The sequence below is a fragment of the Mixophyes fleayi genome, chromosome 3, assembly GCF_038048845.1.
Source record: "Mixophyes fleayi isolate aMixFle1 chromosome 3, aMixFle1.hap1, whole genome shotgun sequence".
Lineage (NCBI taxonomy): Eukaryota > Metazoa > Chordata > Amphibia > Anura > Limnodynastidae > Mixophyes > Mixophyes fleayi.
The window spans coordinates 5,606,884-6,182,587 of NC_134404.1; the positions used below are offsets into that span (position 1 = coordinate 5,606,884).

At 38.8% G+C, this 575,704-nt stretch overlaps 2 protein-coding genes and 140 non-coding genes across 149 annotated transcripts; 1 reads left to right on the forward strand and 141 right to left on the reverse strand.

Moving 5' to 3' along the window:
* Nucleotides 1–3,458: 3,458 nt before the first annotated feature.
* On the reverse strand, nt 3,459–3,530 carry TRNAE-UUC (transfer RNA glutamic acid (anticodon UUC)). The gene has a single exon. It is a non-coding gene; the product is annotated as a tRNA-Glu (tRNA).
* A 14,222-nt stretch (nt 3,531–17,752) lies between these two features.
* Nucleotides 17,753–17,842, reverse strand: TRNAY-GUA (transfer RNA tyrosine (anticodon GUA)). Its single transcript is given in 2 exon segments — nt 17,753–17,788; nt 17,806–17,842. It is a non-coding gene; the product is annotated as a tRNA-Tyr (tRNA).
* A 3,729-nt stretch (nt 17,843–21,571) lies between these two features.
* On the reverse strand, nt 21,572–21,644 carry TRNAF-AAA (transfer RNA phenylalanine (anticodon AAA)). The gene has a single exon. It is a non-coding gene; the product is annotated as a tRNA-Phe (tRNA).
* Nucleotides 21,645–22,349: 705 nt separating this feature from the next.
* TRNAF-GAA (transfer RNA phenylalanine (anticodon GAA)) lies at nt 22,350–22,422 on the reverse strand. The gene has a single exon. It is a non-coding gene; the product is annotated as a tRNA-Phe (tRNA).
* Nucleotides 22,423–23,127: 705 nt separating this feature from the next.
* On the reverse strand, nt 23,128–23,200 carry TRNAF-GAA (transfer RNA phenylalanine (anticodon GAA)). The gene has a single exon. It is a non-coding gene; the product is annotated as a tRNA-Phe (tRNA).
* An 894-nt stretch (nt 23,201–24,094) lies between these two features.
* Nucleotides 24,095–24,168, reverse strand: TRNAF-AAA (transfer RNA phenylalanine (anticodon AAA)). Its single transcript has one exon. It is a non-coding gene; the product is annotated as a tRNA-Phe (tRNA).
* Nucleotides 24,169–25,827: 1,659 nt separating this feature from the next.
* On the reverse strand, nt 25,828–25,900 carry TRNAF-AAA (transfer RNA phenylalanine (anticodon AAA)). Its single transcript has one exon. It is a non-coding gene; the product is annotated as a tRNA-Phe (tRNA).
* Nucleotides 25,901–26,605: 705 nt separating this feature from the next.
* Nucleotides 26,606–26,678, reverse strand: TRNAF-GAA (transfer RNA phenylalanine (anticodon GAA)). The gene has a single exon. It is a non-coding gene; the product is annotated as a tRNA-Phe (tRNA).
* Nucleotides 26,679–28,927: 2,249 nt separating this feature from the next.
* TRNAF-GAA (transfer RNA phenylalanine (anticodon GAA)) lies at nt 28,928–29,000 on the reverse strand. Its single transcript has one exon. It is a non-coding gene; the product is annotated as a tRNA-Phe (tRNA).
* Nucleotides 29,001–29,705: 705 nt separating this feature from the next.
* On the reverse strand, nt 29,706–29,778 carry TRNAF-GAA (transfer RNA phenylalanine (anticodon GAA)). Its single transcript has one exon. It is a non-coding gene; the product is annotated as a tRNA-Phe (tRNA).
* Nucleotides 29,779–31,263: 1,485 nt separating this feature from the next.
* TRNAF-GAA (transfer RNA phenylalanine (anticodon GAA)) lies at nt 31,264–31,336 on the reverse strand. The gene has a single exon. It is a non-coding gene; the product is annotated as a tRNA-Phe (tRNA).
* Nucleotides 31,337–33,010: 1,674 nt separating this feature from the next.
* Nucleotides 33,011–33,083, reverse strand: TRNAF-AAA (transfer RNA phenylalanine (anticodon AAA)). Its single transcript has one exon. It is a non-coding gene; the product is annotated as a tRNA-Phe (tRNA).
* A 705-nt stretch (nt 33,084–33,788) lies between these two features.
* TRNAF-AAA (transfer RNA phenylalanine (anticodon AAA)) lies at nt 33,789–33,861 on the reverse strand. Its single transcript has one exon. It is a non-coding gene; the product is annotated as a tRNA-Phe (tRNA).
* A 705-nt stretch (nt 33,862–34,566) lies between these two features.
* TRNAF-GAA (transfer RNA phenylalanine (anticodon GAA)) lies at nt 34,567–34,639 on the reverse strand. The gene has a single exon. It is a non-coding gene; the product is annotated as a tRNA-Phe (tRNA).
* Nucleotides 34,640–35,344: 705 nt separating this feature from the next.
* Nucleotides 35,345–35,417, reverse strand: TRNAF-GAA (transfer RNA phenylalanine (anticodon GAA)). Its single transcript has one exon. It is a non-coding gene; the product is annotated as a tRNA-Phe (tRNA).
* Nucleotides 35,418–39,139: 3,722 nt separating this feature from the next.
* Nucleotides 39,140–39,212, reverse strand: TRNAF-GAA (transfer RNA phenylalanine (anticodon GAA)). Its single transcript has one exon. It is a non-coding gene; the product is annotated as a tRNA-Phe (tRNA).
* A 25,521-nt stretch (nt 39,213–64,733) lies between these two features.
* TRNAF-GAA (transfer RNA phenylalanine (anticodon GAA)) lies at nt 64,734–64,806 on the reverse strand. Its single transcript has one exon. It is a non-coding gene; the product is annotated as a tRNA-Phe (tRNA).
* A 5,359-nt stretch (nt 64,807–70,165) lies between these two features.
* TRNAF-GAA (transfer RNA phenylalanine (anticodon GAA)) lies at nt 70,166–70,238 on the reverse strand. The gene has a single exon. It is a non-coding gene; the product is annotated as a tRNA-Phe (tRNA).
* Nucleotides 70,239–72,499: 2,261 nt separating this feature from the next.
* On the reverse strand, nt 72,500–72,572 carry TRNAF-GAA (transfer RNA phenylalanine (anticodon GAA)). Its single transcript has one exon. It is a non-coding gene; the product is annotated as a tRNA-Phe (tRNA).
* Nucleotides 72,573–74,824: 2,252 nt separating this feature from the next.
* TRNAF-GAA (transfer RNA phenylalanine (anticodon GAA)) lies at nt 74,825–74,897 on the reverse strand. The gene has a single exon. It is a non-coding gene; the product is annotated as a tRNA-Phe (tRNA).
* Nucleotides 74,898–75,602: 705 nt separating this feature from the next.
* TRNAF-GAA (transfer RNA phenylalanine (anticodon GAA)) lies at nt 75,603–75,675 on the reverse strand. Its single transcript has one exon. It is a non-coding gene; the product is annotated as a tRNA-Phe (tRNA).
* A 705-nt stretch (nt 75,676–76,380) lies between these two features.
* On the reverse strand, nt 76,381–76,453 carry TRNAF-GAA (transfer RNA phenylalanine (anticodon GAA)). Its single transcript has one exon. It is a non-coding gene; the product is annotated as a tRNA-Phe (tRNA).
* A 20,135-nt stretch (nt 76,454–96,588) lies between these two features.
* On the reverse strand, nt 96,589–96,661 carry TRNAF-GAA (transfer RNA phenylalanine (anticodon GAA)). The gene has a single exon. It is a non-coding gene; the product is annotated as a tRNA-Phe (tRNA).
* A 6,929-nt stretch (nt 96,662–103,590) lies between these two features.
* TRNAF-GAA (transfer RNA phenylalanine (anticodon GAA)) lies at nt 103,591–103,663 on the reverse strand. Its single transcript has one exon. It is a non-coding gene; the product is annotated as a tRNA-Phe (tRNA).
* Nucleotides 103,664–104,368: 705 nt separating this feature from the next.
* On the reverse strand, nt 104,369–104,441 carry TRNAF-GAA (transfer RNA phenylalanine (anticodon GAA)). The gene has a single exon. It is a non-coding gene; the product is annotated as a tRNA-Phe (tRNA).
* A 3,039-nt stretch (nt 104,442–107,480) lies between these two features.
* On the reverse strand, nt 107,481–107,553 carry TRNAF-GAA (transfer RNA phenylalanine (anticodon GAA)). The gene has a single exon. It is a non-coding gene; the product is annotated as a tRNA-Phe (tRNA).
* A 4,595-nt stretch (nt 107,554–112,148) lies between these two features.
* On the reverse strand, nt 112,149–112,221 carry TRNAF-GAA (transfer RNA phenylalanine (anticodon GAA)). The gene has a single exon. It is a non-coding gene; the product is annotated as a tRNA-Phe (tRNA).
* Nucleotides 112,222–119,920: 7,699 nt separating this feature from the next.
* Nucleotides 119,921–119,993, reverse strand: TRNAF-GAA (transfer RNA phenylalanine (anticodon GAA)). Its single transcript has one exon. It is a non-coding gene; the product is annotated as a tRNA-Phe (tRNA).
* A 3,785-nt stretch (nt 119,994–123,778) lies between these two features.
* TRNAF-GAA (transfer RNA phenylalanine (anticodon GAA)) lies at nt 123,779–123,851 on the reverse strand. The gene has a single exon. It is a non-coding gene; the product is annotated as a tRNA-Phe (tRNA).
* Nucleotides 123,852–126,880: 3,029 nt separating this feature from the next.
* On the reverse strand, nt 126,881–126,953 carry TRNAF-GAA (transfer RNA phenylalanine (anticodon GAA)). The gene has a single exon. It is a non-coding gene; the product is annotated as a tRNA-Phe (tRNA).
* Nucleotides 126,954–133,860: 6,907 nt separating this feature from the next.
* On the reverse strand, nt 133,861–133,933 carry TRNAF-AAA (transfer RNA phenylalanine (anticodon AAA)). The gene has a single exon. It is a non-coding gene; the product is annotated as a tRNA-Phe (tRNA).
* A 705-nt stretch (nt 133,934–134,638) lies between these two features.
* Nucleotides 134,639–134,711, reverse strand: TRNAF-GAA (transfer RNA phenylalanine (anticodon GAA)). The gene has a single exon. It is a non-coding gene; the product is annotated as a tRNA-Phe (tRNA).
* A 3,812-nt stretch (nt 134,712–138,523) lies between these two features.
* Nucleotides 138,524–138,596, reverse strand: TRNAF-GAA (transfer RNA phenylalanine (anticodon GAA)). Its single transcript has one exon. It is a non-coding gene; the product is annotated as a tRNA-Phe (tRNA).
* Nucleotides 138,597–140,077: 1,481 nt separating this feature from the next.
* On the reverse strand, nt 140,078–140,150 carry TRNAF-GAA (transfer RNA phenylalanine (anticodon GAA)). Its single transcript has one exon. It is a non-coding gene; the product is annotated as a tRNA-Phe (tRNA).
* A 2,562-nt stretch (nt 140,151–142,712) lies between these two features.
* TRNAE-UUC (transfer RNA glutamic acid (anticodon UUC)) lies at nt 142,713–142,784 on the reverse strand. Its single transcript has one exon. It is a non-coding gene; the product is annotated as a tRNA-Glu (tRNA).
* A 605-nt stretch (nt 142,785–143,389) lies between these two features.
* On the reverse strand, nt 143,390–143,479 carry TRNAY-GUA (transfer RNA tyrosine (anticodon GUA)). The gene is given in 2 exon segments: nt 143,390–143,425; nt 143,443–143,479. It is a non-coding gene; the product is annotated as a tRNA-Tyr (tRNA).
* A 1,668-nt stretch (nt 143,480–145,147) lies between these two features.
* TRNAY-GUA (transfer RNA tyrosine (anticodon GUA)) lies at nt 145,148–145,237 on the reverse strand. Its single transcript is given in 2 exon segments — nt 145,148–145,183; nt 145,201–145,237. It is a non-coding gene; the product is annotated as a tRNA-Tyr (tRNA).
* Nucleotides 145,238–151,615: 6,378 nt separating this feature from the next.
* Nucleotides 151,616–151,705, reverse strand: TRNAY-GUA (transfer RNA tyrosine (anticodon GUA)). Its single transcript is given in 2 exon segments — nt 151,616–151,651; nt 151,669–151,705. It is a non-coding gene; the product is annotated as a tRNA-Tyr (tRNA).
* Nucleotides 151,706–152,697: 992 nt separating this feature from the next.
* On the reverse strand, nt 152,698–152,769 carry TRNAE-UUC (transfer RNA glutamic acid (anticodon UUC)). Its single transcript has one exon. It is a non-coding gene; the product is annotated as a tRNA-Glu (tRNA).
* A 605-nt stretch (nt 152,770–153,374) lies between these two features.
* TRNAY-GUA (transfer RNA tyrosine (anticodon GUA)) lies at nt 153,375–153,464 on the reverse strand. Its single transcript is given in 2 exon segments — nt 153,375–153,410; nt 153,428–153,464. It is a non-coding gene; the product is annotated as a tRNA-Tyr (tRNA).
* A 994-nt stretch (nt 153,465–154,458) lies between these two features.
* Nucleotides 154,459–154,530, reverse strand: TRNAE-UUC (transfer RNA glutamic acid (anticodon UUC)). Its single transcript has one exon. It is a non-coding gene; the product is annotated as a tRNA-Glu (tRNA).
* Nucleotides 154,531–157,564: 3,034 nt separating this feature from the next.
* On the reverse strand, nt 157,565–157,636 carry TRNAE-UUC (transfer RNA glutamic acid (anticodon UUC)). The gene has a single exon. It is a non-coding gene; the product is annotated as a tRNA-Glu (tRNA).
* A 605-nt stretch (nt 157,637–158,241) lies between these two features.
* Nucleotides 158,242–158,331, reverse strand: TRNAY-GUA (transfer RNA tyrosine (anticodon GUA)). Its single transcript is given in 2 exon segments — nt 158,242–158,277; nt 158,295–158,331. It is a non-coding gene; the product is annotated as a tRNA-Tyr (tRNA).
* Nucleotides 158,332–159,325: 994 nt separating this feature from the next.
* Nucleotides 159,326–159,397, reverse strand: TRNAE-UUC (transfer RNA glutamic acid (anticodon UUC)). Its single transcript has one exon. It is a non-coding gene; the product is annotated as a tRNA-Glu (tRNA).
* A 1,684-nt stretch (nt 159,398–161,081) lies between these two features.
* TRNAE-UUC (transfer RNA glutamic acid (anticodon UUC)) lies at nt 161,082–161,153 on the reverse strand. The gene has a single exon. It is a non-coding gene; the product is annotated as a tRNA-Glu (tRNA).
* A 1,686-nt stretch (nt 161,154–162,839) lies between these two features.
* TRNAE-UUC (transfer RNA glutamic acid (anticodon UUC)) lies at nt 162,840–162,911 on the reverse strand. The gene has a single exon. It is a non-coding gene; the product is annotated as a tRNA-Glu (tRNA).
* Nucleotides 162,912–172,446: 9,535 nt separating this feature from the next.
* TRNAE-UUC (transfer RNA glutamic acid (anticodon UUC)) lies at nt 172,447–172,518 on the reverse strand. Its single transcript has one exon. It is a non-coding gene; the product is annotated as a tRNA-Glu (tRNA).
* A 1,686-nt stretch (nt 172,519–174,204) lies between these two features.
* Nucleotides 174,205–174,276, reverse strand: TRNAE-UUC (transfer RNA glutamic acid (anticodon UUC)). Its single transcript has one exon. It is a non-coding gene; the product is annotated as a tRNA-Glu (tRNA).
* Nucleotides 174,277–175,962: 1,686 nt separating this feature from the next.
* TRNAE-UUC (transfer RNA glutamic acid (anticodon UUC)) lies at nt 175,963–176,034 on the reverse strand. The gene has a single exon. It is a non-coding gene; the product is annotated as a tRNA-Glu (tRNA).
* A 1,686-nt stretch (nt 176,035–177,720) lies between these two features.
* On the reverse strand, nt 177,721–177,792 carry TRNAE-UUC (transfer RNA glutamic acid (anticodon UUC)). Its single transcript has one exon. It is a non-coding gene; the product is annotated as a tRNA-Glu (tRNA).
* A 1,686-nt stretch (nt 177,793–179,478) lies between these two features.
* TRNAE-UUC (transfer RNA glutamic acid (anticodon UUC)) lies at nt 179,479–179,550 on the reverse strand. Its single transcript has one exon. It is a non-coding gene; the product is annotated as a tRNA-Glu (tRNA).
* Nucleotides 179,551–181,833: 2,283 nt separating this feature from the next.
* TRNAE-UUC (transfer RNA glutamic acid (anticodon UUC)) lies at nt 181,834–181,905 on the reverse strand. The gene has a single exon. It is a non-coding gene; the product is annotated as a tRNA-Glu (tRNA).
* Nucleotides 181,906–183,591: 1,686 nt separating this feature from the next.
* Nucleotides 183,592–183,663, reverse strand: TRNAE-UUC (transfer RNA glutamic acid (anticodon UUC)). Its single transcript has one exon. It is a non-coding gene; the product is annotated as a tRNA-Glu (tRNA).
* A 3,477-nt stretch (nt 183,664–187,140) lies between these two features.
* TRNAE-UUC (transfer RNA glutamic acid (anticodon UUC)) lies at nt 187,141–187,212 on the reverse strand. Its single transcript has one exon. It is a non-coding gene; the product is annotated as a tRNA-Glu (tRNA).
* A 3,444-nt stretch (nt 187,213–190,656) lies between these two features.
* On the reverse strand, nt 190,657–190,728 carry TRNAE-UUC (transfer RNA glutamic acid (anticodon UUC)). The gene has a single exon. It is a non-coding gene; the product is annotated as a tRNA-Glu (tRNA).
* A 2,363-nt stretch (nt 190,729–193,091) lies between these two features.
* Nucleotides 193,092–193,181, reverse strand: TRNAY-GUA (transfer RNA tyrosine (anticodon GUA)). The gene is given in 2 exon segments: nt 193,092–193,127; nt 193,145–193,181. It is a non-coding gene; the product is annotated as a tRNA-Tyr (tRNA).
* A 991-nt stretch (nt 193,182–194,172) lies between these two features.
* Nucleotides 194,173–194,244, reverse strand: TRNAE-UUC (transfer RNA glutamic acid (anticodon UUC)). Its single transcript has one exon. It is a non-coding gene; the product is annotated as a tRNA-Glu (tRNA).
* Nucleotides 194,245–194,849: 605 nt separating this feature from the next.
* Nucleotides 194,850–194,939, reverse strand: TRNAY-GUA (transfer RNA tyrosine (anticodon GUA)). Its single transcript is given in 2 exon segments — nt 194,850–194,885; nt 194,903–194,939. It is a non-coding gene; the product is annotated as a tRNA-Tyr (tRNA).
* Nucleotides 194,940–198,366: 3,427 nt separating this feature from the next.
* Nucleotides 198,367–198,456, reverse strand: TRNAY-GUA (transfer RNA tyrosine (anticodon GUA)). The gene is given in 2 exon segments: nt 198,367–198,402; nt 198,420–198,456. It is a non-coding gene; the product is annotated as a tRNA-Tyr (tRNA).
* A 2,748-nt stretch (nt 198,457–201,204) lies between these two features.
* On the reverse strand, nt 201,205–201,276 carry TRNAE-UUC (transfer RNA glutamic acid (anticodon UUC)). Its single transcript has one exon. It is a non-coding gene; the product is annotated as a tRNA-Glu (tRNA).
* A 1,684-nt stretch (nt 201,277–202,960) lies between these two features.
* TRNAE-UUC (transfer RNA glutamic acid (anticodon UUC)) lies at nt 202,961–203,032 on the reverse strand. The gene has a single exon. It is a non-coding gene; the product is annotated as a tRNA-Glu (tRNA).
* A 1,686-nt stretch (nt 203,033–204,718) lies between these two features.
* TRNAE-UUC (transfer RNA glutamic acid (anticodon UUC)) lies at nt 204,719–204,790 on the reverse strand. Its single transcript has one exon. It is a non-coding gene; the product is annotated as a tRNA-Glu (tRNA).
* A 2,282-nt stretch (nt 204,791–207,072) lies between these two features.
* On the reverse strand, nt 207,073–207,144 carry TRNAE-UUC (transfer RNA glutamic acid (anticodon UUC)). Its single transcript has one exon. It is a non-coding gene; the product is annotated as a tRNA-Glu (tRNA).
* Nucleotides 207,145–208,830: 1,686 nt separating this feature from the next.
* Nucleotides 208,831–208,902, reverse strand: TRNAE-UUC (transfer RNA glutamic acid (anticodon UUC)). The gene has a single exon. It is a non-coding gene; the product is annotated as a tRNA-Glu (tRNA).
* Nucleotides 208,903–210,588: 1,686 nt separating this feature from the next.
* On the reverse strand, nt 210,589–210,660 carry TRNAE-UUC (transfer RNA glutamic acid (anticodon UUC)). The gene has a single exon. It is a non-coding gene; the product is annotated as a tRNA-Glu (tRNA).
* Nucleotides 210,661–212,345: 1,685 nt separating this feature from the next.
* On the reverse strand, nt 212,346–212,417 carry TRNAE-UUC (transfer RNA glutamic acid (anticodon UUC)). Its single transcript has one exon. It is a non-coding gene; the product is annotated as a tRNA-Glu (tRNA).
* A 2,282-nt stretch (nt 212,418–214,699) lies between these two features.
* On the reverse strand, nt 214,700–214,771 carry TRNAE-UUC (transfer RNA glutamic acid (anticodon UUC)). Its single transcript has one exon. It is a non-coding gene; the product is annotated as a tRNA-Glu (tRNA).
* A 1,686-nt stretch (nt 214,772–216,457) lies between these two features.
* Nucleotides 216,458–216,529, reverse strand: TRNAE-UUC (transfer RNA glutamic acid (anticodon UUC)). The gene has a single exon. It is a non-coding gene; the product is annotated as a tRNA-Glu (tRNA).
* Nucleotides 216,530–218,215: 1,686 nt separating this feature from the next.
* Nucleotides 218,216–218,287, reverse strand: TRNAE-UUC (transfer RNA glutamic acid (anticodon UUC)). The gene has a single exon. It is a non-coding gene; the product is annotated as a tRNA-Glu (tRNA).
* A 6,501-nt stretch (nt 218,288–224,788) lies between these two features.
* Nucleotides 224,789–224,878, reverse strand: TRNAY-GUA (transfer RNA tyrosine (anticodon GUA)). Its single transcript is given in 2 exon segments — nt 224,789–224,824; nt 224,842–224,878. It is a non-coding gene; the product is annotated as a tRNA-Tyr (tRNA).
* A 991-nt stretch (nt 224,879–225,869) lies between these two features.
* Nucleotides 225,870–225,941, reverse strand: TRNAE-UUC (transfer RNA glutamic acid (anticodon UUC)). Its single transcript has one exon. It is a non-coding gene; the product is annotated as a tRNA-Glu (tRNA).
* A 605-nt stretch (nt 225,942–226,546) lies between these two features.
* TRNAY-GUA (transfer RNA tyrosine (anticodon GUA)) lies at nt 226,547–226,636 on the reverse strand. The gene is given in 2 exon segments: nt 226,547–226,582; nt 226,600–226,636. It is a non-coding gene; the product is annotated as a tRNA-Tyr (tRNA).
* A 3,409-nt stretch (nt 226,637–230,045) lies between these two features.
* TRNAF-GAA (transfer RNA phenylalanine (anticodon GAA)) lies at nt 230,046–230,118 on the reverse strand. The gene has a single exon. It is a non-coding gene; the product is annotated as a tRNA-Phe (tRNA).
* Nucleotides 230,119–230,823: 705 nt separating this feature from the next.
* Nucleotides 230,824–230,896, reverse strand: TRNAF-GAA (transfer RNA phenylalanine (anticodon GAA)). The gene has a single exon. It is a non-coding gene; the product is annotated as a tRNA-Phe (tRNA).
* A 705-nt stretch (nt 230,897–231,601) lies between these two features.
* On the reverse strand, nt 231,602–231,674 carry TRNAF-GAA (transfer RNA phenylalanine (anticodon GAA)). Its single transcript has one exon. It is a non-coding gene; the product is annotated as a tRNA-Phe (tRNA).
* Nucleotides 231,675–235,347: 3,673 nt separating this feature from the next.
* TRNAF-GAA (transfer RNA phenylalanine (anticodon GAA)) lies at nt 235,348–235,420 on the reverse strand. Its single transcript has one exon. It is a non-coding gene; the product is annotated as a tRNA-Phe (tRNA).
* Nucleotides 235,421–236,903: 1,483 nt separating this feature from the next.
* Nucleotides 236,904–236,976, reverse strand: TRNAF-GAA (transfer RNA phenylalanine (anticodon GAA)). The gene has a single exon. It is a non-coding gene; the product is annotated as a tRNA-Phe (tRNA).
* Nucleotides 236,977–238,459: 1,483 nt separating this feature from the next.
* TRNAF-GAA (transfer RNA phenylalanine (anticodon GAA)) lies at nt 238,460–238,532 on the reverse strand. Its single transcript has one exon. It is a non-coding gene; the product is annotated as a tRNA-Phe (tRNA).
* A 705-nt stretch (nt 238,533–239,237) lies between these two features.
* On the reverse strand, nt 239,238–239,309 carry TRNAF-AAA (transfer RNA phenylalanine (anticodon AAA)). The gene has a single exon. It is a non-coding gene; the product is annotated as a tRNA-Phe (tRNA).
* Nucleotides 239,310–240,014: 705 nt separating this feature from the next.
* TRNAF-AAA (transfer RNA phenylalanine (anticodon AAA)) lies at nt 240,015–240,087 on the reverse strand. The gene has a single exon. It is a non-coding gene; the product is annotated as a tRNA-Phe (tRNA).
* Nucleotides 240,088–241,570: 1,483 nt separating this feature from the next.
* Nucleotides 241,571–241,643, reverse strand: TRNAF-GAA (transfer RNA phenylalanine (anticodon GAA)). Its single transcript has one exon. It is a non-coding gene; the product is annotated as a tRNA-Phe (tRNA).
* A 705-nt stretch (nt 241,644–242,348) lies between these two features.
* On the reverse strand, nt 242,349–242,421 carry TRNAF-GAA (transfer RNA phenylalanine (anticodon GAA)). The gene has a single exon. It is a non-coding gene; the product is annotated as a tRNA-Phe (tRNA).
* Nucleotides 242,422–243,904: 1,483 nt separating this feature from the next.
* TRNAF-GAA (transfer RNA phenylalanine (anticodon GAA)) lies at nt 243,905–243,977 on the reverse strand. Its single transcript has one exon. It is a non-coding gene; the product is annotated as a tRNA-Phe (tRNA).
* A 1,483-nt stretch (nt 243,978–245,460) lies between these two features.
* TRNAF-GAA (transfer RNA phenylalanine (anticodon GAA)) lies at nt 245,461–245,533 on the reverse strand. Its single transcript has one exon. It is a non-coding gene; the product is annotated as a tRNA-Phe (tRNA).
* A 5,373-nt stretch (nt 245,534–250,906) lies between these two features.
* On the reverse strand, nt 250,907–250,979 carry TRNAF-GAA (transfer RNA phenylalanine (anticodon GAA)). The gene has a single exon. It is a non-coding gene; the product is annotated as a tRNA-Phe (tRNA).
* A 704-nt stretch (nt 250,980–251,683) lies between these two features.
* Nucleotides 251,684–251,756, reverse strand: TRNAF-GAA (transfer RNA phenylalanine (anticodon GAA)). The gene has a single exon. It is a non-coding gene; the product is annotated as a tRNA-Phe (tRNA).
* Nucleotides 251,757–257,419: 5,663 nt separating this feature from the next.
* Nucleotides 257,420–257,491, reverse strand: TRNAE-UUC (transfer RNA glutamic acid (anticodon UUC)). The gene has a single exon. It is a non-coding gene; the product is annotated as a tRNA-Glu (tRNA).
* Nucleotides 257,492–259,366: 1,875 nt separating this feature from the next.
* TRNAE-UUC (transfer RNA glutamic acid (anticodon UUC)) lies at nt 259,367–259,438 on the reverse strand. The gene has a single exon. It is a non-coding gene; the product is annotated as a tRNA-Glu (tRNA).
* A 1,690-nt stretch (nt 259,439–261,128) lies between these two features.
* TRNAE-UUC (transfer RNA glutamic acid (anticodon UUC)) lies at nt 261,129–261,200 on the reverse strand. Its single transcript has one exon. It is a non-coding gene; the product is annotated as a tRNA-Glu (tRNA).
* A 605-nt stretch (nt 261,201–261,805) lies between these two features.
* TRNAY-GUA (transfer RNA tyrosine (anticodon GUA)) lies at nt 261,806–261,895 on the reverse strand. The gene is given in 2 exon segments: nt 261,806–261,841; nt 261,859–261,895. It is a non-coding gene; the product is annotated as a tRNA-Tyr (tRNA).
* A 995-nt stretch (nt 261,896–262,890) lies between these two features.
* On the reverse strand, nt 262,891–262,962 carry TRNAE-UUC (transfer RNA glutamic acid (anticodon UUC)). Its single transcript has one exon. It is a non-coding gene; the product is annotated as a tRNA-Glu (tRNA).
* Nucleotides 262,963–264,838: 1,876 nt separating this feature from the next.
* Nucleotides 264,839–264,910, reverse strand: TRNAE-UUC (transfer RNA glutamic acid (anticodon UUC)). Its single transcript has one exon. It is a non-coding gene; the product is annotated as a tRNA-Glu (tRNA).
* A 2,366-nt stretch (nt 264,911–267,276) lies between these two features.
* On the reverse strand, nt 267,277–267,366 carry TRNAY-GUA (transfer RNA tyrosine (anticodon GUA)). The gene is given in 2 exon segments: nt 267,277–267,312; nt 267,330–267,366. It is a non-coding gene; the product is annotated as a tRNA-Tyr (tRNA).
* A 1,671-nt stretch (nt 267,367–269,037) lies between these two features.
* Nucleotides 269,038–269,127, reverse strand: TRNAY-GUA (transfer RNA tyrosine (anticodon GUA)). The gene is given in 2 exon segments: nt 269,038–269,073; nt 269,091–269,127. It is a non-coding gene; the product is annotated as a tRNA-Tyr (tRNA).
* A 3,949-nt stretch (nt 269,128–273,076) lies between these two features.
* TRNAF-GAA (transfer RNA phenylalanine (anticodon GAA)) lies at nt 273,077–273,149 on the reverse strand. Its single transcript has one exon. It is a non-coding gene; the product is annotated as a tRNA-Phe (tRNA).
* Nucleotides 273,150–275,410: 2,261 nt separating this feature from the next.
* TRNAF-GAA (transfer RNA phenylalanine (anticodon GAA)) lies at nt 275,411–275,483 on the reverse strand. Its single transcript has one exon. It is a non-coding gene; the product is annotated as a tRNA-Phe (tRNA).
* A 705-nt stretch (nt 275,484–276,188) lies between these two features.
* Nucleotides 276,189–276,261, reverse strand: TRNAF-GAA (transfer RNA phenylalanine (anticodon GAA)). The gene has a single exon. It is a non-coding gene; the product is annotated as a tRNA-Phe (tRNA).
* Nucleotides 276,262–277,744: 1,483 nt separating this feature from the next.
* Nucleotides 277,745–277,817, reverse strand: TRNAF-GAA (transfer RNA phenylalanine (anticodon GAA)). Its single transcript has one exon. It is a non-coding gene; the product is annotated as a tRNA-Phe (tRNA).
* A 705-nt stretch (nt 277,818–278,522) lies between these two features.
* TRNAF-GAA (transfer RNA phenylalanine (anticodon GAA)) lies at nt 278,523–278,595 on the reverse strand. Its single transcript has one exon. It is a non-coding gene; the product is annotated as a tRNA-Phe (tRNA).
* Nucleotides 278,596–282,412: 3,817 nt separating this feature from the next.
* Nucleotides 282,413–282,485, reverse strand: TRNAF-GAA (transfer RNA phenylalanine (anticodon GAA)). The gene has a single exon. It is a non-coding gene; the product is annotated as a tRNA-Phe (tRNA).
* Nucleotides 282,486–284,746: 2,261 nt separating this feature from the next.
* Nucleotides 284,747–284,819, reverse strand: TRNAF-GAA (transfer RNA phenylalanine (anticodon GAA)). Its single transcript has one exon. It is a non-coding gene; the product is annotated as a tRNA-Phe (tRNA).
* A 705-nt stretch (nt 284,820–285,524) lies between these two features.
* Nucleotides 285,525–285,597, reverse strand: TRNAF-GAA (transfer RNA phenylalanine (anticodon GAA)). The gene has a single exon. It is a non-coding gene; the product is annotated as a tRNA-Phe (tRNA).
* A 4,512-nt stretch (nt 285,598–290,109) lies between these two features.
* TRNAF-GAA (transfer RNA phenylalanine (anticodon GAA)) lies at nt 290,110–290,182 on the reverse strand. Its single transcript has one exon. It is a non-coding gene; the product is annotated as a tRNA-Phe (tRNA).
* Nucleotides 290,183–290,887: 705 nt separating this feature from the next.
* Nucleotides 290,888–290,960, reverse strand: TRNAF-GAA (transfer RNA phenylalanine (anticodon GAA)). Its single transcript has one exon. It is a non-coding gene; the product is annotated as a tRNA-Phe (tRNA).
* A 1,483-nt stretch (nt 290,961–292,443) lies between these two features.
* On the reverse strand, nt 292,444–292,516 carry TRNAF-GAA (transfer RNA phenylalanine (anticodon GAA)). Its single transcript has one exon. It is a non-coding gene; the product is annotated as a tRNA-Phe (tRNA).
* Nucleotides 292,517–294,777: 2,261 nt separating this feature from the next.
* On the reverse strand, nt 294,778–294,850 carry TRNAF-GAA (transfer RNA phenylalanine (anticodon GAA)). Its single transcript has one exon. It is a non-coding gene; the product is annotated as a tRNA-Phe (tRNA).
* Nucleotides 294,851–295,555: 705 nt separating this feature from the next.
* Nucleotides 295,556–295,628, reverse strand: TRNAF-GAA (transfer RNA phenylalanine (anticodon GAA)). The gene has a single exon. It is a non-coding gene; the product is annotated as a tRNA-Phe (tRNA).
* A 705-nt stretch (nt 295,629–296,333) lies between these two features.
* On the reverse strand, nt 296,334–296,406 carry TRNAF-GAA (transfer RNA phenylalanine (anticodon GAA)). Its single transcript has one exon. It is a non-coding gene; the product is annotated as a tRNA-Phe (tRNA).
* Nucleotides 296,407–318,117: 21,711 nt separating this feature from the next.
* On the reverse strand, nt 318,118–318,190 carry TRNAF-GAA (transfer RNA phenylalanine (anticodon GAA)). The gene has a single exon. It is a non-coding gene; the product is annotated as a tRNA-Phe (tRNA).
* A 1,483-nt stretch (nt 318,191–319,673) lies between these two features.
* On the reverse strand, nt 319,674–319,746 carry TRNAF-GAA (transfer RNA phenylalanine (anticodon GAA)). Its single transcript has one exon. It is a non-coding gene; the product is annotated as a tRNA-Phe (tRNA).
* Nucleotides 319,747–322,008: 2,262 nt separating this feature from the next.
* Nucleotides 322,009–322,081, reverse strand: TRNAF-GAA (transfer RNA phenylalanine (anticodon GAA)). The gene has a single exon. It is a non-coding gene; the product is annotated as a tRNA-Phe (tRNA).
* Nucleotides 322,082–328,232: 6,151 nt separating this feature from the next.
* Nucleotides 328,233–328,305, reverse strand: TRNAF-GAA (transfer RNA phenylalanine (anticodon GAA)). Its single transcript has one exon. It is a non-coding gene; the product is annotated as a tRNA-Phe (tRNA).
* A 2,261-nt stretch (nt 328,306–330,566) lies between these two features.
* On the reverse strand, nt 330,567–330,639 carry TRNAF-GAA (transfer RNA phenylalanine (anticodon GAA)). Its single transcript has one exon. It is a non-coding gene; the product is annotated as a tRNA-Phe (tRNA).
* Nucleotides 330,640–332,900: 2,261 nt separating this feature from the next.
* Nucleotides 332,901–332,973, reverse strand: TRNAF-GAA (transfer RNA phenylalanine (anticodon GAA)). Its single transcript has one exon. It is a non-coding gene; the product is annotated as a tRNA-Phe (tRNA).
* A 3,812-nt stretch (nt 332,974–336,785) lies between these two features.
* On the reverse strand, nt 336,786–336,858 carry TRNAF-GAA (transfer RNA phenylalanine (anticodon GAA)). Its single transcript has one exon. It is a non-coding gene; the product is annotated as a tRNA-Phe (tRNA).
* Nucleotides 336,859–337,563: 705 nt separating this feature from the next.
* Nucleotides 337,564–337,636, reverse strand: TRNAF-GAA (transfer RNA phenylalanine (anticodon GAA)). Its single transcript has one exon. It is a non-coding gene; the product is annotated as a tRNA-Phe (tRNA).
* Nucleotides 337,637–342,231: 4,595 nt separating this feature from the next.
* Nucleotides 342,232–342,304, reverse strand: TRNAF-GAA (transfer RNA phenylalanine (anticodon GAA)). Its single transcript has one exon. It is a non-coding gene; the product is annotated as a tRNA-Phe (tRNA).
* Nucleotides 342,305–348,443: 6,139 nt separating this feature from the next.
* Nucleotides 348,444–348,516, reverse strand: TRNAF-GAA (transfer RNA phenylalanine (anticodon GAA)). The gene has a single exon. It is a non-coding gene; the product is annotated as a tRNA-Phe (tRNA).
* Nucleotides 348,517–349,221: 705 nt separating this feature from the next.
* On the reverse strand, nt 349,222–349,294 carry TRNAF-GAA (transfer RNA phenylalanine (anticodon GAA)). The gene has a single exon. It is a non-coding gene; the product is annotated as a tRNA-Phe (tRNA).
* Nucleotides 349,295–350,777: 1,483 nt separating this feature from the next.
* TRNAF-GAA (transfer RNA phenylalanine (anticodon GAA)) lies at nt 350,778–350,850 on the reverse strand. Its single transcript has one exon. It is a non-coding gene; the product is annotated as a tRNA-Phe (tRNA).
* A 1,483-nt stretch (nt 350,851–352,333) lies between these two features.
* On the reverse strand, nt 352,334–352,406 carry TRNAF-GAA (transfer RNA phenylalanine (anticodon GAA)). The gene has a single exon. It is a non-coding gene; the product is annotated as a tRNA-Phe (tRNA).
* A 1,483-nt stretch (nt 352,407–353,889) lies between these two features.
* Nucleotides 353,890–353,962, reverse strand: TRNAF-GAA (transfer RNA phenylalanine (anticodon GAA)). The gene has a single exon. It is a non-coding gene; the product is annotated as a tRNA-Phe (tRNA).
* Nucleotides 353,963–359,334: 5,372 nt separating this feature from the next.
* Nucleotides 359,335–359,407, reverse strand: TRNAF-GAA (transfer RNA phenylalanine (anticodon GAA)). The gene has a single exon. It is a non-coding gene; the product is annotated as a tRNA-Phe (tRNA).
* Nucleotides 359,408–362,445: 3,038 nt separating this feature from the next.
* Nucleotides 362,446–362,518, reverse strand: TRNAF-GAA (transfer RNA phenylalanine (anticodon GAA)). Its single transcript has one exon. It is a non-coding gene; the product is annotated as a tRNA-Phe (tRNA).
* Nucleotides 362,519–363,996: 1,478 nt separating this feature from the next.
* Nucleotides 363,997–364,069, reverse strand: TRNAF-GAA (transfer RNA phenylalanine (anticodon GAA)). Its single transcript has one exon. It is a non-coding gene; the product is annotated as a tRNA-Phe (tRNA).
* Nucleotides 364,070–364,774: 705 nt separating this feature from the next.
* TRNAF-GAA (transfer RNA phenylalanine (anticodon GAA)) lies at nt 364,775–364,847 on the reverse strand. Its single transcript has one exon. It is a non-coding gene; the product is annotated as a tRNA-Phe (tRNA).
* Nucleotides 364,848–366,330: 1,483 nt separating this feature from the next.
* TRNAF-GAA (transfer RNA phenylalanine (anticodon GAA)) lies at nt 366,331–366,403 on the reverse strand. The gene has a single exon. It is a non-coding gene; the product is annotated as a tRNA-Phe (tRNA).
* A 705-nt stretch (nt 366,404–367,108) lies between these two features.
* TRNAF-GAA (transfer RNA phenylalanine (anticodon GAA)) lies at nt 367,109–367,181 on the reverse strand. The gene has a single exon. It is a non-coding gene; the product is annotated as a tRNA-Phe (tRNA).
* A 1,483-nt stretch (nt 367,182–368,664) lies between these two features.
* TRNAF-GAA (transfer RNA phenylalanine (anticodon GAA)) lies at nt 368,665–368,737 on the reverse strand. The gene has a single exon. It is a non-coding gene; the product is annotated as a tRNA-Phe (tRNA).
* A 7,707-nt stretch (nt 368,738–376,444) lies between these two features.
* Nucleotides 376,445–376,517, reverse strand: TRNAF-GAA (transfer RNA phenylalanine (anticodon GAA)). Its single transcript has one exon. It is a non-coding gene; the product is annotated as a tRNA-Phe (tRNA).
* Nucleotides 376,518–381,889: 5,372 nt separating this feature from the next.
* On the reverse strand, nt 381,890–381,962 carry TRNAF-GAA (transfer RNA phenylalanine (anticodon GAA)). Its single transcript has one exon. It is a non-coding gene; the product is annotated as a tRNA-Phe (tRNA).
* A 2,256-nt stretch (nt 381,963–384,218) lies between these two features.
* TRNAF-GAA (transfer RNA phenylalanine (anticodon GAA)) lies at nt 384,219–384,291 on the reverse strand. Its single transcript has one exon. It is a non-coding gene; the product is annotated as a tRNA-Phe (tRNA).
* Nucleotides 384,292–389,670: 5,379 nt separating this feature from the next.
* TRNAF-GAA (transfer RNA phenylalanine (anticodon GAA)) lies at nt 389,671–389,743 on the reverse strand. Its single transcript has one exon. It is a non-coding gene; the product is annotated as a tRNA-Phe (tRNA).
* Nucleotides 389,744–390,448: 705 nt separating this feature from the next.
* On the reverse strand, nt 390,449–390,521 carry TRNAF-GAA (transfer RNA phenylalanine (anticodon GAA)). The gene has a single exon. It is a non-coding gene; the product is annotated as a tRNA-Phe (tRNA).
* Nucleotides 390,522–392,000: 1,479 nt separating this feature from the next.
* Nucleotides 392,001–392,073, reverse strand: TRNAF-GAA (transfer RNA phenylalanine (anticodon GAA)). Its single transcript has one exon. It is a non-coding gene; the product is annotated as a tRNA-Phe (tRNA).
* A 3,044-nt stretch (nt 392,074–395,117) lies between these two features.
* TRNAF-GAA (transfer RNA phenylalanine (anticodon GAA)) lies at nt 395,118–395,190 on the reverse strand. Its single transcript has one exon. It is a non-coding gene; the product is annotated as a tRNA-Phe (tRNA).
* A 6,928-nt stretch (nt 395,191–402,118) lies between these two features.
* Nucleotides 402,119–402,191, reverse strand: TRNAF-GAA (transfer RNA phenylalanine (anticodon GAA)). Its single transcript has one exon. It is a non-coding gene; the product is annotated as a tRNA-Phe (tRNA).
* Nucleotides 402,192–402,896: 705 nt separating this feature from the next.
* On the reverse strand, nt 402,897–402,969 carry TRNAF-GAA (transfer RNA phenylalanine (anticodon GAA)). The gene has a single exon. It is a non-coding gene; the product is annotated as a tRNA-Phe (tRNA).
* Nucleotides 402,970–405,221: 2,252 nt separating this feature from the next.
* On the reverse strand, nt 405,222–405,294 carry TRNAF-GAA (transfer RNA phenylalanine (anticodon GAA)). Its single transcript has one exon. It is a non-coding gene; the product is annotated as a tRNA-Phe (tRNA).
* Nucleotides 405,295–408,324: 3,030 nt separating this feature from the next.
* TRNAF-GAA (transfer RNA phenylalanine (anticodon GAA)) lies at nt 408,325–408,397 on the reverse strand. Its single transcript has one exon. It is a non-coding gene; the product is annotated as a tRNA-Phe (tRNA).
* A 53,568-nt stretch (nt 408,398–461,965) lies between these two features.
* On the forward strand, nt 461,966–541,253 carry AGBL5 (AGBL carboxypeptidase 5). Of its 5 annotated transcripts, none has more exons than XM_075201044.1 (18): nt 461,966–462,049; nt 475,601–475,689; nt 488,561–488,809; nt 489,811–489,982; nt 490,517–490,683; nt 492,508–492,688; nt 493,611–493,789; nt 494,560–495,115; nt 496,154–496,323; nt 496,468–496,603; nt 502,097–502,287; nt 503,010–503,185; nt 516,758–516,934; nt 526,078–526,205; nt 528,070–528,116; nt 528,299–528,462; nt 528,632–528,741; nt 540,351–541,253. In XM_075201044.1, the coding sequence occupies exons 3-18, from the start codon at nt 488,604–488,606 to the stop codon at nt 540,426–540,428; spliced, it is 2,838 nt and encodes a 945-aa protein (XP_075057145.1). In that variant the 5' UTR covers nt 461,966–462,049; nt 475,601–475,689; nt 488,561–488,603; the 3' UTR covers nt 540,429–541,253. The 5 variants fall into 5 exon arrangements, with proteins under 5 accessions (XP_075057145.1, XP_075057148.1, XP_075057147.1 ...); XM_075201047.1 differs by having other exon boundaries at nt 528,684–528,741; XM_075201046.1 differs by having other exon boundaries at nt 488,564–488,809.
* Nucleotides 541,254–543,090: 1,837 nt separating this feature from the next.
* Nucleotides 543,091–548,466, reverse strand: OST4 (oligosaccharyltransferase complex subunit 4, non-catalytic). 4 transcript variants are annotated; one of them, XM_075201039.1, is made up of 3 exons: nt 548,381–548,465; nt 547,562–547,690; nt 543,091–543,260 (listed from the first exon to the last, which is right to left on the reverse strand). In XM_075201039.1, exon 2 carries the CDS (start codon nt 547,687–547,689, stop codon nt 547,576–547,578), a length of 114 nt encoding a protein of 37 aa, XP_075057140.1. In that variant the 5' UTR covers nt 547,690; nt 548,381–548,465; the 3' UTR covers nt 543,091–543,260; nt 547,562–547,575. The 4 variants fall into 4 exon arrangements, with proteins under 4 accessions (XP_075057140.1, XP_075057141.1, XP_075057142.1 ...); XM_075201040.1 differs by having other exon boundaries at nt 548,322–548,389; XM_075201041.1 differs by lacking the exon at nt 548,381–548,465 and adding an exon at nt 548,313–548,326.
* Between the last annotated feature and the right edge of the window lie 27,238 nt (nt 548,467–575,704).

The following is a 575,704-nucleotide window of genomic DNA, read 5'->3' on the forward strand; positions in this document are numbered from 1 at the left end:
TGTGGCCTCGGTACCAAATTGTGTACCGGGGCCACCACACTACGCAGTCAAGAAAGATAGATGCGTATCATAGATAAAGTACATTCAGTGTTGTGGGGCAAATTGAAAAATATTCAAAATGCACTGACATTATCAAAAACAAGAGGTTTTCACACGCTGAAACTCCAACATGTATATGATGGAGAGGATGGAGGAGCAGCCGTATGTGCAGTGTAATGCAGACCTGTTGAAGGTTTTTTATATATTTTATTGTGGTGACCAGTGCCCACTACTCTACGCAGTCCAGATACTATTTTTGGGTGTAATGAAGACCTGTTAAAAGGTTTTCTATATATTATATTGTGGTGGCCAGTGGCCAGTCCTCTACGCAGTCCAGATATTATTTTTGAGTGTAATTCAGATCTGTTGAAGGTTTTCTATATATTTTTTATTGTGGTGCCCAGTGCCCACTACTCTACGCAGTCCAGATACTATTTTTGGGTGTAATTCAGACCTGTTGAAGGTTTTCTATATATTATATTGTGGTGGCCAGTGGCCAGTCCTCTATGCAGTCCAGATACTATTTTTGGGTGTAATGCAGACCTGTTGAAGGTTTTCTATATATTATATTGTGGTGGCCAGTGGCCAGTCCTCTACGCAGTCCAGATACTATTTTGGGGTGTAATTCAGACCTGTTGAAGGTTTTCTATATATTATATTGTGGTGGCCAGTGGCCAGTCCTCTACGCAGTCAAGATACTATTTTTGGGTGTAATGCAGACCTGTTGAAGGTTTTCTATATATTATATTGTGGTGGCCAGTGGCCAGTCCTCTACGCAGTCAAGATACTATTTTTGGGTGTAATGCAGACCTGTCGAAGGTTTTCTATATATTATATTGTGGTGGCCAGTGGCCAGTCCTCTACGCAGTCCAGATACTATTTTTGGGTGTAATTCAGACCTGTTGAAGGTTTTCTATATATTTTTTATTGTGGTGCCCAGTGTCCACTACTCTACGCAGTCCAGATACTATTTTTGGGTGTAATGCAGACCTGTTGAAGGTTTTCTATATATTTTTTTGTGGTGCCCAGTGCCCACTACTCTACGCAGTCCAGATACTATTTTTGGGTGTAATTCAGACCTGTTGAAGGTTTTCTATATATTTTATTGTGGTGCCCAGTGCCCACTACTCTACGCAGTCCAGATACTATTTTTGGGTGTAATGCAGACCTGTTGAAGGTTTTCTATATATTTTTTTGTGGTGCCCAGTGCCCACTACTCTACGCAGTCCAGATACTATTTTTGGGTGTAATTCAGACCTGTTGAAGGTTTTCTATATATTTTATTGTGGTGCCCAGTGCCCACTACTCTACGCAGTCCAGATACTATTTTTGGGTGTAATGCAGACCTGTTGAAGGTTTTCTATATATTTTATTGTGGTGCCCAGTGCCCACTACTGTACGCAGTCCAGATACTATTTTTGGGTGTAATTCAGACCTGTTGAAGGTTTTCTATATATTTTTTATTGTGGTGCCCAGTGCCCACTACTCTACGCAGTCCAGATACTATTTTTGGTTGTAATGCAGACCTGTTGAAGGTTTTCTCTATATTATATTGTGGTGGCCAGTGGCCAGTCCTCTACGCAGTCCAGATACTATTTTTGTGTGTAATTCAGACCAATTGATGGGTTTTTAATTATATTGTAGGGAACACTCCTCTACGCAGTCCAGAAAGATACCTCGTTGCAACGTTTTGTACTAAAAATAAAAAAAAATATTGTGAGGTGTTAGGTGTTCAGAATAGCCTTTAAATTAGTGGAAATGATTGTTATTGAATGTTATTGAGGTTAATAATAGCGTAGGAGTAAAAATAAGCCCAAAAACTTGATCTTTACACTTTTTAGTTTTTTTTTCAAAAAAAATCTGAATCAAAAACCTTAAATCCGAACCAAAACCTTTCGGCAGGTGTTTTGCGCAACAAATCCGAACCCAAAAATTCACGAAAACCTGGATCCAAAACACAAAACACGAGACCTCAAAAGTCGCCGGTGCACCTTCCTAGTAACAATGCAATAAATCCATGTGTGATGTCTGGAGGCCTCTTTCTAAGAAGTGGAAAAGGTTCTCATTTCCATTTTAATGAGTTGCAAAGAGCTACGGAAAGTATCCCCAGTAACAGAACTCGTGTCTCTATCACCTGCCTCTGCACTGTACTTCAACAGAGCACAGAAACCATAATTGCCCTACTAGAGGCTTAGCAGCATGCAGGATGATTAACAGGCAGCAGAAATGAAAACAAGTTACAGTTTCTCTGACTATTAAAGATAAACAGCATGAGTCATGCATATTTCTGGGTATTTAATATGTCAGAAATTGCCCTCTAAAATGATATGAAAAACTTTCCTTCGAGCCGGAGTTGAACCAGCGACCTAAGGATTTCTGTACCAATTTCCTGTACAGTTCTCCGCTCTACCAGCTGAGCTATCGAAGGATTGTGCTTTAGAGGATTTCTGATGTCATGTGCACTACATCTGACTGAGTGAAAACACAAACAGAATTGAAATATCCATAAAACAGAAAAATTGCTTGTCTAGATAAAGAGATCCACATTTTTATTTCTGGTCTACTTGCTCATCAAAAGTTGTAAAAATTGTCATATTTAATAATTGGTAATACATCATTAAAAGTTTGATTTTTATTTGTTCATTTTGAATTAATTAGCTTCAGAAATAGTTTGGAAAACAGCTTCCTTAGATTTTCCAACTGCAGACGCCTTTACGTCAAGATTAAAAATGCTGGAAAATTTTCAACCTCTTCTGCGTTCTCCAATTTAGCTTGACTTTTTTAATTGATGAAAATTCCAGAAATTGTGGTGACAAATTGTCAAACTTTTGCCCAGTGAGACAAAAATGGATTTCTAGTCAATGGTCCACGCTGCCACCACTATTTCTCACAGTACTCTCTGTTTTTACAATGCATCTTCTATGGGTTCAGATCCATGGGATTTCAGAAGTAATATTGTATTTCAGTTCCCATCCGTGGTGTCTTAAACCTGTCCTTTGTATGCTGATTAAGGAAAGCGGAGAAATTCTGGGCACAGAAGCAGACATTATTGGTTTGTAAGCATTGGCGTAGTCTAGTTTCATTCAGAACATCCCTACTGCACCATTAAAAAGTTGTGAACTCTCCCTGGAAACCCATTGATCCACAAGTTCAAGAGTTCTTTTTTTTCACATGAAGGATGTGTTACATATAAAATAGGGTTGTCCCACTCGAAATTTGGAAGATGGATGTTGAAATATGGGGTCAGACCAGTTCTGTCCTAATTTTGGATACAGAAATGTTTGGAGGTATATAAATACTGTGGATTTGACCACATCCTATTTCCATAACCAAAGCACAGTTTCTCCTGGATTTTGTTGCTGAGATCAACAGAGCATTAAACAAGTGGTACTGTTGCTGCCATTCAAACAAGCTTCAACTTCCCATACCGGGAGTCGAACCCGGGCCGCCTGGGTGAAAACCAGGAATCCTAACTGCTAGACCATATGGGACTTTTCCGTTGAATGTTTCAGCATAGCAGCAGAACAAATATATCATGCTTTGCTGTAATGTATCTTAACTCTGTGTATTTCATATTTAACCAGGTGGTGACATGGAGTGGGTTTGGCATGGCCTAAGATGACACTAATTTCATCATCACGCTCCAGACCACTCAGTGATCAGTGAGGTGGGCAATGTTTGATGATGTGATTTGCATCATCACGGCATGTCCCTGACCACTTGCAGATTTGTAAATGCCAATCCAGCAGGATAGGTAACAATTAGAGATGAGCGCACTCGGATTTCTGAAATCCGAGCCCACCCGAACGTTGCCAATCCGAGTCGGATCCGAGACAGATCCGGGTATTGGCGCCAAATTCAAATCTGAAACTGAGGCTCTGACGCATAATCCCGTTGTCGGATCTCGAGATACTTGGATCCTATAAATTCCCTGCTAGTCGCCGCCATCTTCACTCGGGCATTGATCATGGTAGAGGGAGGGTGTGTTAGGTGGTCCTCTGTCCTACTATATCTCGTGCTGTTCAGTGCTGTGCTGTGCTGTGCTGTGCTCAGTCCAGTTGTGCTGTGTCCTGTGCTATGTCCTTCTGAGGTCAGTGGTGCTGCTGGGTCCTGTGCTGTGTCCTGTTCAGTCCAGTGGTGCTGTGTCCTGTGCTCTGTGCTTCTAAGGGCATAGTTATTTCCTAATTATTCCCAAGTTTTTAAAAAATAAAAAAAAAGTTATAAAAAAAATAATTATAACCAAATTTGCAAAACCAATCCAGCAGTATAAGTCCATTGGTACTGTAATATTACCAAGTTCACACATTCTGCAGTATCTTGTGCTACATATAATGGAGACCAAAAATTTGGAGGATAAAGTAGGGAAAGATCAAGACCCACTTCCTCCTAATGCTGAGGCTGCTGCCACTAGTCATGACATAGACGATAAAATGCCATCAACGTCGTCTTCCAAGCCCGATGCCCAATCTCGTAGTACTGGGCATGTAAAATCCAAAAAGCCCAATATTGATGCCTTAGTCAGTATTAGCACAGGCTTACCTAGGGCGCGGAGTCTAACGGCCTTCCGGTCTTCACCAAGAACCACCGCAAGGTAGTGTGGACTTAGCTGCCGAAGAACCGCAGGTCGCGGCCCCCAGATTAGCCTACTGACGTAAGGGAGAAAGTTCTAAGTGATGGCAGGCAGACAAGAAAATAGACAATGCGGTGCAAGTACAGGCACTAACCGTTAATTCCAGGCGTTGTAGGTCTGGAACAGTAACCGGTAGATGCACGGAGGCAATGGGTGCGTGGCAGGGTCCAGAGAATAGTTGGTAACACAGCCGAGTCGGTACACAGAAGGTATCAGGTATACGGTGCCAGAGGGAGATCCAGAGAATAGTTGGTAACACAGCCAAGTCAGTACACAGAAGGTATCAGGTATGCGGTGCCAGAGGGAGATCCAGAGAATAGTTGGTAACACAGCCGAGTCGGTACACAGAAGATAGTCCAGTTGCGTAGTGCCAGGGATAAGCCAAAGAATAGTCAGGTCACAGCCAGGTAGGTACACAGGAGTAGAAGGAATAGAGGGGTTAACAGGGAGCAGGTTCACAGGAGTCAGGACACAGGAACTGTAGCCAGGAACAGGAAACACATTGCTCTGACACAGGCAGCGTGTCAGAGCAGGGGAGATATAGGAGTTTGAATTCCCCGCCCAGGAGTCACATGATCAGCAGCAGAGAGAACCCGGAAGTGCGGCAGCGCTAACAGAAGAAGCGCTGAAGAGATCGGACACCGCTGTCAGCTCCCGCTGACAGCACAGCGGAACGGGAACAAGGTAAGTTCCTAACAGTACCCCCCCCTTCAGGGGTGGCCTCCGGACAACCTATAAGGCTTTAGAGGGAACTTGGTATGGAATTTCTTCAACAAACTCGGAGCATGAAGGTCTTGTGCAGGAATCCAAGAACGCTCTTCAGGACCGTAACCTTTCCAGTCAACCAGGAACTGCAAGGAACCTCTGGAAATCCGAGAATCTAGAATCTCCTTCACCTCAAATTCCTGATCTGGTGCAGAAATAGCAGCAGGCGGTCTTCTTGAAGAGAAGAATTTGTTAACAACAAGTGGTTTGAGAAGGGAAATATGGAAGACATTGGGAATCCTCAAGGTAGGGGGTAATTTTAATCTAAAGGCCACCGGATTAATGACCTCAATGATCTCGAAGGGACCGATAAATCGGGGAGCGAATTTCCTAGAAGGAACCAACAAGCGAAGATTCTTTGTAGACAACCACACTTTGTCACCAGGAGTAAGTAGTGGAGACGGTCTTCTTCTTTTGTCAAATGCTTTTTTACTGATGGCAGAGGTGTGAAGTAATTTGCGTTTGATAAGATCCCACCTAGACGAGAAGTCCGATAGAAGGGAATCCACTGCAGGAACCCCAGAAGCAGTTAACTCTTTGAGGGGTGGAACTTTAGGATGAAATCCCTGAAGAGCAAAAAAGGGAGAAGTGGAGGTAGCGTCGTGTGAATTATTATTGTGGGCGAATTCTGCCCAAGGTAATAAATCAACCCAATCATCATGTTTAGCTGAAATGAAACATCTGAGGAATTGCTCCATTTCTTGATTCGTCCTTTCAGTGAGACCATTACTTTGCGGATGATATGCAGAAGAGAAATTTAACTTAATTCCACAAAGACGAGAAAAGGCCCTCCAAAATCTTGCCACGAACTGAGTTCCTCGATCAGACACGATAATATCTGGACAGCCATGTAAGCGGAAAATTTCTTTAATGAAGAGTTGAGCCAGAATAGGAGCAGAAGGGAGACCTTTTAATGCCACAAAATGAGCGGCTCGGGAAAGGCGATCAGTGACCACCCACACTACTGAGAACCCTCTGGAGGAGGGTAAATCTGTGATAAAATCCATGGAGAGATGACTCCAAGGTCGATCCGGAATTGGCAGAGGCTGCAGCAGACCGTATGGAGCTTGACGAGGAACTTTATTTTGAGCACAAGTGGAACACGCCATCACAAACTGTCGAACGTCCGAACGGATAGCCGGCCACCAATAACTACGGTGTCACGGGCACTAGGAGTCTTTACCCAGGGATCACCAGGTGGTAGGCTTACCAGAGCAATGTAGATGGTAATAGGGTACTCTGGTAGCAGGGTGATCACGGAACAGGCAATGGTAGATGAGGAGATGCTCAGGAAAGTCTATGACTAGCAGCACTGGTAATATGGAGGTAATACACGAGGAACTGTATGGACAAGGGCAAGTGGAGGTAGTCAGTGGTCTGCGATAGCAAGTTGTACCACTGCTATAGTGAGGAGGAATGTCCAACAGAAACGAGGAGGTGATGAGAGTCAGCGGTCTGCGGATAGCAAGTGGTACCGCTGTCTGAGTGAAGGAATGGAATCCAAGTGGAGGTATCCGGGAAGTCAGTGGTCTGCGGTAGCAAGTTGTACCACTGCTATGTGAGAGGAATGGAACAGGTGATACAGGAACAGGAATCAGTGGTCTGCCTTCAGCAAGTTGTACCACTGAATATATATGTGAGGAGGTGTACGGGGAGAGACTGCAACACAGGATGTACACGGGCACATTAAACACGATCCACAGTAAATGCACAATATATATAAATGACTGAACAGGTCTGCAAATGTAGAAAGTCTCTGAAGTAATCCAGCACAAGGTAACACAGTCAATGATGGCAAAAGACTCAGCGGATTGCAGACTCCAGAGGAGAACCAACACAGTCCAGCAAGATATGCAATACACCAGCACAGTCAATGAGAAGTATGCATACCGTGGTTCAGAAGTAGGCAGTCAGATAGGAGTGCAGCGATACCTGGGCGGCAGGAGGCCGACAGGATGAGAAGTCCCTGGATGTAAGAGGCAGGGGTCTAGTAGGTGCAGCGCACAGGTAAGTAGACCAACAGGGACACGAATCCACAGGAATCAGTAAAACGTGGAACTGGACTCATGGAGGGCCCAGGAGAATGGAGATGATCTAGCAGAGGAGTAGCTGATGAGATACGAATCCAATGCTGACAGGAGGGTAGAGACCAGCGGGAAACAGGAAGGCGTGGAGAGCGGATCAGCAGTAGATGGACGATAGCGCTGGCAGCAGCAGCAGGACTCTGCGGACACACGGGAGAGATGAGATGAGGCTGACGGGCACAGGAGCAGCGGATAGAAATCAGCTAGCAGTCACGATGATGAACACAGGCGAGTTGCAAGCTGGAGGCTGTAGTGCACGGAGGCAGCGGATAGGAATCAGCTCACGGTCACGATGATGAACACAGGCGAGTTGCCAGCTGGAGACTGTAGTGCACGGAGGCAGCGGATATGAATCAGCTCACAGTCACGATGATGAACACAGGCGAGTTGCAAGCTGGAGACTGTAGTGCACGGAGGCAGCGGCTAGGAATCAGCTCACAGACTTGATGATGAACAGGTGAGTGGATATGGAGAGAAGGCTGTAGTGCACGGAGGCAGCGGATAGGAATCAGCAAACAGTCACAATGGAATATAATAGCGTTGAAGTGGTATAGAAGACTGTAGTGCACGGAGGCAGCGGATAGGAATCAGCAAACAGTCACAATGGAATATAATAGCGTTGAAGTGGTATAGAAGACTGTAGTGCACGGAGGCAGCGGATAGGAATCAGCAAACAGTCACAATGGAATATAATAGCGTTGAAGTGGTATAGAAGACTGTAGTGCACGGAGGCAGCGGATAGGAATCAGCTCACAATCACGATGATACAGTTGATGGTAGAAGTGGTATGGGAACCACAGTAGTAGAAGTGGTTTGGAAACCACAGAGGTAGAAGTGGTTTGGAAACCACAGAAATCAGCAGCGCTGAATACACGAGGAAACACAGGAACACCTTCAGAGACTCATGGGGAATGAGACTCCAAGATCAGGCAACGTGGTGTTGACCACAGGTGCTTAATATAGGGAGTGTTGCCTGATCTGCCAATTAAGTTAAAGGGACATACACTGAAGTATAGGAAAGGGCTGCGCATGCGCAGACCCTCAGGATGGAGGACGACCACGGTTCCTAAATGTCCGGGAAGAAGCACTCACAGTCCGGTGAGTGACATACGGGAGATGAATTCCAAGGTCTTCTTTATACCGGCATGACCAGAAAAACGGGAGGCATGAGCCCATTTAAGGAGTTTAGTTTGGAGATGTGGAGGAACGAAAGTCTTCCCGTGAGGAATGATCAACCGAGTAGGAGTAGTAGCCAAAATACATTCTGGATCTAGAATAGACCTAACACTCTCTTCTTCGGTATCCATAGAATCAAAGGAACGAGAGAGAGCATCAGCCTTCTTGTTCTTGGACCCTGGTCTGAAGGTAATGATCATATTGAATCGTGAAAAAAATAAAGACCATCTGGCCTGACGGGGATTGAGGCAGGATGCAGTTTGTAAATAAAGCAGGTTCTTGTGATCCGTAAAAATAGTAACAGGAAATCTGGCTCCCTCCAAATGATGTCTCCAAGCCTCCAAGGCCAATTTGATAGCAAGTAGTTCTCTGTCTCCAATGCCGTAGTTTTTTTCGGTGGGTGAGAATTTACGAGAAAAGAAGCCACAGGGAGAAAACTTTCCAGTAGAATTCTTCTGAGACAAAATAGCTCCCACTCCAGTGGAGGATGCGTCAACTTCGAGAAATAAGGGGAAGGAAGAATCTGGTTGTTGAAGAATAGGTGCCGATATGAAGGCTTCTTTAAGATACTTGAAGGCCTCTACCGCCTCTGGTGGCCAGGTCTTAGCGTTGGCAGATTTCTTGGTCAGGGAAGTGATGGGTGCAATAACAGATGAAAACCCTTTGATAAAGTGGCGGTAATAATTAGAGAACCCAATAAAACGCTGGATGGCCTTAAGTCCAACCGGTTGGGGCCAATCAGAAATCGCCTTTAATTTCTCAGGGTCCATACGTAATCCGGAGCCAGAAACCACGTGACCAAGAAAAGGAAGGTGCGTTTTTTCAAAGACACACTTGTCCACATTACAGTACAGATGATGCAACCGAAGGCGTTGAAGAATCAAGGAGACATGATGGCGATGAGTAATAATATCAGGTGAAAAAATAAGAATATCGTCTAGGTAGATGACAACAAATTGATACAGGAAATCCTGAAAAACTTCGTTAATGAAATTTTGAAAAACCGCAGGAGCGTTACAAAGTCCAAATGGCATGACAAGATACTCAAAATGCCCATCGTGCGTATTGAACGCCGTCTTCCATTCATCCCCTTGTTTAATACGGAAAAGGTTGTAGGCCCCTTTCAAATCCAGTTTAGAAAAAATTGAAGCTCCCTTGATCCTATCAAAGAGTTCAGAGATCAATGGTAAGGGGTACCTATTCTTTTTCGTTATGGCGTTGAGGCCACGGTAGTCTATGCAAGGACGCAATCCGCCGTCCTTCTTTTTTACGAAAAAGAAACCTGCTCCTGCTGGTGACGAGGATTTCTGGATAAAACCCCTGTTTAAATTCTCCTTAATATATAGGGACATGGCCTCTGATTCGGGTAGAGATAATGGAAATACCCGTCCTCTAGGTGGTATCTTATCCGGCAACAATTCAATGGAGCAATCCCAAGGTCTATGAGGGGGTAACTTGGAAGCCTCCTTTTCACAAAAGACGTCAGAAAATGAATGATATTGAGGAGGAATACCGGAGGGTGTTGGAAGACAGCCCATAGCGGGTCTATGAATCCTGGGAAGACATCGGGAATGACACTCTGAACCCCATGCAAGAACTTCCGGTTTCTGCCAATCTAAAGTGGGGGAGTGAAGTCTGAGCCAAGGTAAGCCTAAGATCAACGGGTTGATAGCCTTTGGAATGACTAAGAAAGAGATTTCCTCAGTGTGTAGGGCTCCAATGCGTAGAGACATGTTGACAGTTCTGTTCTTAATGGATCCTCCAATGATACGACTGCCATCTATAGCTGTAATGGCAATAGGTGGATCTAAGGGTTGCCTAGGCAATGATAACCGCTCTACAATGTCAGCTCGTAAAAAGTTCCCCGCTGCACCGGAGTCAATAAGCGCTGGAAGAGACAATTGTTTATCAGTATATTGCAAAAGAACTTGGATAGAAAAACTAGAATCCATAGGAGAGAGAATGTTCATACCTAACTTAGTCTCTCCGTCATCAGTTAGGTCCGATCGTTTCCCGGGCGCTTCCCACATTGACTCAGGACATGACCGGGTTCCCCGCAATAAAGGCATAAACGATTCTTGAACCGCCTCTCTCTTTCCTCCTGGGATAAACGTGCTCTTCCCAACTGCATAGGCTCTTCCTCCGGTGTAATAGGACTTTGGAAGCGAGGAGCCAAACGGAAAGTAGATCGACGTGAACTCTCTCTCTCCTGAGTGCGTTCACGGAAACGTATATCAATCTGGTCACAGAGAGAGATCAAAGCATCCAGGGTAGTGGGTAACTCTCGGGCTGCTAGCTCGTCCTTAATACGATCGGACAAGCCTTTTCAAAATGTGGCCACTAAAGCTTCATTGTTCCAACGAAGTTCGGCCGCCATAGTGCGAAATTGAAGGGCATACTGGCCCAGAGTAAGGGTACCCTGGCGCAGATGGAGGAGTCCAGAAGCTGCACTGGAGACTCATCCGGGTTCGTCAAAGATGCGTCTGAAGGTTTCCAGGAAAGTGGCACAATTATGGAGAATGGGGTCATCATGTTCCCAGAGAGGGGAAGCCCAGGCAAGCGCTTGACCAGACAATAAGGAAATAATATAAGTGACTTTAGTTTTCTGTGTGGGAAAGTTTCCGGGCAAAAGTTCGAATTCAATAGCACACTGGTTCAAGAAGCCTCGGCATTCCTTGGGATCCCCATTGAACTTGGGTGGGTTAGGTATGCGGAGTTGAGAGGTTGTGGGAGCAGATACAGCTTAACTGCTTGGAGCGGGTGCAGGTTGTGGGCCCGGAGCAGGTGGAGGATTAGGAGCTGCCACCTGAGCTGCTTGGAGCGTATCCAACCTGTTAGACAGAGTCTGCAGAATCTGTAATAACTGTTCTTGATTTTTCCCCTGTTCCTCAACCTGAGCAGCTAAGTTATCCAGTAGTACTTTCGCAGTGGGATTCCCTGTCGCTTCCATCAGTTAGATAAGGGGGGTCAGAGCAAACTGTTACGATTTTGATGCCTTAGTCAGTATTAGCACAGGTTTACCTAGGGCGCGGAGTCTAACGGCCTTCCGGTCTTCACCAAGAACCACCGCAAGGTAGTGTGGACTTAGCTGCCGAAGAACCGCAGGTTGCGGCCCCCAGATTAGCCTACTGACGTAAGGGAGAAAGTTCTAAGTGATGGCAGGCAGACAAGAAAATAGACAATGCGGTGCAAGTACAGGCACTAACCGTTAATTCCAGGCGTTGTAGGTCTGGAACAGTAACCGGTAGATGCATGGAGGCAATGGGTGCGTGGCAGGGTCCAGAGAATAGTTGGTAACACAGCCGAGTCGGTACACAGAAGGTATCAGGTATGCGGTGCCAGAGGGAGATCCAGAGAATAGTTGGTAACACAGCCGAGTCGGTACACAGAAGATAGTCCAGTTGCGTAGTGCCAGGGATAAGCCAAAGAATAGTCAGGTCACAGCCAGGTAGGTACACAGGAGTAGGAGGAATAGAGGGGTTAACAGGGAGCAGGTTCACAGGAGTCAGGACACAGGAACTGTAGCCAGGAACAGGAAACACATTGCTCTGACACAGGCAGCATGTCAGAGCAGGGTAGATATAGGAGTTTGAATTCCCCGCCCAGGAGTCACATGATCGGCAGCAGAGAGAACCCGGAAGTGCGGCAGCGCTAACAGAAGAAGCGCTGAAGAGATCGGACACCGCTGTCAGCTCCCGCTGACAGCGAGGCGGAACGGGAACAAGGTAAGTTCCTAACAAAGTTAAGAAAAAGTAGCAAAAAGAGAAACTTAAAATCATCTGCGGAGAAACGTAAAGTTGCCAATATGCCATTTACGACAAGGAGTAGCAAGGAACGGCTTAGGCCCTGGCCCGTGTTCATGACCAGTGGTTCAGCTTCACCCATGGATCTTAGCCCTCCTCCTCCTCCCCCCCTACAAAAAATTGAAGAGAGTTATGCTGTCAGCAACAAAACAGCAAACAACTCTGCCTTCTAAAGAGAAATTATCACAAATCCCCAAGGCGAGTCCAAGGGTGTTGGTGGTTGTCAAGCCTGACCTACCCATCACTGTACGGGAAGAGGTGGCTCAGGAGGAGCCTACTGATGATGTAGCTGGCGCTGTGGAGGAACTTGATGATGAGGATGGTGATGTGGTTATTGTAAATGAGGCACCAGGGGGGGAAACAGCTGATGTCCATGGGATGAAAAAGCCCATCGTCATGCCTGGTCAGAAGACCAAAAAATGCACCTCTTCGGTCTGGAGTTATTTTTATCCAAATCCGGACAACCAATGTATGGACATATGTAGCTTATGTAAAGCTCAAATAAGCAGGGGTAAGGATCTTGCCCACCTAGGAACATCCTCCCTTATACGTCACCTGAATAACCTTCATAGTTTAGTGATTAGTTCAGGAACTGGGGCGAGGACCCTCATCGGTACAGGGACACCTAAATCCCGTGGTCCAGTTGGATACACACCAGCAACACCCTCCTCGTCAACTTCCTCCACAATCTCCAACAGATTCAGTCCTGCAGCCCAAGTCAGCAGCCAGACTGAGTCCTCCTCAATACGGGATTCATCCGAGGAATCCTGCAGCGGTACGCCTACTACTGCCACTGCTGCTGTTGCTGCTGTTAGTCAGTCATCTTCCCAGAGGGGAAGTCGTAAGACCGCTAAGTCTTTCACAAAACAATTGACCGTCCAACAGTCGTTTGCCATGACCACAAAATACGATAGTAGTCACCCTATTGCAAAGCGTATAACTGCGGCTGTAACTGCAATGTTGGTGTTAGACGTGCGCCCGGTGTCCGTCATCAGTGGAGTGGGATTTAGAGGGTTGATGGAGGTATTGTGTCCCCGGTACCAAATCCCATCGAGATTCCACTTCACTAGGCAGGCGATACCAAAAATGTACAGAGAAGTACGATCAAGTGTCCTCAGTGCTCTAAAAAATGCGGTTGTACCCACTGTCCACTTAACCACGGACATGTGGACAAGTGGTTCTGGGCAAACGAAGGACTATATGACTGTGACAGCCCACTGGGTAGATGCATCCCCTTCCGCAGCAACAGCAACAGCTGCATCAGTAGCAGCATCTACAAAATGGCTGCTCGTGCAAAGGCAGGCATTATTGTGTATTACAGGCTTTATCTCCCAGTGGCTTACCCCACTTAGACTCTCATGGGGATTTGTGGTGTCAGACAATGCCAGTAACATTGTGCGGGCATTAAATATGGGCAATTTCCAGCACGTCCAATGTTTTGCCAACACCATTAATTTGGTGGTGCAGCATTACCTCAAGAGTGACAGGGGTGTGCAGGAGATGCTTGCGGTGGCACGCAAAATTGCTGGACACTTTCGGCATTCAGCCAGTGCCTACCGCAGACTAAAGGCACATCAAAAAAGCATGAACCTGCCCTGCCATCACCTCAAACAAGAGGTTGTGACGCGCTGGAACTCCACCCTCTATATGCTGCAGAGGATGGAGGAGCAGCAAAAGGCCATTCAGGCCTACACAGCCACCTACGACATAGGCAAAGGAGTGGGGATGCGCCTGAGTCAAGCGCAGTGGAGACTGATTTCCGTGTTGTGCAAGGTTCTGCAGCCATTTGAACTTGCCACACGAGAAGTCAGTTTCGACACTGCCAGCTTGAGTCAGGTGATTCCTCTGATCAGGCTGTTGCAGAAGCAGCTGGAGAAAGTGAGGGAGGAGCTGGTAAGCCATTGCGATTACACCAAGCATGTAGCTCTTGTGGATGTAGCCCTTCGTACGCTTTGCCAGGATCCGAGGGTGGTCACTCTTTTAAAGTCAGAGGAATACATTCTGGCCACCGTGCTCGATCCTAGGTTTAAAGCGTATGTTGTGTCTCTGTTTCCGGCGGACACAAGTCTACAGCGGTGCAAAGACCTGCTGGTCAGGAGATTGTCCTCTGAAGAGGACAGAGACATGCCAACAGCTCCACCCTCATTTTCTTCCACATCTATGGCTGCGAGGAAAAAGCTCAGCTTTCCTAAAAGAGGCGTTGGCGGGGATGCTGATAACATCTGGTCCGGACTGAAGGACCTGCCAACCATTGCACACATGTCTACTCTCGCTGCATTAAGTGCTGTCACAATTGAAAAAATTGTGGAGGATTACTTTGCTGACCCCATCCAAGTAGACATGTCAGACAGTCGATATTGTTACTGGCAGGAAAAAAAGGCAGTTTGGAAGCCCCTGTACAAACTGGCTCTATTTTACCTGAGTTGTCCCCCCCTCCAATGTGTACTCGGAAAGAGTTTTTAGTGCAGCGGGAAACCTGGTCAGTGAGCGGTGAAGGAGGTTGCTTCCTCAGAACGTTGAAAAAAAAATGATGTTTATAAAAATGAATAATCAATTCCTCAATGAAGTACAGCACTGCCCTCCAGATAGTACAGAGGGACCTGTGGTTGTGGAGTCCAGCGGGGACGAATTGATAATGTGTGATGAGGAGGAAGTACACACTGTAGGGGGAGAGGAATCAGAGGTTGAGGATGAGGACGACATCTTGCCTCAGTAGCGCCTGTTTAGTCTGTACAGGGAGAGATGAATAGCTTTTTTGGTGTGGGGGCCCAAATAAACCAATCATTTCAGCCAAAGTTGTTTGGTAGGCCCTGTCGCTGAAATGATTGGTTTGTTAAAGTGTGCATGTCCTATTTCAACAACATAAGGGTGGGTGTGAGGGCCCAAGGACAATTCCATCTTGGAACTTTTTTTTTTGCATTACATGACCAATCAACAGTCGTTTGCCATGTTCCAAAAGTAAAACCAAATTTAAACAAATTCAAGAAATTAAACCAAAAGTAAAATGCCCTGTCATAATTGAAAACAAGAGGTATTGACGTGCTCTAAAACTACTGTATTGTTGTTTATATTTTATAAACACTACACTTGAAAGCTTGAGTCTTTTAATGAAAAAGTAACTCTCCATTGCACGAATATTTGCAACAGGGACAATTTTAGGGTTAAGAAAGTCAACAAATAACACTTCGACGCTGTCTGTCTTTATAAACACTACACTTGGAAGTTGGAGGAGGTATTGTGGCCCCGGCACCAAATTTACTACCGGGGCCACTCCACTGTGCAGTCCATATTTAGGTGTATCAGATATTAAACAACGGTGACAGTTGATGCCCAATTTTTTAATTATATTGTTGGCGCTGTAAAAAATTGTGTTCCGGGCACACCACACTACGCAGTCCATACCCTTTTTTGGTGGAATTCTGACCCGTGGAGGGTTTTTTAATTATATTGTGGCCTCGGTACCAAATTGTGTACCGGGGCCACCACACTATGCAGTCAAGAAAGATAGATGCTCATCATAGATAAAGTACATTCAGTGTTGTGGGGCAAATTGAAAAATATTCAAAATGCACTGACATTATCAAAAACAAGAGGTTTTCACACGCTGAAACTCCAACATGTATATGATGGAGAGGATGGAGGAGCAGCCGTATGTGCAGTGTAATGCAGACCTGTTGAAGGTTTTTTATATATTTTATTGTGGTGACCAGTGCCCACTACTCTACGCAGTCCAGATACTATTTTTGGGTGTAATTCAGACCTGTTGAAGGTTTTCTATATATTATATTGTGGTGGCCAGTGGCCAGTCCTCTACGCAGTCCAGATATTATTTTTGAGTGTAATTCAGATCTGTTGAAGGTTTTCTATATATTTTTTATTGTGGTGCCCAGTGCCCACTACTCTACGCAGTCCAGATACTATTTTTGGGTGTAATGCAGACCTGTTGAAGGTTTTCTATATATTATATTGTGGTGGCCAGTGGCCAGTCCTCTACGCAGTCAAGATACTATTTTTGGGTGTAATTCAGACCTGTTGAAGGTTTTCTATATATTATATTGTGGTGGCCAGTGGCCAGTCCTCTACGCAGTCCAGATACTATTTTTGGGTGTAATTCAGACCTGTTGAAGGTTTTCTATATATTTTTTATTGTGGTGCCCAGTGTCCACTACTCTACGCAGTCCAGATACTATTTTTGGGTGTAATGCAGACCTGTTGAAGGTTTTCTATATATTTTATTGTGGTGCCTAGTGCCCACTACTCTACGCAGTCCAGATACTATTTTTGGGTGTAATTCAGACCTGTTGAAGGTTTTCTATATATTTTATTGTGGTGCCCAGTGCCCACTACTCTACGCAGTCCAGATACTATTTTTGGGTGTAATGCAGACCTGTTGAAGGTTTTCTATATATTTTATTGTGGTGCCCAGTGCCCACTACTGTACGCAGTCCAGATACTATTTTTGGGTGTAATTCAGACCTGTTGAAGGTTTTCTATATATTTTTTATTGTGGTGCCCAGTGCCCACTACTCTACGCAGTCCAGATACTATTTTTGGTTGTAATGCAGACCTGTTGAAGGTTTTCTATATATTATATTGTGGTGGCCAGTGGCCAGTCCTCTACGCAGTCCAGATACTATTTTTGTGTGTAATTCAGACCAGTTGATGGGTTTTTAATTATATTGTAGGGAACACTCCTCTACGCAGTCCAGAAAGATACCTCGTTGCAACGTTTTGTACTAAAAATAAAAAAAAATATTGTGAGGTGTTAGGTGTTCAGAATAGCCTTTAAATTAGTGGAAATGATTGTTATTGAATGTTATTGAGGTTAATAATAGCGTAGGAGTAAAAATAAGCCCAAAAACTTGATTTTTACACTTTTTAGTTTGTTTTTCAAAAAAACTCTGAATCAAAAACCTTAAATCCGAACCAAAACCTTTCGGCAGGTGTTTTGCGCAACAAATCCGAACCCAAAAATTCGCGAAAACCTGGATCCAAAACACAAAACACGAGACCTCAAAAGTCGCCGGTGCACATCCCTAGTAACAATGCAATAAATCCATGTGTGATGTCTGGAGGCCTCTTTCTAAGAAGTGGAAAAGGTTCTCATTTCCATTTTAATGAGTTGCAAAGAGCTATGGAAAGTATCTCCAGTAACAGAACTCGTGTTTCTATCACCTGCCTCTGCACTGTACTTCAACAGAGCACAGAGTAATTAATATGTCAGAAATTGCCCTCTAAAATGATATGAAAAACTTTCCTTCAAGCTGGAGTTGAACCAGCGACCTAAGGATTTCTGTACCAATTTCCTCTACAGTCCTCCACTCTACCAGCTGAGCTATCAAAGGATTATGCTTTAGAAGACTTCTGATGTCATGTGCCCTACATCTGACTGAGTGAAAACACAAACAGAATTGAATTATCCTTAAAACAGAAAAATTGCTTGTCTAGATAAAGAGATCCACATTTTTATTTCTGGTCTACTTGCTCATCAAAAGTTGTAAAAATTGTCATGTTTAATAATTGGTAATACATCATTAAAAGTTTGATTTTTATTTGTTCATTTTGAATTAATTAGCTTCAGAAATAGTTGGGAAAACAGCTTCCTTAGATTTTCCAACTGCAGACGCCTTTACGTCAAGATTAAAAATGGTGGAAAATTTTCAACCTCTTCTGCGTTCTCCAATTTAGCTTGACTTTTTTAATTGATGAAAATTCCAGAAATTGTGGTGACAAATTGTCAAACTTTTGCCCAGTGAGACAAAAATGGATTTCTAGTCAATGGTCCACGCTGCCACCACTATTTCTCACAGTACTCTCTGTTTTTACAATGCATCTCCTATGGGTTCAGATCCATGGGATTTCAGAAGTAATATTGTATTTCAGTTCCCATCCGTGGTCTCTTAAACCTGTCCTTTATATGCTGATTAAGGAAAGCGGAGAAATTCTTGGCACAGAAGCAGACATTATTGGTTTGTAAGCATTTGCGTAGTCTAGTTTCATTCAGAACATCCCTACTGCACCATTAAAAAGTTGTGAACTCTCCCTGGAAACCCATTGATCCACAAGTTCAAGAGTTCTTTTTTTTCACATGAAGGATGTGTTACATATAAAATAGGGTTGTCCCACTCGAAATTTCGAAGATGGATGTTGAAATATGGGGTCAGACCAGTTCTGTCCTAATTTTGGATACAGAAATGTTGGGAGGTATATAAATCCTGTGGATTTCACCACATCCCATTTCCATAACCAAAGCACAGTTTCTCCTGGATTTTGTTGCTGAGATCAACAGAGCAGGCATTAAACAAGTGCTACTGTTGCTGGCATTCAAAAAAGCTTCAACTCCCCATACCGGGAGTCGAACCCGGGCCGCCTGGGTAAAAACCAGGAATCCTAACCGCTAGACCATATGGGACTTTTCCGTTGACTGCTTCAGCATAGCAGCAGAACAAATATATCATGCTTTGCTGTAATGTAACTTAACTCTCTGTGTATTTCATATTTAACCAGGTGGTGACATGGAGTGGGTTTGGCATGGCCTATGATGACACTAATTTCATCATCACGCTCCAGACCACTCAGTGATCAGTGAGGTGAGCAATGTTTGATGATGTGATTTGCATCATCACGGCACGTCCCTGACCACTTGCAGATTTGTAAATGCCAATCCAGCAGGATAGGTAACAATGCAATAAATCCATTTGTGATGTCTGGAGGCCACTTTCCAAGAAGTGGAAAAGGTTCTCATTTCCATTTTAATGATTTGCAAAGAGCTATGGAAAGTATCCCCAGTAACAAAACTCATGTCTCTATCACCTGCCTCTGCACTGTACTTCAACAGAGCACAGAAACCATAATTGCCCTACTAGAGGCTCAGCAGCATGCAGGATGATTAACAGGCAGCAGAAATGAACACTAGTTACAGTTTCTCTGACTATTAAAGATAAACAGCATGAGTCATGCATATTTCTGGTTAATTAATATGTCAGAAATTACCCTCTAAAATTATATGAAAAACTTTCCTTTGAGCCGGAGTTGCACCAGCAACCTAAGGATTTCTGTACCAATTTCCTCTACAGTCCTCCGCTCCACCAGCTGAGCTATCGAAGGATTGTGTTTTAGAGGATTTCTGATGTCATGTGCACTACATCTGACTCAGTGAAAACACAAACAGAATTGAATTATCCTTAAAACAGAAAAATTGCTTGTCTAGATAAAGAGATCCACATTTTTATTTCTGGTCTACTTGCTCATCAAAAGTTGTAAAAATTGTCATGTTTAATAATTGGTAATACATCATTAAAAGTTTGTTTTTTTTGTTCATTTTGAATTAATTAGCTTCAGAAATAGTTGGGAAAACAGCTTCCTTAGATTTTCCAACTGCAGACGCCTTTACGTCAAGATTAAAAATGCTGGAAAATTTTCAACCTCTTCTGTGTTCTCCAATTTAGCTTGACTTTTTTAATTGATGAAAATTCCAGAATTTGTGGCGACAAATTGTCAAACTTTCGCCCAGTGAGACAAAAATGGATTTCTTGTCAATGGTCCACGTTGCCACCACTATTTCTCACAGTACTCTCTGTTTTTACAATGCATCTCCTATGGGTTCAGATCCATGGGATTTCAGAAGTAATATTGTATTTCAGTTCACATCGGTGGTCTCTTAAACCTGTCCTTTGTATGCTGATTAAGGAAAGCGGAGAAATTCTGGGCACAGAAGCAGACATTATTGGTTTGTAAGCATTTGCGTAGTCTAGTTTCATTCAGAACATCCCTACTGCACCATTAAAAAGTTGGGAACCTTCCCTGGAAACCCATTGATCCACAACTTCAAGAGTCCTTTTTTTTCACATGAAGGATGTGTTACATATAAATTAGGGTTGTCCAACTTGAAATTTGGAAGATGGATGTTGAAATATGGGGTCAGACCAGTTCTGTCCTAATTTTGGATACAGAAATGTTTGGGAGGTATATATATCCTGTGGATTTGACCACATCCCATTTCCATAACCAAAGCACAGTTTCTCCTGGATTTTGTTGCTGAGATCAACAGAGCAGGCATTAAACAAGTGGTACTGTTGCTGCCATTCAAAAAAGCTTCAACTACCCATCCTAACTGCTAGACCATATGGGACTTTTCCATTAAGTGTATTTCTGGACAGTGTTATTAAATGAAATGTTCTGATTATTTGAAAGATGGGGCGGAATATTCTTCTTTGCTAAGAAAAATTGGTGGATGACATTATGGAATTTCATGTTGAAATTACTTCCAGTTCGAGCTTTTCACTTCAAAAAACACCTGTTCAAACATGCCGATACCCTGGATCTTTAGATCTTCAGTCTAACGCTCTCCTAGCTGAGCTATTTCGGCCAGCTTGGAAGATGAATGTATTCACAATTTCGGATTACTATAATGATTTCAAATGAATAAGCTTTAATTAGCGACAGGTACTTTCTCATTCTAAATTTCATTGGAATTTAAGGTGAGTCCATGAAAATCATGAACACCTTAGTATCTGCTGCTGCATTGCAGGTAAGTATTGTTAATTTTAGTTTTATTGTTCAGTGGAAGGCTAGGGTTCATTAATCTTCTCTCCTGTAGTAGAAGAGAGAGAAAAAGCCACAGAAATTGAAAGCCAACAATCCTTTGGATCTTCAACCTAACTTTCTCCAAACTGAGTCATGCCAGGAAGATTACACAAGGTTATATAACAGTTTTCTTTTCATCATGATTGCTTCGAATGTAAACATAGCATTTCATAGCAGTTTTTATACTGTATGTTCACCCATCACAAAACCTTTATTTTATAATAGAAGCATTAATGCAAAATGCTGAGAAATTTTATCATTGAGATAATTATAATTGCATAAAGAGTCAAGCCCGGACTACTGAAATCATGGACACTTTTTATTATGTATTTCTGGACAGTGTTATTAAATGAAATGTTCTGATTATTTGAAAGATGGGGCTGAATATTCTTCTTTGCTAAGAAAAGTTGGTGGATGACATTATGGAATTTCATCTTGAAATTACTTCCAGTTCGAGCTTTTCACTTCAAAACACACTTGTTCACACATGCCGAAACCCGGGATCGAACCAGGGACCTTTAGATCTTTAGTCTAACGCTCTCCCAGCTGAGCTATTTCAGCCAGCTTGGAAGATGAATGTATTCACAATTTCGGATTACTATAATGATTTGAAATGAATAAGCTTTAATTAGCTACAGGTACTTTCTCATTCTAAATTTCATTGGAATTTAAGGTGAGTCCATGAAAATCATGAACACCTTAGTATCTGCTGCTGCATTGCAGGTAAGTATTGTTAATTTTAGTTTTATTGTTCAGTGGAAGGCTAGGGCTCATTAATCTTCTCTCCTGTAGTAGAAGAGAGAGAAAGCCCCAGAAATTGAAAGCCAACAATCTTTTGGATCTTCAACCTAACTTTCTCCAAACTGAGTCATGCCAGGAAGATTACACAAGGTTATATAACAGTTTTTCTTTTCATCATGATTGCTTCGAATGTAAACATAGCATTTCATAGCAGTTTTTATACTGTATGTTCACCCATCACAAAACCGTTATTTTATAATAGAAGCATTGATGCAAAATGCTGAGAAATTTTATCATTGAGATAATTACAATTGCATAAAGAGTCAAGCCCGGACTACTGAAATCATGGACACTTTTTATCCTGTATTTCTGGACAGTGTTATTAAATGAAATGTTCTGATTATTTGAAAGATGGGGCTGAATATTCTTCTTTGCTAAGAAAAATTGGTGGATGACATTATGGAATTTCATCTTGAAATTACTTCCAGTTCGAGCTTTTCACTTCAAAAAACACCTGTTCAAACATGCCAAAACCCGGGATCGAACCAGGGACCTTTAGATCTTCAGTCTAACGCTCTCCCAGCTGAGCTATTTCGGCCAGCTTGGAAGATGAATGTATTCACAATTTCGGATTACTATAATGATTTCAAATGAATAAGCTTTAATTAGCTACAGGTACTTTCTCATTCTAAATTTCATTGGAATTTAAGGTGAGTCCATGAAAATCATGAACACCTTAGTATCTGCTGCTGCATTGCAGGTAAGTATTGTTAATTTTAGTTTTATTGTTCAGTGGAAGGCTAGGGCTCATTAATCTTCTCTCCTGTAGTAGAAGAGAGAGAAAGCCCCAGAAATTGAAAGCCAACAATCCTTTAGATCTTCAACCTAACTTTCTCCAAACTGAGTCATGCCAGGAAGATTACACAAGGTTATATAACAGTTTTTCTTTTCATCATGATTGCTTCGAATGTAAACATAGCATTTCATAGCAGTTTTTATACTGTATGTTCACCCATCACAAAACCTTTATTTTATAATAGAAGCATTGATGCAAAATGCTGAGAAATTTTATCATTGAGATAATTACAATTGCATAAAGAGTCAAGAACGGACTACTGAAATCATGGACACTTTTTATTATGTATTTCTGGACAGTGTTATTAAATGAAATGTTCTGATTATTTGAAAGATGGGGCTGAATATTCTTCTTTGCTAAGAAAAATTGGTGGATGACATTATGGAATTTCATCTTGAAATTACTTCCAGTTCGAGCTTTTCACTTCAAAAAACACCTGTTCAAACATGCCAAAACCCGGGATCGAACCAGGGACCTTTAGATCTTCAGTCTAACGCTCTCCCAGCTGAGCTATTTCGGCCAGCTTGGAAGATGAATGTATTCACAATTTCGGATTACTATAATGATTTCAAATGAATAAGCTTTAATTAGCTACAGGTACTTTCTCATTCTAAATTTCATTGGAATTTAAGGTGAGTCCATGAAAATCATGAACACCTTAGTATCTGCTGCTGCATTGCAGGTAAGTATTGTTAATTTTAGTTTTTTTGTTCAGTGGAAGGCTAGGGCTCATTAATCTTCTCTCCTGTAGTAGAAGAGAGAGAAGGCCCCAGAAATTGAAAGCCAACAATCCTTTGGATCTTCAACCTAACTTTCTCCAAACTGAGTCATGCCAGGAAGATTACACAAGGTATTATAACAGTTTTTCTTTTCATCATGATTGCTTCGAATGTAAACATAGCATTTCATAGCAGTTTTTATACTGTATGTTCACCCATCACAAAACCGTTATTTTATAATAGAAGCATTGATGCAAAATGCTGAGAAATTTTATCATTGAGATAATTACAATTGCATAAAGAGTCAAGCCCGGACTACTGAAATCATGGACACTTTTTATCCTGTATTTCTGGACAGTGTTATTAAATGAAATGTTCTGATTATTTGAAAGATGGGGCTGAATATTCTTCTTTGCTAAGAAAAATTGGTGGATGACATTATGGAAAATGCTGAGAAATTTTATCATTGAGATAATTACAATTGCATAAAGAGTCAAGCCCGGACTACTGAAATCATGGACACTTTTTATCTTGTATTTATGGACAGTGTTATTAAATGAAATGTTCTGATTATTTGAAAGATGGGGCTGAATATTCTTCTTTGCTAAGAAAAGTTGGTGGATGACATTATGGAATTTCATCTTGAAATTACTTCCAGTTCGAGCTTTTCACTTCAAAACACACTTGTTCACACATGGCGAAACCCGGGATCGAACCAGGGACCTTTAGATCTTTAATCTAATGCTCTCCCAGCTGAGCTATTTCAGCCAGCTTTGCAGATGAATGTATTCACAGTTTCGGATTACTATAATGATTTCAAATGAATAAGCTTTAATTAGCTACAGGTACTTTCTCATTCTAAATTTCATTGGAATTTAAGGTGAGTCCATGAAAATCATGAACACCTTAGTATCTGCTGCTGCATTGCAGGTAAGTATTGTTAATTTTAGTTTTATTGTTCAGTGGAAGGCTAGGGCTCATTAATCTTCTCTCCTGTAGTAGAAGAGAGAGAAAGCCCCAGAATATGAAAGCCAACAATCCTTTGGATCTTCAACCTAACTTTCTCCAAACTGAGTCATGCCAGGAAGATTACACAAGGTTATATAACAGTTTTTCTTTTCATCATGATTGCTTCGAATGTAAACATAGCATTTCATAGCAGTTTTTATACTGTATGTTCACCCATCACAAAACCGTTATTTTATAATAGAAGCATTGATGCAAAATGCTGAGAAATTTTATCATTGAGATAATTACAATTGCATAAAGAGTCAAGAACGGACTACTGAAATCATGGACACTTTTTATCCTGTATTTCTGGACAGTGTTATTAAATGAAATGTTCTGATTATTTGAAAGATGGGGCTGAATATTCTTCTTTGCTAAGAAAAATAGGTGGATGACATTATGGAAAATGCTGAGAAATTTTATCATTGAGATAATTACAATTGCATAAAGAGTCAAGCCCGGACTACTGAAATCATGGACACTTTTTATCCTGTATTTATGGACAGTGTTATTAAATGAAATGTTCTGATTATTTGAAAGATGGGGCTGAATATTCTTCTTTGCTAAGAAAAATTGGTGTATGACATTATGGAATTTCATCTTGAAATTACTTCCAGTTCGAGCTTTTCACTTCAAAAAACACCTGTTCAAACATGCCGATACCCTGGATCTTTAGATCTTCAGTCTAACGCTCTCCTAGCTGAGCTATTTCGGCCAGCTTGGAAGATGAATGTATTCACAATTTCGGATTACTATAATGATTTCAAATGAATAAGCTTTAATTAGCGACAGGTACTTTCTCATTCTAAATTTCATTGGAATTTAAGGTGAGTCCATGAAAATCATGAACACCTTAGTATCTGCTGCTGCATTGCAGGTAAGTATTGTTAATTTTAGTTTTATTGTTCAGTGGAAGGCTAGGGCTCATTAATCTTCTCTCCTGTAGTAGAAGAGAGAGAAAGTTCCAGAAATTGAAAGCCAACAATCCTTTGGATCTTCAACCTAACTTTCTCCAAACTGAGTCATGCCAGGAAGATTACACAAGGTTATATAACAGTTTTTCTTTTCATCATGATTGCTTTGAATGTAAACATAGCATTTCATAGCAGTTTTTATACTGTATGTTCACCCATCACAAAACCTTTATTTTATAATAGAAGCATTGATGCAAAATGCTGAGAAATTTTATCGTTAAGATAATTACAATTGCATAAAGAGTCAAGCCCGGACTACTGAAATCATGGACACTTTTTATTATGTATTTCTGGACAGTGTTATTAAATGAAATGTTCTGATTATTTGAAAGATGGGGCTGAATATTCTTCTTTGCTAAGAAAAATTGGTGGATGACATTATGGAATTTCATCTTGAAATTACTTCCAGTTCGAGCTTTTCACTTCAAAACACACTTGTTCAAACATGCCGAAACCCGGGATCGAACCAGGGACCTTTAGATCTTTAGTCTAACGCTCTCCCAGCTGAGCTATTTCAGCCAGCTTGGAAGATGAATGTATTCACAATTTCGGATTACTATAATGATTTCAAATGAATAAGCTTTAATTAGCTACAGGTACTTTCTCATTCTAAATTTAATTGGAATTTAAGGTGAGTCCATGAAAATCATGAACACCTTAGTATCTGCTGCTGCATTGCAGGTAAGTATTGTTAATTTTAGTTTTATTGTTCAGTGGAAGGCTAGGGCTCATTAATCTTCTCTCCTGTAGTAGAAGAGAGAGAAAGCCCCAGAAATTGAAAGCCAACAATCCTTTAGATCTTCAACCTAACTTTCTCCAAACTGAGTCATGCCAGGAAGATTACACAAGGTTATATAACAGTTTTTCCTTTCATCATGATTGCTTCGAATGTAAACATAGCATTTCATAGCAGTTTTTATACTGTATGTTCACCCATCACAAAACCTTTATTTTATAATAGAAGCATTGATGCAAAATGCTGAGAAATTTTATCATTGAGATAATTACAATTGCATAAAGAGTCAAGCCCGGACTACTGAAATCATGGACACTTTTTATCCTGTATTTCTGGACAGTGTTATTAAATGAAATGTTCTGATTATTTGAAAGATGGGGCTGAATATTCTTCTTTGCTAAGAAAAATTGGTGGATGACATTATGGAATTTCATCTTGAAATTACTTCCAGTTCGAGCTTTTCACTTCGAAAAACACCTGTTCAAACATGCCAAAACCCGGGATCGAACCAGGGACCTTTAGATCTTCAGTCTAACGCTCTCCCAGCTGAGCTATTTCGGCCAGCTTGGAAGATGAATGTATTCACAATTTCGGATTACTATAATGATTTCAAATGAATAAGCTTTAATTAGCTACAGGTACTTTCTCATTCTAAATTTCATTGGAATTTAAGGTGAGTCCATGAAAATCATGAACACCTTAGTATCTGCTGCTGCATTGCAGGTAAGTATTGTTAATTTTAGTTTTATTGTTCTGTGGAAGGCTAGGGCTCATTAATCTTCTCTCCTGTAGTAGAAGAGAGAGAAGGCCCCAGAAATTGAAAGCCAACAATCCTTTGGATCTTCAACCTAACTTTCTCCAAACTGAGTCATGCCAGGAAGATTACACAAGGTATTATAACAGTTTTTCTTTTCATCATGATTGCTTCGAATGTAAACATAGCATTTCATAGCAGTTTTTATACTGTATGTTCACCCATCACAAAACCTTTATTTTATAATAGAAGCATTGATGCAAAATGCTGAGAAATTTTATCATTGAGATAGTTACAATTGCATAAAGAGTCAAGCCCGGACTACTGAAATCATGGACACTTTTTATCCTGTATTTCTGGACAGTGTTATTAAATGAAATGTTCTGATTATTTGAAAGATGGGGCTGAATATTCTTCTTTGCTAAGAAAAATTGGTGGATGACATTATGGAATTTCATCTTGAAATTACTTCCAGTTCGAGCTTTTCACTTCAAAAAACACCTGTTCAAACATGCCGATACCCTGGATCTTTAGATCTTCAGTCTAACGCTCTCCTAGCTGAGCTATTTCGGCCAGCTTGGAAGATGAATGTATTCACAATTTCGGATTACTATAATGATTTCAAATGAATAAGCTTTAATTAGCGACAGGTACTTTCTCATTCTAAATTTCATTGGAATTTAAGGTGAGTCCATGAAAATCATGAACACCTTAGTATCTGCTGCTGCATTGCAGGTAAGTATTGTTAATTTTAGTTTTATTGTTCAGTGGAAGGCTAGGGCTCATTAATCTTCTCTCCTGTAGTAGAAGAGAGAGAAAGTTCCAGAAATTGAAAGCCAACAATCCTTTGGATCTTCAACCTAACTTTCTCCAAACTGAGTCATGCCAGGAAGATTACACAAGGTTATATAACAGTTTTTCTTTTCATCATGATTGCTTTGAATGTAAACATAGCATTTCATAGCAGTTTTTATACTGTATGTTCACCCATCACAAAACCTTTATTTTATAATAGAAGCATTGATGCAAAATGCTGAGAAATTTTATCGTTAAGATAATTACAATTGCATAAAGAGTCAAGCCCGGACTACTGAAATCATGGACACTTTTTATTATGTATTTCTGGACAGTGTTATTAAATGAAATGTTCTGATTATTTGAAAGATGGGGCTGAATATTCTTCTTTGCTAAGAAAAATTGGTGGATGACATTATGGAATTTCATCTTGAAATTACTTCCAGTTCGAGCTTTTCACTTCAAAAAACACCTGTTCAAACATGCCAAAACCCGGGATCGAACCAGGGACCTTTAGATCTTCAGTCTAACGCTCTCCCAGCTGAGCTATTTCAGCCAGCTTGGAAGATGAATGTATTCACAATTTCGGATTACTATAATGATTTCAAATGAATAAGCTTTAATTAGCTACAGGTACTTTCTCATTCTAAATTTCATTGGAATTTAAGGTGAGTCCATGAAAATCATGAACACCTTAGTATCTGCTGCTGCATTGCAGGTAAGTATTGTTAATTTTAGTTTTATTGTTCAGTGGAAGGCTAGGGCTCATTAATCTTCTCTCCTGTAGTAGAAGAGAGAGAAAGCCCCAGAAATTGAAAGCCAACAATCCTTTAGATCTTCAACCTAACTTTCTCCAAACTGAGTCATGCCAGGAAGATTACACAAGGTTATATAACAGTTTTTCTTTTCATCATGATTGCTTCGAATGTAAACATAGCATTTCATAGCAGTTTTTATACTGTATGTTCACCCATCACAAAACCTTTATTTTATAATAGAAGCATTGATGCAAAATGCTGAGAAATTTTATCATTGAGATAATTACAATTGCATAAAGAGTCAAGCCCGGACTACTGAAATCATGGACACTTTTTATCCTGTATTTCTGGACAGTGTTATTAAATGAAATGTTCTGATTATTTGAAAGATGGGGCTGAATATTCTTCTTTGCTAAGAAAAATTGGTGGATGACATTATGGAATTTCATCTTGAAATTACTTCCAGTTCGAGCTTTTCACTTCAAAAAACACTTGTTCAAACATGCCGAAACCCGGGATCGAACCAGGGACCTTTAGATCTTCAGTCTAACGCTCTCCCAGCTGAGCTATTTCGGCCAGCTTGGAAGATGAATGTATTCACAATTTCGGATTACTATAATGATTTCAAATGAATAAGCTTTAATTAGCTACAGGTACTTTCTCATTCTAAATTTCATTGGAATTTAAGGTGAGTCCATGAAAATCATGAACACCTTAGTATCTGCTGCTACATTGCAGGTAAGTATTGTTAATTTTAGTTTTATTGTTCAGTGGAAGGCTAGGGCTCATTAATCTTCTCTCCTGTAGTAGAAGAGAGAAAAAACCCCAGAAATTGAAAGCCAACAATCCTTTGGATCTTCAACCTAACTTTCTCCAAACTGAGTCATGCCAGGAAGATTACACAAGGTTATATAACAGTTTTTCCTTTCATCATGATTGCTTCGAATGTAAACATAGCATTTCATAGCAGTTTTTATACTGTATGTTCACCCATCACAAAACCTTTATTTTATAATAGAAGCATTGATGCAAAATGCTGAGAAATTTTATCATTGAGATAATTAGAATTGCATAAAGAGTCAAGCCCGGACTACTGAAATCATGGACACTTTTTATCCTGTATTTCTGGACAGTGTTATTAAATGAAATGTTCTGATTATTTGAAAGATGGGGCTGAATATTCTTCTTTGCTAAGAAAAATTGGTGGATGACATTATGGAATTTCATCTTGAAATTACTTCCAGTTCGAGCTTTTCACTTCAAAAAACACCTGTTCAAACATGCCGAAACCTGGGATCAAACCAGGGACCTTTAGATCTTCAGTCTAACGCTCTCCCAGCTGAGCTATTTCGGCCAGCTTGGAAGATGAATGTATTCACAATTTCGGATTACTATAATGATTTCAAATGAATAAGCTTTAATTAGCTACAGGTACTTTCTCATTCTAAATTTCATTGGAATTTAAGGTGAGTCCATGAAAATCATGAACACCTTAGTATCTGCTGCTGCATTGCAGGTAAGTATTGTTAATTTTAGTTTTATTGTTCAGTGGAAGGCTAGGGCTCATTAATCTTCTCTCCTGTAGTAGAAGAGAGAAAAAACCCCAGAAATTGAAAGCCAACAATCCTTTGGATCTTCAACCTAACTTTCTCCAAACTGAGTCATGCCAGGAAGATTACACAAGGTTATATAACAGTTTTTCTTTTCATCATGATTGCTTCGAATGTAAACATAGCATTTCATAGCAGTTTTTATACTGTATGTTCACCCATCACAAAACCTTTATTTTATAATAGAAGCATTGATGTAAAATGCTGAGAAATTTTATCATTGAGATAATTACAATTGCATAAAGAGTCAAGCCCGGACTACTGAAATCATGGACACTTTTTATTATGTATTTCTGGACAGTGTTATTAAATGAAATGTTCTGATTATTTGAAAGATGGGGCTGAATATTCTTCTTTGCTAAGAAAAATTGGTGGATGACATTATGGAATTTCATCTTGAAATTACTTCCAGTTTGAGCTTTTCACTTCAAAAAACACCTGTTCAAACATGCCGAAAGCCGGGATCGAACCAGGGACCTTTAGATCTTCAGTCTAACACTCTCCCAGCTGAGCTATTTCGGCCAGCTTGGAAGATGAATGTTTTCACAATTTCGGATTACTATAATGATTTCAAATGAATAAGCTTTAATTAGCTACAGGTACTTTCTCATTCTAAATTTCATTGCAATTTAAGGTGAGTCCATGAAAATCATGAACACCTTAGTATCTGCTGCTGCATTGCAGGTAAGTATTGTTAATTTTAGTTTTATTGTTCAGTGGAAGGCTAGGGTTCATTAATCTTCTCTCCTGTAGTAGAAGAGAGAGAAAAAGCCCCAGAAATTGAAAGCCAACAATCCTTTGGATCTTCAACCTAACTTACTCCAAACTGAGTCATGCCAGGAAGATTACACAAGGTTATATAACAGTTTTTCTTTTCATCATGATTGCTTCGAATGTAAACATAGAATTTCATAGCAGTTTTTATACTGTATGTTCACCCATCACAAAACCTTTATTTTATAATAGAAGCATTGATGTAAAATGCTGAGAAATTTTATCATTGAGATAATTACAATTGCATAAAGAGTCAAGCCCGGACTACTGAAATCATGGACACTTTTTATTATGTATTTCTGGACAGTGTTATTAAATGAAATGTTCTGATTATTTGAAAGATGGGGCTGAATATTCTTCTTTGCTAAGAAAAATTGGTGGATGACATTATGGAATTTCATCTTGAAATTACTTCCAGTTTGAGCTTTTCACTTCAAAAAACACCTGTTCAAACATGCCGAAAGCCGGGATCGAACCAGGGACCTTTAGATCTTCAGTCTAACGCTCTCCCAGCTGAGCTATTTCGGCCAGCTTGGAAGATGAATGTTTTCACAATTTCGGATTACTATAATGATTTCAAATGAATAAGCTTTAATTAGCTACAGGTACTTTCTCATTCTAAATTTCATTGCAATTTAAGGTGAGTCCATGAAAATCATGAACACCTTAGTATCTGCTGCTGCATTGCAGGTAAGTATTGTTAATTTTAGTTTTATTGTTCAGTGGAAGGCTAGGGTTCATTAATCTTCTCTCCTGTAGTAGAAGAGAGAGAAAAAGCCCCAGAAATTGAAAGCCAACAATCCTTTGGATCTTCAACCTAACTTTCTCCAAACTGAGTCATGCCAGGAAGATTACACAAGGATATATAACAGTTTTTCTTTTCATCATGATTGCTTCGAATGTAAACATAGCATTTCATAGCAGTTTTTATACTGTATGTTCACCCATCACAAAACCTTTATTTTATAATAGAAGCATTAATGCAAAATGCTGAGAAATTTTATCATTGAGATAATTACAATTGCATAAAGAGTCAAGCCCGGACTACTGAAATCATGGACACTTTTTATCCTGTATTTCTGGACAGTGTTATTAAATGAAATGTTCTGATTATTTGAAAGATGGGGCTGAATATTCTTCTTTGCTAAGAAAAATTGGTGGATGACATTATGGAAAATGCTGAGAAATTTTATCATTGAGATAATTACAATTGCATAAAGAGTCAAGCCCGGACTACTGAAATCATGGACACTTTTTATCCTGTATTTATGGACAGTGTTATTAAATGAAATGTTCTGATTATTTGAAAGATGGGGCTGAATATTCTTCTTTGCTAAGAAAAATTGGTGGATGACATTATGGAATTTCATCTTGAAATTACTTCCAGTTCGAGCTTTTCACTTCAAAAAACACCTGTTCAAACATGCCGAAACCCAGGATCAAACCAGGGACCTTTAGATCTTCAGTCTAACGCTCTCCCAGCTGAGCTATTTTGGCCAGCTTGGAAGATGAATGTATTCACAATTTCGGATAACTATAATGATTTCAAATGAATAAGCTTTAATTAGCTACAGGTACTTTCTCATTCTAAATTTCATTGGAATTTAAGGCGAGTCCATGAAAATCATGAACACCTTAGTATCTGCTGCTGCATTGCAGGTAAGTATTGTTAATTTTAGTTTTATTGTTCAGTGGAAGGCTAGGGCTCATTAATCTTCTCTCCTGTAGTAGAAGAGAGAGAAAGCCCCAGAAATTGAAAGCCAACAATCCTTTGGATTTTCAACCTAACTTTCTCCAAACTGAGTCATGCCAGGAAGATTACACAAGGTTATATAACAGTTTTTCCTTTCATCATGATTGCTTCGAATGTAAACATAGCATTTCATAGCAGTTTTTATACTGTATGTTCACCCATCACAAAACCTTTATTTTATAATAGAAGCATTGATGCAAAATGCTGAGAAATTTTATCATTGAGATAATTACAATTGCATAAAGAGTCAAGCCCGGACTACTGAAATCATGGACACTTTTTATCCTGTATTTATGGACAGTGTTATTAAATGAAATGTTCTGATTATTTGAAAGATGGGGCTGAATATTCTTCTTTGCTAAGAAAAATTGGTGGATGACATTATGGAATTTCATCTTGAAATTACTTCCAGTTCGAGCTTTTCACTTCAAAAAACACCTGTTCAAACATGCCGAAACCTGTAATCGAACCAGGGACCTTTAGATCTTTAGTCTAACGCTCTCCCAGCTGAGCTATTTCGGCCAGCTTGGAAGATAAATGTATTCACAATTTCGGATTACTATAATGATTTCAAATGAATAAGCTTTAATTAGCTACAGGTACTTTCTCATTCTAAATTTCATTGGAATTTAAGGTGAGTCCATGAAAATCATGAACACCTTAGTATCTGCTGCTGCATTGCAGGTAAGTATTGTTAATTTTAGTTTTATTGTTCAGTGGAAGGCTAGGGCTCATTAATCTTCTCTCCTGTAGTAGAAGAGAGAGAAAGCCCCAGAAATTGAAAGCCAACAATCCTTTGGATCTTCAACCTAACTTTCTCCAAACTGAGTCATGCCAGGAAGATTACACAAGGTTATATAACAGTTTTTCTTTTCATCATGATTGCTTCGAATGTAAACATAGCATTTCATAGCAGTTTTTATACTGTATGTTCACCCATCACAAAACCTTTATTTTATAATAGAAGCATTGATGTAAAATGCTGAGAAATTTTATCATTGAGATAATTACAATTGCATAAAGAGTCAAGCCCGGACTACTGAAATCATGGACACTTTTTATTATGTATTTCTGGACAGTGTTATTAAATGAAATGTTCTGATTATTTGAAAGATGGGGCTGAATATTCTTCTTTGCTAAGAAAAATTGGTGGATGACATTATGGAATTTCATCTTGAAATTACTTCCAGTTCGAGCTTTTCACTTCAAAAAACACCTGTTCAAACATGCCGAAACCCGGGATCGAACCAGGAACCTTTAGATCTTTAGTCTAACGCTCTCCCAGCTGAGCTATTTCGGCCAGCTTGGAAGATGAATGTTTTCACAATTTCGGATTACTATAATGATTTCAAATGAATAAGCTTTAATTAGCTACAGGTACTTTCTCATTCTAAATTTCATTGCAATTTAAGGTGAGTCCATGAAAATCATGAACACCTTAGTATCTGCTGCTGCATTGCAGGTAAGTATTGTTAATTTTAGTTTTATTGTTCAGTGGAAGGCTAGGGCTCATTAATCTTCTCTCCTGTAGTAGAAGAGAGAGAAAGCCCCAGAAATTGAAAGCCAACAATCCTTTGGATCTTCAACCTAACTTTCTCCAAACTGAGTCATGCCAGGAAGATTACACAAGGTTATATAACAGTTTTTCTTTTCATCATGATTGCTTCGAATGTAAACATAGCATTTCATAGCAGTTTTTATACTGTATGTTCACCCATCACAAAACCTTTATTTTATAATAGAAGCATTGATGCAAAATGCTGAGAAATTTTATCATTGAGATAATTACAATTGCATAAAGAGTCAAGCCCGGACTACTGAAATCATGGACACTTTTTATCCTGTATTTCTGGACAGTGTTATTAAATGAAATGTTCTGATTATTTGAAAGATGGGGCTGAATATTCTTCTTTGCTAAGAAAAATTGGTGGATGACATTATGGAATTTCATCTTGAAATTACTTCCAGTTCGAGCTTTTCACTTCAAAAAACACCTGTTCAAACATGCCGAAACCCGGGATCGAACCAGGGACCTTTAGATCTTCAGTCTAACGCTCTCCCAGCTGAGCTATTTCGGCCAGCTTGGAAGATGAATGTATTCACAATTTCGGATTACTATAATGATTTCAAATGAATAAGCTTTAATTAGCTACAGGTACTTTCTCATTCTAAATTTCATTGGAATTTAAGGTGAGTCCATGAAAATCATGAACACCTTAGTATCTGCTGCTGCATTGCAGGTAAGTATTGTTAATTTTAGTTTTATTGTTCAGTGGAAGGCTAGGGCTCATTAATCTTCTCTCCTGTAGTAGAAGAGAGAAAAAGCCCCAGAAATTGAAAGCCAACAATCCTTTGGATCTTCAACCTAACTTTCTCCAAACTGAGTCATGCCAGGAAGATTACACAAGGTTATATAACAGTTTTTCTTTTCATCATGATTGCTTCGAATGTAAACATAGCATTTCATAGCAGTTTTTATACTGTATGTTCACCCATCACAAAACCTTTATTTTATAATAGAAGCATTGATGTAAAATGCTGAGAAATTTTATCATTGAGATAATTACAATTGCATAAAGAGTCAAGCCCGGACTACTGAAATCATGGACACTTTTTATTATGTATTTCTGGACAGTGTTATTAAATGAAATGTTCTGATTATTTGAAAGATGGGGCTGAATATTCTTCTTTGCTAAGAAAAATTGGTGGATGACATTATGGAATTTCATCTTGAAATTACTTCCAGTTCGAGCTTTTCACTTCAAAAAACACCTGTTCAAACATGCCGAAACCCGGGATCGAACCAGGGACCTTTAGATCTTCAGTCTAACGCTCTCCCAGCTGAGCTATTTCGGCCAGCTTGGAAGATGAATGTTTTCACAATTTCGGATTACTATAATGATTTCAAATGAATAAACTTTAATTAGCTACAGGTACTTTCTCATTCTAAATTTCATTGCAATTTAAGGTGAGTCCATGAAAATCATGAACACCTTAGTATCTGCTGCTGCATTGCAGGTAAGTATTGTTAATTTTAGTTTTATTGTTCAGTGGAAGGCTAGGGCTCATTAATCTTTTCTCCTGTAGTAGAAGAGAAAGAAAGCCCCAGAAATTGAAAGCCAACAATCCTTTGGATCTTCAACCTAACTTTCTCCAAACTGAGTCATGCCAGGAAGATTACACAAGGTTATATAACAGTTTTTCTTTTCATCATGATTGCTTCGAATGTAAACATAGCATTTCATAGCAGTTTTTATACTGTATGTTCACCCATCACAAAACCTTTATTTTATAATAGAAGCATTGATGCAAAATGCTGAGAAATTTTATCATTGAGATAATTACAATTGCATAAAGAGTCAAGCCCGGACTACTGAAATCATGGACACTTTTTATCCTGTATTTCTGGACAGTGTTATTAAATGAAATGTTCTGATTATTTGAAAGATGGGGCTGAATATTCTTCTTTGCTAAGAAAATTTAGAACATGCCGAAACCCGGGATCAAAACAGGGACCTTTAGATCTTCAGTCTAATGCTCTCCCAGCTGAACTTTTTTGGCCAGCTTGGAAGGTGAATGTATTCACAATTTTGGATTACTATAATGATTTCAAATGAATAAGCTTTAATTAGCTACAGGTACTTTCTCATTCTAAATTTCATTGGAATTTAAGGTGAGTCCATGAAAATCATGAACACCTTAGTATCTGCTGCTGCATTGCAGGTAAGTATTGTTAATTTTAGTTTTATTATTCAGTGGAAGGCTAGGGCTCATTAATTTTCTCTCCTGTAGTAGAAGAGAGAGAAAAAGCCCCAGAAATTGAAAGCCAACAATCCTTTGGATCTTCAACCTAACTTTCTCCAAACTGAGTCATGCCAGGAAGATTACACAAGGTTATATAACAGTTTTTCTTTTCATCATGATTGCTTCGAATGTAAACATAGCATTTCATAGCAGTTTTTATACTGTATATTCACAAAATCTTTATTTTATAATAGAAGCATTGATGCAAAATGCTGAGAAATTTTATCATTGAGATAAATACAATTGAATAAAGAGTCAAGCCCAGACTACTGAAATCATGGACACTTTTTATCCTGTATTTCTGGACAGTGTTATTAAATGAAATGTTCTGATTATTTGAAAGATGGGGCTGAATATTCTTCTTTGCTAAGAAAAATTGGTGGATGACATTATGGAAATTCATCTTGAAATTACTTCCAGTTTGAGCTTTTCACTTAAAAAAACACCTGTTCAAACATGCCGAAACCCAGGATCGAAACAGGGACCTTTAGATCTTCAGTCTAATGCTCTCCCAGCTGAGCTTTTTTGGCCAGCTTGGAAGGTGAATATATTCACAATTTTGGATTACTATAATGATTTCAAATGAATAAGCTTTAATTAGCTACAGGTACTTTCTCATTCTAAATTTCATTGGAATTTAAGGTGAGTCCATGAAAATCATGAACACCTTAGTATCTGCTGCTGCATTGCAGGTAAGTATTGTTAATTTTAGTTTTATTATTCAGTGGAAGGCTAGGGCTCATTAATTTTCTCTCCTGTAGTAGAAGAGAGAGAAAAAGCCCCAGAAATTGAAAGCCAACAATCCTTTGGATCTTCAACCTAACTTTCTCCAAACTGAGTCATGCCAGGAAGATTACACAAGGTTATATAACAGTTTTTCCTTTCATCATGATTGCTTCGAATGTAAACATAGCATTTCATAGCAGTTTTTATACTGTATGTTCACAAAACCTTTATTTTATAATAGAAGCATTGATGAAAAATGCTGAGAAATTTTATCATTGAGATAATTACAATTGAATAAAGAGTCAAGCCCGGACTACTGAAATCATGGACACTTTTTTTCCTGTATTTCTGGACAGTGTTATTAAATGAAATGTTCTGATTATTTGAAAGATGGGGCTGAATATTCTTCTTTGCTAAGAAAAATTGGTGGATGACATTATGGAAATTCATCTTGAAATTACTTCCAATTTGAGCTTTTCACTTAAAAAAACACCTGTTCAAACATGCCGAAACCCGGGATTGAAACAGGGACCTTTAGATCTTCAGTCTAATGCTCTCCCAGCTGAACTTTTTTGGCCAGCTTGGAAGGTAAATGTATTCACAATTTTGGATTACTATAATGATTTTAAATGAATAAGCTTTAATTAGCTACAGGTACTTTCTCATTCTAAATTTCATTGGAATTTAAGGTGAGTCCATGAAAATCATGAACACCTTAGTATCTGCTGCTGCATTGCAGGTAAGTATTGTTAATTTTAGTTTTATTATTCAGTGGAAGGCTATGGCTCATTAATTTTCTCTCCTGTAGTAGAAGAGAGAGAAAAAGACCCAGAAATTGAAAGCCAACAATCCTTTGGATCTTCAACCTAACTTTCTCCAAACTGAGTCATGCCAGGAAGATTACACAGGGTTATATAACAGTTTTTCCTTTCATCATGATTGCTTTGAATGTAAACATAGCATTTTATAGCAGTTTTTATACTGTATGTTCACAAAACCTTTATTTTATAATAGAAGCAATTATGCAAAATGCTGAGAAATTTTATCATTGAGATAATTACAATTGCATAAAGAGTCAAGCCCGGACTACTGAAATCATGGACACTTTTTATCCTGTATTTCTGGACAGTGTTATTAAATGAAATGTTCTGATTATTTGAAAGATGGGGCTGAATATTCTTCTTTGCTAAGAAAAATTGGTGGATGACATTATGGAATTTCATCTTGAAATTACTTCCAGTTTGAGCTTTTCACTTAAAAAAACACATGTTCAAACATGACGAAACCCGGGATCAAACCAGGGACCTTTAGATCTTCAGTCTAACGCTCTCCCAGCTGAGCTATTTCGGTCAGTTTGGAAGGTGAATGTATTCACAATTTCGGTTTACTATAATGATTTCAAATGAATAAGCTTTAATTAGCTACAGGTACTTTCTCATTCTAAATTTCATTGGAATTTAAGGTGAGTCCACGAAAATCATGAACACCTTAGTATCTGCTGCTGCATTACAGGTAAGTATTGTTAATTTTAGTTTTATTATTCAGTGGAAGGCTAGGGCTCATTAATCTTCTCTCCTGTAGTAGAAGAGAGAGAAAGCCCCAGAAATTGAAAGCCAACAATCCTTTGGATCTTCAACCTAACTTTCTCCAAACTGAGTCATGCCAGGAAGATTACACAAGGTTATATAACATTTTTTCTTTTCATCATGATTGCTTCGAATGTAAACATAGCATTTCATAGCAGTTTTTATACTGTATGTTCACAAAACCTTTATTTTATAATAGAAGCATTGATGCAAAATGCTGAGAAATTTTATCATTGAGATAATTACAATTGAATAAAGAGTCAAGCCCGGACTACTGAAATCATGGACACTTTTTATCCTGTATTTCTGGACAGTGTTATTAAATGAAATGTTCTGATTATTTGAAAGATGGGGCTGAATATTCTTCTTTGCTAAGAAAAATTGGTGGATGACATTATGGAATTTCATCTTGAAATTACTTCCAGTTTGAGCTTTTCACTTAAAAAAACACCTGTTCAAACATGCCGAAACCCGGGATCGAACCAGGGACCTTTAGATCTTCAGTCTAATGCTCTCCCAGCTGAGCTATTTTGGCCAGCTTGGAAGGTGAATGTATTCACAATTTCGGATTACTATAATGAATTTAAATGAATAATCTTTAATTAGCTACAGGTACTTTCTCATTCTAAATTTCATTGGATTTTAAGGTGAGTCCATGAAAATCATGAACACCTTAGTATCTGCTGCTGCATTGCAGGTAAGTATTGTTAATTTTAGTTTTATTATTCAGTGGAAGGCTAGGGCTCATTAATTTTCTCTCCTGTAGTAGAAGAGAGAGAAAAAGCCCCAGAAATTGAAAGCCAACAATCCTTTGGATCTTCAACCTAACTTTCTCCAAACTGAGTCATGCCAGGAAGATTACACAAGGTTATATAACAGTTTTTCCTTTCATCATGATTGCTTCGAATGTAAACATAGCATTTCATAGCAGTTTTTATACTGTATGTTCACAAAACCTTTATTTTATAATAGAAGCATTGATGAAAAATGCTGAGAAATTTTATCATTGAGATAATTACAATTGAATAAAGAGTCAAGCCCGGACTACTGAAATCATGGACACTTTTTATCCTGTATTTCTGGACAGTGTTATTAAATGAAATGTTCTGATTATTTGAAAGATGGGGCTGAATATTCTTCTTTGCTAAGAAAAATTGGTGGATGACATTATGGAAATTCATCTTGAAATTACTTCCAATTTGAGCTTTTCACTTAAAAAAACACCTGTTCAAACATGTCGAAACCCGGGATTGAAACAGGGACCTTTAGATCTTCAGTCTAATGCTCTCCCAGCTGAACTTTTTTGGCCAGCTTGGAAGGTAAATGTATTCACAATTTTGGATTACTATAATGATTTTAAATGAATAAGCTTTAATTAGCTACAGGTACTTTCTCATTCTAAATTTCATTGGAATTTAAGGTGAGTCCATGAAAATCATGAACACCTTAGTATCTGCTGCTGCATTGCAGGTAAGTATTGTTAATTTTAGTTTTATTATTCAGTGGAAGGCTAGGGCTCATTAATTTTCTCTCCTGTAGTAGAAGAGAGAGAAAAAGACCCAGAAATTGAAAGCCAACAATCCTTTGGATCTTCAACCTAACTTTCTCCAAACTGAGTCATGCCAGGAAGATTACACAAGGTTATATAACAGTTTTTCCTTTCATCATGATTGCTTTGAATGTAAACATAGCATTTTATAGCAGTTTTTATACTGTATGTTCACAAAACCTTTATTTTATAATAGAAGCATTTATGCAAAATGCTGAGAAATTTTATCATTGAGATAATTACAATTGCATAAAGAGTCAAGCCCGGACTACTGAAATCATGGACACTTTTTATCCTGTATTTCTGGACAGTGTTATTAAATGAAATGTTCTGATTATTTGAAAGATGGGGCTGAATATTCTTCTTTGCTAAGAAAAATTGGTGGATGACATTATGGAATTTCATCTTGAAATTACTTCCAGTTTGAGCTTTTCACTTAAAAAAACACATGTTCAAACATGACGAAACCTGGGATCAAACCAGGGACCTTTAGATCTTCAGTCTAACGCTCTCCCAGCTGAGCTATTTCGGTCAGTTTGGAAGGTGAATGTATTCACAATTTCGGTTTACTATAATGATTTCAAATGAATAAGCTTTAATTAGCTACAGGTACTTTCTCATTCTAAATTTCATTGGAATTTAAGGTGAGTCCATGAAAATCATGAACACCTTAGTATCTGCTGCTGCATTACAGGTAAGTATTGTTAATTTTAGTTTTATTATTCAGTGGAAGGCTAGGGCTCATTAATCTTCTCTCCTGTAGTAGAAGAGAGAGAAAGCCCCAGAAATTGAAAGCCAACAATCCTTTGGATCTTCAACCTAACTTTCTCCAAACTGAGTCATGCCAGGAAGATTACACAAGGTTATATAACAGTTTTTCCTTTCATCATGATTGCTTCGAATGTAAACATAGCATTTCATAGCAGTTTTTATACGGTATGTTCACAAAACCTTTATTTTATAATAGAAGCATTGATGCAAAATGCTGAGAAATTTTATCATTGAGATAATTACAATTGAATAAAGAGTCAAGCCCAGACTACTGAAATCATGGACACTTTTTATCCTGTATTTCTGTACAGTGTTATTAAATGAAATGTTCTGATTATTTGAAAGATGGGGCTGAATATTCTTCTTTGCTAAGAAAAATTGGTGGATGACATTATGGAAATTCATCTTGAAATTACTTCCAGTTTGAGCTTTTCACTTAAAAAAACACCTGTTCAAACATCTTGAAACCCGGGATCGAAACAGGGACCTTTAGAGCTTCAGTCTAATGCTCTCCCAGCTGAGCTTTTTTGGCCAGCTTGGAAGGTGAATGTATTCACAATTTTGGATTACTATAATGATTTCAAATGAATAAGCTTTAATTAGCTACAGGTACTTTCTCATTCTAAATTTCATTGGAATTTAAGGTGAGTCCATGAAAATCATGAACACCTTAGTATCTGCTGCTGCATTGCATGTAAGTATTGTTAATTTTAGTTGTATTATTCAGTGGAAGGCTAGGGCTCATTAATTTTCTCTCCTGTAGTAGAAGAGAGAGAAAAAGCCCCAGAAATTGAAAGCCAACAATCCTTTCGATCTTCAACCTAACTTTCTCCAAACTGAGTCATGCCAGGAAGATTACACAAGGTTATATAACAGTTTTTCCTTTCATCATGATTGCTTCGAATGTAAACATAGCATTTCATAGCAGTTTTTATACTGTATGTTCACAAAACCTTTATTTTATAATAGAAGCATTGATGCAAAATGCTGAGAAATTTTATCATTGAGATAATTACAATTGAATAAAGAGTCAAGCCCGGACTACTGAAATCATGGACACTTTTTATCCTGTATTTCTGGACAGTGTTATTAAATGAAATGTTCTGATTATTTGAAAGATGGGGCTGAATATTCTTCTTTGCTAAGAAAAATTGGTGGATGACATTATGGAATTTCATCTTGAAATTACTTCCAGTTTGAGCTTTTCACTTAAAAAAACACATGTTCAAACATGCCGAAACCCGGGATCAAACCAGGGACCTTTAGATCTTCAGTCTAACACTCTCCCAGCTGAGCTATTTTGGTCAGTTTGGAAGGTGAATGTATTCACAATTTCGGTTTACTATAATGATTTCAAATGAATAAGCTTTAATTAGCTACAGGTACATTCTCATTCTAAATTTCATTGGAATTTAAGGTGAGTCCATGAAAATCATGAACACCTTAGTATCTGCTGCTGCATTGCAGGTAAGTATTGTTAATTTTAGTTTTATTATTCAGTGGAAGGCTAGGGCTCATTAATTTTCTCTCCTGTAGTAGAAGAGAGAGAAAAAGCCCCAGAAATTGAAATCCAACAATCCTTTGGATCTTCAACCTAACTTTCTCCAAACTGAGTCTCACCAGGAAGATTACACAAGGTTATATAACAGTTTTTCCTTTCATCATGATTGCTTCGAATGTAAACATAGCATTTCATAGCAGTTTTTATACTGTATGTTCACAAAACCTTTATTTTATAATAGAAGCATTGATGCAAAATGCTGAGAAATTTTATCATTGAGATAATTACAATCGCATAAAGAGTCAAGCCCGGACTACTGAAATCATGGACACTTTTTATTCTGTATTTCTGGACAGTGTTATTAAATGAAATGTTCTGATTATTTGAAAGATGGGGCTGAATATTCTTCATTGCTAAGAAAAATTGGTGGATGACATTATGGAATTTCATCTTGAAATTACTTCCAGTTCGAGCTTTTCACTTCAAAAAACACCTGATCAAACATGCCGAAAACTGGGATCGAACCAAGGACCTTTAGATCTTCAGTCTAACGCTCTCCCAGCTGAGCTATTTCAGCCAGCTTGGAAGATGAATGTATTCACAATTTCGGATAACTATAATGATTTCAAATGAATAAGCTTTAATTAGCTACATGTACTTTCTCATTCTAAATTTCATTGGAATTTAAGGTGAGTCCATGAAAATCATGAACACCTTAGTATCTGCTGCTGCATTGCATGTAAGTATTGTTAATTTTAGTTGTATTATTCAGTGGAAGGCTAGGGCTCATTAATTTTCTCTCCTGTAGTAGAAGAGAGAGAAAAAGCCCCAGAAATTGAAAGCCAACAATCCTTTCGATCTTCAACCTAACTTTCTCCAAACTGAGTCATGCCAGGAAGATTACACAAGGTTATATAACAGTTTTTCCTTTCATCATGATTGCTTCGAATGTAAACATAGCATTTCATAGCAGTTTTTATACTGTATGTTCACAAAACCTTTATTTTATAATAGAAGCATTGATGCAAAATGCTGAGAAATTTTATCATTGAGATAATTACAATTGAATAAAGAGTCAAGCCCGGACTACTGAAATCATGGACACTTTTTATCCTGTATTTCTGGACAGTGTTATTAAATGAAATGTTCTGATTATTTGAAAGATGGGGCTGAATATTCTTCTTTGCTAAGAAAAATTGGTGGATGACATTATGGAATTTCATCTTGAAATTACTTCCAGTTTGAGCTTTTCACTTAAAAAAACACATGTTCAAACATGCCGAAACCCGGGATCAAACCAGGGACCTTTAGATCTTCAGTCTAACACTCTCCCAGCTGAGCTATTTTGGTCAGTTTGGAAGGTGAATGTATTCACAATTTCGGTTTACTATAATGATTTCAAATGAATAAGCTTTAATTAGCTACAGGTACATTCTCATTCTAAATTTCATTGGAATTTAAGGTGAGTCCATGAAAATCATGAACACCTTAGTATCTGCTGCTGCATTGCAGGTAAGTATTGTTAATTTTAGTTTTATTATTCAGTGGAAGGCTAGGGCTCATTAATTTTCTCTCCTGTAGTAGAAGAGAGAGAAAAAGCCCCAGAAATTGAAATCCAACAATCCTTTGGATCTTCAACCTAACTTTCTCCAAACTGAGTCTCACCAGGAAGATTACACAAGGTTATATAACAGTTTTTCCTTTCATCATGATTGCTTCGAATGTAAACATAGCATTTCATAGCAGTTTTTATACTGTATGTTCACAAAACCTTTATTTTATAATAGAAGCATTGATGCAAAATGCTGAGAAATTTTATCATTGAGATAATTACAATTGCATAAAGAGTCAAGCCCGGACTACTGAAATCATGGACACTTTTTATCCTGTATTTCTGGACAGTGTTATTAAATGAAATGTTCTGATTATTTGAAAGATGGGGCTGAATATTCTTCTTTGCTAAGAAAAATTGGTGAATGACATTATGGAATTTCATCTTGAAATTACTTCCAGTTCGAGCTTTTCACTTCAAAAAACACCTGTTCAAACATGCCGAAACCCGGGATCGAAACAGGGACCTTTAGATCTTCAGTCTAACGCTCTCCCAGCTGAGCTATTTCGGCCAGCTTGGAAGATGAATGTATTCACAATTTCGGATTACTATAATGATTTCAAATGAATAAGCTTTAATTAGCTACAGGTACTTTCTCATTCTAAATTTCATTGGAATTTAAGGTGAGTCCATGAAAATCATGAACACCTTAGTATCTGCTGCTGCATTGCAGGTAAGTATTGTTAATTTTAGTTTTATTGTTCAGTGGAAGGCTAGGGCTCATTAATCTTCTCTCCTGTAGTAGAAGAGAGAGAAAGCCCCAGAAATTGAAAGCCAACAATCCTTTGGATCTTCAACCTAACTTTCTCCAAACGGAGTCATGCCAGGAAGATTACACAAGGTTATATAACAGTTTTTCCTTTCATCATGATTGCTTCGAATGTAAACATAGCATTTCATAGCAGTTTTTATACTGTATGTTCACCCATCACAAAACCTTTATTTTATAATAGAAGCATTGATGCAAAATGCTGAGAAATTTTATCATTGAGATAATTACAATCGCATAAAGAGTCAAGCCCGGACTACTGAAATCATGGACACTTTTTATTCTGTATTTCTGGACAGTGTTATTAAATGAAATGTTCTGATTATTTGAAAGATGGGGCTGAATATTCTTCTTTGCTAAGAAAAATTGGTGAATGACATTATGGAATTTCATCTTGAAATTACTTCCAGTTCGAGCTTTTCACTTCAAAAAACACCTGTTCAAACATGCCGAAACCCGAGATTGAACCAAGAACCTTTAGATCTTCAGTCTAACGCTCTCCCAGCTGAGCTATTTCGGCCAGCTTGGAAGATGAATGTATTCACAATTTCGGATTACTATAATGATTTCAAATGAATAAGCTTTAATTAGCTACAGGTACTTTCTCATTCTAAATTTCATTGGAATTTAAGGTGAGTCCATGAAAATCATGAACACCTTAGTATCTGCTGCTGCATTGCAGGTAAGTATTGTTAATTTTAGTTTTATTGTTCAGTGGAAGGCTAGGGCTCATTAATCTTCTCTCCTGTAGTAGAAGAGAGAGAAAGCCCCAGAAATTGAAAGCCAACAATCCTTTGGATCTTCAACCTAACTTTCTCCAAACTGAGTCATGCCAGGAAGATTACACAAGGTTATATAACAGTTTTTCCTTTCATCATGATTGCTTCGAATGTAAACATAGCATTTCATAGCAGTTTTTATACTGTATGTTCACCCATCACAAAACCTTTATTTTATAATAGAAGCATTGATGCAAAATGCTGAGAAATTTTATCATTGAGATAATTACAATTGCATAAAGAGTCAAGCCCGGACTACTGAAATCATGGACACTTTTTATCCTGTATTTCTGGACAGTGTTATTAAATGAAATGTTCTGATTATTTGAAAGATGGGGCTGAATATTCTTCTTTGCTAAGAAAAATTGGTGGATGACATTATGGAATTTCATCTTGAAATTACTTCCAGTTTGAGCTTTTCACTTAAAAAAACACATGTTCAAACATGCCGAAACCCGGGATCAAACCAGGGACCTTTAGATCTTCAGTCTAACACTCTCCCAGCTGAGCTATTTTGGTCAGTTTGGAAGGTGAATGTATTCACAATTTCGGTTTACTATAATGATTTCAAATGAATAAGCTTTAATTAGCTACAGGTACATTCTCATTCTAAATTTCATTGGAATTTAAGGTGAGTCCATGAAAATCATGAACACCTTAGTATCTGCTGCTGCATTGCAGGTAAGTATTGTTAATTTTAGTTTTATTATTCAGTGGAAGGCTAGGGCTCATTAATTTTCTCTCCTGTAGTAGAAGAGAGAGAAAAAGCCCCAGAAATTGAAATCCAACAATCCTTTGGATCTTCAACCTAACTTTCTCCAAACTGAGTCTCACCAGGAAGATTACACAAGGTTATATAACAGTTTTTCCTTTCATCATGATTGCTTCGAATGTAAACATAGCATTTCATAGCAGTTTTTATACTGTATGTTCACAAAACCTTTATTTTATAATAGAAGCATTGATGCAAAATGCTGAGAAATTTTATCATTGAGATAATTACAATTGCATAAAGAGTCAAGCCCGGACTACTGAAATCATGGACACTTTTTATCCTGTATTTCTGGACAGTGTTATTAAATGAAATGTTCTGATTATTTGAAAGATGGGGCTGAATATTCTTCTTTGCTAAGAAAAATTGGTGAATGACATTATGGAATTTCATCTTGAAATTACTTCCAGTTCGAGCTTTTCACTTCAAAAAACACCTGTTCAAACATGCCGAAACCCGGGATCGAAACAGGGACCTTTAGATCTTCAGTCTAACGCTCTCCCAGCTGAGCTATTTCGGCCAGCTTGGAAGATGAATGTATTCACAATTTCGGATTACTATAATGATTTCAAATGAATAAGCTTTAATTAGCTACAGGTACTTTCTCATTCTAAATTTCATTGGAATTTAAGGTGAGTCCATGAAAATCATGAACACCTTAGTATCTGCTGCTGCATTGCAGGTAAGTATTGTTAATTTTAGTTTTATTGTTCAGTGGAAGGCTAGGGCTCATTAATCTTCTCTCCTGTAGTAGAAGAGAGAGAAAGCCCCAGAAATTGAAAGCCAACAATCCTTTGGATCTTCAACCTAACTTTCTCCAAACGGAGTCATGCCAGGAAGATTACACAAGGTTATATAACAGTTTTTCCTTTCATCATGATTGCTTCGAATGTAAACATAGCATTTCATAGCAGTTTTTATACTGTATGTTCACCCATCACAAAACCTTTATTTTATAATAGAAGCATTGATGCAAAATGCTGAGAAATTTTATCATTGAGATAATTACAATCGCATAAAGAGTCAAGCCCGGACTACTGAAATCATGGACACTTTTTATTCTGTATTTCTGGACAGTGTTATTAAATGAAATGTTCTGATTATTTGAAAGATGGGGCTGAATATTCTTCATTGCTAAGAAAAATTGGTGGATGACATTATGGAATTTCATCTTGAAATTACTTCCAGTTCGAGCTTTTCACTTCAAAAAACACCTGATCAAACATGCCGAAAACTGGGATCGAACCAAGGACCTTTAGATCTTCAGTCTAACGCTCTCCCAGCTGAGCTATTTCAGCCAGCTTGGAAGATGAATGTATTCACAATTTCGGATAACTATAATGATTTCAAATGAATAAGCTTTAATTAGCTACATGTACTTTCTCATTCTAAATTTCATTGGAATTTAAGGTGAGTCCATGAAAATCATGAACACCTTAGTATCTGCTGCTGCATTGCATGTAAGTATTGTTAATTTTAGTTGTATTATTCAGTGGAAGGCTAGGGCTCATTAATTTTCTCTCCTGTAGTAGAAGAGAGAGAAAAAGCCCCAGAAATTGAAAGCCAACAATCCTTTCGATCTTCAACCTAACTTTCTCCAAACTGAGTCATGCCAGGAAGATTACACAAGGTTATATAACAGTTTTTCCTTTCATCATGATTGCTTCGAATGTAAACATAGCATTTCATAGCAGTTTTTATACTGTATGTTCACAAAACCTTTATTTTATAATAGAAGCATTGATGCAAAATGCTGAGAAATTTTATCATTGAGATAATTACAATTGAATAAAGAGTCAAGCCCGGACTACTGAAATCATGGACACTTTTTATCCTGTATTTCTGGACAGTGTTATTAAATGAAATGTTCTGATTATTTGAAAGATGGGGCTGAATATTCTTCTTTGCTAAGAAAAATTGGTGGATGACATTATGGAATTTCATCTTGAAATTACTTCCAGTTTGAGCTTTTCACTTAAAAAAACACATGTTCAAACATGCCGAAACCCGGGATCAAACCAGGGACCTTTAGATCTTCAGTCTAACACTCTCCCAGCTGAGCTATTTTGGTCAGTTTGGAAGGTGAATGTATTCACAATTTCGGTTTACTATAATGATTTCAAATGAATAAGCTTTAATTAGCTACAGGTACATTCTCATTCTAAATTTCATTGGAATTTAAGGTGAGTCCATGAAAATCATGAACACCTTAGTATCTGCTGCTGCATTGCAGGTAAGTATTGTTAATTTTAGTTTTATTATTCAGTGGAAGGCTAGGGCTCATTAATTTTCTCTCCTGTAGTAGAAGAGAGAGAAAAAGCCCCAGAAATTGAAATCCAACAATCCTTTGGATCTTCAACCTAACTTTCTCCAAACTGAGTCTCACCAGGAAGATTACACAAGGTTATATAACAGTTTTTCCTTTCATCATGATTGCTTCGAATGTAAACATAGCATTTCATAGCAGTTTTTATACTGTATGTTCACAAAACCTTTATTTTATAATAGAAGCATTGATGCAAAATGCTGAGAAATTTTATCATTGAGATAATTACAATTGCATAAAGAGTCAAGCCCGGACTACTGAAATCATGGACACTTTTTATCCTGTATTTCTGGACAGTGTTATTAAATGAAATGTTCTGATTATTTGAAAGATGGGGCTGAATATTCTTCTTTGCTAAGAAAAATTGGTGAATGACATTATGGAATTTCATCTTGAAATTACTTCCAGTTCGAGCTTTTCACTTCAAAAAACACCTGTTCAAACATGCCGAAACCCGGGATCGAAACAGGGACCTTTAGATCTTCAGTCTAACGCTCTCCCAGCTGAGCTATTTCGGCCAGCTTGGAAGATGAATGTATTCACAATTTCGGATTACTATAATGATTTCAAATGAATAAGCTTTAATTAGCTACAGGTACTTTCTCATTCTAAATTTCATTGGAATTTAAGGTGAGTCCATGAAAATCATGAACACCTTAGTATCTGCTGCTGCATTGCAGGTAAGTATTGTTAATTTTAGTTTTATTGTTCAGTGGAAGGCTAGGGCTCATTAATCTTCTCTCCTGTAGTAGAAGAGAGAGAAAGCCCCAGAAATTGAAAGCCAACAATCCTTTGGATCTTCAACCTAACTTTCTCCAAACGGAGTCATGCCAGGAAGATTACACAAGGTTATATAACAGTTTTTCCTTTCATCATGATTGCTTCGAATGTAAACATAGCATTTCATAGCAGTTTTTATACTGTATGTTCACCCATCACAAAACCTTTATTTTATAATAGAAGCATTGATGCAAAATGCTGAGAAATTTTATCATTGAGATAATTACAATCGCATAAAGAGTCAAGCCCGGACTACTGAAATCATGGACACTTTTTATTCTGTATTTCTGGACAGTGTTATTAAATGAAATGTTCTGATTATTTGAAAGATGGGGCTGAATATTCTTCTTTGCTAAGAAAAATTGGTGAATGACATTATGGAATTTCATCTTGAAATTACTTCCAGTTCGAGCTTTTCACTTCAAAAAACACCTGTTCAAACATGCCGAAACCCGAGATTGAACCAAGAACCTTTAGATCTTCAGTCTAACGCTCTCCCAGCTGAGCTATTTCGGCCAGCTTGGAAGATGAATGTATTCACAATTTCGGATTACTATAATGATTTCAAATGAATAAGCTTTAATTAGCTACAGGTACTTTCTCATTCTAAATTTCATTGGAATTTAAGGTGAGTCCATGAAAATCATGAACACCTTAGTATCTGCTGCTGCATTGCAGGTAAGTATTGTTAATTTTAGTTTTATTGTTCAGTGGAAGGCTAGGGCTCATTAATCTTCTCTCCTGTAGTAGAAGAGAGAGAAAGCCCCAGAAATTGAAAGCCAACAATCCTTTGGATCTTCAACCTAACTTTCTCCAAACTGAGTCATGCCAGGAAGATTACACAAGGTTATATAACAGTTTTTCCTTTCATCATGATTGCTTCGAATGTAAACATAGCATTTCATAGCAGTTTTTATACTGTATGTTCACCCATCACAAAACCTTTATTTTATAATAGAAGCATTGATGCAAAATGCTGAGAAATTTTATCATTGAGATAATTACAATTGCATAAAGAGTCAAGCCCGGACTACTGAAATCATGGACACTTTTTATCCTGTATTTCTGGACAGTGTTATTAAATGAAATGTTCTGATTATTTGAAAGATGGGGCTGAATATTCTTCTTTGCTAAGAAAAATTGGTGATTGACATTATGGAATTTCATCTTGAAATTACTTCCAGTTCGAGCTTTTCACTTCAAAAAACACCTGTTCAAACATGCCGAAACCCGAGATTGAACCAAGAACCTTTAGATCTTCAGTCTAACGCTCTCCCAGCTGAGCTATTTCGGCCAGCTTGGAAGATGAATGTATTCACAATTTCGGATTACTATAATGATTTCAAATGAATAAGCTTTAATTAGCTACAGGTACTTTCTCATTCTAAATTTCATTGGAATTTAAGGTGAGTCCATGAAAATCATGAACACCTTAGTATCTGCTGCTGCATTGCAGGTAAGTATTGTTAATTTTAGTTTTATTGTTCAGTGGAAGGCTAGGGCTCATTAATCTTCTCTCCTGTAGTAGAAAAGAGAGAAAGCCCCAGAAATTGAAAGCCAACAATCCTTTGGATCTTCAACCTAACTTTCTCCAAACGGAGTCATGCCAGGAAGATTACACAAGGTTATATAACAGTTTTTCCTTTCATCATGATTGCTTCGAATGTAAACATAGCATTTCATAGCAGTTTTTATACTGTATGTTCACCCATCACAAAACCTTTATTTTATAATAGAAGCATTGATGCAAAATGCTGAGAAATTTTATCATTGAGATAATTACAATTGCATAAAGAGTCAAGCCCGGACTACTGAAATCATGGACACTTTTTATCCTGTATTTCTGGACAGTGTTATTAAATGAAATGTTCTGATTATTTGAAAGATGGGGCTGAATATTCTTCTTTGCTAAGAAAAATTGGTGAATGACATTATGGAATTTCATATTGAAATTACTTCCAGTTCGAGCTTTTCACTTCAAAAAACACCTGTTCAAACATGCCGAAACCCGGGATCGAAACAGGGACCTTTAGATCTTCAGTCTAACGCTCTCCCAGCTGAGCTATTTCGGCCAGCTTGGAAGATGAATGTATTCACAATTTCGGATTACTATAATGATTTCAAATGAATAAGCTTTAATTAGCTACAGGTACTTTCTCATTCTAAATTTCATTGGAATTTAAGGTGAGTCCATGAAAATCATGAACACCTTAGTATCTGCTGCTGCATTGCAGGTAAGTATTGTTAATTTGAGTTTTATTGTTCAGTGGAAGGCTAGGGCTCATTAATCTTCTCTCCTGTAGTAGAAGAGAGAGAAAGCCCCAGAAATTGAAAGTCAACAATCCTTTGGATCTTCAACCTAACTTTCTCCAAACTGAGTCATGCCAGGAAGATTACACAATGTTATATAACAGTTTTTCCTTTCATCATGACTGCTTCAAATGTAAACATAGCATTTCATAGCAGTTTTTATACTGTATGTTCACAAAACCTTTATTTTATAATAGAAGCATTGATGCAAAATGCTGAGAAATTTTATCATTGAGATAATTACAATTGCATAAAGAGTCAAGCCCGGACTACTGAAATCATGGACACTTTTTATCCTGTATTTCTGGACAGTGTTATTAAATGAAATGTTCTGATTATTTGAAAGATGGGGCTGAATATTCTTCTTTGCTAAGAAAAATTGGTGGATGACATTATGGAATTTCATATTGAAATTACTTCCAGTTCGAGCTTTTCACTTCAAAAAACACCTGATCAAACATGCCGAAACCTGGGATCGAACCAGGGACCTTTAGATCTTCAGTCTAACGCTCTCCCAGCTGACCTATTTCGGCCAGCTAGGAAGATGAATGTATTCACAATTTCGGATTACTATAATGATTTCAAATAAATAAGCTTTAATTAGCTACAGGTACTTTCTCATTCTAAATTTCATTGGAATTTAAGGTGAGTCCATGAAAATCATGAACACCTTAGTATCTGCTGCTGCATTGCAGGTAAGTATTGTTAATTTTAGTTTTATTGTTCAGTGGAAGGCTAGGGCTCATTAATCTTCTCTCCTGTAGTAGAAGAGAGAGAAAGCCCCAGAAATTGAAAGCCAACAATCCTTTGGATCTTCAACCTAACTTTCTCCAAACGGAGTCATGCCAGGAAGATTACACAAGGTTATATAACAGTTTTTCCTTTCATCATGATTGCTTCGAATGTAAACATAGCATTTCATAGCAGTTTTTATACTGTATGTTCACCCATCACAAAACCTTTATTTTATAATAGAAGCATTGATGCAAAATGCTGAGAAATTTTATCATTGAGATAATTACAATTGCATAAAGAGTCAAGCCCGGACTACTGAAATCATGGACACTTTTTATCCTGTATTTCTGGACAGTGTTATTAAATGAAATGTTCTGATTATTTGAAAGATGGGGCTGAATATTCTTCTTTGCTAAGAAAAATTGGTGAATGACATTATGGAATTTCATCTTGAAATTACTTCCAGTTCGAGCTTTTCACTTCAAAAAACACCTGTTCAAACATGCCGAAACCCGAGATCGAACCAAGAACCTTTAGATCTTCAGTCTAACGCTCTCCCAGCTGAGCTATTTCAGCCAGCTTGGAAGATGAATGTATTCACAATTTCGGATTACTATAATGATTTTAAATGAATAAGCTTTAATTAGCTACAGGTACTTTCTCATTCTAAATTTCATTGGAATTTAAGGTGAGTCCATGAAAATCATGAACACCTTAGTATCTGCTGCTGCATTGCAGGTAAGTATTGTTAATTTTAGTTTTATTGTTCAGTGGAAGGCTAGGGCTCATTAATCTTCTCTCCTGTAGTAGAAGAGAGAGAAAGCCCCAGAAATTGAAAGTCAACAATCCTTTCGATCTTCAACCTAACTTTCTCCAAACTGAGTCATGCCAGGAAGATTACACAAGGTTATATAACAGTTTTTCCTTTCATCATGATTGCTTCGAATGTAAACATAGCATTTCATAGCAGTTTTTATACTGTATGTTCACCTATCACAAAACCTTTATTTTATAATAGAAGCATTGATGCAAAATGCTGAGAAATTTTATCATTGAGATAATTACAATTGCATAAAGAGTCAAGCCCGGACTACTGAAATCATGGACACTTTTTATCCTGTATTTCTGGACAGTGTTATTAAATGAAATGTTCTGATTATTTGAAAGATGGGGCTGAATATTCTTCTTTGCTAAGAAAAATTGGTGGATGACATTATGGAATTTCATCTTGAAATTACTTCCAGTTCGAGCTTTTCACTTCAAAAAACACCTGTTCAAACATGCCGAAACCCGGGATCGAACCAGGGACCTTTAGATCTTCAGTCTAACGCTCTCCCAGCTGACCTATTTCGGCCAGCTAGGAAGATGAATGTATTCACAATTTCGGATTACTATAATGATTTCAAATGAATAAGCTTTAATTAGCTACAGGTACTTTCTCATTCTAAATTTCAATGGAATTTAAGGTGAGTCCATGAAAATCATGAACACCTTAGTATCTGCTGCTGCATTGCAGGTAAGTATTGTTAATTTTAGTTTTATTGTTCAGTGGAAGGCTAGGGCTCATTAATCTTCTCTCCTGTAGTAGAAGAGAGAGAAAGCCCCAGAAATTGAAAGCCAACAATCCTTTGGATCTTCAACCTAACTTTCTCCAAACGGAGTCATGCCAGGAAGATTACACAAGGTTATATAACAGTTTTTCCTTTCATCATGATTGCTTCGAATGTAAACATAGCATTTCATAGCAGTTTTTATACTGTATGTTCACCCATCACAAAACCTTTATTTTATAATAGAAGCATTGATGAAAAATGCTGAGAAATTTTATCATTGAGATAATTACAATTGCATAAAGAGTCAAGCCCGGACTACTGAAATCATGGACACTTTTTATCCTGTATTTCTGGACAGTGTTATTAAATGAAATGTTCTGATTATTTGAAAGATGGGGCTGAATATTCTTCTTTGCTAAGAAAAATTGGTGGATGACATTATGGAATTTCATCTTGAAATTACTTCCAGTTCGAGCTTTTCACTTCAAAAAACACCTGTTCAAACATGCCGAAACCCGAGATCGAACCAAGAACCTTTAGATCTTCAGTCTAACGCTCTCCCAGCTGAGCTATTTCAGCCAGCTTGGAAGATGAATGTATTCCCAATTTCGGATTACTATAATGATTTCAAATGAATAAGCTTTAATTAGCTACAGGTACTTTCTCATTCTAAATTTAATTGGAATTTAAAGTGAGTCCATGAAAATCATGAACACCTTAGTATCTGCTGCTGCATTGCAGGTAAGTATTGTTAATTTTAGTTTTATTGTTCAGTGGAAGGCTAGGGCTCATTAATCTTCTCTCCTGTAGTAGAAAAGAGAGAAAGCCCCAGAAATTGAAAGCCAACAATCCTTTGGATCTTCAACCTAACTTTCTCCAAACGGAGTCATGCCAGGAAGATTACACAAGGTTATATAACAGTTTTTCCTTTCATCATGATTGCTTCGAATGTAAACATAGCATTTCATAGCAGTTTTTATACTGTATGTTCACCCATCACAAAACCTTTATTTTATAATAGAAGCATTGATGCAAAATGCTGAGAAATTTTATCATTGAGATAATTACAATTGCATAAAGAGTCAAGCCCGGACTACTGAAATCATGGACACTTTTTATCCTGTATTTCTGGACAGTGTTATTAAATGAAATGTTCTGATTATTTGAAAGATGGGGCTGAATATTCTTCTTTGCTAAGAAAAATTGGTGGATGACATTATGGAATTTCATCTTGAAATTACTTCCAGTTCGAGCTTTTCACTTCAAAAAACACCTGTTCAAACATGCCAAAACCCAGTATCGAACCAGGGACCTTTAGATCTTCAGTCTAACGCTCTCCCAGCTGAGCTATTTCAGCCAGCTTGGAAGATGAATGTATTCCCAATTTCGGATTACTATAATGATTTCAAATGAATAAGCTTTAATTAGCTACAGGTACTTTCTCATTCTAAATTTAATTGGAATTTAAAGTGAGTCCATGAAAATCATGAACACCTTAGTATCTGCTGCTGCATTGCAGGTAAGTATTGTTAATTTTAGTTTTATTGTTCAGTGGAAGGCTAGGGCTCATTAATCTTCTCTCCTGTAGTAGAAAAGAGAGAAAGCCCCAGAAATTGAAAGCCAACAATCCTTTGGATCTTCAACCTAACTTTCTCCAAACGGAGTCATGCCAGGAAGATTACACAAGGTTATATAACAGTTTTTCCTTTCATCATGATTGCTTCGAATGTAAACATAGCATTTCATAGCAGTTTTTATACTGTATGTTCACCCATCACAAAACCTTTATTTTATAATAGAAGCATTGATGCAAAATGCTGAGAAATTTTATCATTGAGATAATTACAATTGCATAAAGAGTCAAGCCCGGACTACTGAAATCATGGACACTTTTTATCCTGTATTTCTGGACAGTGTTATTAAATGAAATGTTCTGATTATTTGAAAGATGGGGCTGAATATTCTTCTTTGCTAAGAAAAATTGGTGAATGACATTATGGAATTTCATATTGAAATTACTTCCAGTTCGAGCTTTTCACTTCAAAAAACACCTGTTCAAACATGCCGAAACCCGGGATCGAAACAGGGACCTTTAGATCTTCAGTCTAACGCTCTCCCAGCTGAGCTATTTCGGCCAGCTTGGAAGATGAATGTATTCACAATTTCGGATTACTATAATGATTTCAAATGAATAAGCTTTAATTAGCTACAGGTACTTTCTCATTCTAAATTTCATTGGAATTTAAGGTGAGTCCATGAAAATCATGAACACCTTAGTATCTGCTGCTGCATTGCAGGTAAGTATTGTTAATTTGAGTTTTATTGTTCAGTGGAAGGCTAGGGCTCATTAATCTTCTCTCCTGTAGTAGAAGAGAGAGAAAGCCCCAGAAATTGAAAGTCAACAATCCTTTGGATCTTCAACCTAACTTTCTCCAAACTGAGTCATGCCAGGAAGATTACACAATGTTATATAACAGTTTTTCCTTTCATCATGACTGCTTCAAATGTAAACATAGCATTTCATAGCAGTTTTTATACTGTATGTTCACAAAACCTTTATTTTATAATAGAAGCATTGATGCAAAATGCTGAGAAATTTTATCATTGAGATAATTACAATTGCATAAAGAGTCAAGCCCGGACTACTGAAATCATGGACACTTTTTATCCTGTATTTCTGGACAGTGTTATTAAATGAAATGTTCTGATTATTTGAAAGATGGGGCTGAATATTCTTCTTTGCTAAGAAAAATTGGTGGATGACATTATGGAATTTCATATTGAAATTACTTCCAGTTCGAGCTTTTCACTTCAAAAAACACCTGATCAAACATGCCGAAACCTGGGATCGAACCAGGGACCTTTAGATCTTCAGTCTAACGCTCTCCCAGCTGACCTATTTCGGCCAGCTAGGAAGATGAATGTATTCACAATTTCGGATTACTATAATGATTTCAAATAAATAAGCTTTAATTAGCTACAGGTACTTTCTCATTCTAAATTTCATTGGAATTTAAGGTGAGTCCATGAAAATCATGAACACCTTAGTATCTGCTGCTGCATTGCAGGTAAGTATTGTTAATTTTAGTTTTATTGTTCAGTGGAAGGCTAGGGCTCATTAATCTTCTCTCCTGTAGTAGAAGAGAGAGAAAGCCCCAGAAATTGAAAGCCAACAATCCTTTGGATCTTCAACCTAACTTTCTCCAAACTGAGTCATGCCAGGAAGATTACACAAGGTTATATAACAGTTTTTCCTTTCATCATGATTGCTTCGAATGTAAACATAGCATTTCATAGCAGTTTTTATACTGTATGTTCACCCATCACAAAACCTTTATTTTATAATAGAAGCATTGATGCAAAATGCTGAGAAATTTTATCATTGAGATAATTACAATTGCATAAAGAGTCAAGCCCGGACTACTGAAATCATGGACACTTTTTATCCTGTATTTCTGGACAGTGTTATTAAATGAAATGTTCTGATTATTTGAAAGATGGGGCTGAATATTCTTCTTTGCTAAGAAAAATTGGTGATTGACATTATGGAATTTCATCTTGAAATTACTTCCAGTTCGAGCTTTTCACTTCAAAAAACACCTGTTCAAACATGCCGAAACCCGAGATTGAACCAAGAACCTTTAGATCTTCAGTCTAACGCTCTCCCAGCTGAGCTATTTCGGCCAGCTTGGAAGATGAATGTATTCACAATTTCGGATTACTATAATGATTTCAAATGAATAAGCTTTAATTAGCTACAGGTACTTTCTCATTCTAAATTTCATTGGAATTTAAGGTGAGTCCATGAAAATCATGAACACCTTAGTATCTGCTGCTGCATTGCAGGTAAGTATTGTTAATTTGAGTTTTATTGTTCAGTGGAAGGCTAGGGCTCATTAATCTTCTCTCCTGTAGTAGAAGAGAGAGAAAGCCCCAGAAATTGAAAGTCAACAATCCTTTGGATCTTCAACCTAACTTTCTCCAAACTGAGTCATGCCAGGAAGATTACACAATGTTATATAACAGTTTTTCCTTTCATCATGACTGCTTCAAATGTAAACATAGCATTTCATAGCAGTTTTTATACTGTATGTTCACAAAACCTTTATTTTATAATAGAAGCATTGATGCAAAATGCTGAGAAATTTTATCATTGAGATAATTACAATTGCATAAAGAGTCAAGCCCGGACTACTGAAATCATGGACACTTTTTATCCTGTATTTCTGGACAGTGTTATTAAATGAAATGTTCTGATTATTTGAAAGATGGGGCTGAATATTCTTCTTTGCTAAGAAAAATTGGTGGATGACATTATGGAATTTCATATTGAAATTACTTCCAGTTCGAGCTTTTCACTTCAAAAAACACCTGATCAAACATGCCGAAACCTGGGATCGAACCAGGGACCTTTAGATCTTCAGTCTAACGCTCTCCCAGCTGACCTATTTCGGCCAGCTAGGAAGATGAATGTATTCACAATTTCGGATTACTATAATGATTTCAAATAAATAAGCTTTAATTAGCTACAGGTACTTTCTCATTCTAAATTTCATTGGAATTTAAGGTGAGTCCATGAAAATCATGAACACCTTAGTATCTGCTGCTGCATTGCAGGTAAGTATTGTTAATTTTAGTTTTATTGTTCAGTGGAAGGCTAGGGCTCATTAATCTTCTCTCCTGTAGTAGAAGAGAGAGAAAGCCCCAGAAATTGAAAGCCAACAATCCTTTGGATCTTCAACCTAACTTTCTCCAAACGGAGTCATGCCAGGAAGATTACACAAGGTTATATAACAGTTTTTCCTTTCATCATGATTGCTTCGAATGTAAACATAGCATTTCATAGCAGTTTTTATACTGTATGTTCACCCATCACAAAACCTTTATTTTATAATAGAAGCATTGATGCAAAATGCTGAGAAATTTTATCATTGAGATAATTACAATTGCATAAAGAGTCAAGCCCGGACTACTGAAATCATGGACACTTTTTATCCTGTATTTCTGGACAGTGTTATTAAATGAAGTGTTCTGATTATTTGAAAGATGGGGCTGAATATTCTTCTTTGCTAAGAAAAATTGGTGGATGACATTATGGAATTTCATCTTGAAATTACTTCCAGTTCGAGCTTTTCACTTCAAAAAACACCTGTTCAAACATGCCGAAACCCGGGATCGAACCAGGGACCTTTAGATCTTCAGTCTAACGCTCTCCCAGCTGACCTATTTCGGCCAGCTAGGAAGATGAATGTATTCACAATTTCGGATTACTATAATGATTTCAAATGAATAAGCTTTAATTAGCTACAGGTACTTTCTCATTCTAAATTTCAATGGAATTTAAGGTGAGTCCATGAAAATCATGAACACCTTAGTATCTGCTGCTGCATTGCAGGTAAGTATTGTTAATTTTAGTTTTATTGTTCAGTGGAAGGCTAGGGCTCATTAATCTTCTCTCCTGTAGTAGAAGAGAGAGAAAGCCCCAGAAATTGAAAGCCAACAATCCTTTGGATCTTCAACCTAACTTTCTCCAAACGGAGTCATGCCAGGAAGATTACACAAGGTTATATAACAGTTTTTCCTTTCATCATGATTGCTTCGAATGTAAACATAGCATTTCATAGCAGTTTTTATACTGTATGTTCACCCATCACAAAACCTTTATTTTATAATAGAAGCATTGATGCAAAATGCTGAGAAATTTTATCATTGAGATAATTACAATTGCATAAAGAGTCAAGCCCGGACTACTGAAATCATGGACACTTTTTATCCTGTATTTCTGGACAGTGTTATTAAATGAAATGTTCTGATTATTTGAAAGATGGGGCTGAATATTCTTCTTTGCTAAGAAAAATTGGTGGATGACATTATGGAATTTCATCTTGAAATTACTTCCAGTTCGAGCTTTTCACTTCAAAAAACACCTGTTCAAACATGCCGAAACCCGAGATCGAACCAAGAACCTTTAGATCTTCAGTCTAACGCTCTCCCAGCTGAGCTATTTCAGCCAGCTTGGAAGATGAATGTATTCCCAATTTCGGATTACTATAATGATTTCAAATGAATAAGCTTTAATTAGCTACAGGTACTTTCTCATTCTAAATTTAATTGGAATTTAAAGTGAGTCCATGAAAATCATGAACACCTTAGTATCTGCTGCTGCATTGCAGGTAAGTATTGTTAATTTTAGTTTTATTGTTCAGTGGAAGGCTAGGGCTCATTAATCTTCTCTCCTGTAGTAGAAAAGAGAGAAAGCCCCAGAAATTGAAAGCCAACAATCCTTTGGATCTTCAACCTAACTTTCTCCAAACGGAGTCATGCCAGGAAGATTACACAAGGTTATATAACAGTTTTTCCTTTCATCATGATTGCTTCGAATGTAAACATAGCATTTCATAGCAGTTTTTATACTGTATGTTCACCCATCACAAAACCTTTATTTTATAATAGAAGCATTGATGCAAAATGCTGAGAAATTTTATCATTGAGATAATTACAATTGCATAAAGAGTCAAGCCCGGACTACTGAAATCATGGACACTTTTTATCCTGTATTTCTGGACAGTGTTATTAAATGAAATGTTCTGATTATTTGAAAGATGGGGCTGAATATTCTTCTTTGCTAAGAAAAATTGGTGGATGACATTATGGAATTTCATCTTGAAATTACTTCCAGTTCGAGCTTTTCACTTCAAAAAACACCTGTTCAAACATGCCGAAACCCGAGATCGAACCAAGAACCTTTAGATCTTCAGTCTAACGCTCTCCCAGCTGAGCTATTTCAGCCAGCTTGGAAGATGAATGTATTCCCAATTTCGGATTACTATAATGATTTCAAATGAATAAGCTTTAATTAGCTACAGGTACTTTCTCATTCTAAATTTAATTGGAATTTAAAGTGAGTCCATGAAAATCATGAACACCTTAGTATCTGCTGCTGCATTGCAGGTAAGTATTGTTAATTTTAGTTTTATTGTTCAGTGGAAGGCTAGGGCTCATTAATCTTCTCTCCTGTAGTAGAAAAGAGAGAAAGCCCCAGAAATTGAAAGCCAACAATCCTTTGGATCTTCAACCTAACTTTCTCCAAACGGAGTCATGCCAGGAAGATTACACAAGGTTATATAACAGTTTTTCCTTTCATCATGATTGCTTCGAATGTAAACATAGCATTTCATAGCAGTTTTTATACTGTATGTTCACCCATCACAAAACCTTTATTTTATAATAGAAGCATTGATGCAAAATGCTGAGAAATTTTATCATTGAGATAATTACAATTGCATAAAGAGTCAAGCCCGGACTACTGAAATCATGGACACTTTTTATCCTGTATTTCTGGACAGTGTTATTAAATGAAATGTTCTGATTATTTGAAAGATGGGGCTGAATATTCTTCTTTGCTAAGAAAAATTGGTGGATGACATTATGGAATTTCATCTTGAAATTACTTCCAGTTCGAGCTTTTCACTTCAAAAAACACCTGTTCAAACATGCCGAAACCCAGTATCGAACCAGGGACCTTTAGATCTTCAGTCTAACGCTCTCACAGGTGAGCTATTTCGGCCAGTTTGGAAGATGAATGTATTCACAATTTCGGATTACTATAATGATTTCAAATGAATAAGCTTTAATTAGCTACAGGTACTTTCTCATTCTAAATTTCATTGGAATTTAAGGTGAGTCCATGAAAATCATGAACACCTTAGTATCTGCTGCTGCATTGCAGGTAAGTATTGTTAATTTGAGTTTTATTGTTCAGTGGAAGGCTAGGGCTCATTAATCTTCTCTCCTGTAGTAGAAGAGAGAGAAAGCCCCAGAAATTGAAAGTCAACAATCCTTTGGATCTTCAACCTAACTTTCTCCAAACTGAGTCATGCCAGGAAGATTACACAAGGTTATATAACAGTTTTTCCTTTCATCATGACTGCTTCAAATGTAAACATAGCATTTCATAGCAGTTTTTATACTGTATGTTCACAAAACCTTTATTTTATAATAGAAGCATTGATGCAAAATGCTGAGAAATTTTATCATTGAGATAATTACAATTGAATAAAGAGTCAAGCCCAGACTACTGAAATCATGGACACTTTTTATCCTGTATTTCTGGACAGTGTTATTAAATGAAATGTTCTGATTATTTGAAAGATGGGGCTGAATATTCTTCTTTGCTAAGAAAAATTGGTGGATGACATTATGGAATTTCATCTTGAAATTACTTCCAGTTCGAGCTTTTCACTTTAAAAAACACCTGTTCAAACATGCCGAAACCCGGGATCGAACCAGGGACCTTTAGATCTTCAGTCTAACGCTCTCCCAGCTGACCTATTTCGGCCAGCTAGGAAGATGAATGTATTCACAATTTTGGATTACTATAATGATTTCAAATGAATAAGCTTTAATTAGCTACAGGTACTTTCTCATTCTAAATTTCATTGAAATTTAAGGTGAGTCCATGAAAATCATGAACACCTTAGTATCTGCTGCTGCATTGCAGGTAAGTATTGTTAATTTTAGTTTTATTGTTCAGTGGAAGGCTAGGGCTCATTAATCTTCTCTCCTGTAGTAGAAGAGAGAGAAAGCCCCAGAAATTGAAAGCCAACAATCCTTTGGATCTTCAACCTAACTTTCTCCAAACGGAGTCATGCCAGGAAGATTACACAAGGTTATATAACAGTTTTTCCTTTCATCATGATTGCTTCGAATGTAAACATAGCATTTCATAGCAGTTTTTATACTGTATGTTCACCCATCACAAAACCTTTATTTTATAATAGAAGCATTGATGCAAAATGCTGAGAAATTTTATCATTGAGATAATTACAATTGCATAAAGAGTCAAGCACGGACTACTGAAATCATGGACACTTTTTATCCTGTATTTCTGGACAGTGTTATTAAATGAAATGTTCTGATTATTTGAAAGATGGGGCTGAATATTCTTCTTTGCTAAGAAAAATTGGTGGATGACATTATGGAATTTCATCTTGAAATTACTTCCAGTTCGAGCTTTTAACTTAAAAAAACACCTGTTCAAACATGCCGAAACCCGGGATCGAAACAGGGACCTTTAGATCTTCAGTCTAACGCTCTCCCAGCTGAGCTATTTCGGCCAGCTTGGAAGATGAATGTATTCACAATTTCGGATTACTATAATGATTTCAAATGAATAAGCTTTAATTAGCTACAGGTACTTTCTCATTCTAAATTTCATTGGAATTTAAGGTGAGTCCATGAAAATCATGAACACCTTAGTATCTGCTGCTGCATTGCAGGTAAGTATTGTTAATTTTAGTTTTATTGTTCAGTGGAAGGCTAGGGCTCATTAATCTTCTCTCCTGTAGTAGAAGAGAGAGAAAGCCCCAGAAATTGAAAGTCAACAATCCTTACGATCTTCAACCTAACTTTCTCCAAACTGAGTCATGCCAGGAAGATTACACAAGGTTATATAACAGTTTTTCCTTTCATCACGATTGCTTCGAATGTAAACATAGCATTTCATAGCAGTTTTTATACTTTATGTTCACCCATCACAAAACCTTTATTTTATAATAGAAGCATTGATGCAAAATGCTGAGAAATTTTATCATTGAGATAATTACAATTGCATAAAGAGTCAAGCCTGGACTACTGAAATCATGGACACTTTTTATCCTGTATTTCTGGACAGTGTTATTAAATGAAATGTTCTGATTATTTGAAAGATGGGGCTAAATATTCTTCTTTGCTAAGAAAAATTGGTGGATGACATTATGGAATTTCATATTGAAATTACTTCCAGTTCGAGCTTTTCACTTAAAAAAACACCTGTTCAAACATGCCGAAACCCGGTATCGAACCAGGGACCTTTAGATCTTCAGTCTAACGCTCTCCCAGCTGAGCTATTTCAGCCAGCTTGGAAGATGAATGTATTCACAATTTCGGATTACTATAATGATTTCAAATGAATAAGCTTTAATTATCTACAGTTACTTTCTCATTCTAAATTTCATTGGAATTTAAGGTGAGTCCATGAAAATCATGAACACCTTAGTATCTGCTGCTGCATTGCAGGTAAGTATTGTTAATTTTAGTTTTATTGTTCAGTGGAAGGCTAGGGCTCATTAATCTTCTCTCCTGTAGTAGAAAAGAGAGAAAGCCCCAGAAATTGAAAGCCAACAATCCTTTGGATCTTCAACCTAACTTTCTCCAAACTGAGTCATGCCAGGAAGATTACATAAGGTTATATAACAGTTTTTCCTTTCATCATGATTGCTTCGAATGTAAACATAGCATTTCATAGCAGTTTTTATACTGTATGTTCACCCATCACAAAACCTTTATTTTATAATAGAAGCATTGATGCAAAATGCTGAGAAATTTTATCATTGAGATAATTACAATTGCATAAAGAGTCAAGCCCGGACTACTGAAATCATGGACACTTTTTATCCTGTATTTCTGGACAGTGTTATTAAATGAAATGTTCTGATTATTTGAAAGATGGGGCTGAATATTCTTCTTTGCTAAGAAAAATTGGTGGATGACATTATGGAATTTCATCTTGAAATTACTTCCAGTTCGAGCTTTTCACTTCAAAAAACACCTGATCAAACATGCCGAAACCTGGGATCGAACCAGGGACCTTTAGATCTTCAGTCTAACGCTCTCCCAGCTGAGCTATTTCAGCCAGCTTGGAAGATGAATGTATTCACAATTTCGGATAACTATAATGATTTCAAATGAATAAGCTTTAATTAGCTACATGTACTTTCTCATTCTAAATTTCATTGGAATTTAAGGTGAGTCCATGAAAATCATGAACACCTTAGTATCTGCTGCTGCATTGCAGGTAAGTATTGTTAATTTGAGTTTTATTGTTCAGTGGAAGGCTAGGGCTCATTAATCTTCTCTCCTGTAGTAGAAGAGAGAAAAAGCCCCAGAAATTGAAAGTCAACAATCCTTTGGATCTTCAACCTAACTTTCTCCAAACTGAGTCATGCCAGGAAGATTACATAAGGTTATATAACAGTTTTTCCTTTCATCATGATTGCTTCGAATGTAAACATAGCATTTCATAGCAGTTTTTATACTGTATGTTCACCCATCACAAAACCTTTATTTTATAATAGAAGCATTGATGCAAAATGCTGATAAATTTTATCATTGAGATAATTACAATTGCATAAAGAGTCAAGCCCGGACTACTGAAATCATGGACACTTTTTATCCTGTATTTCTGGACAGTGTTATTAAATGAAATGTTCTGATTATTTGAAAGATGGGGCTGAATATTCTTCTTTGCTAAGAAAAATTGGTGGATGACATTATGGAATTTCATATTGAAATTACTTCCAGTTCGAGCTTTTCACTTAAAAAAACACCTGTTCAAACATGCCGAAACCCGGGATCGAAACAGGGACCTTTAGATCTTCAGTCTAACGCTCTCCCAGCTGAGCTATTTCGGCCAGCTTGGAAGATGAATGTATTCACAATTTCGGATTACTATAATGATTTCAAATGAATAAGCTTTAATTAGCTACAGGTACTTTCTCATTCTAAATTTCATTGGAATTTAAGGTGAGTCCATGAAAATCATGAACACCTTAGTATCTGCTGCTGCATTGCAGGTAAGTATTGTTAATTTGAGTTTTATTGTTCAGTGGAAGGCTAGGGCTCATTAATCTTCTCTCCTGTAGTAGAAGAGAGAGAAAGCCCCAGAAATTGAAAGTCAACAATCCTTTGGATCTTCAACCTAACTTTCTCCAAACTGAGTCATGCCAGGAAGATTACACAAGGTTATATAACAGTTTTTCCTTTCATCATGACTGCTTCAAATGTAAACATAGCATTTCATAGCAGTTTTTATACTGTATGGTCACCCATCACAAAACCTTTATTTTATAATAGAAGCATTGATGCAAAATGCTGAGAAATTTTATCATTGAGATAATTACAATTGCATAAAGAGTCAAGCCTGGACTACTGAAATCATGGACACTTTTTATCCTGTATTTCTGGACAGTGTTATTAAATGAAATGTTCTGATTATTTGAAAGATGGGGCTGAATATTCTTCTTTGCTAAGAAAAATTGGTGGATGACATTATGGAATTTCATCTTGAAATTACTTCCAGTTCGAGCTTTTCACTTCATAAAACACCAGTTCAAACATGCCGAAACCCGGGATCGAATCAGGGACTTTTAGATCTTCAGTCTAACGCTTTCCCAGCTGAGCTATTTCAGCCAGCTTGGAAGATGAATGTATTCACAATTTCGGATAACTATAATGATTTCAAATGAATAAGCTTTAATTAGCTACATGTACTTTCTCATTCTAAATTTCATTGGAATTTAAGGTGAGTCCATGAAAATCATGAACACCTTAGTATCTGCTGCTGCATTGCAGGTAAGTATTGTTAATTTGAGTTTTATTGTTCAGTGGAAGGCTAGGGCTCATTAATCTTCTCTCCTGTAGTAGAAGAGAGAAAAAGCCCCAGAAATTGAAAGTCAACAATCCTTTGGATCTTCAACCTAACTTTCTCCAAACTGAGTCATGCCAGGAAGATTACATAAGGTTATATAACAGTTTTTCCTTTCATCATGATTGCTTCGAATGTAAACATAGCATTTCATAGCAGTTTTTATACTGTATGTTCACCCATCACAAAACCTTTATTTTATAATAGAAGCATTGATGCAAAATGCTGATAAATTTTATCATTGAGATAATTACAATTGCATAAAGAGTCAAGCCCGGACTACTGAAATCATGGACACTTTTTATCCTGTATTTCTGGACAGTGTTATTAAATGAAATGTTCTGATTATTTGAAAGATGGGGCTGAATATTCTTCTTTGCTAAGAAAAATTGGTGGATGACATTATGGAATTTCATATTGAAATTACTTCCAGTTCGAGCTTTTCACTTAAAAAAACACCTGTTCAAACATGCCGAAACCCGGGATCGAAACAGGGACCTTTAGATCTTCAGTCTAACGCTCTCCCAGCTGAGCTATTTCGGCCAGCTTGGAAGATGAATGTATTCACAATTTCGGATTACTATAATGATTTCAAATGAATAAGCTTTAATTAGCTACAGGTACTTTCTCATTCTAAATTTCATTGGAATTTAAGGTGAGTCCATGAAAATCATGAACACCTTAGTATCTGCTGCTGCATTGCAGGTAAGTATTGTTAATTTGAGTTTTATTGTTCAGTGGAAGGCTAGGGCTCATTAATCTTCTCTCCTGTAGTAGAAGAGAGAGAAAGCCCCAGAAATTGAAAGTCAACAATCCTTTGGATCTTCAACCTAACTTTCTCCAAACTGAGTCATGCCAGGAAGATTACACAAGGTTATATAACAGTTTTTCCTTTCATCATGACTGCTTCAAATGTAAACATAGCATTTCATAGCAGTTTTTATACTGTATGTTCACAAAACCTTTATTTTATAATAGAAGCATTGATGCAAAATGCTGAGAAATTTTATCATTGAGATAATTACAATTGCATAAAGAGTCAAGCCCGGACTACTGAAATCATGGACACTTTTTATCCTGTATTTCTGGACAGTGTTATTAAATGAAATGTTCTGATTATTTGAAAGATGGGGCTGAATATTCTTCATTGCTAAGAAAAATTGGTGGATGACATTATGGAATTTCATCTTGAAATTACTTCCAGTTCGAGCTTTTCACTTCAAAAAACACCTGATCAAACATGCCGAAAACTGGGATCGAACCAAGGACCTTTAGATCTTCAGTCTAACGCTCTCCCAGCTGAGCTATTTCAGCCAGCTTGGAAGATGAATGTATTCACAATTTCGGATAACTATAATGATTTCAAATGAATAAGCTTTAATTAGCTACATGTACTTTCTCATTCTAAATTTCATTGGAATTTAAGGTGAGTCCATGAAAATCATGAACACCTTAGTATCTGCTGCTGCATTGCAGGTAAGTATTGTTAATTTTAGTTTTATTGTTCAGTGGAAGGCTAGGGCTTATTAATCTTCTCTCCTGTAGTAGAAAAGAGAGAAAGCCCCAGAAATTGAAAGCCAACAATCCTTTGGATCTTCAACCTAACTTTCTCCAAACTGAGTCATGCCAGGAAGATTACATAAGGTTATATAACAGTTTTTCCTTTCATCATGATTGCTTCGAATGTAAACATAGCATTTCATAGCAGTTTTTATACTGTATGTTCACCCATCACAAAACCTTTATTTTATAATAGAAGCATTGATGCAAAATGCTGAGAAATTTTATCATTGAGATAATTACAATTGCATAAAGAGTCAAGCCCGGACTACTGAAATCATGGACACTTTTTATCCTGTATTTCTGGACAGTGTTATTAAATGAAATGTTCTGATTATTTGAAAGATGGGGCTGAATATTCTTCTTTGCTAAGAAAAATTGGTGGATGACATTATGGAATTTCATCTTGAAATTACTTCCAGTTCTAGCTTTTCACTTCAAAAAACACCTGTTCAAACATGCCGAAACCCGAGATCGAACCAAGAACCTTTAGATCTTCAGTCTAACGCTCTCCCAGCTGAGCTATTTCGGCCAGCTTGGAAGATGAATGTATTCACAATTTCGGATTACTATAATGATTTCAAATGAATAAGCTTTAATTAGCTACAGGTACTTTCTCATTCTAAATTTCATTGCAATTTAAGGTGAGTCCATGAAAATCATGAACACCTTAGTATCTGCTGCTGCATTGCAGGTAAGTATTGTTAATTTGAGTTTTATTGTTCAGTGGAAGGCTAGGGCTCATTAATCTTCTCTCCTGTAGTAGAAGAGAGAGAAAGCCCCAGAAATTGAAAGTCAACAATCCTTTCGATCTTCAACCTAACTTTCTCCAAACTGAGTCATGCCAGGAAGATTACACAAGGTTATATAACAGTTTTTCCTTTCATCACAATTGCTTCGAATGTAAACATAGCATTTCATAGCAGTTTTTATACTGTATGTTCACCCATCACAAAACCTTTATTTTATAATAGAAGCATTGATGCAAAATGCTGAGAAATTTTATCATTGAGATAATTACAATTGCATAAAGAGTCAAGCCTGGACTACTGAAATCATGGACACTTTTTATCCTGTATTTCTGGACAGTGTTATTAAATGAAATGTTCTGATTATTTGAAAGATGGGGCTAAATATTCTTTTTTGCTAAGAAAAATTGGTGGATGACATTATGGAATTTCATATTGAAATTACTTCCAGTTCGAGCTTTTCACTTAAAAAAACACCTGTTCAAACATGCCGAAACCCGGGATCGAAACAGGGACCTTTAGATCTTCAGTCTAACGCTCTCCCAGCTGAGCTATTTCGGCCAGCTTGAAAGATGAATGTATTCACAATTTCGGATTACTATAATGATTTCAAATGAATAAGCTTTAATTAGCTACAGGTACTTTCTCATTCTAAATTTCATTGGAATTTAAGGTGAGTCCATGAAAATCATGAACACCTTAGTATCTGCTGCTGCATTGCAGGTAAGTATTGTTAATTTGAGTTTTATTGTTCAGTGGAAGGCTAGGGCTCATTAATCTTCTCTCCTGTAGTAGAAGAGAGAGAAAGCCCCAGAAATTGAAAGTCAACAATCCTTTGGATCTTCAACCTAACTTTCTCCAAACTGAGTCATGCCAGGAAGATTACACAAGGTTATATAACAGTTTTTCCTTTCATCATGACTGCTTCAAATGTAAACATAGCATTTCATAGCAGTTTTTATACTGTATGTTCACAAAACCTTTATTTTATAATAGAAGCATTGATGCAAAATGCTGAGAAATTTTATCATTGAGATAATTACAATTGCATAAAGAGTCAAGCCCGGACTACTGAAATCATGGACACTTTTTATCCTGTATTTCTGGACAGTGTTATTAAATGAAATGTTCTGATTATTTGAAAGATGGGGCTGAATATTCTTCTTTGCTAAGAAAAATTGGTGGATGACATTATGGAATTTCATCTTGAAATTACTTCCAGTTCGAGCTTTTCACTTCAAAAAACACCTGATCAAACATGCCGAAACCTGGGATCGAACCAGGGACCTTTAGATCTTCAGTCTAACGCTCTCCCAGCTGAGCTATTTCAGCCAGCTTGGAAGGTGAATGTGTTCACAATTTCGGATAACTATAATGATTTCAAATAAATAAGCTTTAATTAGCTACAGGTACTTTCTTATTCTAAATTTCATTGGAATTTAAGGTGAGTCCATGAAAATCATGAACACCTTAGTATCTGCTGCTGAATTGCAGGTAAGTATTGTTAATTTTAGTTTTATTGTTCAGTGGAAGGCTAGGGCTCATTAATCTTCTCTCCTGTAGTAGAAGAGAGAGAAAGCCCCAGAAATTGAAAGCCAACAATCCTTTGGATCTTCAACCTAACTTTCTCCAAACTGAGTCATGCCAGGAAGATTACACAAGGTTATATAACAGTTTTTCCTTTCATCATGATTGCTTCGAATGTAAACATAGCATTTCATAGCAGTTTTTATACTGTATGTTCACCCATCACAAAACCTTTATTTTATAATAGAAGCATTGATGCAAAATGCTGAGAAATTTTATCATTGAGATAATTACAATTGCATAAAGAGTCAAGCCCGGACTATTGAAATCATGGACACTTTTTATCCTGTATTTCTGGACAGTGTTATTAAATGAAATGTTCTGATTATTTTAAAGATGGGGCTGAATATTCTTCTTTGCTAAGAAAAATTGGTGGATGACATTATGAAATTTCATATTGAAATTACTTTTAGTTCCAGCTTTTCACTTAAAAAAAAACCTGTTCAAACATGCTGAAACCCGGGATCGAACCAGGGACCTCTAGATCTTCAGTCTAACGCTCTCCCAGCTGAGCTATTTGGGCCATCTTGGAAGATGAATGTATTCACAATTTTGGATAACTATAATGATTTGAAATGAATAAGCTTTAATTAGCTACAGGTACTTTCTTATTCTAAATTTCATTGGAATTTAAGGTGAGTCCATGAAAATCATGAACACCTTAGTATCTGCTGCTGCATTGCAGGTAAGAATTGTTAATTTTAGTTTTATTGTTCAGTGGAAGGCTAGGGCTCATTAATCTTCTCTCCTGTAGTAGAAAAGAGAGAAAGCCCCAGAAATTGAAAGCCAACAATCCTTTGGATCTTCAACCTAACTTTCTCCAAACTGAGTCATGCCAGGAAGATTACATAAGGTTATATAACAGTTTTTCCTTTCATCATGATTGCTTCGAATGTAAACATAGCATTTCATAGCAGTTTTTATACTGTATGTTCACCCATCACAAAACCTTTATTTTATAATAGAAGCATTGATGCAAAATGCTGAGAAATTTTATCATTGAGATAATTACAATTGCATAAAGAGTCAAGCCCGGACTACTGAAATCATGGACACTTTTTATCCTGTATTTCTGGACAGTGTTATTAAATGAAATGTTCTGATTATTTGAAAGATGGGGCTGAATATTCTTCTTTGCTAAGAAAAATTGGTGGATGACATTATGAAATTTCATCTTGAAATTTCTTCCAGTTCGAGCTTATCACTTCAAAAAACACCTGTTCAAACATGCCGAAACCCGGAATCGAACCAGGAACCTTTAGATCTTCAGTCTAACACTCTCCCAGCTGAGCTATTTCAGCCAGCTTGGAAGATGAATGTATTCACAATTTCGGATAACTATAATGATTTCAAATGAATAAGCTTTAATTAGCTACATGTACTTTCTCATTCTAAATTTCATTGGAATTTAAGGTGAGTCCATGAAAATCATGAACACCTTAGTATCTGCTGCTGCATTGCAGGTAAGTATTGTTAATTTTAGTTTTATTGTTCAGTGGAAGGCTAGGGCTCATTAATCTTCTCTCCTGTAGTAGAAAAGAGAGAAAGCCCCAGAAATTGAAAGCCAACAATCCTTTGGATCTTCAACCTAACTTTCTCCAAACTGAGTCATGCCAGGAAGATTACATAAGGTTATATAACAGTTTTTCCTTTCATCATGATTGCTTCGAATGTAAACATAGCATTTCATAGCAGTTTTTATACTGTATGTTCACCCATCACAAAACCTTTATTTTATAATAGAAGCATTGATGCAAAATGCTGATAAATTTTATCATTGAGATAATTACAATTGCATAAAGAGTCAAGCCCGGACTACTGAAATCATGGACACTTTTTATCCTGTATTTCTGGACAGTGTTATTAAATGAATTGTTCTGATTATTTGAAAGATGGGGCTGAATATTCTTCTTTGCTAAGAAAAATTGGTGGATGACATTATGGAATTTCATCTTGAAATTACTTCCAGTTCGAGCTTTTCACTTCAAAAAACACCTGTTCAAACATGCCGAAACCCGGGATCGAACCAGGGACCTTTAGATCTTCAGTCTAACGCTCTCCCATCTGAGCTATTTCGGCCAGCTTGGAAGATGAATGTATTCACAATTTCGGATTACTATAATGATTTCAAATGAATAAGCTTTAATTAGCTACAGGTACTTTCTCATTCTAAATTTCATTGGAATTTAAGGTGAGTCCATGAAAATCATGAACACCTTAGTATCTGCTGCTGCATTGCAGGTAAATATTGTTTATTTTAGTTTTATTGTTCAGTGGAAGGCTAGGGCTCATTAATCTTCTCTCCTGTAGTAGAAGAGAGAGAAAGCCCCAGAAATTGAAAGCCAACAATCCTTTGGATCTTCAAACTAACTTTCTCCAAACTGAGTCATGCCAGGAAGATTATACAAGGTTATATAACAGTTTTTCCTATCATCATGATTGCTTCGAATGTAAACAGCATTTCATAGCAGTTTTTATACTGTATGTTCACCCATCACAAAACCTTTATTTTATAATAGAAGCATTGATGCAAAATGCTGAGAAATTTTATCATTGAGATAATTACAATTGCATAAAGAGTCAAGCCCGGACTACTGAAATCATGGACACTTTTTATCCTGTATTTCTGGACAGTGTTATTAAATGAAATGTTCTGATTATTTGAAAGATGGGGCTGAATATTCTTCTTTGCTAAGAAAAATTGGTGGATGACATTATGGAATTTCATCTTGAAATTACTTCCAGTTCGAGCTTTTCACTTCAAAAAACACCTGTTCAAACATGCCGAAACCCGAGATCGAACCAAAAACCTTTAGATCTTCAGTCTAACGCTCTCCCAACTGAGCTATTTCGGCCAGCTTGGAAGATGAATGTATTCACAATTTCGGATTACTATAATGATTTCAAATGAATAAGCTTTAATTAGCTACAGGTACTTTCTCATTCTAAATTTCATTGGAATTTAAGGTGAGTCCATGAAAATCATGAACACCTTAGTATCTGCTGCTGCATTGCAGGTAAGTATTGTTAATTTTAGTTTTATTGTTCAGTGGAAGGCTAGGGCTCATTAATCTTCTCTCCTGTAGTAGAAGAGAGAGAAAGCCCCAGAAATTGAAAGTCAACAATCCTTTCGATCTTCAACCTAACTTTCTCCAAACTGAGTCATGCCAGGAAGATTACACAAGGTTATATAACAGTTTTTCTTTTCATCACGATTGCTTCGAATGTAAACATAGCATTTCATAGCAGTTTTTATACTGTATGTTCACCCATCACAAAACCTTTATTTTATAATAGAAGCATTGATGCAAAATGCTGAGAAATTTTATCATTGAGATAATTACAATTGCATAAAGAGTCAAGCCCGGACTGCTGAAATCATGGACACTTTTTATCCTGTATTTCTGGACAGTGTTATTAAATGAAATGTTCTGATTATTTGAAAGATGGGGCTGAATATTCTTCTTTGCTAAGAAAAATTGGTGGATGACATTATGGAATTTCATATTGAAATTATTTCCAGTTCGAGCTTTTCACTTAAAAAAACACCTGTTCAAACATGCCGAAACCCGGGATCGAAACAGGGACCTTTAGATCTTCAGTCTAACGCTCTCCCAGCTGAGCTATTTCGGCCAGCTTGGAAGATGAATGTATTCACAATTTCGGATTACTATAATGATTTCAAATGAATAAGCTTTAATTAGCTACAGGTACTTTCTCATTCTAAATTTCATTGGAATTTAAGGTGAGTCCATGAAAATCATGAACACCTTAGTATCTGCTGCTGCATTGCAGGTAAGTATTGTTAATTTGAGTTTTATTGTTCAGTGGAAGGCTAGGGCTCATTAATCTTCTCTCCTGTAGTAGAAGAGAGAGAAAGCCCCAGAAATTGAAAGTCAACAATCCTTTGGATCTTCAACCTAACTTTCTCCAAACTGAGTCATGCCAGGAAGATTACACAAGGTTATATAACAGTTTTTCCTTTCATCATGACTGCTTCAAATGTAAACATAGCATTTCATAGCAGTTTTTATACTGTATGTTCACAAAACCTTTATTTTATAATAGAAGCATTGATGCAAAATGCTGAGAAATTTTATCATTGAGATAATTACAATTGCATAAAGAGTCAAGCCCGGACTACTGAAATCATGGACACTTTTTATCCTGTATTTCTGGACAGTGTTATTAAATGAAATGTTCTGATTATTTGAAAGATGGGGCTGAATATTCTTCTTTGCTAAGAAAAATTGGTGGATGACATTATGGAATTTCATCTTGAAATTACTTCCAGTTCGAGCTTTTCACTTCAAAAAACACCTGATCAAACATGCCGAAACCTGGGATCGAACCAGGGACCTTTAGATCTTCAGTCTAACGCTCTCCCAGCTGAGCTATTTCAGCCAGCTTGGAAGATGAATGTGTTCACAATTTCGGATAACTATAATGATTTCAAATGAATAAGCTTTAATTAGCTACATGTACTTTCTCATTCTAAATTTCATTGGAATTTAAGGTGAGTCCATGAAAATCATGAACACCTTAGTATCTGCTGCTGCATTGCAGGTAAGTATTGTTAATTTTAGTTTTATTGTTCAGTGGAAGGCTAGGGCTCATTAATTTTCTCTCCTGTAGTAGAAAAGAGAGAAAGCCCCAGAAATTGAAAGCCAACAATCCTTTGGATCTTCAACCTAACTTTCTCCAAACTGAGTCATGCCAGGAAGATTACACAAGGTTATATAACAGTTTTTCCTTTCATCATGATTGCTTCGAATGTAAACATATCATTTCATAGCAGTTTTTATACTGTATGTTCACCCATCACAAAACCTTTATTTTATAATAGAAGCATTGATGCAAAATGCTGATAAATTTTATCATTGAGATAATTACAATTGCATAAAGAGTCAAGCCCGGACTACTGAAATCATGGACACTTTTTATCCTGTATTTCTGGACAGTGTTATTAAATGAAATGTTCTGATTATTTGAAAGATGGGGCTGAATATTCTTCTTTGCTAAGAAAAATTGGTGGATGACATTATGGAATTTCATCTTGAAATTACTTCCAGTTCGAGCTTTTCACTTCAAAAAACACCTGTTCAAACATGCCGAAACCCGGGATCGAACCAGGGACCTTTAGATCTTCAGTCTAACGCTCTCCCAGCTGAGCTATTTCGGCCAGCTTGGAAGATGAATGTATTCACAATTTCGGATAAAAATAATGATTTCAAATGAATAAGCTTTAATTAGCTACAGGTACTTTCCCATTCTAAATTTCATTGGAATTTAAGGTGAGTCCATGAAAATCATGAACACCTTAGTATCTGCTGCTGCATTGCAGGTAAGTATTGTTAATTTTAGTTTTATTGTTCAGTGGAAGGCTAGGGCTCATTAATCTTCTCTCCTGTAGTAGAAGAGAGAGAAAGCCCCAGAAATTGAAAGCCAACAATCCTTTGGATCTTCAACCTAACTTTCTCCAAACTGAGTCATGCCAGGAAGATTACACAAGGTTATATAACAGTTTTTCCTTTCATCATGATTGCTTCGAATGTAAACATAGCATTTCATAGCAGTTTTTATACTGTATGTTCACCCATCACAAAACCTTTATTTTATAATAGAAGCATTGATGCAAAATGCTGAGAAATTTTATCATTGAGATAATTACAATTGCATAAAGAGTCAAGCCCGGACTACTGAAATCATGGACACTTTTTATCCTGTATTTCTGGACAGTGTTATTAAATGAAATGTTCTGATTATTTGAAAGATGGGGCTGAATATTCTTCTTTGCTAAGAAAAATTGGTGGATGACATTATGGAATTTCATCTTGAAATTACTTCCAGTTCGAGCTTTTCACTTCAAAAAACACCTGATCAAACATGCCGAAACCTGGGATTGAACCAGGGACCTTTAGATCTTCAGTCTAACGCTCTCCCAGCTGAGCTATTTCAGCCAGCTTGGAAGATGAATGTGTTCACAATTTCGGATAACTATAATGATTTCAAATAAATAAGCTTTAATTAGCTACAGGTACTTTCTTATTCTAAATTTCATTGGAATTTAAGGTGAGTCCATGAAAATCATGAACACCTTAGTATCTGCTGCTGCATTGCAGGTAAGTATTGTTAATTTTAGTTTTATTGTTCAGTGGAAGGCTAGGGCTCATTAATCTTCTCTCCTGTAGTAGAAGAGAGAGAAAGCCCCAGAAATTGAAAGCCAACAATCCTTTGGATCTTCAACCTAACTTTCTCCAAACTGAGTCATGCCATTAAGATTACACAAGGTTATATAACAGTTTTTCCTTTTATCATGATTGCTTCGAATGTAAACATAGCATTTCATAGCAGTTTTTATACTGTATGTTCACCCATCACAAAACCTTTATTTTATAACAGAAGCATTGATGCAAAATGCTGAGAAATTTTATCATTGAGATAATTACAATTGCATAAAGAGTCAAGCCCGGACTATTGAAATCATGGACACTTTTTATCCTGTATTTCTGGACAGTGTTATTAAATGAAATGTTCTGATTATTTTAAAGATGGGGCTGAATATTCTTCTTTGCTAAGAAAAATTTGTGGATGACATTATGAAATTTCATATTGAAATTACTTTTAGTTCCAGCTTTTCACTTCAAAAAAAACCTGTTGAAACATGCTGAAACCCGGGCTCGAACCAGGGACCTCTAGATCTTCAGTCTAACGCTCTCCCTGCTGAGCTATTTGGGCCATCTTGTAAGATGAATGTATTCACAATTTCGGATAACTATAATGATTTCAAATGAATAAGCTTTAATTAGCTACAGGTACTTTCTTATTCTAAATTTCATTGGAATTTAAGGTGAGTCCATGAAAATCATGAACACCTTAGTATCTGCTGCTGCATTGCAGGTAAGAATTGTTAATTTTAGTTTTATTGTTCAGTGGAAGGCTAGGGCTCATTAATCTTCTCTCCTGTAGTAGAAAAGAGAGAAAGCCCCAGAAATTGAAAGCAAACAATCCTTTGGATCTTCAACCTAACTTTCTCCAAACTGAGTCATGCCAGGAAGATTACATAAGGTTATATAACAGTTTTTCCTTTCATCATGATTGCTTCGAATGTAAACATAGCATTTCATAGCAGTTTTTATACTGTATGTTCACCCGTCACAAAACCTTTATTTTATAATAGAAGCATTGATGTAAAATGCTGAGAAATTTTATCATTGAGATAATTACAATTGCATAAAGAGTCAAGCCCGGACTACTGAAATCATGGACACTTTTTATCCTGTATTTCTGGACAGTGTTATTAAATGAAATGTTCTGATTATTTGAAAGATGGGGCTGAATACTCTTCTTTGCTAAGAAAAATTGGTGGATGACATTATGGAATTTCATCTTGAAATTACTTCCAGTTCGAGCTTTTCACTTCAAAAAACACCTGTTCAAACATGCCGAAACCCGGGATCAAAGCAGGGACCTTTAGATCTTCAGTCTAACGCTCTCCCAGCTGAGCTATTTCGGCCAGCTTGGAAGATGAATGTATTCACAATTTCGGATAACTATAATGATTTCAAATGAATAAGCTTTAATTAGCTACAGGTACTTTTTCATTCTAAATTTCATTGGAATTTAAGGTGAGTCCATGAAAATCATGAACACCTTAGTATCTGCTGCTGCATTGCAGGTAAGTATTGTTAATTTTAGTTTTATTGTTCAGTGGAAGGCTAGGGCTCATTAATCTTCTCTCCTGTAGTAGAAGAGAGAGAAAGCCCCAGAAATTGAAAGTCAACAATCCTTTGGATCTTCAACCTAACTTTCTCCAAACTGAGTCATGCCAGGAAGATTACACAAGGTTATATAACAGTTTTTCCTTTCATCATGATTGCTTCGAATGTAAACATAGCATTTCATAGCAGTTTTTATACTGTATGTTCACCCATCACAAAACCTTTATTTTATAATAGAAGCATTGATGCAAAATGCTGAGAAATTTTATCATTGAGATAATTACAATTGCATAAAGAGTCAAGCCCGGACTACTGAAATCATGGACACTTTTTATCCTGTATTTCTGGACAGTGTTATTAAATGAAATGTTCTGATTATTTAAAAGATGGGGCTGAATATTCTTCTTTGCTAAGAAAAATTGGTGGATGACATTATGGAATTTCATCTTGAAATTACTTCCAGTTCGAGCTTTTCACTTCAAAAAACACCTGTTCAAACATGCCAAAACTTGGGATCGAACCAGGGACCTTTAGATCTTCAGTCTAACGCTCTCCCAGCTGAGCTATTACAGGCAGCTTGGAAGATGGATGTATTCACAATTTCGGATTACTATAATGATTTCAAATGAATAAGCTTTAAATAGCTACAGGTACTTTCTCATTCTAAATTTCATTGGAATTTAAGGTGAGTCCATGAAAATCATGAACACCTTAGTATCTGCTGCTGCATTGCAGGTAAGTATTGTTAATTTTAGTTTTATTATTCAGTGGAAGGCTAGGGCTCATTAATCTTCTCTCCTGTAGTAGAAGAGAGAGAAAGCCCCAGAAATTGAAAGCCAACAATCCTTTGGATCTTCAACCTAACTTTCTCCAAACTGAGTCATGCCAGGAAGATTACACAAGGTTATATAACAGTTTTTCCTTTCATCATGATTGCTTCGAATGTAAACATAGCATTTCATAGCAGTTTTTATACTGTATGTTCACCCATCACAAAACCTTTATTTTATAATAGAAGCATTGATGCAAAATGCTGAGAAATTTTATCATTGAGATAATTACAATTGCATAAAGAGTCAAGCCCGGACTACTGAAATCATGGACACTTTTTATCCTGTATTTCTGGACAGTGTTATTAAATGAAATGTTCTGATTATTTGAAAGATGGGGCTGAATATTCTTCTTTGCTAAGAAAAATTGGTGGATGACATTATGGAATTTCATCTTGAAATTACTTCCAGTTTGAGCTTTTCACTTAAAAAAACAGCTGTTCAAACATCCCAAAACCCGGGATTAAACCAGGGACCTTTAGATCTTCAGTCTAACGCTCTCCCAGCTGAGCTATTTCGGCCAGCTTGGAAGGTGAATGTATTCACAATTTCGGATTACTATAATGATTTCAAATAAATAAGCTTTAATTAGCTACAGGTACTTTCTCATTTTAAATTTCATTGGAATTTAAGGTGAGTCCATGAAAATCATGAACACCTTAGTATCTGCTGCTGCACTGCAGGTAAGTATTGTTAATTTTAGTTTTATTATTCAGTGGAAGGCTAGGGCTCATTAATCTTCTCTCCTGTAGTAGAAGAGAGAGAAAGCCCCAGAAATTGAAAGCCAACAATCCTTTGGATCTTCAACCTAACTTTCTCCAAACTGAGTCATGCCAGGAAGATTACACAAGGTTATATAACAGTTTTTCCTTTCATCATGATTGCTTCGAATGTAAACATAGCATTTCATAGCAGTTTTTATACTGTATGTTCACCCATCACAAAACCTTTATTTTATAATATAAGCATTGATGCAAAATGCTGAGAAATTTTATCATTGAGATAATTACAATTGCATAAAGAGTCAAGCCCGGACTACTGAAATCATGGACACTTTTTATCCTGTATTTCTGGACAGTGTTATTAAATGAAATGTTCTGATTATTTGAAAGATGGGGCTGAAAATTCCTCTTTGCTAAGAAAAATTGGTGGATGACATTATGGAATTTCATCTTGAAATTACTTCCAGTTTGAGCTTTTCACTTAAAAAAACACCTGTTCAAACATGCCGAAACCCGGGATTAAACCAGGGACCTTTAGATCTTCAGTCTAACGCTCTCCCAGCTGAGCTATTTCGGCCAGCTTGGAAGGTGAATGTATTCACAATTTCGGATTACTATAATGATTTCAAATCTATAAGCTTTAATTAGCTACAGGTACTTTCTCATTCTAAATTTCATTGGAATTTAAGGTGAGTCCATGAAAATCATGAACACCTTAGTATCTGCTGCTGCATTGCAGGTAAGTATTGTTAATTTTAGTTTTATTATTCAGTGGAAGGCTTGGGCTCATTAATCTTCTCTCCTGTAGTAGAAGAGAGAGAAAGCCCCAGAAATTGAAAGCCAACAATCCTTTGGATCTTCAACCTAACTTTCTCCAAACTGAGTCATGCCAGGAAGATTACACAAGGTTATATAACAGTTTTTCCTTTCATCATGATTGCTTCGAATGTAAACATAGCATTTCATAGCAGTTTTTATACTGTATGTTCACCCATAACAAAACCTTTATTTTATAATACAAGCATTGATGCAAAATGCTGAGAAATTTTATCATTGAGATAATTACAATTGCATAAAGAGTCAAGCCCGGACTACTGAAATCATGGACACTTTTTATCCTGTATTTCTGGACAGTGTTATTAAATGAAATGTTCTGATTATTTGAAAGATGGGGCTGAATATTCTTCTTTGCTAAGAAAAATTGGTGGATGACATTATGGAATTTCATCTTGAAATTACTTCCAGTTTGAGCTTTTCACTTAAAAAAACAGCTGTTCAAACATCCCAAAACCCGGGATTAAACCAGGGACCTTTAGATCTTCAGTCTAACGCTCTCCCAGCTGAGCTATTTCGGCCAGCTTGGAAGGTGAATGTATTCACAATTTCGGATTACTATAATGATTTCAAATAAATAAGCTTTAATTAGCTACAGGTACTTTCTCATTTTAAATTTCATTGGAATTTAAGGTGAGTCCATGAAAATCATGAACACCTTAGTATCTGCTGCTGCACTGCAGGTAAGTATTGTTAATTTTAGTTTTATTATTCAGTGGAAGGCTAGGGCTCATTAATCTTCTCTCCTGTAGTAGAAGAGAGAGAAAGCCCCAGAAATTGAAAGCCAACAATCCTTTGGATCTTCAACCTAACTTTCTCCAAACTGAGTCATGCCAGGAAGATTACACAAGGTTATATAACAGTTTTTCCTTTCATCATGATTGCTTCGAATGTAAACATAGCATTTCATAGCAGTTTTTATACTGTATGTTCACCCATCACAAAACCTTTATTTTATAATATAAGCATTGATGCAAAATGCTGAGAAATTTTATCATTGAGATAATTACAATTGCATAAAGAGTCAAGCCCGGACTACTGAAATCATGGACACTTTTTATCCTGTATTTCTGGACAGTGTTATTAAATGAAATGTTCTGATTATTTGAAAGATGGGGCTGAAAATTCCTCTTTGCTAAGAAAAATTGGTGGATGACATTATGGAATTTCATCTTGAAATTACTTCCAGTTTGAGCTTTTCACTTAAAAAAACACCTGTTCAAACATGCCGAAACCCGGGATTAAACCAGGGACCTTTAGATCTTCAGTCTAACGCTCTCCCAGCTGAGCTATTTCGGCCAGCTTGGAAGGTGAATGTATTCACAATTTCGGATTACTATAATGATTTCAAATCTATAAGCTTTAATTAGCTACAGGTACTTTCTCATTCTAAATTTCATTGGAATTTAAGGTGAGTCCATGAAAATCATGAACACCTTAGTATCTGCTGCTGCATTGCAGGTAAGTATTGTTAATTTTAGTTTTATTATTCAGTGGAAGGCTTGGGCTCATTAATCTTCTCTCCTGTAGTAGAAGAGAGAGAAAGCCCCAGAAATTGAAAGCCAACAATCCTTTGGATCTTCAACCTAACTTTCTCCAAACTGAGTCATGCCAGGAAGATTACACAAGGTTATATAACAGTTTTTCCTTTCATCATGATTGCTTCGAATGTAAACATAGCATTTCATAGCAGTTTTTATACTGTATGTTCACCCATAACAAAACCTTTATTTTATAATACAAGCATTGATGCAAAATGCTGAGAAATTTTATCATTGAGATAATTACAATTGCATAAAGAGTCAAGCCCGGACTACTGAAATCATGGACACTTTTTATCCTGTATTTCTGGACAGTGTTATTAAATGAAATGTTCTGATTATTTGAAAGATGGGGCTGAATATTCTTCTTTGCTAAGAAAAATTGGTGGATGACATTATGGAATTTCATCTTGAAATTACTTCCAGTTTGAGCTTTTCACTTCAAAAAACACCAGTTGAAACATGCCGAAACCTGGGATTGAACCAGGGACCTTTAGATCTTCAGTCTAACGCTTTCCCAGCTGAGCTATTTCAGCCAGCTTGGAAGGTGAATGTTTATAATTTCTGATTACTATAATGATTTCAAATGAATAAGCTTTAATTAGCTACAGGTACTTTCTCATTCTGAATTTCATTGGAATTTAAGGTGAGTCCATGAAAATCAAGAACACCTTAGTATCTGCTGCTGCATTGCAGGTAAGTATTGTTAATTTTAGTTTTATTATTCAGTGGAAGGCTTGGGCTCATTAATCTTCTCTCCTGTAGTAGAAGAGAGAGAAAGCCCCAGAAATTGAAAGCCAACAATCCTTTGGATCTTCAACCTAACTTTCTCCAAACTGAGTCATGCCAGGAAGATTACACAAGGTTATATAACAGTTTTTCCTTTCATCATGATTGCTTCGAATGTAAACATAGCATTTCATAGCAGTTTTTATACTGTATGTTCACCCATCACAAAACCTTTATTTTATAATAGAAGCATTGATGCAAAATGCTGAGAAATTTTATCATTGAGATAATTACAATTGCATAAAGAGTCAAGCCTGGACTACTGAAATCATGGACACTTTTTATCCTGTATTTCTGGACAGTGTTATTAAATGAAATGTTCTGATTATTTGAAAGATGGGGCTGAATATTCTTCTTTGCTAAGAAAGATTGGTGGATGACATTATGGAATTTCATCTTGAAATTACTTCCAGTTTGAGCTTTTCACTTAAAAAAAAACCTGTTCAAACATGCCGAAACCTGGGATTGAACCAGGGACCTTTAAATCTTCAGTCTAACACTCTCCCAGCTGAGCTATTTCGGCCAGCTTGGAAGGTGAGTGTATTCACAATTTCGGATTACTATAATGATTTCAAATGAATAAACTTTAATTAGCTACAGGTACTTTCTCATTCTAAATTTCATTGGAATTTAAGGTGAGTCCATGAAAATCATGAACACCTTAGTATCTGCTGCTGCATTGCAGGTAAGTATTGTTAATTTTAGTTTTATTATTCAGTGGAAGGCTAGGGCTCATTAATCTTCTCTCCTGTAGTAGAAGAGAGAGAAAGCCCCAGAAATTGAAAGCCAACAATCCTTTGAATCTTCAACCTAACTTTCTCCAAACTGAGTCATGCCAGGAAGATTACACAAGGTTATATAACAGTTTTTCCTTTCATCATGATTGCTTCAAATGTAAACATAGCATTTCATAGCAGTTTTTATACTGTATGTTCACCCATCACAAAACCTTTATTTTATAATAGAAGCATTGATGCAAAATGCTGAAAAATTTTATCATTGAGATAATTACAATTGCATAAAGAGTCAAGCCCGGACTACTGAAATCATGGACACTTTTTATCCTGTGTTTCTGGACAGTGTTATTAAATGAAATGTTCTGATTATTTGAAAGATAGGGCTGAATATTCTTCTTTGCTAAGAAAAATTGGTGGATGACATTATGGAATTTCATCTTGAAATTACTTCCAGTTTGAGCTTTTCACTTAAAAAAACACCTGTTCAAACATGCCAAAACCCAGGATCGAACCAGGGACCTTTAGATCTTCAGTCTAACGCTTTCCCAGCTGAGCTATTTCAGCCAGCTTGGAAGGTGAATGTTTATAATTTCTGATTACTATAATGATTTCAAATGAATAAGCTTTAATTAGCTACAGGTACTTTCTCATTCTGAATTTCATTGGAATTTAAGGTGAGTCCATGAAAATCATGAACACCTTAGTATCTGCTGCTGCATTGCAGGTAAGTATTGTTAATTTTAGTTTTATTATTCAGTGGAAGGCTAGGGCTCATTAATCTTCTCTCCTGTAGTAGAAGAGAGAGAAAGCCCCAGAAATTGAAAGCCAACAATCCTTTGAATCTTCAACCTAACTTTCTCCAAACTGAGTCATGCCAGGAAGATTACACAAGGTTATATAACAGTTTTTCCTTTCATCATGATTGCTTCGAATGTAAACATAGCATTTCATAGCAGTTTTTATACTGTATGTTCACCCATCACAAAACCTTTATTTTATAATAGAAGCATTGATGCAAAATGCTGAGAAATTTTATCATTGAGATAATTACAATTGCATAAAGAGTCAAGCCCGCACTACTGAAATCATGGACACTTTTTATCCTGTGTTTCTGGGCAGTGTTATTAAATGAAATGTTCTGATTATTTGAAAGATAGGGCTGAATATTCTTCTTTGCTAAGAAAAATTGGTGGATGACATTATGGAATTTCATCTTGAAATTACTTCCAGTTTGAGCTTTTCACTTAAAAAAAAACCTGTTCAAACATGCCGAAACCTGGGATTGAACCAGGGACCTTTAAATCTTCAGTCTAACACTCTCCCAGCTGAGCTATTTCGGCCAGTTTGGAAGGTGAGTGTATTCACAATTTCGGATTACTATAATGATTTCAAATGAATAAACTTTAATTAGCTACAGGTACTTTCTCATTCTAAATTTCATTGGAATTTAAGGTGAGTCCATGAAAATCATGAACACCTTAGTATCTGCTGCTGCATTGCAGGTAAGTATTGTTAATTTTAGTTTTATTATTCAGTGGAAGGCTAGGGCTCATTAATCTTCTCTCCTGTAGTAGAAGAGAGAGAAAGCCCCAGAAATTGAAAGCCAACAATCCTTTGAATCTTCAACCTAACTTTCTCCAAACTGAGTCATGCCAGGAAGATTACACAAGGTTATATAACAGTTTTTCCTTTCATCATGATTGCTTCGAATGTAAACATAGCATTTCATAGCAGTTTTTATACTGTATGTTCACCCATCACAAAACCTTTATTTTATAATAGAAGCATTGATGCAAAATGCTGAGAAATTTTATCATTGAGATAATTACAATTGCATAAAGAGTCAAGCCCGGACTACTGAAATCATGGACACTTTTTATCCTGTGTTTCTGGACAGTGTTATTAAATGAAATGTTCTGATTATTTGAAAGATAGGGCTGAATATTCTTCTTTGCTAAGAAAAATTGGTGGATGACATTATGGAATTTCATCTTGAAATTACTTCCAGTTTGAGCTTTTCACTTAAAAAAACACCTGTTCAAACATGCCAAAACCCAGGATTGAACCAGGGACCTTTAGATCTTCAGTCTAACGCTTTCCCAGCTGAGCTATTTCAGCCAGCTTGGAAGGTGAATGTTTACAATTTCTGATTACTATAATGATTTCAAATGAATAAGCTTTAATTAGCTACAGGTACTTTCTCATTCTGAATTTCATTGGAATTTAAGGTGAGTCCATGAAAATCATGAACACCTTAGTATCTGCTGCTGCATTGCAGGTAAGTATTGTTAATTTTAGTTTTATTATTCAGTGGAAGGCTTGGGCTCATTAATCTTCTCTCCTGTAGTAGAAGAGAGAGAAAGCCCCAGAAATTGAAAGCCAACAATCCTTTGAATCTTCAACCTAACTTTCTCCAAACTGAGTCATGCCAGGAAGATTACACAAGGTTATATAACAGTTTTTCCTTTCATCATGATTGCTTCGAATGTAAACATAGCATTTCATAGCAGTTTTTATACTGTATGTTCACCCATCACAAAACCTTTATTTTATAATAGAAGCATTGATGCAAAATGCTGAGAAATTTTATCATTGAGATAATTACAATTGCATAAAGAGTCAAGCCCGGACTACTGAAATCATGGACACTTTTTATCCTGTGTTTCTGGACAGTGTTATTAAATGAAATGTTCTGATTATTTGAAAGATAGGGCTGAATATTCTTCTTTGCTAAGAAAAATTGGTGGATGACATTATGGAATTTCATCTTGAAATTACTTCCAGTTTGAGCTTTTCACTTAAAAAAACACCTGTTCAAACATGCCAAAACCCAGGATTGAACCAGGGACCTTTAGATCTTCAGTCTAACGCTTTCCCAGCTGAGCTATTTCAGCCAGCTTGGAAGGTGAATGTTTACAATTTCTGATTACTATAATGATTTCAAATGAATAAGCTTTAATTAGCTACAGGTACTTTCTCATTCTGAATTTCATTGGAATTTAAGGTGAGTCCATGAAAATCATGAACACCTTAGTATCTGCTGCTGCATTGCAGGTAAGTATTGTTAATTTTAGTTTTATTATTCAGTGGAAGGCTAGGGCTCATTAATCTTCTCTCCTGTAGTAGAAGAGAGAGAAAGCCCCAGAAATTGAAAGCCAACAATCCTTTGAATCTTCAACCTAACTTTCTCCAAACTGAGTCATGCCAGGAAGATTACACAAGGTTATATAACAGTTTTTCCTTTCATCATGATTGCTTCGAATGTAAACATAGCATTTCATAGCAGTTTTTATACTGTATGTTCACCCATCACAAAACCTTTATTTTATAATAGAAGCATTGATGCAAAATGCTGAGAAATTTTATCATTGAGATAGATACAATTGCATAAAGAGTCAAGCCTGGACTACTGAAATCATGGACACTTTTTATCCTGTATTTCTGGACAGTGTTATTAAATGAAATGTTCTGATTATTTGAAAGATGGGGCTGAATATTCTTCTTTGCTAAGAAAGATTGGTGGATGACATTATGGAATTTCATCTTGAAATTACTTCCAGTTTGAGCTTTTCACTTAAAAAAAAACCTGTTCAAACATGCCGAAACCTGGGATTGAACCAGGGACCTTTAAATCTTCAGTCTAACACTCTCCCAGCTGAGCTATTTCGGCCAGCTTGGAAGGTGAGTGTATTCACAATTTCGGATTACTATAATGATTTCAAATGAATAAACTTTAATTAGCTACAGGTACTTTCTCATTCTAAATTTCATTGGAATTTAAGGTGAGTCCATGAAAATCATGAACACCTTAGTATCTGCTGCTGCATTGCAGGTAAGTATTGTTAATTTTAGTTTTATTATTCAGTGGAAGGCTAGGGCTCATTAATCTTCTCTCCTGTAGTAGAAGAGAGAGAAAGCCCCAGAAATTTAAAGCCAACAATCCTTTGAATCTTCAACCTAACTTTCTCCAAACTGAGTCATGCCAGGAAGATTACACAAGGTTATATAACAGTTTTTCCTTTCATCATGATTGCTTCGAATGTAAACATAGCATTTCATAGCAGTTTTTATACTGTATGTTCACCCATCACAAAACCTTTATTTTATAATAGAAGCATTGATGCAAAATGCTGAAAAATTTTATCATTGAGATAATTACAATTGCATAAAGAGTCAAGCCCGGACTACTGAAATCATGGACACTTTTTATCCTGTGTTTCTGGACAGTGTTATTAAATGAAATGTTCTGATTATTTGAAAGATAGGGCTGAATATTCTTCTTTGCTAAGAAAAATTGGTGGATGACATTATGGAATTTCATCTTGAAATTACTTCCAGTTTGAGCTTTTCACTTAAAAAAACACCTGTTCAAACATGCCAAAACCCAGGATCGAACCAGGGACCTTTAGATCTTCAGTCTAACGCTTTCCCAGCTGAGCTATTTCAGCCAGCTTGGAAGGTGAATGTTTATAATTTCTGATTACTATAATGATTTCAAATGAATAAGCTTTAATTAGCTACAGGTACTTTCTCATTCTGAATTTCATTGGAATTTAAGGTGAGTCCATGAAAATCATGAACACCTTAGTATCTGCTGCTGCATTGCAGGTAAGTATTGTTAATTTTAGTTTTATTATTCAGTGGAAGGCTAGGGCTCATTAATCTTCTCTCCTGTAGTAGAAGAGAGAGAAAGCCCCAGAAATTGAAAGCCAACAATCCTTTGAATCTTCAACCTAACTTTCTCCAAACTGAGTCATGCCAGGAAGATTACACAAGGTTATATAACAGTTTTTCCTTTCATCATGATTGCTTCGAATGTAAACATAGCATTTCATAGCAGTTTTTATACTGTATGTTCACCCATCACAAAACCTTTATTTTATAATAGAAGCATTGATGCAAAATGCTGAGAAATTTTATCATTGAGATAATTACAATTGCATAAAGAGTCAAGCCCGCACTACTGAAATCATGGACACTTTTTATCCTGTGTTTCTGGACAGTGTTATTAAATGAAATGTTCTGATTATTTGAAAGATAGGGCTGAATATTCTTCTTTGCTAAGAAAAATTGGTGGATGACATTATGGAATTTCATCTTGAAATTACTTCCAGTTTGAGCTTTTCACTTAAAAAAAAACCTGTTCAAACATGCCGAAACCTGGGATTGAACCAGGGACCTTTAAATCTTCAGTCTAACACTCTCCCAGCTGAGCTATTTCGGCCAGTTTGGAAGGTGAGTGTATTCACAATTTCGGATTACTATAATGATTTCAAATGAATAAACTTTAATTAGCTACAGGTACTTTCTCATTCTAAATTTCATTGGAATTTAAGGTGAGTCCATGAAAATCATGAACACCTTAGTATCTGCTGCTGCATTGCAGGTAAGTATTGTTAATTTTAGTTTTATTATTCAGTGGAAGGCTAGGGCTCATTAATCTTCTCTCCTGTAGTAGAAGAGAGAGAAAGCCCCAGAAATTGAAAGCCAACAATCCTTTGAATCTTCAACCTAACTTTCTCCAAACTGAGTCATGCCAGGAAGATTACACAAGGTTATATAACAGTTTTTCCTTTCATCATGATTGCTTCGAATGTAAACATAGCATTTCATAGCAGTTTTTATACTGTATGTTCACCCATCACAAAACCTTTATTTTATAATAGAAGCATTGATGCAAAATGCTGAGAAATTTTATCATTGAGATAATTACAATTGCATAAAGAGTCAAGCCCGGACTACTGAAATCATGGACACTTTTTATCCTGTGTTTCTGGACAGTGTTATTAAATGAAATGTTCTGATTATTTGAAAGATAGGGCTGAATATTCTTCTTTGCTAAGAAAAATTGGTGGATGACATTATGGAATTTCATCTTGAAATTACTTCCAGTTTGAGCTTTTCACTTAAAAAAACACCTGTTCAAACATGCCAAAACCCAGGATTGAACCAGGGACCTTTAGATCTTCAGTCTAACGCTTTCCCAGCTGAGCTATTTCAGCCAGCTTGGAAGGTGAATGTTTACAATTTCTGATTACTATAATGATTTCAAATGAATAAGCTTTAATTAGCTACAGGTACTTTCTCATTCTGAATTTCATTGGAATTTAAGGTGAGTCCATGAAAATCATGAACACCTTAGTATCTGCTGCTGCATTGCAGGTAAGTATTGTTAATTTTAGTTTTATTATTCAGTGGAAGGCTTCGGCTCATTAATCTTCTCTCCTGTAGTAGAAGAGAGAGAAAGCCCCAGAAATTGAAAGCCAACAATCCTTTGAATCTTCAACCTAACTTTCTCCAAACTGAGTCATGCCAGGAAGATTACACAAGGTTATATAACAGTTTTTCCTTTCATCATGATTGCTTCGAATGTAAACATAGCATTTCATAGCAGTTTTTATACTGTATGTTCACCCATCACAAAACCTTTATTTTATAATAGAAGCATTGATGCAAAATGCTGAGAAATTTTATCATTGAGATAATTACAATTGCATAAAGAGTCAAGCCCGGACTACTGAAATCATGGACACTTTTTATCCTGTGTTTCTGGACAGTGTTATTAAATGAAATGTTCTGATTATTTGAAAGATAGGGCTGAATATTCTTCTTTGCTAAGAAAAATTGGTGGATGACATTATGGAATTTCATCTTAAAATTACTTCCAGTTTGAGCTTTTCACTTAAAAAAACACCTGTTCAAACATGCCAAAACCCAGGATTGAACCAGGGACCTTTAGATCTTCAGTCTAACGCTTTCCCAGCTGAGCTATTTCAGCCAGCTTGGAAGGTGAATGTTTACAATTTCTGATTACTATAATGATTTCAAATGAATAAGCTTTAATTAGCTACAGGTACTTTCTCATTCTGAATTTCATTGGAATTTAAGGTGAGTCCATGAAAATCATGAACACCTTAGTATCTGCTGCTGCATTGCAGGTAAGTATTGTTAATTTTAGTTTTATTATTCAGTGGAAGGCTTGGGCTCATTAATCTTCTCTCCTGTAGTAGAAGAGAGAGAAAGCCCCAGAAATTGAAAGCCAACAATCCTTTGGATCTTCAACCTAACTTTCTCCAAACTGAGTCATGCCAGGAAGATTACACAAGGTTATATAACAGTTTTTCCTTTCATCATGATTGCTTCGAATGTAAACATAGCATTTCATAGCAGTTTTTATACTGTATGTTCACCCATCACAAAACCTTTATTTTATAATAGAAGCATTGATGCAAAATGCTGAGAAATTTTATCATTGAGATAATTACAATTGCATAAAGAGTCAAGCCCGGACTACTGAAATCATGGACACTTTTTATCCTGTATTTCTGGACAGTGTTATTAAATGAAATGTTATGATTATTTGAAAGATGGGGCTGAATATTCTTCTTTGCTAAGAAAAATTGGTGGATGACATTATGGAATTTCATCTTGAAATTACTTCCAGTTTGAGCTTTTCACTTAAAAAAACACCTGTTCAAACATGCCAAAACCCAGGATCGAACCAGGGACCTTTAGATCTTCAGTCTAACGCTCTCCCAGCTGAGCTATTTCGGCCAGCTTGGAAGGTGAATGTATTCACAATTTCGGATTACTATAATGATTTCAAATTAATAAACTTTAATTAGCTACAGGTACTTTCTCATTCTAAATTTCATTGGAATTTAAGGTGAGTCCATGAAAATCATGAACACCTTAGTATCTGCTGCTGCATTGCAGGTAAGTATTGTTAATTTTAGTTTTATTATTCAGTGGAAGGCTAGGGCTCATTAATCTTCTCTCCTGTAGTAGAAGAGAGAGAAAGCCCCAGAAATTGAAAGCCAACAATCCTTTGCATCTTCAACCTAACTTTCTCCAAACTGAGTCATGCCAGGAAGATTACACAAGGTTATATAACAGTTTTTCCTTTCATCATGATTGCTTCGAATGTAAACATAGCATTTCATAGCAGTTTTTATACTGTATGTTCACCCATCACAAAACCTTTATTTTATAATAGAAGCATTGATGCAAAATGCTGAGAAATTTTATCATTGAGATAATTACAATTGCATAAAGAGTCAAGCCCGGACTACTGAAATCATGGACACTTTTTATCCTGTGTTTCTGGACAGTGTTATTAAATGAAATGTTCTGATTATTTGAAAGATAGGGCTGAATATTCTTCTTTGCTAAGAAAAATTGGTGGATGACATTATGGAATTTCATCTTGAAATTACTTCCAGTTTGAGCTTTTCACTTAAAAAAACACCTGTTCAAACATGCCAAAACCCAGGATCAAACCAGGGACCTTTAGATCTTCAGTCTAACGCTTTCCCAGCTGAGCTATTTCAGCCAGCTTGGAAGGTGAATGTTTACAATTTCTGATTACTATAATGATTTCAAATGAATAAGCTTTAATTAGCTACAGGTACTTTCTCATTCTGAATTTCATTGGAATTTAAGGTGAGTCCATGAAAATCAAGAACACCTTAGTATCTGCTGCTGCATTGCAGGTAAGTATTGTTAATTTTAGTTTTATTATTCAGTGGAAGACTTGGGCTCATTAATCTTCTCTCCTGTAGTAGAAGAGAGAGAAAGCCCCAGAAATTGAAAGCCAACAATCCTTTGGATCTTCAACCTAACTTTCTCCAAACTGAGTCATGCCAGGAAGATTACACAAGGTTATATAACAGTTTTTCCTTTCATCATGATTGCTTCGAATGTAAACATAGCATTTCATAGCAGTTTTTATACTGTATGTTCACCCATCACAAAACCTTTATTTTATAATAGAAGCATTGATGCAAAATGCTGAGAAATTTTATCATTGAGATAATTACAATTGCATAAAGAGTCAAGCCTGGACTACTGAAATCATGGACACTTTTTATCCTGTATTTCTGGACAGTGTTATTAAATGAAATGTTCTGATTATTTGAAAGATGGGGCTGAATATTCTTCTTTGCTAAGAAAGATTGGTGGATGACATTATGGAATTTCATCTTGAAATTACTTCCAGTTTGAGCTTTTCACTTAAAAAAACACCTGTTCAAACATGCCAAAACCCAGGATCGAACCAGGGACCTTTAGATCTTCAGTCTAACGCTTTCCCAGCTGAGCTATTTCAGCCAGCTTGGAAGGTGAATGTTTACAATTTCTGATTACTATAATGATTTCAAATGAATAAGCTTTAATTAGCTACAGGTACTTTCTCATTCTGAATTTCATTGGAATTTAAGGTGAGTCCATGAAAATCATGAACACCTTAGTATCTGCTGCTGCATTGCAGGTAAGTATTGTTAATTTTAGTTTTATTATTCAGTGGAAGGCTAGGGCTCATTAATCTTCTCTCCTGTAGTAGAAGAGAGAGAAAGCCCCAGAAATTGAAAGCCAACAATCCTTTGGATCTTCAACCTAACTTTCTCCAAACTGAGTCATGCCAGGAAGATTACACAAGGTTATATAACAGTTTTTCCTTTCATCATGATTGCTTCGAATGTAAACATAGCATTTCATAGCAGTTTTTAAACTGTATGTTCACCCATCACAAAACCTTTATTTTATAATAGAAGCATTGATGCAAAATGCTGAGAAATTTTATCATTGAGATAATTACAATTGCATAAAGAGTCAAGCCCGGACTACTGAAATCATGGACACTTTTTATCCTGTATTTCTGGACAGTGTTATTAAATGAAATGTTCTGATTATTTGAAAGATGGGGCTGAATATTCTTCTTTGCTAAGAAAAATTGGTGGATGACATTATGGAATTTCATCTTGAAATTACTTCCAGTTTGAGCTTTTCACTTAAAAAAACACCTGTTCAAACATGCCAAAACCCAAGATCGAACCAGGATCCTTTCGATCTTCAGTCTAACGCTCTCCCAGCTGAGCTAATTCGGCCAGCTTGGAAGGTGAATGTATTCACAATTTCGGATTACTATAATGATTTCAAATAAATAAGCTTTAATTAGCTACAGGTACTTTCTCATTCTAAATTTCATTGGAATTTAAGGTGAGTCCATGAAAATCATGAACACCTTAGTATCTGCTGCTGTACTGCAGGTAAGTATTGTTAATTTTAGTTTTATTATTCAGTGGAAGGCTAGGGCTCATTAATCTTCTCTCCTGTAGTAGAAGAGAGAGAAAGCCCCAGAAATTGAAAGCCAACAATCCTTTGGATCTTCAACCTAACTTTCTCCAAACTGAGTCATGCCAGGAAGATTACACAAGGTTATATAACAGTTTTTCCTTTCATCATGATTGCTTCGAATGTAAACATAGCATTTCATAGCAGTTTTTATACTGTATGTTCACCCATCTCAAAACCTTTATTTTATAATAGAAGCATTGATGCAAAATGCTGAGAAATTTTATCATTGAGATAATTACAATTGCATAAAGAGTCAAGCCCGGACTACTGAAATCATGGACACTTTTTATCCTGTATTTCTGGACAGTGTTATTAAATGAAATGTTCTGATTATTTGAAAGATGGGGCTGAATATTCTTCTTTGCTAAGAAAAATTGGTGGATGACATTATGGAATTTCATCTTGAAATTACTTCCAGTTTGAGCTTTTCACTTAAAAAAACACCTGTTCAAACATGCCAAAACCCAGGATCGAACCAGGGACCTTTAGATCTTCAGTCTAACACTCTCCCAGCTGAGCTATTTCAGCCAGCTTGGAAGGTGAATGTTTACAATTTCTGATTACTATAATGATTTCAAATGAATAAGCTTTAATTAGCTACAGGTACTTTCTCATTCTGAATTTCATTGGAATTTAAGGTGAGTCCATGAAAATCATGAACACCTTAGTATCTGCTGCTGCATTGCAGGTAAGTATTGTTAATTTTAGTTTTATTATTCAGTGGAAGGCTTGGGCTCATTAATCTTCTCTCCTGTAGTAGAAGAGAGAGAAAGCCCCAGAAATTGAAAGCCAACAATCCTTTGGATCTTCAACCTAACTTTCTCCAAACTGAGTCATGCCAGGAAGATTACACAAGGTTATATAACAGTTTTTCCTTTCATCATGATTGCTTCGAATGTAAACATAGCATTTCATAGCAGTTTTTATACTGTATGTTCACCCATCACAAAACCTTTATTTTATAATATAAGCATTGATGCAAAATGCTGAGAAATTTTATCATTGAGATAATTACAATTGCATAAAGAGTCAAGCCCGGACTACTGAAATCATGGACACTTTTTATCCTGTATTTCTGGACAGTGTTATTAAATGAAATGTTCTGATTATTTGAAAGATGGTGCTGAATATTCTTCTTTGCTAACAAAAATTGGTGGCTGACATTATGGAATTTCATCTTGAAATTACTTCCAGTTTGAGCTTTTCACTTAAAAAAACACCTGTTCAAACATGCCGAAACCCGGGATTAAACCAGGGACCTTTAGATCTTCAGTCTAACGCTCTCGCAGCTGAGCTATTTCGGCCAGCTTGGAAGGTGACTGTATTCACAATTTCGGATTACTATAATGATTTCAAATGAATAAGCTTTAATTAGCTACAGGTACTTTCTCATTCTAAATTTCATTGGAATTTAAGGTGAGTCCATGAAAATCATGAACACCTTAGTATCTGCTGCTGCATTGCAGGTAAGTATTGTTAATTTTAGTTTTATTATTCAGTGGAAGGCTAGGGCTCATTAATCTTCTCTCCTGTAGTAGAACAGAGAGAAAGCCCCAGAAATTGAAAGCCAACAATCCTTTGGATCTTCAACCTAACTTTCTTCAAAACAAGTCATGCCAGGAATATTACACAAGGTTATATAACAGTTTTTCTTTTCATCATGATTGCTTCGAATGTAAACATAGCATTTCATAGCAGTTTTTATACTGTATGTTCACCCATCACAAAACCTTTATTTTATAATAGAAGCATTGATGCAAAATGCTGAGAAATTTTATCATTGAGATAATTACAATTGCATAAAGAGTCAAGCCCAGACTACTGAAATCATGGACACTTTTTATCCTGTATTTCTAGACAGTGTTATTAAATTAAATGTTCTGATTATTTGAAAGATGGGGCTGAATATCCTTTTTTGCTAAGAAAAATTGGTGGATGACATTATGGAATTTCATCTTGAAATTACTTCCAGTTCGAGCTTTTCACTTCAAAAAACACCTGTTCAAACATGCCGAAACCTGGGATCGAACCAAGGACCTTTAGATCTTCAGTTGAACGGTCTCCCAGCTGAGCTATTTCGGCCAGCTTGGAAGATGAATGTATTCACAATTTCGGATTACTATAATGATTTCAAATGAATAAGCTTTAATTAGCTACAGGTACTTTCTCATTCTAAATTTCATTGGAATTTAAGGTGAGTCCATGAAAATCATGAACACCTTAGTATCTGCTGCTGCATTGCAGGTAAGTATTGTTAATTTTAGTTTTATTGTTCAGTGGAAGGCTAGGGCTCATTAATCTTCTCTCCTGTACTAGAAGAGAGAGAAAGCCTCAGAAATTGAAAGCCAACAATCCTTTGGATCTTCAAACTAACTTTCTCCAAACTGAGTCATGCCAGGAAGATTACACAAGGTTATATAACAGTTTTTCCTTTCCTCATGATTGCTTCGAATGTAAACATAGCATTTCATAGCAGTTTTTATACTGTATGTTCACCCATCACAAAACCTTTATTTTATAATAGAAGCATTGATGCAAAATGCTGAGAAATTTTATCATTGAGATAATTACAATTGCATAAAGAATCAAGCCTGGAATACTGAAATCATGGACACTTTTTGTCCTGTATTTCTGGACAGTGTTATTAAATTAAATGTTCTGATTATTTGAAAGATGGGGCTGAATATTCTTCTTTGCTAAGAAAAATTGGTGGATGACATTATGGAATTTCATCTTGAAATTACTTCCAGTTCGAGCTTTTCATTTCAAAAAACACCTGTTCAAACATGCCGAAACCCGGGATCGAACCAGGGACCTTTAGATCTTCAGTCTAACGCTCTCCCAGCTGAGCTATTTCAGCCAGCTTGGAAGAAGAATGTATTCACAATTTCGGATTACTATAATGATTTCAAATGAATAAGCTTTAATTAGCTACAGATACTTTCTCATTCTAAATTTCATTGGAATTTAAGGTGAGACCATGAAAATCATGAACACCTTAGTATCTGCTGCTGCATTGCAGGTAAGTATTGTTAAATTTAGTTTTATTGTTCAGTGGAAGGCTAGGGCTCATTAATCTTCTCTCCTGTAGTAGAAGAGAGAGAAAGCCCCAGAAATTGAAAGCCAACAATCCTTTGGATCTTCAACCTAACTTTCTCCAAACTGAGTCATGCCAGGAAGATTACACAAGGTTATATAACAGTTTTTCCTTTCATCATGATTTCTTCGAATGTAAACATAGCATTTCATAGCAGTTTTTATACTGTATGTTCACCCATCACAAAACCTTTATTTTATAATAGAAGCATTGATGCAAAATGCTGAGAAATTTTATCATTGAGATAATTACAATTGCATAAAGAGTCAAGCCCGGACTACTGAAATCATGGACACTTTTTATCCTGTGTTTCTGGACAGTGTTATTAAATGAAATGTTATGATTATTTGAAAGATGGGGCTGAATATTCTTCTTTGCTAAGAAAAATTGGTGGATGACATTATGGAATTTCATCTTGAAATTACTTCCAGTTCGAGCTTTTCACTTCAAAAAACACCTGTTCAAACATGCCAAAACACGGGATTGAACCAGGGACCTTCAGATCTTCAGTCTAACGCTTTCCCAGCTGAGCTATTTCAGCCAGCTTGGAAGAAGAATGTATTCACAATTTCGGATTACTGTAATGATTTCAAATGAATAAGCTTTAATTAGCTACAGGTACTTTCTCATTCTAAATTTCATTGGAATTTAAGGTGAGTCCATGAAAATCATGAACACCTTAGTATCTGCTGCTGCATTGCAGGTAAGTATTGTTAATTTTAGTTTTATTGTTCAGTGGAAGGCTAGGGCTCATTAATCTTCTCTCCTGTAGTAGAAGAGAGAGAAAGCCCCAGAAATTGAAAGCCAACAATCCTTTGGATCTTCAACCTAACTTTCTCCAAACTGAGTCATGCCAGGAAGATTACACAAGGTTATATAACAGTTTTTCCTTTCATCATGATTGCTTCGAATGTAAACATAGCATTTCATAGCAGTTTTTATACTGTATGTTCACCCATCACAAAACCTTTATTTTATAATAGAAGCATTGATGCAAAATGCTGAGAAATTTTATCATTGAGATAATTACAATTGCATAAAGAGTCAAGCCCGGACTACTGAAATCATGGACACTTTTTATCCTGTGTTTCTGGACAGTTTTATTAAATGAAATGTTCTGATTATTTGAAAGATGGGGCTGAATATTCTTCTTTGCTAAGAAAAATTGGTGGATGACATTATGGAATTTCATCTTGAAATTACTTCCAGTTCGAGCTTTTCACTTTAAAAAACACCTGTTCAAACATGCCGAAACCCGGGATTGAACCAAGGACTTTTAGATCTTCAGTCTAACGCTCTCCCAGCTGAGCTATTTCGGCCAGCTTGGAAGATGAATGTATTCACAATTTCGGATTACTATAATGATTTCAAATGAATAAGCTTTAATTAGCTACAGGTAATTTCTCATTCTAAATTTCATTGGAATTTAAGGTGAGTCCATGAAAATCATGAACACCTTAGTATCTGCTGCTGCATTGCAGGTAAGTATTCTTAATTTTAGTTTTATTGTTCAGTGGAAGGCTAGGGCTCATTAATCTTCTCTCCTGTAGTAGAAGAGAGAGAAAGCCCCAGAAATTGAAAGCCAACAATCCATTGGATCTTTAACCTAACTTTCTCCAAACTGAGTCATGCCAGGAAGATTACACAAGGTTATATAACAGTTTTTCCTTTCATCATGATTGCTTCGAATGTAAACATAGCATTTCATAGCAGTTTTTATACTGTATGTTCACCCATCACAAAACCTTTATTTTATAATAGAAGCATTGATGCAAAATGCTGAGAAATTTTATCATTGAGATAATTACAATTGCATAAAGAGTCAAGCCTGGACTACTGAAATCATGGACACTTTTTATCCTGTATTTCTGGACAGTGTTATTAAATGAAATGTTCTGATTATTTGAAAGATGGGGCTGAATATTCTTCTTTGCTAAGAAAAATTGGTGGATGACATTATGGAATTTCATCTTGAAATTACTTCCAGTTCGAGCTTTTCACTTCAAAAAACACCTGTTCAAACATGCCGAAACCCGGGATCGAATCAGGGACTTTTAGATCTTCAGTCTAACGCTCTCCCAGCTGAGCTATTTCGGGCAGCTTGGAAGATGAATGTATTCACAATTTCGGATTACTATAATGATTTCAAATGAATAAGCTTTAATTAGCTACAGGTACTTTCTCATTCTAAATTTCATTGGAATTTAAGGTGAGTCCATGAAAATCATGAACACCTTAGTATCTGCTGCTGCATTGCAGGTAAGTATTGTTAATTTTAGTTTTATTGTTCAGTGGAAGGCTAGGGCTCATTAATCTTCTCTCCTGTAGTAGAAGAGAGAGAAAGCCCCAGAAATTGAAAGCCAACAATCCATTGGATCTTCAACCTAACTTTCTCCAAACTGAGTCATGCCAGGAAGATTACACAAGGTTATATAACAGTTTTTCCTTTCATCATGATTGCTTCGAATGTAAACATAGCATTTCATAGCAGTTTTTATACTGTATGTTCACCCATCACAAAACCTTTATTTTATAATAGAAGCATTGATGCAAAATGCTGAGAAATTTTATCATTGAGATAATTACAATTGCATAAAGAGTCAAGCCCGGACTACTGAAATCATGGACACTTTTTATCCTGTATTTTTGAACAGTGTTATTAAATGAAATGTTCTGATTATTTGAAAGATGGGGCTGAATATTCTTCTTTGCTAAGAAAAATTGGTGGATGACATTATGGAAGTTCATCTTGAAATTACTTCCAGTTCAAGCTTTTCACTTCAAAAAACACCTGTTCAAACATGCCGAAACCCGGGATTGAACCAGGAACCTTCAGAGCTTCAGTCTAACGCTTTCCCAGCTGAGCTATTTCAGCCAGCTTGGAAGCAGAATGTATTCACAATTTCGGATTACTGTAATGATTTCAAATGAATAAGCTTTAATTAGCTACAGGTACTTTCTCATTCTAAATTTCATTGGAATTTAAGGTGAGTCCATGAAAATCATGAACACCTTAGTATCTGCTGCTGCATTGCAGGTAAGTATTGTTAATTTTAGTTTTATTGTTCAGTGGAAGGCTAGGGCTCATTAATCTTCTCTCCTGTAGTAGAAGAGAGAGAAAGCCCCAGAAATTGAAAGCCAACAATCCATTGGCTCTTCAACCTAACTTTCTCCAAACTGAGTCATGCCAGGAAGATTACACAAGGTTATATAACAGTTTTTCCTTTCATCATGATTGCTTCGAATGTAAACATAGCATTTCATAGCAGTTTTTATACTGTATGTTCACCCATCACAAAACCTTTATTTTATAATAAAAGCATTGATGCAAAATGCTGAGAAATTTTATCATTGAGATAATTACAATTGCATAAAGAGTCAAGCCCGGACTACTGAAATCATGGACACTTTTTATCCTGTATTTCTGAACAGTGTTATTAAATGAAATGTTCTGATTATTTGAAAGATGGGGCTGAATATTCTTCTTTGCTAAGAAAAATTGGTGGATGACATTATGGAATTTCATCTTGAAATTACTTCCAGTTCGAGCTTTTCACTTTAAAAAACACCTGTTCAAACATGCCGAAACCCGGGATTGAACCAGGGACTTTTAGATCTTCAGTCTAACGCTCTCCCAGCTGAGCTATTTCGGCCAGCTTGGAAGATGAATGTATTCACAATTTCGGATTACTATAATGATTTCAAATGAATAAGCTTTAATTAGCTACAGGTAATTTCTCATTCTAAATTTCATTGGAATTTAAGGTGAGTCCATGAAAATCATGAACACCTTAGTATCTGCTGCTGCATTGCAGGTAAGTATTGTTAATTTTAGTTTTATTGTTCAGTGGAAGGCTAGGGCTCATTAATCTTCTCTCCTGTAGTAGAAGAGAGAGAAAGCCCCAGAAATTGAAAGCCAACAATCCATTGGCTCTTCAACCTAACTTTCTCCAAACTGAGTCATGCCAGGAAGATTACACAAGGTTATATAACAGTTTTTCCTTTCATCATGATTGCTTCGAATGTAAACATAGCATTTCATAGCAGTTTTTATACTGTATGTTCACCCATCACAAAACCTTTATTTTATAATAAAAGCATTGATGCAAAATGCTGAGAAATTTTATCATTGAGATAATTACAATTGCATAAAGAGTCAAGCCCGGACTACTGAAATCATGGACACTTTTTATCCTGTATTTCTGAACAGTGTTATTAAATGAAATGTTCTGATTATTTGAAAGATGGGGCTGAATATTCTTCTTTGCTAAGAAAAATTGGTGGATGACATTATGGAATTTCATCTTGAAATTACTTCCAGTTCGAGCTTTTCACTTTAAAAAACACCTGTTCAAACATGCCGAAACCCGGGATTGAACCAGGGACTTTTAGATCTTCAGTCTAACGCTCTCCCAGCTGAGCTATTTCGGCCAGCTTGGAAGATGAATGTATTCACAATTTCGGATTACTATAATGATTTCAAATGAATAAGCTTTAATTAGCTACAGGTAATTTCTCATTCTAAATTTCATTGGAATTTAAGGTGAGTCCATGAAAATCATGAACACCTTAGTATCTGCTGCTGCATTGCAGGTAAGTATTCTTAATTTTAGTTTTATTGTTCAGTGGAAGGCTAGGGCTCATTAATCTTCTCTCCTGTAGTAGAAGAGAGAGAAAGCCCCAGAAATTGAAAGCCAACAATCCATTGGATCTTTAACCTAACTTTCTCCAAACTGAGTCATGCCAGGAAGATTACACAAGGTTATATAACAGTTTTTCCTTTCATCATGATTGCTTCGAATGTAAACATAGCATTTCATAGCAGTTTTTATACTGTATGTTCACCCATCACAAAACCTTTATTTTATATTAGAAGCATTGATGCAAAATGCTGAGAAATTTTATCATTGAGATAATTACAATTGCATAAAGAGTCAAGCCTGGACTACTGAAATCATGGACACTTTTTATCCTGTATTTCTGGACAGTGTTATTAAATGAAATGTTCTGATTATTTGAAAGATGGGGCTGAATATTCTTCTTTGCTAAGAAAAATTGGTGGATGACATTATGGAATTTCATCTTGAAATTACTTCCAGTTCGAGCTTTTCACTTCAAAAAACACCTGTTCAAACATGCCGAAACCTGGGATGGAACCAGGGACCTTTAGATCTTCAGTCTAACGCTCTCCCTTCTGAGCTATTTCGGCCAGCTTGGAAGATGAATGTATTCACAATTTCGGATTACTGTAATGATTTTAAATGAATAAGCTTTAATTAGCTACAGGTACTTTCTCATTCTAAATTTCATTGGAATTTAAGGTGAGACCATGAAAATCATGAACACCTTAGTATCTGCTGCTGCATTGCAGGTAAGTATTCTTAATTTTAGTTTTATTATTCAGTGGAAGGCTAGGGCTCATTAATCTTCTCTCCTGTAGTAGAAGAGAGAGAAAGCCCCAGAAATTGAAAGCCAACAATCCTTTGGATCTTCAACCTAACTTTCTCCAAACTGAGTCATGCCAGGAAGATTACACAAGGTTATATAACAGTTTTTCCTTTCATCATGATTGCTTCGAATGTAAACATAGCATTTCATAGCAGTTTTTATACTGTATGTTCACCCATCACAAAACTTTTATTTTATAATAGAAGCATTGATGCAAAATGCTGAGAAATTTTATCATTGAGATAATTACAATTGCATAAAGAGTCAAGCCCAGACTACTGAAATCATGGACACTTTTTATCCTGTATTTCTGGACAGTGTTATTAAATGAAATGTTCTGATTATTTCAAAGATGGGGCTGAATATTCTTCTTTGCTAAGAAAAATTAGTGGATGACATTATGGAATTTCATCTTGAAATTACTTCCAGTTCGAGCTTTTCACTTCAAAAAACACCTGTTGAAACATGCCGAAACCCGGGATTGAACCAGGAACCTTCAGAGCTTCAGTCTAACGCTTTCCCAGCTGAGCTATTTCAGCCAGCTTGGAAGAAGAATGTATTCACAATTTCGGATTACTGTAATGATTTCAAATGAATAAGCTTTAATTAGCTACAGGTACTTTCTCATTCTAAATTTCATTGGAATTTAAGGTGAGTCCATGAAAATCATGAACACCTTAGTATCTGCTGCTGCATTGCAGGTAAGTATTGTTAATTTTAGTTTTATTGTTCAGTGGAAGGCTAGGGCTCATTAATCTTCTCTCCTGTAGTAGAAGAGAGAGAAAGCCCCAGAAATTGAAAGCCAACAATCCATTGGCTCTTCAACCTAACTTTCTCCAAACTGAGTCATGCCAGGAAGATTACACAAGGTTATATAACAGTTTTTCCTTTCATCATGATTGCTTCGAATGTAAACATAGCATTTCATAGCAGTTTTTATACTGTATGTTCACCCATCACAAAACCTTTATTTTATAATAGAAGCATTGATGCAAAATGCTGAGAAATTTTATCATTGAGATAATTACAATTGCATAAAGAGTCAAGCCCGGACTACTGAAATCATGGACACTTTTTATCCTGTATTTCTGAACAGTGTTATTAAATGAAATGTTCTGATTATTTGAAAGATGGGGCTGAATATTCTTCTTTGCTAAGAAAAATTGGTGGATGACATTATGGAATTTCATCTTGAAATTACTTCCAGTTCGAGCTTTTCACTTCAAAAAACACCTGTTCAAACATGCCGAAACCCGGGATCGAACCAGGGACCTTTAGATCTTCAGTCTAACGCTCTCCCAGCTGAGCTATTTCGGCCAGCTTGGAAGATGAATGTATTTACAATTTCGGATTACTATAATGATTTCAAATGAATAAGCTTTAATTAGCTACAGGTACTTTCTCATTCTAAATTTCATTGGAATTTAAGGTGAGTCCATGAAAATCATGAACACCTTAGTATCTGCTGCTGCATTGCAGGTAAGTATTGTTAATTTTAGTTTTATTGTTCAGTGGAAGGCTAGGGCTCATTAATCTTCTCTCCTGTAGTAGAAGAGAGAGAAAGCCTCAGAAATTGAAAGCCAACAATCCTTTGGATCTTCAAACTAACTTTCTCCAAACTGAGTCATGCCAGGAAGATTACACAAGGTTATATAACAGTTTTTCCTTTCATCATGATTGCTTCGAATGTAAACATAGCATTTCATAGCAGTTTTTATACTGTATGTTCACCCATCACAAAACCTTTATTTTATAATAGAAGCATTGATGCAAAATGCTGAGAAATTTTATCATTGAGATAATTACAATTGCATAAAGAATCAAGCCTGGACTACTGAAATCATGGACACTTTTTGTCCTGTATTTCTGGACAGTGTTATTAAATTAAATGTTCTGATTATTTGAAAGATGGGGCTGAATATTCTTCTTTGCTAAGAAAAATTGGTGGATGACATTATGGAATTTCATCTTGAAATTACTTCCAGTTCGAGCTTTTCACTTCAAAAAACACCTGTTCAAACATGCCGAAACCCGGGATCGAACCAGGGACCTTTAGATCTTCAGTCTAACGCTCTCCCAGCTGAGCTATTTCGGCCAGCTTGGAAAATGAATGTATTCACAATTTCGGATTACTATAATGATTTTAAATGAATAAGCTTTAATTAGCTACAGGTACTTTCTTATTCTAAATTTCATTGGAATTTAAGGTGAGTCCATGAAAATCATGAACACCTTAGTATCTGCTGCTGCATTGCAGGTAAGTATTGTTAATTTTAGTTTTATTGTTCAGTGGAAGGCTAGGGCTCATTAATCTTCTCTCCTGTAGTAGGAGAGAGAGAAAGCCCCAGAAATTGAAAGCCAACAATCCTTTGGATCTTCAACCTAACTTTCTCCAAACTGAGTCATGCCAGGAAGATTACACAAGGTTATATAACAGTTTTTCCTTTCATCATGATTGCTTCGAATGTAAACATAGCATTTCATAGCAGTTTTTATACTGTATGTTCACCCATCACAAAACCTTTATTTTATAATAGAAGCATTGATGCAAAATGCTGAGAAATTTTATCATTGAGATAATTACAATTGCATAAAGAGTCAAGCCCGGACTACTGAAATCATGGACACTTTTTATCCTGTGTTTCTGGACAGTGCTATTAAATGAAATGTTATGATTATTTGAAAGATGGGGCTGAATATTCTTCTTTGCTAAGAAAAATTGGTGGATGACATTATGGAATTTCATCTTGAAATTACTTCCAGTTCGAGCTTTTCACTTCAAAAAACACCTGTTCAAACATGCCAAAACCCAGGATTGAACCAGGGACCTTCAGATCTTCAGTCTAACGCTTTCCCAGCTGAGCTATTTCAGCCAGCTTGGAAGATGAATGTATTCACAATTTCGGATTACTGTAATGATTTCAAATGAATAAGCTTTAATTAGCTACAGGTACTTTCTCATTCTAAATTTCATTGGAATTTAAGGTGAGTCCATGAAAATCATGAACACCTTAGTATCTGCTGCTGCATTGCAGGTAAGTATTGTTAATTTTAGTTTTATTGTTCAGTGGAAGGCTAGGGCTCATTAATCTTCTCTCCTGTAGTAGAAGAGAGAGAAAGCCCCAGAAATTGAAAGCCAACAATCCTTTGGATCTTCAACCTAACTTTCTCCAAACTGAGTCATGCCAGGAAGATTACACAAGGTTATATAACAGTTTTTCCTTTCATCATGATTGCTTCGAATGTAAACATAGCATTTCATAGCAGTTTTTATACTGTATGTTCACCCATCACAAAACCTTTATTTTATAATAGAAGCATTGATGCAAAATGCTGAGAAATTTTATTATTGAGATAATTACAATTGCATAAAGAGTCAAGCCCAGACTACTGAAATCATGGACACTTTTTATCCTGTATTTCTGGACAGTGTTATTAAATGAAATGTTCTGATTATTTCAAAGATGGGGCTGAATATTCTTCTTTGCTAAGAAAAATTAGTGGATGACATTATGGAATTTCATCTTGAAATTACTTCCAGTTCGAGCTTTTCACTTCAAAAAACACCTGTTGAAACATGCCGAAACCCGGGATTGAACCAGGAACCTTCAGAGCTTCAGTCTAACGCTTTCCCAGCTGAGCTATTTCAGCCAGCTTGGAAGAAGAATGTATTCACAATTTCGGATTACTGTAATGATTTCAAATGAATAAGCTTGAATTAGCTACAGGTACTTTCTCATTCTAAATTTCATTGGAATTTAAGGTGAGTCCATGAAAATCATGAACACCTTAGTATCTGCTGCTGCATTGCAGGTAAGTATTGTTAATTTTAGTTTTATTGTTCAGTGGAAGGCTAGGGCTCATTAATCTTCTCTCCTGTAGTAGAAGAGAGAGAAAGCCCCAGAAATTGAAAGCCAACAATCCTTTGGATCTTCAACCTAACTTTCTCCAAACTGAGTCATGCCAGGAAGATTACACAAGGTTATATAACAGTTTTTCCTTTCATCATGATTGCTTCGAATGTAAACATAGCATTTCATAGCAGTTTTTATACTGTATGTTCACCCATCACAAAACCTTTATTTTATAATAGAAGCATTGATGCAAAATGCTGAGAAATTTTATCATTGAGATAATTACAATTGCATAAAGAGTCAAGCCCGGACTACTGAAATCATGGACACTTTTTATCCTGTGTTTCTGGACAGTGTTATTAAATGAAATGTTATGATTATTTGAAAGATGGGGCTGAATATTCTTCTTTGCTAAGAAAAATTGGTGGATGACATTATGGAATTACATCTTGAAATTACTTCCAGTTCGAGCTTTTCACTTCAAAAAACACCTGTTCAAACATGCCAAAACCCAGGATTGAACCAGGGACCTTCAGATCTTCAGTCTAACACTTTCCCAGCTGAGCTATTTCAGCCAGCTTGGAAGAAGAATGTATTCACAATTTCGGATTACTGTAATGATTTCAAATGAATAAGCTTTAATTAGCTACAGGTACTTTCTCATTCTAAATTTCATTGGAATTTAAGGTGAGTCCATGAAAATCATGAACACCTTAGTATCTGCTGCTGCATTGCAGGTAAGTATTGTTAATTTTAGTTTTATTGTTCAGTGGAAGGCTTGGGCTCATTAATCTTCTCTCCTGTAGTAGAAGAGAGAGAAAGCCCCAGAAATTGAAAGCCAACAATCCATTGGCTCTTCAACCTAACTTTCTCCAAACTGAGTCATGCCAGGAAGATTACACAAGGTTATATAACAGTTTTTCCTTTCATCATGATTGCTTCGAATGTAAACATAGCATTTCATAGCAGTTTTTATACTGTATGTTCACCCATCACAAAACCTTTATTTTATAATAGAAGCATTGATGCAAAATGCTGAGAAATTTTATCATTGAGATAATTACAATTGCATAAAGAGTCAAGCCCGGACTACTGAAATCATGGACACTTTTTATCCTGTATTTCTGAACAGTGTTATTAAATGAAATGTTCTGATTATTTGAAAGATGGGGCTGAATATTCTTCTTTGCTAAGAAAAATTGGTGGATGACATTATGGAATTTCATCTTGAAATTACTTCCAGTTCGAGCTTTTCACTTCAAAAAACACCTGTTCAAACATGCCGAAACCCGGGATCGAACCAGGGACCTTTAGATCTTCAGTCTAACGCTCTCCCAGCTGAGCTATTTCGGCCAGCTTGGAAGATGAATGTATTTAAAATTTCGGATTACTATAATGATTTCAAATGAATAAGCTTTAATTAGCTACAGGTACTTTCTCATTCTAAATTTCATTGGAATTTAAGGTGAGTCCATGAAAATCATGAACACCTTAGTATCTGCTGCTGCATTGCAGGTAAGTATTGTTAATTTTAGTTTTATTGTTCAGTGGAAGGCTAGGGCTCATTAATCTTCTCTCCTGTAGTAGAAGAGAGAGAAAGCCTCAGAAATTGAAAGCCAACAATCCTTTGGATCTTCAAACTAACTTTCTCCAAACTGAGTCATGCCAGGAAGATTACACAAGGTTATATAACAGTTTTTCCTTTCATCATGATTGTTTCGAATGTAAACATAGCATTTCATAGCAGTTTTTATACTGTATGTTCACCCATCACAAAACCTTTATTTTATAATAGAAGCATTGATGCAAAATGCTGAGAAATTTTATCATTGAGATAATTACAATTGCATAAAGAATCAAGCCTGGACTACTGAAATCATGGACACTTTTTGTCCTGTATTTCTGGACAGTGTTATTAAATTAAATGTTCTGATTATTTGAAAGATGGGGCTGAATATTCTTCTTTGCTAAGAAAAATTGGTGGATGACATTATGGAATTTCATCTTGAAATTACTTCCAGTTCGAGCTTTTCACTTCAAAAAACACCTGTTCAAACATGCCGAAACCCGGGATCGAACCAGGGACCTTTAGATCTTCAGTCTAGCGCTCTCCCAGCTGAGCTATTTCGGCCAGCTTGGAAAATGAATGTATTCACAATTTCGGATTACTATAATGATTTTAAATGAATAAGCTTTAATTAGCTACAGGTACTTTCTTATTCTAAATTTCATTGGAATTTAAGGTGAGTCCATGAAAATCATGAACACCTTAGTATCTGCTGCTGCATTGCAGGTAAGTATTGTTAATTTTAGTTTTATTGTTCAGTGGAAGGCTAGGGCTCATTAATCTTCTCTCCTGTAGTAGAAGAGAGAGAAAGCCCCAGAAATTGAAAGCCAACAATCCTTTGGATCTTCAACCTAACTTTCTCCAAACTGAGTCATGCCAGGAAGATTACACAAGGTTATATAACAGTTTTTCCTTTCATCATGATTGCTTCGAATGTAAACATAGCATTTCATAGCAGTTTTTATACTGTATGTTCACCCATCACAAAACCTTTATTTTATAATAGAAGCATTGATGCAAAATGCTGAGAAATTTTATCATTGAGATAATTACAATTGCATAAAGAGTCAAGCCCGGACTACTGAAATCATGGACACTTTTTATCCTGTGTTTCTGGACAGTGTTATTAAATGAAATGTTATGATTATTTGAAAGATGGGGCTGAATATTCTTCTTTGCTAAGAAAAATTGGTGGATGACATTATGGAATTTCATCTTGAAATTACTTCCAGTTCGAGCTTTTCACTTCAAAAAACACCTGTTCAAACATGCCAAAACCCAGGATTGAACCAGGGACCTTCAGATCTTCAGTCTAACGCTTTCCCAGCTGAGCTATTTCAGCCAGCTTGGAAGAAGAATGTATTCACAATTTCGGATTACTGTAATGATTTCAAATGAATAAGCTTTAATTAGCTACAGGTACTTTCTCATTCTAAATTTCATTGGAATTTAAGGTGAGTCCATGAAAATCATGAACACCTTAGTATCTGCTGCTGCATTGCAGGTAAGTATTGTTAATTTTAGTTTTATTGTTCAGTGGAAGGCTAGGGCTCATTAATCTTCTCTCCTGTAGTAGAAGAGAGAGAAAGCCCCAGAAATTGAAAGCCAACAATCCATTGGCTCTTCAACCTAACTTTCTCCAAACTGAGTCATGCCAGGAAGATTACACAAGGTTATATAACAGTTTTTCCTTTCATCATGATTGCTTCGAATGTAAACATAGCATTTCATAGCAGTTTTTATACTGTATGTTCACCCATCACAAAACCTTTATTTTATAATGGAAGCATTGATGCAAAATGCTGAGAAATTTTATCATTGAGATAATTACAATTGCATAAAGAGTCAAGCCCGGACTACTGAAATCATGGACACTTTTTATCCTGTATTTCTGAACAGTGTTATTAAATGAAATGTTCTGATTATTTGAAAGATGGGGCTGAATATTCTTCTTTGCTAAGAAAAATTGGTGGATGACATTATGGAATTTCATCTTGAAATTACTTCCAGTTCGAGCTTTTCACTTCAAAAAACACCTGTTCAAACATGCCAAAACCCAGGATTGAACCAGGGACCTTCAGATCTTCAGTCTAATGCTTTCCCAGCTGAGCTATTTCAGCCAGCTTGGAAGAAGAATGTATTCACAATTTCGGATTACTGTAATGATTTCAAATGAATAAGCTTTAATTAGCTACAGGTACTTTCTCATTCTAAATTTCATTGGAATTTAAGGTGAGTCCATGAAAATCATGAACACCTTAGTATCTGCTGCTGCATTGCAGGTAAGTATTGTTAATTTTAGTTTTATTGTTCAGTGGAAGGCTAGGGCTCATTAATCTTCTCTCCTGTAGTAGAAGAGAGAGAAAGCCCCAGAAATTGAAAGCCAACAATCCTTTGGATCTTCAACCTAACTTTCTCCAAACTGAGTCATGCCAGGAAGATTACACAAGGTTATATAACAGTTTTTCCTTTCATCATGATTGCTTCGAATGTAAACATAGCATTTCATAGCAGTTTTTATACTGTATGTTCACCCATCACAAAACCTTTATTTTATAATAGAAGCATTGATGCAAAATGCTGAGAAATTTTATCATTGAGATAATTACAATTGCATAAAGAGTCAAGCCTGGACTACTGAAATCATGGACACTTTTTATCCTGTATTTCTGGACAGTGTTATTAAATGAAATGTTCTGATTATTTGAAAGATGGGGCTGAATATTCTTCTTTGCTAAGAGAAATTGGTGGATGACATTATGGAATTTCATCTTGAAATTACTTCCAGTTCGAGCTTTTCACTTCAAAAACCACCTGTTCAAACATGCCGAAACCCGGGATCGAATCAGGGACTTTTAGATCTTCAGTCTAACGCTCTCCCAGCTGAGCTATTTCGGCCAGCTTGGAAGATGAATGTATTCACAATTTCGGATTACTATAATGATTTCAAATGAATAAGCTTTAATTAGCTACAGGTACTTTCTCATTCTAAATTTCATTGGAATTTAAGGTGAGTCCATGAAAATCATGAACACCTTAGTATCTGCTGCTGCATTGCAGGTAAGTATTGTTAATTTTAGTTTTATTGTTCAGTGGAAGGCTAGGGCTCATTAATCTTCTCTCCTGTAGTAGAAGAGAGAGAAAGCCCCAGAAATTGAAAGCCAACAATCCTTTGGATCTTCAAACTAACTTTCTCCAAACTGAGTCATGCCAGGAAGATTACACAAGGTTATATAACAGTTTTTCCTTTCATCATGATTGCTTCGAATGTAAACATAGCATTTCATAGCAGTTTTTATACTGTATGTTCACCCATCACAAAACCTTTATTTTATAATAGAACCATTGATGCAAAATGCTGAGAAATTTTATCATTGAGATAATTACAATTGCATAAAGAGTCAAGCCTGGACTACTGAAATCATGAACACTTTTTATCCTGTATTTCTGGACAGTGTTATTAAATGAAATGTTCTGATTATTTGAAAGATGGGGCTGAATATTCTTCTTTGCTAAGAGAAATTGGTGGATGACATTATGGAATTTCATCTTGAAATTACTTCCAGTTCGAGCTTTTCACTTCAAAAAACACCAGTTCAAACATGCCGAAACCCAGGATTGAACCAGGGACCTTCAGATCTTCAGTCCAACGCTTTCCCAGCTGAGCTATTTCAGCCAGCTTGGAAGAAGAATGTATTCACAATTTCGGATTACTGTAATGATTTCAAATAAATAAGCTTTAATTAGCTACAGGTACTTTCTCATTCTAAATTTCATTGGAATTTAAGGTGAGTCCATGAAAATCATGAACACCTTAGTATCTGCTGCTGCATTGCAGGTAAGTATTGTTAATTTTAGTTTTATTGTTCAGTGGAAGGCTAGGGCTCATTAATCTTCTCTCCTGTAGTAGAAGAGAGAGAAAGCCTCAGAAATTGAAAGCCAACAATCCTTTGGATCTTCAAACTAACTTTCTCCAAACTGAGTCATGCCAGGAAGATTACACAAGGTTATATAACAGTTTTTCCTTTCATCATGATTGCTTCGAATGTAAATATAGCATTTCATAGCAGTTTTTATACTGTATGTTCACCCATCACAAAACCTTTATTTTATAATAGAAGCATTGATGCAAAATGCTGAGAAATTTTATCATTGAGATAATTACAATTGCATAAAGAATCAAGCCTGGACTACTGAAATCATGGACACTTTTTGTCCTGTATTTCTGGACAGTGTTATTAAATTAAATGTTCTGATTATTTGAAAGATGGGGCTGAATATTCTTCTTTGCTAAGAAAAATTGGTGGATGACATTATGGAATTTCATCTTGAAATTACTTCCAGTTCGAGCTTTTCACTTCAAAAAACACCTGTTCAAACATGCCGAAACCCGGGATCGAACCAGGGACCTTTAGATCTTCAGTCTAACGCTCTCCCAGCTGAGCTATTTCGGCCAGCTTGGAAGATGAATGTATTCACAATTTCGGATTACTATAATGATTTTAAATGAATAAGCTTTAATTAGCTACAGGTACTTTCTCATTCTAAATTTCATTGGAATTTAAGGTGAGACCATGAAAATCATGAACACCTTAGTATCTGCTGCTGCATTGCAGGTAAGTATTGTTAATTTTAGTTTTATTGTTCAGTGGAAGGCTAGGGCTCATTAATCTTCTCTCCTGTAGTAGAAGAGAGAGAAAGCCCCAGAAATTGAAAGCCAATAATCCTTTGGATCTTCAACCTAACTTTCTCCAAACTGAGTCATGCCAGGAAGATTACACAAGGTTATATAACAGTTTTTCCTATCTTCATGATTGCCTCGAATGTAAACATAGCATTTCATAGCAGTTTTTATACTGTATGTTCACCCATCACAAAACCTTTATTTTATAATAGAAGCATTGATGCAAAATGCTGAGAAATTTTATCATTGAGATAATTACAATTGCATAAAGAGTCAAGCCCGGACTACTGAAATCATGGACACTTTTTATCCTGTATTTCTGGACAGTGTTATTAAATGAAATGTTCTGATTATTTCAAAGATGGGGCTGAATATTCTTCTTTGCTAAGAAAAATTAGTGGATGACATTATGGAATTTCATCTTGAAATTACTTCCAGTTCGAGCTTTTCACTTCAAAAAACACCTGTTGAAACATGCCGAAACCCGGGATTGAACCAGAAACCTTCAGATCTTCAGTCTAACGCTTTCCCAGCTGAGCTATTTCAGCCAGCTTGGAAGAAGAATGTATTCACAATTTCGGATTACTGTAATGATTTCAAATGAATAAGCTTTAATTAGCTACAGGTACTTTCTCATTCTAAATTTCATTGGAATTTAAGGTGAGTCCATGAAAATCATGAACACCTTAGTATCTGCTGCTGCATTGCAGGTAAGTATTGTTAATTTTAGTTTTATTGTTCAGTGGAAGGCTAGGGCTCATTAATCTTCTCTCCTGTAGTAGAAGAGAGAGAAAGCCCCAGAAATTGAAAGCCAACAATCCTTTGGATCTTCAACCTAACTTTCTCCAAACTGAGTCATGCCAGGAAGATTACACAAGGTTATATAACAGTTTTTCCTTTCATCATGATTGCTTTGAATGTAAACATAGCATTTCATAGCAGTTTTTATACTGTATGTTCACCCATCACAAAACCTTTATTTTATAATAGAAGCATTGATGCAAAATGCTGAGAAATTTTATCATTGAGATAATTACAATTGCATAAAGAGTCAAGCCCGGACTACTGAAATCATGGACACTTTTTATCCTGTGTTTCTGGACAGTGTTATTAAATGAAATGTTATGATTATTTGAAAGATGGGGCTGAATATTCTTCTTTGCTAAGAAAAATTGGTGGATGACATTATGGAATTTCATCTTGAAATTACTTCCAGTTCGAGCTTTTCACTTCAAAAAACACCTGTTCAAACATGCCGAAACCCGGGATCGAATCAGGGACTTTTAGATCTTCAGTCTAACGCTCTCCCAGCTGAGCTATTTCGGCCAGCTTGGAAGATGAATGTATTCACAATTTCGGATTACTATAATGATTTCAAATGAATAAGCTTTAATTAGCTACAGGTACTTTCTCATTCTAAATTTCATTGGAATTTAAGGTGAGTCCATGAAAATCATGAACACCCTAGTATCTGCTGCTGCATTGCAGGTAAGTATTGTTAATTTTAGTTTTATTGTTCAGTGGAAGGCTAGGGCTCATTAATCTTCTCTCCTGTAGTAGAAGAGAGAGAAAGCCCCAGAAATTGAAAGCCAACAATCCTTTGGATCTTCAACCTAACTTTCTCCAAACTGAGTCATGCCAGGAAGATTACACAAGGTTATATAACAGTTTTTCCTTTCATCATGATTTCTTCGAATGTAAACATAGCATTTCATAGCAGTTTTTATACTGTATGTTCACCGATCACAAAACCTTTATTTTATAATAGAAGCATTGATGCAAAATGCTGAGAAATTTTATCATTGAGATAATTACAATTGCATAAAGAGTCAAGCCCGGACTACTGAAATCATGGACACTTTTTATCCTGTATTTCTGGACAGTGTTATTAAATGAAATGTTCTGATTATTTGAAAGATGGGGCTGAATATTCTTCTTTGCTAAGAAAAATTGGTGGATGACATTATGGAATTTCATCTTGAAATTACTTCCAGTTCGAGCTTTTCACTTCAAAAAACACCAGTTCAAACATGCCGAAACCCAGGATTGAACCAGGGACCTTCAGATCTTCAGTCTAATGCTTTCCCAGCTGAGCTATTTCAGCCAGCTTGGAAGAAGAATGTATTCACAATTTCGGATTACTGTAATGATTTCAAATGAATAAGCTTTAATTAGCTACAGGTACTTTCTCATTCTAAATTTCATTGGAATTTAAGGTGAGTCCATGAAAATCATGAACACCTTAGTATCTGCTGCTGCATTGCAGGTAAGTATTGTTAATTTTAGTTTTATTGTTCAGTGGAAGGCTAGGGCTCATTAATCTTCTCTCCTGTAGTAGAAGAGAGAGAAAGCCTCAGAAATTGAAAGCCAACAATCCTTTGGATCTTCAAACTAACTTTCTCCAAACTGAGTCATGCCAGGAAGATTACACAAGGTTATATAACAGTTTTTCCTTTCATCATGATTGCTTCGATTGTAAACATAGCATTTCATAGCAGTTTTTATACTGTATGTTCACCCATCACAAAACCTTTATTTTATAATAGAAGCATTGATGCAAAATGCTGAGAAATTTTATCATTGAGATAATTACAATTGCATAAAGAGTCAAGCCCGGACTACTGAAATCATGGACACTTTTTATCCTGTATTTCTGGACAGTGTTATTAAATTAAATGTTCTGATTATTTCAAAGATGGGGCTGAATATTCTTCTTTGCTAAGAAAAATTAGTGGATGACATTATGGAATTTCATCTTGAAATTACTTCCAGTTCGAGCTTTTCACTTCAAAAAACACCTGTTGAAACATGCCGAAACCCGGGATTGAACTAGAAACCTTCAGATCTTCAGTCTAACGCTTTCCCAGCTGAGCTATTTCAGCCAGCTTGGAAGAAGAATGTATTCACAATTTCGGATTACTATAATGATTTCAAATGAATAAGCTTTAATTAGCTACAGGTACTTTCTCATTCTAAATTTCATTGGAATTTAAGGTGAGTCCATGAAAATCATGAACACCTTAGTATCTGCTGCTGCATTGCAGGTAAGTATTGTTAATTTTAGTTTTATTGTTCAGTGGAAGGCTAGGGCTCATTAATCTTCTCTCCTGTAGTAGAAGAGAGAGAAAGCCCCAGAAATTGAAAGCCAACAATCCTTTGGATCTTCAACCTAACTTTCTCCAAACTGAGTCATGCCAGGAAGATTACACAAGGTTATATAACAGTTTTTCCTTTCATCATGATTTCTTCGAATGTAAACATAGCATTTCATAGCAGTTTTTATACTGTATGTTCACCCATCACAAAACCTTTATTTTATAATAGAAGCATTGATGCAAAATGCTGAGAAATTTTATCATTGAGATAATTACAATTGCATAAAGAGTCAAGCCCGGACTACCGAAATCATGGACACTTTTTATCGTGTATTTCTGGACAGTGTTATTAAATTAAATGTTCTGATTATTTGAAAGATGGGGCTGAATATTCTTCTTTGCTAAGAGAAATTGGTGGATGACATTATGGAATTTCATCTTGAAATTACTTCCAGTTCGAGCTTTTCACTTCAAAAAACACCTGTTCAAACATGCCGAAACCCGGTATCGAACCAGGGACCTTTAGATCTTCAGTGTAACACTCTCCCAGCTGAGCTATTTCGGCCAGCTTGGAAGATGAATGTATTCACAATTTCGGATTACTATAATGATTTCAAATGAATAAGCTTTAATTAGCTACAGGTACTTTCTCATTCTAAATTTCATTGGAATTTAAGGTGAGTCCATGAAAATCATGAACACCCTAGTATCTGCTGCTGCATTGCAGGTAAGTATTGTTAATTTTAGTTTTATTGTTCAGTGGAAGGCTAGGGCTCATTAATCTTCTCTCCTGTAGTAGAAGAGAGAGAAAGCCCCAGAAATTGAAAGCCAACAATCCTTTGGATCTTCAACCTAACTTTCTCCAAACTGAGTCATGCCAGGAAGATTACACAAGGTTATATAACAGTTTTTCCTTTCATCATGATTTCTTCGAATGTAAACATAGCATTTCATAGCAGTTTTTATACTGTATGTTCACCGATCACAAAACCTTTATTTTATAATAGAAGCATTGATGCAAAATGCTGAGAAATTTTATCATTGAGATAATTACAATTGCATAAAGAGTCAAGCCCGGACTACTGAAATCATGGACACTTTTTATCCTGTATTTCTGGACAGTGTTATTAAATGAAATGTTCTGATTATTTGAAAGATGGGGCTGAATATTCTTCTTTGCTAAGAAAAATTGGTGGATGACATTATGGAATTTCATCTTGAAATTACTTCCAGTTCGAGCTTTTCACTTCAAAAAACACCAGTTCAAACATGCCGAAACCCAGGATTGAACCAGGGACCTTCAGATCTTCAGTCTAATGCTTTCCCAGCTGAGCTATTTCAGCCAGCTTGGAAGAAGAATGTATTCACAATTTCGGATTACTGTAATGATTTCAAATGAATAAGCTTTAATTAGCTACAGGTACTTTCTCATTCTAAATTTCATTGGAATTTAAGGTGAGTCCATGAAAATCATGAACACCTTAGTATCTGCTGCTGCATTGCAGGTAAGTATTGTTAATTTTAGTTTTATTGTTCAGTGGAAGGCTAGGGCTCATTAATCTTCTCTCCTGTAGTAGAAGAGAGAGAAAGCCTCAGAAATTGAAAGCCAACAATCCTTTGGATCTTCAAACTAACTTTCTCCAAACTGAGTCATGCCAGGAAGATTACACAAGGTTATATAACAGTTTTTCCTTTCATCATGATTGCTTCGATTGTAAACATAGCATTTCATAGCAGTTTTTATACTGTATGTTCACCCATCACAAAACCTTTATTTTATAATAGAAGCATTGATGCAAAATGCTGAGAAATTTTATCATTGAGATAATTACAATTGCATAAAGAGTCAAGCCCGGACTACTGAAATCATGGACACTTTTTATCCTGTATTTCTGGACAGTGTTATTAAATTAAATGTTCTGATTATTTCAAAGATGGGGCTGAATATTCTTCTTTGCTAAGAAAAATTAGTGGATGACATTATGGAATTTCATCTTGAAATTACTTCCAGTTCGAGCTTTTCACTTCAAAAAACACCTGTTGAAACATGCCGAAACCCGGGATTGAACTAGAAACCTTCAGATCTTCAGTCTAACGCTTTCCCAGCTGAGCTATTTCAGCCAGCTTGGAAGAAGAATGTATTCACAATTTCGGATTACTATAATGATTTCAAATGAATAAGCTTTAATTAGCTACAGGTACTTTCTCATTCTAAATTTCATTGGAATTTAAGGTGAGTCCATGAAAATCATGAACACCTTAGTATCTGCTGCTGCATTGCAGGTAAGTATTGTTAATTTTAGTTTTATTGTTCAGTGGAAGGCTAGGGCTCATTAATCTTCTCTCCTGTAGTAGAAGAGAGAGAAAGCCCCAGAAATTGAAAGCCAACAATCCTTTGGATCTTCAACCTAACTTTCTCCAAACTGAGTCATGCCAGGAAGATTACACAAGGTTATATAACAGTTTTTCCTTTCATCATGATTTCTTCGAATGTAAACATAGCATTTCATAGCAGTTTTTATACTGTATGTTCACCCATCACAAAACCTTTATTTTATAATAGAAGCATTGATGCAAAATGCTGAGAAATTTTATCATTGAGATAATTACAATTGCATAAAGAGTCAAGCCCGGACTACTGAAATCATGGACACTTTTTATCGTGTATTTCTGGACAGTGTTATTAAATTAAATGTTCTGATTATTTGAAAGATGGGGCTGAATATTCTTCTTTGCTAAGAGAAATTGGTGGATGACATTATGGAATTTCATCTTGAAATTACTTCCAGTTCGAGCTTTTCACTTCAAAAAACACCTGTTCAAACATGCCGAAACCCGGTATCGAACCAGGGACCTTTAGATCTTCAGTGTAACACTCTCCCAGCTGAGCTATTTCAGCCAGCTTGGAAGATGAATGTATTCACAATTTCGGATAACTATAATGATTTCAAATGAATAAGCTTTAATTAGCTAAAGGTACTTTCACATTCTAAATTTCATTGGAATTTAAGGTGAGTCCATGAAAATCATGAACACCTTAGTATCTGCTGCTGCATTGCAGGTAAGTATTGTTAAATTTAGTTTTATTATTCAGTGGAAGGCTAGGGCTCATTAATCCTCTCTCCTGTAGTAGAAGAGAGAGAAAGCCCAAGAAATTGAAAGCCAACAATCCTTTGGATCTTCAACCTAACTTTCTCCAAACTGAGTCATGCCAGGAAGATTACACAAGGTTATATAACAGTTTTTTCTTTCATCATGATTGCTTCGAATGTAAACATAGCATTTCATAGCAGTTGTTATACTATATGTTCACCCATCACAAAACCTTTATTTTATAATAGAAGCATTGATGCAAAATGCTGAGAAATTTTATCATTGAGATAATTACAATTGCATAAAGAGTCAAGCCCGGACTACTGAAATCATGGACACTTTTTATCCTGTATTTCTGGACAGTGTTATTAAATGAAATGTTCTGATTATTTGAAAGATGGGGCTGAATATTCTTCTTTGCTAAGAAAAATTGGTGGATGACATTATGGAATTTCATCTTGAAATTACTTCCAGTTCGAGCTTTTCACTTCAAAAAACACCTGTTCAAACACGCGATCGAACCAGGGACCTTTAGATCTTCAGTCTAACGCTCTCCCATCTGAGCTATTTCGGCCACCTTGGAAGATGAATGTATTCACAATTTCGGATTACTATAATGATTTCAAATGAATAAGCTTTAATTAGCTACAGGTACTTTCTCATTCTAAATTTCATTGGAATTTAAGGTGAGTCCATGAAAATCATGAACACCTTGGTATCTGCTGCTGCATTGCAGGTAAGTATTGTTAATTTTAGTTTTATTATTCAGTGGAAGGCTAGAGCTCATTAATCTTCTCTCCTGTAGTAGAAGAGAGAGAAAGCCCCAGAAATTGAAAGCCAACAATCCTTTGGATCTTCAACCTAACTTTCTCCAAACTGAGTCATGCCAGGAAGATTACACAAGGTTATATAACAGTTTTTCCTTTCATCATGATTGCTTCGAATGTAAACATAGCATTTCATAGCAGTTTTTATACTGTATGTTCACCCATCACAAAACCTTTATTTTATAATAGAAGCATTGATGCAAAATGCTGAGAAATTTTATCATTGAGATAATTACAATTGCATAAAGAGTCAAGCCTGGACATTACTGAAATCATGGACACTTTTTATCCTGTATTTCTGGACAGTGTTATTAAATTAAATGTTCTGATTATTTGAAAGATGGGGCTGAATATTCTTCTTTGCTAAGAAAAATTGGTGGATGACATTATGGAATTTCATCTTGAAATTACTTCCAGTTCGAGCTTTTCACTTCAAAAAACACCTGTTCAAACATGCCGAAACCCGGGATCGAACCAGGGACCTTTAGATCTTCAGTCTAACGCTCTCCCAGCTGAGCTATTTCGGCCAGCTTGGAAGATAAATGTATTCACAATTTCGGATTACTATAATGATTTTAAATGAATAAGCTTTAATTAGCTACAGGTACTTTCTCATTCTAAATTTCATTGGAATTTAAGGTGAGACCATGAAAATCATGAACACCTTAGTATCTGCTGCTGCATTGCAGGTAAGTATTGTTAATTTTAGTTTTATTGTTCAGTGGAAGGCTAGAGCTCATTAATCTTCTCTCCTGTAGTAGAAGAGAGAGAAAGCCCCAGAAATTGAAAGCCAACAATCCTTTGGATCTTCAACCTAACTTTCTCTAAACTGAGTCATGCCAGGAAGATTACACAAGGTTATATAACAGTTTTTCCTATCATCATGATTGCTTCGAATGTAAACATAGCATTTCATAGCAGTTTTTATACTGTATGTTCATCCATCACAAAACCTTTATTTTATAATAGAAGCATTGATGCAAAATGCTGAGAAATTTTATCATTGAGATAATTACAATTGCATAAAGAGTCAAGCCCGGACTACTGAAATCATGGACACTTTTTATCCTGTATTTCTGGACAGTGTTATTAAATGAAATGTTCTGATTATTTCAAAGATGGGGCTGAATATTCTTCTTTGCTAAGAAAAATTAGTGGATGACATTATGGAATCTCATCTTGAAATTACTTCCAGTTCGAGCTTTTCACTTCAAAAAACACCTGTTGAAACATGCCGAAACCCGGGATTGAACCAGGAACCTTCAGATCTTCAGTCTAACGCTTTCCCAGCTGAGCTATTTCAGCCAGCTTGGAAGAAGAATGTATTCACAATTTCGGATAACTATAATGATTTCAAATGAATAAGCTTTAATTAGCTAAAGGTACTTTCACATTCTAAATTTCATTGGAATTTAAGGTGAGTCCATGAAAATCATGAACACCTTAGTATCTGCTGCTGCATTGCAGGTAAGTATTGTTAAATTTAGTTTTATTATTCAGTGGAAGGCTAGGGCTCATTAATCCTCTCTCCTGTAGTAGAAGAGAGAGAAAGCCCAAGAAATTGAAAGCCAACAATCCTTTGGATCTTCAACCTAACTTTCTCCAAACTGAGTCATGCCAGGAAGATTACACAAGGTTATATAACAGTTTTTTCTTTCATCATGATTGCTTCGAATGTAAACATAGCATTTCATAGCAGTTGTTATACTATATGTTCACCCATCACAAAACCTTTATTTTATAATAGAAGCATTGATGCAAAATGCTGAGAAATTTTATCATTGAGATAATTACAATTGCATAAAGAGTCAAGCCCGGACTACTGAAATCATGGACACTTTTTATCCTGTATTTCTGGACAGTGTTATTAAATGAAATGTTCTGATTATTTGAAAGATGGGGCTGAATATTCTTCTTTGCTAAGAAAAATTGGTGGATGACATTATGGAATTTCATCTTGAAATTACTTCCAGTTCGAGCTTTTCACTTCAAAAAACACCTGTTCAAACACGCGATCGAACCAGGGACCTTTAGATCTTCAGTCTAACGCTCTCCCATCTGAGCTATTTCGGCCAGCTTGGAAGATGAATGTATTCACAATTTCGGATTACTATAATGATTTCAAATGAATAAGCTTTAATTAGCTACAGGTACTTTCTCATTCTAAATTTCATTGGAATTTAAGGTGAGTCCATGAAAATCATGAACACCTTGGTATCTGCTGCTGCATTGCAGGTAAGTATTGTTAATTTTAGTTTTATTATTCAGTGGAAGGCTAGAGCTCATTAATCTTCTCTCCTGTAGTAGAAGAGAGAGAAAGCCCCAGAAATTGAAAGCCAACAATCCTTTGGATCTTCAACCTAACTTTCTCCAAACTGAGTCATGCCAGGAAGATTACACAAGGTTATATAACAGTTTTTCCTTTCATCATGATTGCTTCGAATGTAAACATAGCATTTCATAGCAGTTTTTATACTGTATGTTCACCCATCACAAAACCTTTATTTTATAATAGAAGCATTGATGCAAAATGCTGAGAAATTTTATCATTGAGATAATTACAATTGCATAAAGAGTCAAGCCTGGACTACTGAAATCATGGACACTTTTTATCCTGTATTTCTGGACAGTGTTATTAAATGAAATGTTCTGATTATTTGAAAGATGGGGCTGAATATTCTTCTTTGCTAAGAAAAATTGGTGGATGACATTATGGAATTTCATCTTGAAATTACTTCCAGTTCGAGCTTTTCACTTCAAAAAAAACCAGTTGAAACATGCCGAAACCTGGGACCTTTAGATCTTCAGTATAACGCTCTCCCTTCTGAGCTATTTCGGCCAGCTTGGAAGATGAATGTATTCACAATTTCGGATTACTATAATGATTTTAAATGAATAAGCTTTAATTAGCTACAGGTACTTTCTCATTCTAAATTTCATTGGAATTTAAGGTGAGACCATGAAAATCATGAACACCTTAGTATCTGCTGCTGCATTGCAGGTAAGTATTGTTAATTTTAGTTTTATTGTTCAGTGGAAGGCTAGAGCTCATTAATCTTCTCTCCTGTAGTAGAAGAGAGAGAAAGCCCCAGAAATTGAAAGCCAACAATCCTTTGGATCTTCAACCTAACTTTCTCCAAACTGAGTCATGCCAGGAAGATTACACAAGGTTATATAACAGTTTTTTCTTTCATCATGATTGCTTCGAATGTAAACATAGCATTTCATAGCAGTTGTTATACTATATGTTCACCCATCACAAAACCTTTATTTTATAATAGAAGCATTGATGCAAAATGCTGAGAAATTTTATCATTGAGATAATTACAATTGCATAAAGAGTCAAGCCCGGACTACTGAAATCATGGACACTTTTTATCCTGTATTTCTGGACAGTGTTATTAAATGAAATGTTCTGATTATTTGAAAGATGGGGCTGAATATTCTTCTTTGCTAAGAAAAATTGGTGGATGACATTATGGAATTTCATCTTGAAATTACTTCCAGTTCGAGCTTTTCACTTCAAAAAACACCTGTTCAAACACGCGATCGAACCAGGGACCTTTAGATCTTCAGTCTAACGCTCTCCCATCTGAGCTATTTCGGCCAGCTTGGAAGATGAATGTATTCACAATTTCGGATTACTATAATGATTTCAAATGAATAAGCTTTAATTAGCTACAGGTACTTTCTCATTCTAAATTTCATTGGAATTTAAGGTGAGTCCATGAAAATCATGAACACCTTGGTATCTGCTGCTGCATTGCAGGTAAGTATTGTTAATTTTAGTTTTATTATTCAGTGGAAGGCTAGAGCTCATTAATCTTCTCTCCTGTAGTAGAAGAGAGAGAAAGCCCCAGAAATTGAAAGCCAACAATCCTTTGGATCTTCAACCTAACTTTCTCCAAACTGAGTCATGCCAGGAAGATTACACAAGGTTATATAACAGTTTTTCCTTTCATCATGATTGCTTCGAATGTAAACATAGCATTTCATAGCAGTTTTTATACTGTATGTTCACCCATCACAAAACCTTTATTTTATAATAGAAGCATTGATGCAAAATGCTGAGAAATTTTATCATTGAGATAATTACAATTGCATAAAGAGTCAAGCCTGGACTACTGAAATCATGGACACTTTTTATCCTGTATTTCTGGACAGTGTTATTAAATTAAATGTTCTGATTATTTGAAAGATGGGGCTGAATATTCTTCTTTGCTAAGAAAAATTGGTGGATGACATTATGGAATTTCATCTTGAAATTACTTCCAGTTCGAGCTTTTCACTTCAAAAAACACCTGTTCAAACATGCCGAAACCCGGTATCGAACCAGGGACCTTTAGATCTTCAGTCTAACGCTCTCCCAGCTGAGCTATTTCGGCCAGCTTGGAAGATAAATGTATTCACAATTTCGGATTACTATAATGATTTTAAATGAATAAGCTTTAATTAGCTACAGGTACTTTCTCATTCTAAATTTCATTGGAATTTAAGGTGAGACCATGAAAATCATGAACACCTTAGTATCTGCTGCTGCATTGCAGGTAAGTATTGTTAATTTTAGTTTTATTGTTCAGTGGAAGGCTAGAGCTCATTAATCTTCTCTCCTGTAGTAGAAGAGAGAGAAAGCCCCAGAAATTGAAAGCCAACAATCCTTTGGATCTTCAACCTAACTTTCTCTAAACTGAGTCATGCCAGGAAGATTACACAAGGTTATATAACAGTTTTTCCTATCATCATGATTGCTTCGAATGTAAACATAGCATTTCATAGCAGTTTTTATACTGTATGTTCATCCATCACAAAACCTTTATTTTATAATAGAAGCATTGATGCAAAATGCTGAGAAATTTTATCATTGAGATAATTACAATTGCATAAAGAGTCAAGCCCGGACTACTGAAATCATGGACACTTTTTATCCTGTATTTCTGGACAGTGTTATTAAATGAAATGTTCTGATTATTTCAAAGATGGGGCTGAATATTCTTCTTTGCTAAGAAAAATTAGTGGATGACATTATGGAATCTCATCTTGAAATTACTTCCAGTTCGAGCTTTTCACTTCAAAAAACACCTGTTGAAACATGCCGAAACCCGGGATTGAACCAGGAACCTTCAGATCTTCAGTCTAACGCTTTCCCAGCTGAGCTATTTCAGCCAGCTTGGAAGAAGAATGTATTCACAATTTCGGATAACTATAATGATTTCAAATGAATAAGCTTTAATTAGCTAAAGGTACTTTCACATTCTAAATTTCATTGGAATTTAAGGTGAGTCCATGAAAATCATGAACACCTTAGTATCTGCTGCTGCATTGCAGGTAAGTATTGTTAAATTTAGTTTTATTATTCAGTGGAAGGCTAGGGCTCATTAATCCTCTCTCCTGTAGTAGAAGAGAGAGAAAGCCCAAGAAATTGAAAGCCAACAATCCTTTGGATCTTCAACCTAACTTTCTCCAAACTGAGTCATGCCAGGAAGATTACACAAGGTTATATAACAGTTTTTTCTTTCATCATGATTGCTTCGAATGTAAACATAGCATTTCATAGCAGTTGTTATACTATATGTTCACCCATCACAAAACCTTTATTTTATAATAGAAGCATTGATGCAAAATGCTGAGAAATTTTATCATTGAGATAATTACAATTGCATAAAGAGTCAAGCCCGGACTACTGAAATCATGGACACTTTTTATCCTGTATTTCTGGACAGTGTTATTAAATGAAATGTTCTGATTATTTGAAAGATGGGGCTGAATATTCTTCTTTGCTAAGAAAAATTGGTGGATGACATTATGGAATTTCATCTTGAAATTACTTCCAGTTCGAGCTTTTCACTTCAAAAAACACCTGTTCAAACACGCGATCGAACCAGGGACCTTTAGATCTTCAGTCTAACGCTCTCCCATCTGAGCTATTTCGGCCAGCTTGGAAGATGAATGTATTCACAATTTCGGATTACTATAATGATTTCAAATGAATAAGCTTTAATTAGCTACAGGTACTTTCTCATTCTAAATTTCATTGGAATTTAAGGTGAGTCCATGAAAATCATGAACACCTTGGTATCTGCTGCTGCATTGCAGGTAAGTATTGTTAATTTTAGTTTTATTATTCAGTGGAAGGCTAGAGCTCATTAATCTTCTCTCCTGTAGTAGAAGAGAGAGAAAGCCCCAGAAATTGAAAGCCAACAATCCTTTGGATCTTCAACCTAACTTTCTCCAAACTGAGTCATGCCAGGAAGATTACACAAGGTTATATAACAGTTTTTCCTTTCATCATGATTGCTTCGAATGTAAACATAGCATTTCATAGCAGTTTTTATACTGTATGTTCACCCATCACAAAACCTTTATTTTATAATAGAAGCATTGATGCAAAATGCTGAGAAATTTTATCATTGAGATAACTACAATTGCATAAAGAGTCAAGCCTGGACTACTGAAATCATGGACACTTTTTATCCTGTATTTCTGGACAGTGTTATTAAATGAAATGTTCTGATTATTTGAAAGATGGGGCTGAATATTCTTCTTTGCTAAGAAAAATTGGTGGATGACATTATGGAATTTCATCTTGAAATTACTTCCAGTTCGAGCTTTTCACTTCAAAAAAAACCAGTTGAAACATGCCGAAACCTGGGATCGAACCAGGGACCTTTAGATCTTCAGTATAACGCTCTCCCTTCTGAGCTATTTCGGCCAGCTTGGAAGATGAATGTATTCACAATTTCGGATTACTATAATGATTTTAAATGAATAAGCTTTAATTAGCTACAGGTACTTTCTCATTCTAAATTTCATTGGAATTTAAGGTGAGTCCATGAAAATCATGAACACCTTAGTATCTGCTGCTGCATTGCAGGTAAGTATTCTTAATTTTAGTTTTATTATTCAGTGGAAGGCTAGGGCTCATTAATCTTCTCTCCTGTAGTAGAAGAGAGAGAAAGCCCCAGAAATTGAAAGCCAACAATCCTTTGGATCTTCAACCTAACTTTCTCCAAACTGAGTCATGCCAGGAAGATTACACAAGGTTATATAACAGTTTTTCCTTTCATCATGATTGCTTCGAATGTAAACATAGCATTTCATAGCAGTTTTTATACTGTATGTTCACCCATCACAAAACCTTTATTTTATAATAGAAGCATTGATGCAAAATGCTGAGAAATTTTATCATTGAGATAATTACAATTGCATAAAGAATCAAGCCTGGACTACTGAAATCATGGACACTTTTTGTCCTGTATTTCTGGACAGTGTTATTAAATTAAATGTTCTGATTATTTGAAAGATGGGGCTGAATATTCTTCTTTGCTAAGAAAAATTGGTGGATGACATTATGGAATTTCATCTTGAAATTACTTCCAGTTCGAGCTTTTCACTTCAAAAAACACCTGTTCAAACATGCCGAAACCCGGGATCGAACCAGGGACCTTTAGATCTTCAGTCTAACGCTCTCCCAGCTGAGCTATTTCGGCCAGCTTGGAAGATGAATGTATTCACCATTTCGGATTACTATAATGATTTTAAATGAATAAGCTTTAATTAGCTACAGGTACTTTCTCATTCTAAATTTCATTGGAATTTAAGGTGAGACCATGAAAATCATGAACACCTTAGTATCTGCTGCTGCATTGCAGGTAAGTATTGTTAATTTTAGTTTTATTGTTCAGTGGAAGGCTAGAGCTCATTAATCTTCTCTCCTGTAGTAGAAGAGAGAGAAAGCCCCAGAAATTGAAAGCCAACAATCCTTTGGATCTTCAACCTAACTTTCTCCAAACTGAGTCATGCCAGGAAGATTACACAAGGTTATATAACAGTTTTTCCTATCATCATGATTGCTTCGAATGTAAACATAGCATTTCATAGCAGTTTTTATACTGTATGTTCATCCATCACAAAACCTTTATTTTATAATAGAAGCATTGATGCAAAATGCTGAGAAATTTTATCATTGAGATAATTACAATTGCATAAAGAGTCAAGCCCGGACTACTGAAATCATGGACACTTTTTATCCTGTATTTCTGGACAGTGTTATTAAATGAAATGTTCTGATTATTTCAAAGATGGGGCTGAATATTCTTCTTTGCTAAGAAAAATTAGTGGATGACATTATGGAATCTCATCTTGAAATTACTTCCAGTTTGAGCTTTTCACTTCAAAAAACACCTGTTGAAACATGCCGAAACCCGGGATTGAACCAGGAACCTTCAGATCTTCAGTCTAACGCTTTCCCAGCTGAGCTATTTCAGCCAGCTTGGAAGAAGAATGTATTCACAATTTCGGATTACTGTAATGATTTCAAATGAATAAGCTTTAATTAGCTACAGGTACTTTCTCATTCTAAATTTCATTGGAATTTAAGGTGAGTCCATGAAAATCATGAACACCTTAGTATCTGCTGCTGCATTGCAGGTAAGTATTGTTAATTTTAGTTTTATTGTTCAGTGGAAGGCTAGGGCTCATTAATCTTCTCTCCTGTAGTAGAAGAGAGAGAAAGCCCCAGAAATTGAAAGCCAACAATCCTTTGGATCTTCAACCTAACTTTCTCCAAACTGAGTCATGCCAGGAAGATTACACAAGGTTATATAACAGTTTTTCCTTTCATCATGATTGCTTCGAATGTAAACATAGCATTTCATAGCAGTTTTTATACTGTATGGTCACCCATCACAAAACCTTTATTTTATAATAGAAGCATTGATGCAAAATGCTGAGAAATTTTATCATTGAGATAATTACAATTGCATAAAGAGTCAAGCCTGGACTACTGAAATCATGGACACTTTTTATCCTGTATTTCTGGACAGTGTTATTAAATGAAATGTTCTGATTATTTGAAAGATGGGGCTGAATATTCTTCTTTGCTAAGAAAAATTGGTGGATGACATTATGGAATTTCATCTTGAAATTACTTCCAGTTCGAGCTTTTCACTTCATAAAACACCAGTTCAAACATGCCGAAACCCGGGATCGAATCAGGGACTTTTAGATCTTCAGTCTAACGCTCTCCCAGCTGAGCTATTTCGGCCAGCTTGGAAGATGCATGTATTCACAATTTCGGATTACTATAATGATTTCAAATGAATAAGCTTTAATTAGCTACAGGTACTTTCTCATTCTAAATTTCATTGGAATTTAAGGTGAGTCCATGAAAATCATGAACACCTTAGTATCTGCTGCTGCATTGCAGGTAAGTATTGTTAATTTTAGTTTTATTGTTCAGTGGAAGGCTAGGGCTCATTAATCTTCTCTCCTGTAGTAGAAGAGAGAGAAAGCCCCAGAAATTGAAAGCCAACAATCCTTTGGATCTTCAACCTAACTTTCTCCAAACTGAGTAATGCCAGGAAGATTACACAAGGTTATATAACAGTTTTTCCTTTCATCATGATTTCTTCGAATGTAAACATAGCATTTCATAGCAGTTTTTATACTGTATGTTCACCCATCACAAAACCTTTATTTTATAATAGAAGCATTGATGCAAAATGCTGAGAAATTTTATCATTGAGATAATTACAATTGCATAAAGAGTCAAGCCCGGACTACTGAAATCATGGACACTTTTTATCCTGTATTTCTGGACAGTGTTATTAAATGAAATGTTCTGATTATTTGAAAGATGGGGCTGAATATTCTTCTTTGCTAAGAAAAATTGGTGGATGACATTATGGAATTTCATCTTGAAATTACTTCCAGTTCGAGCTTTTCACTTCAAAAAACACCAGTTGAAACATGCCGAAACCCGGGATCGAATCAGGGACTTTTAGATCTTCAGTCTAACGCTCTCCCAGCTGAGCTATTTCGGCCAGCTTGGAAGATGAATGTATTCACAATTTCGGATTACTATAATGATTTCAAATGAATAAGCTTTAATTAGCTACAGGTACTTTCTCATTCTAAATTTCATTGGAATTTAAGGTGAGTCCATGAAAATCATGAACACCTTAGTATCTGCTGCTGCATTGCAGGTAAGTATTGTTAATTTTAGTTTTATTGTTCAGTGGAAGGCTAGGGCTCATTAATCTTCTCTCCTGTAGTAGAAGAGAGAGAAAGCCCCAGAAATTGAAAGCCAACAATCCTTTGGATCTTCAACCTAACTTTCTCCAAACTGAGTCATGCCAGGAAGATTACACAAGGTTATATAACAGTTTTTCCTTTCATCATGATTTCTTCGAATGTAAACATAGCATTTCATAGCAGTTTTTATACTGTATGTTCACCCATCACAAAACCTTTATTTTATAATAGAAGCATTGATGCAAAATGCTGAGAAATTTTATCATTGAGATAATTACAATTGCATAAAGAGTCAAGCCCGGACTACTGAAATCATGGACACTTTTTATCGTGTATTTCTGGACAGTGTTATTAAATGAAATGTTCTGATTATTTGAAAGATGGGGCTGAATATTCTTCTTTGCTAAGAGAAATTGGTGGATGACATTATGGAATTTCATCTTGAAATTACTTCCAGTTCGAGCTTTTCACTTCAAAAAACACCTGTTCAAACATGCCGAAACCCGGTATCGAACCAGGGACCTTTAGATCTTCAGTGTAACACTCTCCCAGCTGAGCTATTTCAGCCAGCTTGGAAGATGAATGTATTCACAATTTCGGATTACTATAATGATTTCAAATGAATAAGCTTTAATTAGCTAAAGGTACTTTCACATTCTAAATTTCATTGGAATTTAAGGTGAGTCCATGAAAATCATGAACACCTTAGTATCTGCTGCTGCATTGCAGGTAAGTATTGTTAAATTTAGTTTTATTATTCAGTGGAAGGCTAGGGCTCATTAATCCTCTCTCCTGTAGTAGAAGAGAGAGAAAGCCCAAGAAATTGAAAGCCAACAATCCTTTGGATCTTCAACCTAACTTTCTCCAAACTGAGTCATGCCAGGAAGATTACACAAGGTTATATAACAGTTTTTTCTTTCATCATGATTGCTTCGAATGTAAACATAGCATTTCATAGCAGTTGTTATACTATATGTTCACCCATCACAAAACCTTTATTTTATAATAGAAGCATTGATGCAAAATGCTGAGAAATTTTATCATTGAGATAATTACAATTGCATAAAGAGTCAAGCCCGGACTACTGAAATCATGGACACTTTTTATCCTGTATTTCTGGACAGTGTTATTAAATGAAATGTTCTGATTATTTGAAAGATGGGGCTGAATATTCTTCTTTGCTAAGAAAAATTGGTGGATGACATTATGGAAATTCATCTTGAAATTACTTCCAGTTCGAGCTTTTCACTTAAAAAAACACCTGTTCAAACACGCGATCGAACCAGGGACCTTTAGATCTTCAGTCTAACGCTCTCCCATCTGAGCTATTTCGGCCAGCTTGGAAAATGAATGTATTCACAATTTCGGATTACTATAATGATTTCAAATGAATAAGCTTTAATTAGCTACAGGTACTTTCTCATTCTAAATTTCATTGGAATTTAAGGTGAGTCCATGAAAATCATGAACACCTTGGTATCTGCTGCTGCATTGCAGGTAAGTATTGTTAATTTTAGTTTTATTATTCAGTGGAAGGCTAGGGCTCATTAATCTTCTCTCCTGTAGTAGAAGAGAGAGAAAGCCCCAGAAATTGAAAGCCAACAATCCTTTGGATCTTCAACCTAACTTTCTCCAAACTGAGTCATGCCAGGAAGATTACACAAGGTTATATAACAGTTTTTCCTTTCATCATGATTGCTTCGAATGTAAACATAGCATTTCATAGCAGTTTTTATACTGTATGTTCACCCATCACAAAACCTTTATTTTATAATAGAAGCATTGATGCAAAATGCTGAGAAATTTTATCATTGAGATAATTACAATTGCATAAAGAGTCAAGCCTGGACTACTGAAATCATGGACACTTTTTATCCTGTATTTCTGGACAGTGTTATTAAATGAAATGTTCTGATTATTTGAAAGATGGGGCTGAATATTCTTCTTTGCTAAGAAAAATTGGTGGATGACATTATGGAATTTCATCTTGAAATTACTTCCAGTTCGAGCTTTTCACTTCAAAAAACACCAGTTGAAACATGCCGAAACCCGGGATCGAATCAGGGACTTTTAGATCTTCAGTCTAACGCTCTCCCAGCTGAGCTATTTCGGCCAGCTTGGAAGATGAATGTATTCACAATTTCGGATTACTATAATGATTTCAAATGAATAAGCTTTAATTAGCTACAGGTACTTTCTCATTCTAAATTTCATTGGAATTTAAGGTGAGTCCATGAAAATCATGAACACCTTAGTATCTGCTGCTGCATTGCAGGTAAGTATTGTTAATTTTAGTTTTATTGTTCAGTGGAAGGCTAGGGCTCATTATTCTTCTCTCCTGTAGTAGAAGAGAGAGAAAGCCCCAGAAATTGAAAGCCAACAATCCTTTGGATCTTCAACCTAACTTTCTCCAAACTGAGTCATGCCAGGAAGATTACACAAGGTTATATAACAGTTTTTTCTTTCATCATGATTGCTTCGAATGTAAACATAGCATTTCATAGCAGTTGTTATACTATATGTTCACCCATCACAAAACCTTTATTTTATAATAGAAGCATTGATGCAAAATGCTGAGAAATTTTATCATTGAGATAATTACAATTGCATAAAGAGTCAAGCCCGGACTACTGAAATCATGGACACTTTTTATCCTGTATTTCTGGACAGTGTTATTAAATGAAATGTTCTGATTATTTGAAAGATGGGGCTGAATATTCTTCTTTGCTAAGAAAAATTATTGGATGACATTATGGAATTTCATCTTGAAATTACTTCCAGTTCGAGCTTTTCACTTAAAAAAACACCTGTTCAAACACGCGATCGAACCAGGAACCTTTAGATCTTCAGTCTAACGCTCTCCCATCTGAGCTATTTCGGCCAGCTTGGAAGATGAATGTATTCACAATTTCGGATTACTATAATGATTTCAAATGAATAAGCTTTAATTAGCTACAGGTACTTTCTCATTCTAAATTTCATTGGAATTTAAGGTGAGTCCATGAAAATCATGAACACCTTGGTATCTGCTGCTGCATTGCAGGTAAGTATTGTTAATTTTAGTTTTATTATTCAGTGGAAGGCTAGGGCTCATTAATCTTCTCTCCTGTAGTAGAAGAGAGAGAAAGCCCCAGAAATTGAAAGCCAACAATCCTTTGGATCTTCAACCTAACTTTCTCCAAACTGAGTCATGCCAGGAAGATTACACAAGGTTATATAACAGTTTTTCCTTTCATCATGATTGCTTCGAATGTAAACATAGCATTTCATAGCAGTTTTTATACTGTATGTTCACCCATCACAAAACCTTTATTTTATAATAGAAGCATTGATGCAAAATGCTGAGAAATTTTATCATTGAGATAATTACAATTGCATAAAGAGTCAAGCCTGGACTACTGAAATCATGGACACTTTTTATCCTGTATTTCTGGACAGTGTTATTAAATGAAATGTTCTGATTATTTGAAAGATGGGGCTGAATATTCTTCTTTGCTAAGAAAAATTGGTGGATGACATTATGGAATTTCATCTTGAAATTACTTCCAGTTCGAGCTTTTCACTTCAAAAAACACCTGTTCAAACATGCCGAAACCCAGGATCGTACCAGGGACCTTTAGATCTTCAGTCTAACACTCTCCCAGCTGAGCTATTTCAGCCAGCTTGGAAAATGAATGCATTTACAATTTCGGATTACTATAATGATTTCAAATGAATAAGCTTTAATTAGCTACAGGTACTTTCTCATTCTAAACTTCATTGGAATTTAAGGTGAGTCCATGAAAATCATGAACACCTTAGTATCTGCTGCTGCATTGCAGGTAAGTATTGTTAATTTTAGTTTTATTGTTCAGTGGAAGGCTAGGGCTCATTAATCTTCTCTCCTGTAGTAGAAGAGAGAGAAAGCCCCAGAAATTGAAAGCCAACAATCCTTTGGAACTTCAACCTAACTTTCTCCAAACTGAGTCATGCCAGGAAGATTACACAAGGTTATATAAGTTTTTCCTTTCATCATGATTGCTTCGAATGTAAACATAGCATTTCATAGCAGTTTTTATACTGTATGTTCACCCATCACAAAACCTTTATTTTATAATAGAAGCATTGATGCAAAATGCTGAGAAATTTTATCATTGAAATAATTACAATTGCATAAAGAGTCAAGCCCGGACTACTGAAATCATGGACACTTTTTATCCGGTATTTCTGGACAGTGTTATTAAATGAAATGTTCTGATTATTTGAAAGATGGGGCTGAATATTCTTCTTTGCTAAGAAAAATTGGTGGATGACATTATGGAATTTCATCTTGAAATTACTTCCAGTTCGAGCTTTTCACTTCAAAAAACACCTGTTCAAACATGCCAAAACCTGTAATCGAACCAGGGACCTTTAGATCTTTAGTCTAACGCTCTCCCAGCTGAGCTATTTCGGCCAGCTTGGAAGATAGATGTGTTCACAATTTCGGATTACTATAATGATTTCAAATGAATAAGCTTTAATTAGCTACAGGTACTTTCTCATTCTAAATTTCATTGGAATTTAAGGTGAGTCCATGAAAATCATGAACACCTTAGTATCTGCTGCTGCATTGCAGGTAAGTATTGTTAATTTTAGTTTAATTGTTCAGTGGAAGGCTAGGGCTCATTAATCTTCTCTCCTGTAGTAGAAGAGAGAGAAAGCCCCAGAAATTGAAAGCCAACAATCCTTTGGATCTTCAACCTAACTTTCTCCAAACTGAGTCATGCCAGGAAGATTACACAAGGTTATATAACAGTTTTTCTTTTCATCATGATTGCTTTGAATGTAAACAAAGCATTTCATAGCAGTTTTTATACTGTATGTTCACTCGTCACAAAACCTTTATTTTATAATAGAAGCATTGATGCAAAATGCTGAGAAATTTTATCATTGAGATAATTACAATTGCATAAAGAGTCAAGCCCGGACTACTGAAATCATGGACACTTTTTATCCTTTATTTCTGGACAGTGTTATTAAATGAAATGTTCTGATTATTTGAAAGATGGGGCTGAATATTCTTCTTTGCTAAGAAAAATTGGTGGATGACATTATGGAATTTCATCTTGAAATTACTTCCAGTTCGAGCTTTTCACTTCAAAAAACACCTGTTCAAACATGTCGAAACCCGGAATCGAACCAGGGACCTTTAGATCTTCAGTCTAACGCTCTCCCAGCTGAGCTATTTCGGCCAGCTTGGAACATGAATGTATTCACAATTTCGGATTACTATAATGATTTCAAATGAATAAGCTTTAATTAGCTACAGGTACTTTCACATTCTAAATTTCATTGGAATTTAAGGTGAGTCCATGAAAATCATGAACACCTTAGTATCTGCTGCTGCATTGCAGGTAAGTATTGTTAATTTTAGTTTTATTGTTCAGTGGAAGGCTAGGGCTCATTGATCTTCTCTTCTGTAGTAGAAGAGAGAGAAAGCCCCAGAAATTGAAAGCCAACAATCCTTTGGATCTTCAACCTAACTTTCTCCAAACTGAGTCATGCCAGGAAGATTACACAAGGTTATATAACAGTTTTTCCTTTCATCATGATTGCTTCGAATGTAAACATAGCATTTCATAGCAGTTTTATACTGTATGTTCACCCATCACAAAACCTTTATTTTATAATAGAAGCATTGATGCAAAATGCTGAGAAATTTTATCATTGAGATAATTACAATTGCATAATGAGTCAAGCCCGGACTACTGAAATCATGGACACTTTTTATCCTGTATTTCTGGACAGTGTTATTAAATGAAATGTTCTGATTATTTCAAAGATGGGGCTGAATATTCTTCTTTGCTAAGAAGAATTGGTGGATGACATTATGGAATTTCATCTTGAAATTACTTCCAGTTCGAGCTTTTCACTTCAAAAAACACCTGTTCAAACAGGCCAAAACCCGGGATCGAACCAGGGACCTTTAGATCTTCAGTCTAACGCTCTCCCAGCTGAGCTATTTCGGCCAGCTTGGAAGATGAATGTATTAACAATTTCGGATTACTATAATGATTTCAAATGAATAAGCTTTAATTAGCTACAGATACTTTCTCATTCTAAATTTCATTGGAAATTAAGGTGAGTCCATGAAAATCCTGAACACCTTAGTATCTGCTGCTGCATTGCAGGTAAGTATTGTTAATTTTAGTTTTATTGTTCAGTGGAAGGCTAGGGCTCATTAATCTTCTCTCCTGTAGTAGAAGAGAGAGAAAGCCCCAAAAATTGAAAGCCACCAATCCTTTGGATCTTCAACCTAACTTTCTCCAAACTGAGTCATGCCAGGAAGATTACACAAGGTTATATAACAGTTTTTCCTTTCATCATGATTGCTTCGAATGTAAACATAGCATTTTATAGCAGTTTTATACTGTATGTTCACCCATCACAAAACCTTTATTTTATAATAGAAGCATTGATGCAAAATGCTGAGAAATTTTATCATTGAGATAATTACAATTGCATAAAGAGTCAAGCCCGGACTACTGAAATCATGGACACTTTTTATCCTGTATTTCTGGACAGTGTTATTAAATGAAATGTTCTGATTATTTGAAAGATGGGGCTGAATATTCTTCTTTGCTAAGAAAAATTGGTGGATGACATTATGGAATTTCATCTTGAAATTACTTCCAGTTTAAACTTTTCACTTAAAAAAACACGTGTTCAAACATGCCGAAACCCAGGATCGAACCAGGGACCTTTAGATCTTCAGTCTACAGCTCTCCCAGCTGAGCTATTTCGGCCAGCTTGGAAAATGAATGTATTCACAATTTCGGATTACTATAATGATTTCAAATGAATAAGCTTTAATTAGCTACAGGTACTTTCACATTCTAAATTTCTTTGGAATTTAAGGTGAGTCCATGAAAATCATGAACACCTTAGTATCTGCTGCTGCATTGCAGGTAAGTATTGTTAAATTTAGTTTTATTATTCAGTGGAAGGCTAGGGCTCAATAAAATTCTCTCCTGTAGTAGAAGAGAGAGAAAGCCCCAGAAATTGAAAGCAAACAATCCTTTGGATCTTCAACCTAACTTTCTCCAAACTGAGTCATGCCAGGAAGATTACACAAGGTTATATAACAGTTTTTCCTTTCATCATGATTGCTTCGAATGTAAACATAGCATTTCATAGCAGTTTTATACTGTATGTTCACCCATCACAAAACCTTTATTTTATAATAGAAGCATTGATGCAAAATGCTGAGAAATTTTATCATTGAGATAATTACAATTGCATAAAGAGTCAAGCCCGGACTACTGAAATCATGGACACTTTTTATCCTGTATTTCTGGACAGTGTTATTAAATGAAATGTTCTGATTATTTGAAAGATGGGGCTGAATATTCTTCTTTGCTAAGAAAAATTGGTGGATGACATTATGGAATTTCATCTTGAAATTACTTCCAGTTTGAGCTTTTCACTTCAAAAAACACCTGTTCAAACATGCCGAAACCCAGGATCGTACCAGGGACCTTTAGATCTTCAGTCTAACACTCTCCCAGCTGAGCTATTTCGGCCAGCTTGGAAGATGAATGTATTCACAATTTCGGATTACTATAATGATTTCAAATGAATAAGCTTTAATTAGCTACAGGTACTTTCTCATTCTAAATTTCATTGGAATTTAAGGTGAGTCCATGAAAATCCTGAACACCTTAGTATCTGCTGCTGCATTGCAGGTAAGTATTGTTAATTTTAGTTTTATTGTTCAGTGGAAGGCTAGGGCTCATTAATCTTCTCTCCTGTAGTAGAAGAGAGAGAAAGCCCCAGAAATTGAAAGCCAACAATCCTTTGGATCTTCAACCTAACTTTCTCCAAACTGAGTCATGCCAGGAAGATTACACAAGGTTATATAACAGTTTTTCCTTTCATCATGATTGCTTCGAATGTAAACATAGCATTTCATAGCAGTTTTATACTGTATGTTCACCCATCACAAAACCTTTATTTTATAATAGAAGCATTGATGCAAAATGCTGAGAATTTTTATCATTGAGATAATTACAATTGCATAAAGAGTCAAGCCCGGACTACTGAAATCATGGACACTTTTTATCCTGTATTTCTGGACAGTGTTATTAAATGAAATGTTCTGATTATTTGAAAGATGGGGCTGAATATTCTTCTTTGCTAAGAAGAATTGGTGGATGACATTATGGAATTTCATCTTGAAATTACTTCCAGTTCGAGCTTTTCACTTCAAAAAACACCTGTTCAAACAGGCCGAAACCCAGGATCGAACCAGGGACCTTTAGATCTTCAGTCTAACGCTCTCCCAGCTGAGCTATTTCGGCCAGCTTGGAAGATGAATGTATTAACAATTTCGGATTACTATAATGATTTCAAATGAATAAGCTTTAATTAGCTACAGGTACTTTCTCATTCTAAATTTCATTGGAAATTAAGGTGAGTCCATGAAAATCCTGAACACCTTAGTATCTGCTGCTGCATTGCAGGTAAGTATTGTTAATTTTAGTTTTATTGTTCAGTGGAAGGCTAGGACTCATTAATCTTCTCTCATGTAGTAGAAGAGAGAGAAAGCCCCAGAAATTGAAAGCCAACAATCCTTTGGATCTTCAACCTAACTTTCTCCAAACTGAGTCATGCCAGGAAGATTACACAAGGTTATATAACAGTTTTTCCTTTCATCATGATTGCTTCGAATGTAAACATAGCATTTCATAGCAGTTTTATACTGTATGTTCACCCATCATAAAACCTTTATTTTATAATAGAAGCATTGATGCAAAATGCTGAGAAATTTTATCATTGAGATAATTACAATTGCATAAAGAGTCAAGCCCGGACTACTGAAATCATGGACACTTTTTATCCTGTATTTCTGGACAGTGTTATTAAATGAAATGTTCTGATTATTTGAAAGATGGGGCTGAATATTCTTCTTTGCTAAGAAAAATTGGTGGATGACATTATGGAATTTCATCTTGAAATTACTTTCAGTTTGAGCTTTTCACTTAAAAAAACACCTGTTCAAACATGCCGAAACCCGGGATCGAACCAGGGACCTTTAGATCTTCAGTCTAACGCTCTCCCAGCTGAGCTATTTCGGCCAGCTTGGAAGATGAATGGATTAACAATTTCGGATTACTATAATGATTTCAAATGAATAAGCTTTAATTAGCTACAGATACTTTCTCATTCTAAATTTCATTGGAAATTAAGGTGAGTCCATGAAAATCCTGAACACCTTAGTATCTGCTGCTGCATTGCAGGTAAGTATTGTTAATTTTAGTTTTATTGTTCAGTGGAAGGCTAGGGCTCATTAATCTTCTCTCCTGTAGTAGAAGAGAGAGAAAGCCCCAGAAATTGAAAGCCAACAATCCTTTGGATCTTCAACCTAACTTTCTCCAAACTGAGTCATGCCAGGAAGATTACACAAGGTTATATAACAGTTTTTCCTTTCATCATGATTGCTTCGAATGTAAACATAGCATTTTATAGCAGTTTTATACTGTATGTTCACCCATCACAAAACCTTTATTTTATAATAGAAGCATTGATGCAAAATGCTGAGAAATTTTATCATTGAGATAATTACAATTGCATAAAGAGTCAAGCCCGGACTACTGAAATCATGGACACTTTTTATCCTGTATTTCTGGACAGTGTTATTAAATGAAATGTTCTGATTATTTGAAAGATGGGGCTGAATATTCTTCTTTGCTAAGAAAAATTGGTGGATGACATTATGGAATTTCATCTTGAAATTACTTCCAGTTTAAACTTTTCACTTAAAAAAACACGTGTTCAAACATGCCGAAACCCAGGATCGAACCAGGGACCTTTAGATCTTCAGTCTAACGCTCTCCCAGCTGAGCTATTTCAGCCATCTTGGAAAATGAATGTATTCACAATTTCGGATTACTATAATGATTTCAAATGAATAAGCTTTAATTAGCTACAGGTACTTTCACATTCTAAATTTCTTTGGAATTTAAGGTGAGTCCATGAAAATCATGAACACCTTAGTATCTGCTGCTGCATTGCAGGTAAGTATTGTTAAATTTAGTTTTATTATTCAGTGGAAGGCTAGGGCTCATTAAAATTCTCTCCTGTAGTAGAAGAGAGAGAAAGCCCCAGAAATTGAAAGCAAACAATCCTTTGGATCTTCAACCTAACTTTCTCCAAACTGAGTCATGCCAGGAAGATTACACAAGGTTATATAACAGTTTTTCCTTTCATCATGATTGCTTCGAATGTAAACATAGCATTTCATAGCAGTTTTATACTGTATGTTCACCCATCACAAAACCTTTATTTTATAATAGAAGCATTGATGCAAAATGCTGAGAAATTTTATCATTGAGATAATTACAATTGCATAAAGAGTCAAGCCCGGACTACTGAAATCATGGACACTTTTTATCCTGTATTTCTGGACAGTGTTATTAAATGAAATGTTCTGATTATTTGAAAGATGGGGCTGAATATTCTTCTTTGCTAAGAAAAATTGGTGGATGACATTATGGAATTTCATCTTGAAATTACTTCCAGTTTGAGCTTTTCACTTAAAAAAACATGTGTTCAAACATGCCGAAACCTGGGATCGAACCAGGGACCTTTAGATCTTCAGTCTAACGCTCTCCCAGCTGAGCTATTTCGGCCAGCTTGGAAAATGAATGTATTCACAATTTCGGATTACTATAATGATTTCAAATGAATAAGCTTTAATTAGCTACAGGTACTTTCACATTCTAAATTTCATTGGAATTTAAGGTGAATCCATGAAAATCATGAACACCTTAGTATCTGCTGCTGCATTGCAGGTAAGTATTGTTAATTTAAGTTTTATTATTCAGTGGAAGGCTAGGGCTCATTAATCTTCTCTCCTGTAGTAGAAGAGAGAGAATGCCCCAGAAATTGAAAGCCAACAATCCTTTGGATCTTCAACCTAACTTTCTCCAAACTGAGTCATGCCAGGAAGATTAAACAAGGTTATATAACAGTTTTTCCTTTCATCATGATTGCTTCGAATGTAAACATAGCATTTCATAGCAGTTTTATACTGTATGTTCACCCATCACAAAACCTTTATTTTATAATAGAAGCATTGATGCAAAATGCTGAGAAATTTTATCATTGAGATAATTACAATTGCATAAAGAGTCAAGCCCGGACTATTGAAATCATGCACACTTTTTATCCTGTATTTCTGGACAGTGTTATTAAATGAAATGTTCTGATTATTTGAAAGATGGGGCTGAATATTCTTCTTTGCTAAGAAAAATTGGTGGATGACATTATGGAATTTCATCTTGAAATTACTTCCAGTTTGAGCTTTTCACTTCAAAAAACACCTGTTCAAACATGCCGAAACCCAGGATCGAACCAGGGACCTTTAGATCTTCAGTCTACCGCTCTCCCAGCTGAGCTATTTCGGCCAGCTTGGAAAATGAATGTATTCACAATTTCGGATTACTATAATGATTTCAAATGAATAAGCTTTAATTAGCTACAGGTACTTTCACATTCTAAATTTCATTGGAATTTAAGGTGAGTCCATGAAAATCATGAACACCTTAGTATCTGCTGCTGCATTGTATCTTAACTCTCTGTGTATTTCATATTTAACCAGGTGGTGACATGGAGTGGGTTTGGCATGGCCTATGATGACACTAATTTCATCATCACGCTCCAGACCACTCAGTGATCAGTGAGGTGGGCAATGTTTGATGATGTGATTTGCATCATCACGGCACGTCCCTGACCACTTGCAGATTTGTAAATGCCAATCCAGCAGGATAGGTAACAATGCAATAAATCCATGTGTGATGTCTGGAGGCCACTTTCCAAGAAGTGGAAAAGGTTCTCATTTCCATTTTAATGAGTTGCAAAGAGCTATGGAAAGTATCCCCAGTAACAGAACTCGTGTCTCTATCACCTGCCTCTGCACTGTACTTCAACAGAGCACAGAAACCATAATTGCCCTACTAGAGGCTCAGCAGCATGCAGGATGATTAACAGGCAGCAGAAATGAAAACAAGTTACAGTTTCTCTGACTATTAAAGATAAACAGCATGAGTCATGCATATTTCTGGGTATTTAATATGTCAGAAATTGACCTCTAAAATGATATGAAAAACTTTCCTTCGAGCCGGAGTTGAACCAGTGACCTAAGGCTTTCTGTACCAATTTCCTCTACAGTCCTCCGCTCTACCAGCTGAGCTATCGAAGGATTGTGCTTTAGATGATTTCTGATGTCATGTGCACTACATCTGACTGAGTGAAAACACAAACAGAATTAAATTATCCATAAAACAGAAAAATTGCTTGTCTAGATAAAGAGATCCACATTTTTATTTCTGGTCTACTTGCTCATCAAAAGTTGTAAAAATTGTCATATTTAATAATTGGTAATACATCATTAAAAGTTTGATTTTTATTTGTTCATTTTGAATTAATTAGCTTCAGAAATAGTTGGGAAAACAGCTTCCTTAGATTTTCCAACTGCAGACGCCTTTACGTCAAGATTAAAAATGCTGGAAAATTTTCAACCTCTTCTGCGTTCTCCAATTTAGCTTGACTTTTTTAATTGATGAAAATTCCAGAAATTGTGGTGACAAATTGTCAAACTTTTGCCCAGTGAGACAAAAATGGATTTCTAGTCAATGGTCCACACTGCCACCACTATTTCTCACAGTACTCTCTGTTTTTACAATGCATCTTCTATGGGTTCAGATCCATGGGATTTCAGAAGTAATATTGTATTTCAGTTCCCATCCGTGGTCTCTTAAACCTGTCCTTTGTATGCTGATTAAGGAAAGCGGAGAAATTCTGGGCACAGAAGCAGACACTATTGGTTTGTAAGCATTTGCGTAGTCTAGTTTCATTCAGAACATCCCTACTGCACCATTAAAAAGTTGTGAACTCTCCCTGGAAACCCATTGATCCACAAGTTCAAGAGTTCTTTTTTTTCACATGAAGGATGTGTTACATATAAAATAGGGTTGTCCCACTCGAAATTTCGAAGATGGATGTTGAAATATGGGGTCAGACCAGTTCTGTCCTAATTTTGGATACAGAAATGTTGGGAGGTATATAAATCCTGTGGATTTGACCACATCCCATTTCCATAACCAAAGCACAGTTTCTCCTGGATTTTGTTGCTGAGATCAACAGAGCATTAAACAAGTGGTACTGTTGCTGCCATTCAAAAAAGCTTCAACTTCCCATACCGGGAGTCGAACCCGGGCTGCCTGGGTGAAAACCAGGAATCCTAACCGCTAGACCATATGGGACTTTTCCGTTGAGTGTTTCAGCATAGCAGCAGAACAAATATATCATGCTTTGCTGTAATGTATCTTAACTCTCTGTGTATTTCATATTTAACCAGGTGGTGACATGGAGTGGGTTTGGCATGGCCTAAGATGACACTAATTTCATCATCACGCTCCAGACCACTCAGTGATCAGTGAGGTGGGCAATGTTTGATGATGTGATTTGCATCATCACGGCACGTCCCTGACCACTTGCAGATTTGTAAATGCCAATCCAGCAGGATAGGTAACAATGCAATAAATCCATGTGTGATGTCTGGAGGCCACTTTCCAAGAAGTGGAAAAGGTTCTCATTTCCATTTTAATGAGTTGCAAAGAGCTATGGAAAATATTCCCAGTAACAGAACTCGTGTCTCTATCACCTGCCTCTGCACTGTACTTCAACAGAGCACAGAAACCATAATTGCCCTACTAGAGGCTCAGCAGCATGCAGGATGATTAACAGGCAGCAGAAATGAAAACAAGTTACAGTTTCTCTGACTAGTAAAGATAAACAGCATGAGTCATGCATATTTCTGGGTATTTAATATGTCAGAAATTGCCCTCTAAAATGATATGAAAAACTTTCCTTCGAGCCGGAGTTGAACCAGCGACCTAAGGATTTCTGTACCAATTTCCTCTACAGTCCTCCGCTCTACCAGCTGAGCTATCGAAGGATTGTGCTTTAGAGGATTTCTGATGTCATGTGCACTACATCTGACTGAGTGAAAACATAAACAGAATTGAATTATCCATAAAACAGAAAAATTGCTTGTCTAGATAAAGAGATCCACATTTTTATTTCTGGTCTACTTGCTCATCAAAAGTTGTAAAAATTGTCATATTTAATAATTGGTAATACATCATTAAAAGTTTGATTTTTATTTGTTCATTTTGAATTAATTAGCTTCAGAAATAGTTGGGAAAACAGCTTCTTTAGATTTTCCAACTGCAGACGCCTTTACGTCAAGATTAAAAATGCTGGAAAATTTTCAACCTCTTCTGCGTTCTCCAATTTAGCTTGACTTTTTTAATTGATGAAAATTCCAGAAATTGTGGTGACAAATTGTCAAACTTTTGCCCAGTGAGACAAAAATGGACTTCTAGTCAATGGTCCACGCTGCCACCACTATTTCTCACAGTACTCTCTGTTTTTACAATGCATCTTCTATGGGTTCAGATCCATGGGATTTCAGAAGTAATATTGTATTTCAGTTCCCATCCGTGGTCTCTTAAACCTGTCCTTTGTATGCTGATTAAGGAAAGCGGAGAAATTCTGGGCACAGAAGCAGACATTATTGGTTTGTAAGCATTTGCGTAGTCTAGTTTCATTCAGAACATCCCTACTGCACCATTAAAAAGTTGTGAACTCTCCCTGGAAACCCATTGATCCACAAGTTCAAGAGTCCTTTTTTTTCACATGAAGGATGTGTTACATATAAAATAGGGTTGTCCCACTCGAAATTTGGAAGAAGGATGTTGAAATATGGGGTCAGACCAGTTCTGTCGTAATTTTGGATACAGAAATGTTGGGAGGTATATAAATCCAGTGGATTTGACCACATCCCATTTCCATAACCAAAGCACAGTTTCTCCTGGATTTTGTTGCTGAGATCAACAGAGCATTAAACAAGTGGTACTGTTGCTGCCATTCATAAAAGCTTCAATTTCCCATACAAGGAGTCGAAACCTGGCGGCCTGGGGGAAAACCAGAAATCCTAACCGCTAGACCATATGGGACTTTTCCGTTGAGTGTTTCAGCATAGCAGCAGAACAAATATATCATGCTTTGCTGTAATGTATCTTAACTCTCTGTGTATTTCATATTTAACCAGGTGGTGACATGGAGTGGGTTTGGCATGGCCTAAGATGACACTAATTTCATCATCACGCTCCAGACCACTCAGTGATCAGTGAGGTGGGCAATGTTTGATGATGTGATTTGCATCATCACGGCACGTCCCTGACCACTTGCAGATTTGTAAATGCCAATCCAGCAGGATAGGTAACAATGCAATAAATCCATGTGTGATGTCTGGAGGCCACTTTCCAAGAAGTGGAAAAGGTTCTCATTTCCATTTTAATGAGTTGCAAAGAGCTATGGAAAGTATCCCCAGTAACAGAACTCGTGTCTCTATCACCTGCCTCTGCACTGTACTTCAACAGAGCACAGAAACCATAATTGCCCTACTAGAGGCTCAGCAGCATGCAGGATGATTAACAGGCAGCAGAAATGAAAACAAGTTACAGTTTCTCTGACTATTAAAGATAAACAGCATGAGTCATGCATATTTCTGGGTATTTAATATGTCAGAAATTGCCCTCTAAAATGATATGAAAAACTTTCCTTCGAGCCGGAGTTGAACCAGCGACCTAAGGATTTCTGTACCAATTTCCTCTACAGTCCTCCGCTCTACCAGCTGAGCTATCGAAGGATTGTGCTTTAGAGGATTTCTGATGTCATGTGCACTACATCTGACTGAGTGAAAACATAAACAGAATTGAATTATCCATAAAACAGAAAAATTGCTTGTCTAGATAAAGAGATCCACATTTTTATTTCTGGTCTACTTGCTCATCAAAAGTTGTAAAAATTGTCATATTTAATAATTGGTAATACATCATTAAAAGTTTGATTTTTATTTGTTCATTTTGAATTAATTAGCTTCAGAAATAGTTGGGAAAACAGCTTCCTTAGATTTTCCAACTGCAGACGCCTTTACGTCAAGATTAAAAATGCTGGAAAATTTTCAACCTCTTCTGCGTTCTCCAATTTAGCTTGACTTTTTTAATTGATGAAAATTCCAGAAATTGTGGTGACAAATTGTCAAACTTTTGCTCAGTGAGACAAAAATGGATTTCTAGTCAATGGTCCACGCTGACACCACTATTTCTCACAGTACTCTCTGTTTTTACAATACATCTTCTATGGGTTCAGATCCATGGGATTTCAGAAGTAATATTGTATTTCAGTTCCCATCTGTAAAAATTTCCTCTACAGTCCTCCGCTCTACCAGCTGAGCTATCGAAGGATTGTGCTTTAGATGATTTCTGATGTCATGTGCACTACATCTGACTGAGTGAAAACACAAACAGAATTGAATTATCCATAAAACAGAAAAATTGCTTGTCTAGATAAAGAGATCCACATTTTTATTTCTGGTCTACTTGCTCATCAAAAGTTGTAAAAATTGTCATATTTAATAATTGGTAATACATCATTAAAAGTTTGATTTTTATTTGTTCATTTTGAATTAATTAGCTTCAGAAATAGTTGGGAAAACAGCTTCCTTAGATTTTCCAACTGCAGACGCCTTTACGTCAAGATTAAAAATGCTGGAAAATTTTCAACCTCTTCTGCGTTCTCCAATTTAGCTTGACTTTTTTAATTGATGAAAATTCCAGAAATTGTGGTGACAAATTGTCAAACTTTTGCCCAGTGAGACAAAAATGGATTTCTAGTCAATGGTCCACGCTGCCACCACTATTTCTCACAGTACTCTCTGTTTTTACAATGCATCTTCTATGGGTTCAGATCCATGGGATTTCAGAAGTAATATTGTATTTCAGTTCCCATCTGTAAAAATTTCCTCTACAGTCCTCCGCTCTACCAGCTGAGCTATCGAAGGATTGTGCTTTAGAGGATTTCTGATGTCATGTGCACTACATCTGACTGAGTGAAAACAGAAACAGAATTGAATTATCCATAAAACAGAAAAATTGCTTGTCTAGATAAAGAGATCCACATTTTTATTTCTGGTCTACTTGCTCATCAAAAGTTGTAAAAATTGTCATATTTAATAATTGGTAATACATCATTAAAAGTTTGATTTTTATTTGTTCATTTTGAATTAATTAGCTTCAGAAATAGTTGGGAAAACAGCTTCCTTAGATTTTCCAACTGCAGACGCCTTTACGTCAAGATTAAAAATGCTGGAAAATTTTCAACCTCTTCTGCGTTCTCCAATTTAGCTTGACTTTTTTAATTGATGAAAATTCCAGAAATTGTGGTGACAAATTGTCAAACTTTTGCCCAGTGAGACAAAAATGGATTTCTAGTCAATGGTCCACGCTGCCACCACTATTTCTCACAGTACTCTCTGTTTTTACAATGCATCTTCTATGGGTTCAGATCCATGGGATTTCAGAAGTAATATTGTATTTCAGTTCCCATCCGTGGTCTCTTAAACCTGTCCTTTGTATGCTGATTAAGGAAAGCGGAGAAATTCTGGGCACAGAAGCAGACATTATTGGTTTGTAAGCATTTGTGTAGTCTAGTTTCATTCAGAACATCCCTACTGCACCATTAAAAAGTTGTGAACTCTCCCTGGAAACCCATTGATCCACAAGTTCAAGAGTTCTTTTTTTTCACATGAAGGATGTGTTACATATAAAATAGGGTTGTCCCACTCGAAATTTGGAAGATGGATGTTGAAATATGGGGTCAGACCAGTTCTGTCCTAATTTTGGATACAGAAATGTTGGGAGGTATATAAATACTGTGGATTTGACCACATCCCATTTCCATAACCAAAGCACAGTTTTTCCTGGATTTTGTTGCTGAGATCAACAGAGCATTAAACAAGTGGTACTGTTGCTGTCATTCAAAAAAGCATCAACTTCCCATACCGGTAATCGAACGCGGGCCGCCTGGGTGAAAACCAGGAATCCTAACCGCTAGACCATACGGGACTTTTCCGTTGAGTGTTTCAGCATAGCAGCAGAACAAATATATCATGCTTTGCTATAATGTATCTTAACTCTCTGTGTATTTCATATTTAACCAGGTGGTGACATGGAGTGGGTTTGGCATGGCCTAAGATGACACTAATTTCATCATCACGCTCCAGACCACTCAGTGATCAGTGAGGTGGGCAATGTTTGATGATGTGATTTGCATCATCACGGCACGTCCCTGACCACTTGCAGATTTGTAAATGCCAATCCAGCAGGATAGGTAACAATGCAATAAATCCATGTGTGATGTCTGGAGGCCACTTTAAAAGAAGTGGAAAAGGTTCTCATTTCCATTTTAATGAGTTGCAAAGAGCTATGGAAAGTATCCCCAGTAACAGAACTTGTGTCTCTATCACCTGCCTCTGCACTGTACTTCAACAGAGCACAGAAACCATAATTGCCCTACTAGAGGCTCAGCAGCATGCAGGATGATTGACAGGCAGCAGAAATGAAAACAAGTTACAGTTTCTCTGACTATTTAAGATAAACAGCATGAGTCATGCATATTTCTGGGTATTTAATATGTCAGAAATTGCCCTCTAAAATGATATGAAAAAATTTCCTTCGAGCCAGAGTTGAACCAGCGACCTAAGGATTTCTGTACCAATTTCCTCTACAGTCCTCTGCTCTACCAGCTGAGCTATCGAAGGATTGTGCTTTAGAGAATTTCTGATGTCATGTGCACTACATCTGACTGAGTGAAAACACAAACAGAATTGAATTATCCATAAAACAGTAAAATTGCTTGTCTAGATAAAGAGATCCACATTTTTATTTCTGGTCTACTTGCTCATCAAAAGTTGTAAAAATTGTCATGTTTAATAATTGGTAATACATCATTAAAAGTTTGATTTTTATTTGTTCATTTTGAATTAATTAGCTTCAGAAATAGTTGGGAAAACAGCTTCCTTAGATTTTCCAACTGCAGACGCCTTTACGTCAAGATTAAAAATGCTGGAAAATTTTCAACCTCTTCTGCGTTCTCCAATTTAGCTTGACTTTTTTAATTGATGAAAATTCCAGAAACTATGGTGACAAATTGTCAAACTTTTGCCCAGTGAGACAAAAATGGATTTCTAGTCAATGGTCCACGCTGCCACCACTATTTCTCACAGTACTCTCTGTTTTTACAATGCATCTTCTATGGGTTCAGATCCATGGGATTTCAGAAGTAATATTGTATTTCAGTTCCCATCCGTGGTCTCTTAAACCTGTCCTTTGTATGCTGATTAAGGAAAGCGGAGAAATTCTGGGCACAGAAGCAGACATTATTGGTTTGTAATCATTGGCGTAGTCTAGTTTCATTCAGAACATCCCTACTGCACCATTAAAAAGTTGTGAACTCTCCCTGGAAACCCATTGATCCACAAGTTCAAGAGTTCTTTTTTTTCACATGAAGGATGTGTTACATATAAAATAGGGTTATCCCACTCGAAATTTGAAAGATGGATGTTGAAATATGGGGTCAGACCAGTTCTGTCCTAATTTTGGATACAGAAATGTTGGGAGGTATATAAATACTGTGGATTTGACCACCTCCCATTTCCATAACCAAAGCACAGTTTCTCCTGGATTTTGTTGCTGAGATCAACAGAGCATTAAACAAGTGGTACTGTTGCTGCCATTCAAAAAAGCTTCAACTTCCCATACCGGGAGTCGAACCCAGGCCGCCTGGGTGAAAACCAGGAATTCTAACTGCTAGACCATATGGGACTATTCCGTTGAGTGTTTCAGCATAGCAGCAGAACAAATATATCATGCTTTGCTGTAATGTATCTTAACTCTCTGTGTATTTCATATTTAACCAGGTGGTGACATGGGGTGGGTTTGGCATGGCCTAAGATGACACTAATTTCATCATCACGCTCCAGACCACTCAGTGATCAGTGAGGTGGGCAATGTTTGATGATTTGATTTGCATCATCACGGCACATCCCTGACCACTTGCAGATTTGTAAATGCCAATCCAGCAGGATAGGTAACAATGCAATAAATCCATGTGTGATGTCTGGAGGCCACTTTAAAAGAAGTGGAAAAGGTTCTCATTTCCATTTTAATGAGTTGCAAAGAGCTATGGAAAGTATCCCCAGTAACAGAACTTGTGTCTCTATCACCTGCCTCTGCACTGTACTTCAACAGAGCACAGAAACCATAATTGCCCTACTAGAGGCTCAGCAGCATGCAGGATGATTGACAGGCAGCAGAAATGAAAACAAGTTACAGTTTCTCTGACTATTTAAGATAAACAGCATGAGTCATGCATATTTCTGGGTATTTAATATGTCAGAAATTGCCCTCTAAAATTATATGAAAAAATTTCCTTCGAGCCAGAGTTGAACCAGCGACCTAAGGATTTCTGTACCAATTTCCTCTACAGTCCTCTGCTCTACCAGCTGAGCTATCGAAGGATTGTGCTTTAGAGAATTTCTGATGTCATGTGCACTACATCTGACTGAGTGAAAACACAAACAGAATTGAATTATCCATAAAACAGTAAAATTGCTTGTCTAGATAAAGAGATCCACATTTTTATTTCTGGTCTACTTGCTCATCAAAAGTTGTAAAAATTGTCATGTTTAATAATTGGTAATACATCATTAAAAGTTTGATTTTTATTTGTTCATTTTGAATTAATTAGCTTCAGAAATAGTTGGGAAAACAGCTTCCTTAGATTTTCCAACTGCAGACGCCTTTACGTCAAGATTAAAAATGCTGGAAAATTTTCAACCTCTTCTGCGTTCTCCAATTTAGCTTGACTTTTTTAATTGATGAAAATTCCAGAAATTATGGTGACAAATTGTCAAACTTTTGCCCAGTGAGACAAAAATGGATTTCTAGTCAATGGTCCACGCTGCCACCACTATTTCTCACAGTACTCTCTGTTTTTACAATGCATCTTCTATGGGTTCAGATCCATGGGATTTCAGAAGTAATATTGTATTTCAGTTCCCATCCGTGGTCTCTTAAACCTGTCCTTTGTATGCTGATTAAGGAAAGCGGAGAAATTCTGGGCACAGAAGCAGACATTATTGGTTTGTAATCATTGGCGTAGTCTAGTTTCATTCAGAACATCCCTACTGCACCATTAAAAAGTTGTGAACTCTCCCTGGAAACCCATTGATCCACAAGTTCAAGAGTTCTTTTTTTTCACATGAAGGATGTGTTACATATAAAATAGGGTTATCCCACTCGAAATTTGAAAGATGGATGTTGAAATATGGGGTCAGACCAGTTCTGTCCTAATTTTGGATACAGAAATGTTGGGAGGTATATAAATACTGTGGATTTGACCACCTCCCATTTCCATAACCAAAGCACAGTTTCTCCTGGATTTTGTTGCTGAGATCAACAGAGCATTAAACAAGTGGTACTGTTGCTGCCATTCAAAAAAGCTTCAACTTCCCATACCGGGAGTCGAACCCAGGCCGCCTGGGTGAAAACCAGGAATTCTAACTGCTAGACCATATGGGACTTTTCCGTTGAGTGTTTCAGCATAGCAGCAGAACAAATATATCATGCTTTGCTGTAATGTATCTTAACTCTCTGTGTATTTCATATTTAACCAGGTGGTGACATGGGGTGGGTTTGGCATGGCCTAAGATGACACTAATTTCATCATCACGCTCCAGACCACTCAGTGATCAGTGAGGTGGGCAATGTTTGATGATTTGATTTGCATCATCACGGCACATCCCTGACCACTTGCAGATTTCTAAAAGCCAATCCAGCAGGATTGGTAACAATGCAATAAATCCATGTGTGATGTCTGTAGGCCACTTTCCAAGAAGTGGAAAAGGTTCTCATTTCCATTTTAATGAGTTGCAAAGAGCTATGGAAAGTATCCCCAGTAACAGAACTCGTGTCTCTATCACCTGCCTCTGCACTGTACTTCAACAGAGCACAGAAACCATAATTGCCCTACTAGAGGCTCAGCAGTATGCAGGATGATTAACAGGCAGCAGAAATGAAAACAAGTTACAGTTTTTCTGACTATTAAAGATAAACAGCATGAGTCATGCATATTTCTGGGTATTTAATATGTCAGAAATTGCCCTCTAAAATGATATGAAAAACTTTCCTTCGAGCCGGAGTTGAACCAGCGACCTAAGGATTTCTGTATCAATTTCCTCTACAGTCCTCCGCTCTACCAGCTGAGCTATCGAAGGATTGTGCTTTAGAGAATTTCTGATGTCATGTGCACTACATCTGACTGAGTGAAAACACAAACAGAATTGAAATATCCATAAAACAGAAAAATTGCTTGTCTAGATAAAGAGATCCACATTTTTATTTCTGGTCTACTTGCTCATCAAAAGTTGTAAAAATTGTCATATTTAATAATTGGTAATACATCATTAAAAGTTTGATTTTTATTTGTTCATTTTGAATTAATTAGCTTCAGAAATAGTTGGGAAAACAGCTTCCTTAGATTTTCCAACTGCAGACGTCTTTACGTCAAGATTAAAAATGCTGGAAAATTTTCAACCTCTTCTGCGTTCTCCAATTTAGCTTGACTTTTTTAATTGATAAAAAATTCCAGAAATTGTGGTGACAAATTGTCAAACTTTTGCCCAGTGAGACAAAAATGGATTTCTAGTCAATGGTCCACGCTGCCACCACTATTTCTCACAGTACTCTCTGTTTTTACAATGCATCTTCTATGGGTTCAGATCCATGGGATTTCAGAAGTAATATTGTATTTCAGTTCCCATCCGTGGTGTCTTAAACCTGTCCTTTGTATGCTGATTAAGGAAAGCGGAGAAATTCTGGGCACAGAAGCAGACATTATTGGTTTGTAAGCATTGGCGTAGTCTAGTTTCATTCAGAACATCCCTACTGCACCATTAAAAAGTTGTGAACTCTCCCTGGAAACCCATTGATCCACAAGTTCAAGAGTTCTTTTTTTTCACATGAAGGATGTGTTACATATAAAATAGGGTTGTCCCACTCGAAATTTGGAAGATGGATGTTGAAATATGGGGTCAGACCAGTTCTGTCCTAATTTTGGATACAGAAATGTTGGGAGGTATATAAATCCTGTGGATTTGACCACATCCCATTTCCATAACCAAAGCACAGTTTTTCCTGGATTTTGTTGCTGAGATCAACAGAGCATTAAACAAGTGGTACTGTTGCTGCCATTCAAAAAAGCTTCAACTTCCCATACCGGGAGTCGAACCCGGGCCACCTGGGTGAAAACCAGGAATCCTAACTGCTAGACCATATGGGACTTTTTCGTTGAGTGTTTCAGCATAGCAGCAGAACAAATATATCATGCTTTGCTGTAATGTATCTTAACTCTCTGTGTATTTCATATTTAACCAGGTGGTGACATGGAGTGGGTTTGGCATGGCCTAAGATGACACTAATTTCATCATCACGCTCCAGACCACTCAGTGATTAGTGAGGTGGGCAATGTTTGATGATGTGATTTACATCATCACGGCACGTCCCTGACCACTTGCAGATTTGTAAATGCCAATCCAGCAGGATAGGTAACAATGCAATAAATCCATGTGTGATGTCTGGAGGCCACTTTCCAAGAAGTGGAAAAGGTTCTCATTTCCATTTTAATGAGTTGCAAAGAGCTATGGAAAGTATCCCCAGTAACAGAACTCGTGTCTCTATCACCTGCCTCTGCACTGTACTTCAACAGAGCACAGAAACCATAATTGCCCTACTAGAGGCTCAGCAGTATGCAGGATGATTAACAGGCAGCAGAAATGAAAACAAGTTACAGTTTCTCTGACTATTAAAGATAAACAGCATGAGTCATGCATATTTCTGGGTATTTAATATGTCAGAAATTGCCCTCTAAAATGATATAAAAAACTTTCCTTCGAGCCGGAGTTGAACCAGTGACCTAAGGATTTCTGTATCAATTTCCTCTACAGTCCTCCGCTCTACCAGCTGAGCTATCGAAGGATTGTGCTTTAGAGAATTTCTGATGTCATGTGCACTACATCTGACTGAGTGAAAACATAAACAGAATTGAAATATCCATAAAACAGAAAAATTGCTTGTCTAGATAAAGAGATCCACATTTTTATTTCTGTTCTACTTGCTCATCAAAAGTTGTAAAAATTGTCATATTTAATAATTGGTAATACATCATTAAAAGTTTGATTTTTATTTGTTCATTTTGAATTAATTAGCTTCAGAAATAGTTGGGAAAACAGCTTCCTTAGATTTTTCCAACTGCAGACGTCTTTACGTCAAGATTAAAAATGCTGGAAAATTTTCAACCTCTTCTGCGTTCTCCAATTTAGCTTGACTTTTTTAATTGATAAAAAATTCCAGAAATTGTGGTGACAAATTGTCAAACTTTTGCCCAGTGAGACAAAAATGGATTTCTAGTCAATGGTCCACGCTGCCACCACTATTTCTCACAGTACTCTCTGTTTTTACAATGCATCTTCTATGGGTTCAGATCCATGGGATTTCAGAAGTAATATTGTATTTCAGTTCCCATCCGTGGTGTCTTAAACCTGTCCTTTGTATGCTGATTAAGGAAAGCGGAGAAATTCTGGGCACAGAAGCAGACATTATTGGTTTGTAAGCATTGGCGTAGTCTAGTTTCATTCAGAACATCCCTACTGCACCATTAAAAAGTTGTGAACTCTCCCTGGAAACCCATTGATCCACAAGTTCAAGAGTTCTTTTTTTTTCACATGAAGGATGTGTTACATATAAAATAGGGTTGTCCCACTCGAAATTTGGAAGATGGATGTTGAAATATGGGGTCAGACCAGTTCTGTCCTAATTTTGGATACAGAAATGTTGGGAGGTATATAAATCCTGTGGATTTGACCACATCCCATTTCCATAACCAAAGCACAGTTTTTCCTGGATTTTGTTGCTGAGATCAACAGAGCATTAAACAAGTGGTACTGTTGCTGCCATTCAAAAAAGCTTCAACTTCCCATACCGGGAGTCGAACCCAGGCCACCTGGGTGAAAACCAGGAATCCTAACCGCTAGACCATATGGGACTTTTTCGTTGAGTGTTTCAGCATAGCAGCAGAACAAATATATCATGCTTTGCTGTAATGTATCTTAACTCTCTGTGTATTTCATATTTAACCAGGTGGTGACATGGAGTGGGTTTGGCATGGCCTAAGATGACACTAATTTCATCATCACGCTCCAGACCACTCAGTGATTAGTGAGGTGGGCAATGTTTGATGATGTGATTTGCATCATCACGGCACGTCCCTGACCACTTGCAGATTTGTAAATGCCAATCCAGCAGGATAGGTAACAATGCAATAAATCCATGTGTGATGTCTGGAGGCCACTTTCCAAGAAGTGGAAAAGGTTCTCATTTCCATTTTAATGAGTTGCAAAGAGCTATGGAAAGTATCCCCAGTAACAGAACTCGTGTCTCTATCACCTGCCTCTGCACTGTACTTCAACAGAGCACAGAAACCATAATTGCCCTACTAGAGGCTCAGCAGCATGCAGGATGATTAACAGGCAGCAGAAATGAAAACAAGTTACAGTTTCTCTGACTATTAAAGATAAACAGCATGAGCCATGCATATTTCTGGGTATTTAATATGTCAGAAATTGCCCTCTAAAATGATATGAAAAACTTTCCTTCGAGCCAGAGTTGAACCAGCGACCTAAGGATTTCTGTACCAATTTCCTCTACAGTCCTCTGCTCTACCAGCTGAGCTATCGAAGGATTGTGCTTTAGAGAATTTCTGATGTCATGTGCACTACATCTGACTGAGTGAAAACACAAACAGAATTGAAATATCCATAAAACAGAAAAATTGCTTGTCTAGATAAAGAGATCCACATTTTTATTTCTGGTCTACTTGCTCATCAAAAGTTGTAAAAATTGTCATATTTAATAATTGGTAAAACATCATTAAAAGTTTGATTTTTATTTGTTCATTTTGAATTAATTAGCTTCAGAAATAGTTGGGAAAACAGCTTCCTTAGATTTTCCAACTGCAGACGCCTTTACGTCAAGATTAAAAATACTGGAAAATTTTCAACCTCTTCTGCGTTCTCCAATTTAGCTTGACTTTTTTAATTGATGAAAATTCCAGAAATTGTGGTGACAAATTGTCAAACTTTTGCCCAGTGAGACAAAAATGGATTTCTAGTCAATGGTCCACGCTGCCACCACTATTTCTCACAGTACTCTCTGTTTTTACAATGCATCTTCTATGGGTTCAGATCCATGGGATTTCAGAAGTAATATTGTATTTCAGTTCCCATCCGTGGTCTCTTAAACCTTTCCTTTGTATGCTGATTAAGGAAAGCGGAGAAATTCTGGGCACAGAAGCAGACATTATTGGTTTGTAAGCATTGGCGTAGTCTAGTTTCATTCAGAACATCCCTACTGCACCATTAAAAAGTTGTGAACTCTCCCAGAAAACCCATTGATCCACAAGTTCAAGAGTTCTTTTTTTTCACATGAAGGATGTGTTACATATAAAATAGGGTTGTCCCACTCGAAATTTGGAAGATGGATGTTGAAATATGGGGTCAGACCAGTTCTGTCCTAATTTTGGATACAGAAATGTTGGGAGGTATATAAATACTGTGGATTTGACCACATCCCATTTCCATAACCAAAGCACAGTTTCTCCTGGATTTTGTTGCTGAGATCAACAGAGCATTAAACAAGTGGTACTGTTGCTGCCATTCAAAAAAGCTTCATCTTCCCATACCGGGAGTCGAACCCAGGCCGCCTGGGTGAAAACCAGGAATCCTAACCGCTAGACTATATGTGACTTTTCCGTTAAGTGTTTCAGCATAGCAGCAAAACAAATATATCATGCTTTGCTGTAATGTATCTTAACTCTCTGTGTATTTCATATTTAACCAGGTGGTGACATGGAGTGGGTTTGGCATGGCCTAAGATGACACTAATTTCATCATCACGCTCCAGACCACTCAGTGATCAGTGAGGTGGGCAATGTTTGATGATGTGATTTGCATAATCACGGCACGTCCCTGACCACTTGCAGATTTGTAAATGCCAATCCAGCAGGATAGGTAACAATGCAATAAATCCATTGTGCTTTAGAGAATTTCTGATGTCATGTGCACTACATCTGACTGAGTGAAAACACAAACAGAATTGAATTATCCATAAAACAGAAAAATTGCTTGTCTAGATAAAGAGATCCACATTTTTATTTCTGGTCTACTTGCTCATCAAAAGTTGTAAAAATTGTCATATTTAATAATTGGTAATACATCATTAAAAGTTTGATTTTTATTTGTTCATTTTGAATTAATTAGCTTCAGAAATAGTTGGGAAAACAGCTTCCTTAGATTTTCCAACTGCAGACGCCTTTACGTCAAGATTAAAAATGCTGGAAAATTTTCAACCTCTTCTGCGTTCTCCAATTTAGCTTGACTTTTTTAATTGATGAAAATTCCAGAAATTGTGGTGACAAATTGTCAAACTTTTGCCCAGTGAGACAAAAATGGATTTCTAGTCAATGGTCCACGCTGCCACCACTATTTCTCACAGTACTCTCTGTTTTTACAATGCATCTTCTATGGGTTCAGATCCATGGGATTTCAGAAGTAATATTGTATTTCAGTTCCCATCCGTGGTGTCTTAAACCTGTCCTTTGTATGCTGATTAAGGAAAGCGGAGAAATTCTGGGCACAGAAGCAGACATTATTGGTTTGTAAGCATTGGCGTAGTCTAGTTTCATTCAGAACATCCCTACTGCACCATTAAAAAGTTGTGAACTCTCCCTGGAAACCCATTGATCCACAAGTTCAAGAGTTCTTTTTTTTCCACATGAAGGATGTGTTACATATAAAATAGGGTTGTCCCACTCGAAATTTGGAAGATGGATGTTGAAATATGGGGTCAGACCAGTTCTGTCCTAATTTTGGATACAGAAATGTTGGGAGGTATATAAATCCTGTGGATTTGACCACATCCCATTTCCATAACCAAAGCACAGTTTTTCCTGGATTTTGTTGCTGAGATCAACAGAGCATTAAACAAGTGGTACTGTTGCTGCCATTCAAAAAAGCTTCAACTTCCCATACCGGGAGTCGAACCTGGGCCACCTGGGTGAAAACCAGGAATCCTAACCGCTAGACCATATGGGACTTTTTCGTTGAGTGTTTCAGCATAGCAGCAGAACAAATATATCATGCTTTGCTGTAATGTATCTTAACTCTCTGTGTATTTCATATTTAACCAGGTGGTGACATGGAGTGGGTTTGGCATGGCCTAAGATGACACTAATTTCATCATCACGCTCCAGACCACTCAGTGATTAGTGAGGTGGGCAATGTTTGATGATGTGATTTGCATCATCACGGCACGTCCCTGACCACTTGCAGATTTGTAAATGCCAATCCAGCAGGATAGGTAACAATGCAATAAATCCATGTGTGATGTCTGGAGGCCACTTTCCAAGAAGTGGAAAAGGTTCTCATTTCCATTTTAATGAGTTGCAAAGAGCTATGGAAAGTATCCCCAGTAACAGAACTCGTGTCTCTATCACCTGCCTCTGCACTGTACTTCAACAGAGCACAGAAACCATAATTGCCCTACTAGAGGCTCAGCAGTATGCAGGATGATTAACAGGCAGCAGAAATGAAAACAAGTTACAGTTTCTCTGACTATTAAAGATAAACAGCATGAGTCATGCATATTTCTGGGTATTTAATATGTCAGAAATTGCCCTCTAAAATGATATAAAAAACTTTCCTTCGAGCCGGAGTTGAACCAGCGACCTAAGGATTTCTGTATCAATTTCCTCTACAGTCCTCCGCTCTACCAGCTGAGCTATCGAAGGATTGTGCTTTAGAGAATTTCTGATGTCATGTGCACTACATCTGACTGAGTGAAAACATAAACAGAATTGAAATATCCATAAAACAGAAAAATTGCTTGTCTAGATAAAGAGATCCACATTTTTATTTCTGTTCTACTTGCTCATCAAAAGTTGTAAAAATTGTCATATTTAATAATTGGTAATACATCATTAAAAGTTTGATTTTTATTTGTTCATTTTGAATTAATTAGCTTCAGAAATAGTTGGGAAAACAGCTTCCTTAGATTTTTCCAACTGCAGACGTCTTTACGTCAAGATTAAAAATGCTGGAAAATTTTCAACCTCTTCTGCGTTCTCCAATTTAGCTTGACTTTTTTAATTGATAAAAAATTCCAGAAATTGTGGTGACAAATTGTCAAACTTTTGCCCAGTGAGACAAAAATGGATTTCTAGTCAATGGTCCACGCTGCCACCACTATTTCTCACAGTACTCTCTGTTTTTACAATGCATCTTCTATGGGTTCAGATCCATGGGATTTCAGAAGTAATATTGTATTTCAGTTCCCATCCGTGGTGTCTTAAACCTGTCCTTTGTATGCTGATTAAGGAAAGCGGAGAAATTCTGGGCACAGAAGCAGACATTATTGGTTTGTAAGCATTGGCGTAGTCTAGTTTCATTCAGAACATCCCTACTGCACCATTAAAAAGTTGTGAACTCTCCCTGGAAACCCATTGATCCACAAGTTCAAGAGTTCTTTTTTTTTCACATGAAGGATGTGTTACATATAAAATAGGGTTGTCCCACTCGAAATTTGGAAGATGGATGTTGAAATATGGGGTCAGACCAGTTCTGTCCTAATTTTAGATACAGAAATGTTGGGAGGTATATAAATCCTGTGGATTTGACCACATCCCATTTCCATAACCAAAGCACAGTTTTTCCTGGATTTTGTTGCTGAGATCAACAGAGCATTAAACAAGTGGTACTGTTGCTGCCATTCAAAAAAGCTTCAACTTCCCATACCGGGAGTCGAACCCGGGCCGCCTGGGTGAAAACCAGGAATCCTAACTGCTAGACCATATGGGACTTTTCCGTTGAGTGTTTCAGCATAGCAGCAGAACAAATATATCATGCTTTGCTGTAATGTATCTTAACTCTGTGTATTTCATATTTAACCAGGTGGTGACATGGAGTAGGTTAGGCATGGCCTAAGATGACACTAATTTCATCATCACGCTCCAGACCACTCAGTGATCAGTGAGGTGGGCAATGTTTGATGATGTGATGTGCATCATCACGGCACGTCCCTGACCACTTGCAGATTTGTAAATGCCAATCCAGCAGGATAGGTAACAATGCAATAAATCCATGTGTGATGTCTGTAGGCCACTTTCCAAGAAGTGGTAAAGGTTCTCATTTCCATTTTAATGAGTTGCAAAGAGCTATGGAAAGTATCCCCAGTAACAGAACTCGTGTCTCTATCACCTGCCTCTGCACTGTACTTCAACAGAGCACAGAAACCATAATTGCCCTACTAGAGGCTCAGCAGCATGCAGGATGATTAACAGGCAGCAGAAATAAAAACAAATTACAGTTTCTCTGACTATTAAAGATAAACAGCATGAGTCATGCATATTTCTGGGTATTTAATATGTCAGAAATTGACCTCTAAAATGATATGAAAAACTTTCCTTCGAGCCAGAGTTGAACCAGTGACCTAAGGATTTCTGTACCAATTTCCTCTACAGTCCTCCGCTCTACCAGCGGAGCTATCGAAGGATTGTGCTTTAGAGGATTTCTGATGTCATGTGCACTACATCTGACTGAGTGAAAACACAAACAGAATTGAATTATCCATAAAACAGAAAAATTGCTTGTCTAGATAAAGAGATCCACATTTTTATTTCTGGTCTACTTGCTCATCAAAAGTTGTAAAAATTGTCATATTTAATAATTGGTAATACATCATTAAAAGTTTGATTTTTATTTGTTCATTTTGAATTAATTAGCTTCAGAAATAGTTGGGAAAACAGCTTCCTTAGATTTTCCAACTGCAGACGCCTTTACATCAAGATTAAAAATGCTGGAAAATTTTCAACCTCTTCTGCGTTCTCCAATTTAGCTTGACTTTTTTAATTGATGAAAATTCCAGAAATTGTGGTGACAAATTGTCAAACTTTTGCCCAGTGAGACAAAAATGGATTTCTAGTCAGTGGTCCACGCTGCCACCACTATTTCTCACAGTACTCTCTGTTTTTACAATGCATCTTCTATGGGTTCAGATCCATGGGATTTCAGAAGTAATATTGTATTTCAGTTCCCATCCGTGGTGTCTTAAACCTGTCCTTTGTATGCTGATTAAGGAAAGCGGAGAAATTCTTGGCACAGAAGCAGACATTATTGGTTTGTAAGCATTGGCGTAGTCTAGTTTCATTCAGAACATCCCTACTGCACCATTAAAAAGTTGTGAACTCTCCCTGGAAACCCTTTGATCCACAAGTTCAAGAGTTCTTTTTTTTCACACGAAGGATGTGTTACATATAAAATAGGGTTGTCCCACTCGAAATTTGGAAGATGGATGTTGAAATATGGGGTCAGACCAGTTCTGTCCTAATTTTGGATACAGAAATGTTGGGAGGTATATAAATCCTGTGGATTTGACCACATCCCATTTCCATAACCAAAGCACAGTTTCTCCTGGATTTTGTTGCTGAGATCAACAGAGCATTAAACAAGTGTTACTGTTGCTGCCATTCAAAAAAGCGTCAACTTCCCATACCGGGAGTCGAACCCGGGCCGCCTGGGTGAAAACCAGGAATCCTAACCGCTAGACCATATGGGACTTTTCGGTTGAGTGCTTCAGCATAGCAGCAGAACAAATATATCATGCTTTGCTGTAATGTATCTTAACTCTCTGTGTATTTCATATTTAACCAGGTGGTGACATGGAGTGGGTTTGGCATGGCCTAAGATGACACTAATTTCATCATCACGCTCCAGACCACTCAGTGATCAGTTAGGTGGGCAATGTTTGATGATGTGATTTGCATCATCACGGCATGTCCCTGACCACTTGCAGATTTGTAAATGCCAATCCAGCAGGATAGGTAACAATGCAATAAATCCATGTGTGATGTCTGGAGGCCACTTTCCAAGAAGTGGAAAAGGTTCTCATTTCCATTTTAATGAGTTGCAAAGAGCTATGGAAAGTATCCCCAGTAACAGAACTCGTGTCTCTATCACCTGCCTCTGCACTGTACTTCAACAGAGCACAGAAACCATAATTGCCCTACTAGAGGCTCAGCAGCATGCAGGATGATTAACAGGCAGCAGAAATGAAAACAAGTTACAGTTTCTCTGACTATTAAAGATAAACAGCATGAGCCATGCATATTTCTGGGTATTTAATATGTCAGAAATTGCCCTCTAAAATGATATGAAAAACTTTCCTTTGAGCTGGAGTTGAACCAGCAACCTAAGGATTTCTGTACCAATTTCCTCTACAGTCCTCTGCTCTACCAGCTGAGCTATCGAAGGTTTGTGCTTTAGAGGACTTCTGATGTCATGTGCACTACATCTGACTGAGTGAAAACACAAACAAAATTGAATTATCCATAAAACAGAAAAATTGCTTGTCTAGATAAAGAGATCCACATTTTTATTTCTGGTCTACTTGCTCATCAAAAGTTGTAAAAATTGTCATATTTAATAATTGGTAATACATCATTAAAAGTTTGATTTTTATTTGTTCATTTTGAATTAATTAGCTTCAGAAATAGTTGGGAAAACAGCTTCCTTAGATTTTCCAACTGTAGACGCCTTTACGTCAAGATTAAAAATGCTGGAAAATTTTCACCCTCTTCTGCGTTCTCCAATTTAGCTTGACTTTTTTAATTGATGAAAATTCCAGAAATTGTGGTGACAAATTGTCAAACTTTTGACCAGTGAGACAAAAATGGATTTCTAATCAATGGTCCATGTTGCCACCACTATTTCTCACAGTACTCTCTGTTTTTACAATGCATCTTCTATGGGTTCAGATCCATGGGATTTCAGAAGTAATATTGTATTTCAGTTCCCATCCATGGTCTCTTAAACCTGTCCTTTGTATGCTGATTAAGGAAAGCGGAGAAATTCTGGGCACAGAAGCAGACATTATTGGTTTGTAAGCATTTGCGTAGTCTAGTTTCATTCAGAACATCCCTACTGCACCATTAAAAAGTTGTGAACTCTCCCTGGAAACCCATTGATCCACAAGTTCAAGAGTTCTTTTTTTTCACATGAAGGATGTGTTACATATAAAATAGGGTTGTCCCACTCGAAATTTGGAAGATGGATGTTGAAATATGGGGTCAGACCAGTTCTGTCCTAATTTTGGATACAGAAATGTTGGGAGGTATATAAATCCTGTGGATTTGACCACATCCCATTTCCATAACCAAAGCACAGTTTCTCCTGGATTTTGTTGCTGAGATCAACAGAGCATTAAACAAGTGTTACTGTTGCTGCCATTCAAAAAAGCGTCAACTTCCCATACCGGGAGTCGAACCCGGGCCGCCTGGGTGAAAACCAGGAATCCTAACCGCTAGACCATATGGGACTTTTTGGTTGAGTGCTTCAGCATAGCAGCAGAACAAATATATCATGCTTTGCTGTAATGTATCTTAACTCTCTGTCTATTTCATATTTAACCAGGTGGTGACATGGAGTGGGTTTGGCATGGCCTAAGATGACACTAATTTCATCATCACGCTCCAGACCACTCAGTGATCAGTTAGGTGGGCAATGTTTGATGATGTGATTTGCATCATCACGGCACGTCCCTGACCACTTGCAGATTTGTAAATGCCAATCCAGCAGGATAGGTAACAATGCAATAAATCCATGTGTGATGTCTGGAGGCCACTTTCCAAGAAGTGGAAAAGGTTCTCATTTCCATTTTAATGAGTTGCAAAGAGCTATGGAAAGTATCCCCAGTAACAGAACTCGTGTCTCTATCACCTGCCTCTGCACTGTACTTCAACAGAGCACAGAAACCATAATTGCCCTACTAGAGGCTCAGCAGCATGCAGGATGATTAACAGGCAGCAGAAATGAAAACAAATTACAGTTTCTCTGACTATTAAAGATAAACAGCATGAGTCATGCATATTTCTGGGTATTTAATATGTCAGAAATTGCCCTCTAAAATGATATGAAAAACTTTCCTTTGAGCTGGAGTTGAACCAGTGACCTAAGGATTTCTGTACCAATTTCCTCTACAGTCCTCCACTCTACCAGCTGAGCTATCGAAGGATTGTGTTTTAGAGGATTTCTGATGTCATGTGCACTACATCTGACTGAGTGAAAACACAAACAGAATTGAATTATCCATAAAACAGAAAAATTGCTTGTCTAGATAAAGAGATCCACATTTATATTTCTGGTCTACTTGCTCATCAAAAGTTGTAAAAATTGTCATATTTAATAATTGGTAATACATCATTAAAAGTTTGATTTTTATTTGTTCATTTTGAATTAATTAGCTTCAGAAATAGTTGGGAAAACAGCTTCCTTAGATTTTCCAACTGCAGACGCCTTTACATCAAGATTAAAAATGCTGGAAAATTTTCAACCTCTTCTGCGTTCTCCAATTTAGCTTGACTTTTTTAATTGATGAAAATTCCAGAAATTGTGGTGACAAATTGTCAAACTTTTGCCCAGTGAGACAAAAATGGATTTCTAGTCAATGGTCCACGCTGCCACCACTATTTCTCACAGTACTCTCTGTTTTTACAATGCATCTTCTATGGGTTCAGATCCATGGGATTTCAGAAGTAATATTATATTTCAGTTCCCATCTGTAAAAATTTCCTCTACAGTCCTCCGCTCTACCAGCTGAGCTATCGAAGGATTGTGCTTTAGAGGATTTCTGATGTCATGTGCACTACATCTGACTGAGTGAAAACACAAACAGAATTGAATTATCCATAAAACAGAAAAAGTGCTTGTCTAGATAAAGAGATCCACATTTTTATTTCTGGTCTACTTGCTCATCAAAAGTTGTAAAAATTGTCATATTTAATAATTGGTAATACATCATTAAAAGTTTGATTTTTATTTGTTCATTTTGAATTAATTAGCTTCAGAAATAGTTGGGAAAACAGCTTCCTTAGATTTTCCAACTGCAGACGCCTTTACGTCAAGATTAAAAATGCTGGAAAATTTTCAACCTCTTCTGCGTTCTCCAATTTAGCTTGACTTTTTTAATTGATGAAAATTCCAGAAATTGTGGTGACAAATTGTCAAACTTTTGCCCAGTGAGACAAAAATGGATTTCTAGTCAATGGTCCACGCTGCCACCACTATTTCTCACAGTACTCTCTGTTTTTACAATGCATCTTCTATGGGTTCAGATCCATGGGATTTCAGAAGTAATATTGTATTTCAGTTCCCATCTGTAAAAATTTCCTCTACAGTCCTCCGCTCTACCAGCTGAGCTATCGAAGGATTGTGCTTTAGAGGATTTCTGATGTCATGTGCACTACATCTGACTGAGTGAAAACACAAACAGAATTGAATTATCCATAAAACAGAAAAATTGCTTGTCTAGATAAAGAGATCCACATTTTTATTTCTGGTCTACTTGCTCATCAAAAGTTGTAAAAATTGTCATATTTAATAATTGGTAATACATCATTAAAAGTTTGATTTTTATTTGTTCATTTTGAATTAATTAGCTTCAGAAATAGTTGGGAAAACAGCTTCCTTAGATTTTCCAACTGCAGACGCCTTTACGTCAAGATTAAAAATGCTGGAAAATTTTCAACCTCTTCTGCGTTCTCCAATTTAGCTTGACTTTTTTAATTGATGAAAATTCCAGAAATTGTGGTGACAAATTGTCAAACTTTTGCCCAGTGAGACAAAAATGGATTTCTAGTCAATGGTCCACGCTGCCACCACTATTTCTCACAGTACTCTCTGTTTTTACAATGCATCTTCTATGGGTTCAGATCCATGGGATTTCAGAAGTAATATTGTATTTCAGTTCCCATCTGTAAAAATTTCCTCTACAGTCCTCCGCTCTACCAGCTGAGCTATCGAAGGATTGTGCTTTAGAGGATTTCTGATGTCATGTGCACTACATCTGACTGAGTGAAAACACAAACAGAATTGAATTATCCATAAAACAGAAAAATTGCTTGTCTAGATAAAGAGATCCACATTTTTATTTCTGGCCTACTTGCTCATCAAAAGTTGTAAAAATTGTCATATTTAATAATTGGTAATACATCATTAAAAGTTTGATTTTTATTTGTTCATTTTGAATTAATTAGCTTCAGAAATAGTTGGGAAAACAGCTTCCTTAGATTTTCCAACTGCAGACGCCTTTACGTCAAGATTAAAAATGCTGGAAAATTTTCAACCTCTTCTGCGTTCTCCAATTTAGCTTGACTTTTTTAATTGATGAAAATTCCAGAAATTGTGGTGACAAATTGTCAAACTTTTGCCCAGTGAGACAAAAATGGATTTCTAGTCAATGGTCCACGCTGCCACCACTATTTCTCACAGTACTCTCTGTTTTTACAATGCATCTTCTATGGGTTCAGATCCATGGGATTTCAGAAGTAATATTGTATTTCAGTTCCCATCTCTAAAAATTTCCTCTACAGTCCTCCGCTCTACCAGCTGAGCTATCGAAGGATTGTGCTTTAGAGGATTTCTGATGTCATGTGCACTACATCTGACTGAGTGAAAACACAAACAGAATTGAAATATCCATAAAACAGAAAAATTGCTTGTCTAGATAAAGAGATCCACATTTTTATTTCTGGTCTACTTGCTCATCAAAAGTTGTAAAAATTGTCATATTTAATAATTGGTAATACATCATTAAAAGTTTGATTTTTATTTGTTCATTTTGAATTAATTAGCTTCAGAAATAGTTGGGAAAACAGCTTCCTTAGATTTTCCAACTGCAGACGCCTTTACGTCAAGATTAAAAATGCTGGAAAATTTTCAACCTCTTCTGCGTTCTCCAATTTAGCTTGACTTTTTTAATTGATGAAAATTCCAGAAATTGTGGTGACAAATTGTCAAACTTTTGCCCAGTGAGACAAAAATGGATTTCTAGTCAATGGTCCACGCTGCCACCACTATTTCTCACAGTACTCTCTGTTTTTACAATGCATCTTCTATGGGTTCAGATCCATGGGATTTCAGAAGTAATATTGTATTTCAGTTCCCATCCGTGGTGTCTTAAACCTGTCCTTTGTATGCTGATTAAGGAAAGCGGAGAAATTCTTGGCACAGAAGCAGACATTATTGGTTTGTAAGCATTGGTGTAGTCTAGTTTCATTCAGAACATCCCTACTGCACCATTAAAAAGTTGTGAACTCTCCCTGGAAACCCATTGATCCACAAGTTCAAGAGTTCTTTTTTTTCACATGAAGGATGTGTTACATATAAAATAGGGTTGTCCCACTCGAAATTTGGAAGATGGATGTTGAAATATGGGGTCAGACCAGTTCTGTCCTAATTTTGGATACAGAAATGTTGGGAGGTATATAAATCCTGTGGATTTGACCACATCCCATTTCCATAACCAAAGCACAGTTTCTCCTGGATTTTGTTGCTGAGATCAACAGAGCATTAAACAAGTGTTACTGTTGCTGCCATTCAAAAAAGCGTCAACTTCCCATACCGGGAGTCGAACCCAGGCCGCCTGGGTAAAAACCAGGAATCCTAACCGCTAGACCATATGGGACTTTTCGGTTGAGTGCTTCAGCATAGCAGCAGAACAAATATATCATGCTTTGCTGTAATGTATCTTAACTCTCTGTGTATTTCATATTTAACCAGGTGGTGACATGGAGTGGGTTTGGCATGGCCTAAGATGACACTAATTTCATCATCACGCTCCAGACCACTCAGTGATCAGTGAGGTGGGCAATGTTTGATGATGTGATTTGCATCATCACGGCACGTCCCTGACCACTTGCAGATTTGTAAATGCCAATCCAGCAGGATAGGTAACAATGCAATAAATCCATGTGTGATGTCTGGAGGCCACTTTCCAAGAAGTGGAAAAGGTTCTCATTTCCATTTTAATGAGTTGCAAAGAGCTATGGAAAGTATCCCCAGTAACAGAACTCGTGTCTCTATCACCTGCCTCTGCACTGTACTTCAACAGAGCACAGAAACCATAATTGCCCTACTAGAGGCTCAGCAGCATGCAGGATGATTAACAGGCAGCAGAAATGAAAACAAGTTACAGTTTCTCTGACTATTAAAGATAAACAGCATGAGTCATGCATATTTCTGGGTATTTAATATGTCAGAAATTGCCCTCTAAAATGATATGAAAAACTTTCCTTCGAGGCGGAGTTGAACCAGCGACCTAAGGATTTCTGTACCAATTTCCTCTACAGTCCTCTGCTCTACCAGCTGAGCTATCGAAGGATTGTGCTTTGGAGGGTTTCTGATGTCATGTGCACTACATCTGACTGAGTGAAAACACAAACAGAATTGAAATATCCATAAAACAGAAAAATTGCTTGTCTAGATAAAGAGATCCACATTTTTATTTCTGGTCTACTTGCTCATCAAAAGTTGTAAAAATTGTCATATTTAATAATTGGTAATACATCATTAAAAGTTTGATTTTTATTTGTTCATTTTGAATTAATTAGCTTCAGAAATAGTTGGGAAAACAGCTTCCTTAGATTTTCCAACTGCAGACGCCTTTACGTCAAGATTAAAAATGCTGGAAAATTTTCAACCTCTTCTGCGTTCTCCAATTTAGCTTGACTTTTTTAATTGATGAAAATTCCAGAAATTGTGGTGACAAATTGTCAAACTTTTGCCCAGTGAGACAAAAATGGATTTCTAGTCAATGGTCCACGCTGCCACCACTATTTCTCACAGTACTCTCTGTTTTTACAATGCATCTTCTATGGGTTCAGATCCATGGGATTTCAGAAGTAATATTGTATTTCAGTTCCCATCCGTGGTGTCTTAAACCTGTCCTTTGTATGCTGATTAAGGAAAGCGGAGAAATTCTTGGCACAGAAGCAGACATTATTGGTTTGTAAGCATTGGTGTAGTCTAGTTTCATTCAGAACATCCCTACTGCACCATTAAAAAGTTGTGAACTCTCCCTGGAAACCCATTGATCCACAAGTTCAAGAGTTCTTTTTTTTCACATGAAGGATGTGTTACATATAAAATAGGGTTGTCCCACTCGAAATTTGGAAGATGGATGTTGAAATATGGGGTCAGACCAGTTCTGTCCTAATTTTGGATACAGAAATGTTGGGAGGTATATAAATCCTGTGGATTTGACCACATCCCATTTCCATAACCAAAGCACAGTTTCTCCTGGATTTTGTTGCTGAGATCAACAGAGCATTAAACAAGTGTTACTGTTGCTGCCATTCAAAAAAGCGTCAACTTCCCATACCGGGAGTCGAACCCAGGCCGCCTGGGTAAAAACCAGGAATCCTAACCGCTAGACCATATGGGACTTTTCGGTTGAGTGCTTCAGCATAGCAGCAGAACAAATATATCATGCTTTGCTGTAATGTATCTTAACTCTCTGTGTATTTCATATTTAACCAGGTGGTGACATGGAGTGGGTTTGGCATGGCCTAAGATGACACTAATTTCATCATCACGCTCCAGACCACTCAGTGATCAGTGAGGTGGGCAATGTTTGATGATGTGATTTGCATCATCACGGCACGTCCCTGACCACTTGCAGATTTGTAAATGCCAATCCAGCAGGATAGGTAACAATGCAATAAATCCATGTGTGATGTCTGGAGGCCACTTTCCAAGAAGTGGAAAAGGTTCTCATTTCCATTTTAATGAGTTGCAAAGAGCTATGGAAAGTATCCCCAGTAACAGAACTCGTGTCTCTATCACCTGCCTCTGCACTGTACTTCAACAGAGCACAGAAACCATAATTGCCCTACTAGAGGCTCAGCAGCATGCAGGATGATTAACAGGCAGCAGAAATGAAAACAAGTTACAGTTTCTCTGACTATTAAAGATAAACAGCATGAGTCATGCATATTTCTGGGTATTTAATATGTCAGAAATTGCCCTCTAAAATGATATGAAAAACTTTCCTTCGAGGCGGAGTTGAACCAGCGACCTAAGGATTTCTGTACCAATTTCCTCTACAGTCCTCTGCTCTACCAGCTGAGCTATCGAAGGATTGTGCTTTGGAGGGTTTCTGATGTCATGTGCACTACATCTGACTGAGTGAAAACACAAACAGAATTGAATTATCCATAAAACAGAAAAATTGCTTGTCTAGATAAAGAGATCCACATTTTTATTTCTGGTCTACTTGCTCATCAAAAGTTGTAAAAATTGTCATATTTAATAATTGGTAATACATCATTAAAAGTTTGATTTTTATTTGTTCATTTTGAATTAATTAGCTTCAGAAATAGTTGGGAAAACAGCTTCCTTAGATTTTCCAACTGCAGACGCCTTTACGTCAAGATTAAAAATGCTGGAAAATTTTCAACCTCTTCTGCGTTCTCCAATTTAGCTTGACTTTTTTAATTGATGAAAATTCCAGAAATTGTGGTGACAAATTGTCAAACTTTTGCCCAGTGAGACAAAAATGGATTTCTAGTCAATGGTCCACGCTGCCACCACTATTTCTCACAGTACTCTCTGTTTTTACAATGCATCTTCTATGGGTTCAGATCCATGGGATTTCAGAAGTAATATTATATTTCAGTTCCCATCTGTAAAAATTTCCTCTACAGTCCTCCGCTATACCAGCTGAGCTATCGAAGGATTGTGCTTTAGAGGATTTCTGATGTCATGTGCACTACATCTGACTGAGTGAAAACACAAACAGAATTGAATTATCCATAAAACAGAAAAATTGCTTGTCTAGATAAAGAGATCCACATTTTTATTTCTGGTCTACTTGCTCATCAAAAGTTGTAAAAATTGTCATATTTAATAATTGGTAATACATCATTAAAAGTTTGATTTTTATTTGTTCATTTTGAATTAATTAGCTTCAGAAATAGTTGGGAAAACAGCTTCCTTAGATTTTCCAACTGCAGACGCCTTTACGTCAAGATTAAAAATGCTGGAAAATTTTCAACCTCTTCTGCGTTCTCAAATTTAGCTTGACTTTTTTAATTGATGAAAATTCCAGAAATTGTGGTGACAAATTGTCAAACTTTTGCCCAGTGAGACAAAAATGGATTTCTAGTCAATGGTCCACGCTGCCACCACTATTTCTCACAGTACTCTCTGTTTTTACAATGCATCTTCTATGGGTTCAGATCCATGGGATTTCAGAAGTAATATTGTATTTCAGTTCCCATCCGTGGTCTCTTAAACCTGTCCTTTGTATGCTGATTAAGGAAAGCGGAGAAATTCTGGGCACAGAAGCAGACATTATTGGTTTGTAAGCATTGGCGTAGTCTAGTTTCATTCAGAACATCCCTACTGCACCATTAAAAAGTTGTGAACTCTCCCAGAAAACCCATTGATCCACAAGTTCAAGAGTTCTTTTTTTTCACATGAAGGATGTGTTACATATAAAATAGGGTTGTCCCACTCGAAATTTGGAAGATGGATGTTGAAATATGGGGTCAGACCAGTTCTGTCCTAATTTTGGATACAGAAATGTTGGGAGGTATATAAATACTGTGGATTTGACCACATCCCATTTCCATAACCAAAGCACAGTTTCTCCTGGATTTTGTTGCTGAGATCAACAGAGCATTAAACAAGTGGTACTGTTGCTGCCATTCAAAAAAGCTTCATTTTCCCATACCGGGAGTCGAACCCAGGCCGCCTGGGTGAAAACCAGGAATCCTAACCGCTAGACTATATGTGACTTTTCCGTTAAGTGTTTCAGCATAGCAGCAAAACAAATATATCATGCTTTGCTGTAATGTATCTTAACTCTCTGTGTATTTCATATTTAACCAGGTGGTGACATGGAGTGGGTTTGGCATGGCCTAAGATGACACTAATTTCATCATCACGCTCCAGACCACTCAGTGATCAGTGAGGTGGGCAATGTTTGATGATGTGATTTGCATAATCACGGCACGTCCCTGACCACTTGCAGATTTGTAAATGCCAATCCAGCAGGATAGGTAACAATGCAATAAATCCATTGTGCTTTAGAGAATTTCTGATGTCATGTGCACTACATCTGACTGAGTGAAAACACAAACAGAATTGAATTATCCATAAAACAGAAAAATTGCTTGTCTAGATAAAGAGATCCACATTTTTATTTCTGGTCTACTTGCTCATCAAAAGTTGTAAAAATTGTCATATTTAATAATTGGTAATACATCATTAAAAGTTTGATTTTTATTTGTTCATTTTGAATTAATTAGCTTCAGAAATAGTTGGGAAAACAGCTTCCTTAGATTTTCCAACTGCAGACGCCTTTACGTCAAGATTAAAAATGCTGGAAAATTTTCAACCTCTTCTGCGTTCTCCAATTTAGCTTGACTTTTTTAATTGATGAAAATTCCAGAAATTGTGGTGACAAATTGTCAAACTTTTGCCCAGTGAGACAAAAATGGATTTCTAGTCAATGGTCCACGCTGCCACCACTATTTCTCACAGTACTCTCTGTTTTTACAATGCATCTTCTATGGGTTCAGATCCATGGGATTTCAGAAGTAATATTGTATTTCAGTTCCCATCCGTGGTGTCTTAAACCTGTCCTTTGTATGCTGATTAAGGAAAGCGGAGAAATTCTGGGCACAGAAGCAGACATTATTGGTTTGTAAGCATTGGCGTAGTCTAGTTTCATTCAGAACATCCCTACTGCACCATTAAAAAGTTGTGAACTCTCCCTGGAAACCCATTGATCCACAAGTTCAAGAGTTCTTTTTTTTCCACATGAAGGATGTGTTACATATAAAATAGGGTTGTCCCACTCGAAATTTGGAAGATGGATGTTGAAATATGGGGTCAGACCAGTTCTGTCCTAATTTTGGATACAGAAATGTTGGGAGGTATATAAATCCTGTGGATTTGACCACATCCCATTTCCATAACCAAAGCACAGTTTTTCCTGGATTTTGTTGCTGAGATCAACAGAGCATTAAACAAGTGGTACTGTTGCTGCCATTCAAAAAAGCTTCAACTTCCCATACCGGGAGTCGAACCCAGGCCACCTGGGTGAAAACCAGGAATCCTAACCGCTAGACCATATGGGACTTTTTCGTTGAGTGTTTCAGCATAGCAGCAGAACAAATATATCATGCTTTGCTGTAATGTATCTTAACTCTCTGTGTATTTCATATTTAACCAGGTGGTGACATGGAGTGGGTTTGGCATGGCCTAAGATGACACTAATTTCATCATCACGCTCCAGACCACTCAGTGATCAGTGAGGTGGGCAATGTTTGATGATGTGATGTGCATCATCACGGCACGTCCCTGACCACTTGCAGATTTGTAAATGCCAATCCAGCAGGATAGGTAACAATGCAATAAATCCATGTGTGATGTCTGTAGGCCACTTTCCAAGAAGTGGTAAAGGTTCTCATTTCCATTTTAATGAGTTGCAAAGAGCTATGGAAAGTATCCCCAGTAACAGAACTCGTGTCTCTATCACCTGCCTCTGCACTGTACTTCAACAGAGCACAGAAACCATAATTGCCCTACTAGAGGCTCAGCAGCATGCAGGATGATTAACAGGAAGCAGAAATAAAAACAAATTACAGTTTCTCTGACTATTAAAGATAAACAGCATGAGTCATGCATATTTCTGGGTATTTAATATGTCAGAAATTGACCTCTAAAATGATATGAAAAACTTTCCTTTGAGCCAGAGTTGAACCAGTGACCTAAGGATTTCTGTACCAATTTCCTCTACAGTCCTCCGCTCTACCAGCGGAGCTATCGAAGGATTGTGCTTTAGAGGATTTCTGATGTCATGTGCACTACATCTGACTGAGTGCAAACACAAACAGAATTGAATTATCCATAAAACAGAAAAATTGCTTGTCTAGATAAAGAGATCCACATTTTTATTTCTGGTCTACTTGCTCATCAAAAGTTGTAAAAATTGTCATATTTAATAATTGGTAATACATCATTAAAAGTTTGATTTTTATTTGTTCATTTTGAATTAATTAGCTTCAGAAATAGTTGGGAAAACAGCTTCCTTAGATTTTCCAACTGCAGACGCCTTTACATCAAGATTAAAAATGCTGGAAAATTTTCAACCTCTTCTGCGTTCTCCAATTTAGCTTGACTTTTTTAATTGATGAAAATTCCAGAAATTGTGGTGACAAATTGTCAAACTTTTGCCCAGTGAGACAAAAATGGATTTCTAGTCAGTGGTCCACGCTGCCACCACTATTTCTCACAGTACTCTCTGTTTTTACAATGCATCTTCTATGGGTTCAGATCCATGGGATTTCAGAAGTAATATTGTATTTCAGTTCCCATCCGTGGTGTCTTAAACCTGTCCTTTGTATGCTGATTAAGGAAAGCGGAGAAATTCTTGGCACAGAAGCAGACATTATTGGTTTGTAAGCATTGGCGTAGTCTAGTTTCATTCAGAACATCCCTACTGCACCATTAAAAAGTTGTGAACTCTCCCTGGAAACCCTTTGATCCACAAGTTCAAGAGTTCTTTTTTTTCACACGAAGGATGTGTTACATATAAAATAGGGTTGTCCCACTCGAAATTTGGAAGATGGATGTTGAAATATGGGGTCAGACCAGTTCTGTCCTAATTTTAGATACAGAAATGTTGGGAGGTATATAAATCCTGTGGATTTGACCACATCCCATTTCCATAACCAAAGCACAGTTTCTCCTGGATTTTGTTGCTGAGATCAACAGAGCATTAAACAAGTGTTACTGTTGCTGCCATTCAAAAAAGCGTCAACTTCCCATACCGGGAGTCGAACCCGGGCCGCCTGGGTGAAAACCAGGAATCCTAACCGCTAGACCATATGGGACTTTTCGGTTGAGTGCTTCAGCATAGCAGCAGAACAAATATATCATGCTTTGCTGTAATGTATCTTAACTCTCTGTGTATTTCATATTTAACCAGGTGGTGACATGGAGTGGGTTTGGCATGGCCTAAGATGACACTAATTTCATCATCACGCTCCAGACCACTCAGTGATCAGTTAGGTGGGCAATGTTTGATGATGTGATTTGCATCATCACGGCATGTCCCTGACCACTTGCAGATTTGTAAATGCCAATCCAGCAGGATAGGTAACAATGCAATAAATCCATGTGTGATGTCTGGAGGCCACTTTCCAAGAAGTGGAAAAGGTTCTCATTTCCATTTTAATGAGTTGCAAAGAGCTATGGAAAGTATCCCCAGTAACAGAACTCGTGTCTCTATCACCTGCCTCTGCACTGTACTTCAACAGAGCACAGAAACCATAATTGCCCTACTAGAGGCTCAGCAGCATGCAGGATGATTAACAGGCAGCAGAAATGAAAACAAGTTACAGTTTCTCTGACTATTAAAGATAAACAGCATGAGCCATGCATATTTCTGGGTATTTAATATGTCAGAAATTGCCCTCTAAAATGATATGAAAAACTTTCCTTTGAGCTGGAGTTGAACCAGCAACCTAAGGATTTCTGTACCAATTTCCTCTACAGTCCTCTGCTCTACCAGCTGAGCTATCGAAGGTTTGTGCTTTAGAGGACTTCTGATGTCATGTGCACTACATCTGACTGAGTGAAAACACAAACAAAATTGAATTATCCATAAAACAGAAAAATTGCTTGTCTAGATAAAGAGATCCACATTTTTATTTCTGGTCTACTTGCTCATCAAAAGTTGTAAAAATTGTCATATTTAATAATTGGTAATACATCATTAAAAGTTTGATTTTTATTTGTTCATTTTGAATTAATTAGCTTCAGAAATAGTTGGGAAAACAGCTTCCTTAGATTTTCCAACTGTAGACGCCTTTACGTCAAGATTAAAAATGCTGGAAAATTTTCACCCTCTTCTGCGTTCTCCAATTTAGCTTGACTTTTTTAATTGATGAAAATTCCAGAAATTGTGGTGACAAATTGTCAAACTTTTGCCCAGTGAGACAAAAATGGATTTCTAATCAATGGTCCATGTTGCCACCACTATTTCTCACAGTACTCTCTGTTTTTACAATGCATCTTCTATGGGTTCAGATCCATGGGATTTCAGAAGTAATATTGTATTTCAGTTCCCATCCATGGTCTCTTAAACCTGTCCTTTGTATGCTGATTAAGGAAAGCGGAGAAATTCTGGGCACAGAAGCAGACATTATTGGTTTGTAAGCATTTGCGTAGTCTAGTTTCATTCAGAACATCCCTACTGCACCATTAAAAAGTTGTGAACTCTCCCTGGAAACCCATTGATCCACAAGTTCAAGAGTTCTTTTTTTTCACATGAAGGATGTGTTACATATAAAATAGGGTTGTCCCACTCGAAATTTGGAAGATGGATGTTGAAATATGGGGTCAGACCAGTTCTGTCCTAATTTTGGATACAGAAATGTTGGGAGGTATATAAATCCTGTGGATTTGACCACATCCCATTTCCATAACCAAAGCACAGTTTCTCCTGGATTTTGTTGCTGAGATCAACAGAGCATTAAACAAGTGTTACTGTTGCTGCCATTCAAAAAAGTGTCAACTTACCATACCGGGAGTCGAACCCGGGCCGCCTGGGTGAAAACCAGGAATCCTAACCGCTAGACCATATGGGACTTTTTGGTTGAGTGCTTCAGCATAGCAGCAGAACAAATATATCATGCTTTGCTGTAATGTATCTTAACTCTCTGTCTATTTCATATTTAACCAGGTGGTGACATGGAGTGGGTTTGGCATGGCCTAAGATGACACTAATTTCATCATCACGCTCCAGACCACTCAGTGATCAGTTAGGTGGGCAATGTTTGATGATGTGATTTGCATCATCACGGCACGTCCCTGACCACTTGCAGATTTGTAAATGCCAATCCAGCAGGATAGGTAACAATGCAATAAATCCATGTGTGATGTCTGGAGGCCACTTTCCAAGAAGTGGAAAAGGTTCTCATTTCCATTTTAATGAGTTGCAAAGAGCTATGGAAAGTATCCCCAGTAACAGAACTCGTGTCTCTATCACCTGCCTCTGCACTGTACTTCAACAGAGCACAGAAACCATAATTGCCCTACTAGAGGCTCAGCAGCATGCAGGATGATTAACAGGCAGCAGAAATGAAAACAAATTACAGTTTCTCTGACTATTAAAGATAAACAGCATGAGTCATGCATATTTCTGGGTATTTAATATGTCAGAAATTGCCCTCTAAAATGATATGAAAAACTTTCCTTTGAGCTGGAGTTGAACCAGTGACCTAAGGATTTCTGTACCAATTTCCTCTACAGTCCTCCACTCTACCAGCTGAGCTATCGAAGGATTGTGTTTTAGAGGATTTCTGATGTCATGTGCACTACATCTGACTGAGTGAAAACACAAACAGAATTGAATTATCCATAAAACAGAAAAATTGCTTGTCTAGATAAAGAGATCCACATTTTTATTTCTGGTCTACTTGCTCATCAAAAGTTGTAAAAATTGTCATATTTAATAATTGGTAATACATCATTAAAAGTTTGATTTTTATTTGTTCATTTTGAATTAATTAGCTTCAGAAATAGTTGGGAAAACAGCTTCCTTAGATTTTCCAACTGCAGACGCCTTTACATCAAGATTAAAAATGCTGGAAAATTTTAAACCTCTTCTGCGTTCTCCAATTTAGCTTGACTTTTTTAATTGATGAAAATTCCAGAAATTGTGGTGACAAATTGTCAAACTTTTGCCCAGTGAGACAAAAATGGATTTCTAGTCAGTGGTCCACGCTGCCACCACTATTTCTCACAGTACTCTCTGTTTTTACAATGCATCTTCTATGGGTTCAGATCCATGGGATTTCAGAAGTAATATTGTATTTCAGTTCCCATCCGTGGTGTCTTAAACCTGTCCTTTGTATGCTGATTAAGGAAAGCGGAGAAATTCTTGGCACAGAAGCAGACATTATTGGTTTGTAAGCATTGGCGTAGTCTAGTTTCATTCAGAACATCCCTACTGCACCATTAAAAAGTTGTGAACTCTCCCTGGAAACCCTTTGATCCACAAGTTCAAGAGTTCTTTTTTTTCACACGAAGGATGTGTTACATATAAAATAGGGTTGTCCCACTCGAAATTTGGAAGATGGATGTTGAAATATGGGGTCAGACCAGTTCTGTCCTAATTTTAGATACAGAAATGTTGGGAGGTATATAAATCCTGTGGATTTGACCACATCCCATTTCCATAACCAAAGCACAGTTTCTCCTGGATTTTGTTGCTGAGATCAACAGAGCATTAAACAAGTGTTACTGTTGCTGCCATTCAAAAAAGCGTCAACTTCCCATACCGGGAGTCGAACCCGGGCCGCCTGGGTGAAAACCAGGAATCCTAACCGCTAGACCATATGGGACTTTTCGGTTGAGTGCTTCAGCATAGCAGCAGAACAAATATATCATGCTTTGCTGTAATGTATCTTAACTCTCTGTGTATTTCATATTTAACCAGGTGGTGACATGGAGTGGGTTTGGCATGGCCTAAGATGACACTAATTTCATCATCACGCTCCAGACCACTCAGTGATCAGTTAGGTGGGCAATGTTTGATGATGTGATTTGCATCATCACGGCATGTCCCTGACCACTTGCAGATTTGTAAATGCCAATCCAGCAGGATAGGTAACAATGCAATAAATCCATGTGTGATGTCTGGAGGCCACTTTCCAAGAAGTGGAAAAGGTTCTCATTTCCATTTTAATGAGTTGCAAAGAGCTATGGAAAGTATCCCCAGTAACAGAACTCGTGTCTCTATCACCTGCCTCTGCACTGTACTTCAACAGAGCACAGAAACCATAATTGCCCTACTAGAGGCTCAGCAGCATGCAGGATGATTAACAGGCAGCAGAAATGAAAACAAGTTACAGTTTCTCTGACTATTAAAGATAAACAGCATGAGCCATGCATATTTCTGGGTATTTAATATGTCAGAAATTGCCCTCTAAAATGATATGAAAAACTTTCCTTTGAGCTGGAGTTGAACCAGCAACCTAAGGATTTCTGTACCAATTTCCTCTACAGTCCTCTGCTCTACCAGCTGAGCTATCGAAGGTTTGTGCTTTAGAGGACTTCTGATGTCATGTGCACTACATCTGACTGAGTGAAAACACAAACAAAATTGAATTATCCATAAAACAGAAAAATTGCTTGTCTAGATAAAGAGATCCACATTTTTATTTCTGGTCTACTTGCTCATCAAAAGTTGTAAAAATTGTCATATTTAATAATTGGTAATACATCATTAAAAGTTTGATTTTTATTTGTTCATTTTGAATTAATTAGCTTCAGAAATAGTTGGGAAAACAGCTTCCTTAGATTTTCCAACTGTAGACGCCTTTACGTCAAGATTAAAAATGCTGGAAAATTTTCACCCTCTTCTGCGTTCTCCAATTTAGCTTGACTTTTTTAATTGATGAAAATTCCAGAAATTGTGGTGACAAATTGTCAAACTTTTGCCCAGTGAGACAAAAATGGATTTCTAATCAATGGTCCATGTTGCCACCACTATTTCTCACAGTACTCTCTGTTTTTACAATGCATCTTCTATGGGTTCAGATCCATGGGATTTCAGAAGTAATATTGTATTTCAGTTCCCATCCATGGTCTCTTAAACCTGTCCTTTGTATGCTGATTAAGGAAAGCGGAGAAATTCTGGGCACAGAAGCAGACATTATTGGTTTGTAAGCATTTGCGTAGTCTAGTTTCATTCAGAACATCCCTACTGCACCATTAAAAAGTTGTGAACTCTCCCTGGAAACCCATTGATCCACAAGTTCAAGAGTTCTTTTTTTTCACATGAAGGATGTGTTACATATAAAATAGGGTTGTCCCACTCGAAATTTGGAAGATGGATGTTGAAATATGGGGTCAGACCAGTTCTGTCCTAATTTTGGATACAGAAATGTTGGGAGGTATATAAATCCTGTGGATTTGACCACATCCCATTTCCATAACCAAAGCACAGTTTCTCCTGGATTTTGTTGCTGAGATCAACAGAGCATTAAACAAGTGTTACTGTTGCTGCCATTCAAAAAAGTGTCAACTTCCCATACCGGGAGTCGAACCCGGGCCGCCTGGGTGAAAACCAGGAATCCTAACCGCTAGACCATATGGGACTTTTTGGTTGAGTGCTTCAGCATAGCAGCAGAACAAATATATCATGCTTTGCTGTAATGTATCTTAACTCTCTGTCTATTTCATATTTAACCAGGTGGTGACATGGAGTGGGTTTGGCATGGCCTAAGATGACACTAATTTCATCATCACGCTCCAGACCACTCAGTGATCAGTTAGGTGGGCAATGTTTGATGATGTGATTTGCATCATCACGGCACGTCCCTGACCACTTGCAGATTTGTAAATGCCAATCCAGCAGGATAGGTAACAATGCAATAAATCCATGTGTGATGTCTGGAGGCCACTTTCCAAGAAGTGGAAAAGGTTCTCATTTCCATTTTAATGAGTTGCAAAGAGCTATGGAAAGTATCCCCAGTAACAGAACTCGTGTCTCTATCACCTGCCTCTGCACTGTACTTCAACAGAGCACAGAAACCATAATTGCCCTACTAGAGGCTCAGCAGCATGCAGGATGATTAACAGGCAGCAGAAATGAAAACAAATTACAGTTTCTCTGACTATTAAAGATAAACAGCATGAGTCATGCATATTTCTGGGTATTTAATATGTCAGAAATTGCCCTCTAAAATGATATGAAAAACTTTCCTTTGAGCTGGAGTTGAACCAGTGACCTAAGGATTTCTGTACCAATTTCCTCTACAGTCCTCCACTCTACCAGCTGAGCTATCGAAGGATTGTGTTTTAGAGGATTTCTGATGTCATGTGCACTACATCTGACTGAGTGAAAACACAAACAGAATTGAATTATCCATAAAACAGAAAAATTGCTTGTCTAGATAAAGAGATCCACATTTTTATTTCTGGTCTACTTGCTCATCAAAAGTTGTAAAAATTGTCATATTTAATAATTGGTAATACATCATTAAAAGTTTGATTTTTATTTGTTCATTTTGAATTAATTAGCTTCAGAAATAGTTGGGAAAACAGCTTCCTTAGATTTTCCAACTGCAGACGCCTTTACATCAAGATTAAAAATGCTGGAAAATTTTCAACCTCTTCTGCGTTCTCCAATTTAGCTTGACTTTTTTAATTGATGAAAATTCCAGAAATTGTGGTGACAAATTGTCAAACTTTTGCCCAGTGAGACAAAAATGGATTTCTAGTCAATGGTCCACGCTGCCACCACTATTTCTCACAGTACTCTCTGTTTTTACAATGCATCTTCTATGGGTTCAGATCCATGGGATTTCAGAAGTAATATTATATTTCAGTTCCCATCTGTAAAAATTTCCTCTACAGTCCTCCGCTCTACCAGCTGAGCTATCGAAGGATTGTGCTTTAGAGGATTTCTGATGTCATGTGCACTACATCTGACTGAGTGAAAACACAAACAGAATTGAATTATCCATAAAACAGAAAAAGTGCTTGTCTAGATAAAGAGATCCACATTTTTATTTCTGGTCTACTTGCTCATCAAAAGTTGTAAAAATTGTCATATTTAATAATTGGTAATACATCATTAAAAGTTTGATTTTTATTTGTTCATTTTGAATTAATTAGCTTCAGAAATAGTTGGGAAAACAGCTTCCTTAGATTTTCCAACTGCAGACGCCTTTACGTCAAGATTAAAAATGCTGGAAAATTTTCAACCTCTTCTGCGTTCTCCAATTTAGCTTGACTTTTTTAATTGATGAAAATTCCAGAAATTGTGGTGACAAATTGTCAAACTTTTGCCCAGTGAGACAAAAATGGATTTCTAGTCAATGGTCCACGCTGCCACCACTATTTCTCACAGTACTCTCTGTTTTTACAATGCATCTTCTATGGGTTCAGATCCATGGGATTTCAGAAGTAATATTGTATTTCAGTTCCCATCCGTGGTGTCTTAAACCTGTCCTTTGTATGCTGATTAAGGAAAGCGGAGAAATTCTTGGCACAGAAGCAGACATTATTGGTTTGTAAGCATTGGCGTAGTCTAGTTTCATTCAGAACATCCCTACTGCACCATTAAAAAGTTGTGAACTCTCCCTGGAAACCCTTTGATCCACAAGTTCAAGAGTTCTTTTTTTTCACACGAAGGATGTGTTACATATAAAATAGGGTTGTCCCACTCGAAATTTGGAAGATGGATGTTGAAATATGGGGTCAGACCAGTTCTGTCCTAATTTTAGATACAGAAATGTTGGGAGGTATATAAATCCTGTGGATTTGACCACATCCCATTTCCATAACCAAAGCACAGTTTCTCCTGGATTTTGTTGCTGAGATCAACAGAGCATTAAACAAGTGTTACTGTTGCTGCCATTCAAAAAAGCGTCAACTTCCCATACCGGGAGTCGAACCCGGGCCGCCTGGGTGAAAACCAGGAATCCTAACCGCTAGACCATATGGGACTTTTCGGTTGAGTGCTTCAGCATAGCAGCAGAACAAATATATCATGCTTTGCTGTAATGTATCTTAACTCTCTGTGTATTTCATATTTAACCAGGTGGTGACATGGAGTGGGTTTGGCATGGCCTAAGATGACACTAATTTCATCATCACGCTCCAGACCACTCAGTGATCAGTTAGGTGGGCAATGTTTGATGATGTGATTTGCATCATCACGGCATGTCCCTGACCACTTGCAGATTTGTAAATGCCAATCCAGCAGGATAGGTAACAATGCAATAAATCCATGTGTGATGTCTGGAGGCCACTTTCCAAGAAGTGGAAAAGGTTCTCATTTCCATTTTAATGAGTTGCAAAGAGCTATGGAAAGTATCCCCAGTAACAGAACTCGTGTCTCTATCACCTGCCTCTGCACTGTACTTCAACAGAGCACAGAAACCATAATTGCCCTACTAGAGGCTCAGCAGCATGCAGGATGATTAACAGGCAGCAGAAATGAAAACAAGTTACAGTTTCTCTGACTATTAAAGATAAACAGCATGAGCCATGCATATTTCTGGGTATTTAATATGTCAGAAATTGCCCTCTAAAATGATATGAAAAACTTTCCTTTGAGCTGGAGTTGAACCAGCAACCTAAGGATTTCTGTACCAATTTCCTCTACAGTCCTCTGCTCTACCAGCTGAGCTATCGAAGGTTTGTGCTTTAGAGGACTTCTGATGTCATGTGCACTACATCTGACTGAGTGAAAACACAAACAAAATTGAATTATCCATAAAACAGAAAAATTGCTTGTCTAGATAAAGAGATCCACATTTTTATTTCTGGTCTACTTGCTCATCAAAAGTTGTAAAAATTGTCATATTTAATAATTGGTAATACATCATTAAAAGTTTGATTTTTATTTGTTCATTTTGAATTAATTAGCTTCAGAAATAGTTGGGAAAACAGCTTCCTTAGATTTTCCAACTGTAGACGCCTTTACGTCAAGATTAAAAATGCTGGAAAATTTTCACCCTCTTCTGCGTTCTCCAATTTAGCTTGACTTTTTTAATTGATGAAAATTCCAGAAATTGTGGTGACAAATTGTCAAACTTTTGCCCAGTGAGACAAAAATGGATTTCTAATCAATGGTCCATGTTGCCACCACTATTTCTCACAGTACTCTCTGTTTTTACAATGCATCTTCTATGGGTTCAGATCCATGGGATTTCAGAAGTAATATTGTATTTCAGTTCCCATCCATGGTCTCTTAAACCTGTCCTTTGTATGCTGATTAAGGAAAGCGGAGAAATTCTGGGCACAGAAGCAGACATTATTGGTTTGTAAGCATTTGCGTAGTCTAGTTTCATTCAGAACATCCCTACTGCACCATTAAAAAGTTGTGAACTCTCCCTGGAAACCCATTGATCCACAAGTTCAAGAGTTCTTTTTTTTCACATGAAGGATGTGTTACATATAAAATAGGGTTGTCCCACTCGAAATTTGGAAGATGGATGTTGAAATATGGGGTCAGACCAGTTCTGTCCTAATTTTGGATACAGAAATGTTGGGAGGTATATAAATCCTGTGGATTTGACCACATCCCATTTCCATAACCAAAGCACAGTTTCTCCTGGATTTTGTTGCTGAGATCAACAGAGCATTAAACAAGTGTTACTGTTGCTGCCATTCAAAAAAGTGTCAACTTCCCATACCGGGAGTCGAACCCGGGCCGCCTGGGTGAAAACCAGGAATCCTAACCGCTAGACCATATGGGACTTTTTGGTTGAGTGCTTCAGCATAGCAGCAGAACAAATATATCATGCTTTGCTGTAATGTATCTTAACTCTCTGTCTATTTCATATTTAACCAGGTGGTGACATGGAGTGGGTTTGGCATGGCCTAAGATGACACTAATTTCATCATCACGCTCCAGACCACTCAGTGATCAGTTAGGTGGGCAATGTTTGATGATGTGATTTGCATCATCACGGCACGTCCCTGACCACTTGCAGATTTGTAAATGCCAATCCAGCAGGATAGGTAACAATGCAATAAATCCATGTGTGATGTCTGGAGGCCACTTTCCAAGAAGTGGAAAAGGTTCTCATTTCCATTTTAATGAGTTGCAAAGAGCTATGGAAAGTATCCCCAGTAACAGAACTCGTGTCTCTATCACCTGCCTCTGCACTGTACTTCAACAGAGCACAGAAACCATAATTGCCCTACTAGAGGCTCAGCAGCATGCAGGATGATTAACAGGCAGCAGAAATGAAAACAAATTACAGTTTCTCTGACTATTAAAGATAAACAGCATGAGTCATGCATATTTCTGGGTATTTAATATGTCAGAAATTGCCCTCTAAAATGATATGAAAAACTTTCCTTTGAGCTGGAGTTGAACCAGTGACCTAAGGATTTCTGTACCAATTTCCTCTACAGTCCTCCACTCTACCAGCTGAGCTATCGAAGGATTGTGTTTTAGAGGATTTCTGATGTCATGTGCACTACATCTGACTGAGTGAAAACACAAACAGAATTGAATTATCCATAAAACAGAAAAATTGCTTGTCTAGATAAAGAGATCCACATTTTTATTTCTGGTCTACTTGCTCATCAAAAGTTGTAAAAATTGTCATATTTAATAATTGGTAATACATCATTAAAAGTTTGATTTTTATTTGTTCATTTTGAATTAATTAGCTTCAGAAATAGTTGGGAAAACAGCTTCCTTAGATTTTCCAACTGCAGACGCCTTTACATCAAGATTAAAAATGCTGGAAAATTTTCAACCTCTTCTGCGTTCTCCAATTTAGCTTGACTTTTTTAATTGATGAAAATTCCAGAAATTGTGGTGACAAATTGTCAAACTTTTGCCCAGTGAGACAAAAATGGATTTCTAGTCAATGGTCCACGCTGCCACCACTATTTCTCACAGTACTCTCTGTTTTTACAATGCATCTTCTATGGGTTCAGATCCATGGGATTTCAGAAGTAATATTATATTTCAGTTCCCATCTGTAAAAATTTCCTCTACAGTCCTCCGCTCTACCAGCTGAGCTATCGAAGGATTGTGCTTTAGAGGATTTCTGATGTCATGTGCACTACATCTGACTGAGTGAAAACACAAACAGAATTGAATTATCCATAAAACAGAAAAAGTGCTTGTCTAGATAAAGAGATCCACATTTTTATTTCTGGTCTACTTGCTCATCAAAAGTTGTAAAAATTGTCATATTTAATAATTGGTAATACATCATTAAAAGTTTGATTTTTATTTGTTCATTTTGAATTAATTAGCTTCAGAAATAGTTGGGAAAACAGCTTCCTTAGATTTTCCAACTGCAGACGCCTTTACGTCAAGATTAAAAATGCTGGAAAATTTTCAACCTCTTCTGCGTTCTCCAATTTAGCTTGACTTTTTTAATTGATGAAAATTCCAGAAATTGTGGTGACAAATTGTCAAACTTTTGCCCAGTGAGACAAAAATGGATTTCTAGTCAATGGTCCACGCTGCCACCACTATTTCTCACAGTACTCTCTGTTTTTACAATGCATCTTCTATGGGTTCAGATCCATGGGATTTCAGAAGTAATATTGTATTTCAGTTCCCATCTGTAAAAATTTCCTCTACAGTCCTCCGCTCTACCAGCTGAGCTATCGAAGGATTGTGCTTTAGAGGATTTCTGATGTCATGTGCACTACATCTGACTGAGTGAAAACACAAACAGAATTGAATTATCCATAAAACAGAAAAATTGCTTGTCTAGATAAAGAGATCCACATTTTTATTTCTGGTCTACTTGCTCATCAAAAGTTGTAAAAATTGTCATATTTAATAATTGGTAATACATCATTAAAAGTTTGATTTTTATTTGTTCATTTTGAATTAATTAGCTTCAGAAATAGTTGGGAAAACAGCTTCCTTAGATTTTCCAACTGCAGACGCCTTTACGTCAAGATTAAAAATGCTGGAAAATTTTCAACCTCTTCTGCGTTCTCCAATTTAGCTTGACTTTTTTAATTGATGAAAATTCCAGAAATTGTGGTGACAAATTGTCAAACTTTTGCCCAGTGAGACAAAAATGGATTTCTAGTCAATGGTCCACGCTGCCACCACTATTTCTCACAGTACTCTCTGTTTTTACAATGCATCTTCTATGGGTTCAGATCCATGGGATTTCAGAAGTAATATTGTATTTCAGTTCCCATCTGTAAAAATTTCCTCTACAGTCCTCCGCTCTACCAGCTGAGCTATCGAAGGATTGTGCTTTAGAGGATTTCTGATGTCATGTGCACTACATCTGACTGAGTGAAAACACAAACAGAATTGAAATATCCATAAAACAGAAAAATTGCTTGTCTAGATAAAGAGATCCACATTTTTATTTCTGGTCTACTTGCTCATCAAAAGTTGTAAAAATTGTCATATTTAATAATTGGTAATACATCATTAAAAGTTTGATTTTTATTTGTTCATTTTGAATTAATTAGCTTCAGAAATAGTTGGGAAAACAGCTTCCTTAGATTTTCCAACTGCAGACGCCTTTACGTCAAGATTAAAAATGCTGGAAAATTTTCAACCTCTTCTGCGTTCTCCAATTTAGCTTGACTTTTTTAATTGATGAAAATTCCAGAAATTGTGGTGACAAATTGTCAAACTTTTGCCCAGTGAGACAAAAATGGATTTCTAGTCAATGGTCCACGCTGCCACCACTATTTCTCACAGTACTCTCTGTTTTTACAATGCATCTTCTATGGGTTCAGATCCATGGGATTTCAGAAGTAATATTGTATTTCAGTTCCCATCCGTGGTGTCTTAAACCTGTCCTTTGTATGCTGATTAAGGAAAGCGGAGAAATTCTTGGCACAGAAGCAGACATTATTGGTTTGTAAGCATTGGTGTAGTCTAGTTTCATTCAGAACATCCCTACTGCACCATTAAAAAGTTGTGAACTCTCCCTGGAAACCCATTGATCCACAAGTTCAAGAGTTCTTTTTTTTCACATGAAGGATGTGTTACATATAAAATAGGGTTGTCCCACTCGAAATTTGGAAGATGGATGTTGAAATATGGGGTCAGACCAGTTCTGTCCTAATTTTGGATACAGAAATGTTGGGAGGTATATAAATCCTGTGGATTTGACCACATCCCATTTCCATAACCAAAGCACAGTTTCTCCTGGATTTTGTTGCTGAGATCAACAGAGCATTAAACAAGTGTTACTGTTGCTGCCATTCAAAAAAGCGTCAACTTCCCATACCGGGAGTCGAACCCAGGCCGCCTGGGTGAAAACCAGGAATCCTAACCGCTAGACCATATGGGACTTTTCGGTTGAGTGCTTCAGCATAGCAGCAGAACAAATATATCATGCTTTGCTGTAATGTATCTTAACTCTCTGTGTATTTCATATTTAACCAGGTGGTGACATGGAGTGGGTTTGGCATGGCCTAAGATGACACTAATTTCATCATCACGCTCCAGACCACTCAGTGATCAGTGAGGTGGGCAATGTTTGATGATGTGATTTGCATCATCACGGCACGTCCCTGACCACTTGCAGATTTGTAAATGCCAATCCAGCAGGATAGGTAACAATGCAATAAATCCATGTGTGATGTCTGGAGGCCACTTTCCAAGAAGTGGAAAAGGTTCTCATTTCCATTTTAATGAGTTGCAAAGAGCTATGGAAAGTATCCCCAGTAACAGAACTCGTGTCTCTATCACCTGCCTCTGCACTGTACTTCAACAGAGCACAGAAACCATAATTGCCCTACTAGAGGCTCAGCAGCATGCAGGATGATTAACAGGCAGCAGAAATGAAAACAAGTTACAGTTTCTCTGACTATTAAAGATAAACAGCATGAGTCATGCATATTTCTGGGTATTTAATATGTCAGAAATTGCCCTCTAAAATAATATGAAAAACTTTCCTTTGAGCTGGAGTTGAACCAGTGACCTAAGGATTTCTGTACCAATTTCCTCTACAGTCCTCCGCACTACCAGCTGAGCTATCGAAGGATTGTGCTTTAGAGGATTTCTGATGTCATGTGCACTACATCTGACTGAGTGAAAACACAAACAGAATTGAATTATCCATAAAACAAAAAAATTGCTTGTCTAGATAAAGAGATCCACATTTTTATTTCTGGTCTACTTGCTCATCAAAAGTTGTAAAAATTGTCATATTTAATAATTGGTAATACATCATTAAAAGTTTGATTTTTATTTGTTCATTTTGAATTAATTAGCTTCAGAAATAGTTGGGAAAACAGCTTCCTTAGATTTTCCAACTGCAGACGCCTTTACATCAAGATTAAAAATGCTGGAAAATTTTCAACCTCTTCTGCGTTCTCCAATTTAGCTTGACTTTTTTAATTGATGAAAATTCCAGAAATTGTGGTGACAAATTGTCAAACTTTTGCCCAGTGAGACAAAAATGGATTTCTAGTCAATGGTCCACGCTGCCACCACTATTTCTCACAGTACTCTCTGTTTTTACAATGCATCTTCTATGGGTTCAGATCCATGGGATTTCAGAAGTAATATTGTATTTCAGTTCCCATCCGTGGTCTCTTAAACCTGTCCTTTGTATGCTGATTAAGGAAAGCGGAGAAATTCTTGGCACAGAAGCAGACATTATTGGTTTGTAAGCATTTGCGTAGTCTAGTTTCATTCAGAACATCCCTACTGCACCATTAAAAAGTTGTGAACTCTCCCTGGAAACCCATTGATCCACAAGTTCAAGAGTTCTTTTTTTTCACATGAAGGATGTGTTACATATAAAATAGGGTTGTCCCACTCGAAATTTGGAAGATGGATGTTGAAATATGGGGTCAGACCAGTTCTGTCCTAATTTTGGATACAGAAATGTTGGGAGGTATATAAATACTGTGGATTTGACCACATCCCATTTCCATAACCAAAGCACAGTTTTTCCTGGATTTTGTTGCTGAGATCAACAGAGCATTAAACAAGTGGTACTGTTGCTGCCATTCAAAAAAGCGTCAACTTCCCATACCGGGAGTTGAACGCGGGCCGCCTGGGTGAAAACCAGGAATCCTAACCGCTAGACCATACGGGACTTTTCTGTTGAGTGTTTCAGCATAGCAGCAGAACAAATATATCATGCTTTGCTGTAATGTATCTTAACTCTCTGTGTATTTCATATTTAACCAGGTGGTGACATGGAGTGGGTTTGGCATGGCCTAAGATGACACTAATTTCATCATCACGCTCCAGACCACTCAGTGATCAGTGAGGTGGGCAATGTTTGATGATGTGATTTGCATCATCACGGCACGTCCCTGACCACTTGCAGATTTGTAAATGCCAATCCAGCAGGATAGGTAACAATGCAATAAATCCATGTGTGATGTCTGGAGGCCACTTTCCAAGAAGTGGAAAAGGTTCTCATTTCCATTTTAATGAGTTGCAAAGAGCTATGGAAAGTATCCCCAGTAACAGAACTCGTGTCTCTATCACCTGCCTCTGCACTGTACTTCAACAGAGCACAGAAACCATAATTGCCCTACTAGAGGCTCAGCAGCATGCAGGATGATTAACAGGCAGCAGAAATGAAAACAAGTTACAGTTTCTCTGACTATTAAAGATAAACAGCATGAGTCATGCATATTTCTGGGTATTTAATATGTCAGAAATTGCCCTCTAAAATAATATGAAAAACTTTCCTTTGAGCTGGAGTTGAACCAGTGACCTAAGGATTTCTGTACCAATTTCCTCTACAGTCCTCCGCACTACCAGCTGAGCTATCGAAGGATTGTGCTTTAGAGGATTTCTGATGTCATGTGCACTACATCTGACTGAGTGAAAACACAAACAGAATTGAATTATCCATAAAACAAAAAAATTGCTTGTCTAGATAAAGAGATCCACATTTTTATTTCTGGTCTACTTGCTCATCAAAAGTTGTAAAAATTGTCATATTTAATAATTGGTAATACATCATTAAAAGTTTGATTTTTATTTGTTCATTTTGAATTAATTAGCTTCAGAAATAGTTGGGAAAACAGCTTCCTTAGATTTTCCAACTGCAGACGCCTTTACATCAAGATTAAAAATGCTGGAAAATTTTCAACCTCTTCTGCGTTCTCCAATTTAGCTTGACTTTTTTAATTGATGAAAATTCCAGAAATTGTGGTGACAAATTGTCAAACTTTTGCCCAGTGAGACAAAAATGGATTTCTAGTCAATGGTCCACGCTGCCACCACTATTTCTCACAGTACTCTCTGTTTTTACAATGCATCTTCTATGGGTTCAGATCCATGGGATTTCAGAAGTAATATTGTATTTCAGTTCCCATCCGTGGTCTCTTAAACCTGTCCTTTGTATGCTGATTAAGGAAAGCGGAGAAATTCTTGGCACAGAAGCAGACATTATTGGTTTGTAAGCATTTGCGTAGTCTAGTTTCATTCAGAACATCCCTACTGCACCATTAAAAAGTTGTGAACTCTCCCTGGAAACCCATTGATCCACAAGTTCAAGAGTTCTTTTTTTTCACATGAAGGATGTGTTACATATAAAATAGGGTTGTCCCACTCGAAATTTGGAAGATGGATGTTGAAATATGGGGTCAGACCAGTTCTGTCCTAATTTTGGATACAGAAATGTTGGGAGGTATATAAATACTGTGGATTTGACCACATCCCATTTCCAAAACCAAAGCACAGTTTCTCCTGGATTTTGTTGCTGAGTTCAACAGAGCATTAAACAAGTGTTACTGTTGCTGCCATTCAAAAAAGCGTCAACTTCCCATACCGGGAGTCGAACCCGGGCCGCCTGGGTGAAAACCAGGAATCCTAACCGCTAGACCATACGGGACTTTTCTGTTGAGTGTTTCAGCATAGCAGCAGAACAAATATATCATGCTTTGCTGTAATGTATCTTAACTCTCTGTGTATTTCATATTTAACCAGGTGGTGACATGGAGTGGGTTTGGCATGGCCTAAGATGACACTAATTTCATCATCACGCTCCAGACCACTCAGTGATCAGTGAGGTGGGCAATGTTTGATGATGTGATTTGCATCATCACGGCACGTCCCTGACCACTTGCAGATTTGTAAATGCCAATCCAGCAGGATAGGTAACAATGCAATAAATCCATGTGTGATGTCTGGAGGCCACTTTCCAAGAAGTGGAAAAGGTTCTCATTTCCATTTTAATGAGTTGCAAAGAGCTATGGAAAGTATCCCCAGTAACAGAACTCGTGTCTCTATCACCTGCCTCTGCACTGTACTTCAACAGAGCACAGAAACCATAATTGCCCTACTAGAGGCTCAGCAGCATGCAGGATGATTAACAGGCAGCAGAAATGAAAACAAGTTACAGTTTCTCTGACTATTAAAGATAAACAGCATGAGTCATGCATATTTCTGGGTATTTAATATGTCAGAAATTGCCCTCTAAAATGATATGAAAAACTTTCCTTTGAGCTGGAGTTGAACCAGTGACCTAAGGATTTCTGTACCAATTTCCTCTACAGTCCTCCGCACTACCAGCTGAGCTATCGAAGGATTGTGCTTTAGAGGATTTCTGATGTCATGTGCACTACATCTGACTGAGTGAAAACACAAACAGAATTGAATTATCCATAAAACAAAAAAATTGCTTGTCTAGATAAAGAGATCCACATTTTTATTTCTGGTCTACTTGCTCATCAAAAGTTGTAAAAATTGTCATATTTAATAATTGGTAATACATCATTAAAAGTTTGATTTTTATTTGTTCATTTTGAATTAATTAGCTTCAGAAATAGTTGGGAAAACAGCTTCCTTAGATTTTCCAACTGCAGACGCCTTTACATCAAGATTAAAAATGCTGGAAAATTTTCAACCTCTTCTGCGTTCTCCAATTTAGCTTGACTTTTTTAATTGATGAAAATTCCAGAAATTGTGGTGACAAATTGTCAAACTTTTGCCCAGTGAGACAAAAATGGATTTCTAGTCAATGGTCCACGCTGCCACCACTATTTCTCACAGTACTCTCTGTTTTTACAATGCATCTTCTATGGGTTCAGATCCATGGGATTTCAGAAGTAATATTGTATTTCAGTTCCCATCCGTGGTCTCTTAAACCTGTCCTTTGTATGCTGATTAAGGAAAGCGGAGAAATTCTTGGCACAGAAGCAGACATTATTGGTTTGTAAGCATTTGCGTAGTCTAGTTTCATTCAGAACATCCCTACTGCACCATTAAAAAGTTGTGAACTCTCCCTGGAAACCCATTGATCCACAAGTTCAAGAGTTCTTTTTTTTCACATGAAGGATGTGTTACATATAAAATAGGGTTGTCCCACTCGAAATTTGGAAGATGGATGTTGAAATATGGGGTCAGACCAGTTCTGTCCTAATTTTGGATACAGAAATGTTGGGAGGTATATAAATACTGTGGATTTGACCACATCCCATTTCCAAAACCAAAGCACAGTTTCTCCTGGATTTTGTTGCTGAGATCAACAGAGCATTAAACAAGTAATACTGTTGCTGCCATTCAAAAAAGCTTCAAATTCCCATATCGGGAGTCGAACCCAGGCTGCCTGGGTGAAAACCAGAAATCCTAACTGCTAGACCATATGGGACTTTTCCGTTGAGTGTTTCAGCATAGCAGCAGAACAAATATATCATGCTTTGCTGTAATGTATCTTAACTCTCTGTGTATTTCATATTTAACCAGGTGGTGACATGGAGTGGGTTTGGCATGGCCTAAGATGACACTAATTTCATCATCACGCTCCAGACCACTCAGTGATCAGTGAGGTGGGCAATGTTTGATGATGTGATTTGCATCATCACGGCACGTCCCTGACCACTTGCAGATTTGTAAATGCCAATCCAGCAGGATAGGTAACAATGCAATAAATCCATGTGTGATGTCTGGAGGCCACTTTCCAAGAAGTGGAAAAGGTTCTCATTTCCATTTTAATGAGTTGCAAAGAGCTATGGAAAGTATCCCCAGTAACAGAACTCGTGTCTCTATCACCTGCCTCTGCACTGTACTTCAACAGAGCACAGAAACCATAATTGCCCTACTAGAGGCTCAGCAGCATGCAGGATGATTAACAGGCAGCAGAAATGAAAACAAGTTACAGTTTCTCTGACTATTAAAGATAAACAGCATGAGTCATGCATATTTCTGGGTATTTAATATGTCAGAAATTGCCCTCTTAAATGATATGAAAAACTTTCCTTCGAGCCGGAGTTGAACCAGTGACCTAAGGATTTATGTACCAATTTCCTCTACAGTCCTCCGCTCTACCAGCTGAGCTATCGAAGGATTGTGCTTTAGAGGGTTTCTGATGTCATGTGCACTACATCTGACTGAGTGAAAACATAAACAGAATTGAATTATCCATAAAACAGAAAAATTGCTTGTCTAGATAAAGAGATCCACATTTTTATTTCTGGTCTACTTGCTCATCAAAAGTTGTAAAAATTGTCATATTTAATAATTGGTAATACATCATTAAAAGTTTGATTTTTATTTGTTCATTTTGAATTAATTAGCTTCAGAAATAGTTGGGAAAACAGCTTCCTTAGATTTTCCAACTGCAGACGCCTTTACATCAAGATTAAAAATGCTGGAAAATTTTCAACCTCTTCTGCGTTCTCCAATTTAGCTTGACTTTTTTAATTGATGAAAATCCCAGAAATTGTGGTGACAAATTGTCAAACTTTTGCCCAGTGAGACAAAAATGGATTTCTAGTCAATGGTCCACGCTGCCACCACTATTTCTCACAGTACTCTCTGTTTTTACAATGCATCTTCTATGGGTTCAGATCCATGGGATTTCAGAAGTAATATTGTATTTCAGTTCCCATCCGTGGTCTCTTAAACCTGTCCTTTGTATGCTGATTAAGGAAAGCGGAAAAATTCTGGGCACAGAAGCAGACATTATTGGTTTGTAAGCATTTGCGTAGTCTAGTTTCATTCAGAACATCCCTACTGCACCATTAAAAAGTTGTGAACTCTCCCTGGAAACCCATTGATCCACAAGTTCAAGAGTTCTTTTTTTTCACATGAAGGATGTGTTACATATAAAATAGGGTTGTCCCACTCGAAATTTGGAAGATGGATGTTGAAATATGGGGTCAGACCAGTTCTGTCCTAATTTTGGATTCAGAAATGTTGGGAGGTATATAAATCCTGTAGATTTGACGACATCCCATTTCCATAACCAAAGCACAGTTTCTCCTGGATTTTGTTGCTGAGATCAACAGAGCATTAAACAAGTGGTACTGTTGCTGCCATTCAAAAAAGCGTCAACTTCCCATACCGGGAGTCGACCCCGGGCCACCTGGGTGAAAACCAGGAATCCTAACCGCTAGACCATATGGGACTTTTCGGTTGAGTGTTTCAGCATAGCAGCAGAACAAATATATCATGCTTTGCTGTAATGTATCTTAACTCTCTGTGTATTTCATATTTAACCAGGTGGTGACATGGAGTGGGTTTGGCATGGCCTAAGATGACACTAATTTCATCATCACGCTCCAGACCACTCAGTGATCAGTTAGGTGGGCAATGTTTGATGATGTGATTTGCATCATCACGGCACGTCCCTGACCACTTGCAGATTTGTAAATGCCAATCCAGCAGGATAGGTAACAATGCAATAAATCCATGTGTGATGTCTGGAGGCCACTTTCCAAGAAGTGGAAAAGGTTCTCATTTCCATTTTAATGAGTTGCAAAGAGCTATGGAAAGTATCCCCAGTAACAGAACTCGTGTCTCTATCACCTGCCTCTGCACTGTACTTCAACAGAGCACAGAAACCATAATTGCCCTACTAGAGGCTCAGCAGCATGCAGGATGATTAACAGGCAGCAGAAATGAAAACAAGTTACAGATTCTCTGACTATTAAAGATAAACAGCATGAGTCATGCATATTTCTGGGTATTTAATATGTCAGAAATTGCCCTCTAAAATGATATGAAAAACTTTCCTTCGAGCTGGAGTTGAACCAGCGACCTAAGGATTTCTGTACCAATTTCCTCTACAGTCCTCCGCTCTACCAGCTGAGCTATCGAAGGATTGTGCTTTAGAGAACTTCTGATGTCATGTGCACTACATCTGACTGAGTGAAAACACAAACAAAATTGAATTATCCTTAATACAGAAAAATTGCTTGTCTAGAAAAAGAGATCCACATTTTTATTTCTGGTCTACTTGCTCATCAAAAGTTGTAAAAATTGTCATATTTAATAATTGGTAATACATAATTAAAAGTTTGATTTTTATTTGTTCATTTTGAATTAATTAGCTTCAGAAATAGTTGGGAAAACAGCTTCCTTAGATTTTCCAACTGCAGACGCCTTTACGTCAAGATTAAAAATGCTGGAAAATTTTCAACCTCTTCTGCGTTCTCCAATTTAGCTTGACTTTTTTCATTGATGAAAATTCCAGAAATTGTGGTGACAAATTGTCAAACTTTTGCCCAGTGAGACAAAAATGGATTTCTAGTCAATGGTCCACGCTGCCACCACTATTTCTCACAGTACTCTCTGTTTTTACAATGCATCTTCTATGGGTTCAGATCCATGGGATTTCAGAAGTAATAATGTATTTCAGTTCCCATCCATGGTCTCTTAAACCTGTCCTTTGTATGCTGATTAAGGAAAGCGGAGAAATTCTGGGCACAGAAGCAGACATTATTGGTTTGTAAGCATTTGCGTAGTCTAGTTTCATTCAGAACATCCCTACTGCACCATTAAAAAGTTGTGAACTCTCCCTGGAAACCCATTGATCCACAAGTTCAAGAGTTCTTTTTTTTTCACATGAAGGATGTGTTACATATAAAATAGGGTTGTCCCACTCGAAATTTGGAAGATGGATGTTGAAATATGGGGTCAGACCAGTTCTGTCCTAATTTTGGATACAGAAATGTTGGGAGGTATATAAATCCTGTGGATTTGACCACATCCCATTTCCATAACCAAAGCACAGTTTCTCCTGGATTTTGTTGCTGAGATCAACAGAGCATTAAACAAGTGGTACTGTTGCTGCCATTCAAAAAAGCTTCAACTTCCCATACCGGGAGTTGAACGCAGGCCGCCTGGGTGAAAACCAGGAATCCTAACTGCTAGACCATATGGGACTTTTCGGTTGAGTGTTTCAGCATAGCAGCAGAACAAATATATCATGCTTTGCTGTAATGTATCTTAACTCTCTGTGTATTTCATATTTAACCAGGTGGTGACATGGAGTGTGTTTGGCATGGCCTAAGATGACACTAATTTCATCATCACGCTCCAGACCACTCAGTGATCAGTGAGGTGGGCAATGTTTGATGATGTGATTTGCATCATCACGGCACGTCCCTGACCACTTGCAGATTTGTAAATGCCAATCCAGCAGAATAGGTAACAATGCAATAAATCCATGTGTGATGTCTGGAGGCCACTTTCCAAGAAGTGGAAAAGGTTCTCATTTCCATTTTAATGAGTTGCAAAGAGCTATGGAAAGTATCCCCAGTAACAGAACTCGTGTCTCTATCACCTGCCTCTGCACTGTACTTCAACAGAGCACAGAAACCATAATTGCCCTACTAGAGGCTCAGCAGCATGCAGGATGATTAACAGGCAGCAGAAATGAAAACAAGTTACAGTTTCTCTGACTATTAAAGATAAACAGCATGAGTCATGCATATTTCTGGGTATTTAATATGTCTGAAATTGCCCTCTAAAATGATATGAAAAACTCTCCTTCGAGCCGGAGTTCAACCAGCGACCTAAGAATTTCTGTACCAATTTCCTCTACAGTCCTCCGCTCTACCAGCTGAGCTATCGAAGGATTGTGCTTTAGAGAACTTCTGATGTCATGTGCACTACATCTGACTGAGTGAAAACACAAACAGAATTGAAATATCCATAAAACAGAAAAATTGCTTGTCTAGATAAAGAGATCCACATTTTTATTTCTGGTCTACTTGCTCATCAAAAGTTGTAAAAATTGTCATATTTAATAATTGGTAATACATCATTAAAAGTTTGATTTTTATTTGTTCATTTTGAATTAATTAGCTTCAGAAATAGTTGGGAAAACAGCTTCCTTAGATTTTCCAACTGCAGACGCCTTTACGTCAAGATTAAAAATGCTGGAAAATTTTCAACCTCTTCTGCGTTCTCCAATTTAGCTTGACTTTTTTAATTGATGAAAATTCCAGAAATTGTGGTGACAAATTGTCAAACTTTTGCCCAGTGAGACAAAAATGGATTTCTAGTCAATGGTCCACGCTGCCACCACTATTTCTCACAGTACTCTCTGTTTTTACAATGCATCTTCTATGGGTTCATATCCATGGGATTTCAGAAGTAATATTGTATTTCAGTTCCCATCCGTGGTCTCTTAAACCTGTCCTTTGTATGCTGATTAAGGAAAGCGGAGAAATTCTGGGCACAGAAGCAGACATTATTGGTTTGTAAGCATTTGTGTAGTCTAGTTTCATTCAGAACATCCCTACTGCACCATTAAAAAGTTGTGAACTCTCCCTGGAAACCCATTGATCCACAAGTTCAAGAGTTCTTTTTTTTCACATGACGGATGTGTTACATATAAAATAGGGTTGTCCCACTCGAAATTTGGAAGATGGATGTTGAAATATGGGGTCAGACCAGTTCTGTCCTAATTTTGGATACAGAAATGTTGGGAGGTATATAAATACTGTGGATTTGACCACATCCCATTTCCATAACCAAAGCACAGTTTTTCCTGGATTTTGTTGCTGAGATCAACAGAGCATTAAACAAGTGGTACTGTTGCTGCCATTCAAAAAAGCGTCAACTTCCCATACCGGGAGTTGAACGCGGGCCGCCTGGGTGAAAACCAGGAATCCTAACCGCTAGACCATACGGGACTTTTCTGTTGAGTGTTTCAGCATAGCAGCAGAACAAATATATCATGCTTTGCTGTAATGTATCTTAACTCTCTGTGTATTTCATATTTAACCAGGTGGTGACATGGAGTGGGTTTGGCATGGCCTAAGATGACACTAATTTCATCATCACGCTCCAGACCACTCAGTGATCAGTGAGGTGGGCAATGTTTGATGATGTGATTTGCATCATCACGGCACGTCCCTGACCACTTGCAGATTTGTAAATGCCAATCCAGCAGGATAGGTAACAATGCAATAAATCCATGTGTGATGTCTGGAGGCCACTTTCCAAGAAGTGGAAAAGGTTCTCATTTCCATTTTAATGAGTTGCAAAGAGCTATGGAAAGTATCCCCAGTAACAGAACTCGTGTCTCTATCACCTGCCTCTGCACTGTACTTCAACAGAGCACAGAAACCATAATTGCCCTACTAGAGGCTCAGCAGCATGCAGGATGATTAACAGGCAGCAGAAATGAAAACAAGTTACAGTTTCTCTGACTATTAAAGATAAACAGCATGAGTCATGCATATTTCTGGGTATTTAATATGTCAGAAATTGCCCTCTTAAATGATATGAAAAACTTTCCTTCGAGCCGGAGTTGAACCAGTGACCTAAGGATTTATGTACCAATTTCCTCTACAGTCCTCCGCTCTACCAGCTGAGCTATCGAAGGATTGTGCTTTAGAGGATTTCTGATGTCATGTGCACTACATCTGACTGAGTGAAAACATAAACAGAATTGAATTATCCATAAAACAGAAAAATTGCTTGTCTAGATAAAGAGATCCACATTTTTATTTCTGGTCTACTTGCTCATCAAAAGTTGTAAAAATTGTCATATTTAATAATTGGTAATACATCATTAAAAGTTTGATTTTTTATTTGTTCATTTTGAATTAATTAGCTTCAGAAATAGTTGGGAAAACAGCTTCCTTAGATTTTCCAACTGCAGACGCCTTTACATCAAGATTAAAAATGCTGGAAAATTTTCAACCTCTTCTGCGTTCTCCAATTTAGCTTGACTTTTTTAATTGATGAAAATCCCAGAAATTGTGGTGACAAATTGTCAAACTTTTGCCCAGTGAGACAAAAATGGATTTCTAGTCAATGGTCCACGCTGCCACCACTATTTCTCACAGTACTCTCTGTTTTTACAATGCATCTTCTATGGGTTCAGATCCATGGGATTTCAGAAGTAATATTGTATTTCAGTTCCCATCCGTGGTCTCTTAAACCTGTCCTTTGTATGCTGATTAAGGAAAGCGGAAAAATTCTGGGCACAGAAGCAGACATTATTGGTTTGTAAGCATTTGCGTAGTCTAGTTTCATTCAGAACATCCCTACTGCACCATTAAAAAGTTGTGAACTCTCCCTGGAAACCCATTGATCCACAAGTTCAAGAGTTCTTTTTTTTCACATGAAGGATGTGTTACATATAAAATAGGGTTGTCCCACTCGAAATTTGGAAGATGGATGTTGAAATATGGGGTCAGACCAGTTCTGTCCTAATTTTGGATACAGAAATGTTGGGAGGTAAATAAATACTGTGAATTTGACCACATCCCATTTCCATAACCAAAGCACAGTTTCTCCTGGATTTTGTTGCTGAGATCAACAGAGCAATAAACAAGTGGTACTGTTGCTGCCATTCAAAAAAGCGTCAACTTCCCATACCTGGAGTTGAACCTGGGCCGCCTGGGTGAAAACCAGGAATCCTAACTGCTAGACCATATGGGACTTTTCCGTTGAGTGTTTCAGCATAGCAGCAGAACAAATATATCATGCTTTGCTGTAATGTATCTTAACTCTGTGTATTTCCTATTTAACCAGGTGGTGACATGGAGTGGGTTTGGCATGGCCTAAGATGACACTAATTTCATCATCACGCTCCAGACCACTCAGTGATCAGTGAGGTGGGCAATGTTTGATGATGTGATTTGCATCATCACGGCACGTCCCTGACCACTTGCAGATTTGTAAATGCCAATCCAGCAGGATAGGTAACAATGCAATAAATCCATGTGTGATGTCTGTAGGCCACTTTCCAAGAAGTGGAAAAGGTTCTCATTTCCATTTTAATGAGTTGCAAAGAGCTATGGAAAGTATCCCCAGTAACAGAACTCGTGTCTCTATCACCTGCCTCTGCACTGTACTTCAACAGAGCACAGAAACCATAATTGCCCTACTAGAGGCTCAGCAGCATGCAGGATGATTAACAGGCAGCAGAAATGAAAACAAATTACAGTTTCTCTGACTATTAAAGATAAACAGCATGAGTCATGCATATTTCTGGGTATTTAATATGTCAGAAATTGCCCTCTAAAATGATATGAAAAACTTTCCTTCGAGCCAGAGTTGAACCAGTGACCTAAGGATTTCTGTACCAATTTCCTCTACAGTCCTCCGCACTACCAGCTGAGCTATCGAAGGATTGTGCTTTAGAGGATTTCTGATGTCATGTGCACTACATCTGACTGAGTGAAAACACAAACAAAATTGAATTATCCATAAAACAGAAAAATTGCTTGTCTAGATAAAGAGATCCACATTTTTATTTCTGGTCTACTTGCTCATCAAAAGTTGTAAAAATTGTCATATTTAATAATTGGTAATACATCATTAAAAGTTTGATTTTTATTTGTTCATTTTGAATTAATTAGCTTCAGAAATAGTTGGGAAAACAGCTTCCTTAGATTTTCCAACTGTAGACGCCTTTACGTCAAGATTAAAAATGCTGGAAAATTTTCACCCTCTTCTGCGTTCTCCAATTTAGCTTGACTTTTTTAATTGATGAAAATCCCAGAAATTGTGGTGACAAATTGTCAAACTTTTGCCCAGTGAGACAAAAATGGATTTCTAGTCAATGGTCCACGTTGCCACCACTATTTCTCACAGTACTCTCTGTTTTTACAATGCATCTTCTATGGGTTCAGATCCATGGGATTTCAGAAGTAATATTGTATTTCAGTTCCCATCCATGGTCTCTTAAACCTGTCCTTTGTATGCTGATTAAGGAAAGCGGAGAAATTCTGGGCACAGAAGCAGACATTATTGGTTTGTAAGCATTTGCGTAGTCTAGTTTCATTCAGAACATCCCTACTGCACAATTAAAAAGTTGTGAACTCTCCCTGGAAACCCATTGATCCACAAGTTCAAGAGTTCTTTTTTTTCACATGAAGGATGTGTTACATATAAAATAGGGTTGTCCCACTCGAAATTTGGAAGATGGATGTTGAAATATGGGGTCAGACCAGTTCTGTCCTAATTTTAGATACAGAAATGTTGGGAGGTATATAAATCCTGTGGATTTGACCACATCCCATTTCCATAACCAAAGCACAGTTTTTCCTGGATTTTGTTGCTGAGATCAACAGAGCATTAAACAAGTGGTACTGTTGCTGCCATTCAAAAAAGCTTCAACTTCCCATACCGGGAGTCGAACCCGGGCCGCCTGGGTGAAAACCAGGAATCCTAACTGCTAGACCATATGGGACTTTTCCGTTGAGTGATTCAGCATAGCAGCAGAACAAATATATCATGCTTTGCTGTAATGTATCTTAACTCTGTGTATTTCATATTTAACCAGGTGGTGACATGGAGTAGGTTAGGCATGGCCTAAGATGACACTAATTTCATCATCACGCTCCAGACCACTCAGTGATCAGTGAGGTGGGCAATGTTTGATGATGTGATGTGCATCATCACGGCACGTCCCTGACCACTTGCAGATTTGTAAATGCCAATCCAGCAGGATAGGTAACAATGCAATAAATCCATGTGTGATGTCTGTAGGCCACTTTCCAAGAAGTGGTAAAGGTTCTCATTTCCATTTTAATGAGTTGCAAAGAGCTATGGAAAGTATCCCCAGTAACAGAACTCGTGTCTCTATCACCTGCCTCTGCACTGTACTTCAACAGAGCACAGAAACCATAATTGCCCTACTAGAGGCTCAGCAGCATGCAGGATGATTAACAGGCAGCAGAAATAAAAACAAATTACAGTTTCTCTGACTATTAAAGATAAACAGCATGAGTCATGCATATTTCTGGGTATTTAATATGTCAGAAATTGACCTCTAAAATGATATGAAAAACTTTCCTTCGAGCCAGAGTTGAACCAGTGACCTAAGGATTTCTGTACCAATTTCCTCTACAGTCCTCTGCTCTACCAGCGGAGCTATCGAGGGATTGTGCTTTAGAGGATTTCTGATGTCATGTGCACTACATCTGACTGAGTGAAAACACAAACAAAATTGAATTATCCATAAAACAGAAAAATTGCTTGTCTAGATAAAGAGATCCACATTTTTATTTCTGGTCTACTTGCTCATCAAAAGTTGTAAAAATTGTCATATTTAATAATTGGTAATACATCATTAAAAGTTTGATTTTTATTTGTTCATTTTGAATTAATTAGCTTCAGAAATAGTTGGGAAAACAGCTTCCTTAGATTTTCCAACTGTAGACGCCTTTACGTCAAGATTAAAAATGCTGGAAAATTTTCACCCTCTTCTGCGTTCTCCAATTTAGCTTGACTTTTTTAATTGATGAAAATTCCAGAAATTGTGGTGACAAATTGTCAAACTTTTGCCCAGTGAGACAAAAATGGATTTCTAATCAATGGTCCATGTTGCCACCACTATTTCTCACAGTACTCTCTGTTTTTACAATGCATCTTCTATGGGTTCAGATCCATGGGATTTCAGAAGTAATATTGTATTTCAGTTCCCATCCATGGTCTCTTAAACCTGTCCTTTGTATGCTGATTAAGGAAAGCGGAGAAATTCTGGGCACAGAAGCAGACATTATTGGTTTGTAAGCATTTGCGTAGTCTAGTTTCATTCAGAACATCCCTACTGCACCATTAAAAAGTTGTGAACTCTCCCTGGAAACCCATTGATCCACAAGTTCAAGAGTTCTTTTTTTTCACATGAAGGATGTGTTACATATAAAATAGGGTTGTCCCACTCGAAATTTGGAAGATGGATGTTGAAATATGGGGTCAGACCAGTTCTGTCCTAATTTTGGATACAGAAATGTTGGGAGGTATATAAATCCTGTGGATTTGACCACATCCCATTTCCATAACCAAAGCACAGTTTCTCCTGGATTTTGTTGCTGAGATCAACAGAGCATTAAACAAGTGTTACTGTTGCTGCCATTCAAAAAAGCGTCAACTTCCCATACCGGGAGTCGAACCCGGGCCGCCTGGGTGAAAACCAGGAATCCTAACCGCTAGACCATATGGGACTTTTTGGTTGAGTGCTTCAGCATAGCAGCAGAACAAATATATCATGCTTTGCTGTAATGTATCTTAACTCTCTGTCTATTTCATATTTAACCAGGTGGTGACATGGGGTGGGTTTGGCATGGCCTAAGATGACACTAATTTCATCATCACGCTCCAGACCACTCAGTGATCAGTTAGGTGGGCAATGTTTGATGATGTGATTTGCATCATCACGGCACGTCCCTGACCACTTGCAGATTTGTAAATGCCAATCCAGCAGGATAGGTAACAATGCAATAAATCCATGTGTGATGTCTGGAGGCCACTTTCCAAGAAGTGGAAAAGGTTCTCATTTCCATTTTAATGAGTTGCAAAGAGCTATGGAAAGTATCCCCAGTAACAGAACTCGTGTCTCTATCACCTGCCTCTGCACTGTACTTCAACAGAGCACAGAAACCATAATTGCCCTACTAGAGGCTCAGCAGCATGCAGGATGATTAACAGGCAGCAGAAATGAAAACAAATTACAGTTTCTCTGACTATTAAAGATAAACAGCATGAGTCATGCATATTTCTGGGTATTTAATATGTCAGAAATTGCCCTCTAAAATGATATGAAAAACTTTCCTTTGAGCTGGAGTTGAACCTGTGACCTAAGGATTTCTGTACCAATTTCCTCTACAGTCCTCCACTCTACCAGCTGAGCTATCGAAGGATTGTGTTTTAGAGGATTTCTGATGTCATGTGCACTACATCTGACTGAGTGAAAACACAAACAGAATTGAATTATCCATAAAACAGAAAAATTGCTTGTCTAGATAAAGAGATCCACATTTTTATTTCTGGTCTACTTGCTCATCAAAAGTTGTAAAAATTGTCATATTTAATAATTGGTAATACATCATTAAAAGTTTGATTTTTATTTGTTCATTTTGAATTAATTAGCTTCAGAAATAGTTGGGAAAACAGCTTCCTTAGATTTTCCAACTGCAGACGCCTTTACATCAAGATTAAAAATGCTGGAAAATTTTCAACCTCTTCTGCGTTCTCCAATTTAGCTTGACTTTTTTAATTGATGAAAATTCCAGAAATTGTGGTGACAAATTGTCAAACTTTTGCCCAGTGAGACAAAAATGGATTTCTAGTCAATGGTCCACGCTGCCACCACTATTTCTCACAGTACTCTCTGTTTTTACAATGCATCTTCTATGGGTTCAGATCCATGGGATTTCAGAAGTAATATTGTATTTCAGTTCCCATCCGTGGTGTCTTAAACCTGTCCTTTGTATGCTGATTAAGGAAAGCGGAGAAATTCTTGGCACAGAAGCAGACATTATTGGTTTGTAAGCAATGGCGTAGTCTAGTTTCATTCAGAACATCCCTACTGCACCATTAAAAAGTTGTGAACTCTCCCTGGAAACCCATTGATCCACAAGTTCAAGAGTTCTTTTTTTTCACATGAAGGATGTGTTACATATAAAATAGGGTTGTCCCACTCGAAATTTGGAAGATGGATGTTGAAATATGGGGTCAGACCAGTTCTGTCCTAATTTTGGATACAGAAATGTTGGGAGGCATATAAATCCTGTGGATTTGACCACATCCCATTTCCATAACCAAAGCACAGTTTCTCCTGGATTTTGTTGCTGAGATTAACAGAGCATTAAACAAGTGTTACTGTTGCTGCCATTCAAAAAAGCGTCAACTTCCCATACCGGGAGTAGAACCCGGGCCGCCTGGGTGAAAACCAGGAATCCTAACCGCTAGACCATATGGGACTTTTCGGTTGAGTGCTTCAGCATAGCAGCAGAACAAATATATCATGCTTTGCTGTAATGTATCTTAACTCTCTGTGTATTTCATATTTAACCAGGTGGTGACATGGAGTGGGTTTGGCATGGCCTAAGATGACACTAATTTCATCATCACGCTCCAGACCACTCAGTGATCAGTTAGGTGGGCAATGTTTGATGATGTGATTTGCATCATCACGGCACGTCCCTGACCACTTGCAGATTTGTAAATGCCAATCCAGCAGGATAGGTAACAATGCAATAAATCCATGTGTGATGTCTGGAGGCCACTTTCCAAGAAGTGGAAAAGGTTCTCATTTCCATTTTAATGAGTTGCAAAGAGCTATGGAAAGTATCCGCAGTAACAGAACTCGTGTCTCTATCACCTGCCTCTGCACTGTACTTCAACAGAGCACAGAAACCATAATTGCCCTACTAGAGGCTCAGCAGCATGCAGGATGATTAACAGGCAGCAGAAATGAAAACAAGTTACAGTTTCTCTGACTATTAAAGATAAACAGCATGAGTCATGCATATTTCTGGGTATTTAATATGTCAGAAATTGCCCTCTAAAATGATATGAAAAACTTTCCTTTGAGCCGGAGTTGAACCAGCGACCTAAGGATTTCTGTACCAATTTCCTCTACAGTCCTCTGCTCTACCAGCTGAGCTATCGAAGGATTGTGCTTTGGAGGATTTCTGATGTCATGTGCAGTACATCTGACTGAGTGAAAACACAAACAGAATTGAATTATCCATAAAACAGAAAAATTGCTTGTCTAGATAAAGAGATCCACATTTTTATTTCTGGTCTACTTGCTCATCAAAAGTTGTAAAAATTGTCATATTTAATAATTGGTAATACATCATTAAAAGTTTGATTTTTATTTGTTCATTTTGAATTAATTAGCTTCAGAAATAGTTGGGAAAACAGCTTCCTTAGATTTCCAACTGCAGACGCCTTTACGTCAAGATTAAAAATGCTGGAAAATTTTCAACCTCTTCTGCGTTCTCCAATTTAGCTTGACTTTTTTAATTGATGAAAATTCCAGAAATTGTGGTGACAAATTGTCAAACTTTTGCCCAGTGAGACAAAAATGGATTTCTAGTCAATGGTCCACGCTGCCACCACTATTTCTCACAGTACTCTCTGTTTTTACAATGCATCTTCTATGGGTTCAGATCCATGGGATTTCAGAAGTAATATTATATTTCAGTTCCCATCTGTAAAAATTTCCTCTACAGTGCTCCGCTCTACCAGCTGAGCTATCGAAGGATTGTGCTTTAGAGGATTTCTGATGTCATGTGCACTACATCTGACTGAGTGAAAACACAAACAGAATTGAATTATCCATAAAACAGAAAAAGTGCTTGTCTAGATAAAGAGATCCACATTTTTATTTCTGGTCTACTTGCTCATCAAAAGTTGTAAAAATTGTCATATTTAATAATTGGTAATACATCATTAAAAGTTTGATTTTTATTTGTTCATTTTGAATTAATTAGCTTCAGAAATAGTTGGGAAAACAGCTTCCTTAGATTTTCCAACTGCAGACGCCTTTACGTCAAGATTAAAAATGCTGGAAAATTTTCAACCTCTTCTGCGTTCTCCAATTTAGCTTGACTTTTTTAATTGATGAAAATTCCAGAAATTGTGGTGACAAATTGTCAAACTTTTGCCCAGTGAGACAAAAATGGATTTCTAATCAATGGTCCATGTTGCCACCACTATTTCTCACAGTACTCTCTGTTTTTACAATGCATCTTCTATGGGTTCAGATCCATGGGATTTCAGAAGTAATATTGTATTTCAGTTCCCATCCATGGTCTCTTAAACCTGTCCTTTGTATGCTGATTAAGGAAAGCGGAGAAATTCTGGGCACAGAAGCAGACATTATTGGTTTGTAAGCATTTGCGTAGTCTAGTTTCATTCAGAACATCCCTACTGCACCATTAAAAAGTTGTGAACTCTCCCTGGAAACCCATTGATCCACAAGTTCAAGAGTTCTTTTTTTTCACATGAAGGATGTGTTACATATAAAATAGGGTTGTCCCACTCGAAATTTGGAAGATGGATGTTGAAATATGGGGTCAGACCAGTTCTGTCCTAATTTTGGATACAGAAATGTTGGGAGGTATATAAATCCTGTGGATTTGACCACATCCCATTTCCATAACCAAAGCACAGTTTCTCCTGGATTTTGTTGCTGAGATCAACAGAGCATTAAACAAGTGTTACTGTTGCTGCCATTCAAAAAAGCGTCAACTTCCCATACCGGGAGTCGAACCCGGGCCGCCTGGGTGAAAACCAGGAATCCTAACCGCTAGACCATATGGGACTTTTTGGTTGAGTGCTTCAGCATAGCAGCAGAACAAATATATCATGCTTTGCTGTAATGTATCTTAACTCTCTGTGTATTTCATATTTAACCAGGTGGTGACATGGAGTGGGTTTGGCATGGCCTAAGATGACACTAATTTCATCATCACGCTCCAGACCACTCAGTGATCAGTTAGGTGGGCAATGTTTGATGATGTGATTTGCATCATCACGGCACGTCCCTGACCACTTGCAGATTTGTAAATGCCAATCCAGCAGGATAGGTAACAATGCAATAAATCCATGTGTGATGTCTGGAGGCCACTTTCCAAGAAGTGGAAAAGGTTCTCATTTCCATTTTAATGAGTTGCAAAGAGCTATGGAAAGTATCCCCAGTAACAGAACTCGTGTCTCTATCACCTGCCTCTGCACTGTACTTCAACAGAGCACAGAAACCATAATTGCCCTACTAGAGGCTCAGCAGCATGCAGGATGATTAACAGGCAGCAGAAATGAAAACAAATTACAGTTTCTCTGACTATTAAAGATAAACAGCATGAGTCATGCATATTTCTGGGTATTTAATATGTCAGAAATTGCCCTCTAAAATGATATGAAAAACTTTCCTTTGAGCTGGAGTTGAACCAGTGACCTAAGGATTTCTGTACCAATTTCCTCTACAGTCCTCCACTCTACCAGCTGAGCTATCGAAGGATTGTGTTTTAGAGGATTTCTGATGTCATGTGCACTACATCTGACTGAGTGAAAACACAAACAGAATTGAATTATCCATAAAACAGAAAAATTGCTTGTCTAGATAAAGAGATCCACATTTTTATTTCTGGTCTACTTGCTCATCAAAAGTTGTAAAAATTGTCATATTTAATAATTGGTAATACATCATTAAAAGTTTGATTTTTATTTGTTCATTTTGAATTAATTAGCTTCAGAAATAGTTGGGAAAACAGCTTCCTTAGATTTTCCAACTGCAGACGCCTTTACATCAAGATTAAAAATGCTGGAAAATTTTCAACCTCTTCTGCGTTCTCCAATTTAGCTTGACTTTTTTAATTGATGAAAATTCCAGAAATTGTGGTGACAAATTGTCAAACTTTTGCCCAGTGAGACAAAAATGGATTTCTAGTCAATGGTCCACGCTGCCACCACTATTTCTCACAGTACTCTCTGTTTTTACAATGCATCTTCTATGGGTTCAGATCCATGGGATTTCAGAAGTAATATTGTATTTCAGTTCCCATCCGTGGTGTCTTAAACCTGTCCTTTGTATGCTGATTAAGGAAAGCGGAGAAATTCTTGGCACAGAAGCAGACATTATTGGTTTGTAAGCAATGGCGTAGTCTAGTTTCATTCAGAACATCCCTACTGCACCATTAAAAAGTTGTGAACTCTCCCTGGAAACCCATTGATCCACAAGTTCAAGAGTTCTTTTTTTTCACATGAAGGATGTGTTACATATAAAATAGGGTTGTCCCACTCGAAATTTGGAAGATGGATGTTGAAATATGGGGTCAGACCAGTTCTGTCCTAATTTTGGATACAGAAATGTTGGGAGGTATATAAATCCTGTGGATTTGACCACATCCCATTTCCATAACCAAAGCACAGTTTCTCCTGGATTTTGTTGCTGAGATCAACAGAGCATTAAACAAGTGTTACTGTTGCTGCCATTCAAAAAAGCGTCAACTTCCCATACCGGGAGTCGAACCCGGGCCGCCTGGGTGAAAACCAGGAATCCTAACCGCTAGACCATATGGGACTTTTCGGTTGAGTGCTTCAGCATAGCAGCAGAACAAATATATCATGCTTTGCTGTAATGTATCTTAACTCTCTGTGTATTTCATATTTAACCAGGTGGTGACATGGAGTGGGTTTGGCATGGCCTAAGATGACACTAATTTCATCATCACGCTCCAGACCACTCAGTGATCAGTTAGGTGGGCAATGTTTGATGATGTGATTTGCATCATCACGGCACGTCCCTGACCACTTGCAGATTTGTAAATGCCAATCCAGCAGGATAGGTAACAATGCAATAAATCCATGTGTGATGTCTGGAGGCCACTTTCCAAGAAGTGGAAAAGGTTCTCATTTCCATTTTAATGAGTTGCAAAGAGCTATGGAAAGTATCCGCAGTAACAGAACTCGTGTCTCTATCACCTGCCTCTGCACTGTACTTCAACAGAGCACAGAAACCATAATTGCCCTACTAGAGGCTCAGCAGCATGCAGGATGATTAACAGGCAGCAGAAATGAAAACAAATTACAGTTTCTCTGACTATTAAAGATAAACAGCATGAGTCATGCATATTTCTGGGTATTTAATATGTCAGAAATTGCCCTCTAAAATGATATGAAAAACTTTCCTTTGAGCTGGAGTTGAACCAGTGACCTAAGGATTTCTGTACCAATTTCCTCTACAGTCCTCCACTCTACCAGCTGAGCTATCGAAGGATTGTGTTTTAGAGGATTTCTGATGTCATGTGCACTACATCTGACTGAGTGAAAACACAAACAGAATTGAATTATCCATAAAACAGAAAAATTGCTTGTCTAGATAAAGAGATCCACATTTTTATTTCTGGTCTACTTGCTCATCAAAAGTTGTAAAAATTGTCATATTTAATAATTGGTAATACATCATTAAAAGTTTGATTTTTATTTGTTCATTTTGAATTAATTAGCTTCAGAAATAGTTGGGAAAACAGCTTCCTTAGATTTTCCAACTGCAGACGCCTTTACATCAAGATTAAAAATGCTGGAAAATTTTCAACCTCTTCTGCGTTCTCCAATTTAGCTTGACTTTTTTAATTGATGAAAATTCCAGAAATTGTGGTGACAAATTGTCAAACTTTTGCCCAGTGAGACAAAAATGGATTTCTAGTCAATGGTCCACGCTGCCACCACTATTTCTCACAGTACTCTCTGTTTTTACAATGCATCTTCTATGGGTTCAGATCCATGGGATTTCAGAAGTAATATTGTATTTCAGTTCCCATCCGTGGTGTCTTAAACCTGTCCTTTGTATGCTGATTAAGGAAAGCGGAGAAATTCTTGGCACAGAAGCAGACATTATTGGTTTGTAAGCAATGGCGTAGTCTAGTTTCATTCAGAACATCCCTACTGCACCATTAAAAAGTTGTGAACTCTCCCTGGAAACCCATTGATCCACAAGTTCAAGAGTTCTTTTTTTTCACATGAAGGATGTGTTACATATAAAATAGGGTTGTCCCACTCGAAATTTGGAAGATGGATGTTGAAATATGGGGTCAGACCAGTTCTGTCCTAATTTTGGATACAGAAATGTTGGGAGGCATATAAATCCTGTGGATTTGACCACATCCCATTTCCATAACCAAAGCACAGTTTCTCCTGGATTTTGTTGCTGAGATTAACAGAGCATTAAACAAGTGTTACTGTTGCTGCCATTCAAAAAAGCGTCAACTTCCCATACCGGGAGTAGAACCCGGGCCGCCTGGGTGAAAACCAGGAATCCTAACCGCTAGACCATATGGGACTTTTCGGTTGAGTGCTTCAGCATAGCAGCAGAACAAATATATCATGCTTTGCTGTAATGTATCTTAACTCTCTGTGTATTTCATATTTAACCAGGTGGTGACATGGAGTGGGTTTGGCATGGCCTAAGATGACACTAATTTCATCATCACGCTCCAGACCACTCAGTGATCAGTTAGGTGGGCAATGTTTGATGATGTGATTTGCATCATCACGGCACGTCCCTGACCACTTGCAGATTTGTAAATGCCAATCCAGCAGGATAGGTAACAATGCAATAAATCCATGTGTGATGTCTGGAGGCCACTTTCCAAGAAGTGGAAAAGGTTCTCATTTCCATTTTAATGAGTTGCAAAGAGCTATGGAAAGTATCCGCAGTAACAGAACTCGTGTCTCTATCACCTGCCTCTGCACTGTACTTCAACAGAGCACAGAAACCATAATTGCCCTACTAGAGGCTCAGCAGCATGCAGGATGATTAACAGGCAGCAGAAATGAAAACAAGTTACAGTTTCTCTGACTATTAAAGATAAACAGCATGAGTCATGCATATTTCTGGGTATTTAATATGTCAGAAATTGCCCTCTAAAATGATATGAAAAACTTTCCTTTGAGCCGGAGTTGAACCAGCGACCTAAGGATTTCTGTACCAATTTCCTCTACAGTCCTCTGCTCTACCAGCTGAGCTATCGAAGGATTGTGCTTTGGAGGATTTCTGATGTCATGTGCAGTACATCTGACTGAGTGAAAACACAAACAGAATTGAAGTATCCATAAAACAGAAAAATTGCTTGTCTAGATAAAGAGATCCACATTTTTATTTCTGGTCTACTTGCTCATCAAAAGTTGTAAAAATTGTCATATTTAATAATTGGTAATACATCATTAAAAGTTTGATTTTTATTTGTTCATTTTGAATTAATTAGCTTCAGAAATAGTTGGGAAAACAGCTTCCTTAGATTTCCAACTGCAGACGCCTTTACGTCAAGATTAAAAATGCTGGAAAATTTTCAACCTCTTCTGCGTTCTCCAATTTAGCTTGACTTTTTTAATTGATGAAAATTCCAGAAATTGTGGTGACAAATTGTCAAACTTTTGCCCAGTGAGACAAAAATGGATTTCTAGTCAATGGTCCACGCTGCCACCACTATTTCTCACAGTACTCTCTGTTTTTACAATGCATCTTCTATGGGTTCAGATCCATGGGATTTCAGAAGTAATATTGTATTTCAGTTCCCATCCGTGGTGTCTTAAACCTGTCCTTTGTATGCTGATTAAGGAAAGCGGAGAAATTCTTGGCACAGAAGCAGACATTATTGGTTTGTAAGCAATGGCGTAGTCTAGTTTCATTCAGAACATCCCTACTGCACCATTAAAAAGTTGTGAACTCTCCCTGGAAACCCATTGATCCACAAGTTCAAGAGTTCTTTTTTTTCACATGAAGGATGTGTTACATATAAAATAGGGTTGTCCCACTCGAAATTTGGAAGATGGATGTTGAAATATGGGGTCAGACCAGTTCTGTCCTAATTTTGGATACAGAAATGTTGGGAGGCATATAAATCCTGTGGATTTGACCACATCCCATTTCCATAACCAAAGCACAGTTTCTCCTGGATTTTGTTGCTGAGATTAACAGAGCATTAAACAAGTGTTACTGTTGCTGCCATTCAAAAAAGCGTCAACTTCCCATACCGGGAGTAGAACCCGGGCCGCCTGGGTGAAAACCAGGAATCCTAACCGCTAGACCATATGGGACTTTTCGGTTGAGTGCTTCAGCATAGCAGCAGAACAAATATATCATGCTTTGCTGTAATGTATCTTAACTCTCTGTGTATTTCATATTTAACCAGGTGGTGACATGGAGTGGGTTTGGCATGGCCTAAGATGACACTAATTTCATCATCACGCTCCAGACCACTCAGTGATCAGTTAGGTGGGCAATGTTTGATGATGTGATTTGCATCATCACGGCACGTCCCTGACCACTTGCAGATTTGTAAATGCCAATCCAGCAGGATAGGTAACAATGCAATAAATCCATGTGTGATGTCTGGAGGCCACTTTCCAAGAAGTGGAAAAGGTTCTCATTTCCATTTTAATGAGTTGCAAAGAGCTATGGAAAGTATCCGCAGTAACAGAACTCGTGTCTCTATCACCTGCCTCTGCACTGTACTTCAACAGAGCACAGAAACCATAATTGCCCTACTAGAGGCTCAGCAGCATGCAGGATGATTAACAGGCAGCAGAAATGAAAACAAGTTACAGTTTCTCTGACTATTAAAGATAAACAGCATGAGTCATGCATATTTCTGGGTATTTAATATGTCAGAAATTGCCCTCTAAAATGATATGAAAAACTTTCCTTTGAGCCGGAGTTGAACCAGCGACCTAAGGATTTCTGTACCAATTTCCTCTACAGTCCTCTGCTCTACCAGCTGAGCTATCGAAGGATTGTGCTTTGGAGGATTTCTGATGTCATGTGCAGTACATCTGACTGAGTGAAAACACAAACAGAATTGAAGTATCCATAAAACAGAAAAATTGCTTGTCTAGATAAAGAGATCCACATTTTTATTTCTGGTCTACTTGCTCATCAAAAGTTGTAAAAATTGTCATATTTAATAATTGGTAATACATCATTAAAAGTTTGATTTTTATTTGTTCATTTTGAATTAATTAGCTTCAGAAATAGTTGGGAAAACAGCTTCCTTAGATTTCCAACTGCAGACGCCTTTACGTCAAGATTAAAAATGCTGGAAAATTTTCAACCTCTTCTGCGTTCTCCAATTTAGCTTGACTTTTTTAATTGATGAAAATTCCAGAAATTGTGGTGACAAATTGTCAAACTTTTGCCCAGTGAGACAAAAATGGATTTCTAGTCAATGGTCCACGCTGCCACCACTATTTCTCACAGTACTCTCTGTTTTTACAATGCATCTTCTATGGGTTCAGATCCATGGGATTTCAGAAGTAATATTATATTTCAGTTCCCATCTGTAAAAATTTCCTCTACAGTCCTCCGCTCTACCAGCTGAGCTATCGAAGGATTGTGCTTTAGAGGATTTCTGATGTCATGTGCACTACATCTGACTGAGTGAAAACACAAACAGAATTGAATTATCCATAAAACAGAAAAAGTGCTTGTCTAGATAAAGAGATCCACATTTTTATTTCTGGTCTACTTGCTCATCAAAAGTTGTAAAAATTGTCATATTTAATAATTGGTAATACATCATTAAAAGTTTGATTTTTATTTGTTCATTTTGAATTAATTAGCTTCAGAAATAGTTGGGAAAACAGCTTCCTTAGATTTTCCAACTGCAGACGCCTTTACGTCAAGATTAAAAATGCTGGAAAATTTTCAACCTCTTCTGCGTTCTCCAATTTAGCTTGACTTTTTTAATTGATGAAAATTCCAGAAATTGTGGTGACAAATTGTCAAACTTTTGCCCAGTGAGACAAAAATGGATTTCTAATCAATGGTCCATGTTGCCACCACTATTTCTCACAGTACTCTCTGTTTTTACAATGCATCTTCTATGGGTTCAGATCCATGGGATTTCAGAAGTAATATTGTATTTCAGTTCCCATCCATGGTCTCTTAAACCTGTCCTTTGTATGCTGATTAAGGAAAGCGGAGAAATTCTGGGCACAGAAGCAGACATTATTGGTTTGTAAGCATTTGCGTAGTCTAGTTTCATTCAGAACATCCCTACTGCACCATTAAAAAGTTGTGAACTCTCCCTGGAAACCCATTGATTCACAAGTTCAAGAGTTCTTTTTTTTCACATGAAGGATGTGTTACATATAAAATAGGGTTGTCCCACTCGAAATTTGGAAGATGGATGTTGAAATATGGGGTCAGACCAGTTCTGTCCTAATTTTGGATACAGAAATGTTGGGAGGTATATAAATCCTGTGGATTTGACCACATCCCATTTCCATAACCAAAGCACAGTTTCTCCTGGATTTTGTTGCTGAGATCAACAGAGCATTAAACAAGTGTTACTGTTGCTGCCATTCAAAAAAGCGTCAACTTCCCATACCGGGAGTCGAACCCGGGCCGCCTGGGTGAAAACCAGGAATCCTAACCGCTAGACCATATGGGACTTTTTGGTTGAGTGCTTCAGCATAGCAGCAGAACAAATATATCATGCTTTGCTGTAATGTATCTTAACTCTCTGTCTATTTCATATTTAACCAGGTGGTGACATGGAGTGGGTTTGGCATGGCCTAAGATGACACTAATTTCATCATCACGCTCCAGACCACTCAGTGATCAGTTAGGTGGGCAATGTTTGATGATGTGATTTGCATCATCACGGCACGTCCCTGACCACTTGCAGATTTGTAAATGCCAATCCAGCAGGATAGGTAACAATGCAATAAATCCATGTGTGATGTCTGGAGGCCACTTTCCAAGAAGTGGAAAAGGTTCTCATTTCCATTTTAATGAGTTGCAAAGAGCTATGGAAAGTATCCCCAGTAACAGAACTCGTGTCTCTATCACCTGCCTCTGCACTGTACTTCAACAGAGCACAGAAACCATAATTGCCCTACTAGAGGCTCAGCAGCATGCAGGATGATTAACAGGCAGCAGAAATGAAAACAAATTACAGTTTCTCTGACTATTAAAGATAAACAGCATGAGTCATGCATATTTCTGGGTATTTAATATGTCAGAAATTGCCCTCTAAAATGATATGAAAAACTTTCCTTTGAGCTGGAGTTGAACCAGTGACCTAAGGATTTCTGTACCAATTTCCTCTACAGTCCTCCACTCTACCAGCTGAGCTATCGAAGGATTGTGTTTTAGAGGATTTCTGATGTCATGTGCACTACATCTGACTGAGTGAAAACACAAACAGAATTGAATTATCCATAAAACAGAAAAATTGCTTGTCTAGATTAAGAGATCCACATTTTTATTTCTGGTCTACTTGCTCATCAAAAGTTGTAAAAATTGTCATATTTAATAATTGGTAATACATCATTAAAAGTTTGATTTTTATTTGTTCATTTTGAATTAATTAGCTTCAGAAATAGTTGGGAAAACAGCTTCCTTAGATTTTCCAACTGCAGACGCCTTTACATCAAGATTAAAAATGCTGGAAAATTTTCAACCTCTTCTGCGTTCTCCAATTTAGCTTGACTTTTTTAATTGATGAAAATTCCAGAAATTGTGGTGACAAATTGTCAAACTTTTGCCCAGTGAGACAAAAATGGATTTCTAGTCAATGGTCCACGCTGCCACCACTATTTCTCACAGTACTCTCTGTTTTTACAATGCATCTTCTATGGGTTCAGATCCATGGGATTTCAGAAGTAATATTGTATTTCAGTTCCCATCCGTGGTGTCTTAAACCTGTCCTTTGTATGCTGATTAAGGAAAGCGGAGAAATTCTTGGCACAGAAGCAGACATTATTGGTTTGTAAGCAATGGCGTAGTCTAGTTTCATTCAGAACATCCCTACTGCACCATTAAAAAGTTGTGAACTCTCCCTGGAAACCCATTGATCCACAAGTTCAAGAGTTCTTTTTTTTCACATGAAGGATGTGTTACATATAAAATAGGGTTGTCCCACTCGAAATTTGGAAGATGGATGTTGAAATATGGGGTCAGACCAGTTCTGTCCTAATTTTGGATACAGAAATGTTGGGAGGCATATAAATCCTGTGGATTTGACCACATCCCATTTCCATAACCAAAGCACAGTTTCTCCTGGATTTTGTTGCTGAGATTAACAGAGCATTAAACAAGTGTTACTGTTGCTGCCATTCAAAAAAGCGTCAACTTCCCATACCGGGAGTAGAACCCGGGCCGCCTGGGTGAAAACCAGGAATCCTAACCGCTAGACCATATGGGACTTTTCGGTTGAGTGCTTCAGCATAGCAGCAGAACAAATATATCATGCTTTGCTGTAATGTATCTTAACTCTCTGTGTATTTCATATTTAACCAGGTGGTGACATGGAGTGGGTTTGGCATGGCCTAAGATGACACTAATTTCATCATCACGCTCCAGACCACTCAGTGATCAGTTAGGTGGGCAATGTTTGATGATGTGATTTGCATCATCACGGCACGTCCCTGACCACTTGCAGATTTGTAAATGCCAATCCAGCAGGATAGGTAACAATGCAATAAATCCATGTGTGATGTCTGGAGGCCACTTTCCAAGAAGTGGAAAAGGTTCTCATTTCCATTTTAATGAGTTGCAAAGAGCTATGGAAAGTATCCCCAGTAACAGAACTCGTGTCTCTATCACCTGCCTCTGCACTGTACTTCAACAGAGCACAGAAACCATAATTGCCCTACTAGAGGCTCAGCAGCATGCAGGATGATTAACAGGCAGCAGAAATGAAAACAAGTTACAGTTTCTCTGACTATTAAAGATAAACAGCATGAGTCATGCATATTTCTGGGTATTTAATATGTCAGAAATTGCCCTCTAAAATGATATGAAAAACTTTCCTTTGAGCTGGAGTTGAACCAGCGACCTAAGGATTTCTGTACCAATTTCCTCTACAGTCCTCTGCTCTACCAGCTGAGCTATCGAAGGATTGTGCTTTGGAGGATTTCTGATGTCATGTGCAGTACATCTGACTGAGTGAAAACACAAACAGAATTGAATTATCCATAAAACAGAAAAATTGCTTGTCTAGATAAAGAGATCCACATTTTTATTTCTGGTCTACTTGCTCATCAAAAGTTGTAAAAATTGTCATATTTAATAATTGGTAATACATCATTAAAAGTTTGATTTTTATTTGTTCATTTTGAATTAATTAGCTTCAGAAATAGTTGGGAAAACAGCTTCCTTAGATTTTCCAACTGCAGACGCCTTTACGTCAAGATTAAAAATGCTGGAAAATTTTCAACCTCTTCTGCGTTCTCCAATTTAGCTTGACTTTTTTAATTGATGAAAATTCCAGAAATTGTGGTGACAAATTGTCAAACTTTTGCCCAGTGAGACAAAAATGGATTTCTAGTCAATGGTCCACGCTGCCACCACTATTTCTCACAGTACTCTCTGTTTTTACAATGCATCTTCTATGGGTTCAGATCCATGGGATTTCAGAAGTAATATTGTATTTCAGTTCCCATCCGTGGTCTCTTAAACCTGTCCTTTGTATGCTGATTAAGGAAAGCGGAGAAATTCTTGGCACAGAAGCAGACATTATTGGTTTGTAAGCATTGGTGTAGTCTAGTTTCATTCAGAACATCCCTACTGCACCATTAAAAAGTTGTGAACTCTCCCTGGAAACCCATTGATCCACAAGTTCAAGAGTTCTTTTTTTTCACATGAAGGATGTGTTACATATAAAATAGGGTTGTCCCACTCGAAATTTGGAAGATGGATGTTGAAATATGGGGTCAGACCAGTTCTGTCCTAATTTTGGATACAGAAATGTTGGGAGGTATATAAATCCTGTGGATTTGACCACATCCCATTTCCATAACCAAAGCACAGTTTCTCCTGGATTTTGTTGCTGAGATCAACAGAGCATTAAACAAGTGTTACTGTTGCTGCCATTCAAAAAAGCGTCAACTTCCCATACCGGGAGTCGAACCCAGGCCGCCTGGGTGAAAACCAGGAATCCTAACCGCTAGACCATATGGGACTTTTCGGTTGAGTGCTTCAGCATAGCAGCAGAACAAATATATCATGCTTTGCTGTAATGTATCTTAACTCTCTGTGTATTTCATATTTAACCAGGTGGTGACATGGAGTGGGTTTGGCATGGCCTAAGATGACACTAATTTCATCATCACGCTCCAGACCACTCAGTGATCAGTTAGGTGGGCAATGTTTGATGATGTGATTTGCATCATCACGGCATGTCCCTGACCACTTGCAGATTTGTAAATGCCAATCCAGCAGGATAGGTAACAATGCAATAAATCCATGTGTGATGTCTGGAGGCCACTTTCCAAGAAGTGGAAAAGGTTCTCATTTCCATTTTAATGAGTTGCAAAGAGCTATGGAAAGTATCCCCAGTAACAGAACTCGTGTCTCTATCACCTGCCTCTGCACTGTACTTCAACAGAGCACAGAAACCATAATTGCCCTACTAGAGGCTCAGCAGCATGCAGGATGATTAACAGGCAGCAGAAATGAAAACAAGTTACAGTTTCTCTGACTATTAAAGATAAACAGCATGAGTCATGCATATTTCTGGGTATTTAATATGTCAGAAATTGCCCTCTAAAATGATATGAAAAACTTTCCTTCGAGGCGGAGTTGAACCAGCGACCTAAGGATTTCTGTACCAATTTCCTCTACAGTCCTCTGCTCTACCAGCTGAGCTATCGAAGGATTGTGCTTTGGAGGGTTTCTGATGTCATGTGCACTACATCTGACTGAGTGAAAACACAAACAGAATTGAATTATCCATAAAACAGAAAAATTGCTTGTCTAGATAAAGAGATCCACATTTTTATTTCTGGTCTACTTGCTCATCAAAAGTTGTAAAAATTGTCATATTTAATAATTGGTAATACATCATTAAAAGTTTGATTTTTATTTGTTCATTTTGAATTAATTAGCTTCAGAAATAGTTGGGAAAACAGCTTCCTTAGATTTTCCAACTGCAGACGCCTTTACGTCAAGATTAAAAATGCTGGAAAATTTTCAACCTCTTCTGCGTTCTCCAATTTAGCTTGACTTTTTTAATTGATGAAAATTCCAGAAATTGTGGTGACAAATTGTCAAACTTTTGCCCAGTGAGACAAAAATGGATTTCTAGTCAATGGTCCACGCTGCCACCACTATTTCTCACAGTACTCTCTGTTTTTACAATGCATCTTCTATGGGTTCAGATCCATGGGATTTCAGAAGTAATATTGTATTTCAGTTCCTATCTGTAAAAATTTCCTCTACAGTCCTCCGCTCTACCAGCTGAGCTATCGAAGGATTGTGCTTTAGAGGATTTCTGATGTCATGTGCACTACATCTGACTGAGTGAAAACACAAACAGAATTGAATTATCCATAAAACAGAAAAATTGCTTGTCTAGATAAAGAGATCCACATTTTTATTTCTGGTCTACTTGCTCATCAAAAGTTGTAAAAATTGTCATATTTAATAATTGGTAATACATCATTAAAAGTTTGATTTTTATTTGTTCATTTTGAATTAATTAGCTTCAGAAATAGTTGGGAAAACAGCTTCCTTAGATTTTCCAACTGCAGACGCCTTTACGTCAAGATTAAAAATGCTGGAAAATTTTCAACCTCTTCTGCGTTCTCCAATTTAGCTTGACTTTTTTAATTGATGAAAATTCCAGAAATTGTGGTGACAAATTGTCAAACTTTTGCCCAGTGAGACAAAAATGGATTTCTAGTCAATGGTCCACGCTGCCACCATTATTTCTCACAGTACTCTCTGTTTTTACAATGCATCTTCTATGGGTTCAGATCCATGGGATTTCAGAAGTAATATTATATTTCAGTTCCCATCTGTAAAAATTTCCTCTACAGTCCTCCGCTCTACCAGCTGAGCTATCGAAGGATTGTGCTTTAGAGGATTTCTGATGTCATGTGCACTACATCTGACTGAGTGAAAACACAAACAGAATTGAATTATCCATAAAACAGAAAAATTGCTTGTCTAGATAAAGAGATCCACATTTTTATTTCTGGTCTACTTGCTCATCAAAAGTTGTAAAAATTGTCATATTTAATAATTGGTAATACATCATTAAAAGTTTGATTTTTATTTGTTCATTTTGAATTAATTAGCTTCAGAAATAGTTGGGAAAACAGCTTCCTTAGATTTTCCAACTGCAGACGCCTTTACGTCAAGATTAAAAATGCTGGAAAATTTTCAACCTCTTCTGCGTTCTCCAATTTAGCTTGACTTTTTTAATTGATGAAAATTCCAGAAATTGTGGTGACAAATTGTCAAACTTTTGCCCAGTGAGACAAAAATGGATTTCTAGTCAATGGTCCACGCTGCCACCACTATTTCTCACAGTACTCTCTGTTTTTACAATGCATCTTCTATGGGTTCAGATCCATGGGATTTCAGAAGTAATATTGTATTTCAGTTCCCATCTGTAAAAATTTCCTCTACAGTCCTCCGCTCTACCAGCTGAGCTATCGAAGGATTGTGCTTTAGAGGATTTCTGATGTCATGTGCACTACATCTGACTGAGTGAAAACACAAACAGAATTGAATTATCCATAAAACAGAAAAATTGCTTGTCTAGATAAAGAGATCCACATTTTTATTTCTGGTCTACTTGCTCATCAAAAGTTGTAAAAATTGTCATATTTAATAATTGGTAATACATCATTAAAAGTTTGATTTTTATTTGTTCATTTTGAATTAATTAGCTTCAGAAATAGTTGGGAAAACAGCTTCCTTAGATTTTCCAACTGCAGACGCCTTTACGTCAAGATTAAAAATGCTGGAAAATTTTCAACCTCTTCTGCGTTCTCCAATTTAGCTTGACTTTTTTAATTGATGAAAATTCCAGAAATTGTGGTGACAAATTGTCAAACTTTTGCCCAGTGAGACAAAAATGGATTTCTAGTCAATGGTCCACGCTGCCACCACTATTTCTCACAGTACTCTCTGTTTTTACAATGCATCTTCTATGGGTTCAGATCCATGGGATTTCAGAAGTAATATTGTATTTCAGTTCCCATCTGTAAAAATTTCCTCTACAGTCCTCTGCTCTACCAGCTGAGCTATCGAAGGATTGTGCTTTAGAGGATTTCTGATGTCATGTGCACTACATCTGACTGAGTGAAAACACAAACAGAATTGAATTATCCATAAAACAGAAAAATTGCTTGTCTAGATAAAGAGATCCACATTTTTATTTCTGGTCTACTTGCTCATCAAAAGTTGTAAAAATTGTCATATTTAATAATTGGTAATACATCATTAAAAGTTTGATTTTTATTTGTTCATTTTGAATTAATTAGCTTCAGAAATAGTTGGGAAAACAGCTTCCTTAGATTTTCCAACTGCAGACGCCTTTACGTCAAGATTAAAAATGCTGGAAAATTTTCAACCTCTTCTGCGTTCTCCAATTTAGCTTGACTTTTTTAATTGATGAAAATTCCAGAAATTGTGGTGACAAATTGTCAAACTTTTGCCCAGTGAGACAAAAATGGATTTCTAGTCAATGGTCCACGCTGCCACCACTATTTCTCACAGTACTCTCTGTTTTTACAATGCATCTTCTATGGGTTCAGATCCATGGGATTTCAGAAGTAATATTGTATTTCAGTTCCCATCCGTGGTCTCTTAAACCTGTCCTTTGTATGCTGATTAAGGAAAGCGGAGAAATTCTGGGCACAGAAGCAGACATTATTGGTTTGTAAGCATTTGTGTAGTCTAGTTTCATTCAGAACATCCCTACTGCACCATTAAAAAGTTGTGAACTCTCCCTGGAAACCCATTGATCCACAAGTTCAAGAGTTCTTTTTTTTCACATGAAGGATGTGTTACATATAAAATAGGGTTGTCCCACTCGAAATTTGGAAGATGGATGTTGAAATATGGGGTCAGACCAGTTCTGTCCTAATTTTGGATACAGAAATGTTGGGAGGTATATAAATACTGTGGATTTGACCACATCCCATTTCCATAACCAAAGCACAGTTTTTCCTGGATTTTGTTGCTGAGATCAACAGAGCATTAAACAAGTGGTACTGTTGCTGCCATTCAAAAAAGCGTCAACTTCTCATACTGGGAGTTGAACGCGGGCCGCCTGGGTGAAAACCAGGAATCCTAACCGCTAGACCATACGGGACTTTTCTGTTGAGTGTTTCAGCATAGCAGCAGAACAAATATATCATGCTTTGCTGTAATGTATCTTAACTCTCTGTGTATTTCATATTTAACCAGGTGGTGACATGGAGTGGGTTTGGCATGGCCTAAGATGACACTAATTTCATCATCACGCTCCAGACCACTCAGTGATCAGTGAGGTGGGCAATGTTTGATGATGTGATTTGCATCATCACGGCACGTCCCTGACCACTTGCAGATTTGTAAATGCCAATCCAGCAGGATAGGTAACAATGCAATAAATCCATGTGTGATGTCTGGAGGCCACTTTCCAAGAAGTGGAAAAGGTTCTCATTTCCATTTTAATGAGTTGCAAAGAGCTATGGAAAGTATCCCCAGTAACAGAACTCGTGTCTCTATCACCTGCCTCTGCACTGTACTTCAACAGAGCACAGAAACCATAATTGCCCTACTAGAGGCTCAGCAGCATGCAGGATGATTAACAGGCAGCAGAAATGAAAACAAGTTACAGTTTCTCTGACTATTAAAGATAAACAGCATGAGTCATGCATATTTCTGGGTATTTAATATGTCAGAAATTGCCCTCTAAAATGATATGAAAAACTTTCCTTTGAGCTGGAGTTGAACCAGTGACCTAAGGATTTCTGTACCAATTTCCTCTACAGTCCTCCGCACTACCAGCTGAGCTATCGAAGGATTGTGCTTTTCTGATGTCATGTGCACTACATCTGACTGAGTGAAAACACAAACAGAATTGAATTATCCATAAAACAAAAAAATTGCTTGTCTAGATAAAGAGATCCACATTTTTATTTCTGGTCTACTTGCTCATCAAAAGTTGTAAAAATTGTCATATTTAATAATTGGTAATACATCATTAAAAGTTTGATTTTTATTTGTTCATTTTGAATTAATTAGCTTCAGAAATAGTTGGGAAAACAGCTTCCTTAGATTTTCCAACTGCAGACGCCTTTACATCAAGATTAAAAATGCTGGAAAATTTTCAACCTCTTCTGCGTTCTCCAATTTAGCTTGACTTTTTTAATTGATGAAAATTCCAGAAATTGTGGTGACAAATTGTCAAACTTTTGCCCAGTGAGACAAAAATGGATTTCTAGTCAATGGTCCACGCTGCCACCACTATTTCTCACAGTACTCTCTGTTTTTACAATGCATCTTCTATGGGTTCAGATCCATGGGATTTCAGAAGTAATATTGTATTTCAGTTCCCATCCGTAGTCTCTTAAACCTGTCCTTTGTATGCTGATTAAGGAAAGCGGAGAAATTCTTGGCACAGAAGCAGACATTATTGGTTTGTAAGCATTTGCGTAGTCTAGTTTCATTCAGAACATCCCTACTGCACCATTAAAAAGTTGTGAACTCTCCCTGGAAACCCATTGATCCACAAGTTCAAGAGTTCTTTTTTTTCACATGAAGGATGTGTTACATATAAAATAGGGTTGTCCCACTCGAAATTTGGAAGATGGATGTTGAAATATGGGGTCAGACCAGTTCTGTCCTAATTTTGGATACAGAAATGTTGGGAGGTATATAAATACTGTGGATTTGACCACATCCCATTTCCAAAACCAAAGCACAGTTTCTCCTGGATTTTGTTGCTGAGATCAACAGAGCATTAAACAAGTAATACTGTTGCTGCCATTCAAAAAAGCTTCAACTTCCCATATCGGGAGTCGAACCCAGGCTGCCTGGGTGAAAACCAGAAATCCTAACTGCTAGACCATATGGGACTTTTCCGTTGAGTGTTTCAGCATAGCAGCAGAACAAATATATCATGCTTTGCTGTAATGTATCTTAACTCTCTGTGTATTTCATATTTAACCAGGTGGTGACATGGAGTGGGTTTGGCATGGCCTAAGATGACACTAATTTCATCATCACGCTCCAGACCACTCAGTGATCAGTGAGGTGGGCAATGTTTGATGATGTGATTTGCATCATCACGGCACGTCCCTGACCACTTGCAGATTTGTAAATGCCAATCCAGCAGGATAGGTAACAATGCAATAAATCCATGTGTGATGTCTGGAGGCCACTTTCCAAGAAGTGGAAAAGGTTCTCATTTCCATTTTAATGAGTTGCAAAGAGCTATGGAAAGAATTCCCAGTAACAGAACTCGTGTCTCTATCACCTGCCTCTGCACTGTACTTCAACAGAGCACAGAAACCATAATTGCCCTACTAGAGGCTCAGCAGCATGCAGGATGATTAACAGGCAGCAGAAATGAAAACAAGTTACAGTTTCTCTGACTATTAAAGATAAACAGCATGAGTCATGCATATTTCTGGGTATTTAATATGTCAGAAATTGCCCTCTTAAATGATATGAAAAACTTTCCTTCGAGCCGGAGTTGAACCAGTGACCTAAGGATTTATGTACCAATTTCCTCTACAGTCCTCCGCTCTACCAGCTGAGCTATCGAAGGATTGTGCTTTAGAGGATTTCTGATGTCATGTGCACTACATCTGACTGAGTGAAAACATAAACAGAATTGAATTATCCATAAAACAGAAAAATTGCTTGTCTAGATAAAGAGATCCACATTTTTATTTCTGGTCTACTTGCTCATCAAAAGTTGTAAAAATTGTCATATTTAATAATTGGTAATACATCATTAAAAGTTTGATTTTTATTTGTTCATTTTGAATTAATTAGCTTCAGAAATAGTTGGGAAAACAGCTTCCTTAGATTTTCCAACTGCAGACGCCTTTACATCAAGATTAAAAATGCTGGAAAATTTTCAACCTCTTCTGCGTTCTCCAATTTAGCTTGACTTTTTTAATTGATGAAAATCCCAGAAATTGTGGTGACAAATTGTCAAACTTTTGCCCAGTGAGACAAAAATGGATTTCTAGTCAATGGTCCACGCTGCCACCACTATTTCTCACAGTACTCTCTGTTTTTACAATGCATCTTCTATGGGTTCAGATCCATGGGATTTCAGAAGTAATATTGTATTTCAGTTCCCATCCGTGGTCTCTTAAACCTGTCCTTTGTATGCTGATTAAGGAAAGCGGAAAAATTCTGGGCACAGAAGCAGACATTATTGGTTTGTAAGCATTTGCGTAGTCTAGTTTCATTCAGAACATCCCTACTGCACCATTAAAAAGTTGTGAACTCTCCCTGGAAACCCATTGATCCACAAGTTCAAGAGTTCTTTTTTTTCACATGAAGGATGTGTTACATATAAAATAGGGTTGTCCCACTCGAAATTTGGAAGATGGATGTTGAAATATGGGGTCAGACCAGTTCTGTCCTAATTTTGGATTCAGAAATGTTGGGAGGTATATAAATCCTGTAGATTTGACGACATCCCATTTCCATAACCAAAGCACAGTTTCTCCTGGATTTTGTTGCTGAGATCAACAGAGCATTAAACAAGTGGTACTGTTGCTGCCATTCAAAAAAGCGTCAACTTCCCATACCGGGAGTCGAACCCGGGCCACCTGGGTGAAAACCAGGAATCCTAACCGCTAGACCATATGGGACTTTTCGGTTGAGTGTTTCAGCATAGCAGCAGAACAAATATATCATGCTTTGCTGTAATGTATCTTAACTCTCTGTGTATTTCATATTTAACCAGGTGGTGACATGGAGTGGGTTTGGCATGGCCTAAGATGACACTAATTTCATCATCACGCTCCAGACCACTCAGTGATCAGTTAGGTGGGCAATGTTTGATGATGTGATTTGCATCATCACGGCACGTCCCTGACCACTTGCAGATTTGTAAATGCCAATCCAGCAGGATAGGTAACAATGCAATAAATCCATGTGTGATGTCTGGAGGCCACTTTCCAAGAAGTGGAAAAGGTTCTCATTTTCATTTTAATGAGTTGCAAAGAGCTATGGAAAGTATCCCCAGTAACAGAACTCGTGTCTCTATCACCTGCCTCTGCACTGTACTTCAACAGAGCACAGAAACCATAATTGCCCCACTAGAGGCTCAGCAGCATGCAGGATGATTAACAGGCAGCAGAAATGAAAACAAGTTACAGATTCTCTGACTATTAAAGATAAACAGCATGAGTCATGCATATTTCTGGGTATTTAATATGTCAGAAATTGCCCTCTAAAATGATATGAAAAACTTTCCTTCGAGCTGGAGTTGAACCAGCGACCTAAGGATTTCTGTACCAATTTCCTCTACAGTCCTCCGCTCTACCAGCTGAGCTATCGAAGGATTGTGCTTTAGAGAACTTCTGATGTCATGTGCACTACATCTGACTGAGTGAAAACACAAACAAAATTGAATTATCCTTAAAACAGAAAAATTGCTTGTCTAGAAAAAGAGATCCACATTTTTATTTCTGGTCTACTTGCTCATCAAAAGTTGTAAAAATTGTCATATTTAATAATTGGTAATACATAATTAAAAGTTTGATTTTTATTTGTTCATTTTGAATTAATTAGCTTCAGAAATAGTTGGGAAAACAGCTTCCTTAGATTTTCCAACTGCAGACGCCTTTACGTCAAGATTAAAAATGCTGGAAAATTTTCAACCTCTTCTGCGTTCTCCAATTTAGCTTGACTTTTTTCATTGATGAAAATTCCAGAAATTGTGGTGACAAATTGTCAAACTTTTGCCCAGTGAGACAAAAATGGATTTCTAGTCAATGGTCCACGCTGCCACCACTATTTCTCACAGTACTCTCTGTTTTTACAATGCATCTTCTATGGGTTCAGATCCATGGGATTTCAGAAGTAATAATGTATTTCAGTTCCCATCCATGGTCTCTTAAACCTGTCCTTTGTATGCTGATTAAGGAAAGCGGAGAAATTCTGGGCACAGAAGCAGACATTATTGGTTTGTAAGCATTTGCGTAGTCTAGTTTCATTCAGAACATCCCTACTGCACCATTAAAAAGTTGTGAACTCTCCCTGGAAACCCATTGATCCACAAGTTCAAGAGTTCTTTTTTTTCACATGAAGGATGTGTTACATATAAAATAGGGTTGTCCCACTCGAAATTTGGAAGATGGATGTTGAAATATGGGGTCAGACCAGTTCTGTCCTAATTTTGGATACAGAAATGTTGGGAGGTATATAAATCCTGTGGATTTGACCACATCCCATTTCCATAACCAAAGCACAGTTTCTCCTGGATTTTGTTGCTGAGATCAACAGAGCATTAAACAAGTGGTACTGTTGCTGCCATTCAAAAAAGCTTCAACTTCCCATACCGGGAGTTGAACGCAGGCCGCCTGGGTGAAAACCAGGAATCCTAACTGCTAGACCATATGGGACTTTTCGGTTGAGTGTTTCAGCATAGCAGCAGAACAAATATATCATGCTTTGCTGTAATGTATCTTAACTCTCTGTGTATTTCATATTTAACCAGGTGGTGACATGGAGTGTGTTTGGCATGGCCTAAGATGACACTAATTTCATCATCACGCTCCAGACCACTCAGTGATCAGTGAGGTGGGCAATGTTTGATGATGTGATTTGCATCATCACGGCACGTCCCTGACCACTTGCAGATTTGTAAATGCCAATCCAGCAGAATAGGTAACAATGCAATAAATCCATGTGTGATGTCTGGAGGCCACTTTCCAAGAAGTGGAAAAGGTTCTAATTTCCATTTTAATGAGTTGCAAAGAGCTATGGAAAGTATCCCCAGTAACAGAACTCGTGTCTCTATCACCTGCCTCTGCACTGTACTTCAACAGAGCACAGAAACCATAATTGCCCTACTAGAGGCTCAGCAGCATGCAGGATGATTAACAGGCAGCAGAAATGAAAACAAATTACAGTTTCTCTGACTATTAAAGATAAACAGCATGAGTCATGCATATTTCTGGGTATTTAATATGTCAGAAATTGCCCTCTAAAATGATATGAAAAACTTTCCTTCGAGCCAGAGTTGAACCAGTGACCTAAGGATTTCTGTACCAATTTCCTCTACAGTCCTCCGCTCTACCAGCTGAGCTATCGAAGGATTCTGCTTTAGAGGATTTCTGATGTCATGTGCACTACATCTGACTGAGTGAAAACACAAACAGAATTGAATTATCCATAAAACAGAAAAATTGCTTGTCTAGATAAAGAGATCCACATTTTTATTTCTGGTCTACTTGCTCATCAAAAGTTGTAAAAATTGTCATATTTAATAATTGGTAATACATCATTAAAAGTTTGATTTTTATTTGTTCATTTTGAATTAATTAGCTTCAGAAATAGTTGGGAAAACAGCTTCCTTAGATTTTCCAACTGCAGACGCCTTTACGTCAAGATTAAAAATGCTGGAAAATTTTCAACCTCTTCTGCATTCTCCAATTTAGCTTGACTTTTTTAATTGATGAAAATTCCAGAAATTGTGGTGACAAATTGTCAAACTTTTGCCCAGTGAGACAAAAATGGATTTCTAGTCAATGATCCACACTGCCACCACTATTTCTCACAGTACTCTCTGTTTTTACAATGCATTTTCTATGGGTTCAGATCTATGGGATTTCAGAAGTAATATTGTATTTCAGTTCACATCCGTGGTCTCTTAAACCTGTCCTTTGTATGCTTATTAAGGAAAGCGGAGAAATTCTGGGCACAGAAGCAGACATTATTGGTTTGTAAGCATTTGCGTAGTCTAGTTTCATTCAGAACATCCCTACTGCACCATTAAAAAGTTGTGAACTCTCCCTGGAAACCCATTGATCCACAAGTTCAAGAGTTCTTTTTTTTCACATGAAGGATGTGTTACATATAAAATAGGGTTTTCCCACTCAAAATTTGGAAGATGGATGTTGAAATATGGGGTCAGACCAGTTCTGCCCTAATTTTGGATACAGAAATGTTGGGAGGTATATAAATCCTGTGGATTTGACCACATCCCATTTCCATAACCAAAGCACAGTTTCTCCTGGATTTTGTTGCTGAGATAAACAGAGCAGGCATTAAACAAGTGGTACTGTTGTTGCCATTCAAAAAACCTTCAACTTCCCATACCGGAAGTCAAACCCGGGCCACCTGGGTGAAAACCAGGAATCCTAACTGCTAGACCATATGGGACTTTTCCATTGAGTGTTTCAGCATAGCAGCAGAACAAATATATCATGCTTTGCTGTAATGTATCTTAACTCTCTGTGTATTACATATTTAACCAGGTGGTGACATGGAGTGGGTTTGGCATGGCCTATGATGACACTAATTTCATCATCACGCTCCAGACCACTCAGTGATCAGTGAGGTGGGCAATGTTTGATGATGTGATTTGCATCATCACGGCACGTCCCTGACCACTTGCAGATTTGTAAATGCCAATCCAGCAGGATAGGTAACAATGCAATAAATCCATGTGTGATGTCTGGAGGCCACTTTCCAAGAAGTGGAAAAGGTTCTCATTTCCATTTTAATGAGTTGCAAAGAGCTATGGAAAGTATCCCCAGTAACAGAACTCGTGTCTCTATCACCTGCCTCTGCACTGTACTTCAACAGAGCACAGAAACCATAATTGCCCTACTAGAGGCTCAGCAGCATGCAGGATGATTAACAGGCAGCAGAAATGAACACAAGTTACGGATGACATTATGGAATTTCATCTTGAAATTACTTCCAGTTCGAGCTTTTCACTTCAAAAAACACCTGTTCAAACATGCCGAAACCTGGGATCGAACCAGGGACCTTTAGATCTTCAGTCTAACGCTCTCCCAGCTGAGCTATTTCGGCCAGCTTGGAAGATGAATGTATTCACAATTTCGGATTACTATAATGATTTCAAATGAATAAGCTTTAATTAGCTACAGGTACTTTCTCATTCTAAGTTTCATTGGAATTTAAGGTGAGTCCATGAAAATCATGAACACCTTAGTATCTGCTGCTGCATTGCAGGTAAGTATTGTTAATTTTAGTTTTATTGTTCAGTGGAAGGCTAGGGCTCATTAATCTTCTCTCCTGTAGTAGAAGAGAGAGAAAGCCCCAGAAATTGAAAGCCAACAATCCTTTGGATCTTCAACCTAACTTTCTCCAAACTGAGTCATGCCAGGAAGATTACACAAGGTTATATAACAGTTTTTCTTTTTCTCATGATTGCTTCGAATGTAAACATAGCATTTCATAGCAGTTTTTATACTGTATGTTCACCCATCACAAAACCTTTATTTTATAATAGAAGCATTGATGCAAAATGCTGAGAAATTTTATCATTGAGATAATTACAATTGCATAAAGAGTCAAGCCCAGACTACTGAAATCATGGACACTTTTTATCCTGTATTTCTGGACAGTGTTATTAAATAAAATGTTCTGATTATTTGAAAGATGGGGCTGAATATTCTTCTTTGCTAAGAAAAATTGGTGGATGACATTATGGAATTTCATCTTGAAATTACTTCCAGTTCGAGCTTTTCACTTCAAAAAACACCTGTTCAAACATGCCGAAACCCGGGATTGAACCAGGGACCTTTAGATCTTCAGTCTAACGCTCTCCCAGCTGAGCTATTTCGGCCAGCTTGGAAGATGAATGTATTCACAATTTCGGATTACTATAATGATTTTAAATGAATAAGCTTTAATTAGCTACAGGTACTTTCTCATTCTAAATTTCATTGGAATTTAAGGTGAGTCCATGAAAATCATGAACACCTTAGTATCTGCTGCTGCATTGCAGGTAAGTATTGTTAATTTTAGTTTTATTGTTCAGTGGAAGGCTAGGGCTCATTAATCTTCTCTCCTGTAGTAGAAGAGAGAGAAAGCCCCAGAATATGAAAGCCAACAATCCTTTGGATCTTCAACCTAACTTTCTCCAAACTGAGTCATGCCAGGAAGATTACACAAGGTTATATAACAGTTTTTCTTTTCATCATGATTGCTTTGAATGTAAACATAGCATTTCATAGCAGTTTTTATACTGTATGTTCACCCATCACAAAACCTTTATTTTATAATAGAAGCATTGATGCAAAATGCTGAGAAATTTTATCATTGAGATAATTACAATTGCATAAAGAGGCAAGCCCGGACTACTGAAATCATGGACACTTTTTATCCTGTATTTCTGGACAGTGTTATTAAATGAAATGTTCTGATTATTTGAAAGATGGGGCTGAATATTCTTCTTTGCTAAGAAAAATTGGTGGATGACATTATGGAATTTCATCTTGAAATTACTTCCAGTTCGAGCTTTTCACTTCAAAAAACACCTGTTCAAACATGCCGAAACCCGGGATCGAACCAGGAACCTTTAGATCTTCAGTCTAACGCTCTCCCAGCTGAGCTATTTCGGCTAGCTTGGAAGATGAATGTATACACAATTTCGGATTACTATAATGATTTCAAATGAATACGCTTTAATTAGCTACAGGTACTTTCTCATTCTAAATTTCATTGGAATTTAAGGTGAGTCCATGAAAATCATGAACACCTTAGTATCTGCTGCTGCATTGCAGGTAAGTATTGTTAATTTTAGTTTTATTGTTCAGTGGAAGGCTAGGGCTCATTAATCTTCTCTCCTGTAGTAGAAGAGAGAGAAAGCCCCAGAAATTGAAAGCCAACAATCCTTTGGATCTTCAACCTAACTTTCTCCAAACTGAGTCATGCCAGGAAGATTACACAAGGTTATATAACAGTTTTTCCTTTCATCATGATTGCTTCGAATGTAAACATAGCATTTCATAGCAGTTTTTATACTGTATGTTCACCCATCACAAAACCTTTATTTTATAATAGAAGCATTGATGCAAAATGCTGAGAAATTTTATCATTGAGATAATTACAATTGCATAAAGAGTCAAGCCCAGACTACTGAAATCATGGACACTTTTTATCCTGTATTTTTGGACAGTGTTATTAAATGAAATGTTCTGATTATTTGAAAGATGGGGCTGAATATTCTTCTTTGCTAAGAAAAATTGGTGAATGACATTATGGAATTTCATCTTGAAATTACTTCCAGTTCAAGCTTTTCCCTTCAAAAAACACCTGTTCAAACATGCCGAAACCCGGGATCGAACCAGGAACCTTTAGATCTTCAGTCTAACGCTCTCCCAGCTGAGCTATTTCGGTCAGCTTGGAAGATGAATGTATTCACAATTTCGGATTACTATAATGATTTTAATTGAATAAGCTTTAATTAGCTACAGGTACTTTCTCATTCTAAATTTCATTGGAATTTAAGGTGAGTCCATGAAAATCATGAACACCTTAGTATCTGCTGCTGCATTGCAGGTAAGTATTGTTAATTTTAGTTTTATTGTTCAGTGGAAGGCTAGGGCTCATTAATATTCTCTCCTGTAGTAGAAGAGAGAGAAAGCCCCAGAATATGAAAGCCAACAATCCTTTGGATCTTCAACCTAACTTTCTCCAAACTGAGTCATGCCAGGAAGATTACACAAGGTTATATAACAGTTTTTCTTTTCATCATGATTGCTTTGAATGTAAACATAGCATTTCATAGCAGTTTTTATACTGTATGTTCACCCATCACAAAACCTTTATTTTATAATAGAAGCATTGATGCAAAATGCTGAGAAATTTTATCATTGAGATAATTACAATTGCATAAAGAGACAAGCCCGGACTACTGAAATCATGGACACTTTTTATCCTGTATTTCTGGACAGTGTTATTAAATGAAATGTTCTGATTATTTGAAAGATGGGGCTGAATATGCTTCTTTGCTAAGAAAAATTGGTGGATGACATTATGGAATTTCATCTTGAAATTACTTCCAGTTCGAGCTTTTCACTTCAAAAAACACCTGTTAATTAGCTACAGGTACTTTCTCATTCTAAATTTCATTGGAATTTAAGGTGAGTCCATGAAAATCATGAACACCTTAGTATCTGCTGCTGCATTGCAGGTAAGTATTGTTAATTTTAGTTTTATTGTTCAGTGGAAGGCTAGGGCTCATTAATCTTCTCTCCTGTGGTAGAAGAGAGAGAAAGCCCCAGAAATTGAAAGCCAACAACATTTTGGATCTTCAACCTAACTTTCTCCAAACTGAGTCATGCCAGGAAGATTACAAAAGGTTATATAACAGTTTTTCCTTTCATCATGATTGCTTCGAATGTAAACATAGCATTTCATAGCAGTTTTTATACTGTATGTTCACCCATCACAAAAGCTTTATTTTATAATAGAAGCATTGATGCAAAATGCTGAGAAATTTTATCATTGAGATAATTACAATTGCATAAAGAGTCAAGCCCAGACTACTGAAATCATGGACACTTTTTATCCTGTATTTCTGGACAGTGTTATTAAATGAAATGTTCTGATTATTTGAAAGATGGGGCTGAATATTCTTCTTTGCTAAGAAAAATTGGTGGATGACATTATGGAATTACATCTTGAAATTACTTCCAGTTCGAGCTTTTCACTTCAAAAAACACCTGTTCAAACATGCCGAAACCCAGGATCGAACCAGGGATCTTTAGATCTTCAGTCTAACACTCTTCCAGCTGAGCTATTTCGGCCAGCTTGGAAGATGTATGTATTCACAATTTCGGATTACTATAATGATTTCAAATGAATAAGCTTTAATTAGCTACAGGTACTTTCTCATTCTAAATTTCATTGGAATTTAAGGTGAGTCCATGAAAATCATGAACACCTTAGTATCTGCTGCTGCATTGCAGGTAAGTATTGTTAATTTTAGTTTTATTTTTCAGTGGAAGGCTAGGGCTCATTAATCTTCTCTCCTGTAGTAGAAGAGAGAGAAAGCCCCAGAAATTGAAAGCCAACAATCCTTTGGATCTTCAACCTAACTTTCTCCAAACTGAGTCATGCCAGGAAGATTACACAAGGTTATATAACAGTTTTTCCTTTCATCATGATTGCTTCGAATGTAAACATAGCATTTCATAGCAGTTTTTATACTGTATGTTCACCCATCACAAAACCTTTATTTTATAATAGAAGCATTGATGCAAAATGCTGAGAAATTTTATCATTGAGATAATTACAATTGCATAAAGAGTCAAGCCCGGACTACTGAAATCATGGACACTTTTTATCCTGTATTTCTGGACAGTGTTATTAAATGAAATGTTCTGATTATTTGAAAGATGGGGCTGAATATTCTTCTTTGCTAAGAAAAATTGGTGGATGACATTATGGAATTTCATCTTGAAATTACTTCCAGTTCGAGCTTTTCACTTCAAAATACATCTGTTCAAACATGCCGAAACCCGGGATCGAACCAGGGACCTTTAGATCTTCAGTCTAACGCTCTCCCAGCTGAGCTTTTTCGGCCAGCTTGGAAGATGAATGTATTCACAATTTCGGATTACTATAATGATTTCAAATGAATAAGCTTTAATTAGCTACAGGTACTTTCTCATTCTAAATTTCATTGGAATTTAAGGTGAGTCCATGAAAATCCTGAACACCTTAGTATCTGCTGCTGCATTGCAGGTAAGTATTGTTAATTTTAGTTTTATTGTTCAGTGGAAGGCTAGGGCTCATTAATCTTCTCTCCTGTAGTAGAAGAGAGAGAAAGCCCCAGAAATTGAAAGCCAACAACATTTTGGATCTTCAACCTAACTTTCTCCAAACTGAGTCATGCCAGGAAGATTACACAAGGTTATATAACAGTTTTTCCTTTCATCATGATTGCTTCGAATGTAAACATAGCATTTCATAGCAGTTTTTATACTGTATGTTCACCCATCACAAAACCTTTATTTTATAATAGAAGCATTGATGCAAAATGCTGAGAAATTTTATCATTGAGATAATTACAATTGCATAAAGAGTCAAGCCCGGACTATTGAAATCATGGACACTTTTTATCCTGTATTTCTGCACAGTGTTATTAAATGAAATGTTCTGATTATTTGAAAGATGGGGCTGAATATTCTTCTTTGCTAAGAAAAATTGGTGGGTGACATTATGGAATTTCATCTTGAAATTACTTCCAGTTCGAGCTTTTCACTTCAAAAAACACCTGTTCAAACATGCCGAAACCCGGGATCGAACCAGGGACCTTTAGATCTTCAGTCTAACGCTCTCCCAGCTGAGCTATTTCAGCCAGCTTGGAAGATGAATGTATTCACAATTTCGGATTACTATAATGATTTCAAATGAATAAGCTTTAATTAGCTACAGGTACTTTCTCATTCTAAATTTCATTGGAATTTAAGGTGAGTCCATGAAAATCATGAACACCTTAGTATCTGCTGCTGCATTGCAGGTAAGTATTGTTAATTTTAGCTTTATTGTTCAGTGGAAGGCTAGGGCTTATTAATCTTCTCTCCTGTAGTAGAAGAGAGAGAAAGCCCCAGAAATTGAAAGCCAACAATCCTTTGGATCTTCAACCTAACTTTCTCCAAACTGAGTCATGCCAGGAAGATTACACAAGGTTATATAACAGTTTTTCCTTTCATCATGATTGCTTCGAATGTAAACATAGCATTTCATAGCAGTTTTTATACTGTATGTTCACCCATCACAAAACCTTTATTTTATAATAGAAGCATTGATGCAAAATGCTGAGAAATTTTATCATTGAGATAATTACAATTGCATAAAGAGTCAAGCCCGGACTACTGAAATCATGGACACTTTTTATCGTGTATTTCTGGACAGTGTTATTAAATGAAATGTTCTGATTATTTGAAAGATGGGGCTGAATATTCTTCTTTGCTAAGAAAAATTGGTGGATGACATTATGGAATTTCTTCTTGAAATTACTTCCAGTTCGAGCTTTTCACTTCAAAAAACACCTGTTCAAACATGCCGAAACCCAGGATCGAACCAGGGATCTTTAGATCTTCAGTCTAACACTCTTCCAGCTGAGCTATTTCGGCCAGCTTGGAAGATGTATGTATTCACAATTTCGGATTACTATAATGATTTCAAATGAATAAGCTTTAATTAGCTACAGGTACTTTCTCATTCTAAATTTCATTGGAATTTAAGGTGAGTCCATGAAAATCATGAACACCTTAGTATCTGCTGCTGCATTGCAGGTAAGTATTGTTAATTTTAGTTTTATTTTTCAGTGGAAGGCTAGGGCTCATTAATCTTCTCTCCTGTAGTAGAAGAGAGAGAAAGCCCCAGAAATTGAAAGCCAACAATCCTTTGGATCTTCAACCTAACTTTCTCCAAACTGAGTCATGCCAGGAAGATTACACAAGGTTATATAACAGTTTTTCCTTTCATCATGATTGCATCGAATGTAAACATAGCATTTCATAGCAGTTTTTATACTGTATGTTCACCCATCACAAAACCTTTATTTTATAATAGAAGCATTGATGCAAAATGCTGAGAAATTTTATCATTGAGATAATTACAATTGCATAAAGAGTCAAGCCCGGACTACTGAAATCATGGACACTTTTTATCCTGTATTTCTGGACAGTGTTATTAAATGAAATGTTCTGATTATTTGAAAGATGGGGCTGAATATTCTTCTTTGCTAAGAAAAATTGGTGGATGACATTATGGAATTTCATCTTGAAATTACTTCCAGTTCGAGCTTTTCACTTAAAAAAACACCTGTTCAAACTCGCCGAAACCCGGGATCGAACCAGGGACCTTTAGATCTTCAGTCTAACGCTCTCCCATCTGAGCTATTTCGGCCAGCTTGGAAGATGAATGTATTCACAATTTCGGATTACTATAATGATTTCAAATGAATAAGCTTTAATTAGCTACAGGTACTTTCTCATTCTAAATTTCATTGGAATTTAAGGTGAGTCCATGAAAATCATGAACACCTTAGTATCTGCTGCTGCATTGCAGGTAAGTATTGTTAATTTTAGTTTTATTATTCAGTGGAAGGCTAGGGCTCATTAATCTTCTCTCCTGTAGTAGAAGAGAGAGAAAGCCCCAGAAATTGAAAGCCAACAATCCTTTGGATCTTCAACCTAACTTTCTCCAAACTGAGTCATGCCAGGAAGATTAAACAAGGTTATATAACAGTTTTTCCTTTCATCATGATTGCTTCGAATGTAAACATAGCATTTCATAGCAGTTTTTATAGTGTATGTTCACCCATCACAAAACCTTTATTTTATAATAGAAGCATTGATGCAAAATGCTGAGAAATTTTATCATTGAGATAATTACAATTGCATAAAGAGTCAAGCCCGGACTACTGAAATCATGGACACTTTTTATCGTGTATTTCTGGACAGTGTTATTAAATGAAATGTTCTGATTATTTGAAAGATGGGGCTGAATATTCTTCTTTGCTAAGAAAAATTGGTGGATGACATTATGGAATTTCATCTTGAAATTACTTCCAGTTCGAGCTTTTCACTTCAAAAAACACCTGTTCAAACATGCCAAAACCCGGTATCGAACCAGGGACCTTTAGATCTTCAGTCTAACGCTCTCCCAGCTGAGCTATTTCGGCCAGCTTGGAAGATGAATGTATTCACAATTTCGGATTACTATAATGATTTCAAATGAATAAGCTTTAATTAGCTAAAGGTACTTTCACATTCTAAATTTCATTGGAATTTAAGGTGAGTCCATGAAAATCATGAACACCTTAGTATCTGCTGCTGCATTGCAGGTAAGTATTGTTAAATTTAGTTTTATTATTCAGTGGAAGGCTAGGGCTCATTAATCCTCTCTCCTGTAGTAGAAGAGAGAGAAAGCCCAAGAAATTGAAAGCCAACAATCCTTTGGATCTTCAACCTAACTTTCTCCAAACTGAGTCATGCCAGGAAGATTACACAAGGTTATATAACAGTTTTTTCTTTCATCATGATTGCTTCGAATGTAAACATAGCATTTCATAGCAGTTGTTATACTATATGTTCACCCATCACAAAACCTTTATTTTATAATAGAAGCATTGATGCAAAATGCTGAGAAATTTTATCATTGAGATAATTACAATTGCATAAAGAGTCAAGCCCGGACTACTGAAATCATGGACACTTTTTATCCTGTATTTCTGGACAGTGTTATTAAATGAAATGTTCTGATTATTTGAAAGATGGGGCTGAATATTCTTCTTTGCTAAGAAAAATTGGTGGATGACATTATGGAATTTCATCTTGAAATTACTTCCAGTTCGAGCTTTTCACTTAAAAAAACACCTGTTCAAACTCGCCGAAACCCGGGATCGAACCAGGGACCTTTAGATCTTCAGTCTAACGCTCTCCCAGCTGAGCTATTTCGGCCAGCTTGGAAGATGAATGTATTCACAATTTCGGATTACTATAATGATTTCAAATGAATAAGCTTTAATTAGCTACAGGTACTTTCTCATTCTAAATTTCATTGGAATTTAAGGTGAGTCCATGAAAATCATGAACACCTTAGTATCTGCTGCTGCATTGCAGGTAAGTATTGTTAATTTTAGTTTTATTATTCAGTGGAAGGCTAGGGCTCATTAATCTTCTCTCCTGTAGTAGAAGAGAGAGAAAGCCCCAGAAATTGAAAGCCAACAATCCTTTGGATCTTCAACCTAACTTTCTCCAAACTGAGTCATGCCAGGAAGATTAAACAAGGTTATATAACAGTTTTTCCTTTCATCATGATTGCTTCGAATGTAAACATAGCATTTCATAGCAGTTTTTATACTGTATGTTCACCCATCACAAAACCTTTATTTTATAATAGAAGCATTGATGCAAAATGCTGAGAAATTTTATCATTGAGATAATTACAATTGCATAAAGAGTCAAGCCCGGACTACTGAAATCATGGACACTTTTTATCGTGTATTTCTGGACAGTGTTATTAAATGAAATGTTCTGATTATTTGAAAGATGGGGCTGAATATTCTTCTTTGCTAAGAAAAATTGGTGGATGACATTATGGAATTTCATCTTGAAATTACTTCCAGTTCGAGCTTTTCACTTCAAAAAACACCTGTTCAAACATGCCAAACCCGGTATCGAACCAGGGACCTTTAGATCTTTAGTCTAACGCTCTCCCAGCTGAGCTATTTCGGCCAGCTTGGAAGATGAATGTTTTCACAATTTCGGATTACTATAATGATTTCAAATGAATAAGCTTTAATTAGCTACAGGTACTTTCTCATTCTAAATTTCATTGGAATTTAAGGTGAGTCCATGAAAATCATGAACACCTTAGTATCTGCTGCTGCATTGCAGGTAAGTATTGTTAATTTTAGTTTTATTATTCAGTGGAAGGCTAGGGCTCATTAATCTTCTCTCCTGTAGTAGAAGAGAGAGAAAGCCCCAGAAATTGAAAGCCAACAATCCTTTGGATCTTCAACCTAACTTTCTCCAAACTGAGTCATGCCAGGAAGATTACACAAGGTTATATAACAGTTTTTCCTTTCATCATGATTGCTTCGAATGTAAACATAGCATTTCATAGCAGTTTTTATACTGTATGTTCACCCATCACAAAACCTTTATTTTATAATAGAAGCATTGATGCAAAATGCTGAGAAATTTTATCATTGAGATAATTACAATTGCATAAAGAGTCAAGCCCGGACTACTGAAATCATGGACACTTTTTATCGTGTATTTCTGGACAGTGTTATTAAATGAAATGTTCTGATTATTTGAAAGATGGGGCTGAATATTCTTCTTTGCTAAGAAAAATTGGTGGATGACATTATGGAATTTCATCTTGAAATTACTTCCAGTTCGAGCTTTTCACTTCAAAAAACACCTGTTCAAACATGCCGAAACCCGGTATCGAACCAGGGACCTTTAGATCTTTAGTCTAACGCTCTCCCAGCTGAGCTATTTCGGCCAGCTTGGAAGATGAATGTATTCACAATTTCGGATTACTATAATGATTTCAAATGAATAAGCTTTAATTAGCTACAGGTACTTTCTCATTCTAAATTTCATTGGAATTTAAGGTGAGTCCATGAAAATCATGAACACCTTAGTATCTGCTGCTGCATTGCAGGTAAGTATTGTTAATTTTAGTTTTATTGTTCAGTGGAAGGCTAGGGCTCATTAATCTTCTCTCCTGTAGTAGAAGAGAGAGAAAGCCCCAGAAATTGAAAGCCAACAATCCTTTGGATCTTCAACCTAACTTTCTCCAAACTGAGTCATGCCAGGAAGATTACACAAGGTTATATAACAGTTTTTCCTTTCATCATGATTGCTTCGAATGTAAACATAGCATTTCATAGCAGTTTTTATTCTGTATGTTCACCCATCACAAAACCTTTATTTTATAATAGAAGCATTGATGCAAAATGCTGAGAAATTTTATCATTGAGATAATTACAATTGCATAAAGAGTCAAGCCCGGACTATTGAAAACATGGACACTTTTTATCCTGTATTTCTGGACAGTGTTATTAAATGAAATGTTCTGATTATTTGAAAGATGGGGCTGAATATTCTTCTTTGCTAAGAAAAATTGGTGGATGACATTATGGAATTTCATCTTGAAATTACTTCCAGTTCGAGCTTTTCACTTCAAAAAACACCTTTTCAAACATGCCGAAACCCGGGATCGAACCAGGGACCTTTCGATCTTCAGTCTAACGCTCTCCCAGCTGAGCTATTTCGGCCAGCTTGGAAGATGAATGTATTCACAATTTCGGATTACTATAATGATTTTAAATGAATAAGCTTTAATTAGCTACAGGTACTTTCTCATTCTAAATTTCATTGGAATTTAAGGTGAGTCCATGAAAATCATGAACACCTTAGTATCTGCTGCTGCATTGCAGGTAAGTATTGTTAATTTTAGTTTTATTGTTCAGTGGAAGGCTAGGGCTCATTAATCTTCTCTCCTGTAGTAGAAGAGAGAGAAAGCCCCAGAAATTGAAAGCCAACAATCCTTTGGATCTTCAACCTAACTTTCTCCAAACTGAGTCATGCCAGGAAGATTACACAAGGTTATTTAACAGTTTTTCCTTTCATCATGATTGCTTCAAATGTAAACATAGCATTTCATAGCAGTTTTTATACTGTATGTTCACCCATCACAAAACCTTTATTTTATAATAGAAGCATTGATGCAAAATGCTGAGAAATTTTATCATTGAGATAATTACAATTGCATAAAGAGTCAAGCCCGGACTACAGAAATCATGGACACTTTTTATCCTGTATTTCTGGACAGTGTTATTAAATGAAATGTTCTGATTATTTGAAAGATGGGGCTGAATATTCTTCTTTGCTAAGAAAAATTGGTGGATGACATTATGGAATTTCATCTTGAAATTACTTCCAGTTCGAGCTTTTCACTTAAAAAAACACCTGTTCAAACACGCCGAAACCCGGGATCGAACCAGGGACCTTTAGATCTTCAGTCTAACGCTCTCCCATCTGAGCTATTTCGGCCAGCTTGGAAGATGAATGTATTCACAATTTCGGATTACTATAATGATTTCAAATGAATAAGCTTTAATTAGCTAAAGGTACTTTCTCATTCTAAATTTCATTGGAATTTAAGGTGAGTCCATGAAAATCATGAACACCTTAGTATCTGCTGCTGCATTGCAGGTAAGTATTGTTAATTTTAGTTTTATTATTCAGTGGAAGGCTAGGGCTCATTAATCTTCTCTCCTGTAGTAGAAGAGAGAGAAAGCCCCAGAAATTGAAAGCCAACAATCCTTTGGATCTTCAACCTAACTTTCTCCAAACTGAGTCATGCCAGGAAGATTACACAAGGTTATATAACAGTTTTTCCTTTCATCATGATTGCTTCGAATGTAAACATAGCATTTCATAGCAGTTTTTATACTGTATGTTCACCCATCACAAAACCTTTATTTTATAATAGAAGCATTGATGCAAAATGCTGAGAAATTTTATCATTGAGATAATTACAATTGCATAAAGAGTCAAGCCCGGACTACTGAAATCATGGACACTTTTTATCGTGTATTTCTGGACAGTGTTATTAAATGAAATGTTCTGATTATTTGAAAGATGGGGCTGAATATTCTTCTTTGCTAAGAAAAATTGGTGGATGACATTATGGAATTTCATCTTAAAATTACTTCCAGTTCGAGCTTTTCACTTCAAAAAACACCTGTTCAAACATGCTGAAACCCGGGATCGAACCAGGGACCTTTAGATCTTCAGTCTAATGCTCTCCCAGCTGAGCTATTCCAGCCAGCTTGGAAGATGAATGTATTCACAATTTCGGATTACTATAATGATTTCAAATGAATAAGCTTTAATTAGCTAAAGGTACTTTCTCATTCTAAATTTCATTGGAATTTAAGGTGAGTCCATGAAAATCATGAACACCTTAGTATCTGCTGCTGCATTGCAGGTAAGTATTGTTAAATTTAGTTTTATTATTCAGTGGAAGGCTAGGGCTCATTAATCCTCTCTCCTGTAGTAGAAGAGAGAGAAAGCCCAAGAAATTGAAAGCCAACAATCCTTTGGATCTTCAACCTAACTTTCTCCAAACTGAGTCATGCCAGGAAGATTACACAAGGTTATATAACAGTTTTTTCTTTCATCATGATTGCTTCGAATGTAAACATAGCATTTCATAGCAGTTGTTATACTATATGTTCACCCATCACAAAACCTTTATTTTATAATAGAAGCATTGATGCAAAATGCTGAGAAATTTTATCATTGAGATAATTACAATTGCATAAAGAGTCAAGCCCGGACTACTGAAATCATGGACACTTTTTATCCTGTATTTCTGGACAGTGTTATTAAATGAAATGTTCTGATTATTTGAAAGATGGGGCTGAATATTCTTCTTTGCTAAGAAAAATTGGTGGATGACATTATGGAATTTCATCTTGAAATTACTTCCAGTTCGAGCTTTTCACTTCAAAAAACACCTGTTCAAACATGCCGAAACCCAGAATCGAACCAGGGACCTTTAGATCTTCAGTCTAACGATCTCCCAGCTGAGCTATTTCAGCCAGCTTGGAAGATGAATGTATTCACAATTTCGGATTACTATAATGATTTCAAATGAATAAGCTTTAATTAGCTACAGGTACTTTCTCATTCTAAATTTCATTGGAATTTAAGGTGAGTCCATGAAAATCCTGAACACCTTAGTATCTGCTGCTGCATTGCAGGTAAGTATTGTTAATTTTAGTTTTATTGTTCAGTGGAAGGCTAGGGCTCATTAATCTTCTCTCCTGTAGTAGAAGAGAGAGAAAGCCCCAGAAATTGAAAGCCAACAATCCTTTGGATCTTCAACCTAACTTTCTCCAAACTGAGTCATGCCAGGAAGATTACACAAGGTTATATAACAGTTTTTCCTTTCATCATGATTGCTTCGAATGTAAACATAGCATTTCATAGCAGTTTTTATACTGTATGTTCACCCATCTCAAAACCTTTATTTTATAATAGAAGCATTGATGCAAAATGCTGAGAAATTTTATCATTGAGATAATTACAATTGCATAAAGAGTCAAGCCCGGACTATTGAAATCATGGACACTTTTTATCCTGTATTTCTGGACAGTGTTATTAAATGAAATGTTCTGATTATTTGAAAGATGGGGCTGAATATTCTTCTTTGCTAAGAAAAATTGGTGGATGACATTATGGAATTTCATCTTGAAATTACTTCCAGTTCGAGCTTTTCACTTCAAAAAACACCTGTTCAAACATGCCGAAACCCGGGATCGAACCAGGGACCTTTAGATCTTCAGTCTAACGCTCTCCCAGCTGAGCTATTTCGGCCAGCTTGGAAGATGAATGTATTCACAATTTCGGATTACTATAATGATTTCAAATGAATAAGCTTTAATTAGCTACAGGTACTTTCTCATTCTAAATTTCATTGGAATTTAAGGTGAGTCCATGAAAATCATGAACACCTTAGTATCTGCTGCTGCATTGCAGGTAAGTATTGTTAATTTTAGCTTTATTGTTCAGTGGAAGGCTAGGGCTTATTAATCTTCTCTCCTGTAGTAGAAGAGAGAGAAAGCCCCAGAAATTGAAAGCCAACAATCCTTTGGATCTTCAACCTAACTTTCTCCAAACTGAGTCATGCCAGGAAGATTACACAAGGTTATATAACAGTTTTTCCTTTCATCATGATTTCTTCGAATGTAAACATAGCATTTCATAGCAGTTTTTATACTGTATGTTCACCCATCACAAAACCTTTATTTTATAATAGAAGCATTGATGCAAAATGCTGAGAAATTTTATCATTGAGATAATTACAATTGCATAAAGAGTCAAGCCCGGACTACTGAAATCATGGACACTTTTTATCGTGTATTTCTGGACAGTGTTATTAAATGAAATGTTCTGATTATTTGAAAGATGGGGCTGAATATTCTTCTTTGCTAAGAAAAATTGGTGGATGACATTATGGAATTTCATCTTGAAATTACTTCCAGTTCGAGCTTTTCACTTCAAAAAACACCTGTTCAAACATGCCGAAACCCGGTATCAAACCAGGGACCTTTAGATCTTCAGTCTAACGCTCTCCCAGCTGAGCTATTTCGGCCAGCTTGGTAGATGAATGTATTCACAAATTCGGATTACTATAATGATTTCAAATGAATAAGCTTTAATTAGCTAAAGGTACTTTCACATTCTAAATTTCATTGGAATTTAAGGTGAGTCCATGAAAATCATGAACACCTTAGTATCTGCTGCTGTATTGCAGGTAAGTATTGTTAAATTTAGTTTTATTATTCAGTGGAAGGCTAGGACTCATTAATCCTCTCTCCTATAGTAGAAGAAAGAGAAAGCCCAAGAAATTGAAAGCCAACAATCCTTTGGATCTTAAACCTAACTTTCTCCAAACTGAGTCATGCCAGGAAGATTACACAAGGTTATATAACAGTTTTTTCTTTCATCATGATTGCTTCGAATGTAAACATAGCATTTCATAGCAGTTGTTATACTATATGTTCACCCATCACAAAACCTTTATTTTATAATAGAAGCATTGATGCAAAATGCTGAGAAATTTTATCATTGAGATAATAACAATTGCATAAAGAGTCAAGCCCGGACTACTGAATTCATGGACACTTTTTATCCTGTATTTCTGGACAGTGTTATTAAATGAAATGTTCTGATTATTTGAAAGATGGGGCTGAATATTCTTCTTTGCTAAGAAAAATTGGTGGATGACATTATGGAATTTCATCTTGAAATTACTTCCAGTTCGAGCTTTTCACTTAAAAAAACACCTGTTTAAAAACGCCGAAACCCGGGATCGAACCAGGGACCTTTAGATCTTCAGTCTAACGCTCTCCCATCTGAGCTATTTCGGCCAGCTTGGAAGATGAATGTATTCACAATTTCAGATTACTAGAATGATTTCAAATGAATAAGCTTTAATTAGCTACAGGTACTTTCTCATTCTAAATTTCATTGGAATTTAAGGTGAGTCCATGAAAATCATGAACACCTTAGTATCTGCTGCTGCATTGCAGGTAAGTATTGTTAATTTTAGTTTTATTGTTCAGTGGAAGGCTAGGGCTCATTAATCTTCTCTCCTGTAGTAGAAGAGAGAGAAAGCCCCAGAAATTGAAAGCCAACAATCCTTTGGATCTTCAACCTAACTTTCTCCAAACTGAGTCATGCCAGGAAGATTACACAAGGTTATATAACAGTTTTTCCTTTCATCATGATTGCTTCGAATGTAAACATAGCATTTCATAGCAGTTTTTATACTGTATGTTCACCCATCACAAAACCTTTATTTTATAATAGAAGCATTGATGCAAAATGCTGAGAAATTTTATCATTGAGATAATTACAATTGCATAAAGAGTCAAGCCCGGACTACTGAAATCATGGACACTTTTTATCCTGTATTTTTGGACAGTGTTATTAAATGAAATGTTCTGATTATTTGAAAGATGGGGCTGAATATTCTTCTTTGCTAAGAAAAATTGGTGGCTGACATTATGGAATTTCATCTTGAAATTACTTCCAGTTCGAGCTTTTCACTTTAAAAGACACCTGTTCAAACATGCCGAAACCCAGGATCGAACCAGGGACCTTTAGATCTTCAGTCTAACGCTCTCCCAGCTGAGCTATTTCGGCCAGCTTGGAAGATGAATGTATTCACAATTTCGGATTACTATAATGATTTCAAATGAATAAGCTTTAATTAGCTACAGGTACTTTCTCATTCTAAATTTCATTGTAATTTAAGGTGAGTCCATGAAAATCATGAACACCTTAGTATCTGCTGCTGCATTGCAGGTAAGTATTGTTAATTTTAGTTTTATTGTTCAGTGGAAGGCTAGGGCTCATTAATCTTCTCTCCTGTAGTAGAAGAGAGAGAAAGCCCCAGAAATTGAAAGCCAACAATCCTTTGGATCTTCAACCTAACTTTCTCCAAACTGAGTCATGCCAGGAAGATTACACAAGGTTATATAACAGTTTTTCCTTTCATCATGATTGCTTTGAATGTAAACATAGCATTTCATAGCAGTTTTTATACTGTATGTTCACCCATCACAAAACCTTTATTTTATTATAGAAGCATTGATGCAAAATGCTGAGAAATTTTATCATTGAGATAATTACAATTGCATAAAGAGTCAAGCCCGGACTACTGAAATCATGGACACTTTTTATCGTGTATTTCTGGACAGTGTTATTAAATGAAATGTTCTGATTATTTGAAAGATGGGGCTGAATATTCTTCTTTGCTAAGAAAAATTGGTGGATGACATTATGGAATTTCATCTTGAAATTACTTCCAGTTCGAGCTTTTCACTTCAAAAAACACCTGTTCAAACATGCCGAAACCCTGGATCGAACCAGGGATCTTTAGATCTTCAGTCTAACACTCTCCCAGCTGAGCTATTTCGGCCAGCTTGGAAGATGAATGTATTCACAATTTCGGATTACTATAATGATTTGAAATGAATAAGCTTTAATTAGCTACAGGTACTTTCTCATTCTAAATTTCATTGGAATTTAAGGTGAGTCCATGAAAATCATGAACACCTTAGTATCTGCTGCTGCATTGCAGGTAAGTATTGTTAATTTTAGTTTTATTGTTCAGTGGAAGGCTAGGGCTCATTAATCTTCTCTCCTGTAGTAGAAGAGAGAGAAAGCCCCAGAATATGAAAGCCAACAATCCTTTGGATCTTCAACCTAACTTTCTCCAAACTTAGTCATGCCAGGAAGATTACACAAGGTTATATAACAGTTTTTCCTTTCATTATGATTGCTTCGAATGTAAACATAGCATTTCATAGCAGTTTTTATACTGTATGTTCACCCATCACAAAACCTTTATTTTTTAATAGAAGCATTGATGCAAAATGCTGAGAAATTTTATCATTGAGATAATTACAATTGCATAAAGAGTCAAGCCCGGACTACTGAAATCATGGACACTTTTTATCGTGTATTTCTGGACAGTGTTATTAAATGAAATGTTCTGATTATTTGAAAGATGGGGCTGAATATTCTTCTTTGCTAAGAAAAATTGGTGGATGACATTATGGAATTTCATCTTGAAATTACTTCCAGTTCGAGCTTTTCACTTCAAAAAACACCTGTTCAAACATGCCGAAACCCTGGATCGAACCAGGGACCTTTAGACCTTCAGTCTAACATTCTCCCAGCTGAGCTATTTCAGCCAGCTTGGAAGATGAATGTATTCACAATTTCGGATTACTATAATGATTTCAAATGAATAAGCTTTAATTAGCTACAGGTACTTTCTCATTCTAAATTTCATTGGAATTTAAGGTGAGTCCATGAAAATCATGAACACCTTAGTATCTGCTGCTGCATTGCAGGTAAGTATTGTTAATTTTAGCTTTATTGTTCAGTGGAAGGCTAGGGCTTATTAATCTTCTCTCCTGTAGTAGAAGAGAGAGAAAGCCCCAGAAATTGAAAGCCAACAATCCTTTGGATCTTCAACCTAACTTTCTCCAAACTGAGTCATGCCAGGAAGATTACACAAGGTTATATAACAGTTTTTCCTTTCATCATGATTGCTTCGAATGTAAACATAGCATTTCATAGCAGTTTTTATACTGTATGTTCACCCATCACAAAACCTTTATTTTATAATAGAAGCATTGATGCAAAATGCTGAGAAATTTTATCATTGAGATAATTACAATTGCATAAAGAGTCAAGCCTGGACTACTGAAATCATGGACACTTTTTATCCTGTATTTCTGGACAGTGTTATTAAATGAAATGTTCTGATTATTTGAAAGATGGGGCTGAATATTCTTCTTTGCTAAGAAAAATTGGTGGATGACATTATGGAATTTCATCTTGAAATTACTTCCAGTTCGAGCTTTTCACTTCAAAAAACACCAGTTCAAACATGCCGAAACCTGGGATCGAATCAGGGACTTTTAGATCTTCAGTCTAACGCTCTCCCAGCTGAGCTATTTCGGCCAGCTTGGAAGATGAATGTATTCACAATTTCGGATTACTATAATGATTTCAAATGAATAAGCTTTAATTAGCTACAGGTACTTTCTCATTCTAAATTTCATTGGAATTTAAGGTGAGTCCATGAAAATCATGAACACCTTAGTATCTGCTGCTGCATTGCAGGTAAGTATTGTTAATTTTAGTTTTATTGTTCAGTGGAAGGCTAGGGCTCATTAATCTTCTTTCCTGTAGTAGAAGAGAGAGAAAGCCCCAGAAATTGAAAGCCAACAATCCTTTGGATCTTCAACCTAACTTTCTCCAAACTGAGTCATGCCAGGAAGATTACACAAGGTTATATAACAGTTTTTCCTTTCATCATGATTGCTTCGAATGTAAACATAGCATTTCATAGCAGTTTTTATACTGTATGTTCACCCATCACAAAACCTTTATTTTATAATAGAAGCATTGATGCAAAATGCTGTGAAATTTTATCATTGAGATAATTACAATTGCATAAAGAGTCAAGCCCTGACTACTGAAATCATGGACACTTTTTATCCTGTATTTCTGGACAGTGTTATTAAATGAAATGTTCTGATTATTTGAAAGATGGGGCTGAATATTCTTCTTTGCTAAGAAAAATTGTTGGATGACATTATGGAATTTCATCTTGAAATTACTTCCAGTTTGAGCTTTTCACTTAAAAAAACACCTGTTCAAACATGCCGAAACCCAGGATCGAACCAGGGACCTTTAGATTTTCAGTATAACGCTCTCCCATCTGAGCTATTTTGGCCAGCTTGGAAGATGAATGTATTCACAATTTCGGATTACTATAATGATTTCAAATGAAAAAGCTTTAATTAGCTAGAGGTACTTTCACATTCTAAATTTCATTGGAATTTAAGGTGAGTCCATGAAAATCATGAACACCTTAGTATCTGCTGCTGCATTGCAGTTAAGTATTCTTAATTTTAGTTTTATTATTCAGTGGAAGGCTAGGGCTCATTAATCTTCTCTCCTGTAGTAGAAAAGAGAGAAAGCCCAAGTAATTGAAAGCCAACAATCCTTTGGATCTTCAACCTAACTTTCTCCAAACTGAGTCATGCCAGGAAGATTACACAAGGTTATATAACAGTTTTTCCTTTCATCATGATTGCTTCGAATGTAAACATAGCATTTCATAGCAGTTTTTATACTGTATGTTCACCCATCACAAAACCTTTATTTTATAATAGAAGCATTGATGCAAAATGCTGTGAAATTTTATCATTGAGATAATTACAATTGCATAAAGAGTCAAGCCCTGACTACTGAAATCATGGACACTTTTTATCCTGTATTTCTGGACAGTGTTATTAAATGAAAATTTCTGATTATTTGAAAGATGGGGCTGAATATTCTTCTTTGCTAAGAAAAATTGGTGGATGACATTATGGAATTTCATCTTGAAATTACTTCCAGTTCGAGCTTTTCACTTAAAAAAACACCTGTTCAAACATGCTGAAACCTGGGATCGTACCAGGGACCTTTAGATTTTCAGTATAACGCTCTCCCAGCTGAGCTATTTCGGCCAGCTTGGAAGATGAATGTATTTACAATTTCGGATTACTATAATGATTTCAAATGAATAAGCTTTAATTAGCTACAGGTACTTTCTCATTCTAAATTTCATTGGAATTTAAGGTGAGTCCATGAAAATCATGAACACCTTAGTATCTGCTGCTGCATTGCAGGTAAGTATTGTTAATTTTAGTTTTATTGTTCAGTGGAAGGCTAGGGCTCATTAATCTTCTCTCCTGTAGTAGAAGAGAGAGAAAGCCCCAGAAATTGAAAGCCAACAATCCTTTGGGTCTTCAACCTAACTTTCTCCAAACTGAGTCATGCCAGGAAGATTACACAAGGTTATATAACAGTTTTTCCTTTCATCATGATTGCTTCGAATGTAAACATAGCATTTCATAGCAGTTTTTATACTGTATGTTCACCCATCACAAAACCTTTATTTTATAATAGAAGCATTGATGCAAAATGATGAGAAATTTTATCATTGAGATAATTACAATTGCATAAAGAGTCAAGCCCGGACTACTGAAATCATGGACACTTTTTATCCTGTATTTCTGGACAGTGTTATTAAATGAAATGTTCTGATTATTTGAAAGATGGGGCTGAATATTCTTCTTTGCTAAGAAAAATTGGTGGATGACATTATGGAATTTCATCTTGAAATTACTTCCAGTTTGAGCTTTTCACTTCAAAAAACACCTGTTCAAACATGCCGAAACCCGGGATCAAACCAGGGACCTTTAGATCTTCAGTCTAACGCTCTCCCAGCTGAGCTATTTCGGCCAACTTGGAAGATGAATGTATTCACAATTTCGGATTACTATAATGATTTCAAATGAATAAGCTTTAATTAGCTACAGGTACTTTCTCATTCTAAATTTCATTGGAATTTAAGGTGAGTCTATGAAAATCATGAACACCTTAGTATCTGCTGCTGCATTGCAGTTAAGTATTCTTAATTTTAGTTTTATTATTCAGTGGAAGGCTAGGGCTCATTAATCTTCTCTCCTGTAGTAGAAAAGAGAGAAAGCCCAAGAAATTGAAAGCCAACAATCCTTTGGATCTTCAACCTAACTTTCTCCAAACTGAGTCATGCCAGGAAGAATACACAAGGTTATATAACAGTTTTTCCTTTCATCATGATTGCTTCGAATGTAAACATAGCATTTCATAGCAGTTTTATACTGTATGTTCACCCATCAGAAAACCTTTATTTTATAATAGAAGCATTGATGCAAAATGCTGAGAAATTTTATCATTGAGATAATTACAATTGCATAAAGAGTCAAGCCCGGACTACTGAAATCATGGACACTTTTTATCCTGTGTTTCTGGACAGTGTTATTAAATGAAATGTTCTGATTATTTGAAAAATGGGGCTGAATATTCTTCTTTGCTAAGAAAAATTGGTGGATGACATTATGGAATTTCATCTTGAAATTACTTCCAGTTTGAGCTTTTCACTTAAAAAAACACCTGTTCAAACATGCCAAAACCCGGGATTGAACCAGGGACCTTTAGATCTTCAGTCTAACGCTCTCCCACCTGAGCTATTTCGGCCAGCTTGGAAAATGAATGTATTCACAATTTCGGATTACTATAATGATTTCAAATGAATAAGCTTTAATTAGCTACGGGTACTTTCACATTCTAAATTTCATTGGAATTTAAGGTGAGTCCATGAAAATCATGAACACCTTAGTATCTGCTGCTGCATTGCAGGTAAGTATTGTTAATTTTAGTTTTATTATTCAGTGGAAGGCTAGGGCTCATTAATCTTCTCTCCTGTTGTAGAAGAGAGAGAAAGCCCCAGAAATTGAAAGCCAACAATCCTTTGGATCTTCAACCTAACTTTCTCCAAACTGAGTCATAAAAGTAAGTAAATGTATCTTAACTCTCTGTGTATTTCATATTTAACCAGGTGGTGACATGGAGTGGGTTTGGCATGGCCTAAGATGACACTAATTTCATCATCACGCTCCAGACCACTCAGTGATCAGTGAGGTGGGCAATGTTTGATGATGTGATTTGCATCATCACGGCACGTCCCTGAACACTTGCAGATTTGTAAATGCCAATCCAGCAGGATAGGTAACAATGCAATAAATCCATGTGTGATGTCTGGAGGCCACTTTCCAAGAAGTGGAAAAGGTTCTCATTTCCATTTTAATGAGTTGCAAAGAGCTATGGAAAGTATCCCCAGTAACAGAACTCGTGTCTCTATCACCTGCCTCTGCACTGTACTTCAACAGAGCACAGAAACCATAATTGCCCTACTAGAGGCTCAGCAGCATGCAGGATGATTAACAGGCAGCAGAAATGAAAACAAGTTACAGTTTCTTTGACTATTAAAGATAAACAGCATGAGTCATGCATATTTCTGGGTATTTAATATGTCAGAAATTGCCCTCTAAAATTATATGAAAAACTTTCCTTCGAGCTGGAGTTGAACCAGCGACCTAAGGATTTCTGTACCAATTTCCTCTACAGTACTCCACTCTACCAGCTGAGCTATCGAAGGATTGTGCTTTAGAGGACTTCTGATGTCATGTGCACTACATCTGACTGAGTGAAAACACAAACAGAATTCAATTATCCTTAAAACAGAAAAATTGCTTGTCTAGATAAAGAGATCCACATTTTTATTTCTGGTCTACTTGCTCATCAAAAGTTGTAAAAATTGTCATGTTTAATAATTGGTAATACATCATTAAAAGTTTGATTTTTATTTGTTCATTTTGAATTAATTAACTTCAGAAATAGTTGGGAAAACAGCTTCCTTAGATTTTCCAACTGCAGACGCCTTTACGTCAAGATTAAAAATGCTGGAAAATTTTCAACCTCTTCTGCGTTCTCCAATTTAGCTTGACTTTTTTCATTGATGAAAATTCTAGAAATTGTGGTGACAAATTGTCAAACTTTTGCCCAGTGAGACAAAAATGGATTTCTAGTCAATGGTCCACGCTGCCACCTCTATTTCTCACAGTACTCTCTGTTTTTACAATGCATCTTCTATGGGTTCAGATCCATGGGATTTCAGAAGTAATACTGTATTTCAGTTCACATCCGTGGTCTCTTAAACCTGTCCTTTGTATGCTGATTAAGGAAAGCAGAGAAATTCTGGGCACAGAACTAGACATTATTGGTTTGTAAGCATTTGCGTAGTCTAGTTTCATTCAGAACATCCCTACTGCACCATTAAAAAGTTGTGAACTCTCCCTGGAAACCCATTGATCCACAAGTTCAAGAGTTCTTTTTTTTCACATGAAGGATGTGTTACATATAAAATAGGGTTGTCCCACTCGAAATTTGGAAAATGGATGTTGAAATATGAGGTCAGTCCAGTTCTGTCCTAATTTTGGATACAGAAATGTTGGGAGGTATATAAATCCTGTGGATTTGACCACATCCTATTTCCATAACCAATGCATAGTTTCTCCTGGATTTTGTTGCTGAGATCAACAGAGCAGGCATTAAACAAGTGGTACTGTTGCTGCCATTCAAAAAAGCTTCAACTTCCCATAACGGGAGCTGAACCCGGGCCACCTGGGTGAAAACCAGGAATCCTAACCGCTAGACCATATGGGACTTTTCCGTTGAGTGTTTCAGCATAGCAGCAGAACAAATATATCATGCTTTGCTGTAATGTATCAACTCTCTGTGTATTTCATATTTAACCAGGTGGTGACATGGAGTGGGTTTGGCATGGCCTATGATGGCACTAATTTCATCATCACTCTCCAGACCACTCAGTGATCAGTGAGGTGGGCAATGTTTGATGATGTGGTTTGCATCATCATGGCACGTCCCTGACCACTTGCAGATTTGTAATTCCAATCCAGCAGGATAGGTAACAATGCAATAAATCCATGTGTGATGTCTGGAGGCCACTTTCCAAGAAGTGGATAAGGTTCTCATTTCCATTTTAATGAGTTGCAAAGAGCTATGGAAGGTATCCCCAGTAACAGAACTCGTGTCTCTATCACCTGCCTCTGCACTGTACTTCAACAGAGCACAGAAACCATAATTGCCCTACTAGAGGCTCAGCAGCATGCAGGATGATTAACAGGCAGCAGAAATGAAAACAAGTTACAGTTTCTCTGACTATTAAAGATAAACAGCATGAGTCATGCATATTTCTGGGTAATTAATATGTCAGAAATTGCCCTCTAAAATGATATGAAAAACTTTCCTTCGAGCCGGAGTTGAACCAGCGACCTAAGGATTTCTGTACCAATTTCCTCTACAGTCCTATGCTTTACCAGCTCAGCTATCAAAGGATTGTGCTTTAGAGGACTTCTGATGTCATGTGCACTACATCTGACTGATTGAAAACAGAAACAGAATTGAATTATCCTTAAAACAGAAAAATTGCTTGTCTAGATAAAGATATCCACATTTTTATTTCTGGTCTACTTGCTCATCAAAAGTTGTAAAAATTGTCATGTTTAATAATTGGTAATACATCATTAAAAGTTTGATTTTTATTTGTTGATTTTGAATTAATTAGCTTCAGAAATAGTTGGGAAAACAGCTTCCTTAGATTTTCCAACTGCAGACGCCTTTACGTCAAGATTAAAAATGCTGGAAAATTTTCAACCTCTTCTGCGTTCTCCAATTTAGCTTGACTTTTTTAATTGATGAAAATTCCAGAAATTGTGGTGACAAATTGTCAAACTTTTGCCCAGTGAGACAAAAATGGATTTCTAGTCAATGGTCCAATCTGCCACCACTATTTCTCACAGTATTCTCTGTTTTTATAATGCATCTTCTATGGGTTCAGATCCAATTGGATTTCAGAAGTAATATTGTATTTCAGTTCCCATCCGTGGTCTCTTAAACCTGTTCTTTGTATGCTGATTAAGGAAAGCGGAGAAATTCTGGGCACAGAAGCAGACATTATTGGTTTATAAGCATTTGCGTAGTCTAGTTTCATTCAGAACATCCCTACTGCACCATTAAAAAGTTGTGAACTCTCCCTGGAAACCCATTGATCCACAAGTTCAAGAGTTCTTTTTTTTCACATGAAGGATGTGTTACATATAAAATAGGGTTGTCCCACTCGAAATTTGGAAGATGGATGTTGAAATACGGGGTCAGACCAGTTCTGTCCTAATTTTGGATACAGAAATGTTGGGAGGTATATAAATCCTGTGGATTTGACCACATCCCATTTCCATAACCAAAGCACAGTTTTTCCTGGATTTTGTTGCTGAGATCAACAGAGCAGGCATTAAACAAGTGGTACTGTTGCTGCCATTCAAAAAAGCTTCAACTTCCTATACTGGGAGTCAAACCCGGGCCACCTGGGTGAAAACCAGGAATCCTAACTGCTAGACCACATGGGACTTTTCCGTTGAGTGTTTCAGCATAGCAGCAGAACAAATATATCATGCTTTGCTGTAATGTATCTTAACTCTCTGTGTATTTCATATTTAACCAGGTGGTGACATGGAGTGGGTTTGGCATGGCCTATGATTACACTAATTTCATCATCACGCTCCAGACCACTCAGTGATAAGTGAGGTGGGCAATGTTTGATGATGTGATTTGCATCATCACGGCACATCCCTGACCACTTGCAGATTTGTAAATGCCAATCCAGCAGGATAGGTAACAATGCAATAAATCCATGTGTGATGTCTGGAGGCCACTTTCCAAGAAGTGGAAAAGGTTCTCATTTCCATTTTAATGAGTTGCAAAGAGCTACGGAAAGTATCCCCAGTAACAGAACTCGTGTCTCTATCACCTGCCTCTGCACTGTACTTCAACAGAGCACAGAAACCATAATTGCCCTACTAGAGGCTCAGCAGCATGCAGGATGATTAACAGGCAGCAGAAATGAAAACAAGTTACAGTTTCTCTGACTATTAAAGAAAAACAGCATGAGTCATGCATATTTCTGGGTATTTAATATGTCAGAAATTGCCCTCTAAAATTATATGAAAACTTTCCTTCGAGCCGGAGTTGAACCAGCGACCTAAGAATTTCTGTACCAATTTCCTCTATAGTACTCCGCTCTATCAGCTGAGCTATCGAAGGATTGTGTTTTAGAGGATTTCTGATGTCATGTGCACTACATCTGACTGAGTGAAAACACAAACAGAATTGAATTATCCTTAAAATAATATGAAAAACTTTCCTTTAAGCCAGAGTTGAACCAGCGACCAAAGGATTTCTGTACATATTTCCTCTACAGTCCTCCGCTCTACCAGCTGAGCTATCGAAGGATTGTGCTTTAGAGGACTTCTGATGTCATGTGCACTACATCTGACTGAGTGAAAACACAAACAGAATTGAATTATCCTTAAAACAGAAAAATTGTTTGTCTAGATAAAGAGATCCACATTTTTATTTCTGGTCTACTTGCTCATCAAAAGTTGTAAAAATTGTTATGTTTAATAATTGGCAATACATCATTAAAAGTTTGTTTTTTTTGCTCATTTTGAATTAATTAGCTTCAGAAATAGTTGGGAAAACAGCTTCCTTAGATTTTCCAACTGCAGACGCCTTTACGTCAAGATTAAAAATGCTGGAAAATTTTCAACCTCTTCTGCGTTCTCCAATTTAGCTTGACTTTTTTAATTGATGAAAATTCCAGAAATTGTGGTGACAAATTGTCAAACTTTTGCCCAGTGAGACAAAAATGGATTTCTAGTCAATGGTCCACGCTGCCACCACTATTTCTCACAGTACTCTCTGTTTTTACATTGCATCTTCTATGTGTTCAGATCCATGGGATTTCAGAAGTAATATTGTATTTCAGTTCCCATCCGTGGTCTCTTATACCTGTCCTTTGTATGCTGATTAAGGAAAGCGGAGAAATTCTGGGCACAGAAGCAGACATTATTGGTTTATAAGCATTTGCGTAGTCTAGTTTCATTCAGAACATCCCTACTGCACCATTAAAAAGTTGTGAACTCTCCCTGGAAACCAATTGATCTACAAGTTCAAGAGTTCTTTTTTTTCACATGAAGGATGTGTTACATATAAAATAGGGTTGTCCCACTCGAAATTTGGAAGATGGATGTCGAAATATGGGGTCAGACCAGTTCTGCCCTAATTTTGGATACAGAAATGTTGGGAGGTATATAAATCCTGTGGATTTGACCACATCCCATTTCCATAACCAAAGCACAGTTTCTCCTGGATTTTGTTGCTGAGATAAACAGAGCAGGCATTAAACAAGTGGTACTGTTGCTGCCATTCAAAAAAGCTTCAACTTCCCATACCGGGAGTCGAACCCAGGCCGCCTGGGTGAAAACCAGGAATCCTAACCGCTAGACCATATGGGACTTTTCTGTTGAGTGTTTCAGCATAGCAGCAGAACAAATATATCATGCTTTGCTGTAATGTATCTTAACTCTCTGTGTATTTCATATTTAACCAGGTGGTGACATGGAGTGGGTTTGGCATGGCCTATGATGACACTAATTTCATCTTCACGCACCAGACCACTCAGTGATCAGTGAGGTGGGCAATGTTTAATGATGTGATTTGCATCATCACGGCACGTCCCTGACCACTTGCAGATTTGTAAATGCCAATCCAGCAGGATAGGTAACAATGCAATACATCCATGTGTGATGTCTGGAGGCCACTTTCCAAGAAGTGGAAAAGGTTCTCATTTCCATTTTAATGAGTTGCAAAGAGCTATGGAAAGTATCCCCAGTAACAGAACTCGTGTCTCTATCACCTGCCTCTGCACTGTACTTCAACAGAGCACAGAAACCATAATTGCCCTACTAGAGGCTCAGCAGCATGCAGGATGATTAACAGGCAGAAGAAATGAAAACAAGTTACAGTTTCTCTGACTATTAAAGATAAACAGCATGAGTCATGCATATTTCTGGGTATTTAATATGTCAGAAATTGCCCTCTAAAATTATATGAAAACTTTCCTTCGAGCCGGAGTGGAACCAGCGACCTAAGAATTTCTGTACCAATTTCCTCTATAGTCCTCCGCTCTATCAGCTGAGCTATCGAAGGATTGTGTTTTAGAGGATTTCTGATGTCATGTGCACTACATCTGACTGAGTGAAAACACAAACAGAATTGAATTATCCTTAAAATAATATGAAAAACTTTCCTTTAAGCCAGAGTTGAACGAGCGACCAAAGGATTTCTGTACATATTTCCTTTACAGTCCTCCGCTCTACCAGCTGAGCTATCGAAGGATTGTGCTTTAGAGGACTTCTGATGTCATGTGCACTACATCTGACTGAGTGAAAACATAAACAGAATTGAATTATCCTTAAAACAGAAAAATTGCTTGTCTAGATAAAGAGATCCACATTTTTATTTCTGGTCTACTTGCTCATCAAAAGTTGTAAAAATTGTTATGTTTAATAATTGGCAATACATCATTAAAAGTTTGTTTTTTTTGCTCATTTTGAATTAATTAGCTTCAGAAATAGTTGGGAAACCAGCTTCCTTAGATTTTCCAACTGCAGACGCCTTTACGTCAAGATTAAAAATGCTGGAAAATTTTCAACCTCTTCTGCGTTCTCCAATTTAGCTTGACTTTTTTAATTGATGAAAATTCCAAAAATTGTGGTGACAAATTGTCAAACTTTTGCCCAGTGAGACAAAAATGGATTTCTAGTCAATGGTCCACGCTGCCACCACTATTTCTCACAGTACTCTCTGTTTTTACAATACATCTTCTATGGGTTCAGATCCATGGGATTTCAGAAGTAATATTGTATTTCAGTTCCCATCCGTGGTCTCTTATACCTGTCCTTTGTATGCTGATTAAGGAAAGCGGAGAAATTCTGGGCACAGAAGCAGACATTATTGGTTTATAAGCATTTGCGTAGTCTAGTTTCATTCAGAACATCCCTACTGCACCATTAAAAAGTTGTGAACTCTCCCTGGAAACCAATTGATCTACAAGTTCAAGAGTTCTTTTTTTTCACATGAAGGATGTGTTACATATAAAATAGGGTTGTCCCACTCGAAATTTGGAAGATGGATGTCGAAATATGGGGTCAGACCAGTTCTGCCCTAATTTTGGATACAGAAATGTTGGGAGGTATATAAATCCTGTGGATTTGACCACATCCCATTTCCATAACCAAAGCACAGTTTCTCCTGGATTTTGTTGCTGAGATAAACAGAGCAGGCATTAAACAAGTGGTACTGTTGCTGCCATTCAAAAAAGCTTCAACTTCCCATACCGGGAGTCGAACCCAGGCCGCCTGGGTGAAAACCAGGAATCCTAACCGCTAGACCATATGGGACTTTTCTGTTGAGTGTTTCAGCATAGCAGCAGAACAAATATATCATGCTTTGCTGTAATGTATCTTAACTCTCTGTGTATTTCATATTTAACCAGGTGGTGACATGGAGTGGGTTTGGCATGGCCTATGATGACACTAATTTCATCATCACGCACCAGACCACTCAGTGATCAGTGAGGTGGGCAATGTTTAATGATGTGATTTGCATCATCACGGCACGTCCCTGACCACTTGCAGATTTGTAAATGCCAATCCAGCAGGATAGGTAACAATGCAATAAATCCATGTGTGATGTCTGGAGGCCACTTTCCAAGAAGTGGAAAAGGTTCTCATTTCCATTTTAATGAGTTGCAAAGAGCTATGGAAAGTATCCCCAGTAACAGAACTCGTGTCTCTATCACCTGCCTCTGCACTGTACTTCAACAGAGCACAGAAACCATAATTGCCCTACTAGAGGCTCAGCAGCATGCAGGATGATTAACAGGCAGCAGAAATGAAAACAAGTTACAGTTTCTCTGACTATTAAAGATAAACAGCATGAGTCATGCATATTTCTGGGTATTTAATATGTCAGAAATTGCCCTCTAAAATGATATGACAAACTTTCCTTCGAGCTGGAGTTGAACCAGAGACCTAAGGATTTCTGTATCAATTTCCTCTTCAGTCCTCCGCTCTACCAGCTGAGCTATCGAAGGATTGTGCTTTAGAGGATTTCTGATGTCATGTGCACTACATCTGACTGAGTGAAAACACAAACAGAATTGAATTATCCTTAAAACAGAAAAATTGCTTGTCTAGATAAAGAGATCCACATTTTTATTTCTGGTCTACTTGCTCATCAAAAGTTGTAAAAATTGTCATGTTTAATAATTGGTAATACATCATTAAAAAAAAATTTTTTCTTTGTTCATTTTGAATTAATTAGCTTCAGAAATAGTTGGGAAAACAGCTTCCTTAGATTTTCCAACTGCAGACGCCTTTACGTCAAGATTAAAAATGTTGGAAAATTTTCAACCTCTTTTGCATTCTCCAATTTAGCTTGACTTTTTTAATTGATGAAAATTCCAGAAATTGTGGTGACAAATTGTCAAACTTTTGCCCAGTGAGACAAAAATGGATTTCTAGTCAATGGTCCACGCTGCCACCACTATTTCTCACAGTACTCTCTGTTTTTACATTGCATCTTCTATGTGTTCAGATCCATGGGATTTCAGAAGTAATATTGTATTTCAGTTCCCATCCGTGGTCTCTTATACCTGTCCTTTGTATGCTGATTAAGGAAAGCGGAGAAATTCTGGGCACAGAAGCAGACATTATTGGTTTATAAGCATTTGCGTAGTCTAGTTTCATTCAGAACATCCCTACTGCACCATTAAAAAGTTGTGAACTCTCCCTGGAAACCAATTGATCTACAAGTTCAAGAGTTCTTTTTTTTCACATGAAGGATGTGTTACATATAAAATAGGGTTGTCCCACTCGAAATTTGGAAGATGGATGTCGAAATATGGGGTCAGACCAGTTCTGCCCTAATTTTGGATACAGAAATGTTGGGAGGTATATAAATCCTGTGGATTTGACCACATCCCATTTCCATAACCAAAGCACAGTTTCTCCTGGATTTTGTTGCTGAGATAAACAGAGCAGGCATTAAACAAGTGGTACTGTTGCTGCCATTCAAAAAAGCTTCAACTTCCCATACCGGGAGTCGAACCCAGGCTGCCTGGGTGAAAACCAGGAATCCTAACCGCTAGACCATATGGGACTTTTCTGTTGAGTGTTTCAGCATAGCAGCAGAACAAATATATCATGCTTTGCTGTAATGTATCTTAACTCTCTGTGTATTTCATATTTAACCAGGTGGTGACATGGAGTGGGTTTGGCATGGCCTAAGATGACACTAATTTCATCATCACGCTCCAGACCACTCAGTGATCAGTGAGGTGGGCAATGTTTAATGATGTGATTTGCATCATCACGGCACGTCCCTGACCACTTGCAGATTTGTAAATGCCAATCCAGCAGGATAGGTAACAATGCAATAAATCCATGTGTGATGTCTGGAGGCCACTTTCCAAGAAGTGGAAAAGGTTCTCATTTCCATTTTAATGAGTTGCAAAGAGCTATGGAAAGTATCCCCAGTAACAGAACTCGTGTCTCTATTACCTGCCTCTGCACTGTACTTCAACAGAGCACAGAAACCATAATTGCCCTACTAGAGGCTCAGCAGCATGCAGGATGATTAACAGGCAGCAGAAATGAAAACAAGTTACAGTTTCTCTGACTATTAAAGATAAACAGCATGAGTCATGCATATTTCTGGGTATTTAATATGTCAGAAATTGCCCTCTAAAATGATATGACAAACTTTCCTTCGAGCTGGAGTTGAACCAGCGACCTAAGGATTTCTGTATCAATTTCCTCTACAGTCCTCCGCTCTACCAGCTGAGCTATCGAAGGATTGTGCTTTAGAGGATTTCTGATGTCATGTGCACTACATCTGACTGAGTGAAAACACAAACAGAATTGAATTATCCTTAAAACAGAAAAATTGCTTGTCTAGATAAAGAGATCCACATTTTTATTTCTGGTCTACTTGCTCATCAAAAGTTGTAAAAATTGTCATGTTTAATAATTGGTAATACATCATTAAAAAAAATTTTTTTCTTTGTTCATTTTGAATTAATTAGCTTCAGAAATAGTTGGGAAAACAGCTTCCTTAGATTTTCCAACTGCAGACGCCTTTACGTCAAGATTAAAAATGTTGGAAAATTTTCAACCTCTTTTGCATTCTCCAATTTAGCTTGACTTTTTTAATTGATGAAAATTCCAGAAATTGTGGTGACAAATTGTCAAACTTTTGCCCAGTGAGACAAAAATGGATTTCTAGTCAATGGTCCACGCTGCCACCACTATTTCTCACAGTACTCTCTGTTTTTACATTGCATCTTCTATGTGTTCAGATCCATGGGATTTCAGAAGTAATATTGTATTTCAGTTCCCATCCGTGGTCTCTTATACCTGTCCTTTGTATGCTGATTAAGGAAAGCGGAGAAATTCTGGGCACAGAAGCAGACATTATTGGTTTATAAGCATTTGCGTAGTCTAGTTTCATTCAGAACATCCCTACTGCACCATTAAAAAGTTGTGAACTCTCCCTGGAAACCAATTGATCTACAAGTTCAAGAGTTCTTTTTTTTCACATGAAGGATGTGTTACATATAAAATAGGGTTGTCCCACTCGAAATTTGGAAGATGGATGTCGAAATATGGGGTCAGACCAGTTCTGCCCTAATTTTGGATACAGAAATGTTGGGAGGTATATAAATCCTGTGGATTTGACCACATCCCATTTCCATAACCAAAGCACAGTTTCTCCTGGATTTTGTTGCTGAGATAAACAGAGCAGGCATTAAACAAGTGGTACTGTTGCTGCCATTCAAAAAAGCTTCAACTTCCCATACCGGGAGTCGAACCCAGGCCGCCTGGGTGAAAACCAGGAATCCTAACCGCTAGACCATATGGGACTTTTCTGTTGAGTGTTTCAGCATAGCAGCAGAACAAATATATCATGCTTTGCTGTAATGTATCTTAACTCTCTGTGTATTTCATATTTAACCAGGTGGTGACATGGAGTGGGTTTGGCATGGCCTATGATGACACTAATTTCATCATCACGCACCAGACCACTCAGTGATCAGTGAGGTGGGCAATGTTTAATGATGTGATTTGCATCATCACGGCACGTCCCTGACCACTTGCAGATTTGTAAATGCCAATCCAGCAGGATAGGTAACAATGCAATACATCCATGTGTGATGTCTGGAGGCCACTTTCCAAGAAGTGGAAAAGGTTCTCATTTCCATTTTAATGAGTTGCAAAGAGCTATGGAAAGTATCCCCAGTAACAGAACTCGTGTCTCTATCACCTGCCTCTGCACTGTACTTCAACAGAGCACAGAAACCATAATTGCCCTACTAGAGGCTCAGCAGCATGCAGGATGATTAACAGGCAGCAGAAATGAAAACAAGTTACAGTTTCTCTGACTATTAAAGATAAACAGCATGAGTCATGCATATTTCTGGGTATTTAATATGTCAGAAATTGCCCTCTAAAATTATATGAAAACTTTCCTTCGAGCCGGAGTGGAACCAGCGACCTAAGAATTTCTTTACCAATTTCCTCTATAGTCCTCCGCTCTATCAGCTGAGCTATCGAAGGATTGTGTTTTAGAGGATTTCTGATGTCATGTGCACTACATCTGACTGAGTGAAAACACAAACAGAATTGAATTATCCTTAAAATAATATGAAAAACTTTCCTTTAAGCCAGAGTTGAACGAGCGACCAAAGGATTTCTGTACATATTTCCTTTACAGTCCTCCGCTCTACCAGCTGAGCTATCGAAGGATTGTGCTTTAGAGGACTTCTGATGTCATGTGCACTACATCTGACTGAGTGAAAACATAAACAGAATTGAATTATCCTTAAAACAGAAAAATTGCTTGTCTAGATAAAGAGATCCACATTTTTATTTCTGGTCTACTTGCTCATCAAAAGTTGTAAAAATTGTTATGTTTAATAATTGGCAATACATCATTAAAAGTTTGGTTTTTTTTGCTCATTTTGAATTAATTAGCTTCAGAAATAGTTGGGAAAACAGCTTCCTTAGATTTTCCAACTGCAGACGCCTTTACGTCAAGATTAAAAATGCTGGAAAATTTTCAACCTCTTCTGCGTTCTCCAGTTTAGCTTGACTTTTTTAATTGATGAAAATTCCAAAAATTGTGGTGACAAATTGTCAAACTTTTGCCCAGTGAGACAAAAATGGATTTCTAGTCAATGGTCCACGCTGACACCACTATTTCTCACAGTACTCTCTGTTTTTACAATACATCTTCTATGGGTTCAGATTCATGGGATTTCAGAAGTAATATTGTATTTCAGTTCCCATCCGTGGTCTCTTATACCTGTCCTTTGTATGCTGATTAAGGAAAGCGGAGAAATTCTGGGCACAGAAGCAGACATTATTGGTTTATAAGCATTTGCGTAGTCTAGTTTCATTCAGAACATCCCTACTGCACCATTAAAAAGTTGTGAACTCTCCCTGGAAACCCATTGATCCACAAGTTCAAGAGTTCTTTTTTTTCACATGAAGGATGTGTTACATATAAAATAGGGTTGTCCCACTCGAAATTTGGAAGATGGATGTTGAAATATGGGGTCAGACCAGTTCTGCCCTAATTTTGGATACAGAAATGTTGGGAGGTATATAAATCCTGTGGATTTGACCACATCCCATTTCCATAACCAAAGCACAGTTTCTCCTGGATTTTGTTGCTGAGATAAACAGAGCAGGCATTAAACAAGTGGTACTGTTGCTGCCATTCAAAAAAGCTTCAACTTCCCATACCGGGAGTCGAACCCAGGCCGCCTGGGTGAAAACCAGGAATCCTAACCGCTAGACCATATGGGACTTTTCTGTTGAGTGTTTCAGCATAGCAGCAGAACAAATATATCATGCTTTGCTGTAATGTATCTTAACTCTCTGTGTATTTCATATTTAACCAGGTGGTGACATGGAGTGGGTTTGGCATGGCCTATGATGACACTAATTTCATCATCACGCACCAGACCACTCAGTGATCAGTGAGGTGGGCAATGTTTAATGATGTGATTTGCATCATCACGGCACGTCCCTGACCACTTGCAGATTTGTAAATGCCAATCCAGCAGGATAGGTAACAATGCAATAAATCCATGTGTGATGTCTGGAGGCCACTTTCCAAGAAGTGGAAAAGGTTCTCATTTCCATTTTAATGAGTTGCAAAGAGCTATGGAAAGTATCCCCAGTAACAGAACTCGTGTCTCTATCACCTGCCTCTGCACTGTACTTCAACAGAGCACAGAAACCATAATTGCCCTACTAGAGGCTCAGCAGCATGCAGGATGATTAACAGGCAGCAGAAATGAAAACAAGTTACAGTTTCTCTGACTATTAAAGAAAAACAGCATGAGTCATACATATTTCTGGGTATTTAATATGTCAGAAATTGCCCTTTAAAATTATATGAAAACTTTCCTTCGAGACGGAGTGGAACCAGCGACCTAAGAATTTCTGTACCAATTTCCTCTATAGTCCTCCGCTCTATCAGCTGAGCTATCGAAGGATTGTGCTTTAGAGGACTTCTGTTGTCATGTGCACTACATCTGACTGAGTGAAAACACAAACAGAATTGAATTATCCTTAAAACAGAAAAATTGCTTGTCTAGATAAAGAGATCCACATTTTTATTTCTGGTCTACTTGCTCATCAAAAGTTGTAAAAATTGTCATGTTTAATAATTGGTAATACATCATTAAAAGTTTGATTTTTATTTGTTCATTTTGAATTAATTTGCTTCAGAAATAGTTGGGAAAACAGCTTCCTTAGATTTTCCAACTGCAGACGCCTTTACGTCAAGATTAAAAATGCTGGAAAATTTTCAACCTCTTCTGCGTTTTCCAATTTAGCTTGACTTTTTTAATTGATGAAAATTCCAGAAATTGTGGTGACAAATTGTCAAACTTTTGCCCAGTGAGACAAAAATGGATTTCTAGTCAATGGTCCACGCTGCCACCACTATTTCTCACAGTACTCTCTGTTTTTACAATGCATCTTCTATGGGTTCAGATCCATGGGATTTCAGAAGTAATATTGTATTTCAGTTCCCATCCGTGGTCTCTTAAACCTGTCCTTTGTATGCTGATTAAGGAAAGCGGAGAAATTCTGGGCACAGAAGCAGACATTATTGGTTTGTAAGCATTTGCGTAGTCTAGTTTCATTCAGAACATCCCTACTGCACCATTAAAAAGTTGTGAACTCTCCCTGGAAACCCATTGATCCACAAGTTCAAGAGTTCTTTTTTTTCACATGAAGGATGTGTTACATATAAAATAGGGTTGTCCCACTCAAAATTTGGAAGATGGATGTTGAAATATGGGGTCAGACCAGTTCTGTCCTAATTTTGGATACAGAAATGTTGGGAGGTATATAAATCCTGTGGATTTGACCACATGCCATTTCCATAACCAAAGCACAGTTTCTCCTGGATTTTGTTGCTGAGATCAACAGAGCAGACATTAAACAAGTGGTACTGTTGCTGCCATTCAAAAAAGCTTCAACTTCCCATACCGGAAGTGAAACCCGGGCCGCCTGGGTGAAAACCAGGAATCATAACCGCTAGACCATATGGGACTTTGCCATTGAGTGTTTCAGCATAACAGCAGAACAAATATATCATGCTTTGCTGTAATGTATCTTAACTCTCTGTGTATTACATATTTAACCAGGTGGTGACATGGAGTGGGTTTGGCATGGCCTATGATGACACTAATTTCATCATCACGCTCCAGACCACTCAGTGATCAGTGAGGTGGGCAATGTTTGATGATGTGATTTGCATCATCACGGCACGTCCCTGACCACTTGCAGATTTGTAAATGCCAATCCAGCAGGATAGGTAACAATGCAATAAATCCATGTGTGATCTCTGGAGGCCACTTTCCAAGAAGTGGAAAAGGTTCTCATTTCCATTTTAATGAGTTGCAAAGAGCTATGGAAAGTATTCCCAGTAACAGAACTCGTGTCTCTATCACCTGCCTCTGCACTGTACTTCAACAGAGCACAGAAACCATAATTGCCCTACTAGAGGCTCAGCAGCATGCAGGATGATTAACAGCCAGCAGAAATGAAAACAAGTTACAGTTTCTCTGACTATTAAAGATAAACAGCATGAGCCATGCATATTTCTGGGTATTTAATATGTCAGAAATTGCCCTCTAAAATGATATGAAAAACTTTCCTTCGAGCTGGAGTTGAACCAGCGACCTAAGGATTTCTGTACCAATTTCCTCTACAGTCCTCCGCTCTACCAGCTGAGCTATCGAAGGATTGTGCTTTAGAGGACTTCTGATGTCATGTGCACTACATCTGACTGAGTGAAAACACAAACAGAATTGAATTATCCTTAAAACAGAAAAATTGCTTGTCTAGATAAAGAGATCCACATTTTTATTTCTGGTCTACTTGCTCATCAAAAGTTGTAAAAATTGTCATGTTTAATAATTGGTAATACATCATTAAAAGTTTGATTTTTACTTGTTCATTTTGAATTAATTAGCTCCAGAAATAGTTGGGAAAACAGCTTCCTTAGATTTTCCAACTGCAGACGCCTTTACGTCAAGATTAAAAATGCTGGAAAATTTTCAACCTCTTTTGCATTCTCCAATTTAGCTTGACTTTTTTAATTGATGAAAATTCCAGAAATTGTGGTGACAAATTGTCAAACTTTTGCCCAGTGAGACAAAAATGGATTTCTAGTCAATGGTTCACGCTGCCACCACTATTTCTCACAGTACTCTCTGTTTTTACATTGCATCTTCTATGTGTTCAGATCCATGGGATTTCAGAAGTAATATTGTATTTCAGTTCACATCCGTAGTCTCTTAAACCTGTCTTTTATATGCTGATTAAGGAAAGAGGAGAAATTCTGGGCACAGAAGCAGACATTATTGGTTTGTAAGCATTTGCGTAGTCTAGTTTTATTCAGAACATCCCTACTGCACCATTAAAAAGTTGTGAACTCTCCCTGGAAACCCATTGTTCCACAAGTTCAAGAGTTCTTTTTTTTCACATGAAGGATGTGTTACATATAAAATAGGGTTGTCCCACTCGAAATTTGGAAGATGGATGTTGAAATATGGGGTCAGACCAGTTCTGTCCTAATTTTGGATACAGAAATGTTGGGAGGTATATAAATCCTGTGGATTTGACTACATCCCATTTCCATAACCAAAGCACAGTTTCTCCTGGATTTTGTTGCTGAGATCAACAGAGCAGGCATTAAACAAGTGGTACTGTTGCTGCCATTCAAAAAAGCTTCAACTTCCCATACCGGAAGTCAAACCCGGGCCGCTTGGGTGAAAACCAGGAATCCTAACCGCTAGACCATATGGGACTTTTCCATTGAGTGTTTCAGCATAGCAGCAGAACAAATATATCATGCTTTGCTGTAATGTATCTTAACTCTCTGTGTATTACATATTTAACCAGGTGGTGACATGGAGTGGGTTTGGCATGGCCTATGATGACACTAATTTCATCATCACGCTCCAGACCACTCAGTGATCAGTGAGGTGGGCAATGTTTGATGATGTGATTTGCATCATCACGGCACGTCCCTGACCACTTGCAGATTTGTAAATGCCAATCCAGCAGGATAGGTAACAATGCAATAAATCCATGTGTGATGTCTGGAGGCCACTTTCCAAGAAGTGGAAAAGGTTCTCATTTCCATTTTAATGAGTTGCAAAGAGCTATGGAAAGTATTCCCAGTAACAGAACTCGTGTCTCTATCACCTGCCTCTGCACTGTACTTCAACAGAGCACAGAAACCATAATTGCCCTACTAGAGGCTCAGCAGCATGCAGAATGATTAACAGGCAGCAGAAATGAAAACAAGTTACAGTTTCTCTGACTATTAAAGATAAACAGCATGAGTCATGCATATTTCTGGGTATTTAATATGTCAGAAATTGCCCTCTAAAATTATATGAAAACTTTCCTTCGAGCCGGAGTTGAACCAGCGACCTAAGGATTTCTGTACCAATTTCCTCTACAGTCCTCCGCTCTACCAGCTGAGCTATCGAAGGATTGTGCTTTAGAGGACTTCTGATGTCATGTGCACTACATCTGACTGAGTGAAAACACAAACAGAATTGAATTATCCTTAAAACAGAAAAATTGCTTGTCTAGATAAAGAGATCCACATTTTTATTTCTGGTCTACTTTCTCATCAAAAGTTGTAAAAATTGTCATGTTTAATAATTGGTAATACATCATTAAAAGTTTTATTTTTATTTGTTCATTTTGAATTAATTAGCTTCAGAAATAGTTGGGAAAACAGCTTCCTTAGATTTTCCAACTGCAGATGCCTTTACGTCAAAATTAAAAATGCTGGAAAATTTTCAACCTCTTCTGCATTCTCCAATTTAGCTTGACTTTTTTAATTGATGAAAATTCCAGAAATTGTGGTGACAAATTGTCAAACTTTTGCCCAGTGAGACAAAAATGGATTTCTAGTCAATGATCCACGCTGCCACCACTATTTCTCACAGTACTCTCTGTTTTTACAATGCATTTTCTATGGGTTCAGATCTATAGGATTTCAGAAGTAATATTGTATTTCAGTTCCCATTTGTGGTGTCTTAAACCTGTCCTTTGTATGCTGATTAAGGAAAGCGGAGAAATTCTGGGCACAGAAGCAGACATTATTGGTTTGTAAGCATTTGCGTAGTCTAGTTTCATTCAGAACATCCCTACTGCACAATTAAAAAGTTGTGAACTCTCCCTGGAAACCCATTGATCCACAAGTTCAAGAGTTCTTTTTTTTCACATGAAGGATGTGTTACATATAAAATAGGGTTTTCCCACTCAAAATGTGGAAGATGGATGTTGAAATATGGGGTCAGACCAGTTCTGTCCTAATTTTGGATACAGAAATGTTGGGAGGTATATAAATCCTGTGGATTTGACTAAATCCCATTTCCATAACCAAAGCACAGTTTCTCCTGGATTTTGTTGCTGAGATCAATAGAGCAGGCATTAAACAAGTGGTACTGTTGCTGCCATTCAAAAAAGCTTCAACTTCCCATACCGGAAGTGAAACCCGGGCCGCTTGGGTGAAAACCAGGAATCCTAACCGCTAGACCATATGGGACTTTTCCATTGAGTGTTTCAGCATAGCAGCAGAACAAATATATCATGCTTTGCTGTAATGTATCTTAACTCTCTGTGTATTACATATTTAACCAGGTGGTGACATGGAGTGGGTTTGGCATGGCCTATGATGACACTAATTTCATCATCACGCTCCAGACCACTCAGTGATTAGTGAGGTGGGCAATGTTTGATGATGTGATTTGCATCATCACGGCACGTCCCTGACCACTTGCAGATTTGTAAATGCCAATCCAGCAGGATAGGTAACAATGCAATAAATCCATGTGTGATGTCTGGAGGCCACTTTCCAAGAAGTGGAAAAGGTTCTCATTTCCATTTTAATGAGTTGCAAAGAGCTATGGAAAGTATTCCCAGTAACAGAACTCGTGTCTCTATCACCTGCCTCTGCACTGTACTTCAACAGAGCACAGAAACCATAATTGCCCTACTAGAGGCTCAGCAGCATGCAGGATGATTAACAGGCAGCAGAAATGAACACAAGTTACGGATGACATTATGGAATTTCATCTTGAAATTACTTCCAGTTCAAACTTTTCACTTCCTTTCCAGGGACATTTAGATCTTCAGTCTAACGCTCTCCCAGCTGAGCTATTTCAGCCAGCTTGGAAGATGAATGTATTCACAATTTTGGATTACTATAATGATTTCAAATGAATAAGCTTTAATTAGCTACAGGTACTTTCTCATTCTAAATTTCATTGGAATTTAAGGTGAGTCCATGAAAATCATGAACACCTTAGTATCTGCTGCTGCATTGCAGGTAAGTATTGTTAATTTTAGTTTTATTGTTCAGTGGAAGGCTAGGGCTCATTAATCTTCTCTCCTGTAGTAGAAGAGAGAGAAAGCCCCAGAAATTGAAAGCCAACAATCCTTTGGATCTTCAACCTAACTTTCTCCAAACTGAGTCATGCCAGGAAGATTACACAAGGTTATATAACAGTTTTTCCTTTCATCATGATTGCTTCGAATGTAAACATAGCATTTCATAGCAGTTTTTATACTGTATGTTCACCCATCACAAAACCTTTATTTTATAATAGAAGCATTGATGCAAAATGCTGAGAAATTTTATCATTGAGATAATTACAATTGCATAAAGAGTCAAGCCCGGACTACTGAAATCATGGACACTTTTTATCCTGTATTTTTGGACAGTGTTATTAAATGAAATGTTCTGATTATTTGAAAGATGGGGCTGAATATTCTTCTTTGCTAAGAAAAATTGGTGGCTGACATTATGGAATTTCATCTTGAAATTACTTCCAGTTCGAGCTTTTCACTTTAAAAGACACCTGTTCAAACATGCCGAAACCCAGGATCGAACCAGGGACCTTTAGATCTTCAGTCTAACGCTCTCCCAGCTGAGCTATTTCGGCCAGCTTGGAAGATGAATGTATTCACAATTTCGGATTACTATAATGATTTCAAATGAATAAGCTTTAATTAGCTACAGGTACTTTCTCATTCTAAATTTCATTGTAATTTAAGGTGAGTCCATGAAAATCATGAACACCTTAGTATCTGCTGCTGCATTGCAGGTAAGTATTGTTAATTTTAGTTTTATTGTTCAGTGGAAGGCTAGGGCTCATTAATCTTCTCTCCTGTAGTAGAAGAGAGAGAAAGCCCCAGAAATTGAAAGCCAACAATCCTTTGGATCTTCAACCTAACTTTCTCCAAACTGAGTCATGCCAGGAAGATTACACAAGGTTATATAACAGTTTTTCCTTTCATCATGATTGCTTTGAATGTAAACATAGCATTTCATAGCAGTTTTTATACTGTATGTTCACCCATCACAAAACCTTTATTTTATTATAGAAGCATTGATGCAAAATGCTGAGAAATTTTATCATTGAGATAATTACAATTGCATAAAGAGTCAAGCCCGGACTACTGAAATCATGGACACTTTTTATCGTGTATTTCTGGACAGTGTTATTAAATGAAATGTTCTGATTATTTGAAAGATGGGGCTGAATATTCTTCTTTGCTAAGAAAAATTGGTGGATGACATTATGGAATTTCATCTTGAAATTACTTCCAGTTCGAGCTTTTCACTTCAAAAAACACCTGTTCAAACATGCCGAAACCCTGGATCGAACCAGGGATCTTTAGATCTTCAGTCTAACACTCTCCCAGCTGAGCTATTTCGGCCAGCTTGGAAGATGAATGTATTCACAATTTCGGATTACTATAATGATTTGAAATGAATAAGCTTTAATTAGCTACAGGTACTTTCTCATTCTAAATTTCATTGGAATTTAAGGTGAGTCCATGAAAATCATGAACACCTTAGTATCTGCTGCTGCATTGCAGGTAAGTATTGTTAATTTTAGTTTTATTGTTCAGTGGAAGGCTAGGGCTCATTAATCTTCTCTCCTGTAGTAGAAGAGAGAGAAAGCCCCAGAATATGAAAGCCAACAATCCTTTGGATCTTCAACCTAACTTTCTCCAAACTTAGTCATGCCAGGAAGATTACACAAGGTTATATAACAGTTTTTCCTTTCATTATGATTGCTTCGAATGTAAACATAGCATTTCATAGCAGTTTTTATACTGTATGTTCACCCATCACAAAACCTTTATTTTATAATAGAAGCATTGATGCAAAATGCTGAGAAATTTTATCATTGAGATAATTACAATTGCATAAAGAGTCAAGCCCGGACTACTGAAATCATGGACACTTTTTATCGTGTATTTCTGGACAGTGTTATTAAATGAAATGTTCTGATTATTTGAAAGATGGGGCTGAATATTCTTCTTTGCTAAGAAAAATTGGTGGATGACATTATGGAATTTCATCTTGAAATTACTTCCAGTTCGAGCTTTTCACTTCAAAACACACCTGTTCAAACATGCCGAAACCCGGGATCGAACCAGGGACCTTTAGATCTTCAGTCTAACGCTCTCCCAGCTGAGCTATTTCGGCCAGCTTGGAAGATGAATGTATTCACAATTTCGGATTACTATAATGATTTCAAATAATTAAGCTTTACTTAACTACAGGTACTTTCTCATTCTAAATTTCATTGGAATTTAAGGTGAGTCCATGAAAATCATGAACACCTTAGTATCTGCTGCTGCATTGCAGGTAAGTATTGTTAATTTTAGTTTTATTGTTCAGTGGAAGGCTAGGGCTCATTAATCTTCTCTCCTGTAGTAGAAGAGATAGAAAGCCCCAGAAATTGAAAGTCAACAATCCTTTGGATCTTCAACCTAACTTTGTCCAAACTGACTCATGCCAGGAAGATTACAAAAGGTTATATAACAGTTTTTCCTTTCATCATGATTGCTTCGAATGTAAACATAGCATTTCATAGCAGTTTTTATACTGTATGTTCACCCATCACAAAACCTTTATTTTTTAATAGAAGCATTGATGCAAAATGCTGAGAAATTTTATCATTGAGATAATTACAATTGCATAAAGAGTCAAGCCCGGACTACTGAAATCATGGACACTTTTTATCGTGTATTTCTGGACAGTGTTATTAAATGAAATGTTCTGATTATTTGAAAGATGGGGCTGAATATTCTTCTTTGCTAAGAAAAATTGGTGGATGACATTATGGAATTTCATCTTGAAATTACTTCCAGTTCGAGCTTTTCACTTCAAAAAACACCTGTTCAAACATGCCGAAACCCTGGATCGAACCAGGGACCTTTAGACCTTCAGTCTAACATTCTCCCAGCTGAGCTATTTCAGCCAGCTTGGAAGATGAATGTATTCACAATTTCGGATTACTATAATGATTTGAAATGAATAAGCTTTAATTAGCTACAGGTACTTTCTCATTCTAAATTTCATTGGAATTTAAGGTGAGTCCATGAAAATCATGAACACCTTAGTATCTGCTGCTGCATTGCAGGTAAGTATTGTTAATTTTAGTTTTATTGTTCAGTGGAAGGCTAGGGCTCATTAATCTTCTCTCCTGTAGTAGAAGAGAGAGAAAGCCCCAGAAATTGAAAGCCAACAATCCTTTGGATCTTCAACCTAACTTTCTCCAAACTGAGTCATGCCAGGAAGATTACACAAGGTTATATAACAGTTTTTCCTTTCATCATGATTGCTTCGAATGTAAACATAGCATTTCATAGCAGTTTTTATACTGTATGTTCACCCATCACAAAACCTTTATTTTATAATAGAAGCATTGATGCAAAATGCTGAGAAATTTTATCATTGAGATAATTACAATTGCATAAAGAGTCAAGCCCGGACTACTGAAATCATGGACACTTTTTATCGTGTATTTCTGGACAGTGTTATTAAATGAAATGTTCTGATTATTTGAAAGATGGGGCTGAATATTCTTCTTTGCTAAGAAAAATTGGTGGATGACATTATGGAATTTCATCTTGAAATTACTTCCAGTTCGAGCTTTTCACTTCAAAAGACATCTGTTCAAACATGCCGAAACCCTGGATCGAACCAAGGACCTTTAGATCTTCAGTCTAACACTCTCCCAGCTGAGCTATTTCAGCCAGCTTGGAAGATGAATGTATTCACAATTTCGGATTACTATAATGATTTGAAATGAATAAGCTTTAATTAGCTACAGGTACTTTCTCATTCTAAATTTCATTGGAATTTAAGGTGAGTCCATGAAAATCATGAACACCTTAGTATCTGCTGCTGCATTGCAGGTAAGTATTGTTAATTTTAGTTTTATTGTTCAGTGGAAGGCTAGGGCTCATTAATCTTCTCTCCTGTAGTAGAAGAGAGAGAAAGCCCCAGAATATGAAAGCCAACAATCCTTTGGATCTTCAACCTAACTTTCTCCAAACTTAGTCATGCCAGGAAGATTACACAAGGTTATATAACAGTTTTTCCTTTCATTATGATTGCTTCGAATGTAAACATAGCATTTCATAGCAGTTTTTATACTGTATGTTCACCCATCACAAAACCTTTATTTTATAATAGAAGCATTGATGCAAAATGCTGAGAAATTTTATCATTGAGATAATTACAATTGCATAAAGAGTCAAGCCCGGACTACTGAAATCATGGACACTTTTTATCGTGTATTTCTGGACAGTGTTATTAAATGAAACGTTCTGATTATTTGAAAGATAGGGCTGAATATTCTTCTTTGCTAAGAAAAATTGGTGGATGACATTATGGAATTTCATCTTGAAATTACTTCCAGTTCGAGCTTTTCACTTCAAAAAACACCTGTTCAAACATGCCGAAACCCGGGATCGAACCAGGGACCTTTAGATCTTCAGTCTAATGCTCTCCCAGCTGAGCTATTTCGGCCAGCTTGGAAGATGAATGTATTCACAATTTCGGATTACTATAATGATTTCAAATGAATAAGCTTTACTTAGCTACAGGTACTTTCTCATTCTAAATTTCATTGGAATTTAAGGTGAGTCCATGAAAATCATGAACACCTTAGTACCTGCTGCTGCATTGCAGGTAAGTATTGTTAATTTTAGTTTTATTGTTCAGTGGAAGGCTAGGGCTCATTAATCTTCTCTCCTGTAGTAGAAGAGAGAGAAAGCCCCAGAAATTGAAAGTCAACAATCCTTTGGATCTTCAACCTAACTTTGTCCACACTGACTCATGCCAGGAAGATTACAAAAGGTTATATAACAGTTTTTCCTTTCATCATGATTGCTTCGAATGTAAACATAGCATTTCATAGCAGTTTTTATACTGTATGTTCACCCATCACAAAACCTTTATTTTTTAATAGAAGCATTGATGCAAAATGATGAGAAATTTTATCATTGAGATAATTACAATTGCATAAAGAGTCAAGCCCGGACTATTGAAATCATGGACACTTTTTATCCTGTATTTCTGGACAGTGTTATGAAATGAAATGTTCTGATTATTTGAAAGATAGGGCTGAATATTCTTCTTTGCTAAGAAAAATTGGTGGATGACATTATGGAATTTCATCTTGAAATTACTTCCAGTTCGAGCTTTTCACTTCAAAAAACACCTGTTCAAACATGCCGAAACCCGGGATTGAACCAGGGACCTTTAGATCTTCAGTCTAACGCTCTCCCAGCTGAGCTATTTCGGCCAGCTTGGAAGATGAATGTATTCACAATTTTGGATTACTATAATGATTTCAAATGAATAAGCTTTACTAAGCTACAGGTACTTTCTCATTCTAAATTTCATTGGAATTTAAGGTGAGTCCATGAAAATCATGAACACCTTAGTATCTGCTGCTGCATTGCAGGTAAGTATTGTTAATTTTAGTTTTATTGTTCAGTGGAAGGCTAGGGCTCATTAATCTTCTCTCCTGTAGTAGAAGAGAGAGAAAGCCCCAGAAATTGAAAGCCAACAATCCTTTGGATCTTCAACCTAACTTTCTCCAAACTGAGTCATGCCAGGAAGATTACACAAGGTTATATAACAGTTTTTCCTTTCATCATGATTGCTTCGAATGTAAACATAGCATTTCATAGCAGTTTTTATACTGTATGTTCACCCATCACAAAACCTTTATTTTATAATAGAAGCATTGATGCAAAATGCTGAGAAATTTTATCATTGAGATAATTACAATTGCATAAAGAGTCAAGCCCGGACTACTGAAATCATGGACACTTTTTATCCTGTATTTTTGGACAGTGTTATTAAATGAAATGTTCTGATTATTTGAAAGATGGGGCTGAATATTCTTCTTTGCTAAGAAAAATTGGTGGCTGACATTATGGAATTTCATCTTGAAATTACTTCCAGTTCGAGCTTTTCACTTCAAAAAACACCTGTTCAAACATGCCGAAACCCTGGATCGAACCAGGGACCTTTAGATCTTCAGTCTAACACTCTCCCAGCTGAGCTATTTCAGCCAGCTTGGAAGATGAATGTATTCACAATTTCGGATTACTATAATGATTTGAAATGAATAAGCTTTAATTAGCTACAGGTACTTTCTCATTCTAAATTTCATTGGAATTTAAGGTGAGTCCATGAAAATCATGAACACCTTAGTATCTGCTGCTGCATTGCAGGTAAGTATTGTTAATTTTAGTTTTATTGTTCAGTGGAAGGCTAGGGCTCATTAATCTTCTCTCCTGTAGTAGAAGAGAGAGAAAGCCCCAGAATATGAAAGCCAACAATCCTTTGGATCTTCAACCTAACTTTCTCCAAACTTAGTCATGCCAGGAAGATTACACAAGGTTATATAACAGTTTTTCCTTTCATTATGATTGCTTCGAATGTAAACATAGCATTTCATAGCAGTTTTTATACTGTATGTTCACCCATCACAAAACCTTTATTTTATAATAGAAGCATTGATGCAAAATGCTGAGAAATTTTATCATTGAGATAATTACAATTGCATAAAGAGTCAAGCCCGGACTACTGAAATCATGGACACTTTTTATGGTGTATTTCTGGACAGTGTTATTAAATGAAATGTTCTGATTATTTGAAAGATGGGGCTGAATATTCTTCTTTGCTAAGAAAAATTGGTGGATGACATTATGGAATTTCATCTTGAAATTACTTCCAGTTCGAGCTTTTCACTTCAAAAAACAACTGTTCAAACATGCCGAAACCCGGGATCGAACCAGGGACCTTTAGATCTTCAGTCTAACGCTCTCCCAGCTGAGCTATTTCGGCCAGCTTGGAAGATGAATGTATTCACAATTTCGGATTACTATAATGATTTCAAATGAATAAGCTTTACTTAGCTACAGGTACTTTCTCATTCTAAATTTCATTGGAATTTAAGGTGAGTCCATGAAAATCATGAACACCTTAGTATCTGCTGCTGCATTGCAGGTAAGTATTGTTAATTTTAGTTTTATTGTTCAGTGGAAGGCTAGGGCTCATTAATCTTCTCTCCTGTAGTAGAAGAGAGAGAAAGCCCCAGAAATTGAAAGTCAACAATCCTTTGGATCTTCAACCTAACTTTGTCCAAACTGACTCATGCCAGGAAGATTACAAAAGGTTATATAACAGTTTTTCCTTTCATCATGATTGCTTCGAATGTAAACATAGCATTTCATAGCAGTTTTTATACTGTATGTTCACCCATCACAAAACCTTTATTTTTTAATAGAAGCATTGATGCAAAATGATGAGAAATTTTATCATTGAGATAATTACAATTGCATAAAGAGTCAAGCCCGGACTATTGAAATCATGGACACTTTTTATCCTGTATTTCTGGACAGTGTTATGAAATGAAATGTTCTGATTATTTGAAAGATAGGTCTGAATATTCTTCTTTGCTAAGAAAAATTGGTGGATGACATTATGGAATTTCATCTTGAAATTACTTCCAGTTCGAGCTTTTCACTTCAAAAAACACCTGTTCAAACATGCCGAAACCCGGGATCGAACCAGGGACCTTTAGATCTTCAGTCTAACACTCTCCCAGCTGAGCTATTTCGGCCAGCTTGGAAGATGAATGTATTCACAATTTCGGATTACTATAATGATTTCAAATGAATAAGCTTTACTTAGCTACAGGTACTTTCTCATTCTAAATTTCATTGGAATTTAAGGTGAGTCCATGAAAATCATGAACACCTTAGTATCTGCTGCTGCATTGCAGGTAAGTATTGTTAATTTTAGTTTTATTGTTCAGTGGAAGGCTAGGGCTCATTATTCTTCTCTCCTGTAGTAGAAGAGAGAGAAAGCCCCAGAAATTGAAAGTCAACAATCCTTTGGATCTTCAACCTAACTTTGTCCAAACTGACTCATGCCAGGAAGATTACAAAAGGTTATATAACAGTTTTTCCTATCATCATGATTGCTTCGAATGTAAACATAGCATTTCATAGCAGTTTTTATACTGTATGTTCACCCATCACAAAACCTTTATTTTATAATAGAAGCATTGATGCAAAATGCTGAGAAATTTTATCATTGAGATAATTACAATTGCATAAAGAGTCAAGCCCGGACTACTGAAATCATGGACACTTTTTATCCTGTATTTTTGGACAGTGTTATTAAATGAAATGTTCTGATTATTTGAAAGATGGGGCTGAATATTCTTCTTTGCTAAGAAAAATTGGTGGCTGACATTATGGAATTTCATCTTGAAATTACTTCTAGTTCGAGCTTTTCACTTCAAAAGACACCTGTTCAAACATGCCGAAACCCAGGATCGAACCAGGGACCTTTAGATCTTCAGTCTAACGCTCTCCCAGCTGAGCTATTTCGGCCAGCTTGGAAGATGAATGTATTCACAATTTCGGATTACTATAATGATTTCAAATGAATAAGCTTTAATTAGCTACAGGTACTTTCTCATTCTAAATTTCATTGGAATTTAAGGTGAGTCCATGAAAATCATGAACACCTTAGTATCTGCTGCTGCATTGCAGGTAAGTATTGTTAATTTTAGTTTTATTGTTCAGTGGAAGGCTAGGGCTCATTAATCTTCTCTCCTGTAGTAGAAGAGAGAGAAAGCCCCAGAAATTGAAAGTCAACAATCCTTTGGATCTTCAACCTAACTTTCTCCAAACTGAGTCATGCCAGGAAGATTACACAAGGTTATATAACAGTTTTTCCTTTCATCATGATTGCTTTGAATGTAAACATAGCATTTCATAGCAGTTTTTATACTGTATGTTCACCCATCACAAAACCTTTATTTTATAATAGAAGCATTGATGCAAAATGCTGAGAAATTTTATCATTGAGATAATTACAATTGCATAAAGAGTCAAGCCCGGACTACTGAAATCATGGACACTTTTTATGGTGTATTTCTGGACAGTGTTATTAAATGAAATGTTCTGATTATTTGAAAGATGGGGCTGAATATTCTTCTTTGCTAAGAAAAATTGGTGGATGACATTATGGAATTTCATCTTGAAATTACTTCCAGTTCGAGCTTTTCACTTCAAAAAACACCTGTTCAAACATGCCGAAACCCTGGATCGAACCAGGGACCTTTAGATTTTCAGTCTAACACTCTCCCAGCTGAGCTATTTCAGCCAGCTTGGAAGATGAATGTATTCACAATTTCGGATTACTATAATGATTTGAAATGAATAAGCTTTAATTAGCTACAGGTACTTTCTCATTCTAAATTTCATTGGAATTTAAGGTGAGTCCATGAAAATCATGAACACCTTAGTATCTGCTGCTGCATTGCAGGTAAGTATTGTTAATTTTAGTTTTATTGTTCAGTGGAAGGCTAGGGCTCATTAATCTTCTCTCCTGTAGTAGAAGAGAGAGAAAGCCCCAGAAATTGAAAGTCAACAATCCTTTGGATCTTCAACCTAACTTTGTCCAAACTGACTCATGCCAGGAAGATTACAAAAGGTTATATAACAGTTTTTCCTTTCATCATGATTGCTTCGAATGTAAACATAGCATTTCATAGCAGTTTTTATACTGTATGTTCACCCATCACAAAACCTTTATTTTTTAATAGAAGCATTGATGCAAAATGCTGAGAAATTTTATCATTGAGATAATTACAATTGCATAAAGAGTCAAGCCCGGACTACTGAAATCATGGACACTTTTTATCCTGTATTTTTGGACAGTGTTATTAAATGAAATGTTCTGATTATTTGAAAGATGGGGCTGAATATTCTTCTTTGCTAAGAAAAATTGGTGGCTGACATTATGGAATTTCATCTTGAAATTACTTCTAGTTCGAGCTTTTCACTTCAAAAGACACCTGTTCAAACATGCCGAAACCCAGGATCGAACCAGGGACCTTTAGATCTTCAGTCTAACGCTCTCCCAGCTGAGCTATTTCGGCCAGCTTGGAAGATGAATGTATTCACAATTTCGGATTACTATAATGATTTCAAATGAATAAGCTTTAATTAGCTACAGGTACTTTCTCATTCTAAATTTCATTGGAATTTAAGGTGAGTCCATGAAAATCATGAACACCTTAGTATCTGCTGCTGCATTGCAGGTAAGTATTGTTAATTTTAGTTTTATTGTTCAGTGGAAGGCTAGGGCTCATTAATCTTCTCTCCTGTAGTAGAAGAGAGAGAAAGCCCCAGAAATTGAAAGTCAACAATCCTTTGGATCTTCAACCTAACTTTCTCCAAACTGAGTCATGCCAGGAAGATTACACAAGGTTATATAACAGTTTTTCCTTTCATCATGATTGCTTTGAATGTAAACATAGCATTTCATAGCAGTTTTTATACTGTATGTTCACCCATCACAAAACCTTTATTTTATAATAGAAGCATTGATGCAAAATGCTGAGAAATTTTATCATTGAGATAATTACAATTGCATAAAGAGTCAAGCCCGGACTACTGAAATCATGGACACTTTTTATCGTGTATTTCTGGACAGTGTTATTAAATGAAATGTTCTGATTATTTGAAAGATGGGGCTGAATATTCTTCTTTGCTAAGAAAAATTGGTGGATGACATTATGGAATTTCATCTTGAAATTACTTCCAGTTCGAGCTTTTCACTTCAAAAAACACCTGTTCAAACATGCCGAAACCCTGGATCGAACCAGGGACCTTTAGATTTTCAGTCTAACACTCTCCCAGCTGAGCTATTTCAGCCAGCTTGGAAGATGAATGTATTCACAATTTCGGATTACTATAATGATTTGAAATGAATAAGCTTTAATTAGCTACAGGTACTTTCTCATTCTAAATTTCATTGGAATTTAAGGTGAGTCCATGAAAATCATGAACACCTTAGTATCTGCTGCTGCATTGCAGGTAAGTATTGTTAATTTTAGTTTTATTGTTCAGTGGAAGGCTAGGGCTCATTAATCTTCTCTCCTGTAGTAGAAGAGAGAGAAAGCCCCAGAAATTGAAAGTCAACAATCCTTTGGATCTTCAACCTAACTTTGTCCAAACTGACTCATGCCAGGAAGATTACAAAAGGTTATATAACAGTTTTTCCTTTCATCATGATTGCTTCGAATGTAAACATAGCATTTCATAGCAGTTTTTATACTGTATGTTCACCCATCACAAAACCTTTATTTTTTAATAGAAGCATTGATGCAAAATGATGAGAAATTTTATCATTGAGATAATTACAATTGCATAAAGAGTCAAGCCCGGACTATTGAAATCATGGACACTTTTTATCCTGTATTTCTGGACAGTGTTATGAAATGAAATGTTCTGATTATTTGAAAGATAGGGCTGAATATTCTTCTTTGCTAAGAAAAATTGGTGGATGACATTATGGAATTTCATCTTGAAATTACTTCCAGTTCGAGCTTTTCACTTCAAAAAACACCTGTTCAAACATGCCGAAACCCGGGATCGAACCAGGGACCTTTAGATCTTCAGTCTAACGCTCTCCCAGCTGAGCTATTTCGGCCAGCTTGGAAGATGAATGTATTCACAATTTTGGATTACTATAATGATTTCAAATGAATAAGCTTTACTTAGCTACAGGTACTTTCTCATTCTAAATTTCATTGGAATTTAAGGTGAGTCCATGAAAATCATGAACACCTTAGTATCTGCTGCTGCATTGCAGGTAAGTATTGTTAATTTTAGTTTTATTGTTCAGTGGAAGGCTAGGGCTCATTAATCTTCTCTCCTGTAGTAGAAGAGAGAGAAAGCCCCAGAAATTGAAAGCCAACAATCCTTTGGATCTTCAACCTAACTTTCTCCAAACTGAGTCATGCCAGGAAGATTACACAAGGTTATATAACAGTTTTTCCTTTCATCATGATTGCTTCGAATGTAAACATAGCATTTCATAGCAGTTTTTATACTGTATGTTCACCCATCACAAAACCTTTATTTTATAATAGAAGCATTGATGCAAAATGCTGAGAAATTTTATCATTGAGATAATTACAATTGCATAAAGAGTCAAGCCCGGACTACTGAAATCATGGACACTTTTTATCCTGTATTTTTGGACAGTGTTATTAAATGAAATGTTCTGATTATTTGAAAGATGGGGCTGAATATTCTTCTTTGCTAAGAAAAATTGGTGGCTGACATTATGGAATTTCATCTTGAAATTACTTCCAGTTCGAGCTTTTCACTTCAAAAGACACCTGTTCAAACATGCCGAAACCCAGGATCGAACCAGGGACCTTTAGATCTTCAGTCTAACGCTCTCCCAGCTGAGCTATTTCGGCCAGCTTGGAAGATGAATGTATTCACAATTTCGGATTACTATAATGATTTCAAATGAATAAGCTTTAATTAGCTACAGGTACTTTCTCATTCTAAATTTCATTGGAATTTAAGGTGAGTCCATGAAAATCATGAACACCTTAGTATCTGCTGCTGCATTGCAGGTAAGTATTGTTAATTTTAGTTTTATTGTTCAGTGGAAGGCTAGGGCTCATTAATCTTCTCTCCTGTAGTAGAAGAGAGAGAAAGCCCCAGAAATTGAAAGCCAACAATCCTTTGGATCTTCAACCTAACTTTCTCCAAACTGAGTCATGCCAGGAAGATTACACAAGGTTATATAACAGTTTTTCCTTTCATCATGATTGCTTTGAATGTAAACATAGCATTTCATAGCAGTTTTTATACTGTATGTTCACCCATCACAAAACCTTTATTTTATAATAGAAGCATTGATGCAAAATGCTGAGAAATTTTATCATTGAGATAATTACAATTGCATAAAGAGTCAAGCCCGGACTACTGAAATCATGGACACTTTTTATCGTGTATTTCTGGACAGTGTTATTAAATGAAATGTTCTGATTATTTGAAAGATGGGGCTGAATATTCTTCTTTGCTAAGAAAAATTGGTGGATGACATTATGGAATTTCATCTTGAAATTACTTCCAGTTCGAGCTTTTCACTTCAAAAAACACCTGTTCAAACATGCCGAAACCCTGGATCGAACCAGGGACCTTTAGATCTTCAGTCTAACACTCTCCCAGCTGAGCTATTTCAGCCAGCTTGGAAGATGAATGTATTCACAATTTCGGATTACTATAATGATTTGAAATGAATAAGCTTTAATTAGCTACAGGTACTTTCTCATTCTAAATTTCATTGGAATTTAAGGTGAGTCCATGAAAATCATGAACACCTTAGTATCTGCTGCTGCATTGCAGGTAAGTATTGTTAATTTTAGTTTTATTGTTCAGTGGAAGGCTAGGGCTCATTAATCTTCTCTCCTGTAGTAGAAGAGAGAGAAAGCCCCAGAATATGAAAGCCAACAATCCTTTGGATCTTCAACCTAACTTTCTCCAAACTTAGTCATGCCAGGAAGATTACACAAGGTTATATAACAGTTTTTCCTTTCATTATGATTGCTTCGAATGTAAACATAGCATTTCATAGCAGTTTTTATACTGTATGTTCACCCATCACAAAACCTTTATTTTATAATAGAAGCATTGATGCAAAATGCTGAGAAATTTTATCATTGAGATAATTACAATTGCATAAAGAGTCAAGCCCGGACTACTGAAATCATGGACACTTTTTATGGTGTATTTCTGGACAGTGTTATTAAATGAAATGTTCTGATTATTTGAAAGATGGGGCTGAATATTCTTCTTTGCTAAGAAAAATTGGTGGATGACATTATGGAATTTCATCTTGAAATTACTTCCAGTTCGAGCTTTTCACTTCAAAAAACAACTGTTCAAACATGCCGAAACCCGGGATCGAACCAGGGACCTTTAGATCTTCAGTCTAACGCTCTCCCAGCTGAGCTATTTCGGCCAGCTTGGAAGATGAATGTATTCACAATTTCGGATTACTATAATGATTTCAAATGAATAAGCTTTACTTAGCTACAGGTACTTTCTCATTCTAAATTTCATTGGAATTTAAGGTGAGTCCATGAAAATCATGAACACCTTAGTATCTGCTGCTGCATTGCAGGTAAGTATTGTTAATTTTAGTTTTATTGTTCAGTGGAAGGCTAGGGCTCATTAATCTTCTCTCCTGTAGTAGAAGAGAGAGAAAGCCCCAGAAATTGAAAGTCAACAATCCTTTGGATCTTCAACCTAACTTTGTCCAAACTGACTCATGCCAGGAAGATTACAAAAGGTTATATAACAGTTTTTCCTTTCATCATGATTGCTTCGAATGTAAACATAGCATTTCATAGCAGTTTTTATACTGTATGTTCACCCATCACAAAACCTTTATTTTTTAATAGAAGCATTGATGCAAAATGATGAGAAATTTTATCATTGAGATAATTACAATTGCATAAAGAGTCAAGCCCGGACTATTGAAATCATGGACACTTTTTATCCTGTATTTCTGGACAGTGTTATGAAATGAAATGTTCTGATTATTTGAAAGATAGGTCTGAATATTCTTCTTTGCTAAGAAAAATTGGTGGATGACATTATGGAATTTCATCTTGAAATTACTTCCAGTTCGAGCTTTTCACTTCAAAAAACACCTGTTCAAACATGCCGAAACCCGGGATCGAACCAGGGACCTTTAGATCTTCAGTCTAACACTCTCCCAGCTGAGCTATTTCGGCCAGCTTGGAAGATGAATGTATTCACAATTTCGGATTACTATAATGATTTCAAATGAATAAGCTTTACTTAGCTACAGGTACTTTCTCATTCTAAATTTCATTGGAATTTAAGGTGAGTCCATGAAAATCATGAACACCTTAGTATCTGCTGCTGCATTGCAGGTAAGTATTGTTAATTTTAGTTTTATTGTTCAGTGGAAGGCTAGGGCTCATTATTCTTCTCTCCTGTAGTAGAAGAGAGAGAAAGCCCCAGAAATTGAAAGTCAACAATCCTTTGGATCTTCAACCTAACTTTGTCCAAACTGACTCATGCCAGGAAGATTACAAAAGGTTATATAACAGTTTTTCCTATCATCATGATTGCTTCGAATGTAAACATAGCATTTCATAGCAGTTTTTATACTGTATGTTCACCCATCACAAAACCTTTATTTTATAATAGAAGCATTGATGCAAAATGCTGAGAAATTTTATCATTGAGATAATTACAATTGCATAAAGAGTCAAGCCCGGACTACTGAAATCATGGACACTTTTTATCCTGTATTTTTGGACAGTGTTATTAAATGAAATGTTCTGATTATTTGAAAGATGGGGCTGAATATTCTTCTTTGCTAAGAAAAATTGGTGGCTGACATTATGGAATTTCATCTTGAAATTACTTCTAGTTCGAGCTTTTCACTTCAAAAGACACCTGTTCAAACATGCCGAAACCCAGGATCGAACCAGGGACCTTTAGATCTTCAGTCTAACGCTCTCCCAGCTGAGCTATTTCGGCCAGCTTGGAAGATGAATGTATTCACAATTTCGGATTACTATAATGATTTCAAATGAATAAGCTTTAATTAGCTACAGGTACTTTCTCATTCTAAATTTCATTGGAATTTAAGGTGAGTCCATGAAAATCATGAACACCTTAGTATCTGCTGCTGCATTGCAGGTAAGTATTGTTAATTTTAGTTTTATTGTTCAGTGGAAGGCTAGGGCTCATTAATCTTCTCTCCTGTAGTAGAAGAGAGAGAAAGCCCCAGAAATTGAAAGTCAACAATCCTTTGGATCTTCAACCTAACTTTCTCCAAACTGAGTCATGCCAGGAAGATTACACAAGGTTATATAACAGTTTTTCCTTTCATCATGATTGCTTTGAATGTAAACATAGCATTTCATAGCAGTTTTTATACTGTATGTTCACCCATCACAAAACCTTTATTTTATAATAGAAGCATTGATGCAAAATGCTGAGAAATTTTATCATTGAGATAATTACAATTGCATAAAGAGTCAAGCCCGGACTACTGAAATCATGGACACTTTTTATCGTGTATTTCTGGACAGTGTTATTAAATGAAATGTTCTGATTATTTGAAAAATGGGGCTGAATATTCTTCTTTGCTAAGAAAAATTGGTGGATGACATTATGGAATTTCATCTTGAAATTACTTCCAGTTCGAGCTTTTCACTTCAAAAAACACCTGTTCAAACATGCCGAAACCCTGGATCGAACCAGGGACCTTTAGATTTTCAGTCTAACACTCTCCCAGCTGAGCTATTTCAGCCAGCTTGGAAGATGAATGTATTCACAATTTCGGATTACTATAATGATTTGAAATGAATAAGCTTTAATTAGCTACAGGTACTTTCTCATTCTAAATTTCATTGGAATTTAAGGTGAGTCCATGAAAATCATGAACACCTTAGTATCTGCTGCTGCATTGCAGGTAAGTATTGTTAATTTTAGTTTTATTGTTCAGTGGAAGGCTAGGGCTCATTAATCTTCTCTCCTGTAGTAGAAGAGAGAGAAAGCCCCAGAAATTGAAAGTCAACAATCCTTTGGATCTTCAACCTAACTTTGTCCAAACTGACTCATGCCAGGAAGATTACAAAAGGTTATATAACAGTTTTTCCTTTCATCATGATTGCTTCGAATGTAAACATAGCATTTCATAGCAGTTTTTATACTGTATGTTCACCCATCACAAAACCTTTATTTTTTAATAGAAGCATTGATGCAAAATGATGAGAAATTTTATCATTGAGATAATTACAATTGCATAAAGAGTCAAGCCCGGACTATGGAAATCATGGACACTTTTTATCCTGTATTTCTGGACAGTGTTATGAAATGAAATGTTCTGATTATTTGAAAGATAGGGCTGAATATTCTTCTTTGCTAAGAAAAATTGGTGGATGACATTATGGAATTTCATCTTGAAATTACTTCCAGTTCGAGCTTTTCACTTCAAAAAACACCTGTTCAAACATGCCGAAACCCAGGATCGAACCAGGGACCTTTAGATCTTCAGTCTAACGCTCTCCCAGCTGAGCTATTTCGGCCAGCTTGGATGTATTCACAATTTCGGATTACTATAATGATTTCAAATGAATAAGCTTTACTTAGCTACAGGTACTTTCTCATTCTAAATTTCATTGGAATTTAAGGTGAGTCCATGAAAATCATGAACACCTTAGTATCTGCTGCTGCATTGCAGGTAAGTATTGTTAATTTTAGTTTTATTGTTCAGTGGAAGGCTAGGGCTCATTAATCTTCTCTCCTGTAGTAGAAGAGAGAGAAAGCCCCAGAAATTGAAAGTCAACAATCCTTTGGATCTTCAACCTAACTTTGTCCAAACTGACTCATGCCAGGAAGATTACAAAAGGTTATATAACAGTTTTTCCTTTCATCATGATTGCTTCGAATGTAAACATAGCATTTCATAGCAGTTTTTATACTGTATGTTCACCCATCACAAAACCTTTATTTTTTAATAGAAGCATTGATGCAAAATGCTGAGAAATTTTATCATTGAGATAATTACAATTGCATAAAGAGTCAAGCCCGGACTACTGAAATCATGGACACTTTTTATGGTGTATTTCTGGACAGTGTTATTAAATGAAATGTTCTGATTATTTGAAAGATGGGGCTGAATATTCTTCTTTGCTAAGAAAAATTGGTGGATGACATTATGGAATTTCATCTTGAAATTACTTCCAGTTCGAGCTTTTCACTTCAAAAAACACCTGTTCAAACATGCTGAAACTCGGGATCGTACCAGGGACCTTTAGATCTTCAGTCTAACGCTCTCCCAGCTGAGCTATTTCGGCCAGCTTGGAAGATGAATGTATTTACAATTTCGGATTACTATAATGATTTCAAATGAATAAGCTTTAATTAGCTACAGGTACTTTCTCATTCTAAATTTCATTGGAATTTAAGGTGAGTCCATGAAAATCATGAACACCTTAGTATCTGCTGCTGCATTGCAGGTAAGTATTGTTAATTTTAGTTTTATTGTTCAGTGGAAGGCTAGGGCTCATTAATCTTCTCTCCTGTAGTAGAAGAGAGAGAAAGCCCCAGAAATTGAAAGTCAACAATCCTTTGGATCTTCAACCTAACTTTGTCCAAACTGACTCATGCCAGGAAGATTATAAAAGGTTATATAACAGTTTTTCCTTTCATCATGATTGCTTCGAATGTAAACATAGCATTTCATAGCAGTTTTTATACTGTATGTTCACCCATCACAAAACCTTTATTTTTTAATAGAAGCATTGATGCAAAATGCTGAGAAATTTTATCATTGAGATAATTACAATTGCATAAAGAGTCAAGCCCGGACTACTGAAATCATGGACACTTTTTATCGTGTATTTCTGGACAGTGTTATTAAATGAAATGTTCTGATTATTTGAAAGATGGGGCTGAATATTCTTCTTTGCTAAGAAAAATTGGTGGATGAAACCCGGGATCGTACCAGGGACCTTTAGATCTTCAGTCTAACGCTCTCCCAGCTGAGCTATTTCGGCCAGCTTGGAAGATGAATGTATTTACAATTTCGGATTACTATAATGATTTCAAATGAATAAGCTTTAATTAGCTACAGGTACTTTCTCATTCTAAATTTCATTGGAATTTAAGGTGAGTCCATGAAAATCATGAACACCTTAGTATCTGCTGCTGCATTGCAGGTAAGTATTGTTAATTTTAGTTTTATTGTTCAGTGGAAGGCTAGGGCTCATTATTCTTCTCTCCTGTAGTAGAAGAGAGAGAAAGCCCCAGAAATTGAAAGTCAACAATCCTTTGGATCTTCAGCCTAACTTTGTCCAAACTGACTCATGCCAGGAAGATTATAAAAGGTTATATAACAGTTTTTCCTTTCATCATGATTGCTTCGAATGTAAACATAGCATTTCATAGCAGTTTTTATACTGTATGTTCACCCATCACAAAACCTTTATTTTTTAATAGAAGCATTGATGCAAAATGCTGAGAAATTTTATCATTGAGATAATTACAATTGCATAAAGAGTCAAGCCCGGACTACTGAAATCATGGACACTTTTTATCGTGTATTTCTGGACAGTGTTATTAAATGAAATGTTCTGATTATTTGAAAGATGGGGCTGAATATTCTTCTTTGCTAAGAAAAATTGGTGGATGACATTATGGAATTTCATCTTGAAATTACTTCCAGTTTGAGCTTTTCACTTCAAAAAACACCTGTTCAAACATGCCGAAACCCGGGATCAAACCAGGGACCTTTAGATCTTCAGTCTAACGCTCTCCCAGCTGAGCTATTTCGGCCAGCTTGGAAGATGAATGTATTTACAATTTCGGATTACTATAATGATTTCAAATGAATAAGCTTTAATTAGCTACAGGTACTTTCTCATTCTAAATTTCATTGGAATTTAAGGTGAGTCCATGAAAATCATGAACACCTTAGTATCTGCTGCTGCATTGCAGGTAAGTATTGTTAATTTTAGTTTTATTGTTCAGTGGAAGGCTAGGGCTCATTAATCTTCTCTCCTGTAGTAGAAGAGAGAGAAAGCCCCAGAAATTGAAAGCCAACAATCCTTTGGATCTTCAACCTAACTTTCTCCAAACTGAGTCATGCCAGGAAGATTACACAAGGTTATATAACAGTTTTTCCTTTCATCATGATTGCTTCGAATGTAAACATAGCATTTCATAGCAGTTTTTAAACTGTATGTTCACCCATCACAAAACCTTTATTTTATAATAGAAGCATTGATGCAAAATGCTGAGAAATTTTATCATTGAGATAATTACAATTGCATAAAGAGTCAAGCCCGGACTACTGAAATCATGGACATTTTTTATCCTGTATTTCTGGACAGTGTTATTAAATAAAATGTTCTGATTATTTGAAAGATGGGGCTGAATATTGTTCTTTGCTAAGAAAAATTGGTGGATGACATTATGGAATTTCATCTTGAAATTACTTCCAGTTCGAGCTTTTCACTTCAAAAAACACCTGTTCAAACATGCCGAAACCCGGGATCGAACCAGGGACCTTTAGATCTTCAGTCTAACGCTCTCCCAGCTGAGCTATTTCGGCCAGCTTGGAAGATGCATGTATTCACAATTTCGGATTACTATAATGATTTCAAATGAATAAGCTTTAATTAGCTACAGGTACTTTCTCATTCTAAATTTCATTGTAATTTAAGGTGAGTCCATGAAAATCATGAACACCTTAGTATCTGCTGCTGCATTGCAGGTAAGTATTGTTAATTTTAGTTTTATTGTTCAGTGGAAGGCTAGGGCTCATTAATCTTCTCTCCTGTAGTAGAAGAGAGAGAAAGCCCCAGAATATGAAAGCCAACAATCCTTTGGATCTTCAACCTAACTTTCTCCAAACTTAGTCATGCCAGGAAGATTACACAAGGTTATATAACAGTTTTTCCTTTCATTATGATTGCTTCGAATGTAAACATAGCATTTCATAGCAGTTTTTATACTGTATGTTCACCCATCACAAAACCTTTATTTTATAATAGAAGCATTGATGCAAAATGCTGAGAAATTTTATCATTGAGATAATTACAATTGCATAAAAAGTCAAGCCCGGACTACTGAAATCATGGACACTTTTTATCGTGTATTTCTGGACAGTGTTATTAAATGAAATGTTCTGATTATTTGAAAGATGGGGCTGAATATTCTTCTTTGCTAAGAAAAATTGGTGGATGACATTATGGAATTTTATCTTGAAATTACTTCCAGTTCGAGCTTTTCACTTCAAAAAACACCTGTTCAAACATGCCGAAACTCGGGATCGAACCAGGGACCTTTAACTCTTCAGTCTAACACTCTCCCAGCTGAGCTATTTCAGCCAGCTTGGAAGATGAATGTATTCACAATTTCGGATTACTATAATGATTTCAAATGAATAAGCTTTAATTAGCTACAGGTACTTTCTCATTCTAAATTTCATTGGAATTTAAGGTGAGTCCATGAAAATCATGAACACCTTAGTATCTGCTGCTGCATTGCAGGTAAGTATTGTTAATTTTAGTTTTATTGTTCAGTGGAAGGCTAGGGCTCATTAATCTTCTCTCCTGTAGTAGAAGAGAGAGAAAGCCCCAGAAATTGAAAGCCAACAATCCTTTGGATCTTCAACCTAACTTTCTCCAAACTGAGTCATGCCAGGAAGATTACACAAGGTTATATAACAGTTTTTCTTTTTCTCATGATTGCTTCGAATGTAAACATAGCATTTCATAGCAGTTTTTATACTGTATGTTCACCCATCACAAAACCTTTATTTTATAATAGAAGCATTGATGCAAAATGCTGAGAAATTTTATCATTGAGATAATTACAATTGCATAAAGAGTCAAGCCCGGACTACTGAAATCATGGACACTTTTTATCCTGTATTTCTGGACAGTGTTATTAAATGAAATGTTCTGATTATTTGAAAGATGGGGCTGAATATTCTTCTTTGCTAAGAAAAATTGGTGGATGACATAATGGAATTTCATCTTGAAATTACTTCCAGTTCGAGCTTTTCACTTCAAAAAACACCTGTTCAAACATGCCGAAACCCGGGATTGAACCAGGGACCTTTAGATCTTCAGTCTAACGCTCTCCCAGCTGAGCTATTTCAGCCAGCTTGGAAGATGAATGTATTCACAATTTCGGATTACTATAATGATTTCAAATGAATAAGCTTTAATTAGCTACAGGTACTTTCTCATTCTAAATTTCATTGGAATTTAAGGTGAGTCCATGAAAATCATGAACACCTTAGTATCTGCTGCTGCATTGCAGGTAAGTATTGTTAATTTTAGTTTTATTGTTCAGTGGAAGGCTAGGGCTCATTAATCTTCTCTCCTGTAGTAGAAGAGAGAGAAAGCCCCAGAATATGAAAGCCAACAATCCTTTGGATCTTCAACCTAACTTTCTCCAAACTGAGTCATGCCAGGAAGATTACACAAGGTTATATAACAGTTTTTCCTTTCATCATGATTGCTTCGAATGTAAACATAGCATTTCATAGCAGTTTTTATACTGTATGTTCACCCATCACAAAACCTTTATTTTATAATAGAAGCATTGATGCAAAATGCTGAGAAATTTTATCATTGAGATAATTACAATTGCATAAAGAGTCAAGCCCGGACTACTGAAATCATGGACACTTTTTATCCTGTATTTCTGGACAGTGTTATTAAATGAAATGTTCTGATTATTTGAAAGATGGGGCTGAATATTCTTCTTTGCTAAGAAAAATTGGTGGATGACATTATGGAATTTCATCTTGAAATTACTTCCAGTTCGAGCTTTTCACTTCAAAAAACACCTGTTCAAACATGCTGAAACCCGGGATCGTACCAGGGACCTTTAGATCTTCAGTCTAACGCTCTCCCAGCTGAGCTATTTCGGCCAGCTTGGAAGATGAATGTATTTACAATTTCGGATTACTATAATGATTTCAAATGAATAAGCTTTAATTAGCTACAGGTACTTTCTCATTCTAAATTTCATTGGAATTTAAGGTGAGTCCATGAAAATCATGAACACCTTAGTATCTGCTGCTGCATTGCAGGTAAGTATTGATAATTTTAGTTTTATTGTTCAGTGGAAGGCTAGGGCTCATTATTCTTCTCTCCTGTAGTAGAAGAGAGAGAAAGCCCCAGAAATTGAAAGTCAACAATCCTTTGGATCTTCAACCTAACTTTGTCCAAACTGACTCATGCCAGGAAGATTATAAAAGGTTATATACCAGTTTTTCCTTTCATCATGATTGCTTCGAATGTAAACATAGCATTTCATAGCAGTTTTTATACTGTATGTTCACCCATCACAAAACCTTTATTTTTTAATAGAAGCATTGATGCAAAATGCTGAGAAATTTTATCATTGAGATAATTACAATTGCATAAAGAGTCAAGCCCGGACTACTGAAATCATGGACACTTTTTATCGTGTATTTCTGGACAGTGTTATTAAATGAAAATTTCTGATTATTTGAAAGATGGGGCTGAATATTCTTCTTTGCTAAGAAAAATTGGTGGATGACATTATGGAATTTCATCTTGAAATTACTTCCAGTTCGAGCTTTTCACTTCAAAAAACACCTGTTCAAACATGCTGAAACCTGGGATCGTACCAGGGACCTTTAGATCTTCAGTCTAACGCTCTCCCAGCTGAGCTATTTCGGCCAGCTTGGAAGATGAATGTATTTACAATTTCGGATTACTATAATGATTTCAAATGAATAAGCTTTAATTAGCTACAGGTACTTTCTCATTCTAAATTTCATTGGAATTTAAGGTGAGTCCATGAAAATCATGAACACCTTAGTATCTGCTGCTGCATTGCAGGTAAGTATTGTTAATTTTAGTTTTATTGTTCAGTGGAAGGCTAGGGCTCATTAATCTTCTCTCCTGTAGTAGAAGAGAGAGAAAGCCCCAGAAATTGAAAGCCAACAATCCTTTGGATCTTCAACCTAACTTTCTCCAAACTGAGTCATGCCAGGAAGATTACACAAGGTTATATAACAGTTTTTCCTTTCATCATGATTGCTTCGAATGTAAACATAGCATTTCATAGCAGTTTTTATACTGTATGTTCACCCATCACAAAACCTTTATTTTATAATAGAAGCATTGATGCAAAATGATGAGAAATTTTATCATTGAGATAATTACAATTGCATAAAGAGTCAAGCCCGGACTACTGAAATCATGGACACTTTTTATCCTGTATTTCTGGACAGTGTTATTAAATGAAATGTTCTGATTATTTGAAAGATGGGGCTGAATATTCTTCTTTGCTAAGAAAAATTGGTGGATGACATTATGGAATTTCATCTTGAAATTACTTCCAGTTTGAGCTTTTCACTTCAAAAAACACCTGTTCAAACATGCCGAAACCCGGGATCAAACCAGGGACCTTTAGATCTTCAGTCTAACGCTCTCCCAGCTGAGCTATTTCGGCCAACTTGGAAGATGAATGTATTCACAATTTCGGATTACTATAATGATTTCAAATGAATAAGCTTTAATTAGCTACAGGTACTTTCTCATTCTAAATTTCATTGGAATTTAAGGTGAGTCCATGAAAATCATGAACACCTTAGTATCTGCTGCTGCATTGCAGGTAAGTATTGTTAATTTTAGTTTTATTGTTCAGTGGAAGGCTAGGGCTCATTAATCTTCTCTCCTGTAGTAGAAGAGAGAGAAAGCCCCAGAAATTGAAAGCCAACAACATTTGGGATCTTCAACCTAACTTTCTCCAAACTGAGTCATGCCAGGAAGATTACACACGGTTATATAACAGTTTTTCCTTTCATCATGATTGCTTCGAATGTAAACATAGCATTTCATAGCAGTTTTTGTACTGTATGTTCACCCATCACAAAACCTTTATTTTATAATAGAAGCATTGATGCAAAATGCTGAGAAATTTTATCATTGAGATAATTACAATTGCATAAAGAGTCAAGCCCGGACTATTGAAATCATGGACACTTTTTATCCTGTATTTTTGGACAGTGTTATTAAATGAAATGTTCTGATTATTTGAAAGATGGGGCTGAATATTCTTCTTTGCTAAGAAAAATTGGTGAATGACATTATGGAATTTCATCTTGAAATTACTTCCAGTTCGAGCTTTTCACTTCAAAAAACACCTGTTCAAACATGCCGAAACCTGGGATCGAACCAGGGACCTTTAGATCTTCAGTCTAACGCTCTCCCAGCTGAGCTATTTCGGCCAGCTTGGAAGATGAATGTATTTACAATTTCGGATTACTATAATGATTTCAAATGAATAAGCTTTAATTAGCTACAGGTACTTTCTCATTCTAAATTTCATTGGAATTTAAGGTGAGTCCATGAAAATCATGAACACCTTAGTATCTGCTGCTGCATTGCAGGTAAGTATTGTTAATTTTAGTTTTATTGTTCAGTGGAAGGCTAGGGCTCATTAATCTTCTCTCCTGTAGTAGAAGAGAGAGAAAGCCCCAGAAATTGAAAGCCAACAATCCTTTGGATCTTCAACCTAACTTTCTCCAAACTGAGTCATGCCAGGAAGATTACACAAGGTTATATAACAGTTTTTCCTTTCATCATGATTGCTTCGAATGTAAACATAGCATTTCATAGCAGTTTTTAAACTGTATGTTCACCCATCCCAAAACCTTTATTTTATAATAGAAGCATTGATGCAAAATGCTGAGAAATTTTATCATTGAGATAATTACAATTGCATAAAGAGTCAAGCCCGGACTACTGAAATCATGGACATTTTTTATCCTGTATTTCTGGACAGTGTTATTAAATAAAATGTTCTGATTATTTGAAAGATGGGGCTGAATATTGTTCTTTGCTAAGAAAAATTGGTGGATGACATTATGGAATTTCATCTTGAAATTACTTCCAGTTCGAGCTTTTCACTTCAAAAAACACCTGTTCAAACATGCCGAAACCCGGGATCGAACCAGGGACCTTTAGATCTTCAGTCTAACGCTCTCCCAGCTGAGCTATTTCGGCCAGCTTGGAAGATGAATGTATTCACAATTTCGGATTACTATAATGATTTCAAATGAATAAGCTTTAATTAGCTACAGGTACTTTCTCATTCTAAATTTCATTGTAATTTAAGGTGAGTCCATGAAAATCATGAACACCTTAGTATCTGCTGCTGCATTGCAGGTAAGTATTGTTAATTTTAGTTTTATTGTTCAGTGGAAGGCTAGGGCTCATTAATCTTCTCTCCTGTAGTAGAAGAGAGAGAAAGCCCCAGAATATGAAAGCCAACAATCCTTTGGATCTTCAACCTAACTTTCTCCAAACTTAGTCATGCCAGGAAGATTACACAAGGTTATATAACAGTTTTTCCTTTCATTATGATTGCTTCGAATGTAAACATAGCATTTCATAGCAGTTTTTATACTGTATGTTCACCCATCACAAAACCTTTATTTTATAATAGAAGCATTGATGCAAAATGCTGAGAAATTTTATCATTGAGATAATTACAATTGCATAAAGAGTCAAGCCCGGACTACTGAAATCATGGACACTTTTTATCGTGTATTTCTGGACAGTGTTATTAAATGAAATGTTCTGATTATTTGAAAGATGGGGCTGAATATTCTTCTTTGCTAAGAAAAATTGGTGGATGACATTATGGAATTTTATCTTGAAATTACTTCCAGTTCGAACTTTTCACTTCAAAAAACACCTGTTCAAACATGCCGAAACCCGGGATCGAACCAGGGACCTTTAACTCTTCAGTCTAACACTCTCCCAGCTGAGCTATTTCAGCCAGCTTGGAAGATGAATGTATTCACAATTTCGGATTACTATAATGATTTCAAATGAATAAGCTTTAATTAGCTACAGGTACTTTCTCATTCTAAATTTCATTGGAATTTAAGGTGAGTCCATGAAAATCATGAACACCTTAGTATCTGCTGCTGCATTGCAGGTAAGTATTGTTAATTTTAGTTTTATTGTTCAGTGGAAGGCTAGGGCTCATTAATCTTCTCTCCTGTAGTAGAAGAGAGAGAAAGCCCCAGAATATGAAAGCCAACAATCCTTTGGATCTTCAACCTAACTTTCTCCAAACTGAGTCATGCCAGGAAGATTACACAAGGTTATATAACAGTTTTTCTTTTTCTCATGATTGCTTCGAATGTAAACATAGCATTTCATAGCAGTTTTTATACTGTATGTTCACCCATCACAAAACCTTTATTTTATAATAGAAGCATTGATGCAAAATGCTGAGAAATTTTATCATTGAGATAATTACAATTGCATAAAGAGTCAAGCCCGGACTACTGAAATCATGGACACTTTTTATCGTGTATTTCTGGACAGTGTTATTAAATGAAATGTTCTGATTATTTGAAAGATGGGGCTGAATATTCTTCTTTGCTAAGAAAAATTGGTGGATGACATTATGGAATTTCATCTTGAAATTACTTCCAGTTCGAGCTTTTCACTTCAAAAAACACCTGTTCAAACATGCCGAAACCCGGGATCGAACCAGGGACCTTTAGATCTTCAGTCTAACACTCTTCCAGCCGAGCTATTTCAGCCAGCTTGGAAGATGTATGTATTCACAATTTCGGATTACTATAATGATTTCAAATGAATAAGCTTTAATTAGCTACAGGTACTTTCTCATTCTAAATTTCATTGGAATTTAAGGTGAGTCCATGAAAATCATGAACACCTTAGTATCTGCTGCTGCATTGCAGGTAAGTATTGTTAATTTTAGTTTTATTGTTCAGTGGAAGGCTAGGGCTCATTAATCTTCTCTCCTGTAGTAGAAGAGAGAGAAAGCCCCAGAATATGAAAGCCAACAATCCTTTGGATCTTCAACCTAACTTTCTCCAAACTTAGTCATGCCAGGAAGATTACACAAGGTTATATAACAGTTTTTCCTTTCATTATGATTGCTTCGAATGTAAACATAGCATTTCATAGCAGTTTTTATACTGTATGTTCACCCATCACAAAACCTTTATTTTATAATAGAAGCATTGATGCAAAATGCTGAGAAATTTTATCATTGAGATAATTACAATTGCATAAAAAGTCAAGCCCGGACTACTGAAATCATGGACACTTTTTATCGTGTATTTCTGGACAGTGTTATTAAATGAAATGTTCTGATTATTTGAAAGATGGGGCTGAATATTCTTCTTTGCTAAGAAAAATTGGTGGATGACATTATGGAATTTCTTCTTGAAATTACTTCCAGTTCGAGCTTTTCACTTCAAAAAACACCTGTTCAAACATGCCGAAACCCGGGATCGAACCAGGGACCTTTAACTCTTCAGTCTAACACTCTCCCAGCTGAGCTATTTCGGCCAGCTTGGAAGATGAATGTATTCACAATTTCGGATTACTATAATGATTTCAAATGAATAAGCTTTAATTAGCTACAGGTACTTTCTCATTCTAAATTTCATTGGAATTTAAGGTGAGTCCATGAAAATCATGAACACCTTAGTATCTGCTGCTGCATTGCAGGTAAGTATTGTTAATTTTAGTTTTATTGTTCAGTGGAAGGCTAGGGCTCATTAATCTTCTCTCCTGTAGTAGAAGAGAGAGAAAGCCCCAGAATATGAAAGCCAACAATCCTTTGGATCTTCAACCTAACTTTCTCCAAACTGAGTCATGCCAGGAAGATTACACAAGGTTATATAACAGTTTTTCTTTTTCTCATGATTGCTTCGAATGTAAACATAGCATTTCATAGCAGTTTTTATACTGTATGTTCACCCATCACAAAACCTTTATTTTATAATAGAAGCATTGATGCAAAATGCTGAGAAATTTTATCATTGAGATAATTACAATTGCATAAAGAGTCAAGCCCGGACTACTGAAATCATGGACACTTTTTATCGTGTATTTCTGGACAGTGTTATTAAATGAAATGTTCTGATTATTTGAAAGATGGGGCTGAATATTCTTCTTTGCTAAGAAAAATTGGTGGATGACATTATGGAATTTCATCTTGAAATTACTTCCAGTTCGAGCTTTTCACTTCAAAAAACACCTGTTCAAACATGCCGAAACCCGGGATCGAACCAGGGACCTTTAGATCTTCAGTCTAACACTCTTCCAGCCGAGCTATTTCAGCCAGCTTGGAAGATGTATGTATTCACAATTTCGGATTACTATAATGATTTCAAATGAATAAGCTTTAATTAGCTACAGGTACTTTCTCATTCTAAATTTCATTGTAATTTAAGGTGAGTCCATGAAAATCATGAACACCTTAGTATCTGCTGCTGCATTGCAGGTAAGTATTGTTAATTTTAGTTTTATTGTTCAGTGGAAGGCTAGGGCTCATTAATCTTCTCTCCTGTAGTAGAAGAGAGAGAAAGCCCCAGAATATGAAAGCCAACAATCCTTTGGATCTTCAACCTAACTTTCTCCAAACTTAGTCATGCCAGGAAGATTACACAAGGTTATATAACAGTTTTTCCTTTCATTATGATTGCTTCGAATGTAAACATAGCATTTCATAGCAGTTTTTATACTGTATGTTCACCCATCGCAAAACCTTTATTTTATAATAGAAGCATTGATGCAAAATGCTGAGAAATTTTATCATTGAGATAATTACAATTGCATAAAAAGTCAAGCCCGGACTACTGAAATCATGGACACTTTTTATCGTGTATTTCTGGACAGTGTTATTAAATGAAATGTTCTGATTATTTGAAAGATGGGGCTGAATATTCTTCTTTGCTAAGAAAAATTGGTGGATGACATTATGGAATTTTATCTTGAAATTACTTCCAGTTCGAGCTTTTCACTTCAAAAAACACCTGTTCAAACATGCCGAAACCCGGGATCGAACCAGGGACCTTTAACTCTTCAGTCTAACACTCTCCCAGCTGAGCTATTTCAGCCAGCTTGGAAGATGAATGTATTCACAATTTCGGATTACTATAATGATTTCAAATGAATAAGCTTTAATTAGCTACAGGTACTTTCTCATTCTAAATTTCATTGGAATTTAAGGTGAGTCCATGAAAATCATGAACACCTTAGTATCTGCTGCTGCATTGCAGGTAAGTATTGTTAATTTTAGTTTTATTGTTCAGTGGAAGGCTAGGGCTCATTAATCTTCTCTCCTGTAGTAGAAGAGAGAGAAAGCCCCAGAATATGAAAGCCAACAATCCTTTGGATCTTCAACCTAACTTTCTCCAAACTGAGTCATGCCAGGAAGATTACACAAGGTTATATAACAGTTTTTCTTTTTCTCATGATTGCTTCGAATGTAAACATAGCATTTCATAGCAGTTTTTATACTGTATGTTCACCCATCACAAAACCTTTATTTTATAATAGAAGCATTGATGCAAAATGCTGAGAAATTTTATCATTGAGATAATTACAATTGCATAAAGAGTCAAGCCCGGACTACTGAAATCATGGACACTTTTTATCGTGTATTTCTGGACAGTGTTATTAAATGAAATGTTCTGATTATTTGAAAGATGGGGCTGAATATTCTTCTTTGCTAAGAAAAATTGGTGGATGACATTATGGAATTTCATCTTGAAATTACTTCCAGTTCGAGCTTTTCACTTCAAAAAACACCTGTTCAAACATGCCGAAACCCGGGATCGAACCAGGGACCTTTAGATCTTCAGTCTAACACTCTTCCAGCCGAGCTATTTCAGCCAGCTTGGAAGATGTATGTATTCACAATTTCGGATTACTATAATGATTTCAAATGAATAAGCTTTAATTAGCTACAGGTACTTTCTCATTCTAAATTTCATTGGAATTTAAGGTGAGTCCATGAAAATCATGAACACCTTAGTATCTGCTGCTGCATTGCAGGTAAGTATTGTTAATTTTAGTTTTATTGTTCAGTGGAAGGCTAGGGCTCATTAATCTTCTCTCCTGTAGTAGAAGAGAGAGAAAGCCCCAGAATATGAAAGCCAACAATCCTTTGGATCTTCAACCTAACTTTCTCCAAACTTAGTCATGCCAGGAAGATTACACAAGGTTATATAACAGTTTTTCCTTTCATTATGATTGCTTCGAATGTAAACATAGCATTTCATAGCAGTTTTTATACTGTATGTTCACCCATCACAAAACCTTTATTTTATAATAGAAGCATTGATGCAAAATGCTGAGAAATTTTATCATTGAGATAATTACAATTGCATAAAAAGTCAAGCCCGGACTACTGAAATCATGGACACTTTTTATCGTGTATTTCTGGACAGTGTTATTAAATGAAATGTTCTGATTATTTGAAAGATGGGGCTGAATATTCTTCTTTGCTAAGAAAAATTGGTGGATGACATTATGGAATTTTATCTTGAAATTACTTCGAGTTCGAGCTTTTCACTTCAAAAAACACCTGTTCAAACATGCCGAAACCCGGGATCGAACCAGGGACCTTTAACTCTTCAGTCTAACACTCTCCCAGCTGAGCTATTTCGGCCAGCTTGGAAGATGAATGTATTCACAATTTCGGATTACTATAATGATTTCAAATGAATAAGCTTTAATTAGCTACAGGTACTTTCTCATTCTAAATTTCATTGGAATTTAAGGTGAGTCCATAAAAATCATGAACACCTTAGTATCTGCTGCTGCATTGCAGGTAAGTATTGTTAATTTTAGTTTTATTGTTTAGTGGAAGGCTAGGGCTCATTAATCTTCTCTCCTGTAGTAGAAGAGAGAGAAAGCCCCAGAATATGAAAGCCAACAATCCTTTGGATCTTCAACCTAACTTTCTCCAAACTTAGTCATTCCAGGAAGATTACACAAGGTTATATAACAGTTTTTCCTTTCATTATGATTGCTTCGAATGTAAACATAGCATTTCATAGCAGTTTTTATACTGTATGTTCACCCATCACAAAACCTTTATTTTATAATAGAAGCATTGATGCAAAATGCTGAGAAATTTTATCATTGAGATAATTACAATTGCATAAAGAGTCAAGCCCGGACTACTGAAATCATGGACACTTTTTATCGTGTATTTCTGGACAGTGTTATTAAATAAAATGTTCTGATTATTTGAAAGATGGGGCTGAATATTCTTCTTTGCTAAGAAAAATTGGTGGATGACATTATGGAATTTCATCTTGAAATTACTTCCAGTTCGAGCTTTTCACTTCAAAAAACACCTGTTAAAACATGCCGAAACCCGTGATCGAACCAGGGACCTTTAGATCTTCAGTCTAACGCTCTCCCAGCTGAGCTATTTCGGCCAGCTTGGAAGATGAATGTATTCACAATTTCGGATTACTATAATGATTTCAAATGAATAAGCTTTAATTAGCTACAGGTACTTTCTCATTCTAAATTTCATTGGAATTTAAGGTGAGTCCATGAAAATCATGAACACCTTAGTATCTGCTGCTGCATTGCAGGTAAGTATTGTTAATTTTAGTTTTATTGTTTAGTGGAAGGCTAGGGCTCATTAATCTTCTCTCCTGTAGTAGAAGAGAGAGAAAGCCCCAGAAATTGAAAGCCAACAATCCTTTGGATCTTCAACCTAACTTTCTCCAAACTGAGTCATGCCAGGAAGATTACACAAGGTTATATAACAGTTTTTTCTTTCATCATGATTGCTTCGAATGTAAACATAGCATTTCATAGCAGTTTTTATACTATATGTTCACCCATCACAAAACCTTTATTTTATAATAGAAGCATTGATGCAAAATGCTGAGAAATTTTATCATTGAGATAATTACAATTGCATAAAGAGTCAAGCCCGGACTACTGAAATCATGGACACTTTTTATCCTGTATTTCTGGACAGTGTTCTTAAATGAAATGTTCTGATTATTTGAAAGATGGGGCTGAATATTCTTCTTTGCTAAGAAAAATTGGTGGATGACATTATGGAATTTCATCTTGAAATTACTTCCAGTTCGAGCTTTTCACTTCAAAAAACACCTGTTCAAACATGCCGAAACCCAGGATTGAACCAGGGACCTTTAGATCTTCAGTCTAACACTCTCCCAGCTGAGCTATTTCGGCCAGCTTGGAAGATGAATGTATTCACAATTTCGGATTACTATAATGATTTCAAATGAATAAGCTTTAATTAGCTACAGGTACTTTCTCATTCTAAATTTCATTGGAATTTAAGGTGAGTCCATGAAAATCATGAACACCTTAGTATCTGCTCCTGCATTGCAGGTAAGTATTGTTAATTTTAGTTTTATTGTTCAGTGGAAGGCTAGGGCTCATTAATCTTCTCTCCTGTAGTAGAAGAGAGAGAAAGACCCAGAATATGAAAGCCAACAATCCTTTGGATCTTCAACCTAACTTTCTCCAAACTGAGTCATGCCAGGAAGATTACACAAGGTTATATAACAGTTTTTCCTTTCATCATGATTACTTTGAATGTAAACATAGCATTTCATAGCAGTTTTTATACTGTATGTTCACCCATCACAAAACCTTTATTTTATAATAGAAGCATTGATGCAAAATGCTGAGAAATTTTATCATTGAGATAATTACAATTGCATAAAGAGTCAAGCCCGGACTACTGAAATCATGGACACTTTTTATCGTGTATTTCTGGACAGTGTTATTAAATGAAATGTTCTGATTATTTGAAAGATGGGGCTGAATATTCTTCTTTGCTAAGAAAAATTGGTGGATGACATTATGGAATTTCATCTTGAAATTACTTCCAGTTCGATCTTTTCACTTCAAAAAACACCTGTTCAAACATGCCGAAACCCGGGATCGAACCAGGGACCTTTAGATCTTCAGTCTAACACTCTCCCAGCTGAGCTATTTCAGCCAGCTTGGAAGATGAATGTAGTCACAATTTCGGATTACTATAATGATTTCAAATGAATAAGCTTTAATTAGCTACAGGTACTTTCTCATTCTAAATTTCATTGGAATTTAAGGTGAGTCCATGAAAATCATGAACACCTTAGTATCTGCTGCTGCATTGCAGGTAAGTATTGTTAATTTTAGTTTTATTGTTCAGTGGAAGGCTAGGGCTCATTAATCTTCTCTCCTGTAGTAGAAGAGAGAGAAAGCCCCAGAAATTGAAAGCCAACAATCCTTTGGATCTTCAACCTAACTTTCTCCAAACTGAGTCATGCCAGGAAGATTACACAAGGTTATATAACAGTTTTTCTTTTTCTCATGATTGCTTCGAATGTAAACATAGCATTTCATAGCAGTTTTTATACTGTATGTTCACCCATCACAAAACCTTTATTTTATAATAGAAGCATTGATGCAAAATGCTGAGAAATTTTATCATTGAGATAATTACAATTGCATAAAGAGTCAAGCCCGGACTACTGAAATCATGGACACTTTTTATTGTGTATTTCTGGACAGTGTTATTAAATGAAATGTTCTGATTATTTGAAAGATGGGGCTGAATATTCTTCTTTGCTAAGAAAAATTGGTGGATGACATTATGGAATTTCATCTTGAAATTACTTCCAGTTTGAGCTTTTCACTTCAAAAAACACCTGTTCAAACATGCCAAAACCCGGGATCGAACCAGGGACCTTTAGATCTTCAGTCTAACACTCTTCCAGCCGAGCTATTTCAGCCAGCTTGGAAGATGTATGTATTCACAATTTCGGATTACTATAATGATTTCAAATGAATAAGCTTTAATTAGCTACAGGTACTTTCTCATTCTAAATTTCATTGGAATTTAAGGTGAGTCCATGAAAATCATGAACACCTTAGTATCTGCTGCTGCATTGCAGGTAAGTATTGTTAATTTTAGTTTTATTGTTCAGTGGAAGGCAAGGGCTCATTAATCTTCTCTCCTGTAGTAGAAGAGAGAGAAAGCCCCAGAAATTGAAAGCCAACAACATTTTGGATCTTCAACCTAACTTTGTCCAAACTGAGTCATGCCAGGAAGATTACAAAAGGTTATATAACAGTTTTTCCATTCATCATGATTGCTTCGAATGTAAACATAGCATTTCATAGCAGTTTTTATACTGTATGTTCACCCATCACAAAACCTTTATTTTATAATAGAAGCATTGATGCAAAATGCTGAGAAATTTTATCATTGAGATAATTACAATTGCATAAAGAGTCAAGCCCGGACTACTGAAATCATGGACACTTTTTATCCTGTATTTTTGGACAGTGTTATTAAATGAAATGTTCTGATTATTTGAAAGATGGGGCTGAATATTCTTCTTTGCTAAGAAAAATTGGTGAATGACATTATGGAATTTCATCTTGAAATTACTTCCAGTTCGAGCTTTTCACTTCAAAAAACACCTGTTCAAACATGCCGAAACCCGGGATCGAACCAGGGACCTTTAGATCTTCAGTCTAACGCTCTCCCAGCTGAGCTATTTCGTCCAGCTTGGAAGATGAATGTATTCACAATTTCGGATTACTATAATGATTTCAAATGAATAAGCTTTAATTAGCTACAGGTACTTTCTCATTCTAAATCTCATTGGAATTTAAGGTGAGTCCATGAAAATCATGAACACCTTAGTATCTGCTGCTGCATTGCAGGTAAGTATTGTTAATTTTAGTTTTATTGTTCAGTGGAAGGCTAGGGCTCATTAATCTTCTCTCCTGTAGTAGAAGAGAGAGAAAGCCCCAGAAATTGAAAGCCAACAATCCTTTGGATCTTCAACCTAACTTTCTCCAAACTGAGTCATGCCAGGAAGATTACACAAGATTATATAACAGTTTTTCTTTTTCTCATGATTGCTTCGAATGTAAACATAGCATTTCATAGCAGTTTTTATACTGTATGTTCACCCATCACAAAACCTTTATTTTATAATAGAAGCATTGATGCAAAATGCTGAGAAATTTTATCATTGAGATAATTACAATTGCATAAAGAGTCAAGCCCGGACTACTGAAATCATGGACACTTTTTATCGTGTATTTCTGGACAGTGTTATTAAATGAAATGTTCTGATTATTTGAAAGATGGGGCTGAATATTCTTCTTTGCTAAGAAAAATTGGTGGATGACATTATGGAATTTCATCTTGAAATTACTTCCAGTTCGAGCTTTTCACTTCAAAAAACACCTGTTCAAACATGCCGAAACCCGGGATCGAACCAGGGACCTTTAGATCTTCAGTCTAACACTCTTCCAGCCGAGCTATTTCAGCCAGCTTGGAAGATGTATGTATTCACAATTTCGGATTACTATAATGATTTCAAATGAATAAGCTTTAATTAGCTACAGGTACTTTCTCATTCTAAATTTCATTGGAATTTAAGGTGAGTCCATGAAAATCATGAACACCTTAGTATCTGCTGCTGCATTGCAGGTAAGTATTGTTAATTTTAGTTTTATTGTTCAGTGGAAGGCTAGGGCTCATTAATCTTCTCTCCTGTAGTAGAAGAGAGAGAAAGCCCCAGAATATGAAAGCCAACAATCCTTTGGATCTTCAACCTAACTTTCTCCAAACTTAGTCATGCCAGGAAGATTACACAAGGTTATATAACAGTTTTTCCTTTCATTATGATTGCTTCGAATGTAAACATAGCATTTCATAGCAGTTTTTATACTGTATGTTCACCCATCACAAAACCTTTATTTTATAATAGAAGCATTGATGCAAAATGCTGAGAAATTTTATCATTGAGATAATTACAATTGCATAAAAAGTCAAGCCCGGACTACTGAAATCATGGACACTTTTTATCGTGTATTTCTGGACAGTGTTATTAAATGAAATGTTCTGATTATTTGAAAGATGGGGCTGAATATTCTTCTTTGCTAAGAAAAATTGGTGGATGACATTATGGAATTTTATCTTGAAATTACTTCCAGTTCGAGCTTTTCACTTCAAAAAACACCTGTTCAAACATGCCGAAACCCGGGATCGAACCAGGGACCTTTAACTCTTCAGTCTAACACTCTCCCAGCTGAGCTATTTCGGCCAGCTTGGAAGATGAATGTATTCACAATTTCGGATTACTATAATGATTTCAAATGAATAAGCTTTAATTAGCTACAGGTACTTTCTCATTCTAAATTTCATTGGAATTTAAGGTGAGTCCATGAAAATCATGAACACCTTAGTATCTGCTGCTGCATTGCAGGTAAGTATTGTTAATTTTAGTTTTATTGTTCAGTGGAAGGCTAGGGCTCATTAATCTTCTCTCCTGTAGTAGAAGAGAGAGAAAGCCCCAGAATATGAAAGCCAACAATCCTTTGGATCTTCAACCTAACTTTCTCCAAACTGAGTCATGCCAGGAAGATTACACAAGGTTATATAACAGTTTTTCTTTTTCTCATGATTGCTTCGAATGTAAACATAGCATTTCATAGCAGTTTTTATACTGTATGTTCACCCATCACAAAACCTTTATTTTATAATAGAAGCATTGATGCAAAATGCTGAGAAATTTTATCATTGAGATAATTACAATTGCATAAAGAGTCAAGCCCGGACTACTGAAATCATGGACACTTTTTATCGTGTATTTCTGGACAGTGTTATTAAATGAAATGTTCTGATTATTTGAAAGATGGGGCTGAATATTCTTCTTTGCTAAGAAAAATTGGTGGATGACATTATGGAATTTCATCTTGAAATTACTTCCAGTTCGAGCTTTTCACTTCAAAAAACACCTGTTCAAACATGCCGAAACCCGGGATCGAACCAGGGACCTTTAGATCTTCAGTCTAACACTCTTCCAGCCGAGCTATTTCAGCCAGCTTGGAAGATGTATGTATTCACAATTTCGGATTACTATAATGATTTCAAATGAATAAGCTTTAATTAGCTACAGGTACTTTCTCATTCTAAATTTCATTGTAATTTAAGGTGAGTCCATGAAAATCATGAACACCTTAGTATCTGCTGCTGCATTGCAGGTAAGTATTGTTAATTTTAGTTTTATTGTTCAGTGGAAGGCTAGGGCTCATTAATCTTCTCTCCTGTAGTAGAAGAGAGAGAAAGCCCCAGAATATGAAAGCCAACAATCCTTTGGATCTTCAACCTAACTTTCTCCAAACTTAGTCATGCCAGGAAGATTACACAAGGTTATATAACAGTTTTTCCTTTCATTATGATTGCTTCGAATGTAAACATAGCATTTCATAGCAGTTTTTATACTGTATGTTCACCCATCGCAAAACCTTTATTTTATAATAGAAGCATTGATGCAAAATGCTGAGAAATTTTATCATTGAGATAATTACAATTGCATAAAAAGTCAAGCCCGGACTACTGAAATCATGGACACTTTTTATCGTGTATTTCTGGACAGTGTTATTAAATGAAATGTTCTGATTATTTGAAAGATGGGGCTGAATATTCTTCTTTGCTAAGAAAAATTGGTGGATGACATTATGGAATTTTATCTTGAAATTACTTCCAGTTCGAGCTTTTCACTTCAAAAAACACCTGTTCAAACATGCCGAAACCCGGGATCGAACCAGGGACCTTTAACTCTTCAGTCTAACACTCTCCCAGCTGAGCTATTTCAGCCAGCTTGGAAGATGAATGTATTCACAATTTCGGATTACTATAATGATTTCAAATGAATAAGCTTTAATTAGCTACAGGTACTTTCTCATTCTAAATTTCATTGGAATTTAAGGTGAGTCCATGAAAATCATGAACACCTTAGTATCTGCTGCTGCATTGCAGGTAAGTATTGTTAATTTTAGTTTTATTGTTCAGTGGAAGGCTAGGGCTCATTAATCTTCTCTCCTGTAGTAGAAGAGAGAGAAAGCCCCAGAATATGAAAGCCAACAATCCTTTGGATCTTCAACCTAACTTTCTCCAAACTGAGTCATGCCAGGAAGATTACACAAGGTTATATAACAGTTTTTCTTTTTCTCATGATTGCTTCGAATGTAAACATAGCATTTCATAGCAGTTTTTATACTGTATGTTCACCCATCACAAAACCTTTATTTTATAATAGAAGCATTGATGCAAAATGCTGAGAAATTTTATCATTGAGATAATTACAATTGCATAAAGAGTCAAGCCCGGACTACTGAAATCATGGACACTTTTTATCGTGTATTTCTGGACAGTGTTATTAAATGAAATGTTCTGATTATTTGAAAGATGGGGCTGAATATTCTTCTTTGCTAAGAAAAATTGGTGGATGACATTATGGAATTTCATCTTGAAATTACTTCCAGTTCGAGCTTTTCACTTCAAAAAACACCTGTTCAAACATGCCGAAACCCGGGATCGAACCAGGGACCTTTAGATCTTCAGTCTAACACTCTTCCAGCCGAGCTATTTCAGCCAGCTTGGAAGATGTATGTATTCACAATTTCGGATTACTATAATGATTTCAAATGAATAAGCTTTAATTAGCTACAGGTACTTTCTCATTCTAAATTTCATTGGAATTTAAGGTGAGTCCATGAAAATCATGAACACCTTAGTATCTGCTGCTGCATTGCAGGTAAGTATTGTTAATTTTAGTTTTATTGTTCAGTGGAAGGCTAGGGCTCATTAATCTTCTCTCCTGTAGTAGAAGAGAGAGAAAGCCCCAGAATATGAAAGCCAACAATCCTTTGGATCTTCAACCTAACTTTCTCCAAACTTAGTCATGCCAGGAAGATTACACAAGGTTATATAACAGTTTTTCCTTTCATTATGATTGCTTCGAATGTAAACATAGCATTTCATAGCAGTTTTTATACTGTATGTTCACCCATCACAAAACCTTTATTTTATAATAGAAGCATTGATGCAAAATGCTGAGAAATTTTATCATTGAGATAATTACAATTGCATAAAAAGTCAAGCCCGGACTACTGAAATCATGGACACTTTTTATCGTGTATTTCTGGACAGTGTTATTAAATGAAATGTTCTGATTATTTGAAAGATGGGGCTGAATATTCTTCTTTGCTAAGAAAAATTGGTGGATGACATTATGGAATTTTATCTTGAAATTACTTCGAGTTCGAGCTTTTCACTTCAAAAAACACCTGTTCAAACATGCCGAAACCCGGGATCGAACCAGGGACCTTTAACTCTTCAGTCTAACACTCTCCCAGCTGAGCTATTTCGGCCAGCTTGGAAGATGAATGTATTCACAATTTCGGATTACTATAATGATTTCAAATGAATAAGCTTTAATTAGCTACAGGTACTTTCTCATTCTAAATTTCATTGGAATTTAAGGTGAGTCCATAAAAATCATGAACACCTTAGTATCTGCTGCTGCATTGCAGGTAAGTATTGTTAATTTTAGTTTTATTGTTTAGTGGAAGGCTAGGGCTCATTAATCTTCTCTCCTGTAGTAGAAGAGAGAGAAAGCCCCAGAATATGAAAGCCAACAATCCTTTGGATCTTCAACCTAACTTTCTCCAAACTTAGTCATTCCAGGAAGATTACACAAGGTTATATAACAGTTTTTCCTTTCATTATGATTGCTTCGAATGTAAACATAGCATTTCATAGCAGTTTTTATACTGTATGTTCACCCATCACAAAACCTTTATTTTATAATAGAAGCATTGATGCAAAATGCTGAGAAATTTTATCATTGAGATAATTACAATTGCATAAAGAGTCAAGCCCGGACTACTGAAATCATGGACACTTTTTATCGTGTATTTCTGGACAGTGTTATTAAATAAAATGTTCTGATTATTTGAAAGATGGGGCTGAATATTCTTCTTTGCTAAGAAAAATTGGTGGATGACATTATGGAATTTCATCTTGAAATTACTTCCAGTTCGAGCTTTTCACTTCAAAAAACACCTGTTAAAACATGCCGAAACCCGTGATCGAACCAGGGACCTTTAGATCTTCAGTCTAACGCTCTCCCAGCTGAGCTATTTCGGCCAGCTTGGAAGATGAATGTATTCACAATTTCGGATTACTATAATGATTTCAAATGAATAAGCTTTAATTAGCTACAGGTACTTTCTCATTCTAAATTTCATTGGAATTTAAGGTGAGTCCATGAAAATCATGAACACCTTAGTATCTGCTGCTGCATTGCAGGTAAGTATTGTTAATTTTAGTTTTATTGTTTAGTGGAAGGCTAGGGCTCATTAATCTTCTCTCCTGTAGTAGAAGAGAGAGAAAGCCCCAGAAATTGAAAGCCAACAATCCTTTGGATCTTCAACCTAACTTTCTCCAAACTGAGTCATGCCAGGAAGATTACACAAGGTTATATAACAGTTTTTTCTTTCATCATGATTGCTTCGAATGTAAACATAGCATTTCATAGCAGTTTTTATACTATATGTTCACCCATCACAAAACCTTTATTTTATAATAGAAGCATTGATGCAAAATGCTGAGAAATTTTATCATTGAGATAATTACAATTGCATAAAGAGTCAAGCCCGGACTACTGAAATCATGGACACTTTTTATCCTGTATTTCTGGACAGTGTTCTTAAATGAAATGTTCTGATTATTTGAAAGATGGGGCTGAATATTCTTCTTTGCTAAGAAAAATTGGTGGATGACATTATGGAATTTCATCTTGAAATTACTTCCAGTTCGAGCTTTTCACTTCAAAAAACACCTGTTCAAACATGCCGAAACCCAGGATTGAACCAGGGACCTTTAGATCTTCAGTCTAACACTCTCCCAGCTGAGCTATTTCGGCCAGCTTGGAAGATGAATGTATTCACAATTTCGGATTACTATAATGATTTCAAATGAATAAGCTTTAATTAGCTACAGGTACTTTCTCATTCTAAATTTCATTGGAATTTAAGGTGAGTCCATGAAAATCATGAACACCTTAGTATCTGCTCCTGCATTGCAGGTAAGTATTGTTAATTTTAGTTTTATTGTTCAGTGGAAGGCTAGGGCTCATTAATCTTCTCTCCTGTAGTAGAAGAGAGAGAAAGACCCAGAATATGAAAGCCAACAATCCTTTGGATCTTCAACCTAACTTTCTCCAAACTGAGTCATGCCAGGAAGATTACACAAGGTTATATAACAGTTTTTCCTTTCATCATGATTACTTTGAATGTAAACATAGCATTTCATAGCAGTTTTTATACTGTATGTTCACCCATCACAAAACCTTTATTTTATAATAGAAGCATTGATGCAAAATGCTGAGAAATTTTATCATTGAGATAATTACAATTGCATAAAGAGTCAAGCCCGGACTACTGAAATCATGGACACTTTTTATCGTGTATTTCTGGACAGTGTTATTAAATGAAATGTTCTGATTATTTGAAAGATGGGGCTGAATATTCTTCTTTGCTAAGAAAAATTGGTGGATGACATTATGGAATTTCATCTTGAAATTACTTCCAGTTCGATCTTTTCACTTCAAAAAACACCTGTTCAAACATGCCGAAACCCGGGATCGAACCAGGGACCTTTAGATCTTCAGTCTAACACTCTCCCAGCTGAGCTATTTCAGCCAGCTTGGAAGATGAATGTAGTCACAATTTCGGATTACTATAATGATTTCAAATGAATAAGCTTTAATTAGCTACAGGTACTTTCTCATTCTAAATTTCATTGGAATTTAAGGTGAGTCCATGAAAATCATGAACACCTTAGTATCTGCTGCTGCATTGCAGGTAAGTATTGTTAATTTTAGTTTTATTGTTCAGTGGAAGGCTAGGGCTCATTAATCTTCTCTCCTGTAGTAGAAGAGAGAGAAAGCCCCAGAAATTGAAAGCCAACAATCCTTTGGATCTTCAACCTAACTTTCTCCAAACTGAGTCATGCCAGGAAGATTACACAAGGTTATATAACAGTTTTTCTTTTTCTCATGATTGCTTCGAATGTAAACATAGCATTTCATAGCAGTTTTTATACTGTATGTTCACCCATCACAAAACCTTTATTTTATAATAGAAGCATTGATGCAAAATGCTGAGAAATTTTATCATTGAGATAATTACAATTGCATAAAGAGTCAAGCCCGGACTACTGAAATCATGGACACTTTTTATTGTGTATTTCTGGACAGTGTTATTAAATGAAATGTTCTGATTATTTGAAAGATGGGGCTGAATATTCTTCTTTGCTAAGAAAAATTGGTGGATGACATTATGGAATTTCATCTTGAAATTACTTCCAGTTTGAGCTTTTCACTTCAAAAAACACCTGTTCAAACATGCCAAAACCCGGGATCGAACCAGGGACCTTTAGATCTTCAGTCTAACACTCTTCCAGCCGAGCTATTTCAGCCAGCTTGGAAGATGTATGTATTCACAATTTCGGATTACTATAATGATTTCAAATGAATAAGCTTTAATTAGCTACAGGTACTTTCTCATTCTAAATTTCATTGGAATTTAAGGTGAGTCCATGAAAATCATGAACACCTTAGTATCTGCTGCTGCATTGCAGGTAAGTATTGTTAATTTTAGTTTTATTGTTCAGTGGAAGGCAAGGGCTCATTAATCTTCTCTCCTGTAGTAGAAGAGAGAGAAAGCCCCAGAAATTGAAAGCCAACAACATTTTGGATCTTCAACCTAACTTTGTCCAAACTGAGTCATGCCAGGAAGATTACAAAAGGTTATATAACAGTTTTTCCATTCATCATGATTGCTTCGAATGTAAACATAGCATTTCATAGCAGTTTTTATACTGTATGTTCACCCATCACAAAACCTTTATTTTATAATAGAAGCATTGATGCAAAATGCTGAGAAATTTTATCATTGAGATAATTACAATTGCATAAAGAGTCAAGCCCGGACTACTGAAATCATGGACACTTTTTATCCTGTATTTTTGGACAGTGTTATTAAATGAAATGTTCTGATTATTTGAAAGATGGGGCTGAATATTCTTCTTTGCTAAGAAAAATTGGTGAATGACATTATGGAATTTCATCTTGAAATTACTTCCAGTTCGAGCTTTTCACTTCAAAAAACACCTGTTCAAACATGCCGAAACCCGGGATCGAACCAGGGACCTTTAGATCTTCAGTCTAACGCTCTCCCAGCTGAGCTATTTCGTCCAGCTTGGAAGATGAATGTATTCACAATTTCGGATTACTATAATGATTTCAAATGAATAAGCTTTAATTAGCTACAGGTACTTTCTCATTCTAAATCTCATTGGAATTTAAGGTGAGTCCATGAAAATCATGAACACCTTAGTATCTGCTGCTGCATTGCAGGTAAGTATTGTTAATTTTAGTTTTATTGTTCAGTGGAAGGCTAGGGCTCATTAATCTTCTCTCCTGTAGTAGAAGAGAGAGAAAGCCCCAGAAATTGAAAGCCAACAATCCTTTGGATCTTCAACCTAACTTTCTCCAAACTGAGTCATGCCAGGAAGATTACACAAGATTATATAACAGTTTTTCTTTTTCTCATGATTGCTTCGAATGTAAACATAGCATTTCATAGCAGTTTTTATACTGTATGTTCACCCATCACAAAACCTTTATTTTATAATAGAAGCATTGATGCAAAATGCTGAGAAATTTTATCATTGAGATAATTACAATTGCATAAAGAGTCAAGCCCGGACTACTGAAATCATGGACACTTTTTATCGTGTATTTCTGGACAGTGTTATTAAATGAAATGTTCTGATTATTTGAAAGATGGGGCTGAATATTCTTCTTTGCTAAGAAAAATTGGTGGATGACATTATGGAATTTCATCTTGAAATTACTTCCAGTTCGAGCTTTTCACTTCAAAAAACACCTGTTCAAACATGCCGAAACCCGTGATCGAACAAGGGACCTTTAGATCTTCAGTCTAACACTCTCCCAGCTGAGCTATTTCAGCCAGCTTGGAAGACGAATGTATTCACAATTTCGGATTACTATAATGATTTCAAATGAATAAGCTTTAATTAGCTACAGGTACTTTCTCATTCTAAATTTCATTGGAATTTAAGGTGAGTCCATGAAAATCATGAACACCTTAGTATCTGCTGCTGCATTGCAGGTAAGTATTGTTAATATTAGTTTTATTGTTCAGTGGAAGGCTAGGGCTCATTAATCTTCTCTCCTGTAGTAGAAGAGAGAGAAAGCCCCAGAATATGAAAGCCAACAATCCTTTGGATCTTCAACCTAACTTTCTCCAAACTTAGTCATGCCAGGAAGATTACACAAGGTTATATAACAGTTTTTCCTTTCATTATGATTGCTTCGAATGTAAACATAGCATTTCATAGCAGTTTTTATACTGTATGTTCACCCATCACAAAACCTTTATTTTATAATAGAAGCATTGATGCAAAATGCTGAGAAATTTTATCATTGAGATAATTACAATTGCATAAAGAGTCAAGCCCGGACTACTGAAATCATGGACACTTTTTATCCTGTATTTCTGGACAGTGTTATTAAATGAAATGTTCTGATTATTTGAAAGATGGGGCTGAATATTCTTCTTTGCTAAGAAAAATTGGTGGATGACATTATGGAATTTCATCTTGAAATTACTTCCAGTTCGAGCTTTTCACTTCAAAAAACACCTGTTCAAACATGCCAAAACCCAGGATTGAACCAGGGACCTTTATATCTTTAGTCTAATGCTCTCCCAGCTGAGCTATTTCATCCAGCTTGGAAAATGAATGTATTCACAATTTCGGATTACTATAATGATTTCAAATGAATAAGCTTTAATTAGCTACAGGTACTTTCACATTCTAAATTTCATTGGAATTTAAGGTGAGTCCATGAAAATCATGAACACCTTAGTATCTGCTGCTGCATTGCAGGTAATTATTGTTAAATTTAGTTTTATTATTCAGTGGAAGGCTAGGGCTCATTAATCCTCTCTCCTGTAGTAGAAGAGAGAGAAAGCCCAAGAAATTGAAAGCCAACAATCCTTTGGATCTTCAACCTAACTTTCTCCAAACTGAGTCATGCCAGGAAGATTACACAAGGTTATATAACAGTTTTTTCTTTCATCATGATTGCTTCGAATGTAAACATAGCATTTCATAGCAGTTTTTATACTATATGTTCACCCATCACAAAACCTTTATTTTATAATAGAAGCATTGATGCAAAATGCTGAGAAATTTTATCATTGAGATAATTACAATTGCATAAAGAGTCAAGCCCGGACTACTGAAATCATGGACACTTTTTATCCTTTATTTCTGGACAGTGTTATTAAATGAAATGTTCTGATTATTTGAAAGATGGGGCTGAATATTCTTCTTTGCTAAGAAAAATTGGTGGATGACATTATGGAATTTCATCTTGAAATTACTTCCAGTTCGAGTTTTTCACTTCAAAAAACACCTGTTCAAACATGCCGAAACCCGGGATCAAACCAGGGACCTTTAGATCTTCAGTCTAACGCTCTCCCTGCTGAGCTATTTCGGCCAGCTTGGAAGATGAATGTATTCACAATTTCGGATTACTATAATGATTTCAAATGAATAAGCTTTAATTAGCTACAGGTACTTTCTCATTCTAAATTTCATTGGAATTTAAGGTGAGTCCATGAAAATCATGAACACCTTAGTATCTGCTGCTGCATTGCAGGTAAGTATTGTTAATTTTAGTTTTATTGTTCAGTGGAAGGCTAGGGCTCATTAATCTTCTCTCCTGTAGTAGAAGAGATACAAAGACCCAGAAATTGAAAGCCAACAATCCTTTGGATCTTCAACCTAACTTTCTCCAAACTGAGTCATGCCAGGAAGATTACACAAAGTTATATAACAGTTTTTCCTTTCATCATGATTGCTTCGAATGTAAACATAGCATTTCATAGCAGTTTTTATACTGTATGTTCACCCATCACAAAACCTTTATTTTATAATAGAAGCATTGATGCAAAATGCTGAGAAATTTTATCATTGAGATAATTACAATTGCATAAAGAGTCAAGCCCGGACTACTGAAATCATGGACACTTTTTATCCTGTATTTCTGGACAGTGTTATTAAATGAAATGTTCTGATTATTTGAAAGATGGGGCTGAATATTCTTCTTTGCTAAGAAAAATTGGTGGATGACATTATGGAATTTCATCTTGAAATTACTTCCAGTTCGAGCTTTTCACTTCAAAAAACACCTGTTCAAACATGCCAAAACCCAGGATTGAACCAGGGACCTTTATATCTTTAGTCTAATGCTCTCCCAGCTGAGCTATTTCATCCAGCTTGGAAAATGAATGTATTCACAATTTCGGATTACTATAATGATTTCAAATGAATAAGCTTTAATTAGCTACAGGTACTTTCACATTCTAAATTTCATTGTAATTTAAGGTGAGTCCATGAAAATCATGAACACCTTAGTATCTGCTGCTGCATTGCAGGTAAGTATTGTTAATTTTAGTTTTATTGTTCAGTGGAAGGCTAGGGCTGATTAATCTTCTCTCCTGTAGTAGAAGAGAAAGAAAGACCCAGAAATTGAAAGCCAACAATCCTTTGGATCTTCAACCTAACTTTCTCCAAACTGAGTCATGCCAGGAAGATTACACAAGGTTATATAACAGTTTTTCCTTTCATCATGATTTCTTCGAATGTAAACATAGCATTTCATAGCAGTTTTTATAGTGTATGTTCACCCATCACAAAACCTTTATTTTATAATAGAAGCATTGATGCAAAATGCTGAGAAATTTTATCATTGAGATAATTACAATTGCATAAAGAGTCAAGCCCGGACTACTGAAATCATGGACACTTTTTATCCTTTATTTCTAGACAGTGTTATTAAATGAAATGTTCTGATTATTTGAAAGATGGGGCTGAATATTCTTCTTTGTTAAGAAAAATTGGTGGATGACATTATGGAATTTCATCTTGAAATTACTTCCAGTTCGAGCTTTTCACTTCAAAAAACACCTGTTCAAACATGCCGAAACCCGGGATCGAACCAGGGACCTTTAGATCTTCAGTCTAACGCTCTCCCAGCTGAGCTATTTCGGCCAGCTTGGAAGATGAATGTATTCCCAATTTCGGATTACTATAATGATTTCAAATGAATAAGCTTTAATTAGCTACAGGTACTTTCTCATTCTAAATTTCATTGTAATTTAAGGTGAGTCCATGAAAATCATGAACACCTTAGTATCTGCTGCTGCATTGCAGGTAAGTATTGTTAATTTTAGTTTTATTGTTCAGTGGAAGGCTAGGGCTCATTAATCTTCTCTCCTGTAGTAGAAGAGAGAGAAAGCCCCAGAAATTGAAAGCCAACAATCCTTTGGATCTTCAACCTAACTTTCTCCAAACTGAGTCATGCCAGGAAGATTACACAAGGTTATATAACAGTTTTTCCTTTCATCATGATTGCTTCGAATGTAAACATAGCATTTCATAGCAGTTTTTATACTGTATGTTCACCCATCACAAAACCTTTATTTTATAATAGAAGCATTGATGCAAAATGCTGAGAAACTTTATCGTTGAGATAATTACAATTGCATAAAGAGTCAAGCCCGGACTACTGAAATCATGGACACTTTTTATCCTGTATTTCTGGACAGTGTTATTAAATGAAATGTTCTGATTATTTGAAAGATGGGGCTGAATATTCTTCTTTGCTAAGAAAAATTGGTGGATGACATTATGTAATTTCATCTTGAAATTACTTCCAGTTCGAGCTTTTCACTTCAAAAAACACCTGTTCAAACATGCCGAAACCCGGGATCAAACCAGGGACCTTTAGATCTTCAGTCTAACACTCTCCCTGCTGAGCTATTTCGGCCAGCTTGGAAGATGAATGTATTCACAATTTCGGATTACTATAATGATTTCAAATGAATAAGCTTTAATTAGCTACAGGTACTTTCTCATTCTAAATTTCATTGGAATTTAAGCTGAGTCCATGAAAATCATGAACACCTTAGTATCTGCTGCTGCATTGCAGGTAAGTATTGTTAATTTTAGTTTTATTGTTCAGTGGAAGGCTAGGGCTCATTAATCTTCTCTCCTGTAGTAGAAGAGATAGAAAGACCCAGAAATTGAAAGCCAACAATCCTTTGGATCTTCAACCTAACTTTCTATAAACTGAGTCATGCCAGGAAGATTACACAAGGTTATATAACAGTTTTTCTTTTCATCATGATTGCTTCGAATGTAAACATAGCATTTCATAGCAGTTTTTATACTGTATGTTCACCCATCACAAAACCTTTATTTTATAATAGAAGCATTGATGCAAAATGCTGAGAAATTTTATCATTGAGATAATTACAATTGCATAAAGAGTCAAGCCCGGACTACTGAAATCATGGACACTTTTTATCCTTTATTTCTAGACAGTGTTATTAAATGAAATGTTCTGATTATTTGAAAGATGGGGCTGAATATTCTTCTTTGTTAAGAAAAATTGGTGGATGACATTAAGGAATTTCATCTTGAAATTACTTCCAGTTCGAGCTTTTCACTTCAAAAAACACCTGTTCAAACATGCCGAAACCCGGGATCGAACCAGGGACCTTTAGATCTTCAGTCTAACGCTCTCCCAGCTGAGCTATTTCGGCCAGCTTGGAAGATGAATGTATTCCCAATTTCGGATTACTATAATGATTTCAAATGAATAAGCTTTAATTAGCTACAGGTACTTTCTCATTCTAAATTTCATTGTAATTTAAGGTGAGTCCATGAAAATCATGAACACCTTAGTATCTGCTGCTGCATTGCAGGTAAGTATTTTTAATTTTAGTTTTATTGTTCAGTGGAAGGCTAGGGCTCATTAATCTTCTCTCCTGTAGTAGAAGAGAGAGAAAGCCCCAGAAATTGAAAGCCAACAATCCTTTGGATCTTCAACCTAACTTTCTCCAAACTGAGTCATGCCAGGAAGATTACACAAGGTTATATAACAGTTTTTCCTTTCATCATGATTGCTTCGAATGTAAACATAGCATTTCATAGCAGTTTTTATACTGTATGTTCACCCATCACAAAACCTTTATTTTATAATAGAAGCATTGATGCAAAATGCTGAGAAATTTTATCATTGAGATAATTACAATTGCATAAAGAGTCAAGCCCGGACTACTGAAATCATGGACACTTTTTATCCTTTATTTCTAGATAGTGTTATTAAATGAAATGTTCTGATTATTTGAACGATGGGGCTGAATATTCTTCTTTGCTAAGAAAAATTGGTGGATGACATTATGGAATTTCATCTTGAAATTACTTCCAGTTCGAGCTTTTCCCTTCAAAAAACACCTGTTCAAACATGCCGAAACCCGGGATCAAACCAGGGACCTTTAGATCTTCAGTCTAACGCTCTCCCTGCTGAGCTATTTCGGCCAGCTTGGAAGATGAATGTATTCACAATTTCGGATTACTATAATGATTTCAAATGAATAAGCTTTAATTAGCTACAGGTACTTTCTCATTCTAAATTTCATTGGAATTTAAGGTGAGTCCATGAAAATCATGAACACCTTAGTATCTGCTGCTGCATTGCAGGTAAGTATTGTTAATTTTAGTTTTATTGTTCAGTGGAAGGCTAGGGCTCATTAATCTTCTCTCCTGTAGTAGAAGAGATAGAAAGACCCAGAAATTGAAAGCCAACAATCCTTTGGATCTTCAACCTAACTTTCTCCAAACTGAGTCATGCCAGGAAGATTACACAAGGTTATATAACAGTTTTTCCTTTCATCATGATTTCTTCGAATGTAAACATAGCATTTCATAGCAGTTTTTATAGTGTATGTTCACCCATCACAAAACCTTTATTTTATAATAGAAGCATTGATGCAAAATGCTGAGAAATTTTATCATTGAGATAATTACAATTGCATAAAGAGTCAAGCCTGGACTACTGAAATCATGGACACTTTTTATCCTTTATTTCTAGACAGTGTTATTAAATGAAATGTTCTGATTATTTGAAAGATGGGTCTGAATATTCTTCTTTGTTAAGAAAAATTGGTGGATGACATTATGGAATTTCATCTTGAAATTACTTCCAGTTCGAGCTTTTCACTTCAAAAAACACCTGTTCAAACATGCCGAAACCCGGGATCGAACCAGGGACCTTTAGATCTTCAGTCTATCGCTCTCCCAGCTGAGCTATTTCGGCCAGCTTGGAAGATGAATGTATTCACAATTTCGGATTACTATAATGATTTCAAATGAATAAGCTTTAATTAGCTACAGGTACTTTCTCATTCTAAATTTCATTGGAATTTAAGGTGAGTCCATGAAAATCATGAACACCTTAGTATCTGCTGCTGCATTGCAGGTAAGTATTGTTAATTTTAGTTTTATTGTTCAGTGGAAGGCTAGGGCTCATTAATCTTCTCTCCTGTAGTAGAAGAGATAGAAAGACCCAGAAATTGAAAGCCAACAATCCTTTGGATCTTCAACCTAACTTTCTCCAAACTGAGTCATGCCAGGAAGATTACACAAGGTTATATAACAGTTTTTCCTTTCATCATGATTTCTTCGAATGTAAACATAGCATTTCATAGCAGTTTTTATAGTGTATGTTCACCCATCACAAAACCTTTATTTTATAATAGAAGCATTGATGCAAAATGCTGAGAAATTTTATCATTGAGATAATTACAATTGCATAAAGAGTCAAGCCCGGACTACTGAAATCATGGACACTTTTTATCCTTTATTTCTAGACAGTGTTATTAAATGAAATGTTCTGATTATTTGAAAGATGGGGCTGAATATTCTTCTTTGTTAAGAAAAATTGGTGGATGACATTATGGAATTTCATCTTGAAATTACTTCCAGTTCGAGCTTTTCACTTCAAAAAAACACCTGTTCAAACATGCCGAAACCCGGGATCGAACCAGGGACCTTTAGATCTTCAGTCTAACGCTCTCCCAGCTGAGCTATTTCGGCCAGCTTGGAAGATGAATGTATTCCCAATTTCGGATTACTATAATGATTTCAAATGAATAAGCTTTAATTAGCTACAGGTACTTTCTCATTCTAAATTTCATTGTAATTTAAGGTGAGTCCATGAAAATCATGAACACCTTAGTATCTGCTGCTGCATTGCAGGTAAGTATTGTTAATTTTAGTTTTATTGTTCAGTGGAAGGCTAGGGCTCATTAATCTTCTCTCCTGTAGTAGAAGAGAGAGAAAGCCCCAGAAATTGAAAGCCAACAATCCTTTGGATCTTCAACCTAACTTTCTCCAAACTGAGTCATGCCAGGAAGATTACACAAGGTTATATAACAGTTTTTCCTTTCATCATGATTGCTTCGAATGTAAACATAGCATTTCATAGCAGTTTTTATACTGTATGTTCACCCATCACAAAACCTTTATTTTATAATAGAAGCATTGATGCAAAATGCTGAGAAATTTTATCATTGAGATAATTACAATTGCATAAAGAGTCAAGCCCGGACTACTGAAATCATGGACACTTTTTATCCTTTATTTCTAGACAGTGTTATTAAATGAAATGTTCTGATTATTTGAAAGATGGGGCTGAATATTCTTCTTTGTTAAGAAAAATTGGTGGATGACATTATGGAATTTCATCTTGAAATTACTTCCAGTTCGAGCTTTTCACTTCAAAAAACACCTGTTCAAACATGCCGAAACCCGGGATCGAAACAGGGACCTTTAGATCTTCAGTCTAACGCTCTCCCAGCTGAGCTATTTCGGCCAGCTTGGAAGATGAATGTATTCCCAATTTCGGATTACTATAATGATTTCAAATGAATAAGCTTTAATTAGCTACAGGTACTTTCTCATTCTAAATTTCATTGTAATTTAAGGTGAGTCCATGAAAATCATGAACAAATTAGTATCTGCTGCTGCATTGCAGGTAAGTATTGTTAATTTTAGTTTTATTGTTCAGTGGAAGGCTAGGGCTCATTAATCTTCTCTCCTGTAGTAGAAGAGAGAGAAAGCCCCAGAAATTGAAAGCCAACAATCCTTTGGATCTTCAACCTAACTTTCTCCAAACTGAGTCATGCCAGGAAGATTACACAAGGTTATATAACAGTTTTTCCTTTCATCATGATTGCTTCGAATGTAAACATAGCATTTCATAGCAGTTTTTATACTGTATGTTCACCCATCACAAAACCTTTATTTTATAATAGAAGCATTGATGCAAAATGCTGAGAAATTTTATCATTGAGATAATTACAATTGCATAAAGAGTCAAGCCCGGACTACTGAAATCATGGACACTTTTTATCCTTTATTTCTAGACAGTGTTATTAAATGAAATGTTCTGATTATTTGAAAGATGGGGCTGAATATTCTTCTTTGTTAAGAAAAATTGGTGGATGACATTATGGAATTTCATCTTGAAATTACTTCCAGTTCGAGCTTTTCACTTCAAAAAACACCTGTTCAAACATGCCGAAACCCGGGATCGAAACAGGGACCTTTAGATCTTCAGTCTAACGCTCTCCCAGCTGAGCTATTTCGGCCAGCTTGGAAGATGAATGTATTCCCAATTTCGGATTACTATAATGATTTCAAATGAATAAGCTTTAATTAGCTACAGGTACTTTCTCATTCTAAATTTCATTGTAATTTAAGGTGAGTCCATGAAAATCATGAACACCTTAGTATCTGCTGCTGCATTGCAGGTAAGTATTGTTAATTTTAGTTTTATTGTTCAGTGGAAGGCTAGGGCTCATTAATCTTCTCTCCTGTAGTAGAAGAGAGAGAAAGCCCCAGAAATTGAAAGCCAACAATCCTTTGGATCTTCAACCTAACTTTCTCCAAACTGAGTCATGCCAGGAAGATTACACAAGGTTATATAACAGTTTTTCCTTTCATCATGATTGCTTCGAATGTAAACATAGCATTTCATAGCAGTTTTTATACTGTATGTTCACCCATCACAAAACCTTTATTTTATAATAGAAGCATTGATGCAAAATGCTGAGAAACTTTATCGTTGAGATAATTACAATTGCATAAAGAGTCAAGCCCGGACTACTGAAATCATGGACACTTTTTATCCTTTATTTCTGGACAGTGTTATTAAATGAAATGTTCTGATTATTTGAAAGATGGGGCTGAATATTCTTCTTTGCTAAGAAAAATTGGTGGATGACATTATGGAATTTCATCTTGAAATTACTTCCAGTTCGAGTTTTTCACTTCAAAAAACACCTGTTCAAACATGCCGAAACCCGGGATCAAACCAGGGACCTTTAGATCTTCAGTCTAACGCTCTCCCTGCTGAGCTATTTCGGCCAGCTTGGAAGATGAATGTATTCACAATTTCGGATTACTATAATGATTTCAAATGAATAAGCTTTAATTAGCTACAGGTACTTTCTCATTCTAAATTTCATTGGAATTTAAGGTGAGTCCATGAAAATCATGAACACCTTAGTATCTGCTGCTGCATTGCAGGTAAGTATTGTTAATTTTAGTTTTATTGTTCAGTGGAAGGCTAGGGCTCATTAATCTTCTCTCCTGTAGTAGAAGAGAGAGAAAGCCCCAGAAATTGAAAGCCAACAATCCTTTGGATCTTCAACCTAACTTTCTCCAAACTGAGTCATGCCAGGAAGATTACACAAAGTTATATAACAGTTTTTCCTTTCATCATGATTGCTTCGAATGTAAACATAGCATTTCATAGCAGTTTTTATACTGTATGTTCACCCATCACAAAACCTTTATTTTATAATAGAAGCATTGATGCAAAATGCTGAGAAATTTTATCATTGAGATAATTACAATTGCATAAAGAGTCAAGCCCGGACTACTGAAATCATGGATACTTTTTATCCTTTATTTCTGGACAGTGTTATTAAATGAAATGTTCTGATTATTTGAAAGATGGGGCTGAATATTCTTCTTTGCTAAGAAAAATTGGTGGATGACATTATGGAATTTCATCTTGAAATTACTTCCAGTTCGAGCTTTTCACTTCAAAAAACACCTGTTCAAACATGCCGAAACCCGGGATCGAAACAGGGACCTTTAAATCTTCAGTCTAACGCTCTTCCAGCTGAGCTATTTCAGCCAGCTTGGAAGATAAATGTATTCACAATTTTGGATTACTATAATGATTTCAAATGAATAAGCTTTAATTAGCTACAGGTACTTTCTCATTCTAAATTTCATTGTAATTTAAGGTGAGTCCATGAAAATCATGAACACCTTAGTATCTGCTGCTGCATTGCAGGTAAGTATTGTTAATTTTAGTTTTATTGTTCAGTGGAAGGCTAGGGCTCATTAATCTTCTCTCCTGTAGTAGAAGAGAGAGAAAGCCCCAGAAATTGAAAGCCAACAATCCTTTGGATCTTCAACCTAACTTTCTCCAAAATGAGTCATGCCAGGAAGATTACACAAAGTTATATAACAGTTTTTCCTTTCATCATGATTGCTTCGAATGTAAACATAGCATTTCATAGCAGTTTTTATACTGTATGTTCACCCATCACAAAACCTTTATTTTATAATAGAAGCATTGATGCAAAATGCTGAGAAATTTTATCATTGAGATAATTACAATTGCATAAAGAGTCAAGCCCGGACTACTGAAATCATGGACACTTTTTATCCTTTATTTCTGGACAGTGTTATTAAATGAAATGTTCTGATTATCTGAAAGATGGGGCTGAATATTCTTCTTTGCTAAGAAAAATTGGTGGATGACATTATGGAATTTCATCTTGAAATTACTTCCAGTTCGAGCTTTTCACTTCAAAAAACACCTGTTCAAACATGCCGAAACCCGGGATTGAAACAGGGACCTTTAGATCTTCAGTCTAACGCTCTCCCAGCTGAGCTATTTCAGCCAGCATGGAAGATAAATGTATTCACAATTTTGGATTACTATAATGATTTCAAATGAATAAGCTTTAATTAGCTACAGGTACTTTCTCATTCTAAATTTTATTGGAATTTAAGGTGAGTCCATGAAAATCATGAACACCTTAGTATCTGCTGCTGCATTGCAGGTAAGTATTGTTAATTTTAGTTTTATTGTTCATTGGAAGGCTAGGGCTCATTAATCTTCTCTCCTGTAGTAGAAGAGAGAGAAAGCCCCAGAAATTGAAAGCCAACAATCCTTTGGATCTTCAACCTAACTTTCTCCAAACTGAGTCATGCCAGGAAGATTACACAAAGTTATATAACAGTTTTTCCTTTCATCATGATTGCTTCGAAAGTAAACATAGCATTTCATAGCAGTTTTTATACTGTATGTTCACCCATCACAAAACCTTTATTTTATAATAGAAGCATTGATGCAAAATGCTTAGAAATTTTATCATTGAGATAATTACAATTGCATAAAGAGTCAAGCCCAGACTACTGAAATCATGTACACTTTTTATCCTTTATTTCTGGACAGTGTTATTAAATGAAATGTTCTGATTATTTGAAAGATTGGGCTGAATATTCTTCTTTGCTAAGAAAAATTGGTGGATGACATTATGGAATTTCATCTTGAAATTACTTCCAGTTCGAGCTTTTCACTTCAGAAAACACCTGTTCAAACATGCCGAAACCCGGGATCGAAACAGGGACCTTTAGATCTTCAGTCTAACGCTCTCCCAGCTGAGCTATTTCAGCCAGCTTGGAAGATGAATGTATTCACAATTTTGGATTACTATAATGATTTCAAATGAATAAGCTTTAATTAGCTACAGATACTTTCTCATTCTAAATTTCATTGTAATTTAAGGTGAGTCCATGAAAATCATGAACACCTTAGTATCTGCTGCTGCATTGCAGGTAAGTATTGTTAATTTTAGTTTTATTGTTCAGTGGAAGGCTAGGGCTCATTAATCTTCTCTCCTGTAGTAGAAGAGAGAGAAAGCCCCAGAAATTGAAAGCCAACAATCCTTTGGATCTTCAACCTAACTTTCTCCAAACTGAGTCATGCCAGGAAGATTACACAAAGTTATATAACAGTTTTTCCTTTCATCATGATTGCTTTGAATGTAAACATAGCATTTCATAGCAGTTTTTATACTGTATGTTCACCCATCACAAAACCTTTATTTTATAATAGAAGCATTGATGCAAAATGCTGAGAAACTTTATCGTTGAGATAATTACAATTGCATAAAGAGTCAAGCCCGGACTACTGAAATCATGGACACTTTTTATCCTGTATTTCTGGACAGTGTTATTAAATGAAATGTTCTGATTATTTGAAAGATGGGGCTGAATATTCTTCTTTGCTAAGAAAAATTGGTGGATGACATTATGGAATTTCATCTTGAAATTACTTCCAGTTCGAGCTTTTCACTTCAAAAAACACCTGTTCAAACATGCTGAAACCCGGGATCAAACCAGGGACCTTTAGATCTTCAGTCTAACGCTCTCCCTGCTGAGCTATTTCGGCCAGCTTGGAAGATGAATGTATTCACAATTTCGGATTACTATAATGATTTCAAATGAATAAGCTTTAATTAGCTACAGGTACTTTCTCATTCTAAATTTCATTGGAATTTAAGGTGAGTCCATGAAAATCATGAACACCTTAGTATCTGCTGCTGCATTGCAGGTAAGTATTGTTAATTTTAGTTTTATTGTTCAGTGGAAGGCTAGGGCTCATTAATCTTCTCTCCTGTAGTAGAAGAGATAGAAAGACCCAGAAATTGAAAGCCAACAATCCTTTGGATCTTCAACCTAACTTTCTCCAAACTGAGTCATGCCAGGAAGATTACACAAGGTTATATAACAGTTTTTCCTTTCATCATGATTTCTTCGAATGTAAACATAGCATTTCATAGCAGTTTTTATAGTGTATGTTCACCCATCACAAAACCTTTATTTTATAATAGAAGCATTGATGCAAAATGCTGAGAAATTTTATCATTGAGATAATTACAATTGCATAAAGAGTCAAGCCCGGACTACTGAAATCATGGACACTTTTTATCCTTTATTTCTAGACAGTGTTATTAAATGAAATGTTCTGATTATTTGAAAGATGGGGCTGAATATTCTTCTTTGTTAAGAAAAATTGGTGGATGACATTATGGAATTTCATCTTGAAATTACTTCCAGTTTGAGCTTTTCACTTCAAAAAACACCTGTTCAAACATGCCGAAACCCGGGATCGAACCAGGGACCTTTAGATCTTCAGTCTAACGCTCTCCCAGCTGAGCTATTTCGGCCAGCTTGGAAGATGAATGTATTCCCAATTTCGGATTACTATAATGATTTCAAATGAATAAGCTTTAATTAGCTACAGGTACTTTCTCATTCTAAATTTCATTGTAATTTAAGGTGAGTCCATGAAAATCATGAACACCTTAGTATCTGCTGCTGCATTGCAGGTAAGTATTGTTAATTTTAGTTTTATTGTTCAGTGGAAGGCTAGGGCTCATTAATCTTCTCTCCTGTAGTAGAAGAGAGAGAAAGCCCCAGAAATTGAAAGCCAACAATCCTTTGGATCTTCAACCTAACTTTCTCCAAACTGAGTCATGCCAGGAAGATTACACAAGGTTATATAACAGTTTTTCCTTTCATCATGATTGCTTCGAATGTAAACATAGCATTTCATAGCAGTTTTTATACTGTATGTTCACCCATCACAAAACCTTTATTTTATAATAGAAGCATTGATGCAAAATGCTGAGAAATTTTATCATTGAGATAATTACAATTGCATAAAGAGTCAAGCCCGGACTACTGAAATCATGGACACTTTTTATCCTTTATTTCTAGACAGTGTTATTAAATGAAATGTTCTGATTATTTGAAAGATGGGGCTGAATATTCTTCTTTGTTAAGAAAAATTGGTGGATGACATTATGGAATTTCATCTTGAAATTACTTCCAGTTCGAGCTTTTCACTTCAAAAAACACCTGTTCAAACATGCCGAAACCCAGGATCGAAACAGGGACCTTTAGATCTTCAGTCTAACGCTCTCCCAGCTGAGCTATTTCGGCCAGCTTGGAAGATGAATGTATTCCCAATTTCGGATTACTATAATGATTTCAAATGAATAAGCTTTAATTAGCTACAGGTACTTTCTCATTCTAAATTTCATTGTAATTTAAGGTGAGTCCATGAAAATCATGAACAACTTAGTATCTGCTGCTGCATTGCAGGTAAGTATTGTTAATTTTAGTTTTATTGTTCAGTGGAAGGCTAGGGCTCATTAATCTTCTCTCCTGTAGTAGAAGAGAGAGAAAGCCCCAGAAATTGAAAGCCAACAATCCTTTGGATCTTCAACCTAACTTTCTCCAAACTGAGTCATGCCAGGAAGATTACACAAGGTTATATAACAGTTTTTCCTTTCATCATGATTGCTTCGAATGTAAACATAGCATTTCATAGCAGTTTTTATACTGTATGTTCACCCATCACAAAACCTTTATTTTATAATAGAAGCATTGATGCAAAATGCTGAGAAACTTTATCGTTGAGATAATTACAATTGCATAAAGAGTCAAGCCCGGACTACTGAAATCATGGACACTTTTTATCCTGTATTTCTGGACAGTGTTATTAAATGAAATGTTCTGATTATTTGAAAGATGGGGCTGAATATTCTTCCTTGCTAAGAAAAATTGGTGGATGACATTATGGAATTTCATCTTGAAATTACTTCCAGTTCGAGCTTTTCACTTCAAAAAACACCTGTTCAAACATGCCGAAACCCGGGATCAAACCAGGGACCTTTAGATCTTCAGTCTAACGCTCTCCCTGCTGAGCTATTTCGGCCAGCTTGGAAGATGAATGTATTCACAATTTCGGATTACTATAATGATTTCAAATGAATAAGCTTTAATTAGCTACAGGTACTTTCTCATTCTAAATTTCATTGGAATTTAAGGTGAGTCCATGAAAATCATGAACACCTTAGTATCTGCTGCTGCATTGCAGGTAAGTATTGTTAATTTTAGTTTTATTGTTCAGTGGAAGGCTAGGGCTCATTAATCTTCTCTCCTGTAGTAGAAGAGATAGAAAGACCCAGAAATTGAAAGCCAACAATCCTTTGGATCTTCAACCTAACTTTCTCCAAACTGAGTCATGCCAGGAAGATTACACAAGGTTATATAACAGTTTTTCCTTTCATCATGATTTCTTCGAATGTAAACATAGCATTTCATAGCAGTTTTTATAGTGTATGTTCACCCATCACAAAACCTTTATTTTATAATAGAAGCATTGATGCAAAATGCTGAGAAATTTTATCATTGAGATAATTACAATTGCATAAAGAGTCAAGCCCGGACTACTGAAATCATGGACACTTTTTATCCTTTATTTCTAGACAGTGTTATTAAATGAAATGTTCTGATTATTTGAAAGATGGGGCTGAATATTCTTCTTTGTTAAGAAAAATTGGTGGATGACATTATGGAATTTCATCTTGAAATTACTTCCAGTTCGAGCTTTTCACTTCAAAAAACACCTGTTCAAACATGCCGAAACCCGGGATCGAACCAGGGACCTTTAGATCTTCAGTCTAACGCTCTCCCAGCTGAGCTATTTCGGCCAGCTTGGAAGATGAATGTATTCCCAATTTCGGATTACTATAATGATTTCAAATGAATAAGCTTTAATTAGCTACAGGTACTTTCTCATTCTAAATTTCATTGTAATTTAAGGTGAGTCCATGAAAATCATGAACACCTTAGTATCTGCTGCTGCATTGCAGGTAAGTATTGTTAATTTTAGTTTTATTGTTCAGTGGAAGGCTAGGGCTCATTAATCTTCTCTCCTGTAGTAGAAGAGAGAGAAAGCCCCAGAAATTGAAAGCCAACAATCCTTTGGATCTTCAACCTAACTTTCTCCAAACTGAGTCATGCCAGGAAGATTACACAAGGTTATATAACAGTTTTTCCTTTCATCATGATTGCTTCAAATGTAAACATAGCATTTCATAGCAGTTTTTATGCTGTATGTTCACCCATCACAAAACCTTTATTTTATAATAGAAGCATTGATGCAAAATGCTGAGAAATTTTATCATTGAGATAATTACAATTGCATAAAGAGTCAAGCCCGGACTACTGAAATCATGGACACTTTTTATCCTTTATTTCTAGACAGTGTTATTAAATGAAATGTTCTGATTATTTGAAAGATGGGGCTGAATATTCTTCTTTGTTAAGAAAAATTGGTGGATGACATTATGGAATTTCATCTTGAAATTACTTCCAGTTCGAGCTTTTCACTTCAAAAAACACCTGTTCAAACATGCCGAAACCCGGGATCGAAACAGGGACCTTTAGATCTTCAGTCTAACGCTCTCCCAGCTGAGCTATTTCGGCCAGCTTGGAAGATGAATGTATTCCCAATTTCGGATTACTATAATGATTTCAAATGAATAAGCTTTAATTAGCTACAGGTACTTTCTCATTCTAAATTTCATTGTAATTTAAGGTGAGTCCATGAAAATCATGAACACCTTAGTATCTGCTGCTGCATTGCAGGTAAGTATTGTTAATTTTAGTTTTATTGTTCAGTGGAAGGCTAGGGCTCATTAATCTTCTCTCCTGTAGTAGAAGAGAGAGAAAGCCCCAGAAATTGAAAGCCAACAATCCTTTGGATCTTCAACCTAACTTTCTCCAAACTGAGTCATGCCAGGAAGATTACACAAGGTTATATAACAGTTTTTCCTTTCATCATGATTGCTTCGAATGTAAACATAGCATTTCATAGCAGTTTTTATACTGTATGTTCACCCATCACAAAACCTTTATTTTATAATAGAAGCATTGATGCAAAATGCTGAGAAACTTTATCGTTGAGATAATTACAATTGCATAAAGAGTCAAGCCCGGACTACTGAAATCATGGACACTTTTTATCCTGTATTTCTGGACACTGTTATTAAATGAAATGTTCTGATTATTTGAAAGATGGGGCTGAATATTCTTCTTTGCTAAGAAAAATTGGTGGATGACATTATGGAATTTCATCTTGAAATTACTTCCAGTTCGAGCTTTTCACTTCAAAAAACACCTGTTCAAACATGCCGAAACCCGGGATCAAACCAGGGACCTTTAGATCTTCAGTCTAACGCTCTCCCTGCTGAGCTATTTCGGCCAGCTTGGAAGATGAATGTATTCACAATTTCGGATTACTATAATGATTTCAAATGAATAAGCTTTAATTAGCTACAGGTACTTTCTCATTCTAAATTTCATTGGAATTTAAGGTGAGTCCATGAAAATCATGAACACCTTAGTATCTGCTGCTGCATTGCAGGTAAGTATTGTTAATTTTAGTTTTATTGTTCAGTGGAAGGCTAGGGCTCATTAATCTTCTCTCCTGTAGTAGAAGAGATAGAAAGACCCAGAAATTGAAAGCCAACAATCCTTTGGATCTTCAACCTAACTTTCTCCAAACTGAGTCATGCCAGGAAGATTACACAAGGTTATATAACAGTTTTTCCTTTCATCATGATTGCTTCGAATGTAAACATAGCATTTCATAGCAGTTTTTATAGTGTATGTTCACCCATCACAAAACCTTTATTTTATAATAGAAGCATTGATGCAAAATGCTGAGAAATTTTATCATTGAGATAATTACAATTGCATAAAGATTCAAGCCCGGACTACTGAAATCATGGACACTTTTTATCCTGTATTTCTGGACAGTGTTATTAAATGAAATGTTCTGATTATTTGAAAGATGGGGCTGAATATTCTTCTTTGCTAAGAAAAATTGGTGGATGACATTATGGAATTTCATCTTGAAATTACTTCCAGTTCGAGCTTTTCACTTCAAAAAGCACCTGTTCAAACATGCCGAAACCCGGGATCGAACCAGGGACCTTTAGATCTTCAGTCTAACGCTCTCCCAGCTGAGCTATTTCGGCCAGCTTGGAAGATGAATGTATTCCCAATTTCGGATTACTATAATGATTTCAAATGAATAAGCTTTAATTAGCTACAGGTACTTTCTCATTCTAAATTTCATTGTAATTTAAGGTGAGTCCATGAAAATCATGAACACCTTAGTATCTGCTGCTGCATTGCAGGTAAGTATTTTTAATTTTAGTTTTATTGTTCAGTGGAAGGCTAGGGCTCATTAATCTTCTCTCCTGTAGTAGAAGAGAGAGAAAGCCCCAGAAATTGAAAGCCAACAATCCTTTGGATCTTCAACCTAACTTTCTCCAAACTGAGTCATGCCAGGAAGATTACACAAGGTTATATAACAGTTTTTCCTTTCATCATGATTGCTTCGAATGTAAACATAGCATTTCATAGCAGTTTTTATACTGTATGTTCACCCATCACAAAACCTTTATTTTATAATAGAAGCATTGATGCAAAATGCTGAGAAATTTTATCATTGAGATAATTACAATTGCATAAAGAGTCAAGCCCGGACTACTGAAATCATGGACACTTTTTATCCTTTATTTCTAGATAGTGTTATTAAATGAAATGTTCTGATTATTTGAACGATGGGGCTGAATATTCTTCTTTGCTAAGAAAAATTGGTGGATGACATTATGGAATTTCATCTTGAAATTACTTCCAGTTCGAGCTTTTCACTTCAAAAAACACCTGTTCAAACATGCCAAAACTTGGATCGAACCAGGGACCTTTAGATCTTCAGTCTAACGCTCTCCCAGGTGAGCTATTTCAGCCAGCTTGGAAGATGAATGTATTCACGATTTCGGATTACTATAATGATTTCAAATGAATAAGCTTTAATTAGCTACAGTTACTTTCTCATTCTAAATTTCTTTGGAATTTAAGGTGAGTCCATGAAAATCATGAACACCTTAGTATCTGCTGCTGCATTGCAGGTAAGTATTGTTAATTTTAGTTTTATTGTTCAGTGGAAGGCTAGGGCTCATTAATCTTCTCTCCTGTAGTAGAAGAGAAAGTTCCAGAAATTTAAAGCCAACAATCCTTTGGATCTTCAACCTAACTTTCTCCAAACTGAGTCATGCCAGGAAGATTACACAAAGTTATATAACAGTTTTTCTATTCATCATGATTGCTTCGAATGTAAACATAGCATTTCATAGCAGTTTTTATACTGTATGTTCACCCATCACAAAACCTTTATTTTATAATAGAAGCATTGATGCAAAATGCTGAGAAATTTTATCATTGAGATAATTACAATTGCATGAAGAGTCAAGCCCGGACTACTGAAATCATGGACACTTTTTATCCTGTATTTCTGGACAGTGTTATTAAATTAAATGTTCTGATTATTTGAAAGATGGGGCTGAATATTCTTCTTTGCTAAGAAAAATTGGTGGATGACATTATGGAATTTCATCTTGAAATTACTTCCAGTTCGAGCTTTTCACTTCAAAAAACACCTGTTCAAACATGCCAAAACCCGGGATCAAACCAGGGACCTTTAGATCTTCAGTCTAACACTCTTCCTGCTGTGCTATTTCGGCCAGCTTGGAAGATGAATGTATTCACAATTTCGGATTACTATAATGATTTGAAATGAATAAGCTTTAATTAGCTACAGGTACTTTCTCATTCTAAATTTCATTGGAATTTAAGGTGAGTCCATGAAAATCATGAACACCTTAGTATCTGCTGCTGCATTGCAGGTAAGTATTGTTAATTTTAGTTTTATTGTTCATTGGAAGGCTAGGGCTCATTAATCTTCTCTCCTGTAGTAGAAGAGAGAGAAAGCCCCAGAATATGAAAGCCAACAACATTTTGGATCTTCAACCTAACTTTCTCCAAACTTAGTCATGCCAGGAAGATTACACAAGGTTATATAACAGTTTTTCCTTTCATCATGATTGCTTTGAATGTAAACATAGCATTTCATAGCAGTTGTTATACTATATGTTCACCCATCAAAAAACCTTTTTTTTATAATAGAAGCATTGATGCAAAATGCTGAGAAATTTTATCATTGAGATAATTACAATTGCATAAAGAGTCAAGCCCGGACTACTGAAATCATGGACACTTTTTATCCTGTATTTCTGGACAGTGTTATTAAATGAAATGTTCTGATTATTTGAAAGATGGGGCTGAATATTCTTCTTTGCTAAGAAAAATTGGTGAATGACATTATGGAATTTCATCTTGAAATTACTTCCAGTTTAAGCTTTTCACTTAAAAAAACACCTGTTCAAACATGCCAAAACCCAGCATTGAACCAGGGACCTTTATATCTTTAGTCTAACGCTCTCCCAGCTGAGCTATTTCATCCAGCTTGGAAAATGAATGTATTCACAATTTCGGATTACTATAATGATTTCAAATGAATAAGCTTTAATTAGCTACAGGTACTTTCACATTCTAAATTTCATTGGAATTTAAGGTGAGTCCATGAAAATCATGAACACCTTAGTATCTGCTGCTGCATTGCAGGTAAGTATTGTTAAATTTAGTTTTATTATTCAGTGGAAGGCTAGGGCTCATTAATCCTCTCTCCTGTAGTAGAAGAGAGAGAAAGCCCCAGAAATTGAAAGCCAACAATCCTTTGGATCTTCAACCTAACTTTCTCCAAACTGAGTCATGCCAGGAAGATTACACAAGGTTATATAACAGTTTTTCTTTTTCTCATGATTGCTTCGAATGTAAACATAGCATTTCATAGCAGTTTTTATACTGTATGTTCACCCATCACAAAACCTTTATTTTATAATAGAAGCATTGATGCAAAATGCTGAGAAATTTTATCATTGAGATAATTACAATTGCATAAAGAGTCAAGCCCGGACTACTGAAATCATGGACATTTTTTATCCTGTATTTCTGGACAGTGTTATTAAATAAAATGTTCTGATTATTTGAAAGATGGGGCTGAATATTCTTCTTTGCTAAGAAAAATTGGTGGATGACATTATGGAATTTCATCTTGAAATTACTTCCAGTTCGAGCTTTTCACTTCAAAAAACACCTGTTCAAACATGCCGAAACCCAGGATCGAACCAGGGACCTTTAGATCTTCAGTCTAACGCTCTCCCAGCTGAGCTATTTCTGCCAGCTTGGAAGATGAATGTATTCACAATTTTGGATTACTATAATGATTTCAAATGAATAAGCTTTAATTAGCTACAGGTACTTTCTCATTCTAAATTTCATTGGAATTTAAGGTGAGTCCATGAAAATCATGAACACCTTAGTATCTGCTGCTGCATTGCAGGTAAGTATTGTTAATATTAGTTTTATTGTTCAGTGGAAGGCTAGGGCTCATTAATCTTCTCTCCTGTAGTAGAAGAGAGAGAAAGCCCCAGAATATGAAAGCCAACAATCCTTTGGATCTTCAACCTAACTTTCTCCAAACTTAGTCATGCCAGGAAGATTACACAAGGTTATATAACAGTTTTTCCTTTCATTATGATTGCTTCGAATGTAAACATAGCATTTCATAGCAGTTTTTATACTGTATGTTCACCCATCACAAAACCTTTATTTTATAATAGAAGCATTGATGCAAAATGCTGAGAAATTTTATCATTGAGATAATTACAATTGCATAAAGAGTCAAGCCCGGACTACTGAAATCATGGACACTTTTTATCCTGTATTTCTGGACAGTGTTATTAAATGAAATGTTCTGATTATTTGAAAGATGGGGCTGAATATTCTTCTTTGTTAAGAAAAATTGGTGGATGACATTATGGAATTTCATCTTGAAATTACTTCCAGTTCGAGCTTTTCACTTCAAAAAACACCTGTTCAAACATGCCGAAACCCGGGATCGAACCAGGGACCTTTAGATCTTCAGTCTAACGCTCTCCCAGCTGAGCTATTTCGGCCAGCTTGGAAGATGAATATATTCCCAATTTCGGATTACTATAATGATTTCAAATGAATAAGCTTTAATTAGCTACAGGTACTTTCTCATTCTAAATTTCATTGTAATTTAAGGTGAGTCCATGAAAATCATGAACACCTTAGTATCTGCTGCTGCATTGCAGGTAAGTATTGTTAATTTTAGTTTTATTGTTCAGTGGAAGGCTAGGGCTCATTAATCTTCTCTCCTGTAGTAGAAGAGAGAGAAAGCCCCAGAAATTGAAAGCCAACAATCCTTTGGATCTTCAACCTAACTTTCTCCAAACTGAGTCATGCCAGGAAGATTACACAAGGTTATATAACAGTTTTTTCTTTCATCATGATTGCTTCGAATGTAAACATAGCATTTCATAGCAGTTATTATACTATATGTTCACCCATCACAAAACCTTTTTTTTATAATAGAAGCATTGATGCAAAATGCTGAGAAATTTTATCATTGAGATAATTACAATTGCATAAAGAGTCAAGCCCGGACTACTGAAATCATGGACACTTTTTATCCTGTATTTCTGGACAGTGTTATTAAATGAAATGTTCTGATTATTTGAAAGATGGGGCTGAATATTCTTCTTTGCTAAGAAAAATTGGTGGATGACATTATGGAATTTCATCTTGAAATTACTTCCAGTTCGAGCTTTTCACTTCAAATAACACCTGTTCAAACATGCCGAAACCCGGGATCGAACCAGGGACCTTTAGATCTTCAGTCTAACGCTCTCCCAGCTGAGCTATTTCGGCCAGCTTGGAAGATGAATGTATTCACAATTTCGGATTACTATAATGATTTCAAATGAATAAGCTTTAATTAGCTACAGGTACTTTCTCATTCTAAATTTCATTGGAATTTAAGGTGAGTCCATGAAAATCATGAACACCTTAGTATCTGCTGCTGCATTGCAGGTAAGTATTGTTAATTTTAGTTTTATTGTTCATTGGAAGGCTAGGGCTCATTAATCTTCTCTCCTATAGTAGAAGAGAGAGAAAGCCCCAGAAATTGAAAGCCAACAATCCTTTGGATCTTCAACCTAACTTTCTCCAAACTGAGTCATGCCAGGAAGATTACACAAGGTTATATAACAGTTTTTCTTTTCATCATGATTGCTTCGAATGTAAACATAGCATTTCATAGCAGTTTTTATACTGTATGTTCACCCATCACAAAACCTTTATTTTATAATAGAAGCATTGATGCAAAATGCTGAGAAATTTTATCATTGAGATAATTACAATTGCATAAAGAGTCAAGCCCGGACTACTGAAATCATGGACACTTTTTATCCTTTATTTCTGGACAGTGTTATTAAATAAAATGTTCTGATTATCTGAAAGATGGGGCTGAATATTCTTCTTTGCTAAGAAAAATTGGTGGATGACATTATGGAATTTCATCTTGAAATTACTTCCAGTTCGAGCTTTTCACTTCAAAAAACACCTGTTCAAACATGCCGAAACCCGGGATCGAAACAGGGACCTTTAGATCTTCAGTTTAACGCTCTCCCAGCTGAGCTATTTCAGCCAGCATGGAAGATAAATGTATTTACAATTTTGGATTACTATAATGATTTCAAATGAATAAGCTTTAATTAGCTACAGGTACTTTCTCATTCTAAATTTCATTGGAATTTAAGGTGAGTCCATGAAAATCATGAACACCTTAGTATCTGCTGCTGCATTGCAGGTAAGTATTGTTAATTTTAGTTTTATTGTTCAGTGGAAGGCTAGGGCTCATTAATCTTCTCTCCTGTAGTAGAAGAGAGAGAAAGCCCCAGAAATTGAAAGCCAACAATCCTTTGGATCTGCAACCTAACTTTCTCCAAACTGAGTCATGCCAGGAAGATTACACAAAGTTATATAACAGTTTTTCCTTTCATCATGATTGCTTCGAATGTAAACATAGCATTTCATAGCAGTTTTTTTACTGTATGTTCACCCATCACAAAACCTTTATTTTATAATAGAAGCATTGATGCAAAATGCTGAGAAATTTTATCATTGAGATAATTACAATTGCATAAAGAGTCAAGCCCGGACTACTGAAATCATGGACACTTTTTATCCTTTATTTCTGGACAGTGTTATTAAATGAAATGTTCTGATTATTTGAAAGATGGGGCTGAATATTCTTCTTTGCTAAGAAAAATTGGTGGATGACATTATGGAATTTCATCTTGAAATTACTTCCAGTTCGAGTTTTTCACTTCAAAAAACACCTGTTCAAACATGCCGAAACCCGGGATCAAACCAGGGACCTTTAGATCTTCAGTCTAACGCTCTCCCTGCTGAGCTATTTCGGCCAGCTTGGAAGATGAATGTATTCACAATTTCGGATTACTATAATGATTTCAAATGAATAAGCTTTAATTAGCTACAGGTACTTTCTCATTCTAAAATTCATTGGAATTTAAGGTGAGTCCATGAAAATCATGAACACCTTAGTATCTGCTGCTGCATTGCAGGTAAGTATTGTTAATTTTAGTTTTATTGTTCAGTGGAAGGCTAGGGCTCATTAATCTTCTCTCCTGTAGTAGAAGAGATACAAAGACCCAGAAATTGAAAGCCAACAATCCTTTGGATCTTCAACCTAACTTTCTCCAAACTGAGTCATGCCAGGAAGATTACACAAAGTTATATAACAGTTTTTCCTTTCATCATGATTGCTTCGAATGTAAACATAGCATTTCATAGCAGTTTTTATACTGTATGTTCACCCATCACAAAACCTTTATTTTATAATAGAAGCATTGATGCAAAATGCTGAGAAATTTTATCATTGAGATAATTACAATTGCATAAAGAGTCAAGCCCGGACTACTGAAATCATGGACACTTTTTATCCTTTATTTCTGGACAGTGTTATTAAATGAAATGTTCTGATTATTTGAAAGATGGGGCTGAATATTCTTCTTTGCTAAGAAAAATTGGTGGATGACATTATGGAATTTCATCTTGAAATTACTTCCAGTTCGAGCTTTTCACTTCAAAAAACACCTGTTCAAACATGCCGAAACCCGGGATCGAAACAGGGACCTTTAAATCTTCAGTCTAACGCTCTCCCAGCTGAGCTATTTCAGCCAGCTTGGAAGATAAATGTATTCACAATTTTGGATTACTATAATGATTTCAAATGAATAAGCTTTAATTAGCTACAGGTACTTTCTCATTCTAAATTTCATTGGAATTTAAGGTGAGTCCATGAAAATCATGAACACCTTAGTATCTGCTGCTGCATTGCAGGTAAGTATTGTTAATTTTAGTTTTATTGTTCAGTGGAAGGCTAGGGCTCATTAATCTTCTCTCCTGTAGTAGAAGAGAGAGAAAGCCCCAGAAATTGAAAGCCAACAATCCTTTGGATCTTCAACCTAACTTTCTCCAAACTGAGTCATGCCAGGAAGATTACACAAAGTTATATAACAGTTTTTCCTTTCATCATGATTGCTTCGAATGTAAACATAGCATTTCATAGCAGTTTTTATACTGTATATTCACCCATCACAAAACCTTTATTTTATAATAGAAGCATTGATGCAAAATGCTGAGAAATTTTATCATTGAGATAATTACAATTGCATAAAGAGTCAAGCCCGGACTACTGAAATCATGGACACTTTTTATCCTGTATTTCTGGACAGTGTTATTAAATGAAATGTTCTGATTATCTGAAAGATGGGGCTGAATATTCTTCTTTGCTAAGAAAAATTGGTGGATGAAATTATGGAATTTCATCTTGAAATTACTTCCAGTTCGAGCTTTTCACTTCAAAAAACACCTGTTCAAACATGCCGAAACCCGGGATCGAAACAGGGACCTTTAGATCTTCAGTCTAACGCTCTCCCAGCTGAGCTATTTCAGCCAGCATGGAAGATAAATTTATTTACAATTTTGGATTACTATAATGATTTCAAATGAATAAGCTTTAATTAGCTACAGGTACTTTCTCATTCTAAATTTTATTGGAATTTAAGGTGAGTCCATGAAAATCATGAACACCTTAGTATCTGCTGCTGCATTGCAGGTAAGTATTGTTAATTTTAGTTTTATTGTTCAGTGGAAGGCTAGGGCTCATTAATCTTCTCTCCTGTAGTAGAAGAGAGAGAAAGCCCGAGAAATTGAAAGCCAACAATCCTTTGGATCTTCAACCTAACTTTCTCCAAACTGAGTCATGCCAGGAAGATTACACAAAGTTATATAACAGTTTTTCCTTTCATCATGATTGCTTCGAAAGTAAACATAGCATTTCATAGCAGTTTTTATACTGTATGTTCACCCATCACAAAACCTTTATTTTATAATAGAAGCATTGATGCAAAATGCTGAGAAATTTTATCATTGAGATAATTACAATTGCATAAAGAGTCAAGCCCGGACTACTGAAATCATGTACACTTTTTATCCTTTATTTCTGGACAGTGTTATTAAATGAAATGTTCTGATTATTTGAAAGATGGGGCTGAATATTCTTCTTTGCTAAGAAAAATTGGTGGATGACATTATGGAATTTCATCTTGAAATTACTTCCAGTTCGAGCTTTTCACTTCAAAAAACACCTGTTCAAACATGCCAAAACCCGGGATCGAAACAGGGACCTTTAGATCTTCAGTATAACGCTCTCCCAGCTGAGCTATTTCAGCCAGCTTGGAAGATGAATGTATTCACAATTTTGGATTACTATAATGATTTCAAATGAATAAGCTTTAATTAGCTACAGGTACTTTCTCATTCTAAATTTCATTGGAATTTAAGGTGAGTCCATGAAAATCATGAACACCTTAGTATCTGCTGCTGCATTGCAGGTAAGTATTGTTAATTTTAGTTTTATTGTTCAGTGGAAGGCTAGGGCTCATTAATCTTCTCTCCTGTAGTAGAAGAGAGAGAAAGTCCCAGAAATTGAAAGCCAACAATCCTTTGGATCTTCAACCTAACTTTCTCCAAACTGAGTCATGCCAGGAAGATTACACAAGGTTATATAACAGTTTTTCTTTTCATCATGATTGCTTCGAATGTAAACATAGCATTTCATAGCAGTTTTTATACTGTATGTTCACCCATCACAAAACCTTTATTTTATAATAGAAGCATTGATGCAAAATGCTGAGAAATTTTATCATTGAGATAATTACAATTGCATAAAGAGTCAAGCCCGGACTACTGAAATCATGGACACTTTTTATCCTTTATTTCTAGACAGTGTTATTAAATGAAATGTTCTGATTATTTGAAAGATGGGGCTGAATATTCTTCTTTGTTAAGAAAAATTGGTGGATGACATTATGGAATTTCATCTTGAAATTACTTCCAGTTCGAGCTTTTCACTTCAAAAAACACCTGTTCAAACATGCCGAAACCCGGGATCGAACCAGGGACCTTTAGATCTTCAGTCTAACGCTCTCCCAGCTGAGCTATTTCGGCCAGCTTGGAAGATGAATGTATTCACAATTTCGGATTACTATAATGATTTCAAATGAATAAGCTTTAATTAGCTACAGGTACTTTCTCATTCTAAATTTCATTGTAATTTAAGGTGAGTCCATGAAAATCATGAACACCTTAGTATCTGCTGCTGCATTGCAGGTAAGTATTGTTAATTTTAGTTTTATTGTTCAGTGGAAGGCTAGGGCTCATTAATCTTCTCTCCTGTAGTAGAAGAGAGAGAAAGCCCCAGAAATTGAAAGCCAACAATCCTTTGGATCTTCAACCTAACTTTCTCCAAACTGAGTCATGCCAGGAAGATTACACAAGGTTATATAACACTTTTTCTTTTCATCATGATTGCTTCGAATGTAAACATAGCATTTCATAGCAGTTTTTATACTGTATGTTCACCCATCACAAAACCTTTATTTTATAATAGAAGCATTGATGCAAAATGCTGAGAAATTTTATCATTGAGATAATTACAATTGCATAAAGAGTCAAGCCCGGACTACTGAAATCATGGACACTTTTTATCCTTTATTTCTAGACAGTGTTATTAAATGAAATGTTCTGATTATTTGAAAGATGGGGCTGAATATTCTTCTTTGTTAAGAAAAATTGGTGGATGACATTATGGAATTTCATCTTGAAATTACTTCCAGTTCGAGCTTTTCACTTCAAAAAACACCTGTTCAAACATGCCGAAACCCGGGATCGAAACAGGGACCTTTAGATCTTCAGTCTAACGCTCTCCCAGCTGAGCTATTTCAGCCAGCTTGGAAGATGAATGTATTCCCAATTTCGGATTACTATAATGATTTCAAATGAATAAGCTTTAATTAGCTACAGGTACTTTCTCATTCTAAATTTCATTGTAATTTAAGGTGAGTCCATGAAAATCATGAACACCTTAGTATCTGCTGCTGCATTGCAGGTAAGTATTGTTAATTTTAGTTTTATTGTTCAGTGGAAGGCTAGGGCTCATTAATCTTCTCTCCTGTAGTAGAAGAGAGAGAAAGCCCCAGAAATTGAAAGCCAACAATCCTTTGGATCTTCAACCTAACTTTCTCCAAACTGAGTCATGCCAGGAAGATTACACAAGGTTATATAACAGTTTTTCCTTTCATCATGATTGCTTCGAATGTAAACATAGCATTTCATAGCAGTTTTTATACTGTATGTTCACCCATCACAAAACCTTTATTTTATAATAGAAGCATTGATGCAAAATGCTGAGAAATTTTATCATTGAGATAATTACAATTGCATAAAGAGTCAAGCCCGGACTACTGAAGTCATGGACACTTTTTATCCTTTATTTCTAGACAGTGTTATTAAATGAAATGTTCTGATTATTTGAACGATGGGGCTGAATATTCTTCTTTGCTAAGAAAAATTGGTGGATGACATTATGGAATTTCATCTTGAAATTACTTCCAGTTCGAGCTTTTCACTTCAAAAAACACCTGTTCAAACATGCCAAAACCCGGGATTGAAACAGGGACCTTTAGATCTTCAGTCTAACGCTCTCCCAGCTGAGCTATTTCAGCCAGCTTGGAAGATAAATGTATTCACAATTTTGGATTACTATAATGATTTCAAATGAATAAGCTTTAATTAGCTACAGGTACTTTCTCATTCTAAATTTCATTGTAATTTAAGGTGAGTCCATGAAAATCATGAACACCTTAGTATCTGCTGCTGCATTGCAGGTAAGTATTGTTAATTTTAGTTTTATTGTTCAGTGGAAGGCTAGGGCTCATTAATCTTCTCTCCTGTAGTAGAAGAGAGAGAAAGCCCCAGAAATTGAAAGCCAACAATCCTTTGGATCTTCAACCTAACTTTCTCCAAACTGTGTCATGCCAGGAAGATTACACAAAGTTATATAACAGTTTTTCCTTTCATCATGATTGCTTTGAATGTAAACATAGCATTTCATAGCAGTTTTTATACTGTATGTTCACCCATCACAAAACCTTTATTTTATAATAGAAGCATTGATGCAAAATGCTGAGAAACTTTATCGTTGAGATAATTACAATTGCATAAAGAGTCAAGCCCGGACTACTGAAATCATGGACACTTTTTATCCTGTATTTCTGGACAGTGTTATTAAATGAAATGTTCTGATTATTTGAAAGATGGGGCTGAATATTCTTCTTTGCTAAGAAAAATTGGTGGATGACATTATGGAATTTCATCTTGAAATTACTTCCAGTTCGAGCTTTTCAATTCAAAAAACACCTGTTCAAACATGCCGAAACCCGGGATCAAACCAGGGACCTTTAGATCTTCAGTCTAACACTCTCCCTGCTGAGCTATTTCGGCCAGCTTGGAAGATGAATGTATTCACAATTTCGGATTACTATAATGATTTCAAATGAATAAGCTTTAATTAGCTACAGGTACTTTCTCATTCTAAATTTCATTGGAATTTAAGGTGAGTCCATGAAAATCATGAACACCTTAGTATCTGCTGCTGCATTGCAGGTAAGTATTGTTAATTTTAGTTTTATTGTTCAGTGGAAGGCTAGGGCTCATTAATCTTCTCTCCTGTAGTAGAAGAGATAGAAAGACCCAGAAATTGAAAGCCAACAATCCTTTGGATCTTCAACCTAACTTTCTCCAAACTGAGTCATGCCAGGAAGATTACACAAGGTTATATAACAGTTTTTCCTTTCATCATGATTGCTTCGAATGTAAACATAGCATTTCATAGCAGTTTTTATAGTGTATGTTCACCCATCACAAAACCTTTATTTTATAATAGAAGCATTGATGCAAAATGCTGAGAAATTTTATCATTGAGATAATTACAATTGCATAAAGAGTCAAGCCCGGACTACTGAAATCATGGACACTTTTTATCCTTTATTTCTGGACAGTGTTATTAAATGAAATGTTCTGATTATTTGAAAGATGGGGCTGAATATTCTTCTTTGCTAAGAAAAATTGGTGGATGACATTATGGAATTTCATCTTGAAATTACTTCCAGTTCGAGCTTTTCACTTCAAAAAACACCTGTTCAAACATGCCGAAACCCGGGATCGAAACAGGGACCTTTAAATCTTCAGTCTAACGCTCTCCCAGCTGAGCTATTTCAGCCAGCTTGGAAGATAAATGTATTCACAATTTTGGATTACTATAATGATTTCAAATGAATAAGCTTTAATTAGCTACAGGTACTTTCTCATTCTAAATTTCATTGTAATTTAAGGTGAGTCCATGAAAATCATGAACACCTTAGTATCTGCTGCTGCATTGCAGGTAAGTATTGTTAATTTTAGTTTTATTGTTCAGTGGAAGGCTATGGCTCATTAATCTTCTCTCCTGTAGTAGAAGAGAGAGAAAGCCCCAGAAATTGAAAGCCAACAATCCTTTGGATCTTCAACCTAACTTTCTCCAAACTGAGTCATGCCAGGAAGATTACACAAAGTTATATAACAGTTTTTCCTTTCATCATGATTGCTTCGAATGTAAACATAGCATTTCATAGCAGTTTTTATACTGTATGTTCACCCATCACAAAACCTTTATTTTATAATAGAAGCATTGATGCAAAATGCTGAGAAATTTTATCATTGAGATAATTACAATTGCATAAAGAGTCAAGCCCGGACTACTGAAATCATGGACACTTTTTATCCTTTATTTCTGGACAGTGTTATTAAATGAAATGTTCTGATTATCTGAAAGATGGGGCTGAATATTCTTCTTTGCTAAGAAAAATTGGTGGATGACATTATGGAATTTCATCTTGAAATTACTTCCAGTTCGAGCTTTTCACTTCAAAAAACACCTGTTCAAACATGCCGAAACCCGGGATCGAAACAGGGACCTTTAGATCTTCAGTCTAACGCTCTCCCAGCTGAGCTATTTCAGCCAGCTTGGAAGATGAATGTATTCACAATTTTGGATTACTATAATGATTTCAAATGAATAAGCTTTAATTAGCTACAGGTACTTTCTCATTCTAAATTTCATTGGAATTTAAGGTGAGTCCATGAAAATCATGAACACCTTAGTATCTGCTGCTGCATTGCAGGTAAGTATTGTTAATTTTAGTTTTATTGTTCAGTGGAAGGCTAGGGCTCATTAATCTTCTCTCCTGTAGTAGAAGAGAGAGAAAGCCCCAGAAATTGAAAGCCAACAATCCTTTGGATCTTCAACCTAACTTTCTCCAAACTGAGTCATGCCAGGAAGATTACACAAAGTTATATAACAGTTTTTCCTTTCATCATGATTGCTTTGAATGTAAACATAGCATTTCATAGCAGTTTTTATACTGTATGTTCACCCATCACAAAACCTTTATTTTATAATAGAAGCATTGATGCAAAATGCTGAGAAACTTTATCGTTGAGATAATTACAATTGCATAAAGAGTCAAGCCCGGACTACTGAAATCATGGACACTTTTTATCCTGTATTTCTGGACAGTGTTATTAAATGAAATGTTCTGATTATTTGAAAGATGGGGCTGAATATTCTTCTTTGCTAAGAAAGATTGGTGGATGACATTATGGAATTTCATCTTGAAATTACTTCCAGTTCGAGCTTTTCACTTCAAAAAACACCTGTTCAAACATGCCGAAACCCGGGATCAAACCAGGGACCTTTAGATCTTCAGTCTAACGCTCTCCCTGCTGAGCTATTTCGGCCAGCTTGGAAGATGAATGTATTCACAATTTCGGATTACTATAATGATTTCAAATGAATAAGCTTTAATTAGCTACAGGTACTTTCTCATTCTAAATTTCATTGGAATTTAAGGTGAGTCCATGAAAATCATGAACACCTTAGTATCTGCTGCTGCATTGCAGGTAAGTATTCTTAATTTTAGTTTTATTGTTCAGTGGAAGGCTAGGGCTCATTAATCTTCTCTCCTGTAGTAGAAGAGATAGAAAGACCCAGAAATTGAAAGCCAACAATCCTTTGGATCTTCAACCTAACTTTCTCCAAACTGAGTCATGCCAGGAAGATTACACAAGGTTATATAACAGTTTTTCCTTTCATCATGATTGCTTCGAATGTAAACATAGCATTTCATAGCAGTTTTTATAGTGTATGTTCACCCATCACAAAACCTTTATTTTATAATAGAAGCATTGATGCAAAATGCTGAGAAATTTTATCATTGAGATAATTACAATTGCATAAAGAGTCAAGCCCGGACTTCTGAAATCATGGACACTTTTTATCCTGTATTTCTGGAAAGTGTTATTAAATGAAATGTTCTGATTATTTGAAAGATGGGGCTGAATATTCTTCTTTGCTAAGAAAAATTGGTGGATGACATTATGGAATTTCATCTTGAAATTACTTCCAGTTCGAGCTTTTCACTTCAAAAAACACCTGTTCAAACATGCCGAAACCAGGAACCTTTAGATCTTCAGTCTAACGCTCTCCCAGCTGAGCTATTTCGGCCAGCTTGGAAGATGAATGTATTTACAATTTCGGATTACTATAATGATTTCAAATGAATAAGCTTTAATTAGCTGCAGGTACTTTCTCATTCTAAATTTCATTGCAATTTAAGGTGAGACCATGAAAATCATGAACACCTTAGTATCTGCTGCTGCATTGCAGGTAAGTATTGTTAATTTTAGTTTTATTGTTCAGTGGAAGGCTAGGGCTCATTAATCTTCTCTCCTGTAGTAGAAGAGAGAGAAAGCCCCAGAAATTGAAAGCCAACAATCCTTTGGATCTTCAACCTAACTTTCTCCAAACTGAGTCATGCCAGGAAGATTACACAAGGTTATATAACAGTTTTTCTTTTCATCATGATTGCTTCGAATGTAAACATAGCATTTCATAGCAGTTTTTATACTGTATGTTCACCCATCACAAAACCTTTATTTTATAATAGAAGCATTGATGCAAAATGCTGAGAAATTTTATCATTGAGATAATTACAATTGCATAAAGAGTCAAGCCCGGACTACTGAAATCATGGACACTTTTTATCCTTTATTTCTAGACAGTGTTATTAAATGAAATGTTCTGATTATTTGAAAGATGGGGCTGAATATTCTTCTTTGTTAAGAAAAATTGGTGGATGACATTATGGAATTTCATCTTGAAATTACTTCCAGTTCGAGCTTTTCACTTCAAAAAACACCTGTTCAAACATGCCGAAACCTGGGATCGAACCAGGGACCTTTAGATCTTCAGTCTAACGCTCTCCCAGCTGAGCTATTTCGGCCAGCTTGGAAGATGAATGTATTCCCAATTTCGGATTACTATAATGATTTCAAATGAATAAGCTTTAATTAGCTACAGGTACTTTCTCATTCTAAATTTCATTGTAATTTAAGGTGAGTCCATGAAAATCATGAACACCTTAGTATCTGCTGCTGCATTGCAGGTAAGTATTGTTAATTTTAGTTTTATTGTTCAGTGGAAGGCTAGGGCTCATTAATCTTCTCTCCTGTAGTAGAAGAGAGAGAAAGCCCCAGAAATTGAAAGCCAACAATCCTTTGGATCTTCAACCTAACTTTCTCCAAACTGAGTCATGCCAGGAAGATTACACAAGGTTATATAACAGTTTTTCTTTTCATCATGATTGCTTCGAATGTAAACATAGCATTTCATAGCAGTTTTTATACTGTATGTTCACCCATCACAAAACCTTTATTTTATAATAGAAGCATTGATGCAAAATGCTGAGAAATTTTATCATTGAGATAATTACAATTGCATAAAGAGTCAAGCCCGGACTACTGAAATCATGGACACTTTTTATCCTTTATTTCTAGACAGTGTTATTAAATGAAATGTTCTGATTATTTGAAAGATGGGGCTGAATATTCTTCTTTGTTAAGAAAAATTGGTGGATGACATTATGGAATTTCATCTTGAAATTACTTCCAGTTCGAGCTTTTCACTTCAAAAAACACCTGTTCAAACATGCCGAAACCCGGGATCGAACCAGGGACCTTTAGATCTTCAGTCTAACGCTCTCCCAGCTGAGCTATTTCGGCCAGCTTGGAAGATGAATGTATTCACAATTTCGGATTACTATAATGATTTCAAATGAATAAGCTTTAATTAGCTACAGGTACTTTCTCATTCTAAATTTCATTGTAATTTAAGGTGAGTCCATGAAAATCATGAACACCTTAGTATCTGCTGCTGCATTGCAGGTAAGTATTGTTAATTTTAGTTTTATTGTTCAGTGGAAGGCTAGGGCTCATTAATCTTCTCTCCTGTAGTAGAAGAGAGAGAAAGCCCCAGAAATTGAAAGCCAACAATCCTTTGGATCTTCAACCTAACTTTCTCCAAACTGAGTCATGCCAGGAAGATTACACAAGGTTATATAACAGTTTTTCTTTTCATCATGATTGCTTCGAATGTAAACATAGCATTTCATAGCAGTTTTTATACTGTATGTTCACCCATCACAAAACCTTTATTTTATAATAGAAGCATTGATGCAAAATGCTGAGAAATTTTATCATTGAGATAATTACCATTGCATAAAGAATCAAGCCCGGACTACTGAAATCATGGACACTTTTTATCCTGTATTTCTGGACAGTGTTATTAAATGAAATGTTCTGATTATTTGAAAGATGGGGCTGAATATTCTTCTTTGCTAAGAAAAACTGGTGGATGACATTATGGAATTTCATCTTGAAATTACTTCCAGTTCGAACTTTTCACTTCAAAAAACACCTGTTCAAACATGCTGAAACCCAGGATCGAACCAGGGACCTTTAGATCTTCAGTCTAACGCTCTCCCAGCTGAGCTATTTCAGCCAGCTTGGAGGATAAAGTTATTCACAATTTCGGATTACTATAATGATTTCAAATGAATAAGCTTTAATTAGCTACAGGTACTTTCTCATTCTAAATTTCATTGGAATTTAAGGTGAGTCCATGAAAATCATGAACACCTTAGTATCTGCTGCTGCATTGCAGGTAAGTATTGTTAATTTTAGTTTTATTGTTCAGTGGAAGGCTAGGGCTCATTAATCTTCTCTCCTGTAGTAGAAGAGAGAGAAAGCCCCAGAAATTGAAAGCCAACAATCCTTTGGATCTTCAACCTAACTTTCTCCAAACTGAGTCATGCCAGGAAGATTACACAAGGTTATATAACAGTTTTTCTTTTCATCATGACTGCTTCGAATGTAAACATAGCATTTCATAGCAGTTTTTATACTGTATGTTCACCCATCACAAAACCTTTATTTTATAATAGAAGCATTGATGCAAAATGCTGAGAAATTTTATCATTGAGATAATTACAATTGCATAAAGAGTCAAGCCCGGACTACTGAAATCATGGACACTTTTTATCCTTTATTTCTAGACAGTGTTATTAAATGAAATGTTCTGATTATTTGAAAGATGGGGCTGAATATTCTTCTTTGTTAAGAAAAATTGGTGGATGACATTATGGAATTTCATCTTGAAATTACTTCCAGTTCGAGCTTTTCACTTCAAAAAACACCTGTTCAAACATGCCGAAACCCGGGATCGAACCAGGGACCTTTAGATCTTCAGTCTAACGCTCTCCCAGCTGAGCTATTTCGGCCAGCTTGGAAGATGAATGTATTCACAATTTCGGATTACTATAATGATTTCAAATGAATAAGCTTTAATTAGCTACAGGTACTTTCTCATTCTAAATTTCATTGTAATTTAAGGTGAGTCCATGAAAATCATGAACACCTTAGTATCTGCTGCTGCATTGCAGGTAAGTATTGTTAATTTTAGTTTTATTGTTCAGTGGAAGGCTAGGGCTCATTAATCTTCTCTCCTGTAGTAGAAGAGAGAGAAAGCCCCAGAAATTGAAAGCCAACAATCCTTTGGATCTTCAACCTAACTTTCTCCAAACTGAGTCATGCCAGGAAGATTACACAAGGTTATATAACAGTTTTTCTTTTCATCATGATTGCTTCGAATGTAAACATAGCATTTCATAGCAGTTTTTATACTGTATGTTCACCCATCACAAAACCTTTATTTTATAATAGAAGCATTGATGCAAAATGCTGAGAAATTTTATCATTGAGATAATTACCATTGCATAAAGAATCAAGCCCGGACTACTGAAATCATGGACACTTTTTATCCTGTATTTCTGGACAGTGTTATTAAATGAAATGTTCTGATTATTTGAAAGATGGGGCTGAATATTCTTCTTTGCTAAGAAAAACTGGTGGATGACATTATGGAATTTCATCTTGAAATTACTTCCAGTTCGAACTTTTCACTTCAAAAAACACCTGTTCAAACATGCTGAAACCCAGGATCGAACCAGGGACCTTTAGATCTTCAGTCTAACGCTCTCCCAGCTGAGCTATTTCAGCCAGCTTGGAGGATAAAGTTATTCACAATTTCGGATTACTATAATGATTTCAAATGAATAAGCTTTAATTAGCTACAGGTACTTTCTCATTCTAAATTTCATTGGAATTTAAGGTGAGTCCATGAAAATCATGAACACCTTAGTATCTGCTGCTGCATTGCAGGTAAGTATTGTTAATTTTAGTTTTATTGTTCAGTGGAAGGCTAGGGCTCATTAATCTTCTCTCCTATAGTAGAAGAGAGAGAAAGCCCCAGAAATTGAAAGCCAACAATCCTTTGGATCTTCAACCTAACTTTCTCCAAACTGAGTCATGCCAGGAAGATTACACAAGGTTATATAACAGTTTTTCTTTTCATCATGACTGCTTCGAATGTAAACATAGCATTTCATAGCAGTTTTTATACTGTATGTTCACCCATCACAAAACCTTTATTTTATAATAGAAGCATTGATGCAAAATGCTGAGAAATTTTATCATTGAGATAATTACAATTGCATAAAGAGTCAAGCCCGGACTACTGAAATCATGGACACTTTTTATCCTTTATTTCTAGACAGTGTTATTAAATGAAATGTTCTGATTATTTGAAAGATGGGGCTGAATATTCTTCTTTGTTAAGAAAAATTGGTGGATGACATTATGGAATTTCATCTTGAAATTACTTCCAGTTCGAGCTTTTCACTTCAAAAAACACCTGTTCAAACATGCCGAAACCCGGGATCGAACCAGGGACCTTTAGATCTTCAGTCTAACGCTCTCCCAGCTGAGCTATTTCGGCCAGCTTGGAAGATGAATGTATTCCCAATTTCGGATTACTATAATGATTTCAAATGAATAAGCTTTAATTAGCTACAGGTACTTTCTCATTCTAAATTTCATTGTAATTTAAGGTGAGTCCATGAAAATCATGAACACCTTAGTATCTGCTGCTGCATTGCAGGTAAGTATTGTTAATTTTAGTTTTATTGTTCAGTGGAAGGCTAGGGCTCATTAATCTTCTCTCCTGTAGTAGAAGAGAGAGAAAGCCCCAGAAATTGAAAGCCAACAATCCTTTGGATCTTCAACCTAACTTTCTCCAAACTGAGTCATGCCAGGAAGATTACACAAGGTTATATAACAGTTTTTCTTTTCATCATGATTGCTTCGAATGTAAACATAGCATTTCATAGCAGTTTTTATACTGTATGTTCACCCATCACAAAACCTTTATTTTATAATAGAAGCATTGATGCAAAATGCTGAGAAATTTTATCATTGAGATAATTACAATTGCATAAAGAGTCAAGCCCGGACTACTGAAATCATGGACACTTTTTATCCTTTATTTCTAGACAGTGTTATTAAATGAAATGTTCTGATTATTTGAAAGATGGGGCTGAATATTCTTCTTTGTTAAGAAAAACTGGTGGATGACATTATGGAATTTCATCTTGAAATTACTTCCAGTTCGAACTTTTCACTTCAAAAAACACCTGTTCAAACATGCTGAAACCCAGGATCGAACCAGGGACCTTTAGATCTTCAGTCTAACGCTCTCCCAGCTGAGCTATTTCAGCCAGCTTGGAGGATAAAGTTATTCACAATTTCGGATTACTATAATGATTTCAAATGAATAAGCTTTAATTAGCTACAGGTACTTTCTCATTCTAAATTTCATTGGAATTTAAGGTGAGTCCATGAAAATCATGAACACCTTAGTATCTGCTGCTGCATTGCAGGTAAGTATTGTTAATTTTAGTTTTATTGTTCAGTGGAAGGCTAGGGCTCATTAATCTTCTCTCCTGTAGTAGAAGAGAGAGAAAGCCCCAGAAATTGAAAGCCAACAATCCTTTGGATCTTCAACCTAACTTTCTCCAAACTGAGTCATGCCAGGAAGATTACACAAGGTTATATAACAGTTTTTCTTTTCATCATGATTGCTTCGAATGTAAACATAGCATTTCATAGCAGTTTTTATACTGTATGTTCACCCATCACAAAACCTTTATTTTATAATAGAAGCATTGATGCAAAATGCTGAGAAATTTTATCATTGAGATAATTACAATTGCATAAAGAGTCAAGCCCGGACTACTGAAATCATGGACACTTTTTATCCTTTATTTCTAGACAGTGTTATTAAATGAAATGTTCTGATTATTTGAAAGATGGGGCTGAATATTCTTCTTTGTTAAGAAAAATTGGTGGATGACATTATGGAATTTCATCTTGAAATTACTTCCAGTTCGAGCTTTTCACTTCAAAAAACACCTGTTCAAACATGCCGAAACCCGGGATCGAACCAGGGACCTTTAGATCTTCAGTCTAACGCTCTCCCAGCTGAGCTATTTCGGCCAGCTTGGAAGATGAATGTATTCCCAATTTCGGATTACTATAATGATTTCAAATGAATAAGCTTTAATTAGCTACAGGTACTTTCTCATTCTAAATTTCATTGTAATTTAAGGTGAGTCCATGAAAATCATGAACACCTTAGTATCTGCTGCTGCATTGCAGGTAAGTATTGTTAATTTTAGTTTTATTGTTCAGTGGAAGGCTAGGGCTCATTAATCTTCTCTCCTGTAGTAGAAGAGAGAGAAAGCCCCAGAAATTGAAAGCCAACAATCCTTTGGATCTTCAACCTAACTTTCTCCAAACTGAGTCATGCCAGGAAGATTACACAAGGTTATATAACAGTTTTTCTTTTCATCATGATTGCTTCGAATGTAAACATAGCATTTCATAGCAGTTTTTATACTGTATGTTCACCCATCACAAAACCTTTATTTTATAATAGAAGCATTGATGCAAAATGCTGAGAAATTTTATCATTGAGATAATTACAATTGCATAAAGAGTCAAGCCCGGACTACTGAAATCATGGATACTTTTTATCCTTTATTTCTAGACAGTGTTATTAAATGAAATGTTCTGATTATTTGAAAGATGGGGCTGAATATTCTTCTTTGTTAAGAAAAATTGGTGGATGACATTATGGAATTTCATCTTGAAATTACTTCCAGTTCGAGCTTTTCACTTCAAAAAACACCTGTTCAAACATGCCGAAACCCGGGATCGAAACAGGGACCTTTAGATCTTCAGTCTAACGCTCTCCCAGCTGAGCTATTTCGGCCAGCTTGGAAGATGAATGTATTCCCAATTTCGGATTACTATAGTGATTTCAAATGAATAAGCTTTAATTAGCTACAGGTACTTTCTCATTCTAAATTTCATTGTAATTTAAGGTGAGTCCATGAAAATCATGAACACCTTAGTATCTGCTGCTGCATTGCAGGTAAGTATTGTTAATTTTAGTTTTATTGTTCAGTGGAAGGCTAGGGCTCATTAATCTTCTCTCCTGTAGTAGAAGAGAGAGAAAGCCCCAGAAATTGAAAGCCAACAATCCTTTGGATCTTCAACCTAACTTTCTCCAAACTGAGTCATGCCAGGAAGATTACACAAAGTTATATAACAGTTTTTCCTTTCATCATGATTGCTTCGAAAGTAAACATAGCATTTCAAAGCAGTTTTTATACTGTATGTTCACCCATCACAAAACCTTTATTTTATAATAGAAGCATTGATGCAAAATGCTGAGAAATTTTATCATTGAGATAATTACAATTGCATAAAGAGTCAAGCCCGGACTACTGAAATCATGTACACTTTTTATCCTTTATTTCGGGACAGTGTTATTAAATGAAATGTTCTGATTATTTGAAAGATGGGGCTGAATATTCTTCTTTGCTAAGAAAAATTGGTGGATGACATTATGGAATTTCATCTTGAAATTACTTCCAGTTCGAGCTTTTCACTTCAAAAAACACCTGTTCAAACATGCCGAAACCCGGGATCGAAACAGGGACCTTTAGATCTTCAGTCTAACGCTCTCCCAGCTGAGCTATTTCAGCCAGCTTGGAAGATGAATGTATTCACAATTTTGGATTACTATAATGATTTCAAATGAATAAGCTTTAATTAGCTACAGGTACTTTCTCATTCTAAATTTCATTGGAATTTAAGGTGAGTCCATGAAAATCATGAACACCTTAGTATCTGCTGCTGCATTGCAGGTAAGTATTGTTAATTTTAGTTTTATTGTTCAGTGGAAGGCTAGGGCTCATTAATCTTCTCTCCTGTAGTAGAAGAGAGAGAAAGCCCCAGAAATTGAAAGCCAACAATCCTTTGGATCTTCAACCTAACTTTCTCCAAACTGAGTCATGCCAGGAAGATTACACAAAGTTATATAACAGTTTTTCCTTTCATCATGATTGCTTTGAATGTAAACATAGCATTTCATTGCAGTTTTTATACTGTATGTTCACCCATCACAAAACCTTTATTTTATAATAGAAGCATTGATGCAAAATGCTGAGAAACTTTATCGTTGAGATAATTACAATTGCATAAAGAGTCAAGCCCGGACTACTGAAATCATGGACACTTTTTATCCTGTATTTCTGGACAGTGTTATTAAATGAAATGTTCTGATTATTTGAAAGATGGGGCTGAATATTCTTCTTTGCTAAGAAAAATTGGTGGATGACATTATGGAATTTCATCTTGAAATTACTTCCAGTTCGAGCTTTTCACTTCAAAAAACACCTGTTCAAACATGCCGAAACCCGGGATCGAAACAGGGACCTTTAGATCTTCAGTCTAACGCTCTCCCAGCTGAGCTATTTCGGCCAGCTTGGAAGATGAATGTATTCCCAATTTCGGATTACTATAATGATTTCAAATGAATAAGCTTTAATTAGCTACAGGTACTTTCTCATTCTAAATTTCATTGTAATTTAAGGTGAGTCCATGAAAATCATGAACACCTTAGTATCTGCTGCTGCATTGCAGGTAAGTAATGTTAATTTTAGTTTTATTGTTCAGTGGAAGGCTAGGGCTCATTAATCTTCTCTCCTGTAGTAGAAGAGAGAGAAAGCCCCAGAAATTGAAAGCCAACAATCCTTTGGATCTTCAACCTAACTTTCTCCAAACTGAGTCATGCCAGGAAGATTACACAAAGTTATATAACAGTTTTTCCTTTCATCATGATTGCTTCGAAAGTAAACATAGCATTTCATAGCAGTTTTTATACTGTATGTTCACCCATCACAAAACCTTTATTTTATAATAGAAGCATTGATGCAAAATGCTGAGAAATTTTATCATTGAGATAATTACAATTGCATAAAGAGTCAAGCCCGGACTACTGAAATCATGTACACTTTTTATCCTTTATTTCTGGACAGTGTTATTAAATGAAATGTTCTGATTATTTGAAAGATGGGGCTGAATATTCTTCTTTGCTAAGAAAAATTGGTGGATGACATTATGGAATTTCATCTTGAAATTACTTCCAGTTCGAGCTTTTCACTTCAAAAAACACCTACTCAAACATGCCGAAACCCGGGATCGAAAAAGGGACCTTTAGATCTTCAGTCTAACGCTCTCCCAGCTGAGCTATTTCGGCCAGCTTGGAAGATGAATGTATTTCCAATTTCGGATTACTATAATGATTTCAAATGAATAAGCTTTATTTAGCTACAGGTACTTTCTCATTCTAAATTTCATTGTAATTTAAGGTGAGTCCATGAAAATCATGAACACCTTAGTATCTGCTGCTGCATTGCAGGTAAGTATTGTTAATTTTAGTTTTATTGTTCAGTGGAAGGCTAGGGCTCATTAATCTTCTCTCCTGTAGTAGAAGAGAGAGAAAGCCCCAGAAATTGAAAGCCAACAATCCTTTGGATCTTCAACCTAACTTTCTCCAAACTGAGTCATGCCAGGAAGATTACACAAGGTTATATAACAGTTTTTCCTTTCATCATGATTGCTTCGAATGTAAACATAGCATTTCAAAGCAGTTTTTATACTGTATGTTCACCCATCACAAAACCTTTATTTTATAATAGAAGCATTGATGCAAAATGCTGAGAAATTTTATCATTGAGATAATTACAATTGCATAAAGAGTCAAGCCCGGACTACTGAAATCATGGACACTTTTTATCCTTTATTTCTAGACAGTGTGATTAAATGAAATGTTCTGATTATTTGAACGATGGGGCTGAATATTCTTCTTTGCTAAGAAAAATTGGTGGATGACATTATGGAATTTCATCTTGAAATTACTTCCAGTTCGAGCTTTTCACTTCAAAAAACACCTGTTCAAACATGCCGAAACCCGGGATCGAAACAGGGACCTTTAGATCTTCAGTCTAACGCTCTCCCAGCTGAGCTATTTCAGCCAGCTTGGAAGATAAATGTATTCACAATTTTGGATTACTATAATGATTTCAAATGAATAAGCTTTAATTAGCTACAGGTACTTTCTCATTCTAAATTTCTTCGGAATTTAAGGTGAGTCCATGAAAATCATGAACACATTAGTATCTGCTGCTGCATTGCAGGTAAGTATTGTTAATTTTAGTTTTATTGTTCAGTGGAAGGCTAGGGCTCATTAATCTTCTCTCCTGTAGTAGAAGAGAGAGAAAGCCCCAGAAATTGAAAGCCAACAATCCTTTGGATCTTCAACCTAACTTTCTCCAAACTGTGTCATGCCAGGAAGATTACACAAAGTTATATAACAGTTTTTCCTTTCATCATGATTGCTTTGAATGTAAACATAGCATTTCATAGAATTTTTTATACTGTATGTTCACCCATCACAAAACCTTTATTTTATAATAGAAGCATTGATGCAAAATGCTGAGAAACTTTATCGTTGAGATAATTACAATTGCATAAAGAGTCAAGCCCGGACTACTGAAATCATGGACACTTTTTATCCTGTATTTCTGGACAGTGTTATTAAATGAAATGTTCTGATTATTTGAAAGATGGGGCTGAATATTCTTCTTTGCTAAGAAAAATTGGTGGATGACATTATGGAATTTCATCTTGAAATTACTTCCAGTTCGAGCTTTTCACTTCAAAAAACACCTGTTCAAACATGCCGAAACCAGGATCGAACCAGGGACCTTTAGATCTTCAGTCTAACGCTCTCCCAGCTGAGCTATTTCGGCCAGCTTGGAAGATGAATGTATTTACAATTTCGGATTACTATAATGATTTCAAATGAATAAGCTTTAATTAGCTGCAGGTACTTTCTCATTCTAAATTTCATTGCAATTTAAGGTGAGACCATGAAAATCATGAACACCTTAGTATCTGCTGCTGCATTGCAGGTAAGTATTGTTAATTTTAGTTTTATTGTTCAGTGGAAGGCTAGGGCTCATTAATCTTCTCTCCTGTAGTAGAAGAGAGAGAAAGCCCCAGAAATTGAAAGCCAACAATCCTTTGGATCTTCAACCTAACTTTCTCCAAACTGAGTCATGCCAGGAAGATTACACAAGGTTATATAACAGTTTTTCTTTTCATCATGATTGCTTCGAATGTAAACATAGCATTTCATAGCAGTTTTTATACTGTATGTTCACCCATCACAAAACCTTTATTTTATAATAGAAGCATTGATGCAAAATGCTGAGAAATTTTATCATTGAGATAATTACAATTGCATAAAGAGTCAAGCCCGGACTACTGAAATCATGGACACTTTTTATCCTTTATTTCTAGACAGTGTTATTAAATGAAATGTTCTGATTATTTGAAAGATGGGGCTGAATATTCTTCTTTGTTAAGAAAAATTGGTGGATGACATTATGGAATTTCATCTTGAAATTACTTCCAGTTCGAGCTTTTCACTTCAAAAAACACCTGTTCAAACATGCCGAAACCCGGGATCGAACCAGGGACCTTTAGATCTTCAGTCTAACGCTCTCCCAGCTGAGCTATTTCGGCCAGCTTGGAAGATGAATGTATTCCCAATTTCGGATTACTATAATGATTTCAAATGAATAAGCTTTAATTAGCTACAGGTACTTTCTCATTCTAAATTTCATTGTAATTTAAGGTGAGTCCATGAAAATCATGAACACCTTAGTATCTGCTGCTGCATTGCAGGTAAGTATTGTTAATTTTAGTTTTATTGTTCAGTGGAAGGCTAGGGCTCATTAATCTTCTCTCCTGTAGTAGAAGAGAGAGAAAGCCCCAGAAATTGAAAGCCAACAATCCTTTGGATCTTCAACCTAACTTTCTCCAAACTGAGTCATGCCAGGAAGATTACACAAGGTTATATAACAGTTTTTCTTTTCATCATGATTGCTTCGAATGTAAACATAGCATTTCATAGCAGTTTTTATACTGTATGTTCACCCATCACAAAACCTTTATTTTATAATAGAAGCATTGATGCAAAATGCTGAGAAATTTTATCATTGAGATAATTACAATTGCATAAAGAGTCAAGCCCGGACTACTGAAATCATGGATACTTTTTATCCTTTATTTCTAGACAGTGTTATTAAATGAAATGTTCTGATTATTTGAAAGATGGGGCTGAATATTCTTCTTTGTTAAGAAAAATTGGTGGATGACATTATGGAATTTCATCTTGAAATTACTTCCAGTTCGAGCTTTTCACTTCAAAAAACACCTGTTCAAACATGCCGAAACCCGGGATCGAAACAGGGACCTTTAGATCTTCAGTCTAACGCTCTCCCAGCTGAGCTATTTCGGCCAGCTTGGAAGATGAATGTATTCCCAATTTCGGATTACTATAGTGATTTCAAATGAATAAGCTTTAATTAGCTACAGGTACTTTCTCATTCTAAATTTCATTGTAATTTAAGGTGAGTCCATGAAAATCATGAACACCTTAGTATCTGCTGCTGCATTGCAGGTAAGTATTGTTAATTTTAGTTTTATTGTTCAGTGGAAGGCTAGGGCTCATTAATCTTCTCTCCTGTAGTAGAAGAGAGAGAAAGCCCCAGAAATTGAAAGCCAACAATCCTTTGGATCTTCAACCTAACTTTCTCCAAACTGAGTCATGCCAGGAAGATTACACAAAGTTATATAACAGTTTTTCCTTTCATCATGATTGCTTCGAAAGTAAACATAGCATTTCAAAGCAGTTTTTATACTGTATGTTCACCCATCACAAAACCTTTATTTTATAATAGAAGCATTGATGCAAAATGCTGAGAAATTTTATCATTGAGATAATTACAATTGCATAAAGAGTCAAGCCCGGACTACTGAAATCATGTACACTTTTTATCCTTTATTTCGGGACAGTGTTATTAAATGAAATGTTCTGATTATTTGAAAGATGGGGCTGAATATTCTTCTTTGCTAAGAAAAATTGGTGGATGACATTATGGAATTTCATCTTGAAATTACTTCCAGTTCGAGCTTTTCACTTCAAAAAACACCTGTTCAAACATGCCGAAACCCGGGATCGAAACAGGGACCTTTAGATCTTCAGTCTAACGCTCTCCCAGCTGAGCTATTTCAGCCAGCTTGGAAGATGAATGTATTCACAATTTTGGATTACTATAATGATTTCAAATGAATAAGCTTTAATTAGCTACAGGTACTTTCTCATTCTAAATTTCTTCGGAATTTAAGGTGAGTCCATGAAAATCATGAACACATTAGTATCTGCTGCTGCATTGCAGGTAAGTATTGTTAATTTTAGTTTTATTGTTCAGTGGAAGGCTAGGGCTCATTAATCTTCTCTCCTGTAGTAGAAGAGAGAGAAAGCCCCAGAAATTGAAAGCCAACAATCCTTTGGATCTTCAACCTAACTTTCTCCAAACTGTGTCATGCCAGGAAGATTACACAAAGTTATATAACAGTTTTTCCTTTCATCATGATTGCTTTGAATGTAAACATAGCATTTCATAGAATTTTTTATACTGTATGTTCACCCATCACAAAACCTTTATTTTATAATAGAAGCATTGATGCAAAATGCTGAGAAACTTTATCGTTGAGATAATTACAATTGCATAAAGAGTCAAGCCCGGACTACTGAAATCATGGACACTTTTTATCCTGTATTTCTGGACAGTGTTATTAAATGAAATGTTCTGATTATTTGAAAGATGGGGCTGAATATTCTTCTTTGCTAAGAAAAATTGGTGGATGACATTATGGAATTTCATCTTGAAATTACTTCCAGTTCGAGCTTTTCACTTCAAAAAACACCTGTTCAAACATGCCGAAACCAGGATCGAACCAGGGACCTTTAGATCTTCAGTCTAACGCTCTCCCAGCTGAGCTATTTCGGCCAGCTTGGAAGATGAATGTATTTACAATTTCGGATTACTATAATGATTTCAAATGAATAAGCTTTAATTAGCTGCAGGTACTTTCTCATTCTAAATTTCATTGCAATTTAAGGTGAGACCATGAAAATCATGAACACCTTAGTATCTGCTGCTGCATTGCAGGTAAGTATTGTTAATTTTAGTTTTATTGTTCAGTGGAAGGCTAGGGCTCATTAATCTTCTCTCCTGTAGTAGAAGAGAGAGAAAGCCCCAGAAATTGAAAGCCAACAATCCTTTGGATCTTCAACCTAACTTTCTCCAAACTGAGTCATGCCAGGAAGATTACACAAGGTTATATAACAGTTTTTCTTTTCATCATGATTGCTTCGAATGTAAACATAGCATTTCATAGCAGTTTTTATACTGTATGTTCACCCATCACAAAACCTTTATTTTATAATAGAAGCATTGATGCAAAATGCTGAGAAATTTTATCATTGAGATAATTACAATTGCATAAAGAGTCAAGCCCGGACTACTGAAATCATGGACACTTTTTATCCTTTATTTCTAGACAGTGTTATTAAATGAAATGTTCTGATTATTTGAAAGATGGGGCTGAATATTCTTCTTTGTTAAGAAAAATTGGTGGATGACATTATGGAATTTCATCTTGAAATTACTTCCAGTTCGAGCTTTTCACTTCAAAAAACACCTGTTCAAACATGCCGAAACCCGGGATCGAACCAGGGACCTTTAGATTTTCAGTCTAACGCTCTCCCAGTTGAGCTATTTCGGCCAGCTTGGAAGATGAATGTATTCCCAATTTCGGATTACTATAATGATTTCAAATGAATAAGCTTTAATTAGCTACAGGTACTTTCTCATTCTAAATTTCATTGTAATTTAAGGTGAGTCCATGAAAATCATGAACACCTTAGTATCTGCTGCTGCATTGCAGGTAAGTATTGTTAATTTTAGTTTTATTGTTCAGTGGAAGGCTAGGGCTCATTAATCTTCTCTCCTGTAGTAGAAGAGAGAGAAAGCCCCAGAAATTGAAAGCCAACAATCCTTTGGATCTTCAACCTAACTTTCTCCAAACTGAGTCATGCCAGGAAGATTACACAAGGTTATATAACAGTTTTTCCTTTCATCATGATTGCTTCGAATGTAAACATAGCATTTCATAGCAGTTTTTATACTGTATGTTCACCCATCACAAAACCTTTATTTTATAATAGAAGCATTGATGCAAAATGCTGAGAAATTTTATCATTGAGATAATTACAATTGCATAAAGAGTCAAGCCCGGACTACTGAAATCATGGACACTTTTTATCCTTTATTTCTAGATAGTGTTATTAAATGAAATGTTCTGATTATTTGAACGATGGGGCTGAATATTCTTCTTTGCTAAGAAAAATTGGTGGATGACATTATGGAATTTCATCTTGAAATTACTTCCAGTTCGAGCTTTTCACTTCAAAAAACACCTGTTCAAACATGCCAAAACTTGGATCGAACCAGGGACCTTTAGATCTTCAGTCTAACGCTCTCCCAGCTGAGCTATTTCAGCCAGCTTGGAAGATGAATGTATTCACAATTTCGGATTACTATAATGATTTCAAATGAATAAGCTTTAATTAGCTACAGTTACTTTCTCATTCTAAATTTCATTGGAATTTAAGGTGAGTCCATGAAAATCATGAACACCTTAGTATCTGCTGCTGCATTGCAGGTAAGTATTGTTAATTTTAGTTTTATTGTTCAGTGGAAGGCTAGGGCTCATTAATCTTCTCTCCTGTAGTAGAAGAGAAAGTTCCAGAAATTTAAAGCCAACAATCCTTTGGATCTTCAACCTAACTTTCTCCAAACTGAGTCATGCCAGGAAGATTACACAAGGTTATATAACAGTTTTTCTTTTCATCATGATTGCTTCGAATGTAAACATAGCATTTCATAGCAGTTTTTATACTGTATGTTCACCCATCACAAAACCTTTATTTTATAATAGAAGCATTGATGCAAAATGCTGAGAAATTTTATCATTGAGATAATTACAATTGCATAAAGAGTCAAGCCCGGACTACTGAAATCATGGACACTTTTTATCCTTTATTTCTAGACAGTGTTATTAAATGAAATGTTCTGATTATTTGAAAGATGGGGCTGAATATTCTTCTTTGTTAAGAAAAATTGGTGGATGACATTATGGAATTTCATCTTGAAATTACTTCCAGTTCGAGCTTTTCACTTCAAAAAACACCTGTTCAAACATGCCGAAACCCGGGATCGAACCAGGGACCTTTAGATTTTCAGTCTAACGCTCTCCCAGTTGAGCTATTTCGGCCAGCTTGGAAGATGAATGTATTCCCAATTTCGGATTACTATAATGATTTCAAATGAATAAGCTTTAATTAGCTACAGGTACTTTCTCATTCTAAATTTCATTGTAATTTAAGGTGAGTCCATGAAAATCATGAACACCTTAGTATCTGCTGCTGCATTGCAGGTAAGTATTGTTAATTTTAGTTTTATTGTTCAGTGGAAGGCTAGGGCTCATTAATCTTCTCTCCTGTAGTAGAAGAGAGAGAAAGCCCCAGAAATTGAAAGCCAACAATCCTTTGGATCTTCAACCTAACTTTCTCCAAACTGAGTCATGCCAGGAAGATTACACAAGGTTATATAACAGTTTTTCTTTTCATCATGATTGCTTCGAATGTAAACATAGCATTTCATAGCAGTTTTTATACTGTATGTTCACCCATCACAAAACCTTTATTTTATAATAGAAGCATTGATGCAAAATGCTGAGAAATTTTATCATTGAGATAATTACAATTGCATAAAGAGTCAAGCCCGGACTACTGAAATCATGGACACTTTTTATCCTTTATTTCTAGACAGTGTTATTAAATGAAATGTTCTGATTATTTGAAAGATGGGGCTGAATATTCTTCTTTGTTAAGAAAAATTGGTGGATGACATTATGGAATTTCATCTTGAAATTACTTCCAGTTCGAGCTTTTCACTTCAAAAAACACCTGTTCAAACATGCCGAAACCCGGGATCGAACCAGGGACCTTTAGATCTTCAGTCTAACGCTCTCCCAGCTGAGCTATTTCGGCCAGCTTGGAAGATGAATGTATTCACAATTTCGGATTACTATAATGATTTCAAATGAATAAGCTTTAATTAGCTACAGGTACTTTCTCATTCTAAATTTCATTGTAATTTAAGGTGAGTCCATGAAAATCATGAACACCTTAGTATCTGCTGCTGCATTGCAGGTAAGTATTGTTAATTTTAGTTTTATTGTTCAGTGGAAGGCTAGGGCTCATTAATCTTCTCTCCTGTAGTAGAAGAGAGAGAAAGCCCCAGAAATTGAAAGCCAACAATCCTTTGGATCTTCAACCTAACTTTCTCCAAACTGAGTCATGCCAGGAAGATTACACAAGGTTATATAACAGTTTTTCTTTTCATCATGATTGCTTCGAATGTAAACATAGCATTTCATAGCAGTTTTTATACTGTATGTTCACCCATCACAAAACCTTTATTTTATAATAGAAGCATTGATGCAAAATGCTGAGAAATTTTATCATTGAGATAATTACCATTGCATAAAGAATCAAGCCCGGACTACTGAAATCATGGACACTTTTTATCCTGTATTTCTGGACAGTGTTATTAAATGAAATGTTCTGATTATTTGAAAGATGGGGCTGAATATTCTTCTTTGCTAAGAAAAACTGGTGGATGACATTATGGAATTTCATCTTGAAATTACTTCCAGTTCGAACTTTTCACTTCAAAAAACACCTGTTCAAACATGCTGAAACCCAGGATCGAACCAGGGACCTTTAGATCTTCAGTCTAACGCTCTCCCAGCTGAGCTATTTCAGCCAGCTTGGAGGATAAAGTTATTCACAATTTCGGATTACTATAATGATTTCAAATGAATAAGCTTTAATTAGCTACAGGTACTTTCTCATTCTAAATTTCATTGGAATTTAAGGTGAGTCCATGAAAATCATGAACACCTTAGTATCTGCTGCTGCATTGCAGGTAAGTATTGTTAATTTTAGTTTTATTGTTCAGTGGAAGGCTAGGGCTCATTAATCTTCTCTCCTGTAGTAGAAGAGAGAGAAAGCCCCAGAAATTGAAAGCCAACAATCCTTTGGATCTTCAACCTAACTTTCTCCAAACTGAGTCATGCCAGGAAGATTACACAAGGTTATATAACAGTTTTTCTTTTCATCATGACTGCTTCGAATGTAAACATAGCATTTCATAGCAGTTTTTATACTGTATGTTCACCCATCACAAAACCTTTATTTTATAATAGAAGCATTGATGCAAAATGCTGAGAAATTTTATCATTGAGATAATTACAATTGCATAAAGAGTCAAGCCCGGACTACTGAAATCATGGACACTTTTTATCCTTTATTTCTAGACAGTGTTATTAAATGAAATGTTCTGATTATTTGAAAGATGGGGCTGAATATTCTTCTTTGTTAAGAAAAATTGGTGGATGACATTATGGAATTTCATCTTGAAATTACTTCCAGTTCGAGCTTTTCACTTCAAAAAACACCTGTTCAAACATGCCGAAACCCGGGATCGAACCAGGGACCTTTAGATCTTCAGTCTAACGCTCTCCCAGCTGAGCTATTTCGGCCAGCTTGGAAGATGAATGTATTCCCAATTTCGGATTACTATAATGATTTCAAATGAATAAGCTTTAATTAGCTACAGGTACTTTCTCATTCTAAATTTCATTGTAATTTAAGGTGAGTCCATGAAAATCATGAACACCTTAGTATCTGCTGCTGCATTGCAGGTAAGTATTGTTAATTTTAGTTTTATTGTTCAGTGGAAGGCTAGGGCTCATTAATCTTCTCTCCTGTAGTAGAAGAGAGAGAAAGCCCCAGAAATTGAAAGCCAACAATCCTTTGGATCTTCAACCTAACTTTCTCCAAACTGAGTCATGCCAGGAAGATTACACAAGGTTATATAACAGTTTTTCTTTTCATCATGATTGCTTCGAATGTAAACATAGCATTTCATAGCAGTTTTTATACTGTATGTTCACCCATCACAAAACCTTTATTTTATAATAGAAGCATTGATGCAAAATGCTGAGAAATTTTATCATTGAGATAATTACAATTGCATAAAGAGTCAAGCCCGGACTACTGAAATCATGGACACTTTTTATCCTTTATTTCTAGACAGTGTTATTAAATGAAATGTTCTGATTATTTGAAAGATGGGGCTGAATATTCTTCTTTGTTAAGAAAAATTGGTGGATGACATTATGGAATTTCATCTTGAAATTACTTCCAGTTCGAGCTTTTCACTTCAAAAAACACCTGTTCAAACATGCCGAAACCCGGGATCGAACCAGGGACCTTTAGATCTTCAGTCTAACGCTCTCCCAGCTGAGCTATTTCGGCCAGCTTGGAAGATGAATGTATTCACAATTTCGGATTACTATAATGATTTCAAATGAATAAGCTTTAATTAGCTACAGGTACTTTCTCATTCTAAATTTCATTGTAATTTAAGGTGAGTCCATGAAAATCATGAACACCTTAGTATCTGCTGCTGCATTGCAGGTAAGTATTGTTAATTTTAGTTTTATTGTTCAGTGGAAGGCTAGGGCTCATTAATCTTCTCTCCTGTAGTAGAAGAGAGAGAAAGCCCCAGAAATTGAAAGCCAACAATCCTTTGGATCTTCAACCTAACTTTCTCCAAACTGAGTCATGCCAGGAAGATTACACAAGGTTATATAACACTTTTTCTTTTCATCATGATTGCTTCGAATGTAAACATAGCATTTCATAGCAATTTTTATACTGTATGTTCACCCATCACAAAACCTTTATTTTATAATAGAAGCATTGATGCAAAATGCTGAGAAATTTTATCATTGAGATAATTACCATTGCATAAAGAATCAAGCCCGGACTACTGAAATCATGGACACTTTTTATCCTGTATTTCTGGACAGTGTTATTAAATGAAATGTTCTGATTATTTGAAAGATGGGGCTGAATATTCTTCTTTGCTAAGAAAAACTGGTGGATGACATTATGGAATTTCATCTTGAAATTACTTCCAGTTCGAACTTTTCACTTCAAAAAACACCTGTTCAAACATGCTGAAACCCAGGATCGAACCAGGGACCTTTAGATCTTCAGTCTAACGCTCTCCCAGCTGAGCTATTTCAGCCAGCTTGGAGGATAAAGTTATTCACAATTTCGGATTACTATAATGATTTCAAATGAATAAGCTTTAATTAGCTACAGGTACTTTCTCATTCTAAATTTCATTGGAATTTAAGGTGAGTCCATGAAAATCATGAACACCTTAGTATCTGCTGCTGCATTGCAGGTAAGTATTGTTAATTTTAGTTTTATTGTTCAGTGGAAGGCTAGGGCTCATTAATCTTCTCTCCTGTAGTAGAAGAGAGAGAAAGCCCCAGAAATTGAAAGCCAACAATCCTTTGGATCTTCAACCTAACTTTCTCCAAACTGAGTCATGCCAGGAAGATTACACAAGGTTATATAACAGTTTTTCTTTTCATCATGATTGCTTCGAATGTAAACATAGCATTTCATAGCAGTTTTTATACTGTATGTTCACCCATCACAAAACCTTTATTTTATAATAGAAGCATTGATGCAAAATGCTGAGAAATTTTATCATTGAGATAATTACAATTGCATAAAGAGTCAAGCCCGGACTACTGAAATCATGGACACTTTTTATCCTTTATTTCTAGACAGTGTTATTAAATGAAATGTTCTGATTATTTGAAAGATGGGGCTGAATATTCTTCTTTGTTAAGAAAAATTGGTGGATGACATTATGGAATTTCATCTTGAAATTACTTCCAGTTCGAGCTTTTCACTTCAAAAAACACCTGTTCAAACATGCCGAAACCCGGGATCGAACCAGGGACATTTAGATCTTCAGTCTAACGCTCTCCCAGCTGAGCTATTTCGGCCAGCTTGGAAGATGAATGTATTCCCAATTTCGGATTACTATAATGATTTCAAATGAATAAGCTTTAATTAGCTACAGGTACTTTCTCATTCTAAATTTCATTGTAATTTAAGGTGAGTCCATGAAAATCATGAACACCTTAGTATCTGCTGCTGCATTGCAGGTAAGTATTGTTAATTTTAGTTTTATTGTTCAGTGGAAGGCTAGGGCTCATTAATCTTCTCTCCTGTAGTAGAAGAGAGAGAAAGCCCCAGAAATTGAAAGCCAACAATCCTTTGGATCTTCAACCTAACTTTCTCCAAACTGAGTCATGCCAGGAAGATTACACAAGGTTATATAACAGTTTTTCTTTTCATCATGATTGCTTCGAATGTAAACATAGCATTTCATAGCAGTTTTTATACTGTATGTTCACCCATCACAAAACCTTTATTTTATAATAGAAGCATTGATGCAAAATGCTGAGAAATTTTATCATTGAGATAATTACAATTGCATAAAGAGTCAAGCCCGGACTACTGAAATCATGGATACTTTTTATCCTTTATTTCTAGACAGTGTTATTAAATGAAATGTTCTGATTATTTGAAAGATGGGGCTGAATATTCTTCTTTGTTAAGAAAAATTGGTGGATGACATTATGGAATTTCATCTTGAAATTACTTCCAGTTCGAGCTTTTCACTTCAAAAAACACCTGTTCAAACATGCCGAAACCCGGGATCGAAACAGGGACCTTTAGATCTTCAGTCTAACGCTCTCCCAGCTGAGCTATTTCGGCCAGCTTGGAAGATGAATGTATTCCCAATTTCGGATTACTATAGTGATTTCAAATGAATAAGCTTTAATTAGCTACAGGTACTTTCTCATTCTAAATTTCATTGTAATTTAAGGTGAGTCCATGAAAATCATGAACACCTTAGTATCTGCTGCTGCATTGCAGGTAAGTATTGTTAATTTTAGTTTTATTGTTCAGTGGAAGGCTAGGGCTCATTAATCTTCTCTCCTGTAGTAGAAGAGAGAGAAAGCCCCAGAAATTGAAAGCCAACAATCCTTTGGATCTTCAACCTAACTTTCTCCAAACTGAGTCATGCCAGGAAGATTACACAAAGTTATATAACAGTTTTTCCTTTCATCATGATTGCTTCGAAAGTAAACATAGCATTTCAAAGCAGTTTTTATACTGTATGTTCACCCATCACAAAACCTTTATTTTATAATAGAAGCATTGATGCAAAATGCTGAGAAATTTTATCATTGAGATAATTACAATTGCATAAAGAGTTAAGCCCGGACTACTGAAATCATGTACACTTTTTATCCTTTATTTCTGGACAGTGCTATTAAATGAAATGTTCTGATTATTTGAAAGATGGGGCTGAATATTCTTCTTTGCTAAGAAAAATTGGTGGATGACATTATGGAATTTCATCTTGAAATTACTTCCAGTTCGAGCTTTTCACTTCAAAAAACACCTGTTCAAACATGCCGAAACCCGGGATCGAAACAGGGACCTTTAGATCTTCAGTCTAACGCTCTCCCAGCTGAGCTATTTCAGCCAGCTTGGAAGATGAATGTATTCACAATTTTGGATTACTATAATGATTTCAAATGAATAAGCTTTAATTAGCTACAGGTACTTTCTCATTCTAAATTTCATTGGAATTTAAGGTGAGTCCATGAAAATCATGAACACCTTAGTATCTGCTGCTGCATTGCAGGTAAGTATTGTTAATTTTAGTTTTATTGTTCAGTGGAAGGCTAGGGCTCATTAATCTTCTCTCCTGTAGTAGAAGAGAGAGAAAGCCCCAGAAATTGAAAGCCAACAATCCTTTGGATCTTCAACCTAACTTTCTCCAAACTGAGTCATGCCAGGAAGATTACACAAAGTTATATAACAGTTTTTCCTTTCATCATGATTGCTTTGAATGTAAACATAGCATTTCATTGCAGTTTTTATACTGTATGTTCACCAATCACAAAACTTTTATTTTATAATAGAAGCATTGATGCAAAATGCTGAGAAACTTTATCGTTGAGATAATTACAATTGCATAAAGAGTCAAGCCCGGACTACTGAAATCATGGACACTTTTTATCCTGTATTTCTGGACAGTGTTATTAAATGAAATGTTCTGATTATTTGAAAGATGGGGCTGAATATTCTTCTTTGCTAAGAAAAATTGGTGGATGACATTATGGAATTTCATCTTGAAATTACTTCCAGTTCGAGCTTTTCACTTCAAAAAACACCTGTTCAAACATGCCGAAACCCGGGATCGAAACAGGGACCTTTAGATCTTCAGTCTAACGCTCTCCCAGCTGAGCTATTTCGGCCAGCTTGGAAGATGAATGTATTCCCAATTTCGGATTACTATAATGATTTCAAATGAATAAGCTTTAATTAGCTACAGGTACTTTCTCATTCTAAATTTCATTGTAATTTAAGGTGAGTCCATGAAAATCATGAACACCTTAGTATCTGCTGCTGCATTGCAGGTAAGTATTGTTAATTTTAGTTTTATTGTTCAGTGGAAGGCTAGGGCTCATTAATCTTCTCTCCTGTAGTAGAAGAGAGAGAAAGCCCCAGAAATTGAAAGCCAACAATCCTTTGGATCTTCAACCTAACTTTCTCCAAACTGAGTCATGCCAGGAAGATTACACAAAGTTATATAACAGTTTTTCCTTTCATCATGATTGCTTCGAAAGTAAACATAGCATTTCATAGCAGTTTTTATACTGTATGTTCACCCATCACAAAACCTTTATTTTATAATAGAAGCATTGATGCAAAATGCTGAGAAATTTTATCATTGAGATAATTACAATTGCATAAAGAGTCAAGCCCGGACTACTGAAATCATGTACACTTTTTATCCTTTATTTCTGGACAGTGTTATTAAATGAAATGTTCTGATTATTTGAAAGATGGGGCTGAATATTCTTCTTTGCTAAGAAAAATTGGTGGATGACATTATGGAATTTCATCTTGAAATTACTTCCAGTTCGAGCTTTTCACTTCAAAAAACACCTGTTCAAACATGCCGAAACCCGGGATCGAAAAAGGGACCTTTAGATCTTCAGTCTAACGCTCTCCCAGCTGAGCTATTTCGGCCAGCTTGGAAGATGAATGTATTCCCAATTTCGGATTACTATAATGATTTCAAATGAATAAGCTTTATTTAGCTACAGGTACTTTCTCATTCTAAATTTCATTGTAATTTAAGGTGAGTCCATGAAAATCATGAACACCTTAGTATCTGCTGCTGCATTGCAGGTAAGTATTGTTAATTTTAGTTTTATTGTTCAGTGGAAGGCTAGGGCTCATTAATCTTCTCTCCTGTAGTAGAAGAGAGAGAAAGCCCCAGAAATTGAAAGCCAACAATCCTTTGGATCTTCAACCTAACTTTCTCCAAACTGAGTCATGCCAGGAAGATTACACAAGGTTATATAACAGTTTTTCCTTTCATCATGATTGCTTCGAATGTAAACATAGCATTTCAAAGCAGTTTTTATACTGTATGTTCACCCATCACAAAACCTTTATTTTATAATAGAAGCATTGATGCAAAATGCTGAGAAATTTTATCATTGAGATAATTACAATTGCATAAAGAGTCAAGCCCGGACTACTGAAATCATGGACACTTTTTATCCTTTATTTCTAGACAGTGTTATTAAATGAAATGTTCTGATTATTTGAACGATGGGGCTGAATATTCTTCTTTGCTAAGAAAAATTGGTGGATGACATTATGGAATTTCATCTTGAAATTACTTCCAGTTCGAGCTTTTCACTTCAAAAAACACCTGTTCAAACATGCCGAAACCCGGGATCGAAACAGGGACCTTTAGATCTTCAGTCTAACACTCTCCCAGCTGAGCTATTTCAGCCAGCTTGGAAGATAAATGTATTCACAATTTTGGATTACTATAATGATTTCAAATGAATAAGCTTTAATTAGCTACAGGTACTTTCTCATTCTAAATTTCTTCGGAATTTAAGGTGAGTCCATGAAAATCATGAACACATTAGTATCTGCTGCTGCATTGCAGGTAAGTATTGTTAATTTTAGTTTTATTGTTCAGTGGAAGGCTAGGGCTCATTAATCTTCTCTCCTGTAGTAGAAGAGAGAGAAAGCCCCAGAAATTGAAAGCCAACAATCCTTTGGATCTTCAACCTAACTTTCTCCAAACTGAGTCATGCCAGGAAGATTACACAAGGTTATATAACACTTTTTCTTTTCATCATGATTGCTTCGAATGTAAACATAGCATTTCATAGCAATTTTTATACTGTATGTTCACCCATCACAAAACCTTTATTTTATAATAGAAGCATTGATGCAAAATGCTGAGAAATTTTATCATTGAGATAATTACCATTGCATAAAGAATCAAGCCCAGACTACTGAAATCATGGACACTTTTTATCCTGTATTTCTGGACAGTGTTATTAAATGAAATGTTCTGATTATTTGAAAGATGGGGCTGAATATTCTTCTTTGCTAAGAAAAACTGGTGGATGACATTATGGAATTTCATCTTGAAATTACTTCCAGTTCGAACTTTTCACTTCAAAAAACACCTGTTCAAACATGCTGAAACCCAGGATCGAACCAGGGACCTTTAGATCTTCAGTCTAACGCTCTCCCAGCTGAGCTATTTCAGCCAGCTTGGAGGATAAAGTTATTCACAATTTCGGATTACTATAATGATTTCAAATGAATAAGCTTTAATTAGCTACAGGTACTTTCTCATTCTAAATTTCATTGGAATTTAAGGTGAGTCCATGAAAATCATGAACACCTTAGTATCTGCTGCTGCATTGCAGGTAAGTATTGTTAATTTTAGTTTTATTGTTCAGTGGAAGGCTAGGGCTCATTAATCTTCTCTCCTGTAGTAGAAGAGAGAGAAAGCCCCAGAAATTGAAAGCCAACAATCCTTTGGATCTTCAACCTAACTTTCTCCAAACTGAGTCATGCCAGGAAGATTACACAAAGTTATATAACAGTTTTTCCTTTCATCATGATTGCTTTGAATGTAAACATAGCATTTCATTGCAGTTTTTATACTGTATGTTCACCAATCACAAAACCTTTATTTTATAATAGAAGCATTGATGCAAAATGCTGAGAAACTTTATCGTTGAGATAATTACAATTGCATAAAGAGTCAAGCCCGGACTACTGAAATCATGGACACTTTTTATCCTGTATTTCTGGACAGTGTTATTAAATGAAATGTTCTGATTATTTGAAAGATGGGGCTGAATATTCTTCTTTGCTAAGAAAAATTGGTGGATGACATTATGGAATTTCATCTTGAAATTACTTCCAGTTCGAGCTTTTCACTTCAAAAAACACCTGTTCAAACATGCCGAAACCCGGGATCGAAACAGGGACCTTTAGATCTTCAGTCTAACGCTCTCCCAGCTGAGCTATTTCGGCCAGCTTGGAAGATGAATGTATTCCCAATTTCGGATTACTATAATGATTTCAAATGAATAAGCTTTAATTAGCTACAGGTACTTTCTCATTCTAAATTTCATTGTAATTTAAGGTGAGTCCATGAAAATCATGAACACCTTAGTATCTGCTGCTGCATTGCAGGTAAGTATTGTTAATTTTAGTTTTATTGTTCAGTGGAAGGCTAGGGCTCATTAATCTTCTCTCCTGTAGTAGAAGAGAGAGAAAGCCCCAGAAATTGAAAGCCAACAATCCTTTGGATCTTCAACCTAACTTTCTCCAAACTGAGTCATGCCAGGAAGATTACACAAAGTTATATAACAGTTTTTCCTTTCATCATGATTGCTTCGAAAGTAAACATAGCATTTCATAGCAGTTTTTATACTGTATGTTCACCCATCACAAAACCTTTATTTTATAATAGAAGCATTGATGCAAAATGCTGAGAAATTTTATCATTGAGATAATTACAATTGCATAAAGAGTCAAGCCCGGACTACTGAAATCATGTACACTTTTTATCCTTTATTTCTGGACAGTGTTATTAAATGAAATGTTCTGATTATTTGAAAGATGGGGCTGAATATTCTTCTTTGCTAAGAAAAATTGGTGGATGACATTATGGAATTTCATCTTGAAATTACTTCCAGTTCGAGCTTTTCACTTCAAAAAACACCTGTTCAAACATGCCGAAACCCGGGATCGAAAAAGGGACCTTTAGATCTTCAGTCTAACGCTCTCCCAGCTGAGCTATTTCGGCCAGCTTGGAAGATGAATGTATTCCCAATTTCGGATTACTATAATGATTTCAAATGAATAAGCTTTATTTAGCTACAGGTACTTTCTCATTCTAAATTTCATTGTAATTTAAGGTGAGTCCATGAAAATCATGAACACCTTAGTATCTGCTGCTGCATTGCAGGTAAGTATTGTTAATTTTAGTTTTATTGTTCAGTGGAAGGCTAGGGCTCATTAATCTTCTCTCCTGTAGTAGAAGAGAGAGAAAGCCCCAGAAATTGAAAGCCAACAATCCTTTGGATCTTCAACCTAACTTTCTCCAAACTGAGTCATGCCAGGAAGATTACACAAGGTTATATAACAGTTTTTCCTTTCATCATGATTGCTTCGAATGTAAACATAGCATTTCAAAGCAGTTTTTATACTGTATGTTCACCCATCACAAAACCTTTATTTTATAATAGAAGCATTGATGCAAAATGCTGAGAAATTTTATCATTGAGATAATTACAATTGCATAAAGAGTCAAGCCCGGACTACTGAAATCATGGACACTTTTTATCCTTTATTTCTAGACAGTGTTATTAAATGAAATGTTCTGATTATTTGAACGATGGGGCTGAATATTCTTCTTTGCTAAGAAAAATTGGTGGATGACATTATGGAATTTCATCTTGAAATTACTTCCAGTTCGAGCTTTTCACTTCAAAAAACACCTGTTCAAACATGCCGAAACCCGGGATCGAAACAGGGACCTTTAGATCTTCAGTCTAACACTCTCCCAGCTGAGCTATTTCAGCCAGCTTGGAAGATAAATGTATTCACAATTTTGGATTACTATAATGATTTCAAATGAATAAGCTTTAATTAGCTACAGGTACTTTCTCATTCTAAATTTCTTCGGAATTTAAGGTGAGTCCATGAAAATCATGAACACATTAGTATCTGCTGCTGCATTGCAGGTAAGTATTGTTAATTTTAGTTTTATTGTTCAGTGGAAGGCTAGGGCTCATTAATCTTCTCTCCTGTAGTAGAAGAGAGAGAAAGCCCCAGAAATTGAAAGCCAACAATCCTTTGGATCTTCAACCTAACTTTCTCCAAACTGAGTCATGCCAGGAAGATTACACAAGGTTATATAACACTTTTTCTTTTCATCATGATTGCTTCGAATGTAAACATAGCATTTCATAGCAATTTTTATACTGTATGTTCACCCATCACAAAACCTTTATTTTATAATAGAAGCATTGATGCAAAATGCTGAGAAATTTTATCATTGAGATAATTACAATTGCATAAAGAGTCAAGCCCGGACTACTGAAATCATGGACACTTTTTATCCTTTATTTCTAGACAGTGTTATTAAATGAAATGTTCTGATTATTTGAAAGATGGGGCTGAATATTCTTCTTTGTTAAGAAAAATTGGTGGATGACATTATGGAATTTCATCTTGAAATTACTTCCAGTTCGAGCTTTTCACTTCAAAAAACACCTGTTCAAACATGCCGAAACCCGGGATCGAACCAGGGACCTTTAGATCTTCAGTCTAACGCTCTCCCAGCTGAGCTATTTCGGCCAGCTTGGAAGATGAATGTATTCCCAATTTCGGATTACTATAATGATTTCAAATGAATAAGCTTTAATTAGCTACAGGTACTTTCTCATTCTAAATTTCATTGTAATTTAAGGTGAGTCCATGAAAATCATGAACACCTTAGTATCTGCTGCTGCATTGCAGGTAAGTATTGTTAATTTTAGTTTTATTGTTCAGTGGAAGGCTAGGGCTCATTAATCTTCTCTCCTGTAGTAGAAGAGAGAGAAAGCCCCAGAAATTGAAAGCCAACAATCCTTTGGATCTTCAACCTAACTTTCTCCAAACTGAGTCATGCCAGGAAGATTACACAAGGTTATATAACAGTTTTTCTTTTCATCATGATTGCTTCGAATGTAAACATAGCATTTCATAGCAGTTTTTATACTGTATGTTCACCCATCACAAAACCTTTATTTTATAATAGAAGCATTGATGCAAAATGCTGAGAAATTTTATCATTGAGATAATTACAATTGCATAAAGAGTCAAGCCCGGACTACTGAAATCATGGATACTTTTTATCCTTTATTTCTAGACAGTGTTATTAAATGAAATGTTCTGATTATTTGAAAGATGGGGCTGAATATTCTTCTTTGTTAAGAAAAATTGGTGGATGACATTATGGAATTTCATCTTGAAATTACTTCCAGTTCGAGCTTTTCACTTCAAAAAACACCTGTTCAAACATGCCGAAACCCGGGATCGAAACAGGGACCTTTAGATCTTCAGTCTAACGCTCTCCCAGCTGAGCTATTTCGGCCAGCTTGGAAGATGAATGTATTCCCAATTTCGGATTACTATAGTGATTTCAAATGAATAAGCTTTAATTAGCTACAGGTACTTTCTCATTCTAAATTTCATTGTAATTTAAGGTGAGTCCATGAAAATCATGAACACCTTAGTATCTGCTGCTGCATTGCAGGTAAGTATTGTTAATTTTAGTTTTATTGTTCAGTGGAAGGCTAGGGCTCATTAATCTTCTCTCCTGTAGTAGAAGAGAGAGAAAGCCCCAGAAATTGAAAGCCAACAATCCTTTGGATCTTCAACCTAACTTTCTCCAAACTGAGTCATGCCAGGAAGATTACACAAAGTTATATAACAGTTTTTCCTTTCATCATGATTGCTTCGAAAGTAAACATAGCATTTCAAAGCAGTTTTTATACTGTATGTTCACCCATCACAAAACCTTTATTTTATAATAGAAGCATTGATGCAAAATGCTGAGAAATTTTATCATTGAGATAATTACAATTGCATAAAGAGTTAAGCCCGGACTACTGAAATCATGTACACTTTTTATCCTTTATTTCTGGACAGTGCTATTAAATGAAATGTTCTGATTATTTGAAAGATGGGGCTGAATATTCTTCTTTGCTAAGAAAAATTGGTGGATGACATTATGGAATTTCATCTTGAAATTACTTCCAGTTCGAGCTTTTCACTTCAAAAAACACCTGTTCAAACATGCCGAAACCCGGGATCGAAACAGGGACCTTTAGATCTTCAGTCTAACGCTCTCCCAGCTGAGCTATTTCAGCCAGCTTGGAAGATGAATGTATTCACAATTTTGGATTACTATAATGATTTCAAATGAATAAGCTTTAATTAGCTACAGGTACTTTCTCATTCTAAATTTCATTGGAATTTAAGGTGAGTCCATGAAAATCATGAACACCTTAGTATCTGCTGCTGCATTGCAGGTAAGTATTGTTAATTTTAGTTTTATTGTTCAGTGGAAGGCTAGGGCTCATTAATCTTCTCTCCTGTAGTAGAAGAGAGAGAAAGCCCCAGAAATTGAAAGCCAACAATCCTTTGGATCTTCAACCTAACTTTCTCCAAACTGAGTCATGCCAGGAAGATTACACAAAGTTATATAACAGTTTTTCCTTTCATCATGATTGCTTTGAATGTAAACACAGCATTTCATTGCAGTTTTTATACTGTATGTTCACCCATCACAAAACCTTTATTTTATAATAGAAGCATTGATGCAAAATGCTGAGAAACTTTATCGTTGAGATAATTACAATTGCATAAAGAGTCAAGCCCGGACTACTGAAATCATGGACACTTTTTATCCTGTATTTCTGGACAGTGTTATTAAATGAAATGTTCTGATTATTTGAAAGATGGGGCTGAATATTCTTCTTTGCTAAGAAAAATTGGTGGATGACATTATGGAATTTCATCTTGAAATTACTTCCAGTTCGAGCTTTTCACTTCAAAAAACACCTGTTCAAACATGCCGAAACCCGGGATCGAAACAGGGACCTTTAGATCTTCAGTCTAACGCTCTCCCAGCTGAGCTATTTCGGCCAGCTTGGAAGATGAATGTATTCCCAATTTCGGATTACTATAATGATTTCAAATGAATAAGCTTTAATTAGCTACAGGTACTTTCTCATTCTAAATTTCATTGTAATTTAAGGTGAGTCCATGAAAATCATGAACACCTTAGTATCTGCTGCTGCATTGCAGGTAAGTATTGTTAATTTTAGTTTTATTGTTCAGTGGAAGGCTAGGGCTCATTAATCTTCTCTCCTGTAGTAGAAGAGAGAGAAAGCCCCAGAAATTGAAAGCCAACAATCCTTTGGATCTTCAACCTAACTTTCTCCAAACTGAGTCATGCCAGGAAGATTACACAAAGTTATATAACAGTTTTTCCTTTCATCATGATTGCTTCGAAAGTAAACATAGCATTTCATAGCAGTTTTTATACTGTATGTTCACCCATCACAAAACCTTTATTTTATAATAGAAGCATTGATGCAAAATGCTGAGAAATTTTATCATTGAGATAATTACAATTGCATAAAGAGTCAAGCCCGGACTACTGAAATCATGTACACTTTTTATCCTTTATTTCTGGACAGTGTTATTAAATGAAATGTTCTGATTATTTGAAAGATGGGGCTGAATATTCTTCTTTGCTAAGAAAAATTGGTGGATGACATTATGGAATTTCATCTTGAAATTACTTCCAGTTCGAGCTTTTCACTTCAAAAAACACCTGTTCAAACATGCCGAAACCCGGGATCGAAAAAGGGACCTTTAGATCTTCAGTCTAACGCTCTCCCAGCTGAGCTATTTCGGCCAGCTTGGAAGATGAATGTATTCCCAATTTCGGATTACTATAATGATTTCAAATGAATAAGCTTTATTTAGCTACAGGTACTTTCTCATTCTAAATTTCATTGTAATTTAAGGTGAGTCCATGAAAATCATGAACACCTTAGTATCTGCTGCTGCATTGCAGGTAAGTATTGTTAATTTTAGTTTTATTGTTCAGTGGAAGGCTAGGGCTCATTAATCTTCTCTCCTGTAGTAGAAGAGAGAGAAAGCCCCAGAAATTGAAAGCCAACAATCCTTTGGATCTTCAACCTAACTTTCTCCAAACTGAGTCATGCCAGGAAGATTACACAAGGTTATATAACAGTTTTTCCTTTCATCATGATTGCTTCGAATGTAAACATAGCATTTCAAAGCAGTTTTTATACTGTATGTTCACCCATCACAAAACCTTTATTTTATAATAGAAGCATTGATGCAAAATGCTGAGAAATTTTATCATTGAGATAATTACAATTGCATAAAGAGTCAAGCCCGGACTACTGAAATCATGGACACTTTTTATCCTTTATTTCTAGACAGTGTTATTAAATGAAATGTTCTGATTATTTGAACGATGGGGCTGAATATTCTTCTTTGCTAAGAAAAATTGGTGGATGACATTATGGAATTTCATCTTGAAATTACTTCCAGTTCGAGCTTTTCACTTCAAAAAACACCTGTTCAAACATGCCGAAACCCGGGATCGAAACAGGGACCTTTAGATCTTCAGTCTAACGCTCTCCCAGCTGAGCTATTTCAGCCAGCTTGGAAGATAAATGTATTCACAATTTTGGATTACTATAATGATTTCAAATGAATAAGCTTTAATTAGCTACAGGTACTTTCTCATTCTAAATTTCTTCGGAATTTAAGGTGAGTCCATGAAAATCATGAACACATTAGTATCTGCTGCTGCATTGCAGGTAAGTATTGTTAATTTTAGTTTTATTGTTCAGTGGAAGGCTAGGGCTCATTAATCTTCTCTCCTGTAGTAGAAGAGAGAGAAAGCCCCAGAAATTGAAAGCCAACAATCCTTTGGATCTTCAACCTAACTTTCTCCAAACTGTGTCATGCCAGGAAGATTACACAAAGTTATATAACAGTTTTTCCTTTCATCATGATTGCTTTGAATGTAAACATAGCATTTCATAGAATTTTTTATACTGTATGTTCACCCATCACAAAACCTTTATTTTATAATAGAAGCATTGATGCAAAATGCTGAGAAACTTTATCGTTGAGATAATTACAATTGCATAAAGAGTCAAGCCCGGACTACTGAAATCATGGACACTTTTTATCCTGTATTTCTGGACAGTGTTATTAAATGAAATGTTCTGATTATTTGAAAGATGGGGCTGAATATTCTTCTTTGCTAAGAAAAATTGGTGGATGACATTATGGAATTTCATCTTGAAATTACTTCCAGTTCGAGCTTTTCACTTCAAAAAACACCTGTTCAAACATGCCGAAACCAGGATCGAACCAGGGACCTTTAGATCTTCAGTCTAACGCTCTCCCAGCTGAGCTATTTCGGCCAGCTTGGAAGATGAATGTATTTACAATTTCGGATTACTATAATGATTTCAAATGAATAAGCTTTAATTAGCTGCAGGTACTTTCTCATTCTAAATTTCATTGCAATTTAAGGTGAGACCATGAAAATCATGAACACCTTAGTATCTGCTGCTGCATTGCAGGTAAGTATTGTTAATTTTAGTTTTATTGTTCAGTGGAAGGCTAGGGCTCATTAATCTTCTCTCCTGTAGTAGAAGAGAGAGAAAGCCCCAGAAATTGAAAGCCAACAATCCTTTGGATCTTCAACCTAACTTTCTCCAAACTGAGTCATGCCAGGAAGATTACACAAGGTTATATAACAGTTTTTCTTTTCATCATGATTGCTTCGAATGTAAACATAGCATTTCATAGCAGTTTTTATACTGTATGTTCACCCATCACAAAACCTTTATTTTATAATAGAAGCATTGATGCAAAATGCTGAGAAATTTTATCATTGAGATAATTACAATTGCATAAAGAGTCAAGCCCGGACTACTGAAATCATGGACACTTTTTATCCTTTATTTCTAGACAGTGTTATTAAATGAAATGTTCTGATTATTTGAAAGATGGGGCTGAATATTCTTCTTTGTTAAGAAAAATTGGTGGATGACATTATGGAATTTCATCTTGAAATTACTTCCAGTTCGAGCTTTTCACTTCAAAAAACACCTGTTCAAACATGCCGAAACCCGGGATCGAACCAGGGACCTTTAGATTTTCAGTCTAACGCTCTCCCAGTTGAGCTATTTCGGCCAGCTTGGAAGATGAATGTATTCCCAATTTCGGATTACTATAATGATTTCAAATGAATAAGCTTTAATTAGCTACAGGTACTTTCTCATTCTAAATTTCATTGTAATTTAAGGTGAGTCCATGAAAATCATGAACACCTTAGTATCTGCTGCTGCATTGCAGGTAAGTATTGTTAATTTTAGTTTTATTATTCAGTGGAAGGCTAGGGCTCATTAATCTTCTCTCCTGTAGTAGAAGAGAGAGAAAGCCCCAGAAATTGAAAGCCAACAATCCTTTGGATCTTCAACCTAACTTTCTCCAAACTGAGTCATGCCAGGAAGATTACACAAGGTTATATAACAGTTTTTCCTTTCATCATGATTGCTTCGAATGTAAACATAGCATTTCATAGCAGTTTTTATACTGTATGTTCACCCATCACAAAACCTTTATTTTATAATAGAAGCATTGATGCAAAATGCTGAGAAATTTTATCATTGAGATAATTACAATTGCATAAAGAGTCAAGCCCGGACTACTGAAATCATGGACACTTTTTATCCTTTATTTCTAGATAGTGTTATTAAATGAAATGTTCTGATTATTTGAACGATGGGGCTGAATATTCTTCTTTGCTAAGAAAAATTGGTGGATGACATTATGGAATTTCATCTTGAAATTACTTCCAGTTCGAGCTTTTCACTTCAAAAAACACCTGTTCAAACATGCCAAAACTTGGATCGAACCAGGGACCTTTAGATCTTCAGTCTAACGCTCTCCCAGCTGAGCTATTTCAGCCAGCTTGGAAGATGAATGTATTCACAATTTCGGATTACTATAATGATTTCAAATGAATAAGCTTTAATTAGCTACAGTTACTTTCTCATTCTAAATTTCATTGGAATTTAAGGTGAGTCCATGAAAATCATGAACACCTTAGTATCTGCTGCTGCATTGCAGGTAAGTATTGTTAATTTTAGTTTTATTGTTCAGTGGAAGGCTAGGGCTCATTAATCTTCTCTCCTGTAGTAGAAGAGAAAGTTCCAGAAATTTAAAGCCAACAATCCTTTGGATCTTCAACCTAACTTTCTCCAAACTGAGTCATGCCAGGAAGATTACACAAAGTTATATAACAGTTTTTCTTTTCATCATGATTGCTTCGAATGTAAACATAGCATTTCATAGCAGTTTTTATACTGTATGTTCACCCATCACAAAACCTTTATTTTATAATAGAAGCATTGATGCAAAATGCTGAGAAATTTTATCATTGAGATAATTACAATTGCATGAAGAGTCAAGCGCGGACTACTGAAATCATGGACACTTTTTATCCTGTATTTCTGGACAGTGTTATTAAATTAAATGTTCTGATTATTTGAAAGATGGGGCTGAATATTCTTCTTTGCTAAGAAAAATTGGTGGATGACATTATGGAATTTCATCTTGAAATTACTTCCAGTTCGAGCTTTTCACTTCAAAAAACACCTGTTCAAACATGCTGAAACCCGGGATCAAACCAGGGACCTTTAGATCTTCAGTCTAACGCTCTTCCTGCTGTGCTATTTCGGCCAGCTTGGAAGATGAATGTATTCACAATTTCGGATTACTATAATGATTTCAAATGAATAAGCTTTAATTAGCTACAGGTACTTTCTCATTCTAAATTTCATTGTAATTTAAGGTGAGTCCATGAAAATCATGAACACCTTAGTATCTGCTGCTGCATTGCAGGTAAGTATTGTTAATTTTAGTTTTATTGTTCAGTGGAAGGCTAGGGCTCATTAATCTTCTCTCCTGTAGTAGAAGAGAGAGAAAGCCCCAGAAATTGAAAGCCAACAATCCTTTGGATCTTCAACCTAACTTTCTCCAAACTGAGTCATGCCAGGAAGATTACACAAGGTTATATAACAGTTTTTCCTTTCATCATGATTGCTTCGAATGTAAACATAGCATTTCATAGCAGTTTTTATACTGTATGTTCACCCATCACAAAACCTTTATTTTATAATAGAAGCATTGATGCAAAATGCTGAGAAATTTTATCATTGAGATAATTACAATTGCATAAAGAGTCAAGCCCGGACTACTGAAATCATGGACACTTTTTATCCTTTATTTCTAGACAGTGTTATTAAATGAAATGTTCTGATTATTTGAAAGATGGGGCTGAATATTCTTCTTTGCTAAGAAAAATTGGTGGATGACATTATGGAATTTCATCTTGAAATTACTTCCAGTTCGAGCTTTTCACTTCAAAAAACACCTGTTCAAACATGCCGAAACCCGGGATCGAACCAGGGACCTTTAGATCTTCAGTCTAACGCTCTCCCAGCTGAGCTATTTCAGCCAGCTTGGAAGATGAATGTATTCACAATTTCGGATTACTATAATGATTTCAAATGAATAAGCTTTAATTAGCTACAGGTACTTTCTCATTCTAAATTTCATTGTAATTTAAGGTGAGTCCATGAAAATCATGAACACCTTAGTATCTGCTGCTTAATTGCAGGTAAGTATTGTTAATTTTAGTTTTATTGTTCAGTGGAAGGCTAGGGCTCATTAATCTTCTCTCCTGTAGTAGTAGTAGAAGAGAGAGAAAGCCCCAGAAATTGAAAGCCAACAATCCTTTGGATCTTCAACCTAACTTTCTCCAAACTGAGTCATGCCAGGAAGATTACACAAGGTTATATAACAGTTTTTCCTTTCATCATGATTGCTTCGAATCTAAACATAGCATTTCATAGCAGTTTTTATACTGTATGTTCACCCATCACAAAACCTTTATTTTATAATAGAAGCATTGATGCAAAATGCTGAGAAATTTTATCATTGAGATAATTACAATTGCATAAAGAGTCAAGCCCGGACTACTGAAATCATGGACACTTTTTATCCTGTATTTCTGGACAGTGTTATTAAATTAAATGTTCTGATTATTTGAAAGATGGGGCTGAATATTCTTCTTTGCTAAGAAAAATTGGTGGATGACATTATGGAATTTCATCTTGAAATTACTTCCAGTTCGAGCTTTTCACTTCAAAAAACACCTGTTCAAACATGCCGAAACCTGGGATCGAACCAGGGACCTTTAGATCTTCAGTCTAACGCTCTTCCTGCTGTGCTATTTCGGCCAGCTTGGAAGATGAATGTATTCACAATTTCGGATTACTATAATGATTTCAAATGAATAAGCTTTAATTAGCTACAGGTACTTTCTCATTCTAAATTTCATTGTAATTTAAGGTGAGTCCATGAAAATCATGAACACCTTAGTATCTGCTGCTGCATTGCAGGTAAGTATTGTTAATTTTAGTTTTATTGTTCAGTGGAAGGCTAGGGCTCATTAATCTTCTCTCCTGTAGTAGAAGAGAGAGAAAGCCCCAGAAATTGAAAGCCAACAATCCTTTGGATCTTCAACCTAACTTTCTCCAAACTGAGTCATGCCAGGAAGATTACACAAGGTTATATAACAGTTTTTCCTTTCATCATGATTGCTTCGAATGTAAACATAGCATTTCATAGCAGTTTTTATACTGTATGTTCACCCATCACAAAACCTTTATTTTATAATAGAAGCATTGATGCAAAATGCTGAGAAACTTTATCGTTGAGATAATTACAATTGCATAAAGAGTCAAGCCCGGACTACTGAAATCATGGACACTTTTTATCCTGTATTTCTGGACAGTGTTATTAAATGAAATGTTCTGATTATTTGAAAGATGGGGCTGAATATTCTTCTTTGCTAAGAAAAATTGGTGGATGACATTATGGAATTTCATCTTGAAATTACTTCCAGTTCGAGCTTTTCACTTCAAAAAACACCTGTTCAAACATGCCGAAACCCGGGATCAAACCAGGGACCTTTAGATCTTCAGTCTAACACTCACCCTGCTGAGCTATTTCGGCCAGCTTGGAAGATGAATGTATTCACAATTTCGGATTACTATAATGATTTCAAATGAATAAGCTTTAATTAGCTACAGGTACTTTCTCATTCTAAATTTCATTGGAATTTAAGGTGAGTCCATGAAAACAATGAACACCTTAGTATCTGCTGCTGCATTGCAGGTAAGTATTGTTAATTTTAGTTTTATTGTTCATTGGAAGGCTAGGGCTCATTAATCTTCTCTCCTGTAGTAGAAGAGATAGAAAGCCCCAGAAATTGAAAGCCAACAATCCTTTGGATCTTCAACCTAACTTTCTCCAAACTGAGTCATGCCAGGAAGATTACACAAGGTTATATAACAGTTTTTCCTTTCATCATGATTGCTTCGAATGTAAACATAGCATTTCATAGCTGTTTTTATAGTGTATGTTCACCCATCACAAAACCTTTATTTTATAATAGAAGCATTGATGCAAAATGCTGAGAAATTTTATCATTGAGATAATTACAATTGCATAAAGATTCAAGCCCGGACTACTGAAATCATGGACACTTTTTATCCTGTATTTCTGGACAGTGTTATTAAATGAAATGTTCTGATTATTTGAAAGATGGGGCTGAATATTCTTCTTTGCTAAGAAAAATTGGTGGATGACATTATGGAATTTCATCTTGAAATTACTTCCAGTTCGAGCTTTTCACTTCAAAAAACACCTGTTCAAACATGCCGAAACCCGGGATCGAAACAGGGACCTTTAGATCTTCAGTCTAACGCTCTCCCAGCTGAGCTATTTCAGCCAGCTTGGAAGATGAATGTATTCACAATTTTGGATTACTATAATGATTTCAAATGAATAAGCTTTAATTAGCTACAGGTACTTTCTCATTCTAAATTTCATTGGAATTTAAGGTGAGTCCATGAAAATCATGAACACCTTAGTATCTGCTGCTGCATTGCAGGTAAGTATTGTTAATTTTAGTTTTATTGTTCAGTGGAAGGCTAGGGCTCATTAATCTTCTCTCCTGTAGTAGAAGAGAGAGAAAGCCCCAGAAATTGAAAGCCAACAATCCTTTGGATCTTCAACCTAACTTTCTCCAAACTGAGTCATGCCAGGAAGATTACACAAAGTTATATAACAGTTTTTCCTTTCATCATGATTGCTTTGAATGTAAACATAGCATTTCATTGCAGTTTTTATACTGTATGTTCACCCATCACAAAACCTTTATTTTATAATAGAAGCATTGATGCAAAATGCTGAGAAACTTTATCGTTGAGATAATTACAATTGCATAAAGAGTCAAGCCCGGACTACTGAAATCATGGACACTTTTTATCCTGTATTTCTGGACAGTGTTATTAAATGAAATGTTCTGATTATTTGAAAGATGGGGCTGAATATTCTTCTTTGCTAAGAAAAATTGGTGGATGACATTATGGAATTTCATCTTGAAATTACTTCCAGTTCGAGCTTTTCACTTCAAAAAACACCTGTTCAAACATGCCGAAACCCGGGATCGAAACAGGGACCTTTAGATCTTCAGTCTAACGCTCTCCCAGCTGAGCTATTTCGGCCAGCTTGGAAGATGAATGTATTCCCAATTTCGGATTACTATAATGATTTCAAATGAATAAGCTTTAATTAGCTACAGGTACTTTCTCATTCTAAATTTCATTGTAATTTAAGGTGAGTCCATGAAAATCATGAACACCTTAGTATCTGCTGCTGCATTGCAGGTAAGTATTGTTAATTTTAGTTTTATTGTTCAGTGGAAGGCTAGGGCTCCTTAATCTTCTCTCCTGTAGTAGAAGAGAGAGAAAGCCCCAGAAATTGAAAGCCAACAATCCTTTGGATCTTCAACCTAACTTTCTCCAAACTGAGTCATGCCAGGAAGATTACACAAAGTTATATAACAGTTTTTCCTTTCATCATGATTGCTTCGAAAGTAAACATAGCATTTCATAGCAGTTTTTATACTGTATGTTCACCCATCACAAAACCTTTATTTTATAATAGAAGCATTGATGCAAAATGCTGAGAAATTTTATCATTGAGATAATTACAATTGCATAAAGAGTCAAGCCCGGACTACTGAAATCATGTACACTTTTTATCCTTTATTTCTGGACAGTGTTATTAAATGAAATGTTCTGATTATTTGAAAGATGGGGCTGAATATTCTTCTTTGCTAAGAAAAATTGGTGGATGACATTATGGAATTTCATCTTGAAATTACTTCCAGTTCGAGCTTTTCACTTCAAAAAACACCTGTTCAAACATGCCGAAACCCGGGATCGAAAAAGGGACCTTTAGATCTTCAGTCTAACGCTCTCCCAGCTGAGCTATTTCGGCCAGCTTGGAAGATGAATGTATTCCCAATTTCGGATTACTATAATGATTTCAAATGAATAAGCTTTATTTAGCTACAGGTACTTTCTCATTCTAAATTTCATTGTAATTTAAGGTGAGTCCATGAAAATCATGAACACCTTAGTATCTGCTGCTGCATTGCAGGTAAGTATTGTTAATTTTAGTTTTATTGTTCAGTGGAAGGCTAGGGCTCATTAATCTTCTCTCCTGTAGTAGAAGAGAGAGAAAGCCCCAGAAATTGAAAGCCAACAATCCTTTGGATCTTCAACCTAACTTTCTCCAAACTGAGTCATGCCAGGAAGATTACACAAGGTTATATAAAAGTTTTTCCTTTCATCATGATTGCTTCGAATGTAAACATAGCATTTCAAAGCAGTTTTTATACTGTATGTTCACCCATCACAAAACCTTTATTTTATAATAGAAGCATTGATGCAAAATGCTGAGAAATTTTATCATTGAGATAATTACAATTGCATAAAGAGTCAAGCCCGGACTACTGAAATCATGGACACTTTTTATCCTTTATTTCTAGACAGTGTTATTAAATGAAATGTTCTGATTATTTGAACGATGGGGCTGAATATTCTTCTTTGCTAAGAAAAATTGGTGGATGACATTATGGAATTTCATCTTGAAATTACTTCCAGTTCGAGCTTTTCACTTCAAAAAACACCTGTTCAAACATGCCGAAACCCGGGATCGAAACAGGGACCTTTAGATCTTCAGTCTAACGCTCTCCCAGCTGAGCTATTTCAGCCAGCTTGGAAGATAAATGTATTCACAATTTTGGATTACTATAATGATTTCAAATGAATAAGCTTTAATTAGCTACAGGTACTTGCTCATTCTAAATTTCTTCGGAATTTAAGGTGAGTCCATGAAAATCATGAACACATTAGTATCTGCTGCTGCATTGCAGGTAAGTATTGTTAATTTTAGTTTTATTGTTCAGTGGAAGGCTAGGGCTCATTAATCTTCTCTCCTGTAGTAGAAGAGAGAGAAAGCCCCAGAAATTGAAAGCCAACAATCCTTTGGATCTTCAACCTAACTTTCTCCAAACTGTGTCATGCCAGGAAGATTACACAAAGTTATATAACAGTTTTTCCTTTCATCATGATTGCTTTGAATGTAAACATAGCATTTCATAGAATTTTTTATACTGTATGTTCACCCATCACAAAACCTTTATTTTATAATAGAAGCATTGATGCAAAATGCTGAGAAACTTTATCGTTGAGATAATTACAATTGCATAAAGAGTCAAGCCCGGACTACTGAAATCATGGACACTTTTTATCCTGTATTTCTGGACAGTGTTATTAAATGAAATGTTCTGATTATTTGAAAGATGGGGCTGAATATTCTTCTTTGTTAAGAAAAATTGGTGGATGACATTATGGAATTTCATCTTGAAATTACTTCCAGTTCGAGCTTTTCACTTCAAAAAACACCTGTTCAAACATGCCGAAACCCGGGATCGAACCAGGGACCTTTAGATTTTCAGTCTAACGCTCTCCCAGTTGAGCTATTTCGGCCAGCTTGGAAGATGAATGTATTCCCAATTTTGGATTACTATAATGATTTCAAATGAATAAGCTTTAATTAGCTACAGGTACTTTCTCATTCTAAATTTCATTGTAATTTAAGGTGAGTCCATGAAAATCATGAACACCTTAGTATCTGCTGCTGCATTGCAGGTAAGTATTGTTAATTTTAGTTTTATTGTTCAGTGGAAGGCTAGGGCTCATTAATCTTCTCTCCTGTAGTAGAAGAGAGAGAAAGCCCCAGAAATTGAAAGCCAACAATCCTTTGGATCTTCAACCTAACTTTCTCCAAACTGAGTCATGCCAGGAAGATTACACAAGGTTATATAACAGTTTTTCCTTTCATCATGATTGCTTCGAATGTAAACATAGCATTTCATAGCAGTTTTTATACTGTATGTTCACCCATCACAAAACCTTTATTTTATAATAGAAGCATTGATGCAAAATGCTGAGAAATTTTATCATTGAGATAATTACAATTGCATAAAGAGTCAAGCCCGGACTACTGAAATCATGGACACTTTTTATCCTTTATTTCTAGACAGTGTTATTAAATGAAATGTTCTGATTATTTGAAAGATGGGGCTGAATATTCTTCTTTGTTAAGAAAAATTGGTGGATGACATTATGGAATTTCATCTTGAAATTACTTCCAGTTCGAGCTTTTCACTTCAAAAAACACCTGTTCAAACATGCCGAAACCCGGGATCGAACCAGGGACCTTTAGATTTTCAGTCTAACGCTCTCCCAGTTGAGCTATTTCGGCCAGCTTGGAAGATGAATGTATTCCCAATTTTGGATTACTATAATGATTTCAAATGAATAAGCTTTAATTAGCTACAGGTACTTTCTCATTCTAAATTTCATTGGAATTTAAGGTGAGTCCATGAAAATCATGAACACCTTAGTATCTGCTGCTGCATTGCAGGTAAGTATTGTTAATTTTAGTTTTATTGTTCAGTGGAAGGCTAGGGCTCATTAATCTTCTCTCCTGTAGTAGAAGAGAAAGTTCCAGAAATTTAAAGCCAACAATCCTTTGGATCTTCAACCTAACTTTCTCCAAACTGAGTCATGCCAGGAAGATTACACAAAGTTATATAACAGTTTTTCTTTTCATCATGATTGCTTCGAATGTAAACATAGCATTTCATAGCAGTTTTTATACTGTATGTTCACCCATCACAAAACCTTTATTTTATAATAGAAGCATTGATGCAAAATGCTGAGAAATTTTATCATTGAGATAATTACAATTGCATGAAGAGTCAAGCGCGGACTACTGAAATCATGGACACTTTTTATCCTGTATTTCTGGACAGTGTTATTAAATTAAATGTTCTGATTATTTGAAAGATGGGGCTGAATATTCTTCTTTGCTAAGAAAAATTGGTGGATGACATTATGGAATTTCATCTTGAAATTACTTCCAGTTCGAGCTTTTCACTTCAAAAAACACCTGTTCAAACATGCTGAAACCCGGGATCAAACCAGGGACCTTTAGATCTTCAGTCTAACGCTCTTCCTGCTGTGCTATTTCGGCCAGCTTGGAAGATGAATGTATTCACAATTTCGGATTACTATAATGATTTCAAATGAATAAGCTTTAATTAGCTACAGGTACTTTCTCATTCTAAATTTCATTGTAATTTAAGGTGAGTCCATGAAAATCATGAACACCTTAGTATCTGCTGCTGCATTGCAGGTAAGTATTGTTAATTTTAGTTTTATTGTTCAGTGGAAGGCTAGGGCTCATTAATCTTCTCTCCTGTAGTAGAAGAGAGAGAAAGCCCCAGAAATTGAAAGCCAACAATCCTTTGGATCTTCAACCTAACTTTCTCCAAACTGAGTCATGCCAGGAAGATTACACAAGGTTATATAACAGTTTTTCCTTTCATCATGATTGCTTCGAATGTAAACATAGCATTTCATAGCAGTTTTTATACTGTATGTTCACCCATCACAAAACCTTTATTTTATAATAGAAGCATTGATGCAAAATGCTGAGAAATTTTATCATTGAGATAATTACAATTGCATAAAGAGTCAAGCCCGGACTACTGAAATCATGGACACTTTTTATCCTTTATTTCTAGACAGTGTTATTAAATGAAATGTTCTGATTATTTGAAAGATGGGGCTGAATATTCTTCTTTGCTAAGAAAAATTGGTGGATGACATTATGGAATTTCATCTTGAAATTACTTCCAGTTCGAGCTTTTCACTTCAAAAAACACCTGTTCAAACATGCCGAAACCCGGGATCGAACCAGGGACCTTTAGATCTTCAGTCTAACGCTCTCCCAGCTGAGCTATTTCAGCCAGCTTGGAAGATGAATGAATTCACAATTTCGGATTACTATAATGATTTCAAATGAATAAGCTTTAATTAGCTACAGGTACTTTCTCATTCTAAATTTCATTGTAATTTAAGGTGAGTCCATGAAAATCATGAACACCTTAGTATCTGCTGCTTAATTGCAGGTAAGTATTGTTAATTTTAGTTTTATTGTTCAGTGGAAGGCTAGGGCTCATTAATCTTCTCTCCTGTAGTAGTAGTAGAAGAGAGAGAAAGCCCCAGAAATTGAAAGCCAACAATCCTTTGGATCTTCAACCTAACTTTCTCCAAACTGAGTCATGCCAGGAAGATTACACAAGGTTATATAACAGTTTTTCCTTTCATCATGATTGCTTCGAATCTAAACATAGCATTTCATAGCAGTTTTTATACTGTATGTTCACCCATCACAAAACCTTTATTTTATAATAGAAGCATTGATGCAAAATGCTGAGAAATTTTATCATTGAGATAATTACAATTGCATAAAGAGTCAAGCCCGGACTACTGAAATCATGGACACTTTTTATCCTGTATTTCTGGACAGTGTTATTAAATTAAATGTTTTGATTATTTGAAAGATGGGGCTGAATATTCTTCTTTGCTAAGAAAAATTGGTGGATGACATTATGGAATTTCATCTTGAAATTACTTCCAGTTCGAGCTTTTCACTTCAAAAAACACCTGTTCAAACATGCCGAAACCCGGGATCGAACCAGGGACCTTTAGATCTTCAGTCTAACGCTCTTCCTGCTGTGCTATTTCGGCCAGCTTGGAAGATGAATGTATTCACAATTTCGGATTACTATAATGATTTCAAATGAATAAGCTTTAATTAGCTACAGGTACTTTCTCATTCTAAATTTCATTGTAATTTAAGGTGAGTCCATGAAAATCATGAACACCTTAGTATCTGCTGCTGCATTGCAGGTAAGTATTGTTAATTTTAGTTTTATTGTTCAGTGGAAGGCTAGGGCTCATTAATCTTCTCTCCTGTAGTAGAAGAGAGAGAAAGCCCCAGAAATTGAAAGCCAACAATCCTTTGGATCTTCAACCTAACTTTCTCCAAACTGAGTCATGCCAGGAAGATTACACAAGGTTATATAACAGTTTTTCCTTTCATCATGATTGCTTCGAATGTAAACATAGCATTTCATAGCAGTTTTTATACTGTATGTTCACCCATCACAAAACCTTTATTTTATAATAGAAGCATTGATGCAAAATGCTGAGAAACTTTATCGTTGAGATAATTACAATTGCATAAAGAGTCAAGCCCGGACTACTGAAATCATGGACACTTTTTATCCTGTATTTCTGGACAGTGTTATTAAATGAAATGTTCTGATTATTTGAAAGATGGGGCTGAATATTCTTCTTTGCTAAGAAAAATTGGTGGATGACATTATGGAATTTCATCTTGAAATTACTTCCAGTTCGAGCTTTTCACTTCAAAAAACACCTGTTCAAACATGCCGAAACCCGGGATCAAACCAGGGACCTTTAGATCTTCAGTCTAACACTCACCCTGCTGAGCTATTTCGGCCAGCTTGGAAGATGAATGTATTCACAATTTCGGATTACTATAATGATTTCAAATGAATAAGCTTTAATTAGCTACAGGTACTTTCTCATTCTAAATTTCATTGGAATTTAAGGTGAGTCCATGAAAACAATGAACACCTTAGTATCTGCTGCTGCATTGCAGGTAAGTATTGTTAATTTTAGTTTTATTGTTCATTGGAAGGCTAGGGCTCATTAATCTTCTCTCCTGTAGTAGAAGAGATAGAAAGCCCCAGAAATTGAAAGCCAACAATCCTTTGGATCTTCAACCTAACTTTCTCCAAACTGAGTCATGCCAGGAAGATTACACAAGGTTATATAACAGTTTTTCCTTTCATCATGATTGCTTCGAATGTAAACATAGCATTTCATAGCTGTTTTTATAGTGTATGTTCACCCATCACAAAACCTTTATTTTATAATAGAAGCATTGATGCAAAATGCTGAGAAATTTTATCATTGAGATAATTACAATTGCATAAAGATTCAAGCCCGGACTACTGAAATCATGGACACTTTTTATCCTGTATTTCTGGACAGTGTTATTAAATGAAATGTTCTGATTATTTGAAAGATGGGGCTGAATATTCTTCTTTGCTAAGAAAAATTGGTGGATGACATTATGGAATTTCATCTTGAAATTACTTCCAGTTCGAGCTTTTCACTTCAAAAAACACCTGTTCAAACATGCCGAAACCAGGATCGAACCAGGGACCTTTAGATCTTCAGTCTAACGCTCCCCCAGCTGAGCTATTTCGGCTAGCTTGGAAGATGAATGTATTCACAATTTCGGATTACTATAATGATTTCAAATGAATAAGCTTTAATTAGCTACAGGTACTTTCTCATTCTAAATTTCATTGCAATTTAAGGTGAGACCATGAAAATCATGAACACCTTAGTATCTGCTGCTGCATTGCAGGTAAGTATTGTTAATTTTAATTTTATTGTTCAGTGGAAGGCTAGGGCTCATTAATCTTCTCTCCTGTAGTAGAAGAGAGAGAAAGCCCCAGAAATTGAAAGCCAACAATCCTTTGGATCTTCAACCTAACTTTCTCCAAACTGAGTCATGCCAGGAAGATTACACAAGGTTATATAACAGTTTTTCCTTTCATCATGATTGCTTCGAATGTAAACATAGCATTTCATAGCAGTTTTTATACTGTATGTTCACCCATCACAAAACCTTTATTTTATAATAGAAGCATTGATGCAAAATGCTGAGAAATTTTATCATTGAGATAATTACAATTGCATAAAGAGTCAAGCCCGGACTACTGAAATCATGGACACTTTTTATCCTTTATTTCTAGATAGTGTTATTAAATGAAATGTTCTGATTATTTGAAAGATGGGGCTGAATATTCTTCTTTGCTAAGAAAAATTGGTGGATGACATTATGGAATTTCATCTTGAAATTACTTCCAGTTCGAGCTTTTCACTTCAAAAAACACCTGTTCAAATATGCCGAAACCCGGGATCGAACCAGGGACCTTTAGATCTTCAGTCTAACGCTCTCCCAGCTGAGCTATTTCAGCCAGCTTGGAAGATGAATGTATTCACAATTTCGGATTACTATAATGATTTCAAATGAATAAGCTTTAATTAGCTACAGGTACTTTCTCATTCTAAATTTCATTGTAATTTAAGGTGAGTCCATGAAAATCATGAACACCTTAGTATCTGCTGCTTAATTGCAGGTAAGTATTGTTAATTTTAGTTTTATTGTTCAGTGGAAGGCTAGGGCTCATTAATCTTCTCTCCTGTAGTAGAAGAGAGAGAAAGCCCCAGAAATTGAAAGCCAACAATCCTTTGGATCTTCAACCTAACTTTCTCCAAACTGAGTCATGCCAGGAAGATTACACAAGGTTATATAACAGTTTTTCCTTTCATCATGATTGCTTCGAATGTAAACATAGCATTTCATAGCAGTTTTTATACTGTATGTTCACCCATCACAAAACCTTTATTTTATAATAGAAGCATTGATGCAAAATGCTGAGAAATTTTATCATTGAGATAATTACAATTGCATAAAGATTCAAGCCCGGACTACTGAAATCATGGACACTTTTTATCCTGTATTTCTGGACAGTGTTATTAAATGAAATGTTCTGATTATTTGAAAGATGGGGCTGAATATTCTTCTTTGCTAAGAAAAATTGGTGGATGACATTATGGAATTTCATCTTGAAATTACTTCCAGTTCGAGCTTTTCACTTCAAAAAACACCTGTTCAAACATGCCGAAACCAGGATCGAACCAGGGACCTTTAGATCTTCAGTCTAACGCTCCCCCAGCTGAGCTATTTCGGCCAGCTTGGAAGATGAATGTATTCACAATTTTGGATTACTATAATGATTTCAAATGAATAAGCTTTAATTAGCTACAGGTACTTTCTCATTCTAAATTTCATTGCAATTTAAGGTGAGACCATGAAAATCATGAACACCTTAGTATCTGCTGCTGCATTGCAGGTAAGTATTGTTAATTTTAATTTTATTGTTCAGTGGAAGGCTAGGGCTCATTAATCTTCTCTCCTGTAGTAGAAGAGAGAGAAAGCCCCAGAAATTGAAAGCCAACAATCCTTTGGATCTTCAACCTAACTTTCTCCAAACTGAGTCATGCCAGTAAGATTACACAAGGTTATATAACAGTTTTTCCTTTCATCATGATTGCTTCGAATGTAAACATAGCATTTCATAGCAGTTTTTATACTGTATGTTCACCCATCACAAAACCTTTATTTTATAATAGAAGCATTGATGCTAAATGCAGAGAAATTTTATCATTGAGATAATTACAATTGCATAAAGAGTCAAGCCCGGACTACTAAAATCATGGACACTTTTTATCCTGTATTTCTGGACAGTGTTATTAAATGAAATGTTCTGATTATTTGAAAGATGGGGCTGAATATTCTTCTTTGCTAAGAAAAATTGGTGGATGACATTATGGAATTTCATCTTGAAATTACTTCCAGTTCGAGCTTTTCACTTCAAAAAACACCTGTTCAAACATGCTGAAACCTGGGATTGAACCAGGGACCTTTAGATCTTCAGTCTAACACTCTCCCAGCTGAGCTATTTCGGCCAGCTTGGAGGATAAAGTTATTCACAATTTCGGATTACTATAATGATTTCAAATGAATAAGCTTTAATTAGCTACAGGTACTTTCTCATTCTAAATTTCATTGGAATTTAAGGTGAGTCCATGAAAATCATGAACACCTTAGTATCTGCTGCTGCATTGCAGGTAAGTATTGTTAATTTTAGTTTTATTGTTCAGTGGAAGGCTAGGGCTCATTAATCTTCTCTCCTGTAGTAGAAGAGAGAGAAAGCCCAAGAAATTGAAAGCCAACAATCCTTTGGATCTTCAACCTAACTTTCTCCAAACTGAGTCATGCCAGTAAGATTACACAAGGTTATATAACAGTTTTTCCTTTCATCATGATTGCTTCGAATGTAAACATAGCATTTCATAGCAGTTTTTATACTGTATGTTCACCCATCACAAAACCTTTATTTTATAATAGAAGCATTGATGCAAAATGCTGAGAAATTTTATCGTTGAGATAATTACCATTGCATAAAGAATCAAGCCCGGACTACTGAAATCATGGACACTTTTTATCCTGTATTTCTGGACAGTGTTATTAAATGAAATGTTCTGATTATTTGAAAGATGGGGCTGAATATTCTTCTTTGCTAAGAAAAATTGGTGGATGACATTATGGAATTTCATCTTGAAATTACTTCCAGTTCGAGCTTTTCACTTCAAAAAACACCTGTTCAAACATGCCGAAACCTGGGATCGAACCAGGGACCTTTAGATCTTCAGTCTAACGCTCTTCCTGCTGTGCTATTTCGGCCAGCTTGGAAGATGAATGTATTCACAATTTCGGATTACTATAATGATTTCAAATGAATAAGCTTTAATTAGCTACAGGTACTTTCTCATTCTAAATTTCATTGTAATTTAAGGTGAGTCCATGAAAATCATGAACACCTTAGTATCTGCTGCTGCATTGCAGGTAAGTATTGTTAATTTTAGTTTTATTGTTCAGTGGAAGGCTAGGGCTCATTAATCTTCTCTCCTGTAGTAGAAGAGAGAGAAAGCCCCAGAAATTGAAAGCCAACAATCCTTTGGATCTTCAACCTAACTTTCTCCAAACTGAGTCATGCCAGGAAGATTACACAAGGTTATATAACAGTTTTTCCTTTCATCATGATTGCTTCGAATGTAAACATAGCATTTCATAGCAGTTTTTATACTGTATGTTCACCCATCACAAAACCTTTATTTTATAATAGAAGCATTGATGCAAAATGCTGAGAAACTTTATCGTTGAGATAATTACAATTGCATAAAAGAGTCAAGCCCGGACTACTGAAATCATGGACACTTTTTATCCTGTATTTCTGGACAGTGTTATTAAATGAAATGTTCTGATTATTTGAAAGATGGGGCTGAATATTCTTCTTTGCTAAGAAAAATTGGTGGATGACATTATGGAATTTCATCTTGAAATTACTTCCAGTTCGAGCTTTTCACTTCAAAAAACACCTGTTCAAACATGCCGAAACCCGGGATCGAAACAGGGACCTTTAGATCTTCAGTCTAACGCTCTCCCAGCTGAGCTATTTCAGCCAGCTTGGAAGATGAATGTATTCACAATTTCGGATTACTATAATGATTTCAAATGAATAAGCTTTAATTAGCTACAGGTACTTTCTCATTCTAAATTTCATTGTAATTTAAGGTGAGTCCATGAAAATCATGAACACCTTAGTATCTGCTGCTTAATTGCAGGTAAGTATTGTTAATTTTAGTTTTATTGTTCAGTGGAAGGCTAGGGCTCATTAATCTTCTCTCCTGTAGTAGAAGAGAGAGAAAGCCCCAGAAATTGAAAGCCAACAATCCTTTGGATCTTCAACCTAACTTTCTCCAAACTGAGTCATGCCAGGAAGATTACACAAGGTTATATAACAGTTTTTCCTTTCATCATGATTGCTTCGAATGTAAACATAGCATTTCATAGCAGTTTTTATACTGTATGTTCACCCATCACAAAACCTTTATTTTATAATAGAAGCATTGATGCAAAATGCTGAGAAATTTTATCATTGAGATAATTACAATTGCATAAAGATTCAAGCCCGGACTACTGAAATCATGGACACTTTTTATCCTGTATTTCTGGACAGTGTTATTAAATGAAATGTTCTGATTATTTGAAAGATGGGGCTGAATATTCTTCTTTGCTAAGAAAAATTGGTGGATGACATTATGGAATTTCATCTTGAAATTACTTCCAGTTCGAGCTTTTCACTTCAAAAAACACCTGTTCAAACATGCCGAAACCAGGATCGAACCAGGGACCTTTAGATCTTCAGTCTAACGCTCCCCCAGCTGAGCTATTTCGGCCAGCTTGGAAGATGAATGTATTCACAATTTTGGATTACTATAATGATTTCAAATGAATAAGCTTTAATTAGCTACAGGTACTTTCTCATTCTAAATTTCATTGCAATTTAAGGTGAGACCATGAAAATCATGAACACCTTAGTATCTGCTGCTGCATTGCAGGTAAGTATTGTTAATTTTAATTTTATTGTTCAGTGGAAGGCTAGGGCTCATTAATCTTCTCTCCTGTAGTAGAAGAGAGAGAAAGCCCCAGAAATTGAAAGCCAACAATCCTTTGGATCTTCAACCTAACTTTCTCCAAACTGAGTCATGCCAGTAAGATTACACAAGGTTATATAACAGTTTTTCCTTTCATCATGATTGCTTCGAATGTAAACATAGCATTTCATAGCAGTTTTTATACTGTATGTTCACCCATCACAAAACCTTTATTTTATAATAGAAGCATTGATGCTAAATGCAGAGAAATTTTATCATTGAGATAATTACAATTGCATAAAGAGTCAAGCCCGGACTACTAAAATCATGGACACTTTTTATCCTGTATTTCTGGACAGTGTTATTAAATGAAATGTTCTGATTATTTGAAAGATGGGGCTGAATATTCTTCTTTGCTAAGAAAAATTGGTGGATGACATTATGGAATTTCATCTTGAAATTACTTCCAGTTCGAGCTTTTCACTTCAAAAAACACCTGTTCAAACATGCTGAAACCTGGGATTGAACCAGGGACCTTTAGATCTTCAGTCTAACACTCTCCCAGCTGAGCTATTTCGGCCAGCTTGGAGGATAAAGTTATTCACAATTTCGGATTACTATAATGATTTCAAATGAATAAGCTTTAATTAGCTACAGGTACTTTCTCATTCTAAATTTCATTGGAATTTAAGGTGAGTCCATGAAAATCATGAACACCTTAGTATCTGCTGCTGCATTGCAGGTAAGTATTGTTAATTTTAGTTTTATTGTTCAGTGGAAGGCTAGGGCTCATTAATCTTCTCTCCTGTAGTAGAAGAGAGAGAAAGCCCCAGAAATTGAAAGCCAACAATCCTTTGGATCTTCAACCTAACTTTCTCCAAACTGAGTCATGCCAGTAAGATTACACAAGGTTATATAACAGTTTTTCCTTTCATCATGATTGCTTCGAATGTAAACATAGCATTTCATAGCAGTTTTTATACTGTATGTTCACCCATCACAAAACCTTTATTTTATAATAGAAGCATTGATGCTAAATGCAGAGAAATTTTATCATTGAGATAATTACAATTGCATAAAGAGTCAAGCCCGGACTACTAAAATCATGGACACTTTTTATCCTGTATTTCTGGACAGTGTTATTAAATGAAATGTTCTGATTATTTGAAAGATGGGGCTGAATATTCTTCTTTGCTAAGAAAAATTGGTGGATGACATTATGGAATTTCATCTTGAAATTACTTCCAGTTCGAACTTTTCACTTCAAAAAACACCTGTTCAAACATGCTGAAACCCAGGATCGAACCAGGGACCTTTAGATCTTCAGTCTAACACTCTCCCAGCTGAGCTATTTCGGCCAGCTTGGAGGATAAAGTTATTCACAATTTCGGATTACTATAATGATTTCAAATGAATAAGCTTTAATTAGCTACAGGTACTTTCTCATTCTAAATTTCATTGGAATTTAAGGTGAGTCCATGAAAATCATGAACACCTTAGTATCTGCTGCTGCATTGCAGGTAAGTATTGTTAATTTTAGTTTTATTGTTCAGTGGAAGGCTAGGGCTCATTAATCTTCTCTCCTGTAGTAGAAGAGAGAGAAAGCCCCAGAAATTGAAAGCCAACAATCATTTGGATCTTCAACCTAACTTTCTCCAAACTGAGTCATGCCAGGAAGATTACACAAGGTTATATAACAGTTTTTCCTTTCATCATGATTGCTTCGAATGTAAACATAGCATTTCATAGCAGTTTTTATACTGTATGTTCACCCATCACAAAACCTTTATTTTATAATAGAAGCATTGATGCAAAATGCTGAGAAATTTTATCATTGAGATAATTACCATTGCATAAAGAATCAAGCCCGGACTACTGAAATCATGGACACTTTTTATCCTGTATTTCTGGACAGTGTTATTAAATGAAATGTTCTGATTATTTGAAAGATGGGGCTGAATATTCTTCTTTGCTAAGAAAAACTGGTGGATGACATTATGGAATTTCATCTTGAAATTACTTCCAGTTCGAACTTTTCACTTCAAAAATCACCTGTTCAAACATGCTGAAACCCAGGATCGAACCAGGGACCTTTAGATCTTCAGTCTAACGCTCTCCCAGCTGAGCTATTTCAGCCAGCTTGGAGGATAAAGTTATTCACAATTTCGGATTACTATAATGATTTCAAATGAATAAGCTTTAATTAGCTACAGGTACTTTCTCATTCTAAATTTCATTGGAATTTAAGGTGAGTCCATGAAAATCATGAACACCTTAGTATCTGCTGCTGCATTGCAGGTAAGTATTGTTAATTTTAGTTTTATTGTTTAGTGGAAGGCTAGGGCTCATTAATCTTCTCTCCTGTAGTAGAAGAGAGAGAAAGCCCCAGAAATTGAAAGCCAACAATCCTTTGGATCTTCAACCTAACTTTCTCCAAACTGAGTCATGCCAGGAAGATTACACAAGGTTATATAACAGTTTTTCCTTTCATCATGATTGCTTCGAATGTAAACATAGCATTTCATAGCAGTTTTTATACTGTATGTTCACCCATCACAAAACCTTTATTTTATAATAGAAGCATTGATGCAAAATGCTGAGAAATTTTATCATTGAGATAATTACCATTGCATAAAGAATCAAGCCCGGACTACTGAAATCATGGACACTTTTTATCCTGTATTTCTGGACAGTGTTATTAAATGAAATGTTCTGATTATTTGAAAGATGGGGCTGAATATTCTTCTTTGCTAAGAAAAACTGGTGGATGACATTATGGAATTTCATCTTGAAATTACTTCCAGTTCGAGCTTTTCACTTCAAAAAACACCTGTTCAAACATGCCGAAACCCGGGATCGAACCAGGGACCTTTAGATCTTCAGTCTAACGCTCTCCCAGCTGAGCTATTTCGGCCAGCTTGGAAAATCAATGTGTTCACAATTTCGGATTACTATAATGATTTCAAATGAATAAGCTTTAATTAGCTACAGGTACTTTCTCATTCTAAATTTCATTGGAATTTAAGGTGAGTCCATGAAAATCATGAACACCTTAGTATCTGCTGCTGCATTGCAGGTAAGTATTGTTAATTTTAGTTTTATTGTTCAGTGGAAGGCTAGGGCTCATTAATCTTCTCTCCTGTAGTAGAAGAGAGAGAAAGCACCAAAAATTGAAAGCCAACAATCCTTTGGATCTTCAACCTAACTTTCTCCAAACTGAGTCATGCCAGGAAGATTACACAAGGTTATATAACAGTTTTTCCTTTCATCATGATTGCTTCGAATGTAAACATAGCATTTCATAGCAGTTTTTATACTGTATGTTCACCCATCAAAAAACCTTTATTTTATAATAGAAGCATTGATGCAAAATGCTGAGAAATTTTATCATTGAGATAATTACCATTGCATAAAGAATCAAGCCCGGACTACTGAAATCATGGACACTTTTTATCCTGTATTTCTGGACAGTGTTATTAAATGAAATGTTCTGATTATTTGAAAGATGGGGCTGAATATTCTTCTTTGCTAAGAAAAACTGGTGGATGACATTATGGAATTTCATCTTGAAATTACTTCCAGTTCGAGCTTTTCACTTCAAAAAACACCTGTTCAAACATGCCGAAACCCGGGATCGAACCAGGAACCTTTAGATCTTCAGTCTAACGCTCTCCCAGCTGAGCTATTTCGGCCAGCTTGGAAGATGAATGTATTCACAATTTCGGATTACTATAATGATTTCAAATGAATAAGCTTTAATTAGCTACAGGTACTTTCTCATTCTAAATTTCATTGGAATTTAAGGTGAGTCCATGAAAATCATGAACACCTTAGTATCTGCTGCTGCATTGCAGGTAAGTATTGTTAATTTTAGTTTTATTGTTCAGTGGAAGGCTAGGGCTCATTAATCTTCTCTCCTGTAGTAGAAGAGAGAGAAAGCCCCAAAAATTGAAAGCCAACAATCCTTTGGATCTTCAACCTAACTTTCTCCAAACTGAGTCATGCCAGGAAGATTACACAAGGTTATATAACAGTTTTTCCTTTCATCATGATTGCTTCGAATGTAAACATAGCATTTCATAGCAGTTTTTATACTGTATGTTCACCCATCACAAAACCTTTATTTTATAATAGAAGCATTGATGCAAAATGCTGAGAAATTTTATCATTGAGATAATTACCATTGCATAAAGAATCAAGCCCGGACTACTGAAATCATGGACACTTTTATCCTGTATTTCTGGACAGTGTTATTAAATGAAATGTTCTGATTATTTGAAAGATGGGGCTGAATATTCTTCTTTGCTAAGAAAAACTGGTGGATGACATTATGGAATTTCATCTTGAAATTACTTCCAGTTCGAGCTTTTCACTTCAAAAAACACCTGTTCAAACATGCCGAAACCCGGGATCGAACCAGGGACCTTTAGATCTTCAGTCTAACAGCTGAGCTATTTCAGCCAGCTTGGAAGATAAATGTATTCACAATTTCGGATTACTATAATGATTTCAAAGGAATAAGCTTTAATTAGCTACAGGTACTTTCTCATTCTAAATTTCATTGGAATTTAAGGTGAGTCCATGAAAATCATGAACACCTTAGTATCTGCTGCTGCATTGCAGGTAAGTATTGTTAATTTTAGTTTTATTGTTCAGTGGAAGGCTAGGGCTCATTAATCTTCTCTCCTGTAGTAGAAGAGAGAGAAAGCCCCAGAAATTGAAAGCCAACAATCCTTTGGATCTTCAACCTAACTTTCTCCAAACTGAGTCATGCCAGGAAGATTACACAAGGTTATATAACAGTTTTTCCTTTCATCATGATTGCTTCGAATGTAAACATAGCATTTCATAGCAGTTTTTATACTGTATGTTCACCCATCACAAAACCTTTATTTTATAATAGAAGCATTGATGCAAAATGCTGAGAAATTTTATCGTTGAGATAATTACCATTGCATAAAGAATCAAGCCCGGACTACTGAAATCATGGACACTTTATATCCTGTATTTCTGGACAGTGTTATTAAATGAAATGTTCTGATTATTTGAAAGATGGGGCTGAATATTCTTCTTTGCTAAGAAAAACTGGTGGATGACATTATGGAATTTCATCTTGAAATTACTTCCAGTTCGAGCTTTTCACTTCAAAAAACACCTGTTCAAACATGCCGAAACTCGGGATCGAACCAGGGACCTTTAGATCTTCAATCTAACGCTCTCCCAGCTGAGCTATTTCGGCCAGCTTGGAAGATGAATGTATTCACAATTTCGGATTACTATAATGATTTCAAAGGAATAAGCTTTAATTAGCTACAGGTACTTTCTCATTCTAAATTTCATTGGAATTTAAGGTGAGACCATGAAAATCATGAACACCTTAGTATCTGCTGCTGCATTGCAGGTAAGTATTGTTAATTTTAGTTTTATTGTTCAGTGGAAGGCTAGGGCTCATTAATCTTCTCTCCTGTAGTAGAAGAGAGAGAAAGCCCCAAAAATTGAAAGCCAACAATCCTTTGGATCTTCAACCTAACTTTCTCCAAACTGAGTCATGCCAGGAAGATTACACAAGGTTATATAACAGTTTTTCCTTTCATCATGATTGCTTCGAATCTAAACATAGCATTTCATAGCAGTTTTTATACTGTATGTTCACCCATCACAAAACCTTTATTTTATAATAGAAGCATTGATGCAAAATGCTGAGAAATTTTATCATTGAGATAATTACCATTGCATAAAGAATCAAGCCCGGACTACTGAAATCATGGACACTTTTTATCCTGTATTTCTGGACAGTGTTATTAAATGAAATGTTCTGATTATTTGAAAGATGGGGCTGAATATTCTTCTTTGCTAAGAAAAACTGGTGGATGACATTATGGAATTTCATCTTGAAATTACTTCCAGTTCGAGCTTTTCACTTCAAAAAACTCCTGTTCAAACATGCCGAAACCCGGGATCGAACCAGGGACCTTTAGATCTTCAGTCTAACGCTCTCCCAGCTGAGCTATTTCGGCCAGCTTGGAAGATGAATGTATTCACAATTTCGGATTACTATAATGATTTCAAATGAATAAGCTTTAATTAGCTACAGGTACTTTCTCATTCTAAATTTCATTGGAATTTAAGGTGAGTCCATGAAAATCATGAACACCTTAGTATCTGCTGCTGCATTGCAGGTAAGTATTGTTAATTTTAGTTTTATTGTTCAGTGGAAGGCTAGGGCTCATTAATCTTCTCTCCTGTAGTAGAAGAGAGAGAAAGCCCCAAAAATTGAAAGCCAACAATCCTTTGGATCTTCAACCTAACTTTCTCCAAACTGAGTCATGCCAGGAAGATTACACAAGGTTATATAACGGTTTTTCCTTTCATCATGATTGCTTCGAATGTAAACATAGCATTTCATAGCAGTTTTTATACTGTATGTTCACCCATCACAAAACCTTTATTTTATAATAGAAGCATTGATGCAAAATGCTGAGAAATTTTATCATTGAGATAATTACCATTGCATAAAGAATCAAGCCCGGACTACTGAAATCATGGACACTTTTATCCTGTATTTCTGGACAGTGTTATTAAATGAAATGTTCTGATTATTTGAAAGATGGGGCTGAATATTCTTCTTTGCTAAGAAAAACTGGTGGATGACATTATGGAATTTCATCTTGAAATTACTTCCAGTTCGAGCTTTTCACTTCAAAAAACACCTGTTCAAACATGCCGAAACCCGGGATCGAACCAGGGACCTTTAGATCTTCAGTCTAACAGCTGAGCTATTTCAGCCAGCTTGGAAGATAAATGTATTCACAATTTCGGATTACTATAATGATTTCAAAGGAATAAGCTTTAATTAGCTACAGGTACTTTCTCATTCTAAATTTCATTGGAATTTAAGGTGAGTCCATGAAAATCATGAACACCTTAGTATCTGCTGCTGCATTGCAGGTAAGTATTGTTAATTTTAGTTTTATTGTTCAGTGGAAGGCTAGGGCTCATTAATCTTCTCTCCTGTAGTAGAAGAGAGAGAAAGCCCCAGAAATTGAAAGCCAACAATCCTTTGGATCTTCAACCTAACTTTCTCCAAACTGAGTCATGCCAGGAAGATTACACAAGGTTATATAACAGTTTTTCCTTTCATCATGATTGCTTCGAATGTAAACATAGCATTTCATAGCAGTTTTTATACTGTATGTTCACCCATCACAAAACCTTTATTTTATAATAGAAGCATTGATGCAAAATGCTGAGAAATTTTATCGTTGAGATAATTACAATTGCATAAAGAGTCAAGCCCGGACTACTGAAATCATGGACACTTTTTTTCCTGTATTTCTGGACAGTGTTATTAAATGAAATGTTCTGATTATTTGAAAGATGGGGCTGAATATTCTTCTTTGCTAAGAAAAATTGGTGGATGACATTATGGAATTTCATCTTGAAATTACTTCCAGTTCGAGCTTTTCACTTCAAAAAACACCTGTCCAAACATGCTGAAACCCGGGATCGAACCAGGGACCTTTAGATCTTCAGTCTAACGCTCTCCCAGCTGAGCTATTTCGGCCAGCTTGGAAGATAAATGTATTCACAATTTCGGATTACTATAATGATTTCAAAGGAATAAGCTTTAATTAGCTACAGGTACTTTCTCATTCTAAATTTCATTGGAATTTAAGGTGAGTCCATGAAAATCATGAACACCTTAGTATCTGCTGCTGCATTGCAGGTAAGTATTGTTAATTTTAGTTTTATTGTTCAGTGGAAGGCTAGGGCTCATTAATCTTCTCTCCTGTAGTAGAAGAGAGAGAAAGCCCCAGAAATTGAAAGCCAACAATCCTTTGGATCTTCAACCTAACTTTCTCCAAACTGAGTCATGCCAGGAAGATTACACAAGGTTATATAACAGTTTTTCCTTTCATCATGATTGCTTCGAATGTAAACATAGCATTTCATAGCAGTTTTTATACTGTATGTTCACCCATCACAAAACCTTTATTTTATAATAGAAGCATTGATGCAAAATGCTGAGAAATTTTATCGTTGAGATAATTACAATTGCATAAAGAGTCAAGCCCGGACTACTGAAATCATGGACACTTTTTTTCCTGTATTTCTGGACAGTGTTATTAAATGAAATGTTCTGATTATTTGAAAGATGGGGCTGAATATTCTTCTTTGCTAAGAAAAATTGGTGGATGACATTATGGAATTTCATCTTGAAATTACTTCCAGTTCGAGCTTTTCACTTCAAAAAACACCTGTTCAAACATGCTGAAACCCGGGATCGAACCAGGGACCTTTAGATCTTCAGTCTAACGCTCTCCCAGCTGAGCTATTTCGGCCAGCTTGGAAGATAAATGTATTCACAATTTCGGATTACTATAATGATTTCAAAGGAATAAGCTTTAATTAGCTACAGGTACTTTCTCATTCTAAATTTCATTGGAATTTAAGGTGAGTCCATGAAAATCATGAACACCTTAGTATCTGCTGCTGCATTGCAGGTAAGTATTGTTAATTTTAGTTTTATTGTACAGTGGAAGGCTAGGGCTCATTAATCTTCTCTCCTGTAGTAGAAGAGAGAGAAAGCCCCAGAAATTGAAAGCCAACAATCCTTTGGATCTTCAACCTAACTTTCTCCAAACTGAGTCATGCCAGGAAGATTACACAAGGTTATATAACAGTTTTTCCTTTCATCATGATTGCTTCGAATGTAAACATAGCATTTCATAGCAGTTTTTATACTGTATGTTCACCCATCACAAAACCTTTATTTTATAATAGAAGCATTGATGCAAAATGCTGAGAAATTTTATCGTTGAGATAATTACAATTGCATAAAGAGTCAAGCCCGGACTACTGAAATCATGGACACTTTTTATCCTGTATTTCTGGACAGTGTTATTAAATGAAATGTTCTGATTATTTGAAAGATGGGGCTGAATATTCTTCTTTGCTAAGAAAAACTGGTGGATGACATTATGGAATTTCATCTTGAAATTACTTCCAGTTCGAGCTTTTCACTTCAAAAAACACCTGTTCAAACATGCCGAAACCCGGGATCGAACCAGGGACCTTTAGATCTTCAGTCTAACGCTCTCCCAGCTGAGCTATTTCGGCCAGCTTGGAAGATGAATGTATTCACAATTTCGGATTACTATAATGATTTCAAATGAATAAGCTTTAATTAGCTACAGGTACTTTCTCATTCTAAATTTCATTGGAATTTAAGGTGAGTCCATGAAAATCATGAACACCTTAGTATCTGCTGCTGCATTGCAGGTAAGTATTGTTAATTTTAGTTTTATTGTTCAGTGGAAGGCTAGGGCTCATTAATCTTCTCTCCTGTAGTAGAAGAGAGAGAAAGCCCCAAAAATTGAAAGCCAACAATCCTTTGGATCTTCAACCTAACTTTCTCCAAACTGAGTCATGCCAGGAAGATTACACAAGGTTATATAACAGTTTTTCCTTTCATCATGATTGCTTCGAATGTAAACATAGCATTTCATAGCAGTTTTTATACTGTATGTTCACCCATCACAAAACCTTTATTTTATAATAGAAGCATTGATGCAAAATGCTGAGAAATTTTATCATTGAGATAATTACCATTGCATAAAGAATCAAGCCCGGACTACTGAAATCATGGACACTTTTATCCTGTATTTCTGGACAGTGTTATTAAATGAAATGTTCTGATTATTTGAAAGATGGGGCTGAATATTCTTCTTTGCTAAGAAAAACTGGTGGATGACATTATGGAATTTCATCTTGAAATTACTTCCAGTTCGAGCTTTTCACTTCAAAAAACACCTGTTCAAACATGCCGAAACCCGGGATCGAACCAGGGACCTTTAGATCTTCAATCTAACAGCTGAGCTATTTCAGCCAGCTTGGAAGATAAATGTATTCACAATTTCGGATTACTATAATGATTTCAAAGGAATAAGCTTTAATTAGCTACAGGTACTTTCTCATTCTAAATTTCATTGGAATTTAAGGTGAGTCCATGAAAATCATGAACACCTTAGTATCTGCTGCTGCATTGCAGGTAAGTATTGTTAATTTTAGTTTTATTGTTCAGTGGAAGGCTAGGGCTCATTAATCTTCTCTCCTGTAGTAGAAGAGAGAGAAAGCCCCAGAAATTGAAAGCCAACAATCCTTTGGATCTTCAACCTAACTTTCTCTAAACTGAGTCATGCCAGGAAGATTACACAAGGTTATATAACAGTTTTTCCTTTCATCATGATTGCTTCGAATGTAAACATAGCATTTCATAGCAGTTTTTATACTGTATGTTCACCCATCACAAAACCTTTATTTTATAATAGAAGCATTGATGCAAAATGCTGAGAAATTTTATCGTTGAGATAATTACAATTGCATAAAGAGTCAAGCCCGGACTACTGAAATCATGGACACTTTTTTTCCTGTATTTCTGGACAGTGTTATTAAATGAAATGTTCTGATTATTTGAAAGATGGGGCTGAATATTCTTCTTTGCTAAGAAAAATTGGTGGATGACATTATGGAATTTCATCTTGAAATTACTTCCAGTTCGAGCTTTTCACTTCAAAAAACACCTGTCCAAACATGCTGAAACCCGGGATCGAACCAGGGACCTTTAGATCTTCAGTCTAACGCTCTCCCAGCTGAGCTATTTTGGCCAGCTTGGAAGATAAATGTATTCACAATTTCGGATTACTATAATGATTTCAAAGGAATAAGCTTTAATTAGCTACAGGTACTTTCTCATTCTAAATTTCATTGCAATTTAAGGTGAGTCCATGAAAATCATGAACACCTTAGTATCTGCTGCTGCATTGCAGGTAAGTATTGTTAATTTTAGTTTTATTGTTCAGTGGAAGGCTAGGGCTCATTAATCTTCTCTCCTGTAGTAGAAGAGAGAGAAAGCCCCAGAAATTGAAAGCCAACAATCCTTTGGATCTTCAACCTAACTTTCTCCAAACTGAGTCATGCCAGGAAGATTACACAAGGTTATATAACAGTTTTTCCTTTCATCATGATTGCTTCGAATGTAAACATAGCATTTCATAGCAGTTTTTATACTGTATGTTCACCCATCACAAAACCTTTATTTTATAATAGAAGCATTGATGCAAAATGCTGAGAAATTTTATCGTTGAGATAATTACAATTGCATAAAGAGTCAAGCCCGGACTACTGAAATCATGGACACTTTTTTTCCTGTATTTCTGGACAGTGTTATTAAATGAAATGTTCTGATTATTTGAAAGATGGGGCTGAATATTATTCTTTGCTAAGAAAAATTGGTGGATGACATTATGGAATTTCATCTTGAAATTACTTCCAGTTCGAGCTTTTCACTTCAAAAAACACCTGTTCAAACATGCTGAAACCCGGGATCGAACCAGGGACCTTTAGAACTTCAGTCTAACGCTCTCCCAGCTGAGCTATTTCGGCCAGCTTGGAAGATAAATGTATTCACAATTTCGGATTACTATAATGATTTCAAAGGAATAAGCTTTAATTAGCTACAGGTACTTTCTCATTCTAAATTTCATTGGAATTTAAGGTGAGTCCATGAAAATCATGAACACCTTAGTATCTGCTGCTGCATTGCAGGTAAGTATTGTTAATTTTAGTTTTATTGTTCAGTGGAAGGCTAGGGCTCATTAATCTTCTCTCCTGTAGTAGAAGAGAGAGAAAGCCCCAGAAATTGAAAGCCAACAATCCTTTGGATCTTCAACCTAACTTTCTCCAAACTGAGTCATGCCAGGAAGATTACACAAGGTTATATAACAGTTTTTCCTTTCATCATGATTGCTTCGAATGTAAACATAGCATTTCATAGCAGTTTTTATACTGTATGTTCACCCATCACAAAACCTTTATTTTATAATAGAAGCATTGATGCAAAATGCTGAGAAATTTTATCATTGAGATAATTACAATTGCATAAAGAGTCAAGCCCGGACTACTGAAATCATGGACACTTTTTATCCTGTATTTCTGGACAGTGTTATTAAATGAAATGTTCTGATTATTTGAAAGATGGGGCTGAATATTCTTCTTTGCTAAGAAAAATTGGTGGATGACATTATGGAATTTCATCTTGAAATTACTTCCAGTTCGAGTTTTTCACTTCAAAAAACACCTGTTCAAACATGCTGAAACCCGGGATCGAACCAGGGACCTTTAGATCTTCAGTCTAACGCTCTCCCAGCTGAGCTATTTCGGCCAGCTTGGAAGATGAATGTATTCCCAATTTCGGATTACTATAATGATTTCAAAGGAATAAGCTTTAATTAGCTACAGGTACTTTCTCATTCTAAATTTCATTGCAATTTAAGGTGAGTCCATGAAAATCATGAACACCTTAGTATCTGCTGCTGCATTGCAGGTAAGTATTGTTAATTTTAGTTTTATTGTTCAGTGGAAGGCTAGGGCTCATTAATCTTCTCTCCTGTAGTAGAAGAGAGAGAAAGCCCCAGAAATTGAAAGCCAACAATCCTTTGGATCTTCAACCTAACTTTCTCCAAACTGAGTCATGCCAGGAAGATTACACAAGGTTATATAACAGTTTTTCCTTTCATCATGATTGCTTCGAATGTAAACATAGCATTTCATAGCAGTTTTTATACTGTATGTTCACCCATCACAAAACCTTTATTTTATAATAGAAGCATTGATGCAAAATGCTGAGAAATTTTATCATTGAGATAATTACCATTGCATAAAGAATCAAGCCCGGACTACTGAAATCATGGACACTTTTTATCCTGTATTTCTGGACAGTGTTATTAAATGAAATGTTCTGATTATTTGAAAGATGGGGCTGAATATTCTTCTTTGCTAAGAAAAATTGGTGGATGACATTATGGAATTTCATCTTGAAATTACTTCCAGTTCGAGCTTTTCACTTCAAAAAACACCTGTTCAAACATGCCGAAACCCAGGATCAAACCAGGAACCTTTAGATCTTCAGTCTAACGCTCTCCCAGCTGAGCTATTTCAGCCAGCTTGGAAGATGAATGTATTCACAATTTCGGATTACTATAATGATTTCAAATGAATAAGCTTTATTTAGCTACAGGTACTTTCTCATTCTAAATTTCATTGTAATTTAAGGTGAGTCCATGAAAATCATGAACACCTTAGTATCTGCTGCTGCATTGCAGGTAAGTATTGTTAATTTTAGTTTTATTGTTCAGTGGAAGGCTAGGGCTCATTAATCTTCTCTCCTGTAGTAGAAGAGAGAGAAAGCCCCAGAAATTGAAAGCCAACAATCCTTTGGATCTTCAACCTAACTTTCTCCAAACTTAGTCATGCCAGGAAGATTACACAAGGTTATATAACAGTTTTTCCTTTCATCATGATTGCTTCGAATGTAAACATAGCATTTCATAGCAGTTTTTATACTGTATGTTCACCCATCACAAAACCTTTATTTTATAATAGAAGCATTGATGCAAAATGCTGAGAAATTTTATCATTGAGATAATTACCATTGCATAAAGAGTCAAGCCCGGACCACTGAAATCATGGACACTTTTTATCCTGTATTTCTGGACAGTGTTATTAAATGAAATGTTCTGATTATTTGAAAGATGGGGCTGAATATTCTTCTTTGCTAAGAAAAATTGGTGGATGACATTATGGAATTTCATCTTGAAATTACTTCCAGTTCGAGCTTTTCACTTCAAAAAACACCTGTTCAAACATGCCGAAACCCGGGATCGAACCAGGGACCTTTAGATCTTCAGTCTAACGCTTTCCCAGCTGAGCTATTTCTGCCAGCTTGGAAGATGAATGTATTCACAATTTCGGATTACTATAATGATTTCAAATGAATAAGCTTTATTTAGCTACAGGTACTTTCTCATTCTAAATTTCATTGGAATTTAAGGTGAGTCCATGAAAATCATGAACACCTTAGTATCTGCTGCTGCATTGCAGGTAAGTATTGTTAATTTTAGTTTTATTGTTCAGTGGAAGGCTAGGGCTCATTAATCTTCTCTCCTGTAGTAGAAGAGAGAGAAAGCACCAGAAATTGAAAGCCAACAATCCTTTGGATCTTCAACCTAACTTTCTCCAAACTGAGTCATGCCAGGAAGATTACACAAGGTTATATAACAGTTTTTCCTTTCATCATGATTGCTTCGAATGTAAACATAGCATTTCATAGCAGTTTTTATACTGTATGTTCACCCATCACAAAACCTTTATTTTATAATAGAAGCATTGATGCAAAATGCTGAGAAATTTTATCATTGAGATAATTACAATTGCATAAAGAGTCAAGCCCGGACTACTGAAATCATGGACACTTTTTATCCTGTATTTCTGGACAGTGTTATTAAATGAAATGTTCTGATTATTTGAAAGATGAGGCTAAATATATTCTTCTTTGCTAAGAAAAATTGGTGGATGACATTATGGAATTTCATCTTGAAATTACTTCCAGTTCGAGCTTTTCACTTCAAAAAACACCTGTTCAAACATGCTGAAACCCGGGATCGAACCAGGGACCTTTAGATCTTCAGTCTAACGCTCTCCCAGCTGAGCTATTTCGGCCAGCTTGGAAGATGAATGTATTCCCAATTTCGGATTACTATAATGATTTCAAAGGAATAAGCTTTAATTAGCTACAGGTACTTTCTCATTCTAAATTTCATTGCAATTTAAGGTGAGTCCATGAAAATCATGAACACCTTAGTATCTGCTGCTGCATTGCAGGTAAGTATTGTTAATTTTAGTTTTATTGTTCAGTGGAAGGCTAGGGCTCATTAATCTTCTCTCCTGTAGTAGAAGAGAGAGAAAGCCCCAGAAATTGAAAGCCAACAATCCTTTGGATCTTCAACCTAACTTTCTCCAAACTGAGTCATGCCAGGAAGATTACACAAGGTTATATAACAGTTTTTCCTTTCATCATGATTGCTTCGAATGTAAACATAGCATTTCATAGCAGTTTTTATACTGTATGTTCACCCATCACAAAACCTTTATTTTATAATAGAAGCATTGATGCAAAATGCTGAGAAATTTTATCGTTGAGATAATTACAATTGCATAAAGAGTCAAGCCCGGACTACTGAAATCATGGACACTTTTTATCCTGTATTTCTGGACAGTGTTATTAAATGAAATGTTCTGATTATTTGAAAGATGGGGCTGAATATTCTTCTTTGCTAAGAAAAATTGGTGGATGACATTATGGAATTTCATCTTGAAATTACTTCCAGTTCGAGCTTTTCACTTCAAAAAACACCTGTTCAAACATGCTGAAACCCGGGATCGAACCAGGGACCTTTAGATCTTCAGTCTAACACTCTCCCAGCTGAGCTATTTCGGCCAGCTTGGAAGATGAATGTATTCCCAATTTCGGATTACTATAATGATTTTAAAGGAATAAGCTTTAATTAGCTACAGGTACTTTCTCATTCTAAATTTCATTGCAATTTAAGGTGAGTCCATGAAAATCATGAACACCTTAGTATCTGCTGCTGCATTGCAGGTAAGTATTGTTAATTTTAGTTTTATTGTTCAGTGGAAGGCTAGGGCTCATTAATCTTCTCTCCTGTAGTAGAAGAGAGAGAAAGCCCCAGAAATTGAAAGCCAACAATCCTTTGGATCTTCAACCTAACTTTCTCCAAACTGAGTCATGCCAGGAAGATTACACAAGGTTATATAACAGTTTTTCCTTTCATCATGATTGCTTCGAATGTAAACATAGCATTTCATAGCAGTTTTTATACTGTATGTTCACCCATCACAAAACCTTTATTTTATAATAGAAGCATTGATGCAAAATGCTGAGAAATTTTATCATTGAGATAATTACCATTGCATAAAGAATCAAGCCCGGACTACTGAAATCATGGACACTTTTTATCCTGTATTTCTGGACAGTGTTATTAAATGAAATGTTCTGATTATTTGAAAGATGGGGCTGAATATTCTTCTTTGCTAAGAAAAATTGGTGGATGACATTATGGAATTTCATCTTGAAATTACTTCCAGTTCGAGCTTTTCACTTCAAAAAACACCTGTTCAAACATGCTGAAACCCGGGATCGAACCAGGGACCTTTAGATCTTCAGTCTAACGCTCTCCCAGCTGAGCTATTTCGGCCAGCTTGGAAGATGAATGTATTCCCAATTTCGGATTACTATAATGATTTCAAACGAATAAGCTTTAATTAGCTACAGGTACTTTCTCATTCTAAATTTCATTGCAATTTAAGGTGAGTCCATGAAAATCATGAACACCTTAGTATCTGCTGCTGCATTGCAGGTAAGTATTGTTAATTTTAGTTTTATTGTTCAGTGGAAGGCTAGGGCTCATTAATCTTCTCTCCTGTAGTAGAAGAGAGAGAAAGCCCCAGAAATTGAAAGCCAACAATCCTTTGGATCTTCAACCTAACTTTCTCCAAACTGAGTCATGCCAGGAAGATTACACAAGGTTATATAACAGTTTTTCCTTTCATCATGATTGCTTCGAATGTAAACATAGCATTTCATAGCAGTTTTTATACTGTATGTTCACCCATCACAAAACCTTTATTTTATAATAGAAGCATTGATGCAAAATGCTGAGAAATTTTATCATTGAGATAATTACCATTGCATAAAGAATCAAGCCCGGACTACTGAAATCATGGACACTTTTTATCCTGTATTTCTGGACAGTGTTATTAAATGAAATGTTCTGATTATTTGAAAGATGGGGCTGAATATTCTTCTTTGCTAAGAAAAATTGGTGAATGACATTATGGAATTTCATCTTGAAATTACTTCCAGTTCGAGCTTTTCACTTCAAAAAACACCTGTTCAAACATGCCGAAACCCAGGATCAAACCAGGGACCTTTAGATCTTCAGTCTAACGCTCTCCCAGCTGAGCTATTTCAGCCAGCTTGGAAGATGAATGTATTCACAATTTCGGATTACTATAATGATTTCAAAGGAATAAGCTTTATTTAGCTACAGGTACTTTCTCATTCTAAATTTCATTGTAATTTAAGGTGAGTCCATGAAAATCATGAACACCTTAGTATCTGCTGCTGCATTGCAGGTAAGTATTGTTAATTTTAGTTTTATTGTTCAGTGGAAGGCTAGGGCTCATTAATCTTCTCTCCTGTAGTAGAAGAGAGAGAAAGCCCCAGAAATTGAAAGCCAACAATCCTTTGGATCTTCAACCTAACTTTCTCCAAACTTAGTCATGCCAGGAAGATTAAACAAGGTTATATAACAGTTTTTCCTTTCATCATGATTGCTTCGAATGTAAACATAGCATTTCATAGCAGTTTTTATACTGTATGTTCACCCATCACAAAACCTTTATTTTATAATAGAAGCATTGATGCAAAATGCTGAGAAATTTTATCGTTGAGATAATTACAATTGCATAAAGAGTCAAGCCCGGACTACTGAAATCATGGACACTTTTTTTCCTGTATTTCTGGACAGTGTTATTAAATGAAATGTTCTGATTATTTGAAAGATGGGGCTGAATATTCTTCTTTGCTAAGAAAAATTGGTGGATGACATTATGGAATTTCATCTTGAAATTACTTCCAGTTCGAGCTTTTCACTTCAAAAAACACCTGTTCAAACATGCTGAAACCCGGGATCGAACCAGGGACCTTTAGATCTTCAGTCTAACGCTCTTCCTGCTGTGCTATTTCGGCCAGCTTGGAAGATGAATGTATTCACAATTTCGGATTACTATAATGATTTCAAATGAATAAGCTTTAATTAGCTACAGTTACTTTCTCATTCTAAATTTCATTGGAATTTAAGGTGAGTCCATGAAAATCATGAACACCTTAGTATCTGCTGCTGCATTGCAGGTAAGTATTGTTAATTTTAGTTTTATTGTTCAGTGGAAGGCTAGGGCTCATTAATCTTCTCTCCTGTAGTAGAAGAGAAAGTTCCAGAAATTTAAAGCCAACAATCCTTTGGATCTTCAACCTAACTTTCTCCAAACTGAGTCATGCCAGGAAGATTACACAAAGTTATATAACAGTTTTTCTTTTCATCATGATTGCTTCGAATGTAAACATAGCATTTCATAGCAGTTTTTATACTGTATGTTCACCCATCACAAAACCTTTATTTTATAATAGAAGCATTGATGCAAAATGCTGAGAAATTTTATCATTGAGATAATTACCATTGCATAAAGAGTCAAGCCCGGACCACTGAAATCATGGACACTTTTTATCCTGTATTTCTGGACAGTGTTATTAAATGAAATGTTCTGATTATTTGAAAGATGGGGCTGAATATTCTTCTTTGCTAAGAAAAATTGGTGGATGACATTATGGAATTTCATCTTGAAATTACTTCCAGTTCGAGCTTTTCACTTCAAAAAACACCTGTTCAAACATGCCGAAACCCAGGATCGAACCAGGGACCTTTAGATCTTCAGTCTAATGCTCTCCCAGCTGAGCTATTTCGGCCAGCTTGGAAGATGAATGTATTCACAATTTCGGATTACTATAATGATTTCAAAGGAATAAGCTTTAATTAGCTACAGGTACTTTCTCATTCTAAATTTCATTGCAATTTAAGGTGAGTCCATGAAAATCATGAACACCTTAGTATCTGCTGCTGCATTGCAGGTAAGTATTGTTAATTTTAGTTTTATTGTTCAGTGGAAGGCTAGGGCTCATTAATCTTCTCTCCTGTAGTAGAAGAGAGAGAAGGCCCCAGAAATTGAAAGCCAACAATCCTTTGGATCTTCAACCTAACTTTCTCCAAACTGAGTCATGCCAGGAAGATTACACAAGGTTATATAACAGTTTTTCCTTTCATCATGATTGCTTCGAATGTAAACATAGCATTTCATAGCAGTTTTTATACTGTATGTTCACCCATCACAAAACCTTTATTTTATAATAGAAGCATTGATGCAAAATGCTGAGAAATTTTATCATTGAGATAATTACCATTGCATAAAGAATCAAGCCCGGACTACTGAAATCATGGACACTTTTTATCCTGTATTTCTGGACAGTGTTATTAAATGAAATGTTCTGATTATTTGAAAGATGGGGCTGAATATTCTTCTTTGCTAAGAAAAATTGGTGGATGACATTATGGAATTTCATCTTGAAATTACTTCCAGTTCGAGCTTTTCACTTCAAAAAACACCTGTTCAAACATGCTGAAACCCAGGATCGAACCAGGGACCTTTAGATCTTCAGTCTAACGCTCTCCCAGCTGAGCTATTTCGGCCAGCTTGGAAGATGAATGTATTCCCAATTTCGGATTACTATAATGATTTCAAAGGAATAAGCTTTAATTAGCTACAGGTACTTTCTCATTCTAAATTTCATTGCAATTTAAGGTGAGTCCATGAAAATCATGAACACCTTAGTATCTGCTGCTGCATTGCAGGTAAGTATTGTTAATTTTAGTTTTATTGTTCAGTGGAAGGCTAGGGCTCATTAATTTTCTCTCCTGTAGTAGAAGAGAGAGAAAGCCCCAGAAATTGAAAGCCAACAATCCTTTGGATCTTCAACCTAACTTTCTCCAAACTGAGTCATGCCAGGAAGATTACACAAGGTTATATAACAGTTTTTCCTTTCATCATGATTGCTTCAAATGTAAACATAGCATTTCATAGCAGTTTTTATACTGTATGTTCACCCATCACAAAACCTTTATTTTATAATAGAAGCATTGATGCAAAATGCTGAGAAATTTTATCATTGAGATAATTACCATTGCATAAAGAATCAAGCCCGGACTACTGAAATCATGGACACTTTTTATCCTGTATTTCTGGACAGTGTTATTAAATGAAATGTTCTGATTATTTGAAAGATGGGGCTGAATATTCTTCTTTGCTAAGAAAAATTGGTGGATGACATTATGGAATTTCATCTTGAAATTACTTCCAGTTCGAGCTTTTCACTTCAAAAAACACCTGTTCAAACATGCTGAAACCCAGGATCGAACCAGGGACCTTTAGATCTTCAGTCTAACGCTCTCCCAGCTGAGCTATTTCGGCCAGCTTGGAAGATGAATGTATTCCCAATTTCGGATTACTATAATGATTTCAAAGGAATAAGCTTTAATTAGCTACAGGTACTTTCTCATTCTAAATTTCATTGCAATTTAAGGTGAGTCCATGAAAATCATGAACACCTTAGTATCTGCTGCTGCATTGCAGGTAAGTATTGTTAATTTTAGTTTTATTGTTCAGTGGAAGGCTAGGGCTCATTAATCTTCTCTCCTGTAGTAGAAGAGAGAGAAAGCCCCAGAAATTGAAAGCCAACAATCCTTTGGATCTTCAACCTAACTTTCTCCAAACTTAGTCATGCCAGGAAGATTACACAAGGTTATATAACAGTTTTTCCTTTCATCATGATTGCTTCGAATGTAAACATAGCATTTCATAGCAGTTTTTATACTGTATGTTCACCCATCACAAAACCTTTATTTTATAATAGAAGCATTGATGCAAAATGCTGAGAAATTTTATCATTGAGATAATTACCATTGCATAAAGAGTCAAGCCCGGACCACTGAAATCATTGGCACTTTTTATCCTGTATTTCTGGACAGTGTTATTAAATGAAATGTTCTGATTATTTGAAAGATGGGGCTGAATATTCTTCTTTGCTAAGAAAAATTGGTGGATGACATTATGGAATTTCATCTTGAAATTACTTCCAGTTTGAGCTTTTCACTTAAAAAAACACCTGTTTAAACACGCCGAAACCCAGGATCGAACCAGGGACCTTTAGATCTTCAGTCTAACGTTCTCCCATCTGAGCTATTTCGGCCAGCTTGGAAGGCCAGTGTTTCAGCATAGCAGCAGAACAAATATATCATGCTTTGCTGTAATGTATCTTAACTCTCTGTGTATTTCATATTTAACCAGGTGGTGACATGGAGTGGGTTTGGCATGGCCTAAGATGACACTAATTTCATCATCACGCTCCAGACCACTCAGTGATCAGTGAGATGGGCAATGTTTGATGATGTGATTTGCATCATCACGGCACGTCCCTGACCACTTGCAGATTTGTAAATGCCAATCCAGCAGGATAGGTAACAATGCAATAAATCCATGTGTGATGTCTGGAGGCCACTTTCCAAGAAGTGGAAAAGGTTCTCATTTCCATTTTAATGAGTTGCAAAGAGCTATGGAAAGTATTCCCAGTAACAGAACTCATGTCTCTATCACCTGCCTCTGCACTGTACTTCAACAGAGCACAGAAACCATAATTGCCCTTCTAGAGGCTCAGCAGCATGCAGGATGATTAACAGGCAGCAGAAATGAAAACAAGTTACAGTTTCTCTGACTATTAAAGATAAACAGCATGAGTCATGCATATTTCTGGGTAATTAATATGTCAGAAATGGCCCTCTAAAATGATATGAAAAACTTTCCTTTGAGCCGGAGTTAAACCAGCGACCTAAGGATTTCTGTACCATATTCCTCTACAGTCCACCGCTCTACCAGCTGAGCTAACGAAAGATTGTGCTTTAGATGACTTCTGATGTCATGTGCACTACATCTGACTGAGTGAAAACACAAACAGAATTGAATTATCCTTAAAACAGAAAAATCGCTTGTCTAGATAAAGAGATCCACATTTTTATTTCTGGTCTACTTGCTCATCAAAAGTTGTAAAAATTGTCATGTTTAATAATTGGTAATACATCATTAAAAGTTTAATTTTTATTTGTTCATTTTGAATTAATTAGCTTCAGAAATAGTTGGGAAAACAGCTTCCTTAGATTTTCCAACTGCAGACGCCTTTACGTCAAGATTAAAAATACTGGAAAATTTTCAACCTCTTCTGCATTCTCCAATTTAGCTTGACTTTTTTAATTGATGAAAATTCCAGAAATTGTGGTGACAAATTGTCAAACTTTTGCCCAGTGAGACAAAAATGGATTTCTAGTCAATGGTCCACACAGCCACCACTATTTCTCACAGTACTCTTTGTTTTTACAATGCATCTTCTATGGGTTCAGATCCATGGGATTTCAGAAGTAATATTGTATTTCAGTTCACATCCGTGGTCTCTTAAACCTGTCCTTTGTATGCTGATTAAGGAAAGCGGAGAAATTCTGGGCACAGAAGCAGACATTATTGGTTTGTAAGCATTTGCGTAGTCTAGTTTCATTTAGAACATCCCTACTGCACCATTAAAAAGTTGTGAACTCTCCCTGGAAACCCATTGATCCACAAGTTTAAGAGTTCTTTTTTTTCACATGAAGGATGTGTTACATATAAAATAGGGTTGTCCCATTTGAAATTTGGAAGATGGATGTTGAAATATGGGGTCAGACCAGTTCTGTCCTAATTTTGGATACAGAAATGTTGGGAGGTATATAAATCCTGTGGATTTGACCACATCCCATTTCCATAACCAAAGCACAGTTTCTCCTGGATTTTGTTGCTGAGATCAACAGAGCAGGCATTAAACAAGTGCTACTGTTGCTGCCATTCAAAAAAGCTTCAACTTCCCATAACGGGAGTCGAACCCAGGCCGCCTGGGTGAATACCAGGAATCCTAACTGCTAGACCATATGGGACTTTTCCGTTGAGTGTTTCAGCATAGCAGCAGAATAAATATATCATGCTTTGCTGTAATGTATCTTAACTCTCTGTGTATTTCATATTTAACCAGGTGGTGACATGGAGTGGGTTTGGCATGGCCTATGATGACACTAATTTCATCATCACGCTCCAGACCACTCAGTGATCAGTGAGGTGGGCAATGTTTGATGATGTGATTTGCATCATCACGGCACGTCCCTGACCACTTGCAGATTTGTCAATGCCAATCCAGCAGGATAGGTAACAATGCAATAAATCCATGTGTGATGTCTGGAGGCCACTTTCCAAGAAGTGGAAAAGGTTCTCATTTCCATTTTAATGAGTTGCAAAGAGCTATGGAAAGTATTCCCAGTAACAGAACTCGTGTCTCTATCACCTGCCTCTGCACTGTACTTCAACAGAGCACAGAAACCATAATTGCCCTACTAGAGGCTCAGCAGCATGCAGGATGATTAACAGGCAGCAGAAATGAAAACAAGTTACAGTTTCTCTGACTATTAAAGATAAACAGCATGAGTCATGCATATTTCTGGGTATTTAATATGTCAGAAATTGCCCTCTAAAATGATATGAAAAACTTTCCTTCGAGCCAGAGTTAACCAGCAACCTAAGGATTGCTGTACTAATTTCCTTTACAGTCCTCCGCTCAACCAGCTGAGCTATCGAAGGATTGTGCTTTAGAGGATTTCTGATGTCATGTGCACTATATCTGACTGAGTGAAAACATAAACAGAATTGAATTATCCATAAAACAGAAAAATTGCTTGTCTAGATAAAGAGATCCACATTTTTATTTCTGGTCTACTTGCTCATCAAAAGTTGTAAAAATTGTCATATTTAATAATTGGTAATACATCATTAAAAGTTTGATTTTTTGTTCATTTTGAATTAATTAGCTCCAGAAATAGTTGGGAAAACAGCTTCCTTAGATTTTCCAACTGCAGACGCCTTTACGTCAAGATTAAAAATGCTGGAAAATTTTCAACCTCTTCTGCGTTCTCCAATTTAGCTTGACTTTTTTAATTGATGAAAATTCCAGAAATTGTGGTGACAAATTGTCAAACTTTTGCCCAGTGAGACAAAAATGGATTTCTAGTCAATGGTCCACGCTGCCACCACTATTTCTCACAGTACTCTCTGTTTTTACAATGCATCTTCTATGGGTTCAGATCCATTGGATTTCAGAAGTAATATTGTATTTCAGTTCACATCCGTGGTCTCTTAAACCTGTCCTTTGTATGCTGATTAAGGAAAGCGGAGAAATTCTGGGCACAGAAGCAGACATTATTGGTTTGTAAGCATTTGCGTAGTCTAGTTTCATTTAGAACATCCCTACTGCACCATTAAAAAGTTGTGAACTCTCCCTGGAAACCCATTGATCCACAAGTTCAAGAGTTCTTTTTTTTCACATGAAGGATGTGTTACATATAAAATAGGGTTGTCCCACTCGAAATTTGGAAGGTGGATGTTGAAATATGGGGTCAGACCAGTTCTGTCCTAATTTTAGATACAGAAATGTTGGGAGGTATATAAATCCTGTGGATTTGACCACATCCCATTTCCATAACCAAAGCACAGTTTCTCCTGGATTTTGTTGCTGAGATCAACAGAGCAGGCATTAAACAAGTGCTACTGTTGCTGCCATTCAAAAAAGCTTCAACTTCCCATACCGGGAGTCGAACCCGGGCCGCCTGGGTAAAAACCAGGAATCCTAACCGCTAGACCATATGGGACTTTTCCATTGAGTGTTTCAGCATAGCAGCAGAACAAATATATCATGCTTTGCTGTAATGTATCTTAACTCTCTGTGTATTTCATATTTAACCAGGTGGTGACATGGAGTGGGTTTGGCATGGCCTATGATGACACTAATTTCATCATCACGCTCCAGACCACTCAGTGATCAGTGAGGTGGGCAATGTTTGATGATGTGATTTGCATCATCACGGCACGTCCCTGACCACTTGCAGATTTGTCAATGCCAATCCAGCAGGATAGGAAACAATGCAATAAATCCATGTGTGATGTCTGGAGGCCACTTTCCAAGAAGTGGGAAAGGTTCTCATTTCCATTTTAATGAGTTGCAAAGAGCTATGGAAAGTATCCCCAGTAAAAGAACTCGTGTCTCTATCACCTGCCTCTGCACTGTACTTCAACAGAGCACAGAAACCATAATTGCCCTACTAGAGGCTCAGCAGCTTGCAGAATGATTAACAGGCAGCAGAAATGAAAACAAGTTACAGTTTCTCTGACTATTAAAGATAAACAGCATGAGTCATGCATATTTCTGGGTATTTAATATGTCAGAAATTATTGATTATTGTTGATTATACCAAAGGCCTTTAAAATCTCAGCTGGTAGGCAGATGACCACCGCAGCAAAATAACCAAGCCTAGGTTGAGGATTTGATATAGCTTTGGCAATATAATTTTTTTACATGGAAAGAAATGGAGAAAATCTCTTTTAACATTGAGCACTTTTCAGAGGTTGGATTTGTATGATATATTAGAGGTTTTACTGCATCCTTCAATTCAACACTTTTTCTAATTAAAAGTCAATTATGTCAGGGGGCGTGGTTTAGCAACCATTCTGGATTCTCGCACGTTAGAGAGGCTCTCCCTCTGCCTCCGTTATAACTCGATTTTTTCGGGGGCATGTAGCAAAAAAAAAAAGAGCAGCGACTGCGGGGAAATATTGGGGCGTCTGCCACCTTCATATTGGTGGGCTTTGTCGCTATTGATGTTGGCGGTGGAACCGGATCAAGTGAGTGCCCAGTGCCTGCTCTGCGCTGCCGTATTATCGAGGTTCGCGGGACCTCTGGAGAGCTAGTTTCCTATCCATAAAATAATGCTCCTCTGACTAAAGCTGGGCTGTATTAAGGAAAGAGACCCTCCTCAATTTCCAGCTCATCTTTTGCACAGCTACGGGCGGCGGTGTGAGAGACCCGTGATCCCCGTGAAGAGGAAGCAATCCCCAGTCTACAGCTGTCTTTACTCACCTGTGTGGACCCTCTGAATATCGGGCGCAACTTGTCAGGGCAAAGTTTCGTGGCCCAGCGATACTGGAAGTCGAAGATGCCATCGCTGCTTTCTTTTCTAGTCCCTCATGCGTCCAGCCTATAGAATTATCCTGGAGTCTCCAGTAAGTGGCACTGTCATCTCCACCCGCCTCTATATTGGCAAGCAGCAGTTCTGCCCAGAAGCTTACATTTGTACGATAATGATCAATTGAACCTTACAGCGAACTGTGAGTACCCCTTCTTTCTAGTGTCTCATCTCCACCTTTGCGTGGGTCAAAAATCTGATTGAACAGACCAGATTGATCACAAATCCCCAATGTCGGAATCTACTGCCACCCTGTGGCTGCTCACGCAAATTACACCGTCCTTGTATTATATTTTCAACTTTATCATCAGTATCTGTGACATGCTGGTGTTCAGAGCAATACTCCTATATCCCCGCAGAGAGAAATCCAATGTAAACCCTCAATGCGTCTCTGAGCCTGAGGGGTCAAGATAATTTAAGCAGAATGCTTTAACCATTTCTACGCATATGACCAGAGTCCCTTTTCCCAACCCCTCCAACCCTTTTTTCATCGCCCTGATAGGAGAGGTCTGAGAGGAACAAGATATACACAAGAGTCAAACAGCAGATTGTAAAATCTGGAAAAGAACTTGCATTCAAAATGACCACTAAAAATAGGAAGCACACTGGAGGAAATACAGCTTCTATATTCCCATCCGCTTCTAAGAAGGTAACAACCTCCTCACCGCCATCTGATCAATCTCGCTCTTCAAGTCCTATCTCTCAGCTGGACAAGGGCATAGATCTGACAGTCCAGGCAGCTATCAGTAACCTAGCGTAGGACATTAAACTTACTTTCCAGAAAGAACTTAAGAAATTGATTGTTGAGTTCAAATCAGAAATTATAGCCCTTGGCATTAGAACTGCCACTCTTGAATCAAAAACAGATGATATTTGCCAGGCTCAAATGTCCTTTGAGTGAGAACTAGTGCTGCTTCGCTCTGAGATGGATGCTGTGAAAGAGAAACAAGAAGACCAAGAGAATAGATCTCAGTGAAATAATTTGAGGATCTGTCATGTACCAGAGTCGGTTGCTAACTCTTCCATACCAGACTTCCTCTCCAGCCTCTTCAAACATCTACTTCCTGATCTACTAGACAGAGAAATTCTGATGGATTGTGCGCATCGAGCTCTCAGAGCTAAATAAACTGCAGATCAAAGGCCGCGAGACATCATTGTTTCGTCTGCAAGAAAGAATACTTAATGCAGTTAGGTCCAAAGATACGATCGACTTCCAAGATATGCAACTTCAGATATTTCAAGATCTGGCTCCTTCTATTATTCAGAAATGCAGAGATTTACAGCCTGTGACACGAATACTCCGTCGACATAATTTCCGATATAGATGGGGATTTCCATTCCAACTACAAGTGTTTGCAGGGAACTTTATCCTATATGCCAAATCCTTACTTCAAGGGCAAGATATCCTTGCCAAACTTGAGATACTTCCAGATCCTACCTCTTCTACAACACGTAGTAATCCCTCAAAATCTGATTCGGCACCCCCTCCGGGGTGGACAACGGCGGAACCACGGACTGCGAAATCTTCAGCGGCACCAGACGAACTTTTGAAAGCCTTTAATAGGATCCATCCTCCTTCTTTACGGACTCAGGCTCTCACACGTTGATTACCTTGTGTCATCCTAGGTTACAAGAACTATGCTGTCTCTTTTCTTTTAGTCGCTTGGTAAACGCCAATGGCACCTAAGAACCGATTTACCCTTTGTTACTTACACCAGGTCTTCTACAGCCTATAGATTAAATCCCTTTATGGGACTTAGAATTCAGTGGTAGAATAGTATTTTTGGTACCCAGGCTTGACATCATAAGTTAGTAATGTTGTTGTTGTCGTTGTTGCTATAGAATTTATGTTACATTATGGGTCATGTTTTCTCCCCTTTTCCCCTTTTTCACCCCTCCCTTATTTTCCTAAATTTCCCTTCACCCTTTTTATTTTTTTCCACCCCTCCCCTCTAGTCAATAACTCCAATGTTTTAGTTACACCAGCCAATTGAGCTGGACAGTTTCTCATGGCCCCTCGTATGGCCAGCCAATATCTCACTAAATTTACCACCCCCCCCCCCCACAGGCACCCTTACTAATATTGCAATGTATTTTTTTCATTATGTTATTATTTCTTTGATAGCCCTATCAGGGGCTCTCCTCTCTGAGGGCTATGGCCTAATTAGGCCTCTTTCTCATCTTTCTTCTCCCCTTCCACTTACCTGTGGCTTCCTTCCCTCCTCCCCTTCCCTCTCCCTAAATACCAGGTGGACTGATGTTTATTTTTCAGCTGATATTATGTAGGACTCACGCTATCTCCAACACCCATGGCGCTCAAAGTGCTCTTGATTAATGTCAATGGCTTGAACTCACCTACTAAGTGTGCAGTGGTCTTAGGAGCCTGCAGGAGAGAGGGAGCCGATATAGTTTTCCTTCAGGAGACCCACCACACAGGACAGCGCACTCGTCTCCAAAGTAAGCTATATACTCAAACTTTTTTTGCCTCTGCGGATTGCAAGAAACGTGGAGTAGCAATTTTAATACACAATAGAATTTCCTTTCTCCTAACCACATCACATTCTGACCCAGAGGGACGTTACTTGATTCTGATAGGCACACTCCATTCTGAGCAAATTAGGCTGATATCTCTTTATGCACCAAACCAGGGTCAAGGTTCCTTTTTCTCAGAAGTGTTTAGCCATATTGGGCGCCTTGCACAGGGTCATATAATTCTCACTGAAGATTTTAACACCATCTTACACCCAACATTAGATAGGTCCTCTGGTTCTTCCAGCCAAAAATCTCCTTCTTCTTCCTTAAAAGACTCCCAATCCTTATTAACATGCATACGCAATCTAGCGCTACATGACACCTGGCATCTGAAAAACGCTGATGCAAAAGATTTTACACATTACTCTGCCCCACACGGTAGTTACTCCTGCATAGATATGATTTTTGTCTCTCATTCCCTCACTCAAACAATATTAAATGCATGAATCACCCCTCTTACCTGGACAGACCATGCCGGAGTACATATTACTCTTCATTTAATAAAATTAGCTCCACGTTCTCGTTGTTGGCGTCTTGACGAATCCCTTTTATTGGCCCAGTCGATCCATCAAGAAATTAAGGACACAATCAAAGAATATTTTGAACTAAACACTTCGGAGGAAATCGCACCAGGCATCCTATGGGAAGCCCATAAGGCGACCATCCGAGGTAGATTGATAGACTTCTGCAGCAAAAAAATTGGCATCTCAAGAAATTCTTTCCCTTGAGACCAAATTAACTTCCCTTCTTGCTCAGCATAAACTTCACCCATCTACGATATTACTAACACAAATTTCTGCAGTAAGAGGCCAGCTAAACACAATTCCTTCTCGCAGAGCTGCGAATACGCTCAAAAAATTAAACCAGCAATATTACGAAAGGCTGACAATGCTGACTCAGTGCTCGCTAACAAACTGCGACAGAGAAAATCTCAAAGACAGATTACAAAACTTAAAAAATCTCCTAACTTGCAGCCTATGTATGACCCGGTGAAAATCGCTCAAGAATTTCATGATTATTACAAAGCATTATACAATCTCCCTGAGACTCCAGCCTCTGTCGAATCTCTCGCCGCAGAAATTACATCTTTTTTATCATCTCTCTCACTGCCACATCTCTCAGACACTGACATCACCGCTTGAACACTCTTCTCCCCTTCCTGGTCCACCCAGATCAGGTCGGGTTTATACCAGGTCACCAAGCTATAGACAACACCAGATGGGCTATTGACCTCATACATTTTATTCACTTTGGTAAATTACCGTCACTGATTATGGCACTTGATGCTGAAAAAGCTTTGATCGCATCTTTTGGACCTTTATGTCTAGAGTTTTGGGGTCAATGAGTTTCTCTGGTAATATTTATACCAATCTCCCAGAGCAACGGTAGTGGCCAACGCAGTAGCTTCTTCCCCCATTTTCAATTTCTAATGGGAAACGGTAAGGGTGCTCCCCCTTTCACCTTTAATTTTTGCTCTTTTAATTGAACCATTAGCAGCAAAAATTCAATATAATGGGGCGATACACGGAGTTAAAACAGGAAAATCCGAACATAAAATTATATTTGTTGAAGTCAGCTAATTGGATAAAGTCATTTCGATTAATATCGAGCAAACTTGGTTGTCTTTGTCTGAAAAGATGCGTTGAGCACGCTACAGCGTGGAAGGGCATATCCAGCCGCTACACGTGGCAATAACAGTTTTACACTTTTACACAGGTTTTCACAAACACACACTCTTGTAAATAGTACACATTAATTGTAGTTGCAACACAGTTATTTATGTCAAAATATAGTAGTATTTATGTTTAATATTATAAGTTATATGCATGTTAGTAAAACATGAGGTTCAGGTTATGTGTCATGTCTGTTATCATTTAAGTCATCTATTCACCAGCAGCTGTCCGGTTCACTCGGCGGAGAGATCGCACATTGCATACTCTAGTTATTGATGTTAGGGAATAAACCTTTAAAGTGATACTGATTATAAAATGCTAATAGACTAGTTGAGACTGGATTCTTGGCGGGAAAGTCGGAGCACATCCCCTGGAGAGATGACCCCCACCTTTGGATATTTTGGTTTGAACTAGCCTATGATCTGCAACACCCTGGACCCTCCTGAAACCTGGACCAATAGAAGCAAGCCATGTCATCTGCATTGTTTCACTGTATTTCTGACTGCATATAAGCAGGAGCTTTTTATCTAGTGTTCAGTCATATTGACCATAGACTTCAGACCTGAATGACTGTTCACTGGATCCAGAGCGCCTGCGATAAGTAATGGCTGTACTTATTATTATTTCGCTTGAATTATTCTGCTACTTTTTGAGAATAAATATTTGTGCGTTGGAAACACAAAACGAGATTCGACAATCGTTATTGGATAGCAACAAAACGTGTATAGCACATTATATGCCGACGATGTTCTTTTGACTCTCTCTGATCCCGTTGTTTCTCTTCCCCCCTTCTTGCAGACATCAAAACTTACAGTTACATTTCGGAATACAAAATAAACCCACAAAAAACAGAAATTCTTGATTTCTATCTCACAGATAGTATTAGATTTTCTCTAACTCAACAAATCCCCTTCAAATGGCATCAAAAAAAGATAAATTATTTAGGTATCTACATAACTAAACAATATAGTCAGCTTTTCAAGCTAACTACCCAAAACTACTATCCCAAATTAAATCTGATTTAGAAACCTGTAGTAAAAATCTAATTTCCTGGATAGGACATATTAATTCAATTAAAATGAACATTTTGCCCAGGGTTCCTATATCTCTTTCATGCCCTTCCCATACGCATCCCCCCTTACGTTTTAAAATTTTTGCAACACTATACTTCACATTTTATATGGGGTAGAAAACGTCCAAGAGTCTGGCTACTCGTCCAGCAGAGATCAACACGGGGTGGTGGTTTGGGGGTCCCTAATTTTAAAAACTATTTCTTGGCAGCGCAACTTGTCGAATGTATTTTATGGAATTCTTCGGGCTCCTCTGGGTCTTGATCAAAGCTGAAAGCCTGGGTTTTCTTCCGCTTTCTTTCTCCTGTGTCTCCCTCGCACTAAACGTCCTCGGTCCGTTATTTATCACCCAATTGTATTGCATTTGCTTTCTCTCTGGGACCGAGCAAACACAAAGTTTAATCTCGCCCCGGCTCCTAGTCCAATCGTCCTTTGATTTTTGGAAAAGGAACAATGTTTACTATGTTAATGATATCACTAAAGATACTTCTTTTCCCTTATTTGAAGACCTAAAAACTAAGTACAATATTCCCAATACTTTTTTTTTCAATATTTACAACTAAGAAATTTTCATTCCACCACTAAATTATCTTTAAGAATCAGGCTGTTGTCCTCTTTCGAGTCACTTTTCCTCCGGCGATCTTCTACCAAAGGCCTCATATCTCGGCTATACGGAGAGCTGAGAGTCCCTGAATCAGACACCCAGGATTCTCATGAGCGAGCTTGGGAGGAGGATCTGGGGGGTCCCCTAGATAGAGAAGATTGGGATGAAATAAAATCCAACACTACCTCTAGTTCAATCTGTGCGAAGCTGAAAGAAAACACCTATAAGCTTCTTTATTGATAGTACTTGGTCCCAACCAAATTACAAAAAATCTTACAGCTCATGTTGCAGAGGAAGTTTGTCAGAAGGGTCCTTCTTCCATATCTGGTAGCAATGCCCTAAGCTTGCCCCATTCTGGTTGGAACTACGGAACTTCGCGTCTCAGATTCTGCAGGTTGACATCCCAATCTCTCCCAGATTTTTCCTTCTCACACTTGGAATTCTATCTGCTCCCAAACACCAAACGAATATGTTCCGTCACATAGTTTCTGCTGCACTGTGTCAAATTGCCACTAATTGAAAACAACCCACCGCGCCTACTATGCAGACAATTATTAATAGAGTTTGGCACTCATACAGAATGGAGTTTATGACATGTATATTGCGTAATACTTCTAAATCATTTAATAAAGTCTGGGCGCCGTGGATGTCCTTTTTTCAAATCCAAACTCCTTTTGTCCTATGACTTCTCTACAACATTCCCTTTGATACCCCCTACTCAACCCTTTATCTCTTCCCCCCCTACCTCCCCCTTTTCTCTTCGATCCCTTGCTCTGCTTTCTTTTTCTTTTCTTCTATTGGCGGCTTGCCACACCGCCCCCTATTCTATGCTGCCCACTTTCCGCTGACTAACTTCTCTTTTCTGTTTCTTCTCCCTTCTGTCTATAAAGTTAAATTTGGTCAACACCTTGACTCTTCTCTTTATGACATATACTGAATGCATTAGTCCCTGAATATGCATAACTTGACTGTAATATAATCTGTCACGGGCTGATGCTCATCGTTGACCTTTGAAAAAATAAAATCTTTTAAAAAAAAAAAAAAAGTCAATTATGTCTCTCTTATTTTGAAGTTATAAATTGCAAAAATACATTAAAAAAGAAATTTGTAATAATCAACTAAACTGTCAATGGAATGGAAAGAGCCTTTATGATTATTACACAAATTTACCCTTGATAAGTAGGTTTATTCTTTTTATATTATCGGAAATCTTTAAAAACCTGGGAAAAAAAATTAGAAATGACAGAAATGGAAACAATCAAATATGTTGAGACATGGTACTCCAGAGATCATTTCAGTTGCCTCAGTGAGAAGGCATGGGGAATTAGCTCAAATGGTAGAGCGCTCACTTTGCATGCGAGAAGTAGCAAGATCGATGATCACATTCTCCAGACATTTTTGTCTGTCCATTCAAGAACTTTTCCTTAATATTAAGACTGGTGACATTTACAATCAGGTTTGTTGATTATACTGAAGGCCTCTAAAATCTCAGCTGGTAGGCCGTGGACCACCGCAGCAAAATAACCAAGCCTAGGTTGAGGATTTGATATAGCTTTGAACATATTATTTATTTACTTAAAAAGTAAGGGAGAAAATCTCTTTTAACATTGAACACTTTTCAGAGGTTTGATTTGTATGATATAATTGTGGTTTTACTGCATCCTTCAATTCAACACTTTTCCCAATTATAAGTCAATTATGTCACTCTATTTTGAAGTTCTACCTGGCAAAAATACATTCAAAAAGAAATTTGGAAGAATCAGCTATACTGTCAAACTTCATTTTTTCACCACAAATTGAAACATTTGTAATAAAAAGAGACTGTATGATTATTACAGACATTTACCCTTGATAAGTAGGTTTATTCTTTTCTATATTATAGGAAATCTTTAAAAACCTGGGAAAAAAGATTAGAAATGACAGAGAAATGGAAACAATCAAATATGTTGAGACACGGTACTCCAGAGATCATTTCAGTTCCCTCAATGAGAAGACATGGGGAATTAGCTCAAATGGTAGAGCGCTCACTTAGCATGTGAGAGGTAGCGAGATCGATGCTCGCATTCTCCAAACATTTTTGTCTGTCCATTCAAGAACTTTTCTTTGATATTAAGAATGGTGACATTTACAATCAGGTTTATTGATGATACCAAAGGCCTTCAAAATCTCACCTGGTTGGCAGATGACCACCGCAGCAAAATAACCAAGCCTAGGTTGAGGATTTGATATAGCTTTGAACATATTATTTTTTTACCTGGAAAGTAAGGGAGAAAATCTTTGTTAACTATGTTGTTAACAAAGATTAACATTAAAATCTTTGTTAACATTGTAGTTAAACAAACTATTGTTTTTGCCTGCATTTCACTGTATTGTTTTTGTACTTCATTGTTCATTATAGTGTGATTCACCACTAGTTTCTCTCCACACTCTTCCTGTCCCCTCTATCCCTTTATCTCTTCCTCCACTCCATGCTCCTCTCTTCCTGTCTCCACTCTCCCATCATGCCCCCTCTTTCACGTCGTATACCCATCCTCTCCCCAGCCCACTCCAACTCAAATTCTACCCTCCCTCATGCTCCAGCAACCCTACTAATCTTATCCACATTTCCCCACGTCCTTCGTCCCTTTCTCCTCTGCCCTCTGGAATTCCAGATCCATCCATAATAAACTGCCCGCTATCCATTACCTTTTCATGTCTAACTCCCTGAACCTTCTTGCTATATCTGAAACCTGGCTCTCCTCTTCTGACACTGCATCTCCTTGTTCATCCTCCCCCCACTCTCTTCTGGTTCATCTTCCCCCCACCCCCTCTGCTCTCCCTGTAGGAGTTCCTCAGGGCTCGGTTCTTGGACCTTTCACTCTACACTACCTCCCTGGGTGATCTCATCACCTCTTTTGGTCTCTTTTTGGCTGCTGCAGTGTTGTTTTCAGCCTGAGTGTGATCACCTGAACTCCTCTCACCTGCAGCTCTATCTGACACCTGCCCTGATTGGCTACTACTGGTTTAAATACCTGTCAGCTTCACTCTGCTTTTGCTGGTTATAGCGGTCACCGCTTCTCCTTGCTCCTGGTTCTGTGATTAGTCTGCCAGTTTCCTGATTGATACCCGTTCTGACCTCTGCCTGGATATCGATCTTGCCTGTTTGCTTGTGACCCTGAGCTCTGCCTGAATACCGACCTTGCTTGTTTGTTCATGGCCCTGACTTCTACTTGGATTTGGACTCTGCCTTTTCATCTGAGAGATCTCCTCCCATCCGCAGGATCGTGGTGCCAGCTATCCGCTCCATCAGTCTCACATGTGTCTGAAGTGTTTCACAGTACAGATTTACTGCTCCATCTTGCTCCGACATTTTCCCTGACACTGTGCTGCTCTCTAGCTCTATCTCTCTCAGGCCACAGCTGGTACTACACCATCCTCTACTCCACACTGCCAAACTGTAATACTGATCAGGGTTGGTACTGCATCCTGTTACTACTCTGTGTTCCTGCTTAATCTGGTGCAGGAGAATCTCTGCTCAGCATTCCACTGTCAAGTCCTCTGTGGTGCCTACCTACCGGAGTTGAGTTATCACTACTCGAGAATAAGTCCTGGGGACAACCGAGTACCGGCAAACATATCTGGTTCTATGGGAAAGGGGGTTGCTATAGGTGAAGCTCTCAACAAAAGGTTCTTCTAACTCAACTCATAGGGTGATTTGTGACAGTCTCCAATATCACCTCTACACTGATGACATTCAACTCTACATCTCTTCTCCCAATATTTCCCCCCTGCTCCTCTCTCATGTATCTGACTGCCTTTCCGCCATCTCCTCTTGGATGTCTTCACGTTTTCTCAAAAATAACATCGCTAAAACTGCGCTCATTGTCTTTCCCCCATCTTGATCTCTCTATCACTGTTAAGAATACCACATCTTGTCTGTTACCCTACTCCGCTGCCTGGGGGTCACCCTTGTCTCCTCCCTCTCCTTTGCGCCCACATCCACTCTCTCGCCCAATCTTGTCACCTTTTACTCAACAATATCGCCCGCAACCAACCCTTCCTATCTCAGGATGCCACTAAAACCATTATCCACGCACTCATTTCCCGTCTTGACTACTGCAACTTTATCCTCACCAGTCTCCCCCTCTCCCACCTTGCCCCCTTCAGGTCTCTACTTAAGGCTGCTGCAAGACCCATCTTCCTCTCCTGCCGTTTTTCCTGTGCCTCCCCTCTCTGCCTTGCCCTTCACTGGCTTCCTTTGCCCTACAGAATCCTCTTCAAACTCCTCACCCTCACCTACAAGGCCCTCTTCCACTCCACTGCCCCCTACATCTCCAACCTCCTCTCTACCCACACCCCATCCCGTCTCCTGGGTTTCGGTCAATGAACGTCGCCTCTACTCCACTCTGATCACCTCATCCCACTCCAGAATCCAAGATTTCTCCTGGGCTGCCCCCCTCCACTGGAATGACCTCCCACACTCCATCTGACTCTTTCCTAATTTGTTCAACTTTAAACGGTCACTTAAAACTCACTTCTTCCTCAAAGCCTTCCAGCCATCCACCTAACCTGCTCTCCATGCCTGATTTCCTCACCTCTCTTCTGCTGTCCTGCCTCCCACTTCTCTTGCGATTGTTCCCTTCTGACTCCCCATTGTGCCTCCTGTCCAATTGCCCTCCCTTTAGGATGTAAGCTCTTACAAGCAGGGTCCTCTTTTCTCTTGTCTCTACCTATCCTTCTGCTCCATCTTCAATGTGTAAGCTATGTTTGGAGCTGTGAAGTCCTGGTACTTTTGTTTACTGTTCTGTATGTTTTACCCTGTATTTTGTACAGCGCTGTGGAAACATTGTGGCACCCTATAAATAAAGGTAAATAATTCAACTCTCTGGTAGACCAAAATTTATCCTAAATAAGGCTTTATTACGACAGCACAACACCACAAGACGTTCACAAGATACAGGGTAAATGGTAGCATGTTTCCTCCAGCAGCCACTTGCAGTCAGCACTCCAAAATAATAATCTCAGTCTCTTTCAGAGTCTTATCCTTCCGCAATATTACCACTACCGATAAGCTAGACAGTTACGGTGTCCCCAGCCTGAGTTACTGGCTTACACAGACCATGCACTGGTAGGGTTTCTAGAATAGCTCTCTTGGCATTCTGCTCTCCTTATATTCCTGGCTGTATACACAGGGAGTAGGGTCAAATTTCTCAATCCTGCCCCTTCAAGCAGGGGTCTATCAGTGGACAGTTTAACTGTTAGACATACAGTCTGTTACCTTGATTATACAATGGAATGGCTTGCCTCAATTAGCTATTTGGCTAAATATACTAAACAAAGGGTTACAATATAATATTAAGGAATGACACTTCACACTTGCGTGAAATAACAAGACATTTGACACATGGTATCTGCAACATTACACAATCTGAGTCTGTGATATATTTTGATACAATAACATTTATATTGATACATGTTAATACATTTTCCAATGCTATTTCAGTCTATATATTACTGTGGAAGCACATTGCATATCATCTAGAAGTTCCTCTTAGATTAGCTGTTGAGCTAGCTAATTAACATGGGCTGCCAGCTAGCTATGTCAAGTTGCTCAGGCATTGTTCTGATAACAAACCAGGTCTACGACACACCTGATAACAATGGGCATTTGAGACAAATAGTAATTACCTGGGCTAACACAAGCAAAATGACTTCTGCTGTCCTGTTATTTTTACACAATATGGCAATATGCTTTCTATTTCTAAAACATATAATATTGCAGGTAATAGCAAGGGCAAAATGTTGTTAGGTACATGAAATAATACACATAATACACCGTTGCTCTGGTGTATATACTTAGACTGGGCCAAAGATTAAAAAGTACATTAAACCGTGAGAAACGGGTGATGAATAAAAAGTTCTCAGTCCAGTTGCACCCTGTTTCTTGACATTTGTCAGATCTAAAATCTGTTCAGAGTTTGTATAGTGGTGTGAAGTATATCTGGAAGCACTTCAATCAGCTGGAGAGAATAGACACAGACCAAGGTTCTGTATGCCTGAAATATTCTCTGTTTAATATCTCAAAGTTACAAGTTTTTATAGCATTCTGAACATATGAATCCTACGTCATAAGCATAAAATAGTCTATGGGATGCGCTGCGGATTAACTATCTCACGTATTCTTGAAGTTTCCAGCTTCCTTCCCTTCTCAGGCCAGATGTGCCAATTATTCTTATCTATGTATGTTAGCTACCAGGGCCACCATCATGGGGGTACGGGGGGTACTGTTGTACCAGGCCTGGGCTCACCAGGGGGCCCGGTACAACAGCGCAGCACAGACTTACCTGGGGCCCCGCTGGTCTCCGCTACTCTGTCTTCGCAGGGGTAGAGAATTCATTCCCCCTGCAATCATGTGATCTGGCTGTCACAGGCAGATCACATGATCGCAGGGGGAATGAATCCTCCACCCCTGCGATCGCATCCTGGTGCCTGGCTATCACGGTGACAGCCAGGCTGAAGACAGAGCAGCGGAGACCAGCGGGGCCCCAGGTAAGTATGTGTTGCTGTTGCTCAGGAAGGAGGGGGCGCTCATCGGGGGGGGGGCGGGGGACACGGGGGGCCCGTACTGGGCCCCATGATTGCTGAAGGCAGCCCTGTTAGCTACATCTCAAGTCCGTGGGCTTACATCTTGCAAAACTGCATTTCAGCAGAAAATGAATTACCTTTTTTAAGAAGCTAAAATATCTATGCGAATTACAAAAATGGCTGAACAATGGCTTCATGAGGCCTTAACAAAAAATCATATTTAACACTTCCCATCATTTATTAATTTTTTTGCCATATCTCCTCATATCTATCCTGCCAATCCTCAGAAGTACATTCTTATTGTCGATCCTGCAGGTGCTTATACACATATATCCTGCTGCAGGCCACATGTTTAGGGTTGTTCCCTTACGGAGTTATCAACCCATCCCCCACTAGTAATAAGCCTGTGATCCTCCTTGTCCTAACTTGATTTATGAGGAGATGCAATTGCAGTGAGCGTTTATCTAGGAAAAAGTCTCTTAATAAGTAGTCAATAAATTGATGGTAGTTCTGCAAGTCTTTAGTAGTTTCTTGTCGCAAACTGTGCAGCTCTTTGGCTTCGCTAGTGTGAATGATTCATGACGCTCATCGTTACTGACAACTTTGCCGATTAGGTTATGCATCTGCACAAAGGCATTTTCAGAGTGTACTCCCCTATGAGTGCAAATTGTTGAGCACTCCTTTCCCTTCTGTTTCTCACAGTGGCATAGGCAATTTGTTAATTATCTGTCTGTTTCACACTGGGTTAGGGAGGCCTTCACCCCTACTTCAGTCACAACTATTCTGGAAAGACATATCAATACCACAAGACAGCACATTTCTATTTATCAGATGCGTGAATCCAGATTTCCTTTCCCTGTACTTTCACTGCCATAGGAGTCGTCAACAGGACTTGATAAGGACCCTCGTATCTACGTCCAAGACTCTTCTTGACGTACTTTCTACCGACCACGCAGTCCCCTGGTTGCAGCCTGTGGGTACCTGTATCAAAATTAGGATCTGGAATGAAAGAGAACACTTGACCATGTATTTCAGTTAGTTGTTTCTATAATAAGGCAACATATCACCATGTTCATGCTGCAGTTGCTGTGGAAAATAACAGCCTGTTCGGTGTGCTGTGTCTCATATGGTGTTAAACCTGTGTCTTTCCTAGGAATGTTTCTTACAGGGGCATTTACCAAACTTTTGGGGTCTGTACGGGGTGTGAAGGGCAGATATGATTCCCATGTCTTTCAACAGTTCCTGGAATCCTTGCCACTTAATATGTGTCCCTCTGTCACTTTCAATGACTACTGGTACCCCATATCAGCAGATTACCTCACTCATAATTTTCTTGGCTACTGTTTTAGCATTTGCTTTCCTATATGCCCACACCTCCAGCCAGTGACTAAAGAGGTCGGCACAGATGAGCACATTCTTAAAGACCGAGCAGAAGTTGAATAAAGTCTATCTATATCCTCTGAAAGGGATACTGGGTCTGTACTGTGCTTTTCCATGGAGTTGGGAGAGACTTACCTGGGTTATTCTGTGCACAGATTAGGCATCCTGCCACTAAAGCCTGTGCTGCTTGGGCGAACCCTGGTGCTATCCATAAGCTGTTAGTGAGTACAACCATATCATGTTTCCCTAGATGCACTTTCCCCTGTGCTATATGGGCCATTATGGGATAAAGTGCTTTTGGCAGACACAAACGCTGACCTTTACACAACTCTCCTTGCACTTCTAGTGCACCATGTTTTGCACAAGCCTTTGTCTCATTCTCTGTTACTTGTTTCTCAATAATTTGGAGTGTGGTATGGTCAAACCTGGGGTCAGGGGTCACCTGCAAATAGACTTCCCTTGGGGTACTGGGGCTATGGCGGCTTCTTGTGCGGCCTGGTCTACCAGTCTATTTCCCTTAGCTTTGGGGGTAGTGTCTCTTGTGTGTGTGCCTTCACCTTTATCACTGACAGTTTGGAGGGCAGCTGGAATGCGGTGAACAGTGCCCTGGTATGTTCAGATTCTTGTGCTGACATGTGACTCGGTAGAGTCTGTTTAATTACTATTTCTGTATATGTGGCTACAGCACATTCTGTATGAGGAACATCACCTATGTAATAGCGTGAACTATCTACAAAAAGAGTGATGTCTGCATCTGGTAATGGTGCATCTTTAATCTCAGATAAAACTAGAGATTCTTGTCTCATTGGTTCAGAAAATGTTCAGAAAAATTTTGTGTGTAAATTTTTTCTTCTGCTCAAACTGGGATCCCCCCAGATCCCCAGGGGAACCCTGATGTGTGCTCCCATCTTTTGAAACATTCAAAAATAATGTAACCAGATTTAACATTGTGCACCGTTCAAGTGTCACATTACTGGGAGTTAGTAGTGCTACTTTATATTTAGTAAGTCTGGCTGGTGACAAATGGTTTGTTTGGGCTTGGTTTAAAATTTCTGTTACTGCATGTGGCACCATTAAGGTAACTGGGCGTCCTAGCACAATATCTAGACTCTTTTAGAGCACTACAGCAGCTGCAGCTACTGCTTGTATAACGGGGTCTAAATGTGCAGAGTAATATGCAAGTGGCCTCTGTTTGCGACCCTGCATTTGTGTCAGTACCCCTTGTGCATGTCAACTGACTTCATGACAAAATGACGTGAAAGGCTTCTCCTAATCTGGCAAAGCCAGTGCTGGCTCTGACGTTACTTCATTTGGTTAAACATTTGGTTCTGCTCAGAGGAGAGTGTACATGTCTTACTATCATCCAGAAGTGCTAATACAGAAGCACGGATAATAGCTCATAAAGTCTTAAGTCTTTTTTTAATTTATGTACAGACATTGAATTCCCAACAATGCATTACCATACCCAAGATACAAAGAAGTATTTACAGTATTTGACGATTACAGTACAGTAAAAAAGGGCAGTAAATGTGTTTACAACACTGATTGACTCAAAACTGTTATAAGGGTAAAATAAAAACCTTTTGTTATCTACCACTGTTTGACTGTCAGGCGCTGTTCCGCCATCTCTCTGGGACGGGCGCCTGTGCAGTCTCTCAGCGCGTCTGGTTGCCTAGCAATCAGACGCGTCACTTCTGCCCACTCGGCCGCCCGGCTACAGAATACACACGAGTCCCGTTGCAACGGAATGCTATTATACTATTCTCCTGGCGCTAGCGATGACAGCGCCACTGTGCTTGCCCCCATTGGTTCACCTTCTCTCGAGTAGTGCCAATGATAGCAGGTACGCAACATATAGTCGTGACATTGACATTACATTACTTTCTTTCAAACCATCTAATATAAAATTTGGTTAAAAAAACCAAAAAAAAAACAAAACACCATTTTTATATTCAACTATGTTAGTCCATTTCTCCTTCTCTCTTCAAAGACATACCAAGGCCTCTTGAGGACTACAAGAGCAGGACACTAACCGGTATTAGCGCTACTGAACAAACAGGTGCAGAGTCTAACGTACACCTGGTATTCGCCAGGGACCCCCGCAAGGAGGTTTGGACTTCGCTGCACAGGGTCCGCAGGTCGCGGTCCTACTAGCCAGTTGCTGGTGTAGCGTTGAAGGGTCAGACGGTCCGGGTCAAGCCAAATCGGGAATGCAAGGTACCAGGGAGAATCCAGAGGGATGGTCAACAAGCCGAGGTCGCGGAGCAATATGGGTCACACAGAACGAGGAATGGTCGACAAGCCGGGTCACAAGGAGGAAGCAGGAACACTGGGAGCACACTCAGGAAGACTGGAGCAAGGAAAACCAGGAACACAAGGTATGGAACCTGTTACTCTGACACCCTAATGGCGCCAGAGTCCGGTTTAAATAAAGTCAGAGCAGGAGCTGATTGAAGGACTCAGGGGGCTGCACGCTGTGGTAAAGTAGCGTCCCGTTGCCCAGCAATGGGATGGAGACAGGGCGCATGCGCCCGACAGGCAGCTTACAGGAAGCCGCAACGGGGACGGCGCCTGACAGTACCCCCTCCCTTCCTCCCTCTCAAAGAAGGATTGGTCCTCTCCAGGAAATTAGCAAGGAGGCGAGGAGCATGCAGATCGGCCTCCGGGACCCAGGATCTCTCCTCAGGGCCATAGCCCTTCCAATGTACCAGATACTGGGGGTTGCGCCGAACAAAACGTTGCTTTAGAATTCTTTCTACTTCAAATTCATCTCCCAGAGAGGTCTTGATGGGTGGAGGAGAGACAGGTTCCTTGAAGAATTCGTTGAGGACTAGAGGTTTCAGCAAGGAAATGTGGAAAGTGTTATGGATTTTGAGGGAAGGAGGTAATGAAAGCTTGTAAGAAACAGGATTAATGATTTGAGAGATAGCGAAAGGACCGATAAACCTGGGAGCCAATTTCATTGATGGAACTTGGAGTCGGAGGTTGCGAATAGCCAGCCATACACGGTCTCCCACCCTCAAAACTGGAAGATTCCTCCTATGGCGGTCAGCAGCTCTCTTATGTCGTTGCACTGAAGTAGAAAGTGCTGTTTAGTTTGGTTCAAGATTTGAGAAAAGTCATGGATGAGGGAGTCAGCAGATGACACATGAGAAAGTGGAGCCTCTGATAAGAAGGGAGGAGTGGCATGTCTCCCATAAAAAACGAAGAAAGGTGAGTGACCTGAGGAGGAATGTAGGAGATTGTTATGGGCGAATTCGGCCCAGTAAAGGAGGTCACTCCAGGAAGTCTGATGGTCAGAGGCAAAGCACCGCAAGAAACACTCTAGGTCCTGATTCACTTGCTCCGTTTGTCCATTCGTCTGAGGGTGGTAGCTGGGAGAGAATTTGAGCTTAACCAAAATCCTGGTGCAGAAGGCTCTCCAGAACCTAGCGACAAATTGTACCCCCCGAACGGAGATGATCTCCTAAGGACACCCATGGAGACGGAATATATTTTTTAAAAACAGGTCTGCGAGTTTAGGAGCTGAGGGAAGACCTTTACAAGGGATGATGTGGGACATTTTGGAGAAGCGATCTATCACGACCCAGATGGGATTGTAGTCGTGACTCCAAGGGAGATCGGTGATGAAATCCATTATGATGCTGATTCAGGTAGTCAGGAATGGGGAGAGGAAAGAGAAGACCAGGAGGACTTTGTCTAGGAGTCTTGTGGCGTGCACATATACAACATGCTGATACGAACGTCAGAACCCAGAGAATGCCACCAGTAGTATCTGGAAAGGAATTCCTTCGTCCTCTTGTAGCCGGCATGACCTGAAAACTTAGATTTGTGTGCCCAGCATAGTAATTTAGGGCGGAGGTGTGGTTCTACAAAGGAGCGCCCAGGAGGAGGAGAGATGGATGAGGAATTGGTAATAGCCACCACCTGAATAGGATTCAGAATTGTTTTGTTGTCTAAGAAGGCTAAGGAATCTGTATTATCAAATGATCTAGATAGTGCATCGGCCTTGCAATTCTTGGAACCAGGACGAAAAGTGAGGATAAGTTGAAACCGGAAAAAAAAAAAAAAAAAGAGACCAGCGAGCCTGGCGGGGGTTGAGACATTGTGCCTCCTGGAGGTAGGTAAGGTTCTTGTGGTCTGTCATCACGGTTACGGGATGTACAAGTCTCCAAAGTGCCGGAAGGAGATCTCTGGGACAAGACAGCCCCAATTCCTACAGAAGAGGCATCAACTTCAAGAAGAAAAGGTCTCCCCTGGTCTGGCTGTGTCACGGGCACTAGGAGTCTTTACCCAGGGATCACCAGGTGGTAGGCTTACCAGAGCAATGTAGATGGTAATAGGGTACTCTGGTAGCTGGGTGATCACGGAACAGGAAATGGTAGATGATGAGATGCTCAGGAAAGTCTATGACTAGCAGCACTGGTAATATGGAGGTAATAATCTACGAGGAACTGTATGGACAAGGGCACGTGAAGGTAGTCAGTGGTCTGCGATAGCAAGTTGTACCACTGCTATAGTGAGGGGGAATGTCCAACAGAAACAAGGAGGTGATGAAAGTCAGCGGTCTACGGATAGCAAGTTGTACCGCTGTCTGAGTGAAGGAATGGAATCCAAGTGGAGGTATCCGGGTAGTCAGTGGTCTGCGGTAGCAAGTTGTACCACTGCTATAGTGAGGAGGAATGTCCAACAGAAACAAGGAGGTGATGAGAGTCAGCGGTCTACGGATAGCAAGTTGTACCACTGTCTGAGTGAAGGAATGGAATCCAAGTGGAGGTATCCGGGTAGTCAGTGGTCTGCGGTAGCAAGTTGTACCACTGCTATGTGAGAGGATACTGGAACAGGTGATACAGGAAACAGGGATCAGTGGTCTGTCATCAGCAAGTTGTACCACTGAATATATATGTGAGGAGGTGCACGGGGAGAGACTGCAACACAGGATATACACAGGCACCTTATACACGATCCACAGTAACATGCACAATATATATAAATGACTGAACAGATCTGCAAATATAGAAAGTCTCTTGAAGTAGTCCAGCACAAGTTAACACAGTCAATGATGGCAATAGACTCAGCGGATAGCAGACTCCAGAGGAGAACCAACACAGTCCAGCAAGATATGCAATACACCAGCACAGTCAATGAGAAGTATGCATACCGTGGTCAGAAGCAGGCAGTCAGATAGGAGTGCAGCGATACCTGAGCGGCAGGAGGCCGGCTGGATGAGAAGTCCCAGGATAGATGAGGCAGCGGTCTAGTAGGTGCAGCGCACAGGTAAGTAGACCAACAGGGACACGAATCCACAGGAATCAGTAACACGTGGAACTGGACTCATGGAGGACCCAGGAGAATGGAGATGATCCAGCAGAGGAGTAGTTGATGAGATACGAATCCAATGCTGACAGGAGGGTAGAGACCAGCGGGACACGTGAAGGCGTGGAGAGCGGATCAGCAGTAGATGGACGATAGCGCGGTCAGCAGCAGCAGGACTCTGCGGGTACACGGAGGTAACCAGTAGCAACCAATAGGTGTCAGTAGCGATGGAACACGGGAGAGCAGAGTAGACCAGGAGCTGTTGATCACGGAGAGTAGCGGATGGCAATGAGAGCAGCAGTCTCGAGGAAACACAGGAGAGCTGAGAAGCGACTGCAGTGCACAGGGGCAGCGGATAGGAATCAGCTAACTGTCACGATGATGAACACAGGCGAGTAGCAAGCTGGAGGCTGTAGTGCACAGAGGCAGCGGATAGGAATCAGCTAACCGTCACGATGATGAACACAGGCGAGTTGCAAGCTGGAGGCTGTAGTGCACGGAGGCAGCGGATAGGAATCAGCTCACAGACTTGATGAGGAACAGGTGAGTGGATGTGAAGTAAAGGCTGGAGTGCACGGAGGCAGCGGATAGGAACCAGCAAACAGTCACAATTAAATATAATAGCGTTGAAGTGGTTTAGAGGACTGTAGTGCACGGAGGCAGCGGATAGGAATCAGCAAACAGTCACAATGATATATAATAGCGTTGAAGTGGTTTGGAAGACTGTAGTGCACGGAGGCAGCGGATAGGAATCAGCAAACAGTCACGATGATACAGTTGATGGTAGAAGTGGTATGGGAACCACAGTAGTAGAAGTGGTTTGGAAACCACAGAGGTAGAAGTGGTTTGGAAACCACAGGAATCAGCAGCGCTGAATACACGAGGAATACAGGAACACCTTCAGAGACTCATGGGGAATGAGACTCCAAGATCAGGCAACGTGGTGTTGACCACAGGTGCTTAATATAGGGAGTGTTGCCTGATCTGCCAATTGAGTTAAAGGGACATACACTGAAGTATAGGAAAGGGCTGCGCATGCGCAGACCCTCAGGATGGAGGACGGCCACGGTTCGTAAATGTCCGGGAAGAGGCACTCACAGTACGGTGAGTGACAGGCTGTTTGAGGATGGGAGCCACAATAAATGCCTCCTTAAGAGTTTTAAAGGCCATTATTGCCTCAGTAGGCCATGGTTTGCAGCAGACACCTTTGCGGGTTAATGCCATGATAGGACAGATGATGGAAGAAAATCCTTAAATGAACTGACGGTAATAGTTGGCAAACCCGATGAAGCGTTGCGTAGCTGTGAGACCAGCGGGAAGTGGCCAGTTGATAATGGCTTCTTCCTTCTTGGGGTCCATTTGGAGACCAGTGCCAGAAACCAAATAACCGAGGAATGGAACTTGAGAACATTCAAAGAGGCACTTGTCCAGCTTACAATTTAGAGAATGTTTCCTGAGACGGGAGAGGACCGTCTTTACAAGAAGACGATGAGAGTATAGATCGGATGAAAATATTAGAATATTGTCCAGGTAGACAATCACGGATTGGTACAGAAGATCCCTGAAGATCTCCTTGACGAACTCTTGAAAAACGTCAGGAGCATAACTAGGTACTCGTAGTGCCCGTCGCGTGTGTTGAATGCGGTTCTTGATGGTGATGGCATTCAAGCACGGGAGAAGTGGACTTCCTGATGAATCCTCTTTGAAGATTGTCAGAGATATACAGTGACATAGCCTTCGTCTCAGGTAGGGAAAGTGGATAAACTCTACCTTTAGGAATGGTTTTTCCGGGCATGAGTTCGATGGGACAATCCCACGCAAGATGTGGGGGAAGACTCTCAGCGGCAGTCTTGCTGAATACGTCAAGGAACTCCGAGTAAGGTTCTGGAAGCTTGACCTGGGAGTCAAGAGAGAGACAAGGTAGGCGGGTGGGTGGTAGTACCTTAGAGAGGCACCGGTTGAAACACGAAGTACCCCAGGAGGATACCTGGGCATGAAGCCAATCAAATTGTGGTGAATGGGTCCTGAGCCAGGGTAAACCCAAGATGATAGAGTTAACGGACTGCAGAATGACCAGGTACATAATCCACTCATGGTGAAGTACCCCTACCTGCAACCAAACTGGACAAGTGATACAGGTGATGGAACTGTTGCTGACTCGGTTACCGTCAACTGCGGTAAGGACCAATGGCTGTGGCAATAGAGAAAAGGGTATGTGAAGCTTGGACACCAGATTGGCAGAGATGAAGTTCCCTGCGGATCCAGAATCCACAAAGGCGGAGCATTCCAGAGAGACATCCGTAGACTTGAGGGTGACTGGCATCAGGAAGTTGGCATCCTTAGGGGGGTAGGGAGTATGGAGACTGGATCCTAGGACAACCTCCCTTTCATTGCCTAGGAGGTGGAGTTTCCCGGCCTCTTTGGACAAGATGATAGTAGGTGACCAGACAAACACACAAATACAGACAAAGGCGGTTCCTAATCCGACGCTCCCTTTCATCCCGAGACAAACTAGAGCGCCCAAGCTGCATAGGCTCTTCGGCTGGAGGGACTGGAGACTGAAAGCGAGGAGCCAAACGAACAGGGCCGCGGTCCTGGTTTCTTTCAGCAGAACGTTCCTGATGGCGGATGTCCACCTTAATGCTAAGAGATACCAGCTCGTCAAGTTTGGTGGGGAGATCTCGGGAGGCGAGGGCGTCCTTAATAGGATCCGACAAACCTTGCCAGTAAGTAGCTGTCAGAGCCTCATCATTCCACACCAGTTCAGAGGCAAAGGTACGGAATTGTACCGCGTATTGACCAGCCGAGAGGGAACCTTGACGAAGGGCCAGAAGTGGCAGATGACACTCGGCTGGGCTCGTCAAATAACTTTCGAAAGTTCTCGATAAAGGTGGCAGAATTATAGAGGAATACATCATTTCGCTTCCAAATGGGGAGGCCCAGGCCAGAGCATGTCATGTCCAGTGAGGAGGTAAATAATGTAAGCTACTTAAGCTCTTTCAGAAGAGAAATTCTCCGGTGCAAGTTCGAATTGGATGGAGCATTGGTTAAGAAATCCTCGACATCCCTTGGGATTACCATCATACTTCTCAGGCGTGGGAATCCGTAAAGTCCTGGGTGAAGCGGGCGACCGTCCCCATCTGACAGGGGATCAGCGGGGAAGACGCCTGACAGCAAATATCCCATAAAGTCTAATATCTCTTTCCAAAACACAGTCATTAATTCAGCAGAGTCTACATTATTTAAATCCTTTATTAGTCTGCTTATGTTTGTTGGCTGTGGACCAAAACATAACCAAATGTGAGGATACGGCCCTTAGCTGGGATGGTAGTTACCCTGTGTGAGATTCAACTCACTCGGGTAGATCAGAATATTTCCAAAATAAGACTTTATTATGATAGCACAACACCACAAGACATTCCCAAGTTACAGGGTAAATGGAAGCATGTATCCTCTGATAACATATTTTATATGAAATGTAGTGTACCTTTAAGAATGCTTCACATTTTAATATGCTCAGTGATATATTCTAGAATTTGTAATAAGTTTGCAGAGAATAGAAGCAGAAGTAGCTAATTACAAATAACCTACTACCTCAAGGCTTCTTGAAAATTGCCCCAGAAGGCTAGAATAAGTACAACCGCAGGCTTGTTAGGAGACTGATCTTGTGATTCTTCAGCTGTTTTTGTACATGAACAAGTACCTCAAACGTACTATAAATGTATATACCTTGTATGCAATAAAGCATAGCAGATTTTATAAAGAAGAGATATTGTGTATAGTCTGTTTTCTGATCGATCATAATGCATGCAGGAAGATTTCCTTTGATTGTGTATAAGCTCGGCATCAATCCACGGATAGCATACTTTGGATTTGACACCTCCAGCAGCCTCTTGCAGTCAGCACTCCAAAGTAATAATCTCAGTCTCTTTCAGAGTCTCACCCTCCAGCAATATTACCACTACCGATTAGCAAAACAGTTAGGGTGTCGCCCAGCCTGGGTTACTGGCTCACACCGACCCTATCCTGGTAGGGTTTGCTCCAGCGGCACCACGATGTCTGGCCCAGAGTCCTTTTCGCTAATGTATGGTACACCAGGATCCTCCAAGCTAGAATAGCTCCCTTGACATTCTGCTCTCCCTATATTCTTCACTGTATACACAGGAAGTATGGTCAAACGTCTCAGTCCTCCCCCTTACAACAGGGGTCTCTCAGTAGACACTTTAGCTGCTAGACATACTGTCCCTGTTACCTTGATTATACAAAGGAATGGCTTAACTCAATTAGCTATTTTGGCTGGGTACACTAAACATGGGGTTACAATATTACAGCAAGGAATGACATATCATGCTTACATGAAACAATAAGGCTTTTGACACATTGTATCAGCAGTGTTACGCCATCTGAATCTGTTATACATTTTGATACAATAACATTTACATTGATACATTTCCCATGCTATTTCACCCAATATATTACTGTTGATTAGATTACCTGTTGACCTAATTAAAATGGGCTGCCAGCTAGTTAACTTAGACATTGTTCTGATTACAAACAAAATCTAAGCCTCACCTCATAACAATGGTCATTTGAGATAAATGGTAATTACCTGGGCTAGCACAAGCAAAATGACTGCTGCTGTAATGTTATTTTCACACAATATGGTAATATTCTTTATATTTATACTACATATAATATTGCAGGTAATAGCAAGGGCAAAATGTACCTAATAACTGTCACGAGCCGCGGTGGTACGCCACATCCTGGCGTGATCTAGTAGCCGGGCGCATGCTCTATTTCTATGCTCTGGTTTTATTCTTTGGGATTATCTTTGTTGCATAGATGCAGGAGGGTGTAGTGACATTCTCCAACTCCAGGGGGAGCTCTCATATTATTTAAACTGGTTCATTTATATTTTTATACATGCTTCCTGGTTATCTTATTACCTATGCTAGTTCCCAGCTAGTAATTGATTAGCAGCCTCCTGAGACTCATTGTCAGCCCTGTCCTCCTCCTTTCTGATTTGTCCATCATAGTATTTAAGGCAGTGAGGACTGGGCCTCACTGCTGGTTATAGTTCCTGCTCTGTGTATACTTACCTGCTCTGTGCATACTTACCTGCTCCCTGCTCAGTTCCCCTTCTCTGCCTTTGGATTGATCTTGCTGTGTATGACCTTGGACCGTGTACTGGACTCTGCTGTATTGCCTGTGATCTCAATTTCTGCCTGTTTCCTGGATTTGTTGTTTGCCGCCAGCCCTGACCTTTTTGCCTGGACTTCACCACCGCTGTATGCTATTTCACAATATCCCTGGGTTCTCCCCAGTCAGGACACATCTCACGACCCTCTGTCTGTCTGCAGCCAAGTCTGTCCCCACCACTAGGGGCTCCAGTGAACACCAGACTTTCGGAGCAGATTCCGGGTTTTGTTGTACTGGCTGGAGGGGTTCCAGACATTATAACCAGCCGACATACTTGGGATTTACTCCCATGGATCCTACTCCTCCTTCCATTGCTCAAATGCTGGCTAATCAACTGCAGGCTCAATTTCAGATTGTTCAAGACATTTCTACCAGATTGTCCGTACAGAACCAAGCCTCCAGGATTACCTCTTCTCAGGAGGTTAAAGTTCAAGAACCCAAGCTTCATCTTCCAGACAGATCTTCTGGCAGCCGAAGGGATTTCCACAACTTTAGGGAAAGTTGCAAATTATATTTCAAGCTACGTCCACTGTCTTCTGGTTCGGAAAAGCAGCGAGTGGGTATTGTTATATCACTGTTGCAAGGAGATCCACAAACATGGGTATTTGGATTGTGCCCTGACAGTTCGGAATTGTTATATGTAGATTCCTTTTTCCAAGCCTTGGTCTCCTGTATGACGATCCTGACAAAGTTGCTTCTGCTGAGTCTAAACTTAGATCTTTGAAACGGACGTTGTTCTGCTGAAGAATATTGTACTGAATTTCGCAGGTGGGCCACAGATTGTGAATAGAATAATCCAGCTCTCTGCAGTCAGTTTCGGTTGGGCCTTACAGAACTAATAAAGGACATATTGGTGCAATATCCAGCTCCTGATTCTCTGGAGTCCTTTATGTGTTTGGCAATTCGCATTGATCGGCGAATAAATGAAAGAAGACTGGAAAAGGAATTTCATCCGCAGAACTTTTTCCCTATCTCCAGCTCAGTTAATACTGGGGATACTAGAAAAGTTCATTTAGGCGTTTACCTTGTACAGAATAAAAATTCCCTCCAGTTACCTGCCCAGATTTCCCTGGTCTCTGGGAGTGTTAATGTCCTAGCTTTCTGGACAGCGGAGCAGCTGGAAATTTTCTGGATATTTCTCTGGCTCGGCGGTTTGCTGTTCCTACCCAACCATTAAAAGTCCCAGTATCTGTTTGTGGTTTGGATGGCCACCTAATTAAGGGCGGAAGCGTGCTATAGAGTACCAGCTCTCTTACCCTGACAGTGGGAGCACTCCATAAGGAAATGCTGTCATTCTACCTTATCCATTCGCCCACATACCCTATGGTTCTGGGGTACCCATGGCTTATCAAGCACAACCCAGTCCTTGATTGGTCCACAGGAGAACTGGTGGCATGGGGGAAAAACTGCCAAGGGACATGCCTAGCAACACCTGTTAAGGTTGCTACTGCTTCAGTCGAACCAGGTCTCACACTCCTGCTGCAATATCAAGATTTTGCTGATGTTTTCTCCAAGCAAGCTGCAGATACATTACCACCACATCGCCCGTATGATTGCACTATTGATATTCAGCCTGGGAGTAAATTTCCTAAGACTCATTTATATTCTCTTTCCATGGAAGAGACCAAAGCCACAGAGAACTATATTTCTGAGGATCTAAAGAAAAGGGTTCATTAGACCTTCTCGTTCACCCCTGGTTGCCGGATTTTTCTTTGTTAAAAAAGAAAGACGGAGATTTACGACCATGCATTGATTACAGAGGTCTGAATCAGATCACCATTAAAAACAAATATCCTCTGCCACTGATTTCTCAGTTGTTCGAACAGTTAAGAGGTGCTTCGCTATTTTCTAAAATTGATTTACGTGGAGCGTACAATCTGATACGCATGCGGAAGGGCGATGAATGGAAGACCGCTTTTAACACTCATTCTGGACATTACGAGTATTGTGTTATGCCGTTTGGTCTTTCTAATGCGCCAGCCGTGTTCCAGGATTTGATCAATGATGTACTACGAGAGTATCTGGGTAAATTTGTCATTGTGTATCTGGATGACATCTTGATCTATTCCTCGTCCTTGCCCCAACACCGGGAACAAGTCCGTTTGGTACTGCAAAAACTTAGAGACAATCATCTATTTGCCAAATTAGGGAAATGCGAGTTTGAGGTCTCCACTGTGGCATTCTTGGGGTATTTCATTTCTGCCAACGGATTTATGATGGATCCAGCCAAAGTCCGAGCCATCACTGATTGGAGCCTTCCCAGTAACCTAAAAGCCATCCAAAGGTTTCTTGGGTTTGCTAATTACTATAGAAGATTCATTCGTAATTTCTCGGTAATTGTGGCACCTATCACTCAATTAACTAAGAAAGGAGCTGATCCAGCGGTATGGCCGCCAGAAGCTGTCAAAGCATTTGATATCCTAAAAAAGGCCTTTGTTTCTGCCACTATCCTCAAACATCCTGATACAGAGCTATCTTTCATTGTTGAAGTGGATGCTTCTGAGGTTGGGGTGGGGGCAGTTCTATCACAAGTGTCCAGGTCTGATGAGAAGTTACACCCATGCGCATTCTTTTCTAAGAAATTCTCAGCAGCAGAGATAAATTATGATGTGGGAAATCGGGAGTTACTGGCCATTAAATGGGCATTCGAAGAATGGAGACATTGGTTGGAGGGCGCTAAGCATAACATCACAGTGTACACGGATCACAAAAATCTCCAATACATTGAGACTGCTAAGAGGTTGAATCCCAGACAGGCGCGCTGGGCTCTTTTCTTCTCTCGATTTAATTTTGTGATCACATATCGCCCTGGTTCTAAGAATTTGAAAGCGGATGCCTTATCCAGAAGTTTTTTACAGAAACATGAGGATCCCCTTTATAACACTCCTATCACACCTTCTCAAACCATTGTTTCAGGGCTAACTCAAGGTTTGGCAACCCAGTTACGGGCAGTTCAGGATCCGGCACCAGCTTCCATGTCTCCCAATTTGTTGTTTGTTACAGCTGGTCTGAGACAGTCTGTGTTGTCTGAGGTCCATGACAGCAAAATATCTGGAGATCCAGGTATCACCAAGACTATTAAATTACTCTCTCGTTCTGTTTGGTGGGCTTCTATGAAGAAAGACGTTAGAGACTTTGTACAGTCCTGCGAGATTTGTTCCAGGGTGAAAACACCCAGAGATTTACCCATGGGACAGATGATGCCTTTACCCGTGCCCCGTGTTCCATGGACCCACATCTCCATGGATTTTATTACGGATTTGCCTTTGTCTAAAGGGTGTAATTGCATTTGGGTGATAGTCGATCGCTTTAGTAAGATGGCTCATTTTGTTCCTTTACCAAAGCTACCATCTGCTAAGTCTTTGGCTCCTCTGTTTATCCAAAATGTTTTCAGACTACATGGAATACAATATTAGTGGGTATCAGATAGAGGTACTCAATTTGTGGCCCAGTTCTGGAAATCATTTTGTGCCTTGCTTGACATTCAACTAAGTTTTTCATCAGCCTATAACCCACAAACTAATGGACAGACGGAAGGGGTAAACCAGTCTTTGGAACAGTATTTAAGATGTTACATTTCTGAATTACATGACAACTGGGTAGAATACCTGCCATGGGCGGAATTTGCCTACAATAATTCACCACATTCTTCCTCTGGTTATGCCCCATTTTTCTGCATTTATGGGAGACATCCCAAGTCTGTTTCTTTTTCTGACATCATATGAGATCGGACACATTGCTCATTCTCTGAAGAGAATTTGGAAAAAGATAAACTTATCTTTGAAGCAAGCTGTGTCTCGAGCCAAGTTATTTAAGGATCGCTTCAGACGTCCTTGTAAGTTCAAGGAGGGGGATAGAGTATGGCTCTCCACTAAGAACATCAAGCTCCACCAGCCTTCCTTTAAGTTCGGACCAAGATACATTGGTCCATTTAAGATAATCAGGAAGATTAACCCTGTGGCTTTTCAGTTGGAACTGCCCAACTCTTTAAGGATACCCCGTACGTTCCATGCATCCTTATTGAAGCCAGCTCTTACTTCCCAGAGGTTCCCCAGGAAACAGCCAAGCAAACCTGCCCCAGTGATAGTGGATGGTCACACGGAATTTGTGATCGAAAAGATTCTTGATTCCAAATGGGTACAACGCCAACTCCACTATCTAGTTCACTGGAAGGGCTATGGCCCTGAGGAAAGATCATGGATACCTGCCAGGAACGTGCATGCCAATGAGTTAAGAAGAGCTTTTCATCAGAAGTTTCCAGATAAGCCTAGATTAAGGGGTTCCTTAACCCCTCCTCAAGGGGGGGTACTGTCACAAGTCGCGGCAGTACGCCACATCCTGGCGTGATCTAGTAGCCGGGCGCATGCTCTATTTCTATGCTCTGGTTTTATTCTTTGGGATTATCTTTGTTGCATAGATGCAGGAGGGTGTAGGGACATTCTCAAACTCCAGGGGGAGCTCTCATATTATTTAAACTGGTTCATTTATATTCTTATACATGCTTCCTGGTTATCTTATTACCTATGCTAGTTCCCAGCTAGTAATTAATTAGCAGCCTCCTGAGACTCATTGTCAGCCCTGTCCTCCTCCTTTCTGATTTGTCCATCATAGTATTTAAGGCAGTGAGGACTGGGCCTCACTGCTGGTTATAGTTCCTGCTCTGTGCATACTTACCTGCTCTGTGCATACTTACCTGCTCCCTGCTCAGTTCCCCTTCTCTGCCTTTGGATTGATCTTGCTGTGTATGACCTTGGACCGTGTACTGGACTCTGCTGTATTGCATGTGACCTCGATCTCTGCCTGTTTCCTGGATTTGTTGTTTGCCGCCAGCCCTGACCTTTTTGCCTGGACTTCACCACCGCTGTATGCTATTTCACAATATCCCTGGGTTCTCCCCAGTCAGTACACATCTCACGACCCTCTGTCTGTCTGCAGCCAAGTCTGTCCCCACCACTAGGGGCTCCAGTGAACACCAGACTTTCGGAGCAGATTCCGGGTTTTGTTGTACTGGCTGGAGGGGTTCCATACAATAACATGAAATAATAATACACATAATACACCGATGCTCTGGTTTATATACTTAGACTAGGCCAAGGATTAAAAAGTACATTAAACAGTGAGAAACGGGTGATGAATACAAAGTTCTCAGTCCAGTAGCACCTTGTTTACTCACAATATTGCAAACTTCTATTCATTGGAAGTTGGATAAATTCAATCCGGATTACCTAAAGGGTCTTTCTTTATAACTGGAGACCTTCTGTGAAGAAAAAAAAACCTTTTGCATAGAGATTAACATTTATTCAGTAGGGATTATTATTATTATTATTATTATTATTATTAATTTTTATTTATAGGGCGCCCCAAAGTATCCGTAGCGCCGTACAAGGACAAACAATGGCACAGTACAAGGTGAAACAGCACAGTACAAGTAACAGTAAGCACTATAACTCTGGGGGCTCAGGCACAGCATGAAAGAGAGGGAGGGAGGGGAAAAGTGAGTATAGGCAGGTAACTATGGCCCAAGAGGGTGGGCACAGATGACAGGTTAAGAGTCACTGAGGGGAGTGGAGAGAAGCGAGAGGAGACAGAGGGCAGAGGGACTGAGAGGAGGTGAGCTGAGTAGCTGGAGAGCACAGTGAAAAGTGATGGAAACAGAAGGTAGGAGAGCCCTGCTCAAAGGAGCGAACAATATAAAGGGAGGGGAAGACAGACAGACACATGGATGAGACGGAGAGACGGGAGGAAGGGGGAGAAGGGAAGAAGGGATGAGAAAGAGAGGTAGCTGACCAGTGGGAGTTTAGGCATGAGACTTGAAGGCTTTAAGGAAAAGGTGGGTTTTTAATGTTCGTTTGAAAGAGGACAGATTAGGGGAAGTTCTGATGGAGCGGGGGAGCTTGTTCCAATGGAGGGGAGCGGCGCGGGAGAAGTCTTGGATACGTGCGTGAGAAGAGGTAATCAGAGGGGAAGAGAGGCGGCGATTGTTGGACGATCGCAGTGAGCGGGAGGGAGTGTGAATAGAGATAAGGTTAGAGATGTAGGGAGCAGTGGAGTTGGCGAGGGCCTTGTAAGTCAGAGTGAGGAGCTTGGAAAGGATTCTGTAGGGGAAGGGGAGCCAGTGAAGGGCTTGGTAGAGTGGGGATACAGAGGTGGAACGGCGAGAGAGGAAAATAAGCCTAGCAGCGGCGTTAAGTACAGATCTAAGGGGAGCGAGATGAGAGAGGGGGAGACCGATAAGGAGAAGGTTGCAGTAGTCCAAGCGGGAGATAATCAGAGAGTGGACGAGAGATTTGGTGGCATGCTGGGAGACGAAGGGCCGAATGCGGGCAATGTTGCAAAGCTGGAAACGGCAGGATTTGGCGAGAGAGTGAATGTGAGGGGCAAAGGAGAGAGAGGAGTCGAGGATGACACCTAGGCAGCGGAGTTGGGGAACAGGGGAGATAGATGAGTTGTCAACAGTGATGGAGAGGTCAGAGGGGAAGGAGGTACGAGAGGGAGGAAAGACAATGAGTTCAGTTTTAGCAAGATTGAGTTTAAGAAATCTAGAGGACATCCAGGAGGAGATGGCAGAGAGGCATGCGGATACCCTGGAAAGAAGGGAGGGAGAGAGATCAGGAGAGGAAAGGTAGAGTTGAGTGTCATCAGCATAAAGGTGGTACTTGAGGCCGAAGGAGCTGATGAGTGCACCCAGAGAAGAGGTGTATAGTGAGAATAGTAAGGGTCCAAGGACAGAGCCCTGAGGGACCCCGACTGGAAGGGAGGAAGAAGGAGAGAGAGAATCAGAGGTGAAAACAGAGAAGGAACGGTCGGCAAGGTAAGAGGTGAACCAGGAGAGGACGGTACCGGAGAGGCCAATGGACTGAAGGGTGTGAAGCAGGAGGGGGTGGTCAACGGTGTCAAAGGCCGCTGAGAGGTCGAGGAGAATCAGGAGGGAGTAGTGGCCCATGGCTTTAGCTGAGAGGAGATCGTTCGTAACTTGAGCCAGGGCAGTTTCAGTGGAATGGAGGGGGCGGAAGCCTGATTGGAGAGGGTCAAGGAGGGAGTGTTCAGAGAGGTAGGTGGAGAGACGGTTGCAGACAAGTCTCTCGAGTATTTTGGAGGCAAATGGGAGAAGGGAAATGGGGCGGTAATTAGAGAGTTAGGTGGGGTCAAGATTAGGTTTCTTGAGAATGGGTGAGACAAGAGCATGTTTAAAGGCGGAGGGGAAGATGCCGGTGGAGAGGGATTACAGTAACTGTCATCAATTCCCAATCAGTGTGTGCTGCTGCATGTAACATTCTTGTCAGTATCAGTACAACATTATCAGATAACCAGTGAACATTTTTGTGCAGTGAACAGCTGCTAATAAGACACTTGTTTACGTGTTTCTCTGTGTAACTTAACTGTGACACTATGCGTTTCATGCCATGAAAATATGATTTCCTCAAAGGGGAAGTCCCAAATCTCACATACAAGGAATGCCAAAGTGACGTGACCTGGGCGAGTGTTCAAAGCCACTGCTTGCTCATCATCACCTAGCACAGCCCCCTTGAATGACTCTGATGTGTCTTCCTGGTTTTCAATCATTTCATCGCAAACAGCCCTCTCAAAGGGTTCCAGGCATTCAGCTATTTTGAAAGCAACACTGCTCCTCTCATTATCAGAGTACTCTTGTTAGACACCTCGCATTGTGTCTGAAAATCACTCTGCATTTTCTCCACAGAATTTCCCATCACCAAATATTCACACATATTTTTAGATTCTGTGATTTCCGTGTCGAAAGTACAAATATATTCATTTAAACAAGTCTCGCTCAAAGACGGTATTTTATCCCATAACATTTCTTTATGGGCATAACAACCCCCCGGATTTCTGACAATATTTATCAGCGCCATTTTCACACAGATTAAAACCGCTTGTAATATCTGCATGTAAAAGCTCACTCCCACCTTACCCGACTTACAAAGAAAGCTATTTTTCTCAAATTCACAGACAAAATTATTTTGGTCAAATACAGAAAGGGCTTGCTGGGCCCTAGCCAGCTAGAGGTCAGTGTTTTCTCCTGACACTATCTGTACATTATTTACAGTTTTGTCAGTCCACTGATTCGGGCAACGACGGACCAAAGAATTAAAACTTTTTTTTGCATCTCTTCAAAAGCCTACAATTAAGCAATGCAGGCATTACATTTACAAATGTACAACATGTTCTACCTTGAAATATGTCTCTTGTAAAATGGACAAAACAGACAAACAGTGTGATTTAAACCAAATCACACCTCTCCCTTTCAGAGCGCTGAGACAGAGAACAAACAGCGTGAACTTATCACGGATCTCCCTCACACGCAGTAAGATGGAGCAGAAAAACTCACTTATAGAGGACGAAAAATTATCCCAGCATTAAACTAAATACTAATCAGCATAATAAAAACAGAGTCCTTCTCCAAGATTTCTTTCACACTAAAGTCTTTTATACAAATTCTCTAAATCTCACACGTATCATTTGGATCAGTTTTTGAACAGTTGATTCATCATTCATCGTCTGATGCATTTAGCATATCTACATATTGTTAGGAACCCCTCTAGCCGATACAACACAACCCGGAGTCTGCTCCGCCAGTCAGGTGTTCACTGGAGCCCCTATTGGTGGGGACAGACTTGGCTGCAGACTGACAGAGGGTCGTGAAGTGTGTACCGACTAGGGAGAACCCAGGTAAGCGTAGTGGAGTCCAAAGCAAGGGTCAAGGGCCGGCAGCAGATAGCAGATCCAGTAAACAGGCCGAAGGTCGGGGTCACAGGCACGTTAGCAAGATCCAAGTTATAGGCTGAAAGGTCAAGGGTCACTGGCAAACAGGCAGGGTCAAAGTCCAGGCAGGGGTCATACACGGGTAGTCAAATCCAAAGGTTAATCACCAAGAAGGCAGAGGAGCAGGCAAGCTGACAGCAACTGAACGCTATAACCGGCAGGGAGGCTAAGCCCTCCCTGCCTTATATACAAGCTTTGGCCAATCAGGGCTCAGCCCTGCAATACATCACAGATAGCCTGCGGGCTAATTAATGTCAGCCTCCTATCTTAGCGCAGGCGCCCGGCTGCCTCACTTGCCTTGGCGCATTGCTTGCTGCACTCGGCGTCCGGCCGGGCCCGAGAAACCGTAAGTGACGCCCCGGTCATCATGGAGACGGCTGGGACGTTCACTAAGGCAGTAGGTGATTCACGGCGGTGCCCGAGGCCGCCGCGGCTCCTGACACATATATTGGGACTTTCCAGATTTCTTAACAATCTTGTGCCACCTCAATCTCTTGGGGTTCGGTCTTAATACCCCTTTTGTTCTTGTCACATTACCACTTGCAACACCGTTGTTTCTCCATCCACACATCTCAATTCCTTCTTTGGCTATCCCCGCTTTCTTGAAAAATTCCAGCAGACCTTCTACTCCCCCATTTACTAAAATCTTTGTGCATCATATCTATGGGGGATCTGCTGTCATCTATCTGTTTACTATCTATATTTCCCATATTGACAGTATTCTGTTGAGCCCAAATCGGGACTATGATCTAGTTTCTGTAGGTTGTCCTTGTAGTGGACGTCCCGTTCTGTGGACTCCTCTTTGACAGTATCTGGGATGAAGGTCTTTGGAATTCTACTACACTTTGGGCAGATTACAGAATCTCCCTTCTTAAGATATATTTCTGGGGATTGTGTCAAAAATGTTCACCCAGTGTTCAAAACAGTAACTCTCTAATTCCCTCTATTCCATGACGTGCTTTCCATAAGATGTATATTATACCCAAGATAACCAAAACAATCACTATGACAAAAAATAGGGATTCTATGTCCATCTGTTTGTTAGTATTTAAATATCGGGGAACTAACGGTCAACAAGTTATTGTTCAAAGACAAAGACAACAGTGGCCTCTGGCGCCCGTATCATGAGTACCAACGAAATAACGTGAAGGACCCGCACCAGACACAATGGGCGACTTTCTCAGCACTTCTACCTTGTTTTATTAGCCGTCACTTAATTCAGCCTTGTATGAGCTAGGACGTCTTAAGACGTAACCCAATGATCACATTTCGCAGAGCACAAGGACAAAGTGCTGCGGTCACAAAGTATTGTCTTTGATCAGCGTCTTATGTGACTTTTATCCTTTATACATCATACAATAGGCACAAACACATACACTGGAAATTCACTCATTTTTCAAAAATCTAATTAACAAGACAATTACAGTAAACAAATTGGGTCAGTATTGTATTATATTATCCACATGATACTTGAGACTCACAAATTCGCGTGTCAGGTGCCTCAGACAGACATGAGGTGACCCAGAAAAGGAAAACCAAAGAGTAGAAATCTACCGACCGCGGATGTGCAGCCGTTACATGTCTATCACATGACACAGTGTAATACATATATAATAATACTGTGTGATTATATAACAGCAGTTACATGTCTATCACATGACACAGTGTAATACATATATAATGATACTGTGTGATTATATAACCGCAGTTACATGTCTATCACATGACACAGTGTAATATATATATAATGATACTGTGTGATTATATAACAGCAGTTACATGTCTATCACATGACACAGTGTAATACATATATAATGATACTGTGTGATTATATAACAGCAGTTACATGTCTATCACATGACACAGTGTAATACATATATAATGATACTGTGTGATTATATAACAGCAGTTACATGTCTATCACATGACACAGTGTAATACATATATAATGATACTGTGTGATTATATAACAGCAGTTACTTGTCTATCACATGACACAGTGTAATACATATATTATGATGCTGTGTGATTATATAACAGCAGTTACATGTCTATCACATGACACAGTGTAATACATATATAATGATACTGTGTGATTATATAACAGCAGTTACTTGTCTATCACATGACACAGTGTAATACATATATAATGATACTGTGTGATTATATAACAGCAGTTACATGTCTATCACATGACACAGTGTAATACATATATAATGATACTGTGTGATTATATAACAGCAGTTACATGTCTATCACATGACGCAGTGTAATACATATATAATGATACTGTGTGATTATATAACAGCAGTTACATGTCTATCACATGACACAGTGTAATACATATATAATGATACTGTGTGATTATATAACAGCAGTTACTTGTCTATCACATGACACAGTGTAATACATATATAATGATACTGTGTGATTATATAACAGCAGTTACTTGTCTATCACATGACGCAGTGTAATACATATATAATGATACTGTGTGATTATATAACAGCAGTTACATGTCTATCACATGACGCAGTGTAATACATATATAATGATACTGTGTGATTATATAACAGCAGTTACATGTCTATCACATGACACAGTGTAATACATATATAATGATACTGTGTGATTATATAACAGCAGTTACATGTCTATCACATGACGCAGTGTAATACATATATAATAATACTGTGTGATTATATAACAGCAGTTACATGTCTATCACATGACACAGTGTAATACATATATAATGATACTGTGTGATTATATAACAGCAGTTACTTGTCTATCACATGATACAGTGTAATACATATATAATGATACTGTGTGATTATATAACAGCAGTTACATGTCTATCACATGACGCAGTGTAATACATATATAATAATACTGTGTGATTATATAACAGCAGTTACATGTCTATCACATGACGCAGTGTAATACATATATAATGATACTGTGTGATTATATAACAGCAGTTACATGTCTATCACATGACACAGTGTAATACATATATAATGATACTGTGTGATTATATAACAGCAGTTACATGTCTATCACATGACACAGTGTAATACATATATAATGATACTGTGTGATTATATAACAGCAGTTACATGTCTATCACATGACACAGTGTAATACATATATAATGATACTGTGTGATTATATAACCGCAGTTACATGTCTATCACATGACACAGTGTAATACATATATAATGATACTGTGTGATTATATAACAGCAGTTACATGTCTATCACATGACGCAGTGTAATACATATATAATAATACTGTGTGATTATATAACAGCAGTTACATGTCTATCACATGACGCAGTGTAATACATATATAATGATACTGTGTGATTATATAACAGCAGTTACTTGTCTATCACATGATACAGTGTAATACATATATAATGATACTGTGTGATTATATAACAGCAGTTACATGTCTATCACATGACGCAGTGTAATACATATATAATAATACTGTGTGATTATATAACAGCAGTTACATGTCTATCACATGACACAGTGTAATACATATATAATGATGCTGTGTGATTATATAACAGCAGTTACATGTCTATCACATGACACAGTGTAATACATATATAATGATACTGTGTGATTATATAACATTATACAACATCCGGGCACTACACTATGATGACCACGCCCCCAGCCCCTCCGTTGTAGGCTGAGACGTTTCAAGTTAATCCCGAGACCCCGCCCTCTGCCCCTCCAGCGTTGCTCCCTCTGTCACCATAGAAACGTGACGTCACCACACACCTCAGACTCAGAGCGAGGCTTGGTTTTCACGTGACCTCTGTCTGACCAATTAGCGGCTGGATTGCTCCAGTTTTCCGTATCGGACCAATCAGCAGCCGGGTTGTTGCTGTGCGGTCCGGGCTCAGGGTGAGGGGGGTTTGTTTAGGTTACTGGATTCAGCTGTGACAGACGGGAGGACTGAGGTACATTATACACCGATCACTACATACTACATACTACATACTACATACATGTCCTCTATCATTACATACTACATACATGTCCTCTATCACTACATACTACATACATGTCCTCTATCACTATATACTACATACATGTCCCGTCCTCTATCACTATATACTACATACATGTCCTCTATCACTACATACTACATACACCTCCTCTATCACTATATACTACATACACCTCCTCTATCACTATATACTACATACACCTCCCGTCCTCTATCACTATATACTACATACTACATGCATGTCCTCTATCACTATATACTACATACATGTCCTCTATCACTACATACTACATACACCTCCTCTATCACTATATACTACATACACCTCCTCTATCACTATATACTACATACACCTCCCGTCCTCTATCACTATATACTACATACACCTCCCATCCCCTGTCACTATATACTACATACACCTCCCCTCCTCTATCACTATATACTACATACATGTCCTCTATCACTATATACTACATACACCTCCTCTATCACTATATACTACATACACCTCCTCTATCACTATATACTACATACATGTCCTCTATCACTATATACTACATACACCTCCTCTATCACTATATACTACATACACCTCCTCTATCACTACATACTACATACACCTCATCTATCACTATATACTACATACACCTCCCCTCCTCTATCACTATATACTACATACACCTCCCCTCCTCTATCACTATATACTACATACACCTCCTCTATCACTATATACTACATACATGTCCTCTATCACTATATACTACATACACCTCCTCTATCACTATATACTACATACACCTCCTCTATCACTACATACTACATACATGTCCTCTATCACTATATACTACATACATGTCCCGTCCTCTATCACTATATACTACATACATGTCCTCTATCACTACATACTACATACACCTCCTCTATCACTATATACTACATACACCTCCTCTATCACTATATACTACATACACCTCCCGTCCTCTATCACTATATACTACATACACCTCCCCTCCTCTATCACTACATACTACATACACCTCCTCTATCACTATATACTACATACATGTCCTCTATCACTATATACTACATACACCTCCTCTATCACTATATACTACATACACCTCCTCTATCACTACATACTACATACATGTCCTCTATCACTACATACTACATACACCTCCTCTATCACTATATACTACATACATGTCCTCTATCACTATATACTACATACACCTCCTCTATCACTATATACTACATACACCTCCTCTATCACTATATACTACATACACCTCCTCTATCACTACATACTACATACATGTCCTCTATCACTACATACTACATACACCTCCTCTATCACTATATACTACATACATGTCCTCTATCACTATATACTACATACACCTCCTCTATCACTATATACTACATACACCTCCTCTATCACTATATACTACATACACCTCCTCTATCACTATATACTACATACATGTCCTCTATCACTACATACTACATACATGTCCTCTATCACTATATACTACATACACCTCCTCTATCACTATATACTACATATACCTCCTCTATCACTATATACTACATACATGTCCTCTATCACTATATACTACATACACCTCCTCTATCACTATATACTACATACACCTCCTCTATCACTATATACTACATACACCTCCTCTATCACTATATACTACATACACCTCCTCTATCACTATATACTACATACACCTCCTCTATCACTATATACTACATACATGTCCTCTATCACTACATACTACATACATGTCCTCTATCACTATATACTACATACATGTCCTCTATCACTATATACTATATACTACATACACCTCCCCTCCTCTATCACTATATACTACATACACCTCCCCTCCTCTATCACTATATACTACATACACCTCCCCTCCTCTATCACTATATACTACATACATGTCCTCTATCACTACATACTACATACATGTCCTCTATCACTATATACTACATACACCTCCTCTATCACTACATACTACATACATGTCCTCTATCACTACATACTACATACATGTCCTCTATCACTACATACTACATACATGTCCTCTATCACTACATACTACATACATGTCCTCTATCACTACATACTACATACATGTCCTCTATCACTATATACTACATACACCTCCTCTATCACTATATACTACATACTACATACATGTCCTCTATCACTACATACTACATACATGTCCTCTATCACTATATACTACATACTACATACATGTCCTCTATCACTACATACTACATACATGTCCTCTATCACTACATACTACATACATGTCCTCTATCACTATATACTACATACATGTCCTCTATCACTACATACTACATACATGTCCTCTATCACTACATACTACATACATGTCCTCTATCACTATATACTACATACACCTCCTCTATCACTATATACTACATACACCTCATCTATCACTATATACTACATACACCTCCTCTATCACTATATACTACATACATGTCCTCTATCACTATATACTACATACATCTCCTCTATCACTATATACTACATACATGTCCTCTATCACTATATACTACATACACCTCCTCTATCACTATATACTACATACATGTCCTCTATCACTACATACATGTCCTCTATCACTACATACTACATACATGTCCTCTATCACTACATACTACATACATGTCCTCTATCACTACATACTACATACATGTCCTCTATCACTATATACTACATACACCTCATCTATCACTATATACTACATACACCTCATCTATCACTATATACTACATACACCTCCTCTATCACTATATACTACATACACCTCCTCTATCACTATATACTACATACACCTCCTCTATCACTATATACTACATACACCTCCTCTATCACTACATACATGTCCTCTATCACTACATACTACATACATGTCCTCTATCACTACATACTACATACATGTCCTCTATCACTACATACTACATACATGTCCTCTATCACTATATACTACATACACCTCCTCTATCACTATATACTACATACACCTCATCTATCACTATATACTACATACACCTCCTCTATCACTATATACTACATACACCTCCTCTATCACTATATACTACATACACCTCCTCTATCACTATATACTACATACACCTCCTCTATCACTATATACTACATACACCTCCCGTCCCCTGTCACTATATACTACATACACCTCCCCTCCTCTGTCACTATATACTACATACACCTCCCGTCCCCTGTCACTATATACTACATACACCTCCCCTCCTCTGTCACTATATACTACATACACCTTCCGTCCCCTGTCACTATATACTACATACACCTCCCGTCCCCTGTCACTATATACTACATACACCTCCCCTCCTCTGTCACTATATACTACATACATGTCCTCTATCACTATATACTATATACACCTCCTCTATCACTATATACTACATACATGTCCTCTATCACTATATACTATATACACCTCCTCTATCACTATATACTATATACACCTCCTCTATCACTATATACTACATACATGTCCTCTATCACTACATACATGTCCTCTATCACTACATACTATATACACCTCCTCTATAACTACATACTATATACACCTCCTCTATAACTATATACTACATACACCTCCTCTATCACTATATACTACATACACCTCCCGTCCTCTATCACTATATACTACATACACCTCCCATCCCCTGTCACTATATACTACATACACCTCCCCTCCTCTGTCACTATATACTACATACATGTCCTCTATCACTATATACTATATACACCTCCTCTATCACTATATACTACATACACCTCCCGTCCTCTATCACTATATACTACATACACCCCTCCCCTCCTCTGTCACTATATACTACATACACCTCCTGTCCTCTATCACTATATACTACATACACCTCCTCTCCTCTATCACTATATACTACATACACCTCCTCTATCACTATATACTACATACACCTCCCGTCCTCTGTCACTATATACTACATACACGTCCTCTATCACTATATACTACATACACCTCCTCTATCACTATATACTACATACACCTCCTCTATCACTATATACTACATACACCTTCTCTATCACTATATACTACATACACCTCCCGTCCTCTATCACTATATACTACATACACCTCCCGTCCTCTATCACTATATACTACATACACCTCCTCTCCTCTATCACTATATACTACATACATGTCCTCTATCACTATATACTACATACATGTCCTCTATCACTATATACTATATACTACATACACCTCCTCTATCACTATATACTACATACATGTCCTCTATCACTATATACTATATACATGCCCTCTATCACTATATACTACATACACCTCCTCTATCACTATATACTACATACACCTCCTCTCCTCTATCACTATATACTACATACATGTCCTCTATCACTATATACTACATACATGTCCTCTATCACTATATACTATATACATGCCCTCTATCACTATATACTACATACACCTCCTCTATCACTATATACTACATACACCTCCTCTCCTCTATCACTATATACTACATACATGTCCTCTATCACTATATACTACATACATGTCCTCTATCACTATATACTATATACTACATACACCTCCTCTATCACTATATACTACATACATGTCCTCTATCACTATATACTACATACATGCCCTCTATCACTATATACTACATACACCTCCTATATCACTATATACTACATACACCTCCCGTCCTCTCTTACTATATACTACATATACCTCCCGTCCTCTCTTACTATATACTACATACACCTCCACTCCTCTGTCACTATATACTACATACACCTTCCTTCCCCTGTCACTATATACTACATACACCTCCCGTCCCCTGTCACTATATACTACATACACCTCCCCTCCTCTCTTACTATATACTACATACACCTCCCGTCCCCTGTCACTATATACTACATACACCCCCCGTCCCCTGTCACTATATACTACATACACCTCCACTCCTCTGTCACTATATACTACATACACCTCCCGTCCCCTGTCACTATATACTACATACACCTCCCGTCCCCTGTCACTATATACTACATACACCTCCCGTCCCCTGTCACTATATACTACATACACCTCCCGTCCCCTGTCACTATATACTACATACACCTCCCCTCCTCTATCACTATATACTACATACACCTCCCCTCCTCTATCACTATATACTACATACACCTCCCGTCCCCTGTCACTATATACTACATACACCTCCCGTCCCCTGTCACTATATACTACATACACCTCCCGTCCCCTGTCACTATATACTACATACACCTCCCGTCCCCTGTCACTATATAGTACATACACCTCCCGTCCCCTGTCACTATATACTACATACACGTCCCGTCCCCTGTCACTATATACTACATACACGTCCCGTCCCCGGTCACTATATACTACATACACGTCCCGTCCCCGGTCACTATATACTACATACACGTCCCGTCCCCGGTCACTATATACTACATACACCTCCCGTCCCCGGTCACTATATACTACATACACCTCCCGTCCTCGGTCACTATATACTACATACACGTCCCGTCCCCGGTCACTATATACTACATACACGTCCCGTCCCCTGTCACTATATACTACATACACCTCCCCTCCTCTATCACTATATACTACATACACCTCCTGTCCCCGGTCACTATATACTACATACACGTCCCGTCCCCGGTCACTATATACTATACACCTCCCGTCCCCGGTCACTATATACTACATACACCTCCCGTCCCCTGTCACTATATACTACATACACCTCCCGTCCCCTGTCACTATATACTACATACACGTCCCGTCCCCGGTCACTATATACTATACACCTCCCGTCCCCTATCACTATATACTACATACACCTCCCGTCCCCGGTCACTATATACTACATACACCTCCCGTCCCCTGTCACTATTTACTACATACACCTCCCCTCCTCTATCACTATATACTACATACACCTCCCCTCCTCTATCACTATATACTACATACACCTCCCGTCCCCTGTCACTATATACTACATACACCTCCCGTCCCCTGTCACTATATACTACATACACCTCCCGTCCCCTGTCACTATATAGTACATACACCTCCCGTCCCCTGTCACTATATACTACATACACCTCCCGTCCCCTGTCACTATATACTACATACACGTCCCGTCCCCTGTCACTATATACTACATACACGTCCCGTCCCCGGTCACTATATACTACATACACGTCCCGTCCCCGGTCACTATATACTACATACACCTCCCATCCCCGGTCACTATATACTACATACACCTCCCGTCCTCTGTCACTATATACTACATACACCTCCCGTCCCCTGTCACTATATACTACATACACGTCCCGTCCCCTGTCACTATATACTACATACACGTCCCGTCCCCGGTCACTATATACTACATACACGTCCCGTCCCCGGTCACTATATACTACATACACGTCCCGTCCCCGGTCACTATATACTACATACACGTCCCGTCCCCGGTCACTATATACTACATACACGTCCCGTCCCCGGTCACTATATACTACATACACCTCCCGTCCCCTGTCACTATATACTACATACACGTCCCGTCCCCGGTCACTATATACTACATACACGTCCCGTCCCCGGTCACTATATACTACATACACGTCCCGTCCCCGGTCACTATATACTACATACACGTCCCGTCCCCGGTCACTATATACTACATACACCTCCCGTCCCCGGTCACTATATACTACATACACGTCCCGTCCCCGGTCACTATATACTACATACACGTCCCGTCCCCGGTCACTATATACTACATACACGTCCCGTCCCCTGTCACTATATACTACATACACGTCCCGTCCCCGGTCACTATATACTATACACCTCCCGTCCCCGGTCACTATATACTACATACACCTCCCGTCCCCTGTCACTATATACTACATACACGTCCCGTCCCCGGTCACTATATACTATACACCTCCCGTCCCCTATCACTATATACTACATACACCTCCCGTCCCCGGTCACTATATACTACATACACCTCCCGTCCCCTGTCACTATATACTACATACACCTCCCGTCCTCTGTCACTATATACTACATACACCTCCTGTCCCCGGTCACTATATACTACATACACCTCCTGTCCCCGGTCACTATATACTATACACCTCCCGTCCTCTGTCACTATATACTACATACACCTCCCCTCCTCTATCACTATATACTACATACACCTCCCGTCCCCTGTCACTATATACTACATACACCTCCCGTCCCCGGTCACTATATACTATACACCTCCCGTCCTCTGTCACTATATACTACATACACGTCCTGTCCCCGGTCACTATATACTACATACATGACCTGTCCCTGGTCACTATATATTACATACATGTCCTGTCATTGAGGAAGTAGACAGCTATGAGCTGGTGTATAGCATCAACCACCATATGTTACATATATCACCTCCTAGCTGTGTACTGGGCAGATATTCTCCACCTGCTCCTATAAACCATCCATTGCCAGTAAAGGGGAAAGCTTGTTTTATTTATATATATATATATATATATATATATATATATATACACACACACACACACACACACACACACACACATATACACACATATTATTTATCCAACTTGTATAGTATGTACCTGTGACTGTAATACGTGGACATTTATATATACATTATATACCTCCTGTGTGCTATTATATATCCAGCTTATATAAAATGTACCTGTGACTGTAATACGTGGACGTTTATATATACATTATATACCTCCTGTGTGTTATTATATATCCAGCTTATATAATATGTACCTGTGACTAATACGGGGACATTTATATATACATTATATAACGCCTGTGTGTTATTATATATCCAGCTTATATAATATGTACCTGTGACTGTAATACGGGGACATTTATATATACATTATATACCTCCTGTGTGTTATTATATATCCAGCTTATATAATATGTACCTGTGACTAATACGGGGACATTTATATATACATTATATACCTTGTGTGTTATATGTGAAGATACCGTGTTTTCTGTCTCAATTCTACCCCCTTTACTCTGCTGGTCACCCCACGGGTGCCTTACTATGCCAGGGAAGTCTACCCAGTACCTTCTAGGGTTCTCAGGCAAATGCAGTTAGAAAGTAAAGCAATACATTTATTGTAATAAAATCAATCACTACATTATAATATACACACAGTAAATAAATGCCAGGCAGGTTTACCATATCATCTGTCCCTTACCCGACTAGCTTAAGGAGCTACAGTCACCTGACTGTCCGGACTTGACGTCCCAAGGATCTGCCAATCTGTTTCACTGATAGAGAACGGCAACTCTAAGAACCAGCAACCCTGCAACTTCCGATCCCAGAATGAATATCTTCTCCCCCCCTGGAGTGGCTCCTTATATCTAGGGTCTAATTTACACAGTGGTTTCCCCTCCCTGGGCAACCCCTGGGTCTATCCTTCTTAACCATTGGTGGGTGCTGTATCAGGGTTTTGGAGGGGGAGTGGAGATGAGCTGTACTTCCACAGAAGGTCCCTACTGGACTTTAGACAAAATGTCTGAACTAGTCATGTTGAGAACATTGGATACTAATTGGCCTTCCCCCTCACCTGTATCCTGCCATTTGATCCTTACCCATAACCTACCTAGCTTCACGTTAATGACAATAAAACCAGAGAAAAAATAAGCCCGCGCTCAGTATATCCCATATTATATATGGTACCAGCTGCTTGGCAATAAGCCCGCGCTCGGTATATCCCATATTGTATGTGGTACCAGCTGTGTGGCAATAAGCCCGCGCTCGGTATATCCCATATTGTATGTGGTACCAGCTGTGTGGCAATATAAATGCCCATATATGTATACAAAACAAAAAGAAAGTTGTTAATGACAATGACTAACAGCTTCCATGCAATATCAACAAGATACAATAAACAATATACATATTTACAATGAGCTACAATGTCCCCTTATCCGCATGTAATTAGACACTGCAGTTGTACTCTGTTGAGCTGGGGAACAAAAGTGCATGCTATAATTCACATTTTGCGAGAAACGAGGGACAGGCTGGTTATGGTGATATTAATACCTCTTTTCACCACATTATATATCCAGCTGATTTAGTATGTACCTGTCACTGTAATACAGGGACATTTATATATACATTATATACCTTGTGTGTTATTATATGTCCAGCTTATGTGGTCTGTGTCACGAACGCGCAGGCTGTCCCAGATACAGCAATCTGAACAGCTGGCCGTGACTGGCGTCACCTTAGTCACTTAGTAATGAATACACCTTTTCTTTCACCACAAAGGATTTATTATGGTGTCCTTACGTTCACCAGAACCACTTATTAATGTTTCACACTTAAATCACATACACATGTAGCATGAGTCTCCCTGAGCTTCGTAAGTTCACAAAGAATCACGGAGAACACACTAGATTACATTTATTTAATCTGAAAAATGTTTCCAAGGCTTATTTACAAAAAATAATAACAAGACATACAATATGTTACACAAATGAGTTTCAGAAAATAAAATAGGAAATAAAATCACTTACTAGTTAAGACCTGGGGCTAGATTTACTAAGCTGCGGGTTTGAAAAAGGGGGGATGTTGCCTATAGCAACCAATCAGATTCTAGCTTTCATTTATTTAGTACCTTCTACAAAATGACAACTAGAATCTGATTAGTTGCTATAGACAACATCCCCACTTTTTCAAACCCGCAGCTTAGTAAATCTAGCCCCTGATGTGTGAGGGAACACAGTTGAGAAGGATGGGACATTTCAGTCGTGATAGACTCCCTCATGAAATGAACACTGTACTACTGATACAAGGGATTTTTAAACCATTTCTTGTTGGCTCTTCTTAGGAATTTTATTTTCACCTAAGTAAGATGGATGCCCAAAATGACACATGGCTTTTGAAGTAAATTATGGATGTCCTGAGACCTAGCATTTTCACATGACCTGAGTGCTCACCTCTACTCGTTTGGCCTGGCTAAGTCTAACTCCTTTGCATACACGAACTACTCAGAGATTTTATCTGTCTCTGGGCCTGGCTACTTTCAAAAGACCATTGACACTTGCCTAGGGCAGACTCAGGTCAGTTAACCAAATACACTTTGAAAGGTTACATAAAATATTCACAGTGTTATACATAAATTCAACAGAAAATAACAATCAGTCAATAAAGTACATTTCGTCACAGTCTGTACCTGTGACTGACTGTAATAGAACCATGCCAGTAAGTGTGTTACATAAAGCTCCTGATTGGATGAGTTGCAGCCGTGTGAATGTCGTACTGCTCAGCTAGAATTATTCAGTGTCACTGAGCCCCCTTTGTATTATGGACAAGGTGTGTGTATGTGGATGGATATATATATATATATATAATTTTGATCACACAGTAAAACTACTGACCAGTGAAGTGAATAACATTGAGTATCTTATTACAATGTTACAAGGGGTGGGGTAGGTTAGGCAGCAAGTGAACAGTCGGTTCTTGAAGTTGATGTGAATGAAGCAGAAAAAAATCGTAAGGATCTGAGTGACTTTGACAGTGACCAAATTATGATGGCTAGACGACTGGGTCAGAGCATCTCCAAAACAGACGTTCTTGTGGGGTGGTCCCGGTATGCAGTGGTTAGTACCTATCAAATGTGGTCCAAGGAAGGACAACCGGTGAACCGGAGACAGGGTCATGGGCGCCCAAGGCTCATTGATGAACGTGGGGGTCAAAGACTAGCCTGTCTGGTCCAATACCATAGAAGAGCTACTGTACCACAAATTCCTGAAAAAGTTAATGCTGGCTATGATAGAAAGGTGTCAGAACACACAGAGCATCACAGCTTGCTGCGTATGGGGCTGTGTAGCCGCAGACCGGTCAGAGTGCCCATGCTGACCCCTGTCCACCACCGAAAGCGTCTACAATGGGCCCATGAGCGCCAGAACTGGACCATGGAGAAATGTTATGGAAGAAGGTGGCCTGGTCTGATGAATCACGTTTTCTTTTACGTCATGTGGATGGCCGGGTACGTGTGCGGATCGCCTGGGGAAAAGAACCGGGATGCACTATGGGAAGAAGGCAAGTTGGCGGAGGCAGTGTGATGCTCTGGGCAATGTTCTGCTGGGAACCCTTGGTTCCTGGCATTCATGTGGATGTTACTTTGACACGTACCACCTACCTAAACGTTGTTGCAGACCAAGTACACCCCTTCATGTAAGCGGTACTCCCTGATGGCAGTGGCCTCTGTCAGCAGGATAATGCGCTCTGCTGCACTGCAGGAATGGTTTGAGGAACATGACAGTGAGTTCAAGGTGTTGATTTGGCCTCCAAATTCCCCAGATCTCAATCCGATCGAGCATTTGTGGGATGTGCTAGAAAAACAAGTCCCAGCCATGAAGGCCTCACAACTTACAGGACTTAAAGGATCTACTGCTAATGTCTTAGTGCCAGATACCACAGGACACCTTCAGAGGTCTTGTGTAGTCCATGCCCCGACAGGTCAGAGCTGTTTTGGTGGCACGAGGAGGAGCTACACAATATTAGGCAGGTGGTTTTAATATTGTGTCTGATCTGTGTTTAAATATATTTCAGGAGCGCGTTTCCAGCGCCCCTGACCTTTGGGGGTTACTGTATGGGGTCACACATGATTCCAGCACTGTGCGGTTTCCGCCTCGAAGTACACAGTGATGCACTGATATCCCAAAATATGAAATATGAAGGCGTAAGTATAGATACCAACAGTACAGGAAAACCAGAGTAGTCACATTTCTTCTGGAATGAAGGGGGAATTATGTCTCTGGGATAAGTTGAAGAGAAGTTATGGAAGGTCAAAATTTTTGGACTAACTATTTCTCCCTCGCATTAGCATATACACGGCTCTTCTGAATGCTGTCCCACTTAGGCCTGCTTAAAAACCCTGTGTGGGAGAGAGTAAATTGTCATCTCTCGGAGTCTCAATGTAATTGAAGAACCATCCATTTAATTCTGCCTTGCCCCAGGTATATAGATTATCATACATACATTTTATTCTCTGTAGTTTCATCCCATTTGTTTTTTATAACCAAATTGCATTTATATTTTCTATGTCATTATCTGGGGGGGGGGGGTTTCTTTGCATCTAAATGTCCTGTACCTTTTGTGTATTAATTCTAAAATGTAATAAGTTTTGTCCTTGATACTATAACAATCCATTAGCCTTTTATGAAGAATATTGCTTGACCATGTTAACCCTCTGAATGCTGACATGTGATTTGTCAATCCATTTGACTAACAATCCTACAGTGTGCTAGCAGCAACATTTGGGTAATCTTGATGTGTTGACCCTTTGAGCGCTGGTTTGTGCATTGCTAACCTGTCTGGTACAAGGTGCATAGAACGTGCCAGCATGTGACAGTGTATTGGGGTCGTGTTGCCATTATTCAGTAGGTGGTGTGAGATGATAGGTGTGTATGGGTGCGAGAGCGCTGGTTGGGGGCCGTTCAGCAGATCTATAACCTGTGTGATAGGTGAGTGAAAGATTAATGCTGGATGCAGTAGGAGCGCGGTCATGACAGCGCCCATCACTATCAGAGTGTAACGCATGAAACGCACGTGAACAATGTTGTTTTCATAAGGCCGCATGGTGGCTCAGTGGTTAGCACTTCTGCCTCACAGCGCTGGGGTCATGAGTTCAATTCCCGACCATGGCCTTATCTGTGTGGAGTTTGTATGTTCTCCCCGTGTTTGCATGGGTTTCCTCCGGGTGCTCCGGTTTCCTCCCACACTCCAAAAAAACGATACTAGTAGGTTAATTGAGTGCTATCAAAATTGACCCTGAGTGTGTGTGTGTGTGTGTGTGTGTTAGGAAATTTAGACTGTAAGCTCCAATGGGTCAGGGACTGATGTGAGTGAGTTCTATGTACAGCTCTGCGGAATCAGTGGTGCTATATAAATAAATGATGATGATGGGTCGTTTCTCACTTTAGCTCATAACATGAGTAACATCTTCAGCGCAGAGTTGCGATTTCAGAGTACATTACTGTGAGACTGCAGGCAAAGTTGTGTTTTCTGTAAAACATCTTCGTTCAGTAAATAATTCTCTATGTATAAAATCTATTACCTTATAAATGGCGGCGCTGCGAGCTGGTTTCAGACCCCCCAAGTCGCTGTCCGTCCAGACACACGAGCCCTAGTTCTTATCATTGACAGGTCACGTATTATTATTACATAGTGCACATTGACTACCTGCCGTCACACCATAAAGGGTGTACTGGACATAATGATATTTTAGCAGTGTCAGAAATTATCTATAATCCTATTTTCCTATTTCTTCTAGAAGCCCTCGATGTGGAAGATATTTACCCTGCAGGTTGGACAGGTGTGGAGCGTTTAACCTGCGTGACTTGGTGTGCAGGACGGCAGATGGTGAGTTGTGTCTGGGGCAGTTACTGTGAGATAAGTACCCCAGCCGGGGTCTCCCACCTCTTATGAAGGTGGAGACGGCGGTTTATACCTGTGAATGTGATGATACATTAAACAACCTTGTCTCAGTGTTTGTTCATGTGACGTTTACTTGATTAATTTATCTCTTGTTTTCACCCAAACCTAAGTCTTGATATCTTGATTTACCGCTTTAGTTGGATGCCGTCCTATGTTCAGCGCCCCCTGGGGTTGGTTCTGTAAACTTCACCAAAGTCTGCCCCCTGCGCCACGGGGCGTGTCATTTCCTCTACCTCGTGGTCACTAAATATGTGACCTGTGACATTCCTGATCACTCCGTGTCTGGGCACAGTGCATTGTGGGAGTTCTCTTACTATTGTAAACTTGTTGTTTATAGGCTAAACGCAGCATCGCTGCTGCCCAGATTTCTGAGTCAAAACTTCACACAGAATTTGAAATCATTTCATAACAAACAAACAAAAAAATTGTTTAAGAAATATTGGTGCTACTGGCGTCCATTCAGGACGACTTCTTCATGTGAAATATAAAAATATAATAATACAAAATACTCCAGTTGTGATAGAATTCTTCTGTGATCTGTCTCCCTCTCGCAGCCGTCTGATTCACACACACAGGAGTGATACAATGACAACACAACGGGACTTAGTGTGATATTGTTCAGCATAATACGTTATATAACAGGTGCAGAGTGACCATATAAATAAGGACAGAAGCTGTGGAGAGAAGTCCTGTGATTGGAGCACGTCACACTATATTGTGTCTCTCCTGAAGTGTAAATTATCTCACTACAGAAATGATTTGGTGTCAGCCAATCCGCTCACATCCGATGTGATACATCTTATAGGTGCACATACCAGGCTGAATTTCCCTGATAGCGGCATCTACAATTGGTGTTGAACTTACTAGAAATATTCTTTAGTCTGAGCCTTGAACCAAAGTAGCTCATATATCAGATATGTGGGAAAATGTACAAACAGATCTAGTATAATATTGCTTAAAAACTTGTTCTTTTAATAGTAAAAATTAAAATACTTGCATATAAAATAACAAAACCTATTTCCATCATAGTTTGTACTAAAGAAGTCCTACCAGAGAGATGGTGGAGCATTCAGTGTGCGTCCCGGGATGTATTGTGTAGATGGTAGGAGAGTCCTTCGTGGCGGGGGGATGATATATGCCCTTCTACCCAACGCGTTTCGACCCCTTGGGGATAGGTCTGTATCAGGGAAAGGGCACCTCACAAACTAAGTTCATTATACGCACATATGGACCACTCATATTGGGCCTAGGTCAAAGTACATTGTTATTTGAAACGCCTGTTATTACCATAGAAACCTTATATATTAACTTAATTCATCAACAAACTACAGATATATAATGAAATGGTCTAAAGTAGATGAAGAGCCAATCACAGAAAGCATTGCTGGTGTTGTGTACTTCCGTTCCCATCGTCACCACAACCACAACATAAACCAATACATATTAAAAACCGAAATGCGGATATTGCAATATATAATCCCAGAGCCGTCTGTTGGCGATTCCAGCCTCATTCTGGATTGAGAGCTCCGATGGAGTTAATATAAATGTTATAGGTGGAGGTTTAAACCTCAGAAACGACCGGATTACATCAATTTCCTACTGGTCATTTTGCCCAGGACAGCTGAGAGGGTGATGGATCAATGCCGCTGTTTACCTGAATCCTAATCATCGTCAGACATGTTAATCGACCATACAGAATATATCTAAATCTAATTTCCCACTAGAAACCATACAAACACCACAATAATAATAATAAAAGACTTAAATTAAATTATTTTTTTTATTGTCTACTTTCTTTACAACTTTTAGATGCTTAGTTGATTAGTTTCTATAGGACTTAAAGAACTCAAAATACCATACAATAAATATATGTATAATCTAATCAAAAAAACGGCACTGAGAAAAGTTTGGGATCCCCTAATCTTTGGTCTAAGTGAGAAACCATCTGAGCTCAGAGTCCTTGTGAAGGCCACGGGGGGTAAGTTTATCAGTCCGTGCCATTTCTGTGTGTCCAGCTTTCTATACTTCCAATTGCAATTTAATGATTGAACTGCCCAAAAATGCATTAAACATTTTTTCTGAGCAATTGTCTCTTTAAAGTGGGATGAAACTGAATTTGTTCTTCTACACCTCTTATGCTATATATGTGTTCCTGGGGTCATTCTTTAAATGATTTTCCCAACATATAAGAGACCACATTTGCGTCGTAGTATAGAAATCATATTCTTAGTGTTGCACATAATGAGCTGATTAATCTTATATGTTACCCCATTAGCTCTAAACTATTGAATTTTATAATGATCATTTTTGATGGTTCTGCATTCTAAACACATAGCACGTCTGTGGAAGCCCTTAGCTTTTCTGTACTCCTTCATTGGGTTGTCCTGTAGGAAACCTTCTACTAATGTATCCATTACCGTAGGGATCTCTATAAATAAAGGAGGGTTAATGAATGATAGGATCTTTCTGTTAGAGATTCCTCTGTTTAGTTACAGTCTTTTTTTTTTTTTTATAATTTTTTATTTTCAGTGGTCAATCAAGAAAATACAGACAGCAAAACGATAACACTGTGTAGCATGCACAGTAAAATCACAACAGTTATTGTGGTGTATCGCATATTAGGAAACCTTTAGACAAAAATGACCGGTTTTTACATTTTTAAAGAGTAATATAAAATGGGTGTAGGAACAAAAGGGATTGTGGGGGAGGGGTGAGGGGGGTAGGACCACAAAGATAAGCACTGTAAGTATTTAGAGGATAACTAGGGTGTGTTGAGCCTATAGCAGAGGGGGAGATATGTGTCGGGAAGAGTTAGGGTCATCGCACATGGGTCAGGTCGGAGGACGCGGAGCGTTGAGGGTGGAAGGTGAGTTCCACGGCTAGCCATGGAGCCCAGACTTGACTGAAGACGTGGCCTCTATCGTGGAGGTAGTACGTAATCTCCTCCATAGCGGCCACGTGCCAAATCTGCTTCTTGAGAGCCAAAAGGGATGGAGGTGAGGTCTTTTTCCAATTAAGGGCTATGAGAGATTTGGCTATGTGGGCAGTTAATTTCTTGGAGAATTTGTCCAGGTCTTGGGGAGGGTAACATAAAAGAAATATCCAGGGATCTTTCTGGATGTGGGCTTCAAAAAGGGTATTTAGGAAACTATGGACTGAATCCCAGAAGGTGGTGATAATCGGGCAAGACCACCAAATATGAAACATCGTACCCCTTTGGCCACAGTCCCGCCAACAGCAGGGCGAGGAAGAGGGAAACATTCTATGGAGTCTTGTGGGAGTGTAATACCAACGGTAATAAATTTTGTAAGAGGTTTCGTTGAGTTTAGTTGATATAGAACAGGCCTGTCCAACCTGCGGCCCTCCAGATGTTGTGAAACTACAAGCCCCAGCATGCTTTGCCAGTAGACAACCTGTTGATAGATGGAAGGGCATGCTGGGACTTGTAGTTTCACAACATCTGGAGGGCCGCAGGTTGGACAGGCCTGATATGGAGCATTTAGCTATCCCCAGTCTCATGTCCTCCCAAGCCTCTTCATCCGGGGGAGGACCAAGGTCCTTTTCCCACTCGTCTTCATGAGGGTTTGGAGAGGGAAGGGCAGAAGTGAGAAGAATGCTATATATTTGAGAAATCATGCTCTTGTCCATGGGATGTTTTCTACAAAGAGATTCAAATGGAGTAAGGTCCCTAAGAACATAGGTTGGTGGCAGGGATCGCAAGAAATGATTAATTTGGAAGAATTCAAAGGGGCTGAGGATTTGGGACGGGGATTGGGGTTGGAGATCCGCTAGTGAAAGCCAGCGGCCCTGTTTGGAAAAATCTACTGGAAATTTAAGCCCTGCACGAGACCAGTTACGGTGGATCGTAGAGGCAGATCCAGGAGGGAACACCGGGTTATGCCAGATTGGGGTTAAAGGAGATATTGCAGTTGAAGGTTTTAGTTTGAAGGAGTTGGAGTCCCAGAGCATAGCATCAAATTTGATAGAAGACAGTGCTCTAACAGCAGGGGGGCGACGGGCGGGAGATACCCCCCAGAGAGAGGAGAGATCGGGCAGGGTTAGATGGGTCGATTCAGTTACAGTCTTTTTGATGGTTTTTATGATGACGGTTATACTGGGCTGTGAAAGCACATTGACACTGTATACTGTATATCTACTTCCAAAGGTTCTTATTCAATCCTCAGACTAAAGAATATGTAAAGTAAGTTTAACACCAATTGTAGATGCCGCTATCGGGGAAATTCGGCCCGGTATCTGCACCTATAAGATGTATCACATCGGATGTGAGCGGATTGGCTGACACCAAATCATTTCTGTAGTAAGAGGATTTACACTTCAGGAGAGACACAATATAGTGTGACGTGCTCCAATCACAGGACTTATCTCCACAGCTTCTGTTCTTATTTGTATGGTCACTCTGCACCTGTTATAGGGATGTGCACCGGCGACTTTTGAGGTCTCGTGTTTTGTGTTTTGGATCCGGATTTTCGTTATTTTTGAGGTTCGGATTTGTCTCGCAAAACACTTGACGAAAGGTCTCGGTTCGGATTTAAGGTATTGGATTCGGATTTTTTTTAAAAAAAACATAAAAAGTTTAAAAATCAAGTTTTTGGGCTTATTTTCACTCCTAGGCTATTATTAACCTCAATAACATTCAATAACAAGCATTTCCACTAATTTACAGTGTATTCTGAACACCTCACAATATAGTTATTAGTCCAAAACGTTGCAACAAGGTATCTTTCTGGACTGCGTAGAGGAGTGGGTCACCACAATATATATTAAAAACCCTGAACTTTTATGATTCGCACCAATAATTGTACCTGGACTGCGTAGAGGAGTGGGTCACCACAATATCTTAAAAACCCTGAACTTTTATGATTCGCACCAATAATTGTACCTGGACTGCGTAGAGGAGTGGGTCACCACAATATATTAAAAACCCTGAACTTTTATGATTCGCACCAATAATTGTACCTGGACTGCGTAGAGGAGTGGGTCACCACAATATATTAAAAACCCTGAACTTTTATGATTAGCACCAATAAATGTACCTGGACTGCGTAGAGGAGTGGGTCACCACAATATCTTAAAAACCCTGAACTTTTATGATTCGCACCAATAATTGTACCTGGACTGCGTAGAGGAGTGGGTCACCACAATATCTTAAAAACCCTGAACTTTTATGATTCGCACCAATAATTGTACCTGGACTGCGTAGAGGAGTGGGTCACCACAATATATTAAAAACCCTGAACTTTTATGATTCGCACCAATAATTGTACCTGGACTGCGTAGAGGAGTGGGTCACCACAATATCTTAAAAACCCTGAACTTTTATGATTCGCACCAATAATTGTACCTGGACTGCGTAGAGGAGTGGGTCACCACAATATCTTAAAAACCCTGAACTTTTATGATTCGCACCAATAATTGTACCTGGACTGCGTAGAGGAGTGGGTCACCACAATATATTAAAAACCCTGAACTTTTATGATTCGCACCAATAATTAAATGTACCTGGACTGCGTAGAGGAGTGGGTCACCACAATATATTAAAAACCCTGAACTTTTATGATTCGCACCAATAATTGTACCTGGACTGCGTAGAGGAGTGGGTCACCACAATATATTAAAAACCCTGAACTTTTATGATTCGCACCAATAATTGTACCTGGACTGCGTAGAGGAGTGGGTCACCACAATATATTAAAAACCCTGAACTTTTATGATTCGCACCAATAATTGTACCTGGACTGCGTAGAGGAGTGGGTCACCACAATATATTAAAAACCCTGAACTTTTATGATTCGCACCAATAATTGTACCTGGACTGCGTAGAGGAGTGGGTCACCACAATATCTTAAAAACCCTGAACTTTTATGATTCGCACCAATAATTGTACCTGGACTGCGTAGAGGAGTGGGTCACCACAATATCTTAAAAACCCTGAACTTTTATGATTCGCACCAATAATTGTACCTGGACTGCGTAGAGGAGTGGGTCACCACAATATATTAAAAACCCTGAACTTTTATGATTCGCACCAATAATTGTACCTGGACTGCGTAGAGGAGTGGGTCACCACAATATATTAAAAACCCTGAACTTTTATGATTCGCACCAATAATTGTACCTGGACTGCGTAGAGGAGTGGGTCACCACAATATCTTAAAAACCCTGAACTTTTATGATTCGCACCAATAATTGTACCTGGACTGCGTAGAGGAGTGGGTCACCACAATATCTTAAAAACCCTGAACTTTTATGATTCGCACCAATAATTGTACCTGGACTGCGTAGAGGAGTGGGTCACCACAATATATTAAAAACCCTGAACTTTTATGATTCGCACCAATAATTGTACCTGGACTGCGTAGAGGAGTGGGTCACCACAATATCTTAAAAACCCTGAACTTTTATGATTCGCACCAATAATTGTACCTGGACTGCGTAGAGGAGTGGGTCACCACAATATATTAAAAACCCTGAACTTTTATGATTCGCACCAATAATTGTACCTGGACTGCGTAGAGGAGTGGGTCACCACAATATATTAAAAACCCTGAACTTTTATGATTCGCACCAATAATTGTACCTGGACTGCGTAGAGGAGTGGGTCACCACAATATATTAAAAACCCTGAACTTTTATGATTCGCACCAATAATTGTACCTGGACTGCGTAGAGGAGTGGGTCACCACAATATATTAAAAACCCTGAACTTTTATGATTCGCACCAATAATTGTACCTGGACTGCGTAGAGGAGTGGGTCACCACAATATCTTAAAAACCCTGAACTTTTATGATTCGCACCAATAATTGTACCTGGACTGCGTAGAGGAGTGGGTCACCACAATATCTTAAAAACCCTGAACTTTTATGATTCGCACCAATAATTGTACCTGGACTGCGTAGAGGAGTGGGTCACCACAATATCTTAAAAACCCTGAACTTTTATGATTCGCACCAATAATTGTACCTGGACTGCGTAGAGGAGTGGGTCACCACAATATATTAAAAACCCTGAACTTTTATGATTCGCACCAATAATTGTACCTGGACTGCGTAGAGGAGTGGGTCACCACAATATATTAAAAACCCTGAACTTTTATGATTCGCACCAATAATTGTACCTGGACTGCGTAGAGGAGTGGGTCACCACAATATATTAAAAACCCTGAACTTTTATGATTCGCACCAATAAATGTACCTGGACTGCGTAGAGGAGTGGGCACTGGGCACCACAATAAAATATATAAAAAACCTTCAACAGATCTGCATTACACTACACATACGGCTGCTCCTCCATCCTCTCCATCATATACATGTTGGAGTTTTAGCGTGTGACAACCTCTTGTTTTTGATAATGTCAGTGCATTTTGAATATTTTTCAATTTGCCCCACACCACTGAATGTACTTTATCTATGATACGCAATACGCATCTATCTATCTTTACTGCGTAGTGTGGTGGCCCCGGTACACAATTTGGTACCGAGGCCACAATATAATTAAAAAACCCTCCACGTGTCTGAATTCCACCAAACAAGTATCTGGACTGCATAGTGGGGTGGCCCCGGTACCCAATTTGATACCGGGGCCACAATACCTCCTCCAAACATGCTACAGACAATTCGTCATTGAGAGACCCCAGACAGACAGGGTCGAAGTGTTATTGTTTGACTTTGTAAACCCAAAAAAATGTCCCTGTTGCACATAGTCGTGCAATGAAGACTGACTTTTTCATTTAAAGGCACGATCTTTAAAGTGTCAGAAAGAGAGAGAAGACACAGGAGAGGAGAGTTGTAGCTGGGGACCTGGGGTGGAAGCTCCCAGGCTCCCCCAGCATTGCCTGGAAGTCTGAGCGTGGTGACTGAGCCAGGGCAAGGAATGTGTGCCCTGGATGAGGGGGAGAACTCCATGCCACTATAGTGAACCCAAGAGAGAGGGGGACACTGCACATGGAAGAGGCCCTGGAGTGAGGGCTGCTACAAGAGGCATGGTAGTTGTAGTGTCAGATCCTGAGGCTGAGAGTACACAGAGTGACGTGTCAGAGCACAGGAGACATTATCCCCGCAGAGGAGGGATGAGCTGCAGTTGAGAGGTATGTTGTTGAAATAGGACATGCACACTTTAACAAACCAATCATTTCAGCGACAGGGCCTACCAAACAACTTTGGCTGAAATGATTGGTTTGTTTGGGCCCCCACACCAAAAAAGCTATTCATCTCTCCCTGTACAGACTAAACAGGCTCTACTGAGGCAAGATGTCGTCCTCATCCTCAACCTCTGATTCCTCTCCCCCTACAGTGTGTACTTCCTCCTCATCACACATTATCAATTCGTCCCCGCTGGACTCCACAACCACAGGTCCCTCTGTAGTATCTGGAGGGCAGTGCTGTACTTCATTGAGGAATTGATTATTCATTTTTATAAACATCATTTTTTCAACGTTGTGAGGAAGCAACCTCCTTCGCCGCTCACTGACCAGGTTCCCCGCTGCACTAAAAACTCTTTCCGAGTACACACTGGAGGGGGGACAACTCAGGTAAAATAGAGCCAGTTTGTACAGGGGCTTCCAAACTGCCTTTTTTTCCTGCCAGTAACAATATGGACTGTCTGACATGTCTACTTGGATGGTGTCAGCAAAGTAATCATCCACAATTTTTTCTATTGTGACAGCATCCAATGCAGCGAGAGTAGACATGTCTGCAATGGTTGGCAGGTCCTTCAGTCCGGACCAGATGTTATCAGCATCCCCGCCAGTGCCTCTTTTGGGAAAACTGAGCTTTTTCCTCGCAGCCATAGATGTGGAAGAAAATGAGGGTGGAGCTGTTGGCATGTCACGGTCCTCTTCAGAGGACAATCTCCTGACCAGCAGGTCTTTGCACCGCTGTAGACTTGTGTCCGCCGGAAACAGAGACACAACATACGCTTTAAACCGAGGATCGAGCACGGTGGCCAGAATGTATTCCTCTGACTTTAAAAGAGTGACCACCCTCGGATCCTGGCAAAGCGTACGAAGGGCTACATCCACAAGAGCTACATGCTTGCTGTAATCGCAATGGCTTACCAGCTCCTCCCTCACTTTCTCCAGCTGCTTCTGCAACAGCCTGATCAGGGGAATGACCTGACTCAAGCTGGCAGTGTCGGAACTGACTTCTCGTGTGGCAAGTTCAAATGGCTGCAGAACCTTGCACAACACGGAAATCAGTCTCCACTGCGCTTGACTGAGGCGCATCCCCACTCCTTTGCCTATGTCGTAGGTGGCTGTGTAGGCCTGAATGGCCTTTTGCTGCTCCTCCATCCTCTGCAGCATATAGAGGGTGGAGTTCCAGCGCGTCACAACCTCTTGTTTGAGGTGATGGCAGGGCAGGTTCAAGCTTTTTTGATGTGCCTCTAGTCTGCGGTAGGCACTGGCTGAATGCCGAAAGTGTCCAGCAATTTTGCGGGCCACCGCAAGCATCTCCTGCACACCCCTGTCACTCTTGAGGTAATGCTGCACCACCAAATTAATGGTGTGGGCAAAACATGGGACGTGCTGGAAATTGCCCATATTTAATGCCCGCACAATGTTACTGGCATTGTCTGACACCACAAATCCCCATGAGAGTCTAAGTGGGGTAAGCCACTGGGAGATAATTTCCCTCATTTTCTCTAATATGTTGTCAGCGTTGTGCCTCTTATTAAAGCCTGTAATGCACAATGTTGCCTGCCTTTGCATGAGCAGCCATTTTGTAGATGCTGCTACTGATGCAGCTGTTGCTGTTGCTGCGGAAGGGGATGCATCTACCCAGTGGGCTGTCACAGTCATATAGTCCTTCGTTTGCCCAGAACCACTTGTCCACATGTCCGTGGTTAAGTGGACAGTGGGTACAACCGCATTTTTAAGAGCACTGAGGACACTTGATCGTACTTCTCTGTACATTTTTGGTATCGCCTGCCTAGTGAAGTGGAATCTCGAGGGGATTTGGTACCGGGGACACAATACCTCCATCAACCCTCTAAATCCCACTCCACTGATGGCGGACACCGGGCGCACGTCTAACACCAACATTGCAGTTACAGCCGCAGTTATACGCTTTGCAATAGGGTGACTACTATCGTATTTGGTGGTCATGGCAAACGACTGTTGGACGGTCAATTGTTTGGTGAAAGACTTAGCGGTCTTACGACTTCCCCTCTGGGAAGATGACCGACTAACAGCAGCAACAGCAGCAGTGGCAGTAGTAGGCGTACCGCTGCAGGATTCCTCGGATGAATCCCGTATTGAGGAGGACTCAGTCTGGCTGCTGACTTGGGCTGCAGGACTGAATCTGATGGAGATTGTGGAGGAAGTTGATGAGGAGGGTGTTGCTGGTGTGTATCCAACTGGACCACGGGATTTAGGTGTCCCTGTACCGATGAGGGTCCTAGCCCCAGTTCCTGAACTAACCACTGAACTATGAAGGTTATTCAGGTGACGTATAAGGGAGGATGTTCCTAGGTGGGCAAGATCCTTACCCCTGCTTATTTGAGCTTTACATAAGCTACATATTGCCATACATTGGTTGTCTGGATTTGGATAAAAATAACTCCAGACCGAAGAGGTGCATTTTTTGGTCTTCTGACCAGGCATGACGATGGGCTTTTTCATCCCATGGACATCAGCTGTTTCCCCCCCTGGTGCCTCATTTACAATAACCACATCACCATCCTCATCATCAAGTTCCTCCACAGCGCCAGCTACATCATCAATAGCCTCCTCCCGAGCCACCTCTTCCCGTACAGTGATGGGAAGGTCAGGCTTGACAACCACCAACACCCTTGGACTCGCCTTGGGGATTTGTGATAATTTCTCTTTAGAAGGCAGAGTTGTTTGCTGTTTTGTTGCTGACAGCATAACTCTCTTCAATTTTTTGTAGTTGGGGGGAGGAGGAGGAGGGCTAAGATCCGTGGGTGAAGCTGAACCACTAGTCATGAACACGGGCCAGGGCCTAAGCCGTTCCTTGCCACTCCGTGTCGTAAATGGCATATTGGCAACTTTACGTTTCTCCTCAGATGATTTAAAGTTTCTCTTTTTGCTACTTTTTCTTAACTTGGGCTTTTTGGATTTTACATGCCCGGTACTACGAGATTGGGCATCGGGCTTGGAAGACGACGTTGATGGCATTTCATCGTCTATGTCATGACTAGTGGCAGCAGCTTCAGCATTAGGAGGAAGTGGGTCTTGATCTTTCCCTACTTTATCCTCCAAATTTTTGGTCTCCATTATATGTAGCACAAGATACTGCAGAATGTGTGAACTTGGTAATATTGCAGTACCAATGGACTTATACTGCTGGATTGGTTTTGCAAATTTGGTTATAATTATTATATTTTTATTTTTTTTTTAATTTTTTATTATTTTTTTCTTTTTTCTTATTTTTAAAAAACTTGGGAATAGTGGGGAAATAACTATGCCCTTAGAAGCACAGAGCACAGGACACAGCACCACTGGACTGAACAGGACACGGCACAGGACACAGCAGCACTACGGAACTCAGCAGGACAGAGCACAGGACACAGCACCACTGGACTGATACTGCAGAATGTGTGAACTTGGTAATATTGCAGTACCAATGGACTTATAATGCTGGATTGGTTTTGCAAATTTGGTTATAATTATTATATTTTTTTTTTTTTTTAAATTTTTTATTTTTTTTTACTTTTTTTTTATTTTTTAAAAACTTGGGAATAATGGGGAAATAACTATGCCCTTAGAAGCACAGAGCACAGGACACAGCACCACTGGACTGAACAGGACACGGCACAGGACCCAGCAGCACTACGGAACTCAGCAGGACAGAGCACAGGACACAGCACCACTGGACTGATACTGCAGAATGTGTAAACTTTGTAATATTGCAGTACCACTGGACTTTTACTGCTGAATGTGTGAACTTGGTAATATTGCAGTACCAATGGGCTTATACTGCAGGATTGGTTGTGAAAATTTTGTGGTAATTAAAAAATATTAAAGTAGTTTTTGGTATTTTTTAAAAAAACTTTTTTTTATTTTTTTAAACACAGGGGAATATTGGGGAAATAACTATGCCCTTAGAAGCACAGAGCACAGGACACAGCACCACTGGACTGAACAGGACACAGCACAGGACCCAGCAGCACCACTGACCTCAGAAGGACAGAGCACAGCACACAGCACCACTGGACTGATACTGCAGAACACAGCACAGCACAGCACAGCACAGCACTAAACAGCACAGCACAGCACAGCACTAAACAGCACAGAACTAAACAGCACAGAACTAAACAGCACAGAGGACCACCTAACACACCCTCCCTCTACCCTGATCAATGCCCGAGTGAAGATGGCGGCGACTAGCGGGGAATTTATAGGATCCGAGTATCGCGAGATCCGACAACGGGATTATGAGTCAGAGCCTCAGTTTCACTTTTGAATTTGGCGCCAATACCCGGATCTGTCTCGGATCCGACTCGGATCCGCAACGTTCGGGTGGGCTCGGATTTCAGAAATCCGAGTGCGCTCATCCCTAACCTGTTATATAACGTATTATGCTTAACAATATCACACTAAGTCCCATTGTGTTGTCATTGTATCACTCCTGTGTGTGTGAATCAGACGGCTGCGAGAGGGAGACAGATCACCGAAGAATTCTATCACAACTGGAGTATTTTTATATTTCACATGAAGTCGTCCTGATGGGTTTCCAGTAGCGCCAATATTTCTTATTGTTATGAAGTTCTCTTACTATTGTCACACACAGTTTATTGATGTCCCCCCCCCATCTCAGCAGTGTCACGGAGAATGACCCCTCTGGCTGCGGCCGTGCAGTGATGGAAATCCGCTGTGGAGGGTTACTCTTCAGCTCCAAGTTTGACTCTGGGAATTTGGCTCGGGTGGAGAAGGTGGAAAGGCCAGATGGAGAAGGGGACGCCCACAACAGCAATGGCGGAACCGGCTCCTCATCCAGCCCAGACTACGAGGTCAATGTGTGGACCAGGCCAGACTGTGCGGAGACAGAGTACGAAAATGGGAATAGGTATGTGACGTCATATATGGGATCGACTCCATTCAATATATGGGGGGCATGGTGTCATGTTGGGGGTGGGGTGTGGTTTCATGTACGGAAGTGGGGTGTGGTGTTGGGTGGGGGTGGGGTGGGGTGTCATGTTCAGGGGTGGGTGTGATTTCATGTACGGGAGTGGGGTGTGGTGTTGTGTGGGGGTGGGGTGTTGTGTCATGGTGCAGAGCACGTGATGTCATGTCTGGGGGGGGACACAAATTTATCGGGCGTCGTTTAGTGGCTCCCAGCATCTGAGGACCATCGCTGGTTGGTGGTTGTTGCATTATTAGTTTATCTGCCCATTCCCATCTTTCTTTCCTACAATTGGCAGAACTGTTCTTCATTTTTCGAATTTTGCAGAAACATGAGAGATACAAATATTATATAGCACAATTAGACATCTGCTCTGCGGCTGCACGCGGCTCTGGTGTCTGGCGCTCGGCGGCTGTACGCGGCTCTGGTGTCTGGCGCTCGGCGGCTGCACACGGCTCTGGTGTCTGGCGCTCTGTGGCTGTACGCAGTTCTAGTGTCTCGCGCTCGGCGGCTGCACGCGGCTCTAGGGTATGGCGCTCTGTGGCTATACACAGTTCTAGTGTCTGGCGCTCGGCGGTTGCACGCGGCTCTGGTGTCTGGCGCTCGGCGGCTGCACGCGGCTCTAGGGTATGGCGCTCGGCAGCTGCACGCGGCTCTGGTGTCTGGCGCTCTGTGGCTATACACAGTTCTAGTGTCTGGCGCTCGGCGGCTGCACGCGGCTCTGGTGTCTGGCGCGCGGCGGCTGCACGCGGCTCTGGTGTCTGGCGCTCGGCGGCTGCATGCGGCTCTGGTGTCTGGCGCTCGGCGGCTGCATGCGGCTCTGGTGTCTGGCGCTCTGTGGCTATACACAGTTCTAGTGTCTCGCGCTCGGCGGCTGAACGCGGCTCTGGTGTCTGGCGCTCGGCGGCTGCACGCGGCTCTCATGTCTTGCGCTCTCTCTGCAGGTCCTGGTTTTATTTCAGTGTACGCGGAGGAGCTCCAGGAAAGCTCATTAAGATGAACATAATGAACATGAACAAGCAGAGCAAGCTGTATGCCCAGGGCATGGCTCCATTTGTCCGCACCGTCCCCATCCGATCTCGCTGGGAGCGCGTCCGGGACCGCCCCACCTTCCAGGTACTACACACTCTGTACACAACTTCCTGGCCCTTGTATATGAGCAGGCCCCGACATGCACACTGCACCCCCGCTGTGCGATATAAGGGTATTACAGGTCACCTGACTATATACAAGCACAATGCTGCCAACAGAGGGGCTGCTTACAGTGGGGAGAGGATGGGTTCATCCCGCAGTGCAAGTTCTGCTTACCAGAAGTGGCCCACTGGGCGCTCGCCATCCATGTGTGACAGATGATGCAATATTAATCCTACATCGCTATAACAGCTACTATTATAAACATTTATATAGCGCCACTAAGCTCCACTAGGATAAGAGGGTGCTGTTCACAATCTATAGGACATGAATTTATGATATCCTTGTGTCCCTTATACTTGCCAGTTATGTATGACACCTAACACCATTCACTAGGAAGCTGTGTCGTATATATGAAATATAAATGTGAAAGATGGTGAGGGTGCCACTGCGCCATCGTGATACCTGTGCGGATTACGGGCAGACACTGATCTGTCACTGTGTTTGTTCTCCCTTCAGATGGTGGAGAACCAGTTCATCCTGTCCTTCACCCATCGCTTCCTTGAGTGCCGCGGGGCCACCACCTATTTTGCCTTCTGCTTCCCTTTTTCATACGAGGAAAGTCAGGAGATGCTGGCGGGACTGGACGACCGCTTCACGGACTGCAGAAACATGTCTCCCGGCAGGTATGTGGCCCACAACACTCAGGGTGTGGCTAGTACCTGAAGTGTCTGAGAGGATCACAATGTAACACCAGAGGTTGTTGTGTGGTGGTTCCTAGTGTCCCTCCCACTCTTTATCAGGTGACAGGAAGTCGGGTTTCCAATCTACAATGGAAGCCCTGCTCTTGGGAATAACTTTGTCAGTAAATTGTACCACAGAGAGGAGCCGACGAGAAAATAGTACAAATCATTCATCATAAAGAGACTACAGACAACGGATATTAAACAGCTGCGGTGCTGGTAGAAAGTTTGTGAACCCATAAATGGGACCTTACGTGAGTTTAGGCCAATCTGCCCATCTAACACAATACTTTGCTAATAATAATACATCGGGAATAGAAACCAACGGTTACCCCCTTCCCCCCCGGCTGTGCTTCCTCTGGTTCATTGCAGTGCAGTATTACCTCTAGTACAGCAAAGGCTTCCGTCTAGTGATACTACTGGCGGTCACAGATCTGCAGCTTGAGCTACAATTACTATGATCACATTGTACCTTCTGCACAGACTGCTCAGCCAGAGACAATGCTGTATCCTGTGTAGTCAGCAGCCCCTGCTTCTAACCATAGCTCCCACCAATGTGTATAATGACTGCCCCCCCCCCACGAACGTTCCAGCTATTCCCCCATAAATCGGCTGTATCCTGTGTAGTCAGCAGCCCCTGCTTCTAACCATAACTCCAACCAATGTGTATGACTGCCCCCCCCCCCCCATCAGTATAACCATTACCCTGCAGGTTCTCCTAGATGTGACTGTGCCTGGACTGCTCCCCGGTGACCTCGTCACGGCCTAATCCAGCTACCGGCGTTACTATTCACATTATTGGGGGGATTAATCCTCGGAGGACGTTTTAGGGCGATGTCTCGCAGTCTTTTTATACCTGAGCACTGTGAAGCGTGAATTCACTTTTCTTTCCTTCCACTCCTAAGAGCCATCGCTGCCTTCTTGGTTTGGGGTAATTTTTCCCATTTCCCTATAGCCCCTCGTACTCCTTGTACCCATGTTTGTACCCCCTGGCTGGCTCGCCAAACCCTGAGCCTTAATTATCACCTATTATTATGACTGCACCACACACAGACCTCGCTCTCTACAGATCTTATTACTTCCAAGACAGTGACAATGAGGCCTGTGGAGTGTAATACAGGCGTATAGCAGAGTCTAACGCTGGTCTCTTCTCTTATATGAAATTATAATTGTATAGTTTCCATATTACTTATCCTTATGCAGAATGCTAATTCCACCACATTAAAGATGTAGCGGACACATAACTTCTCAGTAAAAAAAAAAAAAAGTGTTCAGCACGTACATAGTCTATGTGTTTGTAAATGAAAAACAAATAACAATTCCACATAAGTTATTGGTAGATATTACATGGTCTGCATACCTGGTAAGAAGACTTGTCGCTGACCATCTTTCCACTTACACAGTCTCACAGAAAGGCCATGTGTCACTACTTATACCTACATATTACACTTCTTACCATACAGCCTTATTAATCATTGACCATAACCGATCTCCGTGAACGAGAGCCCGATAACTCCTGAAAACCTTCAAGCTGATTTCTGGGTAAAATAATGGCTTGTCAGTAGTGTTGTCCGTTGTGTACGTAGCAGGTTAATTCCACTACAACAGGTGCTGGTTTTGCCCACATTGGTTCTTCGGGACGAGGAGCATATTTGAAAGTGAATTCCAGGTGTCTGAGCCCTTGTTTTATCAATGCGTTGTGCTGTAGTGTCTGGTATTTATCTCTTGAACGTCCTCATTGTGTATCTATCTCTTCCTCCGTCTCAGCTGTCCCCCGGACTCCATTTATTACCAGCGAGAGTTGTTGTGTCACTCCCTGGAGAGGCTCCGTGTGGACCTTCTCACCATCAGCTCCTGCCATGATATGACGGAGGAACGTGAGCCCCGCCTGGACAACCTATTCCCAGACCAGTCCAACCCCCGCCCTTACCGCTTCAGCAGGAAACGGGTGAGTGTGACCTCTCCGGCCAAGCTGTGGATAGGATGAATGTGCAGGGATAGTATTAGCCCAATAGTCCCATCGGAAAATAGTAGACTTGGTCGTTCCTCTGTCATTTAGTAGCGTTGTTTGTGGGTAATTTATATCAAGTTATTGTTTATATAGCAGCAATGACATTACACAGCGCTGTACAGAGGGTATTTATGCCCCGTTGGAGCTCACACTGTAAATTCCCTATACACACTGGGCCATTTAGTCAGACATAGATTAACCTACCAGTATGTGTTTGGAGCAACCACAGGGAGAACATAGTGATGGAAAACAGGCGGCCCCTCGGAGCCCTCGCCTGCGGCCCCTCGGAGCCCTCGCCTGCGGCCCCTCGGAGCCCTCACCTTCGGCCCCTCGGAGCCCTCACCTGCGGCCCCTCGGAGCCCTCACCTGCGTCCCCGGCTTCTTCCTGCTGTATTGTCACATGTGTTTATTACAGATAGGTGAATGTATTGTTGTTTTTACTGAGGTTAAGGGTTAGATGTGGCTCTTTTTGAGAATAGAGGGCCACAGGAAGTGTATCAGGTCACCTACCACTGACAGATAGGTGGGTATAGAACTCGTGGCCCTAGCACTGTCAGGCAGCAATGGTAACCACCGTGCTGTCTTATAAACATATTAGAAGTCAGAGGACATTGGCAGATCAGTGCTTTGATACAGTGACCTGCAATGTCCTTAATGCGAATCTATTTTCCTTGTGTGTAAGTATGACATTGTGTAAGCCTGGGGGGATCCCACATCTCCTGAGTTATTGCTGCCTCCTGGCTCCCTGTTGTAGCCGAGTTGTGGCGATGCACCGATGTTTGTTATAGGATTGGGCTGCACGTGACGTGCTCTGTACCGGCGGCAACGTCTTCAGCTTGTGAATCTCTCTCCCCGGCAGGTGTTCTTCCTGAGCAGCCGCGTCCACCCGGGAGAGACCCCGTCCAGTTTTGTGTTCAACGGTTTCCTGGAGTTTATCCTGAGGCAGGACGACCCCCGAGCCGCCATGCTGAGACGTATGTTTGTTTTTAAGCTCATACCGATGCTGAACCCTGATGGCGTGATGCGGGGACATTACAGGTGAGTCTCCTCTTACCCCCTGGTGCTCACTCCTATTCCATGGGGCGTTTCTTGATTGAAGTACCCCAGGAGCGTTGTTTATACAGACCCTTCCTGCCATTACCAAGATGGGAACCCGCAGAGTATTCAGCGCTGTTACTTTCAGGGAGTGGGCCGTTCTGATATAAGGGTTTTATACATCCCCGTGTCACATGTCAGTGCCACACAATCTGCTCAACACGTGGCGTAGAATTGTCCTAAATCACCTTCCCCCTAATACCGCCTGAAACCCCACCCATAAGAGTTGTATGAGAATGATTGGACCATGTGAACTGCTGTCTGCCAAGCCCCCCCGTACCTGGGTGCAGAATAGTCCCCCCCACCACCTGTACCTGGCTGCAGAGTGGTGCCTTCTTGTACCTGGTTATAGATTTGGGTTCCTCACCTGTACCTGGTTATAGATTTGGGTTCCTCACCTGTACCTGGTTATAGATTTGGGTTCCTCACCTGTACCTGGTTATAGATTTGGGTTCTTCACCTGTACCTGGTTATAGATTTGGGTTCCTCACCTGTACCTGGTTATAGATTTGGGTCCCTCACCTGTACCTGGTTATAGATTTGGGTTCCTCACCTGTATCTGGTTATAGATTTGGATTCCTCACCTATACCTGGTTATAGATTTGGGTTCCTCACCTGTACCTGGTTACAGATTTGGGGCCCTGTTTGTTTCCACTCGTGTGTTAATCTCTTCCATCATCGTGATGTAATATAACTGTTCTCTCCTGTTACAGAACAGATACCAGAGGTGTCAATTTAAATCGACAATATCTTAACCCAGACTTTGAACTTCACCCATCAGTCTATGGAGCTAAATCCGTTCTCCTTTACCACCATGTTCATAACCGTACCTCTCCTCTTGATCCCCGCTGGAGGAATTCTGTGTCTGTCTCACCCTCCACTCTCCGGCCAAAGTCCACAAATTGTTCCCCGTCACAGTCTCCCCCGGAGGACTCTTTGTCCGATATGGAGAAGACAAACAACCTGTTGAACAGTTTGGATAGAGAAGGTCCATACATCTCAACTCCAGGCCTCCCACAAAAGGCCAGCGTCTTGCCTGGGTACGAGGACTTCTTCAGGGACCAGGAGGTTTGGGTATCGGGGGCGGATCTTAAGGCTAAATTGGAAGAACAGGGTGAGAATCGGTGCAACGGTGGTCAGGCCACGGAGCTCACACCTTCCATCCCCCCTCAGGAAAGTGGCATTGCCTTCTATGTGGACTTACACGGTCATGCCTCCAAGAGAGGCTGCTTCATGTATGGAAACTACTTCACAGAAGAGGAGAACCAGGTGATGATGAATTGTCTGTATCTGTTGTAGGAAAACTCCAGCAATGTGCCGGGTACTTTACTCTAGTTTGTCTCTGGCCAGCTCCTTTTATTAGCACACACAGCTTTTGGAGTTAGGGAGGGATAAATGACCTAAAACACTAGTATGACTACTGGTAGAAGTGCCTCCATATTGTGATAGGACAGCCTCCCTTGATACCAGTTTGGATCCAGTCTCTCTCCCGCTTGTTTCTCAGAGGCGTGTACAGAATAGGATCAGGGAATCACACACTGTACATGGTGTGTGCTTCTCATATATCAGCACTCACTATTAACCTTCACTTCACCATATAGTCTGCTGGAAAATGATTCTGTGATAATGAATCTCAAAAATTGTGATAAGATTTATTTAGATGGGAAACAAATAACGGGTTTCCTCCGCGGTACGGTGTCACGAGGGGGTAGCCCTGCACACAGTAATCTACTAATACTTGTTCCATGTACCTCTGCCCAGTACCAGAACTGTGAGTGTAACTTGCTCAGATCATTGCTTTCCAGTGGGTTTCTGATCTACTAGTTCTAAGCCTCTGACTGGGATATTCTGAGACTTGTGGTTCCACAACGGCTCACGGTGGTAGACCCAGAAATTACATCCTCTATCTGACTATGGAATATGGCTACACATGTTAGCAGCCATATTGGACAGATCCAGTCTTTTAGTGCTCGTGATGAATGACAGGATCACATGATGACGCAACATTGACTGAAGTTCGAACTCGTGTGTCATGATCGTACCTCAATAGAATCAGACAAATCTGATTAGCTGGTTGTAGAATACACAGATGTCTAGGTGTTTTGGGGAGAATTGGCCAACGTGTGTGTGGTCCGCTTTAGTCTGGATGTCTATATTGGAGAACGCAGGCTTGGGAAATAGCACCACTGATCTAATTGGTTATACCAGACACTGGCGGTTACGGGTAGACCAGTCCTTGTTGGGTGATCTATAAGTGTAGTTATTGTGTGTGTAAACCCAAATGTTTTCCCTTATTGTTCCTCTCAGGTGGAGAACATGCTGTACCCCAAGCTCATCTCCCTGAGCTCTGCACACTTTGATTTCACTGGGTGCAATTTCTCCGAGAAGAACATGTACGCAAAGGACAAGAGAGACGGCCAGTCCAAGGAGGGTAGTGGACGGGTGGCCATACACAAAGCCACAGGGATCATCCACAGGTAACATCCTACGGCTAGAGCCATGGCGGCCATGGTGACCAGTACATAAATGTTTTATATACACGGGTGTTTATTTATATACCTGATATTCACTCTGTGCTCGCCTGTATTGTGTTCCTCTGACTTGTCCTCTTCTCGTTTCAGTTACACCCTGGAGTGTAATTACAACACTGGCCGCTGCGTTAACACCATCCCTGCGGCGTGCCACGACAATGGGCGAGCCAGCCCCCCTCCTCCCCCTGCTTTCCCACCCAAGTACACCACTAATATATTCCAGCAGGTAACCTTTCATTGTGTACTTCTCTTTATCTAATCCTCGAACATTGATTCACTTTACATACATGTAATAAGAAAGTGCGACTGGTTCACGTAGAAATAAATTATTGTAGATACTTATTTCAATTTGAGATGCAGTGCATCTGGATATCATTGGAAATGTACTGATTTTATTACTTTGTGTTTTATTTCTGTATAGGAAATGCATTAATTTCTGAGGTATTGATTTGTGACTTCTGAGACAGGATATCATGATTTGGTTTTGTAACTTTGCTAGAGGAAAACCCCAATTAGGCTAATTTGATATTTTTCATCTGTGAGTGACTAACGCTTGAATACACAGCAGGAAGTGGTTACCCGTTATCCTGCTCCGTTAAAGAGAAAACCTCTGGGGGCGGAGTTTGGTCGCCATCCGGTCCGGCAGCATTTGAAAGGAGCTCCGTTCAAGTTGCCCTCCTGAACCTGTTAGAAGGTGTGCTAAAAAACAATTAATTACCTGCTTCGGTAGGGGAAGCCACGGGGAAGTTGGAGAGTCCAGCGTGACCCCGTAGAGACAAAGGAGTCACGATCAGACAACCTGCGGACGTCCCATCACCCCTGAGCGGCCCCTGGAGGATAGAAAACAGCGCCTCATCATCTCCAGCGAGGCGCGGGGTCAGACAGCGGCACCGGGGGTGTGCGGCCGCTAAAGCCGCAGCCTCGGGTTGTGTGCGGTCCCTTGGCCTCCCCACTTCCGGTTCGCGGGACGGGACTTCCGGTTGCGGACAGCGGTGTAATCCCTCAGGGAAGTGACCAGCGGTGAAGCTGCCAAGCGGTCTCCAATAGCAGGCATTGCTGTGGATCAGACTGAGCCCTCTTCCCCACTAAACCAGGTCAGAGGAGTGGTTTCCAGACGGGCTGCTGTACTAAGAGGATAGAAGAGCCTGGGGGTAGTGGCTGTGTTGGTGGCAGATCTGGATGCAGTGAGATTGCTGCTGCAAGTGGAGGTACCTTCTGAACCCTTACCCTTGTGTGCATGTGGGGTTGATGTAAGAAGCTTCTGGCTCTCCATCTATCACTTACCCTGAATGTTATCTGGGGAGAAAGAAGGGGCAATGGTATGTGCCTGATTGTATAATGCTGGACTGAGCTTTCCTGGGTCCCCTACCATGTTGCAAAGAGAAAACCTCTGAAGTTTTAGGAAATCACAGATTGGTACACATTTTGTTAAAACTATAAAATTGCATTAACTCCAAGTGTAGAGGCTCTTACATCCTGAGATGTGATGTAATATTGCAGACGTTGTGGTGCCGCTAGCAGCTATGTAAAAAGGTGCTAGCCCCTCTAGGCTGATTTATGTGCAGGCTGCATGAAGCAGCCTGGATTGGTTAGAGGGGCAGGAGGTAATCCAGCCTCCTGCCCCTCTAAGGGCATCTATGTAAATCTGTATATAAGGAGGACTGTTTGACCATGTAATGTATTATTATTCCATCTCTACCTTTTTGGAGATCACTAGTGCCACAAACTAGTGTAACTGTCCTTATTAGGACACCTGAGCTAATAAAACATCACTGCTTCAAGATCCTACTTTGACACCCACTTACCTGCTGTAATACCAGTGACCTGCAGATTAGACCAAATCTAATCCGTTATCCGGCTGTTCTGAGGTTGGGACCCAGCATCCAGTGTAATTGTTCCCACTGACCTATCCACAGCAACCCTGATCTGAAGGAAGAGGTCAGGGGTACCAGCCAGGTGTACGAGCAGGGGGTACACTAGCAGCGACAGTTACCCAGAAGAGCATGGTTCTAGGTGCCAGTGAAGGAGTCCACTGCAGGCAGCAGCAAGGCCCCTTCTACTGCGGTTAGAGGGCACATTTGGGAGAAAGGTGGCGGTGGCAAGGCAAGCCCAGCCGGTCCCCAACAACACAACATACGAGGTCCACCCTGTCACAGCGACCTTTTTAAAATATGGACATTATTAACATCATCTAGTCCTCGCCAAGTCTTAAAATGTGTTAAATCTAATTGATTGTGACTAATGACACCATAACAGATTTTACTGTGCCAGTAATTATTTAATATAGAATAAACCCACATGAAGAAATTGTATGTGAGAAAGTAAGTACACCCATTCTGCTACAGAAGGTAGTGTGTCAGGTGCCGTGAACCAGGGACACGCCATTATTTTATCATCAGGAAGAGCGCTCTTCTTTGTGGTAAGGCAGTGATCTCCGAGAAGCAATTGTTACTGTTCATCAGGCTGGAAAGTACCATCTCCAAAACATATGAATTCCATTATTCTATTCTCGAGAAGGGGCGTTCCAGTAAATTCACCAAAAGAGAGCAAGACCACAGAGAACCCACACGCTACATCCAGGGATCTTACAGTCCTTGGTCAAACACAGTAAATGTTAATTCATGATTACCGTCAGAAAAAACCCTGAAAAATATGGTTTTCAGGAATGTTAACCAAAAAAGAACATTGCCAAGCTTGGCAACCTTACATCTGAACGAAACGTACCCTGGACAGACCAGACCAAAGTGGAATTTTTGGTTTTCAATAAATATGGCATTGTGCATGAAGACCAAACGTAGCATATTGCCACAAGACCCTCACACCAAACAACAAGCACGGTGGTGATGATTTGGTTTTGCAGTCACATGACCTGGACATCGCACAACCATTGAGTCCTCCATGAACTCCTCTTTATAACAGAGTAATGTAAAGGAGACGTGAGGCCGTCTGGGCGACAACTAACGCTTGGCTGAGACTGAATCGTACAGCAGCAAATCTACCACTGGGTGGATGGTTCTGCAGGTTACTGAATGGGGTGCACTTATTTATATATGGCTTCTTTATTTTTACTTTGTCATTATTTTTTTAACAAAAAATAATCATGTTATTTGTCACATGAGAACATCTGCAGCAAAATTCTAGGACTTGGAGAAGACTATTATGTTAATTATGTCCTGATATATAGAAACAGAGTCTTTTCCCACATGACTGTATGTGACCCTGGCTGATCAGCGGGCAGACACCCCGTCCAGACTGGCTGCGTAATGGCAGCGCCCCCGTCCAGACTGGCTGCGTAATGGCAGCGCCACCCGTCCAGACTGGCTGCGTAATGGCAGCGCCCCCCGTCTAGACTGGCTGCGTGATGGCAGCACCCCCCATCCAGACTGGCTGTGTGATGGCAGCGCCCCCCGTCCAGACTGGCTGTGTGATGGCAGCGCCCCCCGTCCAGACTGGCTGCGTGATGGCAGCGCCCCCCATCCAGACTGGCTGCGTGATGGCAGCGCCCCCGTCCAGACTGGCTGCGTGATGGCAGCGCGCCCCCGTCTAGACTGGCTGCGTGATGGCAGCGCCCCCCATCCAGACTGGCTGCGTGATGGCAGCGCCCCCCGTCCAGACTGGCTGCGTGATGGCAGGGCCCCCGTCCAGACTGGCTGCGTGATGGCAGCGCCCCCCGTCCAGACTGGCTGCGTGATGGCAGGGCCCCCGTCCAGACTGGCTGCGTGATGGCAGCGCCCCCCGTCCAGACTGGCTGTGTGATGGCAGCGCCCCCCGTCCAGACTGGCTGTGTGATGGCAGCGCTCCCCCGTCCAGACTGGCTGCGTGATGGCAGCGCCCCCCATCCAGACTGGCTGCGTGATGGCAGCGCCCCCGTCCAGACTGGCTGCGTGATGGCAGCGCGCCCCCGTCTAGACTGGCTGCGTGATGGCAGCGCCCCCCGTCCAGACTGGCTGCGTGATGGCAGCGCCCCCCATCCAGACTGGCTGCGTGATGGCAGCGCCCCCCGTCCAGACTGGCTGCGTGATGGCAGGGCCCCCGTCCAGACTGGCTGCGTGATGGCAGGGCCCCCGTCCAGACTGGCTGCGTGATGGCAGCGCCCCCCGTCCAGACTGGCTGCGTGACGGCAGCGCCCCCCCCCGTCCAGACTGGCTGCGTGATGGCAGCGCCCCCGTCCAGACTGGCTGCGTGATGGCAGCGCCCCCCGTCCAGACTGGCTGCGTGATGGCAGCGCCCCCATCCAGACTGGCTGCGTGATGGCAGCGCCCCCCGTCCAGAATGGCTGCGTGATGGCAGCGCCCCCGTCCAGACTGGCTGCGTGATGGCAGCGCCCCCCGTCCAGACTGGCTGCGTGATGGCAGCGCCCCCGTCCAGACTGGCTGCGTGATGGCAGCGCCCCCCGTCCAGACTGGCTGCGTGACGGCAGCGCCCCCCGTCCAGACTGGCTGCGTGATGGCAGCGCCCCCCGTCCAGACTGGCTGCGTGATGGCAGCGCCCCCCGTCCAAACTGGCTGCGTGATGGCAGCGCCCCCGTCCAGACTGGCTGCGTGACGGCAGCGCCCCCCGTCCAGACTGGCTGCGTGACGGCAGCGCCCCCGTCCAGACTGGCTGCGTGATGGCAGCGCCCCCCGTCCAGACTGGCTGCGTGATGGCAGCGCCCCCCGTCCAGACTGGCTGCGTGATGGCAGCGCCCCCCGTCCAGACTGGCTGCGTGATGGCAGCGCCCCCCGTCCAGACTGGCTGCGTGATGGCAGCGCCCCCCGTCCAGACTGGCTGCGTGATGGCAGCGCCCCCCGTCCAGACTGGCTGCGTGATGGCAGCGCCCCCCATCCAGACTGGCTGCGTGATGGCAGCGCCCCCCGTCCAGACTGGCTGCGTGATGGCAGCGCCCCCGTCCAGACTGGCTGCGTGATGGCAGCGCCCCCCGTCCAGACTGGCTGCGTGATAGCGTTTCTGCGTTGTCAAAAGCAGTAGAGAAGTCGAGGGGTACGAGAAGGGAGAAGGGATCATTTGACTTAGCTGACAGTAAGTTATATGTTACTTTAGTGAGGGCAGTTTCAGTTGAGTGAAGGGGGTGGAAGCCAGACTTGAGAGGGAAGGTTTATTGAGAATAGGAGAGATGAGAGCATGCTTGTAGGCTGAGGGGAAGATACCAGTTGAGAGAAAGAGGTTAGAGGTGAGCAAAGTGACAACAGGCATTGGAAGAGAGGGAGCAGAGGAACTTGGAGGGGACAGGATTGAGTGAACAGATTGTAGAAGAAGAGAAGAGAGAGTATCTCCAGCAGTAACAGGTGGGTAGGAGCCAAGGGTAGCAGATGGGTGACAGAGAGGAAGGGAAGTCTTCATGTTACTTTATCTAAGCCACTGTAATCTGTTGTTGATTAATATTTTTAAGCACGGTATTGACACCTGCAGCTTCCCAAACTCTGCACCACATATGACATGCGCTAATGGTACCATGGTCAATCTGACTCATGATCCGAGTTTCCTGGCACTGCTGGGTTTTGTGGGACATTTGCCCCCGGACACCTCGGGATAACAGTGCACGAGCTTACTCTTCACTGGTGATCCTTTAGGTGTGATAGGAGGAGACCTGCCTATAGCTGTGGCCTCAGTCCCAGAAAGAGGCTCTGTAGATTTGGGATGTACGGACTATTGACCAGTAATACTTGTGTTGTGAAATATAATTTCCTCACCCATCATTCTGTATCTGTCAATCTACCAGGTTGGAAGAGCTGTTGCCATTGCAGCGCTGGATTTGGAAGAGAACAACCCATGGCCCCGACTTATCATGTCCGAGTACAACAGTCTTTCCAACTTGCGGGCATGGATGCTGAAGCATGTACGTAACAACAAAGCTGTCATCGGCGGGGGGTCCAAGAAGAAGGGCACGAAGACCCCACCCAAAGCTTGCAAGTAAGGGTCCTGTCAGACTTCTACAGTGTCTGTAGTGCCAAAATGACCTGTAAGATAACAAACAAAAACTTAAATGACTGTGTCATAACACTTACTGCTGAACCTTTTATGTCCTCCATCACATCCTGGGCTTCGGGATTATGTCCAGCATGGCATGGCCATTTTCTGGTCTCCGGGCTGATGTGTCCACCATGATTTGGCCATTTCCTGGTCTCTGGGCTGATGTGTCCACCATGACTTGGCCATTTCCTGGTCTCCGGGCTGATGTGTCCACCATGACTTGGCCATTTCCTGGTCTCCAGGCTGATGTGTCCACCGTGACTTGGCCATTTCCTGGTCTCCAGGCTGATGTGTCCACCGTGACTTGGCCATTTCCTGGTCTCCAGGCTGATGTGTCCACCGTGACTTGGCCATTTCCTGGTCTCTGGGCTGATGTGTCCACCATGACCGGGTCATTTCCTGTTCACCGGGCTGATGTGTCCACCATGACATCCTGGTCACAGGGCCATTTCCTGGGCATCGGCCTTGATATTTAAAGTAAAATGTCTTTTCCCGGTTACTGTATGGTCCTAGGGGGCAGCGACGTCAGTGTATATCCGTAGTATGAATGCCTGATGGGAGGAAGCGTTTGGTTGCTGAGGACACAGCTTTGTACTTACTATGTGTTTCTGTAGAACAGGTTCTTGTATTTGTTCTACTCAATCTATTGTTTCCCGTTTCAGCTCATTATTGGAGAACAGTGTAACGAGGATGAGGAGTTACAGCAATGGTACCACCAGCAGCAGCAGCCAACAGAATTCCCCCCAGACCAAGCCCTCCCCCAGCTTCACCTTTGTGTGTGCCAGTAGCAGCCAGAGTCCACCGAAAGGCGGCCACAGGCTCCTGGGACCAGTGAGAGGTAAGATGAGCTCTGTGCCGTGCTGGCACCCCGTCCTCACCCCGTTAGGGTACATCTGGCGTTGTTGGTCCCAGCAGAGCTGAAGAGCAGTATCCCCCTCCCCGTGTGACTTCCGCGTGTGTTTGTCAGTAATGATCTTGGTGTCTGCTGCGTACAGTCCTGTAACCGGCTGTAATTATGTGATCCCGAGCTGTAGAACTGCTGATCGAAACCATCGAGGTCCATGCCGCACCCAAGGGCTATATTTATTTGGGGGTTGGGTGACTGTTGGAGAGGATTCATCTTTTACATTTAGTTGTATAAAGTCTGTGCGATCTCTCAGAAACATTGACGTATCTGCTCCTGGGACTCTTATATGTGGTACTACAACAGATTCTCTACACCTTCCCATCCATTCTCTCTTCTGCTTCATGTGTCCAGCGGGGGGAGCTATACCTCGCCATGTTGTATCATGATGACCTGTTGCCTCATGTTCCGTCTCACGTTGCTGGTAACGGTAACGAAGCACACTGGCTCAATGCAAGTAGAAATCTCTCCACAAATACTTGAATGAATGTTTGTTTTGGCTTTTTGCACATTGTGAAGTGTCCCTGTTTTCCTAGGTATTGTGTGTATAAGAGATAATATTGTAATGTAGTAGATGTGATACTGATGTTATCTCGCTGTAATACAGACTGTGGGGGCACTCAGTTAGCTGCGCAGTCTCTACAGAACGTCCATGGGACAGTTTGCGGCAGAGATTTGACAGAAATCTCCGCTCACGTTTCCTTCCACCCCATAGAGGTGCGAGAGAAATTGAGCGAAAATTTCTACCGTAATTGTCGGCAGTGTGCGCCTCGCGCCACATTGTCAGAAATGGAATCTTCCCCTGTATGTGATTGTGTTGTAGAGAGCGTGTGATCTCCGTATCATGCAGTCTGTGTGTGTCAGATCCCTCACTGTGTGATCTCCGTATAATGCAGTGTGTGTGTGAGATCCCTCACTGTGTGAGATCCCTCACTGTGTGATCTCCGTATAATGCAGTCTGTGTGTGAGATCCCTCACTGTGTGATCTCCATATAATGCAGTCTGTGTGTGAGATCCCTCACTGTGTGATCTCTGTATAATGCAGTCTGTGTGTGAGATCCCTCACTGTGTGATCTCCGTATCATGCAGTCTGTGTGTGATCTCATTGTAATCCGGTCTGTGTGTGATCTCATTGTAATCCAGTGTGGGTGTGTTGTAATCTAGACTGTGTGTGTGATTTAAATTCAGTTTGCATGTGATCTAATTTATCTCATTGTAATCCAGTCTGCGTGTGATCTCATTGTAATCCAGTCTGCGTGTGATCTCATTGTAATCCAGTCTGCGTGTGATCTGTGACTTGTTGAGCTGTGTTACCAGGAATAAGGCTGATGGTTATCACTATATGGGTGGAGCTGTGTTACCAGGAATAAGGCTGAGGGTTATCACTATATGGGTGGAGCTGTGTTACCAGGAATAAGGCTGAGGGTTATCACTATATGGGTGGAGCTGTGTTACCAGGAATAAGGCTGAGGGTTATCACTATATGGGTGGAGCTGTGTTACCAGGAATAAGGCTGAGGGTTATCACTATATGGGTGGAGCTGCACATACACATATAACTGGCTGTGGTATAGATTATAGTTCTTCATACAAATCTAGTAAATGCTGAAACTGATACTGACCCCTTTAATAATTCAGGATTAATGAGCATATAACTCTCATATATAAATGTAGTTCTTGTGACTCGCTCACCAAAACATCTTCTACCAGTAACATGAACTGTCCGGCACCTTTCACCCATTATACAAAGATATCTGATTATTACAGATGTGATAATGTAAACACGGCCCATATAGAGGTAGTTGCCCCTTCCCCTGTAATTTGGGCACCCGCTGCTCCCTTTATCACTAGCGTCGTGTACAAGTGTTCGCACTAGGGTCAGTAGCCCTCTCCGGGGGTCTCTCTATCAGGGTATCCCGGCTCTGCTCCCTTTATCACTAGCGTTGTGTACAAGTGTCAGCACTAGGGTCAGTAGCCCTCTCCGGGGGTCTCTCTATCAGGGTATCCTGGCTCTGCTCCCTTTATCACTAGCGTCGTGTACAAGTGTCAGCACTAGGGTCAGTAGCCCTCTCCGGGGGTCTCTCTATCAGGGTATCCTGGCTCTGCTCCCTTTATCACTAGCGTCGTGTACAAGTGTCAGCACTAGGGTCAGTAGCCCTCTCCGGGGGTCTCTCTATCAGGGTATCCCGGCTCGGCTCCCTTTATCACTAGCGTCGTGTACAAGTGTCAGCACTAGGGTCAGTAGCCCTCTCCGGGGGTCTCTCTATCAGGGTATCCCGGCTCTGCTCCCTTTATCACTAGCGTCGTGTACAAGTGTCAGCACTAGGGTCAGTAGCCCTCTCCGGGGGTCTCTCTATCAGGGTATCCCGGCTCTGCTCCCTTTATCACTAGCGTCGTGTACAAGTGTCAGCACTAGGGTCAGTAGCCCTCTCCGGGGGTCTCTCTATCAGGGTATCCCGGCTCTGCTCCCTTTATCACTAGCGTTGTGTACAAGTGTCAGCACTAGGGTCAGTAGCCCTCTCCGGGGTTCTCTCTATCAGGGTATCCCGGCTCTGCGGCCTTTATCACCCTCGCGCCTTATAATGCTGCTGTTATTACGTGTCTTCCATTATGTGGCTCCTGTGTCCTTGTTTCCCATTGATAAGAGGGAGATATCGGTCTAACGCCCCCTTGTTGTAGGTGACGGGGTTACAGCCAGCAGTGTAATTATCAGGATCACCCCAGTTATTGTGGCATTATAAGAAACACTGTGTATTAGTGTTTGGTTGCCATAATGTATTGTAATTTAATTTTGATATTAAAATTATGATGTATTTGTATTAACGTATTGTATTATATTTTGCAACAATGTATAATTCTTATTTGTGAGTGAATAAATGAAAGGAGATCAGACTGGTGATACGTTTCCTCTGTGTCTCTCGCTTCCATTCTGTTACACACATCCCAGAATCATCAGACTTTTCTGTACTAAAGTGGAACTACATTCTGTTGTAGAAGACTAAATTATTCAGACATTGCTTATCGCATGCTACCATGTATCTGAAATTTCCATTGTTATATGGTTTGTTTTCCCTGTGTATATAAAACAGCATCAATCGTGCTGAGCTCATCACATCTCCCATATAATATCCACCTTGTCTCCATGTCCTCCCTATATATCAGCCCTGTCTCCATGTCCTCTCCTTGATATCTGCCCTGTCTCTGTGTCCTCCCCTTGATATCAGCCCTGTCTCCGTGTCCTTCCCTTAATATCAGCCCTGTCTCCGTGTCCTCCCCTTGATATCAGCCCTGTCTCTGTGTCCTCCCCTTGATATCAGCCCTGTCTCTGTGTCCTCCCCTTGATATCAGCCCTGTCTCCGTGTCCTTCCCTTAATATCAGCCCTGTCTCCGTGTCCTCCCGTTGATATCAGCCCTGTCTCCGTGTCCTCCCCTTGATATCAGCCCTGTCTCTGCGTCCTCCCCTTGATATCAGCCCTGTCTCTGCGTCCTCCCCTTGATATCAGCCCTGTCTCTGCGTCCTCCCCTTGATATCAGCCCTGTCTCCGTGTCCTCCCCTTGATATCAGCCCTGTCTCTGCGTCCTCCCCTTGATATCAGCCCTGTCTCCGTGTCCTCCCCTTGATATCAGCCCTGTCTCTGCGTCCTCCCCTTGATATCAGCCCTGTCTCCGTGTCCTCTCCTTGATATCCGCCCCGTCTCCGTGCCCTAGCTTATGATATCCGCCCCGCATAAATCGTGGCCAAACATATTGGCATCCTTGCAGATTTTTTCCAATAATCCAGCATTTCTTCAAAAAAAGATATTGACACCACACAAGGTAATCACATCCCTGATATCAAAGATTAGTTTTATCAAATGAGATTATATCAATGGTCGGGTGGTGCTCCCAGAACATAACAATTGCCTTGTACTGAAAGTAAGAAAGAAAGACTATGTCCTGAATAAGGGGCACTCTGTGATTAATATGTTGAAATATAAACTTTTTTTATTTTATTTTTTTACTAATTTTATTAGTAGTATTAAAAAAAAAATCCCAACTCAATCCAACTTGATAGCTTGTAGCAAAATATTTAAAAACAAATAGAATAAGACAGATTGGAAAAACCCCATTAAAATGGTGAATATCCCACCAGACCTCGCTGTGTGACAAGATGTTGTCTGATAATATAGTTTGTAATTCAATATCTCTATTATTGATATGTAATAAAATATATACAAACAACCACGTTTTATATTTTAATATTGGATGTCAATATAATTTCCACTAGATATCGATAAGCTAGCTAGTTACACATATCCACGATAATAATGTCTTAATTTGTTAGCTTATGTCCATAGGAAAATGGTGAGCAAGCCTCCAACAACAGTGTAACTGGGCATAAAATGTACTACTTATTGGAATACAATCTCACTCATTCAGAGATACATGATCTTGGATTTATATCTTGCCAATTATCTAATAATAATTATTTGAAACTTCAAAACTAAACAGCTGCTAATTACAACATGCAATGTGGGAGAATCTTTTTTCTATAGGCATTCAATTAGCACATACGGTATTGATATATAGGTGTCAGGATTATAGTGCAAAGATTGTGCTTATATAATACAGCGACAGCCTCTTTTAATAGGAGGCAAATATCCCATTAATGTGCCCTTCATGTGTTGCAATCGCTAAAGATCTCTGCTAAACAGCTATAAGATCCAGCCGATATTCACATAAGCCAAAAGCCTCCTAAGGAAAGCTCGCTAACTAGTGGTTATTATTGACAAGACCACCTAGTTACATAGCGATCTGTGATTGCATTTACACAGCGAGGCGAACGCCGTCAAGCGTTTCGTTCTCGCTTTTTGAAGACATTAAGCCAAATGACCAGTTTAATGTTTGTTTTATAGGGAGATACCTGCCCCAATTGGGATGTGTCCCTCTAAACCACCAATCTTATATCGAGGGGGCAGCACTTAAATTCATTGACACCTCACAGACCAATATCGTTATTGTGTCACTGTACCCTGCAATGAGCAGGGAGAATTGTCTGAGGTCAGACAGAAGATAGCAGCCAAGCATGGACAATCTCAATCTCCAGATATTTGATGTTCCTGTTTCCACCATACGCGATTGTGAGTTTATCTGTCCAAATCTACCCACTTCACTCTGGCTAGCCACCCACGGGTGCCTTACTATGCCAGAGAAGCCTACCCGGTATCTTCTAAGGTCCCTATAGTCACTCAGGCAAATGTAGTTAGAAAGTATAACAATACATTTATTGTAATAAAAACAACTCTAGAATGTTATATACAAACAAAAATTAAATGCCAGGCAGGTTTACCACATCATCTGTCCCTAACCCTACTAGCTTAAGGAGTTAGTCACCTGGTTGTCCGGACTTGAACACCCAACTTGAAGACCCATGGATCTGCCGATGTATTCCCCTGGTAGAGAACGATAACTCAGACAAGCCACCCTGCAGCTTCCAGCCGTCAATTCTCAGCATGAACAACGCTCCTTATATTCGGGGACAAATTTCCATAGTGTTTTCCCCTCCCTGTGGAAACCCCTGGCTCTTTCCCTCTTAAATATTTGTGGGTGCTGGATCAGGTGGTTGGAGGGGGGAGTGGAGATGTGCTGTACTTACGCAGCAGCTCCCCTGCTGGGTTCCAGACAAAATGTCTGAACTAGTCCTGTGGAGGAACAATGGATACTAATTGGTCTTCCCCACCTCCAGATATAGGATAGCAGTCAGCCCCTCACCTGGATCCTGGAACTTGATCCTTACCCACCTGGCTTCACTTTAAGAACAATGAATAACAGCCTCTCTTCAATATCAACAATATACAACAAACTATATACAATGAGCTACAGTATCCCCTTATCCACATGTAATTGGACACTGCATTTGTACTCTGGTGAGCTGAAGAACATAAACAGGGCTATAAAAAAAGTATATGTTGTAAAACTAAACATTTTGTGAGAAGGGGATATCAAGCTTGTTCCCTCACAGCGATGTTATCAGGAAGAGTAATGTCCATGGGAGCTGAATCCAACATTCCTGGAAATAAAAAAAGTTGATTGAAGATTACAGAGCATGTTCCAATGATGGAGAAATTACTCAAACAGATTCAGTGACCCCCAGACACTTTAGAGAGCACCCAGAAATGGTTCAAGACGTGATGCTGGACTGGTCTTTGGTGGCAGCGACATCCGGATGTAAATCCCATAGATAATCTGTGGAGAGATGGGAGAACTGAAGAATAGCGAGGTGCAGGAAGCTCATCTGTGGTTTAGGGAGCGGGTGATTGCACCACCAAATCTGATGTCTACGGTGTCAGTAACTTTGTTACTAACATTTCTGCTCATTTTCTGATGTAAAAGAATATACGTTATTGCATTCACAGTCACAAACAAAGGTTTTGTATTATCAGAGAAAGAAGGACACCAAATACTGGTGTTACTTTCACCTTATAGTTAGAGGAAGTTGTAAGTTTAAAAAAGAAACACAAAGGGTGCCAGAATTTTTGGCCATGACTGTATGTGCCTCCTATAATATCCGCCACGAGTACGCGCCTCCTGTAATATCCGCCACGAGTACGCGCCTCCTATAATATCCGCCACGTGTGTGCTTGCCTCCTGTAATATCCGCCACGTGTGTGCGCCTCCTATAATATTTTCCACGGACAGGATTACCCCATTCCGCATTAAATATTTACCATGTGAATGGATTGGACAAGTATCACTATGTTGTATGTAATATCTACACCATTGTGGTAGTCAAGGTTTTACCGCTTTGGATATAATATCCACCATGTGACTGGGACAGTCAGGGTTACTCCTCTCCCACCCACCGTAATGGTCATTCCCTCCACCTCGTCTTAACACCCTTCTGTTCCATCTCCAACTTTTACAATTTGTCCTCCCTGCTCTATCATCACAAGATCCATCATCCAAACCCACCAGCACTCATTGCCTTCTCTTCCTCTCCTCTCGTACATCACTGTCTTCTCCTACAACCCCCTTATTCTTTCTAAACAATCTTCTCTTGTTTACAGCCAGTTGTGTAACCTCCATTTATTCTTTGCCACCTTCAACTCCCTCTTCTGCCTCCGCCGTCTTCACCCTCGTCCGTAGGAACAAATTCTATGGAATGTTTCACTCTCTTCACCCACAAAATCTACTCCATCCATCAGGATCTCTCCAAATTAACTTCTCTCCTGACCTCTCCCCTTCTCTCATATCTTGTGTGTCCAGCTGCCTTTGCCATCTCCTGGATGTTCCCACTACTAAAGTTCTACATGTCCAAAACAGCAGGTTGTTGGCTTTAGTAGCCGCTGCCTGACCTTGAGCGTTGCCCTTCAGCTTCCTGTGTACTACGAATCCTAAACATTTTCCATCTCCCCATTTATACCGTAAAATGTGCAAGTAGCATAATGGTTCCCACAACCTGGGTCTAGAACATTATATTATATTACATGTCATCTTCCATGTTGTCTTTTCTGTCTTACTACAGTGAGTTACTGTCCTGGTTTAATAACCTTCTATAGTCCCCTTTTGCGAGCAGGACCCTCTCCCCTCGTCCTCCTCTGTTCATCACCTCATTATTGTCCTGCCCCCCATAGTCTGCCAGCCTCGCTCTGCTCCGCCTGGGCATTGCTGCCTATTTGTCTATACGTTGATGTGTTTTATATTGTGCTGTAATGTAATGCATTGTTGTGATGTATGCACTCTGTCCTTTTGTGAGAATAATAATAGTATAATAATAGTATAGTAATAATAGTATCATCTGACAATCTGGACACATTACTTGTACAAGGTCATTAATAACGATAGGACAGATGTTAATCCCTGAGTTACCAGACTAAATATAAATATCTTCCATTTCTACCAACCCTGTTGTCTACCCCTCTCTCTCTACGTTATATTTACTCATTAATGACCTTACTTTCAGTGTGTAATGTGTGACAATATGCATCATGTATCTTTGTAGATCCCCGTTAAGTAATGGCGCCTCTATAACTCTATAAATAAGTTACGTGTTGCTGTAACTGTGTTCAGGCTTTATCCTGAATAAATGATGGTTTCTCAGCTAGGCTGTGTATGGGTTAGGTTATAGATTCCCGCTGACGAGAATTCCGACAACCTTCATACCTACAAAATAAAACAATTCCACAAAAAACGAATGCAATAAACACAGACTTGCCTGAAATCCCAAGATCCAGATGTCCGATGGCTTCGGCATACTGACAGGAACTGATCCCGAAGACCCAGGTCTCCGGGCATTACACTTCGACGTCAGTGTGCCCTACATTAATGTTAATTTAAGTGTTTCAACACTTAACCTGGGGTGTCCAGATATTGCCGCTTTAAATTAACATTTATCTAAGTCGCGCTAACGACAGACTTAACTGCCGGAGACCTGGGTCTTCGGAATCAGTTTCTGTCAGCATGCCGCAGCCATCAGGCATCTGGATCTTGGGGTTTCAGGTAAGTCTGTGTTTATTGCATTCGGTTTTTTTGTGGAATCTTTTTTTTTTTTTGTAGGTATGAAGGTTGTCGGAACTCTCGTAATCGTTAATACGATCACCACCGCTGTGTATAATCTCTGGTCAGTATGTGCTGTATCACACATTAGGGAGTGTGTGAGTGAGGCCTATAAAATCAGCCTATTACGTGATGTCCGATATCAGGAAGACAAAGTAACATGCTATAAACGGGAGCTCCACATTCAGGTCATTTTATAAGCAGCAGCTATTTATATTACGCCGCAGCGCTGTACAGAGAATTCGCTCACATCAGTCTCTGCCCCATTGGACCTTACAGTCTAAATTCCCAAACACACACACACACAGACATAGAGAGAGACTAGGGGCAATTTAATAGCAGACAACTAACCTACTAGTATGTTTTTTGGAGTGTGGGAGGAAACTGGAGCACCTGGAGGAAACCCACGCAAACATGGGAGAAGATATAAACTCCACACAGATAAGGCCATGATTGGGAATCATGACCTCAGTGCTGTGAGACAGAAGTGCTGCCCATACAATTGTTCCTGCACAGCAGATCTATGGGCAGTAAAAGAATATAAATGTGCTGGACAATAGGATTCTCTGACGGTGGAGATCCCCTTTAAATATGCAGTGCATCGTCTCTTATCAGATAGGTGTTGGGTTGTAGACCTTCCATACATCGCCAGTTTTGGTCCTTGACCGTCTTGAAGGGATTGGTGGGTCTCTTTCACGTAAAGTTGGGGCGCTTACAAAAGGGAGGCAAATGTTTAAGGGGGTTCGGGTTCTGCAGAGGTCAAAACTGCATTTTGTCCAGAAATAGGGGTTTGAAGTAATTGCATACTGACAGCTCGGTGTTCTGCGCTTATGTAGGCTGGGCGGAGGCTTTGTGTCTCATCACCACCATTTACCAGTGCCACATATTGTATGGTGTCCCCTGGGACTCTGAGATCTTGGGCTGACGGTCCAAGAGTTGGGGGTGCAGTAACCGCGTTGTCGCAGTTTCACAGTCTGGCACTTTCCTTCGTTATATCATTTATGAATCATTCATATGTTTGTGTTAATGTCCTGGTATGTAATATTCATTATGTCTTCTGATATATGCCGATCTCTCTGTATAATCGTTTCCATTCAATAAAACTTCTCTTCTATTACTCGTGTTGTCTTCTGTTTCTTATTACACATAATGTACAGAATATCTGGCCAACTCTTTATATATTTCTGTATCCTTAATAGAGCACTTTATAATCACCGGCTGTTCCTTCGCACCCGCACCTGCCCCAGCAGAGCTTACAATCTGTTTCCCCTTCCATAGGGGGTCCCACATATACAGGTATATCTGTAAGGACCATTGCTCCCAGGAATAGTCTTTACAGCAGATTTACGCTTAAAAACAAGCACATAACTTGCCAAGGGGAGAGGGGGGATTGAGGGAATAATACGTTCATAACTGACTTACCCTATTATACCCACCCCCTGCTGTCTCCCTCTGGTTACTACATCTGTCTTCCACCCCCTACTCCATCTCCCTCTACCCCCTTCCTTCTCTTGCTTACCATCTCCCACTCTCCCCCTCATTAAACCCTCCCCTTGTGTGTGACTGTATCTTGTTGTCCTTCCACCCCCGGTTGCATGAGCCTCCCGTGCTCTTCTTCCAGGCATCTCCAGCACTCAGAGAAACTTCTCTACATGCCTTTTACCGTTAGCACACAGCTTCGTTTTCAGTGTTTTGCGTACATTAACCCCTTGTAAGGAAGGAACAAAACAGCCGTAGTATTCCTCAGGTGGTCGTCATACAGCCCACAGGGTTCTTGGCATAGATCAAGACAAAGGCACTCCATACAACCTTGAGTCACTGGTCCGCTGAAGTCACCGTGCTGCCGCCACCTTCTGTATCCCAGTGGGAAGAGTCCTCTGTACTAGACACTAACTCTAGGACAATACATCCATGTCTCTGTTTACTGACATTTTAATCTGCATGAGATGTCCGGTAGCGCACTAGACACAAGTAGGAGCGTCCAGCTCTTCCAGGGATTGTCCTTTCCCTTTTCCCTAGCAGGGGACAATTTCTGCTACTGTATTACCGTCTGTACTCTGACACCATGGCTGATAAACATGGCACATTGATCTAATGTATTGCCTTGTAAGTTCGTTATTTGGCACAGTGTGGCTGCGCGCTTCCTCTGGTTAGATGGTGAAGCGCACGGCCTGGTTCGCTCCACTTGCAGCTGCAATCTTCCTTTTGTAGTCGGACCCTCTGATAGGTGCTGTTAGACACAGGAACCTGCCTAACCCTGATTTCTAAGCTGGTCGCTTATCACTTTGTTGATCTTCCAGCTCTGATAAGCTCTCATACTCGTCTGCAGTCACCAGTGCTCTGTTCCTATTGGTGTACGTCTCTGAGATGCTGCTGCTCTCATCGTCTCCTGCTGCGCAGTGTGGTTTAATTTATAGGGGTGTCACTCTGCATCTTCCAGACAGGAGGAGTTGGGATCTCTTCCATCCATGAGAAATTGTGTAGTGTAATAACCTCACATCCACTCTGCCTGGTGCAATGTACTAAGGACACGGTTAGACACATACGTGTTCCTGTGTTTCAGGAAGTGTAAAAGTCATGAGACGTTCTCCAGCTTTGATTTCTGTAGCTTCCTTTAGGGAACAGTCCAGTTTTAGAGCCAGAGATGGGGATCTGTCTTTATTACTGATTGCATCAAACCCACACCGATTGCCTCAGTAACTCTGGCTGTTTACTTTATATTTCTGATTCTCACACGGTGCTTGTTCTCTCAGCTCCTGAGCTATACGAGCACTGTCTTATCATTTCCATGATTCACATTCCCCTTATCTCCAAACATAAACATATCGAGTCATTTCTAACGTACATCTTAGTGCGCCTTGTCAACCATTTCTTTATACCTAGTACTATCCGCTTATCGGACACTAACTGAGCTCGTTGCCTTGTTTTGGACCTTTTGTGTTTCTGATTTCGTTCTACAGATGGCATCCTATTTCACCAAAAAAAGTCACAAACTGTCTTATGGCAAGTAATCATTTACCCACCAAATTGCTGTGGCCATCTCCACTCTTCTCTTAAGCAGCTCCTATATATTATGGAGATCACACAAAATATTTTTTTTATTATGATGATCTTAATGTCTACTGATCATAAAATACATTTATACAGTTGGTCCTGATTGCAGACACATGTTATAGCAGCATACACAGCCGTCATCACTACTGATCAGGACTTAGACTTGCCCTGCAGCTGGAGCAAGAGATACGGCAGAAAAACAAGTAACTTTGAAACACTCAGAGCTGGATTCAGATGTGGCCACGTTTGGCACGTCCTTTCTGTATATCGACTATGGCAGAACGCCCCTTCCCCGCACCGCTCACTCCCCTAAATCATAGGCTGTAAGTGTCCTTTGCGTACAGAGACGTAGCGGACAGGGCCGTTTTCATGGGTGTATCTCCCGATTCTGGCCATGCCTTGATGAATGAGGCCCAATGAGGCTGGGGTCTCTCTCCAACAATGCACCAACAACCTGCTGACAGATCCACAGAGCTTCAGTTTAATGATTTGTAGATGCTTTCTTGCAACTTTTAATAACTGATGATTCCACCCAAATCTGAATTTTCAGGATATCTTGATGTAAACACCACACCACAAGGCTTACTAACTTGGGATCTGGTGGTCAGACTATGTGACTGGTCCCTCCTGCTTTCTATGGACATCCGTCACTGCACCCTTCGTAGTACGATGTCTCGAAAAGGCCTGGTCAGCAAAAGCGGTGTCTGCCCCGCTTTCCTTACTCCTGCCAACCTGACCTTTCCTCAGACTGTGGGAGCCAGAAGGGCAGGGGTGGAAACGCAGCGGGCGAGAGAGGGCAGGGGCGGGAGTGCCCCGGAGCGAGGATGGCAGGGGCGGGAGCACCCCGGAGCGAGGATGGCAGGGGCGGGAGCACCCCGGAGCGAGGAGGGCAGGGGCGGGAGCGCACTGGAGCGAGGAAAGCAGGGGCGGGAGCGCACTGGAGCGAGGAGGACAGGGGCGGGAGCGCACTGGAGCGAGGAGGGCAGGGGCGGGAGCGCACTGGAGCGAGGAGGGCAGGGGCGGGAGCGCCCCGGAGCGAGGAGGGCAGGGGCGGGAGAGACCAGGAGCGAGGAGGGCAGGGGCGGCAGCGCCCCGGAGCGAGGATGGCAGGGGGCGGCAGCGCCCCGGAGCGAGGAGGGCAGGGGCGGGAGAGACCCGGAGCGAGGAGGGCAGGGGCGGGAGCGCACTGGAGCGAGGAGGGCAGGGGCGGGAGCGCACTGGAGCGAGGAGGACAGGGGCGGGAGCACACTGGAGCGAGGAGGGCAGGGGGTGAGCGCACCAGACAGAAAAGGGAAGGGGTGGGAGTGTGCAGGGTACAGGAGGGAGATGGCAGGGGTGGGAGCGCACAGGATGGAGGAGGTGGGAGGTGCGTATGAGGGCAGGGGTGGGAGCACATAGGCCCGATGAGAGGATCATGCATGATATCCTGCACTTTGGGCCATAGGCCTGTGTTTATTCAAGGTTAATATCCTTTAAATTCATTGTTTATCCTTCTCTGCTTCACACGAAGTCCTTCAAACCTGTGAGCCAGAGATGCTGGTGTTCATTGCACTTTGGGTGAAACTAATGTAATTTAATAGACTCTGACTGGCTAATGTACTTGGTAAAGGTTTCCAGAAGGCCAATAAGTTAGTCTGAAGGTGGACAACTCTTAGACTATGTTTTCTTTAGGATTTATCAGAAATAATAGATTTGTGACTAGATGATTGGTTGCCCCAGTCGGATTCCCCAGCATATCTCAAGGTCCTATCAATCCTGGCCGGGATCATTCACATGTACAATAAAGATGAGTCGGGCTGAAAACTACAATATAAAAGTAAAATGAATGATGTGTTCTTTCATCTAGTAAACCTGTTTAATGAACCTTATCAGCATGTAACATGACATCTCTTTGTTAAATATTGGTCGTGTTTCACAGAAACAAGAGCTCAGGAGAAAAGACGTCAGCATCATCAGTCATTACTACGTGCCACCGTCCACAGTCCAACCAATTCTCTGGCACCTCAAACCTCGACCCTCATCAGCCGCAGATGTCCACGGACTTCTTTGAATCAGAAGCCATCTTGTTCCCTTCCAGTGTCGCTCAGCATGTCAGGTCTGTATTCCATCCATCCTTCCACCCTCTCAAAGATCATGCCTTCTCTGCAAGCTCTGTCCAAGTCATGTACCCTCAGTAAAGCCTTAGGCAAGAGACTCAGCTACCTGCTTCAGCGTACACCGCGCTTCCGGAATCAGAGAACTTGTGGTCTGGGTCGTGGTGGTGTGCCGTACAGACAGTGTCGACAGATTAAGCGTATCTGAAGGTGTCTCATTGAACAGCATCTAGTGATCATCCAAGCAGATTGTAGCCAGTGACACACGCTGGTCACCCTTCAAGCATCCAGCTATAATATAACATATTTCCCAGACACCATTTTTGAGTTTTCATTGTCTAGAATGCTGCACTTCATTGGTAGCAGTAGGCGCCACAGTGGATGGACTCTTCCTCCATTAGAAGTAGTAGATACATGGGATTTGTGCAGTGTTTTACAACATCTATTACATAAGAGATAGGGTTGGTCGATATCGGTGAGTGAGATAATCTCACTGACAGAGGGTCAGTAAGATGTCACTGAGAGTGGGTCAGTCTGTATCTGTGAGTGTGGTGATATCACAGAGAGAGTTTGTTGGTATCGATGAGTGAAATTATTTGACTGAGAGAGGGTTGGTCGGTAGCGGTGAGTGAGATATCACTGAGAAGAGGGTTGGTCAGTATCAGTGAGTGAGATATCACTGAGAGACGGTTGGGCGGTATCTGTGGGTGAGATATCACTGAGAAGAGGGTTAGGCGGTATCTGTGGGTGAGATATCACTGAGAAGAGGGTTGGTCGGTATCTGTGGGTAAGATATCATTAAGAGACGGTTCGGCGGTATCAGTGGGTGAGATATCACTGAGAAGAGGGTTGGTCGGTATCTGGGTGAGATATCATTGAGAGACGGTTGGTCGGTATCTGTGGGTGAGATATCACTGAGAAGAGGGTTGGTCGGTATCTGGGTGAGATATCACTGAGAGACGGTTGGGCGGTATCTGTGGGTGAGATATCACTGAGAAGAGGGTTGGTCGGTATCTGTGGGTGAGATATCACCGAGAGAGGGTTGTGCAGTATTGGTGGGTAAGAGATCACTGAGAGAGAGTCGGTATTAATGAGTGAGGCTTGAAATAAAATGGAAATGAAAAGATTGAGATTAGGTCTCCAGCTACTGAGAAGCACCAGGAATGTATTTCTGGTTATCTTTGTTAATATTAAGATATCCTGCTGCATGATGGGTCACAATTGGCACCAAGGTTCCTCTGTGAAGGATGATATGTAGTCCTATGCTGCTCCTGAGTGAGATGATATCATTAGAGAAGGTTGGTCCGTATTTGTGAGATGATATCACAGAGAGGGTTGGTTGGTATCAGTGAGCGAGATGATGTCACTGAGAGACCACTGGTCATTTTCAGTGAATGACATGAGATCACTGAGAGAGGGTCGGCCAGCACCAGTGGGTGAGATGATGTCACGACAGTCAGTCTCAGTGAGAGAGATATCACGGAGAGTGGGTCGGTCAGTCTCAGTGAGAGAGATATCACGGAGAGTGGGTCGGCCAGTACCGGTGAGTGAGACAGGAGACCCGATGTAGATGAAACGGTGATTTGGTCTCCAGCTACTAAAATCCCATCTGCACATTATCCTGGCATATAGCTATTGACGTGTCTTCTCCACTCATACTGGACCAGAGTATCCTCATTACAATTCTTTGGTCATGGGGGCGTAGATGTCTTAAGGTAGATGCATGGACTGTTACCTGGTACAGTTTTATATAAAAGTGTAAGTAAAACAGGTGTGTGAGTTGTACTGTGCGCTGGATGGATAATGTGCGTAACTGTATATTACTGTACTGAGGGTTTAGGTCAGCGCTGACCAACATCCCGGAGCTGCTGAGTAATACGGGAATTTACTTATAAACGGCCTTAGTGGAGTAATATGTGCTGACTGGGACATTACTGGAAGCTTTCTGGGTAGTCAGTAAAGTAAATCACACATTTTAAATCTCTGTCAATCATACACTATAATATAATGTCCAAGACTCTCACCATACATAGGCTGCAATATATCATCACAGTTCTCTGCACTGCAAATGTTCCACAGAATATGTGATGTACGTACCCGGGTAAGGTTAAATATCCATCTGCTGTGCTGCAGTACGGACCAAGGATACATCAGTTGCCTTAAACCTGCAACAAGCGTTGTACCATCATCTGTCCGATATCTGAGTTATAGAGATGGTGTTACTGTCCATTCATACCGTCACCTTGTAGTGAGCTGTAGAGATGGTGTTACTGTCCATTCATACCGTCACCTTTTAGTGAGCTGTAGAGATGGCGTCACACTGTCCATTCATACCGTCACCGTGTAGTGAGCTGTAGAGATGGTGTTACTGTCCATTCATACCGTCACCTTTTAGTGAGCTGTAGAGATGGCGTCACACTGTCCATTCATACCGTCACCGTGTAGTGAGCTGTAGAGATGGTGTTACTGTCCATTCATACCGTCACCTTGTAGTGAGCAGTAGAGATGGTGTTACTGTCCATTCATACCGTCACCGTGTAGTGAGCTGTAGAGATGGCGTCACACTGTCCATTCATACCGTCACCGTGTAGTGAGCTGTAGAGATGGTGTTACTGTCCATTCATACCGTCACCTTGTAGTGAGCTGTAGAGATGGTGTTACTGTCCATTCATACCGTCACCTTTTAGTGAGCTGTAGAGATGGCGTCACACTGTCCATTCATACCGTCACCGTGTAGTGAGCTGTAGAGATGGTGTCACACTGTCCATTCATACCGTCACCGTGTAGTGAGCTATAGAAATGGCGTCACACTGTCCATTCATACCGTCACCTTGTAGTAAGCTGTAGAGATGGCGTCATGCTGTCCATTCATACCGTCACCGTGTAGTGAGCTGTAGAGATGGCGTCACACTGTCCATTCATACCGTCACCGTGTAGTGAGCTGTAGAGAGGGCGTCACACTGTCCATTCATACCGTCACCGTGTAGTGAGCTGTAGAGATGGTGTCACACTGTCCATTCATACCGTCACCATGTAGTGAGCTGTAGACAGGGCGTCACACTGTCCATTCATACCGTCACCATGTAGTGAGCTGTAGAGAGGGCGTCACACTGTCCATTCATACCGTCACCGTGTAGTGAGCTGTAGAGCTGGTGTCACACTGTCCATTCATACCGTCACCGTGTAGTGAGCTGTAGAGAGGGCGTCACACTGTCCATTCATACCGTCACCGTGTAGTGAGCTGTAGAGATGGCGTCACACTGTCCATTCATACCGTCACCGTGTTGTGAGCTATAGAAATGGCGTCACACTGTCCATTCATACCGTCACCTTGTAGTGAGCTGTAGAGATGGCGTCACACTGTCCATTCATACCGTCACAGTGTAGTGAGCTATAGAGATGGCGTCACACTGTCCATTCATACCGTCACCGTGTAGTGAGCTGTAGAAATGGCGTCACACTGTCCATTCATACCGTCACCTTGTAGTGAGCTGTAGAGATGGCGTCACACTGTCCATTCATACCGTCACCGTGTAGTGAGCTATAGAAATGGCGTCACACTGTCCATTCATACCGTCACCGTGTAATGAGCTGTAGAGATGACGTCACACTGTCCATTCATACCATCACCGTGTAGTGAGCTGTAGAGATGGTGTCAAACTGTCCATTTATACCATCACCGTGTAGTGAGCTGTAGAGATGGTGTCACACTGTCCATTCATACCGTCACCGTGTAGTGAGCTGTAGAGATGGCGTCACACTGTCCATTCATACCATCACCGTGTAGTGAGCTGTAGAGATGGCGTAACACTGTCCATTCATACCGTCACCTTGTAGTGAGCTGTAGAGATGGCGTCACACTGTCCATTCATACCGTCACCGTGTAGTGAGCTGTAGAGAGGGCGTCACACTGTCCATTCATACCGTCACCTTGTAGTGAGCTGTAGAGAGGGCGTCACACTGTCCATTCATACCGTCACCGTGTAGTGAGCTGTAGAGATGGTGTCACACTGTCCATTCATACCGTCACCATGTAGTGAGCTGTAGAGAGGGCGTCACACTGTCCATTCATACCGTCACCATGTAGTGAGCTGTAGAGAGGGCGTCACACTGTCCATTCATACCGTCACCGTGTAGTGAGCTGTAGAGCTGGTGTCACACTGTCCATTCATACCGTCACCGTGTAGTGAGCTGTAGAGAGGGCGTCATACTGTCCATTCATACCGTCACCGTGTAGTGAGCTGTAGAGATGGCGTCACACTGTCCATTCATACCGTCACCGTGTTGTGAGCTATAGAAATGGCGTCACACTGTCCATTCATACCGTCACCTTGTAGTGAGCTGTAGAGATGGCGTCACACTGTCCATTCATACCGTCACCGTGTAGTGAGCTGTAGAGATGGCGTCACACTGTCCATTCATACCGTCACCGTGTAGTGAGCTGTAGAGATGGCGTCAAACTGTCCATTCATACCGTCACCTTGTAGTGAGCTGTAGAGAGGGCGTCACACTGTCCATTCATACCGTCACCGTGTAGTGAGCTGTAGAGAGGGCGTCACACTGTCCATTCATACCGTCACCGTGTAGTGAGCTGTAGAGAGGGCGTCACACTGTCCATTCATACCGTCACCTTGTAGTGAGCTGTAGAGATGGCGTCACACTGTCCATTCATACCGTCACCGTGTAGTGAGCTGTAGAGATGGCGTCACACTGTCCATTCATACCGTCACCGTGTAGTGAGCTGTAGAGATGGCGTCACACTGTCCATTCATACCGTCACCGTGTAGTGAGCTGTAGAGATGGCGTCACACTGTCCATTCATACCGTCACCGTGTAGTGAGCTGTAGAGATGGCGTCACACTGTCCATTCATACCGTCACCGTGTAGTGAGCTGTAGAGATGGCGTCACACTGTCCATTCATACCGTCACCGTGTAGTGAGCTGTAGAGATGGCGTCACACTGTCCATTCATACCGTCACCGTGTTGTGAGCTATAGAAATGGCGTCACACTGTCCATTCATACCGTCACCGTGTAGTGAGCTGTAGAGATGGCGTCACACTGTCCATTCATACCGTCACCGTGTAGTGAGCTGTAGAGATGGCGTAAAACTGTCCATTCATACCGTCACCGTGTAGTGAGCTGTAGAGATGGCGTCACACTGTCCATTCATACCGTCACCGTGTAGTGAGCTGTATAGATGGCGTCACACTGTCCATTCATACCGTCACCGTGTAGTGAGCTGTAGAGATGGCGTCACACTGTCCATTCATACCGTCACCGTGTAGTGAGCTGTAGAGATGGCGTCACACTGTCCATTCATACCGTCACCTTGTAGTGAGCTGTAGAGATGGTGTCACACTGTCCATTCATACCGTCACCGTGTAGTGAGCTGTAGAGATGGCGTCACACTGTCCATTCATACCGTCACCGTGTAGTGAGCTGTAGAGAGGATGTCACACTGTCCATTCATACCGTCACCGTGTAGTGAGCTATAGAGATGGCGTCACACTGTCCATTCATACCGTCACCGTGTAGTGAGCTGTAGAGATGGCGTCACACTGTCCATTCATACCGTCACCGTGTAGTGAGCTGTAGAGATGGCGTAACACTGTCCATTCATACCGTCACCTTGTAGTGAGCTGTAGAGATGGTGTCACACTGTCCATTCATACCGTCACCGTGTAGTGAGCTGTAGAGATGGCGTAACACTGTCCATTCATACCGTCACCTTGTAGTGAGCTGTAGAGATGGTGTCACACTGTCCATTCATACCGTCACCGTGTAGTGAGCTGTAGAGATGGCGTAACACTGTCCATTCATACCGTCACCTTGTAGTGAGCTGTAGAGATGGCGTCACACTGTCCATTCATACCATCACCGTGTAGTGAGCTGTAGAGAGGGCGTCACACTGTCCATTCATACCGTCACCGTGTAGTGAGCTGTAGAGATGGTGTCACACTGTCCATTCATACCGTCACCATGTAGTGAGCTGTAGTGAGGGCGTCACACTGTCCATTCATACCGTCACCATGTAGTGAGCTGTAGAGAGGGCGTCACACTGTCCATTCATACCGTCACCGTGTAGTGAGCTGTAGAGCTGGTGTCACACTGTCCATTCATACCGTCACCGTGTAGTGAGCTGTAGAGAGGGCGTCACACTGTCCATTCATACCGTCACCGTGTAGTGAGCTGTAGAGATGGCGTCACACTGTCCATTCATACCGTCACCGTGTTGTGAGCTATAGAAATGGCGTCACACTGTCCATTCATACAGTCACCTTGTAGTGAGCTGTAGAGATGGCGTCACACTGTCCATTCATACCGTCACCATGTAGTGAGCTATAGAGATGGCGTCACACTGTCCATTCATACCGTCACCGTGTAGTGAGCTGTAGAGATGGCGTCAAACTGTCCATTCATACCGTCACCGTGTAGTGAGCTGTAGAGATGGCGTCACACTGTCCATTCATACCGTCACCGTGTAGTGAGCTGTAGAGATGGTGTCAAACTGTCCATTCATACCGCACCGTGTAGTGAGCTATAGAGATGGCGTCACACTGTCCATTCATACCGTCACCGTGTAGTGAGCTGTAGAGATGGCGTCACACTGTCCATTCATACCGTCACCGTGTAGTGAGCTGTAGAGATGGTGTCACACTGTCCATTCATACCGTCACCGTGTAGTGAGCTGTAGAGATGCGTCACACTGTCCATTCATACCGTCACCTTGTAGTGAGCTGTAGAGATGGCGTCACACTGTCCATTCATACCGTCACCGTGTAGTGAGCTGTAGAGATGGTGTCACACTGTCCATTCATACCGTCACCGTGTAGTGAGCTGTAGAGATGGTGTCACACTGTCCATTCATACCGTCACCTTGTAGTGAGCTGTAGAGATGGCGTCACACTGTCCATTCATACCGTCACCGTGTAGTGAGCTGTAGAGATGGCGTCACACTGTCCATTCATACCGTCACCTTGTAGTGAGCTGTAGAGATGGCGTCACACTGTCCATTCATACCGTCACCGTGTAATGAGCTGTAGAGATGACGTCACACTGTCCATTCATACCGCCACCGTGTAGTGAGCTGTAGAGATGGCGTCACCGTGTAGTGAGCTGTAGAGATGGCGTCACACTGTCCATTCATACCATCAACGTGTAGTGAGCTGTAGAGATGGCGTCACACTGTCCATTCATACCGTCACCTTGTAGTGAGCTGTAGAGATGGCGTCACACTGTCCATTCATACCGTCACCGTGTAATGAGCTGTAGAGATGACGTCACACTGTCCATTCATACCGCCACGTGTAGTGAGCTGTAGAGATGGCGTCACCGTGTAGTAAGCTGTAGAGAGGGCGTCACACTGTCCATTCATACCATCACCGTGTAGTGAGCTGTAGAGATGGTGTCACACTGTCCATTCATACCGTCACCGTGTAGTGAGCTGTAGAGATGGCGTCACACTGTCCATTCATACCGTCACCTTGTAGTGAGCTGTAGAGATGGCGTCACACTGTCCATTCATACCGTCACCGTGTAATGAGCTGTAGAGATGACGTCACACTGTCCATTCATACCGCCACCGTGTAGTGAGCTGTAGAGATGGCGTCACCGTGTAGTAAGCTGTAGAGAGGGCGTCACACTGTCCATTCATACCATCACCGTGTAGTGAGCTGTAGAGATGGTGTCACACTGTCCATTCATACCGTCACCGTGTAATGAGCTGTAGAGATGACGTCACACTGTCCATTCATACGTCACCGTGTAGTGAGCTGTAGAGATGGCGTCACCGTGTAGTGTGCTGTAGAGAGGGCGTCACCGTGTAGTGAGCTGTAGAGAGGGCGTCACACTGTCCATTCATACCGTCACCGTGTTTATTGTTCAGTTACCTCAGGAGCCAAGAACATTGAATAGCTCTGCTGAATATACAGATACATTGATCCCAAACTGTTTCCCATTATTTACTATCGGATTCTCAGATCCTTAGTGCCTCTCTCTGTACCTCCCCCTTACCTCATCTTCTGATCTGTCGGTGCCTCTCTCTGTACCTCCCCTTCCCTCATCTTCTCCTGACCTGTTGCTGCCTCTCTCTGTACCTCCCCCCTTACCTCATCTTCTGATCTGTCGGTGCTCTCTCTGTACCTCCCTCTAACCTCATCGTCTCCTGACCTGTCGGTGCCTCTCTCTGTACCTCCCCTTTACCTCATCTTCTCCTGATCTGTCGGCGCCTCTCTCTGTACCTCCCTCTAACCTCATCGTCTCCTGACCTGTCGGTGCCTGTCTCTGTACCTCCCCTTTACCTCATCTTCTCCTGATCTGTCGGCGCCTCTCTCTGTACCTCCCCTTACCTCATCTTCTCCTGACCTGTCGGTGCCTCTCTCTGTACCTCCCCTTACCTCATCTTCTCCTGACCTGTCGGTGCCTCTCTCTGTACTTCCCCCTTACCTCATCTTCTCCTGACCTGTCGGTGCCTCTCTCTGTACTTCTCCCTTACCTCTTCTGCTCCTTATCTGTCGGTGACTCTATCTCACACTCTCCTGAGGGTGTCCTCCTTTTCCTCTAACTTGACTTGTGATGTTGGGCTCCTCCCTGAGTTCGCTGTCTTGGAGTGAGGCACTGTGAGGGGCGAGGCACTGTGAGGGGTAGTGTGACATCTGGCCCCTCTATACCCAGCTGGGAGAATCAAGAAGAAATGGACATGAGACAATTATATAGAAGAACCAATCAGGGGCCTCCAAGCTCCAACTCGCACACCGCTGTAATGTGACTCATGTACAGGGAATCATCCATTCTTCAGTACAGCTCTGACTAATGAGTATTAGTCATTGTATCCACACTCCTTGTAACCAGCCCCAGGACGTACTATGGATGGGGAGGTAACTAAAAGAAAGGGCCTGTGGCAACCAATCAGATTGTGTCTGTGAGAAGCGGTTATACAGTGCGTACGATGACACTGCGCACCCCAGAAGATTACACGTAAGGTTTATAGTAGAAACGCTCCACTTGCACTTTGCTGCTTTCTCTCTCTGCGGCCTCATAAATATTAATCTTTCTTCTAATACTTTGTATATAATGAAGGTAAACGTCTGCCTGCTGCGGGTTACACAGCGTCCTTCTGGTGTCATGTCCTTATGTTTTATTAGGTAGTGGCTTCAATAACATGTCCTCCACCAACAAGACAAAGAGTTCAGTACAAGGGAAGAAAGGTGTGCGGGACGGCGACCCCAGCGCGCTGCACATCCAGCCTGACGCCGGGATTGCGTTACTACAGGTAATAATACATCATAACAGCAGACGGCTAAGTCACAATATCATGATACCGGTCTGCCACAGCATTAAAACCACCTAGGTCCTCGGGATCACTGAGACGCGTGGGGAGCGAGGACTAGCCCGTCTGGTCCAATCCCATAAATTGCTGAAACTGTTAATGCTGACTATGATAGAAAGGTAATTAAATACAAAAGATCAATTATATCGCACCAGGACAATCCTATAATAACCAGGAGATAGAGTTAAGTTTTAATAATATAACCATCTACCTGGAAATGGTGCACCCACACATGTAACAAAATATAAACATAGACAAAGAGCAAGTATGTGTTTAAGGGGCACTCAAAGGATAATTTGAAGTAATCTAAAATATATCCAAAGTTTTTTGATATGCTTTAAAATAATATTACATAATAAGATGGGAGTAGTGAAATATTAAAAACTAGAGATGGAAAAAATGACCAAAATACACAATAACTGATAAAACTGGCAGACGTACCGACCCTCCAAAAATTAAATATAAGTTTTCACTGGGTGCTTGATATTAAAGATCAACCAAAACACCTTACATTTATTATATAATGGAGGTGTAAATGTTTTTAATAGGTTGAGTCAATCTGAATAAGGTTAAAGACTTTATAGCTATATAACATGGATTGAGCAAAAGACACTTTGATAGAACGAAGTCTTTTGACAGCAGAGCTGCATGTTCAGTAAATAGTGCTAAGCAAACTCGACTAATCATAGCTTAAAAATTATATGAGACAGGAGTTTCTACGATCTCCCTCTAATATGGTGAAACGGCGGAGCAGCCTAAATAATAATACAAGTGTAATGTACTGCAGCTGTCTACGTGACAGTAACTTTCTTAATAAATGGAATTCATTCACACTTCGTATAGAGGGACTAAATGTTATTCCGATCTCATATAGAAGGATCCAAATTAAAGGATTCCTTCTCTAGGAAATACATTTTATATATTTCCAAACCTCAGAGCAGTCTAATTATGTAGAAAGTCTGACATATCCCGACACTGCAGCTATTATCCTTTGAGTGCCCCTTAAACACATACTTGCTCTTTGTCTATGTTTATGATAGAAAGGTGTCAGAACACACAGAGCATCGCAGCTTGCTGCGTGGCCACAGACCGGTCAGAGAGCCCATGCTGAGCCCTGTCCACCACCGAAAGCGTCTACAATGGGCCCATGAGCGCCAGAACTGGACCATGGAGAAATGGAAGAAGGTGGCCTGGTCTGATGACATTTTCTTTCACATCATGTGGACGGCTGGGTACATGTGCTTTGTTTACCTAGGGAAGAGATGGCACCAGGATGTACTATGGGAAGAAGGCAGCCGGCGGAGGCAGTGTGATGTTCTGGGCAATGTTCTGCTGGGAACCTCGGTCCCTGGCATTCATGTGGATGTTACTATGACACGTACCACCTACCTAAACATTGTTACAGACCAAGTACACCCCTTCATAGCAGCGGTATTCCCTGATTCCCACCTCACAACTTACAGGACTTAAAGGATCTGCTGCTAATGTGTTGGTGCCAGATACCACAGGACACCTTCGAGGTCTTGTGTAGTCCAGGCCCCGACGGGTCAGAGCTGTTTTGGCTGCACGAGGGAGAACTACACAATATTGGAAAAGTGGTTTTACTGTTGTGGCTGATAGGTGTATGTGTGTGTGTGTGGCCTTATCGTAAGCATCATCTACAGTAGGGTTAGGCAGCCGGTGGAACTACAAGTTCCAGGCTAGCTACAGATTGGCTGATCTATACAGACTGATAGGGATTGTACGCAGAGCACGTAACACCGACACTTGTACGTATTTAAAATTGCGTCTTTTCTTTTACTTTTAGAATTTGCAAAAAAGAAGTAATGGCTTTAATGCTCCTGAGTATTCCAGGTAATTTATTTTCATCTTCTTCCATTCCTATATGATGGTCACAGAATCTGTGTCACTCAGTATCTACAATACAGACACTTCCTGCTTCCATTTATTATTTACTATCCCTCCTGCTGATACTTGTAGTTCTACAGCCGCTGTTGAGCCCTTTTTTACACCAGCTTTGCCATTCCCTCCTCCAGGTCTTTGGAAAGCTTTGTCGTCCGTCCCAGCCGGATCCCAGTCAGGAGGAATGGTCTCCTGCACTCTCAGAGTCTTCTGCGTGATACGAACGAGCGGGAGTCTCCCATTCTCAGAGTGTGGAAGTACACCACGGAGCAGGCCCTGAAACACTGCGCTCTCACAGGTATGGGGAGGGGGTCTATCTGTCCCCCCCGCATGCTGCATCCTGCTCACAACACAATATTGTCTAGTGATGCATTGTTGTAGATGTTATTTTGTCTCATGATGCCTCCTCTTCTCCATACCTCATGTATGAGCCCAGTACACACATGTCCTGTTTCCACGTTTCCCAGATCTGGCAGCGGTGACATCCAGCCTAACCGTGTGCTCTGTGCCGCTCCTTAGATCCAAGACGGAGGAGCCGCTCTTCATTTGTGAGCAAACCAAAGAGATTGTTGACCAGGTAATAGAAGCCGTGGTTACCTCTAAAGCCTGTATTATATATTGGACACAGTCTACACCGGGGGTAATATACAACTATGTGCAACTCAGGGGCTGGTCTGTACCTCTTTCTGCTCTCTGTCCTCCAGATTCTCCCCCCCCCCCCCCCCCACACACACAAGCTTCTGCCAGGGGGACTCGCCTGCATAAGAGAGTGACAGCTTACTGCTTCCCTGATATCGGGGATGGGGGATGGGGGGGGACTTACTGCTTCCTAATACTGGGGGGACCCTCCCAGGAGAGCACTGCAGCTTACTGCTTCCTAATACTGGGGGGACCCTCCCAGGAGAGCACAACAACTTACTGCTTCCCTAATACTGGGGGGACCCTCCGAGGAGAGCACAGCAGCTTACTGCTTCCCTAATACTGGGGGGACCCTCCCAGGAGAGCACAGCAGCTTACTGCTTCCCTAATACTGGGGGGACCCTCCCAGGAGAGCACTGCAGCTTACTGCTTCCTAATACTGGGGGGACCCTCCGAGGAGAGCACTGCAGCTTACTGCTTCCCTAATACTGGGGGGACACACCCAGGAGAGCACTGCAGCTTACTGCTTCCTAATACTGGGGGGACCCTCCCAGGAGAGCACTGCAACTTACTGCTTCCTAATACTGGGGGGACCCTCCCAGGAGAGCACTGCAACTTACTGCTTCCTAATACTGGGGGGACCCTCCGAGGAGAGCACAGCAACTTACTGCTTCCTAATACTGGGGGGACCCTCCCAGGAGAGCACTGCAGCTTACTGCTTCCCTAATACTGGGGGGACCCTCCCAGGAGAGCACTGCAACTTACTGCTTCCTAATACTGGGGGGACCCTCCGAGGAGAGCACAGCAACTTACTGCTTCCTAATACTGGGGGGACCCTCCCAGGAGAGCACTGCAACTTACTGCTTCCTAATACTGGGGGGACCCTCCCAGGAGAGCACAGCAACTTACTGCTTCCCTAATACTGGGGGGACCCTCCCAGGAGAGCACTGCAACTTACTGCTTCCTAATACTGGGGGGACCCTCCGAGGAGAGCACAGCAACTTACTGCTTCCTAATACTGGGGGGACCCTCCCAGGAGAGCACAGCAACTTACTGCTTCCCTAATACTGGGGGGACCCTCCCAGGAGAGCACTGCAGCTTACTGCTTCCCTAATACTGGGGGGACCCTCCCAGGAGAGCACTGCAGCTTACTGCTTCCCTAATACTGGGGGGACCCTCCCATGAGAGCACAGCAACTTACTGCTTCCTAATACTGGGGGGACCCTCCCAGGAGAGCACTGCAACTTACTGCTTCCCTAATACTGGGGGGACCCTCCCAGGAGAGCACAGCAACTTACTGCTTCCCTAGTACTGGGGGGACCCTCCCAGGAGAGCACTGCAGCTTACTGCTTCCTAATACTGGGGGGACCCTCCCAGGAGAGCACTGCAGCTTACTGCTTCCTAATACTGGGGGGACCCTCCCAGGAGAGCACTGCAGCTTACTGCTTCCTAATACTGGGGGGACCCTCCCAGGAGAGCACTGCAGCTTACTGCTTCCCTAATACTGGGGGGACCCTCCCAGGAGAGCACTGCAGCTTACTGCTTCCCTAATACTGGGGGGACCCTCCCAGGAGAGCACTGCAACTTACTGCTTCCCTAATACTGGGGGGACCCTCCGAGGAGAGCACTGCAGCTTACTGCTTCCTAATACTGGGGGGACCCTCCCAGGAGAGCACTGCAGCTTACTGCTTCCCTAATACTGGGGGGACCCTCCGAGGAGAGCACTGCAGCTTACTGCTTCCTAATACTGGGGGGACCCTCCCAGGAGAGCACTGCAACTTACTGCTTCCCTAATACTGGGGGGACCCTCCCAGGAGAGCACTGCAACTTACTGCTTCCTAATACTGGGGGGACCCTCCGAGGAGAGCACAGCAACTTACTGCTTCCTAATACTGGGGGGACCCTCCGAGGAGAGCACTGCAGCTTACTGCTTGCTAATACTGGGGGGACCCTCCCAGGAGAGCACAGCAGCTTACTGCTTCCCTAATACTGGGGGGACCCTCCCAGGAGAGCACTGCAGCTTACTGCTTCCTAATACTGGGGGGACCCTCCCAGGAGAGCACTGCAGCTTACTGCTTCCTAATACTGGGGGGACCCTCCCAGGAGAGCACTGCAGCTTACTGCTTCCCTAATACTGGGGGGACCCTCCCAGGAGAGCACTGCAGCTTACTGCTTCCTAATACTGGGGGGACCCTCCCAGGAGAGCACTGCAACTTACTGCTTCCTAATACTGGGGGGACCCTCCCAGGAGAGCACTGCAACTTACTGCTTCCTAATACTGGGGGGACCCTCCCAGGACAGCACTGCAGCTTACTGCTTCCTAATACTGGGGGGACCCTCCCAGGAGAGCACTGCAGCTTACTGCTTCCTAATACTGGGGGGACCCTCCCAGGAGAGCACTGCAACTTACTGCTTCCCTAATACTGGGGGGACCCTCCCAGGAGAGCACTGCAGCTTACTGCTTCCCTAATACTGGGGGGACCCTCCCAGGAGAGCACTGCAACTTACTGCTTCCTAATACTGGGGGGACCCTCCCAGGAGAGCACAGCAGCTTACTGCTTCCTAATACTGGGGGGACACTCCCAGGAGAGCACTGCAACTTACTGCTTCCCTAATACTGGGGGGACCCTCCCAGGAGAGCACTGCAACTTACTGCTTCCTAATACTGGGGGGACCCTCCCAGGAGAGCACAGCAGCTTACTGCTTCCCTAATACTGGGGGGACCCTCCCAGGAGAGCACTGCAGCTTACTGCTTCCTAATACTGGGGGGACCCTCCGAGGAGAGCACTGCAGCTTACTGCTTCCCTAATACTGGGGGGACCCTCCCAGGAGAGCACTGCAACTTACTGCTTCCTAATACTGGGGGGACACTCCCAGGAGAGCACTGCAACTTACTGCTTCCCTAATACTGGGGGGACCCTCCCAGGAGAGCACTGCAGCTTACTGCTTCCCTAATACTGGGGGGACCCTCCCAGGAGAGCACTGCAACTTACTGCTTCCTAATACTGGGGGGACCCTCCCAGGAGAGCACAGCAGCTTACTGCTTCCCTAATACTGGGGGGACCCTCCCAGGAGAGCACTGCAGCTTACTGCTTCCTAATACTGGGGGGACCCTCCGAGGAGAGCACTGCAGCTTACTGCTTCCCTAATACTGGGGGGACCCTCCCAGGAGAGCACTGCAACTTACTGCTTCCTAATACTGGGGGGACCCTCCCAGGAGAGCACAGCAGCTTACTGCTTCCCTAATACTGGGGGGACCCTCCCAGGAGAGCACTGCAACTTACTGCTTCCTAATACTGGGGGGACCCTCCCAGGAGAGCACTGCAGCTTACTGCTTCCTAATACTGGGGGGACACTCCCAGGAGAGCACTGCAACTTACTGCTTCCCTAATACTGGGGGGACCCTCCCAGGAGAGCACTGCAACTTACTGCTTCCTAATACTGGGGGGACCCTCCCAGGAGAGCACAGCAGCTTACTGCTTCCCTAATACTGGGGGGACCCTCCCAGGAGAGCACTGCAGCTTACTGCTTCCTAATACTGGGGGGACCCTCCGAGGAGAGCACTGCAGCTTACTGCTTCCCTAATACTGGGGGGACCCTCCCAGGAGAGCACAGCAGCTTACTGCTTCCCTAATACTGGGGGGACCCTCCCAGGAGAGCACTGCAGCTTACTGCTTCCTAATACTGGGGGGACCCTCCGAGGAGAGCACTGCAGCTTACTGCTTCCCTAATACTGGGGGGACACACCCAGGAGAGCACTGCAGCTTACTGCTTCCTAATACTGGGGGGACCCTCCCAGGAGAGCACTGCAGCTTACTGCTTCCCTAATACTGGGGGGACCCTCCCAGGAGAGCACTGCAACTTACTGCTTCCTAATACTGGGGGGACCCTCCGAGGAGAGCACTGCAACTTACTGCTTCCTAATACTGGGGGGGACACACCCAGGAGAGCACTGCAACTTACTGCTTCCTAATACTGGGGGGACCCTCAGAGGAGAGCACTGCAGCTTACTGCTTCCCTAATACTGGGGGGACCCTCCCAGGAGAGCACTGCAACTTACTGCTTCCTAATACTGGGGGGACCCTCCGAGGAGAGCACTGCAACTTACTGCTTCCCTAATACTGGGGGGACCCTCCCAGGAGAGCACTGCAGCTTACTGCTTCCTAATACTGGGGGGACCCTCCCAGGAGAGCACTGCAACTTACTGCTTCCTAATACTGGGGGGACCCTCCCAGGAGAGCACTGCAACTTACTGCTTCCTAATACTGGGGGGACCCTCCGAGGAGAGCACTGCAACTTACTGCTTCCCTAATACTGGGGGGACCCTCCCAGGACAGCACTGCAGCTTACTGCTTCCCTAATACTGGGGGGACACACCCAGGAGAGCACTGCAGCTTACTGCTTCCTAATACTGGGGGGACCCTCCCAGGAGAGCACTGCAGCTTACTGCTTCCCTAATACTGGGGGGACCCTCCCAGGAGAGCACTGCAGCTTACTGCTTCCTAATACTGGGGGGACCCTCCGAGGACAGCACTGCAGCTTACTGCTTCCCTAATACTGGGGGGACCCTCCCAGGAGAGCACTGCAGCTTACTGCTTCCCTAATACTGGGGGGACCCTCCGAGGAGAGCACTGCAACTTACTGCTTCCTAATACTGGGGGGGACCCTCCCAGGAGAGCACTGCAACTTACTGCTTCCTAATACTGGGGGGACCCTCCGAGGAGAGCACTGCAGCTTACTGCTTCCCTAATACTGGGGGGACCCTCCCAGGAGAGCACTGCAACTTACTGCTTCCTAATACTGGGGGGACCCTCCGAGGAGAGCACTGCAGCTTACTGCTTCCTAATACTGGGGGGACCCTCCCAGGAGAGCACTGCAACTTACTGCTTCCCTAATACTGGGGGGACCCTCCCAGGAGAGCACAGCAGCTTACTGCTTCCCTAATACTGGGGGGACCCTCCCAGGAGAGCACTGCAGCTTACTGCTTCCTAATACTGGGGGGACCCTCCCAGGAGAGCACTGCAGCTTACTGCTTCCCTAATACTGGGGGGACCCTCCCAGGACAGCACTGCAGCTTACTGCTTCCTAATACTGGGGGGACCCTCCGAGGAGAGCACAGCAACTTACTGCTTCCTAATACTGGGGGGACCCTCCCAGGAGAGCACTGCAGCTTACCGCTTCCTAATACTGGGGGGACCCTCCCAGGAGAGCACTGCAGCTTACTGCTTCCTAATACTGGGGGGACCCTCCCAGGAGAGCACTGCAACTTACTGCTTCCTAATACTGGGGGGACCCTCCCAGGAGAGCACTGCAACTTACTGCTTCCTAATACTGGGGGGACCCTCCCAGGAGAGCACTGCAACTTACTGCTTCCTAATACTGGGGGGACCCTCCCAGGAGAGCACTGCAGCTTACTGCTTCCCTAATACTGGGGGGACCCTCCCAGGAGAGCACAGCAGCTTACTGCTTCCCTAATACTGGGGGGACCCTCCCAGGAGAGCACTGCAACTTACTGCTTCCTAATACTGGGGGGACCCTCCCAGGTGAGCACTGCAGCTTACTGCTTCCCTAATATTGGGGGGACCCTCCCAGGAGAGCACTGCAACTTACTGCTTCCTAATACTGGGGGGACCCTCCCAGGAGAGCACAGCAGCTTACTGCTTCCTAATACTGGGGGGACCCTCCCAGGTGAGCACTGCAGCTTACTGCTTCCTAATACTGGGGGGACCCTCCCAGGAGAGCACAGCAGCTTACTGCTTCCCTAATACTGGGGGGACCCTCCCAGGAGAGCACTGCAGCTTACTGCTTCCTAATACTGGGGGGACCCTCCGAGGAGAGCACTGCAGCTTACTGCTTCCCTAATACTGGGGGGACCCTCCCAGGAGAGCACAGCAGCTTACTGCTTCCCTAATACTGGGGGGACCCTCCCAGGAGAGCACTGCAGCTTACTGCTTCCTAATACTGGGGGGACCCTCCGAGGAGAGCACTGCAGCTTACTGCTTCCCTAATACTGGGGGGACACACCCAGGAGAGCACTGCAGCTTACTGCTTCCTAATACTGGGGGGACCCTCCCAGGAGAGCACTGCAGCTTACTGCTTCCCTAATACTGGGGGGACCCTCCCAGGAGAGCACTGCAGCTTACTGCTTCCTAATACTGGGGGGACCCTCCGAGGACAGCACTGCAGCTTACTGCTTCCCTAATACTGGGGGGACCCTCCCAGGAGAGCACTGCAGCTTACTGCTTCCCTAATACTGGGGGGACCCTCCGAGGAGAGCACTGCAACTTACTGCTTCCTAATACTGGGGGGGACCCTCCCAGGAGAGCACTGCAACTTACTGCTTCCCTAATACTGGGGGGACCCTCCCAGGAGAGCACTGCAGCTTACTGCTTCCTAATACTGGGGGGACCCCTCCCAGGAGAGCACTGCAGCTTACTGCTTGCTAATACTGGGGGGACCCTCCGAGGAGAGCACTGCAGCTTACTGCTTCCCTAATACTGGGGGGACCCTCCCAGCAGAGCACTGCAGCTTACTGCTTCCTAATACTGGGGGGACCCTCCGAGGAGAGCACTGCAGCTTACTGCTTCCCTAATACTGGGGGGACCCTCCCAGGACAGCACTGCAGCTTACTGCTTCCTAATACTGGGGGGACCCTCCGAGGACAGCACTGCAGCTTACTGCTTCCTAATACTGGGGGGACCCTCCCAGGAGAGCACAGCAGCTTACTGCTTCCTAATACTGGGGGGACCCTCCCAGGAGAGCACTGCAACTTACTGCTTCCTAATACTGGGGGGACCCTCCCAGGAGAGCACAGCAGCTTACTGCTTCCTAATACTGGGGGGACCCTCCGAGGACAGCACTGCAGCTTACTGCTTCCTAATACTGGGGGGACCCTCCCAGGAGAGCACAGCAGCTTACTGCTTCCTAATACTGGGGGGACCCTCCCAGGAGAGCACTGCAACTTACTGCTTCCTAATACTGGGGGGACCCTCCCAGGAGAGCACAGCAACTTACTGCTTCCTAATACTGGGGGGACCCTCCCAGGAGAGCACTGCAGCTTACTGCTTCCTAATACTGGGGGGACCCTCCCAGGTGAGCACTGCAGCTTACTGCTTCCCTAATATTGGGGGGACCCTCCCAGGAGAGCACAGCAACTTACTGCTTCCTAATACTGGGGGGACCCTCCCAGGAGAGCACTGCAACTTACTGCTTCCTAATACTGGGGGGACCCTCCCAGGAGAGCACTGCAGCTTACTGCTTCCTAATACTGGGGGGACCCTCCCAGGAGAGCACTGCAGCTTACTGCTTCCCTAATACTGGGGGGACCCTCCCAGGACAGCACTGCAGCTTACTGCTTCCTAATACTGGGGGGACCCTCCCAGGAGAGCACTGCAGCTTACTGCTTCCTAATACTGGGGGGACCCTCCCAGGAGAGCACTGCAACTTACTGCTTCCTAATACTGGGGGGACCCTCCCAGGAGAGCACTGCAGCTTACTGCTTCCTAATACTGGGGGGACCCTCCCAGGAGAGCACAGCAGCTTACTGCTTCCTAATACTGGGGGGACCCTCCCAGGAGAGCACTGCAACTTACTGCTTCCTAATACTGGGGGGACCCTCCCAGGAGAGCACTGCAGCTTACTGCTTCCTAATACTGGGGGGACCCTCCCAGGAGAGCACGGCAGCTTACTGCTTCCTAATACTGGGGGGACCCTCCCAGGAGAGCACTGCAACTTACTGCTTCCCTAATACTGGGGGGACCCTCCGAGGAGAGCACAGCAGCTTACTGCTTCCTAATACTGGGGGGACCCTCCCAGGAGAGCACGGCAGCTTACTGCTTCCTAATACTGGGGGGACCCTCCCAGGAGAGCACTGCAACTTACTGCTTCCCTAATACTGGGGGGACCCTCCCAGGAGAGCACTGCAGCTTACTGCTTCCTAATACTGGGGGGACCCTCCCAGGAGAGCACAGCAGCTTACTGCTTCCTAATACTGGGGGGACCCTCCCAGGAGAGCACTGCAACTTACTGCTTCCTAATACTGGGGGGACCCTCCCAGGAGAGCACGGCAGCTTACTGCTTCCTAATACTGGGGGGACACTCCCAGGAGAGCACTGCAGCTTACTGCTTCCTAATACTGGGGGGACCCTCCCAGGAGAGCACTGCAACTTACTGCTTCCTAATACTGGGGGGACCCTCCCAGGAGAGCACAGCAGCTTACTGCTTCCCTAATACTGGGGGGACCCTCCCAGGAGAGCACTGCAGCTTACTGCTTCCTAATACTGGGGGGACCCTCCCAGGAGAGCACTGCAACTTACTGCTTCCTAATACTGGGGGGACCCTCCGAGGAGAGCACTGCAGCTTACTGCTTCCCTAATACTGGGGGGACCCTCCCAGGAGAGCACTGCAGCTTACTGCTTCCCTAATACTGGGGGGACCCTCCCAGGAGAGCACTGCAACTTACTGCTTCCCTAATACTGGGGGGACCCTCCCAGGAGAGCACTGCAGCTTACTGCTTCCTAATACTGGGGGGACCCTCCCAGGAGAGCACTGCAGCTTACTGCTTCCCTAATACTGGGGGGACCCTCCCAGGAGAGCACTGCAGCTTACTGCTTCCTAATACTGGGGGGACCCTCCGAGGAGAGCACTGCAGCTTACTGCTTCCCTAATACTGGGGGGACCCTCCCAGGAGAGCACTGCAACTTACTGCTTCCCTAATACTGGGGGGACCCTCCCAGGAGAGCACAGCAACTTACTGCTTCCTAATACTGGGGGGACCCTCCCAGGAGAGCACTGCAACTTACTGCTTCCCTAATATTGGGGGGACCCTCCCAGGAGAGCACAGCAACTTACTGCTTCCTAATACTGGGGGGACCCTCCCAGGAGAGCACAGCAGCTTACTGCTTCCCTAATACTGGGGGGACCCTCCCAGGAGAGCACTGCAGCTTACTGCTTCCTAATACTGGGGGGACCCTCCGAGGAGAGCACTGCAGCTTACTGCTTCCCTAATACTGGGGGGACACACCCAGGAGAGCACTGCAGCTTACTGCTTCCTAATACTGGGGGGACCCTCCCAGGAGAGCACTGCAGCTTACTGCTTCCCTAATACTGGGGGGACCCTCCCAGGAGAGCACTGCAGCTTACTGCTTCCTAATACTGGGGGGACCCTCCGAGGACAGCACTGCAGCTTACTGCTTCCCTAATACTGGGGGGACCCTCCCAGGAGAGCACTGCAGCTTACTGCTTCCCTAATACTGGGGGGACCCTCCGAGGAGAGCACTGCAACTTACTGCTTCCTAATACTGGGGGGGACCCTCCCAGGAGAGCACTGCAACTTACTGCTTCCTAATACTGGGGGGACCCTCCGAGGAGAGCACTGCAGCTTACTGCTTCCCTAATACTGGGGGGACCCTCCCAGGAGAGCACTGCAACTTACTGCTTCCTAATACTGGGGGGACCCTCCGAGGAGAGCACTGCAGCTTACTGCTTCCTAATACTGGGGGGACCCTCCCAGGAGAGCACTGCAACTTACTGCTTCCCTAATATTGGGGGGACCCTCCCAGGAGAGCACAGCAACTTACTGCTTCCTAATACTGGGGGGACCCTCCGAGGAGAGCACTGCAGCTTACTGCTTCCCTAATACTGGGGGGACCCTCCCAGGAGAGCACTGCAACTTACTGCTTCCCTAATATTGGGGGGACCCTCCCAGGAGAGCACAGCAACTTACTGCTTCCTAATACTGGGGGGACCCTCCCAGGAGAGCACAGCAGCTTACTGCTTCCCTAATACTGGGGGGACCCTCCCAGGAGAGCACTGCAGCTTACTGCTTCCTAATACTGGGGGGACCCTCCGAGGAGAGCACTGCAGCTTACTGCTTCCCTAATACTGGGGGGACACACCCAGGAGAGCACTGCAGCTTACTGCTTCCTAATACTGGGGGGACCCTCCCAGGAGAGCACTGCAGCTTACTGCTTCCCTAATACTGGGGGGACCCTCCCAGGAGAGCACTGCAGCTTACTGCTTCCTAATACTGGGGGGACCCTCCGAGGACAGCACTGCAGCTTACTGCTTCCCTAATACTGGGGGGACCCTCCCAGGAGAGCACTGCAGCTTACTGCTTCCCTAATACTGGGGGGACCCTCCGAGGAGAGCACTGCAACTTACTGCTTCCTAATACTGGGGGGGACCCTCCCAGGAGAGCACTGCAACTTACTGCTTCCTAATACTGGGGGGACCCTCCGAGGAGAGCACTGCAGCTTACTGCTTCCCTAATACTGGGGGGACCCTCCCAGGAGAGCACTGCAACTTACTGCTTCCTAATACTGGGGGGACCCTCCGAGGAGAGCACTGCAGCTTACTGCTTCCTAATACTGGGGGGACCCTCCCAGGAGAGCACTGCAACTTACTGCTTCCCTAATACTGGGGGGACCCTCCCAGGAGAGCACAGCAGCTTACTGCTTCCCTAATACTGGGGGGACCCTCCCAGGAGAGCACTGCAGCTTACTGCTTCCCTAATACTGGGGGGACCCTCCCAGGAGAGCACAGCAGCTTACTGCTTCCCTAATACTGGGGGGACCCTCCCAGGAGAGCACAGCAGCTTACTGCTTCCTAATACTGGGGGGACCCTCCCAGGAGAGCACTGCAACTTACTGCTTCCTAATACTGGGGGGACCCTCCCAGGAGAGCACAGCAGCTTACTGCTTCCCTAATACTGGGGGGACCCTCCCAGGAGAGCACAGCAACTTACTGCTTCCTAATACTGGGGGGACCCTCCCAGGAGAGCACAGCAGCTTACTGCTTCCCTAATACTGGGGGGACCCTCCCAGGAGAGCACTGCAGCTTACTGCTTCCTAATACTGGGGGGACCCTCCCAGGAGAGCACTGCAGCTTACTGCTTCCTAATACTGGGGGGACCCTCCCAGGTGAGCACTGCAGCTTACTGCTTCCCTAATATTGGGGGGACCCTCCCAGGAGAGCACAGCAACTTACTGCTTCCTAATACTGGGGGGACCCTCCCAGGAGAGCACTGCAACTTACTGCTTCCTAATACTGGGGGGACCCTCCCAGGAGAGCACTGCAGCTTACTGCTTCCTAATACTGGGGGGACCCTCCCAGGAGAGCACTGCAGCTTACTGCTTCCCTAATACTGGGGGGACCCTCCCAGGATAGCACTGCAGCTTACTGCTTCCTAATACTGACATTAATAACTGCCACTCACCACCTGGACAGTGCAGTCTCTACGGTAGCTGTGTGTGGACATAAATCTAGGAGGAGATATTCTACACATATGCATATGCAACCGATTCAAACGCCATTTGTCTCAGGACCCACCTGCAAATCCCCTCCTCCCGTCTCCGTTTTCTGCATTTACTATACACAAAACTTATAGGCGACTATAGAGAAGTGAAGGGAAATAGATTTTTCAAATCTGAACTGTGGGTGGTAAAGGGGACTGTGGGATATGATCTGGTCTTTGTGTGATGCAGATAAGACTCCCGCTCCCTCCCAACAGGTCTATAACCTCTTCATTTCACCTCTCTCTCTTTTCAGAGTTTCCCAGCAGTCTCATCCGAGAAGGCTCACCTCTCCTCGTACCAGAGCGTCCTGTCCTTCTGTGCCGAGGGCTGAGGACCACGTCTGCAGACTCTGAATGGTGCTATGTCAGGAGAGCCATGGACCAATAGCCTCACAGTGTTTATAGAGTTTTCCCAGCTCCACATTCCTCCCGACACCCTCACCGTTATTTTATTATCATTGCACTCACGTTTTACCACGGCTTTGTATTTTGTCAGCTCACCACGGTTGTGTCAGCTCACCACGGTTGTGGGGTTGTGTCGGCTCACCACGGTTGTGGGGTTGTGTCGGCTCACCACGGTTGTGGGGTTGTGTCGGCTCACCACGGTTGTGGGGTTGTGTCGGCTCACCACGGTTGTGTGGTTGTGTCGGCTCACCACGGTTGTGGGGTTGTGTCGGCTCACCACGGTTGTGTGGTTGTCAGCTCACCACGGTTGTGTGGTTGTCGGCTCACCACGGTTGTGTGTGTTTAATCATATTGTGCTGTGAAGATGTCAATCTCACTATCGTGGAGAAAGAACAAAGCCAGATGTTTTATTCCACTGTGTTCCCATTACCACATGAATCCTGACTGTTTATACAGATGTTGTTTCTTGATCTCAGTGATGTTTTGTATGAAATCGGCCTCCAGCTCTGCGGACTGCTCACGTCCCAACTTTTAAACACTTTTTTTTTTTTTTTGTAAATGTAAGGTGGCGTCCGCTGGATTTTTTATTTTAATATGGACTTTGATATAAACGATACTACTTTGTACGTGATTTTATCTCCCATTGTAAATAGAGTTTCACAATCGTGTGACAGGTTTTAATATTGTCCTGGTGTTGTCGTCCTCTGCAGCCTAATGCAATGTATTTAAATAAATCTCTGTATTTAATTGTGCTCAATGTGTCGTATTCTGTATTTGGGAGTGACCGCAATCATACCAACATAGTACATTCCAATGATTATGTAATAGATCTACTAAATACACACAAATACATGTACAATGTGGGGGAAGGTTTTTTTCCTCTTCACTTCTCCATGGCAGCCTTTATGGTGGGTTTGCTTCTGTTTGGTAAAATTAGGGACAGATCTAACAAAATCTCACCCCTCAGTGAGTATCTTCCTCAGATCCTCCCCGTCCTCCACTACTTCTAGTGTCTATTCCTCATCCAGCAAGAGGCACTACCGGCTCCCTTTTCACAGCTTAAAGAGAAGAAACTGCATCCTCTAAATCTGTCAGAGACCTTTCTATGCTCTTGTCTAGGACACAGGAAACCAGAACAACTCTTTGTGATACCTGCAGCCAGCGGAAAGGAAAGGCTCCTTCTCTACATGCTGTGTGCAGATGAATCAGAGCAGTGATCTTCACTCAAGACCATTTTATTCAAATGGTCTTCTGAAACATATAATACAATCTGGGTGGGAATATATTGGGCTGCCCTGGAGCACTTCAAGGAAATGGAATTAACTGCAAAATAATTCAAATAATTCACATTTTTCCTATCAATGGTAGATTTAAGTAATGGCCTAAAATGCCTTTTCATATTATGGGACCTCATATGTGACTGTCACATTGGCTGATCTGGTCATGGAGGTTGGAGGTACATGGTGAGTGTGAGGTATTGTGGCTGGTGGAGGGGGTAATTGTAGGAATGGGATGGGGGTTGGGGCTATTGTCACCAGTAGTTAATGACAGCTGCCAGGGTGAACTGCAGCGGTCTTCAAAAAGAAGGGTCAACACTGCAAATTATGACTCTCTGCATAAACTTAATGTAATTGTCAATAAAAAGTCTTTGACATTTATAAAATGCTGGTAATCTTCAGTATAACATGGCGACATCTGACAAAAAGGTCTAAAAACACTGAAGCAGCAAACTGTGTGAGAACCAATACTTGTGTCATTCTCAAACCTTTTGGCCATAACTGTACACTGTACCGTACAGCTCTGTGTGGTTCATAGTCCCCGGCTGTTAATGAAGGTGACGAACTAGGACCTCTGTCCTCATATAGCAGGCGGGGAGAGGCGGTAACTCAAACTTCCCCAACAAGTAACATCACAGAAGCTCGATATTTATATATATATATATATTTCCCATGTAGTGTTAGTGAAGGACACAAAGGGTTAATTACAGATAAACAGACATTTAGAATAATAGCTATTAGAACTAGTTACTATATGTACAGCCCCCATCTAAACATCTCCATGTAAGTGATAGACAGGTGTTCTAGCCTGACATCAGCTGCAATGTAGGTATCGCACAGATCTATGGCAGTGTGCAGAAAGCAACAAGAATTTTTCAGTCAATAGCTGTTCTGACATTCAGGGGACAGTAAGATCCTCCGTTACACACATTACTTTCCTCTGATGCAGACTTGTGTGACAAACATCTTAATAACAGATAGTTTACATCGTCCCAGAAAGCAATTAGATGTCAGTCAGTGTAAAATGCAAATTCCTCCCTTCCCCACATATTAATGTGTCTCTGACATGAAGCATTAACCTGCTGCCCTCAGCCTATATTCCTCAATAACATGACGTACTGTGTATCAGGCTAGGACCTCTCCTATGTATACCAGAGACTGAATGAGTGAGGTGCAGTTCCCAGTCTCTTCCAGCTGGTGGCGCTGTGTACATCTACATATAGCAGAGTGTGAATGAGCGAGGTGCAGTTCCCCGTCTCCTCCAGCTGGGGGCGCTGTATATATCTATCCATAAAGCAGACACCAGGCAGAATAGAGGGAATATTATACATACATTTGGGTTTATTTCTTCTTCCCAATGTTTGCATCAGTAACAAGAGACATTAATGTTAGAAAATATATGTACATCATTGTGGACAGACAGGAATGACGCCAGGGTGGGATGTGGGCTGGAATCTGGTGGGAACAGCCAAAATGTCCGACCTGTGATGGAAACAGAGGATGAGATTAAAGATTCCGGGTAAACGTGTTCCCTGTAATTACCGAGATCAGAACCGCAATGTATTCAGCTGCTTAGCGAGTGTGTGTAGTTCTACGAGTATTGTGACTAATATCACATCATTCAGTCGGTGATAGTCATATACCACCAACTATACTCCGACACCAGTTACACCGATACGTCAGTCACAGCTGAGCTAATTTTCGACTTTTAGAAAAATAAGACATCTTCAAATATTGACATACGATGATGACACACACACCGACGGTGAGCTTCACGTCACTGGTAACGGAGACCGTTCCATTGATGCTATTAAGGGGGCAATCCAAACATTATAAAGTGCCCGGGTCTTTGCATTGCCCCCTTAATATCATCAATTGAACGGTCTCCGTTACCAGTGACGTGAAGCTCACCGTCGGTGTGTGTGTCATTATTGTATGTCAATATTTGAAGATGTCTTATTTTTCTAAAAGTCGAAAATTAGCTCAGCTGTGACTGACATATCGGTGTAACTGGTGTCGGGGTGTCAGCAGTTAGCTTTTCACCATCGTGTACTATATTCATTCAGAGTTATACTGGAGTTAAACAGAAGATAAAAAGGAGAAGAACATTCTACATGAAACACAGCTACACGAGGACAACATTCAACTTTCACCTGAAATTCCATATATCAGTCCTGATGTCTCCATCTCTCCCTGGATGTAAGAAGTCTGTTTTAGACTCTGATCTTATTTCTTTCTCACCTCAACTAAGTTAGTTTTCACCTGTCATGTTATTTCCCTGCAGAATGTCCTGTTTACTAATCCTGCTGTACTCCCGCCTGCTGTACCCCCTGCTGTACTCCCACCTGCTGTACCACCACCTGCTGTACTCCCGCCTGCTGTACTACCACCTGCTCAGTCATCCCCTCCCTCTGCAACCACTGTTTCAGTCTTCCATCTAATCACTGTACGGTCAATGCTACTCAAGGCTGACCGGCCATCACAAGTATGAGGAGTTGGACCTGGATGTGGACTGGACTTTGGCCCACTCTCCAATCAATGACTATACAAGGTCTCAGTTACTAATCTCCTGTATCTTATTACTGTCTATTCAAAATCTCCATCCACTCCCCCACACGGCTCCCCACATCATTACTCCACACTACAGGCCCAAACCTGTTCCCTCTACCCGCTGTCACTCTCCCCTCCACCACTTATCACCTTGTCCCACCAACCTTATTCCTATCCTTCCTCTCACTCACCTTCCCCTGTCCTGCACACTCTGGAATAAAAGATCTGTCTGCAATAAGCTCACTCCCACTCATGACCTCTTCCACATTGGTCTCCTGGACCTTACAAAAACATGAATCTCCCCCGCTGATACCGCTTCCTTCTCCCACACTCCCTGTCCTGGGAACCGCCAAGGAGGTGGTGTCTCCTGGCTACACCTTCAATGTTGTCCCTCCTGAACCACACTTCTTTGCAGTTCACTCCATCCACCTCTTCTCCCCTCCACCTTTGCGTTGCTGTCATCTATTGTTCTCCTGGCCCATTCTCCAAATTTCTTGATAACTTTGCCGCCCGACTTTCCTTTTCCCTCTCTTCTGATCTTCCCACTATTATTGGAGATTTTAACTACCAACTCTCCTATTACTACCATCGCCTCTAAACTCCTAACTCTCCCTTCCTCCGATGGCCTCTCCCAATGGACAACTTCCGCCACCCATCTCCATGTTCTCTTCCTGGACCCACTGTTCTCCCATCTCTGACATTCCCAACTTCGCTAATTCTACGTTCCCCCTCTCTGACCACAGTCTCCTTTCCTTTACCCCACCTCTCCCACCCATAGTCGCTAGCTTGCAGCATCCCATTTACAGTACTGACCCCCATCCTCTTTGCATCCTCCCTCAAAACCTTTCTCGCTCCTATTTCTTCCCTATCGCGCCCCATCGCCGCTGTCACTCTTTACGAGACCTCACTCTCTGCTGCCCATGACACTGCAGCTCCGGCCACTCCACTCCATCTACCTAACACCCCAACCCTGGCACTCCACTCTTACTCGTTTCCTCCAAAAGGGTTCCCGCTCCTCTGAACCCCGAAGGAGGAAATCCCGCTTCATTGCTGACTTCATCCACTATAATTTCTTCCTTCTATTCTGTCCTCTTTCTTGCCAAACAAACCTATTTCATATCCCTCATCACCTCCCTGTACAGTAAACCCTGATGTCTCTTTGCTACCATTAATTCTCTCCTGTGTCCCCCTCCTCCTACCCCCTCATCCATCACTGCTCTGGACTTTGCCACCTACTTCAAAAACAAAAGTTGACTATCCACGATGATATCGGCTCTCACCAGATTCACCTCTTCCCACCCGTCCTTTCTATCACTCACTCTGCCATCCTTGGCTCCCACCCTCCAGTAACTGCATCGGAGATCCTCTCTCTTCTCTCCTCCTCTTCTTCTACAACCTGTCCTCTCGATCCTGTCCCCTCCAACTTCCTCCGCTCCCTCTCTTCCAATGCCTGTTGTCACCTTGCTAAGCTCGAACCTCTCTCCCCCCACTGGTATCTTTCCCTCAGCCTACAAGCATGTTCTCATCTCTCCTATTCTCAAGAAACCTTCCCTTGACTTATCCTGTCTCTCCAACTATCACCCCATATCTCTGCTGCCCTTTACTTCTAAAATTCGCGAACAACTTGTCTTCAATCGTCTGACCGACTTTCATCCCATTCACTCAACTGAAACTGCCCTCACTAAGGAAACAAATGACTTACTCTTAGCCACGTCCAAAGGTCACTTCCCCCTTCTCGTACTCCGCCACCTCTCTGCTGCTTCTGACACAGTCAATCATTCTCTTCCCCACCTTTCACAAAACTGCTCTCTCCTGGTTTGCCTCCTACCTCTTGGGCCGTTCCTTTAGCATCTCTGCTCCTAACTTTTCCTCCCCCTCTTTGTATTGAGAGTCCCCCAAGGCTAAGTCCTTGGACCTCTGTCCTTCTCTATACCACCTCTCTCAGAGAACTTATTTAATCATTTGACCATCAATACCACCTGTATGCTGATGACACGAAAATCTATTATTTCCTCCCCTGACCTCTTTCCCTCCTTCCTATCCCAAGTATCCAGCTATCTCTGGGCTGTAACTATCTGGATGTCACAGGGCTTCCTCAAACTCAACATCTCCAAATCCGAGCTCATCATCTTTCCTCCTCGCCCTCTTGGTTGACAACATAACGCCCTCTCCTGTCACCCATGTCTCAGCCCTCAGCTTTACCGCTCCTATCCAGTCCCCCACCAAATCCTGCCACTTCCTCCTCTATAACGTCACGAAAATCCGTCCATTCCTCTCTCAAGAAACAATCACAATCCTGGTCCATACACTTATTTCTCGTCTTGACTATTACAACCTCCTTCTCACTGGTCTTCCTGCCTCTCACATTTCTGACCTTCAAACCATACAGAATACTGCAGCTCGGCTCATTTTCCTCTCCCACCGCACCTCTTCCACGAAAATCCCTTCATTGGCTCCCTATCCTTTTCAGAATTCAGAGCTCAAGCTCCTCACCCTCCCTTACAAAGCCCTCGCCAACACTTCCCCCCTCTACTTCTCTGACCTTGTCTCCAGGTACATACCTACCCGGCCACTAAGCTCCGCCTCTGACCTCCACCTTAACTCACCTGTCGTCACCTCCTCCCATGGTCACCTCCAACACATCTGCTGTGCTGCCCCTAATCTTTGGTACTCCCTACCTCATCTCACTCTACTCTCCCCCAACCTTCAGTCGTTGAAATGCTCACTCAACTCACCTTTTCAAGCTCACCTATCCTACCACCTCCTCTTCCTTGTCTGCCATCTCCATCTTCTCGCAGTTGGTTCTACTGTCTCTCACCCCCCCCCCCTCCCCTCCCCTTACAGAATCTGTGGCACCTTATAAATAATAATGGTGATAATATTCAGTGCAGCCCCCATTGACAGAATACAGAAGCTGGCTACAATGTTACACAAACAATCCAGATCTCACACATATACCCCTCCCCTATAATACCCATACCAGGTCATACAATGCGGGGCAGGGGGCAGTGGGGGTGTCACCCACAATCACATGACAGCGAGTGTTATATACAGGCGTCATACATATGCGCTTTATGTAAATGCTGCAGCACTTGTTACAGAGACACATATATATATATAGATATAGAACAATGGGGAACGTACACAATGGATTGTTCCCCACAGACAGGGATACGACTCTGCTGTACTGAACCTCCGCCGGGTACTACAAGGCCCAGAGCCCCCCGACTTACATGGTCCGGGCCCCTCACTCCTGCTTCTTGGGATTGTTTACAGCGACGTAGTGATACAGAACCACCAGCAGGAAGAGAGATACGCCAAGCATGTTAGCAAAGATGGCCAGCTGCACGTCCGTGATCATTCTGTGGGGGAGACACATATATAATGTTATATATACACAGCGTACACACTAATATATATATATATACAGCGTACACCAGCTGCACGTCCGTGATCATTCTGTGGGGGAGACACATATATAATGTTATATATACACAGCGTACACACTAATATATATATATATACAGCGTACACCAGCTGCACGTCCGTGATCATTCTGTGGGGAGACACATATATAATGTTATATATACACAGCGTACACACTAATATATATATATACAGCGTACACCATCTGCACGTCCGTGATCATTCTGTGGGGAGACACATATATAATGTTATATATACACAGCGTACACACTAATATATATATATACAGCGTACACCAGCTGCACGTCCGTGATCATTCTGTGGGGAGACACATATATAATGTTATATATACACAGCGTACACCATCTACACACTATATATATCATATACACACGTTATATATACTGCTACATACAGAGTACACCATCTATGCAATATATATATATATATATACACATGTATTATATACACACACATATAATGTTATATACACTGCTAAACACAGCATGCACCGTGCACCATATATATATATATTATGTTACACATCACTCTCCCCACCTCACACACCCGCTGTACAGTCACCCGCTCAGCACACCCGGTACACAGGAGGAAGAGTCGGCAGTTACCTGTCTCCGCTACTTCCGGTCTGTGAGGACACGTCACCCGGAATATACAGCGCCCTCTGCCGGCCGGTCCCCAGCACTACACCAGCCGCCATGTTACTGCACCAGCCGCCTTGTTACTACACCCGCCGCCATCTTACTACACCCGCCATCATACTGCACCCGTCGCCATCTTACTGCACCCGCCGCCATCTTACTGCACCCACAAATACCTCATCTAACCTCCAGCATCACATATTCTCTTACCTGGACAGATATATATATATATATTTATTATTAACAACATAAATAATTCCACAAATCTCGCTGTCTTCCACCTTTATGGCACCAACAGGGTACATGGGCTGCTCCTGTGTGATGATAATAGGTAAGATGTCCCCTCAGTGTCCATGTATCATACTAACTAGTTCTATGGACACTTATATGAATGATTACAATGAAGTGTTCTCTCGTTCGGTTCTCTGTGTCTGGTAATCCGCACATTTGGGTTTTATATGTAACATGATTTCTTATATTCACCAGAGTGTTATATATATTTTAATTAACTCCAGAGATTACTATTATGGTGGGTTGGGTACGATGGAAGAAGCTCTGACTCTGGAACGGACGACTCGTAGCACCCGGAGCTGACCTGTGCGATGAACGTGTAATTGTGACTGATGTTTGTGAATGACGTTTGGTAACCGCGACTATGTGACATCCCGCTGCTAGTAAAGACGTCATTTGAGAAGGCGACGCTATCATGAGTACTGTTAAGGGGGTATAGAACAAAGCGACGTCTGTTCAATTCTTTTTTTGAAGACTTATACTATACATGCCAACTTCCGGGAGACTCCCGAAATTCAGGTCCATCTCCCAGACTCCCGGGAGAGCTGGCATTTCTCCCGTATCCAGCAATTCCCTTGGCAAAATGACGCGATTCGCCGAGAATCGCATCATTTTGACCCCGCCCCCTGCACAAAACGTCATTTTACTCATGGGGGTTGGGCCAAAATGACGCAATTCAATGTGCCCCGCCCCCTCCCGCCCTCTAGTCGCGCCCCTCTCCCGGATGTCGCCTACTGAAAGTAGGCAAGTAGGACTTATACATTGTACAGCCACCGCTTCGTTTCATACCCCCTTAACAGTAATCATAGTAGCGTCGCGTTTGTCAGTGATGTCATTTACTAGCAGCGGGATGTCGCATAGTTGCGCTTACCAAACGTCATTTTTTTAAAGAGTCGCTATTACACTTTCATCGGACATGTCAGCTTCGGATTCTTCGAGTCGCCCATACCAGTGTCAGAGCTTCTTTTATCGTGATGGTGAGTACCAACGATTATGCTAATGAACTAGGATTGTAGTTTGTATGTGACTTAACTATACACATATTCTCCTTCCACTGGAGCCAGATCACTGGAAGATGGACGTCCTCTCCCCTTTTGTTACTGGCGGGCAGCAACGTCAATTAATGAGCAGTCGCTTTTGTTACTAACAACGTTACTAAGCATGATGTCATTGATGGGCAGTCCTTCCACTATAAATACCCAATAGGAAGGCGCAATCGGGTTGCCTTGATAAAACTCTCATTAGCAAAACGCGCGTTGGAGTTACACGCGCCGCCGGCTCTCTACTAAACTATGTCAATACATATAGATAGATTATGACAAAAAATATTTACTAGCCATTTTACTAAGGGATATAAAGATAGGAGCGGATGAATTGAATCCCGGTAAGGATAGTGCAGAAAGTTACTATAGGAGTATATTTAGCGTTAAGAGGTGGAGGACAAGGATTTCATACCAAGGACACCCCTTCTACTTATCAGAGTCCGGGGTGGGTTTATTTGTCACTGAACTCCCCTAACTGGCTAAACATTTCTGCAATGGCATAGATATACCCGCTAGGGTAATTTTAATTTACAACATTGTGTCTTTACAGTGTGAGGGAAAGGTATTATACTAGGATATCCCACTCTCACTTTGACATATTATATCTCCCAGACTGGGACAATATAAGGCTCCTGCAGTTATTATTGAGGCAGCAGTGATTCCCGGTTTACTGTCCATCTGTGGTGGTCGAGTACTGATGGGACTTCCTTCCCTTACCTTGTCCTCCAGACACGAGTCAGGTTCTATTTTATTCGGACATCCGGTGGTCAGTAGATAAATACTTCAATGAGAGGGACAATGATTGGTCAAATAACTTGGGTTTAATAATAATGCGGTAAAGATAATTTTGGTAAGCCACCGCGCCACTGACCCCTTCAACTCAATGGCAATGACAAAACACTCATTTGATCAACATAGAGCACAATAGCATTTAACATATAATAATAAATCAATTTTCAGGTAAATCACATAACATTAATATTCAACTAAAACATTTGGTGCACCAATATTATCCCTGGTAACGTTACCATATTTTACACTCAGTCCTGGGTTGAACTGTGCACAGGAATTTAGTAGAAGTGCTGCACGTGGTTGGGGCCCATAAATTACTTCTTCACGCCAAATAAACTGATGATATTTTGTATTACAGTCTCTTTTGTGTGTATTCACAGACCTCTCTATTCTCTCTCCTCTCACACTGTTCTCAGTACATAGCTCAGTCTGTTTAGTGTGATGTCACAGATCTCTATACTGCTTATTTGTTTTCAGTACTTTCCTTGTTACTCACACCTCTCTTTGGCTCACTTCTTATCTTCTTATCTTACACTTACTTCACTTTTAATCTGCTTATATATCACTTTGTCCGATTTTCATTCTGTCCCTATTTTTCTCTCTCAGTCTATGCAGACGCGGGGATCTCTCTCCCTCAGAAGTCTAGAACTTTCCTCTTCCCGCTGCCTTCTGGGAGTTCACAGTTATTACCAAAGTTAGTGGACTTGTTACTATGCCACATACTCCTCCTTCCTGTCACTCCCGGCAACCACCAACCACTCACAACTGTCACTTCTCCCTCAAGAAACATTTTTTTTTTTTTTAAATCTTTATAAACACTTTTAACAATTAACAAATTAAATTAACAAATTAAAAACATATAGAACACCCCAGGGTACTCAGATTTTGGGGCACCACATTCACCCCCGCTTTTTCAGGTGCGTGTCCTCACGCATTAAGACATAAAGGTGGTTGTTCTATATCAACTCAAATCACACATCTACAACATTTATAATAGCAAACATTTTCAATGACAACACTTTTAATATACATTATATACATTATATACATTATATACATTATATACAACAGTTTCAGTGAGAAAGATCTCTAATCCTGATACTGCCAATAGTAGCTCGAAAGGGTCGGTGGGCAGCTGAGGCAAAGTCCCTTTTCTATCATCTGGTTCTTCGTCCCAGTCATCCCTTGATGTTTCTTCTTGAGGACGATGCTTCCTTCTGACAGCCGATAGGCCTGCGCATCCCAGTCGTAGTCTTTCTGCTGCCGTTTGTAGAAGAACGGAGGAGGACGTCTGCACTGGACAGGTCTCTGCTGAGAGGACACTTCTTCTGCTCTCTCTCCCTCGCTCACTTGCTCTGTATTTACTTCCCCACCAGATTCTGCAGCATTCTCTCCTCTTGGCCGGTAGAAACGTCTGCGGAACCTTCGTCGGTAGGGTGCAAATCTGCTTCCTTTTACTGGTACACCACCAGGGCCAGTCACGTTTGCTGCCTCGGCACCCTTCTCTCCGTCCACAACATCAAATTCCACAGTCTCCCCGTCTCCAACACTGCGCAGAAACTTCCGTGGGTTAATTCGCTTTATTGCTGTCTGGTGGACAAAGACATATTCTTTGGTGTCATTTCTGTTGATGAAGCCATATCCATTCCGCACATTAAACCACTTGACAGTGCCCGAAAACTTTACATGGGAATCAGCGGACTTTTGGTAACCTTGTAGGAGCCGAACAGTATGTTGAAAGGCCTGATGACCGGGGGAAGCCGCTTGGGTTAATTTACCCTTCAAAGTCGCCACTAGCTCATCCGGGCATCTTTGCAGCACATTCATCCCCAGGATGATGGGGGCTATGTTCCCTTTACAGGGGGCGGTGACAAGACAGCCTTGTCTTGGCAACAAGGTCGCTCCGATCTGGATGTCCGCCTCCCAATACCCTTCGCACGCAATCTCGAGGCCGTTACTGGCGGTCAGCTGCAGCCAGGTTGGGGGTGGTGATAACAGCTGCTCTTTGCCCCAATACTTGTGGAATGTAGGGAGCCGTGTGGTCGTAATCTGCGACCCCGTGTCAAGCATAGCCAGGGTCTCCACTCCATTAATTGTAATGGGTAACGTGGGACATTGTCCGATGAACAGGGGCCTCCAGTTTTCTGGATCCGGATCTATTCCCGGGGCTCGCCCCGAGATTCGGCCCTCAATCTCGGGGTGTCGGAGTTTAAATGTTCGTTTTGGTTGCAGTTTCGTTCTATGTGTCCTATCCCATGGCACCGGCGGCATATCGGGCGCCCTTGACTATCGAATTGGTTGGGCGATCGCCGTACATAGTCGCGAGGTAATTCCCACCTGCCTCAGACTGGTCTTTGTCTTTCAGGCCTCCACTCTGGTTCCCCGTAGGTGGGTGCCGATGCTCTCGCTGGATTTCTGCCATTCCGACGGCCAGCTCCTTCATTTGCTTCTTGAGCGTTTGTATTGGGTCTTCGGTGGGATACTGACCGCTCTGTATTACCGATTCTTGGGCCCGTGTTAATTTTTCTGTGCTGCTTGCCATGGCTCCTCTCGAGCTTGCGCTTTCTCTGAAGCCCACCAATTCTGGGTATTCTTCCTCCCTTCTCCATTGGTTACCGACAATGGCGATGGCGGTCTCTTTAAACTCTCGGAAGGATTTGCCTGGCATCTGTGCCTTCATCAGTCGTAGCTGAATCTTAACGCTTTCTTGGGCGACTCCTTCTACGAACTGTACGGTCAGGGCTTCGTCCGCGTTTCGTACTTCCTCTTTGTCCACTGCCTGAATGGCTCTTAGCATCTCTTGTAGGCTCAGGGCATAGTCCCGCAGTGTCTCGTTCGGTTGTTGCTTGCGAGCATATAGTTTCATCTTCAGCTCCTCTCCTCTCACACTGTTCTCAGTACATAGCTCAGTCTGTTTAGTGTGATGTCACAGATTTCTATACTGCTTATTTGTTTTCAGTACTTTCCTTTTTACTCACACCTCTCTTTGGCTCACTTCTTATCTTCTTCTCTCTCAGTCTATGCAGACACAGGGATCTCTCTCCCTCAGAAGTCTAGAACTTTCCTCTTCCCACTGCCTTCTGGGAGTTTACAGTTATTACCAATGTTAGTGGACTTGTTGCTATGCCACACACTCCTCCTTCCTGTCACTCCCGGCAACCACCAACCACTCCCAACTTTCGCTTCTCCCTCAAGAAACATTTTTTTTTTTTTAATCTTTATAAACACTTTTAACAATTAACAAATTAAATTAACAAATTAAAAACATATAGAACACCCCAGGGTACTCAGATTTTGGGGCACCACACATCGTCTTTAACCCATACCGACAACAATATATACTATCGTATTATAGGAGCCTGCGGCGCGTATAGCAGTGTTTATCTGATAGTTTTAACAGCATTTTCATTTTCTTTAGTCTTTCACATTACATCCATTTTTTATTATATTGCTAATCGTTTCCCCAAAATATACAGAAGATTTATTATATAAACATTTTAATGCATATCAATAAAGTTTGAACATAATTTAACTTATTGGTCCTCAGAGTGCCCCAAGGTGCACATTTCCCCTCTTAGTTTGTCTCTCTGGTTTATGATCTATATGTGTGGGTGCACCACTCCTGTGATGGCTGGCAATATGCTAGTGGATATTAAACCTTGTGATATTTGTGACGATTTACCCATCTGGGAGTAGTTAGGTCCACCTGGTGCGATATATCCCTCCTCTAGTGCGTTAGGGTTGATGATCAAACCAGACAAATGTCAGATGGGGATGGCGTAGGATGGTTGTGAACACCCAGTGGCCTATCTCTCCCAGTTGATCGCGAGATAGCATACGCCACTATTTAAAAAGGGGTGCCTCGTCAATAGTTTGGGCCCTCAAAAAGTTGCAGCCGTACTTATATGGGCGCAAGTCCTCGGTGGTCACAGATCATAATCCTCTTAGTTGAGAATAGCAGGTGAGTTACTGGCATAGCCGTAGTTCCAATGTAGAAAGAGCAGAGACGTTGAACTCGTTGATCCGCAGATGGTGACTCCGAGCAGTAGTGATGAGTACAGGTGTGACAGGTAGTTCACAAATGGCAGTAGCAGCGAGGAGTATAGCTGATTCCAGACGTGCAACAGACAACAGGTGAGTCAGACCAAAGGAAGCCCAATCCTACTGAGAGTGAGTAAATAGTTCCGACATCATCATGCTGGTCATGATCCACACTTCATGGTGTCCCATTCCTTTCTCTGCCTTCGTAGATTCCGCTTCAGCTGGTAATTTTATTTCTGCCTCAGTGGCAGCGGAACTTCAAATATCCACCCAGCCCTTGGAGCACTCCTTATCTGTGGTCAACGTTAACCGGGTCCTTAATGGAACAATCTCCAAATGTACCCTCCCTATAATACTCCAAGTAGGGTTGCTCCAGTCGGAATAGATCATCCTACTAGATTGGTCTGCCATATCTAGTCCTTCAGTTCTTCTCTGCCACCTGCCTAAGCCTCATTTCTGGATGTCTACAGTAAGGCTGTGGCTGAGAAGCTTCCGTCTCACCGGACTTGGGTTTGTGCTATAGATTTAATTTCTGGGAAGACCATTCCTTGTGGCCGGATCTACACGGTTACTCTACCTGAAACCCATGCCATGTCTAAATACATCTCGGAGAATCCCAAACGTAGCATCATTTGCAAGTACTCCTCTCATTAAAAAAAGGACAGTTTTCAAAGACCCTGTATAGATTACTGTCGGCTTAATGCTACAACTATAAAGAATTGCTTCCCCTTGCTCATATACTTGGGCAACATTCTAATTTTGTATAAGGATTTGGTTTCCCACTGTAGCCAGATCAGTGAGATTCTCATTCTTCTCCGGTCATAGGGGGGTATTCAATTGTTAGCGAGATCCCCAGAAAACGAGCGCTCGAAAAATATTAGCGTTAATACGGTAATTACTCGCTGAATTTCATCTCGCAGCTCAGGAAATTCAGCGAGTAAACTACCGTATTAACGGTGTTTACGCGCATATTACCGTATTAACGCTAATATTTTTTGAGCGCTCGTTTTTCCGGGGATCTTGCTAACAATTGTATACCCCCATTAGTGTCTGTATTGTAAATTTCAAAAATGCCTCTTTGTGCAAGAAAAGGTACCTTGGGTCTGATTCATTAAGGAAAGCAAATGAAAGGAGTAACTTTGCACCTTGGTCTAACCATGTTGCATTGGAGGGGGGAGTATATTTAAAATGAGGGGAGAGATTCATAGTTGAAGTAGGACATGTCCTAGATCATTAAATTTCAGGGTAAAAATAAAGCTATCAAGTATTTGTGTGCTACATGAAAAAACAGCCAGTATTTAACTTATGTGTAAAGTAATAAACTCATTTTTACCCCTTGCATTGTAACATGGTTTGTCCCAGAGAACATTTACTCTTTTTTTTTTTGCCTTAATTTCCCTAATTAATTAGGCCCCTTGTGTCTGGCCATGGTCTGCAAATAGATCTGGAAAAGGTAGCTTCTATCCTCAATTGGCCTCAACCTTCTGATCTCAAGGCTATTCAGCGATTTGTGGGATTTTGCTATTACACTAAATGAATTAGTGACTTTTCTGTAGTTATAGCACGCATCACCACTCTTCCCCATAAGGGAGCTTCTCATAAGTCCCAGCCACTGGAAGCAATCTCTGCTTTACAAGATTTAAAAAAGACCTGCTCTTCAGTACCTGTCCTCCTCTGGGAGGTTTCACTCCTGTAGGTTCTTCTCAAAGAAAATCTCTTCAACTGAGAAGAACTACGGAATAAGTTGTGATGACTATGTAGTATATCTAATGATTGATTGTTATTTTTGTTGACTTCATGTATGGCAAAGCATGTAACCTTGTAATGTAATCTCAATGTGTGCTTTGCTACATGATATGAGTCTGAATTTAGGCAAGTGTCATTAATCTTTTGAAAGTAGCCAGGCCCAGGATAGATAAGGGTCTTGGAGGAGTTTGAAGCCCCAAAGTTATAAACCATCAAACTAGCGAAGCAGAACGAGCAAATTTGGGAAATCAGGTCTTGTGAACATTCCGATCTCAGGACATCCCTAGCTCACTTCAAAAAGCCCGGAGACATTTGTGAGATCAATCTGTTCTTTGACAGCAAAACTCCAAAGGTGTGGGGTGAGGGCTATGTGGAAAAAGGGGTTTAAAATCTTCTGCTTTAGACATCAGATTGTGAATTTTCATGTGGGATCTATCAAGACTGAAATGTCTCATTTTCCTCAATTGTGTTCCATCACACATCAGGCCTTAACTAGTAAGTAGTAACTCTGATTTTATTTCCTATTTTATTTTCTGAAACTCATTTGTGTAACATATTGTATGTCTTGTTATTAATTTTTGTAACTAAGCCTTGGAACCATTTTTCAGATTAAATAAATTTAATCTAGTGTGTTCTCCGTGATTCTTTGTGAAATTACGAAGCCCAGGGAAGCTCATGCTACGTGTGTATATGATTTAAATGTGAAACATTAATAAGTGGTTCTCGTGAACGTAAGGACACCATAATACATTCTTCGTCATGGCAGGAAAGGAATATTCATTGCTAAGTGAGTAAGGTGACGCCAGTCACAGCCAGCTGTTCAGATTGCTGTATGTGGGACAGGCTGGCCGTTCGTGTCATAGGTAATAAGGCTTTATTGGTGATTAAGGCAGCACTAGAAGAATGGCATTGCCTCCAAGAAGCTACTAGTCATCCTATCACTGTATTCACTGACGACAACAATTAGTATACCTTTAGGCAACTCATTGGGGTAGATTTACTAAACTGCTGGTTTGAAAAGTGGAGATGTTGCCTATAGCAACCAGAGTCTAGCTTTCATTTATTTAGTACATTCTACAAAATGACAGCTAGAATCTGATTTGTTGCTATAGGCAACACCTCCACCTTTTCAAACCCAGTTTAGTAAATATACCCCAATGTCTTAACCCACGAAAGGCAAGAATCAAGGAGCTGATGCTTTTTTTTCATTCTTTTTACACCTCGGATCATCAGTCCACTCCTGACCCTAAACCATTTCTGCATCTAGCCAGTATTGGGAAATGTGAGAGTCAACAAGACCCTCTCTCTGAACTTGAGGTATTACTGGGGGCACGCTCTTCATCAGGATGTCCAACAATACATCCAGGCTTGTACCACCTGTGCCCAGCATAAAGTTCCCCAGTAATCTACTTTGGGTCCCCTCCAGCTATTGACCATCCCTGACAAGTCATGATCCAGACTTACCTGATGGTAAAGGGTTTACCACTTTGTTCCACCTAAAGGACTACTTTCCTCAACAATAATTATGGACGTGCCTTTATGGTGGGTTGGGGTACTCTCAGGCACTGTCTCTGCTCTCTTCTTTGGTTGTGGGTTTGGACGTCTTCTGCTCCCAGTGTTGTGCGCCTGTTGTCTAGCAATGAGATGTGACTTCCGGGAGTTCAGCTGACCAGCTAGAATATAAGCATCCCGTTGCAACTTTTAAAAGACATATCGGCAGTCAGAGTAATGTCACTGACCACTGGAAATATCTCTGAGCAGCCTATATAGGGCAGGCTCTGATCCAGTGCCAGAGAATTAGATTGCTTCAGGTCTGTTCCTGGTTCCTGTTTGTAATGTTCACCTTGGGTCCTTTCTATATTGGACTTCCTATTCCTGACCATCGTTTGCCTCACATTCTGGTTTCGTTTGGATATCCTGGTTTGACCTCAGCTATACTGACCACCATTCTGCTTCATATTGGCTTTGTTTGTATCATCTGGTGCTGATCTTGTCCTCTATGCTATATCTGTGCTTCAAGCTACCTCGATAGCTACTGGCTTTAAGGGCCACAACCTGGAGGTTGAATGTAATAAAAATGTAGCATCTTGGCCTCTTTGTGAACCCTGTTTTTTCTTGTAAGCATAACACTGTAGGCCTAAGATGAATCCATGTTGGTCAATGTAATTGATGGTGTAGGTGAAACTTCACACATTGTCTAGATATTTGCCTTCATAGCATTGAATTATTTTATGCATTCACCTTTTTGCCCCCCTAATCTGTACTTTCAACAAACTAAAAAGGTCCAAAAAAATCTATGCTCACCAACCAACCCCCATTCAGCAAAATGATTTACGTAGTGTGTAATTATGTGTAACGCCCTTTTCCCAGGCTCCCCTGGTAATTGGTGTATGTAAATGGCATTGGTATAAGATTTCCTCTCATCTCTCTTATTTAAAAACAGTGCTCCACCCAAATCTTGACACGTGGCTTCTCTTCTAGGGAGTGTCCAGGACCACGAACACTAAAGGGAGACTTGGGAGACCCCTTGTCCGCCAGTATAATTATGACCACAAGCACCAAAATACTTCAGCGGGACACAAGAATGGCGTAGAAGCGTTTATTAGATAAGGATTGAGTAGCAACCACTTTTCTATGTTTTCGGGCAAAAAAGTCCTTTTGGCATGAAATAATGAGGGCACAAAACAATGCAACATACAATATTAAAGGCAACAACAACTTAAGTATTAGAAATCTAACCGTTTGCATAGTAACTTCCTTTATCTCTTAGTGCCTATAGATGAGGTACCTCTGGCCCTCTATTCGCTCTGGTTGATTTGAATGCACAACAGGTACTTAAACTGGAACCTAAACACTAGACTCTGCCCACGGTTATATTACATTTCACTAGGAATAACAAGAACATGGCTTGAATGTGTTACTCTCTACCCACAACGGTACTTCCCTTAGCAGTTTAACTTCTTACACAGGTTACGCAATAATGTCACAGTATTTTACACAGTTTACATCATACTCTACCACAACCAAACACTTTGAACACGTAAATACAGAACAACACTGTTAGCTCTCTTACTGGTGAGTCCTAGTGACATTTAACACTTCACAGTTTTTGCATATCCAGTGACTAGGCAAATTATCCTTGAGTTGGATACAGTACTTTAGATAGGTGCCTTTGAATTGAGACTTCTTACATTCCTGGTCATCCAGTCATCACCCTTTCCTAGAAATAATTAAAAGGTTGAACACTATCACGCTATGTAGATCAGCAACTTGATTAAATGATGTGTAATCACACACAGCAGATATCAGGAATAATCACTTGACTCTTGAATAGATGCATCTACAGATTTCCATAGCATGTAGCACAACTTTATCTGTAATCTCAAAATGGCAGCCCCTCATGTACTGAATTGTATTCACACAAAATGGTGTGTAGCAAACTCAAATCTTTGTTCAGCAGCATTATTTCTCTTGTATCACAATTTCTGAAAACAGTAGCAATGTTTTAGGTTGGAAACAGGTTAAACTCAGTCTCTGAAGCCTAACCACCCTCTCTCCCTAATCTCTATTGCCTTTGCAAAAGCTATTTCAGTCCTCCGCTAGCAAAAGGGCATAACACAAATCCACATCTTCAGGACTCTGTACACTATCCATAATTACTTCACTCTAAGGGGGTAAATGTATCAACATGCAATTGTTTCAGCGATTTCAAATTGCTCCAAATCACTCGAGGTCACCAGCGATTTTATATGCAAAGTCACCAAATGTATTAACCTGCGAATTTGATATTCCAAAATCCAATGTCCGGCAATGTGTGTTGATTTTAAAACACCCATCCCCCGCGCGGTTTAGTCAAACTGCCGGATATTCAACAGAAACTCGCCTTAGATTAAACAGAAAAAGAAACTCACCAAAGATTTAACAGAAAAAAACTATGCCCTTAGAGCTATCTGGCAATTCTTAACATAACAGGAGGCAAAATACAAGTTTTATTTATCATGTGAGTAATCATGAATTTTTGTTTAGAAGGGCAAAAACTATTTTTTACATGGGCCAAATTATTTTATGAATAAATTATTGGGCCAAATTTCATAAATAAGTATATGTAAGGGATTTTTTTTTTTTTTTTAATTACATTACTGTGGGATACTATTTCATTACTTGTGGGACAATATTTTTTTTCTGATGTGGTGTCATCGCTCAGACCCACTGATCAGACAGGCACTTATCTTTCTCCCTGACGGCTCTCCTCCAGACAAACGCCGCTGTCTCCGTTGCGGCCGCCATCTTGCCAAGTTCTGCGCATGTGCAGACCTGGCATTTTTGTTTCACTCAGATTCCGGGCATCAATCAGTTACAGCCTCATTATAAAAGGCACCTTCTACATGGTATGTTTGCCAGATCATCAGGTTTCTCCTCCTGGTTAGATGTGTTCTAGTGCTGGCTCCTATATTCCTGCTTGACTATTTGTATTACTGATTCACTGCAGAACCTCTTGTCTATTTGAACTCCTGATTTTCGGCGCTAACCCAGCTCCACAGGATCTCACCATCAACAGCTATTGCAGAACCTCTTATAATTTTGTGCTCCTAACTCAGGCGCTACTAGCTCTACAGTGATTCTCCAGCAGTCTCAGCTTCTGGACTTCTTGTCCTCCAGTTTCTCCATTCATCAGGCTCTCCTTCAGGTTTCGACCATTACCCTCTGAGAGGACTGCGACCTGCGGTTATGGAGCCGCCAAGTCCATACTCCCGAGCAGGAGCGTCTGGTGAAAACCTCCCTCTCCGTTAGACTCTGCACTGGAACGGGGGGGTAGTGTCAAACTAGGCAAACACTTCGGGCACCTCAAGTCCTTCCGATTGTGACATGTGGCAACACTTAATATTTCCAGATAGGGACAGCATTTAAAGTACATACTTGTGGCACTAAGAGTGGCAGCATGCACTTGTGCCAAAATACACAAATTTTATTACAAATTAAAAAAATCAATATAATTTAATATAATTTTTTATTTAGAATTTGTCGAAGTCAGCATATTGGATAAAGTCATTTCAATTAAAATAGAGCAAACTTGGTTGTCTTTGTTTGAAAAGATGCGTACGGCACGCTACGGCGTGGAAGGGCATGCTACGGTGTGGAAGGATGTACGCAGCTGCAACAGGTGGCAACAACAGTATTTAATCTTTTACATACATTCGCACAAACACGCACACTTGTAAAATAGTACACATTAATGGTAGTTGCAACATAGTCATTTATGTCGAAATATAGTAGTATTTATATGTAATATTATAAGTTATATGCATATCAGTAAAACATATGGTACACGTTGAAGGAATCTAGTCATGTGTGGTATCATACTAATTCTCTTCACATTTGCAACTGTCCGGTTCACTCTGCGAAGGAATCGCAGAGTGCATACGCAAGTTATTAATGTTAAGGAATTTATGGACTATTATGATGAGTAATCTTGGCGGGAAGATCAGAGCTCATCCCCTGGAGAGATGACCCCCTCCTTTGGATTCCTGAGCTTAAACTAGCCTATGATCTGCAACCCACTGGACCCTCCTGATGCCTGGACCAATAGAAGCAAGCCACACCTTTGCATTGTTTTACTGTATCCCTGTTTGCATATAAGCAGCAGCTCCTCATCCAGAGTTCAGTCACCTAGACCACAGACTTCAGGACTGAATGACTGTGCACTGGATCCAGAGCGCCTGCAATAAGTAACGGCTGTACTTACTATTATTTCGCTAAGATATTTATACTGCTACTTTTTGAGAATAAATCTTTGTGCGTTGGAAACACAAATCGAGATTCGACAATCATTATTGGATAGCAACAAAACGCTCATAACAAATTAATAGTACATGAAGCTGCATTACTTATAAATAACTTATTCAAATAAATTAAAATAATAGCGCAGTGTGCCAATTTATTTAATTGCAAATGTACTGATTTTTGTATTGGTATGTATCTTGTATGGAAATGTATTGGTTTTTGACAGTTTGTCATGATTTGGTTTTGTAACTTTCTAGAGGAAATCCCAATTAGTCTAATTAGCCCTTTTTCACATGTGTGACCAATAGGTCTTCTTAGCCTGAAAGCACAGCAGGGGACCATTACCTGTTAAAAAAAAATCAGTGCATCAAGATGCTGCTTTGGCGTCTAACTTACCTGCGGTAATTCCGGTGACCTACAGATTAGACTGTTGAGGTATCGGGGTTCACCGATACTTCTATCAATCACCTTCAATGTCAGTCAGATCTTCCTTTTTTTTCAGTCGACTGGTGAACAGAAAAGTACTCGACATCTGTATGATATAATGCTGAGCAGCTTTTATTCTGTTCCAATTTGAGACCGCTTCAGCGTTTATATTTATACATGTAAGTCTAGGTGTATAGGTGCTGAACAACCAAGTATAAGACAGTAAATTGTGAAAGAAAGTCAATCAACAATTATATATATTGCAGTTTTCCAACAAAGTTCAAACAATTCTTTCTTCTTTCTGCGGTATCTCTTTCCAGGTTTTCTGCCAATATTCTTGTGCTGCTCTGTGAAGAACGTTTCGCTTTGCTGCGTGTCCTTGGTCTGTTTCTGTTCATGGGAACATCCTGCTATGTAGTTTCACAACCTTGCATAATTTGTCTTTTAAACCGAACAGAATATCTGCTAATTTCTCTTAAGGTTATAGCATAACATATTAGTTTCTAAAGCTTAATATATGATAGATATTAAATCAATAATCATAAAATTTCACTCTAACACTCCCCTCTTTGATTAAATATCTACTATTAACTTCTACCTATCAGTCATGGCGATACTCAGCAGACAACAGTTAGTACCCACATTTACACCATATGGTATCATAAGGACCCCATATAGGTAGAACAAGAATTCATTAAGCACATATCTCTGGTACTTTATCACCATAACTTTTCTTTCCCTATTTAATGTTTTATCTTGGTGCATAGAGGGGAATACTTTGCTGATATCTATTCAAAAGCTTTCTTGTATTACATGTTAAGTAGCAGTTCCATATAATCATTATAGTTAGCACAAGAAGAATTAGTAACAATGGATGAATCAAAATATTCATTGTTTTTTTTCATGGAATAAGATCAATTAACAAATATGTCCCACTAATGAATAGGACATAAATTTTTCATTCTGGTTTCTCGATGGTCACTGTCAATCTCTTGTTGCAGACTGTGCAGTTGTTTTGTTTGATTCTTGACCATTGTTCATAAATGTTCACTGTTTGTCTCAGGCATTAAACTTGTAGAAATTTCTGTGATCATTACTGGTTGATGAAGCTCATTATTTTTCCTGCAGGAACAACGATCAAGTGTCAGTAATTTCTTAATCAGCCATATACAGTAACAATTTTCACTACCACATATACAATCAGCAGGATTGCCAAACCCTTTGCTACTAATGGCAATATTCCCAATATCCAAAATGAATCATTACTGACAACTTTGCTAATGAGGTTATGCATCTGCACAAAGGCATTTTCAGAGTTTACTCTCCTATGAGTGCAAATTGTTGAGCGCTCCATCCCATATGTTTCTCACAGTGACATAGAATTTTTTATTTTTTTTCACTTATCTGTCTATTTCACATTGGGTTAGGGAGGCCTTGATCCCTACTTCAGTCACAACTATTCTGGTAAGACATATTAATACCATAAGACAGAACATTTATATTTATCAGAACAAGACTCCCCTGATTTGAAGACTTTGCAGTGTGATACGTGAATTCAGGTGTCTTTTTCCCTGTACTTTCACTGCCATGGGAGTTGTCAACAGGACTTAATAAGGACCCTTATATCTGGGTTCAAGACTTCTCCTGACATGCTTTCTCAGGACCACCCAGTCCCCAGGTGGCAGTCTGTCGGTATCTGTATCAAAATAAGGTTCTGGAATGGAAGAGAACACTTAACCATGTATTTCAGTTAGTTGTTTCTGTAATAAGGCAACATAGTTCAACAAATCACCACGTACATGCTGTAGTTGCTATGGAAAATAACAGCCTGTTCTGTGTGCTGTGCCAAACAGTATCTCATTTGGTGCTAAACCTGTGTCTCTTCATAAGTGTAATTCTAATGTTAAACAGAACTATTGGTGAACATTCTAACCAAGTCTTTTTGGTTTCTTGCATCATTTTCTATAGTTTCAATTTAATGTCACCATTAAGCCTTTAAACCCGACCACTTGCTGGTGGCCTATAAGGAGTGTGAAAAGCTTGTGATACTCCCTAGTCCTTCATTACATGCCTCATTATCTCTCCTGTAAAGGTTCTACCTCTATCTGATTCAATAACTTCAGGTATGCCATATCTCCTGAGATTAATTTCTTTGCTGTATTTTTGGCAGTAGCTTTTCCTACTAACACATACTCGTAGGTACCACATTTAGGAAGTTGTATATAAACGATCTGAAGTCTCTGAAAGGGATAGAAAGCCTTTGGAATGATTCCTCCTGGGGTCTTTACTCTTTGCCCTGGATTGTGTATTTCACATATCCAGCAAGCTGCCACATAGTTTGTGGCCGCAGAGTTGAATCCAGGGGCAATCCAGTTTTTCCATACCCTATTAGTCATTGCTCTTTTGGAATGATGTACTTGTCCATGTGCAATTTGAGTCATTACTGAGTATAAAGCTCTTGGTAGGCACCATTTATTTTCCTTTGACCATATTTCTTGCTCATCAAGCTGTGCACCTTCTTTTTCCCACTCTTTATTTTCTTCCTTTGATGCTTGTTTCTGAAAGTCTTTAAGGCTTTGTAGGTCTGGGAATTGAAATTCGTCTGCGTCTCCTTCCATTGAATCTGCTAGAAAAGTAGTATTCTTTTGTTGGAGGGCTGCCTTTTTTGCTGTGTGATCTGCAAAATTTTTTCTTCTTGCTTCTGGAGTTTGTTCTTTAGTGTGAGCTTGAACTTTTATAATTCCCACTTGTTTAGGGAGTTCCAATTCTCTAAATAGCTCATTAATTAAGTTGGCGTGTTTAATGTGTTTTCCATTTGACCCTTGAAAGTCTCTACTTTTCCAAATGGGACCGAAATCTTGCGTCACTCCCCAAGCATATCGTGAATCTGTATATACATTGGCTATTTGTCCTTCTGCATATACACAAGCCTTAGTTAGAGTGATCAATTGCTATTCTTGTGCTGATGTTCCATTAGACAGTTTGAAGCACCTCTTCCTCAGTAGTGATGGCATAGCCTGTGTATGGAACTCCATCCACATAATATCTAGATCCATCTACATAAAGAGTTAGGGTTGCATCTAAAAGTGGTGTTTCAGTGACATTATGTAAAGCTGAAGTTTCTAATTTCATAAGTTCCAAACAGTCATGTGAACATTTTTGTGTGTGTATTTCTTCAACTTCTTCAGTTTCTTCTTCAGACGCTGCACTCAGGTCCTCATATCCCCTGTCTGATGATTCATCTCCTTTGTGACTCCCCTCTTCTGAATCATCAATGGGGAGCAGGGTTGCTGGATTGAGGACTGTGCATCTAGTAATTGTTACGTATGAGGCGGTAAGCAAGGCTACCTTATATTTAGTCTAGCTGCAAACAAATGTCTTGTCTTTGCTTGATTGCGAATTTCTGTTACTGCATGTGGAACTTGAATAACAAGTGCATGGTCCAATACCATATCTGCTACCTTTTCTTTTAGTATTGCTGCTACTGGTTTTAAACATGATGGAGAGCTTCTTATAACTGGATCGAGTTGTGCCGAATAATAGGCCAGTGGTCTTTGTTTCGTTCCATGTTTTTGTGTGAGGACTCCTTGCGCATGTCCGGACTGCTCTTGGCAGAACAATGTGAATGGTTTCAGATAGTCTGGTAGTCCAAGTGCTGGTGCAGTAGAGATGGCGTGCTTCAAGGCTTGTACTGCATTTTCTATTTCAGTTACACTTTAACTCTTGCAGTTGTAAGATGTCTTGCTCCTGCAGAGATACAATGTCCCAAAAATGTTACTTTCTCCTGTACGAGTTGCAACTTGCTTGGTGATACTCTGCAGTCTTGTTCGGCCAGGAAACAAAGTAATGACAGTGTTTCCGCTTTGCATTCTTCTTCAGTTTCCGCAGCCACCATGAGATCATCCACATATTGGACAAGTTGAGTAGTTGGATTGATAGGCCTCCATCCTTGGAGAATTAGTGCCATTGCCTCTGAAAATTCTGATGGGCTGGTGGCTCCTCCTTGAGGAAGTCTTGTCCAACTGTATTGGTTTCCATCATGGGTGAAGGCTAGAAGAAGTTGACTATCTTCTGTAATGGGGACTGAGAAGAAAACATTTTCCAAGTCGATTACCAAGAACCATTTTGTATTTGGAGGTATCTGATTAAGCAAAGTGTGGGGGTTGGGCACAATGGGAGTGTTGATCAATAATCTTTTGTTGACCTCTCTTAGGTCATAAATCATCCGGTATTGCACCCCTTGTCCAACATCTTGTTTCTTTACTGGGAATAGGGTTGTTCTATAAGGAGAGCGACATTTTCTTAACACCCCTATTTATAGGTATCTTTGTATTTGTTCTGAGATTGCTTTAGTTTGAGCTGCAGCAAGTGGGTACTGTTTAATTGAGACAGGAGGTGTTCCTGGTTTTAGTGTCAGTTTTACAGGACTTACTTTAAGTGTACCCATATCCTGTTTTCCTTTGGACCATAACTTGTCTGGTACTATGTTCAGCCAATCTGGTAGATTAACAGTCTTATCCTTTTGACATGTGCTAATCTGCTCTAGCATGTAGATTGCTTCTGTAAGCTCTTAGTGGACTGTAGATGGGAGTTGACTTGTGAGTTTTACTCCATTTGGGGTGTATTTGATACTGGCTTGTATCTTTGAAAGTACATCTGCTCCCAACAGATTATGGGGACAAGATGAGGAAGTGAGAAATTGTATTGCTACTTCAATTTTCTCTTCACCTACTAAAAGTGTAACTGGTTTACTTTCTGTTAGTTTTACTTCTTTTCCTGCTAGGCCTGTAGCAGGTAAATCAATTTCTGTTAATAGTTGTTGAGGTACCTCATGTTTTCTTAATACAGTGCGGCTTGCTCCAGTATCAATTAGACACTCACATTCTTGACCATTAGGTAATATGACATTCACTAGGCCTTTAGTCAAGTCATCTTTTAGAGTTTGGTTATTTGTGAGAGGGAGGTACGTTGGAGTGCCAATTTCCTATGCCAGTTGTTGGTCTGTAGCTTGTTGATTTCTTCTTTCCAGCCATTTCTTATGCTTATTGCAATCTCTTTTCATGTGGCCTCTCTGTTTTCAAAAGAAACAAACTCCTTGGGCTAGATTTACTAAGCTGCGGGTTTGAAAAAGTGGGGTTGTTGCCTATAGCAACCAATCAGATTCTAGCTTTCATTTATTTAGTACCTTTTACAAAATGATAGCTAGAATCAGATTGGTTGCTATAGGCAACATTCCCACTTTTTCAAACACGCAGCTTAGTAAATCTAGCCCCTTGTTTTTTCATTTCTTCCAGAGTCATGTTTCCTTTATTTGTTGCTCGAGTGCACCTCTTGTGTCTATACAAACCTTCCAGTCTTGATTTTCTTGGACCACATGAACGGTTTGGGACTTGTCTTTGACTTTCCTCTGTTTCTCCTTTTTCCGGTCTTCTATACCTTCTAGGACTTGGAGCATAGTTTGCCTTTCCATTGTCGCTGCTTCTGGTCTTATAAGGAACAATTGTTGACGATATGTTTCAAAAACAGTCATTAAAGAATCTGGTCTTAAACAGTCTGCGATGTTGGGCATTATCTCGAGTGAAACCTTCATCTTCATGTGCTTGAGTAGCTCTGTCATAATCTGGCAAAGCCAGTGCTGGTGCTGAAGTTGCTTTAGCTTAAAATTGGTTAAACATTTGGTTTTGCTCAGCGGAGAGTGTAAATGGCTTACTATCACCCAGAAATGCTAATGCAAGAACACAGATAATAGCTCATAGGGGCATATTCAATTAGCTTTCCGGTCCGCGGGATCGCGCCGCGTAGTCAATACACGGTACCGCAATAACGTGGATTTTCGTTCGCAGCCCATAGGGTTGTGAACGAAAATCCGCGTTAATGCGGTACCGTATTAATGGCAATAGTGCGCGGAAAGCTAATTGAATATGCCCCATAAAGTCTTAAGTTGTTTTTTTTCATTTATGTACAAACATTAAATTCCCAACAATGCATTACCATACCCAAGATACAAAGAAGGACTTGCAGTATATGACTATTATAGCACAGTAAATAAGGGCAGTGAATGTGTTAACAACACTGATTGACTCAAAATTGTTATGAGGATAAAAATAAAAACCTTTTGCTATCTGACATAATTTGACACTAAATTGCATTACTTTCTTTCAAACCACCTGATATAAAATTTGGTTAAAAAAAACAAACCTAAACACTATTTCATATTCAACTATGTAAGTCCATTTCTCCTTTTCTCTTTAAAAAACATACCGTCTGACCTTCTACGACATACAGAAAAACCACCTAGTTCATGCATTTGCCCATAAACTCTAATATCTCTTTCCAAAACAAGGCAATCATTACTCAGCAGTCTATGTTCTTTAAATCCTTCATTAGTTTATACTTATGTTTGTTGTGGCTGTAGACCAAAACATATTGCAAACTTCTATTCATTGGCAGTTGGATCAATGCAATTTGGATTGCCTAAATGTTCTTTGTAGCTGGAGACCTGTAAATAAAAAAAAACCTTTTGCATAGAGATTAACATTTATTCAGTAGGAATTACAGTAACTATCATGCTTGTCAGTATCAGTACACCGTTATCAGGTAACCAGTAAACATTTATTTGATTTTTTTTGCAGTGAACGGCTGCTAATAACTGTGACGCTATGCGTTCCATGCCATGAAAATATGATTTCCTCAAAGGGGCAGTCCCTAAACTCACAAACAGTGAATGTCAAAGTGACGTGACCTGGACGAGTGTTCAAAGCCACTCCTTTTCTCATCATCAGCTAGTACAGCCTCTTTGAATGACTCCATTGAAATCCAGGAAGAAACAATCATTCATTCATCAACAGCCCCCTGAAAACTTTCTAAGCATTCAGCCATTTTAAAAGCAACACTGCTCATTTTCTCAACAGAATCTTCCGTACCAAATATTCACACATATTTCCAGATTCTGTGATTTTCGTGTTGAAAGTACAAATATATTCACTTAATCATGTCTCACTCAGACAGCATTTTATCTCATTACATTTATGGGCATAACAAACCCTCCTTATTTCTGAGAACAGTCATCTCTTTAAAAGCTTAGAATTAAGCAAGCAGGCATTATATTATTTACAAAATGTACAACTTTTTCAACCTTGAAACATGTATCTTTTAAAAAAAACAGACAAGACAGACAAACATTGTGATTTAAACTAAATCACCTCTCTCCCTTACAGAGCGCTATAAGACAGAGAACAAACAGCGTGAACTTATCATGGATCTCCCTCACACGCAGTAAGACGGAGAATAAAAGCTCACTTATAGAGCAAGAAAAATGAATTGTTATCTTCCAGCCTACAGCTGTGGAACTACAAGTCCCAGCATTAAACTAAATACAAGTTAGCTTCAATATATTATTCTTTTTATCACAACACACTGAAATCTTTTACACAGAATAAGGGGGGCACATTTCACTCTTTCAGCTGCGCAGCATCAAACATACATTTAGCATATCCACACATTGACCTGATCTTCATAGCCAAGCCTTTTTATCCATTCTTTATTATGGTCACAGTACTGTCAGTATCTGGGATACAATGTATTTTAAGTGGAATAAGGCAATATCATTTTCCCCTTTGTACAGACTTCAAGTGTCTTTAATCCTTTACCTCCTAGTCTGCCATAGGAACACCAGATGTGAGTTTTATCATCTTTAGATTAAAAGGCTGGCACTTATGGCTGATCCGATTCTTCCCCTCAAGTCAGTGTATGGACATATAGGTTTATAATCTGGTAACATATGATTGTGGCCAGTATGTAGTATTTCTTCATTCAAATGGCACCCTAACGTACAATATAGTTCTTTTTCAATACTTTCAAAACCATAATATGCATTTTTAGTTGTAACACCCTATAGTCTAGGTCCCTTGCAACCTGAATATTTTCTCAGAACAATGCAGCAGGTACAATTCTTACATACACCTCTCTTATTATCTTCTAACTCAAATTGTCTACATCCATCATAATCTACAGTATCCATACATTTATAATTTCATTATCTTTTCCTCTAACTGAACATTGGGTTCATAGAATACCCTCTAATCACCTCAACTGACTTTCCTTAGATATACAAAGAAATACTGAACTGAGTAAGATGGTAGAAATCTACACTTTTCTTACTCACCGTACGGAATTTAGTTCAGCAGTTCTCTGGACATCAGTGGAGTCTGGCATCAGGTGTGGAGATATTGGGGCATCCCGGACGAGCCCCCAGAAATGTTTGTGTATCGAGGTTCACCGATACTTCTATCAATCACCTTCAATGTCAGTCAGATCTTCCTTTATTTTCAGTCGACTGGTGAACAGAAAAGTACTCGACATCTGTATGATATAATGCTGAGCAGCTTTTATTCTGTTCCAATTTGAGACCGCTTCAGCGTTTATATTTATACATGCAAGTCTAGGGGTATTGATGCTGAACAACCAATTATAAGACAGTAAATTGTGAAAGAAAGTTAATCAACAATTATATATATATATTGCAGTTTTCCAACAAAGTTCAAACAATTCTTTCTGCGTTATCTCTTTCCAGGTTTTCTGCCAATATTCTTGTGCTGCTCTGTGAAGAACGTTTCGCTTTGCTGCGTGTCCTTGGTCTGTTTTTGTTCATTGGAACATCCTGCTATGTAGTTTCACAACCTTGAATAATTTGTCTTTTAAACCGAACATAATATCTGCTAATTTCTCTTAAGGTTATAGCATAACATATTAGTTTCTAAAGCTTAATATATGATAGATATTAAATCAATAATCATACAATTTCACTCTAACAAAACCAACCTAATCCGTTATCTGGCTATTCTGAGGTTGGAACTCCGCATCCAGTAACAACGCTCTGGTAGCTTCCTCGCAGCTCTGGCAGTGTGATATGTCAGGGGGATCCACCCACAGCAACCCTAACCTAAAGGAAGAGTTCAGGTGTACAAGCCCAGATTCCCAGCAAGGGGGTACAGTAACAGCGAGAGTTAATCAGCATGTTTTGTCCCAACCTCAGATTGAGTTAAATCTTTAGGTCAGAGGAATTACAGCCAGTAAGTAGGCATCAAAGTAGGTTCCTTAAGCAGTGATGTTTATTAGCTCAGGATGTCCAAAAAAGGACAGTTACACACTTTGTGGTACTAGCGATCTTTCCAGAAGTTACAGATGGTATGATAGATGGTTAAACAGAGCTCCTTTTTTATACAGTTTTGGACACAGCCTGGCAGGGGGTAAACCAGCCCCGGAGCAGGCTGGGCTAGGTGGCATCTGCCACCTGGCCTGGTCCCATAATGGGCTACCTTGGGCTGGGTCAATGGGCCACCTGTATTTTTTTTTTTTCCTTTAAAATGGGCTGCCGAGTCAAGTCTTGAACCCCCCCCAAGCTGAAGTTTGCCAGCCCTCCCCTGACCAGCCCCCTTTTCCTACCAGGCCCTAAAAAGTCTGAAATATTTAATTCAAAGATTAACATCAAGATGTGAGATGTTCTTTAAACTTGGACTTTAAATGCAATGCAAAGTTAACAAACTGTACATTAATCTGTTATATCCTAATACTTGTATCCTGAGTCTACATTGTTCAGACAGGTTCCTGTCTCGCTAGCCTTCAGGCTAAAGCAGATTTTTGGCACTTCTGCTATGAAAAAGACCTAATTAGCCTAATTGGGGTTTTCCTCTAGCAAAGTTACAAAACCAAATCATGATATACTGTATCAGAAGTTACAAATCAATACTTCAGAAATGAATACATTTCCCATACAGAAATACAACACAATATAATAAAATCAGTACATTTGCAATGATATCCAGAGATGCACTGCATCTCTAATTAAAATAAAAATATCTACAATAAGTTATTCCTATGTGATCCAACCACAGAGGAGAAACGGGAAGTATAGCGCTGTAGGTCAGTAAGGCAAGTGGCGTTATAGATCAGGCAAAGAAGTGGGCTTATAGGTCAGTCACGGAAGTGGGGTTTGGGTTAGAGAAATGGGGTTATGGGTCAACCAGGGAAGTGGGATTTTGGGATAGGGAAGTGTGTTATGGGTCAGTAAAAGAAGTGGTACTATCATGGGTCAGTCAGGGAACTAAAATAATTATGGGTCAGTCAGGGGGTAGTGGGGTAATTATGGGTCAGTCAGGGGGTAGTGGGGTAATTATGGGTCGGTCAGGGGGTACTGAGATAATTATGGGTCAGTCAGGGGGTAGTGGGGTTATTATGGATCGGTCAGGGGGTAGTGGGGTAATTATGGGTCAGTCAGGGGGTAGTGGGGTAATTATGGGTCGGTCAGGGGATACTGAGATAATTATGGGTCAGTCAGGGGGTAGTGGGGTTATTATGGGTCGGTCAGGGGGTAGTGGGGTTATTATGGGTCAGTCAGGGGGTAGTGGGGTAATTATGGGTCAGTCAGGGGGTAGTGGGGTAATTATGGGTCAGTCAGGGGGTAGTGGGGTAATTATGGGTCGGTCAGGGGGTACTGAGATAATTATGGGTCAGTCAGGGGGTAGTGGGGTAATTATGGGTCGGTCAGGAGGTACTGAGATAATTATGGGTCAGTCAGGGGGTAGTGGGGTTATTATGGGTCGGTCAGGGGGAAGTGGGGTTATTATGGGTCAGTCAGGGGGTAGTGGGGTTATTATGGGTCAGTCAGGGGGAAGTGGGGTAATTATGGGTCGGTCAGGGGGGTAGTGGGGTAATTATGGGTCGGTCAGGGGGAAGTGGGGTAAGTATGGGTCAGTCAGGGGGTAGTGGGGTAAGTATGGGTCAGTCAGGGGGTAGTGGGGTAATTATGGGTCGGTCAGGGGGGTAATTATGGGTCAGTCAGGGGGTAGTGGGGTAAGTATGGGTCGGTCAGGGGGTAGTGGAGCAATTATGGGTCAGTCAGGGGGTAGTGGGGTAAGTATGGGTCGGTCAGGGGGTAGTGGGGTAATTATGGGTCGGTCAGGGGGTAGTGGGGTAAGTATGGGTCGGTCAGGGGGTAGTGGGGTAATTATGGGTCGGTCAGGGGGTAGTGGGGTAAGTATGGGTCGGTCAGGGGGTAGTGGGGTAAGTATGGGTCAGTCAGGGGGGTAGTGGGGTTATTATGGGTCAGTCAGGGGGTAGTGGGGTAATTATGGGTCAGTCAGGGGGTAGTGGGGTAATTATGGGTCGGTCAGGGGGGTTATTATGGGTCGGTCAGGGGGGTAATGGGGTAAGTATAGGTCAGTCAGGGGGTAGTGGGGTAATTATGGGTCGGTCAGGGGGGTAATTATGGGTTAGTCAGGGGGTAGTGGGGTAAGTATGGGTCGGTCAGGGGGTAGTGGGGTAAGTATGGGTCGGTCAGGGGGTAGTGGGGTAAGTATGGGTCGGTCAGGGGGTAGTGGGGTAATTATGGGTCGGTCAGGGGGTAGTGGGGTAATTATGGGTCAGTCAGGGGGGTAGTGGGGTTATTATGGGTCGGTCAGGGGGTAGTGGGGTAATTATGGGTCAGTCCGGGGTAGTGGGGTAATTATGGGTCAGTCAGGGGGGTAGTGGGGTAAGTATGGGTCAGTCAGGGGGTAGTGGGGTAATTATGGGTCGGTCAGGGGGGTAGTGGGGTAAGTATGGGTCAGTCCGGGGGTAGTGGGGTAAGTATGGGTCGGTCAGGGGGGTAGTGGGGTAATTATGGGTCGGTCAGGGGGGTTATTATGGGTCGGTTAGGGGGGTAATGGGGTAAGTATGGGTCAGTCAGGGGGTAGTGGGGTAATTATGGGTCGGTCAGGGGGGTTGTGGGGTAATTATGGGTCAGTCAGGGGGTAGTGGGGTAAGTATGGGTCGGTCAGGGGGTAGTGGGGTAAGTATGGGTCGGTCAGGGGGTAGTGGGGTAAGTATGGGTCGGTCAGGGGGTAGTGGGGTAAGTATGGGTCGGTCAGGGGGTAGTGGGGTAATTATGGGTCGGTCAGGGGGTAGTGGGGTAAGTATGGGTCGGTCAGGGGGGTAGTGGGGTAATTATGGGTCGGTCAGGGGGGTAGTGGGGTAATTATGGGTCAGTCAGGGGGTAGTGGGGTAATTATGGGTCAGTCAGGGGGGTAGTGGGGTAATTATGGGTCAGTCAGGGGGGTAGTGGGGTAAGTATGGGTCAGTCCGGGAGTAGTGGGGTAAGTATGGGTCGGTCAGGGGGGTAGTGGGGTAATTATGGGTCGGTCAGGGGGGTTATTATGGGTCGGTCAGGGGGTAGTGGGGTTATTATGGGTCGGTCAGGGGGTAGTGGGGTAAGTATGGGTCGGTCAGGGGGTAGTGGGGTAATTATGGGTCGGTCAGGGGGGTAGTGGGGTAATTATGGGTCAGTCAGGGGGTAGTGGGGTAATTATGGGTCGGTCAGGGGGGTTATTATGGGTCGGTCAGGGGGTAGTGGGGTAATTATGGGTCGGTCAGGGGGTAGTGGGGTAAGTATGGGTCAGTCAGGGGGTAGTGGGGTAATTATGGGTCAGTCAGGGGGTAGTGGGGTAATTATGGGTCAGTCAGGGGGTAGTGGGGTAATTATGGGTCGGTCAGGGGGTAGTGGGGTAAGTATGGGTCAGTCCGGGGGTAGTGGGGTAATTATGGGTCGGTCAGGGGGGTTATTATGGGTCGCTCAGGGGGTAGTGGGGTTATTATGGGTCGGTCAGGGGGTAGTGGGGTAATTATGGGTCGGTCAGGGGGTAGTGGGGTAATTATGGGTCGGTCAGGGGGGTAGTGGGGTAAGTATGGGTCGGTCAGGGGGTAGTGGGGTAATTATGGGTCGGTCAGGGGGGTTATTATGGGTCGGTCAGGGGGTAGTGGGGTTATTATGGGTCGGTCAGGGGGTAGTGGGGTTATTATGGGTCGGTCAGGGGGTAGTGGGGTAATTATGGGTCGGTCAGGGGGTAGTGGGGTAATTATGGGTCGGTCAGGGGGTAGTGGGGTAAGTATGGGTCGGTCAGGGGGGTAGTGGGGTAATTATGGGTCGGTCAGGGGGTAGTGGGGTAATTATGGGTCGGTCAGGGGGTAGTGGGGTAAATATGGGTCGGTCAGGGGGGTAGTGGGGTAATTATGGGTCGGTCAGGGGGTAGTGGGGTAATTATGGGTCGGTCGGGGGGTAGTGGGGTAAGTATGGGTCGGTCAGGGGGTAGTGGGGTAAGTATGGGTCGGTCAGGGGGGTAGTGGGGTAATTATGGGT

Coding starts and splice junctions, on each gene's coding strand:
- AGBL5 (XM_075201044.1), top strand. CDS start 488,604: ATGGAAATCCGCTGTGGAGGGTTACTCTTCAGCTCCAAGTTTGACTCT. Junction 495,116..496,153: donor TCACAGAAGAGGAGAACCAG/GTGATGATGAAT, acceptor TGTTCCTCTCAG/GTGGAGAACATGCTGTACCC. Junction 503,186..516,757: donor GCTCCTGGGACCAGTGAGAG/GTAAGATGAGCT, acceptor CGTGTTTCACAG/AAACAAGAGCTCAGGAGAAA.
- OST4 (XM_075201039.1), bottom strand. CDS start 547,689: ATGATCACGGACGTGCAGCTGGCCATCTTTGCTAACATGCTTGGCGTA.